The sequence below is a fragment of the Pan paniscus genome, chromosome 3 (assembly GCF_029289425.2).
Source record: "Pan paniscus chromosome 3, NHGRI_mPanPan1-v2.0_pri, whole genome shotgun sequence".
NCBI lineage: Eukaryota > Metazoa > Chordata > Mammalia > Primates > Hominidae > Pan > Pan paniscus.
In genome coordinates this window covers 36,197,755-36,774,470 of record NC_073252.2, presented here as the reverse complement: position 1 = coordinate 36,774,470, position 576,716 = coordinate 36,197,755, and the positions used below count along the sequence as shown (strand labels likewise).

The window sequence follows — 576,716 nt, the reverse complement described above, 5'->3', positions numbered from 1 at the left end:
AATCTGCCTTCATTTGTGTGTATTCATATTTTACATAAATAGATTCGTCTGTATATTTTTAAAACCTTAGTGGCTCATTCAACTTTGTTTTGAGATTACTTGTGTTGACACATGTAGATATAATCTGTTCATTTTAATTGCTAAGTATTACATTGTACTAATCAACAACATTTAATTATTCTCTTCTTCTTCTAAGGAGCATTTAAAGTTTTTATGCTGGGTTGTTTTTGGTATTATAAATAGTGCTGCAGAAAACATTCTTCTGCATGGATCCTGGAACACGTGTGTGGCGCTGCCTCCAAGGTAGCCAGTCAATTGCAGAGAAACTCTGGGTTATGGAATGTGCCCACCTTAAGCAAATTGCTAAACAAATGACTCTAAAATTTTATATTCTGCTAATAATATGAGCCCCTGCTACATTTTCATTATACCTAATGTTCCCATAGTTGATAATTTTGATAGTCAGTTGGATGTGAGAGAGATTCTTACTGTTGTTTTCACTGGCATTCAACTATTTACTAATGATGTTGAACATTTAGTGTATTTATGCTTATGTCCATGATGATTTCCTCAACTGTGAATTGCCTGTTTGCATCCTTGGATTAATTTTATTGGATTTGCTGTGTTTTTATTTTTATTTAGAACTGCCCATTGCATTTTCTAATTACAATTCTTTATTTGTTATATGTGATATAAGTATCTTCTTCCTGTCTTTGACTTGTCGTCTTTGTTTGTTTCTAATATAGTTTGTCCTGCAGAGGATTTCATTAAATGTAGTAAAATGTATTAACCTTTTATGAGTTCTTTTCAAGTGTATGTAAACCTTCTTTATTCTACCATAAAAATATAGTTTCATGCTTATTTTCTTTAAAAAATAGAGTTTTATTTCTTATATTGTACTTTTTTTTTTTTTTTGATGAAGTCTCGCTCTGTCATCTAGGCTGGAGTGCAGTGGCACGATCTCAGCTCACTGCAACCTCTGCCTCCCAGGTTCAAGCGATTCTCCTGACTCAGCCTCCTGAGTAGCCGGAACTGTAGACACATGCCATCATGTCTGACTAATTTTTGTATTTTTAGTAAAGACGAAGTTTCACCATGTTGGCAAAGCTGGTCTCAACCTCCTGACCTCAAGTGACCCGCCTGCCTCAGCCTCCCAAAGTGCTGGGATTACAGGCATGAGCCACCACACCCAGCCTTATATTGTACTTAAAATCCATTTGGAACCAATTTGGGAGTATTATATGAAATAAGGAATATTTTCTGCATAATTAGAGCCCTATTTACTTGATATACCTTCCTTTTGCCACTGATTTGTAAGGCCAGTTTGTTAGTTCGTTTTATCAGAATTGAAATCCTGCCTTTATCCTTATTAAGCAGTATGATCTTAAGCAAGTTGTTTAACCTCTGGCATACACAGCTACAAATAATGCACACATCATAGGGACTTTGTGAAAATTAAATGAGTTAGCAGGCATAAAATTTTCAGATGAGTTCTTGACATCTAAAAAACCCAAAACAGCACCTCGGCAAATTACACTCTTCTTTCCCTGCCCCATTTCATGATATGTTGATAGCTGAAAGAGTAAAGGTGGCAACCAAAACATTACCTTTATTATTAAAGATGAGTTAAAGAGCATAGTTTATAAGAGCAAACTAGGATGCCCATATATGGTGAACCTCAGAGTTTGGCAGACATATTGACTTAGTCACAGACAAGACAGAATAGGGTAGGCTTCATATATGGAAGGCTTGTATGTATAAGAATTACATATTGCTCAGATTTTCTTTGAAAATTTTGCATGTATGTTAAGAAATTGTATCGATCTGTTCATTTCTTGTACTGTCTTTGTCAAATATTGGCATATGTATTACACTGCTTATTTTTCTTTCTTCCCCCTTCCTGGAAATTGCATAAAATAACAATTATTTTTATATTAGAAGTTGGTAAAACTTGCTTATAAAACTACCTAGACTTAAATCCCCCTACCCACTCACTCACCAACTAGGATTTTATTTGTGTGTATGTGTAGATTTTATTCTATCTTCATTCTCTTTAATGATTATAAGACTATCCAGTTCTACTTTTTGAGTGAGTTTTAGTAAATCACATTTTTCCCAGAACATTTTCATTTTATTTAAATTTTTAACTTTATTGCAAGAAAATCATGCATAGTATTTTCTTATGATATTTTGAAGTCTTTAGTATATCAGTGAATATTTTATCTTTTTTATTTCTAATAGCATGGGGATGTGTGTGTTGATGTGTTGTGTGTGCTTTTGTGGGTGCTTCCTTTCTTTATTTCCTGGATAATCTCACCAAAATTTGTTTCATTTATTAGTCTTCTCAAAGTGTCAAATGTTGGGGTTTGTTGATCTCTTCTTTTTGCCTTTTTCTATTGTATTTTACTGACAGCTCTGTCTGGCTTTTATTTTCTTATTTTTTATTTTTCTTGTTGGATGCTTATTTCTTATTTATCAATATTTCTTCTTTGCCAAAATCAATATTTAAGGATACATATTTTTCTCCAGTGTGATTTTTAGCTTCATCTCAATCAATTTGATATATAGTGTTTCAAAGATATTTAATTCTAAATATAATTAAATTTTCTTTACATTTTCTGTTTATTCCATGATTTAAAGAATGTTATTTTTAGTTAGATTTTTGTAATTCATTTTATTGTAAGTGGTTATGTAATATGACTTGTTTTATACTTGTTTTACAATTTTTGAGACTTTTTCTGCTGTATCCTAGTACATGTTCACTTTGAAGAAAAATCCTATGATTACATGAAACCGAAATACATCTTCTATTAGTTATAAAGTTTTATATACTCAAATATATATTATTCTAACTTGTTAATTGTATCATTAAAATTTTATTTATTCCTTCACTAAAGAAATACTGAGTCACTCCTCTGAGCCAGTCATTTTTTTCTAAGCACTGAGTTTGCAGCAGTGAAAAATATAGGCAACTTTCTATTTTTATGGAGCTTACATTTTAGTAGGGGGAGACAGTAAAAAAAAAAAGTAAATATATGTGATGTCTGATGGTAATAAAAGATATGGAAAAATTAAAACTGAAAGGGCTGGGGTTAGGAGTGGTTATTTTTATGAGAAAAATGTATTTTCAAGTAGGAGGAAGAACAAGTGTAACGGCCTTGAGGAAGGGATTCTCTGGTTAGAGAGGAGCGAGCAAAGATGAACTTGGTAGAACATGAGGTCAGTGAGTTAGCAGGTAGCCAGATCAAGTGTAGACATCAAATTGATGAGGAGGAACTACCAAATGAGACTTGGAAGGAGTAGGCAGTGAGGAAGCAGGTCTAGGGTGGATGCTGTCTATGTTGGGTACTCAGAATTTATCTTAGGATTTTTCTTATGCCATCACTTCGTTGTATCCTTTTTCTTGAATTCCATTTTGCCTCTTTCTTTTTTGCCAAGCTTTAGTCAGCAGAGCATTCTTTTTTCTAAGAAAGGATATATGGAAGGTTATTCTTTCGAGATGCATCACACTTGACAGTTTAATTGGAAAAAGACCTTTAACATAAAGCTTTCACTCATTTTTAATAGACTTTTTTTTTTTTTTTGAGACAGAGTCTAGCTCTGTAGCACAGGCTGGAGTGCAGTGGCGCGATCTCAGCTCATTGCAAGCTCTGCCTCCTGGGTTCACGCCATTCTCCTGCCTCAGCCTCCCGAGTAGCTGGGACCACAGGTGCCTGCCACCACACCCGGCTAATTTTTTGTATTTTTAGTAGAGACGGGTTTTGCCGTGTTAGCCAGGATGGTCTCGATCTCCTGACCTCGTGATCTGCCCGCCTCGGCCTTCCAAAGTGCTGGGATTACAGGCATGAGCCACCGAGCCCGGCCTTTAATAGACATTTTTAGAGTAGTTTTAGACTTACAGAAATATTGAGGAAGGTAATTCAGAGTTCCCATAGACCCTCTATATTCAGTTTTGTCCATTGCCATCTTACATTTGGATGGTACATTTTTAAAGTAATAAGCCAATATTGATATATTATTACTATCTAAAGTCCATAGTTTATTCACATTTCCTTAGTTTTTAAGCTAATGTCTTTTTCTGTTCCAGGATCCCATCCAAGATATCAAATCACATTCACTTATCTTGTCTCCTTAGGAACTTCCTGGTTATGACAGTGTCTCAAACTTGCTTTGTTTTGATGACCTTGATAGTTTTGGGGAGTACTGCTCAGCTATTTTGTAGGATGTTCCTCTATTAAAATTTGTCTGATGCGTTTCTCCTCATTAGAATGGGATTATGGTTTTCTGGGAGGAAGGCCAAAAAGGTATGATTTGTATCACAATACATCAAGGGCACATGCTATCACCATGATTTTTCTCCATTAATACTGACCATAATCATTTAAATGAGGGAGCATTTGTCAAGTTTGTTCACTAGAAAGTTGCCCTTTTTTTCCCTCTTACCATATTGTTCTCTTTGAAAGGAAGTTACAATGCAAGACCTACATCTAAGGACTACAGATTTATGCTGCCCCTCCTGAAGGCTGAGATATATAATTATTTAGAATATTTCTTTTTTTTTAATTGTCAACTTTTATTTTAGATACAGGGGGTACATATGCAGGTTTGGTACACAGGTATATTGCCCACAGGTAGTGCATAGTACCCAATAGGTAGTTTTTCTAGCCTTCTCCTCTTCTGTCCCCAGCAGGCTGCAGTGTCCATTGTTCTCCTGTTTATGTTCATGTGTGCTCAATGTTTAGCTTCCACTTATAAATGAGAACATACAGCATTTGGTTTTCTGTTATACTGCAGTTAATATGCTCTTGATTATGGTCTTCGGCTCCAATCGAGTTGCTGCAAAGGACATGATTTTATTCTTTTTAATGGCTGCATAATATTCCATGGCCTATATGTACCACATTCTCTTTATCCAATCCACCATTGATGGGCTCCTAGGTTGATTCCCTATTTTTGCTATTTTGAATAGCATGGTGATGAACAGATGAGTGCATGTGTATTTTAGGCATAGTGATCTATTTTCTTTTAAGCATATACTCACTAATGGGATTGCTTGGTCAAATCGTATCTCTGTTTTAAGTTTTTTGAGAAATCTCCAAACTGCTTTCCACAGTGACTGAAGTAATTTACGTTCCCACCAAGAGTTTATAAATATTCCCCTTTCTCCACAGCCTCATCAGCATCTGTTGTTTTTTGACTTTTTAGTAATAACTATTTAGACCAGTGTAAGACAGTATCTCATTGTGGTTTTAACTTACATTTCTCTGATGATATAATGATGATGGGGAGTTTTTCATTTATTTTTTGGCCACTCGTATGTCTTCTTCTGAAAAGTGTCTATTCATATCCTTTGCCCCTTTTTAATGGGGTTATTTGATTATTGCTTCTTGAATTAAGTTCCTCATAGATTCTGGATATTAGACCTTTGTTGGATGCATAGTTGGCAAATATTTTCTCCCATGTTATAAACAGACAATCTACAGAATGGAAATTTTTCTGTAAGAGACATCTGACTCCTCTCCCCAGTTCTTTTATTTATTCAATCATTTATTTATGTGAGTATGGGCTCATTAATATTTATTTTATGCTTTGGCATATAATTTGATACTATTTTCTTTTATGGCTCAAATTGTTCCAGCTTTAGCTATTGGGATCTTTCAATTGACTTTTGTGTCACTTTAACATATATCCATTAATGTGTCTTTTGTTTGTGTTTTCATTTTTAGCACTTTCTTACTTTGTGGCACTACAAGACACTCTAAGCTCATCTCATACACTTCCTGATCCAATCCTAGGTCAACCTTATTTCTTCTTGGGAAGATATTAAAAACCATGATGTGGTTGCGAGTTGCAACCATGATACTAGGGCCACCCGTCATTTTTATAATTAGTTAAATTGATAGAGACCAGAAATGAGTCTATTTAAAGTATTTTGTCCTCCGTTTCTCCTTCTTGCTTCTTATTATATATGATTTAGAAAGTAGAGAAATGTGTACACATGTACACATTTATATATATGTAAATGGCTCAAAATGAATATATAATTATATGTATATTCTTTTTTATTACTTTTAAGTAATATACATTTTTCTGTCATTAAATGCCTTTTATAAACATTTTTTATAATTACTACATGTTATATGATGCAGAACATATATTTAATTATAATTCTAAAGTAAAATATTTAGGTATCCTCAATTTTTAACATTTTAAATAAAAAATTGATTTATATTTAATTGCTTATTTCTAGCCACTTTATTAAAGTATGAATGACATATAAAAGCTGTACATATTTAATGTATACATATCTATAAATCTGGTGATAAGTATACACCCATGAAAGTATCACCACCATCAAGGCCATAAACATATCTATCACTTCCCAAAGTTTTCTTCCACCCCTTTTGTTATTACTATTGGGTTTCCCCTCCCAATTGCTTAAGTTAGATTTCTAAAAGTAGAATTTTCTGGTCAAAGAATTTTACATATTAAATACATAATTTGTCAACTTATTTTTCAAAAAATTAACAATATTCATTTTCAAAACTAGTGTTTGAAGGTATATTCTAACCCTAGAGATCAATGAATAAAAAAGTTTTAAAATATTAATTTATTAATTTTCCTCAGGAGTTTGGGTGCTGTTTCACTGTTTATTTGCCATACACAAATCAGTAATGCAAATGTCAGTGGGATCTCCACTTGTTAGCTCTCTCACTTGCCTCTAAAAAAGATCTGCCTAGGCATTTCATCAACTCAGAATCTTCACTGGAGAGCTAGAAGGCCATAGGAAGGGGATATATCACATAGGTAGACCACAACATCATTGTTCTGTCCCTTATTTCTACCAATGTATTGGATTCTTTAGTAGATATTATTTTGAAAATAAACAAATACTACTTATTTACGTAATATTAACATATTCATTTATTAGACACTGGCAATATGCCAGACAGGATACTTAGCACTGGGGATGGAAAGCAAACACCACAAGTTCTTACTTTCAAGTTATTTACAACCTGGTGGGAGATACTTATGGTCTCATGACTATTTTGAAGCAAAGAGGATTAATTATTTTAATCCTATGGATCCGTGAATCTCATGTTAGAAGTATCTTACTTCTTAAGCTAATAAGCAACCTCAGCAAAATCTCAGGAAACAAAATCGATGTGCAAAAATCACTAGCATTCCTATACATCAGTAACAGGCAAGCAGAGAGCCAAATCATGGCGGAATTCCCATTCACAATTGCTACAAAAATAAAGAAATATCTAGGAATACAGCTAACAAGGGAATTGAAGGACCTCTTCAAAAAGAACTACAAACCACTGGTGAAGGAAATCAGAGAGCACACAAACAAGTGGAAAAACATTCCATACTCATGGATAAGAAGAAGCAGTATTGTGAAAATGGCCATACTGCCCAAAGTACTTTATTGATTCAATGCTATTCCCATTAAACTACCATTGACATTCTTCATAGAATTAGAAGAAACTATTTAAAAATACATATGAAATCAAAAAAGAGCCTGAGTAGCCAAGAAAATCCTAACCAAAAAGAACAAAGCTGGAGGCATCATACTTCCTGACTTCAAACTATACTACAGGGCTACAGTAACCAGAACAGCATGGTACGGGTACAAAAACAGACACCTAGAACAATGAAACAGAATAAAGAACTCAGAAATAAGACCACACACCTACAACCATCTGATCTTTAACAAACTTGACAAAAGCAAGCAATGGAGAAAGGAGTCCCTATTTAATAAATGGTGCTAGGAGAAGTGGCTAGCCATGTGCAGAAAATTGAAACTTGACCCCTTCCTTACACCTTATACAAAAAGTAACTCAAGATAGATTAAATACTTAAATGTAACACACAGAACTACAAAAATCCTAGAAGGAATTCTAGGCAAAACCACTCAGAACATGGGCAAAGATTTCATGATGAAAATGCCAAAAGCAATTGCAACAAAAGCAAAAATTGACAAATGGAATCTAATTAAACTAAAAAGCTTATGCACAGCAAAAGAAACTATCCTCAGAGTAAACTGACAACCTACAGAGTGGGAGAAATTTTTTGCAATCTGTTTATCTGACAAAAGTCTAATATCCAGTCCACAAGGAACTTAAACAAATTTACAAGAAAAAGAAACATTAAAAAGTGGGCAAAGGACATGAACAGATACTGCTCAAAAGAAGACATACATGTTGACAACAAACATATGAAAAGAAGTTCAACATCACTGATCATTAAAGAAACACAAATTAAAACAACAATGAGATACCATCTCATGCCAGTCAGAATGGTGATTATTAAAAAGTCAAAAAACAACAGATGCTGGTGAGATTTCAGATAAAAAGGAATGTTTTTACACTGTTGGTGGGAGTGTAAATTAGTTCAACCATTGTGAAAGAGAGTGTGGCTATTCCTCAAAGATCTAGAGGCAGAAATACCATTTGACTAAGCAATCCCATTACTGGGTATATGCCCAAAGGAATATAAATTATTCTATTATAAAGATATATGGGCCAGGCATCATGGCTCATGCCTGTAATCCCAGCACTTTGGGAAACTGAGGGAGGTGGATTACCTGAGTTCAGGAGTTCGGGACCAGCCTGGTTGGTGATGGGTGAAACCCCATCTTTACTAAAAACACAAAAATTAGCCAGGCATGGTGGCACATGCCTGTAATCCCAGCTACTCGGGGGACTGAGGCAGGAGAATTGCTTGAGCCTGGGAGACGGAGGTTGCAATGAGCTGAGATCATGCCACTGCACACCAGCCTGGCCAACAGAGTGAGATTCTGTTTCAAAAAAAAAAAAAATAGATACATGCACATGGTACATTCATTGCAGCACTATTCATTCACAATAGCAAAGACATGGAATCAACCCAAATGCCCATCAATGACAGACTGGATAAAGAAAATGTTGTACATATACACCATGGACTATTATGCAGCCATAAAAAGCAATGAAATCATGTCCTTTGCATGGACATGGAGGAAGCTGGAAGCCATTATCCTTAGCAAACTAACACAGGAACAGAAAACCAAATACTGCATGTTCTCACTTATAAGTGGGATCTGAACAATGAGAACACATGGACACAGGGAGGGGAACAACACACACTGAGCCTGTCAGGGAAAGGGGTAGGTGTAGGGAGAGCATCAGGAAGGATAGCTAATGGTGTTGGGCATAATACCAAGTGATGGGTTCATCTGTGTAGCAAATCACCATGGCACAAGTTTACCCATGTAACAAACCTGCACATTCTGAACATGTACCACTGAACTTAAAAGTTGAAGAAAAATATTTTTTAAAAAAGAAAAATTAAAAGAAGTGCTGTTAGAAAGGCATTAGAGTGGGAATGTGGCTCTGACTTTAGTAACTCCCCATGGAGACCATCTCTGTTAGTTCATTTTCACACTGCTGATAAAGACATACCAGAGACTGAGTAATTTATAAAGAAAAAGAGGTTTAATTGACTCACAGTTCCATATAGCTGGGGAGGCCTCACAATGATGGTGGAAGGTGAAAAGCACACCTTACGTGGTGGTGGCAGACAAGAGAGAATGAGAGAGAAGTGAAAGTGGAAAATATAAAACCATCAGATCTCATGAGACCCATTCACTTTCATGAGAACAGTATGGGGGAAACCACTCTCATGATTCAATTGTCTCCCACTGGAGATACTCCCACAACATGTGGGAATTATGGGAGCTATAATTTAAGATGAGATTTGGGTGGGAACACAGGGCCAAACCATATTATTCCATCCCCAGCACATCCCAAATCTCATGTCCTCATATTTCAAAACCAATCATGCCTTCCCAACAGTGCCTTGAAGTCTTAACTCATTTAAGGATTAACTCAAAAGTGCACAGTCCAAAGTCTTATCTGAGACAAGGCAAGTCCCTTCTGCCTATGAGCCTGTAAAATCAAAAGCAAGTTATTACTTCCTAGATACAATATGGGTACAGGCATTGGGTAAATACAGCCATTCCAAATGGAAGAAATTTACCAAAACAAAGGGGCTACAGACCCCATGCAAGTCCAAAATCCAACAGGGCAGCCAAATCTTAAAGCTCCAAAATGATCTCCTTTGACTCCATGTTTCATCTCCAGGGTGCACTGATGTAAGAGTTGGGTTCCCATGGTCTTGGGCAGCTCCACCTCTGTGACTTTTCAGGGTACACCCTCCCTCCCAGCTGCTTTCCTGGGCTGGTGTTGAGTGTCTGTGGCTTTTCCAGGTACATGGTGCAAGCTGTTGGTGGATCTACCACTCTGGGGTCTGAAGGATGGTGGCCCTCTTCTCACAGCTCCGCTAGGCAGTGCTGCAGTGGGGACTCTGTGTGGAGGCTTCAACCCCACATTTCCCTTTTGCACTGCCCTAACAGAGGTTCTCCAGGAGGTCACTCTTCCTTTAGCAAACTTCTTCCTGGGCACCCAGATGTTTCCATACATCCTCTGAAATCTAGGCATAGGTTCCCAAACGTTAATTCTTGACTTTTGTTCACCCACAGTTTCAATACCACTTGGAAAGTGCCAAGGCTTGGGGCTTGCACCCTCTGGAGCACAACCCAAGCTGTACTTTGGCCCTTTTTAGTCATAGTTAGAGTGGCTTGGACACAAGACACCAAGTCCCTAAGCTGCACACAGCAGGGGGACCCTGAGCCCTGCCCATGAAACCATTTTTCCCTCCTACGCCTCTGGGCCTGTGATGAGAGGGCCTGCCTCAAATGTCTCTGACATGCCCTGGAGACATTTTCCCTATTGTCTTGGCAACTAACATTTGGCTTCTCATTACTTATGCAAATTTCTGCAGCTGGCTTGAATTTCTCCTCAGAAATGTTTTTTGTTTGTTTGTTTAGCTGCAAATTTTCCAAACTTTTATGCTCTGTTTCCCTTTTAAAACTCAATGGTTTTAACAGCACCAAAGTCACCTCTGGAATGCTTTGCTGCTTAGAAATTTCTTTCACCAGATATCCTAAATCATCTTCCTCAAGTTTTAAGTTCCACAAATTTCTAGGGCAGGGACAAAATGCTGCCAGTCTCTTTGCTAAAACATAGCAAGAGTCACCTTTACTCCAGTTCCCAACAAGTTCCTCATCTCCATGTGAAAGCACTGAAGCCTGAATTCCATTTTCCATATCATTATCAGCATTTTGACCAAAGCCATTCAACAAGTCTCTAGGAAGTTCCAAACTCTCCCACATTTTCCTGCCTTCTTCTGAGCCCTTCAAAATATTCCAACCTCTGCCTGTTACCCAGTTCCAAAGTCACTTCCACATTTTTGGATATCTTTACAACAGCACCCCACTCTACAGTTCACAAGGGAGGAACCCAAGTCAGTTACAGACTGTAACAGAACCAAAACCAATCTCCCCCATGATTCAATTATCTCCCACTGGGTCCTTCCCAGAACATGTGGGAATTATGGAAGCTACAATTAAAGATGAGATTTGGGTGGGGACACAGAACCAAACTATATCACCATCTGAGAACATCTTCAAAATGTCAAAAAGACAAAGAATAGACCAACAAAACAAAACAAAACCCGAAAAATCTACAAATAGGGACAGAGTGAAGGGAAAAGGTATGGGGAGGAGAGAAGGAAAGCTACAATGAAGAGATAGAGAAAACACTTGTGATCTGAAGATAAAAGTGTATCTAAATTGAAAAGTTGAAGAAAGAACTAGAAAAAACAAAATACTTTTATATTTCAAACCTTTGCAGTGTGTTTAACTTCATCTTTTAGTCACTTATTTTTTCAGTCTCAAAAATAAAGCTAGCTCCAAATTTTGGTTATTGTTTTCCCTGCAAAGTTTCTCAAATTCAGTGTCTTCTCTCCTTTTTCATCCACAGCCTTCACAACTCTAGGCCAGGCTCTTTACTCCTCAGTGGGCAAGAAGCCTCCAGGGGTGCATGATGTTCCTTCCTCTCTCTTCCCTCCTACAGCCTCAGGGTTTCTCCTGTCTGCTTCCTCCCTGCTATCATCATCAACGCTTCCATCTGTGTTATATTCCACTTAGGCTCTGCTTGGAGCAGTGTGCCAGACTCTAACTTTTCTCTATTCTGCTATTTTTGAAACAGCCACAACAAATCCTTCTGGGTTCTTCAATTTTTTTCTTTGTTATTGATAATAATTAAATGAAAGACAGCAATAAACCATTAATAAATCATATCACTAACTAATAATTATGACTACAATTATTGAACTCTATGTGCCTGGCTTTGGAATAAGACTCCTATGTTTGACATCCAATTTAATCCTAACAATGATTCCTGTGGTAAGTATTTATGTTACTTCAGTTCACAAGGGAGGAACCCAAGTCAGTTACAGACAGTAACAGAACCAAAGTTACAGAACTGCAGGAGATCTTGATGTAACAGTAAGATTATTTTGACTGTTTTTGTTCAAATTTAAGTAGTGCTTGGGTCAGACTGCAGTCTCAGGACTGACTCCTTATGGATATCTGTCTTGATGAGATCATCCTTAACCCTTCATGTGATTATTCTTGTTCCTGGAAATACAACTTATTCTGACCCTTATTTATTTTTTTAAAAAATTTTTCTCCCTGACATCTCACAATAAAGTCTCTTCCCCTTTTCTCAGTTATTGAATTAATTTATTCACACACTTCCCAAACCTGTTGAGTTCCATTGAGTTTCACAGGCTGTTATAAATGCTATGAAATATAGCACTTAACAAGACAAGAAGCAGTTTTACCCTCTTGGAAATTACATTCCAGTAAGAGAAAAAAGTAAGTCAACAAGGCATAAATGAAATAACTATAGATTTTCTTAGCATTATGAAGAGAATTAACAAACAAGTACAATAATACATCATAAGAGTGGCTTTCCTTAAATATGGTAATTCTTTTGTCTGAAGAGGTGACATTTTTGCCAACGCCTGAATGAATGATGAGAAGGAGCCAAACATGAAATTCTCTGGGGAAACAGCATTTTCTTGAGCGGGAAGAATAAGTTCAAACTTCTGTGGCAAAGGAGATAAGGTCAAAATGGTGAGAAGACCTGGATTCAGTAGGGTACTGTGGGCACTGATAAAAGAATCAGGGGTTTATTGGGATTCCAATAACTTGCTACTGGCAAGTTTTAAGTAAGGGAGTGATAAGATCTGATTAGCGTTTTTAAGAAACACACTACAGATGCTGTTCGGCCAAGTGAAATTTTAGGTGCCAAAGAGTGGGTGATTCAAATTCTCCAAGGCTCGTATGAATTTTATTTATATCTCAGAAGAAAACTCCATATTCTCAGAGTTGTTTGGTTTTTTGCGAGAAACTTAATTTAAGAAAAACCTTGACTATATCTTGCTCCCGAAATCAGAGCACTTTCTTCGTATTTTTTTCTTCCATGAAGAAAAAGCAGTGAGATTTACCATCTCCATAAAAGGAAGTTAATGATTATGTTGATTGATATCCTTGATTTCCTACACCAGTAGGATTCTTGTAAGAGCCATGTCTTTTCTGCTGTTTGGATCCAGTAGTTTGATTGCATGACTTGTTAGGGGCATAAAATGTTGAGCAGATGAGGCAGGGAGGGAGTCTCACATCTCTCCTGCTGTTGATACTTTGGTCTCCACGCTGTCTCTGTGCATCTTATTCACCAACTGCAAACGGAAGGTGTGATCTGGAACAGAGATTCTGAAATGTAACACTATCGTGTGCTGGATAATCCTTTGTGATGAGAGGCTGCTTTTATCTTGCAGTATGTTTATCAGCATCTCTGTCTTTTACCTGCTAGATGACAGTAGCATCCCCTGGGTAACTGAGAATATCTCCAGACGTCGTCAAATGTTCCCTGGGTGGATGGGGGTGGGGGAGCAAAATCTATGACATTTGAAAACCACAGATCTAGGAGGACTTCTTAGTTCTCTCTTTGCACTTACATGTTAAATTCACCAAGAATTCCAGCAATAGTCAGAGACTATGGCACTTTTGACATTTTAGTTATTTAGGAAGACATTTTTCTGTTAAGAAATGTCAAGCTTTCCGCCCCCACCCCCCACCTTTTCCCTCTTCATTACCATGGTACCAAATTACTGTTCTTACTGTAGTGACTTACTATGAAGAACAGTCCTTTAAAGCCAACGTGGATAAAATATCCCTTTATCCCTTCCCAAAAGCTGATATGTAGAGAATTAAAGGTTGGTTGCTGTTCAAGTATATACAGTTCCTCTGTCTTTTGAAGGGCCAGCGATTCATTAAAGGAAGGAGAAATGTTTGTGCATTTGAGAACAAAAGAATATGAGGCAAATCTAAGTGAAGAAACTTACATTTCTAAATAACCACAATCTTACTTAAATTGGAATTTTATATTTATCATTTTCCAACAGTGTGGGAAAAATATAATAACTAGAATAATTCAGACTTCAAAATATTGTATTTCCAATTTAAATCAAATTTCTTCATTGCCTACAATGCTTCTCTAATAATCCCAGATGGGTTGCCACCCACACAGTCCTTGAGATTCTACCTGGCCACTCTTGCCTTATATCTTGTTATCTGAGTCTTTGCTCACATTTTTCTTCATGAAATATTTTTCGTATATTTTCTGCCTGGCCAAATCCTGTTGATCCTTCAAAACTGATATAAAATATCACTTTCTGGGAAGGCTTCCTGACCCCAACTCTTCAACATGATTTTGAGATTGCGTTGCACACACAAATACTCCATGTATAGCAAGAAAAACTAACACGTTCAGTTTGGAGACTATACAATTTCCAAGGGAAAGATGATAATGAATTTTATTAGGGCAGTGGCAGAAATACTGGAAATAACTGTATCAATTTAAGATATAATTTATATATGTCAAGCCAAGCTGGCACAACTTGGTTGGGGATCAAATATGTGGGTGAAGGAAAAGAGATATCTATTGAGTTTTTTAAGTGGTGACTTAACTGATTTTTAAACCTCTCTTTTCTTTAATGCACTAGAAAAATAGAATATAAAAACTTCTCTACTCCTGACTCACCAACGCACCAGAACAACTTTTAGTCCTGCAATCATGGTAAGTGCCCTATACGATGTACCACTTATAAACATTTTATATTGTATTTTTATTGTGTCTTTTCTATGTTTAGACACAAATATACTTATCCTTGTGTTACAGTTACCTACAGTATTCAGTAGAGTAACAGGAGGTACCAGATTGAAGCCTAGGAGCAATAGGCTATACCATATAGCTATCAGGCTGTAGTAGGCTGTACCATCTAGGCTTGTGTAAGTGTGCTTTGTAATGTTTGCACAATGACAAAATCACCTAATGATGCATTTCTCAGAATGTATCCCTGTTATTGTGACACATGACTGCACATTAATTATGCTAAATCCAACGTCACTCTATATCAAAGCCAAGAATTCACGCCCTATTGTACTTTCAATTCCAAGTTATTCCCAGGCTACATCACTCATCACAGTTCTGCAATAAGACTATGAAAAATGAAAATGACAATGAAATGCCAATGCCTAGAGATTCCCTAAATTTAAGTGAAATTCAAGTTCTATGAAAGTTCAAAGCCATTATGAACTCTTATTCTTGTGAGTTCAAAGTCCAGTGAAATTATAGCACAAAAGTATCCTCAATTTCTCATTCTTGAGTATTCAATAATAGAAAATTCTTGATGCTTTGGGATAGTTGAGCTTTTTGCAGCAGTTGCAGTCTGCATGTCTTCCACTGAAATAGGTGTGGTTACTTCAGGACTTAGAACTAGAAGTTGTCCTTCAACAAAAAGAGACTGAGTGAATATTTACTTTTTAAAATATGGTTTTTATTTTAGAATAGTTTTAAATTTGCAGAAAAGTTGAGGATATTACAGAGTTCCTATATACTGTACATCAGTGTCCCCTATTGTCAGTATCTTGCATTAGTATAGAACACTTGTCACAAGTTATGAACCAATCAGCACATTAACTAAAGCCCATAGTTTCATCAGATTTCCTTTACCTAATATCTCTTTTTTTGTTCCAGAATGTCATCCAGGACATCATATTTAGTCATGATGTCTCTGTAGGCTCCTCTGGGCCATAACATTTCCTCAGATTTTCCTTGTTTTTAATGACCTTTTGAGGAGTAACAGTCAGATATTTTGTAGAATTTCCTTCAATTGGGATTTGTGTGTTGTTTTTCTCATGGTAAGCCCGGGGCTATGAGTTTTGTGGAGGAAGATCACAGAGATAAAATTTTACACTCATCATATCAGGAGCACATGAAATCAATGTGACTTATTACCATTGATGGTAACCTTGATCTTGTAGCTGGGGTAATGTTTTTCAGGCCTTTTTTTTTTTTTTTTCACTTTTCCCCTTTCCATATTTTACTTTTTGGAAGAAAGTAACTATGTGCAGCCTCCCCATTCCCCAAGTCGAATCAGGCAGTATTAGTCTTTCTGGCTTATTTCACTTAGGATATTGTCCTTCAGGTTTATCCATATTGTCACAAATGACAGAATTTCTTTCTTTTTTAAAAAGGTGTGAGGTGATATCTCATTGTGTTTTTAATTTGCATTTATCTGATGATTAATGATGTTGAACATTTTTTTTCATGAGCGCTTTGGCCATTTTTATGTCTTCTTTTGAGAAATTTCTTTTCAAGTTATTTGCCCATTTTTAAATCACATATTTTTTTCTTGCTATTAAGTTGACTCAGTTTTTATACATGTGAATATTCACCACTTATCAAATACGTGGTTTGTAAATATATTCTCCCACTCGATGGATTGTCTTTTTACTCTGTTTATTATTTTCTTTGCTATGTAGAAAATTTTTAGTTTGATGTGATTCCATTTGTCTATTTTTGCTTTTGTTGCCTGTGCCTTTAAGGTCATATCCAAGAAAGTATTGCCCAGACCAATTCTGTAAAGCTTTCCCCTGTGTTTTATAGATTTGTGTGTGCTAAACAATCCTAGTATCCCAGGGATAAATCCTACTTGGTCATGGTAAATGAGCTTTTTAATATGCTTTTGGATTTTATTTGCTAGTATTATTTTGAGGATTTTGCATCTGTATTCATCAGGGATATTGACCTATAGTTTTCTTTTCTTGTGGTGGCTTTGACTTTGGTATCAGGGTGCTGAACTTGTAAAATGACTTTGGAAATATTGCCTGCTTTTCAATTTTTAGGAAGAGTTCAAGAAGAACTGGTATTTCTTCTTTAAATGTTTGGTATAATTAACCAGAAAAGCCATCCAGTCCTGAGTTTTTCTCTGATGGGAAACATTTTATTACTAACTCGATCTCCTTAGTGGTTATTGGTCTACTTAGATTGTCTATTTCTTCATGATTTAGTCTTGGTAGGTTATATGTTTCTAGGTATTTATCCATTTCTTCTAGGTTATCCAGTTTTTTTGGTATATAACTGCTTATAGTATTTTCTTACGATCCTTTGTATTTCTGTGCTATCAATTATAATAGATCATCTTTTATTTCTGATTTCATTTATTTGAGTCTTCTCTATTTTTACTGAATTAGCCTAGCCGAAGTTTTGTCAATTTTGTTTTATTATTAAAAGAAGACAACTCTCAGTTTCATTAGTCTTTTCTATTGTTTGTCTAGTCTTTAATTAACTTATTTCTGATCTTTGTTATTTACTTTCTTCTGCTAACTTTGGGCTTAGTTTGTTTTTCTAGTTCTTTGAAGTGTAATATTAGATTGTTTATTTTTATTTATTTATAGATTTTGCATAAGTTATTAGGTACAGGTGGTATTTGGCTACATAAGTTCTTTAGTGATGATTTGTGAGATTTTGGTCCACCCATCACCCGAGCAGTATACACTGAAACATATTTGTAGTCTTTCATCCCTCACCCCTCTTGCACCCTTCCCCTAAGGTCCCCAAAATCCATTGTATCATTCATATGCCTTTGCATCCTCATAGCTTAGCTCTCACATATCATTGAGAACATGTGATGTTTGATTTTCCATTCCTGAGTTACTTTACTTAGAAAAATAGTCTCCAGTCTCATCTAGGTCACTGCAAAGGCTGTTAATTCATTCTTTTTTATGGATGAGTAGTATTCCATTGTGTGTGTGTGTGTATATATATATATATATATATATATATCACAGTTTCTTTATCCATTCATTGATTGATGGGCATTTGGGTTGGTTCCACGATTTTGCTATTGTAAATTGTGCCACTATAAACATGTGTGAGCAAGTATCTTTTTCGAATAATGACTTCTTTTCCTCTGGGTAGCTACTCAGTAGTAGGATTGCTGGATCGAATGGTAGTTCTACTTTTAGTTCTTTAAGGAAACTTCATATTGTTTTCCATAGTGGCTGTACCAGTTTACAATTCCACCAGCAGTGTAGAAGTGTTCCATGTTCACCAAATTCATGCCAACATCTACTGTTTTTTTTATTTTTTATTATGGCCATTCTTGCAGGAGTAAGGTGGTATCACATTGTGGTTTTGATTTGCATTTCCCTGATGTTGAGCATTTTTTTCATTTGTTTGTTGGCCAATTGAATATCTTCTTTAGAGAATTATCTATTCATGTCCTTAGCCCACTTTTTGATAGGACTGGTTGTTTTTTCTTGCTGATTTGTTTGAGTTCGTTTTAGATTCTGGATATTAGTACTTTGTCAGGTGTACAGACTGTGAAGGTTTTCTCCCACTCTGTGGGTTGTCTGTTTACTCTGCTGACAGTTCCTTTTGCCATGCAAAAGCTCTTTAGTTTAATTAGGTCTCAACTATTTATCTTTGTTTTTATTGAATTTGCTTTCAGGTTCTTGATCATGAAATCCTTGCATACGCCAATGTCTAGAAGGGTTTCCCAATGTTATCTTCTTCTTTCTTCTTTATTTATGTAGGTGTTTATTGCTATAAATGTCCCTGTTAGAACTCCTTTTGTTGTATCCCATAAATTTTGGTATACTGTATTTTCATTTTTATTTGTCTCAATAGGTTTTTGATTTTCCTTTTGATTTCTTATTTGACCCATTGGTTGTTCAGGAGGACGTTGTTTAATTTCCACATATTTGTGAATTTTTCAAGATTTCTCCTATTTTTATTTCCAGTTTTGAACTATTGTGATGAGAAAAGATACTTGATATGATTTCAGTTTTCTTAAATTTGTTATGACATGTTTTGTGGACTAACACATCATCTATCCTGGAGAATTTTCCTTATGTGCTTGAGAAGATGTGTATGCTCTTGCTAACAGACATATAAAATGTTTGCCATTTTATGTAAAATGTAATTACATTCTAATGTTTCTTTATTGATTGTTTTTCTGGATGATCTGTCTATAGTTGGAAATGAGGTATTAAAGTCTTCTACTATTATCATATTGCAATCTTTCTCTTCATATCTATTAATATTTGCTTTATATATTTAGGTGCTCAAGTGTTAGGTTATATATATTTACAATCATTATATCCTATTGATGAATTGACCCCTTTATCCTGATATAATGACCTTCTTTTTACACCATTCATGAGTTAAATGCCATTTTATTGCATATAAATGTTACTACTACTGTTCTCTTTTGATTTTCATTTATATGGAATGTATTTTTTCATCCCTTCACTTTCAGTGTATGTGTGTTCTTAAATGTAAAGTGCATCTCTTGTAGGGAAACTATAGTTTGGGACTTGTTTTTTAATTTATTCAGATACTCTGTGCCTTTTGAATATAAAATTTCATTCATTTACATTCAAAATAATTATTGATAAATAAAAACTTACTACTGCCATTTTTAATTTTTTTTCTGATTGTGATTTTTTTTTCTTTCTTCTTGCTATATTCCTTTGTGGCTTATAGTTTTCTGCAATGGTGAACTTTGATTCCACTCTTTTTCTGTTTAATTTATCTACTATAGATTGTTGCTTTGTGGTTACCATTGGGCTTACATAAAATATCTCACAGTGTATTTTAAGCTGATAACAACTTAAATTTGATCACCTAAAAAACTCTACAGGTTTACTGTTTGCCACCCATATTTTATAATTTTGATGTCAAAATTTATGTATTTTTGCAACTTGGATTTTTTAACAAATTATTATAGCTATTTTGTTTTTGAACTGTAATCCTAGAGATAAAGTTGATTTACACACCACAGTTACAGCATTAGAGTATTCTAAATATGACTACATATGACTTAAACCATTGAGTTTTGTACTGTTGTCTGTTTTATGTTATTATTTATCAGTCTTTTGTTTCAGCTTAAAGAACTCCCTTTAGCATTTTTTATTAGGTGGAGCTAGTTGTGATAAATTCTATTAGCTTTTGTTTGTCTGGGAAAATTTCTGTTTCTCCCTTATTCCTGAAGAACAGATTTGCCCAGTGCTATGTTTTGAATGTACCCCATCTGAAATCCAGGTGTTCATAATTAGATAGTGTTAAGAGGTGGTACCTTTAAGTGGTGATAAGACCATGAAAGCCTCTTCCTCTTGAATGGGATTAATACGTTTATTTTAAAAGCTTTACACAGCATTTGGCTAGTTTGCTTTTTTGGTTTTCTGCCATGTGAGGACACAGCATTTGTCCCTTTGCCCTTTTATCTTCTGCCATATGAGGATGCAACAAGAAGGCCCTCAGCAGGTGCTAGTACCTTAACCTTGGAATCCCTGCCTTCAGAACTTTGAGAAAATTAATTTCTGTTTTTATAAACTACCCATTCTCAGGTATTTTGTTACAGCAGCACAAAGATATCAGGGTAAAGTATTATTGGTTGGCAGTTTTTATTCTTCTGCTACTTTGTATATATTATCTCATTCTCTCCAAGCCTGCTGGATTTCTGCTGAGAAGTATATTGATAGCCATATTAGAACTCCCTTATATGTAATATGTGTCATCTTACTTGCTGATTTCAGAATTTTTTCTTTGTCTTTGATTATGGATAGTTTGATTATGATGTGTTTTGGTGAACTCCACTTTGGGTCTGATTTGTTTGGAGACCTCTGCACTTCCTGCACATGGAAGTTGGTATCTTTCCCCAGATTGGGGAAGATTTCAGCCATTATTTCTTTAAATAGGCTTTCCGGTCTTTTTTCTCTGTCTATCCTTTCTGAAACTTCTATTGTGCTAAAGTTAGTTCTTTGATGGTGTCCCATAATTCCTGTAGGCTTTCTTTATTCTTCTCATTTTTTTCTTTTTGCTGCTCTGACAGAATAATTTCAAATATAATGTCATTGAGCTCACTGATTCTTTCTTCTTGATTGGGTGTGCTGTTGAAGATTTTTATTAATTTTTTTATTTCTGTCACTGTACTTTCCATTTCTAGGATATTTTTCAATTGTTTCTAATTCTTTGTCAAACTTCTCATTTTATTTATACATCAAATTTCAGATTTTATTTTGTTTTCTATTTGTATTTTCTTGTTGTTCACTGAACTTATTTGAAAGAATTATTCTGAATTCTTATCAGTCATTTTATAGGTCTCTATTTCTTTAAGGTCCATGATTAGAGCTTTATTAGTTTTCTTTAAGGAGTATCATAATTCCCTGATTCTTCATAATCACTGGTCTTTGCCTTAGTGTCTGCACATTTGAGAAAAATAGATCACCTCTGCCAGCCTTCAAAGGTGTTCTTTGGCAAGGAAGAAACGTAACTATTTAATATTTATTTATTTATTTTACTATAAGTTCTGGGATACATGTGCAGAATGTGTAGGTTTGTTACATAGTTATACATTTGCCATGGTAGTTTGCTGCACCATCATCTAGGTTTTAGGCCCTGGATGCATTAGGCATTTGTTCTAATGCTCTCCCTCCCCTTACCTCCATCCCCCAACAGGCCCCAGTGTGTCTTGTTCTCCTCCCTGTGTCCATGTGTTCTCATTGTTCAGCTCCCACTTATGAGTGGGAACATGCTGTGTTTGGTTTTCTGTTTCTGTATTCTGTAAATCAAAACCGCAATGAGATACCATCTCATGCCAATTAGAATGGCAATCATTAAAAAGTCAGAAAACAAGAGAGGCTGGAGAGGATGTGGAGAAATAGGAATGCTCTTACACTGTTGGTGGGAGTGTAAATTGTGGAAGACAATGTGACGATTCCTCAAGGATCTAGAACCAGAAATACCATTTGATCCAGCAGTCCCATTACTGGGTATATACCCAAGGGATTATGAATCATTCTACCATAAAGATACATGCACACATATGTTTACTGCAGCACTCACAATAGCAAACACTTGGAACCAACCCAAAAGCCCATCAATGATACACTGGATAAAGAAAACGTGGCACTGAGCTGAGATCGCGCCACTGCACTCCAGCCTGGGTGACAGAGTGAGACTCTGCCTCAAAAAAAAAAAAAAAAAAAAATATATATATGTATATACACATATATGTGTATATATATCTGTGTATATACATATATATTATATATATATTATATATATATATATTATATATATATATAATATATATATATATATATACAAAAAAAAATTAGCTGGGTGTGGTGGCACATGCCTATAATCCCAACTACTCAGGCTGAGGCAAGAGAACTGCTTGAACCCAGGAGGCGGAGGTTGCAGTGAGCCAAGATCACACCACTGCACTCCAGCCTGGGTGACAGAGCGAGACTCTGTCTTGGAAAAAAAAAAGGGTCCCTGTTTCTCCACAGCCTCACCAACATCTGTTGTTTCCTGACTTTTTAATAATTGTCATTCTACATATTTAGTCTAGTCTGGCATTAAAGATGAGCCACTTGGTAAAAGCCACAGGCAGGCAGATCTTGCTGTCAGGCTCTCTAGTTGGACTGAGCCACTGCCTTTGTTCTGAGGTCAGATGGGGCTGCTTCCTTGTCTCTGCTATCCAGTGAGACCATGGCTAAACTCTGCAATAAGACAGAGCTGCTGGCTGGGCACTTAAATTGCCTTGGATCAAGCAGGGTCACAGGCTGTATTACCTGGCCAGATGGTACTGTTGTTTCAAATCTTCAATTAGGAAGGGCTGCAGACTGAACTCCCAGGTCAGGTGGGGTTGCAACTTGGGATGGGTGTCTATACTGCATAGTAACGGCATAGTTGAGGCTTGCCTTCCTGTCTGAGCAGAGTGTTGGGTTGAGCTTTGAGGCTGGGTCAAGTCACTTATTGGACTCCTGGGCTGGGCAGGGCCAGCGCCTATGTTCTTCAGAAATTCACAGCTGTGGGGGTCTTCCCTGCCTGGGCAGAGCCTTGAGGGAAGCTCTGAGGTTGAACAAAGTCACTGTTTGAACTCCTGGGTTGGTCAGGGTCAATGCCTCTGTTCCACAGTGGTGTGCAGTGGCAGGTATCTCCCAGCCTGGATGGAACTTTGAGGTGGTTTCTGAGGGTAGACAGGGTGGCTGGATGAATAGAGAATCAAACCACGTAGACCTCACTGTGCTTCTTGGAGCAACCAACTGAGTTTTGTGACTAGGTTATATCATTCACTGATATTTTTGATAGGGCACCACTGCTGGCAGGAACTTAGAGCTACCACAAAGATGTGCATGATGGTTTCTCTGTGCCCTGACCTTTTTCTTTGTTTCTAGCTGACCTCAGGCAGTCTATTCCTGTTGTTATCCCCAGTATTTATTTTGATGTGAGATAGGAATGGGCATCTTAGGAAGTGCCACAGAATGTAGGCAATGTTAGATGTCTGCCTTGGGTTCTCTTTTCCCAGTGTAGAAACCATGGTGAATGCTTGATGTGTGGTGCAGTGCCAAGTTGGAGAAGGGGCAATATAGTCAACGTGAGGCTGTTCCTTTTATTCATCTGTGTTTTTTTGCTTGTTTGTTTTTGTTTTTATGTTCAGTTTCTACGGTGTCCATGCTTAGTCTCATTTCTCAGTGTCTTAGTCTCATTTCCAGGTTTTGGAATTTTTACAAAGGTGTTCTTGTCTGTGGGTAGCTGCTGGATGGATTTTCTGAAGCCAGGCTTCAGAATCCCAGGATCTGAATCCCACCATCTTGTTTACTCAAGGTGCCATTTTAAAAATTGAATGTCCAAAACCTCCTAACTTTCATTCCTGCTTTAAACCTTTGTTTCAGGGGGCTTCTTTCCCAGTAGAAAATTCATTTCTTTGTGTGAGTCCTTGGCCTCAGTTATTGTGGTGATGGGATCACATAGGCCTATGAAACATGACGTTCAGAGAAGATTCTCATAGCACGCATATCTATGACAACTGGAAATTCCCACCAGCTGCTTCAACTGTTGTGACTTCTACTGGTGTTTCAGAAGCCTGTGCCCTTAGGGGCTAATTAAGACCAATATTTTTGACATTTATTTCTCAAGATATTATTTTTCTCAAGTTTGAATATTCTCAATCTTAATGGATTTATTTCTACGGAAATAATGGATTTTTTTCCGTCGTGGGATATACTTAATGTTTTCTCTACCTAGACTGTGTCCCTCTTCCTTTTCTGCTGTAGACCCATAAGCATCTAATAGTTGTTTTTTAATTTGATCTCTTGATTTAATACAGAGAGAGCTGACACTGCTGTTGAATCTGAAAATTTGTTTCTTTTACTTACCCATTGCTTGTTGGCTCAGATGTTTTCTTTCCTACCATATGCCTCTAGCTTTTATTTCCTGCAGGGAAATATATAAAATCAATGATTCTGGGCCTGCCAAATGCAGAACATTGTTCTGACAATCTTGCCCATCTTTGCCTCCACCCAGACAATAAACTCTCCACGCAGCGACATCATTCCCTTGTCTGGAATCTATAAATAATTATTCTCCCTGGCTCCACTTGAGAATGCTTCATTTTATTTATACTTTCCTTTAGAATCCTAAATCCATAGATGTCCTGAGCATGATACACACAGTCACACCTACAATATATACTTCACCTACAACTGTATCTAGTTGGAACTTACCAATTAATCTTTGTTTTGTGATAATTATCCCATCTTCCCTCATAAATCTACTCAGATGTTCTGTAAACAACTGATGAAATTGTGGCAATCATAAGGTAAAATGGACGGCACAAAGCCTAGATTTGATCCCTTTAGGTATTGGGGTAGATGGGAAAGGTTAGAGGTAACTAGAGTTCCTAGATTTGTCACCTCTGATATGAGAAGCTTTGTCCATTTGTCTGAATGTGCTACAAAAATATCATGTGCCATAATCTGAAAAAGGTTGTGAAGCACTGCTTTAGAATTTTCTGGTTCCTGATTTCATTTAGTAGAGTCATTGTTAGGTCTCTAATGACCTTGCCTTTGTTGAGCCCCATCACCAATTTTGATCCAGTAATGCTTAGAAGAGTTCTCTCCTTTTCTTTTAAGTTCTTTAAGAACATCTGGACCTGGCTTCCTCTTCTCCCCTTTTTATTTTTCTATCCAGGCCCTTAAAGTTCATTCTCTAAATTTCCAAAATTTCTATCCTCTAATTCATCAATTTTCTTCTGAGATAACTGCTTCCTCCCATTTAAACAACTTATCATTCTTTATTTGTTTTAATTCACTCACAGTTTCTCTTTTAAAATAAAACTTTATGAGTAAGATGTTTAATGTGAAGCACATTTTTCAATTATGTCTACTTGTTTTTCTGAGCAGTCTTGATTCTTAGATTCCCTCAGGTTTTTTAAGCATGAGCCTTTTAAGTTTCCACCTTAGCCTAAGGATTTACAATGATTTTATTGAGTTGTTTCACAACTTCAACATGAGAAAATGTCAATTTAAAAAATAAACATCTCTCAACTTTTTTGTGTATGCATTTATAAAATTCAACATCTCCTGTGGGTAAAGCAAAACGTTGGCTCTCTAATACCTAAATCAATGTGTTTAAGTAATTTAAAAAATTCAGAATTGATTGAAGAACACATAATAAGAGGTGACTCCTGAGGCTATATTTAAGTATATAAATCCAAGAATAAATTCCTCCTTCTTATCTAAATTTAATTCAAAACTATAGAGAGCATTTGCATATGGTCAGCCAGTCTTGGCCTAGAACCAATATGGTTATAGCCAGAGCCTCCATTATAATATTAGTACTTCTTAGTCTATGTGGAATGGAGCAGATTTTTTTATTGCGGTAAAACGCATATGACATAAAACTTACCATCTCAACCATTTTAAATGTGCAGTTGAGTAGTGTTGTTAAGTGTATGGATACTCTTGCAAAACAGATTTCCAAAACTTTTCCATCCTGCAAATCTAAAGCTCCATACCCATTAAAGAGCAAATCCACTTTTTCCCTCCCTCCTGTTCCTGGTATTCCACATCCTACCTTTGGTTTCTATGATTTTGACTATTTTAGCTACCTTATATGAGTAGAATCACACAGTAAAGGCATACCTCATTTCAATGCTCTTTGCTTTATTGTGCTTTGTAGATATTGCAGTTTTTACAAATTGAAGGTTTGTGGCAACCCTGCATCAAGCAAGTCTATCATTGTCATTTTTTTTTTTCCAACAGCATGTGCTCACTTCATGTCTCTGTGTCACATTTTGGTAATTCTCAGAATGTTTCAAACTTTTTCATTATTATCATATCTGTTATCAATGATCTCTGATGATACTATTTTAATTATTTAGGGAGGCACCACGAACCACACCCATGTAAGAAAACAAATCCATAAATATTGTGTACATTCTAACTGCTCCACTGACAGGCCATTCTCCCATCTCTCCCCCTCTCCTTGGGCCTCTCTATTCTCTGAGGCACAACAATATTAAAATAATTCTAATTAATAATTCTACACTGGCCTCTAAGTTTTCAAGTGGAGAGAACAATCCCACCTCTCTCGCTGTAAATCAAAAGCTAGAAATGATTAAGCTGAGTGAGGAAGGCATGTTGAAAGTTGAGATGGGCTGCAACCTAGGCCTCTTGTATCAAACAGTTAGCCAAGCTGCAAATGCAAAGGAAGAGTTCTCGGAGGAAATTAAAAGTGCTACTCCACTGAACACACAAATGACAAATAAATGCAACAGCCTTATTGCTGGCAGGGAGACAGTTTATTGGTGTAGATGGAAGATTAAACTAGCCACAACATTCCCTTAAGCTAAAGCCTAACCCAGAGCAAAGCCCTAATTCTCTTCAATTCTATGAAGGCTGAGAGAGGTGAGAAAGCCACAGAAGACAACTTTGAAGCTAGTAGATCTATTTAAAATCACTGATGAAGGTGGCTGCACCGAACAACAGATTTTCAATGCAGATGTAACAGCATTCTATTGACAAAAGATGTCGTCTAGGACTTTTATTGCTACAGAGAAGTCGATTCCTGGCCTCAAACCCTCAAAAGTTTAATTAACAAGGCTGACATATTTGTTAGGGGATAATGCAGTTGGAGACTTCAAGATGAAGCCAATGCTCATTTACTATTGTTAATATCCTGGGGACTTTTATTTATTTATGCATTCATTCATTCATTTGTTATTTTTAACAGTAGGTCTTCCTATGTTGTCCAGGCTGTTCTCAAATTCCTGGGCTCAAGCAATCCTCCTATCTCAGCCTCCCGAGTAGCTGGGACTAGAGGTATGCACCATTGTGCCCAGCTTTTTAGAACCCTTACATTTATTCTACCTGTGCTGTATAAATGAAACAACAAAGACAGGATAACAACACATCTGTTTACAGCATAGTTTACTAAATATTTTAAACCCACCCTTGAAACCTACTGCACAGAAAAACAAAAGGTCCTTTCAAATATTACTGCTTGTTGACTATGTATCTAATTACCCAAGAGCTCTGGTGAAGTTGTACAAGGAGATTAATGTTGTTCTCATGCCTGCTAACACAACATTGATTCTGCAGTATGTCAGATCAAGAATTAAGTTTGAATTTCAAGTCTTACTATTTCATAAATACATTTCATGAGGCTATACCTGTCATAGAGAGTGATTCCTCTGATCAAATTAAAAATCTTCTGGAAAGGATTCATCATTCTAGATTTTATTAAGAACACTCACAATTTATGGGAGAAAGCCAAAATATCAACATTAACAAGAGTTTTGAAGAAGTTCATTCCAACCATCATGAATGACTTTGAGAAATTCAAGACTTCAATGAAGGAAGTAACCACATATGTGGTGGAAGTAGCAAGAGACCTAGAAGTGAAACCTGATGATGTGACGGAATTGCTGCACTCTCATGACAAAACTTAATGAATGAGGAGTTGCTTCTTATGGATAAGCAAATAAAGTGATTTCTTGAGGTGGAATCTACTCCTTGTGAAGAGGCCATGAACATTGTTGAAATGACAACAAATGATTTAGAATATTAGATAAACTTAGGTAATAAAGCAGCAACAGGATTTGAGAGTATTGACTCCAATCTGGAAAAAAGTTATACTGTGCTATGGGTCAAATGTTGCCAAACAGTATTACATGTGGTTCATCGTGGCAGAGAGGAGGCAGGACAAGGCTGCAGCTCCAACTCAGACAGAGCACTGTGCAGAGGCTTGCATCGTGAATTTTAGCTCCAGAACGACTGCAGGAATAAATCAGGAATCCCGAGAGGACCTACAGACTCTCTGAAGGAAGCGGACTTCTCCTTCAGTACCCAGGAGACACCCCATGTACTGTGGGTGCACAAACTGCGGAAGTGGGGCAGGGAGATCCTCCACCCCCAAACACATGCCCCCACTGGGGACACTGAAGGTCTAGTTAGTGGGAGAAGATTCCGACCTTATCTGAAGCTGAATCAATTTAGACAGCTGAGCAAAATACAGGGGTAGAGGAAGCAGCAGGACAGGCCCTGGGAGCTTGCTGGGTCCCCAAGCAGGCCATTTCTGCCTGGCATCAAAGAGATCCTTTGGGAGGGTGGCCAGTGGCACAGGGAAAAATGGCACAGGGAGAAGGAAGTCTCCAGCTGAACTTTGTAACAATTTGAACTGGTGGAGAAGCCTCTTGGCCAGAACTCTGAGGAGGGCATGAGTCTGGCATGCAGACTCCACAGGTGGGGGAAGAACTAAAGCCCTTTCCTTTCACAGCTGGGAGGTGGGTAGCCTGGAGCAAGGTCTCAGCTCTGCTTGTCCACTGCCTTGAAACAGACTTGCTGCTGTTAGCCAGGGCATGAAGGGAGTGAGACCAGCCCTTCAGATTGCGTGGGAGCTGGGTGAAGCTTGTGACTGCCGGCTTTCCCCAACTTTCCTGACAACCTGCATGACTCACCAAAGGCAGCCACAATCCTCCTAGGTACACAACTTCATTGACCTGGGAACCTCATCCCCATCCCCCGCAGCAGCTGCAGCAAGACCTGCCCAAGGAGAGTCTGAGCTCAGACACACCTAGCCTTGCCCCCATCTGATGGCACTTCCCTACCCACTCTGGTAGCTGAAGAAAAAGGGCATATACTCTTGAGAGTTCTAGGGCCCCAACCACCACCATTTCTTCTCCATACTACCACAGCTGATGCTCTCTGGAAAGTGCCACCTCCTGGCAGGAGGCCAACCAGCACAAAAGTAGAGTATTAAACCACCAAAGCTAAGAACCCTCACAGAGTCCATTTCACCCCCCTGCCACCTCCACCGGAACAGGTGCTGGTATCCGTGGCTGAGAGACCCATAGATGGTTCACATCACAGGACTCTATGCAGACAACCCCTAGTACCAGCCCGGAGCCTGGTAGACTCACTGGGTGGCTAGACCCAGAAGAGAGATAACAACCTCTATAGCTCGGCTCTCAGGAAGCCACATCCATAGGAGAAGGGGGAGAGTATTCTATCAAGTGAACACCCCGTGGGACAAAAAAAAATCCGAACAACAGCCTTCAGTCCTAGGCCTTCCCTCTAACGGTGCCTACCTAAATGAGAAGAAGCCATAAAACCAACTCTGGCAATATGACAAAACAAGACTCTTTAACACACCCCAAAAAAATCACAGTAGCTCACGCAGCAATGGATCCAAACCAAGAAGAAATCCCTGATTTACCTGAAAAAGAATTCGGGAGGTTAGTTATTAAGCTAATCAGAGAGGCATCTGAGAAAGGCAAAGCCCAATGCAAGGAAATCCAAAAACCGATACAAGAAGTGAAGGGATAAACATTCAAGGAAATAAATAGCATAATGAAAAAACAATCAAAACTTCAGAAAACATTGGATACATTTATAGAAATGCAAAATGCTCTGGGAAATTCTCAGCAATAGAATTGAACAAGTAGAAGAAAGAAATTCAGAGCTTGAAGACAAGGTCTTTGAATTAACCCAGTCCAACACAGACAAAGGAAAAAGAATAAGAAAATATGAACAAAGCCTCCAGGAAGTCTGGGATTATGTTAAACAACCAATCCTAAGAATCATTGGTGCTCCTGAGGAAGAAGAGAAGTCTAAAAGTTTGGAATACATATTTGGGGGAATAATTGAGGAAAACTTCCCTGGCCTAGCTAGAGAATTAGACATCCAGATACAAGAAGCACAAAGAATACCTGGGAAATTCATCACAAAAGATCATCACCTCAGCACATTGTCATCAGGATATCTAAAGTTAAGATGAAGGAAAGAATCGTAAGAACTGTGAGAAAAAAGCACCAGGTAACCTATAGAGGAAAACCTATCAGATTAACAGCAGATTTCTCAGCAGAAGCCCTACAAGCTAGAAGGGACTGGGGCCCTATCTTCAGCCTCCTCAAACAAAACAATTATCAGCCAACAATTTTGTATCCAGCGAAATTAAGCATCATATATGAAGGAAAGATACAGTCTTTCTCAGACAAATGCTGAGAGAATTCACCACTACCAAACCACCACTACAAGAACTGCTAAAAGAAGCTCTAAATCTTGAAACAAATCCTGGAAACACATCAAAACAGAACCTCTTTAAAGCATAAATCTCACAGGACCTATAAAACAAAATACAATTTAAAAAGCAAAAACAAAAACAAGGTATACAGGCAACAAATAGCGCAATGAATGGAATGGTACCTAACATCTCAATACTAACATTGAATGCAAATGGCCTAAATTCTCTATTTAAAAGATACAGAACTGCGAAATTGATAAGGATTCGCCATCCAACTATCTGCTGCCTTCTGTAGACTCACCTAACACATAAAGGCTCATATAAACTTAAAAGAAAGGGGTGGGAAAAGGTATTCCATGCAAATGAACACCAAATGTGAGCAGGGGTATCTATTCTTATATCAGACAAAACAAACTTTAAAGCAACAGCTGTTTAAACAGACAAAGAGGGACATTACATAGTGGTAAAGGGTCTTTTCCAACAGGAAAATATCACAATCCTATACATATATGCACTTAATATTGGCGCTCTCAAATTTATAAAACAATTACTAATAGACTTAAGAAATGATATAGACAGCAACACAATAATAGTGAGGGACTTCAATACTCCACTGACAGCATTAGACAGGTCATCAAGACAGAAAGTCAACAAAGAAACAATGGATTTAAACTATACCTTGGAGAAATCAACTTAATAGATACATACAGAACATTCCATCTAACAACTGCAGAATACACATTCTATTCAACAGTGCTGGAAATATCTCCAAGATGGATCATATGATAGGCCATAAAATGAGCCTCAATAAATTTAAGAAAATTGAAACTATATCAAGCATTTTCTCAGACCACGGTGGAAGAAAACTGGAAATCAACTACAAAAGGAACCTTCAAAACCATGCAAATACATGGAAATTAAAGAATTTGCTCCTGAATGATCATTGGGTCAAAAATGAAATCAAAATGGATATTAAAAAATTATTCAAACTGAATGACAGTAGTGACATAACCTATCAAAACCTCTGGGATATAGCAAAGGCAATGCCAAGAGAAAAGCTCATAGCCTGAAATGCCTACATCAAAAAGACTGAAAGAGCACAAACTGACATTCTGAGGTCACACCTCAAGAAACTAGAGAAACAAGAACAAACCAAACCCAAACCCAGCAGAAGAAAGGAAATAATCAAGATCAGAGCATAACTAAATGAAATTAAAACCAAAAAAATACAAAAGGTAAATGAAACAAAAAGCTGGTTTTTTGAAAAGATAAACAAAATTGATAGACCATTAGCAAGATTAAGCAAGAAAAGAAGAGAGAAAATCCAAATAACCTCAATAAGATATGAAATGAGATATATTACAACTGACACCACAGAAATACAAAAGATCATTTAAGGCTTCTATAAACACTTTTATGCATATAAAGTTGAAAACCTAGAAGAGATGGATAAATTCCTGGGAAAATACAACCCTCCTAGTTTAAATCACGAAGAAATAGACACCCTAAACAGACCAATAACAAACAGAGAGATTGAAATAGTAATTTAAAAATTACCAACAAAAAAACTTTACAGCCAGATGGATTCACACCAGAATTCTACTAGATATTCAAAGAAGAATTGGTACCAATCCTATTGACACTATTCCACAAGAGAGAGAAAGAGGGAACCCTCTTTAATTCTTTCTATGAAGCCAGCATCATCCTAATACCAAAATCAGGAAAGGACATAACCAAAAAAGAAAACTACAGACTGATATCCCTGATGAACATAGTTGCTAAAATCCTTAACAAAATACTAGCTAAGCGAATCCAACAATATAACAGAAAGATAACCCACCATGATTATGTGGGTTTTATAACAGGGATACAGGGGTGGTTTAACATATGCAAGTCAATAAATGTGATATACCACATGAACAGAATTTTTAAAAAATTGCATGATCATCTCAATAGATATAGAAAAAGCATTTGACAAAATCCAGCATTGCTTTATGATTAAAACTCAGCAAAATTGGCATAAAAGGGACACACCTCAATGTAATAAAAGCCATCTATGACAAACCCACAGCCAGCATAACTCTGAATGGGGAAAAGTTGAAGGCATTCCCTCTGAGAACTGGAACAAGAAAAGGATGCCCACACTCACCACTTATCTTCAACATAGTACTGGAAGTCCTAGCCAGAGCAATCCAACAAGAGAAAGAAATAAAGGGTATCCAAATCGGTAAAGAGGAAGTCAAACTGTTACTGTTTGCTGATGATATGATTGTTTACCCAGAAAACCCTAAAGACTCCTCCAGAAAGCTCCTATAGCTGATAAAAGTTTTCAGCAAAGTTTCTGGATACAAGATTAATGTACATAAATCAGTAGTTCTCTTATACACCAATAGCGACCAAGCAGAGAATCAAATCAAGAACTCAACCCACTTAACAATAGCAGCAAAAAAAGTAGAATACTTAGGAATATAGCTATCCAAGGAGGCATAAGAATTCTACAAGGAAAACTACAAAACACTACTGAAAGAAAACATAGATGACACAAACAAATGGAAACCCATCTCATGCTTAAGGATGGGTAGAATCAATATTGTGAAAATGACTATACTGCCAAAAGCAATCTACAAATTGCCATGAATATATCACCATAATTCTTCACAGAATTAAAAAAAAATTCTAAAATTCACTTGGAACCAAAAAAGGGCCCATATAGCCAAAGCAAGACTAAACAAAAAGAGCAAATCTGGAGGCATCACATTGCCTGATTTCAAACTATACTATAAGGCCATAGTCACCAAAACAGCATGGTACTGGTATAAAAATAGGCACATAGACCAATGGAAGAGAATAGAGAACCCAGAAGTAAACCCAAATACTTATAGCCAACTGATCTTTGACAAAACAAACAAAAACGTAAAGTGGAGAAAGGACACCCTATTCAACAAATGATGGTGAGATAATTGTCTAGCCACATGTAGGAGAATGAAACTGGATCCTCATCTCTCACCTTACACAAAAATCAAATCCAGATGGATTAAGGACTTAAATCTAAGACCTGAAACTACAAAAATTTGAGAATATTACATTGGAAAAACCCTTCTAGACATTGGCTTAGGCAAGGATTTCATGATCAAAAACCCAAAAGCAAATGCAATAAAAACAAAGATAAATAGTTGAGACCTAATTAAACTAAAGAGCTTTTGCATGGCAAAAGGAACCGTCAGCAGAGTCAACAGACAAACCACAGAGTGGGAGAAAATCTTCACAATCTATACATGTGACAAAGTACTAATATCCAGAATCTACAACAAACTCAGGCAAATCAGCAAGAAAAAAAAAAAACAAACAATCTCACCAAAAAGTAGGCTAAGGACATGAACAGACAATTCTCAAAAGAAGATATACAAATGGCCAACAAACATATGAAAAAATGTTCAGCTTCACTAATGATCAGGGAAATGAAAATCAAAACCACAATGCAATATCACCTTACTCCTTTAATACACCTTTGATTATGGCAAGAATGGCCATAATCAAAAAATCAAAAAACAATAGATGTTGGTGTGGATGTGGTAAACATGGAACACTTCTACATTGCTTGTGGGAATGTAAACTAGTACAGCCACTGTGGAAAACAGTGTGGAGATTCCTTAAAGAGCTAAAAGTAGAACCACCATTTGATCCAGCAATCCCACTACTGGGAGTCACCTCAGAGGAAAATAAGTCATTATTTGAAAAAGATACCTGCACACACTTGTTTATAGCAGCACAGTTCACAATTACAAAATCGTGGAACCAACCCAAATTCCCATCAATCAATGATTAGATAAAGAAACTGTGGTATATATATACTATGGAATACTACTCAGCCATAAAAAGGAATGAATTAATGGCATTCAGAGTGACCTGGATGAGATTGGAGACTATTATTCTAACTGAAGTAATTCAGGAATGGAAAACCAAATATCATATGTCCTCACTGATATGTGGGAGCTAAGCTATGAGGATGCAAAGGCATGAGAATTATACAACGGGTCAGGTGCAATGGCTCACGCCTGTAATCCCAGCACTTTGGGAGGCCAGGGTGGGAGGATCACAAGGTCAGGATATCAAGACCAGCCTGGCCAACATGGTGAAACCCTGTCCCTACTAAAAATACAAAAATTAGCTGGGAGTGGTGGTGCATGCCTGTAATCCCAGCTACTTGGGAGGCTGAGGCAGGAAAATCACTTGAACCCGGGAGGCGGAGTTTGCAGTGAGCTGAGATCATGCCATTGCACTCCAGCCTGGTGACAGAGTGAGACTCCATCTCAAAAAAAAAAAAAAAATTATACAATGGACTTTGGGGGATTTTGGGGGAGGGTGGGATGGGGATGAGGGATAAAAGACTACAAATAGGGTGTAGTGTATACTGCTTGGGTTATAGGTGGATCAAAATCTCACAAATCACCACTACAGAACTTACTCATGTAACCAAATACTACCTCTAGTCCAAAAACCTATGGAAAAATAAAAAAAAAAAAAATGAAAAAAAGTTTCACATGCTATAGAGAAATATTCCAGGAAAGGAACAGTCATTTGATATGGCAAACTTCATTGTTGTCTTATTTTAAGAAATTACCAAACTTCAACAAGCACTGTCCTGATCAGTGAACAGCCATCCACATTAAGGTGAGACTCTCCACTAACAAAGAAATTATGACTTGCTGAAGGCTCAAATGATTGTTAGCCATTTTTAGCAATAAAACATTTTTATTAAGGTGTGTGCATTGTTTTTAGACATAATGCTGTTGCATAATTAATAATCTATACTATAGTGTAAATGTAAATTTTATGTGCACTGGAAAACAAAAAAAATTGTGCAACTCACTTCATTGCAATAGTTGCTTTATTGAAGTCATCTGGAACAGAACCCTCAATATCTCCAAAGTATGCCTGTATTTGTCTTTTTTTGACTCCCTTATTTCACCTACTATGACATCCTCAAGGTTCATTCACGTTGTAGCATGTGATAAAAACTTCTTCTTTTTTAAAGTTGAATAATGTTTCATTGTATGTATATACCGCACTTTATTATTTATTGTCGATGGACATTTGGTTTCCTTTTATCTCTTGGTTATTGTAAATACTTCTGCTATGAACATGGGTGTGCAAATATTTCTTCAAGACCTGAGTTTCAATTCCTTTGGATATATAACCAGAAATTGTAATTCTATTTTCAATTTTTTGAGAAATCTACATCCTGTTTCCCGTAACACTTATACCATTTCACAATCCTATTAACTGTGAACAGGGTTCTAGTTTCTCTACATCCTTTCAAACATTTATTTTGGTTTTTGTTTTTCATAGTAGCCATTGTGATGGTTGTGAGATAATATCTCCTGGTGGTTGATTTGCATTTCTCTAGCAATTAGTGATGTTGAGCATCTTTTCATTTGCTTGTTTGCCATTTATATGTCAAATTTGGGAAAATGCCTATTTATGTACTTTGCTGACTTTTTAAATCAGGTTATTGATTTTTGTTGTTGTTGACTTGTAGGAGTTTTTAAAATATATTCCATATATTAACTTTTTATCAGATTTTTATCTCCAAATATTTTTCTAATTCTGTACATTGTCTTTTCACTCTATTGATTGTGACCTTTGATACAAAACATAGCACATTTTCAACTTTTAAATTCATGCCTTCACAGCTGAGATACACTATAAAATGGCAAATATTTTCTCTTCCCCTGTTACAAAACGATTTAATCCATACCAAGACCTCACTTGCAAGGACATACTGCATAGTTGAGGTCAAACTGTAATAGTTCATATGCTTAAACTAACATTAGCACACATTGCTGACTCCAAAAGGTCAGCATTTTCTAATGTCTTGGAAGTTCATGTTTGGTAAGAACTGATTATTCTGCATTTGCTAGAGACTCAATATTCTGTATTCGCCAAGCTCCGTATCTATTGAAAAAAGAAAAAGAAAATCTGCTTAGATAAAGCAATTCTTTACCTGTAGACAAAGCCACCCGAGGCTGAGTGACCCTTCAAAGTCAGAGCCAAAAATACACTCAACTACTAAAATATGGTGGTCCTACACTATAACTATCTTCCCTATACAAGAAACTTTGCATTCTGCAGGTTGTATTTGGTCCTGAAAATAGAATCTCATAGGGTTTTCAAGGTACATAGCAAACAAACTTGTTGAGGTTGAAGGGATTTAATAATACTCCATTTCCTGCCGGAATTCAGAAAAAAATTAAAGATTGAAATATGATGTTTAAATAATTATTCTTAACTAGTGTGAGATGGTATCTCATTGTGAATTTCATTTGTATTTTTCTAATGATGAGTGATGTTGAGCATTTTTTTCATATGCTTATCGGCTGTGTGTATATGTCTTCTTTTGACAAGTGTCTGTTTATGTCGTGCCCTTTTTTTTTTTTTTTTGAGACAAAGTCTCGCTGTGTCACCCAGCCTGGAGTGCAGTGGCGCGATCTCGGCTCACTGCAAGCTCCGCCTCCTGGGTTCACGCCATTCTCCTGCCTCAGCCTCTCCAGTAGCTGGGACTGCAGGCGCCCGCCACCACGCCTGGCTAATTTTTTATGTATATTTTTTTAATAGAGACGGGGTTTCCCTGTGGTAGCCAGGATGGTCTTGATCTCCTGACCTCGTGATCCGCCTGCCTCGGCCTCCCAAAGTGCTGGGATTACAGGCGTGAGCCATCGCGCCCAGGGTAGTGCCCATTTTTAATGAGTTTTCTTTTTTTTTTTTGGCTTGTTGATTTATTTAAGTTCATAGATTCTGGATATTAGATCTTTGTCAGATGCATAGTTTGCAAGTATTTTCTCCCATTTTGTAGGTTGTCCCTTTACTCTGTTTACAGTTTCTTCTGCTATGTAGAAGCTCTTTAGTTTCATTAGGTCCCACTTGCCAATTTTTGTTTTTGTTTCCATTGCTTTTGTCATGAAATGTTAAGTTTTTGTCGTATTTGCTAAGGCCTATGTCCAGGATGGTATTTCCTAGGTTTTCTTCTAGGGTTTTTAGAGTCTTTGGTTTTACATTTGTGTTTAATCAATCTTGAGTTGATTTTTATATATGGTATAAAGGAAGGGGTCCAGTTTCAAACCTCTACATATGACTAGCTAGTTATCCCAGCACCTTTTATTAAATAGGGAGTCCTTCTCTGATTGTTCATTTTTGTTAACTTTTTCAAAGATCAAATGGCTGTAGGTATATGGTTTTATTTCTGGGTTTCCTATCCTATTCCATTGGCCTATATGTCTATTTTTGTACTAATATTATGCTGTTTTGGTTATTTTAGCCTTGATATGTACTTTGAAGTCAGGTAACGTGATGCCTCCAGCTTTGTTCTTTTGCTTAGACAAAACCATTTTTTTTGTTTCATATTGATTTTGGAATAGTTTTTTCCTAATTCTGCAAAAAGTGGCATTGGTAATTTGATAGGATACATAGTTTGACAGCATTGAATCTGTAAATTGTTTTGGGCAATATGGCCATTTTAATGACATTGATTATTTCTTTCCATGAATATGGAATGTTTTTGCATTTGTTTGTGTTATTTATGATTTCTTTCAGCAGTGTTTTGTAATTTTTATTGTAGAGATGTCACCTCTCTGTTTAGCTATATTCCTAGGTATCTTATTCTTTTTTTTTTTTGATTCTTGTTAATGAGATTGCATTTCTGATTTGGCTTTCCATTTAAATTTCATTGGCATATAGAAATGTACTAATTTTTGTCCATTGATTTTGTATCCTGAAACTTTACTGAAATAGCTTGTGAATTCTCGGAGCATTTGTATAGAGACTATGGGGTTTTCTAGGTATAGAAAGAATCATATCATCTATCAAGAGAGATAGTTTGATTTCCTCTCTTCCTATTTAGATGCCTTTTACTTCTTTCTTTTCTTTTTCTTATTTCAACTATTTTTCAACTTATTTCAACTTATTTTTGTTATTCAACTATGTTGAATAAGAGTGGTAACAGTGGGCATCCTTGTCTTGTTCTGTTTCTCCTGGGGAAAGCTTCCAGCTTTTGCCCACTTAGTATGATGTTGGCTGTGGGTTTGACAAAGATGGCTTTTATTATTTTGAGATATTTATCTTCAATTCCTAGTTTATTGACAGTTTTTAACATGAAGCGATGTTGAATTTTGTCAAAAGCCTTTTCTTCATTTATTGAGATGCTCATGTGGTTTTAGTGTTTAGTCCTGTTTATGTAATGCATTATGTTTATTGATTTGCCTATGTTAAACCAACCTTGCATCCCAGGAAAAAACTTAATCATGGTTAGCTTTTTGATGTGCTCCAGCAGTACATCAATCAGAGATTAGCTTATCTCAATGAGAGATTAGCTTTTTGATGTGCTGCTGGATTCAGTTTGCTAGTATTTTGTTGAGGATTTTTGTAGCTATGTTCATCGAGGATATTGGTTTGGAGTTTTCTTTTTGTTGTTGTTGTGTCTCTGCCGGATTTTGGTATCAGGATGATGCTGGCATCATAAAATGAGCAAGGGAAGAGTCTCTCCTCAGTTTCTTGGAACAGTTTCAGTAGGATTGGTACCTGTTCTTCTTCATATATCTGGTAGAATTCAGCTGTAAATCTGTGTGGTTTATGGCTTTTTCTGGTTAGTAGAATTTTTATTACTGATTCAATTTTGCAATTTGTTATTGGTCTGTTTGGGAACTCAGTTTCTTCCTTTCTCACTCTTGGGAGGCTGTATGTTTCTAGGAATTTATCCATTTCTTCTAGGTTTTCTAGGTTATGTGTATAGAGGTCTCCATAATAGACTTTGATGTTTTTTTGTATTTCTGTAAAGTCGATGGTAATGTTACCTTTGTCATTTCTGCTTGTGTTTATTTGGATCTTCTCTCTTTTTTTCTTTATTATTCTAACGAGTGGTCTATCAATCTTATTTATTATTTCAATTAAACAACTTTTGATTTTGTTTATCTTTTGTATAATTTTTTTTTTTTTTTTTGAGACAGAGTCTCGCTCTGTTGCCCAGGCTGGAGTGTAGTGGTGCGATCTCGGCTCACTCTGCAAGCTCTGCCTCCCAGGCTCACACCATTCTCCTGCCTCAGCCTCCCGAGTAGCTGGGACTACAGGCGCATGCTGCCACGCCCGGCTAATTTTTTGTATTTTTAGTAGAAACGGGGTTTCACTGTGTTAGCCAGGATGGTCTCAATCTCCTGACCTCCTGATCCACCCACCTTGGCCTCCCAAAGTGCTGGGATTACAGGCATGAGCCACCGCGCCCAGCCCATATAAATTTTTAAATCTCTATTTCATTCAGTTTAGCTGTGATTTTGGTTATTTCTTTTCTTCTGTTAGTTTTGGAGTTGGTTTTTTTTTTTCTCTAGTTCCTTTTGTTGTGATGTTAGGTTGTTAATTTGTAATCTTTCTAACTTTTTGATTTAGGCATTTAGCACTATAAAAATAATGAATTCATAGAAACAGAAAAGGAATGGTGGTTAACAGAAGCATTGGGGAGAGGAGTTGTTTAATCAGTATAAAGTTTTAGTTATGCAAAATGAATAACTTCTGGAGATCTTCTGTACAACATAGTGCCTATTGTTAACAGTGCTATATTGTGCTCTTAAAAATTTGTAAAGTGGTTCTTATGTTAAATGTTCTTGCCTCAGTTAAAAAAAGAGAAAATCAAAGAAGGAGCATGATATTACATTTCCATACTTGAAATAGCTTGAGGTAAGGCAAAGATACAACTGAGGAATGGTCAAATAGACAAATGACCCAACAAAGTCTAAATTGAATTAATACCACCCTTTAAAAAGAGTTTCTTTTTCATGATAATTATATGAAATATTCATGTTCATAATATTTTAATGAGAACAGTCCTTAGGAAATGAAGTCAACAGTTATCAGGGGAGGAGCAACATATGGTATAACTAGCCCTGCCTTGGTGGGAGTTTTGCAAATAAGTTAGAAAGGAATTTACACAGTGAATACAGAGGGAGGAGGTCACAAGGGGAGAGTCTTGAGTTGTAAATAAAGATGATCTTGCTGAGCCTGCCAATTTGGGGAAGCCCTTGAATGTTGTTGTACCTCTTGATGACTTTGTTTTAGGTAGCAAAAAGGGACTAAAATGTATAGATCAATACTGTCTAACCTGCTTTTCCTGGAAGACTATTGCTGCATAAGAACAATTACTTACTCTGAGGGTTACAGAGGTTCTTACTTCCCAGTGAGATTATTTTGCAAATAAACTTGGATAGCCTACTCACTCACTGCCTCAACTGGGCTCCTAAATCCTCATTGCTATCAGTGGGGGTTGAGTTTACCAAAATAAGTTAATAAATGTATAGTGAAGTCCACATGATACCTATAAAATAGGACATGAATGCAGAAGTTCCAGTTGCATGACAAAATCCTAGGTTTTTTCTTTTTTATTCATTTCTATAATGTTAAAATGTTTATTGTTTTAAATAAAAGTAAAAAATAGTTTAAAAATAAATAACTATTCAAATCAAACAAATTCACCTTAAACAAAACTTTTTGCATTTGGTTCATCAAACATTCATTGATTACCCAACATGACCCAAACAATGTACTAGGAATTGAATGTACAGAGATGAATGAAGGATACCGTCTTTTTTCAAGGGACTTAACATTGGGTGGTGGTTTTCTGGGGTGGGAGTGGGAGAAGATTAAGTCATAAGCTGATTATTATGAATTACAATGTAATATCTCGATAATAAATGTTTATGAGTTCATTTTCTTTAGTAATAAATTCAATAGTATATGAATTTAAAAATAAACTTTGAAATATTCTGTCTGGTCTCATGTCCCCAAATTTGCAAGATTTCCATCTAGTGGCAATTTACTTAAATTGTGAACACAAGGCCTCAAGGGCTTAGAAACTGCTAGGATTTATAAGAATATAATTCAATGCACATTAAAAGACATTTGACTTAACTGGTGGCTGTAGATAACATAGAATTTGTGACACATAATACAAATTTGCATTTAAATCTTAATCTAACTCTTAATAAGTAGAACCATATTATAGTATGCTCTTTAACTTGAATTGTTGAGATATGACTTCAAATAAATATAAAGATTCAGCCCTGGAAAGCATTTTTTAGAGAGATGGTTATAGTAACATCACATTGTAATACACTTTAAAGTGACAGCATACTTTGCAGTAAAGTAGTCCCCCTTTATCGGTGGGGTACACATTCCAAGGCCCCCAATAAATGCCTGAAACTGCAGATAGTATAAAATCTTATATGTACTATTTTTTCTTATACCTACACAGTTATGAAAAAGTTTAATTTATAAATTAGGCATCATAAGAGATCAGCAATGATAACTAATAATAAAATGTATGAACCCAAAAAATCTGAGAAGGTCTCAGTTAATTTAGAAAGTTTATTTTGCCAAGGTTGAGAATGCGTGTTGGTTACACAGCCTCAGGAGGTCCCGATGACGTGTGCCCAAGGTGGTCAGAGCACGTTTGGTTTTACACTTTCTAGGGAGACATGAGCCATCAATCAACATATGCAAGATGAACATTGGTTCAGTCTGGAAAGGGAGGACAACTCGAAGCAAAGGCCAAGGACAGGAAGACTCGAAGTGGGGAGGGGGTTTCCAGGTCATAGGTGAATAAGAGACAAATGGTTGCATTCTTTTGAGTTCCTGATTAGCCTCTCCAAAAAAAAAAAAAAGAAATCATATATGCGTTTATCTCAGTGATCAAAGGGGTGACTTTGAATAGAATGGGAGACGGGTTCACCTTAAGCAGTTCTCAGCTTGACTTTTCCCTTCAGCTTAGTGATTTGGGGGCTCCAAGATTCATTTTCCATTCACAAATGGAACAATTATTACAATATACTGTAATACAAGTTAGGCGAATGTTCTCCCTCACTCTCCCTCTCACTTGCACTCTCAAAATGTTTTATTGTGTGTTATGTTTCTAGACAGTGGTTGACCTTGGATAACTGAAACCACAGAAAGCAAAACTGTGGATAAGCGAGGACTACTGTAATCTACTTTTTCTTTTAAAGTAAATCAATCCTTTTGTTATTTTCTTTTTGTTTTTACTTTTGTCAATATGGTGAGCAAATTCTGACAAGTGTAATTTGAATGTTCTGAGAATTAAATTTTAGGAAACAGAGGAGTAGTAAAATGAGGTGAACTGTCACTATGTATAGCACTTGCCGTCAAGGGTTTTGTTTTTTGTTTTTTTTTGTCTGAAGAAGAGCCATTGGTGATTTCAACAAAGTAAATGCTATCTTGCTCAAGTATTTCCTACTGTTCTTGTGGCATACACTGACTTGAACATAAAATGGTGGGTCCAAATTCATGATTCTGTACTCCACAAGTTTAGTAAGCTCTAGAAAAATAGAAAAATAAAGTTTATTTGAAAATGATTTCATTTAGAAACCCAGTATAGCAGACCTGCTCTTATATATTAGTATGTAGTTGTTGTATTAGATGGGTGCAAAAGTAATTGTGTTTCTTGACATTATGCGATAGCAGAAACTGCAATTACTTTTGCACCAGCCTAATATTATTTATCTAGTTTATTTGACCTGCAGAAAGTCCTCTATTAGGGCCTTTAAATACTGAGGAGGTTAAAAGACATCGTCTGAATTACATGCTTTTTATACTCTTGAGCATGTGGCTTTCCTGTCTGCCAGTTCTGCTGCAAGGTAGACCCCGACTTAGTACATTCTTTTATTAGTTTGCATCACTCTATTTAAATTCTGTCCAAACTTATTGCAACTTTCTATTTCCCAAATAAGAACAGCAGAGATTCCTGCCATTTCTGACTTCCGTATTCAAAGTTGAGGTTTAGAGGCTAAACAGATTGATGAACACTTTCTCTAGTGACCAGTTTAGTCTTCCACATGTTGGTGACAAAGGAGCTAACCAATCTCTTCTATAATTGAATAACAAGAGACACTTTTCTTTGCTCTTTATTCTAAATGTGAATCTTAAGCAGGATTTGTGCAGGCATTGAAGTTGTGTATAACAGTCTTCTACAGGCTCTTCTTTGGAGAGAATTCAATAGCCCAGAATTACTCACCAGCCTTCCAGATTTCCTCCATCTACCCCAAATGTGAAACCGTCAATTTGGCACGCCTTTCCCTAGAAGGTGTCCTAGGAGTAAACATTTCCGCTCTCTGCATTCCTACCAAAATTTACTTGGCGCTTGTTTCAGAGGTCTCAAGAACATTCTCAAGTAGGTTTACTCTCTAGGACTCATAAGATGCAACAGAGGTTGTACTCATAGCCAGGTTTCATTAGAGCAAAAGGGTACAGAGCAAGAACAATAGGAAGGCAGGCATTAGGCAGAGTTTAGAGAGGACAAATACACGATTCCTAGTCCTCATTATATAGGATGTGCTTTTCTTTTGATGTGAACTACAAGGGCATATAAAAGGAGAATCTGCCAAGAGAAGGCTTTTATGTAGGCTCTTCGTGTAGATACATCCTGCTGCACAACCAGCCATGGTAACAACAACTCAGGACCCCAACAATAAAACTAGGTACACATCATCAATCTTGATGTTAAGCTTGAGAAGCTCACATGGCATAGTCTATTCTCCAGGTATATACAACAGAATCATCAATCATCAACATAAAGAGTCTTCTGAGGCCCAGATTACCAGAGGTTGGTCAAAGGTAAATTGTGGTTCCAAGGTTCCATGGAGGCATACAAGGAGCATGCTGGGCTAATTCTTTCACAGCTCTCTTTTCAGAATCAGATCCTATTTTTAAAAGAGCTAACAAATTCATAATAAGATAGTTGTTCTTAATCAAACATATTTGATTAAACAGCACATTTTCTCTAAAAAAATGTACATGCACACACACAGACACACAGAGAGACAATATGTGTATAAACTATTAGGATTCAAGGGCAAATAGTTAATTTGGCACAGGAGTGTGGAAATAAGAGAGGTAAAGAAAATAAGCCAATAAAATTTCATGATAAAGCCAGCTATCATTGTGGACAATCAGAACTCAATCCTACTGAGGAAATCTGGAGATAGTATACGATATTCCTCAGAGGTATCCCAACCAAAAGCACAGAAATGGAAATATTTATCTAACAATGCCCCTTCCATAATTTTCAAAGGCTGCTTCTATGATCATTATCTCCCAAGCACTTGTGGCTTGCTTTAGGTGCAAGTAAAATGTGCACACATAATATTAAAAAACCCTCAAAAAATTTGCAGTTTTTCATGTAAACAATCAGGTGTGTGTGAAAATTAATGCCAAGAGGATATGGGCAGGGAATTAAAAGTATCTGCTATATACACATACACACACAAAAGTGTTAACACACACAATTTTAGGTTTATGAAATTGTGAATTATAACCATGGATTTCTGGATCCTAGAGATTAGTCCAAAGTATTGCCAAACGAGATAGTATTCAGAGTTAAAGCTTTAGGAATAAACAATATTTACTTTTAAAGAATCGGTTACTAGTCTTGGAATGTCAGGCGTCATGTGTGATAATCAGAGATTACAATCAGTTGTTTAGTGCCCTCTGAATCATACAATATAAGTTATTGTGTTTATAGAAATAACACAAAAAAATCAGCACTGTCTCCTTTTACCTCCTGAATAGAGAATGTCATTAATCTGAAGATAGCACTGATTATGAGACTTCATTATTTTGTTTCCCTGAAAAAGGAAGGAAAAAAAAAAACACTGCCAATTTACAATCACATGATGCCAACTACAAAATGCATTTCTATTTTCGAGATGGTAATATGTGGAAAACTCAAGTGTCTTAGAATTGATAGAATATGATAGTATCGATTAATTCAAAGAATGCTGGCAGGGAATGAACTGAAATATGGGAAGTGGGAACTGCAGCCTTGATCATTTGTAAAATAATCCTGATAACATACTTAGTGTTAATATGAGCTCTTTTCAAGAATATTCATGCCTCTTTCTATGTTAGGTGCTTTCATCTCTGAACATCAAAACCTGTTTTAAGAACATTGCTATGTGGTCACAGGAAGCTAAATGTTCTTGCCAATATCACCTACAAAATGACTCATTCATCTTTCAAACGTGTCTTTTCTTACAAAATTACCTGTCCCCAACTAAGAAAAAGGAAAGAGAGCAAAGCTTCATTTTTCCTTTCATCCTGGTTATCTCCCTAGCCCATCTTAGACTTTGTTCAAATACAACCTCTACAAAGCCTTGCGGCACACTGGACTTTAGGAAATAAGCTAAAAAGTTTAATCAGGACTTTGAGGTTCAATTCCCAGAAATGAAACATTTTTAACAGCATGTTCATAAGCATGTTGGGACTTCCCACATACCTTTATAAATCATCACCTTGGTTCAACTCACTGTGAAAGAGAAGAGAGCGTGGCAGGCCGGGTTTCACTAACGCATAACAACTCTTTCAGTACTGACTAAGTGGTTAAGTTAAATACTAAAAGCCAGTGCCCTTATACAAAGGCTGGAATGTAACAAAGAGCCCACCAAGAGTTTTGCCTAAGCTTTTCCTGGGCCTTAAAGCGTGACAAAATAAAGAAGGAATTCTTAACAGGATCCATTTAGGATTAAACAAGTTTTATTGTGGGTCTGAAGAAACTCCCCAGGCCTCCAAAAACAAGTTTGTTGGAAGCCTGAAAGAACTCCCCAAACCTCCGTGATTTACCAGGAGACAAGATAATCACCCCAGCACCTGGGCCCCTTTAGATTAAGTAAATTTACTGAGGCTCCAGAGGAGGGTCTTCAGGACTCAGACCTTAGTTATAGATTAAAAGAAGTTAATCACATATGTCTTTAGGTGAATCCACACTTACACATAGACATACAGCTTAGAAGGTTATATGAGCTCTGGGAAACTTTGTAATTTTGAGTTGGCCTGGCAATAATTTTCAGGCCTTCTCCCTGTAACTGGTTACAGAAATAAAAACTCTCTTCCTCCCCAGTTCATCTGCATCCAGTTATTGGGCCACAGGAAAGAGCAGCCTGACCCTCAGTTTGGTCTGGGAATAAGAGGGGCTGAGCTGGTTCTTCATTTATCTCTGTCTTCTATCTTTTTCCCATTGTCTTTACTTCCTGCTACAATCTGAATGTTTCTCTCCACCACTCTCTGAAATCCATATATTAAAACTTATTCACCAATATTATGGTATTAGGAGGTGGGGGCCTTTGAAAGATGATAAAGTCATGAGGGTGGAGCTCTCATGAGTGAGATTCATGCTCTTATAAAAGGAACCCCAGAGAGGTCTCTCACCGTCTTTCTGCCATGTGAGAATGCAATGAAAAGTTGTCAGTCTGCAGCCTAGAGTACGGTCCTCACCAGACATCACCTCTACTAGCACTTTGACTTTGAACTTCCCAGGCTTCAGAACTCTGGGAAATGAGTTTCTGTTGTTTATAAGCCACCTAGTTCATAGTGCTTTTTATAGCATCCTGGATGGACTAAGACACTAGCATTCATTCTTACTTTTAAAAAAATAATTGTGTGGATGCAAAGGTAGATTTGAATTTACATGTGCACATGAAGCTCCTGAAAGATAGAACTTATCTTTGATGAGTGATTCTGTGAATTATTTGAGGAATGTAATGTACAATTTGGTGCAAAATACTTATGATATGAGAAAGTTCTACATGGTACTTCCTTTCTTTTTCAAGTGAAGTGTTTGGGAACAGTACAGCTAAGTGGTTAGCTGTGGGCACTCTGGAACTTGCCACTTGAATACATTCTAGCTCAGGAAGCAATGCCATTTTTATTATTTTATCCTTTATTTTAATCTCTTCATCTGTACAGTGGGAACAATTCTAATATTTATGTCATAGTGTTGTTAAGATTAAATGAAATAAAGCCTATAGTGTCCTGCACATCTACAATTTCAGAGTGAGTACTTCATAAATATCATTAATATTAGTTTTTATTGCTAATGGGGCTTAATAAAAATGGCATTAAATGTGGAGTCAGCATTTTGGGGCTCACAGTTTTGCCCCGTATTTTCTAGCAACACAAACTTGTGTCCTGTAACTACCCCAAGCCTCGTACTTTTTTTTTGAAATATAGAGGAAGTAACCCAAAATGAAAGAAACTATGTGAGAGAAACTAACTCAGTCTTTGGTCACATGATAGTTCTGCGTTTCCTATTAAATAGATACAAATTCAACTAGAATAGTGGAGAAAATAATCTTTGTTGGTTGCATGAACAAATATTTTTATTGCTTAAGATATGTTTTAAAGCTGTATTCGAACATTAGTTTTGAGTATTGTTATCACTAGATATGTTTGAAAAGGAAGGGGAAACTTATTCCCATAACATTAAGCTCTTGTAAGACAGGCATATCAATTACACTGAAGGAGCCTTGCCTCTGAAAGTATGAGTTATAGAAATAAAATGAAAATGAAATATAAATCTCAAGATTAGACTTAGGGTTAAAAAATCTCTTGGTCACATAGCAAGGTAAAATATGGCTCTAAAAGTGAGGGAAAAATTATAATGTGATAGAGATTTCACGGGCTTTACTATTGCTGAAATATAATTGCTTTTTTGGAATTGCAGTAAGAGTGAGACTAGAATTTTGTTTTATCACTTCTAGACCATCCTTCCTTCTCTAATATTCTGACCACATGTATCAGTATTCAGAAAAAAGCAAGAGCTTCTTCTCGCAGGCGGGATTGCCATTGAAGAGGATGTCAAGAAAGATGAGTCACTGTTAGGATTGATTCAAGATACTTTATTGCCAAGCTGCATTTGCTGATAGAGTCATCTATATCCTGGTATCCATGGAACACAGTGGAAGGGAAATCCGTCCTTGTCATTACCTGGCCACAGGCCTCTTTTAAAAGATACTAGAAAATTAATTAGACTGCAAATTCACCCATAAAATTAAAGTAAAAGCTACCTGGGCTCAGGGCTCTGAAAGAGGATAACTTATGTGGATTAGAAAATTTGTCATGTTCAGCTCAAGTAGCATTAATTTGTTTAGAAGAGATAATGATATTTCATTATTATTCCCAACCCTGAAGTTAGTCAAGAAATAACTAAAATAAATACCTTGTAAATACTGACTACACATAATACTTATAGTCTATAGCAACATGGCCACACTCAGTAATCTTGACAAGTTTAAGAAAGCATTTAAATAAAATAAAACTTGAGCCAGATAAACTCTGGAAGATCTTTAAAATTAAATATAATAGTTACTGGGTAAAGCAAATGGAAAACTAGACCAGAAATAGAAATTGTGCCTTACTCTTATAATTTCAACCATGACAATATAAATAAATAGTATGCTGTTAAAAAATAATTTGACCATTGGGAGCATTTAAGATTTCTATGTGCTTTTCCTATTTTACAGAGAGAATAAATTTTTAAAGAAGGCAGAACACGAAGACATTTCTTTTTACCTCAAAACTATTCCTTATTTCTGACTGTTGAGCAATATGGTTTTCCTGAAATGATAGAAACAAATTTTATACAGTTGAGAATAGAGTAACTGAAAGATTCCCAGACATTTTGCTGAAGGAAGTAAATGACTTTTCTGGTTGTGCACTGTTTTCAGAACTTGGGAAACCTAAGAGAAGACATAACTAACATTAGCTGTCACTGGCGAAATAGCATAGATTTTGACATAATATATACAGGAGAGAAAAAAAATTAGACTTAACTTATAGCAAGTAGCTTTGCACTCTTCCATTTATCATATATAGGAAGGAAAAGAGCCATAAAAATTGAATTTCGTGTGCTTCACAGGCACCATTCCATTAGATGGGTCACAGAAAAGTAGTGTTGTGTCATATCTATATTAAAAATGCTAAATATAAACATCAAAATTGGAAGAATAAGAAATATTTAATACTCATTATTTCAAAAGTGAACAAGTGACGATTGAATCACATAATAAATTCTGTGTTTATAGGGGAAGATATTCAGGTCTTTATTTCTGAAAATTTCTATCACCTTCTATTTATCTCACTCACCATCTAGGCTTTCAGGCTTTCAGTTCATTCAGAATAAAGACCACAAAATAATATCAGCACACTAGACTTGGCTTCATGGATACAAAATACCTCCACAGATACATCTAAAAAGAAATTTTAAAAATTTTGTTTTGAGAAACAAATTAAACATGTATAACGTGAGGTTCTTACTCTTTCTCTTATTTCTCTTACTGCACTTAAATTTTACACTATCTTGCTTTATAACCAGCATTTCTAGTGTTGACAAAGAAAGCATTTAGTTTTCATTTTCTTAACAAAAACCCAACAGGCAAGATAAACATTAAGTTCATTATTGAAGGAAATGAGTTTGACAACAAAAAAGATAATTTAGAATGAAATGAATTCTCAAAGTAGGACAAGGAGAGTACAGGTTGCCATAAAGCTAGATAATCAAAAGTGTTGAAAAATTTGTAAAGCTGTAATATGGTTAGGCTTTGTGTTCCTACCCATTTCTCATCTTAAATTATAATTCCCATAATCTCTATATATTGAGGGCGGGACCTGGTGGGAGGTGACTGGATCATGGGGGTGATTTTCCCTATGCTGTTCTCTTGATAGTGAGTGAGTTATCATGAGATCTGATGGTTTTATAAGCATTTGACAGTTCCTCCTACACACATTCACTCTCTGTCTCACTTGTCACCGTGTAAGATGTACCTGTTTCCCCTTCCACCATAGTTGTAAGTTTCCTGAGGCCTTTCCAGCTATATGCAACTGAGTCAATTAAACCTCTTTCCTTTATAAATTATCCAGTCTCAGGAAACTCTTTATAGTGTGAAAACGAACTAATACAAGCTGTAATTAGAATCCACTATTCACTATGCACTGTGTAAGCTACAGAGAAAATACAAATAAAAGATAAGAGACAAAATCTACTGTCAATGTGTTTTAACCCTCATTGTGAAGACAAACTAATACCACTTTTTCATCATGAAAAGCAAGGGATTTAGTAGTATCAGGATTAATCATATTTTGTCTTCAGTAATTTAAAATGATATTAAAAGTTGCATTAGTGCTATAGTAGAAGACTTATGTCCCTTTAGTAAGTACTACTATATCACCAGGAACTACTACTACCACCACAACCACCCACCATTTACTTACTGAGTGTCTACAGTGTTCCAGTCACAGTTTTAATTCCTGTAGATTCGTTAGCTCATTTAACTTATGAAACAATCAAATTGTTCTTGAGGTAGTTGCAATTATTGCCCTCATTTTTGAAAACAAGGAAACTAATGTGGAGAGATATTAAAGTGTGTCAAAATTCTGAACACAGTCAGTCTGCTGCTTGAAAAACAAAAGCTAAAGGATGTCATATTTCTAAAACAGAGAAAACTAGGTACTTTGAAGGGCCCCGATGACATATAGTTACTAGATAAAAGAAAAAAAGCTTTTAATGCACTTCTAAACTCTGAAGTCTTTTTAACCAATGAGAAGAAATGTGATTAGTCAATAATGAGGTGTAAGAGGATGAGAGCTAAATTACAGTTTGTCCAACAGTAGACTTCTTAATAGAAACAACAGGAAAAAAAGACAAAGAAATTATATTGTCAAAATGCTAGGAAGGTGGAGGAAAAACTGTCAGTCTAGAATTGCGTGTTCACAACAATTACCTTTCAAGAATGAGAGTGAAAAAAGGTATATTTCACATATAGAAAAGTTGATTTTGTCACCAGCAGACTGCAGATTCTAGTTTAAAATTTAAACTAGATTCTAACGGATATAATATTTTAAAATAATAAGTATCCCAGAGCAAATGTTTAGGATGCAAGAAGAAATAATGAACACAGAAATTAATAAACAAAATAAAACATACATTATTTATATAGAAAAATAGAAAATAAATATGGGGGTTACTAAAAGAAATAAATACTGAATGCTGGTTTAATAAGGAAACAAACAATAAAACAAAAAAAAAATTTTAGAAAAGTCAAACAGCCAAAAAGATGAAGAATCTATTTGACAACAAGTCAAGTGGAAAGCACAAGGAAAGATTGAAGACGTGACTTACAAATATAATAGCAATAAGAAAACAAATGTAGTTATGGTATATTCACTAGCTACCAGCTAGGTATTATTATAATGTTAGATGGAAAACCAGGTCAATTATATTGATTCATAAGAAATACACTTAAACCATACTATATGAAAGGTTGAAAACATCACAAGAAAAGTACCTGTACTATGTTAATAAAATAAAAAAGTATTTAAAACAAAAGAAATATTATTTTGGAAACAAAGTACTATATATCAATAGATTAAATGAGGAGGAAGAAATGCAAATTTTAAATTTGCTTGTTCAAAACAAAATAGCCTTAAAATATAGAAAGTCCAAATTGTTAAATCTAATAGCAGAAATTGACAAAACATCTATTATCATGAGGAATTTCAAAACTTGTCTTTTTATTTTTGTTAAGTAGGAAACCAGATAAAAAGTTGGTTAAGGCATGCTATATTTGAACAATACAATTTATAAGGTTGATTTAATAGGCGTATGTAGAACCCTGCACTCAAGGATTAAGAATGCACATTGTTCTCAAGTATATATATACAAGATTTATAAAATGTGATCATATAGTAGTCCATAAATGGAATCTCAAACTTTAAAGCAAGGGTCCCCAACCCCTGGGACATGGACCATTGCCAGTCTGTGGCCTATTAGGAATCCTCACAGTAGGAGGTGAATGGTGGGAGAGGGAGTGAAGCTCATCTGTATTTATGGCTACTCCCCATTGCTCACATACCACCTGAGTTCTGCCTCCTGTCAGATCAATGGCAGCATTAGACCCTCATAGGAGCAAGAATCCTATTGTGAACTGCACATGTGAGGAATCTAGGTTGCATGCTCCTTATAAGAACCTAATGCCTGCCTGGGTGCTGTGGCTCACGCCTGTAATCCCAACAGTTTGAGAGGCCGAGGCAGACAGATCACCTGAGGTGGGGAGGTCAAGACCAGCCTGACCAACATGGAGAGACCCCGTCTACTAAAATGCAAAATTAGCTAGGCACAGTGGTGCATGCCTGTAATCCCAGCTACTAAGGAGGCTGAGGCAGGAAAATTGCTTGAACCCGTGAGGCAGAGGTTGCAGTGAGACGAGATTGCACCACTGCACTCCAGCCTGGGCAACAAGAGCGAAACTCCATCTCAAAAAAAAAAAAAAAGAGAGAGAATCTAATGCCTGATGATCTGCCACTGTCTCCCATCACCCTCAGATGGGGCTGTCTAGTTGCAGGAAATCAAGCTCAGGGCTCCCACTGATTCTACATTATGTTGTGTTGTATAATTATTTCATTATACATGACAATATAATAATAATAGAAATACAGTCCACAATAAATGCAGTGCATTTGAAGCATGCCAAAATTATCTACTCCCAGGTCCATGGAAAGTGGAGGTGTCTTTCTCCATGAAACCAGTGTCTTCCATGAAACCAGTCCCTGCTGCCAAAAAGGTTGGGGACCACTGCTTTAAAGTACCTTAAAAGTGCCTAATGAAACATTTTCTAAACAAAATGCAGTTAAGTTAGAAAAAAAAACACAAGGATAAACTAAAATCCTTACATATTAGAAAATTATATAACACACATAAATATATCTACGATCAAAGAAGAAATCACAATGGAAATTTAAAATGTGTAGAAACAAATTATAATAAAAATACTACAGCAAAATGTGGAGGATGAAGTGGCTATGGCACCCTTAAGGGAATTTAGTCTTGAAGGCTTACATTGAAAGAGAAGAAAAGTTACAAACAATGAAACAACTATCTAATTAAAGAAATTAGAAAGGCAAAAAAGAATTAACTCATAGAAACTAGAAGCAAAAGGTAATAAATTAAAAACATACATGAAAACAAAAAAAAGATAAAATAGGATTGATAAACCAGAATAGAATTCTTAAAAAATTAATAAAACAGATAATATTTGAAGAGATTGATAAAGAAAATGGAAAAAAAGACACATCATCAATATTAGAAGTTTACAAGAGGATACAAATATAGATACAACAAAGATTTTAAAGATAAAAGAATAGTGAGATAACTTCACATTAATACATTACAAATCTTAGAGAAACTAGACAAATTCTAGAGGCCAAGACTCACCAGTTTTACTCTTTTTACTGATGAACATCAGAGTTATCATCAAGAGTAGAACACCTTATTTAATGAAGTGTTTAAATTGATATTTTTTTCTCTTAGCAGAAACAGATGTCTGAACTAGTTATATAAGCATGCAATCATGGACTTAAATGATATTTTTAGAATTATCCAATCCTATGTTTTTGAGATGTGGTTTTCAATTGACCATGGCTCCTTATCAGAAAGTCCTAATTTTAAAATTTGAGCTACCAAGGCTATAGGTGTAACGATCGTCCCAAGGTAAAAATGAAGCTGAAAAGTAGAAATCACCCTCCACCTCTCTTCATCAAGATTTCAAAAGTAGGCATCTTGCCTTTCTTCTCCAATTTTCTGCTTTGAAATCCTATAAGGAAATGGAAGAGAAGCGTGGAAGTATTTGGAATAAGCTTCTTTTAATTCACTGAGATGTTTGGAACAACAAAATAAATAAATAAATAAAGTAAAAAATTTGAGTTGAGTTTCATCAACTACTCATGTGAAATCTGATTTTTGAAAAATTCATGACCAAAATAAGAAAAGGAGTTATTGGATTTGAGCTCTATGTTGTTCTTTGAAAGATCCCCATCTTGACAATACTGGACCAATAAAAGAATAGTAAACCTGTAAATATTATACATTTGTCAGCAGTTTAAGCTCTGAAGTTAAAAAAAAATGTAGTATTTTTGTAAACCCTGTTACACTACTGATCAGTTGTTTCAATGTTTCTCTTATAAATAAATAAATAATATCAGCACTCTGTCATAGCAGATTGAGAATTAAATAACATACACAGTGTTTGGCAGATGGTAAGCACTCAGTAAATGTTAGTTATTATCATAAATATTGTAGATATAATATTTTGTGTTTACCTACATTAAACATTTTATATGTTCTTTTCAAAATCTTTATATTTTCTAATGTCCTATGAGTTTGGTAATTGTTGTTTAATCAGAGATTATGCCCTTTCCATTACTTTACTGCTCAAATGTAGCCTTTTCTGATAAATGATAGTGATAGCATTACTTAGTGGTAGCTATTTTTTATTCTAACATACTTTAGCTGACAAAAATAAACATTGGGATAAGAGGAAAAATAGGAGAAAGAGAGGCAGGGCTGAAGTTGTATAATGAGTGCATTTTAAAATACAAATATAGTTGAAAGCTTCCGAAGCTTCTTGGAGAGCTTGGAATAGCAAAAATTAGAAAAGACTAGTTTTATCAACACATTATTTCTAAAATTACTCCCAGAATTTCAAACACATATAAGCACTAGTTAATTCCTTCTCTAATGTGAACTGATAAATCTAATGGCATAAAAATTAGAGAAAAACAAGTTCAGCATTTTGCACTTAAACCTTTATAAAAGGCTTTTGTGTGGATCCATTAGAGTTCAGGAAAAATTCATACGCATAGCTTCCATTTCCTAATTAAGCAATGCCTTCAGTAAAAGCCATCAGTAACTTTTCTTTTTTCTTTTTGGGATGGAGTCTCGCTGCTCTGTCACCCAGGCTGGAATGCAGTGGTGCAATCTCGGCTCACTGCAACCTCCAACTCCCTGGTTCAAGCGATTCTCCTGTCTCAGCCTCCTGAGTAGCTGGGATTACAGGCGTGTGCCACTATGCCTGGGTAATTTTTGTATTTTTAGTAGAGTCAGGGGTCTCACTATGTTGGCTAGGCTGGTTTTGAACTCCTAACCTCAACTCCTAACCTCAACCATCAGTAGCTTTTTAGTTGTATTAATAATAACAGCTGCCATCCTTTCATTTTACCAGATGTTAAAATAAAGTTTCTCTATGGGCTTGATGGATCACATGGGCAAAAAATCTATATAAAGTATGTCATTAAATATATATTTTTCTACATTGTTTAGGTGTCAACAGGTAGATACTCTTCGGTCATACAAGTGTACATTAAATTGAATCCAGTTGATAGAATGTTTGATTTAATCAACTGAAAGGGCTTTAAATAATTAACAGAAGTTTTGCTCTTCTGGCTGGGTTTATTGATGTATTTTGCAGAAGAAAATCAAATGCCTCTGTGATGGTTAATATTGACTGTCAACTTGATTGGATTGAAGGATGCAAAGTATTGATCCTGGGTGTGTCTGTGAGGGTATTGCCAAAGGAGATTAACATTTGAGTCAGTGGACTGGGAGAGGCAAACCCATCCTTAATCTGGGTGGGCATCATCTAATCAGCTGCCAGCATGACTAGAATAAATCAGGCAGAAGTTGGAAGGACTTGGCTTTCTGAGTCTTGGGCCTTTATCTTTCTACCGTGCTAAATGCTTCCTGCCCTCTAACATCAGACTCCAAGTTATTCAGCTTTTGAACTCTGAGACTTCCACCAGTGATCTGCCAGGGGGCTCTAGGGCCTTTGGCCACAGAGTGAAGGATGTACCATAGGCTTCCATACTTTTGAAGTTTGGGGACTCAGACTGGCTTCCTTGCTCCTCAGCTTGCAGGCTTCCTATTGTGGGACTTCGCCCTGGGATTTTGTGAGTCAATACTCCTTAATAAACTCTCCTTCATATCTATCTATCTATCTATCTATCTATCTATCTATCTATCTATCTATCATCATCTATCTATATCTCCTACTAGTTCTGTTGCTCTAGAGAACGCTGTCTAATACAGCTGGTTACTGAGATTTCTGTAGAACAATTTTCTTCTTCATTTTTTTAATGTTAGGGTAAATTAAAAATAGTAATAGTAACCTGTTCAATTAGTAACTTATTATCACAAGGGACTTAATAGATTTATTTTAAGTCTGTATAATGATAAGAATATAGCTCTTATCAGTGTATTAGTCAAGAGTAATAAGATCCCAGTATTCTATGCTCTAAAAATATTTTAAGTGACTGATATGATTTGGCTCTGTGTCCCTGCCCAAATCTCCTGTTGAATTGTAATTCCTAGTGTTGGAGGAGGGGCCTGGTGGGAGACGATTGGATCATGGGGGTGGATTTTCCCCCTTGCTGTTCTCATGATAGTGAGTGAGTTCTCCTGAGATCTGGCTGTTCAAAAGTGTGTAGCACTTCCCACTTTGAGTTTTCTCTCTTGCTCCACCATGTGAAGATTGTGCCTGCTTCCCCTTCACATTCTGTCATGATTGTAAGTTTCCTAAGGCTTCCAGCCATGTCTTCCGCACAGCCTGTGGAACTGTGGGTCAATTAAACCTCTTTTCTCCATAAGTTACCCCACCTCAGGTATGTCTTTATAGCAGTATGAGAATGGACTAATACAGTGACAGAGTGGTAATATTAAGCACTAATCTCTTCAGAGACAGCCCAACTTCAGAAATATTTCCAAGGAATGAATGTAAAATAATCTTACTTTGATCAATCATACCCAGATATTTTTCTTTAGTTCTGGGCACCAGGATAAAAAAAATGTAGACCACTAGCAATCTGGAAGACACTGAAAAGAAAATGATCAGAAAGAGAATGGACTTACATCATATTATTTGGACATCACTGAATGAACTAGATATGTTAGTCTGAAAAGGAGGAATTTTAAGTAAGAAACACAGACTGCCTTCATGTATTTTATGTATTATAATTGGAAATAGAAAGTACACTTAGTATGTATGGCTCTAAAGGGTACAAATACAGTTAAAAGATAAAAGTTTCTAAGAAACAAAATTCAGTGTTATATAAAAAATCTTTTAGATAATTAGCAAAGTCTTAAAAGATAATTGGGGAAATCACTTATTGGTACTGAACTTTAGTGAGGTATTAGACTATATGACATCTATGGTGCCTTCTAATACTTTTATTCTGTAACTTCATGATCTATAATGTGGTATCAATCACTCTTTGGTGCTCCTAATCTATGTAAGGATAGGAAGGCTATCTATCTATATCTATCTATCTATCCATTTTTCTAACAATCTACATACCTATCTAATCTATATATCTATAAAACTACATGCAGTTTTTAATTATCATCATAGTAGATTTTTAAAATTTTTATGTAACAATGTTCAGAGTGTGAATTCAATGCCTATTTGTTGAATTAAAGTGAAATGGCAAAATCCCACATAAAAAATATAATTCTTTTGGAGAATCATAGAATTTTCACATTTTCAAATAGATTGTTCATCTCTGTTTCTTACAATGAATTATTTGATTTAGGAAAGTTTTTACTTAAACTACATTAATCAATAAAAATTATTGCTTTTTCTATAGGATGCTTGCATAAATCACCCTTCTAGCTCCAAAGACTCAGCAGTTATTAAACCAAAAATGATATCAATATGTGTCTCCTGGGAAGTATACTTTCAAATAAGTTTAGAAAAATAAGACAAAAATAAGTCCTTTCAAGAGTTTATTAATCTAAATCCAAATTAATTCTGCTCTATGTCTGGGATTATTGGAAACTGTACTTAAAAAGCTGAAAGAGAACTGGAGAGACAAGGGGGTATTTTGAAAATGAGTGAAGATAAGGAAAGAAATATTACAAATAATATTTTTCTCTAATTTCTATGTAAATATGTTGATAAAATGACAGTTAATGTTGATAATATTTAAATATTAATGATTTTAATCCATAATAAGCAAAATAATAAACATAATTATTTTGAGCTTAAAGAGTGTATCACATTTCTCTGTAAGGTGATTCTCTATTCAGCTTAACGTGCTACCTCATTTTGAATTATTAAAGTGTGCTTAGAAATCTTTCCCATGAGATTTTTTTTTGGTGTTTTTTAGTACATTTGAGTTTGATGTTTGGTCCAAACTGGATAGACATACATATTTGCATTTTGATCAAAGTTTGGCAGTGCTTTTCCCTCACATTTATAATCTATAATACGTGGATTTCCATAGGGGTGGAGAAAACACCTGTTGAAGAGGAAATAGAAATAAGACCCCATCTCTCACTCCAAACCCAGACTATTTCAATTCAAAATATTCCAGCATTTCCCTTTGATCAGTAAAGCTGAAGTCCATATTATAAGGAAGAACAGATATAACTTCTGAGATACAATTCTACAGAAGTCACTAGAATGAGTAATTTGCTACTCCTGGAAAACAAACAAAACAACAAAAACTCCATAAGTAAACAAACTAAATTTTGCCGACTTCATTCTCAAAAGTCAAGAACAACTGAAATTGGCCGAGCCACGTGGGAAGAGCAATGTGGAAGGTCAAGGGTATTCAGAGGCAATGGATTATAGAAGATGACCCCAGAATGGGCACCTTGGTTGTGAAAGGTTTACTCTAAAGAGCAAAAGCAATATTTTGAATTTATAGCATCCATAGTGAGAGCTGTGGTGGGCAAGAATGAGTTATAGTTGAAACCAAGTGTCGGAGAATTACAGGTTTAGGTGCAAAGAGTATGTGGAGAAACCAGTATCGGCAAACATCCAAAAATACCACAGCAGGCACATACATGTCCTGAAGCTCAAGGATTTACCATGAGAGTTCATAGGTTGTGTCCATTGGACAAGGCTATTAAGATACTTGGGGCTGACAAGGTTAGTTGCAAAATGTACCCTGGATATGGTTAGAATCAGACAGTAGAGGAGGTGAGTTAAACACCACCTCTGTGGAAACAGTAAAGACAAGAGCCTCTGTTTTAGGTAACCTGGACAAAGAATCAGAACTTTTCCTTCACTGATGCATAGCAATGTCCTGTAAATATCTGACCCAGAAAAATCTAATTTATTCACAATTGAGTAGAAAAAGAAAACTGCTACTTTAGCCATAGAAAGACTTTTAAAATCTTTACAAAAGAAACAAAATGTATAAACAGATATTTAAAACCCACTTATCAGAAAGCACACTGCTTAAAATAGAAAAAAAAAGATCTATCCTTTTCATACAAATTGAAAAAAATAATGAAACAATTGCTTCTAAGAAGAAGTGCATGAAGCACAAATTAAAAAGCTTAGGGAAAAATTGGAGAGACAACTTAAAGAAATGTGAATAGTCTAAATATGCCAATTGAAAATATTAAAGTTCTAAATATACCGATTAAAAGACAGGGATGGTCAGATCCAAATATATGTTCTTTATAGGAAACCCACATTAAATATAAAGACTCAGATTAAAAGTAAAGGAATGGAGACAGATATATCATGCTACTACTAATCAAAAGACAACTGGAGTTAGTCACATAAAGCAGACTTAAGAACAAGGAAGATTATTAAGGTAAAGAGAGGCATTGCATAATGATAAAGAGACCAATTCTCCAAAGAGACATAATTTCAATGCGCCTAACAAAAGAACATCAAAATAGGTGAGGCAAAATCTGATAGAGCTGCAGGATGAAACAGGCAAATCCACTACTATAGCTCAAGTAATTCTTTCAGTAATTCATAAATCATGCAGGCAGAAAATCAGTAAGGATACAGTTGATATGAACATCGCTATAAGCCAACTTAATCTCATTAACATTCACAGAATAATTCATTCAACAACCATAAAATAAACATCCTTCTCAAGCTCTCATGAAGTATTGACTAAGACAGATCACACTCTGGACTTTAAAAATACCTGAAGAAATTTAAAAGAGTATAAATTATACAAAGTATGTTCTCACACTACAATGTAATTAAGCTAGAAATAAATAACAGGAAAATCCCTTAGCATTTGGAAATTAATGACATACATTTAAATAACACAAGTCAGAAAAATTTAAAACTATTTTGGATTATATAATATCAAAATTTGTAAAGTACAAAATATTATACGACTTATCAAAGTTTCTAGAGTTAAGTGAGTGCAATTCTTAGAAAGACACATGTAGTATTGGCCTGGCATGGTGGCTCACACCTGTAATCCCAGCACTTTGGGAGGCCGAGGTGGGCGAATCACAAGGTCAAGAGATCGAGACCATCATGGCCGACATGGTGAAACCCCGTCTCTACTAGAAATACAAAAATTAGCAGGGCATGGTGGGGAGTGCCTGTAGTCCCACTATTTATAAGGCTGAGGCAGGAGAATCACTTGAACCCGGGAGGCAGAGGTTGCAGTGAGCTGAGACCATGCCACTGCACTCCAGCCTGGTAACAGAGTGAGACTCCATCTCAAAAAAAAAAAAAAAAAAAAAAAAGACATATGTAGTATTAAAAGAATATATTAGAAAAGAAGAAAGATCTAAACCAATAAGATGAGTTTCTATCTTAGGAAACTAGAAAAAAAACAATTTAAGCCTAAAATAAAACAGAAAAAAAAATAAAACTTAGAACAGCCATCAGTGAAATTGCAAATAGTAAAACAATAGAGAAAACCAGCAAAACCAACAACTGGTTATTCAAAAAATTACTAACATTGATAAACATATAGCCAGGTTTACCAAGAACAATGAAATGAAGACACAAATTACCCATATCACAAATGAAGGAGGGGTCATCAATAGTGATTCTGCACACACTAAAAAGGTAATTTAAAAATACTAGAAACCACTCTGTTCCCACAAATTTGATAAATTGAATGAAATGGACCAATTCCTTTAAAAAGCACAGACTACCCGAACTCACACAAGGGAGGATAGATAACATGAATAAGCCTGAATCTATTAAAAAAAGAATAAATAATTAATAACCTTCCAAAACAGAAAGCACCAGTCCCAGATGGTTTCACTGGTGAATTCTACCAAACATTTAAGAAAGAAATCATAGCAATTCTCCATAAAGTTATCTGGAAAATAGAAGTAGAGGGAATACTTTCTAATTCACTTAATGAAACCAGTATTAGCCTAATATCAAAATTAGATAAAGACATTGGATAAATGGAAGACATTAGATAAATGGAAGCTACAGAACAGTATCTCTCATGAATAAGATAGATGCAAAATTATCAAGAAAATATTAACAAATCAAATCCAAAAAGGTATTGAGAGAATGTATACTACAACCAAATGGGATTTATTCCAGGAACACCAGGCAAGGTAAACATTAGAAAATCAATCAATGTAATTACCACATCGACAAGCTGAAAAGAAAAATCACATGATTACATCAGTTGCTACAGAAAAATAAATTGACAAAATCCAGCACCCATTTACGACTTAAAAAAAAAGTATCAGAAAACCAAGAACAAAAGGAAACTTCCTCAATTCAGAAAGGAAAGACAATAAATGGTGTTGGAACAATTGGCTAAATAGCTAGAGAGATTAATTCTGGTCTATACCTCACACACTATACAGCAGAATATACCTCAAATAGTTCAAATATTCAAAATTTTAAAAATTAAATATTACAGCATTGAAAAATATTTTTAAAACTTGGATCAGTGATGACCTTCAATTTATATTCAAAGCGTAGAAATTAACTCCTGTGTTGTGAAAACTGATATTAAAAAATTTTCAAGAAAAAATAAAGCTCATATCACAAAGGCTCACATGTAAGGAACTCTTAGAAATCAATTAGAAAAATACTTCAAAGAATATAAGTAGCTAATGAAAATAAACTAAAATTAAACAGGCTTTTAAACATATAAATGGTGCTTAACTTTGTTTCTAAGAAAAGAAACACAAATTAAAATTACACTGACATATTGCTTTCTACCTGTCGCATTGGAAAAAATAAAATGGAATGATAATGCACCTTGTTGATAAGGTTTAGTAAAACAGAAACTTTCATTTTTTGATTATGTTAATGTGAGTTTGTACAATTTCTGTGGGGGTACATTGGGCAGTTATATAAAATTTTAAAATGTATTAAATCTTTAATCCAGTCACCACAATTCAGTTAATTAGTTTTCCTATAGACACAATTGCACAACTGTGATATAATTTATGATCAAGTAAGAAATGAGGCATTGCTTATTATATCAATGGATTGAAAACCTAAATGTCTATCAATGGGTCAGTTGGTTAAATAAATTTTAATATATAATGTAATATTTTATAACTGTAAAAGAATAAAAAGTATCTATAGATTAGTATAAAAATATCTTCAAAATATAAAAAGTAAAAAACAAAAACAATCTGCATAGAATTATGTATAATATACCTTTTATTAAAAAGGTAATATGCTTTTTATTTAAAAAAGGGAAAATAGCACTATATATTCCTAACTTTTTGGTATTGTATTTTTAAAAACTCTGGAGAAATATGCAAGAAACCAATAATGGTAGTTACATATTTGGGGTAATAAGTAAGCAAGGTGCAATCAATTTTTTTGAACTTACAAATGTATTACCAAAATCACAAAAAGGTGTTAAATGTCTCCATAAAGGAAGGCACAATATCTGATGGAATCCCTCTCTACATTAACACCCAGGCCTTTGGGTCCAGGTGCAAACACAGGTACTGATGTTCCCCCTAGCCTGCCCACCACAGGTCCATGGATTTATCTCAGTGGAACATGGCTGAGCATGGTAAATAAAAAGAGCTACCTATTTAAAAATTTGTAATACTTACTCCATGTAGTTTTATTTTGCAATGTCCCTGTGATGGTTAATTTTAAGTGTCAAGTTGACTGAATTAGGCAATACCCAGAGAAGCTGGGCACAGTGGCTCATGCCTGTAATCCCTGCATTTTTGGGGGGCTAAGGCAGGTGTATCACTTGAGCCCAGGAATTTGAGACCAGTCTAGACAACATGGCAAAACCCCTCTCTACAAAAAATATGAAAATTAGCCAGGCATGTTGTCATGCCTGTAGTCTCAGCTGCTGGGGCCTGAGGCGGGAGGATTGCTTTAGCCCAGAAGGTTAAGGCTTCAGTGAGCCGTGATCACACTCACACCTCTGTACTCCAACCTGGGTGACAGAGTGAGAGCCTGTCTAAAAAATAAATAAAAAATAAAATAAAATACAGAGAGAGAGAGAGAGAAAGAGAAATACCCAGAGAACTGGTAAGGCATTCCTTCTGTATGTGTCTGGAAGGGTGTTTTCAGAGTAGATTTGCATGTGAGTCAGTGGACTGAGTGGAAGGTCTGCCCTCAATGTGAGCTGGCACCATTCAATCAACGGGTGGCCCAGATAAAATAAAAAGGGCAGATAAAAGATTATTTTCTCTCTCTTTCTGTCTCTCTCTTGGAGTGGAGATGCTTTTCTTCTCATGCTCTTAAACATCAGACCTCTAGGCTCTCTGGCCTTTGAACTATAGGTCTTACAACAGCGGTCCCCTGGTCTTAAGGTCTTAAGGCTTAGTCTGAGAATTATACCAACAGCTTCCTTGGTTCTGTGGATTTGGGACTTGGACTGAGCCATGCTACCAGCATCCCAAGGCCTCCAGCTTGCAGATGACTTGTCCTGGGACTTCTAAGCCTCCATAATCATGTGTGCTAATTTCCCTAATAGATTCCATCTCATGTATCTTTCTATATCTCTGTCTATTATCTATCATATCGGTTCTGTTTTCCTAAAGAACCCTGACTATTATAGCTACCAATTGAATACAACATTGGAAGGAAGAAAGTCCTAGTACTCCTTTCTGACTCAAAAACCCACCTTGGCCTGGCAGAAAGTTCTAGAGACCTAGTGGGATGTATGAAGCAGAAGAAAACTAGGAACTACTAGATCAACAGATATAGTAAAGGCCACATCTCTGCAGCTTGCTGCACCTCAATGAGTCTAATCTACAAAGTCTAGCTTCAAGGTCTATAAAAGAAAGTGGCCATGGGCTGGTCCCTGGTGTCCAGCAGCAGTGAGTAAGTGTTCAGAGAAATTTCCACTGAATCGATTTCACAGAACTCTGACCACTGAAAACCACTACATGCAGGAGGCCTTGGCACTCAAAGCAGCCAGGACAAGCCTATCTATGGAGATACCCTGAGGTGCAGAGGGGTGAATATCAATCTGGAAGGGGAACATGAATAATTATATATCCCCCAGAGTACATACAACAACAAAAATATGCTGATGGACTCATACCAGTCTAATTGTGTAATAAAATGGAGGAATGTGCCTGAAACCAAAGGACACCTCAGCCAAAGACTGACTTACTATTTAAAGTAGACAGGAGATTATAGCCATGAAAGATAATTGACAAATGTGTATACACTAACTACAGAAGCCTGAGAGACTGATTGCAAAAATGCCCTCAGTTCTCCACCCCTCTATGATTCCTACCCTTTGCAACAAGACTTTGCAAATCCCCCTTTCAAAATGAGATCTACACCTTTAATCTGAGCTGGTCTTGTGACTTGCTTTTGTTCAACAGGGTACAGCAGAAATGCCAGTTTCAAGTCTAGACATCAACAGGTTTTGTATACACTTGCAGACGACCTGTCCTGGGGCACAACAGGTTTTGTGTATCTTCAAAAGAGGTTTCACTCTCTTTTGAATTCCTATGCCTGCCATGAGAATAAGTACAGGCTCAACTGCTAGAAGAAAGAAACCATCTAGAGTAGTGCCAAGGCACTCTTTCTGAACCCATGCCAGACCAGCCAGCTTTCAGTCCACCTACACATTATCAGCTAGATCAGCAGAACTGCTCAGGCACCACATCAACTCATGAGACATGATAAATGGTTGCCATTTAAAACTACCAATGGTTAGAGTTGTTGGTTCCCCAGCAACTGCATTTATATACGGAATTTGAATACTGAGAATAAGAAGGAAATAAGGAAAAGAGGGAGGGAAGGAGGAAGAAAGGGACACCAAAATCGATTCATATTTACTTAATGTGTTTGTCTTGGCGGATTTTATTTCCCCACTCCCCAGTGGTTAAACCCTGATAATAACGTAAGAGTTAAGTTAATTATCTCTTCAATTTGAGCTGCACTAATTAATTTACAGGCTAGAGTGTCATCATGCCTTATTGCAGCTGACAGTAACAATTTCAGACTTCAGATTACTAAAGGTTTTTATAACCATTGGTTCATCTTTCCCCCACGATAAACCTGAGAAATTGGTCATTTCACTTTTAAGAAAACTGGTTTAGGATATTTAACAGACTTGTTAAGTGCCAGACTTTATGAGTGTAAGTGGCAGAATTTGACCAGGACTCCTATTTTGTGAATTCAAATTCTGCAAGTAGAAAAGGTAAGGAAATTGGCAAATGACATATGTGATATGGTTTGGCTGTGTTCCCAACCAAATCTCATCTTGAATTGTAGCTCCCATAATTCCCATGAATTCCCATGTGTTGTGGAAGGGATGTGGTGGGAAGCAATTGAATCATGGGGGTGGGTCTTTTGCTTGCTGTTATCAAGGTAGTGAGTACGTCTCATAAGATCTGATGGTTTTATAAGGGAGTTCCCCCACACAAACTCTCTCTTGCCTGCTGCCATGTAAGATGTGTCTTGCCCCCCCTTCGCTTTCTGCCATGATTGGGAGGCCTCCCCAGTCATGTGGAACTGTGAGTCCATTAAACCTCTTTCCTTTATAAATTACCCAGTCTCAGATATGTCTCTATTAGCAGCATGAGAACACACTAATACAATATGTCAAACTCTTGTTATCCTGAACACTTCTAAAGGTTAATAGCAGTATCTCACTTATCTATGCCACACTTATAATAGCTTTACCATTTACTTGTTTTGTAAGATTGGGAATATCATTTAAATACTTGTACCTTAGTTCTCTTAACTATATTAGCATTGCAACTGACTTACTGTGAACATTAAAGGACATGATACATGTAGAACAGTTGCTCAATGTCTGTCACAAAGTCAGCACATAGCAGTAAATAAATAGTACCATAATATTAGTTGTACAAAATAGCCAATGACTAGTACATGGTAATTAAATATTATTGAGACAAGTAATAATAAAAATACATTGTTTTCCCTTTAATTGTATTAACTTAAACTTTTTCTGCTGTGAGACACTTCTGGCGACATTTTTTTCAACATAGGTGCTAAATTCTATTAATAATTTGGCCAAAAACAAGCTTATTCATTCCCCTAATAATTTAGTATCTGCTTCAATAATTCAAATTATTTGAAGACTTGAAAAATGAATGAAAACAGGGATTGTCTTTTATAACTCAGAGTAGATAAATACATGTAATAAACAGTACCTTGTTTGCTAACATAATTGTTACTTCTCACCCTGAAATAGATTAGAAACCAAATATTAAAGATAATCTTAAATTGTAAATGTAGATTATGTCATGAAAATGTCAAAACAAGTCAAGCAACTTAACAAAAAGTTCAGACATAGGGATGTCATTTCAGCTTGTTGTTAAATATCCAGACAGACTCAGATTTCCACTGACAGGGCTCTCTCTTCACTGAATTTGCCAGGCTTTTGGCATTACAGATACATCCTCATAATCACTAACCTCTATATGTAGACACAGGAAAATCTAGAATCACACTCCTCACAGCAAAAATGAAATTGACTATTGCCACATCTTAAACTAGAAATTAAAAGATAATCTACTGTGATTTATTAATGGCAGTTAAACCATTCCCTGAGTAATAAAATTTTCTTTAAATTAGAAAAATATGATTTTATTTGTTTACTTTCAGAAAACATCACATGGGCTCAGACCCTGGACATTTTACTATAATTTCCATTTAATTCATATCAAAGTGTCAAATATTATTTTAGTAATATCTTATTTTGGATAGAGCAAAAGCAAAACAGTACCAGATAAATTATTATAGGAATATGAAGAAATATATGTCTGACAACTCTGTGGGAGGTATGTATTTTATCCTTCAGCACTAAGGCTTCTATTAGTAACTACTACCACATTAGCTTTTTGAAAAGCAGCTTTATATAATATATAAACATACAGGGGAAAACGGGACATTCCTACGAGACGGGTAGGCTCCACCATTCTTGGATTGTGTTATTTAGGAGCATCTTGGATCTTCTTCAGCACATGGCTGTGCTTTTCCTTTTCCCTGACTTCTGCAGTAAGGTGTGCTGCACAAAAGTAGGATTTCTCAACTATGCCACCATTGACATTTCATGCTGGGTAATTCCTTGGGGGGAGTTTGGACTGTTCTTTGCATTTTAGGTTGTTTCATTTGGCAGCCTATCCCACTTCTACCCAGTAGATTCCAGTAGCAATGCTTCCCTGAATCCAGTGGTCACAATTAACATGTCTCCAGACAGTACCAAATATCCCTGGGAGATTTAAAAATCATCCACATTGAGAACTACTGTACTACATTCAACAGGATAAACTGTCACCCCAGCATTACCAGACCTATTCTCCCAACACACATTTTTGGCCATGCTTCATGATATACAGAGTTCTGCATCCAATGCAATAACCTCAATTCAATTCACTATGTCTGTAAAAATGCTTATATATCTTGCCCTGACTGCTGTCACCACTGGTGGTACCCAAGCATGTTGTCCAGGGGCCTGGGGATTGACCAACCTCATTCATCATCACCAGTACCTGTACATGCCTCCTGGGAGCCTGAGGATAAGGCTACTTGGCCTGCCACTGCTGCCTGCACGCACTGCCTGGGGTCTGGGAGTAGGCCCACTTCATCTACTGCCAACACCTATGTGTGCCTCCTAGGAGTGTGGGGACAAGGTAGAGCAGCCCACTACTGCCACCAATGGCACCCACGTGCACCACTGGGGGCTTCAAGGTTGGTGCATCACTGCTACTGCCACATCTGATATCACACATGACATCCAGGGGATCAAGAGTCTGATCACTCTCCCAGGTAACTGCTACCACTGTTAGCACCTGAGCAAGGTGCTTGAAGGCCTAAGGACCAGCCATGCTGGACCTACCACTGACAGTGCCTGCATGCACCACCTGGGGGCCTGAGGACTGGCACATCTGGCCTGCCATCAACACCATCTGTGTCTGGCATCCTTGTCCCCAGCAAAGCTTCACCACAGACTCCACTAACAACCACAGCCTAAGCCACTGAGGAAGTTATAGACACAACTAACAGCAATTACAGCAGAAGAAATCATATGCAGACTACACTACTGCACCTACCCAGAAACAAAGCCAAAGCACCCTATCTAACTAACACTATAAGTACATCTATTGGAAAAAGTTTTTCCTTACAAAAAGTCTTTCCCCTTCCAGTCCATAAAAATTGGAAGAAGTAATTGTTATACCAGGCATACAGATATCAAAGTAAGGACACAAAAAACATAAAAAAGCAAGGAAACAGGACACCCCCAAAGGAATACAATAATTCTCCAGTAACAGATCCTACCAAAAAGGAAGCCTATTAAATGCCTGAAAAAGAATTCAAAATAATAATATTAAAGAAACTCAGTGAGATACAATAGAGCACACATAAACAACACAAAGAAATCAGGAAAATAATTAATGATTTAAATGAGAAATTCAACAAAGAGATAGGTACTATAAAAAAGAACAAAACAGAAATCCTGGAAGTGAAGAACTCAGTGAATAAAATAAAAAATACAATTGAGAGCTGCAACAACAGAGTAGATCAAAAAGAAGAAGGAATTTCTGAATTTGAAGATACATCTTTTGAAATAACCCAGTAGGAAGAAAAACAAAGAATAAAAAAGAATAAAGAAAGCCTACCTGAATTTTGAATTTCTACACCTGACATGTGAATAAGTACAGTCTAAACTGCTAGAAGAAAATAAATCACCTACAGTAGTGCCAAGGCATTCTTTCTGAATCCATGCCAGAACAGCCAGCTTTAAGTCTACCTACAAGCTGTCAGCTAGATCCTGGAAACTACTCAGGCACCCCATCAACTCATGAGACATAATAAATGGTTGTCATATATAGGCCACCATAAAGTGAAAATATTCAAATTTTGAGAATTCTAGAAGAAGAGACAGGCAAGGCTTAGAAAATGTATTTGAAAAAATAATGAAAACTTCCCAAATCTAGCAAGAGATATAAACATCCAGATACAGAAGCTGGAAAATTCCCAAATAGGTAAAACCCTAAAGGTCTTCTCCAAAGCACATTATAATCAAACTGTCAAATATCAAAGAAAGATTTCTAAAAACAGCCAGAGAAAAAGGTCAAGTCATATATAAGGGAAGCCCAAACAGACTAACAGCAAATTCCTCAGAAGAAACTTTACAGGCCAAGACAGAATGGCATGAAATATTCAAAGTGCTTAAAAAAAACCCTGTCAGTCAAGACTATTATACCCAGCAAAATTATTCTTCAAAAATGAAGGAGCTATAAAGCCTTATGCAGACCATCAACAACTGAGGGAATTTATTACCATTAGATTGGCCCTTCAAGAAATACTTTTGGAAGTCCTACATCTGGAAATGAAAGGATGATATCTACCAGCATGAAGGACAAAAGGATATACAAAATATACAAAAGGATAAAACTCAGTTGTAGAGCAGATATGCAAATGAGAAAGAGGAAGGAGTCAGGCATTACCACCACATAAAACCATGAAACCACAATGAAAATAAGTGATAAAGAAAGAAACAAAGGTTATACAAAACAAACAGAAAACCATTAACAAAATCACAGGAATAAGTCCTCATCTATCAATAATACCCCTGAATGTGAATGGAATAAATTCCCCAGTTAAAAGATACAAACTTGCTGAATGAATGAAAAATATAACCCAATTATACACTGCCTACAAGAAACTCACTTCACTTGCTAAGACACATACAGGCTCAAAGTGAAGGGATGGAAAAAAAAATATTCCACACAAACAGAAACCAAAAGGAAGCAGGAGTACCTATATTTATATGAGATAAAACAGATTTTAAGTCAAAAACTGCAAAAAGAGACAAAGTATTTCATTACATAATAATAAAGGGCAAGATAATATAACAGTTATAAATACATATTTACCCAACACTACAGTACCCAAATGTAAAGCAAATATTATTAGGTCAAATGGAGAGATAGACTTAAATAAAATAATAATTGGTGATTTCAGCACCCTACTCTCCACATCAGACAGATCATCTATACAGGAAGTAATGAAACATTGGATATAAATGCACTTTAGACCAAATGACATTCACAGAACAGTCTTTGCAACATCTGCAGAGTACACATTCCTCTCATCAGCATATGGAACATTTTCTAGGATAGACCTTACATGAGCTCACAAAACAGGTCTTAACAAATTTTTTAAAGCCCAAATTATATCAAGGATCTTCTCAGATTACAATAGAACAAAACTGAAAATCAATAACAAGAATTTTAGAAACTATACAAGCACCTAAAAATTGAACAGCATGCTCCTGAATGACCACTGGGCCAACGAAGAAATTAGGAGGAAAATTTAAAAATATATATTTTAAAATAAAAGGGAAACATAAAATACTGAAACCAATGGACACAGCAAAAACAGTGCTAAGAATGAAGTTTATATCAGTAAGTGAACACATTAAAAAGTAGAAAGATTTCAAATAAACAATGATGCACCTCAAAGAATCAGAAAAGCAAGAACAAACAAAAATCCAAATTAATAGAAGAAAAAAATAATAAAGATGAGCTGGGCATGGTGGCTCACACCTGTAATCCCAGCACATTGGCAGGCCAAGATGGGCAAATTGATTGAACTCAGGAGTTTGAGATCAACCTGGGCAACATGGTGAAACCTCATCTCTAGAAAAAAAAACCAAAAAGTTATCTGGGTGTGGTGGCATGTGTCTGCAGTCCTAGCTATTCAGGAGCCTGAAGTGGGAGGATTGCTTGAGCTCAGGAAGTCAAGGCTACAGTGAACTGTGATCATGCCACTGCACCACTCCAGCCTGAGAAACAAAGTGAGACCTTGTCTCCAAAATAAAAAACAAATAAATACATAATAAAGATAAAAGGAGAAATAAATAAAATAGAGAATAAAAAACCACAGAGGATCAACAAAGTGAAAAGTTGGATTTTTGAAAAGAGAAATAAAATTGATAAACTACTAGTGAGTCCAACCAATAAACAAAGAGAGAAGCCCCAAGTAAAGAAAATCAGAAACAAAGGAGAAGAAATTACAGCTGATATGAGAGAAATACAATGAATAATTAGTGACTATTATGAACAATTATATGCCAACAAATTGGAAAATCTAGAAGAAATGGATAAATTCATGGACATATAAAATTTACCAAGATTGAACTATGAAAATATTTTTTAAAAGCCTCACCAAACCAATAATGAATAATAAAATTGAAGCTGTAATAAAAAGTTTCTCACCAAAGAAAAGCCCAGGAACTAATGGCTTCACTGCTGAATTCTACTAAATATTTAAAGATGAACTAACACCAATTCTACTCAAACTCTTCAGCTACTATGGAAAACAGAAGGATCCTCAAAAAATAGAACTGCTGTATGATTCAGCAATTCCACCACTGGGTATTTGTCCAAAGGAGAATAAATTAGTATATTAAAGGATACTTGCGCCCCCATGTTTACTGCATACTATTCACAATAGCAAAGATAACGGAGTCAATCTAACTGCCCCCAAGGATGAAGGGATAAAGAGAATATGATATACATATACAATGGAATACTGTTCAGCCGTAAAGAAGGACAAAATCTGCTGGGCACAGTGGCTCATGCCTGTAATCCCAACACTTTGGGAGGCCAAGGCGGGTGGATCATAAGGTCAAGAGATCGAGACTATCCTGGCCACCATGGTGAAACCCCGTCTCTACTAAAAATATAAACATTAGCTGGGCTTGACATCGCTTAGTCCCAGCTACTTGGGAGGCTGAGGCAGGAGAATCACTTGAACCTGGGAGGCGGAGGTTGCAGTCAGCCAAGATCATATCATTGCACTTCAGCCTGGCGACAGAGTGAGACTCCATCTCAAAACAAGCAAAAAAGGATAAAATCCTGTCATTTATAGAGAAGCGGATGGAATTGGAGGTCATTGGGTTAAGTAAAATAATCCAAGCCCAGAAAGATAAACATTACATGTTCTCAATCATATGTGGGTGCTAAAATAAATTTGACGTCATGAAGGCAAAGAGCTGAAGTATAGTTACCAGAGGCTGGGAAGGGGATAGAGGGCAATAAGAAGAAGTTGGTTAATGGGTATAAACATACGGTTAGATAGAAGAAATAAGTTCTAGTGTTTGATAGCACAATAGTGTGAGTACAGCTAACAGGAATTTATTATATATTGCAAAATAGCTAGAAGGGGATATTTAAATGTTCCCAATGCAAAGAAATGATACATGTTTGAGATTATGTATATCCTAGATACCCTGATTTGATAATTACATATTGTATGCACATATCAAAATCTCATATGTACCCAATAAATATGTACAGTTTTTATGTATCAATCAATATAAAAAATGTTTATGTAAGAGGCAATACTAAAAGGTAGATGTTAGAATGGTCCTTTAGATCTTGAATTTACAAAAAAAGTTTTATTATATTAATCCATGTTGTATATATTACCATCTATTAGTACTCTTTTTTAGTATTCTAACCTGTTCCAGCATATATATCTTGAGATACAAGAGTGGAAAAGAGAGTGAGATGAAGGATTTAGATTTGCATACCCGAACTTAACATACAAATGGAAATTCTATGTAATCAGAACATATTAAGTGGGTATATTTATATGTACATGTATACACATGCGCACACACACACACACACACACACACACACACACTATATTTATTACTGTCAAAGTCCCAAAATCAAAACTTATAACTGGAAGAAGTGTTCAAATGAGAAAACGAACAGTGGTTTATACAGAAGAAACAGGGAAAATGGCCCTTTAATACAGGACTTTACCAAAAGTTAGATAAGAAAATACAATGTTGGGAAATGTGTATATATGGAACTAGAAAAATGATCTTTGAGTTTCCAATTGCTGGAAGTCTGTCCAATTCTCACCAATAGGGATTCTGGGAAATCTCCATCTTAACTGAGATCCATGGTTCCCAGGTCTCTTTGGACCTAGAGCCAGATGACAGTTATTACTTCTCAATTCCAAGACCCAGTTAATTTCCCACCACAGAGGGATTGATAGTGGGAATAGATATTGCTTTCCTTGGAAGCAGAAAAGAGGCTGAGAGAAGAAAATCATATTATACGACAGGAAAATTTTTAAATTCTGAGAGAGTCATTCAAAATGAGCATCATGAATAACATCCCAGCATTCTGGTCCATCTTCTTTTTACCAGCTAGTTTTGGGAAATTTGAGACATGTAGCATCAGGTCTATCTACACAGACATGTGCTGTTCATAAAATGTCTTTGAGAAAATGATTGGACTAACACAACAGCCATATTGTAAAAATAGGAGGAAAGAAAGAAGGAAAGAAGGAAGGAAGAAAGGGAGGGAGGGAGGGAGGGAGGAGGAAGGAGAGAAGAGTTCAGAGAATGTTAAGAATTCAGAGAGTTCAGAGAGTGTTAGGTATTTATATCATTTAGAGAAACATTCTTAAAACTTCAAGGGCACCGTTCTGCTAAATGTATATCATATTTAAATGACTAAGGAAAACTCTTCCATAGTTTTAGTTTCAACCTACTGCCTTCAGAGTAGTTTTGACTTTATAATTCTTTCTAAGAACAAGGGAACATTGCTTCTTTAACATTATTGTAAATAAAATACCCATTTTAATGATTTTCCCAAAATCAAGGAGGTTTTTTTTCCCAAAGATAAGTTGGTACTACTATTCCTATAACCAGAAATCTGTGAAAAATTTAAATGCCCTTTCTCTGGCTTCAAAACATTATTTCTACTAGAAAAGTCATTTGAAAGAGCAAATCACCTTATACACAAAAGCATGCAGTGTGTAATGCCTCTCAGCAGCAGACCCCCAGAAGCTTTTGCTTTGTAGCACTGGATGGCTTAACAATAGACTTCAACAGCAGCAGAAACACTGAGAAGACTTTAAAGACTCAAAGAGGTGCTTGCAGGTAAGAGTTACAATTATACACAAACACAAGCAGCCACCAAATCAGCAGGACAGAAAAGCTGCTCAAACATAGAGGAAATGTGTAGAAAAGAATAAAGATGTCTGAGATAAAGTTGTAGAAGGGAAGCAAAGGTGATTGAGAGTATGTAAAAATGTATTTCAAGTTTTGAAATGTAAAGGTGAAGGTCGGGGCCATTAGAATAGGGCTTCAAAAACTCACCTTTCTTCTCGTCTTAAATATAAAGTAAGCCTTTACTTATCATTGCTCAATTCTTTTAGTATGCCAAATATTATATTTTTACATAATGGCTTCAACCAACATTAAAGATTATTTTGATGATTTTGCTAAAGTAAAGGATATTTGGTTCAAAAATGAACTGGTGAGAAATCTGTGAGAAACTCCTAAATGCCCTTTCTTCAGCTCTAAAGGACGAGTTGGTGGGTAAAAGAATATCCCCGGCAGACCAAAATATGGGAACCATAACTGACTTTGAGATAAAACTTCTGAGCTTTAAAATCCATCACCTGGTGTGCCCAAAGGACATGCCACTCATGGTGCTACTACCAGCCAATGAGGCGGGAGGTACGGGATATGGGGAGAAACTAAGGCTGACCAGGGTTTCTCTGATGGCCCAACAACTCTCCTCTATAGCAGTCAAGGACATTTCCCTCAACTGTTTCTCTCTTCCTCATATGTGAGACCTGAATGTTGCTCACATGGCCCTACCAGCCTTTCCTAGTCCCCTCCCTAGTGTCTCTCATTAAAGCATCTCAATATTATCCTTGAATGTTAATTCAATCTTGATGTTTGGCCAAAACTAAGAACCTATTCTTAAACCTATTCTTAAACTTATTCTTCAGCTTCATGGCTTGATGCTTCTGAAATTCTAGGGAAAACCCAAGCACTGATACCCTAGGAAAATTCTGTCTTAGAATTTGTTTCTAAAAATTCTCCTCAAGGGAAAGCCTCCTATAAAATGAAATAAAAAGACAAAATGTTTATAATATATTGTTAAGTGAAATATGACTTTTTTTAAATTTATTTTTTATTTCTATAGGCTTTTAGGGAACAGGTGGTGTTTGGTTACATGGAAAAGTTCTTTAGTGGTGATTTCTGAGATTTTGGTGCACCCATCACCCAGGGAGCATACACTGTACCCAATGTGTAGTCTTTTATCTCTCACCCCCTCCCTCACTTCCCCCTAAGTCCCCAAAGCCCATTGTATCATTCGTAGGTCTTTGAGTTCTCACAGCTTAGCTCCCACTTATAAATGAGACCATACAATGTTTGTTTTCCATTCTTGAGATACTTCACTTACAAGATTAGTCTTCAATTCCATCCAGGTTGTTGCAAATGCCATTATTTTGTTCCTTTTTATAGCTGAGTAGTATTCCATGGTATATAAATATATACCACATTTTCTTTATCTACTCATTGATTGATGGGCATTTGGGCTGGTTCCATATTCTTGCAATTGCAAATTGTGCTACTATAAACATGCATGTGCAAGTATCTTTTTTGTAAAATGACTTCTTTTTTCTCTGGGTAGATATCTAGCAGTGGGATTGCTGGATCAAATGGTAGATCTACTTTTAGTTCTTTAAGGAAACTCCATAGTGTTTTCCACAGTGGTTGTACTAGTTTACATTCTGACCAACAGTGTAAAAGTGTTCTCTCTTCACCACATTCACACCAATATCTATTATTTTATTTTTTGATTAAGGCCATTATTGCAGGAGTAAGGTGGTATTGCATTGTGATTTTGATTTGCAGTGAAATGAGACTTTTAAATGGCATAACAATTACTACAAATTATGATCTCAGTTATGTAAAATAGAATTCATGGAATGAGGAATGAGGATGCCCTGATCCACTTAGTGTTGTCATAAAGGAATACCTGAGGCCAAGCAATGTATAAAGAAAAAAGGCTTATTTGACTCATAGTTCTAATAATTGAAAAGTTCAAGATTGGCATCTGCATTTGGTGAGGGCTTCAAGCTTCTTCCACTCATGGCCAAAGGTGAAGAGCAGCTGGTGTGTGTGTGCAAGAGACCACATGATGAGAAAGGAAGCAAAAGAGAAATCAGGGAGGTGCCAGGCTCTTTCTAACAACAAGCTTTTGCAGAAAGTAATAGTCACCCCTGAGGGAGGACATTAACCTATCCATGAGGGATCCAGCTCCATGACCAAACACCTCCCATTAATCCCCACCTCCAATATTGGGGATCAAATTTTAACATCCAAATGGTTTAACATCCAAACCATAGCATAAGGTAGTGAATCATACTAGGTGTTTTTACTCTGTTTACTATTCTTTTATTATATTCTAGGTTTGCTAAATGGAGTATGTTATTATTTGATTTTGTATTTGGAAGAAAATGAAAAATACATATGAAATATATTAAATAAGTTGAGGACTTCGAGGGAAGTGAGACAAAAATCTAACAATGGAGAATATCTCTTGGATTCTTGTGTGTCTTCTTTCCCCAAGAAATAGTGAGAGCTAGACTCTTAACTGATTCCTAGCATGTGCATGCTATGGTTTAAATGCCCTCTCCCACACTCATGTTGAAACTTAGTCTCCCATGTAGTAAGATTGAGCATTAGGGCTTTTAAGAGATAATTGGGTTATGAGGTCTTTGCCCTCATGAATAAATTAATTCATTCATAGTTAATGGATTAATAAATTAATGGCTTACTATGGGAGTAGAACTGATGGCTTTATGAGGAATGGAAGAGAGACCTGAGCTAGAATGTTAGCATACTCAGCCCCCTTCGCATGTAATGTCCTGTGCTACCAGGGGGTGCTGCAAAAAGTCCCTAACAGGGCCTGGTGCGGTGGCTCACGCCTGTAATCCCAGCACTTTGGGAGGCTGAGGCGGGTGGATCACAAGGTGAAGAGATCGAGACCATCCTGGCTAACACGGTGAAACCCTGTCTCTACTAGAAAATACAAAAAATTAGCTGGGTGTGGTGGTGGATGCCTGTAGTCCCAGCTAATCGGGAGGCTGAGACAGGAGCATGGCGTGAACCCCGGAGGCGGAGCTTGCAGTGAGCTGAGATAGCGCCTGGGCGACAGAGCGAGACTCTGTCTCACACACACAAAAAAAAAAAAAAAAAGGAAAAAAAAAATCCCTACCAGCAAGAAGACTCTCACCAGATGCACATCCTCAACCTTGGACTTCATGGCCTCCAAAAATGTAAAAAATTAATTCATTTTCTTTATAAATTACCCAGTTTCAGATATCATGTTATAAGCAATATAAAGTACACTAAGATAGTACCTGTTGTACCCTGTCACCACAGAAGTCTGTCCAATCTGAAATCCTTGCTTCTCTGCTAGAGGAGGTGCAGTCCTGATCTTTGTGTGCTAGATTTCTTCAAGGTGCTCCATCATCTCATTAACAATATGTAAGACACTCAGGAAGCACCCAGAGATTCTCGTTCCACCTCACTGGTGCTTGCTGCAGTGACCGGTGCAGCTGGAGAGCCCAGCCAGTCCTCCAAAGTGTGACTTTGTGCCAATCTCCTGCACTCTAAGTTCCTGACCAATAGACTCCTCTTTCCATATTGGGTATTTTTATTTTTATTTATTTATTTATTTGTTTTTGAGACAGAGTCTCGCTCTGTTGCCCAGGCTGGAGTGCAGTGGCACGATCTCGGCTCACTGCAAGCTCTGCCTCCCGGGTTCACGCCATTCTCCTGCCTCAGCCTCCCAAGTAGCTGGGACTACAGGCGCCTGCCATCACGCCCGACTAATTTTTGGTGTTTTTATTAGAGACGGGATTTCACCATGTTAGCCAGGATGGTCTCATTCTTCTGACCTCGTGATCCTCCAGCCTCGGCCTCCCAAAGTGGTGGGATTACAGGCGTGAGCCACTGCACCCAGCCCTATATTGGGTATTTTTTAAAACATTTATCATCAAAATGAATAAGATAAACTAGAATTGAATGCAGTTTTATTGACTTTTCATCATCCATCTCCTTTTGTGCTAGAACTTCAATTTCTTAATGGACAAAATGTACTTAAAATTTCTAACTAAACATGACTTTATCACATGCAGTTTACAACAGTTTCTTTCCAGTAAATATTCAGTCATCTCAAAATTTAAACTCCTTATCAAGCTTATTTTTCCTCACTTGAGGGCTGCCTCATCTTATCCTCATTTACAAAATCCTGTGTCTGAATATAGGGAGAAGTATGTATAACTTCATAGCATTGGGTACGGGGCTGACCTGTGTGTGCCATCTTCTTCTACCTCAGGAGACTTGGCATGTCTCTGTGATTTAGCCTCTGTTGTTAACGCACTTTCTGCTGAAGCGTCCATGAGTCATTTACTCATGGTCTGTTCTCTTTGAGAAGGGCAAGACATGGTGCTTTTCCAGGGAACTTGGCCATCTCTCTCTGACTAGGCACCCCATTTTTGCTTTGACTGGTACTTCGGATGCCCCAAGTTACGGCAATGACTCTCTTGCAATCCAAGTTTGGAAAGTGTAATGGCCTTTGCTCCAGGGTCACTTCATATTTCATGGTGGTTATCTCTGACGAGTTTTCCAGCCAGCTCACTAAAGCCCACTAGGGAGGACTCAGTAACTTCTGGATACTCTCATTCCATGAAGTATCTGAGAAGACTGGCACTCAACACCTATGTAGTCACCTCCTTCAGCCATTTCTAACCTACTTTCCTGTGTCTTTTTGGGTTTGGCACCAGGCTGAGCATGTAGCTTAATGGTGGACTTTCCAGGTAAATACCCTCAATGAATGAATAGCAAGTTTGTTACCCTGGAGTTTTTTCTTCAAAAAATGTAAGCCTATGATTCCTTTTATTTGTAACATACCTTAAAGAATTCCAGCCTTTTACTCAAAGAAAGAAACCAGTTAACTAGTGTCTGTTTTTTTCACTACACTATTGATTTCTCCATGGGTATCTGTAAGCAGTAGAGGAAAGGCTGTCAACTTCCTCTTCATGATGGTTGAATGTTTCTCCATGTGGTACTCTCTTCTACTCTATGATGCTTTTGTCCCTTTCGTTGGTCAATAATCCTCATGGTCTTGCTTTATTGCAAAGGGGCTGCTGAAGAAGGAAAAGAACAAAACTGGATTACTGAAACAGAAGATGCACTGGGAGTTACTCCAACACCATTTGCTCATACTTGAGTGTCTTTTATGATTGTTACTTCTTTAGCAAGATAATACCTTCCATATATTTATTTAAAATGTTAAGTAGTGATTAAGCAGTCTAAAGTTACTATTATCATCCTCATTTTATAGATATTAAAAGTGAGGCACAGAGGTGAAATTATGTATCCCAAATTTCTTAACTAGGAAGTGTTATGTCTAATATTCTAACCCAGGCTTATCTGAATTTACAGCCTTAGTTCTTGACTTCGTGCATACTGAATCTTCATGCCTTATTATGTATTCTGTGTCTTCTACACATAACCTAGTCTTCTGGTTAAGAAAATGGGGAAAGGGATGAGGGAAAGTAATTTCAATGCCTTAATCCCCATAATCAACTCATTTCTTCAGCCACATCACCCAGAAATACGCAGGCAAATAATCCCAAGGTGTTTGTTCATGACCTTGACGTGCCTTTTCCCCAGATGATAGTTATATTTACTCCTTCTTTTCAGAATGTAACTCCTTCAACTCTTAAGGAGAACTGTATATATTCCTTCCATAAAGCCTCTGGGTAGGTGTTCAAATTTTTGGCTTATACAAAGATTTGTTTAAAGCCTCCATATTAGAAACAATAACTAATTTGCATGGCTTGTTGCAGAAACAGTATGAAAGTCCTCGCTCATCCTTTCTCCCTTCCTCCCCTAATGCACAAAAACAGGAAACAAAACTGTAAAAAAAGATGGAAAAGATGTAAAGAAAAAAGGAAAACAGCAGAAATGGAACATTAACCAAGTCACCTATTTGAACCCATTTTCCTCAACACTCTGGTTAAGGAGAAGTTGATATTGAAAGTTAATTTCAGGTGTCTACCTATAGATATAATTTAAGGTCTAATGGTAGGTCAATTTAGCAAATTTTTATAAGTAAGTCTGGTCAGGACAAAGTTGGTATGTTATTCTTCAAAATAAGTCTTTTCTCTCCAAGTTTAAATAATATTTCTAACCAACTCTGTTGCATAATTTTTTTCCTAATTAGTACACAGGTTATAATGTCCATTCTCTTAAAATTAAGGTGTGTTAATAAACCAGAAGCCAGTGTTAAATGGGAGCAGAAAAGATCTGAATGATGCAGCATAAAATAGGCATAACATCAGGACTTTCACTGAATGTATTTTAAACACTTCTATGTTTAAAAGCCATATTCTACTGAATGTATTTTAAACACTTCTATGTTATTCAGCAAAGTAAGAAGTAGGCCGTTAGGTGATGTCACCTTATAGTGACATTTTGAAAAATATGTTCTAGCGAAAGTAGAAAGAAATTTCCTGCTTTCATATTGTGCAATTTGAAATACCCTAAATCAATAACTTGAACCTCTTAACTTGTAATATCATAAGAAAGGACACTTAACTGATTATTTCTCAAAATAACACAAGTGGGGCCACTTTATCCGAAGCACTCAATAGTCCCTTCCTACTTCAGCTAAGGTAGGATTTGATTGCCATGCAGAGGAAAAGCACTGGCTTTAGGGAATGCCACATCGTAATGTATCTTTTCTCTTTCTGGAACCCGTTTACTTTACACTTTTGAACCCATTTCTGTATTGCAAGCCCAGACATAATCAAGTTTCACTTGGCTTTGAGTCTAACCTTGACAATCGTATGTTCATATTGATTTTTGTTAATATGACCTTGACTTGGTCATACTCTGATATTGCCATCTAGAAAAGTGTCTTGTTGTAATTTGGGTTATATTTGCTTACTGGTACCAAGAGAAGATCCAATTTTATATTATCCACTTCCAAGCTCCCAGCATTTAATTTCCATTAATATTCTATATAATCACCTTTTAGGCTATACAGAAGATACAAAGAAAAATGTAGAATCTCTTCCCTCAGAGATAAATCACGTTAATAGTAAAGATTAAAATGTCTGAGTTTGTAGTTTTTGAAGAAACAATGTTTATCTGTTTTAAGCAGGATATCAGATACCCTTCCTAATTTCCTGAGATGCCAAGGTTGGGGGCTGTGAAACCAGAAACTGTGCCACAGATCACACTGAAGTATTGTTTGTGGGGAGATGCTACTGCTACCACAGGGCCAGACACTGTGGCTTGTGGCTAGAGTCCTGAGGGTGATGCGCTGTGGATTCTCCAGCCTGAACCTCTTGCACTGTTTCTCTGGAAACTAGATGGGTTGCCATCAGCTTCACCGAAATGGTTCCCACACAGAGCTTCCATTTGGACCTCATTATCTTCTGATTCAACATTCAGCACAGATGCATCTGATTGGCAGAGCCTAAACTATATGCCTTCACCTTAGCAGAAAAAGAGACTGGAAATTTCACATAGAAATTCCTCTCTTGGTAGAATTCCTTCCGTGGCCACTTCCTACTATGGAAGTCCAGGTATTCCCTAAAATTCTGGAAAAGAGTTTCTGAAGAGGAATGACTAATATTCGCTGGACAACACTAAAGCAAATTAAATGTAACCACGCAGTATATTACAGTATAAAATGAAATGTTGAATTATGTGACTCAAATTATTTATTCTTTGTGGTTTCAAACAACAGCAGCAGCAAGACTCTTAAAAATAGTAATATTACCTTAAAAAAGAAGGAAACCCAGTCACTTTTGAAACATGAATGAACTTGGAGGAGATTGCAATGACTGAAATAAACCAGACACAGAAAGACACATACTGTATGATCTCACTTATATAAGGAATCTGATAATGTTGAACTCAGGGAAGTATAGAGTAGAATGTCAGTTACCAGGGACTGGAGTCAGGGTGGTGGGAGATATTGGTCAAAATTTTAGTTAGATAGGAGGAAGAAGTTCAAGAGATCTACTGTAAAGCGTGGTGACTACCGTTAATAACAACATACTGTAGTCTTCAAAGTTTTTGCTAAGACAGTAGATTTTAATTCTTCTTACTACCAGAAAATAAGTATGCAAAGTAATGTAAGTTAATTAGCTCAATTTAGCCATTCCACAATGTATACATATTTCAAAACAATATGTTGTGCACAATAAATTTATACAATTTTACTTATCAATTAAAAATAAATTAAGAAAGTTAAAATAATAATATTAATTGAAAGATTACCATATTATACACTCCTTTTAGGCACTATCTCATTTAATCTTTGTAATAAGCATATAAATGATACTATTATAATCCTCATTTTAGGCTAACCCCTAAAGAAGCCCACAGTCTCATCACCAAAATCTGTAAATATGGTGTTACCCCCCCATGGCAAAAAGGAACATTGTTAGTGTGATTAAGTTAAGAATCAAAAAATGGGGAGATTTTCCTGAATTATCCAGATGGGTCTAAGGTAATCATAAGGGTCCTTATAAGAGGGAAGGTCAAAGTTTAAAAAAGGAGATGATAATAAAAGTGGAGGTTGGAATAATGAACTTTGAAGGAGGAAGGGGCCAGTAGTAAAGGAAGACAGATGGTCTCCAAAATCTGGAAAAAGCAAGGAAACAAATCATCCCCTAGAGCCTCTGGAAGAAATACAGCCCTGTCCATTCCTTGATTTCTGTATGTGAGATTCATTTTAGATTTCTGACATCTGGAACTGCTAAGACAATAAATTGTATTGTCTTAAGCCCCTAAATTTGTGACTATTTGTTATAGGATCAAAGAAAACTAATACAACTCTATTTTACAGATGAGGAAAACAGAACTTAAAATTTTTATTTCTTTACCTCATTTTTCATAGCTAATGAGTGGCAGGGCCAGGATTTGCAGTCCTGTTTGCCTGATGCCAAAATCTGCTCACCCACTTCTTGCTCCATGCCCTTGACTAAGCTATAGGCATTTGTTTTGGTGAAACAGAGATTCTTGGGGGCAGGAGAAAGGAGAGAGAGTCTCATGCAATTTAGAGGACAGAACATTAAACATTGATCAAGTTTCAATGAACAAAAAGGGATGAAAAGGGTTTTCCAAATGAAGTTATGGAAGTTATAGAAAGAGCTCACTACTACAGCATTTTAAATAGGCAGAAAACCCCCAGAATGCTGCCTAGTAGCTGTAATAACAGAATATACCAAAGTATGAACCTTTTGGGAGGAAGGGGAGCTGCCTTTCCCCTGAGATACTTCTACCTGAAGGTACACCACCTGGAGTACTATTCTTGGCCTCTCTATGCTTCAGAGACAGGAGTAGCTTCCTTGCTTTAGAAGTTGAGAAGTAGCTTATTTTATTAGTAAGTTTGGGAGAGGAAATGTGGATGCGTAGCTCATACTCTTCTTTTTTGGGGACCCTGCCTACCTGAACATAGTGGTGTTGTCAGCATCTCCATGACATAACTTTTTTTTCTTTTTTTGAGACGGGGTCTTGTTCTGTTGCCCAGGCTAGAATGCAGTGGCACCATCTTGGCTCACGGCTCACTGCAACCTCCACCTCCTGGGTTCAAGCGATTCTCCTGCCCCAGCCTCCCCAGTAGCTGGAACGACAGGTGAGTGCCTCCGCTCCTGGCTAATTTTTAGTATTTTAGTAGAAACAGGGTTTCACCATGTTGCCCAGGCTGGTGTCAAACTCCTGAGCTCAGGCAATCCACCCACCTCGGCCTCTCAAAGTGCTAGAATTAAAGTCCTAAGCCACCACGTCCAGCCAACATAACTTTCATAGCATCCAGCTTCCACGTAAGAGGCATCCATTGTTTAATGCTGCCTGAGACTGAGGGGAAAGTTGTCCTTAGACTGACATGTGGTGTTGAATCCACTTCTATCACAGATGTGAAGGAACGTTCTCCAATATAGCCTTTCTCATTGATATAGGTGATATTTTCCTCCTTTCCCTTTTGATTAAGAAATCCATCTTTAAGTGCTTTTCTCTCTCTCATACTTTACTGTTAGCATTCAATAGAAGCCAAACTGCACCTTCAATAATTTGCTTAGAAGTTTCTTCAATCAGACCAGGTGCGGTGGCTCACGCCTGTAATCCCAGCACTTTGGGAGGCCAAGGCGGGCAGATTACCTGAAGTCAGGAGTTCCAGACCAGCCTGGCCAACATGGTGAAACCTCGTCTCTACTAGCTGGGTGTGGTGGCACACGCCTGTAATCCCAGCTACTTGGGAGGCTAAGGGAGGAGTATTGCTTCAGCCTGGGAGGCGCAGGTTGCAGTGAGCCAAGATCGTGCCACTGCACTCCAGCCTGGCTGACAGAGAAAGACTGTCTCCAAAAAAAAAAAAAAAGAAGTTTCTTCAGGCAAGTATTCTGTCTCTCACAAGTTATTCTTTTCATAAAACATTACAACATAAACACAGTTCAGCCAAGTTCTTTGACAATTCATAACAAGAATGACCTTTCCTTAAGTTTTCAATATGTTCCTCATTTCCATCTGAAACCTCATGAGAATGGCTTTCATTAGTTGAAAGAGTGAATATGTTCTAGATATAATTATTGGACCTTGTTCCACCTAATTCTAATGCCCATGCTTCATGTTATTCTGTTTATTAAAAAATTGTCTTCAAATGTTTCCTTCTGTGTAAACGTTTTCCTCATACCACCCCCGCCCCCCCCCAACCGCCTCAGGGGGCTATGTAGTGATGTAGGGTACTGTCCAGGGGAAAGGAAAAACAATAATTATACATTCTGAATTGTAATTTAATATATTAAGCCTCATTACATAAAAAAATGTATTCCTCAGAAAGTTACTTGGTATCATCTGGCACAACATAGATAACAGCTGTTCATAAAACCCTGTTTAGTGAGCTTATTAGTACTTAAACAACTCACAGTTTCATGGTTTATTAACTGTAGAATTTCCTTAGAAAGAGGAACAATTCCTCCAACTGCTATAGAAATACAATTAATATACTACAAATAGGATCAATCTGAAAAGTATTTAATTTATATTAAGCTGTTACTAAATATATTTTGAGCAAACACATACCTGAAATCTTTTAGTGTACTAGATATTTAGTGTATATCAGGTATTACAAACTTTAAAAGGGAAGACTTTGACCTTTTAGTAGAATTATGTTGCACTGCTACACTGTGGTCTTCCTTACTGTAATAGCAGTAACAATAAAATGAAATTAGAAACATTAACTCATGTTTGCTCCGTGTAATTATTTAAAATGTTTTTTAATCTTCTCTACTTTTTCTAACATGTTCTGAAATTGAGAAGATAAGCATTTATTATCCACAATGTTCAGAATGTCTAATTCCTCAAGTCACCAAAAAAAAAATTCAGATCTCTTGAAATTTCTTTTTTTATTATTATTATACTTTAAGTATTGGGATACATGTGCAGAATGTGCAGGTTTATGTGTATACATGTGCCATGGTGGCTTGCTGCACCCAACAACCCATCATCTACATTAGGTATTTCTCCTAATGCTATCCCTCCCCTGGCCCCCCACCCCCCGACAGGCCCTGGAGTGTGATGTTCCCTTCCCTGTGTCCATGCGTACTCATTGTTCAACTCCCACTCATGAGTGAGAACATGTGGTGTTTGGTTTTCTGTTCCTGTGTTAGTCTGCTGAGAATGATGGTTTCCAGCTCCGTCCATGTCCCTGCAAAGGACATGAACTCATCCTTTTTTATGGCTGCATAGTATTCTATGGTGTGTATATGTCACATTTTCTTTATCCAGTCTATCATTGATGGGCATTTGGGTTGGCTCCAAGTCTTTGCTATTGTGAATAGTGCTGCAATAAACATACATGTGCATGTGTCTTTATAGTAGAATGATTTATAATCCTTTGGGTGTATACTCAGTAATGGGATTGCTGGGTCAAATGGTATTTCTGGTTCTAGATCATTAACATATTGGTGATCAGGCCATCAATAAAGTCATTAGAATGGCTGAGACTACCTAAGAATACAGTATTAAGAAGGTAGAGAAGATGGCCAGAGAGAGAAACACGAATGATACCAACACTTCAAAGGTGATGGGCTTCCGGAAGAGAATAGATTACTTGATTAAACAGTGAAAAGAAAATATGGTAACCATTGGAGGGTTTTAAGGAGATCAAGCTAAACTTCAAGAAGATAAAATAAATTAATGACTAAAAAGTAACCACTGTATTTATCCATTAGATCATTGGAGACCTTAACAAGAATAAATTATTATAAATAGAGGGCTGTTGTATAATCCTGACTCCACCAGGTTGACTGGTAGATGGGTGATGAGAGTGGTTTTACTCAGTACAGATTACTATTCTGAAAAGTGGAGATAATAAAGAAAGTAAAGATAGAGTCAAAAGATGGTGGCAGAAAAGTTAAGCAAATTGAGAGGAACATGTAAGTAGAGAGAAAGTGAAGACAGATGAATGAAGGCATAACTGATTAGCAATGTTCTAGGTGGAGACAGGAGAAAATGAGATCACGGTCGTGACTGGAGGAAAAAACCCATCTCTGGGACTGGATAAAATAGAATAAAGATGATGTATTTGTTTGCTAGGGCTGCCATACCGAAGTATAATTAACTGAATGGCTTAAACAATAGAAATTTCTATTTTCATTCTGGATGCTAGAAGTCCATAAGGTTTGGGCAGTGTTGCTCTCTTCTGTGGCCTTTCTCCTTGACTTATAGATGGCCATCTTGTCCTAGTGTCTTCTCATAGTCTTACCTCTACACATGCTGTGTCCACATTTCCTCTTCTTATAAGGATATTTTTCATATTAGGTCATTAGTCATATTCCTAGTAACCTCATTCTAATTTACTTATTTAAAGATCTTCTCTCCAGATGTGGTCACATTCAGAGATAATGGGAGTTATGACTTTAGTATACAAATTTTGGGGAGATGCAACTCAGTCCATAAAGATGGGTAGATACTTCTAATAATTAAATAAAAGTCATATTGAATATCTAACCAAATGTTTAACACATATTTTTAAAGCATGCTTATAAAATGCAGGTTGCACAATTGGAATCATAGGAGCAGAAAGACTATGGAAAGTAGGTCTTACAGCTAAAGAATATTCAAAACGAAGTTTCTGCATTCAGAGGACACAAGAGATTAAACCCTGAACATCTCTGCTTTTCTGCTTTCAACCATATTTCAAATCTGCTTTCTGGCAATAAACACTGATTGTTATTGGAGGTCACGCTGAATTCAGGGTACGTAGTATAGAGTCATTGACAAATTGCTTCTGTGCTGTAAGGTGAAAATGATGAAATATTCTGCTATATCTCAAGCATTGTTTCTTCCAGTTACATCATCTTTGAAAACATCAAAAAGCATAAACAGTTGCTAAGAAGAATATATCCAATCCTCTATATGTCTATAGGGATTGTCAAATTTAATGATTTATTTATCTTTCACTCTTCATCAGATTTACTGAGCTTCACTCTATAAGAAAAATATACAGATTTAATGGAATGCTTATTAAGAACAGAGTAAATGCAGACTCAGTCAAAAAATGGCATTTTATCAACTGTCAGAAAATATGAGCAATCTTTCAAATTATCTGCCTTCATTAAAATCAATTTTTAAATTAAATTATATAAACATATGGTATAAGGTTATTCCTTTAGGAAATGTCATTTTATTTCCTCTATGTATAAACCTTTGCATACAATTTCAATGCTCCTTATGCATCTTCTGTATAACAAACTGAGGCAGGACCTCCAAGCTGCATGACTCGAGTCCCTGTGGAACACAGCAGATCCTCAAATAACACTGTTTTGTTGAGTGTTGCTTCCTTATAACATTGATGATAAACCTAAATAAATCGATTAGCATTGAGGCCACTGTCTGTGTGGTGTGCACATTCTTCCCATGTCTGAAGGATTTTCTCTGAGTACTCTAGTTTCCTCCTACATCTCAAAGCTATACACGTTACAATAATTAGTGTGTCTCAGTGGTCCCTGTCTGAGTGAATATGGGTGTGTGTGAGTGCACCCTGTGATAAGATGGCATCTTGTCCAGGGTAAGTTCCCACTTTGTACCCTGAGCTATAGAGAGAGACTCCAGCCACCTGCACCTCTAAACTGGAGTAAGTGGGTGCAATAATTACCTTGCTTGTTTTTATTAATCTGTCTTAAATGTCTATATAGCACATGCTTACTTTAATGTTTAATATTAGAAGTGTTTTGCTCTTCATTTAGAAGTTGGTGATGTTTTTGTGACCAGAAATATGCTGTAGGAACTTAACTCTTGTTTACATCAATTAGTCTATGTTAAAATTTGCTTCATTGCACCTCGTTTTGATTAAAGTTACAGTTTCCAAGAACTTATCAAGACAGTAAGTGAGGATTTACTGTACTCTGGCTGCTGGATAACCCTGGCTGGCATCTGCTTTCTGCCAGAATTGCTGGAAAGCACAAGGAACCAATCAAATGTAGTCATTTCAATTGGCTCTGCATTAACACAATATTGGATGCAAATTGCCACCACTTGCTCATGACCATTTTCATGGGCTGGGTCTTAGGAATTTCTTCTTCTATTATTTTAATACAAAAATCTACAGATAGTTTCCTTCAAGGAGCATGGACGGTGTTCGCTTCACTATTTTCAAATTCATATTAGGCAAAGCTGTTGGACTCTGCAGCTATAGTGACCTCAGCCAGGAAGCTCCAACCACAGCACTTACTAAATATATATTTTTCATTCCTAGGGGTACTCAGGAGCAGTGAAAGGGAAGTGATCTTCATTTTAAGTGGCTTCATGGAAGTGTTCATACTTAACAAATGCTTGATTGATGTTTTCTATTGTGCCTATTCAGCTGCACATCCACTCTTTGTTCCAGATATTGGGAAGGTTACTGAATTCATGGATAATACAGATATGATAGACAGGGGTAGAGACAACTGAATAACTTCTGCTCCAAAGGTAGTGCATTTACCTGCTACATTGGGCATAGGTATATGATATGATTTCTTTCAGGAGGCATCCTTAGTATCTAGTCTAATGTGTAATACATATTTAGTTTTTTGTATTGTACATAGTCAAATTAATTTACAATTTGTGCATTTTCTATTTTTAGATGTTTCAGTAACTTGTGCCTCATAATATGAATGAATCTCATCTTGAAACAGTTTTTCAGCACTAGATCTGTGACTTCATAGTTTGTCATAATTATTTCCACAAGATTTTTGGATTTTAATACAAAGACATGCACATGGTCACCCTTTATCACAGGATCACTGACACCGATGGGGTTATCTGCCATCTACTTCGGCTTCATGGCATGGTGTGACTTTGTTTTGGCAACATCTGACAATGCTATGGACTATACTGACTCTCTGATTTGTAATTTAAGCTCAGAGTAATTGATAAGCACCCTTCTTAAGAGTCCAGACTTCTTGAAGTTCTAGGTTGTCTTTTTCATCATCACTCTGAATAATGAACAGTAACTGGTGTTGGTTTTACTCCATACTGAAGACTACTGGGTCCTGCTTATTTCTCATTAGTATTCACAAAAATAATTGCCTATTAGCTGGAGTATTACTTCCACTCTCAGCCACCACCTCTCCATCTTCTTGTACTTGTCTTCCATCTCATTCAACGTGTCAGGTGCAAACTGCTGCTGTCCTGGTTGCAGGTCTTGCTGAAAGTCATTGTCCTCATTTGAGTTATCTTTGTGATGGCGATTGTTGTCTTGGGATGTTGGCATTGTTATTCTGGGCATTATTATCATTGTTACTGTTGGAGATCTATTTGCTAACAAGGGCCAAGGAAACCCAAATTCCTATGCCTGCACTGACGAAACAATATAGTCCAGTCAAATAAACTCCAACTGGGCAACAATTCAATAAACTGGCCGAAGGAATCAGGCTTCAGTATATGGCACTGAACTAGGCTGATATTAACCAATCAATTCCATCTCGAGTGGTCTGAGATCCAATAGTATGGTTTATATAGATAAGACAGTTATAAATTACAGATATTTGATATAGGAAAAACTTCATTGATTACCTTTATTCCTATAATGATGATGATACCAGGATATTCTACCACATCAGTCAAACCATACTTTACCAGATCTGCATCAGCCATTCTGCTCTGCAGCTCACTCATCTACATATCCCAGATGGTGGGTTTCACACTTGTAGAACTTCAACTCTGACATCTTAATGAAAAAAAAAAGACATAACTGTAGGTTCAGGAATGCTGGATTCAAACTTTATGTAAGCTACAGGGCAGTGAGGGTGAAGAACTAAGATCTTTTTTTAAGAGCATTTTTGCAAACTCCCCAAACAATACTGCACAAATTTCTAAAATCATGTGATCTCTAACTGCCTCCAATTACATATCAGATGAGACCTACAATGAAAGGAACTGGAACCATTTCTAGGTGTTCCTAGTTTCAGGAAGAGGCTAAATATGTTACTAAAAGATGTATTTTCAGGAATTTAAGGGTCCTTTACATTTCCTCATGATGAAAGATCTTAAGCTGATGCACAGAAAGCTTTTAAACAGTAGTGGTTTAGTAACTTTTAACTACTCCAAATAGAGGTGTCTGAGGGTTGAACTATAAAGAATTTCAGGAACATTTACCCCTACTAAACATGAAGTTTTTATTCTGGATCTCATAGAAATTTTCAGTTTATTTTCAGGAGGAGTCAGAAATGATTCATCATTCATTACAAGAATTTCCCTAAAATATAACCCACAGCAGCAGTAGGTTATGCTGTAGGTAACCTACAGAACATGTGCCATATTTGTCCAAATGGACTCTGCCAACTACAAATGAGAGGTTTCCACATCTAGTAACTTTGGATATGCTTGCAAAGCTTCTAGGACTCCTAGAATGCTAAATGTCTCATGGTCTTGTACTCTCCATCTCTCAAGGTATCTAGGGTGAAGGCCGTGTAGTTGTTTGATGTCTGACATCTTATTAAAGTGTTGGAAAACTGGAAATCTGTAAAGCCACTTGGGATGTATTTTCACCACCACTCTGCACAGGACTCACAACCTTCACAACTCTCAGATACAAGGACATTGCTTCCTTTAGCTTTCTGAAAACATTCCATACACATGATATCCTACAGAAGGAGGTAATTAAAAATAAGGCAATGCACATCAGGTGAAAGTTGATTTACATAGTCCCTTAGTTCATCTGATATTATTTCCAGGGGGATTTCATTATTCATGAAACACCTTTTAACACTCTTCTTTCATGGCCCTATTGCTGCCTTGTCTGTAGTATCAAAGAGCACATCTTCTCTCTTGGTTACTTGAGTTCAAAACACTTACACTGGCCTTCACAGTCTGTTACTGTGGTTGAGAGGGAGGGAGAAATGTGACAGACACTTCTGGTAGTACTCACCACCTTGGCTCCAGGGATTGGAAAATCTAATACAATTAGAAGGCACATAATTTTTAAGGACTAGTAATAAGTAATTTTGACAAAGAATAAATCTATGCAGACAACTGTGGAGGGCAGTATTTTAGAAAAAAGATTGGATTGGTTAAAGGAGTAAATTTTCAAAATACTTCCCTTTTTCTTACCTATATTTACAAGAATGTTTCAAACAAAATGTTTCATTGCTATCATAAAACATGTCTCTTCAAATATTGTGTGTAAATTTGGTTCTAAAATTCATTTTAAGTCATTTAAGCCACTAACAATCTGTGCTAAGATGTTCTTAAAAGAAATTGGGCATATTTTCAATATTTGGGGGAGAAAATTAATAGCAAATTTTTAAATAACCAACACAAAATTCCAGGTTCTCATGATAACAGATATATTAGATTCTATTTTTTCTTCTTAAATAAGCTTTATATACATTTTACATGCATTAGAACATTTACTCCATGAACATAGATTTCATCTGTCTAGTTTATTGCTAATTCTCATTGCTAGACCAGTTTCTGGCATTCAGTAGTCACTTAATACATATTAGTTACACAAATGTTCGCCAAGGGAATAGAGTTGCTGGATAATGACTTAGAGTCATTTTTTAAAAGTGATGACTTGGAATTATTATGAATGCCACTATAGTATTTAGCCAGAAAGCAGTCTTGCTTAAAGTGTTTGGGATGTAGGAGAATTTTGTCCTACATTCAATGGTGCCAACTTGCGATATTTTATCTTTTATATTTGAGATTTTGTCTGTCTGTTTAGTTTTATCCCTTTGTATAGAATCTTAGATACCAATTCTTGATGTTCTCAGCAAACATTTCTGGCAATGTCAGTAATGATCTTTGCTGTCCTAAAATCTCTTTTAGAAGCCGTAAAAGCAGACACTGAGCCTTTCTTTTCTACCCTAATCTCCAGTGCCAAGCCCAGCACCTGGATTGTGGTAGACAATTCATAAATATAGTTGAACTAAGTAATAAGAAGTGTATCTTTGGAGGACAAAGACTACCAGAATCAGTCATCCTTCCTTTCATTTAGAGAAATCCTCTAATATTCCCTTTGTTTTATTTTGTATCCTTTTCAAAAGTTTTTTTTTTTTTAAATTTGTCAATACTATGCATTTGAGAGAATGGGGGGATGGATTTTTTCCTTGTATTTCTTCAAACAAATGAAGCTGTTCTAAAAATTTTCAAATGTGATTAGAATGAAAGGACATTAGGTTTATAATGATATTTCTATTTAGAATTGGCACAGATGAAATCACACATAATCCTTGTTTTGAGTAAACGTATTTATAAGAAGAATAACTAGACATGCAGCCACTGAGAAGAAAATGTCTTCTTAACCCACAATAGAGTTTATTTCTTTATAAGTACTTCAACTTGACACGATTATCCTACTTGACAAAAATGAAAATGTCTGCAAAAAATATACAAAATAACTCATAAAAATAATTTATGAATAATTTTAGTTAATTATAAATAGCCACTTATTTCCTGGAAAAAAATCTAAATTTCCATGCAAAAATGTAATTCCAAATTCAAACTTTACAATTTAAAAATCAATTTTGATATTTTACAAAATAATTACTAATTATTAAGATTTAATCAAATTGCCCTTATAATGAGTGAAGAAATCTATGATCTGGTCCCTTATTTGTTTCTTTCCTACATTTCACAAATGTCACTTGGCCTGGTTTTCTGCAACACAAGTATTTTCCTATATTCATTAATATGACTGTTAGAACATATTTCTAACTTGGACAATTTCAAAAGTATTTTGAAGTATTCCAAATGGAACTAATTGGTAGCTCATGAGGTAAAAGTACTGCCATATGACTATATCTTGTACACCAAACTATAAAGAGTAATTACTGAATCAGTTAAATAGCACATATAATCTGTGTGCATTGTTTCTTTTAATTGCAAAGGACAGCAATTTCACTGAGCTAACTAACACACAATCCCCAAAACTGAGAATTTATTTGAATCATGCTGGGGGAATACCATTAAAGCCAAGTAAAAAATTAAACTGTGATGGTATTGTAATAGGAGCTCCCAAGACCTCAACAGCAGAACTTCTGAAACTTCCAACTGGACCTTTATTGACGTAAGTTAGCTCCCAATTCGTAGCATTGCCTTTTCCCCTTCCTCTAAGTTGAAATTTGTGAGCACATCCATATGCACATGAACATTCAAAAGAAAGAGGGAAAGACAGACAGAGAGACAGAAAGAGATGGAGATTTGAATGGTCCACATTATTGAGATGTCCACATCTCAGTCAGTCAACTCTTGTCTTGGGGTGGGGTCACAGAGTGAAACATGTGGCCTGGTAATTACAGCTAATGTTTGTTGACCATGTACTGGGCACTAAATACTGTTCTCAACACTATCTATGTTCTAACTCATTTAAGCCTTTCAATGACTCTAGGGTCTCTTTACTATTAACCCATTTTACATATATACAAGCATATACAACAATAAGTGTCTTAAAATGTCCTTTCTTGCCTAGGAAAATCAGAAGTATTCAAAATCTTAGATTTATGTAACATCTTATGTTCATCTGTGATGATCTTAGACATTTCTAATAATCATTCAGATCAGATTATACTGCATGAGTATCTTTGTTTTACGCATGAAGCCACTGAGTCAAAACAATTGTGTGATCAACAATGGCCACAAAATTAATGCATAATAGAATAGAGACTAGGGGACTCAGGACCCCTTAGGAGAGGTCTGGAAAACACTCAAAGCATGTGGCCTGGGCCTTTCTTTTCACAGACTAGTAAATTTACTTTTATTTTGACAAGATCTTCTATAGTTTATTAATAAAATTAGGAAGAACACATTAAATATATGAAAGAATAAGCATTTGACACATTAACAATTAAGCATAATACTTTTATTTCTTGAGTTTCCTGATACAGATCTATGTACATTCAATCAGAAGGCTTCTATCTGGAAAACAAAATTATATTTTTGGACAAAAATTTGAGGAAATAAATATATCATAATAGTACCCTAGGTCTGATATACTCATTTCTCCCAGCCAATCCCAGCCCAAATGTTAGTTTCTACTTAGACCAGACCATATTTACTAGGTCAATATGTAAATATTAATAGCAAAAGTTTCAAAGTGAAACCTAAACCTTACTGTGGGCATTGGAAAACATAGTATAACTCTAGGCCCTGATGAATGACTGACCATACAGTAAGGAAGAAAAATAAGGTTGAAAGAAGGTGGAGAGAAATACATAGTACTACAGAATGTATGTCTCAGAGATTAGAACTCTGATAAGCCTCTTAACTGAGCCTGAGACCTGAAGGAGACCCACCCGTAGCAAGAACATGGAGAAACTCCTTTCACTAAATGTGATTCACTGAAAGTTCAATTGTGAGTCATAAGAAGCATTACTTTTATGTCTTTGTGACAAAAGCTAAATTTAAGAGAGATTGACTATAGAATATATTTCCATTTCTTTGTGTCTTATTCAATTTCTTTCATCAATGTTATAGTTTTCAGTGTAGAGATCTTTTACCTGCTTGATTAAATTTATTTCTAAGTGTTTTTTGTAGCTATTGTAAATGAGGCTGTCTTATTTTTCAGACAGTTTTCTATTCATGTATAGAAATGCTATAGATTTTTGTATGTTTATTTTGTATCTTAAAACTTTACTGAATTTGATTATTAGTTCCAAGAGTTTTTTTAGTAAAATATTTAGGGTTTTCTATATACATGATCATGTCATCTGCAAATAGGGCAATTTTGCTCATAGATTGGAAGAATTCATATTGTTAAAATGTCTAAAGTGATCTGCAGATTTGGTGTAAGCAATATCAAAATAACAATGATATTCTTCCACAGAAATAGAAAAGTACAATCCTAAAATTTGTATGGAACCACAAAAGACTTCAAATAGCCAAAGCAATCTTGAGCAAAAAGACCAAAGCTTGATGCATTACACTTCCTGACTTCAAAACATACTACAAAGCAATAATAAACAGAATAGCATGGTAGTCGCAATAAAAATAGACAAATAGACCAAAGGAAGAGAATAGAGAACACAGAAATAAATCCATGACCTTATAGCTAACTGATTTTTGACAAAGTTGCCAAGCATGCACAATGGAGAAAGGACAATCTCTTCTATAAATCGTGTTGGGAAAGCTGGATATCCACATGCAGAAGAATCAGAAGAATAAAGCTAGATTTTTATCTCTCACCATATTAAAAAAATCAACTCGACCAGGCACCATGGCTCATGCCTGTAATCCTAGCACTTTGGGAGGCTGAAGGGGCAGATCACCTGAGGTCAGGTGTTTGAGACCAGCCTGGTCAACATGGTGAAACCCCGTCTCTACTGAAAATACAAAAATTAGCCAGGCATATTGTTGCATGCCTGTAATCCCAGCTACCCAGGAGGCTAAGGCAGGAGAATCGCTGGAACCTGGGAGGTGGAGGCTGCAGGGAGCCAAGATCACGCCACTGCACTCCAACCTGGGCGACGGAGCAAGATTCCATCTCAAAAAAAAAAAAAAAAAAAAGTCAACTCAAAATGAATTAAAGACGTAAATGTAACACCTGAAATGATACAAGTATTAGAATAAAACATAGAGGAAACACTTTATCATATTGGTCTGGGCAAGGAATTTTTGGATGAGATAAAAGCACAAGCAATGAAAGCAAATATAGAGAAATAGAATTATATCAAACCAAAAAGCTTTTGCACAGCAAAGGAAATAACCAATAGAGTAAAAAGACAACTTACAAAATGGTAAAAAAATTATAAACTATGTATCTGACAAAGGGTTAATATTCATCATTAATAAGAAACTCAACAGGAAAAAAAATATAATAATAATCCAATTTAAAAATGGATAAAAGACCTGAATAGACATTTCTCAATAGGAGACTTACAAATGGCCATAAGGTATATGAAGAAATGTCCAGCTTTATTTATTTATTTATTTATTTATTTATTTATTTATTTGAGACGGAGTCTTGCTCTGTCGCCAGGCTGGAGTGCAGTGGCGCCATCTCAGCTCACTGCAACTTCCGCCTCCCAGGTTCAAGCGATTCTCCTGCCTCAGCGTCCTGAGTAACTGGGACTACAGGCGCACATCCCCACACCCAGTTAATTTTTGTATTTTTAGTAGAGACGGGGTTTCACCGTGTTGGCCAGGATGGTCTCCATTTCTTGACCTCGTGATCCACCCTCCTCGGCCTCCCAAAGTGCTGGGATTACAGGCGTGAGCCACTGCGCCTGACCTAAGAAATGTTCAGCAGTATTAATCAGTAGTAAAATACAAATCAAAACTTTAGAGAAAAAATCACCCCACACCTGTTAGAATGGCTATTATCGAAAACATATAAAATAACAAATGTTGGCAAGAATGTGGAGAAAGAGGGACTTACACACAGGTGGGAACATAAATTCGTCCAGCCATTATGGGAAACAGTATGCAGATTCCACAAAATATATAAATAGAACTACCATATATTCTAGCAATCCCACAACTGGGTTCATATCCAAAGGAAATGCAATCAGTATGCTGAAAAGATATCTACACTCATGTTTATTGCCACACTCTTCACAATAGACAAGAAATGGAATCAAGTATCCATCAATAGATGAATGAATAAAGAAAATGTGGTATATTCATACAATGGAATACTATTCATCCATAGAAAACAATAAAATCCGGTCATCTGTGGCAACATGGGTGAACCTGAAGGACATTAGGTTAGGTGAAATAAGCCAGGCACCAAAAGACAAAACTGGATGATCTCATTCATATGTGGTATCTAAAAGTTGATCTCATAGTAGTAGGGAGTGGAATAGTAGCTACTGGGACCTGGGGAGAGGAGGAGAGATGAGAGGATAGGGATTGGTCAGTGGGTACAGCATTACAGATGGGAAAAATAAGTTTGGTGTTCTATTGCAGAGTAGGTTGACTAGGGTTAACAATATTATATTGTGTATTTCAAAATAGCTAGAAGAGAGAATTTTGAATATTCTCACCACAAAGAAATAAATCTATGAGGCGAAAGATATGCTAAATACTCTGATTTGATTTTACATATTGTATACATGTAACAAAATATCATACTGTACTCCACAAGTATGTATAATTATTGTATGTCCACTATAATAATTTTTTAAATTAAAACAATAAAAAGCTTAAGTAGAGGATATTCTCTTTATTTATACTAGACACAGCCTATCTTTGGGGAAACTTAGGTCTAGGAGAACATACACCTGATGGGTTGAAGAGGGATTTTTATTAGTAGCAGCTGGCTCTATCACTGGGTAGTTATGGTAACAGCAGGAAACTAAGATCCTTACCAAGAAAACAAAGTGAGAAGAAAAACGTAGATGCCCAGCATGCATTGAGACCCTGCCATATGGGCATTCCCAGTATCATCACGGGGCTAAAGTCCTGGTTTGGCAGATGAGGTCACAAGTCCTTTAAACGTCAATTTACATATGGCCATTTTCACTTTGCAGGATTTTCTCTTTCAACCACTCCGGAAATTTTACATTCAATATCAAGTGATATGTCTTATTTATATCATTTATAACAAGCATTATTTTGTTACCTACATAATAATGATAAACATTCAGGAATTTTATTGCATTAAGGGCCTGGTATGCAATATATATGATTGGGGACATTTATGGCAAAATCTACCCCAATGTGGTCTCTAAATTACATTTCAAAGAGCAAATCTCCACCCAATCTCCATCCTTACTTTTCATGTATCATATGGTTTTAAAATGTTGTGATTAAATCTAGAAAAATGAAACATTATTTCTGCAATGGAAATGTTGACAATGATCTTTCTTATTGAAATCTCTGCAATTTCAGATTAACTCTACAGTTAATAACATCTTTGGGTAGAAGAAAAGATTCTTAGAGAAGTGCTCTTCCGAAGGTTACATGTATTATTTTTTAATACATCTCAGCTTTTCTGAATTCTTCTGGCAATCACTGTAATATAAAATATGGATTTCACAAACAGAAACAGAAGCTCAAACTCATTTTTTCTTTTTATATTAGTTCTGCCAAGTCCCTGATGCTTGCCATAGGAAAGAATCTATATGTTTTTCTTGTAAAAGCTATCAGTTCAGTCCATTCCCTCAGAAGCCTTTGTTACTCCATAGACACATTTTCTCATAGGATAAAAGATGAAACTAATGTTTCATCACAATATTATAACATAATTTTAAATCATTGTAAATAGGTTGGTGGTGCTGGGGAATGGAAGAATAAAAGGTTAAACGTTAAAGAATTTTGTACCTTAACCTCTTGTTTCTTGAAAATTGAATGCATCTTTTTTTGCCTCATTAAGGTTTCATCCATTCAACCATTTATTCACTTATTCTTACTTTCCTAGAAGCATTGATTGAACATCTTCTACATATTATCACCACCCTAGACACTACAACAACAAAGAAGGTAAGTACTTAACTACAAAGAGCTCAATACAATCATTTCTAATAAAGAACTATGAAAAAATTGCTGCCACAACCTGGAAGAGCCATAAACCAGGCCTTGTGGATGGATTCAGATTTTCCTATATGGAAACAAAAGAGCTACAAAAGCTTCTCTTTCCTGTGCGCAACTACCGTCTTTATTCAATGAAGACACTTAATTGTCTAATACTGCAGGCTCTCAAAGTGAATATAAAGAAGTCATTAACAATAGAGATTAGAATAAACTAAAAACAAAAATAGTAAATTCAGAAATATTTCTTTAATCCTTGCATAAAAGTCATATTTGATATTATAATCATGAAATAAATCAAATCATATTTCCCCACAACCCACATTATGTTCCTTCAGTTAAATAGATACTTAGTAGATGTGGTCATTAACAGCCATTACTTTAAAAACATACTGCATTTGCATTTAACAGATGTTTAGTGAGTGCCAAGTGTTGAAGGTATTATTTTGGAAATTAACATTTATGATGGGAGATTCATAAACTGTTGTTTCAGCTAGAAAGTGAATCTCTTCTAGATAATTGATAAAGCATAGAAAACATATGTGTGATTTTTGTACCCAAAGATCAAATTGGGTTTTCTTCTATTTTCTATTTCCTGTGCCTACATAATATTTCTCCCTAAACTTCACGATGTTGAAATAGGATATTTAAGCCTCTAGGTGTTCATAGACTCCTGAACTAATGGGACTTAACTTGGCCAACTGGCCTTTTATTTTTTCAAGTTAATATTATTCACCATAATGTACTCAGTAAAATAGAGGTACAAATCTACCCAAAGATAATAAAAGTGACTGTTCTTTTGTACAATTTTGCATTAACAGATATGGTGATTAAAAAACAAATGGGTGATTATAAACACATAAACCCACATTAAGAGACTATGAATAAGGCTGATATATTTGACACTGTGCTTATGTTGTAATATCTTTAAAATTGTCTTTAGGGGCACTGGAGCCAGAGCACATCCTTATAAGTTAGGTTGCTGATATTTTTCCCTAAGAGATTTGATGTTCCTGCTGTCATTCATCCTAGACAACTAAGACCTTGAGCTGGCAAGCTTTTTTAAAAGCTGGAGAGTAAACTTGCTCTATGGGTCTTGGTGGAAGCGGGAGATAGAGAAGAGAAAGGAAACCTTCCAGACTCTAAGTGGTTTTAGATGTTAAGGGGTGGGAGGGATACTGTGATCTTCCCTAAGTGACATAGAACTGATATAAACCAAAGAACTGGTCTAGTAAGAGATCCCAAGACAGATCTGGAATTGGCAGTAGTTTTTGCTTAACTTATTATTCTCCCATATCATTTTACCTACCTTCTGTTTCCTTAAAGTCAATACTAGTTTCAATTTGTGGAAAGCTGGAAATGCGATGATTCCCATGCCCTGAGTTTCTGCTCCAGACACCAGGTGGGGGCATGGCAATTGTGACTGGAGAGAGTGGAGGGGTCATCTTATCCGCCACATCAGAAGCTGAGGTTAGGATATTGTGGCAAGAGATGAAAAGTGAAGTGATGTGAGGAAACTTCATCCTGAATTCAACTAAAGCCCTGGAATACTTGTTCAAATAACCAGCTGACAACTTGGGGTTAAGCTGTCTTGAATTTAACCTGTTTAGCTCAGCCAATACAATTATGAAATAAAAAGTTAACAGTCTACTATTTTGTAGTCCCTGGATAAAGAGGCCTAAATGGTATCCTGTAAAGTTATGCAGAGTACTATCTGCATAGATCTAGTCAATGACCTTGGCTAGTAGCATCATTTGGTTTCCAGCTTTATGTGCATCAATTCTTCTTTATATGCAGTAGTTAATTTAATGCACCATATATCTTATCTCAAACTCCTTGGGAAACATTTGAATTTAGTTATTTTCCATTCTACTATTGAGAATCTGTCTTCACAAGTCACATAGCACTGTTACAAACAAAAATCACTCGGCATACACAATCCAAATTAAGTATACATTTTGCCTGTGTTGCTATTTCATGGTAAATTTTATTTTCCATTTTCTTATTTTCATTTTCTGTCTTTTATTACCTTATGATGACACTGAAATGCCTAAAGAAGTAGATAAATATCTTGTTCTCACTTTGCTGATTAAAAAGAAAACAGTTAAGCCTTGTACATTTCACAGTAATGAAGAAAGACTCACAAACATTTTATCAGGTCTGAAAATTTGTCACCAGATGTATGTGGAAACTGTCTTGGTGAACCTGCCTTCATGCAAATTTGAAACATCTTATTAAACTTAAAAATAAACATTGTCTCTTTTTCTTATTTATTAATAATGTAGTTTTGTTTTATGATTCAAATTTTCTTTAGAAAGTGGCTTTATAATTGCACAGGAGACAAGAATTAATTCTACTGGGGCTTTATATCAAAATGCTTCATTTCTAAGTGGATGATGTTTTTTGTGTATGCATCTTGTGCCTATTTTTTGTTAATGGTATAATCTATCTTTTCCTCAATTTGATAGAGGAAGCTGGCAATTAAGAATCTAATTTTGTACTTTCTTTTGCCAAAGCTTCCTTCCATTTTAACTCATGAATTTTTTTTTCTTTTTTTTTGAGACGGAGTCTCTGTCACCCAGGCTGGAGTGCAGTGGCATGATCTCAGCTCACTGCAACCTCCACCCTCTGAGTCAATTCTCCTGCCTCAGCCTCCCAAGTAGCTGGGATTACAGGTGCCTGCCACTGCGCCGGGCTAATTTTTTGTATTTTTTAGTAGAGATGGGGTTTCACCATCTTGGCTAGGCTGGTCTTGAACTCCTGACCCCTTGATCCACCCACCTCAGCCTCCCAAAGTGCTGGGATTACAGGCATGAGCCACCGCGCCCGGCCAAAATTTTTAACTTAACACACCCGAACCTACATCCCCATCCCAAACATTTTTGTTTCTCTGGGTTTTCTTAGCCTTAGCCTGTTTAAATGAGTAACCGTGCATGTTCATTATACAAAACTTGTACCCCTTCTGGTAGATGTCCAAATGGAAGCTGGATATTCCTATCTTTTGCTTGTCAGGGTACCTTCCAGATGACTGCTCGTTTCATATTCTCTTCCTTTAACACTTGTGGTTTTTTTTTTTTTCCTAATTTAAAATTATTTTGACCTTTTGGTAGTCTAATTTGCTTACTCTAAAAAAATAAACTTGGGCTTTGAACTGCTTTTAATTGTACCTTTTGATTTTTCCATTAATGTTTTTTAATCCTCCCCAACTCCAAATGCTTAACAAAATTGTAATAACCTAGATATTGTTAACCATCAAAGCCCTATTTAATTATTCATTTGACCTCCATTTCCCTCTGCCTTTGCCATTCACCCATTCTAAAGTACATTTTAGACACTTCAGAATTTAGAGTCCACTCATTTCAACCCGTTTATATTCTTCCTACACAGTCTACATACATCTAGAAACTAATGACATAACCTTACAAATGAGAAAACTGCATAATGAAAGCTAAAATGTCCTGTCACATCCTCTGGTAACTTACTCACCTAGATAGCTATAAATAACATTGTTAAAATGACCTATGGCATTTCCTTCTATTGGGAGCACTAGAGGCTTTCCGTGTATGCAACTGAAAAATAATTGTGTTCTTTATAATTCTACATTCCAGATTGTTCTGGCTGCTAATATTAGAAAGAAAATAAAACTTCTTGGTAATACATTTCTCAAAAACATGAATTCAGAATATAACATGGGTTAGCAATTAACAATTTGGCCATCTACTTTCTTTAATATTAAAATAACAGAACCCCTCATTTTGCACGAGTAAAATATTTTTGTACACCACCTCCAGTATTAAGGTTTCATCTTTACTTAGAGCGCAGTTAACTCACTGTACATGTGCAATTAAATGCATCATTCTCATTTTCTAAAGTTTCAAAATCATTATGATAAAGTTGTAACATAAGTAGTAAATGAAGTAGAAAAAGAAAGATCTACTACAGGTCAATCTCTCAGTCAATAAAATTGATACAATTTACGTTTAAATCTTGCCTTTTACCCTAGACTCTTATTACATGTAAAGGAAAAATATTCTAAAATATCAGATGAAGGCCTTTTGATATTTCTATGATGACAGTCTCATAATTATCACCCCCACTGGCACCCAATCAGTACTACCAAAGGCGAGTGTTGCTTCAGGGAAACGTGGCTCCTGCCCAGACTGAAGTCATCATTGCTTATTTTGGTGCCTGAAAGCTGACCTCATAGAGTCTCTAGCAAAACAATACTTTTGAAAGTCATACTTTCTTAAGAAAGAAGTCTTCTAAACTCTAAAAGTTCCTCTTTAATATTAGTCAAACATAGTTTACTTTAATCATACAATCTCACCATAGGTAGTGTGATGACAAGGACAGTCTTGATTTCAGCCAAAATTTTGTTCATTCATTCATCCAGTTTACCATTTGCCCTTCTTTTTACTTTCAATACTATTCCATTTTCAAGACTAATTTATCTATTTACTTTAACTATACGGATGGATAAGGAAGATAATGTAAATGAAGATTCTATGAAACGTGAATTCATGATTGAAAGCTCTTCTATTGTTGAAAAGAAGAGTAAAAATTGGCAGAACAAAAGGTCAGACATGGGTGTCCCTGGTGTCAACCTCACCTGGTGGTCAACCTGATGGGAGAGAATGGTAGACATAGCCAAATAGGTTTAATATAAAAAACTAATGCATGTGTGTTTTGAGGTGAAAAAAAAAAAGAAAAAAAACTTCCAGGCTTGCTCCTTGCTTTATTTCCCATATCCTGGGAAAGTTGCTAAACGTTTGGAAAACTTATTTACTCAGCATGATGCCACAGTCCCCCTGGTATCCATCCTGCGTTAGCTTCACAGTGGCTGAGAGAGTGTCCCAGATTCCCTACAACCTACATATGATGTAATGCATTCTCATATGCCTAATGATACATTTAGAAATGACATAATAAACCAATGGGCTGAGTAAGTACAGTGTCAAAACAAGGAAGTCTCTGAAGCTAATTGAGGGATGACCAACTTTGGCAGTAGAGACCAAAGTCATTCAACCACACAAGAGACTTAAATATGGTTCCAGGATTCTTCCTGCCACCATGAAAATACCCAATGCTATCTTGAAAACAACAAAAGGGGAGACTTAAAAGAGAGACAGCACTAGTAAGAAATTTAGTTTTTGATTAGACTAACATCCCAGCATTTGGTCGCAGATTTTTTCTTATACTCTTCATTTTATCATATCAGTATCTTACATCTACACATAAACACACACACAAACACACATCCATCTTAACAGAGGCTTATTTGGTTTTAAAATACAAACAAATAATGTTCATGGTATAAAAAAATTTTAGAAAATATCTAGTCCAGCTTGCATTTTTTTACTATACATGGACAATTGAAGATGATCTAGAAGTTAAATGAATTGCTAAAGGTCACATAATTAGTAAACAAATAAACAACCAAAATCCTAAGAGTTTACCACAGCTATGTAATAACTAGGTCAGTGTTTTTTTACACACAAAAGAGTTTATTAAAGTCACTTGTTTTTCATCATTTCAAATACAGAACTAATTGATTCATTGCCTTATCTACCAGAAAAATATTTAGTTATATTATGAGTCAGCATTATTATGAGTAATTTGGATGGAAAGTTAAATACATCCATGTTCTTTGCCATTGAGTTTACAGTTGCTAGAAATGTAAATAAAAAATACATAAGAACACATTATATTCATAAAAGAAAGGGAGAAAATGCATATATAAATGATCAGAATCCAAAATTGCTTATCAATTTATTATGGATTACAGTATAACTAGGGTGTCACAGACCCTGCCTATTGTTGAGTACAACCCTATAGATTTACAATCTAAAACTCAATTTGACTAAAAGATCCCCCTAACTTCTAATGTTCTTTATCCCAAATACTCCTGAGAATCCTCAGTGATACTTAGATAAATTAATTAAATTAAGAGACTTTAAACCCTCCCAGTAGAAGATCCTAGGTAAAATCATTTTCTCTGTTAAAATTGCTGGGTCAGAGATGGGCATTGAGAATGTCTCATAGAATCAGAGCTACCTCCTGCTGAACTGCAGTCCTTTTCTCCAGGATCACTGCTCTTGTCACCCCTCTGCTGTCTTTTCTGCTTTGCTGTGTGGTGTCAATGCATTGCCCAGGCTGCTGCCATCTCCATCAAAAGAGACATGACCTCTAGACTGTCATCTCCAGTGATCTAGTGCTCTGCTATCCATCTGGGGAAAAAGCTTTTCTGCTTTGTCTCTAGCCTTCTATAAGCAAGACCTTTTATTTATATTAGAATTCATACATTAAAAGAATATAGAAATATATCAAACATATATCCAACTTCTTGCTTAATTCTAATAAAAATTGTTTTGTGATTTTATTTTTGCATTGTTTTATACTTCACTCCTTTTATCTGTATCTTATCATGTACATTTTCTAATTACTTTGTGCAGAAGCAAAGAATGGTTTTATTCTTGTTTTGTAAAGGATGACATTTAGAATGAGAGTGCTATAGTTCACAGTGCTAGTGACAAGGTTGAAATGAGAATACAAGTCTCCTGGCTTTAGTTTTCTGGCATTTTCATAACCATGCATCATTTAATACTTTCAATCAGCATTATGGGCAAAGACCCTTGACAAATGTCTTGATATGTATAAAATATTAAATAATTTAAACACAATTTCTTCCCAAATAGACTTTTTAAAATAAAAAATTATTCATTCATTCAAGTAATAAATCATAGGCACCCTCCATCTTAACAGGAGGGTATAGAGCAGGTTTGGGTAATTGGTGACCAAGAAATGCCCTACATTTACACAGACATAGTGCCCTTAAGCCCTATAGTATTGCACCAATGAACCTGCTTCCAAAAGTCTTAACTTGTCTGTCAGGATTTTCTCTCAAGAGCCCTATATTTTTTTCCTACACCCATGGAGGAGGAAGTGTAAATTAAGGAATCCAGATTGGGATCAGGAAAATCTTTTTCCCTCCAGTTCTAATATAGAGTAGGTTCAAAATATCTATTGAAAAAATGATGCAGAAGGTTGATCAAACATGACCTCACACAAATTATGGATAAGGTTTGATGTTTTTTCCAAATGATCTTCTGGGAGCCAGAAAATTCAGGAAATATCCTTGTAAGTTAAGAAATTTTTTCTCTGGGTTCGCAATTATAAAATTATTCTTCCTAGAGAAAGTAGATTAAATCCAGGTGAGGGTGGGAAATGGAATTATTTTATTACCCAGCAGCCTATTACAATCTTAATGTATTTCCAGGAAGACTACATTGTTTTATATGAAATGTACACAGAGCTAGAATAATTTTATAGAAAATGGCAATTACTTTTCTAATACCCCTGAAATCAGATGTCATTCAGAATGTAAAATTTTCAGGTTTGGAAAAAAATAATAAGGTTCATACATCAAAGATACATGGTACCTGCTGAACGGTCTAAGATAGCAATGCCAAAATCAAATCCAGAAATATTTTTTGGAAGCAAAATGTATGACTATCTCCTTTAAGCAGGAAATGAAGATTATAAATTGTCTCATATCATTTCAAACAGGCTTTGCTGCCAAAAGAGTAAAGGACAGATGAAGTTGTTAACAAGTTAATGGCAAATCTCTTTTTGGTTTTCAAAACTTTTAGGATTTTGGAAAAGGAGATAAGTGATTGTGGCAGAGAAGTAATTGCAGCAGAGATAGCAGATAAAGCACCTGTGTTGCTTTATCTGTTATGTCTGAAGATAATTGAGAATTATAAGAACTCCATTCTGACCTCCAGATTAGGAACAGTAGGAACAGATACAGGTACCTATGGCCTCCATGGGCAATATTGGCAGAAATTGCCAAATATAGTTGGATTAGAATGCACAGCAGGGTAAATAATTATAAATATTTCTTCTTTGATTGACTCCTAACATGCGATGTTGTCTCAGTTTTACTGCAATGTCACCAGCTGCTCCTTCATGTTCTCCTTTGCTCTTGCCTCATTTTCTTAACTGCTCAATACTGAAGAGCTACAGTACTTGGACGTATCCCTTTTTGGAATGCATCTGCTCTGTTGGTAATCTCATTCAGTCTGAAGGCTTTAAAGCCATATAAGTGCTTTCTAATTTATTCTGTATCTGATTCTTCTCTGAACTACAGACCCATTAATACTGCTGTCTTCTCTACATCTCCACTTGAATGATGTATGAGCATCTTCAGGCATAACATGTTCAAAACTGAATATTTATTATCCCACAAACTCCACTCCCTCTTGCAGCCTTCCAAAATGTTTTCATAGTTGTTCCAGACACATATAGTTACTCCATTCTTTTAGCCATCTTATTATTCACACATCACTATCATCTTATACCATAATTTGTTTATATCTTTCTCCTATTAGAATCAGTGATTCATGAAGATGGGAAGCATGACTTACAATGTTGGAATTTAATTTTGTTCAACATTATTTGAGATAGATTGTTTGATGATCAAACTGCTATTCTTAACAATGGCATGCCCTAACATTATTGCTTGCCAAGATTAGAGGATCTCTAGCCACACAAAATAAAGATCCAACACATATCACGGCATCATTACAACAATAGTCTTACTTTGATTTTCTCAAAATGTGTTCCTCAGAAATATAATCCTATGAGCCTCTCCCACCAAAAATATTTTATAGTCATTCAAGTATGTAACAGGTGGCACATATAGAATAGTCCCCTCTTTGAGGTTCACAATCTCAGTTTCTGACAATCTTTCAGTAAAGTTGTTTTATCTAGAGTTTTCCAGTTATTCAACAATGGAACACTTTTTTGCATAATGTCTATTAGCACATTATTAAAACTAGTATTTTTTCTGATAGTTTTTGGAGATGTTTCTCTAATCTACTTAAACCTATGTAAAAAGATAAAGACCTAAAGGGAAAATCCCCTGCACTAAACAGAGGCCTAGTTAAATGCTGTCATTCAAATCTTTCCTTTGAATGTTTAGGCAAGCTGTCCAGGCCTGACATAGGTATGAGATCTAGCAGGCTTATGTGCAACTTCCTAGAATGCTTTTTAAGGGGAAATATCAGTGTCTACTTCAAATAAATAGATACCAAATGGTTGCTGTCCATAACTGCTGCTGGCTGAGCTAGAGGAACCGAGAGAAACATGAAATTCCAAGATTCCTCATGATGGAATTGTACAGCATGTCTAAAATTAAAAGCAGAAGCAGGCCAAGCACTTAACTCCAGTGCAGGTCCAGGGAAGGCATATTTATCTGGACACCAAGTGACTCTAGGGTATTTAGAGATCTCCTCCTGCTCAAGTCAATAGGACAGATGCTTTGGGTGTCAAGTTAGAGCTGGTTGCCTGAAAGCTCCAGGTAGACTGAGAGAATGCTCATAAAAATAGGTGCTATAATTGGAATGTATTCGTTCTCTGAAAAATTCATATTGAAACATAGCCCCCAATGCAACAGTATTAAGAGACATTTATTGGTCTGCCCTCATGAATGGGAATAAGGTCCTCTTATAAAAGGGCTTGGTGGATGGAGTTCACCATTTTCCACCCCTTCTGTCTCTTCAGCCATGTAAGGACACAGCATTCCACCCCTCCAGAGGATGCAGCAATAAGTCATCACCCTAGAAGCAGAGACCAGACCCTCATCAGACACCAAACCAACTAGTGCCTTTATCTTAAACTCATGGCCTCAAGATCTGAGATAACATAAATTTCTGTCCTTTATCATGTTCTGTGGTATTTTTATAGAAGTACAAACTGATGAAGACAATAGGAGAACATATCTTCCCTGTCTATTGTCAGTGCAACAAAAGCATGTTCAAAGATTTAGTATCATAATACTTCATACAAGCAACATTCAGGAAGCCACATTATAAGACAAAAATGTCGTGTTTCACCCTGGTGAGTCTAAGGTGAACTTTTTATTATCATCACTTCATTATAAATGTGGAAGAGATTACACTGCCAAAACCACACCTGTTGAGCTAAGTACCCCAAGTCAACTTTTTCACTTATGTAATATCATCTGGTTCAAAGGAATATTACTTAGCAACTTTGGTGAGTTACTGAACTAAATAGAAATGGGCAAAGTTTAAGAAAACTGATTATGTACAGATGATGTTAATTACATGCACCCTTCCGGAAGGCTCGTTTTCTTTTCTTTTTTTTTTTTTTTTTGAGATGGAGTCTCACTCTGTTGCCCAGACTGGAGTGCGGTGGTGCGATCTCGGCTCACTGCAAGCTCCGCCTCCTGGGTTCACACCATTCTCCTGCCTCAGCCTTCCGAGTAGCTGGGACTACAGACGCCCGCCACCATGCCCAGCTAATTTTTTTGTATTTTTAGTAGAGACAGGGTTTCACCATGTTGGCCAGGATGGTCTTGATCTCCTGACCTCGTGATCCGCCTGCCTCGGCCTCCCAAAGTGCTGGGATTACAGGCTTGAGCCACCGCGCCCGGCCTCGTTTTCTTATTTACCCATTAAATTGCTAATATTTGACTCTCAGAATTACAGCCTTTTTTTCCAAGAGGGCTTATTGCTTCCAACCCCTGGTACAAGGCCAACATCATTACTTTGTACCTTTCTAGTCTCAGATTGAGTATTTTTTCTGGTCCTAGATTTAGCTTTTTTCAGCGCCTATAAATAAGGATTATCTTTGCAGCTACATCCACCATCCCTCAAGTGGCTATCCCTCTGGACTCTTGCTTTAGAAAGTTTGCAGTGACTTTGTACAGCCTTAAATCTACTATTCTTAACCTTTTGTTTCCTATTTTTCCCCAGTTCTAACATTCAGGATTCTTTTGTCTTTGTCACTGTATTTAAGAATGTCTTTGTTTTGAAAGGACTCTTCCCCCAGCACCAAATCTGAATCACTGATTTATGACTTCATGCATTCCAATCCCTTATCTACCCTTTTTGTTCCTTTTAATATTTCATAATTTGAATATAAAATATACTCTTTTCTATTGGCATCAATAAAATGCTATTTGGTAGAACGTCTCATATAGATCCTTTTCCTCATTACAATATGGAATTTATATAAGTACATATTTGCATGTTAAGAGTATCATTTCTCCTGCCTTTATATTTGTTGACATCAATAAGTATCCTATGGAAAAAGATCTGCAATATGTTACCTTTTAGAAGCAGCAACTATAAATTCTTCTATATGTCTCTTGATCTGCAACTGACATTTAGCTAATTGACATACTGAAATTAAAAATTGCATTAGTAAAATTAAAAATATTCAAGATAGGTAGATTAACTAAGATAGTATGGAGATACTACAAACCCTTTAATAAACATATTGTTTTTAAAAACAGTGAGGTCTATAACCTGGATTTTTAAGGAGGTTTGATCCTTAATTGGGTCCGTGACCAACATTGGTTTAGGAGGCTTTCTAATAGCGTGATTACCAATTAAGGAATTTAAAATCCTGCCTGTAGGATGTTATTGGGTTTGCCCCAATTGAACAATTCTATATAATCCATCATTAGAAGACCTAAAAAGGAAGACACAGAGAGAGAAAGAGAGAGAGAGAGTGTGTGTGTGTTAAGACTTCACTGAACTCACAGAACAGTTTGAATGACCAGGTTGAATGTTTGCTTACCAATAAAATGTGTAATACATGGCTTTGTGATTGATGCATTTTGTGTATTAAATGGCTTAGTGATTGATGCATTTGCTCTTCTACCTTGCTGTTATACCTGGAATGAGGTTTGGAGGAAGAAGCTAATCCTTTCCTTAAACATCTTTGGGGGTTTGTCATTATCTGCCAAAAATAACGTGTGTTGTGAAGGCCAAACTCTCTTAAGTTTGTTTGCAACACCTTAATTTTATATTTTATACATAAAACAAAAGGATACAAAATTGGGATATTGTCTGTAGTCCATTCTCAAACTATCATCACATTTTCTTGGTGGGTGAAAAAAAGGAGGAGGAATATTTTCACAAGCACAGTTTCAAAGCATCTAATTTATGTAAGGGCTCCAAAGTTTTCCAAACTATATAAAAATTTTTAATGCCAAAATCATTTTTAAAATGAATAAATTATGCATAAAATATATTCCTGGCATGCAACTAGTAACTGGTAAGCTTTTTAAAATTAAGCTTTTCATTTGGAAGTGATTACACATTTACATGAAGTTGTAATAAATCATACAGAGAGATACTGTGTACCCTATGCCTAGATTCTCAAAGTGGTGACATCCTGCAAAACTGTAGTATAATATCACAACCAGGATACTGACATTGATACTAATGTAGTCAAGATACAGAACAATCTCATCACCCAAGTATTCTTCCAGTCACCTTTTAATAACCACAACCACTTCCCTCCCACACCCCTTTTCCATTATTAACCCCTGAAAGTCACTAATACGTTTTCATTCCTGTATATTGTCATTTTAAGAAAGTTATATAAATGGACTCATGCAGTATGTAACCTTTCGATATTGGCATTTTTCACTCAGCATAATTCTTTCGAGACTCATCCAAGTTGTTGAGTATATCAAATAGTTTGTTTCTTTCTTTTTCTGCTGAGTAAGTATTCCATATGGATATACTACTGTGTTTTCAAACTTTCACCTGCTGAAGGACATCTGGGTTGCATAAAGCTAAACATATGCATACAGGTTTTTGCATGAACATAAGTCTTAATTTCTCTGGGATAAATTCCCAAGAGCATAATTGCTAAATCATATGGTAGTTGTATGTTTAGTTTATTAAGAAATTGCCAACTGTTTTCCAGAGGAGCTGTACCATTTACATTCCTACCAGCAATGCATGAGTGATCCAGTTTCTCCAGATCCTGACCACCATTTGCTTCTGTCACTATTTCTTATTTTAGTCAAACTGATATGTGTGTAATGAGAATTCAATGGTTTGAGTTTTCACTTTTCTGATGATATCAAATGCCTTTACATTTGCTTATTTGATATCTGTATATCCTCTTCAGTAAATTGTCTGGTCATGTCTTCTTTCCATTTTCTAATTGTGTTCTTTAATTCTTACTGTTAAGATGAGTAAGTTCTTTATATTTTCTGTATAATAGTCCTTTGCAAATATAATCATATTATAATTATGATTATATTGCGATATTGTCATTAAGGTTTTTTCCCTCAGGTCATAATTAAATGAATGAGTGGTAAATTTTCTCAGATCTTTTTTCTGCATTCATTGATATGATCATATATAATTATCATGCATCAGGTCAGTAGTAATATTTTCTTCTTGGCCATTAATATAGTTAACTACACTGATAAATTTTCAAATATTAATCCAGGCTTGCATCCCTGGGATAAACTCCATTTAGCTAATATATATATATTATATATATATATAAACCAATATATATATATAATATATATAAAAACTAATTTATATAATATATAAACTAATATATATATTATATTTATAAACTAATATATGTTATATATATAAACTAATATATATAATATATATAAACTAATATATATTATATATAAACTAATATATATATAATATATATATTGTGTGTGTGTGTGTGACAGAGTCTCACTCTTGTCACTCAGGCTGGAGTGCAATGGCGTGATCTCAGCTCACTGCAATCTCTGCCTTCCGGGTTCAAGCAATTCTCCTGCCTCAGCCTCCCAAGTAGCTGGGATTACAGGTGCCTGCCATCATGCCTGGCTAATTTTTTTTTTTTTTAATGAGACGGAGTCTTACTCTGTCGCCCAGGCTGGAGTGCAGTGGCGTGATCTTGGCTCACTACAAGCTCCGCCTTCCGTGTTCACGCCATTCTTCTGCCTGAGCCTCCTGAGGAGCTGGGAATATGCCCTGCTAATTTTTGTATTTTTAGTAGAGACGGGGTTTCACTATGTTGGCCAGGCTGCTCTCGAACTCCTGACCTCTGGTGATCCACCCGCCTCAGCCTCCCAAAGTGCTGGGATTACAGGTGTGAGCCACCGTGCCCGGCCAATGGTATATATTTTTTATATACATTGCTCAATTACATTTGCTTAGATTTTTCAGGGATCTTTATATTCATGGGGAATATGGTAAATTGGTATGCGTATAATTGTGTGTTAATATAGACTCAAGTTAGTCATCTTTCATCATAGAATACACATAATTTAAAGACAGTCAAGGATTTGAATGACAATCTCATTTTTTGATTCTTACTTCTCACCTGGCTTTGTTACTTAGAATACAATTGCATGTTCTTTTCTTTGCTGTGATTTTTTAAAATGTTTCCTCTAGGTAGCTACAGTTATTATTCTTCCTTCATTACTGGTACCATCACCACTGTTGGTTACCTTAGAATCACTGTCCTCCACACCATTGTGTTTGAGGTTCTCTTCCATTCCTCTTCTCATATTGACCCTAAAACTCAAAGGATATCATATCTCCCAATTGTATATGGCATTAAATTAGTGTAACAAATTCTTTTCATTGAGATATTCTACTTATGTTAAACCCTATATTTATCTGGGTTTTTTTTTTGTCTGTTTTCTTTTGAAAAAAGAATTAAAAGCATGTCCTGCAGCCATGCCAAAGGACATTTGAGTGGCTCACTACATGCTCAAACAAAAAGAGAATATGCACTACAAGTCATATGGAGACAGGTTAGAGAGGGCTCCCTGCCTTCCAGATAGGCAGTATTACCAGTAACAAAGAGACAAACAAACAAAAACAGAAAAATGAGGCTGCCAAGTTGCCATTTCTGTTTGTACATAATTTATAACATAATTGGTACCTTTTGGAGCTGATGTATCAAACAGCATATATATTTCAGCCCTGGGTTGCAATTCATCAGGTCATAAGTAAATCGAATCTTCTTTTAAGTTTTTTGTGCTAGAAAGAATAAGGAAAATTTGGTAATGAAAAGTGAATGCCTGCCCAATAGTTTAACGGGTTAAAAAATTGTGAGAATTACTAAATGAATTAAACTAGCATGAATTGACTTAAAATAATAAATCAAATCACCAACAGTAAAATTGGAAAACTTTAAAAACTACCTAAAGAAATAAATAAGACTAATATATTTTAATGTCTACCAGTGACATATGATCTTTTTATGAGTTTTTTTAATAAGAAGAAAAAAGATAAAAGAGTTTGTATTATTAGAGAGTAAGTAAATTATATTTTTTAATAGATATTGAATAAATGTTAGCTGAAATTACTCCAGAGACATAGAATCGTAGTGGGAAATGGCATTCTGTGATTTTCTTTGCCCCATTTTCAATTGAGAAACACGAATTTGTATTTCAGCTCCTCTGCATAGCTCTCTCTGGGCTTTCTGGGTGAGGCAAGCAGAAAAGGATTCTGAAATTGTCTACTCAGAGGTCATCAAAATAGTTCTCCTTTTATTTATTTCTTATGTTGGGTTTAACTTTTTTTTTTCTTTGAAGAGACAGCCGTCCTACAATTTTTGCTGATATGTATCAGGTAGGTTGAAATCACAACTGAAATTGAATTAAAAGTAGATTATAAGCCTTACTTCCCCATGATTTTTTGTCATAGAATGTAGTAAAAGTGGTCTAGCACAGTGCTCTTCACATAGTTATGAGAAACTAGAGCGTGGATGTTTATTATGTATTCTCCAAGTGTCTGCTCTAGCAAAGAAGCATATTAAATCTCTAAGAAAGTCATTGAAGTTTAAATTTATGGGCAGACTTAGCCCATAAAATTGGGATGATACACAAACATATTTAGTCATATCGCTAAGTCAACCAGCACTATGAATTAATTCAACATGCCATTAAAAAACACATTTCTTTCACTGCAGAGTAAATGTATCTATGACTTACAGCCTAACAAGTAATGGGACTTTAAAATACTATTATATGTCATCTTGGATGTGAAATACACTACATCAGACCTGATCTATGCAGTGGACTTTTTTCCCTGAATATGGATCTAGGCACAATTTTTCTTGTCCTTAATTTATATGTAAAATCGTGATCTGAAACTAATATATTAAATTATGTTTTTAAGTTCTTCTGAATAACTTTATGTATTTTAACTTGATTTTGTACTCTCTAATTTTATTGTACCAATATCATTTGCATTATCCATTTTTCCATCAGTGGTAGCTTATCATGTGAAATAGATGCAGCAAGAATGTTCATTATAGCTATATTTAACAACATATAATGTAGATATTTTTATAATTATAACATTCAAGAGGGAGCATGTATTGAAATCCATGATCTTTCTGTAAGTTGCAAAACTAAATGTTGTAAAATAATATGTATGATAAATAGTGAATGATTTTTGAGTGCATATTCTATACCAGACTCTGGGATAAATGCTTTACAAATATGAACTCACTTAAATTACTTAACCAGCCCCTAGCATAAAAATTATTATCCGCATTTTAGAAAGAAGAAAATTGGGATTTCAATAGGTTAAATAACTGATCCAACAACAACAGTTAGCATCTTGTAACTGCCATTTAGAACTCATTATTTACTTTAAAGTGGTTTATGAGTTCTACGGGCATACCACCCTGCCCAATCTTGTCTAAAATGGTTTACGAGGTTGCACATGTAGAGAGATGAAAAAGAGTCTTCATGGAATTTTCTGGTATGGTTTAGATCCTGAGTAGAAAGACTGGTCTACATTGGTGATTTGGCTCAGAAATGGGCATCTATGAAGATACAAGATTCAAAGGTGGGTATGGAGAGATGGATTCTGCTTGAACTTAAATGGATAGTGAAGGGCTCTAGAGCACTGTGTTTACCCTATTTCCAAACATTGGATGAGAGTAGGTCTTTCTGACAAGAATTTTTAAATGGACATAATCTTGCATAGGTCTGCAAATAATTGACTAGCAATATCTTAAGGAATTGTGGTCTCAACTATGCAAAAGAAAAGACACAGTTTTAAAGTATATATTATTTAAAAACAAACAAAATTTTGGAAAACATTTAAAGTAAACTTGGACTCCAAACTAACAGATAGATGATTAAAAGAAAGAGAAACAGACAGAGATGGGAGGAGAAAACTTAAAGAGAAAAATAAAATAATGAAATAAAATGAAATATCAAGAAGTAAAACTTGCAGTGGTGGTAAAAAACAAAATGGCATCTAGAAATCCAAGTCAGTGATGCATATCACATTGAGGCAAAAACAAAGAAGAAAACTATGAGAATTATGATAAGGGTGGAGAAAAAAAGATATAGGTATGATGGGCATTTCTGAAGGAAAAAACAGAACAAATGAAAAAGTAGCAACTTTTAAAATCAAAATATCCTAGTCTACTGATCAAAATTTCTTACCATTCACAAAGCAAAATCAATGGAAGAGATTAATGTCTAAATCCATCCTACATCTTGTCTTCTGTTGTTATTTAAGGGATAAATATCCCTTCATCCAGGCAGATAAAAATGATGTAATAATATGGTTAATTGCATGATTTTCATGAATGCTAAATTCAAGAAGGAAAGTATTAAACTCTGAAGAGTACTGAAAGAAAAATTTGTGATCCAACAATTCTATACCCAATCAAGTTTTATTCATGTACATGACTAAGAATATTTAAATCCTAAATGGCTACATAGAATGTCTTTCATAAAATAAGTATTTTATGAATGGTGATAAAGTTAATTGAGCCAGAATGCAGCTGACTAGATTTTCCTCTTCATCAAAATGTTTAGCAGAATTTTTTTTTAGGAGAGAGGCAATTCCTAAAAACCATTGATATTTTAAATGAATTTGTGAAAACAATCTCCAAATTAAAGTTCATTCTGCTTAATAAACTCCTGGGTTCTTAGTACCAGTGTTTTACCTCTGCCAACACTACTTGAGCTATTAAAACTTAACAAAAGATTAAGAGAATGAGAAGACAAGCCACAGACTAGTAGAAAATATTTGCAAAAGACATTTGGTAAAGAACTATTATCCAAAATATACAAAGAACTCTTAAAATTCAACAATAAGGAAACAAACAACATGATTTAAAAATGGGAAAAAGACTTGAACAACTGCCTCACCAAAGAAGATACACAGATGTCAAATAAGCACATGAAAAGATGCTCAACACTATATATCATTAGAGAATTGTAAATAATTAAACAGCAGTAAACTACCACTACAACCGATTAGAATGGCCAATATCCAAAACACTGGTTAACACCAATGCTAATGAGAATATGGAGCAACTTTAGGAACTCTCATTCATTGCTGGTGGGAATGAACACTGGTGCAGCAACATAGAAAGACAGCTTAGCAATTTCTTTCCAAACTAAATATACTTTTACCATGCAATCCAGCAATCAATAACACTCCTTGGTACTTATGTAAAGGAGTTCAAAACATGTCCATACAATAACCTGCAGATGATGTTTATACAGCAGCTTTATTCATTGCCAATACTTGGAAGCAACAAGTATGTCCTTCAATAGGTGAGTGGATAAATAAATTGTGATACATGCTGATAAGGGGATAGTATTCTGAAAAAGCTCTATTCTACATGATTCCAACTACATACATGACATTCTGGAAAAGGCAGAACTGTGTAGACAATGAAAAGATCAGTGATTGCCAGGGGCTGGAGAGAAGGAGGGACGAATAGACCAAATACAGAGGGTTTTTAGGACACTGTCCTAAAAAACTTATAGAACGTAGAACCAAAGAGTGAACTCTAATGTCAAAACTCATAGAAGGTACACCACCAACAGTGAACTCTAATGTAAATGGTGGATTTCAGTGATAAAGCCATATCAATGTAGGTTTATCAATTATAACAAATGTGCTACTCTAGTATGGGATGTTGATAATGGAAGAAGCTATGCATGTGTAGAGGCAAGTGCTTTATGGGAAATCTGTGTTTTCTGCTCAATTTTGCTATAAGCCTATTAATATAACTGCTCAAAAAATAAGTTTATTTTTAAAATTAATTATGTAATTAATTAACAAAGGATTGGTTTGACATCTGTTTCATCTCTGTTATCTGACTACCTTTCTGTGGAATATAAAGGAGAAATTAACCTTTTTAAAGAGGCTTTCTGGAATAGAATGAGAATCAAAAAGTCCTCCAAACCTGGAACTTGTATCTCAATCCCACGGTAGTTGAAAACTAGCCGTATTTAATTAAATCAACATGACACTCTACTCCCAGAATAAGTGCTTATACTTGATCCACAAAGCAGTGGGTAATATGAAGTGGACAGAATTTTCATAATAATTAGAAAAATAGAAATAACAGCAACCATTATTTTCTGTAACATGCTTTTATTGTAAGTGCTTTAACTATATTTTAATTTATTTAATTCCTACAATGACATTTTGATGTCGGTATTACCATTCCCATCTTGGAGTTGGGGAAATTAATAACGAATGACTTATTCAATGTCACACAGCTAGGAAATGATGGAACTGGAATTTAAACTCAGGATTTTATTTATTTATCTGTTTATTTATTTATTTCCTCATGCTGACATCTAAAAAATCCATCTATTTCTTATTTTGTCACTCTTAAGTCTGAGTCTCAGAGTAGGGTATTTTTTTTTCAACTTAACCATTTGTCTTAGTCTGCTTGTGAGGCTACGGCAAAATACCATAGACCAGGGGGCTTATAAATAACATAAATTTATTTTTCACGGTCAGGAGGCTGGAAAGTCCAAGACCAAAGCACCAGCAGTTCGCTTCCTCATAGACTGCCATCTTCTTCCTCTTACCTCACATGGCAGAAGAGGCAAGCAAGCTCTCCCCAGCTTCTTATAAGGACACTAATCCTATTCATGAGGGCTTTGCCCCCTACCTAATCACTTTCTAAAGGCCCCACCTTCTAATATCATCGCGTTGGAGGTTAGGATTTTAACATATGAATTTGGGGCGGGGGACATCAACATTCAGATCATAGCAACATTTATACATTGATTGTTAAAGTTTATTGATATCTGTTGTTCCTTGATCTCTAGCAACCTTTCTCTGAAATTTGTCTAACCTTATTAGGGACTAAAGAGTGGCATTCAATACCAACTAATGCTGATAAGTCAGAAATTATAATCATTTGTAGCTCACATGCTTCTACAAGTTCATGATGGAGGTGTTTTGCTCTATGAAATAAATATCAAAAATTACTTTGATTTGATAAGTCGATAGTCAGAAGCCATGACTGAATGCTGAGCCTGGATAATGCCTTATGCTAGCACATTATTAAAAACCTTATTCAAGTTGGATTCAGCTTTTACATACACACATTTGTGCCTTGGAAACAAAACCATGGCTGCATTCCAATAATCAAGAACAAATGGATTTAGGCATAAAATGGTTCTTCTTTCCTCCCTCTTTGGCCATAGCTTGTTACTGAGATTTTCAATAATCTTGAGACTCTAACTTGCCTTCCTGCCAATTCCTCTTTATCCATCTGTTCACCTAAAATAATGAAATAACAAAAAAGTACCGAGTTCAATAGAGTTAGTCATAGGTTCATTCATTCTTTCAACACTCACTGAGTGATTATATTGTAAATGCTGTGCCAGGCGCTTGTCTACTTTTATCATGTGTAGATAAAAGTCAGTAATACAACTTTATTGATGAGATATCCAGTTTATTTGCAATGTAATTTAATATGATTATATAAATTTGGAACTCATTCTTGGGTGAGTTTTTAAATTGTAATTCTATTACTTTTCTATGAGAGTTATTTTTAACTCTGAATTATCGTCACTCTTTATTTTCACTCTTTGCCTCAGATCTATTTGTCAGATGGATAAACTTGGAATAAGAAATACCTCACATAATTGATGTAAGAATTAAAGGAATATTCACTATCAGAGGGTACCCTGCACATAGTACATGCCAGCATATGTTGTGATCTCTGTTTTCTTCTTCTCATTGGCCTGTGACTGGACTAGCACTTACAGTTGTTAAGTGTCTTAAGCCCACTCTTTATATAAATCAGAAAACTGAAAGTTAAGATAGAATTCCAGTTTCCTAAATGTCACTGCAATGCTTATCAACAATGCTTGCTATTACTTTTATTCAGAGCTTTTATAGCGTAGCCCAGTATGCTTCTCCCACTGTCATAATATGTGATATTGTATAAAACTTTGTTGGTTTGCCTCCTAATTTTAGCTGATGTATAAAAGGTAGTCTTAACACACTAAGCATACATGCATATGGAATGTCATCAAACAGAAAACTAGCTGTGTAGGCCATGAAGTGTTGTGTAAGGCAAGGTCGCTGGCAATGAATAAGAATTAAGTTTGTCTGCTATAGATACTGCCTCAATGGTCCCTGAAAGGTTTCCAGACCCCAAGGCTGGAGAGGCCTGAGGTGACCAGAGGAAGATCCAGTACCAGCTCTGATGCCAGTTCCAAAAGGCCCCTCCTGGCACAGTGCAGCAGGGTTTTCATGAAGAATGCCCGCTTCATCTGGATCCTCTGAAATGCTGGAAGACACACCTAAAATGACCCCAAGAGCTCAAACTTCCTGGCCTGTGCAAGCCTCGTGTGCTTAATTACTGATCATGATGGGGAGCTTACTACCTTACAAGACAACCCTGCTGGACACATCTCTCAGTGTGAGAAAGTCTCACTGTAACAGAGGAGTTTCCTGAGCAGATTCTGTAAGATAGAATTGTTTAATGTGTGTGTGTGTGTTGTTTTCTTAATTAAAATCTTACAAGAAAAAAAAACAGAATTAAGTTTGTGTGTTACAGACTTCATAAAACCTTTTCCTCATGAATATGCAAGGGAGAAAATATGAGCAGAAAACCATTATATTCAAAAGGTAAAACAATGCGAATTGTTGGGTTAAGAAAATAATAATGATGTGAGAATCTGAAAATAATAATAAAGTAGCTAATTTTTATTGAACATCGAATTGTACTGGGCATTGTACAAACTATGTTACATAGATTATCTCATATAAATTTCAAAGAATGCCAAAAGTGTAAAAAGTCATGGACCTTGACCAAAATTACTCAGCTAGTGAATAGTGAAGACTAAGTTTAGATCCAGGCGGTCTGTGGATGCTTTTAGAGTTTTTGCAAGACATTGCTATAGTTAAGTAGTAATTATGTAATAATGATTGATGACTCATCCTGTGAAGTTGTATTCCTTCAAATATGCTGCCAAAACTTTTAGCATTCAAATGTATGAGCATTCAAATGTTCCTAGAGTGAGAACTAAGAAAATATCAGGTAGAGATTTTGAGACGCCAAAGGGTTCTCTACAGGATCAATTATACAATTGCTTTCTATCTGCAGGCTGGAGATTCACTTAGAGCCACAGAAACCTGTACTAAAAGGGGTTCTATAAGGAAGAATCCTGGCAACTTTTTCATATCAATGTTGCGAGACCTAGAGTGCCCTAGAGAATAAGCCAATGTAGGCTGGTGGGTAAGAATTAGCCAGAGTACGGGCCTCTCTTTGAAGCACTTTCCAGCTGCAACAATTAGACAGCCACACTGCAGAGACAAGGACATTAACAGCAGTGGAGAGGAATTAATGGCATGTGAAAATGGCCAAAAAGAGGATAAATAAATGCTGAAAATCACTTTGAGTCTCTGAGCACAGAGTAGACCATGTCAGAGAATAGTGAGTATTCATCCCAACCCCTTCGGTTTTTTTTTTTTTTTTTTTTTTCTGAGATGGAGTTTCGCTCTGTCACCCAGAATAAGATAAAGCCCATGACTCTTTCTCTTTAGATGATTAAAATTATTAGGAACTCTGATGTTCCAGGATAATGTCAGTCAAAGTTCTCTTGTAGGAGTGCAGTGGTGTGATCTCAGCTCACTGCAACCTCCACCTCCCTGGTTCAAGCAATTCCTCTGCATCAGCCTCGCGAGTAGCTGGGATTACAAGCGCATGCCAGTACGCCCGGCTAATTTTTTTGTATTTTTAGTAGAGATGGGGTTTCACCATGTTGGCCAGACTGGTCTTGAACCCCTGACCTCAGGCAATCTGCCCTTGGCCTCCCAAAGTGCTGGGATTACCGGCCTGAGCCACTGTGCCCAGCAACCTCTTTAATATCACTTCAGTTTCTGTAGAATCCATCACTGCCTTCCAGGCCACTTTCTGTAGGACACATCCAATCTCATTCATGTGTGGGCTCCATCTATTATTCCTCATATTTTATAACAGAACTTTTTTATCCTTTATACTTTTAAAAATAAGATTGGTGGTCAAATTTAATTTTTATGCAGACCCCCAAAGTAAAGACAGGTAAAAGAAAAGTGAAAATGGTTTAAGTAAAAACCCATCCCTATCAGTTTCACTTCTAACTTCCTTTTGCCCTGGCTCACATCCTTGAATTATCAGTGGCCCTGGAGATCCTCCAAAGATCATTAAGACTCCAAGAAGTACCATTTGAAAGCTAATGATCTAAAACTAAGTGTCTGAACTTCTCAGCAAGATGCAGGAAACTCATTGAGTTCCTATGGCCCTATTTCTGATCTTTCCCCTTCATACCTGTGGTTCAAACAATTCCAGACAACATGCGGTCCCTGATTAGCCCAGGCAGTTTCCTACCATTGTGGATTTGTAGGTGCTATTTCCATTGCATAGAAAGTGTTACCACCACACATTTTTCTCTGTCAGAAAAGAATCCAGAACTAGTACATAACATCTCTGTAAAGCCTTTATTAACCCTCTTTTAGGCAAATCACTCTCTTCCCTCTGTTCTCATGCACTTTTCACTAGTTAATTAAGAGCTAATGTCAATGCTCTTAACTTACTTGATGTTGATTATTGATGTATATAGTTATACATTTATTACTCTTCAAGCTCCTTTAGCTTAAGGATAGTGCCTTATTATTCTTTTAATTTAAGTGACCTAGTATGGCATCTTGTACATGAAAATGATAAATTAGTGATTTCATGTGAAAATTAAAATTTGGGATACTGTCAGTGATATGGAACTTGTCAATTATTATACAGCTAATTGCCAGCAAAGGCAATATTGCAATCCAGATCCCCCTGGAAACCATTTCAATTACTTGGACACAGCACAAACTAGCCTTTAAACCTCTGCTGTGGTTAGAAGGTCTGTGTACTTTCACATTTTTTGGGTTGCAACTTAATTACCAATGTGATAGTCTGAAGAGGTGAGGACTTTAAAGATGATTAACTCATAAGGGCAGAGCCTCATAAATTGGATTAGTGACCTTATGAAAGAGGTGCAAGGGCACCTTTGTATCTTTTGTCCTTCTATGTCCTCTGCCATATGAGGACACAGAAATCATTCATTTTGCCCATGTGAGGATGCAGCAAGTAGATGCAAACCCTCACCTGGTGCCATGATCTTGGACTTCCCAGCCTCCAGGATGGTGAGGAATAGATTTCTCTTATTTATAAACTACCCAGGCTGTAGTATTTTGTCATAGAAGCAGAAATCGACTAAGACATATACCGAACAAATTTACGACCATCCTACCATTCTCCAAGTTTGTGCCTCACAATTTACTGTCCCAACTGGATTTCTCCTATGGCTAAATTTAGAGAGAGTAATAAAAGTTTCAATAATTTGAAAGTGAATTAGATTGTAATGATGCTGACAGATCAATTAGTAACATCAACATTACTATTCAGCTATGTACGTCCTCTGCCTAGGCATCATGGGTTAAACAAAGGAAATTAAGAGTTCACCCTTGTTTTCTAATAGATTACTATCTATTGTGGGAGATGAGATGCAGCCCTAAATTGCTATACATTATGTATATGATAAATACGGTTAAAGTGATACCAACTGGTCATCACAGGAGAAGAGAGTTCTTTTGAAGCTAAACTCATTTTCTAAGGAGACTTTCTGGAAGAATTGGAATTTGAGGAGCTGAAAGTTGGCCTTCAACAAACATCTGGAACAGGTGTTAAACATGATCTTTAGGTGGTGCATGAAAAGGCCAGATATGACAAAAGGAACAAAAATGAACCAATCAGGTAAAGTGTGTTTAGGAAGAACTAGGATCAGACTAGGTATATAATCCTGGAAAGGAGGTTGGGGCTAGATTGGCAAATAGTATAATTCCACTGTTTATAAAAATATAGATTTTAAAATATAATCTAAATGTCCATTTTAAAAATGTCTTTTTAATAGCATACATTACTTTCTTCTTCACTCAGAGCAAAATAATATTTCCCATTAAGGAATCCTCTGCTGTACACATTTTCAAAAGAAGATTTGACCTTTGTGCTATCCCAAGGGCAAATGCTTGCAGCACCGATGATCTGGAGATAGTGCCTTGTTGTAGTTGAGTTACTCAGTGAATTAGGTGTCACTTCTCTGCTTCACTAACCCTTTTTTTACTTGGTCCTCTAATCAGACCCTAAAATTGCAGTATTAGGGATAAAAGTCATTTGTCATGATTTGATCTTGAGTTAGGAGGATTCCGAATTTGCCCTTCTTTACAATGGGCCATTTCTGGTGCTGCTCTTTCATATTGGTTGAGATGTGATTAACTTTGATTGATTCAATGATACTGATTTAAATAAACCATTTTTGCCTTACTGATTTGCAATCAATTGATAGTCACACTCTTACTTATTAGCTATAATGAGTCAGAAATGGCTAATTTTAATTCCAAACAGCAAAATAATTTTTCACATTGATTTCATGGTGGTTTTTTCTAGCTCCATTTTTAGTTCTGATGAAAATTTCTGTCAATTAAGAAATATTGTTAGTGTGGAAGTAATGCATTCAACAAAATTGCAACATGTTCCACTGTGCTGTATATGGAGTTTTTTTTTTTTTCTTAGAAGGAGCTTCACTCTTGTTTCCCAGGCTGGGGTGCAGTAGTGCGCTTTCGGCTCACTGCAACCTCCGCCTCCCAGGTTCAAGTGATTCCTGTGCCTCAGCCTCCTGAGTAGCTGGGATTACAGACACACGCTACCACACCCAGCTAATTTTTGTATATTTAGTAGAGACAGGGTTTCACCATGTTGGCCAGGCTGGTCTCAAACTCCTGACCTCAGGTGATCCACCTGCCTTGGCCTCCCAAAGTGCTGAGATTACGGGCGTGAGTCACCGTGCCCAACCATATATGGAAATTGATATTGTATTTGTAAAATGACTTATTGTTTGAAAGTCATTTATTTTTCTTATATTTTTTCAAAGAATTCTGTTGTCATGCACCCTATATCTTTATTATGTGCATGTATGTGATCTTCCCTTTTCTCCACACACCCACACAACATACACCTCATTTAATGAGCAGTCATGATATTCTCATTTTGAGAGTCCTTGCTACTTACTAACGAGGCACAAGAGAAATCTCCTCCTGTAATAGGCTAAAGAATTGGCACATTGTAGCTGAAAGAACTTTTAAAAAGTCCCCTGATTCTAATTTAAACTTGAAACAGTAAGGAAGTATCATAGAAAATACAATTTTCTGAATTTCTTTTTATATTTTTACCAAAGTGAATAAGGGGACTAAACAATATTGACTCTAGAAATACTTCCCTGAAAAGAAAACTAAAGCAGCTTGTGGTATTGTTTTCATTAAGAATTTTAAGCAAAAATTGCAAGACAGAGGTTCAGGTTAGTATTACATATTTTGGGAAATGTGAAGACAAAACAAACCTATGTCTTATAGATTATGACAAAAAAGAGATGTTATACGTAAATGCATCGTACCTACCATACCAGTTAATTTATCAATTTTCACTCTTTCCTCACCACTGCCTTATTCATTCATTTAACGAGTAGATTCGGAGGAGGGAAAGGCAAGAATAACAGACATTGACTGCTCTTTTTTGGGAAGAGAATGTAGTCTCATGGGGAATACATATAATCATGTAAATTTAGTAGTCTGTTATTCAGCCCATAGCTCAGCATACAATAATAATAATAATAACAATAATAATAGCTTTTATCAGTTTAGCTGTTACTCAGTTTACTTTCTAGCTTGAACTCCGTTATACTAGGGGGCAGAAATTAAACCTCAGCCAATTCTGTTACTTTTAGCTGATTCAGGGTAATCTCCTGTGTAGTTTTCCCTTGTCTTTTCCTTGGATAGTTTTTAAATCAGTGGCAAGAGGATGAGATATTTATGTAGTGCTATGGTGTCATGTAGGGGTCCTTGACTGGCATCTGTCCACTTTGTCACTTGGTGAGACATCTTGTTCCATGTGGTCTTGATGATTGTAGAGACAAATTGCTATTGTATCTACTTTGACTCTCATCAAGGCCTCTTGGCCACATTGGCTCTTTGTGTGAGATGCTGTTCCTTCTCTGCAACTGAGTACATCATGCTGCTATTCATGTGACCTCCCTAGAATGTAGAATGGATGGAGACTTTCTTAGTCTGTGCTGCTATAATGAAATACCACTACCTGGGCAACTTATAAAAAACAGAAATGTATTTCTTATACTTCTGAAGGCTGGAAAGGCCAAGATCAGGGTGCTGGCAGGTTCGGTGTCTGGTGAGGGCCCAATGTTTCTGCTTCCAGGAAGGCACCTTGTTGCTGTGTCCTCACATGGCAGAAGGGATGAAACAGCAACAATGGGACAAACACTGAGTCTTCATATGGCAGAAGAACAGAAGCTCCTTTATAAGGGCCCTACTCTCATCTATGAGTGCTCCACTCTCACAGTTTAATCACCTCCTAAGCGCCTGATCTCTTAATACTTTCATCAAGTTTCATAAAGTTTTAACAAATGAATTTAGGGGGACACATTCAGACCATAGCAGAGACTCTGTGAACCTATCTGATGAATCTGCCTGGACACTATGCATGACTACGCATTCACCACAACCCTATGAGGCTGGGTGCCTTCTCAGTTATGATCAAGAAAGCAAAGCACAAGCGTTCTCTGTTGTCAGTGCTCTTCACCTCTCTGGAGTTTCATTAATCCAAATCCATTCCATTGAGGGAACCTCTTATTAAGGACAGAGAAAATTCTAAGTTTTTCTTTCTCTACCAATTCTCATTTTTGTCCCAGAAATAATTTTCTTTGTTTATTTGTATAAAGAGAGGAAGGAATCAGAAATGTAGCTCTCTCCTAAATAGTCTATAAATCAACAGATTTATAGTTTTCAATTAAAACTATGGTTTTTAATTAAAACTCTAAAAGATCATAAGGTCTTAGATCCTTAGAGCCTTAGAGTTTAATATTCAATACCAGGATTTTTTAACACAAAACACTTTTTAAAAAATTGAACCTTATTTTTGTTTCACTCAGCATTCTTACTTGACATTGAGGACACAGATGTCAGAATATAATTTAATGGGGAAGAGCCATATGGTCAAAACGAATGACCAGAGCAAAAATAAATATTAATTAATGTCAAAATATTATAGTGTCACACAAGTAACTATAGGATGTAATAAATGTTATAGTACAGGGCATTGTGGCAACAGAGAAGAAAGTAATATTGGCCAAGTAGTAATATTATAAATTACATATATTTGCTATTTTTATAGGAATAACAGGTTTAATATTTTCCCTCTGATCTCAACTCCACCTAGAGTTTTGCTCATAGGAAATGTCTACATTGATGTATTGTACTATATGTGAAATATGTTTATCTAGGATTAGATTTTACTTAGATTTTTGTATTTGTTAATTTTGTCATGAATGAATATACAAGGTTTTTGAATCAGAGGCAGATTATCACTATTCATTTAAAACTGATTATTAATCATTTGGTTCCCCACATCACAATTCTTACCCCTGGGGAGATATAATAAAATTAGGTCAAGTGTTCTATACATAAAGAAATGCTTAAAAAAAATCTGGATATTTATTATTTATGTAGAAGAAAGACGCAACTGTTTCAATTTTCTACTATTAAAAAAAGGAGATAAATCTTTACTCCTCAGAGATGGGATGAAAAGGATGCTGCATTCTCATTTTCATCTTTTGAAATATAAATAAATCAAAGGGCCCGATAATCCCAGTGTCTTTAATTTTGCAGCCTATAGATGTTTCCAAACTCCTAAGCCTCATTACCCATTTGAAATGTAAATACACAACTCTAGAGTTGGTAGTTTTCTTTTGAGTTCTCACTATCTCTACAGTTGTAAATTATTTCTAGGGTTTGCTTTTAGTCCAAGATCCAAAATTTCAGTAAAATTTTAATTTAATTTTAATTTAAAACATCAGTAACTGTAAAAAAGCACAAAGATTTTCTCTGCATCATACATCTCAGATGCTATAGAAGATGCATGAATTGGATTGGACATTCAGAGTTTATTCCATTCAAGTGTATCAACCATCCCCAACTTCTGTAAATCTCAGTTGTAATGAGCTAATATTTAATTTTCACAATCTATAAAAATCCCTTTTATTTTTAATAAGAATCTGTTACAAAATTCCTTTTATTTTTCTGCCCAATATATGTCTCTGGCCTTAGTGTCAGCTTGAACTAATATTCACTTGAACACGAAGTATAAGAGGATGCTTGACAACCAGAGATGATATCTTTTTGGAAGACCAAGAGTGGACTTTGACAAAACTGATTTTACTGTATTTCTTACTGTACATAACTCTCAGATAAACTTTGTGAATAAAATATAACACATTTGCTAAAAATTGTCAAAGTTCACAAATAAAGCTAGATCTCTAATTTTTAGATCAATGGCACTGGAAATATTCTGATGATAGACTTAAATAGTCACTGTCCAGACAGACTTATGTGCTATTTCATAAAAGCTTTTCTAGTACAAGAAGTAAATCATTTTTCCTTTACCTACCCATTATATTTTCTATAGCCACTTACTCAATTATTTACTGTTTCAGGACCAAAGACCAAATTGTTAAAATAAGCAAAAATTATTTTTAAAGAATTTGAAAAATATTTTTAATCCTTTGAATTAATATAGAAGATATTTGTTAATATGAAATTGACCAAAAATTGAAAACTGAATTAAAAATTAAAAAATTTTGCTTGTTAAAATATATTGTTTAGCTCCAAAAAATTTTAGTCTTAAAAGCTCTGAAACATTAAAATCAATATTTCTTTGTCTTTGAACGGATCTCATAACTTAGTAGCAACACTGACACAACCAAGACCTCTGTACAACCACCATTTATAAATATATTCACTAATTGAGACTGTAGTAAAATGGCTTGAATAAGACATTAAGCATTAGGAACATTAAACGTTCATCTTAATGCTGAGCTAAGAGAAATTTAATAAGTTTGAATTTGCATTTTCTCATTATTTCTAGTTAATAACACCTCATCCACTTCATCAGACTATTGTATAAATGATAACAGCAAAGGTATTCAAAAACTAAAGAGTTATATTAATTCAAATTGGAAAAAAATCCATTATGTTAATTAACTGAGTGTTTCTAAATTGCTTCATGACATTTTCAACATAACAATACGTGACTATCTTTTGCATTTCTAACTGTGAAGGTGCGATTCGTGGTCTATATGACTGCTTTGAGTTCATTTATAAAGTGTTCATAAAATATGAATATAATAGAGCATACTTCAAATCATCTGCACTTTTGGGGGCTGAATCCTGTTTAATGTTTGATTGCAGGTGCATCAAATTGTTTTGTGTGAAGATATCTACTTATGCTAATTTGTTCAATCAAAAATATATAAACATAATCTAATGTAGCAAGCTGCACAAAGAGATCAGATTCAATTTTTCCCTAGACTTTGTTTTCTTGAGCAAGCTATTTTAATCTGTGTAATTTCTTTAATCTAGGAAATCTACATTTCCAAGAGCAGGAAACATCAGGGATTTACAGTTGTGCCTAAGACCATAACTTGATTTTCATATGAAATAGGTGCTTTTCATTCATATATGTTCTCTTTCGTTAAAGAAAGTGCTGATGTGATTATCCACCAATACCAGGACAGGTAGGTTCAAATAATTTTGCTGGTATTGGGCAGTAAGTAAATAAGCACAGATTGGTGGACAAGGTCACTGTTAGTTGGGAGTGAGGAGTAAAGAGACAGAGACTCTTTCTTGGTTGATAGCACATTTGAGAGTCAGGCTTTGAAGGAAACATATGGATGAGTAGAAGTAAAAGAAACAGATATGAAAAGGCAGAGGGGCAGAAAACTGCTGCATCTCTTTGTAGTATCATGAATAGTTGTGTTTTGCAGTACTCGTGCAGGAAAGCGAGCAGTGAAGCTGAATCGTGGAGTGTAATCACATCACAAAGAAACATAACAAGGGAAAAGTTTAGATTTTATCCCACAAATCATGGGAATTTGATGACAATTTTTAATCACTGAAATGGCATAAGTAAAGCTATTCAGGAAGTAGGAAAACTAACCTGTCAACATACTAGAAGACAGCTTGGCTGGTGGAGAGAGTAGGAACAGTTGAGAAGCTCTCAGGCATCGTCCATGGAATGGCATCAGGAAGATAAATACGGAAAATAAGGTAGTTAAATCCAGAGGACTTGTTGACTAGATACGAGAGGTGAAGGAGAAGGAGCCAAAGGCAACTGTGGGTGATAAAAATTAATATTAACAACCATAGGTAGGTCAGGAGAGTGGTGGCCAAGGGCAGCCATTCAAGTCTGTGATGAAGGAGGCAATGGCCTGCAAGAGATCACATTTCCTGTTTTTATTATTCCATTCAGTTCTTTCTTTCTATTTTTATTTTCATCACAAATGAGGAAAAAAATTACATAGTGACTAAGTAATGGCAATTAAGGTCAAGCTAAAATGGGTTGAATGTCATCCATGCCACTTTCTAGGTGGGTGCAATTGAACAAATTTTTAGGTTCTCTGAACCTTGATTTTCTTAGCTGTTAAAAGGAAAATATACACCTACTTGTTATGAAACGTAAATGTGACAATGTACATAAGATAGCTGGTGAGACATACAGTTATCACACAACCCAACAAATGCTAGGAAAGTGTATATATATAATGTGATGATAACACTAGAAAATGTAATTTTCCTGAAGAAGAGAATCTGGGAAACATGGTAAACTGATTGTGGCTTGGCTCCCGTTCCCTCAACTCTTGATACAAAGCTTCTTGTCCTGCCACAGCCAAGCAAACTGCTGGAACCCACTGGTGACAGGATGTATAATAACTAAAGCCTCAGACTATGTTGGAGGGTGGAGGAAGGTCAGATAGGGAGAAATTTCTCAGGCAGAATTTCTCTTCTCTAGGAGGCTGGATACATGAATGAAAAGTATACAGTGTATATGGATACATAACAGAGAATAAAAATTGAAACTCTAAAAGATTTAAAGGAAACTTAAAAGGTAATAATGATAGTAAAAGGGATTAGAAAATTGTATCCAAGACAGAGGATGCTTGTGATTTTAATGAACGAGTGCATTGAACTCTAGAGTTTTAACAGCAAAAGACATAAATGAATGAGCATTTTGAGAGACTTTTTTATCTGATGAAAGGAAGTATATTTGATCCTCTGGAGATATGAGCTTTCTGAGTGAGTCCTATACTACTGTCTAAACTCACAAAAAGGAAGCAATTTCATATGACAATGTTCTCAAGAGTCTTGCAAAAATGCAAAAGCATCCTGAAATGTTCATAGTTATAATAGAAGCCAAGTCTTCAGAAAATGTAAGAGTAGGTGATAAAGAAGTTAAATATTCTCTAGAATATTTGATATTAAAATGAAGAGAGAGAGAGAGAGAGAAGAAAAGAGTTTAGGACTGTAGCAGAATTGAGGGAAAACTGTGCATATACTTGTTTGTCTTTAAAGCATAGGGAGACCTGGATGTGTTTGCAAGCTACAGTAAATAGTTTACTGAAAATAGAAGCAATGAAAATACATTACACATGTAAGAAATAAAGGAAGCAGAAAATCACGGAAAAGTTATAGGAGCTATGTGGAACCTGGCCTAATATTGTGCATAATAATGATAATCTAAATATTGGTATATATTCTTGTTTTCTCTGTGACAACAGGGGCCACATCTGTCTTAGTCATAACCTATAGATCCCAGTCCTCATTCAGGACTGTAATAACCTCAAATAAGTATTTGAAGATCTAATAAATGAGTACATAAGATAAAAAAAACATATTCAGAAACATTAGACTTATAAGGAAGGGAAAGTACAATACACATAAAGTTAGAGTGAATGGCTGAAGTCCTTGCAATGAATCAGTCAAGAAGAAAAACTTCCAAGCAGAAAGATGAGATTGTCTTTGATGTTACTAAGAAGGAAGAAAAGATTGGTATACGTGAATGGTTTGTGATAAGAAATGTTACTTTTCTTTGATAGAGTAGAGGCAAAAAGTAAACACTTTGGAGTCAGGCAAGTGTGTGAATACAAGATCTGGTCTTTATACGTTACATGATGTTAAACAAATTAACAATTGCTAAGTGTATCTATTTTCTCATTTATTAATGAGAAAATAATATTTAACTCACAGAGTAGATTTAAGGAATAAATGCGATACTAGAAATAAATCATCAGCCCAAGTCCGTCACTTAGCAAGCACCACACCCACTGTAAGGTTTGGGCTTCATTGAGTGATTGTGGAGGACAGTGGACCTGAACTGGGGAGCCAAAAAGTAGCCAAAGACTGACACAAGTCCACTCCTTTGTGACTTCCAGGGAAGGGCTTTGAGGGAAGTCTTGTCATCCTGGGCAAAGCCCAAATCTGAACCTGACAGCCTGACTTCCAAAGCTGGCTCTGCCACTTACCAGCTATGTGGCCTTTGGAAATTCACTTAACTTGTCTATGCCTCCATTTACTTATCTTAAAAATGACATCTTCCTCACTGGGCTGCTTTGAAAACTGGATGAATTAATGTATGTAAAACACTTAAAACAGTATCTGGCACATAACAAGTTTGTAAACAACATTAATGTTAAGAGGAAAGAATACTCAGGAAATTGGGGTTTGGATACAAGATGTTTCCTTTAGAGAGAATACAGGTAGAGTGGGACACAGAGAAATGGAAAGGGTAGGGATGAGGTACAAGACAAGAAGGGACAGAAGTAAAGTGTGGCAAATGAACATAAAAACACTGAAAGAAAACAGAAATGTGAAAACTCATTTTAAGACTGGCTCAAACTGGGCACACATCATAGGAAATCAAATAGTAAAATATAATTCCATTGTTGTGAAAATTATATTAAAATGCAAACAAAGCATCTTCACTTTTTTTTCATTGTTTTAGCATATCCCTTGTTCTAGTTAATTCTTAACAGACTTTCTTAGGGGAAAATGTGGTTTTTTTGTTTGACCTGTTATATTCTTATTGGCACCTGTGATTAAAATACATACTGTTAATTTAAAATTTGAAGGATGGACAACACATTTTTTCAACATGTCTCAACTAGAACTTTTTAATATTGTCAGACTTAAAGTGACAGAAACCTTGAATGTGTTGGATTCTAGTCAAATTTTAAAACTACACAATTAACATGAAATATTGAAAAGTTGAAATACTACTGTACTGTATATATGACTAGAAACGCTCTATTCTCTGAAAAAATACAGAGTTCAAGAAAGTGAGATTATTCATTTTTATATTCAACTCTTATTCATATAGAGTCTAGAAATATAAAGTGAAAATGACAGAAGCAAGGCATAGGGTGAGTTGTAAGCTGGAGACCCATGAAAGCCAATGGTGAGTTGCAGGCCAAGTCAGAAGGTCTAAGAAGCAGGAGTACTGATGGTGTGGTTGAGTCTGAAGGCCAGCAGAACTGAGACCTAGGAAGAACTGTTGTGTCGGTTTCAGTTCAAAGGCAAGGAAAAGATAACATCCTGGTTCAAAGGTAGAAGGATTCTCTCTTACTTGGGAGAGGGTGATCATTTTTATTCTATTCAGGCCTTTAACCAACTGGATGAGGTCCACTCACTTTAAAGTGGGCAGGCAATCTGCTTTACTCAGTCTACTACCATCTCATTCAAAACCTCCCTTACAGGATTACCCAGAATAATGTTTGACTAGACATCTGGGCACCCCGTGTCCCAGTCAAGTAAACATATAAAATTAGCCATTATATATGTGTTAATTTATATATACTCACAAGGATATATATCTCTCTGTGATAGATATGATATATATTTCACAGGTATAGTTGTGGGTACTTAAATCCTTGATGCCAGTCTGTTTCGCCCATCTTATGCTGAGTCTTTGAAGTCAGAAGCATGCTTCTCTATGTTTCCTAGTTCATTCTTCTCTAATTAGTTTTATTCCTAGCAATGACCCTTCATCAGGCAGACGAATGCTATCTGTCAGATCCCTTTGACTAACCATAGCCCCAGTCTTGGCCCTGATATTAAAACTGGGATATTTATGTAGGTGACATTTCCTAAAAATGATCTTAAGAAATAGTTTTACTTGAATGGTGATTTATTTTTTATTTTTTAATTTTATTTTTATTTTTATTTTTTTGAGACGGAGACTCGCTCTGTAGCCCAGGCTGGAGTGCAGTGGCGCAATCTCCCCGCACTGCAAGCTCTGCCTCCCAAGTTCGCGCCATTCTCCTGCCTCAGCCTCCCGAATAGCTGGCCAATGGTGATTTAAAAAAAAAAAAAAAAAAAAAGGCCGGGCGCGGCGGCTCACGCCTGTAATCCCAGCACTTTGGGAGGCCGAGGTGGGCGGATCACAAGATCAGGAGATCGAGTCCTGGCTAACATGGTGAAACCCCGTCTCTACTAAGAATACAAAAAAATTAGCCGGGCGTGGTAGCAGGCACCTGTAGTCCCAGCTACTTGGGAGGCTGAGGCAGGAGAATGGCGTCAACCCGGGAGGCGGAGCTTGCTGAGTGAGCCGAGATCGTGCCACTGCACTCCAGCCTGGGTGACAGAGCGCGACTCCATCTCAAAACAAAAAGGAGATGAGCAACTCTGGATACTTTTATCCAGCAATTTAGGCCTAGGAAAATACAATGTGAAATTACAATTTGTTCCTTCTTAGAATTGTATTTATTCTTGTCCATCAGTTACTACACAGAAACTGGATGGTGAATTGATAAATATTTGATTTTAAGAGGCTTTTGAATATAGCAAACCTAGAGAGAAATGCCACCAAAATTGAACATGGAATAAAATATTCTAAATAATGGCAACATTTGAAAGCATAAATCAAATATGCATAACCTACTGAATTTTGTTCTCTGAATAGAAGGAAGAACAATTTTTGGCATTACAGAAAGTGAAACATAACAAATTATATTAGTTGATGGAAATGTGACAATTGATTTTTAAATATCTCCACGTAAAGAGATTACTTTTAATAATTTTTAAAAAACTATTGAAAGCACAATTGTTCCAGTCACTATGTCAGGCACTGGAGCACAGACACAAATACAAGAGAGTTATTGACTTTGAAGACTTAAAATCTAGTGAAGAAAAATAGACAATAAACTGAAGTTTCACATACTAAACTATAGAAAACAAAGTTTGACAAAATACTATGGAAACACTAGGGAGAAAGAATCTTATTCTGCCTGGAACATTGAGAAATTCTCAGAGGAGGTAACATTTTATCTGGGTTTTGAAAGATTAGATAGTTTCCAGGCAAAGTAGAGACAGACATTCCCGGTATAAAAGCATTAAAGACATCAAGATCTGGCCAAGCTGAGGTGTTCAGGGAATTTGCTGTAAGTTCAATGTGACTCCAGCTCGGAGCTTAATGGTTTAAAGTTTCAGGATAAGAAGATGTAGAAGTCAGGTGGAGACGCTTTGTAAGTGTGTCCTTTCAATCCACACTAAGCGTTCAAACTAATCTTTTAGCCAGTGGAAAACTGCAGATATGTTTAATAACTTTGTTGTGTTTTATTTTGAATTGCTACATACTCATAGCAAAAAAAAAAAAAAAAATGAAAACGTTCAGAAGATGTACCTAAGAAAATGAAAATCACCAGTTTCATAAAACGTCCAGAGATAACTTGATAATACGTAGTGTCAACTTTTCCAGGTTTTTCTGTGGAAACAAACACACACGCAAAAATAATATAATATGTGTAGTGTTCTATTCCTTGCTTTTCCTATTTACAAATACATTGATTATATCTCTTCAAATTAATGAGTGGAGTTCTAAATTATTGCTTTTTAGAAGATACATGATATGCATTGTGGGCATTCAGATTCTATTGATATTGTAAACTTATAAGAAGAGTAATTATGTTATCAAATTGGATTTTTAGAGAGATAACTGACAATAATATGAAAGATCTAATTGGGTAAGTGATAAATTGGTGGCAGAAGAGCCAGTTTGCTGCCTATGAGGATGTACTAGATGATTAAATTTGATGGCTAGAGACCAGAAAATTAGAGAAGAAAAGCTGATTCTAAGAGTTATACCAAAGGCAATATTCACTTTATTTGAACATAATTGGATATCAAAATTAGGGTGGGCATATTTTTGTGTATATGTAATTTGTCATTTTATATTGCTGAGTGCCATTTCTTTGTAAGAATAGATTATAAACAATTAGGTGGTAGGCTAAAGCTTCACCAATGATGTCTGCATCCTAATACTTAAAACCTGTGAATGTTACCTTACATTCAAAAAGGACTTTGCACATGTGATAATGTTAAAGATATTGATGGGGGAGATTATTCTGCATTATCCTATTATTAGACATTGGGTCCAATGTAATCACAATGATCCTTCTAAGAAGAAAACAGGAGGTAAAAAGAAGAAAGAAGGCAAATTAATAGTGGAAGTGACACAGCCAAGAGACAAGAAATGCCATATCCTCTAAAGCTGGAAGAGACAAGAAAAAGATTCTCCCCTGAAGCCTCCAGAAAGAATCTGCCTACGAACAACTTTTTAGTCCCTTAAGACTTATTTCAGACTCCTGACCTCCTAAATTATAAAAGAATAAGTCAACGTTTTAAGTCACTACATTTTTGGTAATTTGTCATAGCACCAATACAACTCTAGTACAAATTGCCCATTATTTTGTTGCTGGGCCTTACAACTATTTCCATTTTGGAGCATTTATGAATAACATTGCTAGGAACATTTTTGCATAATAATTTTGTGGAAAAATTTACTTATTTTTGAGGAACTCCGAGAATAAAATTTCTGGGTCATAAAATAGTTGCATATATATAATTTTGAAACTGACAATTTTCCAAAGTGGTTGTACCATTTTACACTCTTATTAGCTTCTCCGCATCTCCACACAAATTTAGTGTCTTTTAAAATTTTACATATTGTAATAGATGTATAGCACTATCTCTGTAGTTTTGCTTTGCATTTCTCTAATGGCTAATATTTTTACATTTTGCACATTTTCATATGCATATTGACCATTTGGCTCTCACTTTGAGATTTTGATGAAAATCATAGATTTCCCCAACAAAAATATATATATAAACTAAAAACATCTTCTACATGATTTTAGGGGGTTCACAGAACTCTGAAGCCCTTCTCTCCTTAAACCCTTCACCAAGGCTCATCCCTGGCTGCTGCTGTGTTTACAGCCCTGTCTCTGCCCACATCCTGCCTCACACTTCGGGCTCTAGAAATCTTTAATAGCTGAAAGCTTCCTGCCCAGTTTAGCTCTATCTTATTTCCATTGTTTTGAAATGCAATTCCTCCTTCAGACCTCAATTCGCATTTTACACTTAGCTCACTATTTGCTTCTCCAGAAACTTTTCCTTGATCCTCCAGCTTTTTCTTTATCAGTTATCTCCTAGTACCCTGTCCCTACTTCTGTTACCAAACTTACTATACTTACTATATGTCTCTTTGCATATCTCTCTTTATTTTGAACAACCTGAAGTCAGTAATTCTATCAAATTGCATGTTAAGCAGAATTATGGTTGGCGCTCAAATATTTGTTGATTAAAAATGAAAAGACAAATTAACTTAAAAAATAATATTGTCAGTAGTGATTGCTTGGAATGACTTATCAGAATTCAGTGACTTGTGCAGCTCGTATAACCTTAAAAAAATTAATACCCTGGACAGTTTGGAGGGGGGGCTGAAAAGGGATGTTGTGAAAAATTAATTGAAATGCTTTTATACTACTATGAATTTGATATTAAATAAGATACCTCTGCCGTTTTACTTCTGTAGAAACTTTTTTATATTTGTATTATGAACCGTGTCCCAAATAAATATTACTTTATTTTAAGATGTAAAAGATGTATATGTGTCTCTAGATAACATAAACTTTTTAAGTTAGGTTTTTTTAATGTTGCAAAGTAGGTGTTAAATAAATTCTTGTTACCTGGGATATTTTTGCCAATGCCAGATTCAGATCATTGGCCAGATAAAGCCTAAGTAGAATCTAGCCTGACAAATGTCATCATCTGACATCAACACTTGGGCCAGCTCTGTTTTGTTACACACACACACATACACATACACATACACATACACATACACATACACATACACATACACACACAAGTCAATAGACAAATTGAAGGCACAAATACACCAGGAACTAAACTTTCTAAAGGGCATGGCAACAATTATTTCATCATCTGTTAAGCTTACGTTTGTTCCATAGAAAGAAAAGTTTAATTCTCACTCACACGTCATGTTCTCCTATGCCAGGGAGAATGTAGGCTGCTGGCTATTATCCTATCTAACCAAATGCCATTCTGCTCTAAAAAGAAAACAGCAGCTGAGGCTCAAGCATAGGCCTTCCTTGGAGGGGCTAAATTCTTAACACTCCCTACACCAAGCCACAGTACTGTGGTCTTATCCATTTACTCATTCATCAAATCATATGCATTGAAGGCTCTGAAGCAAATTCTCTGCTGAGCATAGTGAGTAAAGAAAATTGTAAAAAGCATCCATGCCTTTTGGGACATATACTAATAACTAGCATACAAATAACTGCTTCCAATATTTTCCCTCTAATCATGTAATTTTAATCTATTTATTGTTAATAATTTCACTTTGAGAGTTAGGAAAAGATAAATTTTAAAATAAGAAAGATCTTGATATGATTTAGCTGTGTCCCCACTCAGCTCTCATTTTGAATTGCAGCTCCCATCATTCTCAGGTGTGGTAGGAGGGACCCACTGGGAGGTAATTAAATTATGGGGGCAGGGTTACTCTCATGCTGCTGTTCTCATGATAGTGAGTGAGTTCTCACGAGATCTGATGGTTTTATAAGGAGCTTTTCTCTTTTTTGCTTGGCACTTCTCCTTGCTGCCATCATGTCAAGAAGGACGTGTTTGCTTTCCCTTCTGCCGTGATTGTGAGTTTCCTGAGACCTCCCCAGCCCTGCAGAACTGTGAGTCAATTAAACCTCTTTTCTTTATAAATTGCCCAGTCTCAGGTATTTCTTCATAGTGGCATGAGAACGGACTAATACAGATCTAAATTTATCATTTACTTTTGTTCAAATATGTCCTTATTATTTTTCTCTTCCTGCAGATGTCAGAACACAGCTGTTTTATTTTCACGCATTTACTCCATCAGGAATTCTCTTTCCACCTTTGGCTCTTCAGTACTCTGACCTGTTTCCTGTATCACTTGCTACTTTTTCTACCTTCATCTTGCTGTGAAAGACTCCTGTCTCTCCTCGAATAGCTCTTTTTCCCACTACTTCAGAACCACTGAGCTAGCTATACCTGGAATAAGTGCTTTAAAATGTTCACTTATTAAATCTATTCTGCTGTTTCTAAATGACTAGTGTGACTGGGTTAAAGAATTTAAAGAAAGCCAGCCAGCAATATTTTTCCCAATCTAGGCCAATTAATAAGCATTTCTAACTAGAGAATTGAACTTTAAAAAATAAAAATATAAACCTCTTAATTCCCACTGCTGGCAGAGTGTGAATGCTAAATGGGAATATGGAAAGATTTTGCCACAATTTTCCTATTAAAGGTTTTTAGCATGATAGAGTTAAATTTTAGTGTTTCTTTATTTTATTTTATTTTATTATTATTATACTTTAAGTTTTAGGATACATGTGCACAATATGCAGGTTTGTTACATATGTATACATGTGCCATGTTGGTGTGTTGCACCCATTAACTCGTCATTTAGCATTAGGTATATCTCCTAATGCTATCCCTCCCCCCTCCCGCCACCCCACAACAGTCCCCAGAGTGTGATGTTCCCCTTCCTGTGTCCATATGTTCTCATTGTTCAATTCCCACTATGAGTGAGAACATATGGTGTCTGGTTTTTTGTCCTTGCGATAGTTTGCTTAGAATGATGGTTTCCAGTTTCATCCATGTCCCTACAAAGGACATGGACTCTTCATTTTTTATGGCTGCGTAGTATTCCATGGTGTATATGTGCCACATTTTCTTAATCCAGTCTATCGTTGTTGGACATTTGGGTTGGTTCCAAGTCTTTGCTATTGTGAATAGTGCCACAATAAACATACGTGTGCATGTGTCTTTATAGCAGCATGATTTATAATCCTCTGGGTATATACCCAGTAATGGGATGGCTGGGTCAAATGGTATTTCTAGTTCTAGATCTGTGAGGAATCGCCACACTGACTTCCACAATGATTGAACTAGTGTACAGTCCCACCAGTAGTGTAAAAGTGTTCCTATTTCTCCACATCCTCTCCAGCACCTGTTGTTTCCTGACTTTTTAATGATCGCCATTCTGACTGGTGTGAGATGGTATCTCATTGTGGTTTTGATTTGCATTTCTCTGATGGCCAGTGATAATGAGCATTTTTTCTTGTGTTTTTTGGCTGCATAAATGTCTTCTTTTGAGAAGTGTCTGTTCATATCCTTCACCCAATTTTGATGGGGTTGTTTGTTTTTTTCTTGTAAATTTGTTTGAGTTCATTGTAGATTCTGGATATTAGCCCTTTGTCAGATGAGTAGGTTGTGAAAATTTTCTCCCATTTTGTAGGTTGCCTGTTCACTCTGATGGTAGTTTCTTTTGCTGTGCAGAAGCTCTTTAGTTTAATTAGATCCCATTTGTCAATTTTGACTTTTGTTGCCATTGATTTTGGTGTTTTAGACATGAAGTCCTTGCCCATGCCTATGCCCTGAATGGTATTGCCTAGGTTTTCTTCTAGGGTTTTTATGGTTTTAGGTCTAACAAAAGAACAAAGCCGGAGGCATCACACTACCTGACTTCAAACTATACTACAAGGCTACAGTAACCAAAACAGCATGGTACTGGTACCAAAACAGAGATACAGATCAATGGAACAGAACAGAGCCCTGAGAAATAATGCCGCATATCTACAACCATCTGATCTTTGACAAACCTGACAAAAGCAAGCAATGGGGAAAGGATTCCCTATTTAATAAATGGTGCTGTGAAAACTGGCTAGCCATACTTAGAAAGCTGAAACTGGATCCCTTCCTTACACCTTATACAAAAATTAATTCAAGATGGATTAAAGACTTACATGTTAGACCTAAAACCATAAATTTTTGTGTTTCTAATGTTATTTTTTTCTAGATTTTGCCCTAGAACAATAACTAATGCAGAATTTTTATGTATCACAAAAAACATGTTTAATTTTAAAATATAGTTTGCATTTGTTATCTATCATAAACCAATCATATTTATCCTGGTATTATTAAAATATTGGGGGGATGTTTCTAAATGCTTAGGCATGAATTCACTCTCAAACAATACAATAAACATGTAGCATAATTGTTGAGTGTCTAATTTAATCTAGGCAATTTGATAAATGAACATAGCAGCACAGAGGAAGGAAAAAGATAGACACAGGTAGTTTTCTGTAGGTAATAGAATATGTGCCCCCAAGAAAAGCTTGGCACATACCTTCCTGAAGTGTTTTCATAGATTTTCTCCAAAATCAGTACATCAATGACATTTGATATATAGTTTGAGAAGTGTTATGTATGTCCTAACACTGTTAAGGAATATTCCATTAATAATAAGCATTATAGTCATTAATTCTACTGCATAGACTATTTTGAACAATATTTTGATTTATGATTATAGTTATTAAGCCTAAAATCAATAAGTGAATTCATATGAATCAGAAAAGACCCCAAATAGCCACACTATCTAGAGAAAGAACAAAGCTTGAGGCCTCATATTCTGGTTAAAACATATTACAAAACTACAATAATCAAAACAATATGCAACAGACATGAAGGTAGACATATAGAACAATTTAACAGAATTGAGAGCCCAGAAATAAATCCATGCATATATGGTCATCTGATCTTCAACATGAGTACCAGGATATAAATGGGAAAAGGATAGCCTTTTCAACAAATAATGTTGGGAAAACTCGATATTCATAGCCGAAGAATGAAATTCGACCCTTACACTACACTATACATAAAAATCAACTCAAAACATATTAAAGATTTTTAATTTAAGACCTCAAACTGTAATAGAAGAAAGAATCTGAGAAAGGTTTCTTGACATTGGTCTGGACAATGACTTTTGTGTATGACCACATAAGCACAGGCAACAAAAGCAAAAAATAGACAAGTGGGACTACATCAAGCTAAAAAGCTTCTGAATAGCAAAGGAAACAATCAATAGAATGAAGGGAATAATCAACAGAATGAAGAAGCAACCAATAGAATGGGAGAAATTAATTCACATATCCGATAAGAGATTAATGTCTGAAACATATAAGAAATTCCTATGACTCAATAGCAAAAAAAATTTAAAAAAAATTTTTAAAACCCACAAATAAGCTGATTTTTTAAATTGGCAAAGGTCTTGAATAGACAACTCTCCAAAGACATACACATGGCTGATGGATACACAAACACATGCTCAACTTCAGTTATCATCAGGGAATTGCAAATCAAAACCACCATGAGATATCACATCACACTTATTACAAGGAGTATTATCAAAAAGATGAATGATTAAAAAGTGTTGGCTAGGATGCAGAAAAATTGAAACCTTTGTGCACTGTTGATAGGCATGTAAATTAGTACAGGCATTAAAATAGAACTACCACATGATCCAATAATCCTCCACTGGATATTTTATTCAAAAAATAATCAAAATTAGGTTCTCAAAGAGATATTTGCACTTTCATATTCATTGCTGCATTATTCACAATAGTCAAGAGATGGAAACAACCATTCTGCATAGATGGAAGAATGGATGAGGAAAATGTGGCACATAAATACAATAGAATATTATTCAGCCATAAAAATAAGGAAATCCTGACATATGGTACAACATGAATAAACCTGGAGAATATTCGGCTAAGTGAAATAAGCCAATCATAGAAGGACAAACACTACATGATTCCACTTTTATGAAGTGTCTAAAGTAGCCAAACTCATAGAAACAGAAAGTAGAGTGGAGGTTTCCAGGGACTGTAGGGAGGTGCTATTTAACGGGTGTAGAGTTTCAGTTAAGGGGAATTAAAAAGTTCTAGAGATAGATCTGCTGTGCATTATTATGCTTATAGTGAAGAGTACTGCAGTTTTACACTAAAAAAAATTTGTTAAAAGGGTAGATCTTATGCACTGTGTGATTTTGCCACAATAAAAAAGAAATGGAATAGCACTAAGCTCTGTAAAACAGACTTCATGGAGAGAGTCTGCCTCAGCAGATCTCAGTGCCACAGTAATTATTCTTGAATTATTGAAAAAAGTAATTGAAGTGAAGCATAACTTAACAGCAGTTTTTAACACTCACAATTCAGTTCTGTTTTGGAATGCCTTTTAAAACTACACCTTTGATAGTCACACACTGTATTTGTGTGTGTTCCATTTATGGGCTTGTATTGTGGATCTCCACAGATTTCTTTTTGTCTTGGTCCACTTGTCTTGGATATCCATTCTCTGAGGAGAGAAAAAAAAATCCACTTAAGTAAGAAGAGTCTCATTTTTAAAATATTTAGATCTGTGATTTGCAAACATTTTCGTCTCAGGCCCCTCTTTACACTCTCAAAAATTATTGAGGTCTGCATTCGAGGTTTGTGTAGAAAAAAAAACAAAGAAAAAGAAAAAAAATATTGGGGATTCCAAATGAGCTTTTATAAATATTAATTATATCTATAAATATTTACCATATTTGGAATTAAATTAATAATTTAAAGCAATATTTATTAGTTCATTTTAAATGACAAACTATTGCATGATATATGATTAACATATTTTATGAAAAATATATTTCAAAACAAGAAACCATAGCAAATAGAATATAATAGTTATATACATTTTATCAAAACTTTAAAAAAATTTTATTGCAAGAGTTTTGGGTTACATGGATAAATTATATAGTGGTGAAGTCTGGTATTTTAATGTACCCATCACCCTAAATAGTGTACATTGTACCCAATAGGTAGTTTTTCATCTTCCCTTCCAACTCTCCCTTTTTCTGAATTTCCAATGTCCATATACCACTCTATATGCCTTTGCTTAGCCATAGCTTAGCTTCTACTTATAAGTGAACATGCAATATTTGGTTTTCCACTCTTGAGTTACTTCACTTAGGATAATTGCCTAAAGTTCCAATCCAAATTGTTGCAAAATACATTATTTCATTTGTTTTTATGGCTGAATAATATTCCATGGTGTGAGTGTATGTATGTATATACACACACCATATTTTCTTTATTCACTCATCAATTGATGGGCACTTAGGTTGGTTCCATATCTTTGCAATTGTGAATAGTGCTTTGATGAACATACATGTGCGGGGTTTTTATTTTTTAATATAATGACTTATGTTCCTTTGGGTAAATACCCAGTAGTAGAATTGCTGGATTGAATTGTAGATCTACTTTCAGTTCTTTGGGAAACCTTTGTACTGTTTTCCATAGAGGTTGTACTAATTTACATTCCCACTAGCAGAATTTTAGTAAATCCTTTTTAGAAATGAGAGAAAGAATGAAAGTGAAAAAGTCACCTCTCACATAGTTTCTTAGAAGTATTTTGAAAATAACTTTCATATCAGTGATACTCAGAAAAGGTCTTAAAAATAATACTTTGTGAACTGGCAGGTTAGCACATAAAAAGTACTTTCGGCTCCCTGAGAGGCTGGATGGAGGTGGAGGCTATGTCCTTGTGGTATTGGTAGAGGTGCTACAATAGAATGTAATTTACTATGGTGCTGAGGTCACCCTAGTTAATGCTGCCTGCATGAAGAGGACAAATGAATAGAAAGACTCAAGAGAGAGGGACAAAACCAGATTGACAAAAGAGTGAAAGACTTCTGGAGTGTACAAATCAGAGGACCTTTTTTTTCTGGCGTCATAATGCCTTGGAAGAAAAAAGAACAAGAGATTTTCATAAGAGTTTGCAATCACTGCTTGGCATCCCAAAATCTTGGAAAAACTAAATCAAAGAACAAATCCATGCTGTCGCAGCAATTCTTTATAACTATATGAAGCTCCCTGTTTGGAATACAAGAAAGTAAGACTTTGTAAGTAGTATAAAATCCTTTAATATATCCTTTTTTTCAACTAAGTATATTTATCTTTATCTTGACAATCATATCTTTGTTTTGCTTTTGATATGTCTGACAACCCAGTTTAAGAGTGATTATTCTAGTCCTTGATATTAGAGTCTATGTAGTGGATTTAGAGCTATGAAATACAAGTTGAGGTCATAACTTGGCAACCTAACAGATGATCTTGGGAAAATAGATTAATTTCATTACCTTTCTTTTATTATCCATAAACTGAAGATAATAATGTTTGTCCTTCAAGGTTATAGTAAGAACCAAATGAAATCTATATTTGTTAACCTAAAGCACTCAACAAAGACAATAAATATAGCACTAATGCAATCAATTTCTATTATGTTTATCCTGATTATTTTTAATATGGTCTTTTATTAGTTATTTGCTTAAAATAGTCTACTTAGATCTTTGAAAATTTACTCATTTTCATTGCTAATTTTAAAATAATGTAAGTATTATTCTGTGATTAAAACCTAAAAAACCCCACAATTTTAGGAGTTAAAAAGTGATCAGTGGTATGTTTTTAAATTATTTTGCATGTCTAACTTTAAAAATCAAACAATATGAAATAATCATATAAGGCCACTTTTCTGGAAAGGCACAGTATGCAAAGTATGATTTTAATTTCAAGACCAGTTTCAGAAAAGACCAATTAAGGAATGACAGAAATGTATACAAGTTATAATACCTTTCTGATATTGGACAAAGCATAGAATTCCAAGTGATACAAGGGCACAATTCTAACATAAAATATCTCTTTTTGCATGCTGTGCAGACAGATTTACTGGTTTTGAATGCATCTAACATAAGATGTCTTACATACTCTTCAGTTAGAAGGCCTGGATTGGAGTATACAATCAGCTATTAAATAACTACTTCCATGGAAAACTCACTTAACTTTTTTGATACTTGATTTTCCATCTGTAAAACTGTGAAATCATAGTTGACAAGTCAAAAACTTTTTTTCTTTCTTTTTTTGTTTTTTGAGACAGTCTCGCTCTGTCGCCCAGGCTGGAGTGCAGTGGTGCGATCTTGGATCACTGCAACCTCTGCCTCCCAGGTTCAAGCAATTCTCCTGCCTCAGCCTCCCAAGTAGCTGGGATTACAGGCATGCACCACCATGCCAGGCTAATTTTTGTATTTTTAGTAGAGACAGGGTTTCACCACATTGACCAGGCTGGTCTCAAATGCCTGTCCTTGTGACCCACCTTCCTCGGCCTCCCAAAGTGCTGGGATTACAGGTGTGAGCCACCACACCCGGACCAGAAACTTTTTTCAAGCTGTATTAAACTAAAAGATACACAAACATGTCCACAGTCATTTGATCACATAAACAGATTTTTATTTTATCTTGTGGTAAGAATGCAACATGAGATCTGCTCCTTTCATGTGTTTTTAAGTGCATAATACAGTATTGTTATCTACAGGCAAAATGCTGTACAGCAGATCTCTGGAACTTCATTTGCATAACTCAAATGTTATACGTGTTGATTAGCAATTTACCCTTCCCCTCTTCCAGTGGCCCCTGCCAACCACCACTCTATTCTTTGCTCCTATGCTTTTGACCATTTCGATACCTCCTATGAGTGGAATTATGCAGATTTGACCTTTTGTGACTGACTACTTTCTCTCGATCAGGACTTTTTTTGTCTGGCTGTCACCCAGGCAGAAAACACTTTACTCTCACACGTCTGTTATGTGCATGGATGTGTTTACTGCATAACTGAGAAAGGGGAAGCAGTTTTAGAAAAGATGGAACAAAGATGACGAAGCAGAAATGAAGAGGGTAGCCAAAATTTTGTCTGTTCCCTCAGACCTAATTTTTAATGATTGTGTGAGACTCTGAGCTCAAACCCAACTACTTCGGAGAACATAGTGACAAAGTGTGGCACAGAGAAAAGGAAACTTTCTCCTCTCCTCTGCTCACACCTACCACTATTCCAGCACACAACGTTTTTATTTTTGTTTTTGTTTTGTTTTGTTTTTTTGCTGTGGGAATATCCTGTAATACCTAAGGCAAACTATTCATCTCAACGTGGCTAAAACAACATAGAACATTGATTGGTTTGTGCAACTGCCCAAGTCAGGGTGGACAGAGCTGGCTTCACTCTGCCTTTCTTAGTCCTGTTTCTTCAGTATTGGTCCCATTTTATCAGACTCTTTCCTCATCACTGCAAGATGGCTGGCAGCTGAAGAAAAGTTCTTGTTGCACAACCAGCAGCACCAAGGATCTCTTTCAACGCTTTCCACAGAAGGAGAAATAAGTTCTGTTTTATTTTTCCCCAGAAGCCTCAGCAAACATAACCTCGTATCTCACTGGTTCTGATTGGGTTACACATCCATCTCAGAACATATCCTTGCAAGCCAAGATACAGGATACACAGAAAATCTCTTCACAAGGAGTCAAGAGGGGTCCATACCTGAAGCTTAGGAGAAGGAATGAATCTCTCCTAAAACCTACTGACTGAGAAGGAAGCAAGAGTGTTATGAAATGAAGTTAAGATAGGATATATGAAGGATGGGAGAACATATGCGATGATAAGACCTAAAAGCTCCCAGTTTAGCCACTTTTATGTAGGCAATGGTGTCCTGTGGGGCTGTTTTAGCCAGCAGGTTTGCAGAAATGCATGTGAAAATCTGGAGGCTGGAAAGGGAGAGAGGACATTCTACTACCCTTTCATGATGACTCTAGTCTATCGACTGGTATATGGCACACTAAAGACACCCTTTGTGAACTCTCAGAAGCAAGGAGGAAATATTTTTAGTGTCTGAGGAGGTGGATACTTTGTGGTGAGATGTTTAAGTCCTCCAGAGAGAGTTTGTCTTCACAGGCTGAGGTTTTATAAGAAAAATATCTAAAAATGTTTTATTCTACCCTCCTTTATCTCCCAACATCTCTTGTCATTTCCTACCTGATGTTGCTTTTCAGGGCTATCCAGTAGAAATACAATATAAGCGCAAATGCAAGCCACATACACTGTTTAAAATGTTGTAGTAGTCACATTGTAAATAGTAACAAGAGAAAAAATTAATTTTAATAACAGACTTTATTTACCTCAATATATTCAAAGGATTATCACTTGAACATGTAATCACTTTTAAAACAATATTTAGGAGATATTTCACTTCCTTTGTGTGGTACTTGGTCTTTGAAATCCAATATACAGCCATATTATAAGTGCTGCATACCCACCTGTGGCCAAGAGCTGCCATTTGGGACTGTGTAGCTCCATTCTCTAGCCATATTAAACCAGTTCCTCTTCCCCAGTGTTTTCAGGTTTCTCTAACTTCACTTCTTATGAGAATGTTTCTGGATTGGAATATCCTTCTTTCATTCTTCCTGTTCCCAAACTCATGCCTATTGATCTTGGTCAATATATTTTGTCCTTTAGGGCTGTCTTTGGCTATTAACACATTCAGAAACCCTTCATCATACCCGGGGCAAGTTATCTGGCTCTCCCGTGGTCCTGTGATTATCTCAGTCATCCACACGTTAATGAGCATGACAGGGTTTTTGCCGTGAAGAATCCAAAGATCTAGTGAGAATGAGCCATAAGCCTCTTTAGGGCAAAGATTGTGTCTTGTTCATTATTGTATGCACAGAAGTAAGCCCAGTGACTGAAACAGAATGAATACACGATAAATAATAATGGAATACAAAAGAGAGGAAAGGATCACAATTTTTAAACATCTTGAACTCTCCTGTAGTGTGTCTGAGGCTTCCGTAACACTGAAATTTTCTACTGGTAAATTGTATTGTCTCCTAAATGATGAACAAATTGAAGTCCACCAATACCTATCTTCCTCAAATTCAGAAATGACTCACAATACATGTAAACACAATGTAGACAATCTTTGACAATCTCTGTCAAGTTCATTTATATTTATAAGAGTATTTTCAAATAGTTATATCTGGCTATGTGAGAAATAACTAAATATCAGACAATTTTCTTTTTCATTTATCATGTGCCAGGCATTGTGCTAAGTGTTCTGTATGCATTACATCACTTAATGTTACCTTATATTATTAAATGTCAATAACACCCTGTTATTCCATCCTAGATGGAATTTTTTAAATTTCCAGTTGTAATAAGATATAGTATAGTGGTAAGAACAGGTTAAGATACCAGCAACCTGAGTTTATACCTGAGCTTATGGCTAGGCTTTTTTAGTATGGTAGATTATTGTTCAGAAATATTAATTTCTCTCCACCTCTGATTAAAAGAGTGAGGTATATTTCACCACCACTTAACTTTGGACCTGGCCTTGTATCTTGCATTGGCCAATGAGATGTTAGCAGATTTTGGCATAGCAGAGGCTTGAAAGCACTTGTAAATTATTCTTATCTTCCAACTCTGCCATTTCCATGAGAAAATAGTCCCAGGCTAGCCCTTGGAAGATAAAAGAGGAAGAAAAACTTTTGGAGTGGAGCCCAGTTGCCCATCCCAGCTGACTTCCAGAGAACCAACAGCAAAGACTTCCAATCCAACCCAGCCAAGGGAACTGCCCCTTGGCTCATTTACATCATCAAGAAAATTTATGATTGGTGATTTAAGCCACTAAATTTGGGGGTGATTTTTACGAAACATTTTATATGGCAATAGTGGTTTCCACATTCATGAAACAAGTGTAACTACATATACCTCACAGTGATATTGTAAAGATTAATAGGTTGTGTTATGTAAAGGCTTGGAAGAATGGCATCCTGAAAGCACGATATATGTTATTATTATTTTTTATTATTAGTTAGTTTCATTTTTAAATGAAAAATAATATGTAGCCAAGAGAGTTTTAAGTAACTTGCTCAGGGTCAATGAATAGTAAATGATGGTAAATGACGGACATTTGATTCTGATTTTACTAAATTACCTCAAATATCTAAAACATTGACATTTCTGCATTTAAATTGGAAGCCAACACTATGGAAACTATTCCTGGGAAATGAAAGATTATAGTATAAACAGCAAGGGTTTTTGAGTCAGACAGTTAAACTAATTCACTGAATAAACATTTGAGTGTTCTTTTGTAGCCAGTCACTGCTGGGCATGAATAACATACTAGTTAAGAAGAAAGTACTTAGGCAGATAGTGACAGTATGGGAGTCCTCGGTAAGGTTTTCCTTTTAATGAAAAGCAGCCCCCAAGTCATTTTCTTTTCTAACGGACAGCAGCTTGTAAAATCTAGCTGCAGACATAAACAAGCAAGCTGGAAGCTTGCACAGGTGAATGCTGGCAGTTGAGCCAATAGGGAAAGGCTACCTGTGACTAAGCATGATCAAAATGGCGGCTCCATCTTCTCTTCTCTTTGCCAGCCACGTGTGCAGTAAGGAGCAGACAAGATGGCCCAATGGAAATAAAATTAGGGTGGTGCAACCAGCTTCCCACAAGCTATTTAATGTCACACCTGGTTGAACCAATCTGTGGGCCCTAGGTAAATCAGGCACAGCCTCCTCAAGCCCGCCTATAAAATCTGCTGCAATCGGCTGAAAGCTGGCTTTCCCTTTCGAATTCCTCTCTCTCACAAGAGAGAGAGAGCTGCTCTCCTCTCTTTTCTTCTGCCTATTAAACTTTCAGCTTCTTAACTCGCCCACGTGTCCATGTCCTTAATCTTCTTGATGCCAGACGATGAAACCCAGGTATTTAGCCCAGACAATGATGCTGACTCAGAATGTGAAGATAAATTCAAGAAGATTTCTGTCTTGAAACAGCAGAGAGAGGATTAAGCTCTTCTTCTACCATTTACTGTGAGTGTGATCTTGAGTAACTGACTTAATGTTTCTAAGCCTCAGTTTTCTCATCTGTAATATTGGGACATATTACTTCCCCTTAATAGAGTTTCATAAAGATTTACGGAAGTAACATATGTAACAGGAGCTGATGTGTGCTAGGCAGTTAGAAAATACTCTTTTCTCTTCTCTAGTTTTTTTGTTTCTTTCTTATGAGAGTACTCTCACAGCTATTTATGTATCTCATGAAGATGAAATAAAATTAGATTTTCTCCGTAGACCTCATAAGAGAAGAGAATTAATTACAAAGATGCTTTGAGAGAATTACTTAAGTACTCTCAATCATAATTATGGAACTCAAATCACAAGTAAATAAAAACAATTTAAACAAAATTAAATTGTGTGATGGAATCGGAAGTGGCTCCATCAAACTGTAAGAAAAGTTATCTGCCTTTAGACTTCAAGGTTTCTAGTTGGGTATCTCTGTTCTTGCTTTCTTCCCACCCTCCTGTCCGCCAACCTTAAGGACTTGAGAATAAACTGAAGGTTATCACTTTAATAATCCATTTGAATATTTTCAAGTGCTTTTCTCTAATTCTGTGACAGATATTATTGATTGACTAACCTAATATCCATACTCAACCCCCTATTCCATAACTTTCTCCACTCTAAAGAAAAGAAAAATTACATAAGCATTTTCCAGTCTTCCTTGCAGTTAGGGAAGGCCATTGGACACAGTCCTATCCAGTGAGATATGAGGAGAAGTCTGCTGAGGGATTTCTGATAATTTTGTTGTTCTGTCGAAAATGAGCCATTTGTACCCCTTCTCCTGCCCTGAACATAATTCTGACCTCTGGAGTTTCCTTAGCCATTTTAAGCCAAAATGAAATGGACAGTAAGGGAGACGAATAATTTGTTTACTGGGTGATATTGAGGTATATGTAATATTCTAAATATGTATTAGTAAATACTGCATAGGAGACAACGACTTAGAAAAGAGATTGGAATCAACTGAAATGGAGGATGGTAATTTCACCATATCTTGAAAACCATTGAGCCTCTGCCTTGAGATCACTGATATGTTACAAATATTTGGACTAATTCTCCAAACTTCTGAAGAAACTCTTAGGTATTCTGTTGCTTATTACCAGAAGCATTCTTAATAGACTCATATTCACTGTCAGAATCCTCAAGTGATGCAGCACTATATAAAAAATATTTATTTGACTCCCTCTCTGTCTCTCTCTCTCTTGCCCTCTCTTTTTCCCTTTTCACTCTCTCTCTGTCTCCACTTTTTCTTTCCTCTCTCTCCTTTTTCTCTTTTTTTCTCTCTCTTTCTTTCTCTTTTCTCTCTCTCTGCCTCTCTTTCTCTTTCTTGGTATATGGATTTTGGGAACACAGTGGAAGGACGTTCGCTCATTGCCCCCATTTGATACTATAGGAATATGCGCCTCTCTTTAATTTACTCAATTCACTTTCATCCTGATCTATTATGTTGTCGTAGACCCAGTTCCAGTTGGTAAAGTACTGGGTCATCAGTTCTAAGGCCCTGGGAAGGGTGGTGGGGAACGGGTCCCACATAACTGCCCATGTCGACAGCTGTATACCTAAATTGGGAGGGACACCAGGGGCAAGACTCCCTGGGTTCATAGCCTAGATGCCCAAGGATGCAGCTTAGAGCTTCATAAGATCCCTTTGGAGATACAACTTGCTCTAATACTTGGGAGAGTAAGTGAAAGTCTGCAGCATTAGTACCTAGGAGGCAGGGATTGGAGGTATGTGGACAATTTACTTTTAGCTGCCAGTTCAGAAACTTTGTGCCATCAAGCCACCCAAGTGCTCTTAAACTTCCTTGCTGCCTGTGGCTACAAGGTTTCCAAACCAAAGGCTCAGCTCTGCTTATAGCAGGTTAAATACTTAGGGTTAGAATTATCCAAAGGCACCAGGGCCCTCAGTGAGGAACATATTCAGCCTATACTGGCTTATCCTCATCCCAAAGCCCTGAAGCAATTAAGAGGGTTCCTTGGCATAACAGGCTTCTGCCAAATATGGATTCCCAGGTATGGCGAAATAGCCAGGCCATTATGTACACTAATTTAGGAAACTCAGAAAGCCAATACTCATTTAGTAGAATGGACACCTGAAGCAGAAGTGGCTTTTCAGGCCCTAAAGAAGGCCCTAACCCAAGCCCCAGTATTAAGCTTGCCAACGGGGCAAGACTTTTCTTTATATGTGACAGAAAAAACAGGTATAGCTCTAGGAGTCTTACACAGGTCCAAGGGACCAGCTTGCAACGCGTGGCATACCTGAGTAAGGAAATTGATGTAGGGGCAAAGGGTTGGCCTCATTGTTTATGGGTAGTGGCAGCAGTAGCAGTCTTAGTATCTGAAGGAGTTAAAATGATACAGGGAAGAGATCTTACTGTGTGGACATCTCATGATATGAACAGCATACTCACTGCTAAGGGAGACTTGTGGCTGTCAGACAACTGTTTGCTTAAATATCAGGCTCTATTACTTGAAGGCCCAGTGCTGCGACTGCACACTTGTGCAACTCTTAATCCAGCCACATTTCTTCCAGACAATGAAGAAAAGATAGAACATAACTGTCAACAAGTAATTGCTCAAACCTATGCCACTCAAGGGGACCTTCTAGAGGTTCCCTTGACTGATCCCGACCTCAACTTGTATACTGATGGAAGCTCCTTTGTAGAAAAAGGAATTCGAAAGGCAGGGTATGCAGTGGTCAGTGATAATGGAATACTTGAAAGTAATCCCTTCACTCCAGGAACTAGCACTCAGCTAGCAGAACCAATAGCCCTCACTCGGGCACTAGAATTAGGAGAAAGAAAAAGGGTAAATATATATACAGACTTTAAGTATGCTTACCCAGTCCTCCATGCCCACACAGCAGTATGGAGAGAAAGGGAATTCCTAACTTCTGAGGGAACACCTATCGAACATCAGGAAGCCATTAGGAGGTCATTATTGGCTGTACAGAAACCTAAAGAGGTGGCAGTCTTACACTGCTGGGCTCATCAGAAAGGAAAGGAAAAGGAAATAGAAAGGAACCACCAAGTGGATATTGAAGCCAAAGGGCTGCAAGGATATTGAAGCCAAAAGAGCCACAATGTGGGACCTCCATTAGAAATGCTTATAGAAGGACCCCTAGTATGGGGTAATCCCCTCCAGGAAACCAAGCCCCAGTACTCAGCATAAGAAATAGAATGGGGAACCTCATGAGGACATAGTTTCCTCCCCTCAGGATGGCTAGCCACCGAAGAAGGAAAAATACTGTTGCCTGCAGCTAACCAATGGAAATTACTTAAAACCCTTAACCAGACCTTTCACTTAGGCATTGATAGCACCCATCAGATGGCCAAATCATTATTTACTGGACCAGGCCTTTTCAAAACTATCAAGCAGATAGTCAGGGCCTGTGAAGTATGCCAAAGAAATAATCCCCTGCCTTATCACCAAGCTCCTTCAGGAGAACAAAGGACAGGCCATTACCCAGGAGAAGAGTGGCAACTAGATTTTACCCACATGCCCAAATCTCAGGGATTTCAATATCTACTAGTCTGGGTAGATACTTTCACTGGTTGGGTGGAGGCTTTTCCTTGTAAGACAGAAAGGCCCAAGAATTAATAAAGGCACTAATTCGTGAAATAATTCCAAGAGTCAGACTTCCCCAAGGCTTACAGAGTGACAATGGCCCTGCTTTCAAGGCCGCAGTAACCCAGGGAGTATCCCAGGCGTTAGGCATACAATATCACTTACACTGTGCCTGGAGGCCACAATCCTCAGGAAAAGTTGAGAAAATGAATGAAACACTCAAATGACATCTAAAAAAGCTAACCCAAGAAACCCACCTTGTATGGCCTGCTCTGTTGCCTATAGCCTTACTAAGAATCCAAAACTCTCCCCAAAAAGCGGAACTTAGCCCATATGAGATGCTGTATGGATGGCCCTTCCTAACCAATGACCTGGTGCTTGACTGAGAGACAGCCCACTTAGTTGCAGACGTCACCTCCTTAGCCAAATATCAACAAGTTCTTAAAACATTACAAGGAACCTGTCCCCGAGAGGAGGGAAAGGAATTATTCCACCCTGGTGATAGGTATTGGTCAAGTCCCTTCCTTCTAAGTCCCCATCCCTAGATACATCCTGAGAAGGATCCTACCCAGTCATTTTATCTACCCCAACCATGGTTAAAGTGGCTGGAGTGGAGTCTTGGATACATCACACTTGAGTCAAACCCTGGATACTGCCAAAGGAACCCGAAAATCCAGGAGACAACGCTAGCTATTCCTGTGAACCTCTAGAGGATCTGCGCCTGCTTTTCAAGCAACAAACAAGAGGAAAGTAACTAGAATCATAGATCCCAATGGCCCTCCCTTGTCATATTTTTCTTTTTACTGTTCTCTTACCCCCTTTCACACTCACTGCACCCCCTCCATGCCATTGTACTACCAGTAGCTCCCCTTATGAAGAGCTTCTATGGAGAATGCAGCTTCCCGGAAATATTGATGCCCCATCATATAGGAATTTTTCTAAAGGAAACCCCACTTTCACCGGCCACACCAATATGCCTCTGCACTTCAGGCCATACATTTCAATCCCTGTATCTTTAACCTCCTTGTTAAGTTTGTCTCTTCCAGAATCAAAGGTGTAAAACTACAAATGGTTCCTCAAATGGAGCCCCAGATGCAATCCATGACTAAGATCTACCGCGGACCCCTGGAGTGGCCTGCTAGCCCATGCTGCAATGTTGATGACATCGAAGGCACCCCTGTGGAGGAAGTCTCAACTGCACGACCCCTACTGTGCCCCAATTCAGCAGGAAGCAGTTACAGCGATCATCAGCCAAACTCCCCAACAGCACTTGGGTTTTCCTTTTGAGAGGGGACACTGAGAGACGACTAGCTGGATTTCCTAGGCCAACTAATAATTTCTAAGCCTAGCTGGAGAGGGTGACGACACCTACCTTTAAACATAGGCTTGGCTTGTAACTCAGCTCAAACCTGACCAATCAGGTAGTAAAGAAGGCTCACTAAAATACAAATCAGGCTAAAAGTAGGAAGTAAAGAAATAGTCAAATCGTATATCACCTGAGAGCACAGTGGGAGTGACAATGATCAAAATATAAACCCAGGCATTTGAGCAGGGAGCGGCAACCCCCTTTGGGTCCCCTCCCCTTGTATGGGAGCTCTGTTTTCACTCTATTAAATCTTGCAACTGCAAATGAAAAAAAAATTAACTGTTTTAAAGACAGATTTTTTTTTCTTAAAAAAGCATCTACTTTGACTAACAGCCATTAATAAAATTGAAATGCCTTATAGGAACACATCACCTGAAAAAGGTAAATTAAATTAATATTGAAAACACCATTACTTTATGAAACATTTTGAACATATGGATATTTTCAAAATCACAAATAAAAAGAAAGCAAAGAGATATGCTATACAACATTGTGCTTAATTAACAATGCTCCATTTTACACTTAAAACTTTGTTAGGTCGCTTCCAAGATGGCCAAATGGGAATAGCTCTGGTCTGCAGCTCCCAGCGAGATTGATACAGAAGACAGATGATTTCTGCATTTACAACTGAGGTACCTGATTCATCTCATTGAGAGTGGTTGGACAGTGTGTACAGCCCATGGAGGGTGAGCTGAAGCAGGGCAGGGTGTCACTTCACCCGTGAAGTGCAAGGAGTCAGGGGATTTCCCTTCCCTAGCCAAAGGAAGCCATGACAGACTACTTGGAGAAACGGTACACTTCTGACCAAATACTGCACTTTTCCCACAGTCTTAGCAACTGCTAGACCAAGAGATACCTTCCGGTGCCTGGCTTGGTGGGACACATGCCCATAGAGCCTTGCTCACTGCTAGTGCAGCAGTCTGAGATTGACTTGCAACTCTGCAGCCTGATGGATGGAGGGGCATCTGCCATTGCGGAGGCTTGAGTAACTCACAGTGTAAACAAAGAGGCTTGGAAGCACAAACTGGGTGGAACCCACTGCAGCTTAGCAAGGCCTATTGTTTCTATAGATTCCACATCTGGGGGCAGGGCATAGTAGAACAAAAGGCAGCAGACAGCTTCTGCAGAATTAAACGTCCCTATCTGACAGCTCTGAAGAGAGCAGTGGCTCTCTCAGCATGGCGTTTGAGCTCCGAGAACAGACAGACTGCCTCCTCAAGTGGGTCCCTGACCCCCATGTAGCCTGACTGGGGAACACCTCCCAGTAGAGGCTGACAAACACCTCAAACAGGCAGGTGCCCCTCTGGGACAAAGCTTGCAGAGGAAGGATCAGGCAGTAATATTTGCTGTTCTGCAGCCTCGGCTGGTGATACCCAGGCAAACAGGGTCTGGAGTGGACCTCCAACAAACTCCAACAGACCTGCAGCTGAGGTGTCTGACTGTTAGAAGGAAAACTAACAAACAGAAAAGAATAGCATCAACATCAACAAAAGGGACATCCACACCAAAACCCCATCTGTAGGTCACCAACATCAAAGAACAAAGGTAGATAAAACCACAAAGATGGGGAGACACCAGAGCAGAAAAGCTGAAAATTCCAAAAAACAGAGCGCTTCTTCTCCTCCAAAGAATCACAGCTCCTCACGAGCAAGGGAACAAAACCGGATGGAGAATGAGTTTGATGGGTTGACAGAAGTAGGCACAAGAAAGTCGGTAATAACAAACTTCACTGAGCTAAAGGAGCATGTTCTCACCCATCACAAGGAAGCTAAAAACCTTGAAAAAAGGTTAGATGAATGGCTAACTAGAATAAACAGTGTAGAGAAGACCTTAAATGACCTGATAGAGCTGAAAACCATGGCACAAGAACTTTGTGGTACATGCACAAGCTTCAATAGCCAATTTGATCAAGTGGAAGAAAGGATATCTGTGATTGAAGATCAAATTAATGAAATAAAGTGAGAAGACAAGATTAGAGAAAAAAAGAGTGAAAAGAAATGAACAAAGCCTCCAAGAAATGTGGGACTATGTGAAAAGATGAAATATACGTTTGATTGGTGTCTGGAGAGTGATAGGGAGAATGGAACTAAGTTAGAAAACACTCTTCACAATATTATCCAGGAGAACTTCCCCAACCTAGCAAGGCAGGCCAACATTCAAATTCAGGAAATACAGAGAACACCACAAAGACACTCCTCGAGAAAAGCAACCCCAAGACACATAATTGTGAGATTCACCAGGGTTGAAATGCAGGAAAAGATGTTAAGGGCAGCCAGAGATAAAGGTCGGGTTACCCACAAAGGGAAGCCCATCAGACTAACAGTGGATCTCTTGGCAGAAACCCTACAAGCCAGAAGAGAGTGGGGGTCAATATTCAACATTCTTAAAGAAAAGAATTTTCAACCTAGAATCTCATATCCAGCCAAACTCAGCTTAATAATTGAAGGAGAAATAAAATCCTTTACAGACAAGCAAATGCTGAGAGATTTTGTCACCACCAGGTGACAGCACTGCCTTACAAGAGCTCTTGAAGGAAGCACTAAACATGGAAATGAACAACCGGTACCAGCTACTGCAAAAACATGCCAAATGGTAAAGACCATCGATGCTATGAAGAAACTGGATTATTAACAGGCAAAATAAACAGCTAACATTATAATGACAGGATCAAATTCAAACATAACAATATTAACCTTAAATGTAAGTGGGTAAAATGCTCCAATTAAAAGACACAGACTGACAAATTGGATAAAGAGTCAAGACCCATTGGTGTGCTGTATTCAGGAGACCCATCTCATGTGCAAAGATGCGCATAGGCTGAAAATAAAGGGATGGAGGAAGATCTAGCAAGGAAATGGAAAGCACACACACACACACAAAAGCAGGGGTTGTAATCCTAGTCTCTGATAAAACAGACATTAAACCAATGAAGATCAAAAGAGACAAAGAAGGCCACTACATAATGGTAAAGGGATCAACTTAGTAAGAAGAGCTAACTATCCTAAATATATATGCATCCAATACAGGAGCACACAGATTCATAAAGCAAGCCCTTAAAGACCTACAAAGAGACTTAGACTCCCACACAATAATAATGGGAAAATTTAGCACCCCACTGTCAATATTAGACAGATCAACGAGACAGAAGGTTAGCAAGGATATCCAGGAGTTGGACTCAGCTCTGCACCAAGCAGACCTAATAGACATCTACAGAACTCTACACCCCAAATCAACAGAATATTCATTCTTCTCAGCACCACATTGGACTTATTCTAAAATTGACCACATAATTGGTAGTAAAACACTCTTCAGCAAATGTAAAAGAACAGAAATCACAAGAAACTGTCTGTCAGACCACAGTGCAATCAAACTAAAACTCAGGATTAACAAACTCCTTCAAAACCACACAACTACATGGAAACTGAACTATCTGCTCCTGAATGACTACTGGATAGACAACAAAATGAAGGCAGAAATAAGATGTTCTTTGAAACCAATGGGAACAAAGACACAATGTACCAGAATCTCTGGACACATTTAAAGCAGTGTGTAGAGGGAAATTTATAGCACTAAATGCCCACAAGAGAAAGCAGGAAAGAGCTAAAATTGACACCCTAACATCACAATTAAAAGAACTAGAGAAGCAAGAGCAAACAAATTCAAAAGCTAGCAGAAGGCAAAAAATAACTAAGATCATAGCAGAACTGAAGGAGATAGAGACACAAAAAACCCTTCAAAAAAGTTGAATCCAGGAGCTGGTTTTTTGAAAGAGATCAACAAAAGCAAGACTAATAAAGAAAAGAGAAGAATCAAATAGACGCCATAAAAAATGGTAAAGGATATATCACCACTGATCACACAGAAATACAAATGACCATCAGAGAATACTATAAACACCTCTGTGCAAATAAACTAGAAAACCTAGAAAAAATGGATAAATTCCTGGACACACATACCCTCCCAAGACTAAACTAGGAAGAAGTTGAATCTTTAAATAGACTAATAACAGGTTCTGAAATAGAGGCAATAATTAATAGCCTACCAACCAAAAAAGTCTAGGACCAGACGGATTCACAGCCAAATTCAACCAGAGGTACAAAGAGGAGCTGGTACCATTCCTTCTGAAACTATTTCAATCAATAGAAAAAGAGGGAATCCTCCCTAACTCATTTTATAAGGCCAGCATCATCCTGTTACCAAAGCCTGGTAGAGACACAATGAAAACAGAGAATTTTAGGCCAATATCCCTGATGAACATCTATATGAAAATCCTCAATAAAATACTGGCAAACCAAATCCAGCAGCGTATCAAAAAGCTTATCCACCACAATCAAGTTGGCTTCATCCCTGGAATGCAAGGCTGGTTCAACATACACAAATCAATAAACATAATCCATCACGTAAACAGAACCAATGACAAAAACCACATGATTATCTCAATAGATGCAGAAAAGGCCTTTGGCAAAATTCAACACCCCTTCATGCTAAAAGCTCTCAATAAACTAGATATTGATGGAATGTACCTCAAAATAATAACAGCTATTTATGACAAACCCACAGCCAATATCATACTGAATGGGCAAAAACTGGAAGCATTCCATTTGACAATTGGCACAAGACAAGGATGTCCTCTCACCACTCCCATTCAAGATAGCGTTGGAAGTTCTGGCTAGGACAATCAGTCAAGAGAAAGAAACAAAGTGTATTCAATTAGGAAAAGAGGAAGTCAAATTATCTCTGACTTTGCAGATGACGTGATTGTATATTTAGAAAACCCCATCGTCTCCGTCCAAAATCTCCTTAAGTTGATAAGCAACTTCAGCAAAGTCTGAGGATACAAAATCAATGTGCAGAAATCACAAGAATTCCTATACACCAATAATAGACAAACAGAGAGCCAAATCATGAGTGAATTCCCATTCACAATTACTACAAAGAGAATAAAATACCTAGTAATCCAACTTACAAGGGATGTGAAGGACCTCTTCAAGGAGAACTACAGACCACTGCTCAGTGAAATAAAAGAGGACACAAACAAATGGAAGAACATTCCATGCTCATGGATAGGAAGAATCAATATCATGAAAATGGCCATACTACCCACGGTAATTTATAGATTCAATGCTATCCCCATCAGGCTACCACTGACTTTCTTCACAGAATTGGAAAAAAATACTTTAAAGTTCATATGGAACCAAAAAAGAGCCCGCATAGCCAAGACAATCTTAAGCAAAAAGAACATAGCTGGAGGCCTCATGCTACCTGACTTCAGACACTACTACAAGGCTGCAGTAACCAACATAGCATGATACTGGTACCAAAACAGATATATAGACCAATGGAACAGAACAGAGGCCTCAGAAATAACACCACACATCTACAACCATCTGATCTTTGACAAACGTGACAACAACAAGCAATGGGGAAAGGATTCCCTATTTAATAAATGGTACTGGGAAAACTGGCTAGCCATATGTAGAAAGCTGAAACTGGATCACTTCCTTATACCGTATACAAAAATTAACTCAAGTTGCATTAAAGACTTAAATGTAAGACCTAACACCATAAAAACCCTAGAAGAAAACCTAGGCAATACCATTCAGGACATAGGCATGGGCAAAGACTTCATGACTAAAACACCAAAGGCAATGGCAACAAAAGCCAAAATAGACAAATGGGATCTAATTAAAGTAAAGAGCCTCTGCACAGCTAAAGAAACTATCATCAGAGTGAACAGGCAACCCACAGAATGGGAGAAAATATTTGCAATCTACCCATCTGACAAAGCGCTAATATCCAGAATCTATGAAGAAGTTAAACAAATTTACAAGAAAAAAACAAATAACCCTATCAAAAAGTGGTCATAGGATATGAACAGACACTTCTCAAAAGAAGACATTTATGCAACCAACAGACATGAAAAAATGCTCATCATCACTGGTCATCAGAGAAATGCAAATCAAAACCACAATGAGATACCATCTCACCCCAGTTAGAATGGTGATCATTAAAAATTCCAAAACAACAGATGCTGGAGAGGATGTGGAGAAATAGGAATGCTTTTACACTGTTGGTGGGAGTGTAAATTAGTTCAACCATTGTGGAAGACAGTGTGGTGATTCCTCAAGGATCTAGAACTAGAAGTATCATTTGACCCAGCGATCCTATTACTGGGTATATACCCAAAGGATTATAAGTCATGCTACTGCAAAGACACATGCACAGGTATGTTTATTGCGGCACTATTCACAATAGCAAAGACTTGGAACCAACCCAAATGTCCATCAATGATATACTTGATTAAGAAAATGTCATGCATGTACACCATGGAATACTATGTGGCCATAAAAAAGGATGAGTTCATGTCCTTTGCAGGGACATGGATGAAGCTGGAAACTATCATTCTAAGCAAACTATCACAAGGACAGAAAACCAAACACCTCACGTTCTCACTCATAAGTGGGAGTTGAACAACAAGAACACATGGACACAGGGTGGGGAACATTACACACTGGGGCCTGTCAGGGGGTGGGGGGCTGGGGGACGGATAGCATTAGAAGAAATACCTAATGTAAATGACAAGTTGATGGGTGCAACAAACCAACATGGAACTTGTATACCTAGGTAACAAACCTGCATGTTGTGCACATGTACCCTAGAACTTAGAGTATAATAAAAAAATTAAACCTTGTTGAAAGGTAGATCTCATTTTGTTTTTTAACACAATAAAAAAGTGTTTAATTCAAAGTCAAGATGAGAAATTTTCTGTCTTTTTGACATAACAATTCCACATTGACCTCTCCCTTACAGAATTTATTTACCATCCATCTAATGCAGCATAATAGGCATGTAGTCTATGTTGTATTGTAGCCCAGGTACTGGAAGAACGTTTAAATTCAGCCAAACATTGGCATAATAATCAATAATTACTAATCAGTTGCCTAAAAAATAAAATTCAAGCTTCGCAAAGTCTGCCACCAGTTCCTCTCTCTTTACATCTCAATACTCTTCATCAAGAATATTCTGCTTCAGCCAAAATTCAGCTTCAAACTCCCTACCACATATATCACATCTTTTCTTAATTACTCAGACCATTCTGTTCGCATCTTCAAGAACAGACATGGTGCCCCAAAAACCAGGCTTTGGAAAAAGACAAACCTGGCCCTGGCTCCCATCTTGAATTCTTTACTTGCTGTTTGTCTCTGGGCAATCTTTCTTCAACTTTTCTGAACATCAAATTTCTTCACTTTCAAATCAAAGATACTGATTACTTCTTTGTCTTAAGTAAAACTACTCATTTTAAGAACAATGAGCAGCGCCTGAACTACAGGAAGAACTCCATGAGTCTTAACTTCATTTCATTTCCAATTTGTCTTGCCAATGACATGAATGTCTGCTGAATGGTATTGACTCTTGCACTTCAAAGTCCAGATGATGAGAAATTTTCTCACAGCCTTTTTGATGGAACAATTCCACAGCAATCTCTCTTTTATAGAACTTATTTACCGTGATGGTTAATATTGAGTGTCAACTTGATTGGATTGAAGGATGCAAAGTATTGTTCCTAAGTAAATCTGTTAGGGTGTTGCTGAAGATTAACATTTTGAGTCAGTGGACTGGAAGAGGCAGACCCATTCTCAGTCTGGGTGGGCACTACCTAATCAGCTGCCAGTGCAGCTAGGATAAATGTAGCCAGAGGAATGTGGAAAGACTAGACTGGCTGAATCTTCTGGCCTCCATCTTTCTCCCATGCTGGATGCTTACTGCCCTCAAACATAGACTCCAATTTCTTCAGCTTTAAGACTCTTGTGATTTGCCAGGAGCTCTCTGGCCTTCAGCCACAGACTGAAGGCTGTACTGTCGGCTTCCCTACTTTTGAGGTTTTGGGACTCAGACTGGCTTCCTGGCTCCTCAGCTTACAGACAGCCAATTCTTGTCATCGTGTGAGTCAATTCTCCTAATAAACTCTTCATGTATTCATCTATCCTATTAGTTCTGTCCTTTTAGAGAACCCTGACTAATACACTTACCATTTCCCTAATACGGCATCTTAGGCATGTAGCCCATGTTATACTGTGTATGACTTTTTTGGTATGTCCTATTACAGAGTATACTCTCCTTGCAAGTGATTATTACTCATCCTCATGGTATCTCTATTGTTTTGCACAAATAATTTAAATATTTTTTACAAATGTATTTGGTTGTAGAGACAGATCTCATAGTTCTAAATACAGACATACCTCATTTTATGGCACTTTGTTTCATAACACCTCACAGATACTCTGTTTTTTACAAACTGAAGGTCTGTGGCAAAGCTGCTTCTACCAAGTCTGTTGATACCATTTTTCTAACAGCATATTCTCCCTTTGTGTCTGCATGTCACATTCTGATAATTCTCACACTTCAAACTTTATTATTATTATTATTATTATTATTATATCTGTCATAGAGACGTGTAATCAGTGATCTTTGATTTTCCTATTGCAATTTTGGGGGGACACCATGAAACATGCCTGCAGCAAACTTAATTGATGCATGCTGTGTGTTTTCTGACTGCTCCATGAACCAGCCATTTCCCAATCTGTCTCTTTGTTCTCAGGCTTCCCTATTTCCTGAGACACAACAATATTAAAATTAGGCCAATTAATAATCCTACAATGGCAGAGAAAGTGAGAAAGAGTTGCATGTCTCTCACTTTAAATCAAAAGCTAGAAGGACATGTCAAATTTGAGGTAAGCCAAAAGCTAGGCCTCTAGCTTTTGTCTTTGCTATTGTGAATAGTGCTGCAAGGAACATATGCATGCATGTATCTTTATGGTGGAATAATTTATATTCCTCTGGGTATATACTCAATAATGGGATTGCTAGGTAGAATGGTATTTCTGTTTCGAGTTCTTCAAGGAATTGCCATACTGCTTTCCACAATGGTTAAACTAATTCACATTCTCACAACCAGTGTATAAGTGTTCCCTTTTCTTTGTAAGGTTGACACCATCTGTTACTTTTTGACTTTTTAGTATAGCCTTTCTGACTGGTGTGAGATAGCATCTCATGGTGGTTTTGATTTGCATTTCTCTAATGACTATGATGTTGAGCATTTTTTCTTGTGCTTGTTGGCCACATGTATGTCTTCTTTTGCAAAGAGTCTGTTCAAGTCCTTTGCCCACTATTTAATGGGGTTGTTTGTGTTTTGCTTGTAAATTTGTGCCTTTATAAATTCTGGTTATTGAACCTTTGTCAGATTGCAATATTTGCAATTTGCAAATATTTCCCCCATTCTATAGGTTGTCTGTTTATTCTGTTGATAGTTTATTTTGCTGTGAAACAGCTCTTAAGCTTAATTAGATCCCATTTGTCAATTTTTTGTTGTTGTTGTTGTTTCAATTGCTTTTGGAGTCTTTGTCATGAAATCTTTACCAAGTCTTGTGTCCAGAATGATATTTCCTAGGTTATCTTTCAAGGTTTTTATATTTATACATTTTACATTTAAGTCTTTAATCTATCTTGAATTGATTTTTGTAAGGAAGGGGTTCAGGATTAATCTTCCATATGGGTAGCCACTTATCCCAGCACCACTTATTGACTTATTGAATAGCGAATTATTTATTTCTCCATTGCTTGTTTTTTGTTTGTTTGTTTGTTTGTATTCTGAGACAGAGTCTCACTCTGTCACCCAGGCTGGAGTGCAGTGGTGCGATATCTGCAACCTCCGCCTCCCAGGTTCAAGCGATTCTCTTGCCTCAGCCTCCCAAGTAGCTGGGACCACAGGCGTGCATCACCACACCCGGCTAATTTTTTATATTTTTAGTAGAGATGGGGTTTCTTCTTGTTAGCCAGGATGGTCTCGATCTCCTGATCTTGTGATCCACCTGCCTCTGCCTCCCAAAGTGCTGGGATTACATGTGTAAGCCACCGTGCCCAGCCCCCCTTGCTTGTTTTTGTCAGCTTTGTCAAAGATCAGATGGTTGTAGGTGTGCAACATTATTTCTGGACTCTATTATGTTCCATTGGTGCTTATGTTTGTTTTGGTACTAGTATCATGCTGTTTGCATTACTGTAGCTTTGTAGTAGGGTTTGAAGTTGTGTAATGGGTTGCCTCCAGCTTTGTTCTTTTTTCTCAGGATTGCCTTGGCTATTCAAGCTCTATTTGGTTCCATTTGAATTTGAAAATAGTTTTTCTAGTTCTGTGAAAAACATAATTGGTAGTTTGATAGGAATAGCATTTTATGTGTAAATTGCTTTGGGCAGTATGGCCATGTCAACAACATTTACTCTTCCTATCCATGATCATGGAATGTTTTTCCATTTGTGTGATTATCTCTAATTTCTTTGAGCAGTGTTTTGTAATTCTCATTGTAGAGAATTAATACCTTCCTGATTAGCTGTACTCCTAGGTATCTTATTCTTTCTGTGGCAATTGTGAATGGGATTGCATTCTTGATTTGTCCCTCAGCTTGGATGTTGTTTGTGAATAGGAATTCTACTAATTCTCATACACTGATTTTGTATCCAGAAACTGCTGAAGTTGCTTCTTAGATCACAGAGCGTTTGGGCAGAGAGTATGGGGTTTTCTAGATATAGAATCATACTGTCTGCAAACAGGGATAGCTTGACTTCCTCTCTTCCTATTTGGATGCTTTTTATTTCTTTCTCTTGACTGATTGCTCTGGCCAGGACTTCCAATACTATATTGAATAGGAGTGGTGAGGGAGGACATCCTTGTTCTGTGCCTGGTTTCAAGGGGAATTCTTGCAGATTTTGCCTGTTCAGTATGATATTGGCTGTGGGTTTGTCATTGGTGGCTTTTATTATTTTGATGTATGTTCATTCCCTAGTTTTTAACATGAAGGAATGTTAAATTTTATCAAAAGCTTTTTCTGCATCTGTCGAGATGCTCATGTGTTTTTTGGCTTTAGTTATGTTTATGTGATGAATCACACTTATTGATTTGTGTATGTTGTGCCTCAACCTTGCATCCCAGGGATAATGCCTACTAGAGTGTGGTAGATTAGCTTTTTGACGTGCTGCTGGATTTGGTTTACTAGTAGTTCGTGGAGGATTTTTGTAGCTATGTTCATCAAGGATATTTGCCTTAAGTTTTTGTTGTTGTTGTTGTTTTTGTGTGTCTGCCAGATTTTTATATCAGGATGATGCTGGCACCTTAGAATGAGCTTAGGAGGGACAAGTCCCTCCTTCTCAAACTTTTGGAATAATTTCAGTAGGAATGATACAATCTCTTCTTCTTATATCTGGTAGAATTCAACTGCGAATGTGTCTAATCCTGGGCTTTTTTTGTTATTGGTGGTAGGCTTTTTATTACTGATTCAATTTTGGAACGTGTTATTGGTCTGTTCAGGGATTCAATTTTTTCCTGGTTCAATCTTGGGAGGTTGTATGTGTCCAAAAATTTACCCATTTTTTATAGGTTTTGTAGTTTGTGTGGATAGAGCTTTTCATAGTAGTCTCTGGCGGTTTTTTGTAGTTCTATGAAGTCAGTGGTAACATCTCCTTTATCATTTCTAATTGTGTTTATTTGGATCTTCTCTGTTTTTTACCTTATCAGTCTAGCCAGAAGTCTATCTCCCTTATGAATTTTTTCAAAGAACCAACTCCTGGATTTGTTGATTTTTGTATGGTTTTTGTATCTCAATTTCCTTCAGTTCAGTTCTGATATTGGTTATTTCTTGTCTTTCAATAGATTGAAGTCGATCTGCTCTGGCTACTCTAGTTTTTCTAGTTGTGATGTTAGGTTGTTCATTTGAGATCTAACATTTTGATGTGGGTGTTTAGTGCTATAAGCTTCCCTCCTAACACTGCGTTAGGTGTGTCCCAGAGATTTTGGTATGTTGTATCTTTATTCTCATCACTTTCAAAGATTTCTTGATTTCTGCCTTAATTTCATTGTTTACCCAAAATTCATTCAGGAGCAGGCTGTTTAATTTTTGTATAATTGTATGATTTTGAATGACTTTCTAGTATTGATTTCTATTTTTATTGTACTGTGTTCCCAGAGTGTGGTTAGTTGATGTCAGTTTTTTCGAAATTGCCAAGGATTGTTTTATGTGTGGTTGATTTTGGATTATGTACCATGTGGTGATGAGAAGAATGTACATTCCATTGTTTTAGGGTGGAGCATTCTGTAGATGTCTATTAGCTCCATTTGATCAAGTATAGCGTTCAGGTCCTGAATACCTTTGTTAATTTTCTGCCTCAATGATCTGTCTAATACTGTCAGTGGGGTGTTGAAGTCTCCTACTATTATTGTGTGAGAGTCCAAGTCTCTTCAAAAGTTTCTAACAACTTGCTTTATAAATTTGGGTGCTCCTGTGTTGGATGCATGTATATTTGGGCTACAAGAGGCTAGGGGTGAGTGGAGTTACCCACCCTGTCACCTTGGGGCAGAAGTAAGCCCCCTGGGCTCGAAGCTCTAGCAGGCATGGCTCAGTTGGCTACTAGTGAGGGGGTGGTGGGATCACTTGCTCTGCCATCTGGGTGTTTCCTGGGAAAACAAGAAGCTGCCTCCTCTAGATGAGTTTACATAGAAGTGGACCACTGGACCAGAAACCTTAACAGGCCATTGTTCAGCTGGCTAGCAGTGGCGGAGATGAGTGGGGTTGCCTGATCTGTTGTCCTGTTGTTTCCCAAGACAACAAGTGACTGTGCCCTCCAGCTGAGTTTCCACAGAAGCTGGACCACTGGGCTACAAGCTCTTGCAAGCATTGCCTATCAGCTACATTGGTGGGGGTGGGTGGGGTTGCCTGCCCTGCTATCTGGGTGCCTCCAGGGACATCAGGAGGCTGTACCCTCTGGCTGAGCTCACACAGAAGTGGAGCCACTGGGCAGGAAGCTCTAGTAGACATTGCCCACAAAGTTATCAGTGGCAGGGGTGGGTGAGGTCACAGGCCCCACCATCTGGGTGTTTTCCAGGACAATAGGAGGCTGCGCCCTCTGGCTGAGTTCACACAGAAGCAGGGCTGCTGGGCAAGAAGCTCAAGCAAGCGTTGCCTGCCTGGCTACCCGTGGCAGGGGTGGGTGAGGTCACATGCTCTCCTGTACAGGTGTTTCCCAGGACAACAGGAAGCTGTGCCCTCCAGCTGAGTTCACACAGAAGCAGGACCCCTGGGCCAGAAGCTCTAGCAAGCATTGTCCTCTGGGAAATCAGTGGAAGGGGTGGGTGAGTCTACAGGCCCTGCCATCTAGGTGTTTCCCAGGATATCTGGAGGCTGTACCCTCCAGATGAGCTCACAAAAAAGTGGGACCGCTGGGCCGGAAGCTCAAGCAAGCATTGCCCACCCAGTTACCAGTGGTGGGAGTGAGTGGACTGGCTGGTCGAGTTCGGGCCAAAGCAGAACTCCTGGGCTGAAAGCTGGTGCCAAGCTCTGTCCAGCAAGGGGGAGTGGAGCAATCTTACTGCTCCCAGACACCACAACTATGACTTCTATTGGGGCTAAGGTGATGATGCGCTGGCATATTGGTCTGCTCTGGGGCCCAAAGATTGTAGAGGTCCCCTTCGACTGGAGAGTTGCTCCTGCAAAGTGCTGGGTAGCTCTCTGCCTCAGACTAGAAGGATGGTGGGGAGATGTAGGGTGGGGGCAGGAGTCTCCCATTCCCAGTCTTGCTCAGGTCACTGTGAAGATCATGAATCCCCCCAGGGGTCTCACTCATTCACCCTTTCCCATGTTGGAGAGATTTTCCTGGCTCTATGCTGAACTCAGACAGGCTAGTGTCCAGCTTCACTCTTCTCTGCTCTCCATGGTCCCTTGCTGCCTTGTGAATCCTAATGTGGTTTCTCAGATGGTTGACCCACAGCGTCAGCATTCACTAACCCTTTTGTTTCCTCTCCATGAGGGCAGTGCACATGACGTGCTTATAATCCAACATTTTGGCCTAAACTGCTCAGGATATTCATTTTGTTTTTGTGTCTGCTAACACAACATCTATTCTGCAGTCCACAGATCAAGGAGTATTTTTCAACTTTCAAGCCTTGTTATTTAGTAACTACATTGCAAGGCTATAGCTTATAGAGACAGTGATTCCTCTCATGGATCTGGGCAAAGTAAGTTGAAAAATCTTCTGCAAAGGTTTCACCATTCTATATGAAATTAGGAACATTTGTAATTTATGGGAGGAGGTCAAATTATCATAGTTACCAGGAGTTTGGAAGAAGGGGAGTCCAACACTCATAGATAACTTTGAGGTATTCAATACTTCAGTGGAGAAAATAACTGAAGATGTGGTAGAAATGGCAAAAGAATTAGAATAAGAGGGCCCTGAGGATGTGACTGAACTGCTGCAATCTCATGATAAAACTTTAAGGGATGAGAAGTTGTTTCTTATGGATGAGCAAAGAAAGTGGTTTCTTAAAATGGAATCTACTCCTTGTGAAGATGCTGTGAACATTGTTGAAATGACAACAAAGAATTAAGAATATTACACAAACTTAGCTGATAAAGCAGCAACAGGGTTTGAGAGGGCTGACTCCCGTTTAGAAAGAAGTTCTACTCTGGGTCAAATGCTGTCAAACAGCATTGTGTGCTACAGAGAAATATTTTGCAAAAGTGTCCATTGATGTGGCAAGCTTCACTGTTATTTTACTTTAAGAAATTGCTACAGCCACATCAACCTTCAGCAACCACCACCATGATCAGTCAGCAGCCATCAACACTGAGGTAAGATTGTCCATCAGCAAAAAGATTACTACTTACTGAAGGCTCATATGGTCATTAGAGATTTATAGCAATGCAGTATTTTTAACTAAACTATGTGCATTTTTAGACATGATGCTATTGCACAATTAATAAGACTACAGTTTATAAACTAACCTGTATATGCACTGGGAAACTGACAAAAAATTGTGTGACTTCCTTTTTACTGTGATATTCCCTTATTTTATGTTGGTCTGAAACCAAGCCTGAAATATCTTCAAGGTATGCTTGTTTATCAAAGTCACCTACCTATCTGCTTGAAATAGAGAAGATATTTCAATTGAAACAACATATTAAAGCCCAAGTGCATCCCTAAATCTCAGAAGAAAACTACAGCCTGTTTGTAAATTGGGTGGCCTATTTTTCTCCTGCAGTAATAAATCCGTGTCTCTGTCATGGTTTCTATAATAAGGTTTCAACCTGAACTCCTTTTTGAAGAATTGTCACCTAGGAAACAAATTTTAAATTATTTGCAAATGGAAAATCTACCAACAAGGACTTACAATTTTGAATTTCATACATCTTCAAATTCATAATCTCAAAAGAATATTCTTTCACTGACATGGCAAAAATTAATTGGATGAAGTGATACTTAAGTTTTTCATTTTTCTGAAAAATGCTCACAGAAAGCACTAATAAAAGAGTGTTTTAAATTAACTAATTTTCTTCAAAATTTTCTCATTACTTGTGTCAATTCCAATGTCATTTGAAGATGGAATTTTTACAGCCCAATTGGCAAAATTAGCAACATTTTAGGAATATGGCAAGATTATTGTGTCTTTTGACATGTAATATAATGGCCATTATTTCTTTAGGAAAGAATTTAGCAAAAGTTAAACAAAGCATAAGAACACAATTCTTTCCAAAATCAAGCAGCATAATTCTAAAAGGAAGTAAGGGGAAAAACAAAACAAAAAAAAAATCATTGAGATTGCATGTCACTTAGAAAATATATAGGAAATTAATATTGAACTAGAAACTAATGTGTACTAGTGTCTATTTATGCAATATATACTTCATATGCTTATATAGAATCACTTAGGTCCTACTATTACTAGTTTGTGAAAGTTGATAACGTTTTCCCTGATGATTTTGTCAACCGGTATTTTTCTTCACTCTACTGGATGACTGTCTTCAGTTATTCATCACTTAGCATTTTTCAACAGTATTAAATAACAATGATATTAATACTAATAGTACCATTTAAAAAGGTCATGATTATCTCTGCTCTTTTTTACTTTTTTTAAAATGAGTATCATCTACAACAGTGAAAGGCCATATCCAGGCATGCATTCTAGAACAGATTCCATTTGTGAGGACACAAGTAAACTGAAAGACCAATCTAGATATTATTTTTAACAGTAAAATGATTAATTGACAATTATTGCAATCACACTACAGAATAAACCACATTCAGTTTAGGAAATAACTAACTTTAATATGTCTATGTTAAACAGATTATAAAACAATACACCAATTGAGTTAAAAAAAAACAACCTTTTTTTCTCTGCTAAGGAGTTGATAAAACCCATAGCCATGAGTGACTAAGCAATTGTTTCTGTTCTGGGTCTATGCACTTTCTTGTTATCATCTTTCTTTCGTTCATGTGTTTGTTCTCTGTTTGTCTTCAGTTCTAATGTTTGTCCCTGTGTCAGGCTCATACAGCTTGGTCTCCTATAATTTCTTCTGTTGGTAAAATAAAGTGCATATTTTCATCAAATACTTCTTTTTAACCTTTAACTATTTCTATTTCTATTTGCTGTTTGCACAATCTCTGTGAATGCTGGAAGTGTAGCTCTTTTCCAAATCCTTAAAAGTTCTGGGAATGTCTGCCTCTGAAATGCCTTCTTCACTGTGGGGATGGATGTTTCAAGAATTCTTGTGTTTCAGAGGGGAAAGGAAATTGTTGAGTGTATTCCCACTGTTCCTTTTCCATAATCCACTATGATTTTAACTAAATTAATTTATTATCTCACCAAATATTTACTGAACATTCCTGTATATGAGACACTGCATCTGATTCTAAAAATATAGCAATAAGTTATACATAAATCTTTGACTTCATGAAGCTTAACTTCTAGTGGTGAAGATAGACAATAATAGTAATTACATAGGTAAAATATTTAATTTTACTTATTAAATATAATAAGCAGCAGAGAATGATATAACAGCAGGGAATGATGAGTGCTATAGGAAAAGGTAGGGAAAGTCATTGATTAGGGTCAGGGTGGAAATTGTTGCAAATGTTAACCAGGTGGTAAGGGCAATGCCCCAATCTTGCAGAAGCAGACAAGTTTGTTTGTTTGTTTTCGTTGCTAATTACTGCCCTGAATGTTTTCTCCATATGCTTCATGTATTAAGCAATAAGCAATATGTTCCTCCCTGACTTGAGGGAGGGAAAACAGAAAAACAGGGCTCTTGGCTCCTTTTATATCCTAATATATTCTATATTTAGAGTATGTTTACTACAGTGAAAAATTGCTCAAATTGAATCTACCTGCATCAAAATCATCTGGGATATTGGTTCAAATTCATTATGTATATCTCAGCTGCATTCCAAACCTATAAATCAGGATCTCTGGGAGGTAGGCTCATGGTGTCCACATAATGAAGCACCTTACCAGGTGATTCTTATGCATGCTATTTAAAATGAGGTAAATGGCTTCAATAGAATACTAGGAAGAAGCAAGAAGGGCCCTGCCCTGGCCCTGCACTTTCAGGTGCCTTGCCCTGCTGGGTAAGGCAGCTGAGTTCTCTGGGAAACAATCTCTGAGACAGAGCTTAGTGTGCAGAAGGTTTATTAGGGAGAGCCCTTATGATAAATAACTGTGTAAGAAAGGGAAGGAAAGCAAGTTTGGTTAGAAGGGAATTCAGGTTCCATGACGGCCTTGGCCCACCACAAAGGAAGCACTGGAGCTTAAATCAGTGTTGCTCCACATAGGGACAAAATTAGCAAGAATTTACATGCCCACCTATATTAGTCATTGGATGTGGGCTGCCAAGGAAGAATGAAATCTTGGGCTAGGTGGCTCTCTCTCGCTGAGGCAATTCCTGCAAGTGCTCAAGACCACACTCCAGGTACCCAAGACCCTGGAATTCCCTGCTTAAATAACTCTCAAACCCACATACAAGGCCTGTGTTGGCCTCTTCCCTAAAGCTAACAGCACCACCAGTGGATGCATTCCAAGCCCAGAGGAGTTGTCAAGGTGCAGCTCTTTGTAGATATAGACAGAGCTCACAAGTGCAACCTAACATTGCTACATGCTTATGTTCAAGGCCACTCACACAGCTGAAGCGGGATGGAAAGAGTATTGAACGGGCTGCCAGCCCAGGAGTCCACAACTTCTCTATTCAAATATGGACTTTCAGGTTGTCATGTAGAGTTAAATAACAAGGAAGGGTGCCAGAACATATTTTATTGGACAGTTTACTAACTTGACTTATAATTTTGATTATTCACACACATAGCTTATGGCTCCCACTTGTACTTGTTTCTAGGCCATGCAAATATTTTCAGTGCTGCACAATAGCATTTCCTATGATGAGAGGAAAATAAAATATTTGGAATTCTTTCCTTTATTGCACCCTTTAAGTTATTGCTGTTTAGGAAAGTAAGGAACTATCGTAATGGATTATTTAATTTGAAGGAGTAATCTATTAAGTGGAACCATTATAGTAGACTTCTGGCTTTGCCTACTAAAGCAAAGAGATGTTTGTCTTCTCAATATTAATTACAATGATTTAATTTACATTATGAGCTTTACTGTCTGGTAGATTGGAGAATTGAGAGAATCCTATTAGTACGTATTTCCAGGTACTTTCTACATAATTGTCCACAGAAGCTCCCCTAAAATGTTGGCTTAGTATAATATTGCAGGGGTCACATTTTTGTTGAAATGAGAAGAGTAGAAACAGCAAGCATATATTTCCCGGTCGATGCCCAAGATTTGGGGTTGTAAAGACAATGCTGCCTCTGCAGCAGGATGCTCTCTTGAAGAAGGGTGACCTCTTTTTATTTCTTAATGATGATGATTTGAAGTTTGTTTACTTAAACCTCAATTTTTAGGATAAACCTTGTCACTTTTTGGACATTTAAAAACACTACATCAACCAAATACAGAAAAGAATAAAAAAAAATTTAAATTCCCTAAAACCAATTCTATTGCCCAGTCTGTTCACAATTAATATTTTAGTGACTGCTCTTGCAAACAATACACAAGTAAAAATATAAAAATACATTCATTTAGAAAAGTAAGATGGTACTATATATATTCTTGTGATCTTTTCTTTGCTCAAAATGTTATAGATATCTTTTCATGTAGATGCATATAAACATACATTATTATTTTTAACCACCACTTAGTATTCCATTATGTAGCTATAGCTGTAGCTTGTCTTGATCATTTTCCAAATACTTTAGAAAATATATTTTGTCTGATCCCAGGTAACGTTTTTTATCAATTTCAAGTTAACTGCAAAGAAGGGAATAAAATAGCTAAAATTTGGTTTTCAAAGTGTCTTAATTGGTAAGATGCTAGATATTTTTTAACATATTTTATTTACTTATACATGCTTTAATATGAGAATTCAGAAATTGATTTTTATTTGTAGGCTGGTAGTTTTTATATTCATTTTTAGAATTACTCTACTGACTTGAAAATGTGAATCGTTTTTTTTTTTTAGTGCCAAACTTACTTCTGAGCATAAATCTTAGGCTAAAAGGCATTGCTGCTAACTCATGATATTGAATTCTAAAATGAAGAAGCCACTTAAACTTAAATAAACTGAGTAATTTTTTAGTGCACAGACATTGGTGCTTTATGTTCATAGTGAAAAAGAAAACAGGTTCGCATAATCAGAGCTTTTGAAGCCATGCTCCACCATTAGCTCAGAGTCAAGAAAGTAACTCATTATCTAAATCACTTCTTGGGAAAACATAAGAGCAAGGAAATGCCTAGATTCTGTAAAAATCAGCAAATTACAGTAACTTGTTTGACTTGTAAGTTATTTTTGACTTTTTCCCCTCGTAACCCATTTTTTCTTGATTATAAAAATAGTAACCTTACTGAAAAAAAGTTCGTACAAGATCACATTCATCAAAATTTTTAAAACATACCTGCATAATTGTACAGCTTTAAATACCTCTTGTATTAGGTTGCTGCAAAAGTAATTGCAGTTTTTGCCATTAAATGGTTGTTTTAGCCAATTCATTTATTTCAAATAGAAGACTGTGTGAATGACACTCCATTCCCCAGATAACATACAAACACAGATTCTTTACTACTAACTGGCATTTCTGTATTGTCTTCAGTGACAGTATCAACTCATTAACTCACTGTTTGCAGAACTAAGACAGAAAGAACATAAAATCTGTCTGATGCAGGATTTTTCTCTGCCACTTTGCCAGCCAGAGATCTCCAGCTGGCAATGCCCTGCCCAGGCCTTGCTCAGCCCCACGTTCACCACAGAAGGCGCCCCAACCACTGGTCCTGCCGGGTGGTGCCCAGCTTGCACTCCAGGGCAGATCATGCAGCCACCATCACTGGATGCTCATCCCTGTCAGGGGAGGCGAGTGGGCAGTAGAGTGCAGGGTCTGGCTGACTGGTCTGAGTGCTAGTACAGGAGTGGGCTCCATGCGGGCATGCAGCTGGACTAGGTGTGTCTCAAGCAACTCCTGCAGAGGACTCCAGTGTCCAGATGAGGGCAATGTGGTGGCACCCAAGCAGGGAAGCCTGCAATCCCAAAGCCCCAGAGGGGGTGTTACAGTATGTTAACAGCTCTTTGAGTCCCACTGCAGCCTGACTAATGAGGGTATGTTAACAGCTCTGTCAGTCAATTGTCCCAGTTTGCCCTGTGGCTCCCAGGCTGGACCAGTCCTGCCATTGGTTCCCATCATGTGGGGCAGCTGCTGGGCACTGACAGGGGGTGGAGGGCTAAAGTCTTACTGTGCTCTTTATACCCACATTCAGCAGAATCCCAAGTTCTTGACCTGCGTCCAAGAAGAATTAGATTATGCTGACAATGGAAGGGTGAGGAGGGCAGAAAAGAGTTTGATTGAGTGACAAAGCAACTCTCAGTGGAGAGGGGATGTGAGGATGGTTCTCAACTGAAATCAGATGGTCTCTGTCCCAGTGTTGCTGGGCCTGGGGCTTTTATGGGCTCAGAATTGGGAAGTGCATGCCAATTGGTTTGTGAGTATGCAAAAAAGGCTAAAGCAAAGGCACCACTCAAAGGTGGGCACAACAGTGTGAGAAACCAATTAGGGAAGGGTAAGTATACACATAAGATAAGGGAAGGGTGAGGCTCAGTCAGAGGAAAGCGTGCCAAATGGGAAGACAGCTTCTCAACCAGGTCCATGGATTTATCGAAGACTTGTAGTTTGGCTTTCAGGCTTTAAACTGTCTTTGGCTTAAAGGTGAGATTTCACCAGGGACCCAACCCATCTTCCTAAGGATTTGTCTGCCTCCTGCCACTATCATGTCTTCATAGCATATTCACCTTATGATTCTAATCTAGAATGTCTACAGCCTACACTTTAAGAAATATGCTATAGTACTTATAAGTAAGAGTGTAGCTAATTCCCTCAAAGTGTCTGGATGCTTTCTAGATAAATGAGCGTCTCTAAATTGCCACATTTCTCTTCTTACCTTCCAATTCATGGCTGATAGAACTGGAACCTTTCTCTGCTCTTCATCTGTGTGCATGAAGCCCTGACACACGCCTAACAGTTAATGGCTTCTCTGACTCTCATTACTGCGGTGTTCCATTCCCTGGCTACCAAATGGATACAGCACCAGGATCCATAGTAATCACATCTGCCTCACCTGGTGTATCCCCATCTGCCATCTGTGATTTCTTCTCAGACATGCCTTTTGGATAGAATGAATGCCCACACTCTGCAACACTCCCTAATCTCACCACATCAAACACTAACCTAAACTCTGCTTGAGTTTACCTCATCCCTTTCCAAGTATTGGATTATTCATTAAATTTAAGAGAGGCTTGCAACTGCCATTTCTACAATCTTTGTTTCTATTGAGTCTCTGTTGGCAAATGTTACTAAAGTTTAGCATCCATATGCTTGAATTCCTTCATGTTATGAATAATATCTAAGCAATGATAAACATAATGGATAAAATGAAGTAGCTTATTAAATTCATGAGTTCTCAAACTGAGAATAGGACCCTGAAATAAAAGAAATCATGTCTTTTTCTGCTTATTTGTGTTAAGTTGTTTTTGCTATTGTTGTTCTTTTGTCTTTTGGATGATGAAGAACAGTTTCCTGGGTATCTGCCTAGAATGAGAAAATATGGGTAAAGAAAAATTGAGTGCTTGGGCAATCTGGTGGTGGCATGAAGTCAGGGGTGTACATAGGAACAGATATAGAGATGCTGATAAGAAAAAAAAGAGGTGATACAGTGAACAATACTGGGTATCTATTCTTGAACTCTTTCCCAATGTTTCTTGGTTATTCATTCAAAGCTCTGAATAAATCTATTTAAAAATCAATTGTATTCCAGTGAGAAATCTTCTGCTCTCTGCAACTGAGTGACTGCTGACTCACTTCTAGAAGACTAGAACTTATTTCATAAAGAAGATATTAATGATACTCTGAACTGAGGGATACTAGTTACAGGTGCGAGCAGGACTCTGGTACTGGAAGGAAAAAGATGGAGGTAAACAATTGCATACTCAATAATGACACTTTCACTTGTCTTGACCAACTAGGCTCCTAAGACTCATCTCTTCCCTGACCTGAAAGTTCTGCTTTGAAGGCTCTGACCAATTGAGGGGAAAAAGCTAACTATGCATGTATGTAGGTTAGTGAAACGTGGTTATCTCTGGATCATCCACTACTTCTCTCCTTTATACTTTTTTGTATCGTCTCATTTTATGTGATAAGCATGCATTTCTTCATCTGGAAGCATAAAAATTAAAATTCATTGAGAAATACTTGTGCTAGGCACTACACTAAGCAATTCAAATATATTATCTCATTTAATTCTCTCAGTGATTTTATAAATTAGGCATTATTTAATTTTAATAATTGAGGAGACAGGGCTTTAAATAAATTGTTCAAGATCAGATAACTAATAAGTGACAGGGTTGGACTTGAACCCAGTCATCTGCTCCCAAGTCTCCTTAAGTACCCTAAAATACCCCAAATAATTTTAAAACATTGTTTTTAAAGGAAGAGTTTTTAGACCCCTCAAATTGTTCATTCAAACACTTCTACTAAGTGGAAGTATGAAAACACCTGATGTTTGGTACCTGAATCTGCGTTGATTGATATAAATGGGTAGAAGTGCTGGTGATATTGTTGAGGAGATGTCTGGAGAAACTCTTGTTAGAATATGGTGAGTCTAAGTAGAGAAATGCAAGCTCAGAAGGGTGCTGCAGGTAGTTTGCCTTCCTCTGCACCTGACTCACCTTAAAAGTGTATACATCTAGTTCATACAATGAGATGCTACAAAGCCATTAACCAGATATTTCCAAATAATATCTGAACAACATTGATAGAGGCAGGAGCCAGAGAACTCTCCTAGGCAGATATGGGAGGGTCTCTGCAGATGCTCTGACCCGCCAAGGACGTTGTGCCCAGGGGCTTCCTTAAACATGCCCTTGGTGAAAAATTCCGTCCCTCAACACGTACGCAGTAAGGGATATAAATCAATGTGGAGTGGCTCAGACAAAGGGCCGGCATGCACAACTGGAAGAACAGGGTGGAGCCGCCAGGAATTGGCGCTTTATACACCTAGGGAACCCAGCCCCATCAGCGGATATATAAAAGCCCTTGTGTTCAACTGTGAAGGGGGCAACCAACAACCTGCTTTTAGGACCCGTCTTCTCTCTGAGAGCTTACCTTTCTGCTTAATAAATTCTACTCCATTCACTTTTCAATATCTGCGTGCTTAATTTTTCCTGGTTGTGAGACAGGAACCCAGATTTAGCCTAGCTAGGGAGTATAAAGTCCTGCATCAGTATTACAAATTATCATAATGTAATGTTACTATGGAATATGCAAGGAAAATTTTTAATATGACAGATAAAAATAGAACAAACCAACAGAAATATCAATTGAAAAAGAGAAAACGAGAAAATAATAACCAGGGAGAATAAAATAACAAAAAATTAAAAAAAAAGAAAACAAAGAAACTATGCACACTATTCCTATCCTGAGAGAAATAAGAGGTGTTACATCCATGAAAAGAACAAAGTAAAATAAAAAGAATAGCTACAGAGAACAAAAGAAGCCTTGAATGCTGAAAATACAATGGTACACAAAGATTCAATAAGAGATTGAAGGATAAAGTTGGGGAAAACTGTCAGAAAGTAGAACCAAAGACGATAAAAGAGAAGAAAAGAAAAGGGAAGATCATTAGAGAAAAAATTCAGAAAATCTCTCATAGGGTTACCAGAAATAAAGAATAAAAAAAAGAGAGAGCATGAATCATCAAAAAAGTTTCAGGATTATTTCCAAGGACCGGAGAATATGAATTTTCTGTTTTAAAGCACTCATAAAATCACTGTAAAAATGGAAGACAAGGAGACTTAACCCAAGCCACTTGTAAAAACATAAGAAAAATGAGAGTCAAGAGGAGATTCCATAAACTTCGATAGAGAGAGCAGAAAGTATCAGATGAAAAGGGAAAGAAACAGAAGCTACAGGGAGACCTTAAGCATCTCAGGACAAATTAAAGGAGTTTTTCAGACATGCAAGTCCAGAAAAGTCAACCTCCATGTACCCTTTTGTAGGAAGCTTTGTTTGAGGAAACCACACAAAAACAAAGGAGGAAATAAAGTAAGTGGAAGACATGAGATTTGGAAAAGAGGGGATACATCAGAGAAGCAAAGAAAATGTTCAGGATGGTGATAAATGTGACATCCCATGTTGAAATTGTACTTGTAGCATCGAGGCTACCAGCCCAGATTCAGACAAGTCAATAAATAGTTTCCAAGAGTGATTTCTAAACTATATAAAATCTAAAGAATACTTGATGCATCTAAATGTATTAAAAATGTTTTCAGGAACTACAGAGAATTTCTAATGAATCAGGATAATAGTCCTTGAGTTCAAGTGTTTGCTACTGGTAGGGAAGGAGAAAAGTTAGATTAAAATTAAAAATGATTTTAATATATAGCATTATATTAAAATATGATGAAAAGAAATAATAAAAACAAATAAAAGAAAAATAACCTGATAAGAGAAAAAAGTTACAAAGAATAAGAAATTAAAGAATTCATAAATTCTATTTGCCATATTTGGCTCTGAAGGAATATGATGCCTTTTAAAAATTAAATTTATTCTCAGAGATCTTCCATGTCAAATTTTCCAAAACAATTTGCTCTAGTTTTTAATAAATTTTAAGAGTATTAGGCATGCTTTGAATAGTATTAGCATTGTTAGAATAAATATATAGAAGACTGTTCCAATGAAGAAAAAGCAGCTGGATAAATTAGAACAGGTATGCTTGTTTAAGAAATTGTCTTACTAATTCATAGTAAGTAATAGAAAAATTATGGAATCCCCAATTTTTTGAGCCAGTATGTAATAGATTAATTTTCTCATTTTGTTGAAGGTGAACATGTTTCCACAACTTTTGTAATTCATTCAACACTCTGAAGAATGTACATGTAAGATGCTCAATTAGGATAAAATCTCTCTCATTTCTTCTGTTTTCCTACCTCCAAATTTAAGAGCAAGGAGGGATGAGGTGGGACTGTATCTTAGAAAAAATAAAAGGTTTATATTTTACATTTAAAAGATTAGCTACAGGACAGAACAGATTACTAAGTGGTACAAATCACAGTAGGTATTTCTGCAAATAATTACACATCAATTATTCAGTAAAAATTTAATACCACTGATATTTACCAAATAAGAGATGTAACAAAATAATGACTAAGACATAGTCTCCCTCTAGAACTGATGAGATGATCATGAAGATTTTTTGTATCAGTAAGGTAAGTGATAATAATTTTTTTGCTCCATATTATGGCTAGAAATGAGCACATAAATACATTTAATGAAAGCAACTATTTGATGACATGTTTCTTTTTATAGAGACAGCCCATAATTGCGCCAGTCTAAAGATAGTGTTCCTTTCATCTAAGTTGAAATTGAAGTTAGAGAATTCTTTGTATTTGCCAAGAAAACACTCAAACTTCTCACATTTTCCTCAAGAGGTATCTACTAACTAAAACATTTTAGATCATGTGGGAAATTCAAGTGCTTATATGAATATTAGCTCTTAATTGCCTTTCTAGATTTTCTAAGTAATTGAAGAATAAATGTAAAAGAAAAAAAAAACTGAACACAAGCCAAATTTCTTCTTTGTACAATATTTCTTGAGCCAGCAGAAGAAAAATAGAAAGGGAGAGACTATGTGTTTTCAAAAGATAGCATTTCTGCCCCCTAACAATAAGAAAACAATGTGCTAGTTATTTGTCTTTCTTTCTCCAAAAAAATTTTTTTAAATACTGGGGATTAATACATACATCCACAATCATTTCATTCCCAAATAAAAAATTAAGATTTGAGCAAGTGCAGAGAACTGTTTCTGAATTTACAAGTGCCCCCGTGTGGAAATGAGCAATTATTACTCTTTCACAATTTCATTCTATTAGCTTACTATCACACCTGCTACCTGAGATTTATGAAGATTTCTGATGAAAGTCATCAATTAATCATTCCAACAAGATAATTGTGAACTTTTTAGCCACTCAGATATATTTGATGGCACCATTGATAAATGCGAGCCAAAGATACAAACAAGCATCATTTTGTTTCTTGTATCTGTAATGCTTATTATAGTTCCTGGCACAAAACAGAAGACAAAGACATATTTTTTGAACTAATAAAATTATGATTGTGCAGTCACATAAGCAAGAAATCTAAAGGCACATTCATTCTTCTTCATACTCATTCAGATGGTGAGTATAAAGTAACCAAGATCCATTGATTATACTTCTGAAATTTCACTCAAATTCAGACCTACTCCATTTTGCTATCCAAGTTTAAGTCCAAAAAGTTTCTTCTCTAATCATTGGTAAAGCCCAGTTTGACCCAACATTCACTACTAGCAGAGGTATTCTACAATAGAAAATTGATTAACTGTCCTTCTGGCCTTTAAGAAAACTGAAGTAGAACTTGTAGTTTGTTTGAGTGAGAAGATTGGCACATTTTGTCCTCAAAAACAAAAATAGCTGTAATACCAAATAAAATATTTAAAAACAAACTTTTTCAAAGCCCTAGAAATTGATGTATGGTAACAAGCAGAAATAATGTCTTTTCTGTAGCGGTCAATACTTAATGCTCTAGTTATCCGTGTGGGTAATCATCCTTTGAAGTCATTAAAAGAATAATGCATGATTGAATTAAAATTAAAATTTCAGGTTCCAATTCACATTTGTGAAAAACTTGCTAATCTCAATATATTTGCCCATGTTTTCATTAGATATTTTGATATTTTTTTAAAAGATATAAATACTTTGTTGGGTTTTCTTAATCTTCAAGATCCAAATTATCAATAATGCATTTAAGTTAATAAAATTATTTGGTAGTAGAATAATTCTAATAATAAAATAAGGTTAGATTTTTTACTAAACTAATACTTTTATGTACCTTTGTGTAGCCCATTGTAATTAAAACAAACAAAAGCAAGAGTAATTTTGAGCTAAAATTCTATTAGAATTAATCATATTTATTCAGATTTTATTCATGAAGAAAAGAAGGAGGCATAGGTATTTGACATTGAGAATTCAGAGTGCATTATCTTATAAGAGATTCTTTTTAAACTTCTCATTTTATCAAAATTATGAATAATTAGTTTTAAATATGAGTCGTGAGGATTGACAATTGAGTAAAGAGGAATAAAACTTACTGCAAAAATATAAAAAATTATTTTACTTATCTCTTGTCTGATCCTGTTTCTCAGTTAATATATAATTATTATACAAAGGTTGAAGTAAGATGGTTTCCAGTATATTAGGGACAAGGTCTATGCTGTCATTAATACATTTAGCAAAAGGTAGTTTGAAGGGTTTTCGTATTAATATGCCAATGCTGCATTACAGATATGCATGCTGTGCAGTGGCAGCATGCTGCTAGATGGTAGGATTTTTTTTTCTCCCCATTTCAATAGAATTCCAAAAATTAACTTGATTCTAAGTGGACTTTCTACGTTTCAAATATAGGAATAATTTTTTTTCTTTTTTTTAAAATGATTAAACAATATATATTTAAATTTGCCAGCAATGTCATTCTTTTTTTTTCTTTTTTTTATTATACATTAAGTTTTAGGGTACATGTGCACAACGTGCAGGTTTGTTACATATGTATACATGTGCCATGTTGGTGTGCTGCACCCATTAACTCGTCATTTAACATTAGGTATATCTCCTAATGCTATCCCTCCCCTCTTCCCCCACCCAACAACAGTCCCCAGAGTGTGATGTTCGCCTTCCTGTGTCCATGTGTTCTCATTGTTCAATTCCCACCTATGAGTGAGAACATGCGGTGTTTGGTTTTTTGTTCTTGCGATAGTTTGCTGAGGATGATGGTTTCCAGCTTCATCCATGTCCCTACAAAGGACGTGAACTCATCATTTTTTATGGCTGCATAGTATTTCATGGTGTATATGTGCCACATTTTCTTAATCCAGTCTATCATTGTTGGGCATTTGTGTTGGTTCCAAGTCTTTGCTATTGTGAATAGTGCTGCAATAAACATACATGTGCATGTGTCTTTATATCAACATGATTTATAATCCTTTGGGTATATACCCAGTAATGGGATGGCTGGGTCAAATGGTATTTCTAGTTCTAGATCCCTGAGGAATCACCACACTGACTTCCACAATGGTTGAACTAGTTTACAGTCCTACCAACAGTGTAAAAGTGTTCCTATTTCTCCACATCCTCTCCAGCACCTGTTGTTTCCTGACCTTTTAATGATTGCCATTCTAACTGGTGTGAGATGGTATCTCATTGTGGTTTTGATTTGCATTTCTCTGATGACCAGTGATGATGAGCATTTTTTCATGTGTCTTTTGGCTGCATAAATGTCTTCTTTTGAGAAGTGTCTATTCATATTCTTCACCCACTTTTTGATGGGGTTGTTTAGTTGTTTCATGTTTTCTCATGGAAAAAACATGTTGATAATTCAGAACTTTTCACTCTAAGTAAATGTTTACTACATATGTTTATAATGTACATTTCATAAAATCCTAATTGTATCACTCAATACAGAAATCTAATTCCTTGTCTTATATCCTCCAAAATATTGATATAAATAAGAACCATATACATTGAAATCTTAAAATTACTAAGTGTTACAACTCCAATCGAGAGGTAACTTCAGTGAAAATACATTTTATAAACCTCATGACACACATCATTGTACAATGATCCCATTTTTCATAAGGCTCTAACCCTCATTCTGATGCCCAAATCATCTTTTCTTGTTTCCCCAACATGTCTGTGGATACTACAAATGTGATGATGTCATTGCTCTGTTTAAATTCCATCAGGGGTTCTCTGTGGGCTGCGGAGAATAGTCAGAGCTCTTTGTTTACCTTCATAATCGTACTTCTGTTTCTCTATCTAGCCAGATTAACCTATTATTCCTTTCTCTCGATTATTATATCAGTAGTAATTGACTCTTATCCAGTTACCCAAATCATGACGCTTCATGCTTCTTCCCATTTACTGAAGCTGTTTTCTCTCCCAAGAATTCCCTCCTTTAAATATCATTAGACTTTCTCCACTTTCTTTCTGCCAAACTTGTCAGATTATTGTTTATCAGTCCCTAGATTCTCACCCCCAAGAGAAGGTTAATCATATCTAGGTATATGTGTACACTGTGCTACTTGCGTTTCTTGCCCATGATTCTATGTTGTATTTGTAACTAATGCAATTTGCTCATTTCTGTATCTCATCAAACAGGCTGTGTGCATCGCAAAATCAAGTACTACATCACCAACATTTAATAATGTTGAGTCCACACAGTGCATTCCAAATAAATGTTTGCTCAAAGTGTAAAAGAGCAAAACTGGGGAACCAGAGAACCACACAGGAGCTTGAGCACAAGAACCAAGCAGGAACTCTGTTCTTGTGGAAACAGAATCTATGATCAGAGATTGAACCAATGAGAATGACTTACTGTTAGGGGAGGTGCACGTCTCTGAGCACCAAAGCCTTGGAAGCCAGGCTACCAGTCATTTAATATCAACTATTTCATTTTTGTGCTTTCCAGACTTCAGTCAATGACATATTCTTTAATGCCTTTTGCTGTTTTTGCCTAATTTGTATACATAATGTTTACTTAATATCTTTGTTTAAATTGACTCACATTTTACTCACTAAATTTATTTTAATGAAAATGCTGCATCATTACTATAAATAGAAAATTGAGTGTTATGCTCCAAATTCACAAATTACACTTAAAAATAAATGTAAAAGGAATTTGGCTTTGGCTAATGCCACAGTAGGTAATTAGGACAAATCCTCCCACTAGAAATAACAAAAGAAGCTAAACAAGATATTTTAAAAAGTTTGTTTCAATGTACTGGAGACCTACCAAGGCAAGGAAGAATTTCTTTAGAATTTAATAAGAATTTAAAAGCAAGATCTGGGAGAATATAGGAAACCAGAGGGTGGAGTTTCACACTTTAGAGTCACCTTTTTTCCTACAGGTACTTGTTCTGTGATTCTTAGGAATCAATCAGAGCTTTCAAAATATTTGCATGACTAAAGAGGAAAAAAAATTAATTTCAGGGCTCAAAAGAGAGGGAGGCTAGTAAAACTGCAGGCTTTTATAACTGAAATCTCTGCCTCTAGAGAAACGGCACAGTTCTGATCATTTTAAAGCATAAAATTTTGTCTGGCCATGGTACTTTCTTCTCTTGTCTGTATTTGTTCATCCTCATCTAAGCCTCATCCACCTCCAGAAAAGACTCCCACTTTCCATTTTTCTCACATTATACCCGCAGTGCCTGTGTCTAACTTGTTAAGTGGCAGTCCTTCACTAAAGATAGTTTAGCATTGCAGTGGTCATGTTAGGGAAGTTTTGATTCTAACAAAGTTTTATGGCTCTGCAGAGCTCTAGGACAAAAGGGAAACAATGATCTATTGTACAATGATCAGCCTTTTGAGTTGTTATGAAATCCGTCATGATGTGTGCACTCTGGAAATATCTCACCTAGATAAATAGATCCTAAGGAGACTCAGCTGTGTTTTGTGAGACAGCTAACTGAGGGGAGTCCATTGAGGTTTCCATAGGTAAAAGAGGGCTAACCTCCTCAGGCAAGGATATAAGTATTGTTTTTCTGGCACAGAAGACTTGGTAGAACTTAAACAGTTCAGTATCCCCAGCTATAACAGAAACTGTCTAAACGTCCTATTTCAATTTTTAGGATCCCATTTCCTCCCAATCAATGCCCTGACTTTAATAGAAGGCACCCGGAGAGGTCAATTCAATTTGTCTTGTAATTAAGCCACTTGCAGGATGGAACTCTGGATTTAGTTTTCGGAAATCTTGACCCTATAACTGTAGTAAACAATGATGTTCTTTCAGGGAAGATATAGAAACTTTCTAATAGCTTATGCAGAACTTAACTTGGGGATTTCAAGCCCTGAGTTCATCAATTTATTTCTCCATTTTTTCCAGCACTGTTAGAAGCAACCAGCCAATTCCATTGAATTACTTAGTTCAACTAAAATGTTGTAAGGTAGCAAATACATAGTCACCCAGAACCTCGCCTGCTATAGATATTTGACTAGGAGTATCCAATAGCAATCAATACTTTCCTTATCTCAGCCGGGCACGGTGGCTGACGCCTGTAATCCCAGCACTTTGGGAGGCCGAGGCTGGCAGATCAAGAGGTCAGGAGATTGAGACCATCCTGGCTAACACAGTGAAACCCCGTCTCTACTAAAAAAAAAAAAAAAAAAAAAAATAGCCAGGCATGGTGGCGGGCGCCTGTAGCCCCAGCTACTGGGGAGGCTGAGGCAGGAGAATGGCGTGAACCCGGGAGGCGGAGCTTGCAGTGAGCCGAGATCGCGCTACTGCACTCCAGCCCGGGCAACAGAGCGAGACTCCGTCTCAAAAAAACAAAACAAAACAAAACAAAAAAAACACCAAAATACGTTCCTTATCTCTATTGCCACATCATGCCATGAACTATCACTGCTCTCTTTACTACTGAAAATAGAGCCTTAAGTGCCTTTAAATCTAATCAGATTTGGTCTACTCAATTCCAGAAAACCCAGAGTCAATTCATAACGCTCATCATTCAGCTTCTGTTCCTCTAATATACCAAAATTTGTATCAGTCAGAGTTCAACCAAAGAAGCAGAACCAGTGGAAATTATATAAGAAAAGATTTATTGTAAAGAATTGGCTTTTGAGATTTTCGAGGCTGGCTAGGCAAGTCCAAAAACCATAGTACACTCGGTCAGAAACGGACAACTGGAATTCTTGGGCACATGCTGAAGTTGCTGTCCGTAGGTGGAATTTCTTCTTCAAGGAAGCCTCAGTTCTGCTTTTAAAGACCTTTCAACAGATTGAATTGGGCTCACTCGTATTATCTAGAATACTCTATCTTACTTAAAATCAATTGGTTATAACTTTAATCACTTATATAAAATACCATCAGAGCAATACCTAGATTCCTATTTGATGAGTAATGGAATTGTAGCCTAGCCAAGCTGACGTATTAAAAGATGATCACGCCAGGCGTGGTGGCTCACGCCTGTAATCCCAGCACTTTGGGAGGCCAAGGCGGGTGGATCACCTGAGGTCGGGAGTCTGAGACCAGCCTGACCAACATGGAGAAACCCCATCTCTATTAAGAATACAAAATTAGCCTGGTATGGTGGCTCATGCTTGTAATCCCAGCTACTCGGGAGGCTGAGGCAAGAGAATTGCTTGAACCCAGGAGGCGGAGGTTGCAGTGAGCAGAGATTGTGCCATTGCACTCCAACCTGGGCAACAAGAGTGAAACGCCGTCTCAAAAAACAAAACAAAACAAAACAAAACAAAAAAAAGATGATCACATGCTTCTATATGTTGTTTAATATTTAACAGGAATTATTTTTGATATTTAAAAATAATAAAATACATGATTGAAAGTTTTTTCAGTGAAATGGAAGGGGATGTGTTTTGAAGGTTGTTTTCTTCTTTGTACTTCACTTAGGCAACCACATCCTTGGGATCCATTTCCCTTCCCTCATTGACCTTCCTTCAGACTTGGCCCACACTCCCTGTGTTTGAACTATCAAAGACTGGTGACATAGCACATATGATAGTTCTTGGATGGTAGTCCAAATGAATATAGCTTCCAAAGATAGTTTTCTTTCCCTGAAATGATAGATTACATCCTATGAGAATTTTACTTTTAAGTCTCAGAAGCTCTATCATCTCTTATTACATCAAAGCTACCAGTTATTCTTTATAACAGACTAAATTCTGAACTTCAGACGAATAAAAATGCACAATGACTATTAATCAATTTTAAAAGTCACATTAACTTGAAAAAATAAAGAGGAGACACTTTGCCATAGTGTCTATAACAGCACAAGGAGAATCCAACCCCACAGAGTTTGATATTCAGTCTCTTGGCTGGCATGGGCTATTTTCACAGCAGATTCAATTATGTTAAAGACAAAATATGACATTCTTTTAACACATTTTATATCAACTCATTTTGTTCTGTAATCTAGTTTGGTCTCTGTCATGTTCTAAACAGTTCAGCAGAAAGATGTTACAAACCACTATCCCCATTTACACTGATTCATTTTCTGGGAAATCTCCATGCTGTCTCTTTTCATTAGAAAAGAAATGACTGACTATTCAACCAGCAATTTTTAGTGCCCTTGGCAACAAAACAGGGTGACTTCTTTTTAATAAAGTCCCGTGGAAAAGTCATCTGTGTTCTGAAAACATTTATCTCAATTAATTTTTTTAAAGAAAGAAAAAAAAGTCATCTCCTAATTAAAACACACTAGACAGAAAGCTGTTAAAATATGATGAGAACAAAATCACATTTATAAGTGATTTAAAAATAGAAGAAAGATGCTGCATAGAAAGTAACATAGGGAACCCACTTATTTGTTATACATGAATTATTTAACAGATAACATTTTTCTCCTTATCTCAACTTTTCGGAGTATTCCTCTAATTTGTCTTTTATCATCTTCATCAGGAATGGAATGAGAGAGAGAGAAAAAAAGAAGAACTGAATGAGAAAGTTGTCCCTAAATAGAGTTGGTTCCAGAGAATTACTGGTTTATAAGGAAAGTGTTTCATACATGTGACCTCTGAGCAGTTGTGGAATAAAATTGTTTATATTCAGTTGAAGTATTTGTCTTTTCAGTTTGAAAGACTTTGGTGGCCTTTCCCACCCAATAAATAGACTGATGATATCTGAGCTGGTGTCAGTAAAGAGATATTATATTTGTCTCTCTGAAACAGAAGATTCCCAGATTGGGTGGGGTGAACCAGGATGTTTATGTAATTCTTTACCATTAAGACATCTTTTCTTTAAATTGTCTTAATCATTTAATCTTCACAATTATCTCATAAACTGGGAGCCATTGCCTCTGTTTTTAAAAAGAAGAACTTGAATCTGAAAAATTGAGTTCCTTTCCCAACTTCACAAAGCATTTAGCTGACTCTGAATCCCATTGATCTTTCTATTAGAATACTGATGTATCTTAGGCTACGCTTCCTTCCAGGGAGATAAGAATCTGTATGTTTCATATAGGCTCAAAGATTTTAACAGTCTGAAGGAAATTCATTTTATAGAAAAATAGAGGCCCAGAAAGATAAATTAACATATTAATAAAAACTACCAAATAATGGTAGAATTAGGACCGGAACTTCATCTGATTTTCACAGCGGTGCTCTTACCACTAAACAAAACAACTTTACGTCTTATGATTTTATTGTTCATAGATAGTCCTGCTATAGTACCCAGAAGGCAGAAGGTAGAGTCAAAGTTATCAATTTGGAAGGGACTTCCAAGTAAACCAGTGGAATTGATCCAACTTGTAAAATATTCTGAGCCAATATGGCCCCTCAAAATTACTGGCTTCATTTTAGTATCATAACAGCCAATCTTCACAGGCAAGTGAGCACTAAGGACTCTCTTCTAGACACCTACTGCCAGGTATCAAAGCAATCATTAGAGTGAATTCCATACACATACAAATGTTTATAACAAACAGGAGTTAAGCAAGTCATGCAACCTGTTCCCTAAGCGCAATGAAATCCCAGCTCTCTGTCATTTAAAATGATTTGATCATGCTTTGCACAAAATCTTTCCTAGACACAAAAGTGACAATATGCTAAAAACAGAAATCTGCTTATCTACTTGTAAGCAACAGACAACCAGATTCTTTCAAATTAGTGACTGAGTGTGAGACTCCTTGGGAGTAAAAACCCAGGAACCACCAGAAACATAGATTGCAGGGCTTAGGGTTCCTGTAATGAACAGTGTCTCTACAGTATTTCTAGTCAAGTCACAATCTTGTTCACTACTCATTTTGTCAATAGAGTTCTTTTTGCAACATAAGTTTTCCTAGTTAAATATCCTCTAATGTTGATAAGAGATAAATAAAACTGAAGCCCTGTTGTAGTCATTTCTGATGTATGAGCAGGGTCTTTCAAATAGTATCTAGGTAGCCTGCAGAGTATGTTACTTGTGATGGTAATTAACCATATCTCCTGAGAGAGAATTAACACATACATCACAATGTCTCTAATGAAATATTTCAAAGTAAACTACATAGCAAAGGGATAAAACATTATTCTAGGTGGAAACATACATACTCTGATTTGTGAAATCCAATACGTTGCCCCCCGTCTGAGTCTTTCTGTATTGCTTTTCCTCGCCCTCCTAAAAATTATTCTCAGAAAGTTCTACAGTCTAAATTTTCAGACATGCAAAAATCTGTTCAAAATATGTTTAAAATTATTTTTAAAGATTTATTTAGTCATACAGCATTCATTTATTATCATTCTAATAAAAACTTACGTGGGAGTCTAAACTATGATGGCAATCCATGTGGCAATATATCATTTGTTATAAAAAGACTGCTTACATTAAATAGTTATCACTTTATTCACCGTTATCATTAGACTTTATAGAAGAAGGCAGTACTGATGAGGCTGGGTTATTTTTAACATTGCAGACACAGTGTAAAAATCAGCAGCTGGGAACTTGGGAGGCAGGTTGGATCCCAGAGCTACTTATAATCAGGATTCCTTAGATGAGGGCCATGAATTCATATATTTATGTAGCTGATTTCAATATGTAACCCAAGTATGGAGACTACTATTAAAAATATTTCTGCTGCTTGGATAATTTTCCCTAGATGCCAGTATCTTAAATACAAGTATAAGAAAAAAGCTGTTCAATACACACTGATAATGCTTTCAGAGCCCCTTTATTATGTGTCATTTCAGAATAGAAACATTTTTACACCAACAGAAGGAAACAATTGACAATAAATAAATGCACCATGTAAAATGAATTACATAGATTTAACCAAAGAGTTAGTAAGAGGTCCTAACTGGTTGTATTCTGAACACGTGAGTGTTTTATTTGAACTACAGAGTGTTTTGTCTTAGTTTTTAAGTTAAAATAGTTGCAAACATTTCAGGGTAACACACAAAGTATGTACTTCCATTTTCCTTTGAACAGAACTTGACGTAATTCCACCAGGTCCACTATCTCAAATGGCAACAGCAGATATGTCTGAGCTGCAGCTGTCCCGCTGAGAATGGCATATTCATGCCATATTCCTAGAGTTTCTAGTCCTTCCCAAGCCTATGTTCAGTGCTGCCCATGGGGGTTTGATTTTATGACCTCTGAGTTCATGAATCACAGACATACAATCAATTAGCTAATTCATAATATGAAGCTATTAGGGCTATGCATAGCAACATATTAAAGTCTCAGAAGCATAATCATCAGATAAAAATAAAACTACCTGCAAATGAGTATATAATGATAGCATTTATGCAAATTTTAGAACAAAAAAAGCAATATTTTACTTTTTAAAAATATATAACTGTTGTATTGTTTGTAGATATAGGCATAAGTAATAAAAAATTTAAAAAGTGGAAAAAACACACACTAGTGGCAGGATCATAAATGTTTCCAGTTAGAGAGAAAGAAGATATAGAAGAGTGACCGCATTCTATTGCTATCTGTTTATTTTCTTTATCTATTCTATTCTGTTTATTTTATTTATCTATTCTATTGCTGTTTATTTTCTTTAAAAGATAGAGACAGAAAGGGAGAGAATCAAACAAATGCAATAAAATGCTATCATTTGATAAATCTAGGAGAGAGTATTTTTCATTACATTTTCTGTAATGTTCTGTATATTTGAAATATTTAATAGTTACAATTAAAGTATATAGAGTTAGAATTCTAGAATAAATTCATTCTTCTTCATTAAAAAAAAAGTAAAATCCATTTCCAGTGGTGAGTAAACAAGTGTCAAGATCCCTTCTGTTTCCAAGCGGGTACTGTGCCATCACAGAGTCTGTCTGTGGTCTGTGTCCCTGTCATTTGTGACCCAAGCTAAGTTGTGCTGAAAGATGTATTTTTTTCCTATTCTAGAGTATTTTGTGAAGTTTTCATTTGGAAACTCAAATCAAAAGTGCATGCTCCAGAGAAGACATCAACTCATAAGCCTCATCTATTTTTAGCTTTTATCAACACCAGAATTTTGGTCGATTAACATAATGGATATTAGAAATGACTAGCTGTAGTGGGTTGTTCTGTTTCTGGAAGGAGTAATGAGCTTGTGGATTTTAGGTTGCTGATGAACTAAGACGTTATGTGTTTTACTAAATAATAATGAATTACAACTTTTAGTTGTTAGTCTGGCATGTAAAGAACTTAGAGGTCACCACTCTGTCATAACAACAAGTAAAAAAGCTGAAAAGTCTGAAAAATCATCCATTCTTCTTAAATCCATATGAGAAGTGAGGTCACAGGGAAAATCACTGTGCCCAAAATAAGACAGACAGAAAGGCAAATACAGAGATTCACAAGCTACTGGAGCAGAAACCTGAGTGGGAACCAGTACTAAACTAGGAAAACTTAAAATGTAATTGACTAATGGGAAGCTAAGAATGGGCAAGACTGGGAGTAAATACTCCAGCAGGGTCCCATCGTAGGGGAAAGTATTAGGCCATTTTCACACTGCTGATAAAGACATACCCAAGACTGGGTAATTTACAAAAAAGAAGAGGTTTATTGGACTCACAGTTCCACGTGTCTGGAGAGGCCTCACAATCATGGCAGAAGGTGAAAGGCACATCTCACATGGTGGCAGACAAGGGAAGAGAGCTTGTGCAGGGGAACTCCCCTTTTTTAAAACCATCAGATCTTGTGAAACTTATTCGCTATCATGAGAACAGCATGGGAAACACCTGCCCCTATGATTCAATTACCTCCCACTGGGTCTCGCCCACAACACGTGGGAATTCGAGATGAGATTTGGGTGAGAGCACAGCCAAACCATATCAGATACCCCCACACTTTTCTGGCTTTACCTACAGGAGATGAAGTAGATTCGCCCAGTAAACATTAGAGAGAAGTCTCCAGCTTCCAACGGGGAAAGGATTCTGTTTTTTACAAAGCCTGCCCCCTAGAGAAACTATTTTATCAGATCCTGATCTGAAGGGGTTTTATAGGAGCCTAACATACTTGGGAAAGGGAAAACCCCAACCCTAACCCTCTCTAGTTTTTCATATGGGGGATGAAAAATACTTGACTCCATCACCCTGTAGCCATCCCATACTGGTCGATAAAACTGAGAGACACCTGTGAAGTTCACAGTCCAGGGACACAAGCTCACTAAAAGACTGAGACATAATCACAGGACTCTAGAATGCTAGCTAACCCCCCACACCTTACCGGCACATCACTAAAGGCCTATTTACTAGAGTTCCTTTTACCCACTACATCACAAGAAATTACAAGGCATACTCATAAAAAAGCATGAAATCATGTCCTTTGCAGCAACATGGATGCAGCTAGAGGCCATTATCCCAAGCAAATTACTGCAAGAATAGAAAACCAAATACCACATGTTCTCTCTTATAAGTGAGAGCTAAACATTGAGTACACAGAGAACAATAAACATCAGGGACTACTCGAGTGTGGAGGGTAGGAGAAGAATGAGGGACAAAAAACTACCTACCAAGTGCTATGCTTACAACATGAGTGATAAAATCATTTGTATACCAAACCTCAGTGACACACAGCTTACCCATGTAACAAGCTTGCACATGTACCCTGCGAACCTAAAATAAAAAGGTGAAGAAAAGGAAAGTAAAAATGCCCTAATGCTAAAAAAAAATAATAATTACAAGGCATACTAAAAGGCAAAAAACACAGTGTAAACAAGGAAGTCATCAGAACCACTCTCAGACATGGCTGCGATATTGGAATCATCACACTGGGAATTTAAAATGATAATGATTAATGTGCTAAGGTGTCTAATGGACAAAGTACACAACATGTAAGAAAAGATAGGTCAGGTAAACAGAGAGATGGAAATGCTAAGAAAGAATCAAAAGGAAATGCTAGAGATCAAGAACACTTTAACAGAAGGAAGAATTATTTGATGGGTTCATTAGGAGACTGGACGTGGCTGAGGAAAGAATCTCTGAGCATGAGAATGTGTTAATAGAAAATTATAAAACCAAAATGTGAAGAGAAAAATTATTGAATAAGTGGAACAGAATATCGAATAACTATGAGGCAATGACAAAAGATGTAGCATATGTGTAATGAGAATGCTAGAAAGAAGAGTCATGAACAGAAGAAACATTTGAAGTAATAACAACTGATAATTTCCCTCAAATTAATGTCAGACACCAAACCACAGATCCAGGAAGCACAGAGAAAACCAAGCAGGATAAATATCCAATAATTTGCACCTAGCCTGAAAATAAAAGGTCAAGAAAAATCTTGAAATGAGTCAGAGGAAAAAAAAACAACTTACCTATAGAGAAGCAAGATAAAAATTACATCTGACATCTCAAAAATCATGCAACCAAGAAGAGAGTGGAGGGAAATATTTAAAGTGCTGAAAGAAAAGATACATCAACCTAGAATCCACTACCCTGCAAAGTTATCCTTGAAAGTCAAGGAGAAATGAAGTCTTTCTCAGACAAACAAAATTGAGGGAATTTGTTAACAGTAGATCAGTCTTACAAGAAGTTATTTAGAGAGAAAAAACGTGACACAGCTTAGGAACTCAGATCTGCATGAAAAACGGAAGAGGATTAAAGAAGGAATAAGGGAAGATAACATAATTTTCAGTTTTCTTATTCTCAATTGATCTAACAGATAACAATTTGTTTAAAATAATAATAGCAACAATGTATTTGATGATTATAGCTTACGCATTAGTGAAATAAATGACATCAATGATACAAGGGATGGGAGGGAGGAATTAGGAATATTTTGTTATTATAAAATACTTGCACCACATACAAAGTAAAATAATTTTATTAGAAAATAATAATGAATTACTCTTACTGCTCTTGTTCAACCTCTTCCCTCTGCTCAGAATGTCCTCCCAGTCTCTGGTCTAAATGGAAAACATCTCCTCTTCCCTTAAAACCCTAAGAAACATTACCTCTTCTATAAAATTTTTCCTGGTCTTCCTTCCCAGCCATCTATTATGTGGAAATACTTTGATTTCTTTCTTTCCGTTGATTTTTACACATTGTATGTAGATGTCTACATTAGTGCATATTTCTCTGTGTTGTATTTTTCTGTTAGGAATAAAGTTTACTTATTACTAATCTTTATACCCCAAGACTTTAGAAAACTGTAAAGTCACATATATATAGAAGTTATTATTCATATACTGCTAAGACTGCACTAGGGTTTCTTGAATGTATCTCTTTGGGACAGCCCCCACTTATATTTTCCTATGAAATGCTAGACACAAAAGAGAAGCTCAAAGTCCAATTGCCTGAATTAAGAAAAGTACTGCGATGATGACTTTTGTCACCAGAGGGCATCACTGGCTCAGCAGCTGCTTCTCTAATGCTAAGTAAGACATTTTAAAACTTTGTATTTAAGGTTCCTTGACTAAGTCAAAAAAGTATTTATTGAACATATAGCTTGTGCCAAGAAATGTTCTAGGTCTTGGGAAATACAGCAATAAATAAAAGTGACAAGGTTTCTCTCTTTGATCTTGTTTACATTTCACTCAAAACTGATGGTTGGAAACAGCCTAAATTCTGTCAGTCTTAAGAATCTAAACTTGCCTAGATTTTGCTTCCAGTGTGGGAAACCGGGTTAGTTTTGAGTTCTCCTTTGGTCACTCAGTCAATAAATACTTACTGAAAGCCTACTGTGTGCTATATTTGGATTGAGTATTCGATAGACATGACAAGGTGGCCTTAGCTTTCATGGAAGTTACAATATAGTAGAGAACACAAAAATTAATTTTAAAATGTCCATTTGTGGCCATTGATAAAAACGTAAATAAATTACAAGGTGACTTGTACAAGAGGGTAAGCCAATTGTTTTTTAGAGTTTAGGGAAAGCTTTTTTGAGGAAAGAGAACGTAACTCCACCACCACCACCAAGACGAAGGATGAGCAGAAATAACTTGGGGAAGAATTTCTATGAGGATGTTCTAGAGAGAAGTAACTAGAAAGATTCTAATAAAATATGGCATGATGCCAGAATGAGGGAAGAACTGTCTAGTCACAAAGAGAGTTTGGCATAGCATAGTAGCTACATAGGAAGCTGTACTAACTTTTCTTTGTGATGATCTGGGATATGCCTGCTAATCTGGCACTTTACCTAATGTCATCTCAGCCATACAACAGCCTCACGACACATCTAGAACCGTAAGAGTTTGGGACAAGACTGAGGGTGTCACTGAATGAAATATGGTAAATCTCATTGAGTTTAAATAGAAGACTAGCTTCTATAGTAACAAGATATGGAATAAACAGCCAATAAAATAAAAAATGTACAAAAAATTTACAACAAAAAATGCATTATAACACCAGATAATTCAAATTAGTTCCACTTTAAGTAAGAATAGTCATTAATCATCTCAAAGGTACTGGAAATTAAGGATAAGGTCCACAAGAAACCAAAGTACTCTCATGTATTTGAAGAATGAGACATGACATTTTAGGTATATTTAGCTAGCTTCAAGAATGAAAAAAATAAATTTGTTACATTTTTGCTTTTTTTTAAAAAAAAAAATACACCCAAGAGATCACCTTCTTCCAAACAGGGAAATCTCTGTTGTAAATAAAATTCATTATTAAACTTGCATTTTTTTTCTCATTGACTTCCTTGGGAAGTGATTTGAGAACTAGATGAAGTGAGAAGAAAAATTAAAAGGAAATATAAGAAGAAAGAATTTAAGAAAGCTAGATAAGAAAATAAAATAATGTCAAAACAGAGATAAGGAGAATACAACAGTTGTACATATAATTAACTAGTAGAATTATTAACCATCTATCGAAGAGCTAGTAAGTGCCAAATACTGGATTAAAACATGAAAAGAAAATAATTACAACAATTTTTAAAAGTAATAATATTGTCTTCTTGTCTCCAGAATATTCCAGATATCAGAAGGGCAAGAAACATAAAAATAATTGTGATGCAACATGATGAATTCTATAATCCAGGAAAGTATAATATAAAGTAGCTGTAAGGAGAGACTGAAATGAAGAGATACACTACTGTTACTTTTGTCTGTTTAGCATTTCTTTTCCTTTCTTTCTCTGGTGACCAAGCTAATATTTTCTGGGGCGAAACAATTTCATGTGGTTCTATGGAGCCGAAGACGAGACAAACAGGGCTTTTAAGAACTCTTGTGACAGTAATTAGTTCAATGATGATCATGTTATCCAAGCCGCACTAATTTGCTTTTTTGTGAACTTTTCTTCAATTGCTATCTTAAAGACTATTTTTCCACAGAGGTTTTAAGTTCGAAAGATATGAGTATAGGGCCTGATGATGAGAGGGACAGGATGTGAAGGAGCTCCGGGATCTAGCCATGACTGAAATCTGCCATACTCCGTAACTTGCAAGAAATTTAGTGTGAAGTATTCTTACCCTACTTCCAAGTGAAAATAATTCTTACTTATACAGAATATATTACAATCTATTCTTGTTACATGCATTTAAAAAAATCTTGAATTTCAAACTTGAAAATGTTTTTAAAGATAATAAAGTCATAATTTCTGCATTAATAGACCATTGAATCCTGCTATTTTGCATTGTTCATTAAGCAAATCTAAAATAGTTCAAAAATATAAAAAAGCAAAGCAAGTTTATGAGATATTAGACTATGAGACTTCTGGGATTACACAAAAAACACATGGCTTATGTCGGATTCTGAGGTCATGAATTTCTCATGCAGATAAAAATACATGTAGGAAATGAGGTGGATTAGTGAGTGAGTGCAGAGAAAGAGTCTAATTTAAAGCTCATTATAAAATTTACCTACTAACAATGTAGGACGCTACACATGCAGTTATAAATATATCTTAACAGGCTACAAAATGAAACAGAATTTTTGAAGTGTTTAGCTCCAAGCATAAAGCTGCTGGAGTTGACAAGTTCATTTTTAATATTTGATTTGAAAATCTTGGGCACAGCAGTAACAACTTAAGATGCAAATTAAATTTTTCAGGAAACAGGAGAGACAGACATTTTAATTGCATTTCCCATGAATAAAATGTTATAAAGTCCCCCACTGGAAGGGAAGCAGCTTTGTTTCACAGTCTAAATTTCATTTTGGAAGGTTTGGGAGGAAGTCTTAATTTTACTCTCTTTTTTCCTTATTTTCTTCTCCAGTTTGTATTAAGAATCCTCCTATACCCTGATGTCTTAGGATGTTGTCAGAAGAACTACCAGGACACAAGCTTTATTTTAAAAGGAGTTAGTTACAAATGAGACCAAGTGAATGGGCTACATGTGACCTAGGATTAGAAGTGAATGCCTTGGAAAGGCAGTTCCCTCCAGATCTACCTGCCCAGCTAACAATGATCTTGGGTTTGCATTTCAACACAATCTGCAATTTTTTTGCTTTCAGAGATATCAGTGAGCCTAAACTAAAAATTAAGTCCCTTGTTCCTTGACCAACCTAGAGTAACCTGCCTTTTCTCCAGATATACATGTAGCTTGTCACGGCTTCATGTTCAACTCTTAAGACAAACTATATGGTCTGAATGTTTGTCTCCCCTCAAAATGCATATGTTGAACTCCTAATCCCTAAGATGATGGTAATAGGAGGTAGAGCCTTTGGGAGGTGATTGAGTCATGAGGGTGGAGTCCACATGAATGAGATTATTGCCTTTATACAAAAGGGCCTTGAGAGGTCCTTTGCCCCTTCCAACATGTGAGGTTGCAGTGAGAAAATGACCATCTAGGAACCAGAAAGTGTGCCCTCTCTAGACACTGAATCTGCTGGCACCTAGATCTTGGACATTCCAGGCTCCAGAACTGTGAGAAATAAATTTCTGCTGTTTATAAGATATCTAGTCTATTTTATTATAGCAGCCTGAGCAGATAAAAATGCTATTACTAACTCTATTAGTGCTATAATGACTTACTCTGTTTTCTCCCTGATATATTCAGAGGCTCACTCATGGGAGACTGCCAATTGATGTTCAATACTTTCCCCGTAACACAGTAAACATAGAGATACATAAGGGCTTGCGAAGAAAAGAGCAGTAGAAGAAAAAAATGACCTTAGGAATTACATTTTCAAAGGCAATAAATTGTCATGTTCCTGTTATTGATTGACAGTGATCAGATTGCAGACTTCAGGACCCAAAGCAATATCAAGAGAGGAAGTTACAGGATCAGAGGTGAGAGCATGTGGCTTTAGCTCAGGACCTGAGACTGCTGTGTGACACTTGTGTAAAGTCAGTTCAAGCCCAAGCTGAGCTGGTCATCACAGTGGCAGCTGGGATAAGAGACAGGTGAGGCTGAGAGGCTCTGGCATGGTGCATAAGAGGTGTCTAATACACAGGGATTGACAGAAAATTTAGTTCCAAATTTGGATACAACCACTGACCAGTGCAGAGAGTTTACACATGTATTTTGTGTATTAACTCCATTTCTTTTGGATATTTCCAAAACTTATTCAAATTTTTTTGTCTTGAAGCAAACAAGACTCTGCAATGTTAACCAAATGTATAACCAAAAAGAAAAGGTGCTATTGATCATACTGCACTATATAAAATATATAAAGGGAAGGCAAGATTCAATGTCACATATGATAGAGAAAATTTTACATTTTGACATGTTTGAGATAGTTGGAATCTTACCAATACAAATCTGGTATCAGGGGCTTCTTTTCCCTCTCATTATCAAAGACATTTAGCATATTGAAAATATCTTTCAGCTTTATTTTTATATCTATTTGATATAATTGTAACAATGATTACTTCACGATTTTTAAAATGTTAATAATGAAGTTTTTATTGTGTATTTATAACTGTATGTAGAGTATATATGTACATATCTATAATTTACGTATATAGATAACATATATATGCAGATGTATATGCATGTGTATGTTATGTTTATGTATGTTATCTATATACATAAATTATAGACATATACTATGTAATGCATATATGTGTTATTTACATACATAAGTTATAGATATATACAGATATATACATGCACAGAGAAAGAGAGGGAAAAAGAGCAAAAAAGTATCTAAACTTTATAATTTGCTACTCTGAGGAAATCATGAAGCTGATGTTTGTATCATTTATTCTAATTGGTCTAATGCATATCTTAACATATTATATTAAACAGAAAGTCAATTGCACTTCACTCATGACACTGTCCTCATTAACAATGATCCAAAGAAGAAATTATACTTCAATTTAGTTTACAGCTATTCTTGGGAAATGTACACTATTACTCTGGAATTTTTGCATATTTAAATATTTATGATTGGTTTATACATATTTATACTTTAATAATTCTGTATATTAAAAGTAAATGAAAACTGCTCTCAATGTGTAGTGGAATTGAGTAAATAGATGACAGATGGTAGGTGCCAGGTATGACTGGCATCTATATAAAAGGGAAATTTGAACACAGACACAAACACAGTAAGAACACCATGTGAGCCTGAAGGTAGAAATCGAGATGACACATCTACAAACCCAAGAACTTCAAAGGTTGCTAGCAAACTACCGGAAGCTAAGAGGAAGACATGAAACAGATTCTCCTCACTGACCTCAGAAGGAACCAACCCTGCCAATGCTTGATCTTGGACTTCTAGCCTCCAGAACTATGAGACAATACATTGTTGTTTAAGCCACTCAGCTTGGAGTACTTTGTTATGTCAGCCCTAGCAAGCTAATACCGTGACTTGGTTACAAAGAGTGCAGAATGGAAAGAGAGAGAGAAAAAGAATAACTTTAAAGTAGAGAAAATTTACAATTATCTAAGCCGGATGATCAAGGTAACATCAACAGTGATGAGTCATAATGATAGGAACCTTTGGCATGATGTGATGACAAAGGCACTTTACCTCTGTGGTCTTCCTTGCAAAACCCCTAGCCCCAGTCTGGTCATGAGAGAAAGTATCAGGCAAATCCCAACTAAGCAACATTCTACAAAATGCTGACCAATGCTCCCCCAAACTGTCAAGGTCATCTAAATCAAGGAAAGTCTAAGGAACTGTCACAGCCAAGAGGAGCAAAGGAGACATGATGACTAAATAGAATGTGGAATTTTGAAAGGGATTAAGGAATAGAACATTGGCTTAAAAGGAAGAAAATCTAAAAAACATTATGAACTTGAGTTAATAATAATGTGTCAATATTGATAAGTTAATCATAACAGATGTATAATATTAACGTAAGTTACTAATAATAGGGAAAATGGGTATGGAATATATGGAAATTCTCTGTACTATCTAGTACATTTTTATGTAAATCTAAGACTTAGTTCTAAAATGAAAAGCTAATTTAAAAAATAAATGAAAATTTGATCAGCTGTATGTTTTGTGATGTATTTAGAGTACATAAGACAAACAACTGTGAAATACAGATATATTTAACATAAAATGCAGTTTGCAGTAACCCCCATGTGCTCATAAAAGTTAATGTATACATTAAATAAAAAATAGTGTGATCATAAGTTATTTATATAAATAATGTAGTTCAGTGAGGCAGAATATAAATTTCAAACATGATCTACAACACTTTTTTAACCTTTTAAAAGTATAATTAATAAATTATTTTCCCCTATTAGGTTGCCAGGAATCATAATACTTTTTGACATATTATCCTTAGACAGTTACATAAACAACCTGTGGTTCATTTATTTTTAGTGAAACAATAATTTTTGGTTCTACAACAATGACCTAAAGGAAAGTAAAGGAACAGACTGAAATATTTATTGGTAGATTTTATCTTCTGTATTATGTGCAAAACCAAATGTGTCTGGGGATTTGTACAGAATTGTTCTGTCGTTCTTCGCCTTGTCAATTTCAGGCCACTGCTTCTTAACATCAACACAAGACAAGATAGACCACTTACAAAAACATCTGAGGCACTAAGATACCAACTCATGTATGGTATATTAACTTTCCCAATAGAATAACACTTCTTAAGAAGACATTAGAATGTTATTACTGAGAATTCTGTATCTCGGAATAATTAATGAATGTCTTGCTTTCTATTTGACTAATGATTAGCATTTATCATTTCTTCGGGAATCAACACAGTTTTATCTGGTGGAGAACTGTCAGTCTGAGAGTCTTCAAATCAGTGATTATTATAGAAAGTAGACCTTACACAACTGTAGGAAACACAGTTCCAGATGAGGGATTGAATCAGAGATTGAGTCACCAAGCAGTCAATTAGAGAAGCCATGTCCTTCCAGCTAGAGATATGAAGGGGAGTTTGTGGAGAAACCTATGAAAAGCTATTGCTTCTGAGTAGCTACTGCCTCAATTGGTCAGTAGGACCAGCAGTAGGAAGAATGACTGAACACAGAAGAGGCATCTCTGTGAACGTCTGTCACTGCATAGAGTTGGGAAAAGACCTTTGGAGAATCATGGCCACTGCCTTATTTCTGCCTTCAAATTTCACAGAAGTACTTTTTACCAACTCTAATTTGAAACCATACAGGGAAATGTAGCTCTCAGTATAATCAATTTAACCACAGTGAGTGTCATATGTTTACTCTGTCCTTCTAAAAATCAGATAAAGCTATGAAATGTGTGTGTGCTTGAAATATTTTAGTCTACACACATGCAGGACTTTGTTAGAACACTGCTTTGACCATTTGATTACCAGGGTATACCCTTTATTAGACAACTTAATGGACTTAGATAATGACATTTTAGTGAGGATCCCATAAGTTGGGGTTTCACAGTGATGCTGCTGGTAAATGCTTTCTTGAGAAATGTAAGAAAGAAAATAAGAGATACTAGTGGTACAGCTGTGATTACATCTATGTCTGGATGCAGCCATCAAATATATTATACCTAGAGACCAAATCTATTATGGAATGAAATTCTGCTGCAAGAGATGGGGAGACAAAGCCAAACTGGTAGCCTGGGGTTAGTGGGAGAGGGTCAAAGAATTCACAGAACAAAAGGTGTGCAATAGGAGATAGCACAAATAGTATTTAAAAGCAAGCATTAGGCCATTAAACTTCTGAGTCAGATGTCAGACAAGCCTGGGTCTGAGGCTCAGCTCCCTCACTTACTAGTCACTGGACCCTGATCAGTGATTCACTCCCTCTAAGCCTCACTCTTCTCATTCTATGCTTGTATAATCCTTGCCAGAAGAGAATCTGCTTCAAAATTTTATCATGAAGAATAACAATAATAACTGCCTATGAAAACTCAGCTGTACATAATGCCTGACACACGTAAGTACTCCATAAATAGTTCCAGGAAGGCAGAGATTTTATCTATTTTGCTATCACTAGATCATCAGCTCCTCGCACTGCTTACCAGCCTCTCAGATTAATTAATTAATTGAGTAACTAATAGCAGCTGTTTGTATTGCTATTCTTGCATTTGTTGGTGTCATATACTGAGGTATACAGTATTAATAAGGAGATATATCATGATTGGTTTGTTTTTCTATCTCAACACCACATAAGCATGTGCTGCTTTCAAAATGTTTAAAGAAGAAAGATTTGCCGTTGGGTTTCCAGTATACCATGAGTCTGTACATTCTGAGTGTAGCCATGATAATCAGTCTTTTCTAACATCACCATTGCTCAACAGCATTTTTCCACATAAAATTCTTCACATGAATGCTTTTTTAAAGGCTGGTGGTGATCCCTTTTGATTTTTACTTCTGGCCTCAGGCACTGTAGGGTATTTTTGCTGAACAAAATGCTGTTATTTCCCAGAACTACTTTCTAACATTTGAAGTCATATGTCATGCTGTCTCTCTTTTTTTCTTCTCAGCTCCTAGGAGTAGCAAATGCCATTGTTGTTTCATGTAATCTTTGCAGTGTCCTGCATATAAAGTGGGGACCAAAATGTGCCATTTTAAAGGCTACAGCCATTTCTAAACTTCAGGGTAAATGCCAACATTCTCCCTTTGTACCTACTGGGGATGTTTGGGTGACCCTATTAGCCATGCGGATATAAGGCAGTGTAGAAATGAAAATGAATGTGCTTCAGACCAAGCTTTTGAGAATTCTGTTTAATCATTTAATCATGTAAAAGGCTGTATTTACTTTGCGTTGACTTAGTCTTTGCAGATATAATTATGTTGTTAGGATATATAAGTTTCCTCTGGCTGAGTCAGGTAGGCAGAGTGAATAAAAAGCTGAGAAAGGATGAATTTGTCCCCAAAAAGAGAATTTGATTATATTCCAGTAATATGTATATAATTTTTATTATACTATTGGAATATAGTTATTTTTAATAATATGGAAATAAGCCAGCAGCTTAGAAGACATGTCCAATGTCCAGAGAACTTGAATCAAAGAGAATATCCCAAAATAGAGAAAGTTATGAGATAGCCAGTTTTAACGTTTTCATTTTTACATTGTAATTCCCTTCCCTTTGAGAGAATACACTATACAGCCAGACTGTGTGGGCTTAAATCCTGAGTTAATCGCATATCAGAACTATGTCCTTGGGAAATTTATATGCCCTCTCAGTGCTTTAGAGTCTTATCTATAAAATGATATTTTCTCCTATAAAATAGAGAAAATAATACCTATATCCTAGGATTGGTAGGATAATTAAATGAATATATAAGTATACATAGTAGAAATGATATTGTTAAAGCAGTGTGGAGTTCATAGCAAGTACTGAATAGGTGATTGTTATTTTACCAACCATATTATTGTCCCCAAAGGTAAGTAAAATCTTAATCTCAAGAACATTGCAATAGCTGTGTTTAGGAACTTATGGCCATGCTTTGGGATGCTCAGGAATAAGATGTGGTCATGAGATGGCTGGAGATAACCTGTAAGGGCAGAAAACAGGTAATGTGGAAAACAGGATGGATTTCTAGGACTTGCCAGGAGGGATCACAGAAATCCTTGGGAAGAGAACTAGACTTCCAGCAATTCTCCAGTACGGAGGATTAGATTATTAGAGCGTGTACATTAAAAGTACAGCTTGAGTATCCCTTATCTGAAATGCTTGGGACCACAAGTGTTTTTGAGTTTTGATTTTTTGGGATTTTAAAATATTTATATATACATAATGAGAGATCTTGGAAATGAAACCCAAGTCCGAACATAAAAATTCATTTATGTTTTATATAGTCATCTATATATCTTTATATATATATATATATATATATATTTACACATAGACTGAAGGTAATTTTATACAACATTTTAAATAATTTTGAGCATGAAACAAAGTTTGTGTATATTGAGCCATTAGAAATTGTCACTGCTTATTATAATACCCCCTGGAAATTCTTTCCTCATTGGCTTCCAGGATGCTACATTCTCCTAGTGTGGCTCCTGTTTTTCTGGATGATTCTCAGTCCCTCAATGGCTCTTCATCTCAATCGCTGCTGGTTGGCATATACTTGGCTTCATCTCTATTCTACCTATACTTCCTAGATGATTTTCTCTAGTCTCGTGGCTTTAAATACCATCTATATTAAAAAGTCTCTCAAATGTATATCTTCATCTTGTACATCTACACTAAATTTCAGATCCACATATACAGCTATCTGGTGACACCACAGATGTCTAAGAGCTATCTGCGGTTACTATGTTGAAAACATAGCTCCTCGTGTTCATTTCTCACCACCTTGCCCCGCCAAAGAAACAGCCTCACTCTTTTAGCAGCAGCTAAAACTTATCACATTTCTCTTGAAACTGTTTAATGACTTCTCTTTGCAGTTGAAATGAAAGACAAATCTTTCTCTGTAATTTATCAGGCCCTGCTACCTTTTTGACATTATTTTCAAATACTTGCTTCTCATTCACTTTGCATCAACCACATCGCCCCCCTAGCTGTTTCTCAAATAGTGCTCTGTACTCGTTCTTCCCATTTCCTGGACAATTCTTCATCTGGACATTCACAAGGCTAGTTCACTAATGCCCAACAGGCTATCAGCCAGGACACAGAAACTATATTAGGTATTTCAGTGGAGAAGATTGGAAGTGGAATTGGTTAAGCAGGTACTGAAGGACAGGAACAGCCGACGGCAACATTAAGGCTAACATGACGTAGTAAATGCAGGCAGCAGCTACCACTGCTCCAACTGAGACAAACAAAGGGGACAGTTTTAGGTTATCAGAGCCTTGTCACTCAGAGGAGTGTCCACGGAGTTGTGACTCAGATATCTGATAGTGGGCTGGCCATCTGGCATTGGGAGCTTGGGAAATCAAAGGAGGAGTTCCATGAGATTTGGACTCATACCTCAGAGGAAAAAAAACTGAATGGTGTCTCTCCTCCCACCCCAAATCTATATATTGCAGCCTTAATCCTCAATGTGACTGTGTGTGGAGGTAGGATCTTTAAAGAGGCAGTTAAGGCTAAATATGATTATAAGAGTTGGGGTCCCTAATGCAATATGGCTGATGTCCTTATAAGAAGAGGAAGAGGCACCAGGGATGCGTGCACACAGAGGAAAGCCCTGTAAAGACACACAGCCAGAAGGCAGCTGTCTGCAAGCCAAATAGAGAGTCCTCCGGAGAAACTTTGATCTTGGAATTTCTGCCTCAAGAACTGTGAGAAAAAAATACCACAGACCCAGCCTGTAGTATTTTATTATGGCAGCCAGAGCAGACTGATACAGACCACTACCTGTGTGTACTGATGCTCAGGGGATCGAATGGGGAGTGAGGATTCTGAGTCAGGGACTCTAAGGAGTCAGAATGTGACTGGTTCAGAAAGTGCCTGAAAACTAGGATCATCTATTTCTTCCAGGGCGGAAGGATCATTTCTAGAGTGATGCTGTCAGGAACAGAATAGGAAGGAAGAAATCCTTTCTTCCTTCTGCACTCCAGTCTTCTTCTAGTGAATTCTATAGGAAAAACTTACGAAATCATCTGACAACGGAGAAACAATTTGCAGAGTCCCAACCACCAGCAAGCAGAAAACAGCATCAGAATCACGCGATCTCTGGCTCTACTCATAGGGAGAAAATATGGTCCCATAAGTCTCAAGTGAGCACTGAAAATCTGTGTTTTTAAGGTGTCCAGTCGATTTTGAAGTTCATCTTCATTTGAAAACTCCTGACCTAAAACAAACCTCTCATTTTTGTGGTGAGGAAACTGAACAAAGGGCAGTGAAGTGTCTTACGGTCTGTAACTCTGAGGTTCTGGCTACATGTAAGGAAAAAATTAACACTGAACATCCTAAGCATTTACCATTAACAACCACTGCCTGCTTAGCTTGGTTGATTTGTTTTTGCATAATTGATTTATTCATCCACTGGGTGTAAATGGTGTGTTTTGCATTAGCTTGAATTAAAAGAGAATCCCATATATTAGATTATAATAATGTATTTTTTCTAAATAGGAGATCGCCAATAGGGTACCATAAAACACAGCACTTAGCCCAGTGATGTCTAACAAATTGTTAGACACTTAGAAAAGAAATATAATAGCAAATCAGTAAAACGTATGGGATGGTGGATAAGAGTGTAAACGATATAGCTGACAATAAAGATGAAAACGGAGTTAGTAGATCTGCAGGGGTTTTTGTTTATACAGAAAGAACAAAGTGGGAATTCATATGACAAAATTCTCATATCAATGTAGCGTGAAATGAAAAACTATTCTAGTAAGGTATGAGCAGTGTTAGACTAGAGTATAGCTATCCTTTTTGTGTAAGTGGAGAAACAACTCTTTTTGTCTTTAATAAGCAGATTTGGTGGTGAATAACAGCATTTCCTCAGTCTAGGGCACTGAATCATAAATCTTTATAATTTAGTTTTTTTTTTAAATCCAGATCATTTATCAAAGGAATAAAATCAATGTCAGTGGAAGGCACTGTAAAATGTATCCTGTCCTCCATACATTTTAAAACAGCACTATTATTAAACAGTACAGTGCAAGAATCCAATGAAGAATAATTATAGGATTTTATGTTTAAGATTAAAATACTAACCTGGCAATATCTGATTACTTGGCTTGTCTTTTCCTAATTGTATGAAAATATAAAATGATTTTTATTAAACTTGCTGCTTCTCAAAGACAAAGGAGATAGTTCTTGGTGTTAGAATCCTGTGAGAATTTTTTTCCCTGAATTTCATACACTGTTCTTCCACTGAGAACTATAAGCAGAGAAACACATGCATAGGACTTTGCATGACATCTACTGGTTAAGTGTGTATATGATACAAAAGCTCATTTTTCTTTGTTCCAAATATATCAGTGGATAACCTCCCCAAGGCTCCCCTTGGAAGGACAATGTCCACAGGGCTGAAAGACTTCCTTTCCCCCAAAAGGGTTCCATAGATCCATTCTGTAACCCATGGATTTCATTTTACACAAATAAACACGAATAAATTAGAGAATAAAAGATAATCTAGTTGCAATATCTGGGCTTCCTCATCTATATCTGATTATTTCCTTAAACTCTAGAGTTTTCCCCCTGAAATACATTAACTTGATAAATCAGCAAATGGAACTGGCTTAGAAGTTTCTGAATGACTGAAAGCAGCAGCATGTTCTAGTAACACAGGAAGCGTGTGGTAGGGTTGGTAACTTGTCACACACTGGTAGTGGTCTGAGGGTCAGGTGGAAGTCTTCAGCATCCAAAAATACTTTTTAACATTACCTTAAATTTCACTATTAGAAGGTTATATATTTAAACCACAAACAGGTACATCCCTTTATTAACATGCAAATAATGCAGTGTGTCCATTTGCAGCTTAATCTATTTTTGTGCTGACAACTCTCCACTGTATTTGCCTCCTATCCAGATCCTTCCTCTGACCTTCTCTATGCCCCAGGTGTTGACCACAGCAGACTGAACCGCCCAGGTTCCCTTCTTGGCTGGCTTCTAGTTGAGATGGCTAGTGAAAAGCACTAGCAGGAGATCAAAAGGCAGAAGGAGTGAGATCCTGTGTTGTGGTGTTTTTTTCCTCACTTCCTCATTGCTTTGGTGCTGTGTCTCTTGCAAGAGCTGTGACTCTCCATGAACGTAGTTCCTGTATATAGCCCTTCCTTCAGAGTACAGGAACTTAATATTGTCAATTTCTAAGTGCCTCACCGCCCCCCTATATCCTGTGTTTGTTTTGTAGCTCTGCCTATGACTCTTTAAAAGTAGTGACTTCAATAGAGACTCTATTTGAACCTTCTACTTATTTGCCAGAAACTTTAACAATACCTTTCTAGATGAGACTCAGTTTACATAAAAGGGTACATAAAAGGGTACATAAAAGGGAAGAAATGGAAGAAGGGGAGAGGTAGCATGTGAAGAAAGAAGAGCAATGAAAGGCCAGGAGGCTAAAAAAAGGGACCTCAAACTCTCTTATTTGGCTAAGAACTTTTCCAAAATGACACGTATTTATATGAAAGTGTCCACCTCCCCATCCCCAAATTAACACTCTGTGCCTAGGGGTAATTTTGTGTTTTGCTCCATTAGAACTTAAGCTCTATGAGAGAATGGTAGTTTTGGGGTTTTGTTGTTGCTTTCTGCCTGCATCTACAGATAACCAAATATCTAGATTGATTAAACTTCCTTGTTATTGCAAAGATTAAAATCATGTTTATATATTAATTACAACAAGTACTTTTATAAAGACAATTGAATCCCTATTCTGTCCTTTGGAGAAGTTATTAACCTTTTCATGCTTGCACTTTCTCATCTATTTAATAGGATATGGCGTAATATAATGGTTAAGAACAGTGATGTACTGGTAAGTGTTTACCAACTGTCTCTCCAGGAAAAAAATATATATATAACATTTGCTGATCTCTTTGGAGTAAATACTCCCACTAAACTCCTTACTTTTCTATTGCTGCCATAACAATTTCCTTCTCATGCTGCATCTCTCTGACCCTACTTCTGTTTTCACATTGTTTTCTCTGACCACAGGTGGGACAGAATCTTTACTTCCAAGGATTCATGTGATTATATTGAGTCTACCTGGGTAATCCAGGTTTCCCATCTTAAGGTCCTTAACCTTAGTCACATCTACAAAGGTCCTTCCGCCATGCAAAGTAATGTCTTCACAAGTTCCAGGGATTCAAACATGCATAACTTTGTTCATGGGGACCATCATTCTGGCTACCACACCCACCATGGACAATTTCAAGCAACCAATGTAACATCAGTTGGCTCACAATGTAACATCCAATGTAACATCAACTGGCTCACAAAATCCCTGATAATTCATCAGTTCTGTGAGCCAGATGAAATCACTCCTGCTACCATAATTCAGAGTATAAGTTTCAGAATTAAAAAGTCTGAGTTTGAATTTTGACTTGCAATGTGACTTTGATGAAGTTGCTTCTTTCCTATATCTCAATCCTTATCTGCTTAATGGTGATAAAAATAGTACAAATTCACTAGGTTTTTAATGAGAATTGACAACAGAGATAATACATGTAATTAGAAAATGTGAGTATTCAATATACATTAAGAATTACTTTTATGTTTCCATCATCTTTTCAAACATTTTATGTTTGATAGTAGGAGTCCAAATGTTTCTTATCCCAGTAAGCGAAAATATTAAATACCAATGTATACAGTGATTACATAATTAGAAAGCTCAGAGCACTTCTTTTCTTCCTAAGGTACATGTAATTTATGTTCATAATGATTATTCTAAAATGGATCGAGAGGCTCAAGGGCCTTCTGAAACTTCAAAGAAAGACACAGTAAATTTGGCAGTATTAGTGTTACTTCAATTTTGAACTAGCCAAATTCTTAGTTGCTGTTATTAAAATTTTCAAGTAACTGTAATATTAAGGCTTAAGAACAAAGCACCCTAAGCTAGGTAGGAGTAAGGCTGGAGTAAAATGTCCTTGCAGCATAGTCTTGGGGTGAGGAAAAAAAAAAAAAAAGCATTGTTGTGAATGTACTCCTTTCGGTAAAGATGTGAATGAACCAGGAGCAAGGGGCTTGAAGGAGGCGGGGAGACTGACAAGACGTTATCTTGAGTGAAGTCTGGGTTACAGCATCTCATATATTTGATACATGGGGTTGGAGATGTCACCTTACATCCCTCTTAAGACTTCTGACCAAATAAATGTTCTTCCACAATTTTTCTCATCTCGAGTATCTAAAATATTCTATAACTTTGGAGCCACAACAAGACTGCCAGATGGGACACAATTTACTTGTTCATGTATTTAATAGTTACATATTTATTGTGAAGATTCAGAAATTATTCATAAAAGAAAAAAAGTGGACAAAAGATATGTGAGGTTCAGATGTGATCTGCAGGTTTGCTTATGGCTCCAGCCACTTGTTCCAAACATGGAGAGTAGTTTCTGAGTTATCTAAGGTCATGAAGTATTTCAGGTATTGATTCTCTGTCTAGTTCATTTAAATAATATAGAAATATTTGAGGGGAATATCCCTGATCTCAAAAACTTTATGATTGAAGTAAGGAAAAAATGAGATTATGTGTACCTGCAAGAGCTAAGTAATAACAAATGAATAGTCAAAAGAAACAAACAAAAAAACCACAAGAAGCATATGGCTAAACAGGAAAGGGTAATAGGGGTGAGGTGTACAATGAATTCAGAGATCACTGTGAGTTGGAAAAGCCATGAAGAAGAGAAGACTTGAGAACCACATCAATTGATTACAGGCTTGAAGAGAAGAGTATATTCCGGGTAGAAATAATTAGCATGTGCAACAGACCAGTTCTGTATGGGACATGTCTGTGGGACAGTGAGGAGAGTGATTGCACTGACCTCTCCACTTATTTAGAATTTTCTCCTTCATATCCCAAATAATGAATTTTTATTTCAGCCATGTCACACCAAACTTTCTAGCTTTTCTTATGAAAAACAAACTGGAAAAGCTATAAAAGCAGCCTCAGTTCTGTGTAATTTTTTTTCTTCATTTTTCTCATGCATCTTTTTTGGCATGGCCTCTACTTAAAGCTATTCATATGTTTATTTTTTAAAGATCTCTAGACTCTACTAGCAGGTGTAAGATCAAAGAAACCTGAATGCTAACCACATGGTCAGATTTTTAGGGATGTCAAATGTCAGAGGACAAGATAGCCTGATGGAGAGAAGGCTGCATATCAAAAACCACAGCCATGACACTCTCCTATTCTCTCACAGGCTCTTCTTCTGTTTTGTGTCATTTCCATGTGAAAATCAAAGTATCCTGAAAACCATATACTGATAAAAAGAATACTAAATAAAATCAAGGAAGAATAATTATTACTGTTTCTCTAAGTTTTTTCATCAGTTTTATATCTATAATCATACTTCCCAAAATTTATTTTGCATTGACCCTAATCCATGTTTCAGCACAATACACTGATATGGCAAATATATATTAGATTAAACTGTTTATTTCACAAACTTTATTTCCAAGGCAAAGATTAACTGTGACTCCTCCCCCATGAGGTAAATAAAAGAATCTCCCTTCTCTTTCTTTCCCTGATTTTTTTTTTAATACTTTAAGTTCTAGGGTACATGTGCACAATGTGCAGGTTTGCTACATAGGTATACGTGTGCCATGTTGGTGTGCTGCACCCATTAACTTGTCATTTACATTAGGTATATCTCCTAATGCTTTCCCTCCCCCATTCCCCCACCCCACAACAGACCCCAGTGTGTGATGTTCCCCTTCCTGTGTCCAAGTGTTCTCATTGTTCAATCCCCACCTATGAGTGAGAACATGCGGTGTTTGGTTTTTTGTTCTTGCGATAGTTTTCTGAGAATGATGGTTTCCAGCTTCATGCATGTCCCTACAAAGGACATGAATTCATCCTTTTTATGGCTGCATAGTATTCCATGGTGTATATGTGCCACATTTTCTTAATCCAGTCTATCACTGATGGACATTTGGGCTGGTTCCAAGTCTTTGCTATTGTGAATAGTGATGCAGTGAACTTACATGTGCATGTGCCTTTATAGCAGCATGATTTATAATCCTTTGGGTATATACCCAGTAATGGCATTGCTGGGTCAAATGGTATTTCTAGTTCTAGATCCTTGAGGAATCACCACACTGACTTCCACAATGGTTTAACTAGTTTACAGTCCCATCAACAGTGTAAAAGTGTTCCTATTTCTCCACATCCTCTCCAGCACCTGTTGTTTCCTGACTTTTTAATGATCACCATTCTAACTGGTGTGAGATGGTATCTCATTGTGGTTTTGATTTGCATTTCTCTGATGGCCAGTGATGATGAGCATTTTTTCATGTGTCTCTTGTCTGCATAAGTGTCTTCTTTTGAGAAGTGTCTGTTCATATCCTTCGCCCACTTGTTGATGGGGTTGCTTTTTTCTTGTAAATTTGTTTGAGTTCTTTGTAGATTCTGGATATTAGCCCTTTGTCAGATGAGTAGATTGCAAAAATTTTCTCCCATTCTGTAGGTTGCTTGTTCACTCTGATGATAGTTTCTTTTGCTGTGCAGAAGCTGTTTAGTTTACTTAGATCCCAATTGTCAATTTTGGCTTTTGTTGCCATTGCTTTTGGTGTTTTAGACATGAAGTCCTTGCCCATGCCTATGTCCTGAATGGTAATGCCTAGGTTTTCCTCTAGGGTTTTTATGGTTTTAGGTCTAACATTTAAGTCTTTAATCCAACTTGAATTAATTTTTGTATAAGGTGTAAGGAAGGGATCCAGTTTCAGCTTTCTACATATGGCTAGCCAGTTTTCCCAGCACCATTTATTAAATAGGGAATCCTTTCCCCATTTCTTGTTTTTGTCAGGTTTGTCAAAGATCAGATGGTTGCATATGTGTGGTATTATTTCTGAGGGCTCTGTTCTGTTCCATTGATCTATATCTCTGTTTTGGTATGAGTACCATGCTGTTTTGGTTACTGTACCCTTGTATTATACTTTGAAGTCAGGTACCGTGATGCCTCCAGCTTTGTTCTTTTGGCTTAGGATTGACTTGGCAATGTGGGCTCTTTTTTGGTTCCATATGAACTTTAAAGTAGTTTTTTTCCAATTCTGGGAAGAAAGTCATTGGTAGCTTGATGGGGATGACATTGAATCTATAAATTACCTTAGGCAGTATGGCCATTTTCACTATATTTATTCTTCCTATCCATGAGCATGGAATGTTCATCCATTTGTTTGTGTCCTCTTTTATTTTGTTGAGCAGTAGTTTGTAGTTCTCCTTGAAGAGGTCCTTCACATCCCTTGTAAGTTGGACTCCGTGGTATTTTATTCTCTTTGAAGCAATTGTGAATGGGAGTTCACTCATGATTTGGCTCTCTGTTATTGGTGTATAAGAATGCTTGTGATTTTTGCACATTGATTTTGTATCCTGAGACTTTGCTGAAGTTGCTTATCAGCCTAAGGAGATTTTGGGTTGAGACGATGGGGTTTTCTAAATATACAATCATGTCATCCGCAAACAGGGACAATTTGACTTCCTCTTTTCCTAAATGAATACCCTTTATTTCTTTCTCCTGCTGGATTGCCCTGGCCAGAACTTCCAACACTATGTTGAATAGGAGTGGTGAGAGAGGGCACCCCTGTCTTGTGCCAGTTTTCAAAGGGAATGCTTCCAGTTTTTGCCCATCTAGTATGATATTGGCTGTGGATTTGTGACAAATAGCTCCTATTATTTTGAGATACGTCACATCAATACCTAATTTATTGAGAGTTTTTAGCATGAAGGGCTGTTGAATTTTGTCAAAGGCCTTTTCCGTATCTATTGAGATAGTCATGTAGTTTTTGCCTTTGGTTCTGTTTATATGCTGGATTATGTTTATTGATTTGCATATGTTGAACTAGTCTTACATCCCAGGGATGAAGCCCACTTGATCATGGTGGATAAGCTTTTTGATGTGCTGCTGGATTCAGTTTGCCAGTATTTTATTGAGGATTTTTGCATCGATGTTCATCAGGGATATTGGTCTAAAATTCCCTTTTTTTGTTTTGTCTCTGCCAGGCTTTGGTATCAGTATGATGCTGGCCTCATAAAATGGGTTAGGGAGGATTCCCTCTTTTACTATTGATTTGAATAGTTTCAGAAGGAATGGTACCAGCTCCTCCTTGTACCTCTGGTAGAATTTGGCTGTGAATCCCTCTGGTACTGGACTTTTTTTGGTTGGTGGGCTATTAATTATTGCCTCAATTTCAGAGCCTGTTATTGGTCTATTCAGGGATTCAAGTTCTTCCTGGTCTATTCTTGGGAGGGTGTATGTGTCGAGGAATTTATCCATTTCTTCTAGATTTTCTAGTTTATTTGTGTAGAGGTGTTTATAGTATTCTCTGATGGTAGTTTGTATTTCTGTGGAATCAGTGGTGATATCCCCTTTATCATCTTTTATTGCATCTATTTGATTCTTCTCTCTTTTCTTCTTTGTTAGTCTTGCTAGCGGTCTATCAATTTTCTTCATCTTTTCAAAAAACCAGCTCCTGGATTCATTGATTTTTTCGAAGGGTTTTTTGTGTCTCTATCTCCTTCAGTTCTGCTCTGACCTTAGTGATTTCTTACCTTCTGCTAGCTTTTGAATATGTTTGCTCTTGCTTCTCTAGTTCTTTTAATTGTGATATTAGGGTGTCAATTTTAGATCTTTCCTGCTTTCTCTTGTGGGCATTTAGTGCTATAAATTTCCCTCTACACACTGCTTTAAGTGTGTCCCAGAGATTCTGGTATGTTGTGTCTTTGTTCTCATTGGTTTCAAAGAACATCTTTATTTCTGCCTTCATTTCATTATGTACCCAGTAGTCATTCAGGAGCAGGTTGTTCAGTTTCCATGTAGTTGAGTGGTTTTGAGTGGGTTTCTTAATCTGGAGTTCTACTTTGATTGCACTGTGGTCTGAGAGACAGTTTGTTGTAATTTCTCTTCTTTTACATTTGCTGAGGAGAGCTTTACTTCCAACAATGTAGTCAATTTTGGAATAAGTGCGATGTGGTGCTAAGAAGAATGTATATTCTGTTGATTTGGGTTGGAGAGTTCTGTTGATGTCTATTAGGTCCACTTGGTGCAGAGCTGAGTCCAACTCCTGAATATCCTTGCTAACTTTCTGTCTCATGGATCTGTCTAATGTTGACAGTGGGGTGTTAAAGTCTCCCATTATTATTGTGTGGGAGTGTACGTCTCTTTGTAGGTCTCTACGGACTTGCTTTATGAACCTGGGTGCTCTTGTATTGGGTGCATATATATTTAGGATAGTTAGTTCTTCTTGTTGAATTGATCCCTTTACCATTATGTAATGGCCTTCTTTGTCTCTTTTGATCTTTGTTGGTTTAAATTCTGTTTTATCAGAGACTAGGATTGCAACCCCTGCCTTTTTTTGTTTTCCATTTGCTTGGTAGATCTTCCTCCATCCCTTTATTTTGAGCCTATGTGTGTCTCTGCATGTGAGATGGATCTCCTGAATACAGCACACTGATGGGTCTTGACTCTTTATCCAATTTGCCAGTGTCTTTTAATTGGAGCATTTAGCCCATTTACATTTAAGGTTAATATTGTTATGTGTGGATTTGATCCTGTCATTATGATTTTAGCTGGTTATTTTGTTCATTAGTTGATGCAGTTTCTTCCTAGCCTCAATGGTCTTTACAATTTGGCATGTTTTTGCAGTGGCTGGTGCCAGTTGTTCCTTTCCATGTTTAGTGCTTCCTTGTAGGGCTCTTGTAGGGCAGGCCTGGTCACCACACAAAATCTCTCAGCATTTGCTTGTCTGTAACGGATTTTATTTCTCCTTCACTTATGAAGCTTAATTTGGCTGGATATGAAATTCTGGGTTGAAAATTACTTTCTTTGAGAATGTTGAATATTGGCCCCCACTCTCTTCTGGCTTGTAGAGTTTCTGCCGAGAGATCCACTGTTAGTCCGACGGGTTTCCCTTTGTGGGTAACCTGACCTTTCTCTCTGGCTGCCCTTAACATTTTTTTCCTTCATTTCAACTTTGGTGAATCTGACAATTATGTATGTGTCTTGGAGTTGCTCTTCTCGAGGAGTATCTTTGTGGCGTTCTCTGTATTTCCTGAATTTGAATGTTGGCCTGCCTTGCTGGGTTGGGGAAGTTCTCCTGGATAATATCCTGCAGAGTGTTTTCCAACTTGGTTCCATTCTCCCCATCACTTTCAGGTACACCAAGCAGACGTAGATTTGGTCTTTTCACATAGTTCCATATTTCTTGGAGGCTTTGTTCGTTTCTTTTTACTCTTTTTTCTCTAAACTTCTGTTCTCGCTTCATTTCATTCATTTGATCTTCCATCACTGATACCCTTTCTCCCAGTTGATCAAATCGGCTACAGAAGCTTGTGCTTTCATCACATAGTTCTCGTGCCATGGTTTTCAGCTCAATCAGGTCATTTAAGGACTTCTCTATACTGGTTATTCTAGTTAGCCATTCATCTAATCTTCTTTCAAGGTTTTTGACTTCTTTGCATTGTGTTCTTACTTCCTCCTTTAACTCGGAGAAGTTTGATCATCTGAAGCCTTCTTCTCTCAACTCGTCAGTCGTTCTCTGTCCACCTTTGTTCCATTGCTGGCGTGGAGATGCATTCCTTTGGAGGGGGAGAGGTGCTCTGATTTTTAGAATTTTCAGCTTTTCTGCTCTGTTTTTTACCCATCTTTGTGGTTTTGTCTACCTTTGGTCTTTGATGATGGTGACCGACAGATGCGGTTTTGGTGTGGATGTCCTTTCTGTTTGTTAGTTTTCCTTCTAATAGTCAGGACCCTCAGCTGCAGGTCTGGTGGAGCTTGCTGGAGGTCCACTCCAGACCCTGTTTGCCTGGGTATCAGCAGCAGAGGCTGCAGAACAGCAAATATTTCTGAAAAGCAAATGTTGCTGCCTGATCATTCCTCTGGAAGCTTCGTCTCAGGGGGGTACCCGGCCATGTGAGGTGTCAGTCTGCCCCTACTGGGGGGTGCCTCCCAGTTAGGCTACTCGGAGGTCAGGCACCCACTTGAGGAGGCAGTCTGTCCATTCTCAAATCTCAAACTCCATGCTGGGAGAGCCACTACTCTCTTCAAAACTGTCAGACAGGGACATTTAAGTCTGCAGAGGTTTCTGATGCCTTTTGTTCCTCTTTCCCTGATTCTATAGCTAGAAGAGGGTACTCTACTGGAACTACTTAGTCTGCTCCCCCAACCTCAGGACACAGAGCACCTAATAAATTTTATTAGAATTTTGTGAAGAATTAAAATGAAAACTCAAAAAGAATGAGAGCAGAGACTTAGCCATGCCTGGTTTTGTTTACTGTTATGTCCTCAGAAACTAGCAGAGTATACGGCACATAGACATTCAGATAGCATATGCTGAATGAATGAATTGGTGAATGAAAGCTTCTAAAGGAAAGAAACTTTTACAAGTCCTTGAAGTCACAATTCTAGTATTGTATCTGACCCTAAGTTTGATGGTATTCAATAATTTTTTAATGAAAAAACTTATAAATAATTAAATAAAAGAATAAAATCATCTCCACTAAAAAAAAATGTATATCTCTTTAAAAGGGAAGGCCTCTACCTCACATTTTCTTCTGACGTTTTCTTTAATCATGAAGATACACAAAATTTTAACTTATCTGCTGACTTTACCATCTTGTCATCTTAAATAACAGAGAGAGGCTCTTTAATGGAAAAGGTATTTATTTGGAAATAGAGCATTGAAATGGGAATAAGCATGTATAAACTCTATGTGTATTCCCATCGCAAAGCCCAGTTCCCAAATAAGCAACTTTTCCATTAGAGAGCTTCTCTCTGTTATTTAGATTTACACATATGGTGATATAACTGGGATCTGAAAAGTGTCGCTTGGAAAGAATCAGTGATGCTTGGAACTTGTGTGCAGTAGCCATTCGAGTCCTTTGAGCTCTCCACTTTAATAGCCAGACTTTTCCGCCCTGGTGAATCTTCTCTCAGGTTGAGCCTCCCTCCTTTTGTCAGTGGCTTTAAATGGATCTGGTTTGGGAAAAGCCACCTTAATAAAGGACCATACATTCCTCCTGGGATAATAAAAGCTTTTTTGTCTTTTCTCTTAAGTCCTTTCTGATATAAACACAAGTATCTTTTTGGATTGAGTACTTATTGTGTCCAGAATTGGTGGGTTCTTGGTCTCACTGACTTCAAGAATGAAGCTGTGGACCCTCACGGTGAGTGTTACAGTTCTTAAAGATGGTGTGTCCAGAGTTTGTTCCTTCTGATGTTCGGACGTGTTCAGAGTTTCTTCCTTCTGGTGGATTTGTGGTCTCGCTGGCTTCAGGAGTGAAGCTGCAGACCTTCATAGTGAGTGTTACAGCTCTTAAGGTGGCATGTCTGGAGTTGTTTGTTCCTCCCATCTGGAGTTGTTCATTCCTCCCTATGGGTTCATGGTCTCACTGGCCTCAGGATTGAAGCTGCAGAACTTTGCGGTGAGTGTTACAGCTCATAAAGGCAGTGCAGACCCAAAGAGTGAGCAGCAGCAAGATTTATTGCAAAGAGCAAAAGAACAAACCTGCCACCAGGGAGAAGGTGACCCCAGCGGGTTGCCACGGCTGGTTCGGGCAGCCTGCTTTTATTCCCTTATCTGGCCCCACCCACATCCTGCTGATTGGTCATTTTACAGAGACTGATTGGTCTGTTTTACAGAGAGCTGATTGGTCTGTTTTGACAGGGTGCTGATTGGTGCGTTTACAATCCCTGAGCTAGACACAAAAGTTCTCCAAGTCCCCACTAGACTCAGGAGCCCAGCTGGCTTCACCTAGTGGATCCCACACTGGGGCTGCAGGCGGAGCTTCCCGCCAGTCCCACGCCCTGCGCCCTGCACCGGCACTCCTCAGCCCTGCGCCCGCACTCCTCAGCCCCAGTTGATGGGACCGCGTGCTACAGAGCCAGGGGCAGCGCTCGTCAGGGAGGCTTGGCTGCGCAGGAGCCCATGGCCCCAGGGGGGAGGCTTGGACATGGCGGGCTGCAGGCCCCGAGTCCTGCCCCGTGGGGAGGCAGCTGAGGCCCCGCGAGAATTCGAGCGCAGGGCCGGCAGACCGGCACTGCTGGGGGACCGAGTGCACTCTCTGCAGCTGCTGGCCTGGGTGCTAAGCCCCTCACTGCCTGGGGCAGCCAGCCGGTGCCAGCCAGTCGCTCCAAGTGCAGGGCCCACGGAGCTCGTGTGTGGAGCTGATGCCCACCTGGAACTCGCGCTGGCCCAGCAAGCGCCACGTGCAGCCCCAGTTCCCACCCGCGCGTCTCCCTCCACACATCCCGACAAGCAGAGGGAGCCAGCTCCGGCCTCAGCAAGCCCAGAGAGGGGCTTCCACAGTGCAGTGGTGGGCTAAAGGGCTCCTCAAGCACTGCCAGAGTGGATGCCAAGGCTGAGGAGGCGCCGAGAGTGAGGGCTGCTAGAACGTTGTCACCTCTCATTATGATTTCTACGGAATGTACATTCTGTCTGTGAAGCATATCTTATCTGATTTGATCACCAAGTTTAATATTTTATCTGAACTATACGCCTATGTTAATATCTTGTGAACATTTTTATCTTGGTTTCTTTTGATTTGGTTTGATCTCCTTGCTTGTTTATGAAAACCTGAGCGTGGTGGCTCACGCCTGTAATCCCAGCACTTTGGGAGGCTGAGGTGGGCAGATCATGAGGTCAGGAGATCGAGATCATCCTGGCCAACATAGTGAAACCCAGTCTCTACTAAAAATACAAAAAAATTATCTGGGCGTGGTGGCAGGCGCCTGTAGTCCCAGCTACTTGGGAGGCTGAGGGAGGAGAATGGCATGAACCCAGGAGGCAGAGCTTGCAGTGAGCAGAGATCGCGCCACTGCATCCCAGGCTGGGCGACAGAGGGAGACTCCATTTCAAAAACAAACAAACAAACAAACATTCAAGGTAATGCTTGTAAGATGGCTAACTAAAAGCCACTATGGTGGTTGCAGCCATCTAAAACACAAGTTTAAACTCCTGACATTTCCTGATTGCATTTATAGGATTTTCTTTGCTCCTGGCAGATTATTAAGAAATGGAATGGGATTCTCAAATACTGACATGCCAGGTTTTCTGGGAGTCTAGCCAGCTACATATTAAGGTCTGTTCTTGTGTACATGTTAAACTGATAGACAAATTACATCAAGGAAAATTCAGAACTCAAATCATCATTACTGGAGAAACCTACAACTATAGAGTTAATATGCAGAGTCTTCTAATTTCTCTCTCTGTATATTTTTTTCTGCTTTTTTTCAATCTGTTGACTTTTCTACTGGTGTTCAGATAAAAATTGCTTGTAGCATTCCAGCTAAGATTTGAATATATATAGATATTCCAGATAGATAGATGATAGAGATGTCTTAAAGGGCTTTCAAATTAATGACTTTGCAGACTAAAATAGCTCCCTGGTTTCCAAAAACCTAGACACCTTTTAGAAATATAAATTTAGGTGTGCTTGATTAGCAATTGTCTATGGTGGTAGAAAATTTATTGGAAAATTAATAATCCAAAAAAGAACTAGATAAATGTTTATAAGTTAGGATCTCAGATCAAACAGGTCAAAAATCTCAAGCTCAAAGTAAAATATGGTATATGCCCAGCATAAAAATTGTGCTTTTCCTTTCACACAGAGGGCAAAAAGAAAAAGCCAAAAACTAAAAATTTAACACCTGCTAAAATTCTTTCCCATCTGCATTTTGCTAATCAAACACATCTTACTAATAAACAAAAGATAGGTTTTTTATGAGTTCAAGGCTACTTGAAGACTTTGTTTTTCTTCTGCAATTCATCCAGTCCTAGTGAAAATGTAAACACTGAAAATTTAACCCTAAAATTATTTGAAAAGGAAAATAAAATGGTAAAAGGGTCTTTAAAAATCATATTGCCATACAAACTGCTTTATCCAAATTTTGATCCACAGCATTTATTAGATTATCAGGGAAAATGAAGTTTAGCCATATGAACAGATTCCAATTTTGTCAGAAATATTGTCTTATACAAACTGATGAGTTGGTATTACTACCTCAGTACTAAAATTCTAAAATAAAAGTTGAAAGATCTTCTGTGTGTGTGTGTGTGTGTGTATGTACATGTGTTTAGATTTGTTTACCTGTACGTACATCTATTATATGTTTTATCTACGTGCTATAATCTAGCATAGTTGACCAGAAACCCCTTAAAGTTAAATGAGTCCTCACATAAAATATAACATTATTAATTAAGCCAAATGTATCTTAGTTCACATGAGTTAAGTAAATCTTTAATAAATATGGTGGTTTTAAAATTATGAGTAAAATAGAAATTGAAATGTCTTAAAATAGTCAGCATATATTCTTGCCCGGGTTTACTGGTCAGATAGTTTTTATATTTGCCTTTACCAAATATTTTAAAGTGTCAGGTTTTGACAGGAAGGTTATAAAACTATAAACCCAGCCTAAAACAGGGAGATCTTTGTGTAATTTTTGATAAGTAAGATTAATTTAATATTGTTAGTTTAATGAAACAGCTGTATCTTTTGAGTTCTCAGAAAAATATCCATACATTCAAATTTTAGGTTCTTTCTTAGGTGTTCATATAATATTCACAGCCTATAAATATGCTTAACAAAGAAATAACTTGAAATGATGACTAGCTTTGTCTGATATCTCAGTTCTCATAAATAATGTAGGTAAACTGTTTAAAAAATTAACTAAGTCTTTTCATGTAATTTGAAGGCTTAAAGTCATGTTAAGTTAAACAATAGATACTTATTCAACATCAGAGTCATTTCCAAGTAGGATTAAAAAATTATGTTATAGGAAAACATGTTTCTAAAAATTATAAAATAATTATTAATAAAACACTGATATGTTACAGTTAATTCAAAATTTTGCCTTCTAATTTAGTTTTCACTAAAATTTAAGGCTACTAAGGGTTAAAAACTTTAATTAATATTTAATTCTGCCTACAAAGTGTGTCCTAAAATATATAAGATGTGCTTTTAATTTAAAAAAGTATAAAAATTATTAAAATATTCTTTATTAGGAAAAATAATAATTTTGTTTAATTTGGAGGTTATTTCAAGGTTGCTTCAAAATATGCATTAAAAATAGAAACAACATAGAAAGAAACCAGTAAGTAGAAGAGAGATGTGAAAAAAGTTATGAATATGAAGAGATATTTTAGGTAAGGAAAGTTAAAAAGAAAAGAAAGTAATTTTGTATGAGAAAGAATCTCATATGGTGAATTTTTGTCCTAAAGTAAAATGACTGATTATTTAAGAAATATAGGACAAAGTAGAAAGTACAAGCTTGTCATCAATTATCTAAGTAAAGCTGTGATAAGATTCATGAAAAGAGAATTTATGAAAGGAATTTTGTGTGTGATTGACTGTAATTAAAAGGGAATTATTTGTGATAGTCTTTCTAAAGATTGAAATTTGATATTAAAAATACTCTAATATGACACTAAAAACTTGTGGTCTTCTATTTTAGAAGAAGATTTTTCTTACAATACGGATTTACTCAGTATACTTGCAAGAGGTTTTGATTTTTGATTGTGAAAACTGCTTGTCTTTGAAACACTCAGATTTAGATCTCAGGAGCTCAAGTTTTGCTTACCTCACTGCATGTGATTTGCAGGTCATCCATTATTGCCTTCTGTTTTTTCTCCCCTTGAAAAAGCATATCTTTTTGCTTGGGTGGGGTGATAACTCTTTCCTTCAACCTTTTTGTCAAATTCTATATGTTTATTTTTTTTTAATTCTGTATGTTGTAACAGTCTGGCACTGAAATGTTTATATGAATATCTAGAAAAATAATATTTCCTTCACTATAACTTGATTCTTTTTTTTTTTTTTTTTTTTTTTTGAGACGGAGTCTCGCTCTGTCGCCCAGGCTGGAGTGCAGTGGCGCGATCTCGGCTCACTGCAAGCTCCGCCTCCCGGGTTCACGCCATTCTCCTGCCTCAGCCTCCCGAGTAGCTGGGACTACAGGCGCCCGCTACCACGCCCGGCTAATTTTTTGTATTTTTAGTAGAGACGGGGTTTCACCGTGTTAGCCAGGATGGTCTCGATCTCCTGACCTCGTGATCCTCCTGCCTCGGCCTCCCAAAGTGCTGGGATTACAGGCGTGAGCCACCGCGCCCGGCCTATAACTTGATTCTATACTCTTGGCTTTTGGTGATATGTCTGAGTTGTTCCACGTAACCAGGTAACTTCTCATACTGTTACTAAGAGCCATGTATTCCCCTGCTGAAGGTACTAGTTTTCTTGTTTATGTTTCTCTATAATGTAGTGTACACTTATAATCCCAGATACACTCTTCCTATATCTGATTAAATTCAAGCACCTTTTATCAGGTTTGATTTCTAGTTTGTCAAAATGAGCTTCCCATAAAGAGGAGCAATCACACTATAGGAGGTTTTTCTGTATCTTTTAGGTAACTAGACATAGAAAATGCCTTTGTTTTCTCAAAATAATTTCTGGGTTGTCTTTATTAGATTTTTTATTACTTTGGAAAACTGAGCTTTCAAAGGGTTAAAGTTTTTACATCCATATATATTTCTGTATCACTTTTGAAGTATTTTCATTATTACTCTGGTTAAATAAATAATTATTATGTAGCAATGACCTGTAATTCTGTTTTGATCAAGTGTTTTGAACCTTTTGACATTTTTGGCAGGTTTCTCCAAGAACAAAATACCAAATTAAGTCTTTCTGACCTAAAATTAACTTTGTGGTTTTGCAGTTGGACTCCTGGAAAGAGTATATATATTAAATAATTAGATAATCATTTAATATCTATGTAAATATTAAATATTATTTAGTATTCATTTAATTTTCTTTATTATATTATTTAATAATATTTATATATTATTAAATATTGTTTAATATCTACATATTAAATATTATTTATATCTAGATATTAAATATTATTTTAATATCCATATCTATATATTTAATATCTACATATTAATATCTATATGTTAAATATTTAATATTAAATATTATTTACTATATAGATATTAAATAATTAGACTTATTTAGCAAATTGTATAAAAGGCATTTGGAAATAAATGATACTGGATCTTTTTTCAGTTACATCTATGGGTATGTTATTGATATAAATTTCTAAAATGAATATAAATTTATAAAAATCTAATGTTATCAATCATAATTTTGATTATATTAAATCTTTTCTATGGTTATATTTTTATGTTGCTACTGTGAGTACTCTAAAGATTATATGAAATTTATAAAGTTTGATGATATTAATGCGACACTGTCAGTAATGATTCTGGTTGTTACAAGCTGCAGGTAATAGAAATAATTAAATTTCCTTGTCAATTGGGAAAGTTCATCAGATTTTAACCATGGCTGTCTTAACTTTTTGTCATCCACAATTATTAAGTTCTTCTTTAAAAGAATTTGCAATCAGCTGTAGTCCAAAATTGCTTTTCATGGGAAAACTCTAACAAACACTTTTGAACACAAATTTCTTATAAGATTAAGATGAATAGGCTAAATATAAAGATCCAAAACTCTAATAAAGAAACCATTGGGTTTATAAAACTGTTAATTAAGATAAAGCAAGCAAATATTAATCACATAATATTAAATAATTAATAAAGATTATTTTTATGACTTTTATTTAAAACAGTGTTAGTCCTTTACTTAAATGTTTTGTTTTCTAGATTTAAGAAAATTTTCTCTCATAAGCTATCTATAGTTTTACAACAATTTGGTCAAGTATACTTTCATGAGTGAGGTATGGGTTGGTTGCCCTCTCTGCTTAGGCTGGGAACTCTCCAGGGCAAAGCCCAGAGACTCCAAGGGTCATTAGTTCTCACCCTACCCTGAAAGTGATCCTCAGTGGGTCAGAAGCCAAAGTCAGTCCCCTTTTTCTGTGTGCTTTGGGAATACTGGACCTAGGGAAGAACAGAAATTAATCATCCCTGAATTTTTGCTTAATCCTCCTGTCAGTCCTTCAAGGTGCTTACTATTTTCTCCTTTGGTCAACTGAAAAAGCCACATGAAGGGCCAGGAATCAAATGTGCAACAGTCTTTTTAAAAAACCTGTGTCCATTATTTCTACATTGAGATACCTCCTTCCAAGGCTTATAGAGAAAGCTTCAGGAAAGGAAACACTCTACCAAGGCTCCCCACTCCTATGACTGTTCTCACTATTACCAACATTCTACTCCTCTCAAAGTAGTTGGTTCTCAAACCCAGTCCTACAAATGCCTCTCACATTTACCCCCTTGATTTCATGTATTTGCTCAGCAAACATTGAACAGGCTTTCTGCTTAGTGCTGAAAATACAGCAATGAACAAGACAGACAGGGCCCTGTTGTCTTGCAGTTTACAATCTGGTAGGAAAAAGAACAAAGTAAATAGGCCTTTGTCATTTTCCCTTTACCCTATCACTTAATGATAGACTTTTAATTCATCACTCAATTCTCAGCTCTGCCCCTTCAACTGCCAACTGATCTTTTAAAAATACCATACTAACTGTGGGCTATTCTTGCTTAAATCCTTTACTGATCATTCAGACCTAAAAGACTCTATGGTAAGTTCCTTAAGTGTAACAGTCAAGGTTCTCCAGAAGCTGCCTTTATCCTTCAGCCATTACCTGCTATTTCTCCCCCAATCATAAACACCCCAGTTCAATTGGATGACTCCTTATCCTCCCAATATGCCACCTCCAATATTTCCAAACAGTTTGACTTACTTGCCAACATTTTTTTTAAATGAGAGATCTCTATGTGAACAGAAATTTGTATCTCTGCCTCATCTGTCAACACTGTCCACATTTCACTGTGGCAACAATTGGCTGAAGCCAAGGAGTGACTGCCTATTCTAGATTGGGTGTGGATTTTCTGAAGTGCCAGGTTCCCTCCTGATCTGGGTCCTTTCATCATTTATGTTGTCTGCCACATAGGCGTTTGTGCCAGTGATCCCTATACTGCACTACCTTTTAAGTAGAACAAGGATGAGACAGCATGTGTTGTATAATGTTAACAACATAGATATGTGTCAAAACCAACAGATTTCGAATCATGGAGAGGTTTCCTCGGGCAAAAACTTTCCCATGAGGATTATCTTTGGCAGACCAAAGACCAATAACCCAGAGACTACTGAGTTTGAAGTAAGCTTTAATATGACACGACTGTGCTTTATACCCCCATCCAGAATATAGCATAATAGGTCAAAGGGCTCCTTAAAAAGAGACAAGTTTTTAAAGCATACTTTTATGAACAAAAGTAGAGACATTTTCTTTTTATCCCTACCTGATTCCTTCAAAATTCAGAAATTATTTATGAGTATTCTTATTTTTATTTATATAAGCTCAGTAAAAATCTGCCTTATAAGCAGGATACAATTGGAAATACTGTTTATATGATCAAAGCTTTGACTAAAAGTCAAATTCCTGGCTTCAAAAGATCCTAGACATACAATGAATGAATAAAAATTGTCACTTCCTAGCAGGTCCCAGAACTTAAGACAATTGAACTAGATCTTGAATTCTCTTGATTTCCTCTAATATTTGGCTACAACTCTCCAACTCAAAACAAAATCTGCCCTGTTTCTAAAGCCCCATGAGCTGAAACTAATAGATTGTAAAAAATAAACCTCATGCATGATATATGGACCACATAAAAAGTTTATAAAGCTGCCTGATGTCATGACCTCAGACATTAAAATTACAAACCAACAGTTAATGTTTTCATGCTGTAGACAGCTTTCCCAAGATGATGGAACAAGACTTTATATTATAATGAGACTTTTACCTCCCTTAATGCTACCTTTTTACTTGCAGAATAATGGTGTAATTTAAATTTCACAGTTAATAGCTTCTTCTGGTAATTTAAACTTAAAAAAAAATCCTTTAGTATCCATTACTTATATAAGAAAATGGTCATGCTATTGCTAATACCACTTTGCTATACTTGAATAATTTCCTAGGGAATGTTGAGACCCAGAAACACAAAATAAGTAAACAGGCCACATGGTTACAATAGATCTCACCTAATTCCTTTTGGTCATTGGAATAATTCAATTGCTTGTCTTTAAGCCTAGGTTCATGGCTCAAAGCCATTATGTAAACTGGAATTGTCATATTACTGTTAATTTTACTTTATATTTTTCCTTTTAAAACTTTGTGTCTATCACTTGTTAAGGTTTGGCATATGCACAAGTCCTAAAAAAATAATGCTGGACCAGCATTTTAAGATGATAGCTAAAGACACTGCAACAGACAAAATTGAACTTAATATGGACTCCAGTCACTTCCTTCAAACTTCCTTTGTCACTCAAATGTGACTGAAAGGGTTTTGACACTGATTCCTAATCATCAATCACTCCCTGTGATATGGGACAAGACCAGCAACTGAGATAGATCCATCCCAACATGAGGGCACATCAAAGCCTATCTATAGGATTATTCATCAGTGATGCTTTTGGAGAAAGATCTTGATCAAAAGGGGGAACTGTGAAAGTTGGCAAAATCAAGATGGTGTCAATAATATTAAGAAAACCCTGGGCCAGGCACGGTGGCTCACGCCTATAATCCCAGCACTTTGGGAGGCCGAGGCAGGAGGATCACGAGGTCAGGAGATCGAGACCCTCCTGGCTAACACAGTGAAACCCCATCTCTACTAAAAATACAAAAAAATTAGCCAGGTGTGGTGTCTGGCACCTGTAGTCCCAGCTACTCAGGAGGGAGGCTAAGGCAGGAGAATGGCATGAACCCAGGAGGCAGAGCTTGCAGTGAGCCGATATCGCACCACTGCACTCCAGCCTAGGCAACAGAGCGAGACTCAGTCTCAAAAACAAAAACAAAAACAAAAACCCTAAAAAATAGAATTAAGGGAGGCCATGAAGAGAGGGTTCTCACATTTGTATGCCTGATAATGAAAAAGACTCCACAAAACCACAACCTTGCACAAAGGCCATCCGAACCTTACACAAAGAAAATGCTTCTGCAAGTTTATCTGTTCAGTAACTGCACGTCTAACCTTGAACTGGCATTACTTACCCTTGTTATTGATTTTTGCAGCCAAAGATAATTATTTAAAAACAATTATCTAATTCTCCTCATTAATTTCTTTTAAAAACTTTTGTCTTCCTTTACCTCCTTGGATAGGCACATAGTGTACTACAGCATGCATATCCCTATTCTAATACTCTATTCCCAAATGAACATCTTTTCTCTTAGGAAACCTCTCTCTGTTATTTAGGTTGACAGCCCTAATATAGCCAAATAACTACATTCCCAGTTTGGCTGGCAAACAGAGTACTATGGAAGCCCCCGGCTTCAAACTAATGAATAGAGACTTTCCCACTGATGCTTCCAAATGGTGCATGGAAGGTTTAAATTTTCATCTGTTACTGTCACTCATGATGCAAATGTCACTGCAGGTAGGCTTCTGACTTTTCACTTGCCAAGGAAAGTATCTTTGCAGAGTCCAGGAAGAGATGGATGTGTTTTCAAGCAAGTCTCCTGTGTTCACTTGTCAGATTAATGAACAAAGCAGATATTTCAACTAACAAAAGAGTGGGCATCCTTCTCTGAAGCAAGGACCACAATCCATCAGTCTAATGCTTCTGCCAGGGCTCAGGGAGAGGCATCCTCCTGTTCTTATTTACTTGGCCTCAGCATCGATCCAGGTGCTTTCTATTGGATAGAAATCATTCAATCATAATGCCCTTTAGAGTCAGCCTTAAGTTCCCTGTACTTTAACTCCCAATTTGTATGAAAAGCTTATCCGGATATGACATTTCTTATAAAAGCATTGACATTTAGTTTTTCTGCTCTTCAAATTTTTTTTTCTTGAAACCTTGGCAGACACTAATTGCACTTCTGATCTATTTTCAGAAAACTGAAATAGAGAGCTATGCTCTTATTTGATGCCCATGCTTTGTAGAGGCCCTTCTCTACCTTTTCTTCCTGGTAGATTTATGGTGCTTGACTCACATTCATTCCATGTACATGATCTACTTGATGCAAAAAGCAACCCTACCTTCATTTTTACCCACAGCACACCTTGTACCTATCTCTGTCCTAGCACTTGACACTTGGAGCATATAATTCTCCCACACAAGTATGATCTTCTTGAGAACAAAAACTGACTTATTTATCTCTGTATGCTTGATAACAGTAGATGCTCAATAAAATGTTTGCTGATTAGTGTGATGAATGGATAAAGAGATAGATGGGCAGAAGGAAGGAAACTGCATGTATCAGAGTCAAATCGCTCTCAGCATGAAGACAGAGGAGGAGAAATCTGATTTTCCCCAGGCCCCAAAGAAGCAAAATTAATGAAACATTTATCTAATTCTCAATATAGCTGATTAGTGATGCAATGCAGGGGTTACCTACTAATTAGTCTTCTAGAAACACTCCTTATAAGTAGAAATTCTGAAAACCTTTTGACTAGTTGTAACTAGTTGATAATCACAGTACCATCTTTCTCAGCCAGGAATAATCAGGGTGGCACATAAGGTGAGATGGGGAGGTAATTGATTGACTTTCTTCCCACTCAGTCTGAGTTGGAATAAACTCAGTTGGGGAGACATATATTGGCATATATGATAAGTCAAAACTGATTCAGAGATTTCCCAGAAATCAGGATAACTAGGAAGCCTTTTTTTAAAATTTGAGGGATTGCCTTTTGGCCTCTCTGCTTCCAATAAATTCTAAGCTATAAAATGAAACTTTTTACTTCCATATGTTCATCTGAATTTATTTTCTTTTTCCCTTATAAATGATAATAATGATTTTTTACTCATAATTTTTACCTAAAAACTGAGTTTCAGCTAGTCTCAAAAAGGCTTTTGCTGAAAATATATGAAAAACCACCCAAAAGAGCAACCTCACAAATAGGAAAATTGACGAACCTTCTTATGGTTGGAACTGAGAGAGGCCAGGAAGGTCCCATGCCAGCCTCACCACCTACCACATGTCAAAATGTTTACATTTGCACATGGAAGTGTATACGTTTCCATATTACATTTTTCAAGCTTTTGGAGGCCCTTCATGGGAGTGATAACACTTGCTAGTGTCAAATAGTCTTCGAATTGAGTTTGCCAGGTATGTGACACATGGGCTGTCATGCCATCTTCATTCTCCCTCCTTCTCCTACAGGCTGGTCTTGGCATTCAAAGCCTCAGATTCCTCAGGACAGATTTCCAGGCAGCTGTCACCAAGGGATTGAAATTGGCCTGCAAAATGATACCTGTTTTCTCTCCCAGCTCTAAGGAGACTTACTGACAGCTGGCAAATATCAAGAAATTCACCTATCTTGATCTCAATATAAGGTGATGTAAGTGATCATGGAAAAAATCCCTGTGGTAATTCTGTGATTATCAGTAATCAAAATGTTAGAATGACTCTAAAGGAAAAGATAGTAATCTGGATGGCTCAACACTTGAGGGAAATGAGTGACATAAGGTTTTTTTTTTAAATGTATAAGGAAGACTCCATCTTCATCCTAATTGACTTTGTGTATAATTACCCCATATCCATTTTGAATATTGTCAAGCAGGACCCCAAGAGAAAGAAAGAAAGATAGGCGTTTGGTTTTCCCTCAGAAAGTGTTCAGTCTGAGGGAGAGTTATGTTGTTGAGCTAAGGAAGCATACAGAATCATCAAGCAATTGAGTGAGAGTACAAACCCAGGACAGAGAAATCACAATTTTGTCTGTCAGATAAGCTGGGAAATAACACGGTATAGTATAGTCACTTAACTGTTTTAGTTCGGTGTTTCCCAAATCTCACTTATTCTTAAACCATCTTTACAGTTTTTTAGCCATTTCCACATACTACTGGTATAATTATTTAAATGATATTTAAAAATCAACTTGTTGACTTTTAAATAATCTTTTTATTTTAGAGTATTTTTTTGTCTTAAAGAAAAATTGTGAAGATAGTACAGAGAGTTCCTACATACCTCACACTCAATTTTTCTTATTATTAACATCTGGTGTCAGGAGAGTGCCTTTACCATGATTAATGACTCAAGACTGATACATTATTATCAACTAAAGGCCATAGTTTACTTATAATTCCTTAGTTTTTTATTTAACTAATAAAAACATTACTTTTGCCATTACTTTTAATGGCAAAAACCACAATTACTTTTGCACCAACTAGTATTTTATACCCTTTTTATCTTCTAGGATCCCATCCAGAATACACATTACATTTAGTCATCATGTCTGCCTAGGATCCTCTTAGCTGTGACTAAGTCTTTCTTTGTTTTTGATGACCTTGACAGTTTGGGAGAGTATGGGTCAGGTATTTTGTAGAGTGTTTCTTAACTGGAATTTGTCTAATGTTTTTCTCATGATTAGACGGGGTTATAAGTTTTGTGAGGAAGACTACCGTGGTAAAGTTCCCTTCTCGTCACAGCCTATCAGGATTACACACTGTCTAGATGAGTTATCTCTGTTGCTGTTAGCTTATTTATTTTTCACTTCAACCTCACTTCAGAAGTCAGGATCAGATCATAGTTTAGATGTGCTGTTTGTATTTTCTAATACATTTTTCACAGTCTTTTATCTTTGTGTTTCAGTTTAGGCAATTTCTGTCAACCAATCTTGAAGTTCACTGATTCTTTTCTCAGCTGTGTCAAGTCCACTGATGAGATCACAGAAGCTATCATCCCTGTTCTCTACTTTTATTTCCAGTATTTTCATTTGACATCTTCCTGCAGTTTCCATCTCTCCACTGAATTATCCACCTGTTCATCCATATTGTCCAACTTTTCCGCTAGAGCTTTTAACATATCAGTCATGGTCATGTGAAATTGTGGTCAGATAGCTCCAATATCTGGGTCATATCTGAGTATGTCTTTATTTATTGCTTTGCCCATTGACAGTGTAACATATGTTGCTTACTTCTGTGTGTGTTTTGTAATTGTACTGAAAGTTTAACATTGTGGGTAGGACAGCAGAGACTGAAGTAAATAGCATTCCTGCCTGGAAATGGGTATAGCTCTTCAGCTAGGCTTTTAGTGTATGGGAATGCAGGGAAAGAGTGGAGTCAATATAGGTAAGAGTTGAGCTGGATTTGAATTTAGCTGTTGTGATGATACCTTCAGTGCCTCACTGGCTTCCATTTCCTCTACTGTCACCCTGTGCTTAGGGGTTGGTTTTCTGGAAGGCTTCTCACCACGTTCCTGCTCTACTCTCAGCTCTAGGTTTTCCCTGTGCTCTTGCCCTTCAGAGAGGCTTTCTCTGCAAGATTTTGGCCCTCCCCAGTCAAAGACAGCTATTGCTTGTTAGGTGGTGCTTGCTAGCCTGCTGATGGTGGGCAGCAGGATTTTCTGTTGCCCTGATTCAGCCTCGTATCACTGCATCTCAGGGCTCTCACAATGATCCTTCTCCCTCAGTGGTAGAAAATCTCTTGTGGTCTGGCCCAGTAGGTTTTGTGCCCCTACCAAGATGTACAGAACATTTTCCTTTCACGAGCTACAGTGGGTCCTGACCTGCGACCTGGGTGTGGTAGGGTTTGCTGTTCTTCCCAGTGACATAGGCATTTTTTCCCAGAGGGAGAAGCATCCAAATGGAATGTCTTTCTCCCAGGTTGTGATCTCTCCCTTTCTCCAGGCCTGAACCACAAGGGAAACTTTCTCTCTTTTCCCACCTGCCCCCAGTCTTTCTTGTGAACACCCAGTGGAGAGTTGCAAATAGCCTGCACGCAGATACAAATTCCCCTTCTGTTATCAGTTCCCAGGGCTTCTATATTCTCATACTTTTCCACACTCCACTTTTAGCAACTCTTCTTTAAATTTTAGCTGAACTCTTCCTAAAACTTGCTTGGAAGCCCCATCTTTCATCTGTGATCTTTCAGGTGAGTCAGAATACGTGGCTTATATTTCCCTCCATAGAAGTACCTATTTTCCTTCAACTTTGGGGTAGTTGATAGACCTGTGACCTCAGCTCTCTAATGCATTCAGGAAACTGTTTCATTTTGCAGAATACCTTGCTATTTCTGGCTGTTAGAGTGTAAGCAATGCTTTTCTCAGTTTTATATCCTATGCAAAAGCCAGAAGTACCTGTTACATTTTCAAATAAACATAAAATAACTTTTCAATGTTCATCCTCATCTACCTGGAATTATCTAGTTTACTACCATATTATGCATATCAGACTTTGGGAGATTTTCCTGTACTAAAAGAAAAATGGACTGGATATCAAGAACCGTGGATTGTACCCCTGCTGTACCACTAACTAGGTGTGTAGCCTGTGGAAAGTTATTTATACATTTTGGATTTCAGTTTTCTCATCTGCAAAATGAAGGTGTCACATCTCATTGATCCTGAAGATTCCTTTCTAGCTCTAACTTTGATTATGTTTCATATTTTTAGAAGAAAAACATATTTTCAAATGCTTTTAATTGTGTGTACATTCTTTACTGAACAGAGAGCTGAAATTAGAACTTAGACAAATGTTCCCTGTAATTTAAGTACTTCCTGGCAGCAAGTTACATGCTTGATAAATTCACTGAATGGTAAATGTTACTTTAGGAAGTGAGAATAGTAAACAGCTGACAAAGAAGGCCTGTGTTTACTGGCTGAATAGTTCATTAATTTCAATAATTGATTTAATTATTGGCAAAATATAAATCTAGATCAGCTGTGACTCCACACATAGAAAAAAAATGAGATTTTCTGTAAATAATAGCCATAGAATTGCACCTCAGATTTCCAAAAGAAGTTCAGTTTATAACTCACATGAAAACCAAATTTTACAGGATCTACATATTTTATAAAATATATCTATGTGTTCACTTTATTATTTACTTTTTACATTAAAGGGAGTATCCAACTAAATACTACATGTATTTAAGTGTTAATGTTAAGGTTTATCTGTTTTTAAGATTTCAATTTGTCTTGATTTAAAGCATAAATAAAAATTACTTGTTGAATTGTTTTACAGTAGAAAAGCACAGGATTTAATATAAATTTTAATAGTGAAAAATACATGCAAGCATATTTATTTTTGGCTTGTCATCTCTCTGCTTGTCCCCAGAAGAGATATTAATTTTTTAACCTATTTGTTTATTCTTGTTCTCTAACTTTATTTGATAAATTTGACATGGAATTTGTGAAAATGTCAAATATTACATTAGAAATATTGCATTTATGTTGGTAAAATATTTAAACTGACCATAGCATTGCCCTATCATACTGGCCATTTCCCGATTATTGTGAAAGAGCGGTGCTTCTGATTGATCAGCAGTGTTGTTCTAGGTGAAATATGGGATTCAGAGCCTTTGGTTCCCAAAAGCAGTGTCAGACTCCAGGTGACCTTTCAGGTACGTTGTGCCCAAACCTCTACTCCTCTCCTCTGCAGTGTTGGGTCAAACTCAAGAAATTTCTCCTGTAATTCATCTTTTTGTCCTTTGAATTAACTTATTATGATTAAATTTGTTGACTGAACATCATGCACAAATGTCACATGTGATGATGTAGTAAGGCATACACAAATATAAGTAAGGCAATTTTTGCTTTTAATATGCTTATAATTTTAGGAAAAACGTAAGTAAATATCCAACGCTGTGAGGATGAGCATCAAACCTGATAATCAAACAAGCTCTATAGTTTCAAACATGGTACCATACATTTTTGCAGTGCTTTATAGCAATGATTGTGAAATCTGATTGTCAGGATTATTTGAGGAACCTACTAAATTAGAATCTCCAGGTTTGGGCCTAGGATTTGAATATTTAGAAAACACAACAGTGATTCTGATAACCATCCAGGTTTGGCAGCCACATCTTTTGAGTTTAGCAAAGTGAAGAAGAGTTTCTTTAACCTATTTTTTTTCTGGTAAGATAACCATAATTTTATGGAGGGATGTACTTTAACTAATGCATGGATACAGAAGGAAGGTGAACCATGGTAGTATCAGAGCTTTAAGGAAGAAGAAACTGCTCAGCATTAGCATGGATAAATGTGTTGATTGCATTATTCCTTGTCACTATGAGTGTACCAAGTAACCCTGGCACTCTCCTGATCATCAAGATGTATTTAGGATGGTCCAAATACTGCGAGGTGAAGGTTCTTGGTCACGGGTTTTGCTGTGATCTCTTTTCCTCATAGTGATGCGAAAGAAGCTATTGTGCTATAATCATGGGCAAAGGCAGCCTATGGACAATCAAATGATTGATAATGTTGAGTTTGAGCAAATCACCAAGAATTAGTAATAGCGTTGAAGGGCTTCCTGTGTATGAGAGAATGCTCTAAATCTCTTCCTACCTGTGCTCTTATCAGTTATGTGAACTAAAAATTCACTCGGTTATCTAACCTAGTTTGAATTAAATTTCATCCTACTTTCAACCTACACTAACTAATGAATACGCTCATCAAACATTTATTGAGTACCAATTATGTGTTATGCACTTTCTCAGCACTTGGGGCATATAAACAAACATAACTGAGAACCTGCTTGCATTTTGTTGACTAGATGCTCACAGCTATATCACAAGTTACTAATAACTGGATATAGTTGCTTCTTTGGGGATGGGGCTTCTACAGTGTTTGTACCTGACCAGCAAGTCTAGTCATCTGATTAATGTGATCATTTATTCAGTAATGATTTATGAGAGCTTTGGGAGCTAATCATCTGAGTTAATCCACATTAATGTATCTTTTAGGTAATATGCTTCTTTTCCCAAATAATAAACTATTGCAACATCGTTCAAATGTCTCTGCTTCCAGGAGGAATTTAGAGCCAGGGTGGAGTTTTCCATATTTCAGTTTCCATCAGAAGACTGCCTGCTATATGCGTAAAAGGACAGATCTTATTTTTCACCCTTAATCACGATTTCGACTTACCAAGCTTGCCAAAAACTTTAGTTTGAAGTGGATGAACGTTGTGCGGAACTCTGTTTTTTTCTCATAGTCTACTATTTCCTTTGGGCCCCCATTTGCTCAACTTCCACTCCATTCTATTAGAACATCCTCTAAGGAAAGGATTGTACATATGTGTTGCCCGATGGAAAGACTTCAGCCAGGATCTCTTTTGCTTGGTCAGCATTTGAATGAAGTCCAATCCAGCTCACAATCCTGCACGCCCCAGCTGTGAGGGCTTTGCACTTTTACATTTCCTGCTTGTCTCCTCAGGTGTTTGGCTTTCTCCTGCCCCAACCTGATGTTCTAATAGTAGTTACTCATACTTTCGGGAGAATTTTGCTCCATGTGTTTCCTGTCCGAAATATTCGTACTATCTTATTTCTTCTTGGAATACTAATGGCAAGCAGGTAAAAGAGACTTGGAAGGGAAAAAAAGCATCTGGCTCAACCTGTGTGTTTCAACACGGCTTCCATTTAACCCTGTCATCCCCTAAAGCTATTGGATTTTTAAAAATTAACTTATTTAAATCACTTTGTTTCCTGTTTTATCTATTTTCTGTTTTTGATATTAGTTTCTGTCAATGTAGATTACTTAGTAAACTCTCAAGAGACAGTTGGCGTTATGTAGTTGGTTCAAGACTTGGCAAGAGTACACAGTCACTAATGAACTTTTTGATATTAAATATTTTAACAATTATGTTCCTTGGACTATTAATACTAAAGAAAAATATTTTTAATTCAAAACCCCTTGTGAAGAGCATAACTCTTGAAAACTAAAGACTTTGAAGTGCTCCTGTTCCTGTTGGTTGTATCTAACTATACTTTCCGTGTTATTAATTAAAACAGAAATTCTATTTTTTTGAGACAGAGTCTCACTGTGTCACCTAGGCTGGAGTGCCATGGTGCGATCTCAATTCATTGCAACCTCTGCCTCCCAGATTCAAGTGATTCTCCTGCCTCAGCCTCCCAAGTAGCTGGGATTACAGGTGTCCACTACCATACCTGGCTAATTTTTGTATTTTTAGTAGAGATGGGGTTTCATCATGTTGGTCAGGCTGGTCATGAACTCCTGACCTCAAGTGATCTGCCTTCCTCAGTCTCCCGATTTGCTGGGATTACAGGTGTGAGCCACCACATGTGGCCAAAACAGAAACTCTTGGTATTTTTATTGATTAATTCATTTATAAATAACAACTATATTAAACCCATTATATGTTAACATAAATAACATTTTCACTAAAATAACTATATTTTCCAAAACAAATAAAAATGAAAAAAGTGACATTGTTTAAATTTTTGCAAATTTCTTTAACATCTGGTTTAATACAACTCAGCTGAAGTCTCATATCTTCTTTTTCATTCAATCATCACACATCACGTAGCCTCTGCAAAACTCCACTGTCTACTAATAAAAATGTAAAAGAAAAGGGCAAATAACATCTTAGTAGCACCATAAAATGCCTTTACCTTGTCTTTTGAGATTCCATGAAAAGGTTGCAGAGACCTCACCACTGCCACCATGTTTTGAGAGCTGCTACTCTGAGTGATAATCAAACTTAAAGAAACATCAGAGGCATCTTACTATAAGCATCATCTGGAATAGCAAAAATGGCATGTAGAGTTTCATCATGAAAAATGTAAAAAAAAAAAAAATATAGTTTTATTTGTCCCACCATGTAGCTTGATATTTACCTGCTCAGATGGGAAGGCGACAGGAGAGAGACATCACCCAGCACCTCCAGTTCTGTGGCTGCCAGGTTTTCTGATGGTGTGAGCATAACCACGAAGGTCCTGGTGTATGGCACATGACTTGGCCTTAACATCTTTATTATTCTCATCATTTAGAAAGAGAGTTTATGTCTCCCGCCATGAACCCTTCTAACAAATTGATGAAGCCTATAAATTCTATTCAGAATACCATTTTCAGTGTTAAAAATAAAATGCATAAAATTAAAAAGAAAAATTTATATTAAAATAAGTTACTAACATGTTTTATTGAGACATAATAAGAAATGGCCTTTTTAATAACTCATAATCAAATCTAATGACAGATAAATAGCCAATATTATGTCAGAGTGGTGATGTGCATAAACCATATTTCAAGATATCTGAAACCATTGTAGGATGATATAAAATATGTCTTATTTATATTGGGACAAAGTCAGGTACAACTAATATTTCTGTGGTTTGTTGCCTACATTCATAGTAGGTTAGTAAAATATAAATGCAATTGTTTAAACCATCTTTTTCTTTTTTATACTCTCCCTGAATTCTATCCATAGATGATTGGAGATCTACTAACTCTAGGTTCAGTAATGTTTTAGACAGAAATGTTTCTGAAAATGTTATCCTTGGAGCAGCAGCATCACAATCACCTAGAAACTTGTTGGAATTGCAAATTCAAGGGTCTCACTCCAGACCTCCTGGATCAACAACTGAAGTGGGGTCCAGAAATCTGTGTTTCTCCAGATGCTGATGCACACGAATGTGTGGGCACTGATGTTCTAATAGTTCATTTACTGTACTCATGAGCAAAGTGTGTCCTGCATTAAGGAAAAGGCAGTCAACCAAGGCACATAGTCAAGAACTGAAGCAAAAGGGATCCCTTTTAGAGGTTATGCAAAATTTCTTGCACAGAAGGATCCATGCAAGATCACAGAATACTAGGAAAATAGAAGAGGGCTTGGCGACCATCTGCTCTGGGAGTAATATTCACGTTAAATGACAATTCAATTATGTTCATACGTGTGTTGAAAACTACAAAGTTTAAGAATGAGGGTTTTGGTCAAGTTTTAATAAATGAATGAATGAATAGGGTCAGGTTTAACTATCTATATAGATGAATGTGGAGATGGTGGAAAGTAACAACCCTCAAGCAGTATATTTGCTATCTTAAATATTTCCAACTCTTTTATCTGTAACTAGAAAAAGATTTTTGAAGCAAATATGTAGGAACTTTCCAAAAGTCATCAGAAAATTAGTTCCAGAGCCTGAACTAGGAACTCGGGACCTCTAACCCATAATCTAATAATGATGCTCTCTTATATGTCATAGGGCAGTAACTTCACAGCCTGTACAATTTTATATGCTCAAACCTCAGAGTCTCCTCCAGAAGACAGATTGTTTCTTTCCAAGATTTTATAAACTAGATAAATAACTCCTTTAGATATATCACATTCTAGCCAGGCGTGGTGGCTCACGCCTGTAGTCCCAGCGCTTTAGGGAGGCCGAGGTGGGTAGATCGAGACCAGCCTGGCCAACACAGCAAAACCCCATCTCTACTAAAAGCACACATGCACACACACACATACACACACACACACACAAAACAGCTGGGTGTGGTGACGGGTGCCTGTAATCCCAGCTACTCAGAAGAATCGCTTGAATCTGGAAGGCAGAGGTTGTAGTGAGCCAAGATCACGCTATTGCACTCCAGCCTGGTTGACAGAGCGAGACCCTGTCTCAAAAAAAAAAAAAAAAAAAAAGAGAGAGAGAGAGAGAGAGATCACATTCCATTAAATAATTAGGATTGGAGTGGCAGTTTAAATTGTTTACATGCTATTCAAAACATTGGAAACCCCAAGCCAAACCAAGCCAAGCCAAGCCAAGTCATTGCTTCTATAAACGCAATTTAAGACATCAATTGAAACAATGTTACTAAACAAAGAGAAAGTAGGATTGTTTTCTTGAATGAAGACATATAATTCAATGTAACAAGTTAAAATGAAAAAAAAAAAAAAGAAAGAAAATCAGACCTGGAAATAGGGCATTCTAATTGTAAATACCAATGAATAATGGAGCACACTTCAAGGGAAACACTAGGAGATTCATTGCTGAGGAATGGATCTGAGAATAATTTCTCATTTCAAGATTTCATTTCATAGAGCTGTAGGTTAGATGAACAATTTGCTGCTTCTGTGCCCTATTTTTCTATTTGTAAACTTAGTAAACTTTCAAGACCATGTTGTTTACGCTCTCTTATAGAATGTTGTCCTAACCCCTCTAATAATACCAAGTAATATTTACCATAGACCTTGAAATTGCAAAGAAATTCCCTAAAAACTAAAGTCATTTATTTTCCATGTAGTTTAGCTAAGTGACATTTTATTATAGATACATTTTATGTATAGGAAAAATTAAAACTATTCATGAAGTTTTTGCTACAGAAGAATACTAAGGTTAAATAAAAAATAATCTTACACAAAAATCTTGGAACTTGCCCCCCAAAATTCAATGCTCAATGAATATTTAACCTATGCTACATAAATAACAACAGAGAAAAAAATACTGGGGAGAGTTCAAGGTTATTGTAGGAAATATGTGCATATAAATAAAAGACTGTAGAAATGAAAGTCCCCTTATACTTGTTCATACTGTCACCATGGGGAAATCTTTTGAATGGGCTTCTGAGTCCACATAAATAAAATAATTAAGAATGCTAGTCTAACTGCTACAGAGAATTGTGCAGTCATGCCAAAGTTTCAAATAGGGAAATATTTAAATTAAATGACTCATGGCTCCGGAAAGTATTTCTTGTTCAAAGTTGTATAATATGGGTGGACCACAACAATTCAGAAACCTTCACCCAGATTCAACAAAAATCTCAATTAGTGCATATGGTGAAATAATAAAATTCATACGATTACTTTAAAAAGGGACTTGAGAGGTCATCAAATCGGAAAATAAAATCACAAGCTCTACAATTTAGAAGGCAACTTAGCAATCTTACAGTAAAATTATTTCTCATCACTTTTTTTGCCTTACTCTTTACTGATCAAGCATATTTCTGAACTCTACTTTCCTACCTTCTATGCAGATAATTCTAAATATAATTAATATTTGTATTAATGACTTAAAGTTATCAGTCTAAGAGGGCATTAGTTTTCTATTGTTTTGTAGCCAGTTATCACATATGTAGTGACTTGAAATAGCACCTATTTATATGCTTACTGTTTCTATAGTTGGAGTCTAGCACATTCTAGCTAGTCCTTTGATCAGGGTCCATCTCAGAAGGGTGAACTCAAGGTGCAGATGGCTGTGTCCCCATCTGGAGCTGTGGCTAGGGAAAGATACACATCCAAGCTCCATCAGGTTGTTGTCAAAATTCATTTCCTTGTGATTGTAGGACTGATGTCCCTATGGTATTGCTAGCTGTCAGTGAGGATTTCTCTCTTCTTCTTGAGGCTATCTTTGGGAGGGATGGAGTGGCTGACACCTGTAAACCCAGCACTTTGGGAGGTCGAGGTGGGAGCGTTACTTGAGGCCAGGAGTTCAAGACCAGACTGAGCAAGAGCAACATAGAAAGAGTCCATCACTACAAAAAATTTTTTTGAATTAAGAAAAAAATAGAGGCTACACTTGGAGCTTCACCAGGTGGCCCCTTCTACTTCAGGAATGGAGAACCTTCTTCAACTGGAATTTCATTCATGCTGCTTTTGACTTCCTCTGCTGAGACCAGCCAAAAAAGGGCTCAGGTGACTAGGTCAGGCCCAGTTGAATACTTTCCTAATTCCATATAACATTACCAAATCCTATGAGTTAAATCCATTTCAATTCATAATGTGGGGAATTATTGAGTGTATATGACAAGAGGATGGTAAATCTGGGAGAGTCATCCTACAATTCTGTATGCTATAGAATTCCATGCAATGGAGAAGACATGGACTTTGAAATCAGAAAGGGAGGGGTTAAAAACCTAACTTTGCCACCTGATTTATTTATAATAGGTGCTTAAGAAATATTTGTTGATTGAATTATGAGTGAAAAAGTGAACAAATGAACAAGGAATATGTAAATGAATGAACTTAACATTTCAAAGCCTGTTTCATCATTGAGAAAGAAAAATAATAGCGCTGAACTGAAGGATGCTTATGAGAATAAAGTGAGATTATACACAAAAAGATCTTGGCACATAGTTAATATTCAATAAATTGGCACCTAGTATTAATCTTTCTACAGTGGCATAAAAGTGGCTTACCACTTTTATAAGGACTTCTAATGTCTCTGGTTTGCTGCAGCAGTCTGCTGCTAACACCAGCAATAATTTCAATCTTTGCATTTTCCTTCTCTTTCCCTTGCTTGTAGAGCTACTGGTTCTGCTACTTCTTTGATCAACATTGAAGTCAGATATCTTTAATAGCCATACAGTGTTTTCTTCCTTATGCTTAGTAAATTAGTTGTATCGGTCAGGATAATAGGGGTTTACAACAATAAAAAAATGCATTTTTACATATTTGCATACTTCTTATCACAAGTAGGCTATGGATCTCTCCCATGCTTCAGGACCTAGGCCAATGAAACACCCCTCCCTAAACCACTGATCATCTCAAGGCAGAGAGGAAAGGAACATGGTGGAACCACCCCATGGCTCTTAAAGCTTCTGCTTAAATATGGCACTCATATTTCATTGGGTACTCTAAATCATATCACCAAGCATAACATCCATGGGGCAGAATGCATAATTCCCCCACAGAAGAGCAGCAAATATTTTAATACAATCAGTCTCATTTTAGTGCTCATCCTTATATAGTTAATGGTTTTCAATTATGCTGCTCATTTTTGCTTTATGTTCAGGGGCTGTTTTACTGATACCATATTGTTGGTTTATGTGCTTAGAGATGTAATGTAGAAGGAGTCATAATATTCAGCTTTGTTTAGAATTTATCTCACAAAATACATTACTTTAAAATTATAACTAAAAATATTCTGGAAAATATCACCCAATTATTTGTTTAAAAATCATCCTAATTTAGATATTCATTTTTAATGTATGCTAGCCACTTTTTGTAAACCAACGAACCACAGAAACACCCTTGTGCAGAACATTTCAAAATCAAGAAGGTAATTCTTTAGAATGTCAGTCAGTAGCATTTACTGGAGAGTGAATTTAATCAAAAGTACATTTATTTCATAGTACTATCCATAGTTTATGCTTTCAGTTTCCATTTCCCGGTAATTCAGAGAAATTACAGTCAGTTCTAATGATCAATAATATATGTCATCATTACAGTTGCTTTGATTAAGGAAACAGAAGATACACTGTAATGTAAAGACCTCTGTAATGCACCAATTCTTGTAGATAGTACTTTGTTTCTTCATAGTGAATGGAAATTAGACATTTCAGAACATTATTAGAACACTACATTAGCCACAAAATAATGTACTATTGCATTGATAGTATATTGACCATAGGTGAAATTATTTCCTCTAACTCTACAATAACTTCATAATTAAAAAAAAAAAAAGTATCCTGCAGAGCAGGTCTTTCACTACATAAAGGAATTTGTGAGGTCTTGAATATTTCCTTAATTTTATCTGTGACGCAGAGGCCCCCTCGTGGTGGCATCTAGGCATTTGCAGTGACTATTTCTAAAGAAGAGTTTCAGGCTGACTGGCATAAACAGAGCCTTTCAGGTGGAGTGAGGCTTGGATCAGTTCAAATTTCGGAGGCTCTTGGCATATGTAAAAATTACCAAAAATAAGTCTAATAAAGATAGAATCTATTGCGGTGTATTTTAAATTTTTTAGCATACACAAATGCAGTGGAATATAATTTTATCCTTTAAACAGAGAGAAAAGGTCAAAAATATTAATTCAAAGTTTATAGATGGAGGTGACATGTATTCATAGAACCAGGTTTAAAGGTGCACACCGAGCAGCTTCCAGGGAAGTCAGTTAATCTTTGTGATAGTGGTGGGCTCTTCTCATTAACTACAATTTTAAATTTGAGTTCTTCTGTTGATGGGGGATTAAGCCAAGTGTTCCTCCTTCCCAACCAGTCCAATTCTGTGCCTCAGCTCCTCGGCTTCCCACTCCACCCTGCTTATTCTTGTGAACAGATAAATCATCTCAAATGAGGACTCTAAGAGGAAAAAATGGATATTCAGCATAGGACAGAGCTTGCACTGTTTCCTTTTTTTCCCTCCTATGTTACCCTTGGTTCAGTAATAATCATGAAAAGTAAAAATAAAAATTGAGAAAGTGTTTTGGACAGGAAGTGGAATATGATAGGCAATGTCTTTAAACTTCCATGGTGAGAGTGTGACTTGAGGTCTTCATTAACCTTACAGAATACTCAGGTACATAGCCAAAGATTCTGAGTTAGAAGGCTGTTTTGGTCCTGTGAAACTGAATTTGAATATCCACTCCAGGGTATCCTGTATCCTGGGTCAGTTTGGCATATATCACCTTGGCTACAAATTAGAATCAACTGGGGAACTTTGTAATTCTAATTCCCAGAACACGCCTCTGACTAATTCAATCAGAATTTCTCAGAAAGGCTCCAGGAATCTCCTACAAATTCTAATACGCTGCTGATTTGAGAAACACTGGGCTGGAAAACAGAAAGGTCACAGGAGTGTCCCCATCAGGCTAAGACAACCAGGGACACACCTGAAATTCCACAAAGTTAGATTTCTTAATTCATTGCCATGAAGGGCTTGCACACAGAGGAACTATGAGTGCCTCAGTAAACAAAAGCAAAGATGGAGTTATTTGAGTACACAGGAGGAGGGTGGACGCTAGTGTTTTGATAGGCTGAAAGCAAAGCAGACCTGTGTATAAAGGGGTCAACATCAGGTCTGCAATGCAAAGTGGACCCAGGGTTTTCCTTCCTTGGCAACAGGAATGTTGAGATAGATATGCAGTGTTGTATCCAGAAACCCTTTATCTGAAGCTCTGCAACTGGGTAGAAATCAAGAATGCTTTTCTGTGTCAAAATGTCTTAGATCTTCCAGGCAAGAAAAGAATACGTCTTTCTCACAGATATGATTTCAGGCAGTGTTTCTGATAATCCATGATTTGGGAGAACAAAAATGTCTCAGGGTATAAGAAAGCAGCAGTCACTCAAAGAATAGGACACATTATAGTTGCAATATGTGCTTGGAGGAAACACTGATTCCTGTTAACTTTGCAGGTGGCTTCATTGGTGTCTGTTATTCCAGCTTGATGAATGGTGGGCCAGATTTTTACAGTCTGGGCTAATTGTTTTACCTTCTCCGACATGGCAGCTATCCCCACAAAGTTGCTTCCAATAAGAAATATAGGGCACAAAAAGAGGATCCCGATAACATGTCAGTGTGTAGATGTTATTCATGAATTAATTCAGTGAAGATGTATTGAGTGCCTACTATGTGCTGGGCTCTGTGCAGGGAACTGGAAATTCACTGATGAACACTACTCAATCCTCAGCTCTCAAGAAACTTACAAGCTGGTTGGAGAAAAGCACAAATAAATAGGCAATTACAACAGTGTATAGAAATGTTATAGCTGGATTTAAAATAGAGTTCCACAGACAATTAATCCAGTCCGGGGTATTCAGAAACTGAAAAAATATCAGACGTTATGGAAGAGAGAGAAATGGTGGGGAGTTGGGTGTAGGGAAAGGGGTAGAAAGGTGGAAGTAAAAGAAAAAGGACTTTGAAAATATAATCATCTGGCTTCTAATCCAGGCTCTACTGCTGTAACTCAGAGTTTTCTCGCTTGTAAAGTAAGGAAAACAAAACAGAAACATTAATTGAGTACCAGACAGAGTTCTAAGTAATAGGAAGATATCAATTAAAAAAAGAGACAAGCACCCTGGAAATTAAAGCAAGTGTTTATTTGCAGGAAGTAAATAAAAACCATAACTAATAACTTAATTATTTACTATGTTAGGTAATCAATGTCGAGAGGTGGTGGGGAGAAAATGCTAGCGGAGGAGTCCTGGGAGAGGCGGAGGGAATTGAGGACTCGTTGTGACGACTGTCAAAATGTGTAGGCAGCACGGGGCATTCTGGTGAGGTTAGATCACAGAAGTCATGCTTAGCTAAGCTAAGAGGGAATCCCCTGGCCTGTGTCAGCCACAATTTTGACCTCACTCAATATTTCCCTGTTTTCTGACTTCAGAAAGCCTGACTTTGTACCTTAGATAAACTTCTTATTCTATAGCACAGTTTTGGACTTCTCATTGAGAACATATCTGAAAAAGCCATCAGACAGCAGTTGACATTTCTTGCAAATACTGGTAGCAGTTGAAGAGTTTAAGGCAAAGCCCTGGTTTTCTTATAATGTTCTAAATTTCTGTTAGATGTTCTTCCCCTTTCTTTCATGCCCTACTTCAACCAAAAGCTGATTAAAACATGGTCCTCAACACCCACTCTTTCACCCCTACCCCTCATAACCAGAACAATGTGTAAGATATTTGGCTTGTCACATTCACTAGGATGCAGAGGCATTTTGTTCATTTGGTGGACAAGGTCAGGGATGCTGAATGGTCTGCAATTTATGAGCCAGTGCATGTTAATTTTTTGAAAACGGATTTCTTTCACAATGCCGATAACATCTCATTAAGAAACACTGGATTAGAAAAACAAAACTTTATCCAAACGATTTAGCTATTTTGAAAATTAGATTATAATGTGCTCAAAGCCTACCTACCTCATTTGTTAAGGTATTTCTATTTTAGTCTAAAATACTTCAGAAGGGTGAGGCGTGGTAATGCCTGTAATCCCAGAACTCTGAGAGGCCAAGGAAGGTGGATTGCTTGAGCCCACGAGTTCGAGACTAGCCTGGGCAACATGGTGAAACTCCATCTCTATAAAAAATACAAAAATTAGCCAGGTGTAAAGGCCTGCACCTGTATTCCCAGCTATTTAGAAGGCTGAAGTGGGAGGATCACTTGAGCCTGGGAGGCCAAAGCTACAGTGAGCCGTGACATCATGCCACTGAGCTCCAGTCTGGGCAACAGAGTGAAACCCTGTGTGAAAAAAATTAATTAATTAATTAATAATAATAAAATACTTCAGAATATACAAGGAAATATGTATGTGTTCATTTAAGCTACATTTTAGTGATAGTCAATTGCTGTAGTCAAGAATTTACACTCCAGATGCTGTAAGTATCTAATCAAGATGACTATGGACATAGGTTTTGGTAATTCAAATAATAAATGTTACAAGATTTTATTTACAAAATTTGATGCTTAATAATTAGCAAAATGGTGACTGTAATGGTTTTTTCAATAGTGAAATTGGTGTTATTAAAAATGTATAGATTCTAAATGGTAGAGCATTCTTGCGCCTCCATGATATGAAATAAACACATGAATAATGATGTTCAAAGTTTAATTGCTAAATGGTCCTGAATATAGAACACGGTTAAATGAACTATGGTAAACTATCACTTTGCTCTTAGGTATATATTGGGACTACAGTCTAATTGATATGAAAATTTTAATATATGCATATAATAGAATATTATACATTAATGAGAATGAACCATTGCCACACACAGCAACATGGATGAATTTCAGCAACATAAAGTTGAATAAAAAGTCAAACATAAAAGAATATATACTGCAAAATTTCATTTTAACCAATTTCAGAAATTGATTATACTAAAATTAATTGTGCTATGGTTATGAAATAGGATATTATACAGTCATTAAAACATTCAAAAACATTAAAAACTCATAATTTAATAAGACAGTAATTTTAAAAACTGTATATATAATATATGACTCCCATTCTGGGAAATAAAATACATGTATAAGTTGCTAGGAGCATAAGAAAGGTGTGCAGAGAGGTATCAATCAGGGTCTCAATGAGAAATATAGTGATATACTCAAATTAGAATAATAAAAGGAGGCTTTATTTTAAAAAGGGGAGAGCAGGATATAGGGGAACTGCAAGGAATAACACAGTTACTCCAAACAACAAGAGAGCTATTACCACCCCTAGACTTGAAGAGACAAGAAGAAGACCAGTTACCAAAGCACAGGAGAGAGTTGGCTAGAGGTGGCCTTCTTGAGAGGAGCAGTGGTTGCAGGCCAGGGACACAGCCAGGCCAAGATGAGCACAGGGAGGAAAAGGGGAATGGTATAATTCACTCTCCTTCCTCCTGTCTGTCTTCTGCTGGGGCTTTCCATTAGCAAAAGCGAACAAGGCATCTCTGATGTGGTCCATACAGGTTGGCTCACCAGACAGAGAAATGGGTATGCAAAGGTATGGGTGTGTCTATCAATACTGAGGGTGTTCAGGGGCAGGTCTCAATCCAAGTGGCACAGATTACACATGGGATTGATTTCCTGGATTATCTTAAGAGAGGAGATGCTGCAGGGATGATCAATTGTTTTCTCTATGTACCTTTTTATTGCTTTACTGTAACAACAATATGTGCAGTATTTGTTTTAATTCTGGGGGAAAATGTATCTGTGTTGTGAAGAGGTGTGTATATGTGGCTGTGAGTGAATGTATGTGAGTGTATGTGTGAGAGAAAGAAAGACGGGAGGGGTGTGACAGGGAGTGTTTTAATGAGATTGTAGGTGTGCAGGTGAAGTGGTAACAGTAAAGTGAGATGTTGTGTGTGTGTGTGCATGTGTCTGTGGGGGAGGCATATTAATGAGTGTATGCGTATATGAAATGTGGAGGTGGTGTATATGTGAACGAGGACATTTGTGAGAGTGTACAAGTGGATCTGAAACTATATGTGTGTGAGGGGTGTGTGTGTGTGCACATGTATTTATGTATGTGAATAGGTGAGTTTCTGTGAGAGAGTTGGGAGCTGGGTGTGCAGGAGGGGTGTGTTTGTGACAGCATATGTGAGGTGCACAGGTGGACCCGAAACAGTGCTGATAAAGGGTAGGCCTGTGTGTTTGAGGGTGCATTTGTGAGAGGTGTGTGGCAGGGATGTGTGTGATGGGACATACATATTAGCATGTGTGCATGCAGGTGAACACATATGTGAGTGTCCTTAGATACATCTATACCGATAGAAATAGAAATATTTTCTTCCAGAAAAAAAGAAAAACTAGAAGAAATTATGCCAAAAATGTTAATAATAGTAATCTCTAATGACAGGATAAGAAGCAACTTTCATTTTCTTTGCTTTTTTTTCGATTGTAATCAGGAAAACAATGAACATTTTAGTCTGTTTTCTTTGCCCCAAGAATACATGAAAATACATATTGTACCTTTTTGGCAGCATGTAAAAAATCTTGACTAATAAAATATTCCTTTATGGGACTATGTTTGAAAATGGGAATCGCCTTTTTTTGATATATACCTGAATAGATATCTAAATCCCTGGTTAATTTGTAGAAGGAAGTCTTGCGTTTAAATTTGAAAGAGATTAAAACATTTAATTTTGTAATATAACTCAATTAATTCCTAGGTATTCAATAACTGAAACTAATTGCTACCGATGTTTTCAAGCCAATGACCTAATGGTTTTTGCATTAATGAGTCAGTGAAACTAGTTCAATGTCCCATTTATATCAAACTGCTTCAGAGAGCTAAAGGGCTTTAGGCTTTCCAAAAACTCAAAGCTTATACTAGACATTAATAGCGATTATCAATAGAAAGAGGGGTTTAGATAAGTTTTAATTTTTTCTTTCACTTTAATGTTCTATTTACAGATGTTTTGTTTATTTTTAATGATGTATATCTAGGGCTTATGTAATAAGGCTTCTGTTAACTAATTTTAAAGCAGGTTTTCTTCCTAAGTAGAAGAAATAGGCCTTGAATTCTTTCACTGATAACTTATTTTCTCTGCACTGCCTCATTTCGCTAATAACAAAATATGGAATTTTCCCTCTTCCAAGTTATATTTTTATAAAGGAAAAGTCTGTGCCAGTAAATGGCTGAAGTGTTATTCTATTTTTAATTTATTTCGAGCTTAGAAAGGTTTTTTTAAAGTGAGTTACTACCACCGATATCAAGTCTTTCAGTCCAATTTATTTTGTATTGTTTACTGTAGGCTCTATGGTATCTATGTAACTTGAATTGGTTGCCTGAGTCGACCAAAAATAAAATTCTAAGTCTCCCAACTATCTGAACAAGCCCCTTCTCTCAGCCAAGGGCATTTCAAAGTTATCCTGAAAAACTAGTTTAGGCCATGCTGGGAAGGGGAGGTTGGACATGACTCCATAATACCCTCCTCTCTTTTGGAATTCAGGAAAAGCTGACCAGCATAAACTTCAACAGACCTTAGGACTGATAAGAAATATTTACAGTCTATTCCCTCTAAAGTCTGCTACCTGGAGGCTTCATCTGCATTATAAAACTTTGGTCTCCATAACTTCTTATCATAGCCCAGGCATTTCCTTCCTATTGATTCCAGGTCTTTAGATAATAACTGTTCAATCAATGCCAATCAAGAATCTTTAAATCTACCTGTGATCTGGAAGCCCCTGCTTTGAGTTGTCCTACCTTTCCAGATTGAGCCAATGTACACCTTACATGTATTGATTGATATATTATAACTCCCTAAAATGCATAAAAGCAAGCTCTACCCCGAACACCTTGGGCATATGTCATCAGGATCTTCTGAGGCTGTTATGGGCCTGTCCTTAACCTTGGCAAAATAATCTTTCTAAATCGATTGAGAACTGTCTCAGATATTTTTGGGCTCACACTTGAAGTCACAGAAAACTAGTTTAATTTTATGTAGATACCAATTAATAAGTAATTACATATATCAGATCTTTTCTTCACACTTAGCTTTTAAAATGTGAACAAGTCAAACTCAATTGCAAATGCTATTAAGTGAGGCCAAACTCAAGACAGTCATGGTTGCAAAACATAATCAGTCAACCAGAGAGGAGTGCTCACACCCAGGAATGCTTTCTATTATCTGATCCGTGCTTCTCCCTTTGTCTCACATCATTAAATAGCACATCATTAAATAGCACATCATTAAGTAGCACATCATTAAATAGACTGACTTCAAATAATATCATTCGGAAACTGCCAGGAAAATGTTGACAGAAACAAAAACCCACCGTGTGCCTTTTCCTAGGGGTAAAGGAAGAGAGATCAGGCTTTTACTCAGGGGCTACATCAAAACCTGCTGTGGTTCAGTGAACACTTTATTTTCCCACTTGAATTTGAGCTCTTCTGCAAGATCACTCCTGCCAATCTTGCGGAGATGTCGAGCCAGGAGGCGAAGTTTGTCGGTGAAAGTTGGAAGCGATTTTTTCCAGAAGCAAAGAAACTCGTGGATCTGTTCTGTGAGATCATCAGGGTTCTTGAGTTTGATGAGCTGAATGGTGCTATGGCGCAGAGGGAGAGTTGAGGAAAGAGACTCAGCATTTTCTTCTGAGAGCTCCTCAGCCAGCCAATGGAGCAAGTTATCCCAAAGGGCTTCTGTCAGGCACAGGAGGAACACTCACGGTTAGGACCCTCTCCTGGGGGATGCATGGGTCTAACCCTCCACACCTGTTTATAGGAAGTCTCCCTGCTCTTTTGTTTGGCCTTGGAGCAGTGCAGAGATATGAGACTACCTGGAGCAACAATCAAAAGCCTCTAAATCCCTGGCATTCTGGGATCATCTCCTGAGGGTACTAGCTATTGCAGAGAGTTTTAAATGCTTATGAAATTTTAATGTATCTGAGACCAAGAGGGCATGTTAAAATGGTTTTTACGCTCTGCTCTACATAATCTAATTGAGCAAAACCAGGGTGGGAGCAAACTTGGCATTTTTAACAAGCTCCCAGAAGATGCTGGTGCTGAGGTCCCCAACCATGCTTTGAGTAGCACTGTTTGTTTGTTTGTTTGTTTGTTTGTTTGTTGAGACGGAGTCTCACTCTGTCTCCAGGCTGGAGTGCAGTGGTGCGAGCTGGGCTCACTGCAACCTTCGCCTCCTGGGTTCAAGCGATTCTAGTCTAGCCTCAGACTTCTGAGTAGCTGGGATTACAGGCACAAGCCACCACACGACGGGGTTTTTTTTTTTTTTTTTTTTTTTGTATTTTTAGTAGAGACGGGTTTCATCTGTTGGCCAAGATGGTTTCAATCTTCTGACCTCGTGATCTGCCCACCTCGGCCTCCCAAAGTGCTGGGATTACAGGCGTGAGCCACCACGCCTGGCCGAGTAGCATTGTTTTTGAAGGGTCATTTTAGGTTCAAAACCTATTTCTCCTTATTAGTACTAATCTGATGCATAAATTATACCAGCAGCTAGCCAATCCTCACACACATCCCTAACTATACACACACTCACACACACATGCAAACACACACACGACACGATCTACCACCCAAAAACAATTCTGTGGAAGATCCTTTACACTAACACTTTCCACTAGGCCGTCCTCTGTTGACTCCTGTTCACCTGTTGTTATGGTTGTTACTGATGTGTAACTTAGATCCATAACTCTGAATAAAACCTCTGTCCCCTACTATCTCTCTCCTTTCACATTCCAGCCCTTCCCTGCATTATAGCCACTTTCTCCCACTTTCATGCTCACCCCTGCACCAGTTTCCCTGGTCTGGTGTTAAGCAAGCATTCCATCTGCCTTCCATTAATGAACGATTCCTTCCTCCTACACACTCCTGTAAATTGCACCCTGATTTTACAATACAAAGCCACCTTTCTGCGAAAACAAGGAAAAGGGGCCAGCACTTCCTTGTTCTCCATCATCACTTTCAACCCAGAGTTCTGCTACCTCCATGCAGTGCATTCATTTTGAAGTCCATGTTATCTGGGCAGGCTTTTCTTGTCCCATCCACGTCATCAGCAACACTCTGTAGGCAACTTCATCAGCAGCCCTGCGGATCATCATTCACACCTCTGACCCCAGTTTCTTAATTTTGTCAACTCCAATGACACATCTTGTGACTCCAAACTAGAAACTGACTTTCAAGGCCAATCTTCATGTTTCATGCTCAGCCAGAATTATTCTACCTCCTTGGCTTTAGCCCCTTAATATTACTGCTGACCTCTGCCTCCTAAACATATTCCATGGCCTCTATTCCTTTGCTTCTGCTCAATATGCTCTTTGCTGCCATCACTACTATAGTGATCCCTTGGTGTCCCCCAGTCATTCGGTCACCTCTGCAGGGTCTCATATATCTCTGTACCTGCACTGCTGCTAGTGATCAACTATGCACATCAATGATGGTCTTGTGTCCACCTTAGAATATGTTGTCTTTTTTAGCTTTCATTTTTCTCAGTTTGTCAATCTGAATCTTGTGTTATTCAGATTGCATTCAGTTACCTGGGCTGCCTGAGGTTAGGAAAATATGTTGAATGTGATCAACAAACTGTAAACTATTTTATACCATTTGAGTCCTTAGTCGCTTGAAAATCCATTAAAAATATTTTTTCTAAACTCAATAAAAATTTGTTTGTAACAATGACATAAATCTTTTCTCCTATCTTTAGCCCCAATCTCACTCTCATTCTGTTTCACTCAGCCCATGTCTGCTTCTCCTACTTTACCCAAAGCCATTTGACTTGAGTTCTCCTAACTTTGTTTTCATTTCAAAATTACTTTCTTACAAAATCTCATTCCTCTGTGTTTGCTGGATTGCATCCCTCATACTGCTTTTCATCAAGTATTTTCCCTTCACACCTGCCCCTTAATCTCCTCCTCACCAAGGCTCCTTCCTTGCTTCCTATAAACACTCTCAGGCCTCCTCATCCCTTGCTACTGCTACTGTGTCAAGCTATTGTGGTATTTCTTTCCTTCTCTTTATCACATACTCTTTCAAAATCTAATGTAAACTTGAGGCCTCAAGTTCCTCACTATCAACTCACTACTTAGACCTCTGTGTTAGGCATTCTATGCCCTTCTTCAAACCTCTGTTGAAGCCTTTCTTTCCAATCTTATGAGAGGCCTCCTACTTACTACTCACTGCACTGATTCCTGGCCTGTGTCTTCTCTTACTTCCTTGGAGCATTTTACTCCTCTCCTTGGAGCCCCTGGCCTCCCCTGCTTCTCCTCTTTCCTCTCTTGCCCTTTGCCAGCTGTCTTCCTTCCAATATTCTTTTCCCCCTGCTAACTCTCTTCCTCCTAATACTGCTGTATTACTGCATCCCATCTCAGGCCTCTTCTATTTCTGTCCTCGCCCCTCAATGAATGCATCAACTCTTACTGACGTTACCATCACCACTAACTATGGGAAATATCCTAGATCTACCCAATCTTTATCTTTTGGCATTATTTTCCTAAATCCTGGTGTAGCACTCACAATATTCATCTCCTAATTATCTCTATCAGTGTATTCTACAGCAAATACAAATGTCATATTTCTAAAATCAGAATAATCAATGATGGTCTTTCCTTCTCACTACTTGATCTTCCTTTACTCTATTCACTTTCTTAGTTAATGCAGCCACTCAGCTGAGCAAGCTGAGACATGTGATGTTCTTCACATTTTTCAAAGCCTATTTCTTATCCCCTGCACCCAAGTCCTAATGTTCCTAACTCCGAGCATCTCAAATATTTGCTTTACTTTCCTGCCTTGCTGACTCAATCTTAACCATGTCCTACCTAGCTTCTTCCTTGCCTATTGCAGGAACCAGGGTTCTAACTTGTATCCCTGCTGTCAGTTTTGGTTCACCTGAAAGTCTAATTTGATTTTGCCAGTCCCCTGTTAACAAATTTCTTGTAGGGTCTTCCTATTGTCTAAACGTCTTTATTTGGCATTTAAAACTTTTCATAGTTTTCTCCCACTCAAAATGTCTAACCTCATCTACTGTCACCCTTCCTACAGCAGTTCTGATGGCATTGGTCATGTGGGAGGATTCATGTGAGGACAAATGTCTCCCAACCTGTGTAATAAACTAGAACTTCCTAGTACCCATAAGAAGGATCCTTCTACCTTTGTATTCTCCAGTGACTGTTAATGATGGCAGTGATTATGCTTTTATCTGGACATCAAATTCTTCAAAGGTTAACAGCATTATTAAACTTGCAAAGCTTTTATCTATTGCTGTTGTTGTTTTCTATATCATCTGCTCTCTTTTTAAACAGTTTATTTATCCCTGAAAGGGTTTATAATATGGTGTTTATTCTATCCTATTCCTAATGGAGCTTATAAGACCTGAACATTTTCTGTACCAATCTGTAAGGGCAACCTCATATCATTCATAATGGACCTGATGCACTAGTAAGAATATCCTCGTTGATGTCTTTTGAAGACCAATAAGTTATCACATTAGTAGCTACTGATATCACAAAATAAAATGTTTCAAGAGCTAAAATAGAATAAAAGTTTCCAATTCTACCCTGAAATCTGTAGCATTATTATGTACTTGAATTATGCATAATGATAACCAAATATTAAATGTTTCTTATGGTTTCATATCAATATATACCTCAAATTCAAATAGATTGACTTCAAACGTTGATTTGAATTGAACGTACTTTAAGATTTACAACTTAAGAGTCAACATTTCGGCTCAAAGTATAGTCATCTATTAGTAAACTAAGCAATTGCTAGCCATACAAATAAAATAAAACTCAGTAACATTTATATTTCTTGTTGATTTCAACTCAGCTTTAATTACATGCAGATTTAAGAATGCTAGTTTGGTTTATTGGTATATGACCTCCCAGGAAATAAGTATTTATTAGGCCAATAAAGTTAATGATTGTTTGATTGGAAAGTCACTTTCTCCATTCCTTTTTATGAAATGATTCACATATATATAACATATAAGGGGGTGGGGAAGCACTATAATGATGACAAAGCAAATATTCCTCACCTACAGGATCCTTAGGAACTCTTTTGGTACTCTGTGGATGGTTGATTAATTTCTTATGCTATTGGGGGAAAGGAACACAAAATAAACAGAAGTAATTAATTTGTGAATAAGCTACAATGAAAATTCATCTGAACATCATCTCTATTTCGAAGAAGTACTGAATTGCATACCTTGCAAAATTAAATACTGTATTTGTGCATGCATGCTCAGCAATTGTTTTCCTAAGATAAAGCCAAGTATACTAACCCAAATATTTCAGCACATTTAAATTTAAGAATACACATTTAAATATTATTATAGCACTCAGATTAACTCTAAATGAACATTTTTCCAACTAAAATTTAAAACTGTTAAACCAACTAGCGTAGAGCAAGCTACCAGCATGCTGTAAAGATGGTATTTTGTATTTTGTAAAATCCCTTGTGGGGCAGGCACTTTGCCTCAACACAGCACAGAACCTGGCACCTAACAGGTTAAAAACAATCAAATCAGAGTGCAGATATTATTCGAAAATCAACCTTTTATCAAGAAGTAAATATATTTATTTCACTAGCTTTCTACACAGTCTGCAGAACAGTTTTTTCTCAGGTAATATGAGATAATGGAGACAGCATAAGAGATAAAATAAAATTATCTGGGTTCAGATCCCTAGCCAGTGGTTGAGTAGCATTGCACTTTGGAGAATTTATTTAAATGCTCAGCCTCAGCCCTGAAATGTCTTTATGGATGCCTACATCACAAAGCCTTGCACACAAATGTTCATAGCATCTTTATTTGAATTAGCCAAAAACTGGAAACAACTAAAATGTTCTTTAGTGGAAGAATAGTTGAACAAACTGTAGAATATCCACACTACAGGAACTAAAGTAATAAAACAAAACAAAACATTGATACATGGGACAATTTGCAAGGGCCTCAGGGCATGATGCTAACAGAAATATTCTAGTCCCAAAAGGTTACGTATTCTGATTATATCACATTCTTGAAATTACAAGATTATAAAGATGTAGAACAGATTAGTGATTGCCAAGGGTTACTGATGAAGGGGAAAGGGGTGAGGGAGCACAAAAGGGATCTTTGTGGTAATAGAATAGCTCTATATCTTGAATGTGGTAGTTGCATAAATCTACACCCGATAAAATGCCAGAGAACTATACATACACATTGTATCAATGTCAACTTCCTGGTTTTGATATCTTGCCATAGTTATCTAAAAAGCAACCACTAAGGAAATCTGGTTAAAGAATACATTGAACTTCTCTGTACTATATTTTGCAACTTCTTGTGAATCTATAATTACTGTATGTCAAAACGTTTTTTAAAGCTTATTTCACAGCAGTGATACAAGGATGATGTAAGTGTTACATGTTAATGAGTAGCATACTGCTTCCCACTGAGCACTCTAATACAAGTTAGTTGAATCTGAATATCATATTTTATAGGCATCCTTGTCACAAATATTACATAAACATGGAAGCATATAAAACTTCCATTAAGAAGTTTTAATGGGAAAAAATTAAGAAACATAGCATGAGTTGAAGTATGCTATTATACTGTAGCACTGCAAAATAAATGCATATAATTTCCAAGGCATCAACTATGTGTTTGAACCCCTGAAAATATTGAGAAAGAAATACTAATTTAAATAATGCAGCAGATTGTATCATTCCCATCAAAGGGCACATGGCCTTGGACAAGAGATACATATTGAGACTTTTCTTTATATCAGTAGTATTTCCCCTCCATAACTCTTTGTTCACAGATGTCTCATCGCATTTTGATGCACACAGAAATGGTTCCAGTGTTTAAATTTTTTTTCATGCACATGAAATTGCAATTCAAGTACTTCACCTGATGCACAACCATAGAAGCAGTGAATTGGGGTAGCTCAGGCTCTTTTTAGACTTCCAGGCACTGTGTTGGTCTCCCATGTGGCCCCTTCATAAAGGATTTTCTACGTTGCCTTCTTTTCCCTTCACTTTCATTTTCCTTCTCTCCATGCCCCCAAGCCTTTTTTGCATGATTTTGGTCTGTGCCCTCTTTTCGCTTTGCACACTACCTTTTGAACCTCCCTGGTGCTCAGGGTCAGCTACAAGCAGAACAGTCAGCCAACATTTGGCCTCGTGCAGTCTCCCCTCCCACAGGTTCCTAGCATCCCTGTGTGGCTCACTGGATGCCTTCCTTAGCAGAAACAGCTCTCATTTCCCCCCACTTTCCTCTCTTGCCTCCTTGCAATCAAAAGATGCTTTCAAAGGCCCTTCTCTGGTTCTTATTTAGTTTTTATTTGGAGGTTCTATTCCACAGTTTTCCAAGTCTAACTCTGTAACTGAGTATCCCACCCTCAAAATGCATTGTAAAACTTTTATTTTTCTTTTCTTGCTTTTAGCCTTGAAATATACTTTGAAACTGTTTGTTTCTCCCTTTGCCACCAGGCACTTCTGTGAACCATGCTTGCTTATCTAATTACATACTTGCTTAGAAATTCCAGGGGCCAATCTTGAAACAAACCAGGCAGAGAGACCAAGCTGTGAAATCCTCCCTATTAGGGGGAGTTACAAACAGCCCACCACTACCAGGCTGAAGTCAGGATTACACATACTGGACCTCCAGATGGGTGATTACTCAAGACAGCCATTACAACAAGACACTCAGACCTGCACTCTCCTGCATGACTCCTGTGTGCTTTCCACACCTTTTCCTTCTTAAACTCCTTCACTCTGCCCAAAATGTTGAAATGGTCATTTGAAGGCATTAGCTTGGCCATTCCCCCAAGTGCTAGCATTTGGTTAGCAAAACTGCTTTCCCTTCAAAACAACAACAACAACAAAAGGTGCCATTCGATTACATTTTCTTAGGTTCTATTTGTGAAAGTAATATTTCTTATTCCTCTCAAGTACTCTGTTTTATGTTAATGTTGCATATTTTAATTTGCCACCTATGATATCTTAAATGCCACTTGCAACATGTCACTGCTCTGGAGAAATGCTGGACAAATTTAAACGTGACTCTCCAGCCCTCTATAAACTGTTTCTTTGCTGCACAATCCACATTTAAATGGGCATAGTGGGGCTTATGTGGCAGTTTTCCCTGAATTATAAGCCTCTTGAGGGCATCAGTATAAAAATATAAGCAATTCAGATATGTACAGATGTGTCATATTTATGCTGTTAAGCACAATGCAAGCCTTATCTATTTAGAAGTCATTTAAAAAATTGAAACCAAACACAGGCACCTACACCAGAAAGAGGTACGAGTGTCTTGAGTTTTATAGCCACTGTCATTAGGATTCCTTTGATTACTGACTACTCTTTCCATGCTCCCTAATTATAGCCCTGTATTGAATTCTTAAAGCGAACTAAACCATTTTTTACTTGAACTCATATGTGTGAAAGTTTGATTTTTGTGTGCAACTCAACAAACTGGACTTGGTTACATCTACTCAATTACCCAGTGTTATTTCCCAAGAAACCTCCAAAAGTTTTTAACCCTCCTTGGGGCTTTTCAGTGCTCCAAGATCCAGCCATTATCAGTCTTCCCTTTACTCAATAGACTTAACGTTTTTGAGGGCCAGGAAAGTATATCTCATTCCTGTACATGTTAGACATCATAGTAGGTAAGGTGTTGTACACAAAATGTGGTAAAAAATATTTTATTGGTTGGGTGCAATAGCTCATGCTTATAATCCCAGCACCTTAGGAGGCTGAGGCAGGAGGATAGCTTTAGCTTAGGAGTTTGAGATCAGCCTGGGCAACACAGCAAGACCTCATCTCTACAAAAAAAATACAAAAAAATAGCCAGGTGTAGTGGCTTACTCCTGTGGTCTCAGCTACTTGGGAGGCCGAGGGAGGAGGATCACCTGAGCCTGGGAGGCAGAGGTTGCATTTAGCTGAAATCATGCCACTGCACTCCAGCCTTCATGACAGAATGAGAGCAGCCCCCCCTCAAAAAACTTAACAAAAATTTGTATTCACATGATGATATCGTCTCTCGATTTAAATGATACGCCCCTTCAAATCCTGCCATATTTTCAAGGAGCTGGTCAAATTCTACCTCTTTTATAAATTAGTTTCTTATTTGGGAATTTATGCACTATACTATCACACAATTTATCTAACAACTTAATATTATGTTGTTGTTAATGCCATTCATATATGTTGTTTTCCCTCCCCAATTAGACATTCAGTGATTTATTGTGCCCTCTTCTGCATCTTCTTTTATATCAGTACTTACATTTGCCACATGTTAAGCACATCATACCTTTAATAAATACTTAGTAGCCAGAATGGCCCTCCATGGACAATCACAAGGATTGTTATCATCATACATTTAAGGTCAGCAGTTTTAGCTGTTCACACAATCTGCACAGCAAGGTTTTTATGTATCCATGAAGATTACTTCCACCATTTCCTGCAGAACACATTTCAGATCTCCGCTGCTTTTTGAAAAACACATGCCTTACGCCCTGTCTACCACTCTCTCACGAGGCATGTAGTTTTCTATTGGCTGAGAAAATTAAGCAGTGGGCTGAGCATGGTGGCTCATGCCTATAATCCCAGCACTTTGGGAGGCCGAGGCGGGTGGATCACCTGAGGTCAGGAGTTTGACATCAGCCTGGCCAAGATGGTGAAACCCTGTCTCTACTAAAAATGCAAAGATTAGCCAGGTGTGGTGGTGCACACCTGTAGTCCCAGCTACTCAGGAGTCTGAAGGCAGGAGAATCGCTTGATCCCGGGAGGCCAAGGTTGCAGTGAGCTGAGATCGTGCCACTGCACTCCAGCCTGGGTGACAGAGTGAGACTCTGAAAGAAAAAAAAAAAACCGAAAAAATAAAAGTAGGCAGTGGTTCTCAAACCTGAGTGTTCCTGACAATGAACCTTGAGAAAGGGGCAAAAAAGGGAAGCTCACACTTGGATTCAACTGGTCTCAGATAAGGCCACATTTGGAATAAGCAACTGGGTGATTCTGATGCTGAGGCTGAGTACACATAGAAAAAGCCAATCAAGTATCAAACCCTACATGAATTATCAACTAGCACCCCTATAAATATATCCCAATGAGTACATGGAAGAATGAAAGAAATATCTTTATCCAAAAAAGTGATGAAGATTTCTAATGTCACATCAGGACAAAAGTAAACTTCAGATTGCTTCACCTTACCTAAAGCTATAGGGATGTAGTAATAAAAATATTGATTTCTATTAAGTAATTTCATAAATTACCTCACAGGAATCACGCAGATGACCTAGCTCTGGGGCCCCTCATCTCATGCAGAAATTTCAGTTTCTGGCAAAGTTTTCTCAAGTATTTCTGGCAGTTCCATGGGCTTTACTCTCTTGGTATCCACACTGTTCCACTAGGTGTCCCCCAGCGCTCAGCTGGACCATGCAGCCCTCCACACTCCTTCTGTGGACACGGCAGCTTCTCCCCATGCATCTATCACCACGTAGCATGCCATGATGGTTTCTACCTGTCCTTCAGTTTTCCTCTCATGGTGCCGTATAGGTCCAGCTGACATCTGTGGTTTCCACAGGTTCGCACAGCTGCTGCCCTACTGCTGCTCTGCTGGGTCCCACCAGCAGTGATCCCGCTGCACCTGCTTTATATGGAGCTCTTGGTCTCTCCTGCTTCCCTTCCAAGCGAAACAATTGTCTGTTAGTGGTCACCCTAAGCTCTCCCGGTGTGTGAGCTGTGTGGTAAAACATGATAGGATAAAGGAAGTGGCTTCCTACCCCTCATGTCACATGACATTAAAGTAATATTGACTGTGCCCTGATATGCCACAGAACTAAATAAAATAGGCCTTCTTTTTTTTTAATTAAAACTTTTTTCCTTCAGACAGAATCATGCATCTAAGGAGTGGAACTGGAAGATAGATTTTACCAATAGCTTCAGTGCTCAACTCTAAACACTTGCTGGCCCCAATGACTAGAGCTCTCAGTGTATGATATGATATATATTTGTATATTTCACATATATGTAACATATACTATATATAATTATGGTATATAATAATGTATAATATGTATATTACATATGATATACTTAACATTGCAATATTTAATACATTCATATGTATTTAATGAATTTTTATGCTAAATTTATAAAGTATGTGCATGCATTTTTAGGTAAAACCGACCTAACTCCCCTGCATACAGAATTCTGTCAAGTCATATTGTATATACGCAGTTATTTCTGAAACTGAGGTTCATTTCTTACCCCAGGAACACCTCAGCTTTTATGCAAATAACTTTCTAGACTGGTTCCTTCTCTGCACACTTATGAGGCATATCTGGAACTCTCAGAATTGAGCCTGAGCTCAAATCTGAGTTATATAAAATTTGCTTTCTCCTTGGTTACCTCATCTGCCTTTCATTAAAAAAAAAAGAAAATTAAAAAAATTGTGTGGAAGATGGGGAGCTCTTACTGTTGTCCTCTGTGATAGATGCAATATCAAGGATCAAGTGTGATCAGGTCTCCTGGTTGAGAGCTAACCACACTAGTATCTGACAGTGCTTGGGACTGGAAAGAAGCTCAATGCTTCAGCCTGGTCGGGACTCACCCTCATTGTAATGTGCTTTCAGGGAGCTTTGGGGTGGTACTGGCACTGACTAAGCTGATGTCACTGTAGAAACATGTGCATGAAAACAAGTATGAAAGACAATGCAGTGGAAAGACAATTGCCATTGTGAACCAGCTTTAGGGCTGATTTGTTTGGTGATATCCCATCATCATAGTGCCTTCCCAGCCACAAAGAATGAACACAGGTCATCATAGGGAGCACAGCAAACATAATGGGGCTCCTCACAATACCCAGTAAAACCTAAGGTGAAAGTTAGAAAGGGGAAAGTCTGGAAAATTGTAAATCCTTCTCTCCATTTTACACATATTTGGAAGGGCAAAACAGTAAAACAAAATGCTACCTTTGAATACTAGAGCAATATTATTATTTTATTTTATTTTATTTTATTTTATTTTATTTTATTTTTTGAGACAGTGTCTTACGTTTGTAGCCAAGGCTGGAGTGCAATGACGTGATCTCGGCTCACTGCAACCTCTGCCTCCCGGGTTCAAGTGATTCTCCTGCCTCAGCCTTGAACTCCTGACCTCAGGTGATCAGCCCATCTTGGCCTCCCAAAGTGCTTAGGTTACAGGCACGAGCTACTGCGCCCGGCCAGAATGCTGTATTTTTAATTGTTCCTTGTGCGGTCAATAATTTCAAGGGCAACCGAAACAATACTATAGCCATTTGTCATAAGAAGTTGTAGAGTTTGTCCTCTGTAATTTCTACTGTTTCCCAGTTCTTGGGGACTCTAGTGCAGAGCAAATTTTTGTGTAAAGTAACACGGTAAGAACTTTCTGATACTTTTAGCACCATTTAGCATGGATGCCACATAGCCTTGTAGCTAAGCATCAATTTTATACAGTCAATGAAAGAAAATGACACGCTGTTTTTATTAATTTGATTATTTACCCTAGAGCACTTATGCATGAAGACATTCTAATAGGTTATTATTGTGATATCTGTGGCAATTAGCTCTTTCATCCAGCTGCCCTAACCTCACACTCCTCCCATTCCCATGTATTACTGTAGGATTTTCTGGAAATAAGTCTTTTCTTACTAAAAGACATACAAGTAAAAGTGATAGGATTAACAATAGACTAAGAAAGTATATATAATTAGTATTTTTCTGTGTATCTTTAGCATGGATTTTTACCAGAGTCATTTAGGGTATTATAAGTCCTGACTTTTCCTGCTTACTGTACTTGGTATTTATTTTGCATATAGACCACTTCAACTAAGTAAGCGTCGCCATAAGCAAATGGCAATGCTTACTTAGTTTGTAATGTAAAATCATAACTTGTTTATAATGTAAAATCATTAAGAATTGTATGAGTCATACATTATGAAATTCAGCATACCCTTTACTATTATGCAATAATAGTTAAGCAAAACTTGAGCTCATTTATTGCATAATAGTAAAGGGTTATTTACTTTATTATAATCTTATCACTTTTACCTGTGTGTATTTTAGTAACAAAATAAAAGATTTATTTATCAGAAAAATCCTACACAGACATCACAACAATCACCTATTAGAATGTCTTCATGTATAAGTGCTCTAGGGTAAATAATAATAATAGTAAAGGTTATGCTGAATTTTATGATGTATGACCTCAAGTTTTGCTTAACGTGAGCTCATTTATTGCATAACAGTAAAGGGTATGCTGAATTTTACAATGTATGACTCATACAATTCTTAATGATTTTACATTATAAACAAGCTAGACATTATATTGATCAAGAAAGTAATCTGGTACAAAAATTAATGCTACTATAAAAGCTTCATGCTGTAGTTTTGTGTTCAACATAATCACAAATCAAATAAAAGCTTATGTAAGTATTGAGTGAGGATGTACTTGTAACGATATCATTGCAAACCCATAACAATGGTTTGGGGTGTTATTATCCCCATTTCACAGACATAACTTCTCCAAGGTAATATGGCTAGGATATGGCAAAACTAGTCATGAAACTGAGGTCTGTCTGAAGCTCTAACAATAAATAATACTTCCTCCAGATAATAATACCAGCTACTATAATTGCCATGTACCAGGAATTACTCTAAAAACTTGAAGTATGTTATAGAACCTTGAAGTATAATATGGTATATAGTCCAGCATAAACATACACACCCATCCTTGTGAGGTTATTATGCCTATTATACAAACAAGGAAACAAATTTAGAAAGATAAAATTATTTGACTAAAACATACATGCTAAATGACAAATACGACATTTAAACTGACATCAGTAAGAATCCAGATCCTGTTTAAGTTAACATTTGTATGTAACATGAAGGTTGTAATGTGGAACTTTCCACTCAGTCACTTCAGTACCTCTGGCACTACGCTTACTATTTACATATATCAATTTTACTGACTTGACGGTAGTATTAGATGGAGGTAAAGAGCTCAACTCCTAACATATTCATTAAACTCGTACCCTTAAGCAAAGTAATCTCTTGTGCCTCAGTATCCTCCTTTTAAAAGTAAGCATATACAATGTCATTAGAAAGATGCATTGAGTTATATCATGTATCTGAAATTAGGGTATCATATGTAATAAGTGCTCAAAATAGTACCAGTTATTACTTAATATAGTTTTAAAACATATTTGTTGCCTACATAAATACGTTTTAAAAGAAACACTTCTATTTAAACCGTAAGTGGGAAAACAATTTCATCTATATAAATACTAGAAAACCTTAAAAATACAATTAAAACATAACAATATTATTAAATTCGGTTGCCAGCCAAGATCTCTGAATCCAAGAGCTATTCTCTGTCAAAAAGAAAGCTTTGCAATTGTTAAGGAGATGTGAAAACATGTTAACAACAACCTGAGTTCTACTCAGATTAGAGAAAAGTTTAAAAAGAGAACATTGTTTCACTGTTTCGATTCCTTTTTATTTAAAACTGGTGTGTATATTGTACTAAAACAGCACCTGCAATTCCAAAATTTGGGAAACAGCAGTATAAGCAAGCAACCCTTTTATTTGCTGTGAGTCATATCATTCGGTATAAACTTATATGAGAAGTATTTTTGTCTTTCAAAACTGCACAGATAACATTTTAGGGGGTATGAATGATAAGTCATAAACAAAATGCAAGGAGCATGAACCCATAACTTAAGCTGGAAAAAACTGGAGCTGTCCTGCTCAAGGAACGGCTGTCATCTCTGCTCTGACAATGAACTAAGAGCTGATGTCACCATATGGATAGAACAGAAAAACACTAAACTGTTCAGAAGTGGCAAAGCATTCAAAATCAAGATGGCTGAGGAAGCCAGCTTCTGACTCAGGAGCTGATAATTTTAGGTAAAGAGAAAAACCACTATCCAAGGCTACAGAAGTTCTATTCCGAAGTTTAGTTTCGGCAAAGGGTACGACCCTCCCTCCTAACTGGCTCTTTGAAAGATCTAGATTTGCCAAACACTCTAAAGGTACAAAGGAAATGACAGGCGGTATGACATAGTGGTAAAAGTGGTGGACGTAAGGAAAACAAGGATCTGGCTTGCCCAAGGAATAGAAGGAAGCTGGTAAAGCATAAAAGAAAAACAACCTTGTAGTCTGGGTCCTCATGTGGGCTCTACTCCTGTGAAGTCCTACAAGCTGAGCCAATAAACTAAACTTTCTTACTGAAGTCTCTAACTGACTGAGATAATGTCTACAAATGACAGGGCCTACATCAGTAATTCAACAAATGAACCCACATGTGATGTGTAGGCCCTGATTGGACATTGTTTTTGAACAAATCAACTGCAAAAAGAAAAAAAATATTGAGTCAGTAGGAAAATAGGGAATAGGGGCTGGGCAGTAGCTGATATAGTGTAGTAATTACTAATTTTATTGGGTGTAGCAATAGTAATGTGGTCATGTGTCTTTTTTTAAAGTTTTTACCTCTTAGAGAAGCATTGTGAAGTCTTTACACATAAAATGATATTGCACCTGTGATTTGCTTTAAAATACTCCAACAAAACAAACCCACAAACCAGGGTACTAGACAAAATAAGTATGGCAGAAAGTGATGGGAGGTGTGTCCATGTAGGTTCATTGTATATTTTCTCTGTTTTTGTGTGTATTTAAGTATTTGCGTGTGCTTACGTGCATGCCCACAGGCATGCACACGTGGACACACACACACGGTTTTTTTTCTAAATAAGTACATTAAAAGATCGCAGTACCAGCATCCACCAATAATCTGCTGTTGTCTTCGTGAACTTTCTTATAATTACACAGTGTAGAACTTCCTGAAAACCTAGGCAGAAATGTTTGGCCCTCAAAATAAAAGGAAGTACCTCCACATAGAGAGGTCTGGAAATCAGCACAAATCCACAGAGAAGTAAGATTGCTGTGGAACAAAATAAGAACAGAGTTTAGAGCAAGAAGTGCTGACCAATAGTGGTCTCACTTGGAGGTAAATACAGAAATTCGATTTGGAAACAAAAACAGGCTACTACCAATCATGGAAGCAGTGTAGTTCTGTAGCTTTGTTTAGCTCAGATCTTTGCTTCAAACCCATGCACATTTTTTTATGCAGCCAGCTTTATATTTTGCTTCTTCATTATTTTTTCAGTTGCTTGCTTCTTAGAAAATCACTCTTTTATAACATCAATCTCTTTATGGTTATTTCAAGGGGAGGGGGGATTGATAAATTTCTCAGTCCTTGATTGGACAAAAGAAGACAGCTTTAGGCCCCTGGTAACCAGACGGATGAATTCAAATAACTCCAAAGAATCTAAGGAGTGGAGACAGATAGAAGGAAGGGGCATCCAGGAATGTGTACAGATATAAAGTGGGCAAAGATCTAGATATTTCAGAAAATATAAATGGAATATATATGGAAGCAGTGAAGAAAAATTATCAAAAGCAGTCTGGAATAGATAAATCTGATTTCTAAATGCATGTCTCTATCTTCATTTTTTACCTACTAAATGGGCAAAGTAGGTGCACCACATGAGGTTGCCATGAGGATTAAATGATGTAATGCACATAAAGCACTTCAAACATGCAAGCGCTCCATAAATCTAAATAATTGTTAAAATGCATAAGAATTTGCTCAGTATTCCAAGTAATTTTGTCAAGAGCAGATGTCCTTGACCCATAAATGCAGCTACGTGGAAGACGCTATTACTTCTTAAAGCAGCTCAACAAATCAAAGAAAAATATACAGCATTGCCAGAACTTGCATTAATATTAACCTCCTCTCTTTATTGTTCCACTTTTAGATTATAATACCCACAGGTTTTGTCACTCCACTTTAATCCTGTCCCTATTTATTCCTGTGCCTATTTAACTCTTAGCATAATTCTTTCTAGGTTATTATAGCAGATTTAAAAAATCCTGGGCCAGGTGCGGTGGCTCACACCTGTAATCCCCGCATTTTGGGAGGCCAAGGCAGGTGGATCACCTGAGGTCAGGAGTTCGAGACCAGTCTGACCAATATGGTGAAACCCTGTCTCTACTAAAAATACAAAAATTAGCCAGGCGAGGTGGCAGGCACCTGTAATCCTAGCTACTTGGGAGGCTGAGACAGGAGAATCGCTTGAACCCAGTAGGCAGAGGTTGCAGTGAGATGAGATCATGCCACTGCACTCTGGTCTGAGTGACAGAGCGAGACTCTGTCTGAAGAAAGAAAAAAAAGAAAAAGAAAAACAAATCCTGATATTTTGTTTTGGTTTGGCTTTTTGGATCATAGCTAGAAATAGTTTTTCCAATAGAAAGAGTAATCTGAATGTTTCTGGGAAAGGCCTGGACAGCCACACACAAAATGTCACCCTCCCAGGTCTTGCCACAGTGTGTGAAATCCTATTAGTCATTCCTTTAAAGTCATGAAAGGCTTCTGCTAAATGCAACTGCTAGATGGGAAGAAAACAGGTAAGGCTTCTGTCAGCCATTAAAACTCCACCTTCAATTGCTTTTTCAATTTCCCCAGCATGCTTTCATTTATTCATTAAAGAGTTCAGCAAAACATTACTGAATGCATCCTGGGGGAAGGGATTACAAAATTGAATGAGCAGTGCTCTCAACCCTGAGGAACTCAGTCTCAAAAGCAGACAGTAGAGTATAATGTTAGGAGTGTTGCCATTGAAATCAGACAAACTTGGTTTCAAACAGTAGTTTTGCCATTTCCCCTTGGGGAAAACCTCTATATGCTTCAGTTTCTTAAATGAAGAAACTTTTATTTAAGGTTTTTTTTTTTCAATAAATAAGTTAATGTGTAAATGCTTTGTCAAGTTACTAGCAGGGAATAATTTAGTAGGTATTCATCATTATTATCATTACCATGATTTTTATATAAATAAAAATTATAATGGACCATATGTTTATATATATAATATATATGTTATATATATATTCAAAGTGCTTTAGTTACAGATACAGTGCAGTGTCTAATACTTCCTGGAAAACTTAAAGACTTCTCCTAAAGAGGGGATAATAGGGTTAATTGTGGATTCATTGCTGTCACAATGGCAGCCCGTGGGAAGAGTCTTGAAGAGAAGTGAGGCTTTAAGTAGAACTGGAGCAAAATATGTTAGTTGGGGAAATGTAATATAAAAAGGTTATGACGATGAGCTGTGGGAGTTTTTAATGGGCCCTATATGCCATGGTAACTGGCTTGGACTTTTAATCAATAGACATCCAATGAGAAGTTTTGGAAGAGTGATAAATTCATATTTGTTTTTGAGAAAAATCAAGCTGTCAATTGTGAGGAAGGCAGCCTAAAGCAGAACTAGTGATAGGCCTCCAAGGAAAATGTTGCTATCATCTGTGTGTTAAGGCAATATTAGAGGGACTGAAGATGAAATGCAAGTTTAAACAACACTTCCAAAGTAAAATCAACAAACACTGTATTATATCACAGGACAGTAGCTCAAACCAGTGTACTGAGAGCAACCTTGGAAATCCCCTTCACGACTTCCTCTATCTGCCAATATTCTCCTGCCACCCAGTCCCACACACATTCACTCTATCACCAAGACCTGTTGATCTCAAATCCTGAATCTCTCTCTAACTCTGTTCTTTTCTTGCTATCTTTACTGTCATGATCTTACATAGGCTATCACACTGTCTTCTGTGGACTATTTCATTAGCTCTTTATTTTACTATTGCTAAGCTCATCCATTTCTAGTTTATCCTTATAGGCTGTCGTAGTAATGTTGCTAACAAAACTTGATCATATCACTCTCCTAGTTAAAATTTTCCAATGGCTTTAGCTGTTACTCAAAAGATAAAAGATCAACTTAATTATAAACAAACCAGATACCTATTTCTCCATCCTCAATTATGGCCATACCAGTTTCAAGAGTATCAGTAGATGAGAGATTTTGTTGTTTACTCAAAAACTAAGGGTCTCTGGTTTGCATGTGCTCTCTATGTCATGAAATCAATCACAGTTTTTTTGGTGAATTTTGACAGAAAGCTTGCTACCACAACTACACAGTCATTTAGTTAATCTAAGTAAGGAATTAAAGGCCCTCCATAATCTTTCCCCAGCTTATTTCCAACATGACATTTCCAAATCTTCCCCTGAAGAAACAGGTGCATTCATCATCCTTTCTCAGAACACGTCTTGTGCTTGACCACTTCAAAGTTTCTACTCATGCCATCTCTCTTGTGTGAAACTCATTGCCCCTTTCTCTCTTCCTCTCCAGACCCTAAACATTCTCTGCAATCATTTTGCTCCCTGAAGCACCCGCAAGTCACCTCAGTCCACAGCGTTCACCCCTTCCTCTGAAGTGCCCTAGCATTTAACATCTTACTATTCATTTGCAATTAACAATCAGTTCCTGCCTTTTTCTATTGCTGTATTGTTGTATTCAATTATTATTTATCTCTTGCTTTGTTTTATAACTTTTAAAGTTTTATACTTTATTTCCTAAACTGGACTGTAATCTCCTTGAAAGCTAGAATTTTGGCTTCTACTATTATTATTATCACTTTTAGGCCTTACAGAATATCTTATATATATTAGGGATTTTGTGGTTGCTAAATTAACGTGTTGACTGATATAATACATCTACAGAAGAAAAAATACAAACAAAAACAGTTGAAGTTCATAAACTACAATCTGTTTGAGTTAATGAGCATAACTTTTTACTTATTAAATGTTACAATTTTAAGAGAATAAATGCAAACACATCAATGAAATTTTAATTATCAAATTTATTTAGATAGGCAGGAATATCTGTGCTTCCTTTGTAACAGAAAAATCAAAAGCCCTATAACGATATAGTGCCCAATTCCTGTTTAGTTATACTGCCCTCTAAACAGAGAAAACCTTATCTTTTAAAGCCAAGGGTTGAAGGAGGAAGGAGGAGGGAGGCATTGAGAGGGGCCAGAGAAGGAGAAAGGGGAGAAGGGACGGGAAAAAGAAGGTGCAGAGGAAGAGATAAGGGGAGGAGAGTGGAGGGGAAAGGAAAAAGAAAAGGGAAAGGGAACAAGAGAAAGGAATGGGGGGAGGAGAAGGGAAATAATCTCTTCTCATTAAACTGGTTGTCAAAGTACTTTCCAAAAAAGAACACAGGATCCTGTTTCTGACTAAACCAGCTTTGTTCATTTTCCCCTCATGTTCCTCTTAGTGACATGGTCAAAATTGTGGCTTTGAAGGTCATTCTGGTTGCCTGTAGGAAAGTGGAACTGCAGACATGAGGATAACATGTAAGGGAGATGCATGGAGTGCCAGAGTTCTCCCTTCTCCATCCATCCTTCTCATTGGAAAGAGTGAGAAGATTTTGGAAACTTTTAGAGGTTAAAAAATTAACATAATATTTCTACTTACCAAGAACCTAGTGGCTTTCTTCTGTAATTGATAGGGGAAGGGACATGATGCACCAAACATGTTACTGGAATTAACTCTAGTATAGAAAGCATGACACTAAGTTATGGAAAACTTAACAATCACAATGTGGCCACTATTCCCTCAAAAACCACAGCAAGAACAAAGCAAAACAAAACAAAATCCTGATTTTTCTTATAGGAATTTCTTCTAATGTGCTCTTTCAATCTGCTTTTTAAAATACCTAGCAATAACATAATAAGTTCCATTTGATCCTTCAACCCTAATATAATTTTGTAAAATTACTGCAACTGAGAAGTCTGAGTAGAATTAAAATGCTTTTGGATGTAAACATTTTTTAATGGTTCAGAATCATCTCATTTATCTAGTCAAAATTGCTTTGGTATTTCATATTGGTGGAAAAAATAATATAGGAACAACATTATCCCTAGCAGAGCAGTGAGATGGTAATGAAATCCAAAGTGGTGAAAGTGGCGATTCTGACGAACTGATTCCTGCACTGCCATCTGCCTGCTTGCTCCCTTTGACACAGCAAGTTATTTAATGTGGTGAGAAAGAAAGTGTTGAAGCAGTATCATTATTTACTAGAAATCACATGTCAGGAGTTCAGTTTAAAAAAAATAATAATCCAGGAAGTTCAGGCTAAGCAAAACTTGGGTCAACAGATGGCTTACGTAAATGTGTGGGTTAGGTTTTACTGGGAAACTCCAGCCTCGAATAGGTGACAGCAGTCAGATCTGGAGCCCTTCTTTCCTTCAAAGCAAAACCTCTAAGTAGGAGGAAGGAGTCAAAAGCAGTCACAACCCAAGCTAGCACAAATAAGCAAATGGCATACAGTCACCTATCTGGCGTGACTTCAGACGCACGCACACATGCACAAAATATTCTCTCCACTCCCTTCCATCTAAAAAACCTTTGAGAGTTTTTTTGAAACTTGCCTTGTTTCTGCCAAAATACAATTATGTGCAGTGTGAACTGAATTTACTTGAACATTTTGTGAAAGGAGAAAGGCTGAGGCACAACTTCAGAAAGATTTAGTGGTGAATCATTATTCTTTTCAGCCACATATTTTCAAATATATTGTTTGTGGGATCATTTTCAGAAGATTATATGGAATATGAAGTATCACCAGGACGCTTACTATCTTACAAACCTCATCATCTTTCTGTGGCCCTCACATGCGCACTGACCATCACAGCCTTCCTTCAAGTCCTTGACTTGAAATGCGTGCCCGTCTCGGAGTCTTGGAACTTGCTGCGTCTCCCACTTCGATGCTCTCCTGGCCATAGAGGAAGGTTCTGGTCTCCGGTTGCTCCTCAGCTCGGTAGTCCCCTCCACAGTGAGGTCTTCCCTAGCTATCCCACCTACCAACTCACACCACCAATTCTGTCTATCTTCTAATGCTAATTTATTTTCTTCCTTGGCACTTCTCACTGTCCTCCTCACATTTTTGGTCCATAAAATGCAAGTTCTATTTATATATACCCATTCACTCATGTTTATTGAGCATCTAACTTATGCCTGACACCATTCTAGGTACTTGTGATTTGGCAGTGAACAAAAAATGTTCCCCGTCTTCACAGAGCTTACTTTCTAGTTATGGAAGAGAGGGTTTTTCTGCAAGAAATGTACAAATGAAGAAATACATGTAAAAACGGAGAAATGACTTAGAGGGAAAAAAATAGGGCAGATTAAAGAGGATTAGGAATGTCAGGTTGCAGGGGTAAGAGTAGATTGCAATGTTAGAGTCAGGGTAAACCACAGAGAGAAGGTGAAGTTTCAGCAAAGAACTGAAGGAGGTAAGGGTAACAGACATGCAGATATCTGATGGAAGAACATTCCAGCAAGGGGAATCACTAACACAAAGACCTAAAGCAGAAGCAGGTGTGGCATATTCCAAAAACTCAAGAGGGTCACTGTGGCTGAATAAGTGAGGAGGCGAGTAGAGCAGAGAATGCCTTGGAGTCAGTGAGGGCCAAGTTCACACAGAGCCTTTATTCTGATGGAAGCTGGGAGCCACTGAAGGGTTTGGGGCAGAGGCATGAGATGATTTGACTGATGCTTTAAGGCAGTAGTCCCCAACTATTTTGCCACCAGGAACCAGTTTCGTAGAAGCCCATTTTTCCATGTTGGAGGGATGGTTTCAGGATGATTCAGGCAAGTTAAATTTATTGTGCTCTTTATTTCTATTATTATTATATTGTAATATATAATGAAATAATTATATACCATAATGTAGAACCAGCGGGAGCCTTGAGCTTGTTTTCCTGCAACTAGAAGTTCCCATCTGGGGGTGATGGGAGACAGTGACAGATTATCAGGCATTAGATTCTTGTAAGAAGCACACAACCTAGATCCCTGGCAGGTGAATTTCACAATAGGGTTTGCACTCCTACAAGGATCAAATGCCGCCACTGATCTGATAGGAAGCAGAGCTCAGGCAGTAATGCAAGCAATGCAGAGTGGCTGTAAATACAGATGAAGCATTGCTCACTTGCCCAACGTTCACCTCCTGGTTCCTAACAGACCACGAACTGCTACCATTTCATGGCCCAGAGACTGGGGACTCCTGCTTTAAGGGATAACTCTGCCTATGAGTTGAAAACATGCTATAAAGAAGAAAGGGAAAAATGAGACCCTACATACCAGGACACCACTATACGTTGAGCCTTTGGGATACACTGTTTGTTGAATTAATTAATATATGAATGAATGAACTACAGAGGCTGAAGAATAAGAGACGCAGAGATCCTCACAAGTATGAAGTAAAAAGTGATATGTCTTCTCATCTTTATGAATCAGACACAGTATAGTAACATCAAACTTTATAATTATGTGTGTGGTTCTATGCCTATATACATATATGTAAATATTTACTACTTGTTCTCTGTGAAGCACTTTTAATTTTGACAAATACCTTCACCTATTTTATGCTACATGTATAAATATCCACATAGTGTCATGTTCATTAATGCCAAGCTACTGCTATATTAGGCTACTTCCATTTCCTGAAAAATAGCACATTCTAATACTGCTTAGTTGAGGTGAATTTTTTAAATTCTGATGAAATAAGTCTCATCTTGCAAAACTAAATGTCATAGTTTCAATTCCCATTTAGTTATACTAGTTTGAAAAGAAAAAAGTTCCCACAGCCACAGATTCTTTTTCAACCTGACAAACTTATTTCTGAAGACTTTGGGCACAAGAAAGGGCTCAGAGAGTGAATCTGGAAAGCCCTATACGAACCCATCTGGAATAAAAAGAAAGCACAGATGGCCTATTGGCAGTAGATTCATCTATGAAAGACAGCAGAAGTTTAAATGTACTATTTTTAAACATGCCAATATAGTTTCAGGATTATCAATTTCAAGGTTGAGTAACTGTAAGGTTTGCAGAGATTATCTTGTTCATCTAGTTAGTCACAAATATTTATCAAGCATGTACTATGTGTCCGCACTGGCAATACAGAGTTGAGCTGGACAGTGTCTGTGCCTGCGCAGTTCGTTGCATGCATTCTCAATGTTGGTAATGTCACCCTTGGGGAGAGAAAATTCGTTCTTGGCTGAGACACAAAAAGGCTTACTCTTTCAGATGTATAAAACACAGATAAATATATGGTACATAAACAGACATACAGTATATCCGTGGTAATAAAATTTCACAAGGAGAGGTGATTAGAAAAAAAAATATTTCAGAAAAAAAGACTCCCTGAAAAGCCATTACAGCAACAAGGGAAGGAAACAAGCAAGTGGTTGTCATGAAATATGGTAACTACAGTGATAAGGAAAGTACAAAATGCTGTAGCTCCATATACCAGGAACACTTAACCTGGTACAAAGGAGGATTGAGGGAAGGCTTCCTTGGCAAGGCTGCACTTCAGCACCGATGTGAAAGAGGTTCAGTAAGAATTACTCAGGCACATAGGTAAGGAATGGTGTGTTACAAGCAAAACAGAGAAGAAGCTGACGCAAAAGTACTGGACAATCGTAAACACAGACTTTTACTGAGGAAAATCTATACAAACCCCTAAATTATCTATGTTGGCTAATTTGGCTTGACTAATTTGGCTACTTTTATAAAGTCAGGCAACAGAGAAAACACTAATAAGTGAAAGCTGAATTCCTATCACATTTTTGGACTTCATGTCTGTCCTCTCTGACATAACGGCCTTTCTTTGCATGGTCTGCCATCATCTCAGTAAGGCCCTTACCACCTCTTGCCAGAGAATTCCAACCACCACTGGCTTGTCTCCCTTTCATCCTCTCATGGCAGCAAAGCAACGTGAGGCTCTCTGGAAGCAATGTGCCAGCTGAGCTGCCTGGAGAGCAGCGCTTAGGTACCCCTCTCCACTCCACATCTTCATGCTGATCTACATCGATGCCTTAGCCTGCCAGTTAAGAGTTTGTAGAATCAGGCTCTAAACTACGGAACAGAGAGAATTTGAGTATTCCTTCAAGTCAATAGTTCTTAAACTTTTAGAATCTGGAGACAGCTATAGACCTCCCCTTATTCACCAAGTCATAGATATTTAGGGTGCTTACTATGTGCCAGGCACTGTTCTAATCACAGAAGAAGGAACCTGGATAGAATAGACAGGGTCCTTCATTCATGGAGTTTGCTTTTTAAAGAAGCAAAGGAAAATAGAAAATACATGAACAAATAAATCTAAAAATATCAATGATGAGTGTTAGGAAGTAAATCGAGAAAGGGTAACAAGTTAAAAAAGTGACCTCAGATTAGAAGATAAGGGAATAAGAATAACAAGTGACATCTGAGCTGAGCCCTGAATGATAAAGAAGCAGCTATGGGACTATCTCAGGGAAAATTGCCGCATGCATAAGTAACGGCCGTATGGTGCAAAGTCTTATGGTGGAAATGAAAATGCACAGAAGAGGCCAGGCATAGTGGCTCACGCCTGTAATCCCACCACTTTGGGAGGCCGAGGCAGGCGGATCACGAGGTCAGGAGATTGAGACCATCCTGGCTAACACGGTGAAACCCCGTCTCTACTAAAAATACAAAAAATTAGCTGGGCGTGGTGGCGGGCGCCTGTAGTCCCAGCTACTCGGGAGGCTGAGGCAGGAGAATGGCGTCAACCCGGGAGGCGGAGCTTGCAGTGAGCCGAGATCGCGCCACTGCACTCCAGCCTGGGCGACAGAGCGAGACTCCGTCTCAAAAAAAAAAAAAAAAAAGAAAGAAAGAAAAGAAAAAGAAAATGCACAGAAGCAAAACTGATAGATGTACACCAGATTGGCTGGCTATACTGTCATCAAAGCCTCATTTTCAGTATCAATGGCTTAATAAATTCCTCTACTTATGCATGCTTCCCATGGACCGCGGGATCTCCCCCAAAACAGCAAGTAAAGTTAATGTCGCCAGGAGACTGTTCCTCTGTACTGAGGTCTGCTTTCAAGTTCACTGGTTGGTGTCCAGGTCATATCATTTGTTAAATATTTCTAATATTATCTCTGTACTAAAGCATAGTACAGACATCATACAACATCAAAGGTGTACCTGGATGCCCTAAAATCCATCTTGTATCTTTGACTAATAATCCTAGCTTTATGTGCTAACAAAGTGACAGCATAATAGCCATTCAACACACAGGAAGCAGATTTCTTGGGTCTGAATTTTAGCTCTGTCATTTACTTAGCCATGAGAACCTGGGCAAATTGCCTAAAATTTCTGTGCCTCAGTTTCCCATAAAATAAGGACAATTATGTATCATAGGATTTTTGTGAGGGTTTAGTGATACAATGCATGTTAAGTATTTGAAAGGCCTTTGGCATATTAGACATTATTACAATGGTTATTACACAACTTGAGAATTCCTGCTAAGCTATGCTTACCACCCCGGTCAAATGCATTATATTCTCTCCCCCAACTTGCCTTTTTTCTTCATTTCCACTGTCTGAATTTCCACCAACTTACAAAGCTCAGATAAAATGCCACAAACACCACAAAACTTCTACTGGTTACAGATTATAAAAAAGCCATTTCCCTTCTCTGAACAACTATTAGTACCATCTAGTACCAACTATTAGTACCACTGTTTATATCACCTAAATATAACTTCAATCAGTTACTATCTTACAACGTAATTTTGTGTATTGTTTTGTGTACTTATTCACTGGATTATAAATTCATTTACAGAAGCACTATTCCATAGACATATAATTTGAGATACATATGTAATTTAAAATATTCTATTAATAGTAACTATATAAAATGTTTAAAAAATAAAAGAGGAAGTTAATTTTTATATATTTTATATAACCTCATATAACCAAAATATAAATTTACCATGTAGTCTATGTAAACAAATTATTAATGAGATAGTTTATATATTATTTGTACTGAGTCTTTGAAATGCAGTGTGTATCTTAAACTTACTGCCCATCTCAGTTTAGACTAGCCATATTTCAAGTGCTCCACAGCCACATATGGGCAGTAGTGACCATTCAGAACAACACAGCTTTAGGGCATGTATTATCCTTTACAGCTCTGTATTTATCACAAAGCCTAGCGCAGCACGTCCCCTATTTCAGAAGTTCAATATTAACATTTGCTAAATTACTTTAATGATTTATTTTAAATCAGTACAAAATCTAACCGCATGGAAAACACATTTCTGCTAGTCATAGACAAAAAATATAAACGTGGGAAAATGATTTTAGCTTTCTTTAAAGAACAAGAAGTTTGTTTTTACCTCAAGATCAATGAAGTAAATTTTTCAGTTATATTTCTTATTAAAAAGGTAGTTTAGATTCACCAAGTCCTGTTTCACTGAAAGAAACTGTAATATACAGCAATAAAATGTATTTATTTGTGTGTTTGACATGTTCAAAGAAATAATTTAATCCTACTTTCTGACATGAGTAAGAATTTTAGGCAAACATAACTCATGAAACAACCATGCAGAATCTGGTAAGTTTCAGTGTAAATATTTTGAGGTCATTTTTCTCTTCACCATGACTTTTCCTTAAAATGATGTGCTCTGTAATGTATTTTTTTCATAAATGATTTTCCAATGACTCAGAGGCAGTTACAGAAAATGAATGACATTATTTTCATAGTTAGCAACAACATGCTGTGGGGACCAGACCAGTCTGAAGCATTCTTGTTAGAAAGGCTGATATGAACAAAAGGAGAAATCCTAACATGTTTTCTAATACTCTAAAATTGGACCTACCTACTCCTTCTTTATTACCTCTATTCTTGCCTTTTCTTTTAACTGTATGTGTCTCTATGACTGAAAAACTGATTGTGTTACAGAATTATAAATAATTAACAAAATGTAGTAATTAGAAAAGTAAAATAACTCACCTTTGGCAATTTCAATGGTAATTTGCAAATTGGCAACTGAGAATGGTTTTCATTAATTACGAGAGATTGATTCAAGTTGGGGACTATCTTTCCTTTAGGTACTTTGTAAACGACAATGGTGCCTTTATAATGAGGGCAGCTATAGTTTCCAAATTCGTCCACTTCTTTGATTTGGAGTTCCAGCCTAGGTTTTCTTTGCAAGTGAAAAATAAGTGTGTAGTCTTTTCCATAATCCTTCCCGTTGCCTAAATAGAAGTAAAATGTATTTATTACCATTAAGTTATCTCACTTTGGGAGGCTGAGGCAGGCGGATCACGAGGTCAGGAGATCGAGACCATCCTGGCTAACATGGTGAAACCCCGTCTCTACTAAAAATACAAAAAATTAACCGGGCGTGGTGGCGGGCACCTGTAGTCCCAGCTACTCGGGAGGCTGAGACAGGAGAATGGCGTGAACCCGGGAGGCGGTGCTTACAGTGAGCGGAGATCACGCCACTGCACTCCAGCCTGGGCGCTAGAAGGAGACTTCATCTCAAACAAACAAACGAAAAAGATGTGTCACTTTGTGTTACTTAATTGTTAAAAATCCAAATAATTATTTTATTTTAAAAATACGATTAAAACTTCTGTGTATCATTGTCTTTTGTCAAAACATAACCTGACAAAGGAGCAATAGGCAGAGACCATGTAGATTACTCGAAAGATTTCTCATTGGTTGTTGGGCCAGGTGCTCTCTGGCTGCTTCTAAATCAAATAATCTTTAGCTTTTCTTTCTCTATTCCATTTTGATATAACCAGAAACTACTTGAAATATTCAGCTTTTGCAGCATTTAGAAAATTATTTTCACCCATTGAGAATTATCTTTTTCCTTTCCCCTAACTATTCATATTGTGACCTCACAATAGACATTCTAGAACTGCACTCTCCTATAACATGTGGCAATTTAAGTTTAAATGAAAATTAATGAACAGTAAATAAAACTAAATTTAACTCCTCAGTCAGTCTACCCACATTTAAAAGTCTCAATGACAGCATAGGCATAATAGCTACCGTAATGAACAGCACAGATATAAAACATTTCCACAAGTGTGGAATTGGACAGTGTTGATCTAGAACTTTCAGGTGTAATAGTTATTGAATTTGTGTTACTGAAATTTCTATGAAAACCTGACAGATTCTCCTAAAATGATAATATATAAATGTTTTATCAACTCCTTACTGAAAATTTTAGAGGTTTTGTGAACATAACCTTTCACTTATTGGGGTTTTATCATGACAATCAGGATATTTCATCTTGTTATTTCAACAGTAGAATAAACACTACCATGTTTCCTAAGGCAATATATGTCTACATCAGAATTTGTAAAATTTGCAGGAAGCTATAATGTAGCACTTAAGATGATATGTCTTGGATGTATAGATCTAGGTTCAAGTGCAGCCTCTATGATTTGTGTATTCTGTAATATTTATCTGTTAATACTTGTCCATTGTTTTTCATATCTCTGAGCTTCTTAGAGCCTGAGCTTCCCTTAGCTTCCTTACCCTTAGAACAGGAGAAATAAAGCTTAACTTCTAGGATTGTTTAGGAAATGAAATAAGAAAATTTGGATAAAATAATTGTCATAGGGCCTGGCACACAGTAAGTGCTCAATAACTGACAGCAATGATAGCAAACGATAAGAGGCAGGATTCTTCCACTATTTGGAATTTGCGTGCAAAAAAAAAAAAAAAAACTCAGATTGTTTAAAGAAATGTCAAGACGAAGCTTTTTTTCTTTTCTTTTTTTTTGAGACTGAGCCTCACTCTGTCACCCAGGCTGGAATGACACAGCTCCACAGTGGCACAATCTCAGCTCACTAAAACCTCCACCTCCCAAGCTCAAGCTGTCCTCCCACCTCAGCTTCCCAAGCAGCTGGGACTATAAATGTGGGCCACCATGCCTGGGTAATTTTTTTTTTTTTTTTTTGGAGAGACGGGGTTTCACCATGTTGCCCAGGCTGGTCTCGAACTCTCCTGAAGGCAAGCAATCCACCCTCCTTGGCCTCCCAAAGTGCTGGGATTACAGGCATGAGCCACCGCACCTGGCCAAGATTTAGCTTTCATGTCTACATGGAAACTTCCTTCGGTTATTGTAAGCCAGCATGCAGTTGACTGCCCAGAGTTCTCCCTCATGGAAAACTTTCCATTTTGCCCAGTGAACAAAGACTTCAGTGAGAGATGTAGAAGATACCATGACCCTTCTCCCGGTCCTGACTGCTTGAGATCATTTTGGTGATTTTTCTAAAGCTCAGTTAAATCTAGAAATAGAATAACTCCAGATTACAGATGGTGTAGGAGTAGATCCCTTTGCAAAAGTTTATATTTGAGAGGCAACCTGGCTACTTGGAAAAAAAGAAAAAAAAAAACAACAGATTCCTAGGAGACGAATGACTAGCCAGGGTTTGTCTTCTTAAGAGTGTCTCACTTTGGTTAAAAAAAAAAAAGTAGACTATTTGGGGTCATTTAAATGTTATCTAAATAGTAAATTAGGTAAATTGGGGTTTCCAGCTCACTGGAGTAACATCTGGCTAACTTCTGTTTCCATACTACTAGAGTGCTGTCAAGAAAACTTTTACTACTTTGGTCCCTGTGGAATACCAATTAGTAAATTTCCCCTTCTATCCCTTGAAAGACATTATACTCTCTGCCGGGGGCACAATTATTCATAAGAAATGGTTTACACAGAGGATATAAGGGTTGAGGGTGAGGCATAGCCATACTGGTTCAATTGAGACCTAAAATGTATACCAATTTTTAAAACTAAAGACCTCTAGGGCAACTCTCTAAAGATCACATTTATATATGTAGTTGGGATGAAATTATTGAAGACTTACTAGTAGTAAATAGCATAATCTTCATGTTGTAAACAGAAACCATTATGTAATTTTGGAAAGTTGGAGTTTCATTGTTGTTAAGGCATAATAATATATTTTAAAGACTCCTGGCGCCTGAACAAAAAATAAATCCAAAAAAAGAGAAGTGGCATGAAGAAACTGCACTACTCTGTTTTTTTTTCCTCCCTCACTGGCATATTTAAAGGAGAAATAAAAGAAAAACTCATTCATTCCATACCCAAAGTGTAAAATCAACCAGTAACTGACCTTTTGAGAATCTTTTTCTTTTTCTCAATATCTTAAGTATATAGTCCCCTAGAAGTGTCTTGAGATAGTAGCTATTTAGTAAATACTTGTCATGTAAAAAGTTCCAGAATGTACTTATATTTTGTGGATTACCTGCTGTCCCTTATAGCAATATATTTTCTTCTCAATAATGGGCATTAAATATTTTTCATTGATGACATAGAAAATACAAATGTAAGAATAAATGTTTTTGCTTAGGGAAGTCAGATTTAAAAAAATTGAAAGGGCTAGCAGTCCGGGAAACCAGAAAAACCCTGTGAGAACCACTGGCTCAGTGTATTTCTATATTGTAACCCATTCCCCACCAGCTCTACCTCTAAGCCATGCCATTTTTTGCCTGGTTTACTGCAATTAAACAGTAACTGATCTCCTTGCTTCTCCTCTTGCTCTAAAGCCTATTCTCAACGCAGTTATAATCTAACTCTGATCACTTCTCTGTTGAAAACCCTTCATGTTTCCCCAAATCACTCAGCAGAAAAGGCAGTCTTTCCAATGGCCTACAAGGCATGATCAGTTCTCACCTCATCTCCCACAACCTGTGCTCACTCCCTCTGATCCAGCCATCTCAGGCTCCCATTGTTCCTCATACACACAAGGCAAGTTGCCACCGAGTTCAGTGTCACTGGCAATCCCTCTGTCTGGGATAAACTCCCTGAGATAGGATTATGGCTTGCTTCCTCACCCGCTTAGAGACTTTTTTTTTTTTAATGTCACCTTTCCAGAAAGGTCTTCCCTGAGATAAAACTGCAAGCCTGCTACACCCTTTAAGGTCCCCCAATCCTTTCCCTGCTTTATTCTTCTATAATTCACTTTTCAGCCCAAATTAAGCTATGCATTTTATTTACTTATTTGCTTATTCTCTGTCTTTCTTCATTAGACTTTAATATACCTAAGATCAACAAATTTTTGTTGAGCAAATTAAAGAATGGTTATTATATAGGTATAGAGATAGATGTAGAGATACATCCTATAGAATATCTAGAAAAATCACTTCCCTGGGCCAAAGGGCATTCAGGGCAACTTTAAAAGGCAAACCTCACAGGGCATTACTAGATGTTATGGATGATGCCATGGTGTCATTATATAAAATCATATTAAAACACTTTCTGGCACTTTCTGGATTTTGTGTGCAGTTGGGGCTTGAATATCATGTAATAATCCAAGTGCTAAACTGACAACTCTAACCTAGAGAATGAAAGCTTGCTGTAGCTTGTTTCCAGAAGAATGCCAAAAACCATCATAAAAACCAAAGGACGCACCTACCCATCTTCCTTCCTATTAGAGATAGAAATACAGTCCATGTCCTGTGACCTTCACTGAAAAGTCATTCATATTCTCTATAAGTGAATAGAGAGATTTTGGCATTTCTCAAAGGCAGTAATCTAAATTTATTAATTAAAGTTTTAAATACTTTAAATTGCACTTAATACTATAATGCTTTTTTTCTAAACTTTGGTCTTCATTTCTTTCAATGAATACTGAGTTTATTCTAACTGTCAGGCTCTGCCCTAGGTGCTGGGGACTGAATGCTGCCCTCCAATAGGATGGAGACTGAATGCTGCCCACCAGCAGGACAGTGCCTCCATGGATGTGACCGTGGTAGGAGAAACTGGCATTGGTCAAACAATTAAATGAAAAAATAGAAAATTGCATGTGACAAAGGCCACAAATGAAAAAAGGAGGATCTGCAAAAGTATAATAGAACTATTAAAAAATAAAATAAGGTCTGACATAATCAGGAAGGATAGAGAAAGCTTCTCAGAACATGATAGTTGAGGTGAGATCTGAAGATACAGCAGGAGAGAACTGGGGGTGAGGGTGGGGGTGGGGAGGGCGAGGAGAGCCCTCCAGGCAGAGAATCTCTAGCTTTATCTCTTTGAGATTCACAGAGACTACGCTAGGCCCTGATAAAAGGATGGATCAATGCTTTTACCAGGATGAGGTATCAATTGTTTACTGAGGATCTTGTCCCTCTTAGGCAGAGAAAAACCCAGTGAGGCTCCAGATCTGAGCCTGTCTCCCTAGGAAAAGCAAATCCAGGATCTGGGTATCCTGCCTGCTCATTTTCCCTGAATGAAGATGAACTCTTCCCCATCCCTTATAGGGAGGAATTGCACAGGTGACGGCTGCCTTGGACGCTCTTGGTTTAGCACGTGCTCCTGGTCTCCACAACAGGCAGTGGGATATTCAGTACCACTGCTTGTGAGTAGAACAGTAATGCACTCCTATTTAGGGTGGTTGGTAAACACAGCTGCTGTCCACAGTATTACAGGAAAATCATTTGCATCATTCGTTTGGGTGGGACCCTTCTGCTTAGTACTATGTCTCAGTAGAGAGATTTCTCCAGGGTGGACGCTGTGGTTTCTGCTCCGGAAGCCAAGTAGGAAGGGGCCTCTTCCACCCTTCCTTCCTCTCCCTCCTCTCTCTTCCCTGCCCCCTTATCTGCCATCTTTGTCACTTGCTCACTAAGTCCCGTCAGCTGGCTCAGATGCTGAGATCCTGTATGTGACAGTAGAATAGACACTTAAAATTGGGACACTTTAGGTCTCACTTATTCCTGAGATATCAAAAAAGCTGGGAGGGCAGCATCAGCTTCAAGCCTTGTCCCTTTTTTGAAGCAAAAAAAGAACCAATGAAGCTTGGAGCTATTTCCTGAATCAGAGAGAAAATAGGCATAATAAAATTAAATCGGATCCATATTAATTTATAAATAAACAGAGCACATCCCCTCAAGTAAAGTATGTAGAAAGCCTCCTGGAACAGAAATCTTCATAAAACCTGTCCGGAATTTTCCCTCTCACCTCATTTTTACACACACACCTGTTTGATTCTATTCCACCACAGGGCAAGCAGTTAGAAAGAGGAAGGTGTTGGCTTAATGAAAAGAAATTGTTGTGATGGCAACTCTTTCAAAGACGTTTCCTCTCTATTCCCACACAGCTGTTTTCTCTTCTTGTTCTTTTTCTTCCGTTTCTCTTTCTCTTCATCTCTTTCCTTTGACCTCTTTAGTCTCATCTATTCCTTCGCTTCTCTAATCTCTCCTGCCACCTCTCATATTCATCCTGCTTGCTTTTCTCATCACTGTCATGTAATCATTCATTCACTACACACTTATCAAAAGCACTTGCATGTTCATTGCAGCACTATTTACAATAGCAAAGTCATGGAATCAACTTAGGTGCCCATCAATGGTGGACTGGATAAAGAAAATGTGGTACATATACACCATGGAATACCATGCAGCCACAAAAAAGAACAAAATCATGTCCTTTGCAACAAAATGGATGCAACTAGAAGCCATTATCCTAAGCAAATTAATGCAGAAACAGAAAACCTAATACTGCATGTTCTTATAAGTGGGAGCTAAACCTTAGGTGCACAAGGACATGAAGATGGCAACAATAGAAACTGGAGACGACAAGGGCTGAAAAACTCATTGTTGAAATCATTCTCTAGATATAAATCTATCAAACATTGTACAGAAAAAATGAAGATGATAGTTTATCAGTCAATGATATTTCTTCAGTGTATTTGATTAAAGTGTACAATAACTGGTAATACATTACTGGTGTCAATGTTTAGTTGGGTTGATATAAAAGATAAAGCATTCTGTAAAGAAAAAAAAAAGTTTTGGATATACCAGTTCCTATGTTAGGCTCAGAGGATGTATTAACAAGAAAGACATGGTCATTGCCCTCATGAAGTTTTCATTCCAGTGAAGGGTAAAGGACATAGCATAACTATATGAACAAAAAGTAAATAAATTAATTAAATAATTTCAAATTGTGGTAAGATTTAGAGTGAAAACAAAAATAGCACTAGAGAAATATGGGAAAAGAAGTAAGCAAGGTATCTCGGCTCACTGCAACCTGCGATCTCGGCTCACTGCAACCTGCAACCTCCGCCTCCCGGGTTCAAGCGATTCTCCTGCCTCAGCCTCCCAGCAGCTGGGATTACAGGCACCCGCCACCACACCAGACTGATTTTTTTTGTGTGTGTGTTGTGTGTATTTTGAATAGAGACGAGGTTTCACCATGTTGGCCAGGCTGGTCTCGAACAGCTGACCTCAAGTGATTTGCCTGCCTCAGCCTCCCAAAGTGCTGGGATTACAAGCGTGAGCCACACACCCAGCCTAGAGCAATTATTCTTAATTTCTTTTTTCCCATAGACTCCTTTAGAGTTTGGTGAAAACTGTCCATTGATTCTCAGAGTAGTCTTTGAGAAATATAAAATAAAATACATGGAATAAAAAATATAGCAATTATACTGAAATATAGATCTATTCACACATCTTTTGGGAGTCCATTGACCCCCAGGTTAGATTCATTGTAAAACATCTTAAAGAGTTTGGATATTATTTTAGATAGAATAGGAGGTAAAAATAAGGTTGTAATCACTGGTATAATATAGTATGATTTATATTTTTAAATGATCACTCTTATTACCACATGGTAATTGATTTCATAGGCCAATAATGGAAGCACTTAGAAGGCAACTTTACTGCTGTAGGAAAGAGATAATCCTAGCTTGGACTCAGATAGTAACCGTGGAGAAGGCTATTTCTAAAAAGTGTCACTTAGAATCTTCCCATAAAGGAACATGCATTCCCTAAGTAGAGAATAAAGAAATAGGAACAGAAAAAGTATAATAAATAAGTCTTTTTCTCTTCCTACTTCCTAAAGTCTCTCGTCAGTCCTCTGAAGGTTTCCTTAGTAACACAAGTTTAGCAAACTCTTCTGAAGAGCTTGTGGCTTATAGCCAATAAAATATATAAAAAGATTTCTTCATACTTACTTGAAGCAAATATGTTTCCAGTAAATCTTAAAAGAAGTTGTTCTCCTTCTCGAACTTGGAAATGACGAGATGGCTCTGGAGGTCCCCCAAACCCTTCCAAGCGCAGGCCCTTAAGCACCTGGCTTAAATCTTTGGAAGGCACCACTAAAACAGCTATTCTATGTGGATTGTCCTTCTGGTGAGACAGTACTATGCAGGCAGTGGTGCTGAGCATGGCTTCCTCTAAAGATTTCACAAAAGTAACCAAATGACTATTGTCCATGGTGGAAGAGAGGTGAAGTACAATAAACCTGCATGGAAGAAAGAGGTGAGACCCCAGGGAAAAATGCAGCATCAAGAACATCACTGATATCTAATAACACCCAAGAAAAGAGCCATATCAAACAGATGTCTTTTAAAATCAAGTATTCTCAAAGACAACAGGTGAGATTCATTAATGATTGTAAAGAAACTCTTGGCCATCAAGAAACCAGCTCAGGCTGGGCACAGTGGCTCACGCCACTTGGGAGGCGTCCCAGCACTTTGGGAGGCCATGGAGGGTGGATCGCTTGAGCCCAGAAGTTCAACACCAGCCTGGGCAACATGGCAAAACTCAATCTCTATAAAAAAAGAAATAAATAAAAAAAGAAACCAGCTGAAATCAAAATAAATTCTAAAGCATGTTCTTAAACGAAGAAGTCATACAGTCTCAGCTCAGCTCTAAACATGGCAGCATATTTTAAGTGATATTTTAATTAGAATTACAAAAGAGCATATTTAAAATATAGAAGAGAAAGATGAGCACAATAATTTATTGACTCTCCATAGGATGCAGAATGTATACCATAATTAAATGGGGATTAAAATATGCATCTCTGTGTAGGTGGGAAGGATCGTTAGGATGGACGTTGGTAGGAATTGCATTGTGTCTCACCCTCCCAGCACACGTACACATTCATATGTTGAAGTACTATCCCCTAGTACCTCAGAATGTGACCTTATTTGGAGATAAGGACTTTACAGAAGTAATCAGGTTAAGGTGAGGTCGTTAAGGTCTTCTCTAATCCAGTATGACTGATGTCATAAAAGAGGGAAATTTTAACACATAGAAATGCATACAGAGAAAACACCCTGAGACCATGAAGATGGCCATCTACAAGCCAAGAAAAGAGGCCTGGGCAGATCCTTCCCTCACAGCCCTTGGAAGGAACAAACCCTGCTAGCACCTTGATTTTGTACTTCTGGCCTCCAGAACTGTGAAACAATAAGTTTCTGTTGTTTAAGCCACCAGTATGTGGTACATTGTTAGAGCAGCCTTAACAAACTAATACAGACCTCTTTCCCTGGACTGGGCTACCCATTCTCAAATTCTTCTTCAGTGATTTGGCCTAAAAGAGGCCCTCACCCAGAGCAGCCCTACATCCATAGACAAGGACTGACCAATGTGGGGATGTAAGGCCAGCTGCCTTGGTACTCGCACTGCAGAGCTCCCCGGAGCGTGTCAGGCTACAGAAATACTTCATCTGAAACCATGGTTTTTTCCATCTTCCTCCTTTGCCCTACAGGATTCACCCAAGAGCTTTCTTTCAATAAATCACTTGCTTTTCATCTCAGACTCTATTCCTAGGAAACTGGATTCAAGACAATCATAAATGTAAAACTTCCCATTATGAAATAAAAGCTATCTTTAGATATATGATCACCTGTCTCTATGAGTGGCTACTCTTCATGAACCTTAAATCTGTCTAAAACTCTTCTCATAATGGGCTGTCTAGAAAACATGGAAATGAGAAAGCAAAATGAGGGCACTGAAGTAACAAATTCCGCTTATCTATACATAGTTATGAGATATGCATAATATGAACAGTTAATTACTATCTCCATGGTATTTCAGAAATGAAGGTGCTATTTTAAAACTATTTTGTAGTTAGCAGAAACCTGTAGTTATGAGTGCTTTCCCAAAGTACTTGTTTAACTATCATAAATGAAATTACAGATAGCATACCCATGTCAATTCTGGTTTGTATTTTAAGTACCCTTTAAAGAATGGTTAATATTTCTATTCGAAGAATAAAAATTTAATCTTACTATTCCATTTCTATAAACACCAGTTATGACCATCAGAAAGAGTATCATCAACTTTGATTGTTTTTGATGGTATTACCTCTCCAAATGTTCATACAATTCAACTGATACCAAGCCGCTCTGTATGGTTTTCACAACATCATCAAGCCCACACCAACCACTGTCTTGGCTTCTGAATCCCAGTAATTTCAAACATTCACTGGCATTTTTCCTAGGTTGTCTTATGGAGGCAATTTTTGTCCTATATAATGGTAACAGAAGAGATATTGGTACAATTTACATGGTATAAATCTTATTTAATGCATTCATTCTTTCATTGTGAATGATCTAATAACAATTCATTAAGTACATACTATGTGCCAGGAATTATGCTTTGCACCAGGAACACAGAGATCAAACTATATAACCCTTGCCCTACAGAAGCACGTAGTAACACAGTATTATCTGATTACAGCACAAGGTGACCTGTGTGATAATTAAAGAAACGTACAGGGTGGTTTAGGAGCAGAAGCAAGAGGTTCAGGAAGCTTGCAAAGTGAAAATGCTAATATTTGAGATGAGCTTTGGAGAATGACAAGCTTTTTGCAACTGGCAAAATAGATTTAAGAGAGTACCCAAAAACATTAATAAACTCGCTGATGTAAACCCAGATGCTCTAGAATAGCAAAGAGTGGTTGTATAGCAAAAAAGGGAAGAGCATACACCCAGGAGCAAAACTGCCCAGTTTCAAAGCCTGGGTGACTCTGCCTCTTGTGAACTGTATGACCACGGGCAAATTATTTGATTTCTTTCTATCTGTTTTCTTACCTATCATATGAAAATAATAATGGTACTGATATGGTTTGGCTGTGCTCCCATCCAAATCTCATTTTGAACTGTAGCTTCCATAATTCCCACGTGTTGCCATGTTGTGAGAGGGACCTGGTAGGAGATAAGTGAATCATTGGGGCAGTTTCCCCTCATACTGTTCTCATGGTAGTGAGTAAGTCTCATGAGATACGATGGTTTTATAAGGAGTCTCTCCTTTTGCTTGGCTCTCATTCTCTCTTGCCTTCTGCCATGTAAGATGTGCCTTTCACCTTCCACCATGATTGCAAGGCCTCCCCAGCCACATGGAACTGTGAGTCCATTAAACTTCTTTTTCTTTATAAATTATCCAGTCTTGTGTATGTCTGTATCAGAGGCATGAAAATGGACTAATACAAGTACCGACATCATAGGATTAAAGGAATTAATATTTCTAAAGCACTTATAATTGTAGTAAGCATAAATAGTATTAATATTCTAACTCTGCTTTCTGCTGTAGACACAGCCAATTTGCTTTCCTGTACAATTTTCCTTCTCGTGTAGCCTGCCCCACCCAAAGGCCCTGAAGAAATTGGCTGTATGTACCATGTGATACTTTTCCCCAACCACAGCTCATGTGACTAACAGTATACCAATTTCCAACAGCCAGCCAATTTGATTCCTTTTCTTTGGAATTTGACTAAGTGGCCCAGGGACTGTAACTTGTCACAGTCCTGTTTCTGTGGTACCTTGGTCAATGAAAATTAATAAGCAGAAAGATTATTCAGAAAGGAAAAATAGATGCTAAGAGAGAAAAAGGAGGAAAATCAAGAGGAGAGGATCCACATAGTCCTAGAGATGGAGAAAGCAGAGGTTCACTGTTGTAGCCTCACAATAAACTCTTTTCTTGAATTCGTTTAAGTGAACATCTGTTCCCTACAACTAAAGGAAGAAAAGTCCCTATTACTGAACATCTTTGGGGAAAAATACCTAGTCTAATGATGCTACCTACACTCCACAAAGAGACAGAGCCATGGTATATGAATGGAGACCAGAATGTGAATTTCATGTCTTCATTTGTGAAGTGAACTAGAGTTACAGGCTTAAAAACCAACTTACTTTCACAGGTTGACCTGTCCTATGACCCATAGATTCAGATTAGAAACTGAACTTGATTTAAAATGTCTACTCTGAAAACTTCTTACTCTGTATTGGTTACTTCAGGAGATCAGCTAGATTAAAATTAGGAGCTTAGGGGAAAAATAACGTTTACTTTTATGCTGTTGGGTTATAACCACAGATATGGTAAATTCTGTAACCCTTGGAAGTTAATAATTTATTCACACAGGAAGTTACACTCTTACTGAATCCAGAATATTGGTCATTTACTAGAAATTGACTTCAATGTAATTTTTTTTGATAGCATTCATTCACTTTCTTTTCTGTCAAAACCTAAAGTATTTGTGGAGACCAACAGGCTCCCAAGGGTAGTGGGGCTGGTCCCTACTCCCACGACCATTGGGTATATAACCTGAGCCAAATAATGCATTGGTCATTCATTAATGCTGCTCACCAGAATATCCAGTTTCGCCCTGATCTGAATACATTACAGGGTTACACTTCCTGGCCTCTGTGGTTGAGTGGGGCCAAGTGACTTGTTCCAGTAAATGATGTGAATGAAAAAAATATGTCACTTTGAGGCCAAGGACTTAATTGCTAATATAGGTCTATCCAAAGGTCTTTCTTCTGCCACTGTGATAGCAACCGAACAGTGGCTGTTCTATCTAGAGTGAGGATGACCAAGAAGCAGCCTACCTTTGATGGCCATGACAGATGCAAAGATTGTCATTTAAGCCCTTGGGATTTGAGAGTTTTGCTATCATGCCATAACCTAGGCTAATCTGTGCTATATCTGTCTTCCGGTTCCAGTGATCCATTCAGTGATGGATTTGTGACAGATCTGGAGTGAGAATCAGGCCCTGTGCTTTTATGCATATTCATAGGGAAAAAGCTTCCTCTTTTCCACTGAACTTGGACTTATAAAGATGTAACTATGTTGCCAGAATGAGGAACAAGCATGTCAGAGAATGGAATTGGCACAGAGGAAAGCAGATAGAGATGAAGAAGAGGGACTAGGTTCTTCCTGGTTGAGGAAAAAATATATAGATAGATACATCCTCAGATTTTTAATTTACATATATCAAAAATTCTTTTTGCTTAAACACTTTGGATTGGCTTTCCTATCACTTAAATCAAAAGAGTCCTTAACGATATAAAGATTAAACTTAAACTTTAATAGGCACAGTCCACTTTCAAATTAAATAATCTGATAGTATACTTGTGTCTCGCAACTGGTAACAGCTCTGTAACTAAACTATTTCCTTAATATATGCTAATTGCAAAGTTTGACAACTAGTATTGTCTGACAGTGAATAGCACTTGATCAAACTCCATAAAAGGCAACATGCTGACATAGTGATAGTTCCAAAAATAGTAAAGATTTATTTTTTAAATGTGTTTATTTTAAAATGACCAATTTTGCTTGGGACTCACCCAGACAGTACTAATCTTTCTGAGGCTAGAGATTAAAATGTCATGCTACTTTATCTGTGGAAAAAAATAATATATGATACAGAATTTGACAAGCATTCAAACCATCAAAATTCTCATTCTATATTGTATTTTACTTTCAGGATATTTTCTTTGTGATATTCCTGATGTGTAGATATTTAAACATGAATGTCACCAATGTTTTGAGGTTAACTTTTTCTCAGAAAAGTATAATTTAGTCATTAAAGTATTAATTTTAAATAGTGTGCTGTATTCAAAAAACTTCAAATATTTTCCCACTTTAAGTTTTTCATGTTGATCGTAAAATTCATTTAAAATGGAAAAGTAAAGGGAAGAAGAAAGTCCACATAGCCACATTGCCTGAAGTCAAATATTATAATATATTGATAAATTTCTGGTAGTTTTTATTTCTACATGGATTGTTATTTGTCTTTAAAGTGGTGAAATATTTGACATATTTTAAAATATGTCATACTTACATTAATATGTCATATATATTGCCATATTTATGTCAATATTTGACATATTTTATGACAAACTGTGTACCTTAATTTTACCATTTGTAATCGGTGTAATCACTGTTGGATATCAGTTCAAATGACCTGAGTGCTTACCACACAGCTGAGAGAAACGTTCTCTCCTGAGGTAACTGCATTCTGACTGTAGGTCCATCTACCCTTGGAGCTTTACCCAGTTCAAGGTGTCACAGTTACAAGTATTGTACAGAGAAAAAAACCCTACATAATCTAAGTAGTCCTCAGTCTTCATGTATGGTCCCATTCTCTTTTGCTTTGCTGCTGTTGCTGCCTCACTGCTATTGAAAACGGAAGATCCTCCATGATCTGATGCAATGCCCTCGTTTGGTGTATTTACCTACATGTGCCACTATTCTGGCAATAGTTTTTAAGGTGAGGAAAAACAAGAAAACTCTCCACTGTTACGCTATGTGTGATTCAGTTATTCCACCCTGAGCTTGAGCTCCCAATGACACTGTACCTTAGTGGACCCATGCACCCTGGCCCCCAACATGCCCACACAGTAATTTTTTCAAAGAAATTTTCACAGTGCTAGAACTGTCTTATATTTTATTCAGTTTCTGGACAAAAATGAGCCTAGGTCATCCTAGGATGAAATTTAGTCATCCATTCAAATTTCTTTCTCTATTATGCTATGTTTTTTTGCCAGCTGACAGCAGAATATCCACTTAAACCTAACAGAAACGTTTCAATAATGTTGCACCTCAGGAAAAAAAAAAGGGAGTGATGACTTCAATCTCTTTCATCTCAGAAGGTTCTGTTCACTCTGTAGATTTGCCTGTGTATTCCTAGGGACGATAAGATTCATATACCAAGGAGTATACAGATAAGTAGATGTATTGGCTAAGACTCTTTGGGGTACAGGTAACAGAAAATCAAATCCATTTTACTTAGTTATAAGTGAATTAATTATAGTAATCCTTGATTGTTAATGGGGCAAACAGACAAATGTGGAGGGCATCAGATAAAAACTCTGTCTCAAATTGGAACATCATCTTTATCTAATTACTTCTCTTCTCTGCATCTTTCCTTTTTCATCTAGTACTATTAATGATCATTTTTTTTCCAGCAGCAGAAATCACGGCTGTTGACAACTCTGGAGTTTTATATCCTAAGATATGAGCTACTCCCAAAATTACCCTTTTTATTAGGCATCAGGGAATTATGATCAGCCTCTTATAGGTCAAGTGTTTAATTATATGTAGGGATATTAATGAACATAGAAGCTCCCACTGCATCTGCATGGATAGAAAGGGCAATTTGCAGAAATTGTAGTACAGTTCCCAAAATACAAGGTGTCTAGCAGGGAAAGCAATAGATATGCCTTCCAGCCTGCATTTTCTCAAGCCTAACAGTGCACAATTACATCTTTCCCAGTTAAATGGCCTAAGTACCTCATAAACAATATTCAGAAGATTTTTCACAAGATTAAAAAATCTGCTCCAATGCACCTTAATATTTTGTTTCTCTAACTGGGAAATAGACACTATTGGGAATTTTTCAAGGATAGTTTCTTTTTTATTTAAAAACTAAATTATTTCTCACTTGGCATTCCAATTCACAGGGAATCTTATTTTCTTAAGGAAAACAGTATTTATGAATTAAAAATACTTCTAAGTACACTACCTCCAAGTTTAACACATGAAACAAATTTTATTTTCTCAGTAAGCATTTACTTTAATGTTTCACTGAAACAATTTTACTCTATTAAATGAGATTTGCCTGCGTTGACAATACAGCACTCATTGAGAAGCACAAAGGAAAATGTAGTATGTGTGATTTCATTATCTATAAAATTATCATTTCCTTCTTAGGTAGACTCTAAAATATCATAAATTTAATACACAAAATCCAGAATTATAAATAACAAATTTAGAATAACAAATTTAGAATAATCTTTAGTGTAAAACAGCGAGATCTTGATAAATGTGCTTTTGGATACGTATTTTTTTGGCTTGCATACTTTTAAAAGAATTTTTTGATACAAATTCTTTTGAAATTTTCCAAACTCCTCTCCAAATAAAATGTGTGAAGTCAGGGTTGCAGCTAAGGGAGCAACCAGGCAGGAATGAGGGGATTACTAAGATGGCAAACACCTTTCCTGTAATGTAGATGCAGGAGTATCAAACTGTAAGCAATAATCAAGTGAGCAGAACATGACACTGTCAGTCCTTGGGATCACAGCCATGTGGGAAAGGTGAACTTGAGACCTTCACCAAGACTCTCAAGAAGGCTAATGTAGCCCCAGGTAAGTAGCAGATGGTTCTCAGCAGAGGTAGGAACAAATGGCACCTTGAGGAAAGCAACTCCATTATGCCTGAAGAAACCCCACGTCTGCATGCTTGCAAGCAAAAGTTCTCAAACAAATTAGAAGCTAAATACCATGGATGACAGATATAAACACGCCCAAAGACTTCGGATGTTAGACTTAGCAGATTTAAGATGAAAACAACTATATATGAAAAGTTTAATAAAGGACAGTATCCCAAAAATAAGAAGGCAGGAAGAAACTCTAAAGATAATTAGGGAAATTTAAATAAGGGCCAAGTAGAACTTTTTTTTTTAGACAGGGTCTCACTCTGTCACCCAGGCTGGAGTGTAGTGGCATGATCTCAGCTCACTGCAGCCTCAATCTCCTGGGCTCCCACCTCAGCCTCCCCAGTAGCTGGGAAAATATAACTTTAAGAAATAAAAAATAAAATTGTCTAAAACAAAACTCAAATAATAGATTAAAAGTACATTTTTAAGGTATGCGTTATTTTTGCCATTTCAAACTGGAATGTGAATAAATTGCACAGAATATGGCACATAGAGACAGGGAGCTGGAAAACAGAAGGAAAGTAAACAATACGGAATTTAAAAAGAGGTGGTCATACATACATCTATGTGGAAACTCGGAAGGACAGAGTGCATACAATGGAGAAGTGCCAGCATTTGATTAGAAAGCACATAAGAACTTTTCAGAAATGTGAAAAGGCATACATCCACTTATTCAGGAAGCACAATATATTGTATTCGAAAAAGTTTAAAATTTGTATCTAGACAGATCATAGATAGACACAAAACACCAAGTGCAAAGAAAAGATCTTGAAAGCAGCAGGCAAAATAAAGCAGATCACCCATAAAGTTATGAAAATTGCATCCACTGCAGTCTTCAGAACAGCAATAAAGAGTGGCATAATATCTCCAAAGAAGTGGAAAAAATTCATTTTCATCCTAGCATGTTATATCAAATGTGGTAGGTGGTCTCCAAAGATGATGCCTAGTGAACTATGCTCTCTCCCAAACAAACCAGAGTTACTCAACTTTAACCTATAGAGTGCTGCCAGAGAAGAAGAAGAAAATGTATCAGGACAAATATAAGTATATGTGATCAAACAGAGAAATACATAAAAGCAAAAGAATAATTGAAAATTTCAGAATAGTGGTTAAATTTGGTGGGGATGAGTGACTGTGGTGAGGACAAAGGGGATGGAATGAGGTGGGGCAAGTAAGGAGATGCATACTTTTATCAATAATGATCAGTTTATTGTTTGATATTAGCTTTACTAGTTGTCCATTTCATTATATGGTGTGACTTACATATATTTTATAAATATTCTCAGGCATGAATCACATATTACATTTGAACAACTTAATCTTAAAAACAATTGCATTGTGTAGGAATTGTCATTTTTCATGGGAAAAAACCATTTTCCTGTCTAACTCTCTAAAATATTGACTGCATAGTAAGTAATAAGCTCCTATTTAATAAAGTATTGTTCCTCTTTACTGCTATGAGAAATCTTTTCTGGCTCATAATTAAATGACTCTCATCCTTTCACTAGAAATCATTCAGACATAAAGGAATATAACACAATACAGACCTTTCATTCTTAATATTCAGACTATGCTTTGGCCTCAAATAGTTTTTATCTTTTTCATTACGTGGGGTATGGATTGCTTTTCGTGTTTCTGTTTCCATAGAAAATGTCCAACTGGCTTTCATTCTTTGATTAAAGAATGTTAAATAAACAGTTGAGATGGAGTCTCATTTGCTTGTTTTATGCTCCACTAGATGGAAAAAAATGCACCTACTATGTCTGAGACTAATAACAACATAGCACATTGTAATGTATCAATTTAACATTGTCAAAAAGTGCAGATGAATTTGCAATACAATTTACATTTCCACGAGTTTGCTCATTAATTTATTTAATTTACCTAATGTTTTTAGCACTTACTATGTTGCAATTGTGCTAAGTCATGACATGTAAAAGAGAATATATATTATTGCTACAGTAGAATGTGGGATGTGTACAAAGGATGGGGTTGGCACAAAAAAAAGAGCACTTGATTCCTCCTAGAGAGCTTAGGATATCTGGACAGAAAAAGAGTTGAACTGGAACTTATAGAATGGGCAAGAGTATATCAGTTAAATGTGGCAGAAGAAAGATTTTCTAAAAGACAGATTATGTACAAAGGCAAAAAAAAGTGGTTTATTCTAGCAACTTGGCGAATTTAACTGATGACAAATAGCCACTTTCACACTCCACAGGAATTCTGGACAAAATGTCACATAAACACACACACACACACACGTGCACACACACACACACACAATTATATGAACTCAAAAGCTGAAAAAGAAATCCCCCCTAGATCTGGACTCAAGGATCTAAAAAGCAATAATTCTCTTTCTTCACTAGGGAACTCGAGGAATTGATTCTGTGGGTGCTCCTTCCCCTATCAGCCTCTTCTTTTCAACCCCAACCATGCACACGTGCCAGGGGCTTGAGGTACAGTTTAATATCTATTCCCAGACATACGATACAACCTCCAGCTGCACAGGGAGGGAACTTGAACTAAGTCATGAAGCTGGAATCTCAGAAGGGCATCACTGGCCATGAGAGAGGCATAACACTCTCTGGTTATTTGGTTATTGGTAGCAATAACCAAAACCCTTTTGCTTGTTGGCTCAAGAAAATAGTCAAGAAGCACACACACACAAAATTAATTGCTTCGGCTTGGGGGAAAAGGGAGAAGAAGAACTGATATTTATATCTGATCAAAAATTAAAATCAATACTTGGAAATGAATGTCTAAGGGCAAGAGCCATAGAACAGAATCAGTATGAAATTCTGCAAGATTACGCTGTACTCCTAGATAGATGATATGGTGTTATACATCATGTTAATAGATAGATGATAGAATAATCAATCTAAAAAAGACCATAAAATAAGTATGCTTAAATAGTTAAAGGAATAAAGGAAGAAATACAGTTGGCCCTTGAACAACATAGGTTTGAATTCTGTGGGTGTGCTTGTGCACAGATTTTCTTGCTCCTCTGCCACTCCTGAGACAGCAAGACCAACCCCTCCTCTTCCTCCTCCTCAGCCTACTCAACATGAAGATGACAGGGATAAAAACCTTTATGATTATCCACTTCCACTTAATGGATAGTAAATATATTTTCTCTTCCTTATGATTTTCTTAATAACGTTTTCTTTTCTCTAGCTTATTTTATTATAAGAAGCAGTATATAGTACATATACCTTACAAAATATGTGTTAATAGACTGTTTATATCATTGGTAAGGCTTTTCTCCTGGTCAACTGTAGGCTATAAGCAGTTCAGTTTTCGAGGAGTCAAAAGTTATACACATATTTTCAACTTCTTGGTGGTTGGCACCCCTAATCCCCCTGCATTGCTCAAGGATCAACTATATAAAGCACAGTAAAACAATGAAGCAGATTGGAAAAAGCACTAAGCTTTTAGAAATGTTAATTATAGTGAATAAAATGAACAATTTAAACATTATAATAAATTAATAATGTGTATAATAAACCTAAGGAAATTACCCAAGCACATCATATAAAGTATTTAAAAATATCAAAGGAAGATTATGAAATATGGACAATAATATAAATTATGTTTAACTCATTTATATTTATTGTCATAACAGATTATTTTACTTATATTATCTTGCTTACACTTGCTCTTAAAAGTAGACACATATCACCATGCTGATGTTTTGTTTGTCTGTTTTCTTTCCGTTATCTCTCTTTCATATAAATTTTTACTTTTGATTTTTTTGCTTTTATATTATTTATGCTCAATATCAAATTTTAAAAATAAGAATAATACTTGCTTGTTCTCGATATCTTGAATCTTATTAAGTCAGCCTATTAATTTTATATACTTATTTTGTAGATAAGAGCATGTGAGTAGTCCATTCTGAGAGCCCTTGTATTTAAAAACAAAACAAAACAAAAACAAAATGACTTGTTTGTAGGATGAAAACCCTGATTTCCCAATCTTGCCCTTAGAGAACTTGAGAGCTTTGAAGATTTTGGTCCATTTCTATTTCCTGATATTAGTGCTGCAAAGAATAAAACTGACACCAAACTGATTTCATTCCTTTTTTACATAATCTGTTTCTGGTTAATGGATGCTTATGGAATTATGTTTTATTTAAACCTACATTTCAGTTTGCCATGTTATGTCTAAGTATGGGTCTTTTTTCATAAATATTTTCTAGTAACCAATCAGCACTTTTAACTCAAGGCTTTAATCAACATCAAAAAATCAAATTCACCTAGGCCTTTGATTGTTTCTTTTTTTATGATTGCTTGCCCTCTTCTTCAATGGTACCTATAATTATTAGTTTGCAGCACTTTGAAATGACTCCTTATCATATTTTGGTCCCTTTTCATCTCAGCTTGTTATCTTTATGCCACATCCTTTTGTCCTTTCATCTTTTCTTCATCTATTCTGATGATTTTCTGCTAGTGTTTCTTGGCAATTATGTTTACTGGCTACAACTAAACTTATAAAATAGGTTTCTTTAATATTCTCCAGGTAACTGTAATTCTCATTATTCAAATGACTGTGAAATATCAGGATGATGCTCTCTCTCTCTTCCTTTGTATTTCTACAAGTTTTTTTAATATATATTCTTTAGAAATCTTGGTATTGATTTGTTTTTCTTAAAACACCATGTAGGATTTTGGTTTTTTTCTTACCCTTGAATGAATGCTCATCCACCTTTTATAGTTTGGTAGCTATTTGAATCTCTTTCTTGAATCTAGAGACGAGATCCCTTTGCATAATATCTGATTCAATTGTCAGCATCTAGCTATTTTTACTGAGTGTAATTCCTCTGGACTAAGTTATGTCTTTCTCCTACCTGTGCTGACTAAATTTCCAGCGCTTTGAATAGATTGAAGGTTTCAAAATGCACCACCCCAGCATGCATTTCTGCTAGAGTTCTTATTGTCTCCATCTTTATCTTTATACTTGCAGGAATTTTGGGATCCATAACAGCTAAAATTATTACCTTTTGTGGATCCACAATATCTTCTTTCTAGATTAAAGATATTTCATAATATTTTAATACAGAATTTAAATACAAGGCATTTGACTGCAAGTTTTAATCATCTAAGCTTCTTTGTTTGACATTAAGCCAGTTTACAATATTAGAAACTTACTCACCGGTTGAAATACGAAGGTGTAATCCTATTTATTGTGGCACTTGCTCTTCTTTTATGATCTATCTCAGAACCAAGGTTGTTTTTATCAAGGTATGGAGAACAAGGTAAAAACAAAGTGACTGGCTTCTGAAAAGGATAAGTTGATGGGTGCCGAATGTGAATCAGAGGGCTTGTGGATTGGACTGAGTAGAAAGTATCTTGCTGTGCTTTTAAATGTGCCACCAGAGCTGGGTCAACTGGTTGGATCTAAACAAAAAATATATTTTTTCTTATGTTTTAATAGAAAAGATGCAAACTATTGGTACATTTCTAATCCAGTTTTTTGAAAATTCTATGCAGCATAGTTTTATACATTTCTCTATATATTGTTAGTTGAAATCAACAATGCATTTTATAAAATATTTATAATATATAAAAGAACACAGTATTAGGGCCCTTTTTACAAAGTCCTTCTGAAATCTGGGTTCCCTGTCTTATGTTATAAATAACTAAGAAACAGACTTAATTGCAGGCAACAAAATGACCTAGAAAACAAAATAGATGTTTTATAATGATTTCTAATTAGAAATTGTTAGATCAAGTGATCTTTAGAAACTAGAAAAACATGACTTGTTTCTTTTCACATAAGAATGGTTAAAAATAAAAAATAGCTAAGATGATTCCAACATTTCAAAGTGCGTGGAAAATATCTATAAATAAGATATTTATTATATGTTTTCTTCCTAATCGTTCTTCTTCACTTACCACTTACATTAACAACTGGGAGAAATAGAGAGGAGAGCATGGGAGGGGAATGAGGGTAGACGAACAGGGAATATTATTTGAGGAAATAAATCTTGTAAAATATACATTTACATGCCCTTTGCAAATAGTGTTTGCATATATTAAATCCTTACTCCCAGAAAATGGCTGTTTCATAATTAAATATAACAAAATATTTATTATAATAAATATTTTAATTGATTGTCCTCTTTTTTGTCATCCTCGCTGATCAAAATCTTTGAATTATATGTATGTTCCAAAGTCTGTTGTCAATTCTTTCATAGCCATGCAACATAAATTTTCCCAATAAATATCATAAAGAAAACAACACAACACAAAAGACTAACTGGGAAAATCTTTCGAATAAAGAGAAGATTTATTTTTAATGAGATTTAATATGCTCAAAATCATTACATTATTGCTGATATCACTATATATTAGGCCGTTACAACTACAAGAAAATAATCCATTTTTTGTTATATTAAATATTGATACCTTCTTTGTTGTTTAGAACCATGCTTGATGACCCACAAAATCTATGAGCAGGAACTCACCTATTTTTAATATGTTTACCTTTAACTGCACCAGCACTGGAGAGGTAAAAACTCCTGGAGGGTAATTTAAGGATATTCGGGAATCCATACTTGACTTAAGAGCGAGGCCTTTCTTTGTTACTGTGAACGACTCTTTCTTTAAACAAGACACAACAGAAAAGATACCCAATTTGTAAACTTTTACTGAAGCACAGGTCCCCTGTATAGAATAAAGAACATTAAAATAAGCTATAGCACTGATTTGAAAAATATTTGCTGTATAGACTCTATGGATTGTCAAAAAAATCTATACACTCTTTATTTAATCACCTACAACTTAAAATGATTCCAATAACCTAAAATGGATGGTCATTTTATGAGATTAAGTAGAAATAGATAAGAGTTTCTCAAATTTAGACTACACAATAAAAAACAGAAATAAACATACTTCTTATATTTAAATTAAATCTTCCTCCCAAATTGTGTGAATAATGGGCAATTATTTTCAGTGTTTTCACAAATATGATTGTTCCTAGAATTCTAGCCTCCATTAGCGAGAATCGATTTTAAATATTGACCTTTATCCAAAACATTCAACACTGTTCTAGGGAATCCTAAGGACTGGAATTCCATTATTTGTGTAGTTTGCTCAAACACTGTAACACCTGTGCTGTCAGCAAATTCTTTCTTCTAATAGCTCACAGTATCTTAGGTTCCCCAAATAAAGTCATTTTCTCTTTGCCTCTCCTCTTTGCAGTGGGAGCAAATGACTAAGATATTTGTGTTTCTTTTTATACAATGACATTCAAATTTGTAATGCATATATACAGACACATACTCAAGGTTTTTTATTGCACAAAAGGGAACTGCGTACATAAATGAAAACAAAATGATCTTCTCCTATAATCACCAAGGCTTAAAATGAGGAGGCAGACTTAGAAGTAATTTGGTCTATTCATACTTCCCCAATCGGCAGCCGGGCTCTGCCCCAGCATGCGTGGATAATCATGCTCACATACACGAAAAAACATTTCAGGGACAATCACAATGGAAAATAGTCTACCATTTGAAAGCTGACTAAGGAAGAGATTTCACAATATCGCTGAATGAATCTGTCTCTGGGAAAATTCAGGGCATGGTGAATATTGTTAACCGGCCAGAGGGAAAATTGTGAGAGGTGAAAAAGAAAGATCTTCTAGAAACCAACAGTGGTTGCTGTGCACTTCGATCATATTTGATAGATACTGAAAGGCCAAAAGGGTTTTTAAATAATTAGAATTTTAGAATGTCATACGATCCACATAAAAATTTGGAAGTAATCCAAAGTTTAAAATGTTTTTCTTACTATAAAGAGAAAAATTCATGCCTGTATTTGTTATGATAGACAATGATTCCCTCGCTCTCTCTCTCTTTCTCTTCCTCTGTCTCTCTCTTTTTTGCTTTAATTATCCATTTACTGAACATCTTCCAAACCCATTTTGTGACAAGTGGGCTACAAGCAGTTTTTGCTTGTATTGTGATAGTTACACAGACTGGCCAAAACTTAAGAGCCCCAGTCAAGGGCAATGCTGACTAGACTATCATACCTATAAACTTCTGATACTAAATATAAAATGTATTAGTTGCAGGAACTGAAATAAGTAAATGTAATAGGCTTAGCTTTGATACTCAACTATAAAACCTTATTTGTAACCCAGAAAAAATCAAAATCACAAAATAAATATATAATAAATAATTCCATGTATATATGAATTTTTTTACATTTATTCCCTGCCTGTCTCATCAAACGACAACTTACATAAAGCTGAAAAAGATAAATATTTTAATTGCTTAAAAAGAAGTTCAGTGGCCCAAAGAAAAACTTTAAGTATTAGTCTCCATAAACTCCATACTAAATTTATTATTTTTATTTTTTTGAGACAGAGTTTCACTCTTATTGCCCAGGCTGGAGTGCAGGGGTGCGATCTCGGCTCACCGCACCCTCCGCTTCCCGGGTTCAAGCGATTCTCCTGCCTCAGCCTCCCCAGTAGCTGGGATTATAGACATGCACTACCAGGCCCAGCTAATTTTGTATTTTTAGTAGAGATGGGGTTTCTCCATGTTAGTCAGGCTGGTCTCGAACTCCCAACCTCAGGTGATTCGCCCACCTTGGCCTCCCAAAGTGCTGGGATTACAGGCCTAAGCCACCACACCTGGCCTCAATACTAAATTTAATAGTTGTTATATTCTCTCTTCACAGCATATGAATTTGTGATCATACAGAGCCTCAGAGTTATTACAATTAAAATTTGACATGAAAATGATAATTTATTAACAACTAACATGTGTTTATAGGCTTCCGTCTCTCTTCATAAGTTTATTATCTATTTAATTCTTACAACCATACCAGGTAGACACTATTATCATGTTTATCTCTCAGATGAAGTAACTGAGTCACAGCAAGTTTACATAATTTTCCCAAGTTCACACAGCAAGAAAGTGTAAAAACCATATTTCAAACCTAACCAGTCTTCTTCCACAGCCCACATCTTAACTACCACATATACTTTCTCCCATGTGTAGACCAAATTTCATTTCTAGACTTACTAACAATCTCAAGGCATACACAAATTTTTAAATTTTTTATCTATTTTCCCAACCCATGAATAATAAAAATTAAAGCTACTATCATCTGGAGATTCTAACATTCTTAAATTTAGACAAGGGTCCATCATATTAGAAATGTTGGTCTGAAGTTAGTCTAAAGCACAAAAGTAATTAAGTCATGATTTTGGTTTTGTTTCCTAGGTGAAAAAAATAACATTTGGTAGGTGTTCGACCCAAGCTCTCCATTCCTAACTTTGGCTAATCGTTTCCATCCTTTGATCTTTATGGATGGCAATAAACTGTGAACGCACTGGCACAAATTCAAAAGTCCTTCCATTTATTACTAGTGGAGCAATTATATCTACACTACAATCTATTAGTCTGAGTGATATTTATAAGAGGAGCCAAACAGCAAATGTAGATATAGCCAAGAATTTACTAACCTTATAACCTCCCTTCATTCCTTCTAGTGAATTTGGGTTTAGGTAACTTGATTGAAGGTTTATGTCACACACTTTCACCATGATATCTCTGTAATTTCCTCTGTAACGTGCAGTAAATGGAATTGCAATGCCTATTGGAAATGGAACTCTCTTTTCCTTATCTGAGCATTCAATAGTTATGACGTTGCTAACTAACTCTTCATTATCACCCACTATTAAAGAACTCATGTGATTTATTATCCGGCATTCTAATTGTTGTAGAACATATGATGGTGCTGTAATATAACAAGACACTTGGGGGCCAGTATCATCACTCAGCACATCAAGATACCTGGAGGGGGAAAAAGAATGTCATTTTTCCAATTATTTGATTTATGTACTTTACAGCTAAATGCAGAAAAGCACAGACTCTAGATCTACATTGTCTTGGTGTGAATTCCAGTTCTGATCAACTCTGTGACCTTGGGCAAGATCCTCAGCGTCTCTGTGCCTCAGTTTGCTCAATGGTAAAATGGTGATAACATAATACCTATCTCACGGGAGTATGAATTGAATTAAATGAACCATTACATGTTAAGTAATTAGAGCTATGTCTGGTACACCATAGTTGTTATATATATTAGCTATAATTACTTTTGTTACTACTGTTATTTAAGCAATTGATTATTCCACAATAAGAAGCTGAAGATTGCTGAAGTTTCTTGGTAAAATCAGTACTAATACTTGAATAATTTCCTCAATTGTGAGGAGAGGGAGTAAACATATATGAAGTATTAGAATTGTCTAAACACACTAGATCAAATGATGATGATGATTATATATTTTTAGAAAAGCTGAGAAAGATACAAAAGAACTGTAAATTTATCATTAATCATAGTAATTAGGCAAAGATTACTTATAATCCCCAAAAAAATCAACCCAAAATTTTATTTTGATCATTCATTTTACTCTTTTTTAACCATCAAATTTGCCAAGGATTATAGAGTCATAGATTTGAATTCAGATTTGAGATCAGTCGCTATTTACTTGACCTTACACATTAATAATTAATATTAAAATAGTTAATATTTTGCTGCTTTCTATTAAGTAGTTTTTAGGTTACACACTATTCTCACAACTATTGTATTAGGTAGGTGCTACTAACATAATTATTTTACAGATAAAAACACTGAGGCTCAGAAAATTTAACTTTCTTTTAAAGATCCCACAGATGGTAAGTTTTAGACCAGATAATTGGCTCCATCTATCTTTAATGTGAAAGTCCAAACTCTTGAATATAATATCATAATTCCTCAAATCATTCAAAAGTGCTAGTTACTTTATTCATTACAAATTGAAACTAATATCTAATTCATAACAGTGTGAAGACTGAATGCGATAAAACATTTAAACTTACAATAATGTGTTGGCCTAAGATGTATGCTCAATAAATTCTGATTTTCTACATTAAAATTACCAACTTGAGTTCCTCTTTTTTTTACTACTTCTCATTTATACCAGTGAAATGATTGAAATACTGGAAATGTTGAAGAGAAATAAGAGGATCTATATATAACATAGCATTAATGTCCAGCTCTAAAATAATCAGATTTTAGACATTTTTCAATTACTTGTAAATAGAATTTTAAAGTACAATTTAACATAGAAATCCAAAAAATATGTAGAAATTGCAAAGGGGGTCATTGATTTATGTTTACAATTCTAAACTCATAGTTAGAAGGAATAGAAAGTGACTCAGCACATTGTTCTGCTTGAGTATTCTTTGGTGATGGTGATAAAAATAATTCAGAAAATGAGAAACATTGTTTAATAGAGGATACAGTGACCCAGCATTGTATAACTTTAAGAATGACTCTCCTCTGTGCCTTGGAAACCATCTGAATACACTTTTCTTCCAGGAGTTATGTTTCTCAACTGACAGATGAAGTAGAACAAGGTGACTTTTAAATGGTTCCATTCTCTTTAGCCCTAGTCAAATAGATTTAGGCTAGACACTAAAATACAGTTATGTGGCATGGCACTGGTATACAAATAGACACGTAGACCAGTGGAACAGAATAGAGGACCCTGAAATAAAGCCAAATGCTTACAGCCAACTGATCTTCAGCAAAGCTTACAAAAATATAAACTGAGGAAAGGACACCCTATTCAACAAATGGTGCTGGGATAATTGGCAAGCCACATGTGGAAGAATGAAACTGCATCCTCGTTTCTCACCTTATACAAAAATCAACTCAAGATGTATCAAGGCCTGAAACCATAAAATCAGACCTGAAACCATAAAAAGTTCTAGAAGATAGCATCAGAGACCCAGCACAGTGGCTCACGCCTGTAATCTCAGCACTTTGGGAGACCGAAGCGGAAGGATCACCTGAGGTCAGGAATTCAAGACCAGCCTGAACATTATGGTGAAATCCCATCTCTACTAAAGATGTAAAAATTAGCTGGCATGCTGGTGGGCGCCTGTAGTCCCAGTTACTTAGGAGACTGAAACAGGAGAATTGCTTGCACCTGGGAGGTGGAGGTTGCAGTGAGCTGAGATCGTGCCACTGCACTCCAGCCTGGGCGAAAGAGCAAGACTCCATCTCAAAATAAAATAAAATAAAATAAAAAAGATAACATCAGAAAAACCTTTCTAGACATAGGCTTAAGCAAAGACTTCATGACCAAGAACCCAAAAGCAAATGCAACAAAAACAAAAATATATAGGACTTAACTAGACTAAAAAGCTTCTACACAGCAACATAAACAATCAGCAGAGTAAACAGACAAACAACAGAGTGGGAGAAAATCTTCTCAATCTATATATCCGACAAAGGACTAATATCCAGAATCTACAAGAAACTCAAACAAATCCAGAAGAAAAAACAAACAATCCCATCAAAAAGTGAACTAAGGACATGTATAAACAATTATCAAAAGAAGATATGCAAATGGTCAACAAACATATGAAAAAATACTCAACATCACTAATGATCAGGGAAATGCAAATCAAAATCACTGTGCAATACCACCTTACTCCTGCAAGAATGGCCATAATCAAAAAACAAACAAACAAAAAAGATGTGGGCGTGGATGTGGTGAAAAGAGAACACTTTTACACTGTGTGTGGGAATGTAAACTAGTAAAACCATTATGGAAAACAGTGTGGAGAATCCTTAAAGAACTAAAAGTAGAAGTACCATTCAATCCAGCGATCCCACTACTGGGTATCTACTCAGAGGAAAAGAAGTCATTATGTGAAAAAGATACATGGATACTCATGTTTATAGCAGCACAATTCACAATTGCAAAAATATGGAACCAGCCCAAATGCCCATAAATCAAGTGGATAAAGAAATTGTTACATATACATATTTATATCATGCCCTGGAATACTATTCAGCCATAAAGAGGAATGAAATAATGTCATTCACAGCAACCTGGATGGAATTGGAGAACATTACTTTAACTGAAGTTACTCAGGAATGGAAAAACAAACATTTTATTTTCTCACTTATAAGTGGGAGCTGAGCTCTGAGGATGCAAAGGCATAAAAATGATACAATAGACTTTGGGGACTCTGGGGAAAGGGTGGGAGGGAGGTGAGGGATAAAAGACTACACATTGGGTACACTGTACACTGCTCAGGTGATGGGTGAACCAAAATCTCAGAAATCACCACTAAAGAACTTATTCGTGTAACCAAACACCACCTGTTCCCCTAAAACCTATTGAAATAAAAAAAAAAGAAAAAATTTTAAATTAAAACTTTAAAAAATAAAATACAGGTATATAGAACATAAAGACATACCAGTCAAAAATGGACTGCACATATAATGGTGGTCCTAAAAATTATAATACTGTATTATTGCTGTACCATTTCTATGTTTAGATATGTTTAAATACACAAATACTTACCATTGTGTTATAGCTGCCTAAAGTATTCCGTATAGTAACATACTTTACAGGTCTGTGGCCTGGGAGCAATATGCTATACCATATAGACTGAGCGTGCAGTAGGCTATACCATCTAGATTTGTGTATGCACGTTCTGCAGTGTTTGCACAATTGACAAAATCACCCAACCATCCATTTCTGTGAACATGTCCCCATCATTAAGTAACCGATGACTGTAATCACATTGGTTTATTCTAGCCTTATTTTCCCTTTTTGTATACACCAGGACAGCTAGGAAGAGATAGGTTGCTTTCAGAAAGCTATACGGGGGAATTGACAACACATTCTGAGTGAGGTTTTGTTTATCACACACATCTTTTATGTGGCATGATGGCTTCCTAGGCTAAGGGATTGCAATGAGTACTCAACTTCTGAAATATACAAGCCAAGCACAATTGGTTTGGGTGCTGCAAAGAGGAAGTCACTAACCAGGAAACACCTAAAGGAGGTGTTAGAGGGAGCAGTTCAGGCAATGACTCATTAACCGATGCTTTGAGTCATTTCTGAATGTGAGAATATGGAGCTTCAATGTTTTTCTCAAGTGAAACAGGTAACCACATATAGACTACTTTAGCAGTTGTTTTGTTGGAGCGGTAATTCTTACAAATCATGTAGATCTATCATGCACTGAATATCCTCAACCATAGAATTCATCAGACTCTGACCTGTAGAAACATTACGGCCAAATTAGAACCACCTCTTCATTTTATGGGCCGGATAACTAAGGTCAAGGTGAGCAAAATGGCTTGCCTAAGATCATAGTCCTCAAAATGGTATCATACACCTGAAAGAGCATCAGCACATCACAGCAGAGATGGGGGTAATGGAACAATGGTAGTGAGTGACAGGTGAAGAAAGTGAGAGTTTTTGGAGCTAAAATAAATGAATAGACTAACATTTACCTGGTGTGAATATCTGAAAAAGTGGCCTGGTGTTAGGTCGTTTAAGTGATTTTCTCATTTGACCTTACCAAATAATCCCAGGATGTATATATTATTTCTACAAACAAGTAAATTAGGCTGAGAAATGAAGCAAGTTGCCCAGGGTCACAGAATTAGTATGTAATAAAACAGAAAGTGAAATTTAAGTTTGTCTGATTCCCAAAACAAATATTTTTTTTTTTCACTTCTAAGCGTGTTATGTTTGTCTGGGAAAATATGGTCTGTGAATATCTTATTTTATACGGACAAATAGGGCCTTATTACCTCTTTGCACAGGAGAGAAAATTTATAAAATAGATTGGTCTTTCTCACTTTTTTGAAGTCATGGTCTCCTAGAGAATCTGATGACAGTTCTAGACCATATCCAAGGAAATGAAATAGGTCTGAACATACACATTCAATTTTAAGTTCCTCCCAAAGCTCATCCATAAAATCCCTACAGTTCTACAGACACAGGTTTAAAACTCATAATGATTTTCTTGAGAATATAAATAAAGTGAATCTGAGGCTAAAACATTCTCTCCAAATCTTCTAACACCCTACAGTCTTCTAGTTTTTCTTATTATAATTGAAATCGTAGTAATTTGCAAAGTGTTCATGATCTGGACAATTGCTCATTTTAACTACTTTCGTATCTACTCAATTCCTTCCTCTTTAAAAAAACGTAATGTGTTTGTTTCTTAAAGCTATAAGAAATAAACAATATTAATAATAGTGGCCATATAAATTTTTATAGGAGTGATTTAAGCTGAATTACTGATTTGCAATATCTTTGGGAGGTATGAAATGGAAATTTTATTCATGTATAAATACTATGCATGTTGCTATAGTCTAACTGTTTGTGTCTCCTCAAAATTCATGCATTGAAATCCTGACCCCCAAGGTGATGGTATTAGAAGGTGGGTCCTTTTGGGATATGATTAGGTCATGAGGGTGGAGCCCTCATGAATGAGATTAATGTCTTTATAAAGCAGGCCCAAGGGAGCTTGTTCACTTTTTCCACCATGTGAGGACACAGCAAGAAGGAACCTTCTATGAACCAGAAAGCCCTCACCAGACACCAAATCTGCTAGCACCTTGATTTTGGATTTCCAAGCCTCCAGAACTGTGAGAGATAAATATCTGTTGTTTAAAAGCTACTCACTTTATGATGTTTTGTTGTAGCAGCCTGAATGAACTAAGACATGTACTAACTATAGAAACACACATATAAGTAGGCATACTTAAGCACTTCCCACATTGCATTTACTTACTCCTTTTCCATTATGTTATTCTTGTGCTTTATATTCTCTGAATCATTGTGAAGAGTACTATTTATATATTTCTTGGAGATATCACATATTATTGAGGATGTGGTCATCTCTTCTCTTGGGCTTTCTGAAGTCTCTTGAATTTCTGTCTCTGTTGTCTGAATTATGCCATGAGTCTCTTCCCTGTTGCCATTTATGTTCTCAACAGTCATGTGTTCTATTTGTTTATCATCTTCATTTTCTGCATTATCTGGGAACATTTTGTTCTGTGACTCTTCTTGCCCCAGTACACGTCCATTCAGTGATGTATTGTTTTCTTTTTCCACTAATGCTGAACTCATATGTGTTTTATTTTTTTCTAACTGGACCTGGTTTGTGTAATGACTTTCCTCTCCATTTGTGGGAGAAACAGTAGCTGTTTCTATGACATTTAGTTCCCCTCTTGCAGCAATGTCTGCTGCTTTGGTATCTTGAATGGAGGACATTGTCTGCTGTGGAGTACATTCATCATGCATGCCGCATAAATTACAAATCTCCTTTTCTTCTTTCTTTAGAAGTGCAGCAGTGCTCCCCAAATGTTCAGTTATTTTTATGAGGCAGTCTATGAAAGTAATGATTTCTACACACACATACATAGACACACAAAGAATAAATACAAAACTAAACCAAATTATGTTTCTGCACTGACATCTAATGAAACATGGCAAGATAATTTTAGAAACCTACAAAGACCTTTACTGTGCATTTAAGCCAAACTCCTGAAGGAGAAGTAATTGTATAACTGTCACTCTTTTAACAATTGTGGGATTGACAACAAACCATTTTTAACATGGTAGCAAAGAGTAAATCTAATCCCTCTTGCTTATAAAGATACTTCGAATATTTAAAGACAAATGTCATAACCTCTTGCTCCCCCAATAAGAACTGAAGTCAACATCTCCCTCAATTGTTTTTCATTTGGTATGATTTTGAGAACTCTTCTTTTACCACTGGATGTACAATAGTTTATCAATGATCCATTTAAAATGCTGGGCTGAAAATTAGGCGAACACTCCAGATGAGGCTTGGGTGGCAGAAACACCATACCTCCATTATTTCTGCCAATGTAGATGCTTTGTTTTGGAGCCTAGTTTACTGCTATAAGAATTGGATTAGGTTTATACTATTCCTCCTGATGAATTTGTGAGCATTGGAAATTTTCAAATTAGTCCTTCAGAGAATAGCTCTGACCATACCAATTCTCTGATTGGAACCTGAAGTGGCTACTCAAAGCCTACTAACTCAGGTCAACCTTCTTCACTCTGAAGTAAACTCTCAGCATGATCAAATCTTATATAATCTCTCACTCCGTCATCATTCTTCCCACTCTCCTATTTGTTCATCCTGCTTTCTCCTCACTACTGAGGTCACCTGATGACTTCTTGCAGGCTTAGTACCTCTCTAGTCTTTAGAATTCAGTTCTGAACTAAAGAATATGTAATTTAAGGCCCCATAGCTTAGTGTTTTTAAAGCCATCACCAAATCATCCCTTCACCAGTCAGGGCTTTTCTTTGGGATCCAGTTCTGACAACTTGTTGTGTTTTGTTTTGTTTTGTTTTTGTCTTATACCTGAGAACTTGTCTTTATTTTTAACTCCTATTCTGGTAACCAAGTCCTTGTTTTTTTCTGAATATATATTTGCTTGTTATATTGCCAAAGACCATGTTCCACTCCCTCCAGAGGCTAAAGGTCTCATTGTGGGCTGCAGCTGATGGCTTCTCAGTCATGCTGCCTTTAGACAGATTTCCCTGATGCCCACTATTTGCCCTTTAGATTGAATTTCTTAACATCATCTACCCTGGATTCCCTCATAGATGGAACCTGCCCACTTATCTTGATACTGTATTATTTAGAGTTGAATTTCATGATGCCACCTATATGCTTATCTGGAGTAACTGTTGTTATCTAGGATTATATTCATCAGATTCCACATTCTTCCTGCCTTACTGTAATTTTCCACATCCATAACTGGACCTATTCCCAAGAATCCCTCTCCAGCCCCAGTGCATGGGGATCCAATTCCCTATCCCAACCCACTCCAGTCTTCCCAGTAATTTTGCAATCAATAAGGCTAAGCTCAAATGACCCTAGAGATAGAATACTATATTCTGATATAAAAAACAAACTACTAGCTCTGCCTCAGTGGCCTGTATTTTCCTGTCTCTAAGTCTTGTATCCTACTAAAATTACCGACTCTCTATTTCCTGCTGCATAAATCCAATTCACTCTGTAAGCTTCAGCTTAAATAGTACATTTTTCTAGCAAACTTCTCAATTCCCCACCCTACAGATGGGATTTAAACTGCTTCTGAAGTCCAAAAGCACTTCATTCATGTGTTTCTAATGGGACTGGCCCCAATGTCCCTGGCATTATTGTGCATTTGTCTCAACTTATTTCCCCTTTGAAATTGTTAGTCTCTTGTGGACAGAAACTCTATCTTAGCCTATCTGGTATACTCATAGCCCCTCTCAGATCTTGCCCTAATCAATATTTCTTAGAGAAAGAATAAACTAAAAAAAAGAATACTTGCCTTTTCTCGAGACACATTGATTCTCTTTGTCAAGCAGCACATGCAGCTGCTGGCAGGTGGAACGCAGGGTGCCTGAGGTGTGCTCCAGCAGCTGGTGAAGGGCACTGCTGAGTTCCTGACCCAGAAAGACCACAGTGGCCATCCAAGTGGCCCCACCAGCCCCCTCACAAAGGTCATCACCCAAGAGTGCCTGCTTTAGCATCTGGTTTTGTCTCCAAATCTGCTTCAATATTTGGCCCAGTTTACCTGAGCCCATGTATTCCGTATCCATTTTATGATCCAAAAGTGGTATTTTCTCTCCTGCCAGCAAAGCCTAAAGGTTTTGCAAATTCAAACTTGGTGATGGTTATTTCTCCTAAACTCTAGGAGATGATCCAAGTCAGCTAGCCCAGCACTTTCTCACAACATAGTGGTTATTCAGTTTGGTGTTGACTAGTGAAAAGTTACTAGGTGACCGAAGAAGGGGCGTTCCTGTACCATGGGTGCTACTGTGTACAGAATACATTAATCACTGGGGTAGAGCTGACTCACATGATCCAACTCTCTGTGTAAGTTTTACAAATTCAATATACTGTGGAAGTACCAAATACTTTTCAAGTTTTGAGGCAACAAAATACGGATTCCAGGTAGGGTAAGAAGTTTATTAATCAAAGGTAAACTGTATGAACAATATTGCTGGCAGGATTCCTGTAAACTTAAAAATATTTATGAATGAAATAATGTGATGTCTGATTTTGCTTCTAAATAATCAGGGAGCATAGGGGTGGGTAGAGGTATAAAATTTGCTGTAAGAATTAATAAATGTTGAAGCTGGATATGTTTACACATGGGGTCTTGACAATTCACTCTAATTAATGTGTATATGTATAGTATTTTTATAACCAAGAGTTTAAAAAGATTCCTCTACTGGAGCAGAGCCTATTGCATTGGTTAGGAAGTTATAATTAGCATCTTCTTATGTGGTAAATCTGCAGAGACTGAGATAAGAACTTGGCCTCTGATAATTTCCCTCTAATTGGATAAAATGCCCCTTCACTGAAAGAAAGTAAACCTGAAGAGTAGCTTTCTCTAAACTAGCAAGGATTCTTTACCATATGTAATTAAAATTCAGATACAACAAGCTCTCCCCACTGCTGCCCATCTGCCTGCCAGCGCATCATATATGGGGCTATGCAATGCAGCACTTGGGGGTATTTGGAGGAAACCAGAACAGTCTGCCTCCCTCTCTCCAATCCCACTGCTCAGAGAGAACACACACCTAAGCCAAAGGAAGAGGGCAGCGAGTACATTCCAGAGAGGCTCATGTTCCCTTGGGTACTGGAACAAAATGAAAGCTTTTCAAATGGAAGCCAGAGTGCTTCCCTCCCACAGGCAACACATTATCTCATCTTAAGCCCTGGAGTTCTAAGAGCTACACTCAGGGCACCTGGAAGACAAGATGGGAAAAACAAGCCCAGAGAATAAATAATGAAGAATGACTGCCACTGCCCTAAAGACTGTCAAAGACCCTGAAGGAAAGGAGCAGTATTGAGTACTGGTGGCTGCAGAGTGGAGAGGGGCTCCTTCACCACTAAGTGTCTTGTTTTTCAGTTAACTTCTGTTCACTGAAAAGGGGACCTTTTTGGCAGTATGAGTTCATATCACTTCATGGATTGGATCATTTAAATCTTCTCAAACTAAAGACTCACTCATTCAATTGTATTTTCTTTTCTTACTCCTTAAATGGATGTGTCATTCTCAATAATAATGTACACATGGCTTTAATTCAATGCTAATTTTGAAAACTTCCTGTAGCATTTACTGTGGGACAGGAACTAAGTGCTGGAGGTCAGGCCTTTTTAGGATTTCAAGAGACAGATGCATGAACAGATTATTGAAATAAAGCTTAGACTGTGTTGAGAGCTAGAGCAGAAGTATAAAGAAAAAGTATCATAAAAGCTTTGAGGAGTTAAAAAAATAATTCTGCTTAGAGGCCTGGAAAATGTTTGAATTAGAAACTAAAGGATAAGCAGGCTATGGAGTAAAAGAAAAAAAATATTCCAGCATAGGAAATAATATGATCAAAGTCATGGAGGCATGAAATTACACAGTAGGACCAAAAATGTAAAAGTATGGCTTTGGAGGAAGGTTCAGTTAATGAGTCAGAAGTGACAAATGAAGAGTTCAGTAATTGTAGAGAGTGAGGAGAAGAAATTAGAATTTTGGTTTACAGATAAGACAGAAATTGAATATATTTGAATCAGACTGCAATGTGATGAAATCTGTGCTGTAGAGATGCAGATGTATTAGATGACAGAGATATAAGAGTTAGGAGGCTCGAAGGTCTGTATAAAACAGCAACAGAGCAGATGAGAGAAGGGGATGGCGTGAGAGGGGATTTGAAGTACAGTGGATAGAACTTACTAAACTTACCAAACCATCAGATTATAGGGGGAGGAATAGAAAGTATTGAAAATGCATTCATTTATTTGAGAAATATTTATTGACCACTAGTATAAGAACTATGCTTAGTATTAGAATATGACTGAAATATTTAATTTAGGTGATTACATAGACTATAAGACTATTAAGGAATTTAAGTGGGATTTTGGGCTCGATGGGTAGATAATTTAATTTTAGATTTGTTGAGTTTGAGGTAACTCAGAAAAATTCCTTAGAATGTGTTTTAAGTTTAAAAATTGGAATAATATTGGCATATTTGAATGTTATCAGTAAATAAGTGGTAAATGAATCCCTGGAAGTAGAAGAGATCAATGGAGAATTTACCATGCACATTTTAAGTATTGAATAAAACTGATAATGAAATACTGCTTGATCATTTGAGCAGTCTACATTTATTTCTAGATATGTGGGAAAATCCTTTCTCAGGGAGAAAAAAACAAACCCAGACATTCTCTTTGTTTCATTCACATTTGCTATCCTCAAGTTTAAACTTGTTCTCTGTTTGGCTTCTTAAGAACATATAATATTTGCAAAGTGAGACCTACCACAGGCCACGCTGCATTTACTTGTTAAAACACGCATCAGCATGTTCCTGCACCTTATTTTCCATTAATTGATGTCACTAACCACAGAAAGAACAGACATTTGCAGTCAAGACACCTACAGAAGTTCACTGCAGAAATTCATCTTTATGGTTTTAACATTTGATTGTCATCTTCATTGTTGCTACTAGTTATTATGACTCTTTTTACTTTCTTACTGAAAATTCAGTGCTTCCATTGACGTTAGTATGCAGTCTTGAATTCATACCATTATGTGGTCAAAAAGACAACAGTTTTTCTTAACATTAAAAGTATCAGAGTGGATTAGAGATAAAATTCAAATAGTAGGATAGTTCCTTGTTTACTACCTAAAGAAATAAAAATATGCAGTTGATTGGACAGGCTATTAATGACAGGCTATTAATTGCAAAGGTTGTGAAGACAATAAAGTTTTAAAGCATAATGAAGACTGCTATTTTTCATGGCATTTATGGTGGGTAGTGGTGGGTAGGTTAGATGTAAGCAAAAGAGTTATGTATGCCTGAAGTATTATGAGCCAATGTTATTAGTTCTATAATGTGATTTTATTTTCATTGAATTTCTGTAGTTGCCTACATCAGAGACTTTGGTACTTACAGTCCAGAATAATTTTTCCCCTTTCGAACATTCATATTCAATGTCTGGTCATCTTTTCCCTGTTTAAGATAAACTCATGCATTTGGATGATGAGTGGACGGAGAAGGAAAAAAAAAATTTCTTTTTGTTTTGTTTTTGTTTTCTTTAGTAACTTTTGGACTAGTAAAATAAAAATTATATATTCAAATTTTTAATGTACTTACCAATTTGAAAATGTTTTCAAAGACCACATGGTAAAAATCAAAGCTAGCACTTCTGATTAAACAAAGTAGACTAGATATATATTCCATCTCTGATTTCTAGTGAGATGCCCTGAAAAGGATAAAACAATATATAAATCCCAAAAGATAAAGAGAATGGGCAATAAAATGATAGACAAAAGACGTCAACAAACTCCTGGAAGACTAAAAGCAGATGGGCAAGTAGCAAATAATCAAACAGGGCTGAAACCTAGGCACCCAGGCAGTGGAAAACAGGGGAGTTCTTGTCACAGAATCTCAGAAGTTCCCGGAATAAGAGAAAGTTAGGACCTCTGAAAGTAAAGATGAACTTAGGGCTGTAAACAGGTGTTTTTGCTGAAACTCTGTTTGGAGAGCAGGTAGATTCCCAGATACCTCGCTTCTGCCCCAAAGAACCAGGCAACAATCTCTCTCCCACACATCAGAAGCTAGAGACTTTCTCTATGAATAAATCGTGGCAGCAACTCTCAGCAGAGCAGAGAACTGGAGGGGGTGCTATGCTGACCATGAGGGTTAAGTGAAATTCTATTATGAGGTGCTGCTCTATTCTTCTGCTCAACTCCAAGAACACGGGCTGGGAAGCATAACCTTCCAGGCAGAAAATGGAAAGTTTCCTCCATGGAGTAACTGAACACTCCACGAGAAAAACCTACTGGTAGTGAAACTTTCAGTGTCCCTCTCCCTATTTCCAACCCCACAAGCCTGGTCTGCCCCCGCCAGATCATCCACAGTGAAGCTCTGCATCATATAAAGCTTCCAAACTAGGCTCTTCATGCCTCACTTTAAGTGGAGTAACAACCAACGAGGTCAGGCATTTGAAAAAGCCTCTAATATAAAGCTAGAGACTAAAGTAAACAAACAAAAATAAAGAACTTGGAAAAAAAAACAAGAGAACAAACACAGGGAAGAGGAAAATATCAAATCAATCTATAATTAGCATGTTCAGAGTCTAGGATAAGAAGAAATAATGCACTCACAAGATAAGAAAATATTTTCTTTTTTTTTTTTTTGAGACAGAGTCTCACTCTGTTGCCCAGGCTGGAGAGCAGTGGTGCAATCTCAGCTCACTGCAACCTCCGTCTCCCAGGTTCACGCCATTCTCCTGCCTCAGCCTCCTGAGTAGCTGGGACTACAGGAGCCTGCCACCACACCCGGCTAATTTTTTGTATTTTTAGTAGAGACGGGGTTTCACTGTGTTAGCCAGGATGGTCTTGAACTCCTGACCTCGTGATCTGCCTGCCTCAGCCTCCCAAAGTGCTGGGATTACAGGCGTGAGCCACCAAGCCAGGCCGAAAATATTTTCTTTAAAAGGGGAGCATTCTGGCAATGAGAAAGGACTCACAGAAATTAAATTATGATAATAGAATTTTCTTAATATGGGAAAGAAAAAGCGGTTGAGTAAATTCCCAAAAACATCAAACAAAAAGACAAAGAGATGGACAATAGGGGTAAAATGGAGGTTAAGAAAATTGAAGGTTAAATCCAAGTGGTCCCACTAATATGAGTTCTGGAAAGAGAAAGTAGAATGAATGAAATTATCAAACAAATAATATTGAAATATTTCTCAGAATTAAAGTATATGATATTCTAGACAGAAAGAGCCCAGAATAGTATATGCAAAAAATAATCATAACCAGTCATATCAAATTCACACCAAGGATCAACATTCCAGTAGCCTCCAAAGAGGGAAAAAACTGTCACATTTAAATCAAAAGGCATTGAACTTCTCAACAGCAACACTAAGACCTAGCAAATAATGAGTTGTGATTTCAATATTCTGAGGGAAGCCTCTTTCCAATCCAGGATTCTGTTGCCAAATGCCAAATGCCAAAGCATCATTCAGGTGTGCCGAGAAAGAAGGGGCATTTCGAGTATGCAAATGTCAAACTACTTATCTCCTGTGTACCCATTTTTGGGAAGCTACTCACAGATGAACTCTATCACAAGAAACAGAATGACACAAGAAAAACGCAGACATACGAGTCAGGAAATGGAAAATCCAGCAAAAGAGAGAGAGCTAAATCAAATGCTTTAGATGAAGTCCCAGGGTGACAGCAATGCTGTGGCCCTAGAAAGCCCCCATTCCAGACTGCAGCAGTCACCTGAGTGTTTCAGAAGTCTGTCTGCAAGCAGAAAAAATGGAACTCATGAATTAGCTGATGTTTTAAACATTTTAAGAGAAGTTTTACAATTCTATTAGAGAATTGAGGAAAAGAATTGTCGATAATTTAGCAACAGAAACAAAAGACAATTATTAAAACTGGGAAAAACTAAATTGTAAAGAAAAGGATATATAATTATAGTGTATTGCATAGTTCTGTTATGAATAATATTTATACAGCCACGGTAATAAAGACGTTTATAATTACTTTAAAATAAAAATTGTGGGCTGGGCGCGGTGGCTCACGCCTGTAATCCCAGCACTTTGGGAGGCCGAGGCGGGCGGATCACAAGTTCAGGAGATCGAGACCGTCCTGGCTAACACGGTGAAACCCTGTCTCTACTAAAAACACAAAAAATTAGCCGGGTGTGGTGGTGGGCGTCTGTAGTCCCAGCTACTTGGGAGGCTGAGGCAGGAGAATGGCGTCAACTCGGGAGGCAGAGGTTGCGGTGAGCCGAGATCGCGCCACTGCACTCCATCCAGCCTGGGCGACAGAGCGAGACTCCGTCTCAAAAAAAAAATAATAAATAAAAATAAAATAAAAATTCTGATATATGTGTATTATTAGGACGAGTATAGGAGGTATGTACATAGCAAATGTGTATAGCAGGGTGGATACAAGAGAGCAAAAAGTCTTATTTCTATAGCAGGAAGTCAAATATTTAAAAATAAATCAAACATTTTAAAACAAAGAAAAACTATTAGGAATCTGGAGGTAAGTGCCAGAAGAAACTTCTAAAAGGTTTAATGTGATTGCCTCTGGGAAAAGACATGGGAAAGAACAAAGCAACTTCTGACTTCCAGGGGCTAGCCTGGCCACTACCAGCAAAGCCTTGGGGTTGCTACCAGCTGTCCTGGTACTCACAGCTAGGTGTTAGTATTCTGTTGAACATTAAAAAAAAATTAACATGACATCAGCACTATGATGGATCAAAACAAATTGAAAATCACTCTACAATCATGTCTAAACACATGAGCATTTTCAAGCCACAAAATACGAAACATTCCCCTCTCTCAGCTAATACGAATGAGGACTGCTTCTTAACAATTGCATCTTTAGCATTACTCTAGTCTGCCCTCTCTAAGGATAAGACTTATTGAGATACCCAATCACAGATTATAACCACTTTTAGAGAACATCCAATTCAGAGGGGGAAACTTCCGTCGAGTCACCCAATCAAAGCCCAAATCCTGTTATAAGTCCCTTTTAACATCCTTCACCTGAGACACCCCAGGATTCTCTGTGGTGTGAGTTTTCCCTCACTGAAATGGGTAGTGAGTCCTGCTTATTCAATTATAGGTGTGCTCCTGACGGCCTTATGCTGGAGGACAATGACAGATGCTCAGGTACTTGGGGAGGGAGAAGAGCAACCTGCAAGGATCTGTTGCTTTTCTTTCAAGTTGTTGTCATACTATATGATTTTTTTAAACTATGTGTGTTATATTACTTTGATATAAACTAAATTCACATGTTAAAAATGAAATAAGCCAAATGTTGCATTCCCTAGGGATCATTTGATGGTGATATTAAGGTTGACACAACGCATCACTTCAAGTGGGTTACTTCAGATCAGCTAACATACACTCCACTGAGTTTGTAAGAAGTAATTCACCATTTGAAAATGCTTGGAATTTGGTGGCACATGCTCAAGAATGAACTCAAATTTAAGGCAACAAATGGGCTGGGCATGAACTTCAAACAGAGGTAGAGTAACTACCACCTGGTAATGGCTTAATATCTAATACTTCATCTGGATCACAGAGCTCTAGATAGAGCAGAAGGTCAACAAATGTTTGATGATTAAGAAAATGTTGAAATGTAATAAATAATCCACACATTATTTTAAGAATATCATATCATTCCCCCACCTAGAAAATAATTAATAAAATTCCTTAATATCACAAAATGTGGTCAGGTTCAAATTTCCAATTGTCTCTTAAAAGTCACAATTATTTTTACACAATTTTTAAGAAGTAGGCTCCAAATAAGGTCCTAAAGGCAACTAACTCCCTTTTAATAATTCTCATGTGAATTATGAAAACTGAAAAATGTATTTGAAAAAACATATAGCAACAATGGAGAAATTTAATTATAGGCTGGAAAATTATCTTTCATTTTTGTCATTTTTATGTGGATGAGGAACAGACGTAAGGGAATTAATTCGAAAGAAGTCACCAAATTTGAAAAGTCAATAGACATATTTGCAGAGATATTTTCATTCCTTTGTGTTTAAGTAAATTCTTTACCGTTCCATTAAAGTAGTTACTGATTTTGACATGTTTTGTTTTACATAGAAGTTTAGTATTGAAAGTTCTTACTGGCAAGTTCTGCATTCACTATGTAAAGAAAATGGCTTGGTGTCAAGAACTGAACTAGAACTGAAAAGTAATTATGAGTATTCAATTATTTGGTTAACAAAAGCGCCTTCTTAACACCATTAATGGCCTCTGAAATCAACAGCAGTGTTTTCGATTACAGCTTTGCAACATGTCGCTGTGAGTCACTGTTGTGTTTGTAAAGATTATGACTCTTTATACAGTCATGGGCCTGTGACATGAAACCAGTGAAATAAATTTTCATGAAACCAATGAAATAAAAACTAGACAGTTTTATCTTCTGTCAAAATCTTCTGAGACAGATGTTCAAATGAGGGTGTGCCAGATGCATTGCTACAGTATACTTTATGGTATCATAGTATTTGGGATGTGTTTCTGTGCCATCTTCATTGCTTGACTTCTACCAGGATGTGAATAGTGATTTGAGAAGTAGTTCTGAAAAAGACAAAGAGGAAACACATGAATGAAAAAGAGTTTTTTAAAAAGAAGAGAAAGAAAAGGTCTCATATGTGTTGACACTAACATATTCCTCCCAAATCACTTCCAGGTTCTCTGTTTTACTTCTGGACAATCATAACAAAATTCATCAATTAAACATGACTGTCCTATTCTACATCTTACCTCCATAAAAAGTCCCTTCTACATGCACTCTATGACATCTCTTAGAGACGTCATACACTCATCCCTTTGAATGTTGAAATGTCAGCAGAAATATCCCTCGCACTGTAAAAATAAATTTGCAAGAATCAAATTATTCAGCATAAACTCAACCCTCAACATCAAGAAAACTCTATCTTGAAGTAGGGAAATGATGCAAAAGAATGCCTAATTTGTTGCTTTTTAGAAATATTTGAGCTCTTCCAGCTAAATTTCTATGAGCTGAGAATACCTCAGGACCCCATAGTGTTCATCATTACTAAAAGGATGACATTGTATACAATGAGTCTCCAAGAGTATTTGTTTCTCAGAAAAATAAATATATATATATTATAAATGGACAATATTAAGCTATTTAGAAGTATAACTATTTCCCCTCTTAGACTGTTGCTATCTTGACACATTTGACCTTATGCTATCAACTATCTTACATTATTTATATCCACTATAGGTATTAACCATGTCCAATATCAGAAGAGAAAATGTTATCAATCTTCTTTTTTACTTTACTTCCCCTCATCATTGTTCTTATCATCAGGTTCAGGGACATTCTAGAACCTCAGCAAGTGGCAATAGGTGGGAGGAACAGCCATGGCCGGCCCTAGGCTAGCATGTTTATTATGAAATTATCACTGGCATCTCCTTTCTGGCCATGTTTCCCATCCATCTACCCCTTTCAGCGTACCTTCCAAGTTACCCTTTATCTCTTGCTGCCTTGTGTCATCTGTCAAAAATCACCCGAATAAACCCACTTGCATTAGAGTCTTGGCAGGTGTTGATTCTCCTCAGCAGCATTATTTGATTTTTTTTTTTGACAGAGTCTCGCTGTGTCACCCAGGTTGGAGTGCAGTGGCACAATCTTGGCTCACTGCAACCCTCTTCTTCTGGGGTTCAAGCGATTCTCATGCCTCAGCCACCAGAGTAGCTGGGACTACAGGGACACAACACCACCCATGGCTAATTTTGTAATTTTAGTAAAAAGGGGGTTTCACCATGTTGGCCAGGCCAGTCTCAAACTCCTGGACTCAAATTATCCACCCATCTCGGCATCCCAAAATGCCAAGAGCAACCGTGCCAGGCCCTATTTGAATTTTTAAAGAATGAACCTGTAATAATAAAATCTGAAGCTTCTATGGGATGCCTTTCCAGGTGCATCTCAGCCTATGTGTTAGGTCTGTATGTGAAATGATATCATTAGGAGCATGTTGTTTTCAGCATTGTCAGAAATACATAACTACTAACTAGTTCATTTCTTAATTCAGAATTAGCTGTAACATTCCAAGGAAGCTGCATTTGATTTTTAAAAATTTATTTTACCTCCTTGTGATAAAAATGAGAGCAAGGGTGAATTAATTTCTATCCTAGTGGAGAAGTCGTTTTTGTTAGACAGAGTCTATCCAAGATTGTGCTACTGTTTAAAGATGTTATTGAAGTTACTGGCAGACCCAGATAACAGCTCCAATGTAATCCCAGATTCCCATATTGAATTAAATCTGATTTGGGTTATTTAGGTCACATATTGAAGAAATGCCCTCTCCGTGTCATTTCTCTGTAAATAGTGGGTGTCCTTTGGTTTTCTCTATAATATACATTTATTTTTGGAGCTCATTAAACAGGTTAGGTAATTTAAATAGGTCTAGTCAATAGACAGGAGTTAAAGCTGAGGATAGAGAAACTCTCTGTGGTATTATCTAACACACAAGATGAGAGTTGTTCTTAATTCTTGGCTCTTACCTACAAAAGCACTGAGAGAGCCATTTGAAAATAAGGTCTTAAAATCAGATCCATATTTGAAATGGAAAAAAAAAAGACATCGCCTTTTATATTTGTGTTTCTTAGGAATATTAATTTTGTTTTAAAAGCAAAAACTTTAATAGACAGTGGATGTTATAAGAGCCATTTTGTCCAGGTGGGGGTGAGAGTAAGGAAATTCGAGCTTAAATAGTATAATACAATTTGTTTTCCCCATCTCTCTTCTCATAACTGCTTTTGTTGCAAATACATAGTTGCAATCGCTTCTTAATCTTAAATCAGTCTGTATTTTTGAAAGTCTAGAATAAACTGGGTGCTTAGGAGTTAATGATCTCATTATACTTCAGTAATGGTGCCATATGAATTCATGTGATTATACAGGATAGTACAATAAAGTCAGAACCTCTGGTGGGAAATGGCTTTCTTGTGTCTTGAGGGACTTAATTCCTCAGTGTCTCAATTATGTCCTAAGAAGGACCGATGGTACTAGGAAATATATGCCAGAATGTTCAGTACTAGAGGACTTCTCTTATTTCAAATGTACAAGAGTAATAATATATTCACTCATGAGAGAAACTGGTGCCTCTGTTTGGGTTCTTTTAAAAATCACAATTTCATTCATTAAATTTTCAAAATGTTAAAGATAGCTTAGAATAGTAAAAAGGAGTAATTTCTAAAAAACTGATGATTACTAATTCAATATCTGGAAGTACAAGGAGCCCTTGGATTGTATTTTATGAAATAAGCTGTAAGATTTTAAGATATGGATTGTTAACATATTCAAAATAGTCTTATTAAAAAACTCTAGATTTTTTTTTTTTTAAACAGACTTTCAAATATTTTACTGTACTTCACTTGGTCTCATTTCAGCAATAAGATCTAAACTTAATACCTGGAGAATAATCTCAACATTCTTAAGGACCTAGAAAGTGGAGTACTTCAAAGATAGCATGGGACATGCCATAAATTAAACAAACAACAACAACAAACGCAAGATAATATCTTCAGTATGCTTTTTGAGAAGAGGTAATTCATACGAGGACTATTTATGAGTAAATCAGGGTGTTATGACGACTTTTTAATGAAAGTTGGAATTCTTGTTCTGGTCCAAAGAGATAGCCATGTGTTTGAATGACCTTGAAGACTGTTATTTTGAACCATTACGTAATCCAGCAGCTGTGGCAATGCCCTTTTCTGAGATACACAAACAAAGAAGCAAAATAGAATAGAGAAGTGAATTCTTGAGAAAGTTTGCACATCGCCATGTAGCTATGTGTGTAGAGTGTCAGCCTCCATACAATGTTAACTGTTTCCAAGTGACAGTGGTGATGCCCAACCTGCAGTTTAGCTGTGAGATTTGGGCCAGTAATTGATGTTACAGCCCATTTAGGGACGACTTTAATTAACATCACCCGTGAGCCATGAATAGTGCAAACAGCAAGTCAAGATCATCAACAGTCATCCACTATAGGGAACCAAATGTATTACCAAATCTCTGCTGGCTAAAAATGAGGACTACTGACCTGTATAACTACATATTACAGAGAATAAGAGCCCTAAAGTGAGTCATTTGTCCATCAGCCAATATAGATTGTGTTTATTGTATACTAAGCATTGTTCTAATCTTGTAGGTGGCTTAAATAGTTTTTCTCTCTGTGGATCTTAAACATCTAGCTGGAGTGACTAAACTTGCGTTTGATAAAGATCAAAGAAAACTAAAAATGTACATTCAAAAGAGCAAATTAGCAATGTATTAAACAAGATTTTTAAAGAATGCATGAAATAGACAAGAAAGCAATAGAGAGAAACACAACCAACAGATGTCAAATATCAAAAACTTGAGACATCCTCAAATGCAACTTCAAACTGCTGCATAAACCTCGATTTGTGGAAAGAACGGGGGAATCACAGATGAACCAATAGTGTAGCAGTCAGAAGAACTTCACAGTGAAACCAGCCCCAGGGATGTAGCCACAGCTGTGAAGCTGTTTCCCTCTGTCATCTGGTTATACCAAGCACATCTTGTTTCCATGGGGACAAGAATTCGGAAGCAGCCATATCTTGAACTTAAAAGAAAGAAAGAAGGGTCTTCTGGGTTATATACCAACTTATTATTAATGATGAGACATTCTTCTGCTCAGTCCTTGAATTTCTCATGCTGGTGGATTTAGTTTAATTTGGTTGACCCAGAGAAGACTTTGTGGATGTGAGTTTGAATGAAAATGTAAGGGTTTTTTATTTTTTTTTTTTTCTGGCCTACAATGTGTAAGCCATGAAAGAAACAGTTTTACTCCTGCCTGCTCCTTCTCTAGGTGTTCCTGGGATTTTTACCTCTGCTGTATATTACTTGCTAATGCAACTTTTCCCCTATGTTTACTCTCAAATGACTTTCTTGGATACAAAAAGGAGAAAACAATAGTAGTATATATTATCAGATAATTACTTCTAGCCCCTTTCAGCCAAATCTTGAGATTGGAAGTTTGGATCCCTTACAAGTCTTCAGAAAAGTCTTTTATGCTGTGGCTGATTGCATTCACTACACAAGATACAGTTTCCTTTGAGGTTTTGAAAGATACATTTTTTGGAGAGCCTCAATACTAAGGTAAAATATAGCTTATAGCACTTCATAAGATCAGGCTGAAAGGACTTCTCACAAGTAGACAATTCTATTTCAATATTTTTGAAGAAAACAAGAGCAACCACCATAAACGGCTAAACATAACATCAGAAATATAACTAATATCAGTGGCGTCTAAGTATACATATAGAGTTATACACACATTCTATCATAAATTCCATGTGTTATGGAGAAATAAAATTCATCCATTTTGGTTAATGCTAATAACTCCCACTTTAGACACTAAGCTTATCAAGATAACATAAAAGCATGTTTATTTACCAAATGTTTGCTAAGCATCTACTATGTGCTTTCACATTTGTGTGCCTAGTCTTCTAGGCACTGAGAAGAAAAGTTTCATTTCTCAGGCAGCTGAAATTAAGGTATGTATCTTACATCATGCTTGTGTAGGTTAGCCTACATGGCACAGCTAGCTAGCTAACTATGTTAGTTGGACTTAAATAAACACATTTCTATTGCTATGTAATCTGCCCATATCATATAATTTTGTTTGGAGATCAAATTAATGCTACAGGTAAATAAATACTCAACCTGTTGCAGCATTCAAAGACTATCTGATATTTCACAACAAAGTTAATGCCAAGGTCCTTCAGATGGTATTGCTCTATCATGACTGCTAGAATGAAGTAATTGGTAACAGCTATGCTTGAAACAAAGCAAATTGCTGTATTTCTAAATAGTTACTGAGTCTATTCTTTGTTGTTGTCAAGCTTAGAATCTTTTTTGCACAATATATACCAAAACAGTATGTTTTTAAGCTGGTTATATAATAGTTTCACAGAGCTACTATAATGACTAAGAAATTGTAGATGCTTTTGTTTCATTTTTTTTCCCAAAATGAATTAGCTCTTTTGACTGGTTGAGGATCCATTTTCATGACATCAGACCACTGAATGGAATTTTGAGTTCTTAGAACTTCAAAAGTTTCATTATCTGATGTAACATTCAAATCTAATTTGAAAGGAAATGCTTCATTACAGTCCATGTCCTCAGCATGTCTTTGTAAAAAGAGTTAGGAAACTTCCTCTTGCACAGTCACCTCTTATTGTCATTCTTGAATGTGTTCTCCTATGATAATTAGATGTTTAAATATTGAAATAGAGTAAGTTTAAATTCAGAAGAAATCATACTATTCCAGAGCTAAAAATGATCCCTTAGGTCTTCCTAGTCCAACCCTCATACTTTATGAATGGAGATACCGAGGGAAGAGCTAGCTGGCTCTCATGATACTACAGAACCAGATCTGTAACCAATCAGCTTCGTGTTCCAGTGCTGCTGCCTGACACAGGTTAAACAAAAAGATCCATTCCTTTAAATTAAAAGCATGAGATGTAAATTCGCATGCTTGCTTGAATTGAAACTATTAAATTTTTCACAACTCCCTTCAGTATTCTTTCTTTTTTTGTTCTTTTTTTTAGAGATGAGGGTCTTGCTTTGTTGCCCTGGCTGGAGTGCAGTGACACAATCATACTTCACTGCTGCCTCAAATTCCTAGGCTCAAGTGATCTACCCGCCTCAGCCTCTTAAAATCCTGAGATTACATTCTTGAGCCACACCACCTGGCCTGTTTATTTCTAAAACTTCTTCAGTGATTTTTAATGACGGTTTGGACATAGTAAACATTGATATATATGTACATGTATAATTTATTTAAAATTTTATAGCCTGCTTATTTCCATCCCCTCTAAAAAATCCAACTATTTAAGCTTACCTAAAATAAACTCACAAACAATATAAGTACTATTAATAAAGTTTTAAAAATAAAAAATTATAAAGGGAAAAGAGAAAAAGAATTACTAGGAAAGAGGAAACATCATTCTTAAGCATTGACCTTCACACTGAGTTTCCTGGCCATCAAGGCAATGGCAGAATAAAGTCTTAGTCCCATTTTTAGATGAAAGGAGGTATAAAACATTTCTGCCAGGGAGAGAAAAGGGGAGGTAGCTGGGAAAGGCTTGGTTTGAACTTGGTTGAAGAATAAAAAGAGGGAAGGAAGAAATGAAGGAAAGGGAAGGAAGGAAGGAAGGGAGGGAGGGAGGGAGGGAGGGAAGGAGGGAGGGAGGGAGGAATGAAGGAAGGAAATTTGAATGGGAGCATTTTAGATGGACCCTGCAGTTTTAAGGAGTGATCAACCTAGCCATCCGGGAGGTATCAGGTACTGAATTACAGATGATTTTAGCATCTAGATCTTTATATAAAGGATTATTAATATAATGAACAAGGTCTGCAAAAGAGGCTTTGAAAAAGCATCAGTACTTCTTCCTGGTTCTTATATTGAATCCAGTGAAAGCATTTGAAAATTAAACTGTCTTCCTGGGAACTAATTTTCTTTTAGGCAATAGAGTACTAACTTAGCATATTCTTGATCATCTCAATGGAAGCTGAAATAGAAGATAAAGCAATGGAAGAAATGAAGATGAGCTTATCCTTTATAGTCTTATTCAAATATTAGATCAACTATGCTTTGGGCCAGAATAAGTGTCAGTCCAATCAATGTTGCATTATATACAGTGAGGTGAAGCGTATCTTCACCTACTCGGATTTCCTGGAACTTGGAAAACTTGCTATATTTTCTTGGATACTCTTTCAGAGATAACTTCACTCTAGACAAAAGACTAGCGGAAGTGAGTGAGAACATAGGCATGGAACAGGAAAATTTCCATGGATGTTCATCCATGTGGTCTCAGGACAACTGGATTTTCCCATTCTAAGTACAGAACTTTCCAGACATAGCCTGGCTTCTGTTAGGGAAGGAAGGGTATGTGAACTATGAGTGTAAACTCTATGTAAAGAAACTCCTATCTTGAAACTCTATGTGGCGAAAAAAAAGGTCTAGAATTAGCACCCAGGCAGTTTTGTTGGTCTAATCAAATTATAGAGGTCAATTTTTCTAAATTAATTATTTGTTTATTAACTTTCCTTTTTTTCCCTCTTTGGTTCTAGACCTTATTTTCTTAGCATGCTAACATTTTTCTTTTGCAGGTGTGTTCACCCATGTCATCCAAGAAGCAAATAGCTGTACCAGATTAAACATGTAAGAAATTTATTAAGGGAACTGCCAGAGAGAGAAAAGGGTGGGAGCTGGGAAAGGCTTGGTCTGACCTTGGTTAAAAAAGAAAAAGAGGAAAGGAAGGAATAAAGGAAGGAAGGAAGGAAGCAAGGAAGGAAGTTAATTTTGGTGGAATCATTTTAAATGGGTCCTGCAGCCCTCCAGTTTAAAGAAAAGATCAACATAGCCATCTGGGAGGTCTCAAGCCAAAAATCTCTACTCACAAAGGACTTCTGGGTTTCCCAGCAACACACCTGCCTTGGTGTCACTGCCACACCCAGACATTGGCTGAGAGCCAAGGAGAAACTGTGGTCCTAAAGCAACTGAGGCAATGAGTTCCAGAGCTTAGCAGCTAGAGGCATTGGTTAGTTACACTCTCAGCAGTCAGGGGTCCAAGATGCACATTCTCATGGAAGCCACAGCAATATGCATATTATTGCTTTAATGCACTTTGAGCAAGTTAATCATATTACTTCCCACTTTTGTCTATTTATTTAATATAGAATAATTAAAATCATTTTTTGAATACTCAGCAGGTGACATGTTAAAAGCTTTTCATGCATTATGTTATTTCATCTTCTCAAATACCCTGTTATGAGTCCCATTTTACAGATTACTTAGTTCATTTTCTTACACGAACAGGCTACGATACACTATTACATTATCTTGGTAAAACTAAGAACTATGTTTCCCAGAATCCCCTCACCTATATAGTCCCTTACCAATATAGAGTTAGCGAACAGAAAAGCTTGCAAAAGATTTGAAAATTGGAAGTGACACAGCAGACAATAGTCTGTGAAAGCTGTTTTGCAGTCTGAGGAGGTAATGGATAGATTAGTGGTGCTCAGTAGATTCCAGTGTGCCTTCTTTCTCTGCTCTGCTACTAGGTCTTCCTCCAGCCTACTGGCCCTAAAGATCAATGCTGGCCTCAAGACATACTTCTAGACATTTGGCTGTGAACCCCTAGAGTTGTAGAGTTGGTCTCTGCAGGGAGCACTTCCTATGGGCTCCCCTTTGTGGCTCAAATTTAGCAACTGAATATACTTGGCTTCTCAGATTAGCTCCTTGCTAATTTCTTTTCTGATCCTTTAACTCATCCTCCCACACCTTCTAGTTCCTTCCACCATTGTATAAAGTCTAATTCCTATAATGAGTCCTTTTTCCTAGAACACATAGGGACTTTCCTCCTCTGCCTGAAACTTGACTGATATAGCACCAGTGTAATAAACATCTGTTGAAGGAATAGGCAATTTAGGCCTAGCCCAGGGATTAAGATCTATGCAGTTTGGATTCAGAGTCCAATATCCTCTATTTTGGATTAAAGCAAGCAGAATTCATTTGTTTCAAATACCAAATGCGAGAATGAAATTTGACCAGAAGTTACCAAAATTAAAATACCTCACGTGCAATATGAAGTACCTCATTTGTAGTTTCTCAATGTAATAATTCATCCTACTGTTTCACAATGTATGATATGTAGAGCCAAAATTTTGTTAAAAAATTAAAAGAGCATGAGCACCTACAAATGTACCTAGCTGAGCCTTGTGATTTTTGCATCCTGGAAAGCAGAGGATAAAAACAGGGATTATCAGTCAGGCTACTAATATTAAATAATTTCTACTGTGTCTAAAATTGCCTGTAAAATGTATCTTCAAGATGCTTAATTAAGTTATTCAATATTATTATGTAATTTAAGAGATCCCACCCCACCCCTGCTCTACTTCAACCAGATCTGTATCAGTTTCATCTGTTTTATTTTATTTTCATTTCCTCTGAAGATTTTATTTGAACAAAGATGTCTTCTTTTTTCCTTTCCTTTTCTTTTTTTTTTGAGACAGAGTCTTGCTCTGTCACCCTGGTTGGAGTGCAGTGGCATTATCTCAGCTCACTGCAACTTCCACCTCCTGGGTTCAAGCAATTCTCCCACCTCAGCTTCCCGAATAGCTGGAATTACAGGTGCCTGCCACCACTCCTGGCTAATTTTTGTATTTTTTAAAAAAGAGACAGGGTTTCACCATGTTGGACAGGCTGGTCTCGAACTCCTGACCTCAGATGATCCACCTGCCTCAGCCTCCCAAAGTGCTGGGATTACAGGCATGAGCCACTGGGCCCGGCTGAACAAAGGAGTCTTCTAATACAAAAATATTTTCAAAACCACTGGAATTGATTCTCCAGATGTGCTCAGATTTATCTATGTCCAAAAGTGAAAATATCTAAGTTTCAAGCTGAGACCATCACTACAAATATAAAATATACTCATGTAGCCCATAACGCTTAGGATTCTGTATAAAAATTTCTGTATTAAAATTCTGCCTAAAAATCCAAGTTTTTATAACATTTAGAAAAGAATACATCTTCTATTTATTTGTTAAAGAGTATCACTGTGTTTGCATGATCTCCTAAGAAACAGAAACCTACACATTTTGAAATGGTATTGCTGGGTCCAGTGAACTTGTTAATTACATTCGGTGCTTCTTGAAGGCTGCAGAATGCAGGAGAATGCTCGTCAGTTAAAAATATTACAAATCAGGACTTCTGGATTTTACAAAACAGGAGAAAATTCAGAAACATTGACCTTCAGACATTCTAAGACATTGTACTTTGTATTAATAAGCATTAGTAAGTAAATGAAAGTTGCTAATGTAAGAAGTAAATGATAATTACATACGAAGGGATTTAAAAGCTCTCTAGTACTAAACAAGAGAGCTGTAGTTATTTACAGTGCTCCTCCCAAAGTGAATGCATGGAAAAATATTTGACAAGGTAAAAAAATAAAAGAAAGAGAGATGAAAGTACAGAAAATGACATTAGAACTCTATATAAGTCGAAGCCATATAAAGGGGCTCTTTTTAATTGACTCATTTTTCTTAAAGTGGTAAATTCCCTGTAAGTTAGTGTTTATTAGTTAAAGTAAGCAAAATGTGGGAAAACATTAGTCTTCAACATTGAGCCATTTGCTTTTAGTATTACAATATTTGCAATTTTTTTTTGTTGTTGTTCCGTAGTTGTTTTTGTATATGTATCTTCAAAAGAAAATGACTTTTAATGGAAATGTCTATAAAATGTTTTTGATGTATTCTATCTTCATGGACTTTGGAATGGGTTGCTGTTATGTTGATTTTTCTCTCACATGTAGTCCAAGTTGATCTTATAAACAATCTCATAGATAGACTGACGGTTTTCACATGTGCGTTTATATTTTTAGTTAGAATAACTGTTCTTTATTGCCTACAATGTGACTGTTTTAATTAGTGAATAGCATATTATTTATATTTTCTTATTTATGATTCATTTAGTCTATTAATCCATTGATTGTCAATAGTGATCATGACTACTCCTTGACCCTTGCAGACATGTATTATTCATGGACTCATCTGCATGGGCTCAGTGTAGATCTTTCAGGCTTTAACACAATCCACAGTTAAAATTTTTTTGCTTGTTTTCTGCATTTTATTTTTTCTCTTTCCAACATAACAATTTTTTTTAAATTTAAGTTAATTTTGAGTTCTGGTTTACGTGTGCAGGATGTGCAGGTTTGTTACATAGGTAAACATGGGCCATGGTGGTTTGCTGTACCTATCAACCCATCACCTAGGTATTAAGTCCCCCATGGATTAGCTATTTATCCTGATGCTCGCCCTCCTCCTGGTCCCCCACAGGCCCTAGTCTACATCTTAATAGCACCACAGCAATATAGGAGGTATTTGTTATCTCTAGATGGAACAGCAACTAGTTTCCGATGACTTTATATTACTTTTGAAGAAGTTGGATGCACTTTCCATCATGATCACAGAAAAATCAACACTCTCCTATTCTTGTTAACAAATAATTTTCTATTGACCCAAGCTTTGTGCCATCCCAGGCAAAAAGCCTTGCTATTCAATTTCTAGCAGTAAGGATTGCCTAGTATTAACTACTTCAAAGCTAAATCAAAATATTTGATAGAACATTCATGTTTAGCCTAGAAGTGGATGATTCTATGATAAAAACTGCCAGTTGGGACTCTGTATATGTATATGTGTATATATATAATCCCCAAATAAATATCCTCCTTTTATTCTCTTAGTAACAGAACCCTGGAATTTAACAGAGCACATGAATGCCCAGAATAAGGATTTCATTTTTCTGCCTCCTTTGAAGTTGGATGTAGCCATTTGATTAAGGTCTAGTCTATAGAATATGGGTAAATGTAATGGACAACTTCTAGTTCTGGTCTATAAAAATGTATACTGTGTCCTTTCTTCTTTCCTTCCAACTGAAAAGGGGATGTAATGGTAAGAACTAGAGTAGACATATTTGGCCATAGGATATATGCTGCATGTTGATAGGCTTGGTGGCTGGCTGGCAAATTGGCTGGTTTAGAGTCTGTCCAGCAGGCAAGAAGCTGGCAGGAAGGCAGGTTGAGAGGCTGCACGGCTGGCTGAGAGACTGGATTGCCAGCAGGCCAAAAGTTTGGCTGGGAGGCAGGCGGAGAAGCAGGATGGCTAGCTGGCTAAGAAGATGTCTGGGAGGTTGGCCAAGGGACTATATGTGAGGCTGGCAAAGAGGCTGGCTTGGTGGTGGCCACCAAGTTGGCTGGCTTAGAGGCTTTCTGGCAGGTAGGCCGAGAGGCTGACTTGGAGGCAGGCTGAGAGGATGGCTCACTGGCTGAAAGTCCGTCTGGATGGCTGGCAGATCCAGAGGCTGGCTAGGAGGCTGGCTGAGAACATGGATGTTAGGCTGGCGGAGAGGCTGGCTGGTTGGCTATGTTGTCAGGCTGCTAAAACAAAGTACTATAGACTGGGTGGCTTAAATGACAGAAATTTATGTCTCACAGTTCTGGAGGCTGGAAGTCTAGAATCGGGATCCCAGCATGGTTGGGTATTGGTGAGGGCTCTCTTCCTGCCTGCAGACTGCTGATTTCACCTTGTATCCTCACATGGAAGAAAGAGGGCCCAATAGTTCTCTGGGGTCTCTTTTATAAGGGCTCTAATCTCATTCATGAGGGCTCTATTCTCATGACCTAATCACTTTCCTATATCTAATATCATAACATTGGGTATAAGGACTCCAACTTTGAATTGTGAGGAATACAGTCAGTCTCTAAGAGATAGAAAGAGCTGGATCTAGTCCTGGACTACTTACATGAACTAAGAGAGAATAAACTTCTTATTTAGGTAACTGTTGTATTGTCCTTTGTTGCTGCATCCAAACAATTTTGTTAACTTATAAAACTCATATACATAAATATCCTATACTGGACTATTAAATAGAATGGTTAATTTTGGCCTACTTACTCCCCTTTTGATTTTGAGCAAATTACTTAAAGTCTCTTAGCCTCAGGTTCCTATCCCTTCTATAAAATATGGGTTGCATCTGGGCACAGTAGCTCATACCTGTAATCCCAACACTTTGGAAGGCCTAGGTGGGTGGATAGCTTGAGCTCAGGAGTTTGAGACTAACCTGTACACCATGGCGAAACCGTCTTTTCGACCAAAATACAAAAAAATTAGCCAGGTGTGGTGGTTCATGCCTGTAGTCAGTCCCAACTACTCGAGAGGCTGAGGCAAGAGGATTGCTTGAGCTCGGAAGACAGAAGTTGCAATGAACTGATATCACAACACCGTACTTCACTCTGGGAAACACGGTGAGACCCTGTCTCAAAAAAATAAAATAAATAAAAAAAAATTAAGAAAAAGCTGAGTTTCAGGCATAATAAACAAAATATTTTTTTTAAAAATGAAGAAAATGTGGGGTTGCTATGAGGGTTAAGATAGTTAATCCACTTATGTGCACGCCTCTATACTTGACACAAAATAAGCCTTCCCAAATAGGAGGTAGTATTATTAAAGCAGTATTTCAACCCGTTCAGTTATACAGATGTATTTTTGGGAAATAACTATCTCAAAAGTTTCTTTGGAAGTTATGTTTTTCAACTTACAGTGATATCTTTTAGGACTTTTATTGACATTTGTTACCATCCACTAACAAATTTTCTAGGTTAAATTTTTCCATAGGATAGAGCTTTATGATCTTAACTACTAATTGGCTGTGAGAAGATTGCATTCACAATTAATTTTTAAGTAAATGTTTTAGATTTATCCTTAGGGACTTTCTCATTTCGTTTCTATGAAGAGTTGGTCAATCCAACTCTTCATAGAATTGACCTACAGAGGCCCATATCGTAGGGGCTCTATAATTCTCAAATGAGCTTGTTAGCCCTACTTCTAGCTTGAAGTCTAAGGACTTTGAACAGACATCTAGAATATCTGCCTGCTGGTAACATTTTAATGATCATTTAGTCTTAATTCATGCCCACCAGAAAGTTTTCAATAGCTTTGCTGCAAGAAGTAATATTCAGTAATCTTCTGTGACTGCTACCTATTGGCTATGAGATTCCCTAATTATATTGGACCACTTGTTTTTCAAAATGTGGTTCAGTAAACTAAACGCATTGTACAAAAAGATGGTTTCCTGATCATATACATTTGGGAAATGCTAAACTAAACAAGATTAAACAGCTTTCTTTCCAGCAGGAATCCCTTGAAGACTTTAACATGGTGAAGGTAAGCCACAGATCTCCAGAAGAGAGTATTGATTGAAGGATTTTCTAGGATTACATGATCAAGTAGCTCTTGTTTTTATAAAGCACTACATATACCTAACATAAAACTGTAGTTTGGAAATGCTTATTGTTTGATTGGCTTAAGGAAGGTCATTGGAAAGCCTCATGGGTTTCTGCTGACATAACTGTCCCAACAGATTAACCATTAGTCAGATGTTTTCTTGGATCTATTTCTTGCTCCTTAAACCCCCTTAGACACTATGCATTAAAATAATCACTATTGCAAGGTTCTGCCCTCAGTCCCAGTTCTGGCTTTTGCCCTCACTGAACCTTGCAACTGAGGTCCCTGTAGGCCTAATAGCCAAGAACCTTAATTTGTTCAAGGCTTTGACATGCTATCTTGCCTAGTAAGCAAATCCATTTGCTTTGAATTCTCCATGATATTATTGTGGCTTGCGGATGACCTGCCTGGTAATGTTATTGACAGAACCCATTTATTTTCTCATGAGCTGTTACAAGTCATAAAATTATTTTCAATGCTCAATGATGCCACAAGGAACCTAATTGAAAATTAGAATTCAGAATGCATAGCTAGATTCTGAGAAATCATAACTAAATTACAAATTTGTCAAAAGAAATTCCAATCAGTAATTATTGGCTATATTATTGATACATGAGAAGATATGTGAGGGAGTGGATGGAATGCTTTGAAGACTTGGCTCTTGTTATTGTTTCATATTGTTTAGTAAGAAAATTATCATCGTGTGAAGGCCTATACCCAGGACACACCACACTCAGTGAAAGATTTCTATCAATAGCGTAGATGAAAGCTGCTGTTGAAGTCTGTTATCTGGGCTAACTTTTGGCTACGGATGCAAGAAGCCATTTTAATAGTCTAGCTCCAGTCACTATTTAAACTAATAAACTCCAGTCCCATAGGGAGTTGGTCTGATATAGTAATTACAGTGAGCTAAGCTATGCATCTGACAGTGATGCTAAACTTGAGTTCCAGCTCTACTGTTTACAAAGTAGGTGACCTTAAGCAAGTTAACTCTTAAACCTCCTAAATACCCTCATTTATAAAATGAGGCTAGTAATAGAATCTAATTCATGGAGTTGCTGTGAGGATTGAAAAAGATAGTTTATGTACTGGGCTTGCATATGGGTAGTATTTAATAAATATAACCCTAGTATTAGTTATTAATTAGTATTAGTATTAGTTATTATTCATAATAAAAAGAGATTATGTACTGGGCTTGAATATGGATAGTATTTAAAAAATATAAACTGGCAGGGTGCAGTGGCTCATGCCTGTAATCCCAGCACTTTGAGAGGCTGAGGCGGGTGGATCACAAGGTCAAGAGATCAAGACCAGCCTGGCCAATATGGTGAAACCCCGTGTCTACTAAAATTACAAAAAAAATTAGCTGGACATGGTGGCATGCGCCTGTAGTCCCAGCTACACGGGAGGCTGAGGCAGAAGAATCACTTGAACTTGGGAGGTGGTGGTTGCAGTGAGCCGAGATCACACCACTGCACTCCAGCCTGGCTACAGAGCGAGACTCCATCTCAAAAAAAGAAAAAGTATATATATATATATATGTGTGTGTGTGTGTGTGTGTATAATAAAATAAAAAATATAACCCTAGTATTAGTTATAAATTAGTATTAGTTTTTATTATTAATAATAAAGTTATTTATGTACTGGGCTTGCATACAGGTAGTATTTAATAAATATGACTACCCACACATACATGCATGCACACACTCCTTTAATAATAAAAAACTCCAGCCTTGTTGATGTAGTGGCTTGTTTTTTTCTAACTCCAGTCTCCTGAATGATATACTTGGCCAAAGGCTCTTATCTCTTATTCTTAGTTTATGTCAGATATAGTGTGCAAAGCAAGTTTGAGGTTCAGCACTGAAGAAGGTAGGACATCAATTCACACATCAGAGGCAAATGCCAGCAGTGTATCTTGAACTTTACTAGAGGCTGTAGGGACTATGAGAGAAGATTGCGGTAGGCCTCTGGGGACGCTTAATTTATTAAAGAAACTTAATGCACCAAAAAGGGACCCAAGAGGGATGTTAAAAGCTGCTGCTAGAGAGGAAGTATTCCCAGAATCTCAGGAGCAGCTGGAGGACTCCGGACTCTAGCAGTGGTTGGCCGGTGGTGGGTGGGGGATGGAGTAGAAAAGAGAAAGTAAGAGCCAGAAAATTACAATTGCACTCACCAATTCACAGACTGTCCTTCCTCTCAATCTCCTTTTCCCCTTGACTTTACCCTTGAGGGGCCAGATGCAGCAGCTAGCGAACAAGCGAGGAAGTGAGCATGTGGGAAGAAAAAGTTTAGCCTTCTCCATTTCACTCACCACACCGAAACAAGCGAGACAGGCTTTCCAATTTAAAGTAGGCTTGTAAGAGAGGGGTGGTGACTGAGTACAGTAGGCTTTATAATGAATGAACTATACTAGAGATAGTCTTGCATACTAGATTAGACCAGACACTTTTATAATATAAATTTTCTTGTCATTGACACAGATGAGAAGACCTAGGAGACCCACCCTATATTTCATTTGGGGGCAGGAGAAGTGTAAGTTCAGAAGCACAGTTTGGAAGGGACAATAAAAGAAAAACTTCAGTTCTTTATATTTCATTGTTCCCTGTTCAGTTCTGCTGTCTCAATAAAACATTTACCCATCTAATAATTATTAAAATGTTTTGCTTTTTATTTAGAAGTTCACTCTGTAGATTATAAAGATAATCTAATAAATTAAGTTGCTTTCTTTTATTAAAAAAATTGCTTTGTAAAAACTGTCTTCACCCAGAGCATAAAAGGAGTATTTCCTGTGCTGTTTCGTTTTGTTTTTTTTTTTTTTTGGAGATGAATGAAAAACAAAAATCTCCTTTTTTTAGTGTCCTAGAAACTGTTTTGAAAAAGCCAAGCATTCATGGCTGAATGAAGGCATGAGCAGTAGTTCCTTTATAAGTGAAAGAAAGAACAGTTCAATCAAGCATGACTACCACAGTTTCCTTAAAATGTTTGCAAAATCTACTGGGCAGACACCATGTTTTCTGATTGCTAAACTAGACTGAAGTAATGTGGGTATGAGAGTTTCCACAGGAAAGAACACAAAACATGACACAGGATGCCACAGAAGCCATGTGGAGTGAAGGAAATGCAAACCTGTGAGTTAGGCCTTTGAAGCTCTGTGCACCTGCTGTTCAGCATAACCGAGATGGTATGTCATATTTCACACATAGAAAACTGATCAAATGGCAGATAGATACCTTTTCTAAAAAAAATGTGTTTTAGAGAAATTGAGAACGCTACCTTTTCAGATAGAAAAACAGGATATATGGATTTTTGTTTTCTAAAGTAAGAACAGCAGATTTCACTGGCATACAAGTTACTAGCAACTGATGTACACACTGTACATTAAGTCAATGATTAATGTCTTTTTAAATCATGTGTCAATTTCTGGAACTAGCTACAGGGAAAGTAATTAGGTTAGCATCTTTACTGTCCAATCTACCAAAAAATTTTCATGAAGTGCTGACATATTCTTATTCTCTGTTCCCCTTCCTCCAATCTATTTTTAGTTACTTGGTTTGGGGATAATTACTGAATTTGTTTATATAAAACAAAAGGGGCATCTCACATTAAAACAAATTAAATCTTCCCTAATTGCTTAGAATTCGACTGTAGAAAATGGAAGGATGAATTCACTGGATGTCCTTTTTATTTCTCTAAACCCAGAAGTATTGAATTATAAATACAAAATAATTTTATGAAGACCTCAAAAAGATTAATTATTCCTATGTATTATCTGTTATGTTATGGTCTATAAATGCTCATATGCCATGACAATTCTATAGATTAGACTGTGGACTTCTTTGCACACATGGTATGCCACTATAGTAGAGTGGGTGAAAAGATGGCCCTGAAATCATATATGAGCTATCTAGTAATGCATTTGAAATTTAATCTCCCTGCATCTCCATGTGTTTAGCTGAAATATGGGCATAATAACAGTATCTTTCATTAAAGATTATTTTGAAGATTTTATAAGGTAAGGAAATAAAGTGAATTACATTGTCCCCTCTTAAATCCACTCAATGACTTTCTATTGTCCTTTTGATAAAATCTCCACCCCTGAACATGGCCTCTAAGGCCCTACATGATGTAGCTACCTGTACATCCAACTTCATCTTGTCTACTCTATTCACTATCTAGCTGAAAGCTTTTTTTCTTTTTCAGTTCCTCCGAAGTTCCTGCTTTTTGCTGCCTCCAAGGTTTCACAAATTCTCTTTTTTGCCTAGAACACATCTCCGCCCTCCTCCTCACAGCACACATAGCTCCCTCCCACCCAGCCTTCACATCTCAGTTTAAATGTCACTTGCTTTAAAAGGACTTTTCAGATTTACCAATCAAAAATCATCCCTTCTCCTTATTTTTCTGTAGCATAGAATGTTGTTTTTAATATTTACCACAAATGTTTGTGGTACCTGGTTTGAAATGAATGGACAGACAGACAAGAATCAGGCAGAAGAGTAATTCAATACTTCTTTTATTAATTTTAGGCATGTCAGGCTCTGGAAGCTATGGTTAGATCCAAACTTCCCATAGGTCTTATAGCTTGGAAGAGCAACACAGAATTCTGGCTTTCTGAGGGCAGCCCACACAAAAAGAAAGAGGAGACGAAGGAGAAGGGATCATCAGGCCAGTGCCTCCTTCCAAACCCCCCAAAATAAATTACTGACCTATCACAGGCTGAAGGTGTGGAGTGGAATGCAGAGAAGGCAAAAAAAGTTAGGAAGGGTTAGAAACTCCCTCCATCTGAACTAAAGACTGAAAAAGCATTTCCTCCATCTCAACTAAAATTTGTGAACTTGAACCATATGCACTGTTTTTGAGGTTAGAGACAAATATAACCATATTCATATGATTTAAACATAATTATACATGGAAATGTATACACATGGAAATATGTATGTATGCATGCCTAGGTATGCTATGGAGTCTATGTAATATAGATTTATATATGTATACTATACATATAGTATGTGATATGTAATATTTGTGTGTATTCATAACACATGTATATGCCATACACACACATATACATATATACACATTTGTGTGATTATTTGGGTAATATTTGCTCTGCAATCATTCTGTAAGCCCTAAAATGAGAGTGAAGTAGATCTACTTTGCTTACCACTATATCTTTGTGGTTCATCACAAAATATCTATAAAAATTAGTTGAATAATAGCTGTAAGGCGTTTGACATGTAATTTGACTTAAGAACTCAGTAGATGGTACCTATTATGATTGTACTGCTTCTGCTTGTGCCGATAAAATAGTATTAATGTGTTGGGTATTAAATTTTGATCTGGACTGTATATTTGTAAGACTTCCATTTCAGAAATTCATAAGCTTGCCTCAAAGGTTGCTCATACTGTTTGTCTTTAATGGATTATAATTTCAGGTAACATCTCCTAGTTGCAACCTCCACAGCACTGGAGTCATAACCCCAAGGAGAAACAGGGTGAGGAGGGACTATAGCAAACTAAACAGTGCATGTCCTGCCCAAAAAGGGCAGCCAGTTTTCCAATCCATTTTTTTTTTTGAGATGGAGTCTCACTCTATTGCCCAGGCTGGAGTGCAATGGCACAATCTTGGCTCACTGTAAGGCTTGGACCGCCACCTGGCTTCAAGCCATTCTCCTGCCTCAGCCTCCCAAGTAGCTGGGATTACAGGCATGTACCACCATACCCAGCTAATCTGTATTTTTAGTAGAGATGGGTTTTCACCATGTTGGTCAGGCTGTTCTCAAACTCCTGACCTCAGGTGATCCACCAGCCTCAGCCTCCCAAAGTGCTGAGATTACAGGCATGAGCCACCCCACCCAGCCTCCAATCCATTTAGACTTGCTTTGGCAAGTGTGAATGCAGTACTAGCAGGCCATCTGATTTTTTTTTCAAGAGAAGCTAAAATTCCTATTTTAAAATAAAAATATACATTTTGAAAACTAAAAAATTTCTGTGGTCTGAATCATACTGTGAACTTTTTGTCTTCATGCTACTCACAGGCAGTTAGTTTGTGACCTCTGCTTTTAGAACAGTTGTCTTGTGGTCTGAGGTTTTATTAATACTTTTAGTGTATTTCACTTACCTTTTACATTGATATTATTCTGTGCTTTTCAAATAAGTTTTAACAGCTGAATTTCAGTGCTTTATAAGAAATCTATTTCTAGCTGTTGCTTTTGCATTTCTACCTGTCTTTTGCTTCTCCAAATCCCTCTTCCATTTTTTTCTTGATGTCAGAAGAGCTTTTAAAGCTAATTATCTATTTTAAGTATAGCATTTTTCACAAAAAGGAAAAAATGGAACTACACAGTATTTTCAAGCCACAGCACAAATAAATCCATTTTTTCATGTGTTTAGTAAACTCAACTACAGACATACATGAGAAGAACTGACACATTAAAGTGGAAGCAATGAATTTATATACAGTCAATGTATTCTGTCTATAAATCCATTGGGCAAAAATTAGGTTTTCTTTCATTTTTCTTAGGAATAATTTTTCTTTTCTTTTTCTTTACAATTCAACTTTTCTTTCAGACTCAAGTGGTATATACGCAGGTTTGTTACTTGACTCTGAGGCTTGGGGTGTGAATGATTCTATCACCAAGTGGTTAGCATAGTACCCAATAGGTCGTTTTGTAGCCCTTACCCCCCTACTCTTTCTCCCCACCTAGAAGTCTCCAGTGACTACTGCTGTCATCTTTATGTCCACAGGTACCCAATGCTTAGCTTCCACTTGTGAAAACATGCAATATTTGGTTTTCTGTTTCTGAGTTAATTCATTTAGGGTAACGGCCCCTATCTGTATCCATGTTGCTGCAAAAGACATCATTTTGTTCTTTTTTATTGCTGAGTAGTATTCTATGTTGTATATGTACCACATTTTCTTTATCCATCCACCCTTGATGGGAATCTAAGTTTGTTCCACGTCTATGCTATTGTGAATAGTAATGAGATGAATATATGAGCATGTGCATCTTTTTGGTAGAATGATTTATTTTCCTTTGGGTATATACCCATTAAAGGGATTGGTGGTTTGAATGGTAGTTCAACTTAGTTCTTTGAGAAATTTCCAAACTCCTCTTCACAGTGGCTGAACAAATTTATACTCCCACCAACAGTGTATAACCATTCCCTTTTCTCTGCAGCCTCACCAACATCATTTATTTTTTGACATTTTAATAATAATAGCCACTCTGACTGGTGTGAGGTGGTATCTTACGGTTTTCATTTACATTTCTGGTTTTCATTTGTATTTCATTTTTGATGATTAGTGATGTTGAGCATTTTTTTTCATATTTTTGTTGGCCACTTGTATGTCTCGTTTTGAGAAATGTTTACTCATGTCCTTTGCCCACTTTTTAATGGTGTTATTTGTTTTTTGCTTCTTGAATTGCTTAAGTTCTTTATAGATTCTGGACATGAGACCTTTGTCAGATGCATAATTTGCAAATATTTTCTCCCATGCAATGATTTTTCTTAGGAAACATTTTTTCCATAGAAAAATAAAACTAGATTTTTATGTTAGCAGTGGCAGAAACTACTGGATGTCAACGAATTTAAAATGCAAATTTAAAATTTAATATTAAAATAAATAATTACTTAGAATTTTTATACACTGTATATCTACAAAAATGTTCTTTGAGATTTTTTAGACATAGATTTTTATCAAATATCACACAAAATCACACTGCTCTGTTTCCTTGTCTTTCTGCGGAAACCCAGTGCAATTTTTTGAAGATGTTTTGAGTCACGAACTCAACATATGCAGCACTGTTGATGCAAGTAACTCAAATGAAGTGATGACAATATAAAACATTTTTGATCAAGTTCAGGAGCGTGTAGGCAGTGACAATTATGTTGTGACTGCCACCTGGCCAACAGTAATTCATTTTAAGATGAATTCCTCTTTCAGAAGAAGTCAAGTGTAAAAATATGCATATTAGTATTAATGAAACACTCTCATCTATAGTGCTTAAATGAGTTTCTGAAATATTAACTTTATAGGAAAACTTTTTACTTTTCTTTAAACTTTAAAATGATTTTTTAAAACCTTATGTTTAAAAATAAATTATTTCCACATTACCATCAATTTTTGGTCAATGATTGAATTGACTGAATATTTTTCACTGCTCCTTTGTCTAGGGTAACCTGCAGTGCCATCTCACCGAACTGCTCTCTTGCCTCAAGAAAGAATGAATAAAACTTTCAAAGTAACTCATAGCTTGTAACAAGGAACTGAAAGCAGTCAACATAATGAATATAAACATTTCAAACTTGATAAAAACAAACATTTACCTAAAGCTCTAGGTTGGGTACTTCAGGGAATACAAATAGTAATAAAAATATTCCAGGCCGGGCACAGTGGCTCACGCCTGTAATCCTAACACTTTGGGAGGTCGAGGCAGGAGAATCACTGGAGGTCAGGAGTTCGAGACCAGCCTGGCTTACATGGTGAAACCCCATCTCTACTAAAAATACAAAAATTGGCTGGACGTGGTGGCAGGCACCTGTAATCCCAACTACTGGGGAGGCTGAGGCAGGAGAATCACTTGAACCCGGGGGGCAGAGGTTGCAGCGAGCTGAGATCACACCATTATACTCTAGCCTGGACGACAAGAGCGAAACTCTGTCTCAAAAAATAAAATAAAATAAAATAAAATAAAATAAAATAATAAAAATAAATAAATAAATAAATAAATAAATAAATAAATAAAGTATTCCAAGTATGCATAATGCAAGACTGACTGACAAGAGTACTCAATAGAGATTTTTAGAAAAAAGGGCAGGAGGAGAATCAGGAGAGAGTATTATAAATTCCTAAATATAAGGTACATCATTTCCCCCAAATAAATAGTGCCTCAGAACAAAAGGTCCTTATTATCAAAATGTTAAAAAGCCTTCTCTGAGGCATCACAGCATAATACTTAATGCATGTACTTTGAATTCACATTATCTCAACGCCTGATTACCTTATTTACTACTCGTGAGTTCTTGGATAACCTTTCAGTTTCATCATTGGCTAAAAGGGAGATACTGATATTACTTACCTCCTAGCCCTGTTGAGAGAATTTACAAAGCTAATAATGTGTCACAATGCCTGGTACAAAAATATATGTGTCATAATTTATTTATTATTTCTATATTTCCTCCCATTATTGTACATTAATCTGAATGGCAAACTACTAAACTCCTGAGGTTGAAGAGGTATCTGCACTCCCATGTTTACTGCAGCACGGGCCACAATATCTAAGATATGGAATCAACTTGTGGCTATCAGTGAATCAATGGATTAAAAAAAAGTGGCATGTATACACAACAGAATACTATTCAGCCTTAAAAAAGAGGAAAATCATATCGTTTGTGACAATGTAAACGAACCTAGTGGGAATTATGTTAAGTGAAATAAACAAGGCACAGAAAGACAAATATTGTGTTATCTCACTTACACATGTAATCTAAAAAAGCTGAATTTATAGGAGAGTGGAATGGTACTTAGCGGGCTGGGAAAGGGGGGAGTTGGGGTGATACTGGCGAAAGGATACAAAATTTCGGTTAGATAGAAGAAATCTAGCACACAATATGGTGATTAAAGTTAATAACAATGTACTGTATTCTTAAAAATCCCTGAGAAAGTAGATTTTAAGTGTTCTTACCACAAAAAAAAAAAAAGAACGCAAGGTAGAGCATATGTTAACTATCTAGTTTTAGCCATTCTACAATGTAAACATATTCAAAACATGTTGTCCATGATATATACATTTTTATTTGTCAATTAAAACTTTAAAAAATAATTTACCGTTTTCCAAGCTAAAAAGAAAGCTTGTATCTAAAGCAGAGAATAAGCTACTGAACAAATAAATATAAGAGGATGTGAAGAAAAATGTCTTAGCCAAAGCTCCCCCAGAAAATACAGCCCAAGGCAAAAACCTATATGTGAACACTTTACTGGGGAGTGGATCCCTGGGAGCAGGGCTGAAGGATAGGGCTGAGATGGTATACAGAAAAGCAAGAAAAAATATATATCAGAAATATGCCTGTAGTGGCCAGGTTCGGTGGCTCATGCCTGTAATCCAGCACTTTGGGAGGTCGAGGTGGGCGAATCACTTGAGGCCAGGGGTTTGAGACCAGCTTGGTCAACATGGAGAAACCCCGTCTCTACTAAAAATACAAAATTAGCCGGGCATGGCAGTGCATACTTGTAATCCCAGCTACTCAGGAGACTGAGGCAGGAGAATCACTTGAATCCAGGAGGTGAAGGTTGCAGAGAGCCGAGATTGCACTACTACATTCCAGCCTGGGTGACAGAGTGATGAGACTATGTCTCAAAAAAAAAAAAAAAAAGAAAGAAAAGAAAAGAAAAAAGAAAAAATCAGCTCATAGTGATGAAGTCGTTGAATGTTAAAATTTGAAAATGTGAATTAAAATATTCCATAAAATATAAGTGGAAATAACAGTATAGTTTAAAATATAATTTTACTTCTATAGATATTCATCTAAATTGATGAATTAAATAAGTAGACATTTGCTTATTTTATCTATATACCTAATTTTCATATTTGGCAAAAGCAATACTGGATTTTCTTTTAGAAAAAAAAGGAAAGATTATTTTAAATCCTGTTGTGTACATAATTCCGAGTATCAGAGATTTCGAAAGTCTTGAGAAGGAGGTAGGATTTGAATCAAATCTTGAAGAATAATTTGAGAAGATAAACTAAAAGTAAATGCATTGAGGGGTTACTATTTTTTTAGGTGTTGTAGATATATAATCATATTAAATTCTCATAGGTATTATTATTCTCAGTTTACATATGGGGAAACTGAGGCTCAGGTAAGTTAATGAATTTGCTTTAAAAAATGCCGCAACCTATACTGGTTCCATCTTGAATGCAGCCTTTTCCAAGCCTTCTACTTTCTTCAAGACACAATACAGTGCAGAATAGATCCTGGAGAAGACTGGGTTGGAATTCTCCCTCCCGTACAGTCCTAATTGTTTGATTTGTGTAAAGCATTCAATTTTTCTGTCTCTTAAGTTTTCTTATCAAGGAGATAACATCTCTCCAAGGAACTGTTGAGATACTTAAATGAGCTCTTGTAATTAAAATGCCTGGAATAGCAATTGGCACACAGTGCTCAATGGGTATTAGCCATCATGTTATAAGAAAAAGTAGAAGGAGGAAAAGGAGGGAGAGAGGAGAGAGTGAGGAGGAGAAGGAGAGAGTGAGGAGGAGGAGGAGAGGAGGAAGATTTTCACTCTCTCAAATTGTCTCCTCGACAAGTAGAGCAACAAGAGATCACAATAGTAAATACATAGATAGGCATAGACACATCTTTACCTGCTTTTTTACTAAAAATCTGGGGAAAATGTGCAGGAGCTCGTCATTGTGGAATCATTTCAGCCTAGATGAAAATTACTGGGAATATATGTTCCAATGGTCTTGAGAGTAAACATATTTTCTTACCTTTTTTTTTTTGTTTTGGAGGGTGGGGGATGGAGTTTCAGTCTCGTTGTCCAGGCTGGAGTCTGGAGTGCAATGGTGCGATCTCGGCTCACTGCAACCTCCACCTCCCAGGTTCAAGTGATTCTCCTGCCTCAGCCTCCTGAGTACCTGGGATTACAGGCATGCACCACCATGTCCAGCTAATTTTTTTGTATTTTTAGTAGAGATGGGGTTTCGCCATGTTGGCCAGGCTGGTCTCGAACTCCAGACCTCAGGTTATCTGCCCGCCTCTGCCTCCCAAAGTGCTGGGATTACAGGCGTGAGCCACTGTGCCTGGCCCATACCTTAATCCTTGTAAAGCCAATTTCCCTGTGTACTTTGCTCTCTGAATACCTCACTGTGAAGGTTGCAAAATAAAAAATGTATACCGTAAGAATATAGCCTAAATGTATTCAATGTATTCACTATTTACTACTTAACCTCTTTAAGTTTCAATTAAACCTATATTTATAAAATTGAAAAAAGAATTTTAACTCACACATGTTGTGTATACACAGCATATATGTTAGGTATTTGACTAGAGTCTGGTGACTATCGATCAATTAATAAAAGGTAGCTTTTGCCGTATTTCCTCAGACATTTTTATTTTCCTCCATATATTAAGATTCATTAAACCAGAATACATCTTATAACTAATGTATACATTCAATAAGTGAGCATTGTTCTTCTTTATTTCCCAGGGCTATTATGAAGTCATTGTTGTACCTTGTAGCATTTACCTTTATTTCCCCTTAGAAAACACTAAATCCAGAGATTGCATTGTATTTGCTAACCACTGTATTTTCAAAATGCCAAACAGTGATTAATAATTTTAAAGAATAAATGACTGAATAATAATCAAAGAACTAAGATATTTTTGCGAAGAGGCAGAGAGACAATTTCTCAGTTTATAAAATCTACCAAGCGAAGTAACTTGAGGACAAAGCAATGCTTGAACCTCCCACACATAAGATAACTGATCTAATAATTTTTATTTATAACCCACCTTGTTTAGAGAAGGACCGAAGATGGCTTACAATGATAAAAATAGAGCCAGGCATGGTGGCTCACGCCTGTAATCTCAGCACTTCTGGAGGCCAACGCAGGCGAATCACTTGAGGCCATGAGTTTCAGACCACCCTGGCCAACATGGTGAAACCCTGCCTCTACTAAAAACACGAAAATTAGCTAGGCGTGGTGGTGCATGCCTGTAATCCCAGCTACTCAGGAGGCTGAGGCGGGAGAATGGCTTGAACCCAGGAGGCGGAGGCTGCAGTGAGCTGAGATCGCGCCACTGCTCTCCACGCTCCAGCCTGGGCGATACAGCGGGACTCAGTCGAAAACAAAAGCAAAAACAAAAAAGAGAGAGATTAAAAAAAAAAAGAGAAGTATGTGAGAATTTGGAGAGGGAAAAGGGAAAAAGAACAAAAGAAACACACACACAGACAGAATGAAGCCAGAAAAGAGCCACATAAATAAAATTCCTCCTATAAATGCTATAGGAATCCAGAGAAAAAGTTCCCGTGGTTTGGAAAATGTCAATAAAACTTTCCTGGTGGAAATGAGGTCGGCTATGAGGTATTAAGTTCAAAAGGAACTGGATATTTGGTATCTCTAGTAAGACAGAGCTGCTTCAGAGTCTCCCCAGGGAAAGACGGTGCTTTGGGCAGGTAGTTAGTGTGGGTGAAGGTGATGACTGAAGAATCCTAAGGGCCCAGGCTCGTGGGAAGCCTCTCTCTTTCCGCACTTCACCAATTATCTCATTTTCATAATAAGGTCTGCGCTTTCCTTAATTGCTTCACTTCCATCAACAGGAACAGGGGAAAGATAAATACATTTCACCTTTTAATGAAGAGAATTTCAGGTAGTCTGTGGGAGATGTTTATAAAAAAAAAAAAAAAGCTGGTAGGGGGCAGTGTCTCACGCCTGTAATCCCAGCACTTTGGGAGGCCGAGGCAGGTGGATCACTTGAGGTCAGGAGTTTGAGACCAGCCTGGGCAACAAGGCGAAACTCCGCCTATACCAAAAATACAAACAAAATTACCTTGGCTGATGGTGCGCGCCTGTAATCCCAGCTACTTGGGAGGCTGACGTGGGAGGATAGCTTGGACCCAGAGGCGGAGGCGCAATGAGCTGAGATTGCCCCACTACACTCCAGCCTGGGTGACAAAGTGAGACCCTGTCTAAAAAAAAAAAAAAAAAAAAAAAAAGTAGTTGGTCTGTGAACTCACTTGCAAATAACTGGATTTTACGGACGCTTAGATATTTGGAGGTCCACAAGGGTTCTTTGGGATCCCCTATTTTCCTTCGCTGCCTCCTTTGTCAGAGTCCAACTCAAAGGGGAAATGCCCCTCTGGGATCTAACCGCCACAGGTGCAAGAAGGAGCAAATTTACATAGAAGCAGCCTGGGGAAAATAGTGCCCTAGATGAGTCTTCAGTTTGGGAAACGCTGAGCTAACACTTTAAGTACTTGGAAGAGTAATACTAATAATCAGTCGTGGCGAGGTTCCGCCCATTTGACATTCAACCCCCCATGAGTGCGCACAGACAAACCCACTGGCCAGGAGGAGCCAACACAAGGTCCTGGGCATCTCCGTCCCGGGAAGGTGGGTAATGCCCTTGTCGCTCTGGGCTCCAGGGCGCGCCCCCGCAGCTTCCCCAGCGGGGTCTGACGCCTCCGGGCCGAGGTGCGCCAGGTGGCGAGGGTGCCAGGCGCGGCCAAGTCGCGGCGGTCTGAGTCAGTCACCCAACTATGCTGCGGAACCAGGGAGGCCGGCTGGGCCGCCCCCGCCGTTGAGCTCCGGCTTCCCCCGCGCGGGGCGCCTGCTCCCCGCCCCCGCGGGCGGAGAGGAAGCGGCGGCCGAGGCGAGGCGCGGGAGCACCTGAGCAAGGCGCGGGCGCCGGGCTCGGCGTTTCCGGAGCTGAGCGCGGGTCCGCGGCCCGCGCTCCCCGCGCTCCCCGCGCTCCCCGCCTCCAGGTGCGGCGGCCGGGACACGCCGGCCCCACTAACAGCGCCGCCCGCGCGGCCGCCGCCAGGCAGCAGAGGCGGCTGCGGACAGCCGGCGGGGACCGGGAAGGAGGAGGCCTGGCGCCTCCGGCAGAGGGGCGAGGACCGAGCGCCCAAGGCTGGGAGAGACGCCGGCGCTGAGCTTCCCAGCGCCGCCTCACCTAGCTTTTCGAACTCCGCGACCCGAGCGCAAGGCGAGTACCCGGGGCCTCGGGAAGGCTGGGCCGGGATGGCCCACGCGGGGGTGGGAGGACCCTGTCTGGAGGGGCTGGGGCTTTTCGACACTTCACCGGGTAAATTTCCTCAGCGCAAAGTGCTCGGCTCTGGTGTCCGCCCCTTGGATTTCGCTCCCGCGTGTGGGCGTCTGAAAGGAAACCAGAAGCCGGTAAGTGATCCAAGAACTCCACTTCTGGGATTTGACCCGGGAGGGTGAGGATCCGGATAGACAGCTAGACACTCCCTCCATTCCTCTCCCCTACCTCCAAATAAGAAGAAGCTGTAGTGAGTTTCAGGCACCAAGTTATTTACTCGGTAGAGATCATGACTTTGCCCGGGTGTCTGTGCTGCCCCGCACCCTGCTTGTTAACCACGTTAAGACGACTGGCCTGTTAATTAACTTTAATTACGATCATTTGGCCTCCACCTGCCTGAACCCGATACCTTACACGGGAACCTGTATGATGTGAGTTTACCAGATTGATCTTTCTTGTTTACTTTTGGAGACAGTTCTCTTGGGAGAAGTGGTGTCCATCCTATTTAATAAAGTAAGTTTTATTTTATCTAATTCTGGCTTGTTTTCTTGAACACCTCCTACCTTGAGGTGATCTGGAGTTATTTTGATTTGGGGAAAGGGTTCGTGGATTATATAGCCTTTGATAATTAGAGGAAAACACAAGAAAATAAGCTAATTTGTGTGGAATAGTGACATCTTAGGGTGTTGTAAGTAGGTATCCTGATAGCAAATTCTTTTTTTTTTTTTTTTGCAAGCTTGTCCTTGAAGTAGGCTGTTCAGTAGAATACAGCCTTCGGTTTAAAAAAAAATCAAGAAGTGTATTGAAAATAAGCTATTTTTAAAAGTACATTTAATAGGATGTCATTGTTATTACTCATAATAGTATTGTACTTACAAGCTCAGTATTGATTTCTCTGCACTTAAGCACTCTACACCCCCACAGGCCCATGGAACTTTGCCCATAAGTAATTGGAAGATAAAAAGCAAGCTAACTTTTTTTAAGGAAAAAAAGAGAAATACCTTTAAACTCTTTTTTTTTAACTCTTATTTATGACTTCCATACACTTACAGGAGAAATATTGAGAGAAAATACTCATGACATTCTTTGTCCAACAACGTTTAAAGAAGAAAAAAAAGTGGGTCATGGAACTAGGCTAGGGTTAAGTGCAAATATCTTCCTGGCTTCTTTCTAAACATGTTTAACACATACACATTTAAGGTGGTTCCTAACACGAAGAGGGTTTTATATAGATTTGTCAGTACTCAAAGATTTATTTGAATTAAAATGTACCTAGAGGGTAAGTGAGAGAGCTTGTTAAAACGTATTTATATGGGTGTGCTTGTGTTTGTATTTTTTCCTTCGTCTGTAAACCTGTCAGATTTTATGTGGCTTATCTGTAAAAGGAGAAGCTGATGGTACGTTTAAAAACAAATTCTTGTTTTTGTAATATCACCGCAAGCTTCTTGCAGTGTAAGGCTCATGGATATGCAATAATATCAGATCCAACTATTCTTGGATACTGTGGATAAGTATAGAACTCAGATTATAATGAATTACAGTTTTCTTAAGAACTTTAATGCATTGAAACTATGAAGTTTTTAAAGTCTACGTAGAATTCTGGGTTATAGACTTCATGATATATGAGAAGTTTTTTGTTGTCGTTGTTTCGTTTTGTTACTTTCTAACCCACCTCCCTGCAACTGTGAGAAAGTTTGGTGAAAGTGACCATAAAAATGCTAAGTATAAATAATAGTCATTGCTTTAATAGTTTTCTTTTAGCATACATTTCCACCTGTCCTCATTTATTTATTGACACATTTCTTGGATACAATCTTTGCACATGCCACATTGTAAGAATTTTGGGAATTCTTGGTGAAATATTAATTAGGTAGAGAACTTCTTAATAATCTGGGAAATATGTCTTAGCTTTGACCACATATGGTGGATGTGAGATTAGAGGCTATGAGACGCTGTCTTAATCTTTTCTGCAAAGTTCTGGACCTTGTAATTTATCATTTTAGTTATTACTTCTAAGTATTGGCCAGATTAAATATATAATGGTAGTTAAACCATTTTGCTCACTTGTTTCTTCTTTAAATGAAACAGTACTCAATGGTATTCTCCTCACGTGATCTTTTCTAGTTAGAAAGTTGTCCTGTGAAATTTTGTTTCAGTTTCTGTTCAGCGCAAGCTTATTTACCCATGCTGCAGAGAAAACAAAGGAGGCCTGATTTGGGTTGAAGCAGTGGTTTAGGTGGCAGATTTGAGATTTTTTAGAGTTCCTGAGAACTCATGAAGGATGATGGGGCCACTTCTCCATGTATTTAAAACAATACTAAAATATAAAACCATGTGGAAATTAAGGTCATAAAATTGGATTTTTCTCACCATTACAATTTAAGTGTTTTTTTTGGAATATATCAAATTTTTTGCAAAAAGTTGTTTTTTTGTGGTGTCTTTGGTATTCTTTATTGGCACTTACTGAGTAATAATGAACTGATTGTTCATATATGTGCCATTTACCTTTTCTTATAGTCATGTCTAATCTACCCTTTTAGATTGTAAACTCTTGGAGGGAAGACTGTATCTTCACTTTCTTTGTAGCCCTTAGCACTGTTGTCAAATGAGATAGTAGATGCTGTTATCTTGAACACCAAATATCTCCCTCTCTTATCTTGGAGCGAGTAGTGTTGCTTAATATATATTGAATGAATACATGTTAAAAAATGGTCCAGTAAGGTAGGAGACATTTTCTGAAATGCCCTCTTTTTATAAGAAAAAGAAACTTTGACAATTGCTAAACCAATAGGAATAAACCCTCAAACTCAGTTGGAAAAGAGGTCAGAGTACTATTTATAAATGCAAAGAGAGGAAACACAGTAGGCTATTCTGAAACATCTGGTTGTTTGTCTAAAAATATGACTTACATTCAGAGAAATGGTGGAGTATACATTTATACAAAAGTTTTAAAATTCTGCTTTTGTAGAAACTCTAGAAGAATAAATTATTCTCTGATATCCCAAGAATTATGGCTTTACCTTAGGGATCTCTCTACATTAGAATTTTTAAAAATTCTCAAATCTTAGTGAATTAACTTAAAATCTGGATGGACAGCTTGAAAAACAAAAGACTTACAGAAGCTAAGGAGATTATCAAGCATTTAACTATTGCGATATTATCCAGAACACCTAAACCTAGGTATCTCCTATGCTACTAATATGTTCTTTTACTAAGTAAAGGAATTTGTACTTGTGGCCTTCACTGGATGGAAATTGTTATTAAGTTTTAGGTTTTTTTATTGTGTTTTTCAGATTGTGCTATAAGTAAAATAATCAACACATAGCTTAGACAATCTTTACTCCTTGATCAAAGCTATGAAATGATTTTGCCCAGAGCCTACCTATTTTCAGCTAAAATTTCCATTATTCTCCATCCAGAAGACACTAATTAAATGCTTGTTGCTTACCAGGCACTGTTCTAAGATTTTAATGCATATGCGCTCATTTCATCCTCAAAATATCCCCATGAGGTAGGCACTATTATTTTCCCTGCTTACAAATGACAACAGTGAGGCTCAGGAAAAGAGAGGAATTCTCCCAAGGCCACACAGGTAGCACATGGCAGAGCTGGAATCCCTGGTAAATCACTGTGCTTTGTGTCCCAGGTGTTAAGCCTTCAGGTGAAATTGTCATCATTCTTACAACTCTAACTACATGTATACGTTACTACATTAAGAAAACTATGTTAACTGCTGTGTTAGGTGCATTGTGGGTTTATTAGAAGAATGATTTACAGTGATAATTTAAAGGAATGTAATACTACTATGCAGACCGAAGAATTCCATTCAAACCAAGTGCGATATAGTGGTATGAATATGATTAAAGGCAATATTGTATACAATGGGTGAATTCATATTAGCCAACATTTATGGTGCAGTTGTAACTCATGTCAGGTATTCTTATATATCTTAAATATTTTACTTGTTTAATTCTAATAGAAATACTATATGATATAGGGTATATTACCCTCATTTTATAAATGAGAAAAACAAGCTTCAGGGAAGTTAAATAACTTAAGTTACATAGTTAAAAAGTGGGGAAGCCTGGACTGGACTTCGGGCATTGTGCTATCTATACTACTGCGTGGGTGGAACTAATAAGGGATTGAGGAGGGATGGGATAGGCAGGGAAGCCTCACGAATGTGGTGTTACCATACTTGTAAGACTTGAATTGGCTCCCAAAGGAGAGAAAAAAAGTCCAGGTATGTACAGGGAGTTCCATTTGAATAAGAGCTGAGAGACTGGCCCAAATCTTCTAGTCTGTTTTCTGATCTCCTTTTTTACTGGGTAAAAATAACACATACTATAAAATTTACCATCTTATCATTTTAAAGTGTATAGTTCAGTAACGCTAAGTGTATTTACAATGCTGTGAAACAGATCTCCAGACCATTTCCAGTTGGTAGAACTGAAACTCTATGCTCGTTAAACAACTCCTTACCTCTCTTCTCCTCTCTGGTAATCATGGTTCTACTTTCTATGAATTTGACTACGGTAGATACCTTATGTAAGTGGAATCATGTATTTGTCTGTTTTATGACTGTTTTTTCACTTAGCATAATGACCTTCAAGGTTCATCTGTATTGTAGCATGTGACAGTATTTATTCCTTTATAAGGCTGCTTAGTATTTCATTTTGTGTATATACCACACTTTATTTATCCATTCATCCATTCATAGATATCTGGGTTGCTTCCACTCCTTATCTACTTTTGCACCACATTTGAAGTTAAACCTTTAAGATCATAGTCAGGTATCTTTTTTGTGTTAATACTTTCTCTTCTTTTTTTTTTTTGAGACAGTGTCTTTCTCTGTCCCTGCAGTGGCGTGATATTGGCTCACTGCAACCTCCGCCTGCTGGGTTCAAGCGATTCTCATGTCTCAACCTCCTAAGTAGCTGGGATTACAGGTGTGTGCCACCATGCCCAGCTAATTTTTGTGTTTTTAGTAGAGACGGGATTTTACCATGTTGGCCAGGCTGGTCTCAAACTCCTGACCTCAGGTGATCCACCCACCTTGGCCTCCCAAAGTGTGTGGGGATTACAGGCGTGAGCCACCATGCCTGGCCTTAACATTTTATTTTCTTGTCAAGCAGATTTGTTTTTGTTTTTGTTTTTTACCATAACCATTGACTTCATGTGGGCAGTGAATACTTATTTTGGTCATATTTGATTATTTGATTTTGGCTTCATATTGTTGCATTATATCAATTGTACTATGGTCCTGTGTTAGCTGTCTTTCTGCAGTGATAGATGCAACATAAATTTTAATAGACTAAATTCTACATTACCATTGCTTTATATAGCAATTACAAAGATGTTCTCCCTTAATTTGTCATTGGCTCTCAACTCTCAGGCAATTAAATGTAAATGAATGTAGGCTTCCAGGTTTAGCCACGTACATGGACACATATCAAACTTAAATGGTGTATAAAACTTGAATTTGCAAGATATGGTATATTTAAACAGCATTTCCCTAGTGTGAATATAAGCGCTTATGAACAGCTAGACAAAGGAGAGGGAGACTATTAAGTCTTTGCTACCTCTTTACTATTAAATCAATTTTATATCTACTATGAGGCTTTACAGTTTATAGCACAGGTTGTGGAGTCTGACTCTTAGAAACACTTAAGTTAGTGTTTCCACTGTTTATCTATTGCGTGACGTTCAGCGTCGGATTTTCCTCCCCTGCAGCTGTGAGGAGTAAATGAGGTCCTACACAAATGGTTTGCAAACATCCACAACTACTGGTTATTATTATTAGCAATGTAATTCTGAGGGAGAATGAAAGAAGATGGATGTGTTTTGGTGGGTGGGAAAGAAGTAGTGGTTGAGGTAGAGAACAGGGTGCAGAGGAGGTCAGAGCCTGTGAGTGACCACAATTTAAAGAGATGACCACATTGAGGGAACTGGGCTTCCTGTAAGGGGTTTAATGGGGCTGACGTTGCCACACACTAAGGTAAGTGAATGGATGGCGGAGGAGAGAGATGCCAAACGACCAGTTTTATACTTTTTCTGGGGGCTAAGCACTCAGACTAGAAAAATAAGTTAGCAGGCCTGACCTTCATCCTTTTGCAGTCTGCTCTATACTGTGGGATGGAAGAATACAATCATAAGCATATTTTCTCTAAAACACTTCCTCTTTTACATGGTTCTGGGAAAGAGTCAAGTTGAACATGTCTTTATCTATACTTGGAGTGAATATCTTGATATTAGTTTGCTTGATGTGCAAATAACACGGTACCTATTTCTGTGTTTTGTACCAAAGCAAAGGTGGTGTATTAGTCCATTTGTATTGCTGTAAAGGAATACCTGAAACTGGGTAATTTATAAAGAAAATTGATTTATTTGGCTCACAGTTCTGCAGGCTGTACAAGCATGGAGCTGGCATCCACTCAGCTTCTGGTGAGGCCTCAGGAAGTTTACAATCATTGTGGAAGGCAAAGGGGAAGCTAGCATATCAGATGCCAGGAAGGAGCAAGAGATGGAGGAGGTGCCAGGCTCTCTTGAACAAGCAGATCTTGCATGAACTCATAGAGAACTCACTCATTACCACAAGGACCACACAAACCATTCATCAGGGATCCTCCCCCATGACTTCCCACTGCGAGGTCCCCTGCTGCTAGACCCACCTCCAACATCAGAGGTCACATTTCCACATGAAATTTGGAGGGGACAAAACATCCAAACCATATCAGGTGGACTTCTAGAAGACCTGTACCCTCAGCTAATTAGTTCAGCATGTTGTCCATATGGAGACGTCCAGTTTTCCAAGGAATTAGTGATTTCTCCACAATAAGTTTATTAGCAAATAATAATTTGTTATTTGATTTTGGCTTCATATTGTTGCCTTATATCAGCTGTACTGTAGTCCTGCATGAGCTGTCTTTCTACAATGATAGATGCAACAATAAGTTTTGATAAACTAAATTCTATATTACCACTGCTTTATATGGCAATTACAAAGATGTTCTCCCTTAATTTGTCATTGCCTCTTAACTCTTGGGCAGTTAAATGTAAAGGTATGTAGACTTATAGGTTTAGCCATGTACATGGACGCACATCAAACTGAAGTGGTGTATTGCAGGGACACTTGAAGGCAGGGACACTTTTCTCTTTTATCATTCGTAGTGTTGGGTACCATATTGGGAACTGATCAATTATAGAGAGTTGAAGGAGTAAAAATCACACTTGAATTTTTTACCTGGGTACTACTGCAGAATGTCATAGTCACTTTTTCTGTCTACTGGTGTCACTTAGTCATTTGTTGCTCATTAAGACCAGCAAAAGCATTTTGTCATATATCTCTGAATCCAATCAAGGGATATAGTTCCAATCCATTGGGAACCACTGTTCTGGAATATGGCCAGCTCTTATTGTTATGGAAATTTGTAAGACTTGTACTGATAATGTTGAAAAGTTTCATGATTCATTTAGCAGCCTAATTTGTAAATCTATATTTTTAAGCTTTTTTCCTTAGTTGTGTGATCCTCTGACTGCTATTAAGCCCATTTTCTCACAAAGTTTCTAACTTTGCTAAGGACGTGTTTCTGATTTTTCAGTGGTATGCTCTCTTTTTGTTTTAATGGATTGATCATATGACTGATTCGATTGTACTATGCTGTTTTCCATCCTGTAACATATAGTTAGGCAAAGGTGATTCTAGAATTTGTCTCAATGACATCATGGTTTAATGAAGTAACCCATGGTTTTCAGTTGTTTGCTTTCCTTGTTCAACTAGGGGATTTATGACAAAGCTCCACTGATAATGGGTAATGGGGAGGGAGTTTGGGAGGGGCTTACTATAGTGGCTTTCCTTATTCGAGACATTAGGGGGAAGCTTGTCCAACCCATTAATTTTTTTTTTTTTTTTTTGAGACAGGGTCTGGCTCTGTTGCCCAGACTGGAGTTCAGTGATGCAATCTCAGCTCACTGAAACCTCCTCCTCCTGAGCTCAACCCATCCTCCCACCTCAGCCTTCTGAGTAGCTGGGACTACAGGTGTGCACCACCACACCCGGCTGATGTTTGTATATTTTGGTTAGAGACAGGTTTTCACCATGTCACCCAGGCTGTTCTGGAAATCGTGGGCTCAAGCAATCCACCCACCTCTGCCTCCCAAAGCGCTGCAATTACAGGCATGAGCCACCTCACCCGGCCTGGCCCAACCCATGAGTTTTTAAAAGTCCCACAGATGGTTTAGAATGTTTCTAACTTATACCTACTGCCCCACCCCTCACACTCACTCCTGATTTGAGGACCTCTGTTAATGGTTAGATGAATTAGAGAAATCTGTGCTTGAAATCAATCCGCTCCATACTAGCTTGGTACTTAGACAACATTTTAAAACAATGTGCACCTTCCACTTCTCATCACAAAGCAAGGAAGAAGTTATTCAGCAAACATTTATTGAGCTGACAGTGAACAGTAGACAAGATCCCTGACCTCTCAGAGCAGTCAACAGATACCAGCAGTAGTAGAAGCCGTGGAGACAGATAAAGCAAGGATAAGGGATGGTGAGTCACAAGGCATGCTTGTATAGCATAGATTAGGGAGGGATCACCTATCTGAAGAGGGCGCATTTGAGCAGAGACATACCAAAGTGATGGAGTGGCTGTGGAGACATACGTATATGCTGGAGAAGAAGGTTGTAAAGAGACAAGATCAAGAGGTAAGGTCTGAGGAAGGAACAGAAAGGAGGCTGGCCCTGAGGCTGTCAAGTGATGGAAGGGGAAAGTCAGGGAAGATTAAGTTTGGAAGTCATAGGGAGTGATATGGTGTGACTTTTCTTATGACATTAATTGTTCTGGCCCCTGTAGTGAGAGAATCTACTGTGTGGGGGAGAGGGGGCCAGGACAGAATCAGGAATATCAGTCTAAGAGGCTATTGCAGTGGTCTAAGAGAGATATGATGGTGGCTTAGGCTAGGATGTGAGCAGGGTAGATAGGTAGTGTTACTGAATTGAGGATATAGTTTAAAGGTATAGCACAGTAAAGTAAAAAGGTGCTGTTTATTGAGTGATATGGTAAGCTGGGCATGTAGCAGGTACTCTTAAATGTTACTTCCCTTTTGTTGCCTCATGGAATTGGGTCAGGATAGCATGGGCAAATGCACAGCCATGTCTGCAATGCCAACTATTTATACATTCTCTAAACATGTACTGCATATACATGATACACCATGCTTATAAGCAAGTAATCTGGTATTTACTGTGTAGCTTATATGGGTTTGTCCTGTTGGCAGAGTTTATTATAATAAAATAATAGTGATAATGGCAACACTTACTTAGAATTTTTAATGTCCAGTTGTTGTTATAAGTGCTGTGCCTGTATTAACTCATTTAATTATCACAGTAGCCCTATGAGGTAGGTACTAATATTACTCCCATGATTTTTGACTAAGAAACTAAAGCACAGAAAAGTTAAATACACAAGATAATAAAGCTAGTAAGTGGAGGAATTGGAATTCAACACAAGTTGTCTGGATTCAGAGTCTTGGCATTTATATTACACTATCTATGGAACAGCAGAATATAGTTAAACACTTGCTATGGTCTGAATGTGTGTGTCCCCCACCCCCCGCTCCTGATTTGTATGTTGAAACCTGACTGCCAAAGGGAATGGTATTAAGAGGTGGGGTTTGGGGGAGGTTATTAGGTCGTGAGGGCAGAGCTCTCGTGAATGGAATTAGTCTTCTCATAAGAGAGGCCTGAGGGAGCTTGTTTGTTTTCCCCTTGCCCTTCTGCCATGTGAGGACACATAGAAGGCATTATCTATGATGTCTGCAGGTGCCTTGACCTTGGACTTCCCATCCTCCAGAACTCTGAGCAATGCACTTCTGTTGTTTATTAATTACCCAATCTAAGGTACAGATGCTCCCCAACTTATTATGGTTTGACTTGGGATTTTTCGACTTTATGATGGAGTGAATGTGATGCATTTGAGAGAAACCGCAATTCTTTAGTGATGCTGGGCAGTGGCAGCAAGCCCTGGCTCCCAGTCAGCCATGCATTTTCAGTCTATAATATTTGCAGTATACAATGGGTTTATTGGGATGTAACTTCATTGTAAGTCCAAGAGCATTCATATTTTGTTAAATCAGTCTGAACGGACTAGGACAACACTCTAAGAAGTAAATAGTGAAGGAATACGGAGAAGAGGATGCATTTCTTGTTCACTAGAACTCTTGTGAAGGAGAGTGTTTTAGACCTCAAAGAACAGAAAATTTAACTGTGGGGACAGAATGACTACAGTGGTGAAAATAATTATAGTGACAGAAGTGAATGTTTACTAAGCATCAGTACGTGCTAGGCACTATGTGCGAGTCACTTATGATGGATTGTCTCATTTAATCCTCACCAATGCTAGGTACCCTGGATTATTTCCATTTTATGGGAGAGGAAGTAGAGACATTGACATGGGCACGGGCCTATGTTTACACTGCTAGAAAGTGGAGGAGATGGGATTTTAATTTAGTCTTACTGCAAACTTGTGTGCAGTATGTTAGATGGGGGATTTTATCCAAGAGGAGGACAGTGATGAGCTTAGGCTCAGGTGGGCTGGTATAAAGCATGTTTGGGAAGCCTCAAGAACTTAGGACTGTAATTACCACATTTTGTCACACATCCCAGTTATAATTGGAGGGTGTAACAAGTGTAGACTCGTAGGACCCACAGCAGTTGTTGATGTACAGAAGATCCACAGATCAGTACCTGGAGGGTCACTGATCTAGACTGTGGCATACATGCCATAGACTGCAGTTGGAGGTCAAAACATGGAGAGCTTCAATTTCGTATTAAGTAGCTTTCACATACTGGAATTTTATAATTAGGCATGCTCATCTCTGTGTATCTAATGATGTTCTTGGGGCTAGAGCCTCTAAGGAAAGAACTGGATCTGTGAACACTCTTGGGTGTTCAGACAGTTAAAATGTCAGGCAATTGGAGGACAGAGTTGACATTAACGTGCAGAGAGGATTTTAGGGCTGTGGGAGGGAGCCTTTTCCATGGCATGAAAAGGAATCAGATTCATTAACCATATTCAGCATGTTGAGTGATAGAGATGGTTTTGGGTAGAGCTTTTGGTATATCTTTCTTTGATTTGACCACCTAGGAAGCATATATGTGTCTGCCAAAGAAAGGAAAGGGCTGTTTATTAAAACAAAAACACACACATGCATACCAAAAAACTAATACAATAGGCTTCTCAATCTCTTCTGCCGTTTTTATCAGCCTCTCTCACATCTCTTAAACATGTTCCAAGTGCTTTGCAAAGCTCTGGTATAGTAATTATAGATATATGTCAAGGAAGGAGTGATTCATTCTGTTTTGAGGGGTTGATAAGATGCCTTCACAGAGGAGGTAATACCTGCCTGTTTATAATTTTAAATGGTGCTTAAGAAAGCAGAGTGTATGCAAAAAGGTATGGAGCTGCTAAACAGTTTGTTGCCTCAGGGAAATAATTGACAAGAGTGGACTAAAGTGAATGAAGGATATTGGTAGAATGTTTGTCAAGGGTTGAATATGAGCTTGTAGTTGATACATAGGAATGCCTGTCTCATAGGAAATATGAGCATGGTGTCTGACACATAATTGCTGTTTACATCAATAGCACCTGCCATTATTATTGTTAGAGACAAGGATGTGATTTGGCACTATAAGCAATATCAGCATAGACTTTATCTGGTTGAGCATGTGGAGTTACATACCGAATTTGTGTGTTTGATAGTTCACTGACTGATACATGGAGACTGGGCTGAGAGATTTGTTCAGAGACCATTGCAGTAATCCATGCAAAAGATGTCATGAGGTTTGGAACCATGGCAAAAGTAGTGAGGATGGAGAAGTGTATTAGTCAGCTCAGCTGCTGTGACAAAATACCACAGGCCATGTAGCTTAAACCACGTAAATTTATTTTCTCACAGTTCTAGAGGTTGAGAAGTCCAAGATCCATTTGCCGGCTGATAAGTTTCCTAGTGAGATTCCTCTTCCTAGCTTACAGATAGCCACCTTTTCCCTGTGTCCTTACATAGAGGGCTCTGGGCCTGGGGGAAAGAAAACTCTCTGGTGTCTCTTGCAAGAAACTAATCCTATCTTATCAAGGTCCCTTCCTGATGACCTCATTTAACCTTAATTACCTCCTTGGAGACCCTGTCTCCAAGTACAGTCACGGTAAAGGTTAGGGCTCCAAGATAGGAATTTTGGGAGGACATAATTCTATCAGTAGCAAGGAGTAAAATCGGTAGCTCACCTCATTCCTTGAGTGTGGTGGATAATACAAAGGTGGACTTGGGAATACAGTCTAGGCTTTAGATTTGGGGTAGGGACAGATCAGGAGGTTTCTTGGTGTGCGTGTGTGTATGTATTTTATTAAAATTGTTTTTCTCCTATTAAGGTTTTTGTGAACAGGGGTAAGCAAGACTATGACTTTTTATAATTTATTCTACTTCAGAAGGAAAATGCTTCTAATCCTCTCAAGTTATTGGCCAATTTATCATGTTTGTAAATTCTAAAGTGGCTGAATACATTATGTCCACTTATTGTTCCATTGGTAGTAATTATTTCCATCCTGTGATAATGCTAGTAAAAATAGACAATACACTTGTTGCAAAATAATTGTGTAGAAAAAGAGTGGCTTATCTGAGAATTGAGTTTGTATGTAGTGTTGAGGTGTAACTTTTCTTTTTTTAAAATTATTTATTTATTTATTTATTTATTTATTTTTGAGATGAAGTCTCGCTCTGTCTCCAGGCTGGAGTGCAGTGGCTCCATCTCGGCTTACTGCAACCTCCGCCTCCCAAGTTCAAGCTATTCTCCTGCCTCAGCCTCCCGAGTAGCTGGAATTACAGGCACGCACCCTCACACCCAGCTGATTTTTGTATTTTAATAGAGATGGGGTTTCACCATGTTGGCCAGGATGGTCTCGATCTCCTGACCTCAAGTAGTCTGCCAACCTTGGCCTCCCAAAGTGCTGGGATTACAGGCGTGAGCCACTTTGCCCGGCCGAGGCGTAACTTCTTTGTGTGTGACATTTTAGCATTTTAGGTGTTACTCTGGGATGCCTTATTGACAAAGGCATTTCTTGCCTTTCATCATTTATTTTGTATTTTTATTTCTCTGCTCCTGCAGTGTGTCCTGAAGAAGATATACTCTTTCCCTTTTATCCTATACCTGTTTGTTACTGCTTGCTGATATTTTAAAATAGTTGAAGCCGTAGCTTATGGGCAGTTGGCGTGTGGCATATGCAGAGTCCAAGTAGTGCCTTTTGTAGAGGGGTTTTTCAGTCCTGCATCAAAGCTTACTCAGGGAAATTTTCCTTGTTTGGGTGTGTCTCATTTTATTACTTCAGTGTATGTGTGTCATGCCTGCTCTGTACTTTTTTATTGATGCACAATGTAGAGAAAGTTGCACATATGCATTTTCATAAACTGAACACACCTGTATAATTAGCATCTGGAAAAATGGACTTTTAAAAAAGTTTATTTTGTTTGGGAGAAAAATAAACCTTTATGAATCTGCTATGTACATTGGAGGACATGTGACCTTTCATATTAGCATATTTTCTGTTATCTAATGTATTTAAGAATTAGCTGATTATTCAGTGTCATATCTTGTATATCACTATTGTTTACATACAATGCTGCCTGTTTTTATGAAATGAAAATTATTGAACTGAGAAATATGTTCTGACTGCTTTTTAAGTATTTGAAAGAAAATGCAGTGAAAGGGAAAGTTGTTCTATTCAACTACTGTTAAGAAAATTGCATAAAACTTGAAAGTCAAAAGAACATTCTTTCAGTGCCTTTGTGGGAATATTGTTTAACAGGACCACCTTAGAGATATTTTAATCCCAATTTTAATTCCTGTGCTTGACTTGGCTATTTATTATTTGAGTAGCACATAGACACTGGGAAGTTACCTGTATGCTTATAGATTTTTGTCCAGTAGAAAAGATAACCCCAAATGTTATGGCTTATTATCCTGTAGGACATTAAACAGTTTTTTATCTAAGCTAGCTATCCTATTCTAATACTTTAAAAAAACCCTTTCTGATGAACTATATACATCTTTCCCACAAATGCTCTTGAATCCAATCTTACTGACTTACTGGTTCCCTCATTTTTAATGAATAAGTTGAATAAAGTTTTTGATATATGTTCATTCAGTACATGTGTCAGTGTCACTTTTTTCACCTTTTTGAAAGTCATAGTTTGATGCTCTCATAGCATTTCTGTCCTGTACCTTCACATACTGAGAAACTGGTTTTCTAGGGCATGCAAAGCAATGCACAAAGATTCCAACTGCAGAGTGAGAGTTAGTGTCCTAATTTCTGCTGTTTTTTTCAGAGAAAGTATATAAAAGTAGATTTTAATAATTAAAATAGCCTAATGAATCATTTTTTATTTTTTTCTAGGCTTAAGCAGGTAAAGCAGTCACTGTGAAGGAAATAACATTTTAAGAAACTTTTCTGTCACAATTGATAGAGGAAAAGCCAGTAGAGAAGTGCATCTTCTTGTGTGTGTGTCTCATCGTGCCACTTTTTGTAACTCAGCTTAGTAATGAAGCCACCATTATGTCCTCAGTCAGTGAAGTAAATGTGGATATAAAAGATTTCCTAATGAGCATTAATTTGGAGCAGTATCTCTTACATTTCCATGAGTCTGGTTTTACTACTGTGAAGGACTGTGCAGCAATAAATGACAGCCTGCTGCAGAAAATTGGAATATCACCTACAGGTCACCGTAGGAGGATACTTAAACAGTTACAGATAATCTTGTCAAAAATGCAAGATATTCCAATATATGCAAATGTTCATAAAACTAAGAAGAATGATGACCCTTCAAAGGATTACCATGTTCCATCTTCTGATCAGAATATCTGCATAGAACTTTCCAATTCTGGTAGTGTTCAGACATCTAGCCCACCGCAGTTGGAGACTGTTAGAAAAAATCTTGAAGACAATGATGCGAGTGTGGAAAGAAGCCAGTATCCTCAATCAGATGATAAGCTGTCTCCTCCTAAACGCGACTTCCCCACTGCAGAGGAACCACACCTGAATTTGGGTTCTTTGAATGATTCTTTATTTGGTAGTGACAATATTAAAATAGAATCGTTGATTACAAAGAAGACTGTGGATCACACAATTGAAGAACAACAAACAGAAAAAGTTACCTTGATCACAGAAAATCTCAGTAAGCTCCCTAATGCAGACTCTGAATGCCTTTCTTTTGTTGGCTGTTCAACATCAGGAACAAATTCTGGAAATGGAACAAATGGTTTATTAGAAGGATCACCACCATCCCCATTCTTTAAGTTTCAAGGAGAAATGATTGTAAATGACTTGTATGTTCCATCATCACCAATCCTAGCACCTGTGAGAAGTCGTAGCAAGTTGGTTTCAAGACCATCTCGATCTTTTCTGCTAAGACATCGACCTGTACCAGAGATTCCAGGGTCAACAAAAGGAGTTTCTGGGAGGTAAGAATCTTTACAATAAGCTGTAAATATTCAATTTGAGGGAATTTAGTGATTTTTTTAACAGTTATATTTTCAGTGTTCCTATCTAAATTTGACTATATTCATTTACCTATTCAACCAACCTTTTCTTTTAAAAAAAAAAGTCTTCATCCCATTGGACATTATTTCACAGTCTGTTTCCAGCTAATAATGCCTGGGACTCTTTAGCTTTTCCCTATTTAATCGGGGGGACATCCCTTCCCTTAATTCTACCTGGATATTCCTTTCCATACCAAGTCTCCACACCTAGTATTGTAGTCTTTCCATTAGTGCAGTTCTCATATTTGAAATGTTGACTCTCTCTCCCCAATAGATGATTTGTTCTTTGACAGAGAACATGTTTTTAATGTTTGTATCTCTGCTGCCTGGTACAATGCTTGGCACCGAGTAATAATTCAGCACACGTCTATTGAACTTGGTCTTTAGTCACTGTGCTCGGTGGGAAGGATGCCAAGAGGAATACGGTGACTTGCAGTCTCGTATAGAAGTCACATGTAAAAAGATGGTGACAGACAGCTCAGTATGAAGCTAGGCTCACTAGAGATGAGACCTCTGGGACCCCAAAGAGGGGCTCTACCAGTGTAGGTTCTTATGCGCAGGTAGTAAGTCATTGGTATCCCGAGGTAACAGGAGGATTACCTAAACAGTTTGGGAGGAGGTAATTTATAGCAAAAGAGGTCATCAGCTTTAGCTTTCAGAATTTATGAACCTCAAAGTTATACCTAAAATAGTTGTGGTTTTCTCCAGGGTTGGAGTAGGATATTACTTTTCCCATTAAAACTTAACACTTGTGTGTCTGCTGAGACACGAGGCTGTTCAAGTTTGACTGTTACTTGAGTGGCACTAAATGCTTTACACACTTCCTGCACAGGCTCCACGCTAGAGTTTCAGCAGGATTCCTCTTTCCCCCCATGCCTGCTGTTCCCGCTACTCCCTTTGAATCTGTGGCTGCTACTGATTCTTTTGGCCTTAGGTACCTTTGGAAATTGCAGTGCTAATAGTATTTACAAGAGAAAAGGTGGCAATTTAGTGTTTGTGAGAGAAAACATGACCTTTTACAAGGCTCTGTTAATATAAGTATCTCCTATTAGAGCATAAACGTTTTGATGGCAGAGGCTCTAATTAATTTGTCTTTATCTTGTCATCCCTAGTGCCAGTAGCAAAGTCTGGTATTTACTAGGAAATCAATATAGTGTCATGTATTAACCACATTTATTAAACAACTAGTGTCATCTATTAAACACTAGTTTGGTTTATAATTTTGCAGGAGTTATCTAATGTAAGGGCCACTCCTACTCCATGTGAACATGGAGTAGGTAATGTTCACCCCATTTTACTTTTGAGGTAACTGAGCCTTGGGTTAATTTCTCCAAGATCACATGGGTAGTGAACTAGGATTTCCTACCAGTACATCTGACTCTAGATCCCACTTCCTTAACCACTCATTGAGTAAATATTGCTGAAAATGTTGATTGCCTATATAAGAACTGGATTATTTATTGGGACTGTAAAGGACACTCATTTTGTTTGACACTTTAGCTTTAAAATATTTTGATAATTTTGAATAATTAAAAGAAGGTGAATGAGAAATGACAAGTCTTCAGATGGCAGATGCTTTTGACATGCCAGAAGGGTTTACTATGTGTACACATGTTAAAGCTGCATCTTTGCCAGGACTGAATCCCTTTGGGAGCTGTAAAGGATCACCTCATGTAAGAAGCATTTGATTTAAGTTTCAAACAGTCTGTGCTAATTTTCATGAATTTTACAGAGAATCTTGATACTCATTTAGTTGTATAGGGGCAGCGAAATTCCACCTCTTTCTTCTTAGGATCCCAGCTGGGCCTGAGAATTAAATGGATATAAAACAGATTAACAGGAGAAAAGCATACAAATTTATTTCATACAAGTAATATGAGTTTTATGTGCCACAAGAATCCTCATAAAGAGATAAAGATCCAAATAAGTAGTTAGAGTGAAACGCTTAAATAATGAATTGCAAAAAGAGCAGTAAGTTGTGAAAAACCAACTAAATTATGTGGGGGGGCTTAAAAGATAGTTTTTTTAACAAGGTCTGTACAGAATTCTTTGGCCTCAACTTCTTGTCCTTGAGGACAGGATGTTAATTTCTTTCAGGGGAATTTCATCTTCTGCTTTTAAGGAGGCTGGAAGATCAGAGTCGTCTTTTTACACCTGTTATTTTCCAATATTTGAATTAAATGCCTTTATTCAAAATAGTAAGTATGCTGGAGTGGTATATTTTCAACTCCTTCTGTTGTAAGCTTTGTATCATATGAAAAGCTCGTTATTCAATTTGTGGCTGAGTCTTTGAGAGTGGAAACAATATTAAAATTAGTAGTAAATAATTTAGTACTAGCTATATCATAGCACTGTTTTTTTTTTCATGTGATTTTTAGGCCAGATTACTTATCCTAACCTTTCTTTTCTTTGATTATTGTAGTTAATAGCAGCATTGCTTTTGTGGTGCTCAGATCATAAAATGAGCAAATAAATTATTTTCAGACTTCACTGTTTGTTTTTCCTTGTGCTCCTTCCCTATGTTGCAAATAGTAATTCCATGATTTTAAAGTGTTATGACTTTTTAAATCAAACTGTGGGTTATGTAATGTGAGTTTCTCTTTGGTCAATGATATTGATATTGATTGGTCATTGATATTGAACCTGCAAATGATATTTAGTGCATTCCTTGATATACCAAATGAAAATATTTCTTTATGGCCTGTGTTTTTAAAGGAATTACTAAACATTTCATACAGCTGCTCAAAGGAATGTGGATGTCGACTTTGAAGTGTTTTCTTGACATAGGGCTCTTTGTTTTTCTCTCCCTGGACACGTGCCCTCCTGCCTCCTTCCTCTCAACAGAATCTGATAGAACTGATGCTCTATCAAATTTTTTGTCTTTGTTGTGGACTTGGGTTCTTCCCTGAATTCCTGCCTGCTCCTTTTAACTGGAGAGCTGGCCTGGACAATAACCTCAGGTTATCTTTTGAACTATTTCTTGAGAGCTAGATCAGGACTAGGCTCCAAGCACCAGCTCCTTCCTTATCACCTTCACTTGGAGGCCTTGCTAGTCCCTGGGAGCCCTCCAAGCAGAAAGCAGATGCCACATTGCCATGGGAGTTGTAGGTGTGTCGTTGATCTTATGCAGAATCTTCTTAGTGCCCCAGGCAGGAAGGAATCTCACAGCTACTGAAGGAAGTACATTTTTCCTCCTCGCTTTAGTGATTTTTATACATCTTTCATGCAATTGTATTATCCTTGGGATAGGTCTCAAAGCCTTCTTTTTAAGGTGTAGTGCCTCTCAATGTATTGAGGGTAAGGGCAAATGAAGAAGCAGAAGTAGTGGGAAAGGGATGGTGTGCAAAGCTGCACTGTTGTGGAAGTACAACTGTTAGAAAACTGAGGGCCTGTGTTGACTCCTTTGAGGGCTTTTCAAAAGTTTGAAATCTAAACCTGAAGTCTCCTGTGTCCTTTGAACTTTTTATTAAAAATAAAAATCTTGGATATTTTTCCTGTGTATTCACATAGACATTCAAAATGGTTGACATTATTTTATGGATTTTAATGTCAACAATACATATGAGCAAAAAGTACAGAAAAGTAATCAGCATTTGTTTGCTGCACTGAATAAGAAATATACAGAAGGATATCCTTCATTTTCATCTTCAAGAAAATTTTACATTTCACGTTATAGTAGAAAAATACTTAGCAATCTCAACATTTTGATTTCTTTCTTTTAAAATGCTTTTTAAATTCTATGAAAAAAGGCTAATTATTTTAATATTTGCTAAATTTTGAATTGAATACATAAATAATTAAATCTAAATTTAAATAGAAGTTAGATTTATTGTTAGAAGGTGAGGGTATCTATCTGCTCAATAATCTAAGTTAAAAAGTCATTACATTTATATTTCATTTTTGTAAATCCATCTTGTTTGAAAAACATATAAAATTGAAATTTTTGCTAGTAGATTAAAAAATTCATGATGTTGTAAACTTATGTGTTGCAGTAGTTCTGTAATGATAATTCATTCTTACCCTAAGGATGTTTTTTAAAACTTCACAGATTGAGGCTTAATTATCTGTGCATTGTCAGTTTCACATTATTGGTCTATGCTGTAATTACACTCTCATGCTTTCTGAATTCAGATTTGTCTGTTTTAGTTAGATATTATGAAAACCTCAGGGCAGTGTTAAACTGCTGCCTAATGATTGTGTTATTTTTTTTTTAATTTCACTCTAGAATGACCCATAGTCTGTAATCAATTGTGAGAACTGTTTTTATTTATTTATTCATTTATTTATTTATTTATTTTTAACATTTTGTGAAATGATGATCCACATATGGCATGTAATTGTTGTTTTTTTTTTTTATTTGGCTGCCTTGTCTAAGTAGTAAGTAAGTACAGTTCATAAGGGGATATCTTTGACATTAACCTTTATGCCACTGCTTTTCTGGGCAACTTTAGTGATTAAAAATATTAAAAAAATAAAACCTCTAGGTATGCTGAACACTCACTTTTATAATCAGAGTTATTCATTACTTTCTCTTCTTTTATATTAAGGTTCTTTAAACAAACCATTTTAATTCTGATACCAATGCTAGTTGTCTTTGTCTCTCTGGCTACCATGACAAAATACCGTAGACTGGGTAGTTTAACCAATAGAAATTTTTCTTATCGTTCTGGATACTAAAAGTCTGAAATCAAAGTGTTAGCATCCTTTGGTTTTGGTGACGGCTCTCTACTGGCTATCAGATGGTGGCCTTCTTGATGTCTGCTTATATGGGCTTTGTTCCTGGGCTGAGAGAGAGAGAGAGCGAGCCATCTCTGGTTTCTGTTTTTAGAAGGCTACCAGTTCTCTTGGAACAGGGCCCCACCCTTATGACTGTATTTAACTTCAATTACTTACCTAATTTAAATACAGTCGCCACGTTGTGGGTTAGAGTTTGAACATATGAATTTTGTGGGGTAGGGACACAATTTTATTCACAACAATAGTTTTTCTTTACTTGCATAGAAATTTGTTAATTCTCTATTTAAGTAATAGAATTTAGGTATTTTCAAAGGCCTTACAAACATATTACATTCCACAGGCAACGACTGTTTATAGTAGGTCAGCCCGTCACAATTGAACATCTGCAGATTTCCTCTATTTACTGATTTAGGGTTTTAAAAATAATAAAATCGACATAGGGAAAGTAGTAACAAGACATTTAGCAAGTTAATATGAATCAGAATCATTGATATTTTTGATTTGGGTTTTATTTTTAGATTTTATTATTATTTGGGGTTTTAAAACATTATTTCCATTTGAACATAAGTTTTAACTTACTAAAATAAAGCTTTATTTTAAAATTTCTCTTTTTTGAAACTCCGCAAATCAAGCTGTAAATATACATGCTTTATTTCCCAAGCTCATTTACATATGACAAGATTTCTGAGCCCCTCAACAATGACGTATATTACCTGGATATGTTTATGATGCTTGGGGTATTTTTTTCAACAAGGGTTAGCTTGTTGGTCCAAAGCACTGAGGGGAAGGGAAAAAGGAGTGCAATACAAGGATGAAGATGAGGTTATGACTTTCAGGGAATTTATGAGGAAGAAGGAGGTACCTTCTCCCTATTTGGAGTTAAGCTAGTAATTCTGGCTTCCTGGTCAGAAACTGTAGTATGAGTCATATTTAAAAAATGGTTTGAAAGCCACAACAAAAATATTAAGACAAAATTATTTATAAATTGGAAAATTTCAAACATACATAAGAGTATGCAAAATATCATGTTACCATATAATACCATCTAGATTAAAAAAAAATCTTGCCATAGTGGACCCAGACTTTAGTTTATTAAGAAATAATAAATTCAGCTAACTTTTCTGCCTCCTTCTTTTGTGCCCGGAAGTAACCAATATTCTGAAACTGGTGTTTATCCTACTCGTGCATGCTTTTGTACTTTTACTACAGATGCGATAGCATTGTTATAGATGTTTTTGATTAAGGAAAATGATATTCTTTTGTAGTTTGGTGTTTTACTTACTATTTTTGTGATTTTTCCACATTAATATATATATTTTATATAATAACTGTTGTATAATGTTTGATTTTAAAAACAATTTATTATCCTAAGTTGTTGACACTTTTCAACTATTACAAATATGAAGTGTTCATTTTGAGGACTTTAAGAAACAAATGCACACATTAGGTTTACCAGGAGGACCAACAATTTTTTTCTGTAATAAAAATAACATTTTTTGCTGAGTTTTTATATTATGTAGGCCACTGCCTTATGTTCTGTAAAAGCATCATCTCATTAATCATCGTAATATTCCTAGGCAGCAGGCCCTGGATTTTCCCCCCTTTAATAAATGTGGAAAGCAGGTTCAGAACTTTTAAGTAACTAGGCTAACATCATACAAGTGTAAGAACAGGAGAGGATGATGACTATGGTTCAGTTTTTAATTTTCACAAATCAACATGCTTTATATTTCAAAGTTAAAAGCAGTTTTCAGGATAACTGGTGGTAAAATAGTAGAAAAGAAAGACAAAATTGATCTTGAATCTTGGCTTTCTTCTTCTTAGCTGTGGGACTTGCGCTGGCAGAATTTCCCGCCTTTATTGGTAGGATTAGGATACCAAGTCCTACTTCACAGGGCTGATACAAGGAATTAATGTGAGCTGTAGCTAAAGAAAGCCACTTGCTTTTTGCTTTGGGCATAATAAGTGTTAGAATATAAGAAAGGTTGTGATAATTTATTAATAGATAAATGAAAATGTAAGTTGCTACTCAAGAGTTTTCAAAACAACTTACTTCCTATATTTGTGCCAATTTTTCATCTCCAGCAGTTCATCTGAACTTGGTTGATAGATTTGGTAATCCCTTGTAGGTAGATATTACATGAGGAAATCAATACAAATTATCACAAACTTTTTTCTTCACATTTTATTTATTGGTAAAACCAACAAAATATTCCTTAAAAATTCCACTAATGGATATACTTAAAATATTCAAAATCTTTTTTTTTTAATGTAAGTTAAGCATTGTGGCTTAGGTCCTGGGTAAGGAACAAGACTGCCCAGGTTTGATCTCAGATTAGTTACTTATGAGTTGTGTGAACTTGAGTAAGTGACCTAACCCCTTTCTGTGCCAATTTTACCTACTTTTAAAAATGCGGATAATAATCTTATTTCTCATTTTTTTATCTGTATGCTATATGTGTGTGTATACACATGCATGAGTCCTTTGACGATGGTCACACATTCTGAGAAATATGCCATTAGGTGCTTTTGTCCTTATTTGGACATCATGGGATGTACTTACACAAATCTAGATGGTATAGCCTATTACACACCTAGGCTATATGGTAGAGCCTACTCTTCCTAGGCTACAAACCTGTATAGCATGTTACTGTACTGAACTGTAGGAAATTGTAAGACAATAGTAGATATTTGTGAATTTAAACAAATCTAAACATAGAAAAGGTACAGTAAAAATATGGTGTAAATATAAAAAATAGTACACTTGTATAGGGCACTTACCGTGGTGGGTGAGTCAGTGAGTGATGAGTGAAGGTGAAGCCGAGGACATTACACCACTGTAGACGTTATAGACCCTGTACACTTAGGCTACACTAGATTTATAGCAATACTTTTTTCTTCAATGATAAATTAACCCTAGCTTATTATAACTTTTTAATTTAACTTTTCAAGCTTCCTACTCTCTTGTAATGACGCTTAGCTTAAAACACACATTGTACAGCTGCACAAAAATATTCTTTATATCCTCATTCTATAAGCATTTTTCTATTTTTAATTAATTTTTAAAAAGGTATAAAATTTACAACTCTTCCACGTTCCCATCTTCTGGAAGGTCTTCAGGGACAGTTACATGCATGGAGCTGTCATCACCTATGATAACAATGCCTTCTCCTGGAATACTACTTGAAAGACCTGACTGAGGCTATTTTACAGTTATCTTAAAAAAAATAAGTGGAAGGAGTACACTCTAAAATAAAATAAAAAAGTATATTAAATATATGAACCAGTAAAATGATCACTTATTATTAAGTATTATGTACTGTGCATAATTTTATGCACTATACTTTTATATGACTGGCAGTGCAGTGGATTTGCTTGCACCAGCATCACCACAAACATGAATAACGTGTTGTACCGTGGTGTTGCAATGGCTACAACATCACTTGGCAATAGGAATTTTTCATTCTCATTATGTTCTTATTGGATCACTGTCATATGTTCAGTCTGTCATTGATCAAAATGTGCAGGGGATGACTGTACACACACACACACACACACACACACACGTGTGCCTATATGTAAAAATCTGAGACCTATCTGGCATATTGTAAATGCTCAGTAAGAAGTAGCAATATTAATTACTAGTGCAAGTTACCAAAGACGTACAAAATTTGAGTACTGCTCCACTCAAGGGTTCAAATCAGTAGTAAGTACTTGCCTTAGTAGTATACAAATGTCAGGAAACAATTACAGCTTTATAGAAGTATTGAGAATCTGGACATAATGAACACATAAAGGATGCTTTTAAAAAAGGTTTTACCTTTTAGGTTTGATGCAAACAGTATAGCTTTGCCCATTTTGTGATCTTAAAAAAATTGCAATCTTAAAGTGAGTATATTTTTAGTCTAGCTCATTTTGCTTAACTTTGAGAATCATTCATGTTTGTGCCTGTGGTTATAGTTTATTTTTCCTGCTGTATAGTATTTTATTGTATGAATATGCTATAATATCCATTCTTAATTTTGTTAGATATTTCATATTTTCTACCTTATCCAATATTTTATGTATATATTTATTTGTAGGTGCATGTGTGTATACATATATATACATGCATATAATGTAAATATGTGTATACACATATAAATCAACTTAGACATAATTTACATATAAAATAGACTAATTTTCAATATATACATGCTTATGTGACCACTATAACAATTAAGATTTAGAACATTTCCATCACTCATCTCCTCTTTTCCCAAAATTCTCTTGTGACCATTTGCAGTAAATTCCCTACTTCCTGAATCAGGGACCTGTAGATTTCACTATTAGTTAGTTTTGCCTATTTGGGAATTTTATATAAATGGAGTCACACAGCAGGTCCTCTTTTGTATCTGACATCTTTATTCAGTAAGATGTTTTTGAGATATGTCTGTGTTGTTGCATGTCAGATTGTTCTTATTGCTGAATAGTGTTTCTTTGTGTGAATCTCCAATTTGTTTATCCATTTGCCCATTGACATATATTTGGGTGGTTATTCTTGAGGCATATTTGTATGCATGGCTGTTGAGTACAGACCTAGGAGTAAGATTGCTGTGTCACGGGATATGTATATTTTCCATTTTTGTAGATAATGCAAAATGGTTCTTATAAAGTAGTTGTATGAATTTGCATTACCATCAACAGTGTATGTGCATTCCTCTTGTTTCATACCCTCAACATTTGTGTGTTTTGTGTTAGCCATGTAGATACATGTGTAGTGTTATTTTATTGTGGTTTACATTTGCATTTCATGATAACTAATGAGATTGAACACCTTATGCGCTTGTTTATTGACCTTTTGCTACATTTATATCTTCTTTGGTGTGGTGCCTTTTCAGATCTTTCACCTATTTTGGTTTTGGTTGTTTTAAATTGCATTTTTTTTGTGTGTTTCTTAAGTTGTATTTATTCTTAAGAGTTACTGATAAACTGTGGGTATAAACCCCTTGTACAGTATATCTTTCTGCCTCTGCATATTGTTTTTATTTTCCTTAATTGTGACTTTTTAATGAATAAGAGTTCTTCATCCTAATTTAGTAAAATTTACGTGCACTTTCCTTTAGAGTTAAAACTGTTATGTCTTAGGACACATGAAAATATTCTATTTTTATCTTCTAGCTTTATTGTTTGGCCTATTACACTGGGATTTATAATCTGTCTTGAATTGGTTTCTGTGTATTGTCTGAGGTAGGAGTAAATTTTCATTTGCTTCCATATAGATGTGCAGGTGATCTAGTCTTTCAAAAGACCATACTTTCCTCATTGCTATAGGTTGATGTCTTTGGCTTAAATGCAATTGGATCTCTGTTTTTTTTTAATATTTTAGTTTTAGGGTACATGTGCTGGGTTGTTATATAAGTAAACTTGTGTCACAGGTGCTAAGCCTAGTACCCAATACTTATTTTTTCTGATCCTCTCCTTCCTCTCACTTCCCCACTTCTAGTAGGCCACAGTGTCTTTTGTTCCCTCGTTTGTGCTCATATGTTCTCATCATTTAGCTCTTACTTACAAGGAAGAACATGTGCTATTCAATTTTCTGTTCCTGCATTAGTTTGCTAAGGAAAATGACCTCCTGCTCCATCCATATAACTGGGTCTCTTTAAGTGGGTTCTTAATTCTAGTTCAATAGTCTATTATCCTTTTTATCAGTAATATAGTGTTTTAATTACTACAGCTATATAATAAATCATGAAACCTGGTAGAGTATGTCTTCTCACTGTACTCTTTAAAAATTTGTCATTATTGGTCCTTTGTTTTTCACATGTATTTTAGAATCAGTTTGTTAAATCTCACACACCCTCTTCCCTGTAACTCTTTTGATTAGGATTGCATTGACACTACAGATTCATATAGGGGGTTTTGTCATGTTTATCTAGTATTATCATATATCTAGTATTATCTAGTATTATCATATATCTAGTATTATCTAGTATTATTTATCTAGTATTATCATATATCTAGTATTTCATATTTTTCTAATTTAATTAGATTTTTTTCTAATTTTCTCAGTAATGTTTTCCAGTTCAGTTCTTGCAAATCTTTTGCTAGATATAATTCTAGGTTTTGGAAGTTTTTTAATGCCCTTATACTATTTGGCACCATTTTAATGTTTCATTTTGTTTACTGATATTTGGGGATAGAATTGATATTTATATGTCAACCCTATTAGTAAGTTTGCTAAAATCATTTTTATTTTTGTATTTTGTATTTTATTTATTTATTTATTTATTTTTGAGACGCTGTCTCACTCTGTCACCCAGGCTGGAGTGCAGTGGCGTGATTTTGGCTCACTGCAACCTCCGCCTCCTGGGTTCAAGAGATTCTCCTGCCTCAGCCACCCCGAGTATCTGGGATCACAGGCACGCGCCACCATGCTCAGCTAAGTTTTGTGTTTTTAGTAGATATGGGGTTTCTCCACGTTGGCCAGGCTGGTCTCAAACTCCTGGCCTCCGGTGATCTGCCCACCTCGGTTTCCCAAAGTGCTGGGATTACAGGTGTGAGCCACCATGCTTGGCTGCTGAATTCATTCTGAAACAACTCCTTTTGAGGTAAAAAAATACATATAAAAAGTTATAATCCCTTAAAGCATGTAATTTGATGAGTTGTGAAAGATATGTAAACCTATGAAATTTTTACCACAAACGATAAACAGAGCAGTTCTGTTACTTCTAAGAGTTTCTTAGTTTCTTATACAGTCCATCCCTGTTTCACATGCTCATATAGAATAAGATAGAATATGCAGTCCTGCACCACACAATGATGACATTGGTCCTGTAAGAATATAATGGCTATACCATGTAACCTATGTGTGAAGTAGGCTGTACCATGTAGGTTTATGTAAGTACACTCCATGATGTTTGCAAAATGATGAAATTGCCTAACAACCTATTTCTCAGGATGTATCCCTGTCATTAAACCATGCATGACAGTATTTCTTATGTCTTGCTTCTTTTGCTCAGCATGATGATTTTTGAGATTTATTTAGATTATTAGTTTTTTTTAGTAGTTTTTTTTCTTTCAGCTGGGTAGTAGTCTCTTGGATCCATACACCACTATTTGTTTATCATTTACTTCCTGATGTCTGTTTGGGTTTTTTCAAGTTTTTGATTATTGAGAATAAAGCTGCTGTGACCATTTGTATACAAGTCTTTTTGTGAACATCTGTTTTCAATATTTTTGGTAGGATTGTTAATAGCTGGGCCTTGAAGTTTGGTGACTGTTTATTTTTATAAGAAAATACAAGCAATTTTCTAAAATGGATGCACCCTTTCACATTCCTGCCAGCAGTATTTATTTATATATTTGTTTGTTTGTTTATTTGCTGCCAGCATTACTTAAATGTTCTAATTATTCCACATATTTTCCAACACTTGATATCGACAGCCTTAATTTTAGCTATTCTAATGTGTATGTGGTGGTATCACACATTCATATATTTTGTGATACAACTATTTGCATTTTTCCATTTTGTTTATTTTATTTATTTTTTGAGACAGGGTCTTGTTCTGTTGCCCAGGCTGGAGTGCAGCGATGCAGTCATGACTCACTGCAGCCTCAACCTCCTGGGCTGAAGTAATCGTCCCACCTCAGCCTCCCAAATATCTGGGACTGCAGGCATGCACCACCACACCCAGCTAATTTTCGTTTTTTTTTTTTTTTTGTAGAGATGGGGTTTCATTATGTTGCCCAAGCTGGTTTCAAACTCCTGAGCTCAAGAAATCTGCCCACCTTGGCCTCCCAAAATGTTGTGATAATAAGCATGAACCACTGTGCCCAGGCTTAACAAAATAGCATTTATTATTACTTATTTTTGTAGAGACAAGGTCTCTCTATATTGCCCATGCTGGTTCTTTTTTGTTCTTGTGTGTGTGCTTTGTTTTTGTTTTTTTTGAGACAAAGTCTTGCTTTGTTGCCCTGGCTGGAGTGCAGTGGCACGATCATGGGTCACTGCAGGGCTCCGCCTCCTGGGCTCAAGCAGTCCTTCCACCTCAGCGCCCTGAGTTGCTGGGACCAGAGGTGAACACCACCATGGCAGGTTAACCCATTTTAAAATTGAGTTGTATTTCTTATTACTGGATTGTAAGAGTCCTTTTTTTGGTTTGGGCAAACCACTTGTCACTAGTACGTGACATTATAAGTTTTAAATTTTGGTAAATACTAAATTTCAATGTTTTTTAGGGTTTTCGTTTTTTATTCTATTTAAGGAATCTTTCCTACTCAGATGTTACAATGATTTTTCTCTCATATTTTTCAGAGTTTCTAGAGTTGTAGCATTAAACATTTGGGTCCCAACTCCACTTTGAGTTAATTTTTGTGCATGATATGAAGCAAAAGTTGACATTCATTTCTTTTCATCATTGAGATATCCAGTTCCAGCAACATTTGTTGAAAGGGCTATTCTTTTTCCACCGCATTTCTTCGGAACTTTTTTCTTAAATCAATGGACCAAAGATGTGTGGTACTCTATATGTGAACTTTCTATTCAATTCCATTGATTTATATGTCTGTACTTTCAGCAATGGCACAATGACTGGATTACTGTAGTTTTAGATTAAATATTGAAATTGTATAGTATAAATCTGCCAGTTTTGTTCTTCTTTTTGAAAGTTATTTTTCCATTTTTTAGATGGAAAAGAGAACTCTGTTATATGATAGAAGGCCTTCATCACCCTCTGCTTCTACAATGTTTACCTCTGCCACTGCTGTTATCATGTTGTATTCTAAATAATTGCCCTGTAATATCTTCCTTCCGAGACTGTAAGATCTTTGAAAGATCTTGTGTGTATTTTCATATTGTGTCTACAGAGCCAGACACATTTTTGACTCAGTATTATAAAGCTAAAGACAAAAAGCTACACAAATACTGACATCTAGTTAGTAAATCTGTTTCAGAGATATGACTAGCAGTTTTGAAATTACTTTATGTGCATATTAGCATTGGAAAAATATGTTTACTTTTGTAAATTATAGATGTGAGTAGCAAACACTTGTACAAAATGTCCTTTGCAAAGAAAATTTCTTCCTTTAAAAGTCTAAATACAAAAATACATTTGTGGAATTTGGCTATTCAGCTTTTTTCAAGTCAGAATTAATTTCTGAATATTGTTTTTTCTACCCAAAAGAATGTATAGCTCTCTAATAAATCCTTCACTTAAATATAAATCATAAATATTTTCTCATAATATTTTCTAATAATTTTAATTTTACTCGTAAATATCATAAATATTTTCACTCATAAGTATTTTCTCCTTTGCTTTTTAAGCTATTTCCGTGAAAGAAGAAATGTTGCTACCTCAACTGAAAAATCTGTGGCATGGCAAAGTGAGTCTATGTGTTTAATGTCTCCTTAAATTAGAGCTCATTTGATAGTCTTAACTGTGTTAAAATCATGATTGCGAAGGCAGCCCACCTGTGGTATAGGGAACAATGGAAATAACTGTCTGCCAGTGTTCATAGTACTTCAGACACTTTTAAAATGGACTGAATAAAAGGCAATAACATACACTCTGACTCCTGGAAATTTGTACATGCTAATGTAAGAAGTTTTCTTTTTATACAAGCTTCATTTATCATTAGCCACAGTTGCAGGCATTTAACTAAATTAAATGGTTTCTGGCAGTTTGAGCTACAGAACAAAGATATATGTACGGAAAGTGATTTTGCCATGGTAACTGGAAAGGGCTGTCATTGTTGCTCTGGCAAATTGAACAGTGACAGAGGCTTTTCTTTCATTTTGAAAATTCTGATTATACAAGTTTGGGAACATTCTTTTTGACAATAAGATGTCAAACACTTGGGTACTGAATTTTTAAGAAAAATTTTTGCCAGAGTAGAAATGCAAATATTGAGAATTCTTTTTTTGTAGATTAGTATAATTCAAGGATGGTGGAACTTCTCTTGAAATAATTTATTTACAGATGCATTAGTAGCTATGGCATTAGAGGAATTATATTAAATGCCTTCTGGGATTTTAAGTGATATCTAGCTATTATGTTAGTGACCTTTTTATAATTATTTATTGTAAGTTATAGAATTAAGCTTAATTTTCTGCCATTTAGAATATTTCCTTATTTAGGAATTAGCATTATAAATGGCACCATGACAATTTCTTTTGTATGTGGGCAATGTATTTGGTTATGTTAATGTGGATCCTAGAGGTTGGGAAGGACATATGTGACAGGTTGCAATTTAAGGAGCAGTGAGTTATGTTTGTGAAGCAAGTGGTGGATACCATGTGTGTTATATCAAGAAGAAGATGGGGAGAATTGATTTGGGGATAAGAATTAGCATAATTTGGACTCTTACAGAATAAAGCTTACGTTGTGATAATACCATAAAAAATTCATGCTTTTAATCTTTTTTTAAAAACAGTATTTCACATTATTCACATCTTTCTATTCTCATCCTGTAATTCCCCTAAAAGATTCAAATGAGGAGAATTCATCTTCCATCTTTCCTTATGGAGAGACCTTTCTCTTCCAGAGACTAGAAAATTCCAAGGTTAGTCCCATACATTTTAATTGTTTTCCATAATCAATTATTTGCTTTTCTGCCTATTTGTACCTCTTCATTTTTCTCCAAGCTATTTGAAGAATGGCATTATATTGAAGATTGAGATTTCCAGTCAGCAAAATTTTTGTTCCGTAAAATTATGGTAAAATCTGTATCTTTCAATATACATTATAGAAACACACGTTTATTATGACTTCAGGAATCCAGGATAGTGAGTTTTAAAAATTGCCACAAAGTTGGGTTAATTAAACAAAAGACAAACTGTATAAAACTTAAACACTCTCTAGATTTTTGCTTTGCCTTGTAGCCAAGTGCAGACTTCTGAAGTGCATAGATTTCCAATTATGTATATATTTTAATTATTTAGTTTATCACTCATTCTTTTCTATTACTTGTGCTCTTTTGCTACTTTATTTCTTGGTCTTGACAAAAGAGAAGTTGGAAGACAAAAATGAATCAAGGAGTAAAAGTACATAAATTTTATTTTTGGTTACCATCTTCTTTTATTCTTACTTGAATTGATGAGTTAACGATTTGAATAAAATAGTGAAAAAAATCAAAAGTCTGTTTAATGTAGACTATCTTTTTTTTCTGAAAATTGATCTAAGTAATTAGACTTATTTAATAAAACTAAACTCAGATATTATGGATTTTTGTAGAATATTGCTACACATACAAACAAATCCCCAAACCAAAAAGCAAAACAGTATGTGTTTTTTGTTTGTTTGCTTTTTTTAGAAGCGATCTATAAAGAATGAATTTTTGACCCAGGAAGAAGCACTCAAAGGGGAAGCAACTACTGCAACAAACTCTTTTATCATCCAATCAAGGTATGAGATCATGATTGATGATGATTAACTATTTAGAATAAACTGTTATACAATGTTGACTTCTCATTCATAGTATAATATTGTGTGTCAGAGAAAATATGTTGATAAGTTCAATTTTTTCCTCTCTAAATGTAAGCATAGCAGCACCCATTTTATTAATTGAATTATGCTCTGTAGATCAAGTAAATAGTTGCATTCTGTGGCAGATTATTTTTGTCTTTTTCTAATGGAAACCACACCCCTTCCCCACAGTAGCACATACAGGTGACTATGATTGCACATTAAAGATGAGAGGTTATGTTAATAAAAAGGAGAAAAGGGCAGTGCAGAACATCACTATGCAAGTTGCAGACTTTTACAAGTATAATATATTCTTTTCATTGGAGTTTCAGCACTGGCAAGAAGCATGGCAATTATCCAGTTATTTGGATCACATACAGAGTTAGAATTTGTATGCACCAACTTCAATTTTATTTTTCTCTCAGCTTTATTGGAACTTGGCATACTGGCACATTACCTGATACTTCATTTTCTTTTTCTTAATTTTTAATTTTTGAGATTACATAGTAGATGTATATATTTCTGGGGTACATAACGTATTTTGATATAAGCATGATAATCACATCATGGAAAACGGAATGTTCATCCCCCAAAGCATTCCTCTTTTGTATTGCCAACAGTTTAATTATACTTTTTTAGTGGGACATTCATTTTATTTTTGTCTTTCATTTTCTAAGGCTAACATTGTTATAGGTTTCCCTCAGTTAAAGCTAAACAATTAAACATCTTTAGTAAACATTTGACATAATCTAATATAATGCAAAATATGAAAGGGCCAGGCTAAATTATTCTTTGAGGCAGTAATGGTTTTTAGAATGCTATATCCAGAAAGATGTAATTTGAGCCCAGGCATATCTGTTTCATTGATTAGCAAAAAATGTCCTTTGGCATTAATGAATGAGTTGATCTATTATGTCATCCCTTGAATCTGTAGAAATATGCTTAGCTATTATGAATGCATTCCAATAAATATTGTGCATTACATAGCTTTTACTTCCTGAATGTACACTGACCCTTTCTTGCTTTCTAGCTAGCAGTGTGCTGCAATATTTTTCCTCATCAACATTGCAAAATAATACTGATGCTCTCAGCAGTCAGGCATACTCTCTGTTTTATTGCATTGTGGTGAAACATGGGGTCCTTGGAGTTGATTAGAGGATAGTAGAGAGGGGTAAGCAAATTGGAAATAAGATCTCCATATAGATGAGTTAATGGTCCGTCATGTTGCCCAGAGGGATTGGGCTGGCCACTTAATTGTGCTATTAAAGATGTTTAAATTGTGATGTGAAGAATATACCCAGTCTCCATTCTTAGCACCTGCCCCTAACCTTCCAAAATAAAAGGGATAAGATTAAATTATACCTAAGAAAAAACTTGTAGTAGTATTCAAATGTCATAGGTTAATGAAATAATTTTACTTAGCTTTTCTGGAAGAGTTTAAAAAATTTTCAATAGGGTTAATGGAAACTCTAGGATTTTCCTGGCCTTATGTTTCTGTTATTAGTTATTTCTAAATTTTCAAAATGTCACTGATGTCTTAAATCACATATAGCACTTTGAAATGTTTACATCATTTTTCCGTTTAGCATATACGATAACAGAAAGGAGAAAATAAGCGAGGACAAGGTGGAAGATATTTGGATACCTCGAGAGGACAAAAACAATTTTTTGATAGACACTGCTTCTGAATCAGAATACTCAACAGTAGAAGAATGCTTTCAGAGTTTAAGAAGAAAAAATTCAAAGGCATCTAAATCTAGGACTCAAAAAGCCTTGATTTTGGACTCCGTTAATAGGCACAGTTATCCGTTAAGCTCAACAAGTGGAAATGCTGATTCATCAGCCATTTCTTCACAGGCAATATCTCCCTATGCCTGCTTTTATGGAGCATCTACAAAGAAGGTTAAATCAGGATGGCTGGATAAACTCTCTCCTCAAGGGTATGTACGTATTCATTTATTTCATAAGTGGCATATTTTTAAAATTTCAAGTTTATTCATTTCTAAACCTCCAGGGTTGCTGTTCCCCCACTCCACCTCCACACACACACATACACAGAGATGCCATTTTTAGGGACTTTCAGCACACTTTTGCCAGTGCTATTCTTTAGACATAAGGAGAGAGATGTGCAATGCAATGCTGCATTAAGGTCCAGAGTCGCAAATTAAAATAGAAAGTTATGACCTCACATCTAATTTCTTAATGTTACCTTCTAAGTTCGCATCAAAATGTGCTAATCTGTGTCCCAGTATGTAACAAAGAAAAACAAGACAGACTGAGTTAGTATTACTCAGCCCACACTGTTTGGCTTTTGCTCATATCATAACAGTGTTCTGTTTGAGAATACAAGGCTTATTGTTGTTAGGGAAAAGTACATCTTTGTTAGGTTTAGGTCTTCACTATTATTGATATATTGTTTTGATTTTTGTATGTTACACAGAAGGTCAGAGTCCCGTGAATATTATACTTTTCTTTGGATTTATCAACAAATGTTTACAAAGAAACTTTTGTCCCTTAAGCATTTTACAGTACTGAGAAATCTTTAGGGAAGGATTATATTTAATTAGAATTGTTTACTGGCATCCTAATTTTTAGATGTCTTTTTGAAATATTTACTTGAAATGTTTTTCATGAATTATTACATTATTTTGAGATTAAAGCTTTCATGTATCAGTAGCTAATGTGGTGAGTCCCTACAGTGTGCTGGTTTTCACTCCTATTCTCTTGAAATGTGTGTCATTTCTAGAAAGGATTGGTTTGATCTAAAATAATTTTAATTGGAAAAAAAAACTACCAGAAGCAGCATCAGATGACTAGTAGAAGCAGGAATTAACATTTCAAAAGATAGCAAAACACCCCAAAATTGTATGGTTAGCAATTATATGTTAATACCTTATATATTTTCATTCTTTTAGGAAATTTGATTTTGAATAAACCAAAGCAGATTACTTCTTACTATCAGCTATGTGTGTCACTTCTTTCTGGTTACATTATGATGACAAAACCCTCTGCTTGTTCTTTTTAGTCCTAAGTATTATTGGTAAGTGCATATTCAGATGTCGAACATGTGGATCAGTGCTCAGGTCTAAACACTAGTGGAATGAATCAGTGAACTTGAATATTCTTGAATCTTTCATTTTTATAAAATCCAAGTATTTAGGGAGGTCCAAGTGCTCTCTTAAAGTATCACTGGAAGAAAAAACAGACTTTGAGTACAAAGCCCCCAGCGGCTGTGGTTTCCTGTGCGTCCCAGGTGAGATCTTGCTCTTTACAGGGTTGGTCTGTTTATGCTCCAGGCACATTGAGAAAGTTTCACTATTGTTGGCCACCTCTGGGACAGTTACAATATATTCTGTCTCTCTTTTTCAGAACTTTGACTTTCCATTCTTTCTATTCTGAACCTGCCTAAGGTTAGATGCTGTAAGTTTTCTGGATTTATATTTTTCCATTTTAGGGGAAATAATTGCATTTTCTGTCCTAAAGCTCCCCCCTACCCCACCCCCAACCAAAATACCGGGATGAATGGATATAAGAAAATAAACCAAGGGGCTTGGTATATCACCAAGAAATTTTAAAACACTTCTACGTGATTATATTGCTATGACTTGAAAGAAATATGTGTAGCTGGCCAAAAGGCATGCATTCATTAAATCAGAAGTAGAATCGAGAATTTTTCCTTTCCTAATTAGGCTCTGTAGGCTATTGTGAGGGTTTAAGATGTTCATTAAAGTAGACAAAGTGATGCCTACCCCTTCCTTATGCAGTGGTTGCTGAGTTTCGTTTAACTCATGGCTGCGTGTCTCTTTGATGCAGATAGCACTGATTGAGATGGGATTCCAAACTCCATATAGCAGGTGTCAACAAACTTTTTCTGTAAAGGGTCAAGTAGTAAATATTTTAAGCTTTATAGTCAAATGGTCTCTGTTGCAAGTATTTAACTCTGCAGTTATAGCATAAAAGCAGACGTAGCCAATATGTAAGCCGATGAATGAGGCTGTGGTCGAATAAAATACAGAAGTAATAAAAAGCAGAGGTCCTCCTTAGGGGCCTCTGCATTTGTAGTTCTTTCTGCCTGAAATGCTCTTTCCCCAAGAGTAACATGGCTTGAACCTCTCTCAAATTCATGCTATAATGTCTCCTTTGCATTTAAGCCCTGGCCACCAAATTTACTACTACGACTGTTGCTCTCCCCTGCCACCCCATCACTCCCTTAATTACTTTCTTCTACAGGGCTTACAGGCCAAATGGTTTATTTATTTCATACAAGCTCCGTGGGGACAGGCATCCGCATTGCTTTTCTTGTGCTGTGATAGCCTTAGCAGAACATTGTCTAGCACGTGGTAGATGCTTAGGATTTCTGTGGAATGAATCTGTGAGAAACCTAGCATTAGACATATTTTTCTTTTAATTTTTCTAAAACAGCAATTTATAAGAACATTGTAATACAAGCTGCTGAACTCAACAACATATTTGTGGATGAAAATTTCCAGGAACCATTGATAATACTGATAAACATTAACAGGGTAGTGAACTCTTGGGTTTTCTTTTTTAATAATTGTTTCCCCCTTAAAGACATGCACATAAATTATCAAAATACAATTGTCAAAATACAATTTAAAAACTAACAGACACATTCTAGTTTATACTTTTTCAAATAGTGTTTGAAACTGTCTTTTATTTAATGAATGACATTAAGCAAAATAATCACATTCACAATCTGAGCTTATTTCGCATGGTTGTCTATTTACTTTTGAAATGGAAATGCCAATTCTGAATCAATGCCTAATATGTGAACATTGCCCAATATTTAGTTAAGAATATAATTGCATAACACCATACAACAAAAGAAATACTGAAACATTTCCAGTTTAAAATATGAAAAGTTGTTTAAATATTTGATTGACCTAAATATAACAACCCTAAAACTGGTGGTTAAAAACTGTGTGAAAGAAACAATAAACTGTTGAATTTGGGGGGCTGTATTTCAAACAGGTCAAAGCAGATGAAAAGCTTAATAAGTGATACTTGCTTTTAAAAACCTCTCACTGGGTTTTGAGGATTAAAATAAATCATCTTCTTCACTTTTTCTCAGCTGTAAATAATAAACTTAAGCTTTTCAGCAGATTTGCATAGATGCAAATATGAAAGACTGGATATAATTTATTCCAACATTTCCCAAATATGCATCTCAGAAGAGAAATGTTTGAAGCTGTTGTAAAGAAAAGAGAACATGGTTGGATGGCTGTGCCTCTTCTAGGAGATGCATAAATTAACATCTCCAAGAATATCTGCAATAAGGAAACCCTTTTGAATTTTTACATTACTATTTTCTAAAGATGTTTGTGCGTTCAGCATAACACACAGAGCATCTTTATAAAAACTGCACTGTATATTAAAGAATTTCTATTTTACTTGAAATGTTTTAGGACTTTCTTACTTGGGGAAATTCCTCTTTTTTTAAATTTAACTTTTTTTTTGGCCATGAGAAGGACTGATGTTGCAGTGTGAGCCTGAGACAGCTAAAGTTGATCATGTGAGGTTAAGTCAGCACTTGGAGGTGGAGGAGGACACAGATGAGCAAGATGTGTTACTTGTCTTTTTGTAGCTTCCATTTAGTGCAGAAAAGAAATATATATGTGAATAGCGATAAAACCCAAAGACAAAAGTATAATAATTGGAGCAAAAAGGTCTGCAGAGTACAGAGTCCTGAGGTTACCAAGGGTTGAGAAAGCATTTCTTCAAAGACCTTCCTGGAAGGAGAGGGTAGCAGTTGAATTGCCCTTTGCAAAATGGATAAGATTTTAACTAGCATTTTTAGGTAAAATGCTCTTCTGTCTACAGGGAAAGGCACTCATAGAGGTGATATCTCGATGTACTTGAGGGTTGAGATAGTGAGCAGGTGGAGGTTGGAGTTATTTTATTGAAGATGGACAGTTGGGTTCTAGGACCAGGAGAGAGAAACTGCCAGTGAAAAGCATGTTCAGAGAACAGGTAACTAGGGAAAGTGAAAAAGCCAATAATCAAATACAAAGGAAAGGTCAGAGCTCAGACAACGACTGGCAGTCAGAGCTCCCAGAGGCCAATAGCCCAAGACCTGGGAGGAGTTCAGAGCTTATGCTGTTTGTGTCTTTGTCAGTGACTGGTTTCCATGTCATCATCCAGTCTCCAAGGCTCCTTTACTGGAACAGTTCCCCACCTGGCTACGCAAGTGTTTGAGTGCCTTGGGTCTCTTGGTATGCTTTCTTGGGGCTGCGGTGAAGGCAGGTGTTGCAGAAAGTTGGCAAGTCCATGTTTGACTAGGGTGTTATATGTCAGTCACCTTGTTGATCTTAAAAGTGAATCCGAAATCCTTGATAAAAAGTATGTTTTCTTTTTAATCTGCAAATTAGCTGGGCATTTCTCAAAGCACTAGCTACTTGTAAACATTGTGCCAAGGAAATAAAAAGCTTTAATATTTTTGTAGTTTGAGGAGGAAAAAAGTTTCATTCTCCATAAAATTACCTGGTTAATTCCTTTCAGCCATCCTTGCTGCAGAGAAGTGAATAGGGTTTGGAATCAGACAGACATCATTCATTTGCTGTGTGACTCAATTTCTTAGAACCTCCATTTTTCACATAAATGTGTGAGGTCAAGACTATCTCTGTGAAATCATTTGGAAAAGTAGGTAACTTTGGGCCTTACTCTTAATTGATGCTCAATAAACCTCGATTTTCTTTTTTTTTTTCAGGACACCATTTTATTGCAGAGGACCTTAAATAATGTTACTATGAGTCCTAGTCAGTTCATACTTTGATAAATACAAGGCAAAGAAATCATATGTTCACACTGAACTTTCAGAATTCATTTTTTTATTGTTTTAAAAGCGCATAGTTTAAATGTCAGAAAGTAGTACATAGCTTATTAAAAAAAAGTGACATTTCTTCCCTCCAACCTCTTCATAAGAGGCAGCCACTTTCAACTCTTTTGTAGTTACTTTAGCATTTGTTTTGTATGTCTTATTGTTTTTATACTGTTTTTTTTTTAACTTTTCAATGTTAGGGATTAGCTGTTGATGTACCACCATGGAAGATCATATTTATTCATTTTAACCACAGTTCCCTCCTTCCCTTCTAGACACAATTCCTATTATCCTTTTAAAATAGTTACATAAAATATTTAGATATCTGTAATTTTGTTTTATAGTATAACTATAAAGGCTACTCATTTTTGAACAATGTAGCATAGTATGATTATTTTTTTTCATTGACAATGTTTAGTTTTTGTTGAAATAATAATTGTTGATTTTTTTGTTTGCTTGATTTTTTTTTTTTTTTTTTTGAGATGGAGTCTCGCTCGGTTGCCCAGGCTGGAGTGCAGTGGCTTGATCTTGGCTCACTGCAAACTTCACCTCCTGGGTTCAAGCAGTTCTCTGCCACAGCCTCCTGAGTAGTTGGGATTACAGGCGCCCGCCACCACACCTGGCTAATTTTTGTATTTTTAGCAGAGATGGGGTTTCACCATCTTGGCCAGGCTGGTCTTGAACTCCTGGCCTCGTGATCTACCCTCCTCGGTCTCCCACAGTGCTGGGATTACAGGCATAAACCACCGTGCCCGGCCTGTTTGCTTAATTTTTAATATGTGTACTCATTCATCTGAAAATTCTTCCTCAACATATGAATCTCTGAAGTAACCAAAATAAATATACCTATCAATTTCATCATCCTATAGCCCGCTAAGAAAACTTTAGTTTGGGCTGGTTGTTCCCCAGGCCGAGTGCACACTAACATCTTGGGATTCCCTTGTATCATCTTTGGGATTCTCTATGCCTCTCTCTAGTGTTTTTGTCTTTCCATCTTTTCTTTAGATAAAGCACAACTCTTTGAAGCTTCCTGAGAAAAGGTGGATAGGGAGTCAATGTTTTCAGATCTTCCATGTTTGAAGACGTCTTTTTCCCCCCTAAACATTGTTATTGTTGGTTTATTATGTTTTAGAAATCTTAACTGGAAATAATACTTCTCCAGATCAGTAATTTGTATTCTAGATCCATAGTAATCTAGAGGTAGTATTGAGAAATCTCATTTTTGATACTTTATACATAGCCTATTTTTCAGTTCTTGGAGATTTTCTTGTTTTATTCTTCAATTACTTTTCTTCTTTCTAGAATTTCTGATAGTTTGGTGTTGGACTTCTTGCCCTGAAACACTGATAAAAATCCAGCTTTTCCATTTTCCCTTTCTGCTCACTAGGAAGTTTCTTCAGTTGTGTTTCCTAACCCAGTTTTTTTGTTGTTGTTGTTATACTGTAATTAACATACAAAACATTTTCTTTTGACTATTCTTTTTATGGCATAGTGTTACTTTTTCACAAATAAATCCTTTTACTTCTCTGAAGATACTAATACTTTTTTTTTGAAGCTTTCCTGTAGAGTCTATTTCTTTTTAACTTTTTGGAGGAGTGGTTTTGTCCCTATCTTTTACCTTAGTGGTATTTTTCTCAAATGTTATGTTAATCTTGAGCTGTCAATTTAGAGTAAAATACTGCAAAACTGATTGGAAGCACCGTAGGCTCTGATGGGCCTTGCTATTTGTTTCTTGTAAGACGATCATGGTAGGTTTTTTAGTAATGTATTTCCATACAGAAGCCTCATGCTAGTATCTTTTAAATGAATCTTCTTCCTGAATGTTATAGGCCTGGTAACCAGTTTTTGTTTTTTGTTTTTTTTTTTTTTTTTTTTGAGACACAGTGTTGCTCTGTCACCCAGGATGGAGTGCAGTGGCACGATCTTGGCTCACTGCAACCTCCACCTCCCAGGTTCAAGCAATTCTCCTGCCTCAGCCTCCTGAGTAGCTGGGATTACAGGCACACATCACCATACCTGGCTAATTTTTGTATTTTTAGTAGAGATGGGGTTTCTCCATGTTGCTCAGGCTGGTCTTGATCTCCTGACCTCAGGTGATCCACCCACCTAGGTCTCCCAAAATGCTGGATTACAGGGTGAGCCACTGCGCCAGGCCTGGTAACCAGTTTTTGGGTGGCTCATGTGGGAAAGTGGACTTTGAGTATTGATAGTTATGATGTAGACTTTTATTTGATTCCTCTGCTTGAATATAGCCATGCCTGAGTCTCCCAGCCCCAAAACCTCCTGTTTTATTCTCTCCATTGAATAAAACTAGACTATTATGTTGAGTGAAGGTGGAGAGACAGTTTTCCAACAGTGAGAAGTAGGGGAGAAGGATTCTGTGATGTTGGAGTGCAAGTCTACATCTTAAACTGCCTTTCAATATATCCATTATCAGCACCTCACCCTCACTTTCATAGTCACTTCCAGAGTTACTTGGTGTCTATTTCCTGAGATTTTCAGAGGTAATGCAAGAGTAAATGTGTTTTTCTCTTAATTTAATCTAATGCTGGATTAGCGATCAGTTCACATCTCTCCTTCTGTTTCCAGATTTCTAGATATTGTTACTGTCCTCGACTTCTCTGGTCAGTGTTGATTTGCAGGCATTTATTTATTTTTATTTATTTCTTAACCATTTGATGTCTTTTAGTGAGGTTTGGGGAGGAATAGAAGTAAATGCAAGCTTTTAACTGAGATTTTTAACTGGAAGCTGGTTCATGTTGTATTTTATATAATATGACTCCATAAAATAAAGAAGTGTGAATCTTTTAACATAGCTTTTTATACACCACTTTATGAAAGCACTAAGCTCTTTGTAGATATTTTTAAAATTGGTAGTTGCACACTAAAATTCAGGCTTTATCATTGACTTCCAAGAATCTTTTTAGCCCCTAGAATTTTATGTTCAGTACCTTTTTTTTCTTCTCATTTTAGGATGTAGATATAGCAGAGATGGAAGCTGAGATTGAAGATACTTTTTTTGTTTTATTTTCGTTTTTTGGCCCCAGCTCATTTGGTTCATATAATCTTGGAAATTGTTATTTTGGTTTGCTCAAAAGTGAGAAAATGCTCTTTAGAATAGAGAAGTGCTGGCATTTTATAGAAATATTTTAGTAATTCCTTGCATCTTTCTCTCTCTAAAATATTTTGTTACTGTATCATTTAAAAGTCTTCTGCTTCTTAAAAGAATAATTGGATAAATAAATAGCTGAATAAAAATGAGTAATTAGATAAATAAAAATAAATACGTATGGAGATTGTAGTCCTAGAAAATATTGGGTCTCATTAGGGTTAGAGGAGGGAATAACATAAAATATGCTGTGATTCTTTAGGGCTATGTAAACAAGGCAGATGAATCTGGAACAACATGGTGATTATACTTTTTCCTTTGAGATTGTTTAGAATATTTGAGAAGTTATGTTTTTCATTGCCTTAAATGGCAGGATTAATAAAAGCCATAAATTTGACTTAATGTCTTTGATGTTCTTTCAAATTGTGTGATTTTTAAAGGTGACAATTTGGTAGCTTCTCACACCTTAGATTGGTATCATTGTTTAGTTAGCATGCTTGTTAGATATTAGGATTTGTTTTTTAAGCTTAAAGATGTAATCTTGAAAAAAAAAAACTCTGCTGGCACTTAGGAATGAAATTAAACAAGAGTGCCTCTGTGTGAGTACTTCATAAATAGAGATTTAATTGTGTGTGTATACAGTGTTGTTAAAAAATAATTTTTAAGAAACACATTTTGAGACAACAAAAACTGATACCAGATGGTGAAGCTGTTTTTATGAAAGCAGTTGAAACGTTACACCACCTGCCCTACCAGAGCTCAAGGGAAGAGTTTATAGAAATCTGTTCAATAATACTGCACAGTCTTATAAATTATTCGAAAAAAGCTTCTTAAATAAATGTTTCCCTTCAGAACCCTAAAAACAAAATGAGATAAAACTCAGGCTAATGTGTTTCATGTCTGCTTTACCTTTTTTCCTGAAGGAATTCTGAAGTACTTTGCAAGATTGAACTCACATATAAAATGTAGAGGTCAAATGTTATTACTACCTACAGGGATGTCCTGGGTACTTAGCTATAAAATGTACTAATGTCTGCTTTGTATAGCAGTTAAGAGCAGTCTTTGGGAAGACACTCCCAGATATGTTCTTTATTAGCTGTATGACTTGGACAAATTATTTAAGCAACCACTGCCTCTGTGCCTTCATCTCTAAAATGGATATAATAATGTTACCTGTCTCACGTGTTTGTCTGGAGGATTAAATGAGTTAATATATGTGTGTGGCTCTACACAGTTCTTGGAAAAAAGGACTATGTGTTTGCTATTTTTATTACCAAATGTAGTACCAAATAACTTCTTTATTGACTGCAACTTTAAATCTATTTTCTGTGCAATAATGCATCATTATTTCAGATCTAATTTGTATTGTGTGGTAGCCGGAACATAGGCTAAGATGGCATTGTCTTGTATACATTATCTTTTCCTGTTTTTTAAAATTTGTGAAGCAAATTAAGCTAGTAATTGAAATTTAAAGATACAACTTCAGAGAAAATTTTTCGAAGTACTTTAGCAAATTCTTATAGTGTATGTATTAATTATATGTAATTACAATGAAATTAGTTGCCGGATAGTGAATATATGTTTAAAAACACATGAGAGGAGTATTGAACTTTTGCATAGAAAATTCTTAAACATTTAGTAATCATTGATATTTATTAATTTAATTTTACATGGGCAGTTAGAAGCACAGGACTTCTCAAGCTTTTCCTTTTATTATTTAGTTGAAATTTTGATTAATTTGTAAGGTTTACCAGTATGAATTAATCTAACTTTCCATGTGCTAGAAAAGAGGAGGCTGGGCACGGTGGCTCACGCTTGTAATCCCAGCACTTTGGGAGGCCGAGACAGGCAGATCACCTGAGGCTGGGAGTTTGAGACCAGCCTGACGAACACGGAGAAACCCCATCTCTACTAAAAATACAAAATTAGCTGGGCATGGTGGTGCATGCCTGTAATCCCAGCTACTCAGGAGGCTGAGGCAGGAGAATGGCTTGAACCTAGGAGGTGGAGGTTGTAGTCAGCTGAGATTGCACCATTGCACTCCAGCCTGGGCAACAAGAACAAAACTGTGTCTCAAAAAAAATAAATAAATAAATAAACAAAAATAAAAAAGGGAATAGTGCTGAGAAAATGATATAAGTGTAAAGTTTTATCTTTAATTAACTAATTATTGGAATTCAGTATTGAAGTTCACATGTGGAAAACAACTAATTGAATGTTGATAGTTTTAATGAAAATAGGTTATTCAATGTTTATATGAATTTAGGTTTAAAAATAAATTGGTTATTTAACATTTTTAAATAGGAGAGTATCAAATGCATACATTTTAAATAACCATATTTAAATTTTTCTTTTTGTTTCCAGCTTTATTGAGATGTGATTTTCAAAGATTATATGTGTTTAAGGTATACAATGTGATGATTTGATATCCCTATATATTGTGAAATAATTAACACAAACAAGCTAATAACAACTGTCACCTAACAGAGTTTGTTTTTGTGTGTGTGTGATAAGAACACTTCAGATGTACTGTCTTAGCAAATTTCAGGTGTACAATACATTATTAGCTATAGTCACCATGCTGTATGTCAGATTTCCAGAATTTATTCTTATAACTGAAAGTTTGTAACTTTTATGTGGTATCTATGTATATGTGGAATCTAAAAAAAATACACTCATAGAAACAGAGTAGAATGGTGATTAACAGGGACTGGGAGGTGGGGTTAAGGGTGAGATGTTGGTTAAAAAGTTTTTAATTTGGTCAGGCGTGGTGGCTCACGCCTGTAAACCCAGCACTTTGGGAGGTCCAGGTGGGCAGATCATGAGGTCAGGAATTTGAGACCAGCCTGTCCAATATGGTAAAACCCTGTCTCTACTAAAAATACAAAAATTAGCTGGATGTGGTGGCATGTGCCTGTGGTCCCAGCTACTCCGTCGGCTGAGGCAGAAGAAACACTTGAACCCGGGATGTGGAGGTTGCAGTGAGCAGAGATTGTGCCACTGCACTCCTGCTTGGGTGACAGAGCGAGACTCCACCTCAAAAAAATTTTTTTTTAAATTCTAAAATGTATTTTGAAATTACATGGAAATTAATGGTAAACTTTTCAAGCGTTCTGTAGGCTCTTATTTATTCATTTTTTTAAAAACAAGGTAGTGATGGCAGCGGTGACCCATCTGGAGCCGCTGCTGCCATCACACTGGCTGCAGCAGAGAGGTGTGGCCAGGGCTGCATACTCTACAGAGATGGCGTGAGCCAAGGACAAGTGGGAGCCCTGCCCCTTCCGAGTTGGTAAGGTGGGAGCTCCTCGGGTGCAGCTGTAGTTGCCAAGCTTTGGCTGTGGGACCCAGGCCTCCCACTCCATGGAGCAGACAGGAGTCCTGCTCTCCTGGGTGTAGCTACAGATGCCCAAGTCGTGGCTATGAGTCCAGGCCTCCCTGTGCTCTTGGTGGAGGCTGGAAGCTGGCAGGAGCCCTGTGTTCCTGGTTGCAGGAGCCCTGTGTTCCTGGTTGCAGCAGCCTCTGCCCAAGTCAGGGCTGCAGAGCCAGGCATCTCTGCAGTCTTGGGGACCAGAAGGCCACCCCCTACCTACGAAAGCTCAAAGGTGTCTGCTCCAACTGCCTGGTTTCTCCCTGTTCCCGGTGTCCGCTCCTATCTCAGAGCAAGATTGGGGCCGGGGCCAGGTACTGTCACAGCCCATCTGGATCTGTGCACTCCTGAGGAAGTGCTGACATGCCAGCTCCCTGCTGCCTCAGCCCCACTCTGGACTTTGGGTCCTGATGAGCATGGGAGGGAGGAAAGCCAAGGGAGCGCTGAGGTCAACTCAGCACTGGCCTGCAGACACCTCTTGGCATGAACAGCCTGGGCACCATGAACAGCAGCAGGAAGTGAAGCTGGGCCATGGGCAGAAGGGGGCAGGTCCTCAGTGAGTCCTCACCTTCAGGCCAGGGAGGGCCTGAAGGGTAGGGGCCAGCTAGTCCTGCGGACCACAGTAGGAACTTGTGGTGCCTTTTCTGGGTCTGCCTATGGCTGCCCATGGACCAGTTGGTGCGCACTTCCTCCCCTGAGGCCCATAAAAGCCCCCGGATCAGCCAGAGCTGCGCAGACATCAGGACGACCAGCTGCAGGGAGGAGCTACCCATGGCCAGGGCCTACCCTCTGCTGATAGCTGCAGACATCAGATGACCTGCCTGCAGAGAGGAGCTCCCCACCCAGGACTACCTCTGAGCTATTCTGTCACTCAATAAAGCTCCTCTTCGCCTTGCTCACCCTCCACTTGTCTGCGTACCTCCTTCTTTCTGGACACAGCACAAGAACTTGGGACCTGGGAGATGTCGGGGCTGAAAGAGCTGTTAACACAAACAGGGCTGAAACACTTCGCCTTCTCATCGTGTTATGGGTGAAAACAAGGAGAGAAGAGCTGCGGCCCTTTGGGGAACCGAGACCTGGAAGCTCCCTGAGGCAGGGCTGTGACTCCCTCTTTGGACCTCTTAAGTTCCTGGAGTCTCAAGCTTCCAGCCGCCACCATGTTTCCTGGTGGCAGCCATGGAAGCTGCTTCTGGTGTGCCTGGTCCAGCTGCAGCCTTGCAGAGAGCCGGTGCCCATGCAGACACCTTGTGCTGGCTGCCCCGCTGCAGCAGCTGGGGTGCCTCACTGTGTGCAGCGGCTGGACCCCATGCTCGCTTGCTCACACACCCCTCACTGCTCCACACCTGGCTCGCCATTGGCAGTGATGGGATCCAGGCTGGTAGCGTGAGCCGAGCACAGCCTGCTCAAGCCAAATGGATGGAACAAACCCAGTCGGCCAGAGCAGAACTCAGGCAAAGGTGCCACCAGCCACAGAGGCTTCTGGCCAGAAAAGCAACACCCTGAGGATCCTGCAACAGTAGTTTTACAAAGTGTTTGTTTTGTCATATAAAAATCTGGTTTTTAATATTTGCAAAAATAAAAGTAAGGATGAAGTTTTTCAGTAGTGTTTATTTCTATATTTATACAATAGAAATTCAAGTAAATATCTTTCAGTGAAAAATACATTCATTCGTTTCTTCGCTGTACATGAGGAACTATGATAGTCACTGGTTTTATATTGATGAATGAAACAGAAATGGATTCTGTACTCAAGGATCTCAAAGTCTGTTTGATGTGATGGATATATTTACCCTGATTGATCATTACACATTGTATGCGTATATCAGAATATCACATTTACCTCATAAGTATGTCAATTAATATGTATCAATAAAATGCATATTTTGCAAAAAGATAAGGAAGGCTCAAGAAAAAGAAATCTAGTATGGGTGGTATACGAAGCCAAAACAAATATATCATTACCCATTCTGCTTAGTGTCATTAAGTAAAGAAATGGAGCAAGAGAACAAAGAGACCTAAATGATCTATGCATAGTCAGGAATGGTCACTTGGTGAAATGACGTGAAAGATGAACTCTCAAGAATAAGAAGGAGCCAGCCATGTTAGGAGCAGACAGGCAGCATTCCAAGCAGAGACAATGGCATATGGGAAGGCCATGAGGCAAGAAAGAGTCTGGAGAAGAGAGGCAGTGCGGCCAGAGAGTAATGTCCACAGAGTATGTACCCACAGATTTTGATGGCTGACTGGATGAATGCATGACCACAGAAGCCAACTTTCGATGGTAGGAGTGCAGAATAGCTTTCTCCACCTGTAGGGCAGTTGTTCTTTCATGTTCTTTCATCTGCTACACCCTGTGGTTTCTCATTCCATTTCACTGTGGGCTGGGATTTGTCTTATTTACCTGTCCCTTCATAGAATGTTAAAGAGATTTAATAATCTTTAAAAATATTGAGTTAAAAATAGATGAAGACATCAAATAGTCACCTGGCAGTTGAAAAAAATTAAAATAATTGGGAGAATATCTTAGGAGCCGATTCTCTCAGAGGCTGAGATTTTCCTCAGAGAGCCAGTGGTGGGGTGTGTCCTTTGCATTATGAGCGCCTGAGAGGGGAGTTGTAGCTAGTCAGATGCTGCATCTTCGACTGATCCTTAAGCCTAACACATAAGTAAACTATCGGCCCTCCCTCTTCCCCTCCTCCTTTTTCTGTGGACACAAATATTAAGTAACTGGATGATGCCTCAGACACAAACTGTCTATCAAGATGGTGATGGAATTCTAAGAAAGTTTTAAGTGTTGGAGTGGCTGCAGTTAATTTTAAGTAAGACATGTGAAAATAGGTTGTAAACCTTTTACACTTGATGTTTTGGCAGGTTTCAAAACTTTGAATTTAATTCTGCATGTTCTGAAGTTTTCTTGCATTCCCTCAACCGTTCTTTTAAAAGATGCTGATTATATGAGTGCTGATCATTTGAGTTTTTATTTGTCTGTCATCCCACCCATGGTGCCAGAAGGACTGGGCTTTTAATCATGTCACTCATTCCTTCAGCAAATTCTTTTTCAGTGCCATATTCCTCTCTGTGTTACTTGCTGATCATACAGAAGGAAATAAACATTGTCCTTGTAAAGCATAAGACCTGGTGTGGGAGACAAACATTAAGCAAATAAGCAAATATATAAAATTAGAGGTTGTGTTAAGTGCTATGAGGAAAAGTAGAGGGTATTGAGAGAGAGAATAACTTTGTTATCCACTTTGGATCGGGTCATCAGGGAAGGGATTTCTTTGTAGTTGGTTTAGATGTAACTGAAAGATAAGGAGTCAGCAAAGGGAATAGTGGGGTAATGGGAGGCCCTAAGGGCTCTATCCCCCACAGATGTTAATTATTTTTATCTCAAAATGGAAGATTATATATGTAATTGAGCTCTAGCTTACTGTCATTCCCAGTGTGAAGTGGGTTGTGTCCCAAAGCAAAATCTTGATTTACTGAATTACTGTTTGGATTGTGTTAGAAGGTATGTATTTCTCTGCCTTTAAGTGTGGAAGAGATAAATATGAAATGAGCAAAAAGTGACTAATTTATCCAGTGATAATTATTGTGTTTGGTTAATATTTCTTTACCTTTCAACGTTTAATGCTGAGAATTTAAGGAACCCTGTGTTGCTAGAAAAAGTGAAAACCAGATGGCTCTAACACTGTTGGATGTTGCAAAGTGAGGAAAACCCATTGCAGACAGGCCAAGAAAAGTTAAATTCTAGAAGCTGAAAGATGAAAAATAAGATGGAAAGAGGGCTGGGTGGTCAGTTGTGGTAATATGCTTTTAAAGTAATTTTTTTTTGAGATGGGGCTCTCACTGTGTTGCCCAGGCTGGAGTACAGTGGTGCAGTCATAACTCACTGCAGCTTCCACCTCCTGGGCTCAAATGATCCTTTCAACCTGAGCCTTCCAAATAGCTTGGACAACAGTTGTGCGCTACCATGCCTGGCTATTTATTTATTTTTTTTCTGTATATTTTGTAGAGACAGGGTTTTGCCATGTTGCCCAGTGATCCACCCACCTCAGCTTCTCAAAGTGGTGGGATTATAAGCATGAGCCACCACGCCTGGCCAAAATTTTTATTTTATATTTTTTTTCTGTAATTAGAGTTAAATATGAAGTGGTTATATGCTTTTAAGATCTTTACATGTAAATTTACATGTTCTTATTACTTCGTAATTAATTCAATGCTTATATGTGAAAATGTTGTCTGCACTGAAGAATCTCAAAAATTTTTTATATTTGATCAGATTTGGTATTATTTTATCTTATGCAGAACATATTTGCTAACAATTAATTTGGGAGGCTTGCTGTGTTTCACTTGCATAATAGATGTGTGGCTGGGGAACCAGCCCAGAGACAAGCTCTCTACACTTCCTGAAGTTCTTTTTCTATTAAGTCTTCTGAGAGCCAAGAAAAGTTATGCCAACTCCTTGTTTTAAACATTTCAGAAAATTGCAAAAGCATAAGGTAGACAGAGTTGATATTTGTTTAGAAATAATATTTTTTAAATTTTTTAAAAAATAGGAAATTCGTTTTCGTATATTTTCTGTGTTAAAGACCAAAAGTACCTACGGTTGTCTGCCTTCAGGGAAGGAGAATATAAAATAAAAATAAAAAGCAAGCCTAAGTAAAAACAGTTCTTCACTTCTTCCTTATATAGTCAGAAAAATAGTTTATTTTTTCTTTTAAGCCTGAAACATGTGATATCTTTTTTTGCTTTTGTTTTTCATGTCAGTAGCCATTTTAAACTACCTTTGCCTTTCATATGATCATTTAAAAAATATACTAATCTTTCACTGAATTTTGAATGCTTATAAATGATTCTGTATATTTGTTCAGGTCTTTTTCAGCTTACTCAATCAAAATTCAATATGTTTTCCATGTAAATCCAATTGACAAAGCCTTGTTATTTTAGTAAGATATTTATGCCCTAAAACAAAAATCAAGGAAAAATAAAATAGATGTATAAGCTTAATGAGGGATGAAAGCTTATATTATCTTCGTGAAAGGATTATCTTTATTGTTAGAAATGGGTTCAGTGACAGTGTTTCTGACCACATTTTGTTGTGCACCGAACCTTACAAATGTGTGCGACAACCCTGTTAATTTTGTCATTAACAAAAAATTCCTGGGTCAACTGATTAGAAAGTACTATTATGCTATTTTTTCCTATGTGCCATGGCCAAAACTGTGTATTATCATAGCCTATTGTTGTCTATGCTGTTTAACATTAAATAATAATATATTTACACGGTTACATTACAAATGAACTTAACAATCTAAGTTCATGGTACTTGAATGTAAAATAACAATTTCATATGTTTTGCAGAAAACGCATGTTTCAGAAGAGATGGGTGAAATTTGATGGCCTTAGCATTTCTTACTACAATAATGAGAAGGTAAATACATTTTACAGTTTTCAAAAATTGCTTTTTTATGCATACGAGGTGTAAACTCAGCAAGCAGTTTGGTTTTTAAGAATAGGAGGTAGAGTCTCAACATGAAAAGAATTTGAAGTTGCAACTAATAAATATATTACCATATGCTTAGTTAATTAAAATCAGATGATTTTTGTCTTAAGTATGTACTTTCTCTTAACACACTAATTTTAAGATTTAACCACATGCTCTTTTTTGTAGCTCATAATCTAACATAATTTTCTCATTATTTGGAGATTTCCACCCCCTAATATTGGCAATACCTGTGGCTCTAATAGATATTTAGGCTTCTTTTTATATATTGCTTCTTTATTGCTGCAGGACAGAAGAATATATGCTTTTAGACAGTAACACATACTGCAACATAACACACATTGCATGCTCTATGGCTGAGAATAATGGAAGATATAGAGAGGTGTTAATTGTTTGGTTTCACTTTGCAGTGACTGAGAGCATCAAATCGGTATAAACACATTTCTTGGAGGTTTGCAAGATGGTTGGATGAATATTTTTGAAAAGCCGTTTTCTTTTTTTTCTTTTTTGGAGACAGAGTCTTGCTCTGTTGCCCAGGCTGGAGTATAGTGGCAGGATCTTGGCTCACTGCAGCCTTTGCCTTCTGGGTTCCAGCGATTCTCCTGCCTCAGCCTCCTGAGTAGCTGGAATTACAGGTGCACACCACCATGCCTGGCTAATTTTGTAATTTTAGTAGAGACAAGGTTTCACCATGTTGGCCAGGCTGGTCTCAAACTTCTGATCTCAAGTGATCTGCCGCCTTGGCCTCCCAAAGTGCTGGAATTACAGACATGAGCTACCACGACCAGCCTTAAAAGCTGTTTTCTGTTTTAGCTACTATTTTTTCTAGTTTGCTTGTACATTTGAGTGTTAAGACAATTCGTTGCCTAGGTTGAGTAGAAGGTAGTCTCTATAGCTGATGGAATCTCACTGCTGGTTTTCTCCAGCACCTGTAACCTTTTCTGGTTTGATTGAAATAAGGAGGAAAACTACTCAGGAGTGAGACAGGTTTCCATGCCATAAAACTGTTGCTGGCACTACCATTGTTTTCATTTGAGATAATTTCTAGTAACTGTGTCAAACTGGACTGTTTTTCCCTCTTTCCCTCTGTTTATTCTTTTAAAGCTCATCTCAACTGCAGTGAAGAGATGAGGACCTCTCACGTTTTTAGTTATTGATGCAATGAAAATGATGCAGCTTGGTTTGAAATTAAAAAGTTCATATAAAAATGAGATATTGCAAATCATTTAGCTTAATATTAAAAAAATTTAAGTTGTTATTTTCTGTGACACTTCATCCATTTATTGTCTAGATGGTTGGTTACATTTTGGCAAAAAAAAAAAAAAAACAGAAACACTGGATTTGGTGTTTCCTAAAAGGAGAGAGAGTTTCTGTTGTGACTCTTCTAGCAAAAGGGATGCATAGGTGTGGCCATAGCCACTATCTTGGCTGGGTGACCCGGTGTTAACAGCTATGAGAACTGAACAGTTGGGTCTTTTAATGTTTAAATGTGCACTTGAGGAGCATGTGGTTGGGCCTTTGGGAGGTAGCGTGCACAGTTACACATTCCCTAGGTTTCTTCCACTTTCTTTGAGGCCGCCAATCATGTCTCTGTAAGGACTCCTTCATTATATCACAGAAAATGGCATGATCCAAACATCCCTGATATTTTATCCCCTGCAAAGAAATCTAACTCACCCCCATTTTCACCCAGCTGTGGGCAGAATTGCCCTGTGATTGTTTCATTGTCTCAAATTGGTAGATAAATGACAGACTTGCCCTAGATATCTGTGTGTTACAGGCTCAAGGGATGCTTTAAAATTTCTTTCCTTAAGGAAAATTTTATACTCTGAAAAACACAGGCATTTTGAGCATTGTTGTCATTTGAGTATTTTTTTCTTTATTGTCTTTATCTTGTACTGTTGCAAGACAAATATAAAAATCAGCTCTACAGTGTTAAAAATTACAAGATTTTTCTTGGGATCTGATACTAGATTATAAATCAGCCATTAGATAAGCTACAACATTCTGAGGTTATAGTGACATAGTATTTTGCTTGTTAAGTATATTTTGATCACATCTGGGGAATTATTTTTTTCTATTATTCTACCAGAAATATTTACTTGTTAAATATATCATTGTTATAGGTGTGTAGGTTATTTTTTAAGGAATTGTTTTCCCTTTAACGGGATCTATTAGAAAGATAATCTTTTTTTAGTCCCTGTTTCTTTCAGTACAGTGCTACTTGACTTATTTCTAGTGACAAAATGGGTTAATGGTAACATTTTCCTCAACAAATAGTTAATTATCTCACTAGAGGGATGTTGTTATAAGTTCCTCTAATTCTTACGCAAGCTAAAATTTGGAAACAGATCACGTAGGGGATAAACTGTAAATGTTTTTAGGCATTCTAATTCCTGCTCTCTGGTCTCAGTCACTACAGACTTAGAGCAGAGGGGCTCTTACACTGTCCCCAAAGATGCTGTGCCCTTTCCCACATCCTTAGGTTGCCTGACAATGGAAAGAGGTTATCTTCCTCTTCTGAATTTCTAGAGCACTTATTGGTCTAGTTTTGGCCTTGTATTGCCGTTTTAACCTACTTGGATTTATAGGGTTTCCTTTGTTAAGCCAATCATGTCATGTGTCTCTGCCTAATGATTTTTTTAAACAGTGACTGAGTATACACTATGGGAAACTGGAGCATGTCTTTTCCTACATGTTCCCCTTGTGTTTTTGTTCTTCCATCTGAGCCTCCCTAGCCATTGCCATCCATCAACATTCTGTGCAAACATCAAACCCATCTTGTTATTCACCTCCATGAGCCTTTTCTTGATTTTCTCCAACTGTATGACATTTGAAAAATAATATGCAGGAAAATTCAGAAGAAAAACAAACTGAAAGTAGGGAGGCAAACCAGGAGACTGTTGCACTAAGCCAGGCGTTATTAGCATGTAGACTAATGTATAGGCTCAGTGGAGCCTCAGTGGAAGTGATAAGAAATGAATTTCAAGAAATATTAAAAATGAGCCATCAGAGATTGTTATAATTGTGATTGATTAGACATAGGATTCATTCATTCAGAAAATATTTCTATAGTATTAACTACATGAAAGGTGGTGAGGAATGTAGATAAATGACCTGAAGCCTATTTGGGGAGAATATATTAATTAAATGATCACACAGGTAAATATAAAGTCACCGTTTAAATCACAATGAATAATTGTTATAAAGGAAAAATCCAGGTTGCTGTTAGCTTAAATTAGGGTTATCTGTGAGGATGAGGGGTCTGAGAGAATGTGCTGGTCAGAAAGGCTTTCTTCAGGAAGATATATTTATGCTGAAATATGAAGGTTGAGGAGGCAGTAAGTATGTGCAGATGGGTGTGAAGACAATTCCTTGCAGAGCAAACAGTGTATGCAAAGGCACTGGCTTGGGTAGAAATGTGATATATTCAGGAAACCTCAAGAAAACCAATGTGACAGTAATTCACAGTTGGTGAGTGGTGGGGAGGAAGTTTATTCTAGATGTGGGGAGAATGCAAGCTATGTGGGTGCAAAGGAACCAGCAAAGGTCAAAGATGACTTCATTCTATTTCAGATAGACTAGAAGAGTTGATATTTTAATGGACAGATATAAGGAGAGTGTAAGTCTTCAGGTGAAAATAAATTCAGTTTTACAGTTTATGGTGCTTATGAGACAGTTACATAGACTACTGATGACTTGAAATATGGCAGTGAAATTGAGTGAAATGAATAGATAAGAAAGGAAGAGAGAAATTTTAGATTACTCTGCATAAAGTTGGTAGAGCTGGAGGACATTATATTAAGTGAAATACGGCAGGAACAGAAAGTTAAACAGCCCATATTCTCACTGATGAGGAAGCTTTTTTCAAAGTGAATCTTACCAAAGTAAAAAGTAGTAAAGAGGATAGTAGAGGCTGTGAAGGGTAGGGAGAAGGAGGACATAGGGAGAGATTTGTTAAAGGGCAGGAACTTATAGCTAGAGAGGAGGAATAAGTCCTAGTGTTCTATAGCACTGTAGGATGACTGTAGTTAACACTAATTTAATATAGTTTCAAATAGCCAGAAGGAGGATATTGAATGTTTCCAACACAGAGAGATGATGAATATTTGAGATGATGGACATGCTTGTTACCTCTTCTGGTCATTATACTTTATATGTATCACGACATCACTATGTATCATGACATCACTATGTATCCCATAAATACAAACAATTGTTATGTGTTAATTTAGAAAATTAAAAAAAATTAGTGGAAAAGGATTTTTATAGGGAGAGAAGATAAAGTAAAAAGGAGAAGAAATAAGTTGTTTACTAAGTGCTTATTTCTTGACATCCTTCTCTCTTTTCTGTATAAGGTTGCCCATTCATCTTCCTGAATCACAGCTCATTTGCCATACTCAGTTTTGGCTGCATGGGAGGACATAGGAGAGCCTTCATTGCATTGGTATTTAAGATTACATTAAAGAATGGATAGGATTTTGATGGATAAATAAAGTCCGGGATGGGAGATTGGAACAGAGCTAGTGAAGGAGAAGAAACTTAAAAAATACTCAGAGATAATGCCATGATGATATAGTGTATCTCCTTAAATAGCAGACGAGGATATCCTTCTGGTAGAATGCCATGACGCTAATGATGACTGTCCCTTACCAATTGCTAAGGCAGGAGTTTATGGCTAGGAGAAATATAAACTCAGTACTTGCTCCCTGCATGGAATGGTTTGCTGTTTTTTCCAAATCAGTTATATCTGGGACCTGCTCAAAAGTGTGGGTTCCAAGGATAACTCTGTGGAAGGGAAGAGATAAAGAAATCCCTTAAGGATGTATCCAAACTCTTTTAATATTGCAGAGCTTCTATAATGTGTCCTTGGTATGCGTTATCAGCCTCCTGTCTTTTGACTCTATGTTGTTGTCCTCTTATTTCTCTGCCTTACACTTCCGTTATTTAGTCTTTTTGACTAGAATGCCCCCCACGCACTTGTCTATCTGGTTAAAATTAAGGTTTTTTAAAAGTCGGGTTTAAATACCACCATGTTTGTAAAGATATCCCTCACAGCCTTTAAGCAGAATTGAGATTTTCCGTCTTTGTACTCTTAAATCCCTTAGTTTTTACCCAGTTTTAAACTCTTCTCTCATTGCAGTAGCTGGGTTTTCATTTTGAGGCTCCTTGAAAGTATAAGCACTCTGAATTTTCTTTCCAACACGGGGCCCAGAAAATATAAAGAGTTGAAATTGTGCAGTAGTTATCATGACATGATTTGAGAGGGTCCAGGAAAATGAAGATGGATTAAAAAGTTATCAAAGTCTTAAGAATGACCTTTTTTTAAACAAAATTTGTAATATTTATATGCTGTTTGGAAACAGAAAAATCTGTCTTTTTTTATTCTTTATTCATTGGAGAGTAAAAATTAAAATGATACAGTTTGAGGGTGAGATGCTCATCATCAGAGCTTTGAGTAACATGGTTAATTTAGAAAACCCGATATGTGTTTAAGGTATATTTTGGTTCCTAATAAGTAACAAACTCGTTTCAAAATGGTTCAGTTACAGTACCTGTTGTGGCCAGCAGATGCCTGCAAACACCATAAAATCATTTTGAGCAGATTGTTTTAAAGAACATGCTGCTGGTTTTTGGAACTCTGTATTGCTAGTTTAGTAGGATTGTTTGTATTTGATTCTTTCCCTTTTAATTCCAGATGAAGAGAAAGTTGAAAAGATCTCACTTCAAAGAAGGGGATATTTAATAGTTTCTTTTCTAGGGTATTACATGAGAATATGAGTGGACAGATTACTTGTATGGCATTTAAAAAATTTGGATTGAAATTATAAAGAGAAGCAGTTATAAATACTGTGCCATTCTTTTTTGATAAGATCAAGAGAATTTCATTTTCATATGTCTTCTCTTTTTTTCTAACCAATACAGGAGATGTATTCGAAAGGAATAATTCCCCTTTCTGCTATATCAACAGTACGAGTTCAAGGAGACAACAAATTTGAAGTTGTTACAACACAAAGAACTTTTGTTTTTAGAGTAGAAAAAGAAGGTAAGATTATTTATTTATCCCTATGAAATACACTAATTTCTGACTAATCATATTAATAAACCAGTTAGACTAGGAATGTCAAGAAACCTTTAAATATATTACTTTTTGATAATTTACATTTTAAAATTAATTTTTCAAATGCATAATGTTAAAACATAAATAAGTTGACAAGTTATTTGTTTTCTCTTTCATGCAACAAATATTTAATGAGAGCCTATTGTGTGCTAAGGACTCATAAGTTCTGGGTATACAGTGTGAAAAAAAGTAGACAAAATTCTCTGCTTTCGTGGAGCTAACCTTTGAGATGTTGTTTTGATAATGCAAAATAGTTATTTGATATGCAAAAACAATTTTTCTAACTATTAAGTTGGTTATATGGACATTTATGGCAGGCTCAGTTGTTCCCAACCTTTTTTGCACCAGGGACTGGTTTCGTGGAAGACAATTTTTCCATGAACCGGTGGTGGGGAGATGGTTCCTGGATGATTGAAGCACATTACATTTATTGTGTGTTTTAGTTCTGTTATTATTACATTGTAGTATATAATGAAATAATTATACAACTCACCATAATGTAGAATCAGTGGGATCCCTGAGCTTGTTTTCTTGCAACTAAATGGCCCCATCTGGGGCTGATGGGAGACAGTGACAGATTGTCAGGCATTAGACTCTCATAAGGAGCACACAACCTAAATTCCTTGCATGCACGTTTTACGGCAGAGTTTGTGCTGCTGTGAGAATCTAATGCCACCTGTGATCTGACAGGAGGCAGAGCTCAGGCAGCAATGCCAGCGTTGGCTATAGATGCAGCCAGGAGTGGCTGTAGATACAGATGAAGCTTCACTGGCTCGCCTGCTGCTCACCTTCTGCTGTGTGGCCCTGTTCCTAACAGACCATGTAATGGTACCAGTCCATGGTCTGGGGTTTGGGGACCCCCGCTTTAGCTGACCGCACAGGCACAGTAATCATTCTATGGTAGATTTTGGAGCATCTTTTATATTTCTTGAATTCTTTTCATCTATGTCATCTATGGGGCACTTGATGGTAAAAGCCGACCCAAAGATGGCACATGTTTTCTGGATTGAGTTTAAATGTGTACAGAGAAATCTTTTCTGAATTTTGTTTGAATAAGGGTTGGGGAGGAGCCAGAGAAATTAAAAGTTCTCTGTTGTGTATTTTATTTGACTATCATAATATGTCATTAATATAAATTCACTGGTTTTAGTAATTTAGATAATACCATCGCATTAAGAATTAGTATTTAACTTATTTTATGGACAACTTTTATTTAGGAATAGATATATAATTCAACTTGATTTTTAGAAGTACTTCTTGGTGCTTTAATTATTTGAATTATAATGGTATGGGAAATTGACTGAATACCGGATATGTGCCAGACACTTTGCTAATTCTTCATTTTCACAACAGTCTCATAAGGTTGGTAGTATTAAAATTATTATCCTTTTTTTTTTTTTGAGACAGAGTTTCACTCTTGTTGCCCAAGCTTGAGTGCAATGGCGCAATCTTGGCTCACTGCAACCTCCGCCTCACGGGTTCAAGCGATTGTCCTGGCTCAGCCTCCCAAGTACCTGGGACTACTGGCATGCATCACCACGCCCAGCTAATTTTTTTTTGTATCTAGTAGAGACGGGGTTTCACCATGTTGGTCAGGTTGGTCTAGAACTCCTGATCTCAGGTGATCTTCCCACCTCGGCCTCCCAAAGTGCTGGGATTACAGGCATGAGCCACCGCGCCCATCCATTATTATCCTATTTTTACAGATAAGAGTGTTCACCACCAGTTGGAAATGACTACAGTGTTAACTGTTATGGGGTAACATTTTCTTTTTTTTTTAACTGCTAGATTCCTGGCACATATGTCAGTGCATAGCACATAAAAAGCATTCAGTAAATATTATATACTACTAAAACGTTTCCATTGTTTCTTGGGGTACTCAATAAATGGGTACATTCCAGCAGGCCTTCACACTGGAGCAGCTTTGTTCAAACTGCGGATTACTGAGATCAACTTAGTGGTTTATGATGTCACCAGAAACACCCTCCCTCAATAAAAAGACAAACCCCAAACAGAAAATAATAAATATCAAAGTGCATTGCTTAAAGTAGATGTTATATTGTGAAACCTATCTATGTACATAGTCTATAGATGTAACATAAAAAAAGTTTCTTAGTATTTAAAAATAATGTTGAACGAAAGCTAGAGTCCCAGAGTAGGTAGGGGTCAGCAAACTGATCTGCAGCCTAAATCTGGCTCAGTGCCTGTTTTGGTAAATAAAGTCTTGTTAGATAACAACCACTGTCATTCATTCATTTCTCATTCATTCGCACTCAGTGGTATCACTGAGTAGTTGTGGCACAGACTGTGGCCGGTAAAGCCTAAAATATTTACTATCTGATTTTTCAAAGACAAAGTGTGCAAACCCCTGCCCTCAAGCATTTTACCTAGAATTACCTATATGAGGAGCCACTTTTTGTGAATTATTGTCTGAAATTCAGAAAACTGTCCACAGTTGTGATACTTGATATGAGAGTTCCATTTGAAATCAGAGTTTTTCTCTATGTTTCTTGAAGCACATGGCATTGCTTCTCTTGAATGACTATTATGACAGTCTTTCCTTATGGTTTGGTTTCCACCACCCTGAAAGGTAACTGCTTGTTTCTTTGAGGTGCTTATCACCTTTCTCTTGGACTCTCCAAATGAATTTCACATTGCTACGTAGCCTGCATTTTAAGATAGACACACTAAATACAGCTTCCAACTTGTATGAAAATCTGTTTAGCCATATTTACTTGCCACATTAGAAGTTAAACAGACACATTTTATTTAAGTAGAGTGTACCAATCCACACATGTTTAAAAAGTGCATGTTCACAAATGACAGATAAATCCTTCTGTGGTGTATAGTTCATCTTTCTGATATAGACTTGGGGCAGTATAAAAATTTCATTAACTTCAGTATAAATTTATCGTTTTTAAAATAAGTTTTAGGTCTTTAATTTTTGAAACCATAGACATATTGCTTCAGTGAAAACACTGTATACACATGGAATTACTGAATGAGTTATTTTGATTAAAAGTTCCTTTTGCATAGTAACAACTCATGATTTTAAAGATAAGTGTGTGTAGAGGTGTGTGTACACATATATATATGTTTATGCATCTATATGTTTTGTATGGAACTTTCAACAGTACACTAAATATGTTTTATTAAGTGTACTTAATACACTTAATAAAGTGTTATTAATAAAGTATTATTAAGTGTAAACTTAATACACTTAATTAAGTGTTATTAATAAAGTATTATTAAGTGTAAACTTAATACACTTAATAAAGTTTCCTTCTATGTGTACAGATGGTTGACTATCTTTTATTTTGTGGGAACTGGTAGATCAACTAGAGTGGCTTAAGGACTTTAACTTAATAAACTTGAAGCTAAATTCAAGTCTCTTTTGATTGAGTGAAGAAGCAAAATTAAAGTTTAGAACAAAAAGGGGAAACTTTTGGCGTCTTAACAGACATGAATTCTTTACTTTTGGTGATAAGGCTTTGAATGACCTATATACAATAGCTATTCTTTGTCTTCCCTGACCAATGTTGTTATTTCTAAACTGCTCCATCACCCCCTGGTGTTACTAAGACAGGATTATAGTTTGGAATCTTTTCCTCACAAGTTTTCTAAGGCTCCTATCCCTCCCCGGCTAATTTCCTAATGAAACATTGTTCTTCTCTTAGTTGCAAGTGAATTTTATTGAAATAATAACATTTAAAAAATACACTTCCCCAAGTACAAAATTAGTTCTGACTCCTGTTGTTCTCAAGCAGAGTCACTGGAATTCGTCTGTGGGTCATAACAGCTATTGATCTCTCCAATCAATCTGTATTCCTTTGCACCTGCAGTCACACATGGAGATGTGATACTTCAAAACACTCATCATGTTTTGAGTGCACAGTTCTGGTGCTTAGAAGAGAGCTTAAGAATTTTGAGTGGGCATTCCCTTTCCAAGGCCATTTTCAGAACTGGTGCTCACCTGCAGGCCCTGTGCTTCTGTCCATCTTAGCAGATTCTAGACCCCGTGGGAAACATGCACGTGTGTTATTCTCTCAGTTCTGCTTTTAGACAACATCATACAGCCATCCAGCGGCAGCTCTGATACTGATATGGAAAAGTCTTTTTTTTTAATTAAAAAAAAATTTAAAAAGAACATAAGAATGCCCCCCTTAGTTTTTCTGGGCAAGCAGACTCTTACCTCTTTTGAAATCTTCAATGTTTTTCAAAGCAAGGCATGAAACATTTACTATCCCTTTACTTAACTCACCCTCCTTAATCTCATTAATGATGGTTTGCTAAGTGTTTCCTTTGAAGACTTCATTATGATATTCTGGAAGTTTCTGACGTAATGTATTTTAGGAACTTGCTAGGACTCCAAATTCTGTTTAAAATACTCGATTGTGGGGCCCCAAGTCTGGTTTTAAAGGCGATCTCTTGGTTTTAGGGTGACTGATGTCAAATGTGTATCTCCATCCTGACCTCTTCCTGTACTCCACAGTCATATATTCAGCAGCCTACTTGACATGCCAACATGGGTACCTAGTAACACCTCACACTTGACGTATCAAATTCCCATTTCCACCCTCTCAACCAAACTTTCTCCCTTGTAATCTTCCTCATCTCAGCAAATAGAAGCCTCAGGTGCTTAGGCCGTGAAGTATGCAGTTATTCTTGAATCTTTTCCTTCTCACTTCATATCTAGTCCATCAGTTTGACTTAGAAAATGTGTTTAGATCCTGACCAATTCTCAACAACTCCACTGCTATCAGGATTATTTTAATCATCTCATGAGATCGGCTGTCATCACTTTTTTCCTATACTTGTCAGAGCAGTTATTTAATACGAAGGTCAAATCATGTCAGTTCACTTTACGCTCCATGGATTCTGCATCTTATTTATTTATTTATTTATTTATTTATTTATTTATTTATTTATTTAGAGATGGAGTCTTGCTCTGTCACACAGGCTGGAGTGCAGTGGCGCAATCTCGGCTCACTGCAAACTCCGCCTCCCTGGTTCAAGCAAGCGATTCTCCTACCTCAGCCTCCGAAGTAGCTGGGACTATGGGCGTGTGCCACCATGCACGGCTAATTTTTTGTATTTTTATTGGAGCTCGGGTTTCACCGTGTTAGCCAGGATGGTCTCAATATCCTGACCTCGTGATTTGCCAGCCTTGGCCTACCAAAGTGCTGGGATTACAGGCGTGAGCCACCATGCCCGGCCAGTTTCTGCATCTTACTGAGAGTAAAAAGTACTTGTGAGGTCCAAAAACCCCGCATGATCTGGCCTTGGTCTTTCTGTCCTTATCTTTTTCTGTTCCCTTTCTCCTGTACTATGGTTGGTTCACCTACCAGGGCCTTTTGTTCTTTGAATATACCAAATCTGCTGTTGTCTCAGGGCCTTGTTACACATTCACCTTATCCTAGAATGCTCTTCTTCCAGCCTGCTCCTCAGCTGGACCTGCTTCTTTACTTCCTTTCCCATCAGGCTTTTGGCTAACCATCCCCTTCTTCTGAGGCTTCTTATGTATCCTGTACAAAATAATACTCCCTGGGCCCCCCATCTTGTGTTTATGTTACCCAATTGCACTTGCCACTGTGTAATGTATATTTAAGTTTTTATGGCCTTCCTCCTTTCACTAGAGTGTAAACTCCAGGAGAATAAGGTCATGGTCAGTCTTGTTCACTGCTCCATTCCTGGTATTCAGAATAGGTTTGGGAACATAATAGGCTTAGTAAATATTTGTATGAGTGATTGGTTATCAATTTGAAGAACAACACTTATGTGCACTACTTCCTTCTCTGATATGGATCAGGAATTTCATTGAGGGAACTTTAGTCAGATCATATTAACATATCAGAAGTAAAGGTCCAGCTAAACTTTATTAGATAATGTTGTTGATGTTTTGCATGGCCCTTATGTAGTAATCCCTAGTATAACCAATCCCTTGTTATTAAGGAGTATGCCTACTGCTAAACCCAGTAGTCCAGAGAATATTGTCTCGATTTTTCTTAAACCTCTTTTTTTTTTATTCTTATACTCTAAGCTGGCATTCCTGAAAACATCAAGAACTAATTTGAGGTTTTAGGAATTTACTATTGTTTTTTATTTACATTCTAGCATAATCACAAGAAAATGGCAATTTCAACACTTATTCTTTGCTTTCCCCACTCCCTTTCTTTTTGTCCAGCCTGGAATGCTATTCTTAGAGCCTAGCCATATGTAGGTCAGAGCTTGTTTCCAGGAGGAATGGTGCTTAGCACAGTGCTAAGATCAAGATAGACACTCAATAGATATTTGTTATCGGTAAGAATAAGAAGTATCTTGGTTTGAAGAACAGGCAAAAGCTAGCGCAGTATCTAACTTTGCCCTAGACTCTTGTCCAATGGGAAATCATTATTTGGTTTGGAATATTGTGACTTATCAAAGCATATTCCCCCATATCTCAGGATGCACACATTGCACGGCCAAATACAGATGACACTTGTAATCTATTTTATTGTGTTTAGATTATCTGTTCCGTTGTTCCTTTCCATTGACATGGCTAATTCAGAATAAACTGAATGCTACTATTAATTCCTGTTCTTCTTCATGACTGTTTACTTTCTATTAGTAACTGATTCCCTCAGGAGCTAGATAATTCTTCTAGGCTATGTGTTGAGATGCAGCCAAAGTAAGCTTAATTCCAACAGATGCAATTGCCAGTTTTAAATTAATTCCTGAGAAACTGAAATATATGCTAGCAGTAATCTAAAAGCCATAGACACTTAGACCCAACTCATTAAATTATGACCTACACTTCAAACACAGTGATTTATATGGGTTAGCACAAATAAAGAAACAAATAAAAACCATTATGTACCATTTACTCGGCAGGAATATCTTATGTGAAACTAATGATCACAAGTAATAACCAGGTTAAGTGGAAGTTCTGTTGCTGTAACTGAAAATGTAATAAATTCTTGTAGTGCAATCCAGATCTGTTTATGTAGGTGGAAAAATGTAGAATAGCTGCTGCATATGGACATTGACTTAGCTACTTGAATATTTTAATGTCTTTTGGTTTATGATGTATAACAATGCTAGGGACATTTGATAAATATTTCATCCTGATATATTGCAACAAGCACCAATTCTTTTTTTTTTTTTTTTTTTTTTTGGAGGGGGGTGGGGGGACGAAGTTTCGCTCTTGTTGCCCAGGCTGGAGTGCAGTGGCACGATCTGGGCTCACTGCAACCTCAGTCTCCCAGGTTCAAGCGATTCTCATGCCTCAGCCTCCTGAGTTGCTTGGATTACTGCCACCATGCCCAGCTAATTTTTGTGTGTGTATTTTTAGTATAGACTGGGTTTCACCATGTTGGCCAGGCTGGTCTTGAGCTCCTGACCTCAAATGTTCCTCCCCTCTTGGCCTCCCAGAGTGCTGGGATTACGGGTGTGGGACACCACACCCAGCCATCAAGCACAAATTCCTGGAAGATTATGTAACACCTGCAATAAAGCACTATCAAATGAGTTTTTTAATAAACATTTTGACTTTGGTCATTAAAGACACAATCAACTGTTTTTATTAGTTTTGAAGGTGAACAAGAACAATGATAATTGAAAAATACTCATTATGAAATAACTTTGGATTCATGTTTGAATATGAGTAAGTGTAATAACGGAGACTTACTTCAATCCACAATGAAGTCACTGGGCAGACCTGTCTGAGAAGGATCTGAGAAACTGTCCCATTTCCCAAACTGGGCTCTGCTTTCTCTTCCTCCTTCATCCTGTGAAAGCTTTTACTACTCGTGATTCAGTATGTTTTGCTTTATTTCCTTTTGCTTTGATAATTACTTCTCCATATGTTCTGGTAGCCCAATTTCCAGCCTTGTAGATATAGTTGTACCTCAAGGTTTGCCAGTTTCTTCTCCTTTTACACTCTATGTTTATTCATTTCCATGGGTCTTCTTATGTACAGGTTACTGTTGTTCACATAGTGCTATGAGTCTGCGTGGATGCTCATGCCACGGCACTGAAAACCTGAGGTTGTTCTGTTAACTAATTGGATTCTCCTTCTTCGCCTGGCCAATTTCTGATGCCATGTTACCTTTTATTCTGAGTAATTTGTTTTTCTTATCAACACCCATCATATGTATACAACTAATTTTTTTCACTCTCCTAAATGCCTTAATTCCTCATTAGTCATTTTATTTCAATTTTCACAGTATTTTAAGCCTTTGTTGCCTGGTCCCTGACCTTCAGGCTTCCAGTATGGTCTACCTGTCATTGTCTGTATTATCATAATGTCTTTTTATTGCTAAAAATGGTGAAATGGTTTTCTTTTGCCTCTGTAATAAAGACAACATTCCTAAACAGGCAGTATGAATTCCCTGGTCATATTTCCCATTTTTTCCGTGTGAGTTCAGAGTTATAAATGTATTCATTGATAAATTAATCCCTGAATGGATGTTGGTTTTTCTGCCTTTGTTCTTCTGGTAACCTCTGCTCAAAATCCTATTCTCTTCCCTCTTCCAAATTCCAGTTTAGTCTTTTGAATTGCTCTTCATCCTCAAGATCTACCACATATACCTCTTTTTTACCCCCATAGTTTCAAGAAAAGTTGTTCGAGAGTTAAACATTTGATTCTCCTCACTTTAATACTAACTTGCTATATGACCTTCAGCAAATCACTTATCTCAATTGACTCATATATTATTTGATACCATTTATATGACGTTTATACTACTGTGTTCCATTATGTGTTCAAATCTTGCTTGACTTATAGCTTTAATTGCTCCTTGGGGACTAGATCGAATTCCTATGCCTGTAACACAGTGCATTGTTCATAATTGAAGGTCACTTAGCTTTTGTGGAAGTAGTAGGAGAACCAAATTTTAATTTGCCAGGTGAAATGCTATTGTTATTTACTGTGGTGAGAGTGGAATGGGTAAGTGACACTGAAGCAGGCATACTCTAGAGCAGGTTCCAAGTGATTGGAAGTAGGATTTTCGGGGTCTTTGAGTAACTGACTTGCCACATACAATCTGTTAATTGTTGGGTAGCAATATCACATTCTTCTATTAAAAGAAAATCTAATCTCATGAGTGATCTAAAAGAGGGCTTCTCAGATATTAACAGGGATACAGAGCATCTGTAGTTCTTTTTAAAATACAGCCTGTGATTCATCAGATCTGGAGTAGGGCCTGAGATTTTGCATTTCTAATAAACTCTCAGGTAAAGCCAATGGAACTGATTTCAGGACAACTGGATATTGTTACTCCTTTTCCCTCAAAGAATTGAGTCATTGGCCCTGTTTACAGTAGCATTTAGATTGTGGTTGTGGGAAAGAATCTGTCACTTATGTGTTGCAAAGAGCATGGATTTCTTCTTGACGTTTCTGTGTCTATGTAACTTATATGTGGATTTATGTATTTTCTCCTGTCTTCATTTTCAGAGGAGAGAAATGACTGGATCAGCATACTATTAAATGCACTGAAATCACAATCCCTTACCTCGCAGTCTCAAGCTGTTGTTACACCTGAGAAATGTGGATATCTTGAATTGAGAGGCTATAAGGCAAAAATTTTTACTGTGTTAAGTGGAAACAGTGTGTGGCTTTGCAAAAACGAACAGGTGAGCTCTGTTATAGTCATTGCAAATTGCTGCTATTTTATTATAGTAACAACTATGTTTTGTTTGGAAGGATTATTAGTGATTTTACTTATAGAGTCTTGTTTTGGCATTGTGTACTCCACTAAATATACCAAAGAAATAGTGATTTTGTTGAATTTTCTTGGTGTCTCCACCAGCAAGAAAGTACCTCCATCAAACTTGAAACTGGACATCACCTTTTGTGGTATTGAGGAAGTAAAATTATTGAAAATAATTTTTGAAAAGTCTTATTTAGTTGAAATGACATTGTACGACTACATGAGAGAACAATTAAGGACCAATGAACCCTTACAGCTGTTGATGAAATAGGACCAGTTCTGCACCCTGTGCTGCTTTTATTTTTTGTGATAGAAAATTATAGGGTAAGCACAGGTAACATATTTGCTTCAGTTTACAGAATATTATTGGTCTGTTTTATTTTGAACAGATCTATGTAAGGTATATATGTATACACACACACACACGTCTATATAAGTACAAATTCAAGTGCACATACATACATCCATCTAGCTATACACACACATCTACATAAATAAAATCGATTAAAATTATTGGTTTACTAAATTTGATTAATGTCAAAGGACTCAATAGAGTATTTAAATGTTTTGATGAGTCTGATGGTAAACTAAAATTTTAACAAATCCTGTTACCTTTGTTTGATTCTGTAGACTTTCTTTTTTCTAACATTCCTTGTTTTTAATATGTATATGTTTTTAATGTGTATAATATATAATTCTTTACCCCTTTTTTTTGGAAGAACTCCTTTTAAAATCCTTCAGCCTAGAATATATTAGATGCTTAATAATTATGGAATTGAACTGTGCACTTTGGATAGCTGATCTAAGATGAACTCATTTTATGATACATCATTATGGGTTATAGTAAGGTGGAATATAAATGCTGACTATTTTTTATAAGAAAAATAGAAATATCAAAACAAATAGTAGTTTCAGAACAATTAACTATAGGCATCCTCTGAACTTTAGTGTGAACTTACACATTAAATATTTTGGAGGAGAAGATGTCTTAGCCAATGAACAGTTGAAGGCATCATCAAGCACTCTTGGCTTATTAATAATGTGGGTAGTTAGCATATTCCTCAAGCATAGTTTAATAATGTATACAAATTGAATATGAACATTTCAGTCTACAAAATAAGATGATTACAATTTTTTTTATTGGAATGGAGGTTAAAAATACATAATTTGCATGTATCTGTATGGAAGTTACTCTGCCAAATTAACTAAGGTATTCAGTTTATACTTGCATAGACCTGATAGCAAGACTTGATAGACTTGCATAGAGTTCAAATGATTAGTTTCATTGCTCACATTAAACTGTCTGAGTTTCTGTTATTCTCTAGGAATAAGATAAATATTTAAAAAGTTTTATTAACACTTTCTGATTAGTGAAAATGTACATGAAATTATTGCCTTAGTATTAGGAATTGAGTGTGAAAAGCATAATGAATACTGTTTGCTGAGTACCAGGTACAATGGTAATTAATTTGTAGACATTTCCTTTTAATCTTCACCACAAATATAGGAGGAAGACATTTTTGTCTATGTTTTGTAGATGAGGAAAATGAGGATTAAGTAATAGGTCTAGGAATTACAGTTTATAATGCAGAGTTGAGTTTAAAACCGGAACAGTGTAACTCTAATTCTAGCTTCTTAACCACTCTACAAACTGCCTTTTTAAAGTCTAGGTTGAAGAGAAATTTTCTGACTTGTGAGCTTTTAGAAATAGCCTAAGGATTCTTTCATTGAATAATTTAGTTGCCCAGGAGTTTCAGGGTATGCTTTCAATAAACATTGTATACCATGTCAGGCACACTAAAAATGATGGGTTTACTGAGAAGGACACAAGTCTTGTCTTCCAAGAGGAAAAGTCAAACAAGACCAGAATATATGATGGATGGTGAGGTCAGTGCAATAATAGGTTGTACAGGAGTTACAGACAGGTGCAAAAAAAGGGCATCTGATGAAGTCAGTGAATTAGAAGCATTTCCATGTACATGAGAAATGAGTATATTCTCCTTAAAAATTAAAGCATTAAGGCTGAACCCCTCTCCATTTTTTGAAAAGTAAACATTTTTATGCTTGTATACAAGTTCTTTTCTATTCGTTAACATAAATATATACATATATATACACACACACACCTTTAAAATGTATACTATTGTTTGTGTATATGTGTGTGTGTTTTTTAAATTGCATTATATCATATAGATTCAGGTCTTAAGGGACTTGGTCTTTAGTCAGTCTTAAAGGATGAGTTGGCTCAAGAATGAGCCGATAAGGAAGGCCGTCCACGTTCAGGCCCTGGCATACCATTCAGTTTTCATGTATTTTCGCATCCTGGTATGTGTCTTTTTCCCCAGAGGAACGTTGCCCATTGGTTTTCTCCCGTGATAGAGCACATGTGAAAAACATGGTGACATGCTGAGTAAAGGGTCTTCCTCCTCAGTGCAGAGGGCTTTCTGCCAGTGTGGGCATCAACCTGTGTTTTAGGAAAAGCACTAAACAATAGTAAGATGATTTGATGCAACTTCGAAAATTTTATACAAACACACACAGTAATCTTGTGTATCCTTTCAAGGTGATGAAAAAAACTATTCATCATAAAAATGTAAGTGATGTTAGATTTGAACCTCTGTATCTTAATTTGTGTTGGATTTAATTTAGTGACATGCAACAAGGCTTACTTTTATTTTAAAATGGGATTTATTGCCCACATAACTTAATAGCATGAATAGAATAAAAATAATGAAATTGACCTACACTACCCTAACATAGGAACTATTTTTATTTTTCTTGCCTCTAATTTATACATAGTTTTAGTAATTTACTTTGGCAGTTACTCCAGAGAGAGTAAACAGACAATGGCTAGAGGTGGAAGCGTAGCTATTACAGCAAATGTTGAAGAGTTTTTTAAAGAGGAATCTCATTTATTGCAAAGAAGATTGGACTGGGAGGTTGCAGTTGTGGGTTTTTATTCTTGTTCTGCTACTAATTGGCTCTGGTAATTAAGTTAGTCTCTTTAGGTTTAAATGGCATCATGTGAAGAAGGGAGATGGATTACTATCTCTAAGGCCATTACTTAGGTTGCATGTTAAAATTCCACATTTCTGAGCTCATTTCAGATTTGTTAATTCAGAATTTCTGGAAAGGGGTTGTAGAATCTGAATTCACAAAAAAGCACCCCAGGTGATTCTGTGATGGATGAGCCAAAAACACACATTGTAAAACACTGCTCTCAGTTTTCTTCTTAAAGCCTATCTTTAGGCTTTAAGAAGAAGTGGAAAATAACTATGAAAATATTTGTAAAAACATTTGTTAGAGTAGAAAATGGCATAGTAAAAACTGACACTCAGATTCTTTACCTAATTACCATGCTGCAAAACAGTGGGGTGCTAATATCACATAAATTAAATGTCATCCCTTAAATATTTAGCACCATTTCACAACTGCATTCTGCTTTAATTTTTGCACATTTTCTCCCATTCCTTATCTCTGCTTATGTTTTGGATGCCTGCAATGTGTTATAATATGACAGTTTTTCCATATTATTTCAGCATTGTTTAAAATGAGCTGTGTAATTGGGTTTGTATAGGTTACACTGTAGTGACCATGTTTCTGGATTCATTCATCCACGTGACACATGTAGGGGGCATCTTCTCATTTCTGGGCACTGCTCTAGAAACTAGAGGTACAGTGGTAACCCACAAGATCTTTGCTTTCTGGGGCCTTCCTGAAGGGGTAACACATAATGTCAAATAAATAGATTAGGTTTCTGGTAACCTTCTATATGTGGCCTTGTCTTCCTTTCTGATGATGATGATTATTATTATTGGCAAGAATTCCTATGACCTGTTCCTCAAGAGTAGTTTACATTTAAAATGTTACAGCTATGTGATAGGAATCCAGTTACATTATAACCTTAAAAGTGTTAGATTTATCATTTTTATATTCCCAAATTGACAGTGTGAATATTTACTTTATTCACTGCTGTATCCTCAGGCAATAAGCTAGCACTCAGTAAACACAGGTAGGGTGAACTTGTTGAATTAATGATCATTTATAGCTGTTTTTATTTTGACAGAAGAGGTTTTTTTCCTCCAATTCTCTTTAAAATTTTTTTTTCTCAAATTGTCTCTTCATCTTCCTTGTCCATTTATTTATTGGGATCTTATGTCTTTCTTGCTAATTACTTTATGTTCTTTACATAAGAAAGACATGAATCTTCATATTTTCTACAATTTTTTTCTGAACTATTTTGTTTGCTTTTCATTTGTCAGTTCCTTTTTGTTTTGCAGAAATTTTGTTTATGTACTAAACTGTTTTTTAATCTGTTCAAAGCTGATAGAGCTTCCGTATTCTGGAACAAAAATTATTTTGTAAATTATTTATCTTTAAATGATAGGGGTATAGTGTGTAAGTCAGAATTTTTTAAAAGTTTAGATAAGGTAGTCAAATATGGACATATATTTAAATATATGAATTCTTAAATAAGTGGTATTGCTAGTTGAAAGGAATTTCTGCAAGCGTATATGAGGAAGAGTTAAGACAATTGGCGTTGGTTTCCATTTGTTCTGTTGTCCTGACAGCCCGTCTCCCTTCTTCTCTTGATACTTTTTTTTAATATCATGTTAATATTAATGAATTCATTACAACCAGATGTCTTGCTTGGTGGGTTTGGGTATCCATTTGATGATAATTGTGGCATTGAGGTTTTAACTACATAAACTCACTTGATTAAACATTCTCAAATCAGGGTATAACAAGAGACTCATCCTCCCTCATTCCCCCCCAACATAATGTTCCCTGGTGTTCTGGCATGGGAGTGAAACTCTAATAGAATTTAAATAGATCTCATAGGGCGATGGGTTGTGTGGCACAGAAAGGAGCAGCAGGATGGAGGTGGTGACCTCAAATTCTCTGGGTTTCGTATCTGGCCAAACTCTGCATCTGGTGTTTCCCAGGAAAGCTGGTGCCAATGTCATACAATGCCACATCTGTTTTCAACAAATGTTTAAGCACCGAGTTCTTAAATTCCTGGCATGGAAACCTGGCATCCAGTAATTCCAAAAATAGGTTTGAGATTTCAGCAGATTTGGGGTTAACAAACCCTTCCCTATTTTTCTTTTTAGGAGTCAGTTTTGTATTTTCCTCTTTCACTGTGTAGTTTTAAAATGTAGTTTTCGCCAGGTTCTGTTGCTGCAAATTCATAAGAATAACCCATTTCAGTATCTTGGTAAATATTTACCATTAATTTTATCCGAATGTTTAATATGGAATCAATGGTATGAATACTTTCTGTAATTATTAAAAAATGGAAATATTTATATTGAAGATAAATTCTGCTTTTAGAACCCTCAAATGAAAGAATTAAGTGGATGTATCAGACCCTTAATTTATGTTGCTTTATTTACTCTTTATAATAATACCACGTAAGGTAGACCTGACTATTTTCATAAATAAGGAAACTGAGGTCTACATAAACTAAATAACTTGCCAGTGATCAAACAGCCAGTAAATGGGTCAGCTTCGATTCTCCCTAGGCCTGACCTGCAGTGCCCACATGGTCATTGTACCACCCTTGCAGTGGCCAGATCTGCTAAGCCAAGCATAGCCATTGTTATTTTAGTGGGATTCATGATTCTTGACATCCTACGTTCTATCACAGCAAATTAAAATATTGCTTACTTCAGAATCTACTTTCAGCCTTCTGCTTTCTATAATACTATAACTCTACCCACTGAATTTTTGTGCTACTGTTTTTTTCAATCCAGTTTATAGCATTTTAAAGGTTGATAGTTTGGCTTATCCCTGGCTCATGCCTATTTTTCATAATAAGAATAAAGCTTGCAATCAGATTGTAGTTAATGGGCAATTTATTTTTAATTTAGTTGAACATTTACCATTAACATTGCATTCTATTTTTTTAAAATTATGCCTGCTAGTTATTTTTGGACAGGACTTTTTTTTTGTAATTAAGTTTTAAATAGATACTATGTTCAGTTGGTTTCAAATTCAAAAGGTATAAAATAAAAATAATAATAACAAGAGCTAGCTAGTCCTGTGTAGTACTTACTGCATGCCAGGCATTCTTTTAAACATTTTTTTTTAATTATTATACTTTAAGTTTTAGGGTACATGTGCACAATGTGCAGGTTAGTTACATATGTATACATGTGCCATGCTGGTGTGCTGCACCCATTAACTCGTCATTTAGCATCAGGTATATCTCCTAATGCTATCCCTCCCCACTCCCCCCACCCCACAACAGTCCCCAGAGTGTGATGTTCCCCTTCCTGTGTCCATGTGTTCTCATTGTTCAGTTCCCATCTATGAGTGAGAACACGCGGTGTTTGGTTTTTTGTCCTTGCGATAGTTTGCTGAGAATGATGGTTTCCAGTTTTATCCATGTCCATACAAAGGACATGAACTCTTCATTTTTTATGGCTGCATAGTATTCCATGGTGTATATGTGCCACATTTTCTTAATCCAGTCTATCGTTGTTGGACATTTGGGTTGGTTCCAAGTCTTTGCTATTGTGAATAGTGCTGCAATAAACATGCGTGTGCATGTGTCTTTATAGCAGCATGATTTATAATCTTTTAAACATTTTTATTCCATTAATTTAACCCTCACGAAACTGATGCTGTAGGTGCTACTGTTATCCCTATTTTGCAAATAAGTGAACAAGCGAGAGAGGAATACCTGAATAATAAACCTGGTCTGGGTTTTGTCCTTTGGCCAGTCAAATGTCACAGTCTTTGGAAGGCCTGTTAGGAACACAACTCTCTTTTGTGGGTTGGATTCAGTACCCCTACCACCAGGCCACCAGGCATTTTTTTTTTCCACCTACTGCATTTTTCTGTTATCTCATTTTTAGACCAAAAGCTTCCCCAGGGCAGATACCCAGTCTTATGCTTTTTTGCAGCCCAAGGACTAAGCACAGTTTCTGGCACAACTAGGTACTTACTAAGCACTGCTTTGCTTTGCCAGGACTGTTTTCCCATTAAAAAATGACTGTAGCTGCTCTGCTTACTTCACAGAACTATTTAGGAAATCAAACGAGAGTTCATAGCTGTTTGTAAACTTCATAGCATGCACAGATAGATATTAAACCAATTATAGAGTCCACTCTATATGCTTAATGAAGACAGATGCTTTTAACACCTCTGGACGTTAACGCAGGAGTTGGCACCCAGGACAAATAGGATCTCACCAATCCAATGTGTCATCCTGTTCTGGCCTGCTTATTTGAAATTGATAGTCTTAATTATTTCAAATGGTTTTTGGTTTTTGTATGTTCTGATTGCATGCATTCTACAGAAGCAGATAAAATGAAGTCTTTTTGGTTTTCGTTTGTAGAGGGTCTCACTATGTTGCTCAGGCTGGTCTTGAACTCCTGGCCTCAAGCAATCCTCTCACCTTGGCCTCCCAAAGTGTTGGGATTAAGGTGTGAGCCACATTGCCTGGTCAAGAGAGAAGTATTTATGTCTTGATAGCTACATATTGCATACTTATACTGTCTAAATTAGTTGCATAATGGTTCTGCTATCTAAATCAGTGTTTCTTGGCATTGGCCACATATAAAAGCCATGAGGTTGTACTTTTGTTTTTGGAAATTAAAAATTCTTAGGTTCTGCCCCCAGATTCATGGAATCAGAGTCTCTGGGTGGGAGGGAGAGATCACCACAGGTAATTTTTATGAGTATCTAGGGATGAGAAGTATTCTAAACATGTTCTAAATACTGTTTAAATACTGTGAAAATAATGGCTTAATGTCCACAATTTTTTAATAGAAAATGCAGTTGTTTCATATATGATAGCTCTCAAGAGCACTGACATTTATTGTGTTACTCTTATATATATTTTCCAGTCAATTTATGCTGGTCAGTTCTGTAGATACTCTAATTACTCAAAACCATATGGCCATGGCAAGCAGCTGATAAGTGGTTGGTGCTGTGGCTCACGCCTGCAATCCCAGCACTTTGGGAGGCCAAGGCAGGCAGATCACGAGGTCAGGAAATGGAGACCATCTTGGCCAACATGGTGAAACCCCGTCTCTACTAAAATACAAAAAAAGTTAGCTGGGCCTGGTGGTGCACACTTGTAGTCCCAGCTACTCAGGAGGCTGAGGCAGGGGAATCTCTTGAACCTGGGGGGCCGAGGTTGCAGTGAGCCGAGATCATGCCATTGCACTCTAGCCTGGGTGACAGAGCAAGACTGTCTCAAAAAAAAAAAAAAAAGTCATCTTTGCCTTGTTTGGGGGAAATTTGAGGTGTTAACCAGCTAGCACTCCCTTATTTTAACAGAAATTACAGCTTTACATGTGGACATTTTATGACTTGCTGTGAAGATGAGCAGCCATCTATTCATGCAGGAGCCTTGATGAGGCTCATCAGTTTCCATAAAAGGTTGTCATTCTTACCATCTGCTAGTATGATGGTCAGAGTATTATGTGTGCCCTTAGTAACATACAGGACTTACAGGCCAGGCCCCCGTCAGAGAATATAACCTGGAGTGATCTGATACACAGCTTTTGTCAAATACCTCATTATGGAGAATTGTTTGAAGGACATGCAGTCCACGTATTTATTCTAGAGTTTATTTATTTATTCTAAAGTTTATTCCTGTATCAATGTGAGCCATCAAAAAGCTGTTTTAAAAATATCTTATCTTGCTACTCCTACCTTACTTAATTTCCTCACTTGTGAAAGAGAGATTGAGTTCCCAATCACATGCATTGGAAGTTTATCCAACGGGTATGTGATCCAGCAGGAGTATAGCTGTGGATAATTGGGGAATTTAAAAAAATTAATAATCAAGTATAACCCTGTGCCAATAGGCTGAAACTTATTAAAATGCGGCAGATTGAAAAAGCTTGATTTTCTTCCTTCCGTAGAGATCATGTTAAGTGCCATTTTTCATTAAGTGGGCTTACTATACATAGTGGAAGTATGGCACTCCCATTCTAATTATTTTACAGCACTCAGCATTTCTCTGCATCTTTTCTTTTATATCACTGATTGTCAGTTTCTGGCTAGTTTCTCCTAGTACAGTGAACCATTAGTTCTTTCATCAGAAAAAAAAATTCAGTTGATGATTTGTTTTCTAAATGAGTCATTTCCTTATTCTAACTAAAAACTTTATATATTAAAAATGTAAGAGGCTTTCCCACAATTTGCGTCTGGAAACTCTGGATACTGTTACAAGTTGGGGGGCATCTGTTATAGAATTATTTTTTTCCACTTACTTTATAAGCCAGGAACACATTAGTACTAAATGACAAAAACCTGAAGAAGAGCTTAACTAGATGGAGATTTGTTTTAACAAATCCGGTGGTGTAGGCGGTTAAGAGTTGGTACTGCCAGAGAACAGAATTCTCCCTATTTTTGTCCTCACTTTCGCATCCTTAGAGCCTAAGAATTTGTCCTCAATCTTCCCTTTTCTAGGATTGTGAAGTTCTAAAATGACTCTGTGCTTCTAGCAGTTACTTCCCCAGAAGATGGAAAAGTAAGGGCTGAAAGGCTTTCTTCTTCTAAGGCTTTTCGGTCCCTCCTCCTCCATCCTATCAGGAGTTGTTTAAATTTGATTGAAGGAAACTACAACACATGGCCACTTCTAAGTGTAGGGGAGAGGAGAATATACTTCTTTTACTTTTGGCGTATATAGCAGGAGAGACAAAGAGAAGAGGCAGATGAATGGCTTCTTTCACAGTCTCTAACAAGTGTCCTTACTGAAAATGGGCCAGTATTTTTTTTTTTGTATTTTGCCTTTAATATTGCTACTTTTCTTTAGTCATAATTTAGGAATTCAGAGCACATTTAGTCTGAATTTATTCAAATAGGTCATTTTTTGATGTACATATTGTTTTGTAAAGTGTGGAGATTATTTAATTGATAAGTCACATTCTGAAATCCATGTGGGTAGATGATGTATTGCAAACTTTAATGCTTTTAGAATGCAGAGTCTGTTGTAGCCTTTTGAACAATTTTGAATTTTCATGAGATAAGCTGAACATAGTAACTATAGATTTTGAACAAATGGCAGTTTTTATACCAAAGTAGCATTAGAGGAGCTTTTAGGAATCTGATTGAAGGGAGATTAAAGCAATAAAATATTGGAAATGAGGTAAAATTTATACCTCCTAAGACAAGTAATGCTTTTGTTGGAGAGTAAATGAGGAGAAAAATAATGGTAAACAGCAGAGGTAATCTAAGATAGTAAAACAAGGAAAGAGCAATCAGATTGGGCTCCAGATCTTTTTTCTACCACATACTGAACTTTCCATGTAACCTTCTTCCTTTGTGCCTCAGTTTTCCCATCTTTTTACATAACTAGTAATGATGCTAACTTCCTAGTATCATTTCCACCTAGGAAACTGCTTGACATACAATAAGAGGTAGTTAATATTTAGCTTCCTTTAATTAATGGATAAGGGTGAATATTGTGCCTACTTTCAAAAGCAAAGCATGTCTAGTTCAGTGTCAGTGGCCTAGTCAATGTTTCTTTCACATGGAAGAAACCCATACGCTATCAGTAGTCCAACTGTCAAGCTTAAGTTGGCCCAGTGCTATTATGTATTGAGAGTGGCTACCTAAAGTGAGACTGATTTTGTTGTAAAATTTGGTAGAATTTATTGGAATTTAGAAAATGTAATTATACTTTCAGAATCTTTTTTTTGTTCTTTATAGTTTTTTATGTTTTTCTCCAAACTAGGATTTTAAGAGTGGACTTGGTATTACCATAATTCCTATGAATGTAGCAAATGTAAAGCAAGTGGACCGAACTGTGAAACAATCTTTTGAAATAATCACTCCCTACAGGAGTTTCAGGTAAGCTATTTTTAAACATTTTGTGTTCGTACTACTATAGGAAAGCTTGGGTGATCCACCTTTATGTTGTTCGTGGTGATTTTTCTCTTGTAGGCCATTTAAAATTATCTTCCTACTTTTCCATATTGTCTAATTTGTTAGCCACTATATAAAAACACCTTGTAAAAGTGACCTCAATAATCACAAAACATGCAAAAATATGTATTTCATGAAATTTGAGTAATTTCTTAATACTTATTTTTCTTACTAGGCATGGTGTATGTTATTTTTTTGAAAATATGTGATAAATTCCTTCTCATTTAGAAGGAATAAAATAAAAACATATTACATTGTCTTTAAGTTGTATTGCTATTTATCTTCTTTTAGCCTGATCAAATACAATCCCTCATTTAAAATCAATTCCTAATTACATTTGTTCCATATGATTTCCTCCAGGGCTTAAAATGATACCAAATTTAATGAATCTCATAGCACCTATTGATCCAAATACTTTAGCATTTTTTTATATATCTCATATTATGGTATTCTACTAATTGCATCATTATGACAATGAAACAGATAATTTAAAGTATTAATATGGTTTAACAAACTAAAATGACTCTATAGTTTTAGTATACAGAATAGGCATAAGTCAACATCTTTTGAGTTCAACTCTATGAATTCGTTTGTTATAAATAATCAACATCACGTGGTTGTGGGCAAGTCAGAGGCAATTGTTCTAGGCCTTTAAAGGACTAACAATTAGGAATTTCAAATATACTGTCAATTGTAGTTACTCATTTTGCATGTCAAAATATATCCATTGCCTCAAATTTTGAGTAAGAAATGATTGCATAAAATTAACAAGCTTTATTTTTACATTTGCAGATTCTAGCCAAAACTAAAAATATAGGTATTAATATATTGGCTGTGACAAATTTCTAGTAGAACCAGAAACCACTGAGAGTGATGGAATCCTAAAGAGCTTCAAAAAGTATAATTCATGTAGGCCATTTATTTTTAAGGATTATTTAGAATATGTTAGCTGTGATTTTCATTATATTTCAAAGCATTTTCCTCTTTACAACAGAAAATTTTAATATGAATTAGTTTTGTGGGTCATTGACCAAGTATGTAGCACTGTAGCACATTCCTTTGCACATTGCAGGGGCTCAGTAAATATTTCTTGAAGGAATGAACTGCTGTTTAATGTTTTTATTCATTCACTCGAGTTCCCAGTAAACATTAAGATTCAGAATAAATCAGAACGTGGCTAAAAATGTGTTAGAAAACTGTTAGAATAGTAACCACTTAAAACTTTTTTGATTTCCCAGTTCCTTAGAACCATCTGGGCATTCTTCTAATTAAAAAAAAAAAAAAGAATCTATTCTTAAATCTGAAAAAAAAGTCACAATTCTGGTGGGTGTTTTTGATAACATAGTTTCAGACTATCATGGCATACTTGCTTGGCAAAATATTCCAGTAGCCCTGAAACTCTGCCAAAAACCTCTTATTGATGATTACATAACCATTGCTTAGGAAACATAGCCTCTTGTTTAGGCTTGTGACCTAACAAGGCAAATTTTATGTTTTGTTTAGAAAATGTGTATGTTAATTTTGGTTCAAGATGTATAAACAAAGACATAAACAGTGTGGAAAATTAAAAGGAAAAAAACACGATGAAGTTAAATGATTTTTAACAGAAAAGACAACCCAGAACTGCCTAGCAGCCATATTTTTCAGCTGTTGTTTAATTTGTGAGTGAAATGAATATGCAAACTGAACATACTGCTTAATTGGCCTTTACAAGGGAGATCGATAACACAGAAACGTTAATTGTTTCAGCTTTACAGCCGAGACTGAAAAAGAGAAACAAGACTGGATTGAAGCTGTGCAGCAATCAATAGCAGAAACTCTCTCTGATTATGAAGTAGCTGAGAAGATTTGGTTCAATGAATCCAACAGGAGCTGTGCAGATTGTAAAGCCCCAGATCCTGACTGGGCATCCATCAATCTCTGTGTTGTCATCTGTAAGAAGTGTGCAGGTAATTAGTGACAAGTTATGCGCATCACTGCTTTGTGGCAGATTGGCATTGAATGCTCTTCATTGTTGTATGTTATATATCCTAGCTAATGGTTATGAGAAGTAAAACCAGAGAAAGCTTATTACATTTAAATCAAATTCAGAAATATGAGTCTAAACTTCTCTTATGTATGACTTAGATATAAAAATGGATTTTTAAGCATGCAATCATATTTTGTGCCTACTGGTCCATGTATAGATTTTAAAAAGACAGTGTTGAAAATTCTAGATTTTAGGTGAGTATGTTTTAGTATGGATCCTGAAGAAGCTTGCATCTTTAACTTGAAGATTGTCCACCTTTCCCCAGTCATTTTTGGTAAGACATATTTTTCACCTCAGTGTTGTTTTGGACACTAAACTTCATATGCCAGATCTGGTACCTCTTAAAATAAGAATTTTTATAAAGAAGCATTTCACAAGACTATTGATGTTTATGAATATAAACCGGTACTATGACTGGTTTTCTTCTTGTGACCTCACACTGGACAACCTGACATCTTAGTGTATTTGAGAGCTCAGACAGTTGCCCAAGTGAGTGGAAGGAAGTGGACCCCAGCTTAGGTGTGTGATCATGGAAGTTTTGAAGAAAGTTAACCACAGTCTAAACTTCAGTTCTCCTGGACTGCCTGTGTCCCACCACCTTCTCCCCCACTGTATGTACACGCACACATACACACACAAACACAGATGAGAGAGACAGAGAGAGAAAGAGAATTCAACTCAAGTACTAGGCACTGTGCTGGTGTGGGGAATTAAAAACATGTATAAGACATGACATTTCCTCCACGATAATGAGACAAATGTTGGACTAGAGTTGAATACAGGCTTCAGTGAGAATGCTGGAGAGGAGTACCTACCTCAGCTAGAGCGCAGTGAGTAGTGCAGTCACAGGAGTTGCTTCAAATCCTGAACGCTTTTCTAAGCACTATTCAACTGCATTTCTCATCAAACTAAGATAGATTTCCTCACCAGCTAATTAATAATATCAATCACAACAAAAAATGCCAGTGAATCACCTTCTACTTTGAATTTTATCCCATCCTTTTCTTCTCTCCAGTTTCATTGGAAGAGACGGCCTTTGTGCTGTTCACAGCTGTTTTTTTCTACCTTTGCTTCCTTTCTTTCTTCCCTCCTTAGGATACATGTTCATCATTTATTCACTCTCTTATGTAAGTATTTAGCCATGGTTTCTTTTGTTTCATTGTATAAACTTGCACAAGTTTGTCTCATTACCACCATCAGGATTTCTAAAAGTTATCCATTTCCTTCTATGTGTCATTCTCTGTCCCCTTTTTCTTTCATAGACAAGATATTATGAAAAGTTGTAGTGTGCATAGGTTTTTTTTCATTCCTTTAACTTCCTAAGTTTTCTTCAGCATTCTGTAATCTGCTACCTTTTAACTGCTGATGAGCTACCTTTTCTCTCAACTGTGGTAAAAATCTTTTCACCACATTTACCAACGTATTTTACCTCTCAGTTTCGGTGTGGTCACTTACTATCTTTATTATTGTCTCTTTATTTGAGTGTCTCGACAACATGTCTCTCTATGACATCCATCCTCTCTCAGCTTCCAAGATACCAATCTCTCTTTGTGTTCTTATTACCAGTCTTTTTTTTTCCAGTATTTTTTTTCCATGTATTTCCATGCTTGTGAAATACATGTGTTCCCTTGGGTTACATTCTCACTTCTCTTTTACTGTGTTGCTCCTGAGTGATATTATTTATCACTTTAATTCCACACTCATTTTTAAGCAAATGATTCTCATGCTGTTGGACACCAAACTCTTATGATTATATGCCTAGTAGAATCTCTACTTAGATTTGCCAAATACACCTCAAATGTAACATGTCAAAAATGGAGCCATCGTTGTTCCCCTCAGCCCATTTCATAAAACTGCACATTTTCATATATTCTCAATCTTGGTCAAAAGCAATACTGTCTACGCTGCACACTCAAAGCCTAAAATCTGAGACACCTTGTTGACTCTTCCTCTTTCCTTCAAACCCACCAAGTCTCATTCATTTTATCTTATCAATCTCTCTCAATCTGTCTGCTCCATTTTGTTTTCCTGCTGCCTCAACTCAGAATCTGTCATGCCTAGGTTACTGCAGCAGTCCCTTTCATCTCTTCCTACAGGCTTTTAAGTTTTTACCTGCTGGGTACTGTATTGCCTGTAGGTAGTCATTATAAATGCAAACCTATGCAGATTTCTTCCAGGGGAATTTAGGGCTTTGTGCTTTGAATAGTTTCTACTTAAAAAAAAAAAAAGACAAGAACTTCTTACCTATTGTAGGGAAAGGAATGAACATTCGTTGTTCATTAGACAAAGGGCCCTTAAGATCAAGGATAGTGGACTGTACACTTTTTTTCCTTCTCAGCTTTGAAATAATCTGACATAGCCTGGTTGCTCAGTGATGACTGAGTGATGATTTATACAGCACAATTGAATTGACAGTAATAAAATTCTGGGCTCTTACTCTCTTCCAGACATATTTGCTGAATAAAGTATTCATGTCAGATTTTTAAGTACACACTTATTAGACATGTAACTAGTTTTTCAATAGTCAAGTTTTTGTAACAGTAAAGAAATATTATCTGCATTTACATATGTGGGGTTTTAGCAAGCTTTACAAAAGGTTTTCAGTGGCCTATTTCTAGCTGATTACCAAATGAGGAAATATTTATACATGTGTCTGTACATATGCACTCATGCACATATATATATATTTTTAAGTAAGTGTAGTTCTTTTTTTTTTTTTTTTTTTTTGAGACGGAGTCTCGCTCTGTGGCCCAGGCTGGAGTGCAGTGGCAAGAGCTGGGCTCACTGCAAGCTCCGCCTCCCGGGTTCACGCCATTCTCCTGCCTCAGCCTCCCGAGTAGCTGGGACTACAGGTGCCTGCCACCTCGCCCGGCTAATTTTTTGTATTTTTAGTAGAGACGGGGTTTCACCCTGTTAGCCAGGATGGTCTGATCTCCTGACCTCATGATCCGCCTGCCTCAGCCTCCCAAAGTGCTGGGATTACAGGCGTGAGCCACCACGCCCGGCCGTGTAGTTTTTTTTTTTTTTTTTTTTTTGTCAGTGCAGATGCTGATGATGATTGCTGCTGTTCTTATTGTAGCCAGCTGCGATTTGTCTAATTCTCACCACTACTGTTAGTGCTCTTGTCATCTTGTTATTGAGGAAAGCAGGTATTGGTGTGTTTTAAGTTGAGAAGATACGCAACGAACATACACAGACATATGCACTTTCTTTCAAAACAAGGTAAAATAAATTTACATACAAATTAAATTAGAAATGCAATTGTGTTTTGACTCTAGGACAGCATAGATCTTTAGGACCAAAAGATTCCAAGGTTAGAAGTCTAAAAATGGATGCTAGCATTTGGAGCAATGAACTCATCGAGGTGAGTCCTATTTAACCTGAATGGGGTTGTGGTAGGGGTTCAGTTTGCAGAGACTGGGAGGAGGTTTGCTGTGGGTTTGGGTGGCAGGAATTTTTCTCGGGGCTGTTTGATAAAGTTCTCACCACATTATGAAAGTGGCTTATAGCCTTTTTGATAGTAGTAACTCTTTGAGAATGCTTCCTAAATGAGATAGTTATTTTAAAAGTATAGAAGATCCTTAATAAGTACTTAGAAAGGTTTGCCAGCTTGTTTTTTTTTTTAATGCTAGAAGTGTGTGTGTGTGTGTGTGTGTGTGTGTGTGTGTGTGTGTGTGTTTTAAACCCAAAATGGGTAAAATAATAGGAGAGTGAATGAAAACATTTGGAAAAATTTACTGTTTTTACCTTGGCCGTACTCTGTCATTAACTGTGATCGAGGGTACTTTGCTGTGTCCTGTCTCCATTTTTGGCTCCTTGTTCCACCACCAAGCACTTCAGACAGCATTAGCCCACCTACTCGGCCACTTAAAGTGAAGCTGTCTCAGTTTGAGTGTCAAAGAATGAAAATACTTTTGCTACAATTTGTGTTGTTTGCAATTCTTTCCAAGCTAATTTTTCTCCATTATTTAGAGTAGGTAGGCTGTATTAAAAACTGATCATAGTATCTGCTTTCATACTTCCTTTTTCTGGAATAGTTGAGTCTTTCATGTGTTTTCCTGTATTTTATACTAAGTTATGCTTTAATTTGTAATATAATTCAGTTTCCTGCAGATTCAAATACATTTTATGAACTGATATATTATGGGTTTTTTTTTTTTGACAATTCAGCTTTTTATTGTCATTGGAAACAAAAGAGCAAATGACTTTTGGGCTGGTAATCTTCAAAAGGATGAAGAATTACATATGGACTCACCAGTAGAAAAGAGAAAAAACTTTATTACTCAGAAATATAAAGAAGGAAAATTCAGAAAAACTCTTTTGGCATCTCTCACCAAAGAAGAATTAAATAAGGTATTCAATTAAACATAACAGCAGACATGGATTTTAATGTCTTTTTAATGATGTGCCAAGATTCTTGAGAAAAAGTAAAAAATTTTATACTATCTGACAAAATTATTAATTTTATTTTATTTCCTTTTGTGACATTATTTCAGTGGTTTCCCCCTTGTTTCATTTAAGGATTCATTGTCAAAAGAGCATAAATTCTTCCTCCATAATTGAAGTTTCCTGCTAACTCTTGTTGCCACAATCTGAGGATTTGGAAGCAAATGGGATCCAGTAAAGTGAAGTCTGAGGACTGATATAATGTGGGAAGAAAGGATGAGAAGAGATGTAGAGGCAGCTTATTATTTCAAGGCAAAAGAAAAAAAAAGGATTCTAACAGTTCCTATTGTTTGTACAAAGATGATATATAACATAAGTCAATAATAATTTTTATTGCCTCCTTCTCACTGTTCTTCCTCCTTCCTATCCTTGGCCCCTGAGGGGAAGATCCTGAATTTGCTTTGCACTCATCTTTCAATTTCCCATAGCACTTAATAATTCAAATATTCTGCAGCTCCTGATTAGATTGGAAAATATATATTAACATTCACATGAAAAACACTTAATGGTTACTTCATTATTATATTGAAATATTTTGATTCTCTGCGCATCAGTCATTATCATAGTATGTAAGCATAAAAATGTCTTCCAAAGCAAGTATGATGGATTAGGTTTAGAAGGAACATCATAGCAACCAAACAATGAATTGAGACCTGGAGGTCTTGGGTTGTAATTTAAATTCACATAAACCAGGCCTTTTGTGCCTATTGCCTAATTCATGGCATAATTATTATTAGCCGCCTTAGGATAAAAGGAATACAGACTTTATCCCATACATGAAATTATCAGACTTTCACTCATTTTAATAGCTAGAATCTTATTTTCTTTCCTTAAGATGTATATTTTCTTTTAATGACCAGGCTCTATGTGCTGCTGTAGTGAAACCGGATGTTCTAGAAACAATGGCGTTGCTGTTCAGTGGAGCAGATGTCATGTGTGCTACCGGAGACCCCGTGCATAGCACCCCCTATCTGCTAGCCAAGAAAGCTGGGCAAAGTCTGCAAATGGAATTTCTCTACCATAACAAATTCTCAGGTTCGTCACTGTCTCTTCATTAACCTAGTCTCTTCTGATAGATCCGTAAAAGGACTGAAGCATAAATCTATTGATTTTTCAAACAAGAGAAACCATCAGAATGAAGAAAAATGTAATTACCAAAAAGATGGAGATGCCTAAGACTATTTTTTATATCATTTCAATGAAAAGTTTAGGAAGTCAATCTTTTATGTTCCCGTAATCTTATAAATGGAAGATTAAAATAGCTAATCCCACATAATCATTTCCACCAACATTAAATCCGATTTTCATATATGAATAATAAATATGACTTAAGTGCTTATTTGCAAATTTTATGCAAAGTAAAATAAGTATCTCTGTAATTATTCTTTGGTAAATTTGTAGTAGTTTTTCTTCTAGCTCAAAACTCATGTACATATTATAAACAAAAGGAAAATTATTTACATTTTAGATTTCTTGTGCCTTATTTCTTTAATTTTTCTAGATTTCCCTCAACATGATATTCATTCCGAGGGTGTATTAAGTCAAGAGTCTTCCCAGTCCACATTCCTCTGTGACTTTTTATATCAAGCTCCTTCTGCTGCTTCTAAACTCTCTTCAGAGAAAAAACTGCTTGAAGGTATTTTTTCTATTCCTTTTAGATATTATCGGATAAAAACTTTATTCCATTATCAAAACAATTAGGTTTAGATTTTGATTTTTTTGAGATGTTAGATTTGATCTCCAAGTAGAGATATTTTTGAGGATTTATAAACGCTTCTAGGTACAAATATTATTTCATGTACTGCAGCAGGGATTTACCATTGGTTGGAATGCTGAGTGAATTCTCAACAGAATTCACTTATGTCTACCTTAAGGCTAACCAATTCTGTTTCAAGTTATAAAGGTTATTCCTTTATAACTCAGCCCCTTTCCTTAGGGATGGACACCCCAACTGGCTCACCAGATAATGTAGATAAATGTGAACACATAGGAAGAAATGCAGGGTTTTAGTACATATTCAATTAGAGTACTAAGTAATATCAAATAGTTCAGTTTTTTTTTTTCTGATGAAAAGTGTGTGTGTGTGTTTAAGTAAAATAAAACTTAAGCTTGGTTTCAAAAAATGATGGGAATCTGATTTAACAATATATTCTAGGTTTGGGGAATTATCTGAGCAGAGTTACAATGGGGCATTTATTCATTTATCCTTCCAACTCCTTGTGTCAAACCAATGCTAGGTATCGGGATTTTAGAAATGACCAAGACACAGTCCTTATGCTCATGTATATACATTGGAACAAATCTAAGAAATATAGGCAGGAAAATATAATGCAGTCTGCCTTACTGTAACAAAGAGTGTAAGAGAGATTAAGCTGTACATGCCAATTGATGGTGGCCATTGATCAGGCTCGGGAGCCTAGTATTAATTCACTAGGTGGTATAGTTCAGTGATATTACTCAATCAAAAGAATGATAGGATGACAAACTCACTGTAGAGTGTTAATCCTCATATATGTGATTTGAAGTTCTTATTTCAATATAAAAGCTTTATTTCCAAATATATATATATATATAATATATCCTAAAGCAGAATTATGTTGGGATTAACTATGCATTATTAGATTTTCCTGAAAAGAATAGCTGTCCTGTAGTGAGTGAGTATGTACTATGTGTAAGGCATGGCTTTAGATACTTTATATACATTAATTGTAATCCTCATGAAAGTCTGCAAGATCATTGATGTGATGTCAGTTTTCACCTGAATAGCGAAGCTCGGCGTGAAGCAGAATTTTACACCTGATTTGTGTTATCATTGTTACAGGAGCACTTTGGCTTTGGTCAAAGCGTGACAGCCAGATGACAGTAGAATGGCAGAGCATTTTTATCCTTTGAATTAGATGTTTTTGGTTCTTTCGACAATTGGTTTTTGTCATCCTTTACTCAGCCTAACCAATAATAAATGTCAGATTTTACTGAGTTTTTTTTTTCTTCCATTTTTACTGTCAGTATTATCCCTAAGTAGTTAAAAGATAAGTGATCAGAAGATGAAAGTTCTTGGACAGTCTGTGAATTGACTATATCAATCATCAAAATAATTACGGTACTTTCAGAAAAGTTTAGGAGAATGTTTCTTCTAAATACTGGGATATCACAGACTTACTCTTCAAACCACTTAACTTTTATAAAGATCAAATGGGGATTGAAACACGAGATTTTCTTCCTAAGGCTTTTCAATATGTTGTAAGCATTCTGCAGGTTAAAAATAAGCTTTATTTTATTTTTTGGCAATTGTGGTTATAATATTTATAAACTTACTAGTCTTCTTTAATATTTTCTTGAAACAGATTGGTTTTTAAATTTACTTGAGTACCTCATTGATGTAATAAACAATTGTAACTAAATAATTCCTTTTTTGAATATATTAACAATGGATTTTTGGTTAAAATTTATTTAAAAAAGAAACTGATGCGTTATCTGTATATGTAATTTAACTAGGGATATTTTTCCATTTTAAAACATTGCATTTTAGGTAATACAAAAGTGAGCTTTTGTATTTTGTCTGTATAATTCAATAGCAATGATTTTAGTGAACATAATCTGGCAGGGTATTCTTTGATTGTCTTAATATCTTCCATCCAATTTACCAGCAAATTCTGTCATTTCAAACTCAAAATAGATCTTGAAGCAGTTGGCTACTCTTCATTTCCACTGAAGTCCTCCCAGCCACAGTCACCATCCTGACCTACCTGTGCTGCAGTGCCTTCCTTAATTGTCTTTCTGTATTTACCCTAGCTTCCCTTCAAAACTGTCTCCAAAAAAGAGGCTTATCTTTGTTTTCCTTCCTTCCTTCCTTCCTCCCTCCTTCCTTCCTTCCTTTTTCTTTCTTTCTTCTCTTTCATTTCTTCTTTCTTTCTTTCTTTCTCTCTCTCTCTCTCTCCCTCCCTCCCTCCCTCCCTCCCTCCCTCTCTCTCTCTCTTTCCCTCCCTCCCTCCCTTCCTTCCTTCCTTCCTTCTTTCCTTCCTTCCTTTTTCTTTCTCTTGCTCTGTCACCCAGGCTGGAATGCAGTGGCACAATCTCAGCTCACTGTAACCTCTGCCTCCTGGGTTCAAGTTATTATCCTGCTTCAGCCTCCTGGATATCTGGGATTATAGGCATCCACCACCACACCCAGCTAATTTTTGTATTTTTAGTAGAGATGAGATTTCACCATGTTGACCAGGCTGGTCTCGAACTCCTAACCTCAAGTAATCTGCCTGTCTCAGCCTCTCAATGTGCTGGGATTACAGGCATGAGCCATTGTGCCCAGCCAATTATCTTTAAAAATGGAAATCACACAGGTAGTCAGGAGGCTGAGGTAGGAGGATTGCTTGAACACAGCTTGGGCTACATAGGAAGACCCTGTCTTCTAAAAGTAAACAACAACAACCAAACAGGAAAACTGATCATGTAATTCCATTGCTCAAGTATACTTACTGGCTCCTCATTCCAGAATATAACCTTATTTTTTATTGTGACCTAAAAGACCTTTTTAGGAGAATGACATGAACCTGGGGCAGAGCGTGCAGTGAGCCGAGATTGCACCACTGCACTTCCAGCCTGGGAGACAGAGCGAGACTCAGTCTCAAAAAAAAAAATAAATAAATAAAAATAAATAAAAAAGACCTTCTTGTACCTCCCTCCCTTCATCTCCTGCATCTACTGTTATTCTTCTCCATGGTGGTGTGGTCCTCTACATGGTTACTTGCCTGGCTGCACTGGTTTCCTCCTTATTCCTGGAACATGCCAAGTCCTTTTCTGCCTCTTCTGGACCTTTTCACCTGCTGTTCCCTATGCAAAGAGGGCACTTCCCTCAGTCTGGTTCCTTCTTCTTATTCAGGAATCAATTCAGTGCCCCCTAGTTAGTGAGGCCTCTCTGGCACCCTGCTAAAGTGTGAGCCCACTGCCAGCCCTTCTCTTTCATAGGATGCTGTGTATATTTGTTCTACCACTGATCACATGGAGATGATCCTGTTTCCATTTATTTGTTACTCTTTCCCCCTGAAGTGAAAGCTCAATGAGGCATCAGCTTTTTCTAGCTTGTCAAGGATTATCAAATCTTTGATACCCCAAACAGTGTCAGCACATGGTAGGACATGATAAATATTTGTGGAATGAATGAACAATCATTTTTTAGGGAAGTTACTACTAGTGTAAATGGGTGACTCATATATCAATATTTTTGTTTTGATCTGTGGATAAAAAGATATAATTGCTGGCACAAAGCATATTTTGTGCAGAAAGCCCCTATCTACAAATAAACAGGAAAAGTTGAACTATCCAGAAAAACTTCTGATTTTGTTTCTTTTTCACCCTTGAAGTTTGTGCAATAGTGTTGTTTCTGTTGAACATCAGATTTATGGGAAAAAATGAATTATTTGGAAAGTTTTTTTTTTAATTGTACTTTAAGTTTTAGGGTACATGTGCACATTGTGCAGGTTAGTTACATATGTATACATGTGCCATGCTGGTTTGCTGCACCCACTAACTCGTCATCTAGCATTAGGTATATCTCCCAATGCTATCCCTCCCCCTCCCCCCTCCCCACCACAGTCCCCAGAGTGTGATATTCCCCTTCCTGTGTCCATGTGATCTCATTGTTCAGTTCCCACCTATGAGTTTTAGAGATTAAAGTGTGGTTGTCACCTTTGCCTCTGAAAGCAAGCACCTGGATGCTACCACTCCATCAGCACTTGTCAGGACAGCCATAGAGCAAAATGATTAAAAACAAAGACAAAAGTCTGGGAATAAAATGCATGCAGTCCCAGAGTTACAGAGGCTTCAAATTGTCAGTTCAGGTTTTTAAGATTTGAAGTTTTTCTAGCCTCTGGTTATAAAGACTGATCTGTATTTTTCTTTCTTTTTTTTTTTCCTTTTCAATTTAGTGTTCATGAAAAGAAAGATGGATTGCTTTTGTTGAACCTAAGTACACAGTTGAATAATAGCATCCTGGTTTTGTTTTCCCTTTTCCCACCTCAACCATATTTTTTCCCTTGATATCTTACCTTGATTTGTTTACATAGTATTTGATTTTCAAAAAGAAAGTGGTTGATTTGGATTACTAGAAATTCTATTTCTGTTTATATTTAACTTTGTAAATTAGCATTGAGGAATTTTGAAGATATTTTGTTCTGTGAAATCCTGGATTGTATAGCTTAAACATGTTTTTCCAAGGCTAAATCACATGTATTTTAAATGAAAAGGATTACTAATGTATCTTACTGTTTGTAGTGGGTGCCGAATACTATTAATTTAGGAAATTCCTCAACATGAAGCAAATTCATAGTTTCAAAAATAATAGTTTTGTCTTAACTACCTCAGATGTATTGTACACATTCTTTACTGTAATACATTTTTTGAGTTGAATGTTTATAGTTCAAGCATATAACAGATACAGTGAGTAACTGTTTGCAAGCATAAAGAGGGCAGCTTCCAGAACCCACCTGCCTGTTAGGTTAAAGCAGCAACTTTCAGAACCCAATTGCATGGAGTTCCTTCCCCAGCTCTGATGCTAAATACTTAGTGTGACCTCAGGAATGTCGATTAACTGTTATGTGCCAGTGAAAAGGGTACAAGGAAGGGGCACAATATAACTGACATAATTGGGTTGGTCTGAGGATTCAATGAGTTAAAGCATGTAAAATATGTAGAACAGTGCATGGCACATAAATATGATGATGATGATGAAGAAGAGGAGCAGTGAAGGGCTTATGTTTAAACAGTTTCCCCTGGCTTCCAGTTAGCCTTTGAGTTTAGGTATGTTGTCCTGTATGCTGTAGCTGACAATCAAGGTATCCAACTATATTATGCATATCATTCCATGGTAGCATTTCAGTGGGTCACCTCTGGGGAGTTCTTTACCTGTGCTTGAGTAAATCCTGTCGTAATGTTTTTCTTCACTGATCTCAACATGAAGATTGAATTGAAAGAATGAATAATCCCTCTTGCCAATCCACTAACTTTACTTGCATCTTACATATAAGTTCCTGTTTATGGAACAGCTAAGTCCTGAGTGTCATTCATTCTGTGGCCCCAATTTTATGTTGGTAGACAGCTTCCTTTAACAATTAAAATGACTTGTGGAGCAGAGAGGGTTTCATGGAGGGTACCGACATTTCTCAAAGTCAGATTTAGGAGTGAATATCTAAATTGGCCCAAACAGACCAGTATCATTCAACATAATCTTGTTAAACCTTTAAATTGCTTCCCATATCAATGGGAATGTCACGATTTCCTGTCACAGCTTTGTTATTATAAACCCTCAAAGACAATACATGCACCTGCCTTGTCTGACTTCTGGCCCATTTCACTTACAAAAATAAAGCTAAGAAATGGTTACAGAAATGAAAATGCTACAGGACTGACTCTCCTCAAGCTTATTATTCTAACTGAAAATGAGTTTGTACATACCCTTTTAAAGAGATCTGTCATTTGTTTCCCATTAGAATTTACATAATGAGATCTGCAGTCACATTTATGTTATGCTTAATTCATTTGGCACTGTTTGTTTAAGACCTTTGAATGGCTCCCACTTGTCTAAGTGAGAGAGGCACAAACTCCTGAACACCTGTCAAGTGAGACTCTTAGGGTCTGGCCTCTGCCATGAACCTGCAATCTTGTTTCCCATTTCCCAACTTCACGTGTAATCTGATTCTCTGGGCAAATAGGGTTTTTGCAGTTTCACCTTTCTATGACTACCCTCATACTGTTCTTTCCTGATATTATGGAAGGATTGTAGCTCTGAATGCATTTTTTGCTACTTTAGAAACATGGCTCCTAAATCATAAGGGATTATTTTATAGACATTTTTCTTTGCAGTTTTTTTTTTATCACTTCAGTATGGTGGGGGGGCTTACCTCCTTGAATGCTTCTAATCTACTAAAGAGACAACCTGCTGATTATCATTTTGGACACATCTCCCCTTTCATTGGATTATAAGCTGCCTGAGAACAGGGGTGGATCTCCTAATCTATGCCAGTGATTATCTATGTACTGAATAATTATGCATTTTTTATTTATTCTCTTACGAAGATTCTTCTAGACATCTGAATACATTGTTTTGAAATTACTTCCAAACTCCCTTTGATTCGTATTTTGACTTTACCTTTTCTTATATTTTAGAAACTCACAATGAGTGTTCATTTAAAAATTGTGGCTTTTCATGATTTTTATCTAACTGTGCAGGACGTACACTGTGACTCAGGATTTGAGGGCCCTGGAATTATATTTCACCTTTGACCAGGAATTGCTTTGGTCTCTGTTAACTTTCTTTTCCAGTGTCCATAAAGGATTCGTTTATGCTATTTGCTTCTGCCAGTTATGATTGGACTTTTCATTTGGTAATTCATTTTCAGAATACTGTGTCCTATCTAGCTCTCTAGGTGTCACTGTTTTAATGGTTACTCCTTGTGATTGTTTTTTGAAGCCAAATATATTGTCTTATTTTCTTCCATGTCACCCCCACACCCACCTAAGATTCTAATCATATGCTAAAGGAAAAATTTGAAATTAGTTTAATATATCTTAAACTTTTAAATTAGTTTGACTAATAATTTGAGACTTACAGAAAAGTTCTAAGAATAGCTCAAATAATTCTCATATACATTTTACCCAGATGTATCAATTATTAGCATTTTACATTTGCTGTATTTTTCTTTCTATGTGTATATATATGCCTATGTATAATACACATACATATGTATCATATGTATGTATATACGGGTATATATTTATTTATCTCACACTTTATATGCACACTTAAAAGTAAGTTGCAGACATGATACCACTTTACCTTTAGTAATTCAGTATGCATTTCTTAAAAAGAAAGGCTTTTATAAATAATGCCCTAAAGTAACCACAGAACAGTAATCCAGCTTCAGAAATTATCTAATATATAGACTTTATCCATTATATCTAATATATAGACCTTAGGTAGTCTTAATGTCTGTAGATCTAATCTATATTTTAGGTGATGTTCTGATTTAGCCTGCAGTTGGTAATGTGCTGACTTCAGTATAAGATGAATTTGAAATCTTCTGAACAAGCATTAAGGGCCCTGCAGATTCTGATCCTTCTTCCTTTGCATACCTACCATAAGCTGCAGTCTCACTTTTCATGCTACGTTTTTGTTTTCCTTTTAATACTCTACAGACATTTCATTCTTTGCAGCTTCAGAGTTGTTTTTCAGCAACCTCTTTACAGCTCTGCCTTCTCTGGTTATCAATGTCACAGTCATTTTTGTTTTGTACATTCCTTGCTACTAGATTGTAAATTCTTTGGAGAGCAGAGAATGTGACAACTTTATATCTCACCCAGCAATAACATATACTTTATGTGAAATAGGAAATTAATAAATTTATTTACTTGCATCCAGCCATTATTTAGAAGTATGTTTTTGTTTTTAAAATTGGATTCGTGATTAGCTCAATTTGTTATGTGTTTTGTTTCAAATTCTTAGAGACAAATAAAAAATGGTGTGTTTTGGAAGGAGGCTTCTTGAGTTACTATGAAAATGATAAGTCTACCACACCTAATGGCACCATTAATATCAATGAAGTTATCTGCCTGGCTATACACAAAGAGGACTTCTATTTAAATACTGGGTAGGTCTGTCATTACACAATTAGGAGGTAAAAGGTATTTTCAGATAATTATAACAGGTAATGAGAGTTTTGTTATCATTTTAGTTCTTTAGTTGCTTCTAATAGAAGGGTTGAATGGTTTTTGAAGCTTACTTATCTTGCACCTTCTGAAATTTCTTTTGGGAATTCACTATAAAGTAGGAAGACTAAAATATTTATAGTAGGTAATATGAAGTGCTAGCATCTTCGAATCAAATCTTATGTAATTTTTTTTTTTTTTTTGAGATGGAGTCTCACTCTATCACCCAGACTGGAGTGCAGTAGGCGATCTCGGCTCACTGCAACCTCCGCCTCCTGGGTTCAAGTGATTCTCCTGCCTCAGCCTCCCGAGTAACTGGGATTGCACGTGCTACCACACCCAGCTAATTTTTGTATTTTTAGTAGAGATGGAGTTACACCATATTGGCCAGGCTGGTCTCAAACTCCTGACCTCAAGTGATCCGCCCACCCCGACCTCCCAAAATGCTGGGATTACAGGCGTGAGCCACCGTGCCTGGCCAAATCTTATGTAAATGTATAGCATATCACTTATGACCATTATAGTCATTTAATTTTGTTACTTATTATTTAAAATAGTGGACTAGTGGTAAAATTCATTTATTCGTTTAATGAGTATCATAATTAAAACAGGTAAGAAAGGAGAATATTCTATGATGATCTGTTCACATTAAAATAAACAATATTTAGTAGCATATTGAAATGCTAAATCTCTTAAAGAGCTATTTGTTAATTTAATGGTCAGAAAAAAGTAACAATGAATAGATTAAGCATTATTTATGTAATATATTTGACTCACATCTACTATGGTTTAAATAAATCTCTGTCAGGACTTTAAAAGGAGGCCATCTGAGATCTTTGGTGTGAAAGTGTCTTATCATGTTTTTTGATGTAATTAATGAAAAACATTGATATTAAAATCTGAAAAAAGTTTTATAGGAGCATAGGTTTTAAATAAGATTTTTATATGAGAAAGGGAAGAGATTTGCAAAGCTGTTATTTACATAAAACTACATTGAACATATTACCTTTATTTTATGATGACTAGTTGAGATGACTTATTTATTTATTTATTTATTTTTTATTTTTTTGAGACGGATTCTCGCTCTGTCGCCCAGGCTGGAGTGCAGTGGCGCGATCTCGGCTCACTGCAAGCTCCGCCTCCCGGGTTCACGCCATTCTCCTGCCTCAGCCTCCCGAGTAGCTGGGACTACAGGCGCCCGCTACCACGCCCGGCTAATTTTTTGTATTTTTAGTAGAGACGGGGTTTCACCGTGTTAGCCAGGATGGTCTCGATCTCCTGACCTCGTGATCCGCCCGCCTCGGCCTCCCAAAGTGCTGGGATTACAGGCGTGAGCCACCGCGCCCGGCCGAGATGACTTATTTTATAGTAAATCTGATTTGATTTTTGATGTGAACAAAACTGATTATTAATTGACTTGTTTTTGTTTTAATAGTGCTTTTACTCTAAATGATTATTCAATGTAATATGACTTATGGAATGTTAAAATAAGTGGATTCTATATATTAAGTTACTAAGTAGTAAATGAAATATAGAAAAAGAATACTAGTTTATATCAGTATATTAATATGTTTAAAATATTCTTGATAACATTACTGATACAAGTAGCTATGCAGAGAGAAAGTATCTACAATGAGATGTGGTTAAAAAATAATTGTTGCCATAAAATTCTTGCTGAATTGCCTCAAATAGCACATTGGAGAGTATGACCTCAATAATGTAGGCACTGAAGATTTATATAGACATATTTTAGGAAGAGAGCTGGAAGAAGTGGTAGGGAGATTGGAGGAAGAGACTAATTGTTGGGAATTTAACTAGAGGAAGAGGGTGAACTGCTAAGATTAAATGACTGACTGGACAAGAGTTGATGTTAAGGGGAAGAACAAGTTACACTCAAGGGTTTTGAGCTTGTTGTGATGAGATTGATTGTGATGCTTCTAAATTAGGACATGAAGGGGATACAACAGGCTTGGGGTGGAAAAGAGGAGAAAGGAAGATGACTTTAGCATAGGGTATTTTGAGATTTTTAGGTAAGAATAGCACACATACTTAGCATGTGCTAAGAAATAAGTGGAGTTGTGAATGAGGAACTCAGGAAAGAATTCAGAGCATGGGATGTCACTTTAATTTGATCTATAGTAAGAATAAGGAATTTGGGTTAAGTTGAGATGATGAAAGGAAAATTTATCTTTCTTAGGAAAACTGTAAGATTTAATGCTTGATGTGTTTGTGTTCTGGAGGGAACCTGCTGTGTGACTGGGACCATTTGAAGTTAGACAAGAAGAGGGTTAAAAACTGTTTGAGCAATGTTTGCTTTGAACAGTTGGTCAGAGTAATTCAAGAAGGAGTGGTGAGAGAGGGAAGAGGAGACCGAGGAGAGCCCTTTGCTACATCAGTCAACTGATGAGTGTCCAGGGCGTAAACAAAGTTATACAATAGAATGATTAAGTGATTATACAAAATATTCCTTTTGTCCAATCCAGTGTGTTCCATTTACCTCATTTGAATAAAATGCAAACCATTAACAGAATCTAATAGGATGATTTCACAGCATTAGTTTATTTTAAAAGGAATTTAATTTAAAACATGACCTTTGTGTTATTCATTTTCTTAAGAGCTAAACATAACTGGTAGTATCTTTTTATTTGTGTGTGTTTTAGGCCCATCTTTATCTTTGAGATCTATTTACCCTCAGAACGTGTGTTTTTATTTGGAGCTGAAACATCTCAAGCTCAAAGAAAATGGACAGAGGCAATAGCCAAGGTATTTAAATATTATGTTACTGCTCTAAATCCAGAGAAGATTGTGAACTGGGAGTCTGTGTTTGAGCTTCAGGGGTCCATGAAAGTTTTATATAAGATTGTAGGAATAAAGTTCATACTTCATTAGATTTTCAAAAAAAGTAGTCAAAAGAGGTAGCTACCTTCTAGGAGCCTTAAGCAGGGAAGAAATTAAAGTAAGACTTGGAGAAATCATTCTTCAAATTAAGGCCATGTTTTTGATGGATAGGAGATTCTCAATATTGTAAAATCATTTCTGTGTAAGTCTTTTTATAGGTAGATATTTTATTCAAGGTATACACAAAGGAGAAAAGAGCAGATTCAGGAAAATATATAAATGGAGAAAAATGCTGAAGGTTGACATTTTGAAAAGTTCCACAAATCAGTTAAGAGAATGTCTTGCAGTTTCAACTCTATACATAGCAAGAAAAATGGTTTAAGATGCTGCCATTTGAAAATGCATTATAGTTGTTCAGTTTTAAGACTGATAGCAAGTTTACTTGTTTTGAATTTGGAGTTACCTTTGAATCTTTAAAATCGAAAAACTAAGATAATTTGTCTACCTTCTCTCATATCAGTAGATAGGGAAGGGATTTCCTATTTTCACTGTCTTTATTACTTTTTTGTATTTGTTTTAACAGCATTTTGTTCCCTTATTTGCTGAAAACTTAACAGAAGCTGACTATGATTTGATTGGTCAACTCTTCTACAAAGACTGCCATGCCCTGGATCAGTGGAGAAAAGGCTGGTTTGCTATGGACAAATCCAGCTTGCATTTTTGCCTTCAAATGCAAGAAGTTCAGGGAGATAGAATGCACTTAAGAAGACTGCAAGAGCTAAGTAAGAGCTTTTTTCTTCCCTTATCTTTGGAACACTTTTCTTTATTGCATACAATAATGATAGCCTTTAGTAAGATCTTGATGGCTTACTCCCAAACTTATGACTAAGCAGTATTAATATTTGTGTCTTAATGGGTGTTTATTGTAGTGTTTTAAAAAATAAATTTTTGCTTTTCATTCTCCCTTCAGCAATCAGCACAATGGTTCAAAATGGGGAAAAACTGGATGTTTTACTCTTGGTAGAAAAAGGGAGGTAAGTGCCTTTTTGCTTTTTATTCTTTATCTCAACAACTCTGGGCAGTGGGATTTTGTTTTTTGTTATTATCTTGAGGGAGAAAACAATATTTTAAAACCTGTTGAAATTTTCTGAATCATATAAATATACATATATAGTATATATTAGCTCTCTTTGGAAAGACTATACCAATGATATTTACCTATTTTTATAATTTTTATGACAAACTTATTGTGATCAATTATTGTATAGTTTTCTATAGACCTAGATTCCTCTGTGACATTTGCATTTAAATATTTGGAAAGCAGTTTGGTAATTATAAATATATCTTCATTGTAAGAATATGATGACTATAAATTACATTCTGAATTATCTATGCATGTGGGTCATGCATAGCTAAAACTTGATTTCTTGAATTTATTCAGTTTTCAGTAACTATTAAGCATCTACTGTGCATCAGGGACTCTTAAAGGTATTGGTGATATCATGATGAGTAAACAGACAAGACCCTACCATCATGAAACATGTATATTATTAGGGAAAACAGTGTAAGCAGACAAAAATAATTACATGCTATTCTGTCCATCAATTTTAAATTCTACACAGAAAAATAAACAATATAAAAATAGTCTGATGGGATAGTATCCGTGTTTGCTAGCTAAGAAAAGAGATCTTGAATGAAAGAGCTTCATAAAGTGAAAAAGTAAACTTTGCAGTAATCCAGATAGAGTATTTCAGGTGTAGGGCCAAGGGTATTTGAAAACGCTAAGAGTATGTTGTGCTTGGCATGTCCAAGTTCTGCAAGGAAGCTGTGGTGGCTGGGAATATTTGAATGAAAGAGAGAGTGGGAAGAAATGATTTCAGAGATACCCACAACCTGATCATGTAGGGCCTTATCGGTCATGATGTGTGAATATTTGAAATTTAATCAAAATATGATGGGAAGCTGCTCAGTTTGAGAGCTGGGAAGTGGAATGGTCTGATTTATGTTTTTACAGGATTACTCTGACTCCAGATGAATAAGCTTCTGGGGGACAAAAGTGAAAGTGGGTGTTTAGTCAGGATGCTGGGCAGGAAAGCAGTGACTTACCTGAGAATAGGAGTGAGTGGATGTTTCGTGAAGTTAGAGGTGTCAAGATCTGCTGATGGATTAGATAAGTGTAAGAGTCAAGGATGATCCCAGAATTTTTGACCTGAGCAATTACTGAATTATGGTGCTGTTTTTTTGAGAGAACAAATACTTGGAGAATAGAGGTAGGATATTAGTAAGTTTAAGACAGTAGATCAAGAGTTTGGTTTTGGGAATGGTAGCTCGGAGATGTCTCTTTGGTGGCAAAGTGGATCTGGTGAGTAAGCAGTTGAATACGCATGTCTAAAATTAAGTGAAGAGGTTGTATCTGGAGATATAAATTTGGGAGTCACCACTGTGTTGACGCTATTTTGCCAAGGAACTGGACAGGTTCACCTCGTAGAGAGTATAGATAGAAAAGAGAGTTGAAGACATAGCCGGAGGTCCCCCGATATGTAAAGGTCTAGAATAGGAGGATGATCACGCAAAGAAGCCTAGGAAGGAGCAGCCAGGGACATACCAGAGAAATAAGGAAGACAGTTTCTTTTATTTTTAATTTTGGATTCAAGGGGCACATATCTACATATGTGCAGGTTTGTTGCATGGATATATTGTGTAGTGCTAGGGTTTGGGATTCTATTGAGCCCATCACCCAAGTAGTGACCGTAGCACCCAATAGGTAGTTTTTCAGCCCTTGCCCCCTTCGGTCCCCACTTTTGGAGTCCTCAGTGTCTATTATTTCCATCTCTATTTCCATGTAACTCATTGTTTAACTCCCACTTATAAGTGAGTACATGCAGTATTTGATTTTCTGTTTCTGTGTTAATTCACTTAGGATAAGGACCTTCGGCTGCATCCATGTTGCTGCAAAGGACTTGACTTCATTCCTATTTATGGTTGTGTAGTATTCCATGGTATATATGACGACATTTTCCTTAGCCCATCAACCACTGATCGGCACTTGAGTTGATTCCACGTCTTTACTCTTGTGAATAGTGCTGTGATAAACATATGAGTTCAGGTGTCTTTTTGGTAGAACCATTTTTTTTTCCTTTGGATAGATACCTAGTAGTGGGATTGCTGGATCAAATGGTAGTTCTATTTTTAGTTCTTTGGGAAATCTTCAAACTGCCTTTCTTCTTCAACAAATTGGTTTTTTTCCCCTTGGCTTCTTGTAATTTGCTTAAAAAAACTCTTAATTACACTGGTTCAGTATGGTTTGCTCTATAATAGTGCAAGATTATTTGTATTCTTACAATAAAGTAAGCTAGAGAAAAGAAAATGCTATTAAAATCATAAGAGAAAACATATTTACTATTCATTAAGTGGAAGTAGATCATCATGAAGGTATTCATCTGTGTCGTCTTTATATATGTAGGTTGAGGAGGAGGAGAGGTTGATCATGCTGTCTCGGGGGTGGCAGAGGCAAAAGAAAAATCTGTGTATAAAGGGATCTGTGCAGTTCAATCTTATCTTGTTCAATGTTTAACTGCGATATAAAAATATAGCTAAATAAGCCTTCATTTGATTATTTTTATTGCTGTGACAAGGATAATGACTTTCAGTGGTTATCTGAACCTGCCTTTCCTTCAACTTCATGGGACGACATCAAGAGCTTTATACAGCGAGCATATTGCTGATTAGATATTTATGTCAGATTGTGTTTTTTAGCTTCTAGGCATAATTAGGACTTTGCATTTTTACTTATTTCTTAGATTATTATGGTTAATGATACTTTAGATTCTTATTTTTGGTACTAGATGATGATTTCACTATACTGTGAGAGTATTGTTAATTTTATGTCCAGAAATAATGAGGAATTATTAGGTATAGATAGGATTTGACATTAAAATACTGGAATAAATGCAGTTTTACAATCATTTATTAATATTTATGGAATGCCTACTAACTGCTACTTCCATGGCAGGAAAATAAAAAAGGTAAACAATTCAAACTTGGTGTCTGACCCCTCAGAGCTTATGTTCTTAAACAAATAGACAAGTATCAGCTTAACAAATGTGTTTATCCTTTTCATTTTTTCAGGTTATTATAACCAACGTATTTTTGTACCCTTTTTTTTAACCTATGGAGTATTTGGCCAATGATACATAGGTTTTAATTAAAATGTAGCAAACATGGATTAGAATGATTCAGTTTGATGTAATTCTATTTAGTGCTTACTGCATGCAGTCCACCCCCTCATAAATGGAAAATATGGAAGCCAGAGCACTAAATGTTTTATTATTTTGTACGTTTTGATCTTACCGCTGGACTGCAGAAATCAGGAGATGAAATTCATTTGTAATATTGTTTTTGAGTTCATGGAAAAGTAGAAAACTAATGAAATTCCAAAATAATGGTCACAGACAGTTAATAACGTTTTTGGTAATTGAAAGTTTTTGTCTACATGTGTTACTAACAAGTTATGTTGAAAGTATTTTTATGAAAGTGAAGAGTAATAATAGGAGTGGGAGAAATGTGAGGATAAATATAACCAAGTTATTTTCTGTAAATCTCTTCGTATAGCTAATGTGCCATCCCCACCATTTAAAAGCAATTATATTATCACATGCTTCTGTCTTTGGTTTACTTGCTTTTCCTTTTTACTCCAAATCAATAATCATCTGATAATAACAATGATGACAATGGGGGCAGTTACCATGTGCCAAGCCCCATTTTAAGTACTTAAACAGCCTTCTTTTGCCTATATGGTATTGAGGAAAATAATTCATTTTGAAGTTAAAGTAAGGTCAATTTGTAACTTAAATATTTTTTTAAAAATCAAGTGTTCAATATTAATTTACCAATACCTTTGTAGAGATCTTTCTCAGCATATAAAGCAACAAGTGTTCTAGGAGTCTGGATAGACACTATAAGTTACTAGAATTCGAAATTGAAGCATTTATTAGAAAAATAAAAATGTTTACTAGAAAACATTTTTATAAAATTATTAGAAAACGTGTCCATAGAATTCCTACCTAATTGAAAATGGCGTAGAGAGAAAGGAGGTCCACAGTGTGCATAAAAGTAAAGAATCTGCACAATAGATGCCAAGAATGTGAGGTTATGAACCCTGATAGAACAAGAACAAAGACTATACATACGTGACAGGCACAGCACCCTGTATGGTGCAAAACAGAGTCTCATATCTACTTATTTACGTAGACACATAAACATATGTTTGTGTATTCTGTGACTACGTAGACATCATATAGGAAATAGTGGAAAAAGGAGCAGGTTTGGGAGAGAGCCTGGGAAATAATGAGTTTAAGACATATTGAGCATGAGATTCTTATAAGACATCTAAGAATAAATTGATGGGAGAAAGTTATTTTTTATGGATAAGGTATTCATGAAAAGATTAACAGATTGGAGATACAGATTTTGGAGTTGCCAGCGTAAAGAAGGAAGAAAGTGAAATTACTTAGGGTGATTCTGTAGAAAGAGAAAGGAAGAAGTCCTGTGTTGGAGCTTTGATGACTATACATCATTTTGGGTTAGGGGAATTTGTCAGGGAAAAGTAGCTGCTTGTTTCCTCAGAGAGTGAGGCCAGAAACTAAGAGAGAGTACAAAGTGTTACAAAGCCCAGGAAGAGGGTGTCTCAAAAAGGAAGGATCAGTTTAAAATGTCAAGTGCTGACAGAAGGACATGCCCAGTGAGAATACATACTCCATGAGATAAGTGATTTGGAGTCCATCTGGTGACTTGGGGGAGAGCAGAAGTGAACAGGCAGGTACTAGATCAGACTAAGAATGGAAATTGAGTAAACCAAGACAGCTGGTGAGGTCACTTTGTCAAAGATATCTGGAGGGAGGTTCATAGGATTAACGAGGTAAGGGATTTGACCCAGAAAGGGCATATATGTGCAGTTTGTTTTCAGATGGCTTGAACTTATACAAGTTTAAATTTTGATGGAAAAGAAACAGAAAATGGGAGAGATTGAAGGTCTAAGAGAGAGTACAAACAAGAGAGCAAGATCCCTCAACTGCAAAAGTAAGAAAAGAAGAATTGATGGATGATTTTGGATGTTGATAGTTTTCTCCATGTGGTAGTGGGATGTTGAGAGAGATACCAGTCAATTTTCAATTGCTTTGTGAACTAGGAGATAAGAGTGATGATCCCTGAGCTTCTGGCATGGGTGATGCTATGAATGATAGTATCATTTGCCAACATAGAGAATATGCACTTCTCTCCCAGTACTCAAACATAGCTAGTTAATTATAGCTGTGATTGTTGAAAAGCTGTTTCAGTACCATGCCAAAATGAGAAAATTTCATTGTACCACCCTTATTTTCATCTCCCTTTTGATCTATTAGCCCTTTGGGAAATGATGACTGTCAGCAATGGTAGATTCTGTTAGACTTGTCAGTGACAGATAAAATTGTGGCTTTTGGAAGTAACACAACTTCCAATTATTTATACTGTTGGCCTGTAGAGATAGTGTGAATAATTGAAAGAAAGAGAAACCAACCAGCTATAAGCTTGAACCTTATATTTTTGCTAGTAACAGCTTGAGCCAGAAATGTAAATCATACATAAATTTAATGAATTAATTTCACATATTTTTCCTGTTCTTATCTACCTTTGATTAAAATGCTAAACTACATTAATGTTTCTTAAAGGCAAGGAGGAGAAAGAACCCCCTAAACTGGAAATGTTCATAAATTGATAATTATCCCCTGTATATAGTCACTATTTATATAGATATTTTAATCTTCATGGTCATTTTCTCTATATGCATAGCATGAGTGTCTTTAGACAGAAAAATATTGCAATAATATTTTCCACACACACAGCATTTTTGCTCTAAAAAGCTCTAAACAGAAGGTGTTCCAGATGGTGTCGTTTTAATGTGTATTCCTTGTACACTTTAAAAATTATTTTGGAAAATAAAGCTTTCTTGATCACACTTAGGGGTTTCTGGCATGCTATTTGATGATGTTATTGGGACTTAGATTCTGTGATTTTCTTTTAGGCCTTAGTACTGTTTGTGCAAATAAAAAAAAATCATATTGTCAAATATCTCTTTTTAGTGAATATTCTAGATCAGGAAGGCAGAAGGCATTTTCCTGGACAGTAGGAAATTGTATCATCACTTTGACTGAAATGTTCAAGAAATTACATCTTTTTCTCAAAATCTGAGAACTATTTTTGCACTTTAACCTACATCTTCTGCATATCTTTTTCTAAGAAATAAGTTACTGTGTTTACCATTTTCACATTCCATAGCTGCATGCCCATTGCCATAGACACTTATTATGCTTTTGTTGAAAGGTTGTTGGTTCTAATAAACACAGTGTGAATAAGTAAACTGTGTTATCAGAAACAGAAAAGACTAGTGTGTTTTTTTGTTTTAGATTCCTTGGTTGATATATAATAAAGCATAATACACTTGATGTCTCCCAAGCTTGACTGCATTTTAGTTTTAATTGCAAATTCTTCACATAAAGAAGCTTAACACTGGGGAATAAACACTTTATCAATATGTTTCACAATTATGGAACAGACTACTTTTCTCAGTTTGGGAGATTAGCACCCTAAGTTTAATATTCCTTATTTCCTATCACCTTATTCCATATGATATTTTCTCCCCCTTGAATGTGTTTTATAGCAGCTAATATGTTAGCAATACTCCAGAGGCTGAATTATCTTAAAGTGGTTTTTAAATTGTGCATGTAATTGCAAATTAAACAGTAGCCTATTGCCCACAATATAAGCTTGACTGCTTTTGTAACTTTCTGATGATTTAATTCTTAGAGATGGCTTAATCTGAATATTGCCAAGGCAAACAAGAGATTCTCTTCTCTCACCACTCCCACAGGTTTTTAAAAAAGAAAGAGACTATTACAAAACAAATATTAAGTGATTTTATGTTAAAGAAAATTATGATGAAGGTAATGTATGTCTTTTAACAAAAGGTAGATTTTAAAACGTATATTATTTGCTTCAACAATTTTGTTTCAGTTAGTTCAAAGTACCTCTATGTACCAGGAGATAAGCTTATGAAGAAATAAGTATGATATGATGGGGAAAAAATGGACAAACGAATGAGCAAATCCCTCTAAGATGTGTGTGTGTGTGTGTGTGTGTGTGTGTGTGTGTGTGTATTGTTTTTGTTTTGTTTTTTAAAGAAAAGTATTTTTAACTGGATCTACAATCCAGTGAAGGACTTTAGTAGGAAAAAATGAAGGGGGCCTGAGACACTAAGGTAGTCCAAGAGGTAGAAATAATAGGTTCAGAGAAATAGGATGGGCTAGAAACAACCTCAGTATGGGTTGGCCTTAACCTTGAGTGCTTGAGGAGGACATATGTGACAGTGGGCCTGGAAAGATAGATTGATACTCTATTAGTATTTTCTATTGAATTTAATTCATAACTTGCCTTATTCTGGAAAGGATTGCAGAGTAATTCCTGAGTATTTGGAAGTTAAACATGCTTCCAAATAAGCCATACTTCACAGTAGAAATCACAGGAAAAATTAGGAAATATTTGATCAATGATAATATAATCATAACATCAAATTTGTGTGATGGAGCTATAAAACTATTTACAAGGAAGTTGAAAGCTTTAAATGTTTACACTAAATCAAATCCTCTTTGAAGCTTTAAATGCTTACACTAAAATCCATCCTCTAAACTTTTACCTTAAAAATCTAAAAAAGAGCAAATTAGACCCAAAGTGGTTCAGAGAATGAATTGATACAGACAGTAGAAAGAATGAATAAGTGGAATATATTTTTTAAAAAATCTGAGCCACAAATAGCTGGTCCTTTGAAATAATCAATTTATTTAATAAATTTTTAACTTTTTTTGGAAAAGTTAAGAAAATTGATAAAACTCTAACTAGAAGATAGGACAGAAGATACAAATCACCATTGTCATAAAACTGTGCATCAGTTTAATATTTAAAATATAAGAAAATATTACGACCAACTTCATACCAATGAATTTAACACATTGGATATAATCAAAAAATTCTCTCAAATGCAGGAATTAGGCAAACATATTTATTCCCACCACTTCTATTTAATATTGTGGGTTTAATATGATAAAGCAAGGAAATTAGAAAAAATCACAAGTATTAGAATTATAAGTTAAAAACAATTATAATTTGTTCTTTAAGCAACATGGTTAATAAAATGAAATCATACACTGGTACTATTCAAAATACACGTGTCTGATAAAGCACTCATATCCAAAACATGGACAGAATGCATATAACTAGAAGACAAAAACCCAATAAAATAGCAAAAAATGATGAATAGAAATGTCTAAAAGAATGTCTATGAATAGCCAACAAGCACATGTAAAGTTAAGTACCAGAGAAATACAAATTAAAACCACAGTGAGATCACACTGAAAAAACTAAGTTTTTTAGAAAGTGGCAGTGCAAAGTGTGGGCAAGTATGGTGGGATTGTAAAATAGTACATTCATTTTGGGAAGCAGTTTAGCAGGTTTTTGTTTTTTAAAATAATACAGTTGGTTTACACTTAACTATACATCCCAACAAATGAGCTGCTAGGTATTTGCCCAAAACAAATCATAATATATGTCCACAAAATGACTCCTATACAAATATTCAAATCAGCTTTATTTATATTATAAAGTGAGGAGACCCCAAATGATTTTTAGTCAGTGAATGTGTAAACAGAGTATGGTATGTGTTCATATGTGAAGTACTGATTATCATTATAAAGGGACCTATATTAACAACAACATGAATGAATCTTAAAAAACATTGTGCTGAGTAAAAGAAGCCAGACACAAAAGAGTAATACTGTGTAATTCCATTCCTATGAAGCTTTATTGCTGGGAAACTAATGAATGGTGAGAGAAGGCAGATAAGTTCTTGCCTAAGATTGTGGGTGGGGAAAGGAATGCAATGCAAAGAGTTATGAGTGAACATTGTGAGTGATGGAAATGGTCTACATATTAATCATGGTGGTAGTTACACAAGTGTACACATTTGCAAAAATATTTCAAACCATACACTTAAAATGAGTTCATTAAAAATTCTAATGACCAAACATCACTCACAGAAATAACACAATTCATACTTTTCCAGAAGAAAACAAACCCAAAAGCTTATTTGGATGAGAAGTAGGGTCTTCTTTGAGAGGCTGCTTAGGAAGTATAAAGAAAAATGCACAGCATACCCTTCTAAAGCTATCTTCCAAAGTCCTATCCATTACATTTCCAACATGCCGAGGATGCTTTTCAAGGCAGAATGTAAGTGTACAGTCTTGAAGAAGAGAAATAGGTCTTCTGTTATGAGTGGCTTTAGTAGATCATCTTTCACGTCCATTCTAATAGTGTGACTGTAATAAATTGTTCAGGAAATTCTGTTTCATGAATCTTAGGTGTGATAGGACTAAGAAGAAAGGCAACAGAAATACACATCAGCATTTCACTTCTGGTATAAGTATTTTTGGACTTGAGGACCAGAGTTTTAAATTATGGAGATCTGATTCCTCAGGTAAAGGAAGGCTCATGAACTAGGCTAGTACTGAGTAGCTCAAATGTGCAATTCCTACCTAGTTCTGATACCTTAAACACGTTGTTTCTGGCTCTTAGTTTCCTAGTCATATATGGAAAAAAAAACTTGGCAGAGATATTTCCAGTTCTCTGGCTCAAAAGCTCAATGACAGTCTAAGATGGCATGTTTCAGACAGCTTTAAATATCTTTTCCTTCAAGGGATCAGTCAAAACTTCGGCTTATGTGATTTGTTTCTAATTACATTTTTAAAAACACAGACATGTATAAAGAAGGAAACAAAATGTCCATGAGTTTTCTACACAGAGTTAATTTAACATTTTAGGAAATGCAATTGGATTTATACATATGTGCGATTATGCATTCTCTGCTTATTGTACTAAGTTTATAATATATATCTCTGGATGTAGCTAAATCACTTAACCTTTCCCTAGTTTTTGGGATTTCAACTTATTTCCATTTTTGCAATGCTCGGCTAAATGCATGTGTTTGTGTGCATGTGCACATGTGCATGAGAGAGGAACAGAAATATATTGAAAGAAACAGATATTGTGCCTTCATTTCAAATCATGTACTTATGAAAGAGTCCTGTGGTTGGAACTAATTGTCAAAACTAATGCATACGTGTTTTAAGATTCTTAGAACATATTTTCAAATTTATTTTTAGAGTGTCTCATCAGCCTTTAAAATGCTATGCTCATCTTGTTATACTCCAGTGATGAACATTAAACATTTTAGATCTTTGATAAATTGCCTTTGACGCATCATTGATTTTACATATATACGTGTATATGTGTGTGTGTGTGTGTGTGCGCGCGCGTGTGTATGTGTGTGTCCATTCCAATAGTGTGACTTTGTAATAAGTTGCTCAGGAAATTCTGTTTTGTGAATCTTAGGTGTGATAGGACTGAGATACACACACACACACGCGCACACACACACACACATATTTGATTCTTAGACTGGTTTGTGGTTACATCGGCTAATTCTTTCTGTGACTTACCTTTCCATGTCTGATAACCGTATTTCTGTGGAGGACTTACTATTTTATTTTTGTATAAATCCTTAGGATATTATCTTTTCCAGCCATATTTGTAGAGTATTTCATTTGCTTTTCAGTTTTGTTTAAAATCTTCTTTATATGAGCATATTTATTTTTTATGTGGTCAAGTTTATTGATCTATTATTTGTGAAGGCACTTCTGGTGCTTGTCATAGACTAGGCTCAAATATGATTGTTTATGCTTCATGGTTATTATATTGCAGTTTTAATATAATTGTTTTTGTTAGTCCTAGGACTTGGTTTCTAAGGTCTTATTGAACTGTCTTGATTCATTATAGCAAATAAGAATTTTTCTTTATATGGCTTTGAAGTGCCCCTTGGAATTTATGCTTAGAAAATAGACAATTAGCATAACTAATTTCTCTGTAATTAGAGTTCATCAACATTACTTTTCAGATTGTCAGGAAATAAGTAAATGTTTCTGTGGAATTCGAATCCAGGAATGTGAATTTGATAACACTTGAAATCTCAAAGTCGTCCAGCATTTGTGTTGAAAATATCTTTCGATGCTTTATTCAGTGTCCACAAATTTTAGGTAAGCATCAGAGAGGAAAGTTAGTGCACCAATGCTATTAAATGTCAAACCATCTATTGCACTACATATATATTTTGGGATTCACCCTTTGACAAGTTGAGAAAGTTCTACTCTTCACTAATTCACAAGGAAACAGCTCAACTCGTCATCAGTGGATTTTTTTCTGACTAGAAAGAAAATTTGAAGTTCGAAAATGTCACAGTTTATGGCAGAATTATACTCATATTGTAGGAGGGCCACTGCATTTTGGATTTCTTTCACTGCTTGCTAAAACACCCGTTGTAGTTGTTTATAAGCAAATAGTTACAAAGATTTTATATCATATTTAAAACAGAATTATTAGATAAATTATGTAAAAGTTTTTTTCTCTTTACCTAAACTTGCGAATATAGCAAGACATAATTTTGATTAAGTTCACATAATCAAGAGGTTTGATATTTCTCAAAAAATTATCTGAGTTGTATGATTTCAGTTAGACAAATACATCCAGCAATAGAATGCTTTTGAGCTAAAGATGATATAAGATCAATGAAAAGGCTGTAGCATGTCAGGTGTATTAGTGCAAATTTCAGAATTCTTCAAAAAGAAAATTACAACACCTGGAGGTCAGGACTGCTGTAGTGTTGTGGAAAATAGAAACAATAGATAAAGATGTCAAGAAGCAAGAGATGAGAATTACAAGCACCAGTATTAGTAAAACAGTAGTAGTTATAGGAAGTTCAGATGTTAGAAATGAGTGTGGTAAGGTGCAGGTATCTTTGTCTTCTTACAGGAGCATTTCAAGAAAGAAAACAAAGGAAAGAAAGGAAGTTTTTTGTTTCACTTTTTATATTAGGTACAGTGATTATCAGAAATGTAAAAGATTACATTCCTTATTACCCACCCCTGGCCCCCAAAGCCCCAGAATTCATGCGGTTTATTCATGCTTCTTTGGGTTGAATATAAACTAGCCCTGTCAAGTCTGAAATCAAGATTATATCGTTTTACTTTGGTGTAAATAGACTTAAAATACATCAACAATTAGTTTATGTTTTAAAGCAAACTTTGTATCTAGTGATAGGTCTTTAAAACTGCTATGTATCCACTAAATGCCAGACACTATGCTAATGACCGGAGATACTGAAATACTTTCTTTGCTTGCCTGTGTGAAGGTTGGAGTTTCATGGCTAAAACATTCAGATAGCTACAGAAGGTGATATGATGCAGGACAAAGCCATCATTGAAAGACTGAGAAGGAGTATCTGTGACATACTAAGCATAAGAGGGAGATCAGGAACAGTGTTAAGGAGTTTTACCTGGAGTATAATTTTGGGGGAAGGTTTGGAGTAGCCAGCCAAAGAGCAGGCAATATGTATTACAAAATCCAGGAGGGGTGTGTGTGTGTGTGTGTGTGTGTGTGTGTGTGTGTGTGTGTGTATTTGTGTGTGTTTATGTTTCCTGAGTATCTTAAGTAAAGGAGAATGACAGATCAAGTTGCAGGTAAAAATATAGGCTAGATTATGAAGACTTTTTATCTTGAAAACTCAAGAAATGTAAGACAGTGATCTGGAAGTGATGTCATTAGCTTTGCGTTTTAGATCATTCTGGCAATAGTGAGGAGTAGAGGTTACAGGGGTTGAGAATTGGGAAAGGAATTCTGTAAGGGGGGCCTGTAGTGACCTGAAAGAACAACATGAAGATCTGAAATAAGGCAGTCTTGGAAAGGAGAGGAGACAGAGTGAATACATTGGGAAACTGTAGTCAACAGAATTTTGTGACTGAAGACATGTGGCAGTGGTTGGGTAAAGAGACTGATCTACACTTAATTAATCCTAAATTTCTCATGGGGTACGTGGAAAATTTTTGGTGCCAGAAGCTTGGTATGGGAGAGCAAAAGCTTGGATATGCTTATTGCACATTAAGGTGAAGATGCTCAAATATAAATATTCTTTAGTAGTATAGTTTATACATTAGTCATTAATGTTACGTCTATTGAGTGTTGTCCTAGGTGCTATTATTATATTTATTTTGCCAATGATGAAACTGAAGCTAAAATAAGATTGACTTGTCTAAAGTTACAAAGGAAGTAAATGGCAGAGCTAAAATTTAAGTTCAAAAAGTCTGATTGTCATTCCCACTCTCAAGTGCTCTATTCTTCTGCTTTTCAGTCACATGGAGATCTGATTTATGAAAGTTACAGCCTGGAGATAGGGATTTGGAAGTAAATTAATTTATGTGAAAAGATGAAACTACTGGCCTGAATGGCATGTCCCTGGAGAGTCCATGGAGCTTTTGTGTGTGCTGAGGTTACGACTTTGCCATTCAGAAAGAGGAAGTGAGATTGGGAAAGAGACTAAGTGACCAGAATGATAGGAGGAAAATCCAGAAAGAATTATGCTATAAAATTCAAATTGAATGCTAGTTTTTTTCTCTTTTTAAGAAATAAAATTGACAATTCTAAAACCTTAAAAAACGTAACCGGAAATATCCGTTAGAAGTCACAGGTGATAGCCACAATGGTTTTAGTTTAGTTATTCAGAAAGAGAATAAAAGAGGCTAGGGAATGAAAAGAAGTGAGACCATAAATTCAGAGAGCTTCCTCAATGCTATGGAGTGATGTGACTATACAGGCAAAAGAGGGATTGAGTGGAAGCTCGTGGTGGATGAGATAAAAGAAGAGTGTCTTGCATGATTGTGTGGATTTTAGGGTAATCTGTCTTGGAGTAAGATTTTTTTTTAAAGAGCAAAATTATTATTTGAAATGCTTTTTAAACTTTACAGAACATTATACATCCATGGGCATACCAAGTTGGATTTCACAGTCTGGCATACTGCAATTGAAAAAGCAGCAGGTACAGATGGTAATGCTTTACAAGATCAGCAGCTCAGCAAAAATGACGTTCCCATTATAGTGAACAGCTGTATAGCATTTGTTACACAGTATGGTAAGTATCACTGAGTTTTTATTCAACCCTTAGAACTGATTGTGTCGTTCTTACAGGTTTTTAAGTGGTACCTCTATTGGACTGAATTAAAACCCTTTATATTTGTAAGTATCCTAGTGAAAAATAAAGGCAGATTTACTGTTCAGCTAATTACCATTCCTTCTCCCAATAAGACTCATTTAAACTATACATTTTTACCATTTTCTCCTTCCTTTATATGCATAAAATATTACATAACATTGAAATAATCTAAATTATAATATGTACATAAAAATAGTAGATTATATGTTTTATTCAAGTAAGAAAAAATAGTAGATTGAAGACTATCTTTCAGAGATTACAAGGCTAGATTAAAGCCTACAGTGACACAACACATCTAAGCATGTTTTTAGAAGTGATGAATTGTGGAACAATATGTCAAATAATTTGCTTTCTTTGGCATACATAAAGTGTGCATGTAGTTTATATTCAGAAGCATAGCTATTAATTTTCACAATTTGTGCTCATTTTCAACAGATATTTCAGTGAATCGTTTGCAAATAAAAAATACATTGATCTGTACCATGGTCCAGCTTCATGTCAGTTTTATATGCTATGTTAGTATTTTAGATATGCCTGAAAGATATCCTCTGTTCTTCATGTTTATTTTCAAATGGTTATGAGTTCTTCAAATTCCTTTTGTTGCATATATCTTTCATACTGTAAATTTCTTGACCCTATTTTAAATGTAAAAATGTTAAAATGTTACCATGAGCCCTTTTAACCTGTAGATAAATGCCATTTATTTAGATTACAAATGTGGAAAAGAGGAAAATGATTTGATATTTTGGATTGTATTAAAAACTTTTATTCTCCTAATATTAGAGGTGTCTTTGGGTGTTTTTAATTTGAAAAGAAGGTACAAATAGAGGGCTGCAGTAAAGCATTGTGTTATTAGTTCATTGCTTCTTTTTTTTGTTATTATTATTATTATTATTATTATTATTATTATTATACTTTAAGTTTTAGGGTACATGTGCAAACTGTCGCAAGAACAAAAAACCAAACACCGCATAGTTCATTGCTTCTTTATCGAGTGCTTGTTGTATGCCAGTCACTGGTCTCACTCTTAGAAACACAGTGGTGGAAGTAAAAAGTTCAAGACAAAGCTATGAATCATATCTTCTAGTATGGGAAACTGATAATACACTGATATGTAATAAAATATCAGAACTAATGATATGGATAAAGAAAACACTTTTCAGAAATTAAACTTAGGCATATTTTAATCTCTTGTTCTAGGGAGAGTGTCATTTTAAGTATTTTTCTTACTTTGTATGTAATTCAAGTGCAATTATTAATGTCCAGATTCATTATGTTTTTGTTATATATCTACTGAAAAAATATACATAAGGCCCACATATTTGGGCATTACTATAAAAGTTTCCTGCTATGATATGTTTTTCTTATTAGCTATAATCATCTGTTTACTTAAAAACAGAGGAAGGAGAATGTTACCTTCATTTGTTACAGTCACTCAGTGTTAGTACATTTTGCAGCTATACATGAATCACATATATGTTATGTTTTAGCAGGAGCATAACCTTATTGGGAATCTTCATACCATGTTAGTTTCATAATGGCATAAGGCCTTTCTTAAGCAAGAAATAATTAAAATACCTTGACTAGCTCTGATGTAGCCAATTTAATGTTTTTCTAGGGAAATCAGAATTTTCCTTGTGTTTATTTAAGTTTAAAATAACTCAGCATTCGATTTTTTCAACTAAAACTCATATATTATAACAACTTTATACCTCTATTACAAGATGCCTTCACTTGCATGTTAGAATAATAAAGCCAATGAAAGATTGTGTTTATATAGTTATACACACACACTTACATATGTACACACATATGTGTACATACATATATTCATATATATACACATATAGTCCCATATAACATATGATGTATATGTATTATATATAAATATGTGTCATATTTTTATATTATGTATAGTTATACATATAATTGTGTTTGTATTATATATCTACTGAAAGTATATACATAATCACATATTGGGCACTACTATAAGAAGCTTCCTGCTATGATAGTATGTTTATATCATATATATATTTATATTCAGAACGTTGGGGAAACCTCAATGCTGCCAGCATATATAGAAGAAAGATTTGACAGAAACTTAGAAAACACCCAGTGATTATAGGATGCAGATGGTTTCATTGTAGCAATTATTTTGAACCCCCTGACCTGTGGGTTAAAATCTCAAGACCAATTTTCTGTGCTCATTGTGTCATTGTGTCAAGGTTTGAACTTGACTGAGTTCATAGTATGACTCTTAGGGCTTTAATTTTTAAAAAGTAAATTACACTAGTTCTTGGGGAAAATTATTTCAGTTATATAAACAAAATTATGTTCAAATTATTTTTCAGTTAACTTACTTGAGTGCCAGCTATTAGAAATTCATTCAGCTGGGGATATACTATCTCAAACGCTTAGTCAGTATTGATTTTTGTAGAACTTGCTTATTCTTGCATTAAGCAGTCATTTATTGAATACGTGCTGAGTAGTTCTAGGCACTGTGTAACTGCCGGATATATACAGAGATATGTCACAGAAAATAAGACATAATTTTTGCCTTCTAGGAGTTTACAGATTTATGAATAAGAGACAAATACATGAGCAGTTACAAGTCAGTGTATGAAATTCTCCAGTAAAGAGGTTCAGGGGGTGCTACTGGTGTCCATGGTGTAGGGGTAAATTTTACCCAGAGAAGGCATGGAAACAGAGAGCTTCATGGGTAAAGCACAGTGCTTACCATGAGCCCTAAGAGAAAATGGGAGCTAGTTAGAAGAAGAGGATAGGGACTCCTGGAGGAGAAACAGTGTGTGCCAAGGTATCGAGTCACAAAGTTTGTGCTGGGAGCTTTGTGGTATTAAATGTGGCCAGAGCTTAGTGTGAGAAGGAGGAGTTGATCAATATAAAAGGCAACAGGTTAGGCCAATTCAGGTAAGGTTTTATATAGCAAACTAAAATCCTCAAACTTTGCCGCATAGGCAGCAGGAGGGCAGCATTCAGATTTTTAAGCTTGTTGCTAATACATACAGACCTGAATTTTAGATCATGCTGTTATCATTGTTGAGACACACAGAGGGCTGCATAAGAATATGGGCAAGGAGTTGTGACAATGTAGTAAGAACTCAGTCCACAAATAATAGCATATGGGATGGAAAGGAGAGGGCAGTTCTGAGAGTGAGATCATGATGAAGAATCTATGTGATGCAGTACTGCATTTTTTGTTTTTAATGTGCTGATTGAGAAAGAAATACTCTGACTTGTAAAGGGCTAGGGAGAAGGCAATGCCATATATTGAGGCAGAGAGGAACAAGATAAAGAACATGGTGGGGGTGGAAGGTGAGGTAGTAAACAGGGCAGGAGAATTAATTCCTTTGGGTTATTTTGATTTGCCATAAGATGTATGGGTGTGTGTGTGTGTATGTTGCATGCATATGTAATGGTATGTGTATATATATGTGTGTATGTGTGAAATCATAGAAATTAAAACCTGAGTTAAAATGTTTATGTAGAAGTGATGAGGTTGGATGGGTTCTCACCCAGTGGGCAGGAAGACAAGAGAATTGAGGAAGGATCCGTGGAATGACCAGTAAGTATTAGATGAGCAGAAAAAATTAGAAGACTGAGAGAGCAGTCACAGAGGGAAGGGAGAAAAAAGAGATATGAAATTATGATGTCATGAAAGTTAGGGGGTTAAAAGAATTTACAGGGATTCGTTCAGAATGTCAAATGCTACAAGGAGTTCTCCCTAGATAAAAACTGAAAAGCATCTAGAAAAAAAAGAACGTTGTTAATATTATTGATGAAGGGTGACCCCAACAGAATGGGGATTGGGCAGAGAAGCAAGATTGTGTGGTCAAAGGATTAACAGGCATATGAGACAGTAGAAAGAATAAATATAGAAAACTCAGCCTGGTTGTGAAAGGAACAGGGCAAAGAAGCCTGGGAGGAGGCAAGGGATGCTTTTGGGGTTTGAATTATTGTCATTGTCATCATCACTCTTCCTCCTAACCACTGCTCCTTTTATTTGGTATGGAGCACTTCATGAATCAGTAACCATGAAAAAGAGGTAACCCAACTCTCCATTGGAAATAAGGTGAAGATGGGAGCATACAGAAATTAATATACAATATAGGGGCAGGTGGTTGATGACATTTATACCAGAGAGCCTCACTTTTGTCAGTGAGAAATGGAGGTAAGTTGTTTGCTGGGAGACTAAGTGAAGATAGGGCACTTTAAGAAAAAGAACATTTGAAAAAGATACTATGGAGAGCTGGAGGAAGGACTGATCAGGGGCTTGCCAAAAGCTGAGGCTGCAATGATTTGCTCATTAGGTTTACATTTTAAATACTAAAATCAGGAGTAAAAAGCCTTTCCTGCTCATGCATGTTTATATCATCTCTTGCGTAATGATTTCATCATCTTCTCATCTCACCACAAACATTTGTTTTGTTTTTAAAATATCAAACTGGCTTTTGAATTTAGACTTTTAAAATGTAACTTTTTTTTTAAACAAAGGTTTAGGATGCAAATATATCTATCAAAAGAATGGTGATCCTTTGCATATAAGTGAACTCCTGGAGAGTTTCAAAAAGGATGCAAGAAGCTTTAAATTGAGGGCTGGAAAACATCAGCTTGAAGATGTGACGGCTGTGTTGAAAAGTTTTCTCTCTGACATTGATGATGCACTGCTTACTAAGGAGCTCTACCCATATTGGATCTCTGCTTTAGGTAATATTTATACAGATATTTGTAGATATGTGTGTGTGTGTGTGTGTGTGTGTGTGTGTATATATATATAATAGACCATAATACATGCTTGCCTTTTAATACTTAGACTTTAAACATCTTTGATAAGCTGAAATTTTAATTGAAAGAAACAATGTACATAATGGCTGAGAACGGAAATTATATAAATATCAATAGCTGTTTCTCTCTACCTCAAGAGAAATTCAAAATATTCACTAAATCGTTTGGTATATACTTAGTTTTCAATGGATTTCTTAGTGCATACTTTGCTTCAACTTTGGAATGTTACAGTCAAGTCCATGTGTGCTACTAATTTCTCATTAAAAATAAAATGAAGCATTTACTACTGGATACATTTTGCAAGATTTTCACCCATGACTCTTTTGTGTTTCTTCTATTATGTGTTCTACATCTTTAGTGTATATAACAACTTTTTTAACTTTTGCTTCATTTATTCTAGATTCCATCTAATGAAATAGAGTTTTGTTATACACTGTAAGAAAAGCTAATTAAGAGATGACCCTAGAAAAGGAGTTTATTAAATCCCTCATGGGTCAAATTAATTTTAGTAAAACCTGTTTTTAACCTCCGATGATTTAAAACAAGTCCTTTTATTGAAACATTACAATAACAAAGACTTAAATATAAGCATTGCCTTTAATTCCACCTTTTTACTGAAGCTACTTTTATTTTTCCATATTATAGTCCTTTTCTCCACTTTTATAATTTATGTATATGACATTTTTATTTTTATTAATAAACCATAAGCATTTCTCATATATCTATAATATTTTCCAAATGATAATTTTTATTTCTCTTTTGTTCTAGGTTTTAAAACTTACTTTGGAATTATTCCATAATTATAATGTGTTTGTCTCTTATATATTTAATCTCTTTCAAGATTTGGAAAATGGCTTTTGAATCTGGTCACATGGCATTCCTCTATTGAGACGTAATTTTCCTCATTGAAAGTATTTGTTTAATCTAAAACAAGTGATATATTTAAAGAGATTAATTTTCAAATGATGTCACAAAACATGCACAGTTTGAAAATTATCCCAAGAATGACCCTAGTTAGTGTCAGCAAAAGTAGCATTATAATGAAAATAAAGCTTCTCACGATATAACTACCTTTCAGAAGTCTTTCATTTGCCTTCTAATGTTTCTCAAATCAGTAGGGTTCACCGTAATCACAAGAAGAATTAAGTGTATAATTTTCTAAGATATAAAACACAGAGCTAAATACATTGCTTTAAGCTCAGTTACCTTGCACCCCTCATTTTTGTTTTAAGAAATTGTATTGAAATGTATGAAGCTGTTTAGAGTATCTCTACTTTATAGACTTATAATTTGTCTTTATTATAAAATTGGTTATCAGTAGTACATGGCAAGACTGGGCACAGTGGCTCACGCCTATAATCCCAGCATTTTGGGAGGCCAAGGCAGGAGGATAGCTTGAGGCCGGGAGTTTGAGACCAGCCTGGGCAATATAGTGAGACCTTGTCTCCACAAAAAATAGAAGTGTTAGCTCAGGCATGATGTGCTCCTGTAGTCTCAGCTATTCTGAAGACTGAGGTGGGAGGATCACATGAGCCCAGGAATTCCAAGCTTCAGTGAGTTGTGATGGTGCCACTGTACTCCAGCCTGGGTGACAGGGCTGAGACCCTGCGTCTTAAACAACAACAACAACAGCGACAAATATATATTTGCTAAAGTTGTCAAATTGAGTGACAAACAAGTCTTCACTGTTGTCAGTCTACCAGAACAAGGTAGTCAGCAGGGGTAGGAGTGTTGACCTTTCACTTGCATGTGAGTTCTTGGAGAATTTATTTGGAGAAGGCTTTGAATACTGGGTCAAGTAACCTTTAACTCCTTTGCTTTTGCCAACAGTATAGTTTAGCCGGACCCTTCAAAAGTGGCCATGTTGGTCCTGAAAAGAATAAACCAGTACTGTCTGAGTGAATTCATAAAACTCTTTTGATGTACTGTATACCTGAGGTAGAGAATGCCTTATAGCCCTGTACCACCTATATTTATATGACATATGATCTGTTCTTCTAGGAGGACTGTTAACTTATATGTTTCGTTGCATTGCTCATTGTATTTTCTATATGGCCTGAAATCATTCCTGAGTTTTACTTTCAATTTATTTAGCTTTATTTTGAAAATATCATCTATTTTATAAGATTTGTGAAAATATGCATACTAGCATGACTTTTTGTTTTAAGCATAGTAGTGTTAAATTTTAAGGAATAAATGCAATTTCTCCTACAGTTAGAAACTGGATAACGCGAGGATAAATGTTTGCATTATACTGGGAATTATACATAATTAATTTCCAGTAATGTCTTTGAATGTAATTTGGGTGTTTCCCCCTCTTTCTTATAGAGAGTCATCTACTAGTGCACTTAATTCAGTATACTCATGTGTATGGCTATTGATTTCATGTACAGGCTAAATCAGTACAAAAGAGATATCACTTGCAATTTTGAATAGGTGTGCACTTGAAAACTGTGTCATACAGAGTTTCTTACCTAGCCAGGGATCCTAATGTCCTTTACAAGTGACTTTGTACTTTTAAGACATCATTAGCGTGCTGCTGATTTTCTGTGAATAGAAGAGGTAAGGCTAAGCAAGAAATAAAATAGTCTTGTTTCCAAAGATAGTTGCGAATTGAGAGGAAATAATAAGTGCGGTCTCCTTGAGTTACCAAGTCAGCACAAGTGATTTATTTAAAGAATGATCTATTTCCACTTCAGGTAGTATAGGCTAAACTGTCACTGCATGCCCTCTACAGAGAGTTTAGATCTTTGGGGGTTTCTGTCTCTAGTTTCTCCAGATATTTGCCTTCTTGGAGTCAGGTGAGTGGAGGGTAAGTCCTTCTCATCCTCCTCTCCATAAACCAACAAATTTCTGTTCATGACAAAAGCAGGAGGTCTATCATCCTCTAAATCCAGATTGTAGTTATTAAGGCCTGGGCTTGACTTCTTCCATTGCACTCTCACCTTTTCAAAAGATTTGAAAGTACCCTTTACCTGCATCGAAGGGGTACTGTACAGTTCATAGTTCCAGGATGGTTCATAGCTTTGGAAAGATTTTTATAATTTCATGAGAAATAAAAATCAGAAATGTCATTTTCAAATACAAATGATAAAACATTTCCATAGCCAGAGTTAAAATACTTTTGGCTTAACTCTTCAGTTTGTACTCCAGTTTGAGTAATTAATTGAATGTATTCCTGTTAAGTTAAAGTTCAGTATTCCATAAAGTAGAAGATAAAAAAATATAATCCCACCTAACCTTCTATTTTAAAAGTTCTTTATTTTAAATTACAAATTATAAGAACTAGAGCACATAATACTGGAATGTTATGTAAATAAATGCTTTTCCAGATTAATAGGCAATTACTTTAGAACTTTGAACGATTGTCTACTGAAACCTGATTGTATCACTTATTAAAATGCATTTGTTTGTGACTATTTTACAATACTGCTGATAGACAAATCCATAACATAGATAATTAGTTTAGATCTCAAGATTGTTTTTTTTTTTCCCTTCAGATACGCAAGATGACAAGGAAAGAATTAAAAAATATGGAGCATTTATACGTTCTCTTCCAGGGGTCAACCGAGCAACACTAGCAGCTATCATTGAACACCTGTATAGGTGGGTAGATGAATGAACTTTTCTCGACATTTCAAACACAGCACTCAATAAGTCATTATTTCTTATGTGATTGTGAATCTTTCTACATATCATAAGAACTCACCTTAGTCTCTCTTTCTGTAATTGAGTCACATTTACAGATAAATAGCACTGAGAATTTCTTAATCAGAAATAATTGTATACAGTGTCCTCAAATGCATCTGATGCATAAGCAAGAATTTAAAAACTCACTTGGTTTGGAAGCTGGAGAATAAAGGATGTGCAGGGACCAGAATTCTGTAACAAGAATCTGTCTGTGATGACAGTATTTTCTCATGGTGGACATTTCTTTATTATCAGTTTATATCTTACCTGACCTTTATATTTTGGTATCAGGCTATTGATCCAGTGAGGAAATTTTAAAAATCAAAAACAATTTTGTATGTCAAGGCATGAAGGTCTCCTTGCATTTGGGAAGATATGAGGAATGTAATGGTGACTTTACCAATGAGGTCTGAAGGATGAGGACATTTGAAAATAATCTTTTAAGTTAAAACTAGTTTTTTTTTTTTAAATCTTAGCAGGAATTATTACAAAAAGTTAAATAAATATAAATTTTGATTAAGGAATATATTGTAGCTCCCTGAATGGATGAAATACTCTCTTGAGTAAATTTCTGTAAAGCTGAATTTTACTAAAAGTACCTTATTTGCAGTCTCAATTTAGAAATGTTTCACAATTTGTGTTCTTTCCTCTTGTTCTTTTCTTTCCCAACCACTACTTCTCATTTATGTCAGCTCCATTATTGTAAAACTGATTTTCTTATTGCATCATACAAATATAGTCCACATTATATAGTCCTATCTCTATGCCTGTGAGATGTTGAGACAAACTTTAATATAGAGAATTTTAGCGTGCAGCATGGAATTATAGAGGATAAATTGAATGATTCATTGTGTGTTGTGGTCCAGGGGATGCTTCTATGCTTCAGATTTAAAGGGACATATGAACTGGGCGTGAAAGAAGAGTAGGAGAAATGAGTGAAGGATAATGTCTGGGACATAGGAGTACTAGAAGATGACAGAGTTATAGTTGGCTGGCAGGAAGTTGTGGAAGGCTTTGTAGGTCATGCAAAAACATTTGGATTTTATCCTTTAAGTGATAAGAAGTAACAGATCAAATGTGTTAGGATAATAATCCCTATGATGGTATTGTTAGGGAAAATGTAGCATAGAGACAGATAAACTAACTAGGAAACAGTTTTGTTGAGTTTCTGGTGAGAAGACCTGGGAGAGAAGGGACTGGGCAAGCTGAATATGGAACACTTGGAAATGTTAACACCTCGGAGCAGAGAAGTAAAGGAAGAAAAGGAAACACTATATTATACCTATTTTGTCCCAGAAACTAAGGCAGCCACTTAAATTAAAGACAAGAGAGGTGAAAAGTACCAAAGGGGATGATACTGCAGAAGGAAGTCCCAAGAAATGCAGGAATGTCCTTAAAGATAATGTCCTTAAAAGACTGAGAAGTAAATTGGATGAGGACAAGTCGATTTAGCCTTTAATTCAATCCCTACCCTAGCTAAAAGAGCATTTCCTCCATCAGTAATATCCTCTTAATTCCATTCGCCAGGTGTTTATCATGCACCACAATGTAATTAAAGAGTTTCTGACTGTGAGATACATAGATTCTAGTAACAGAGACAGACATGCAGATAAATGTTCCAGATGTTTACAGTTAAGTGTACTGTAAAAGCATAGACATTGTTTTGAGAGGGGTGTTCACAATTATCGCATCCTCTTCTATTAAATTCCAGTTCCTTTTGCATCTTGTAAATCACGTGTGATGATTGCACTTGCACCATCTCTGCTATGCAATTTGGTATTTTATTATGAATTCCCTACATTAACATATGTATTGCTATCATGTTTATTCACCTTTTCTTGTAGCTACCTGAATCTGTGTTCTTCATAGATGGGAATGTCTAGCTTAGTCTTACTACATTCATTTGATGGAGTTACTATATTCATTTGATCAAGTGTGCCACTTACAGTTCTTGTCTGTTACATTTTTAGCAATGTAACTTTCCCTTTCTTAGGGATGATGCTTCAGGGAGTTGTTTTGGTTTTTTTGTAAACTTTTAAGTTCAGGGGTACAGTGTGTAGGTTTGTTACACAGGTAAACTTGTGTCACAGGGGTTTGTTGTACAGATTATTTCCTCATCCGGGTATTAAGCCTAGTACCCATTAGTTATTTCTCCTGATCCTCTCCCTCTTCCCACTCTTCACCCTCCATTAGGCCCCAGTGTATGTTGTTTGCTATGTATTCTCATCATTTAGCTCCCACTTACAAGTGAGAATATGCAGTATTTGGTTTTCTGTTCCTGTGTTAGTTTGCTAAGGATATTGGCCTCCAGCTCCATCCATGTTGCTGCAAAGGACGTGATCTCATTCTTTGTTATGGCTGCATAGTATTCCATGGTGTTTATGTACCACATTTTCCTTACTCTGTCATTGGTGGGCATTTAGGTTTGATTTAATGTCTTTGGTTTTGTGAACAGTGCTGCAGTGAATATATGTGTGTCTGTGTCTTTATAATATAATGATTTATATTCCTTTGGGTACATACCTAGTAATAGGATTGCTGGGTTGAATGATATTTCTGTCTTTAGGTCTTTGAGAAATTGCCACACTGTCTTCTACAGTGGTTGAACTAATTTACACTCCCAGTAACAGTGTAAAAGCATTCATTTTTCCCCATAACCCCTCTAGCATCTGTTATTTTTTTGACTTTTCAGTAATAGCCATTCTGACTATTGTGAGTGTGAGATGATATCTCATTGTGCGTTTATTTTTTTTTAATTACTTTATACTTATTCGTAAACAGTTTAACAACTCTTTTAAGACCCCAGTGTTATAGCCTACTGATTGAAAGAGTTGACTCCTTTGTTCATTTCTGTTCATTATAAAAAGCCATTCTTAGTTATATCCAAGAAAAATGTAATTGCATTTTAAAGTAGTCTGCCTTGTGATAATATTTTATTTGGAATAACTGTACGGACACACGGGCCCAGATATTCTTTCTCATTTGATTTGCACCTTCTGGAAAATTTAGCCCAGGTTGGCACTTGGAATTTGGAACTGTCAATTATATGTCTAATGACCTACCTTTTTTGCCTGTTTTCTACATACCTCCTGCCCCATTTCCTCCTCCTATGCTGCAGCCCCACAAGTCATTTTACGCCATTCTGCAAGCATACTTCTATACTTTGGCCACAGGTTGTTTTATAGTTTGCAATTGTTTGAATATGGTCAGCCCTTTCTCTAAATCAACAATAAAGTATGACTTTGTAACTTTTACTAATCTATTTAACAGTACTTTTTCTCATGTTCTTAACTAGATTATAAGCTACTTAGAAGAAAGAACCATGTGTTTTTAAGTCACCATTGTATCTTTTATGTCAGAGAATTCCAATATTGCTGTGTTTAAAAATTGATAAACTGGCTTTCTGTTCTATGAAATTTCCAGATAAAAGCGTATCATAATAAACTATGCTTTTCTCTGACAGGGTTCAGAAATGCTCAGAAATCAATCACATGAATGCCCATAATTTGGCCTTGGTCTTTTCATCCTGTTTGTTTCAAACGAAGGGACAAACTAGTGAAGAAGTGAATGTAATTGAGGACCTAATTAATAATTATGTAGAAATATTTGAGGTAATTATTTTGTATCCTGCCTTTGTTAAAATGGTTATAATGTCACTGTTTGCCAACAAATATATATGTTGTAGGGTGTTATTATTCAGATCTTTATTCATATTTAGAAATACATAAAATAAGGAATAGTCATATTTTTTTAAATTATAGATATAAGTAGCTTTTAAGCTATAGTCATTATTTAAATTTGGTTGCATTTAAAACTTTTTACCATCTGATATCTGTTTGACAGAATATTTCTATTTATAGGATTTTTGCATGTGTTTTCTTTTTCTTCATGTGTATGAATTATATCTACTTAGAAGTGTGAAGTTATAAAATGAACAATTCATTGATAAATACCAGACTCTTAAATTCTGCAGTTGAAAGCCCTTTGGTTTTTTCTTTTAGTTGTGTCCCCAGTTGGAAACAAATAACATTCTAAAATATTATTATTCTATGGTGTTTTACTAAGTCATCTGTTTTAATTGACTTTTTAATTTTCCATTTTATAAAGTTAATATTTTCATGTTTCATCAGAAAACTGTTGGAGTAGGGATGATTTCTTGGTTCAAAGAAGTAAAAATAGGGGAAATAAGCCAAGGATTCAAATTGGTGGATTTGGGCAAAAGGTCCAGTTCTATTATATAACTAGTTGTAGCACCTCAATTTTGTCATTTAACCTTTTGAACATTCCCTTAAATGGTGTTTATGAGTCCAGTTGTTTTCCGGAAGTATGGCTGTACCACATGAAGTCAAGACAGTTAGTGTAATTGGTTACCATTGTAGAGTTCTTACATTCTTATTATAATCACTTATCATAAGACAAGAAAAAGGAGGTATTTTAATAAAACAAAATATCACAGTCTGTATCTTAATTTACATAGGAATAGACACCAGATTATGGGATTTTCTTTGCTCTTTGATCTCCTCTTTACTTCTTTCTATATGTGTCCACTGTTTTTGATCAATAGCAACTTCTTTGCAATAATCTGATGCTGAGAAAATAAAGATTTAGAAAAATATGATGTGTGGCTTACATGCTGTCTCTATTTTCTGTATTTGTAGTTTTCCATTAATAAAATGGTTATCTTCATAGTTATGTTAAACTTTACCTAAATGATGGAAATTTAATAAGCACCTAATGAACATTTCAGTTTGATACATGAGCTTTGTTTCTCAACCTACATAAACTTAAGCCAGTCATCAGATCCTTTGCTTAAGTTTCCTAAGAAATAGGACTTCCATCAATGCAATTGCAGCCTGAAGTAGTATCATCATAAAATATTTTGAACTTTAGGATACTCTATCTTGTTGGCTTTGTTTCCAACCTAGCTGTGTGGGCTCATATTGATTCCGATGGCCATTCTCATTTATTTTTAAGTTGTTAGTATTTAAATTCCTGAAGATTACATGAGGATGAGTGTCATCACTCTTCGTATTCTACATTATTAGAATGTCCCGAATTATATTTTAAACAGGTTAAAGAAGATCAAGTCAAACAAATGGACATAGAAAATAGCTTTATTACCAAGTGGAAAGACACCCAAGTGAGTAGTAATAGTTAGATCTCTAAATAATTAAACAAAACAAAAACTTCCATTGTAAGTAAAGACATTTGCTGTGTGTATTTTCAAGTTCCTATTTTAAGCAAAGTAAAAGTAATGAGTGAAAAAAAAACTAATTGGTTGTGTAATTCAGCAACCTGATACATATATGCAAAATATGTTAAAGTAAATTTTTAAAAATAGAAAATCAGTTTTAATTTTCCTTTCAAGGTTTTCTTTATAAAATCAACTTTTGTGTATAAAACCATGACTGAAAATGCTAATGGATTTCAAAGGAAGCATTTAAAACCAAAGAAATACTTAGAGTAAGTTGAAAATTCAGACAGCCTAGTGATTCTTTCTATTGTTATTTTGAAACTATAAATTATTTCTTATATGCTTTTGCTTTGCATGCTTTCATATGATTGTATTAATGGAATGCATCTAATTTGATCTTTGTAGCACATTCTAATTTTTGTCCTAAGTTGACTTTTCTATATCCTGTCCTGTTTTCCTCAGTCACATTATACTGGATTTTTGTGTTCCGGTTGCACTATGCTTGTTTGGTGAATATTCACTGGAATTTCTTAAGGTTGATGATTAGTCATCTTCTAGTAACTAGGAGTTAGAGTGGATTCAGGGTACCAATATAAATGATAGAAATGGATCAGATGTGCTCTGTTTACAGATACATAATGAGGCAAATGCTTTTTTGTTAGTCAGACATTAAATTCTCCTCAGTCCTGAAATATCCACAACTAACTAGAGTCATTGAAACTGTCATTCCATATAAAGAAAATAGAGGAAGGCCTAGATCAGTACTAATACTATGATATTAATGAATTATTTTCTCCATTTGACCCAGAGTAATTATGCAGCTTCCAAAGGAGTCAGCTTTAACCTTAAAAAATCTAGGTCATTATCAATTATCTTAAATTCTCACTTTTTTTGGGAGCAGGGAGGAAGTCTTTAGTCATGAAATAAAGGATTGTGTGAGGCTGAGAGGTAAACTTTAACCACACTATCTACATTGTTATTAAAAAAGTTTGAGTATCCTTTTGCATTTTTTATCTTTTATATTCATATTACAATAAAGAAAGAAGTTTTGAATGCTTTCAGTTTAGTCTGTATATGTAAGTAAAAATAATAGTATTTGGAAAAGATAAGTAAAAGAGTCTGGGAAAATCTGTTTTTTTACTTAAATTTTTCCTCTAATCCATTTAAAACTGTCTTCTGGAGTATTTTTTTCTGACATTCAGTCTCTTTGTCTTACCCCTGTTTGAATTTCTTACCTATTCTTCTTTTTTATTTCACTCTATGAGTTCTTTGTATTTACTTTTTAAGTTTGTTTTTTTTTTTAACTTTTTAAGTTTTAAAATGTGTCCTTCCTGGAGAGCTGTTTATGCAAACATAGTGAAAAGCAAAAGTGTCAACTGTATCTTTTCCTTACTGAAATGTATCTGTAGCATTGAAAGTCAGGAGGAAAAACTGGAAATAAGCTTTTCTAAGCCTGTAATGCCAGAAAAATGAAGGAACTTTTTCAAAGTTCATCTTGAATGTTTTCCCCACAAAATTTTTTTCCCCACAAGTTTACTCATTAGATTTTATGCTGAGGTGAATTTAATTTGAGAATGATTTCTTGGTTATGATCTTTTTTATTTAAATCAGGTGATACTGTTTCTAATTGGTTACATAACTTAAGGGAACTTCTGAAAAAAGTTACTCAAAATATTTTTCATAGATTCATTTGGTTCTTTGTTAACCTTCTATACTGTTAATCTGTATAGTGATATGACATCGTAAGGCCTTTTATTTTCAGGCTTGCATCTTCTTCACTTTGTCTGTCTTTTGGGATATAATAATGACCTAAATTAGTACTTAATTCTTGGCCAAAGATAATTAAAAACTTCTTTTTATTGTCTGCCATATTCCATGAATGACATCACTTTTATTTTTCTTTCTAAATTTATGTTATTTGTAGTTTTAATATAGCTCTGACCTAGTTTATCCTCAAAGTTCAATTTTCAGGCATATCTTCTCTTTAAAAACGTAGCAAGCCATAATTTGCCTTTTAAATATTGGTATCATGCACACATTATAGCTTGAAGCAAAACTTCATGTGTTTTGTTTTCACCCCTCATTTTGTTTATCCTGTTAACGTACATGCTGATGGCTCCTACAACTTCTTTTGTCACAGCCAGCATATATCTATTGTAGCTGGATTCATTATTTTAGGAAAAATGTAAGGTATTTGAGAGTACTAAGCTCCTGAGTAAGAGATAAAAAAGAAAATCATTGTGGTTGTTGTTGCTGATTGTAACATTTGTGTAAATGCCTTGTCCTTAACCATATGTGGAAATGGGCACATCATGCTTGTGAGCAGGGGAATTGAGCTTGTTTCATTGTTATAAAATATTCAGAAATATGACTGGGGCTTTATAACTGTCTTCAGTTTCAAATGTGTGTTTTTACAATATGTTTATCTGTGTTGTTTGTACCTCTGCCCTTTTCTAGGTTTCCCAGGCTGGAGATTTGTTAATTGAAGTATATGTAGAAAGGAAGGAACCTGACTGTAGTATTATAATTCGGGTAAGTTCTAAAGGTGGATGTAAAGAGGACTGTTGGAAGTCACAAATGTTAGCATTATTTTATATATTTTGAATTTTCCATTATTATATTTTATATTACCTCTCCAGTTCAAACGACTGACAACATAGACTTTTTATAGTGATATCCCCCAGGAATTCTGTATTTTGATCGTTTGGAAAGAGAACATCTTATGTGCTTTGGATTACGTGTTAAGATTTTCTTCAAGTTCTGGAAAATACCCCGAGCTTAAATACTTGTTCCTCCCCTTCCTAGCTTCCTAACGTTAGACAAGTTATTTGCTCTGAGCCTCAGTCTTCTCACCTGTAAAATGAGGAAAAATCACAGTATTACATCATAGCATTGATGTGAGGATTCAATAAGATAATGCATGTAAAACCCTTAGCACATTGCTCAGCATGTAAGTGTTTAATAAATAACTATTACTACTAGTGCTGTTATAATTAATAATAATCTCTCACCCTTGTTTTCTGTACTTTAGCATCCAGTCTTCCAATTGATTTGAATATAAGTCTGGGATATTTATTTGGATAACTCTTTTCTCCCTTGAGAGTACTGATCATTTGTGATGAATTAAAAATAGATGTTTGTCATGCTACTATATTTAGTAATTTGTCTGCCTTACAGATAGTAACTGATATTTCAGGTCGCTATTTGGTAAGACTGCTTTATTTGTATGAACAGTAGACATTCTGCCATGTAACAGAAATTTGGCTTTAGCTACTTATCTTTTTTAAAGTCCAGGATTAAACAGTCACAACATTAGATATATTTGGACTTAAGTTAAATATAATTTGATTTTAAGTTTTGTGTTTCTAATGATTATGAATTGTAACTATACACCATTAAGTACATTACTTAGTACATGAAGCTGAAATATTAATACTATAATTATAGGTTTTGTCTTTATGAGGCATTTGCCTTGCCACTCCTTGGCCATGTCATATTTCTTATACTGAATGCATAATGCTGATCATAAGAGATGTGAGGAACTAGTAAAGACCAATTAGCACAAGTTCATCACTAATGCTGGAGAAGGTATTCAAAGCTCGTGACTTAAATCTATACACAGGCTCTTTAATAGCGCATTTTAATTTTATCTTCTAAAGTCACAACAGAAGTTATAATTGAGCCATGTTCTTATGTTATCCGGTGTGTTTAGATAAAGGACTTTCCAGTTTCACCTATAGTAACTCCAAATGCTCTTTAGAAAATAACAAAAACTATTTAAAACCAATTACTTAGGTTTTAATGCTTATGATTCTGCAAAACCCTTTAGTTACATTTATCTCTGCTAATTATTACCTCAACCCATGGAGGTAGATGAAGCAGGTGATGTTCCGAGTTTATAAGAATGGAAACTGGGAAGTAAGAATACTAAGGCCAGAAATACAAACCTGGGTCATCATAATCTCGACTGGACGTTCAGTATACTGATCTGTATATTCTGTAGAGTAATAATTTCCCAAGTGTGGAGTGTTAGGTGTTACTAAAGAGGAGCTTTTGGTCTCTCTTGATGCAAGGAATAGAGTTCTGGTCTTCCTATTTCAGACCAAGGTGCTTCCTGCTGCCTGTTTCACAAGTGGGTTTCTCAATAATTTATTATTTTTTAAAGAAAGTGCTAGCCTTAAAAATATTGTTTGTTCATGCATATCAACAGCATCACTGAAATGATTCAACTACTCCATACTGCTTGGTGTTCTCTGTTATTCCTAGATGCTATAACAAGTTTTTTTCTTTTAAGTTTATATTTCTTTAGGCTTTTCTAAACAGAAAATAGTGGACTTCATTGTATAATTATATTCCAAAAAAGCACTAAATTTCATAAAATACAAAAGGTAGACTTTGCGAGTTACCTGCAGTGAAATAGGTTTTTTGTTATTTATGTATGTGCAATATGCTTATGGGTAATTATGGGCAAGAGAAATGGAAACAAATACATTTCTAAAGAACTTTTAGTAGAGACATCCTTTTACTGAAAATGTGCAAATCAAGTTGCAACTGCAGTATTATAATGTTTAAAACATCATTATGACTAAATTCTAATTGAAGAAAGCCATTTTGCTTTTGGCCAGCATGCACTTAAGATTGGCATAAGCAAAAACAAAAAGAAACAAATAAAAAATTCCAAAAGTCCCTGAAGAGGTGATGTGCTTATACAGTGGCCTCAGGCTTTGGGACTTTCGTAGAACCGACCCCCAGGTTGGCATTGCAGACTCTGACATCTGCCCTGGAATCCTGGTTCCAGCATACTTTGGTATCCCACCATCTGTCACTTGGCATGGCAGGGCACACCACAGACTACCAAGACCCTGGAGCTTTTTGGCATGACCGATAGCCATCGACTGTGTATAATTTAGAATCTAGGCTGAATAAACCAAGTCACTCTACACTCTTAATTATAGAACTGTTGAGTAAAAATTTTACATGTAGACGACTGTTGGATTCATTGTCTGGCGAAGGTCATTCCGAATGTAATTAGGTACATTCTTTCCTTCTGAGTGGTCTAATTGCTCAGTAAGAGATTAAAAAATTCTCTTATGTCTATATTGTAATCTCTTTTTGTACTTATGTACATTTTATGGAAAAGATCTGAACATGCTGTTTTCTGTATGGGATTAGGGAAGCTGGTTTTAACCATGCTCAAAATAAATTCAAGATATCATTAAATGGTGGATGGGGAATATTATTGACCTAGCATAAGGCTACTTCTGTGTCTAACACGTTTTTTGAAAAAATATTACTTCTCTTACAGATATCTCCTGTGATGGAAGCAGAAGAATTAACTAATGATATATTAGCAATAAAAAATATTATTCCTGCAAAAGGTGATATTTGGGCCACGTTTGAAGTCATTGAAAATGAAGAGCTAGGTAAGTGATTTTTATGCTAGGGATTCTTAAATTACTTATACTATAAAAAGTACTCTTTAAGACAAGACTTTATAAACATTTTATGTCTTAACATCTTGTTATGATTTTTTTACCTTATTGCATGTGTTAATATATGTTTGAGGTTGCCTTTTTATGATTTTACTCATCAAAATAATTATATTACCTTATTGACTATAAAAATACAGTGCAAGACTTTAGGTACCTCTTTTGCTGCCTCAGAAAAGAAGACCTTTGTTTATAAGGACAAGCGATTTGATTTGGCACAATATTCTGAGTGGTATGAATTACTATTATTTAACAAGAACAAGGAATGTTGATTTAAAATATTGTTTACTATATAAAATAATTTTAAGAGCAGCAGAAGCTTCATTTTTTCTTTTTCTTTTTTCTATCTTTAGTGAATCACATATTTTGTTGTCTTTCATCTCCAAGATGCCTAGGGATAAAGGGAGCATTTAAAGCACCTTGACTACCCCAACAGTCAAGTGCTGAATGAGCTTAACATTTTAATAACACCATGTGGTTTCAAAGACCTCCAGAAAAAAAAATAATACACAGAATGTCTTTGTACCTTCACCATCTGTCTAGCTGCTACCTACTAAGGTCTTGGGACACTTTGGAGTATAGCTGCCAAACTGCCAAAAGGAAAATCTTGCCACCCGCAAGCTTAGGACAAAAATTAAAATTCAATGTTTAAAATACCCCATAGTGTGTTATTAGGAGTGTTGCAATAAGTGATAAAATGAAACGGGATTGTCAGTACTTTGTCTTTATGTTTTTATTCCTGTATTATGATTGTGCACAATTCTTTAAAATTTAAAATGTTTCAATGTTATTTTTAAATATACATTGCCAAGATCTAATGACTATGGTACTTTGATGTCAGTTCACAGTGTCTCCTTCAATCGGTCTCAGTCCTCCTCGTGCACAGAAATACTCTGGCAAATGACTCCTATGACCTCCCAACTGTCAAGTTCCCAGATTCACATCTGGGTTCACTTTACCTAACCTTCTGTGGCATTTATTGTTAATGACTATTCCCTTTTTATTTGATGATCTTCACTCTGTTTTCCATACTGCCTGGATTCTCTTTATGATTTTCTGTTCATTTTACCTCTTTTGTAGATTCTCCTTATTCTGTTTTCTAAACATTGGGTTTTCCTTGCTGCAACATCCTTTGCCATCTTTTCTCATGTTACCTGTTTTATTTTTTATTATTATTAGATAATCTCTTCTATTTTTTGTGCTTGGCTAACATGTATTAACTGGTGTTTCCCAAATATACCTTTGCTCTTCCTCCATCTGGCTCACACTCTTACCTCTTTTAAAACCTAGACTAAAATTTTCATTGTACTTTGTCTCATTTCTCTTTATAGTACTTATTACCTTGATTTGTACTTGTCTCTTTTGATGGGAGTTCCTTGGAAAGTAGGAGCAATTCTGTTGTTTTTTTTTTTAATCTCTAATGTCTAGCATAGTGCCTAGTATATAGGAGCCATAAAATCTATTGAATAAGTGAGGCATGATTTTGTATGACTCTGTGGTACAAGGGTGACAAAGTTTTTATTTTTTGTCTTTGTTTAATTTTAAAGAATGGGTCACTTGGTTACCAGCTTTGTTATATTTGTGCGTAAAGGTTAACTGTCAGCATTATTGCCAGAAATATCTTTCCACATTACAAATTGGTTTACATTGTTCCACCACATAAAACCCTTTATTTCCTCATTGCATATTTATCCTTCACAGTCTAAGTGAAATGTCTCTTCCTTCATGATGTTCACACTGATGTCTTATCATTTGTTTAAAAATCTATAATACTGTATACTATATGACTTATAGAATAGCAATGTGTATATACCTGGTTCTGCCCTAGACTATACTTTTCTTAGGGCATTTACCATGTATTTCAGGCTTTATATTTTTGACTACTTCTCATAGTGCAGTTGATGTGGATGAAACTCCACAAAAGCCTTTTCAACTGAAGTGGGGCAAAAAAGTAGATGCATTCTGGACCTGAGTGATATGGATTGTGGTTCCTGGTATAGATGCATCCAAATGTGGGAGGCACATAGACAGAGATCTCTGCCTGTAGATTAGGAACCATGAAGAGATCTCAGGGCCCTGTTTAGTGCTTGGACAGATGATTGTCTCCTACACGCTTCTATTTCTGTTGCTTTTTAAAAGTTTGATAGCAGAATACTGAATTGTGGGTTTAGGGGTAGGCATCCCCTCCCTACCTCCGTTGCCCTCTCAAAGTTTGAGTACACTAAAGCATATCTGTGTGCCACTGGAGCTCTGTATCTCTGGCTACTGGCCATCCTAAGAGGAGCAAGCAGGTGGATGAGGATAGAAAGGAATTATATATAGCTAGAAGAGGGGTTGCATTATACCAAGAAACATTGTTTTGAAATTTTATCTTGAGCAATCAAGGGATGTTTACCCTCAGAATGACTAATTATAAACTTGAATGTGATAATTAGTATATACAATGCTAAGACTGAATTGGATTTTTTCTTATTTTTACTTCTAATTAAAATAAAGTTGTCTTTATGCCAAGATATCTAAAAAACTAGGAGTCATCAAGTTTTGATTTGTGAATGTGTCAATGTATAAACAAAGAAATGTGTCATGTACACCTAGAAAGAATACACTTAGAGTTAAGAATTCAAATTTGGCATGGTCTTAATGTTTTGTCAACTGTACAAGTAGAAATTGCAGTAAGGGAAAACCTCCCAGAGGAATAATGGTAGGAGAGCAACAGAAGGGCCTGTGGTTATGTGGGTTTACTGAAGCCAGTGGAACATGTGTGTACCACATGTTGAAGGCTTTATATCTAGTAACATGCAGAGAAGATAAAGTGAAATATGAGAAGGAGATAAAAGTAAAGGCATAGGTAGTAAGAAGGTTGTAGTTGAGAAGAATGTCAGCCAGGCAGTTGGTGTGTTTGCTAATGTAAACATAAATCCTCCAAGTAATGCAGTAAAAAAATGAATGAATGAATATATAAATTTATAAATATGTAAGCCAGAGTGCTAGATTTTAAGTATCTGTATATTTTAAACCAGGAGTTCTCTATATTCAGTATTTCCTTTGTATAATAAATGTTTGGTAATCTTCCCTTTACTGTCCTGAGATAACCTATTGTACTCATTAAAAATTAATACCCTAATTAAAATATAAAAATAAAGGGAACATATGCATTATTAGCATGTAAATGCTGGGAAACTCCTATATGCCTGAAGATGATGCAAATAGATTCTTAAACCTGTAAATGGAATCACCATGGATGTGGCAGCTACTAATTCAGATTGCTATAATCATGTACATTTTTTTTCACTTAAATGATATTTCACCATTACTATCGTTGGTGAGATGGTGCACAACTTTTCAGGAAGTTCTGACTAAAACAGCAGTCATCTTTTTTTCTTTATATGGTAGTCAGATTCGTGGGAAAATATAACCATTTAAAACATTTTAATATTTTTGATGTTTTCATTTTATATTACATTGGTATGAAATATACATTAAGCTGAGTTAGGTTCTCTTCCATAAGAGCCAGTCATCCAAAATATGCTATTATTTTAATGCTTTACCTTAAATCCGAACCCATCCTCTGCCAATGTAGACCCCTTTACCCTCTAGGTTTTTCACATCTTGAAAGAAATTTAATTGCTGAAGGGCCTCATTTAAATAGGCTTCACTGAGAGATCCAAGTTTGAGAATCAGTTACTTTTTATGCAGTACTATCAGAAAAAGATGGTCTTGTTTCTTCCTCATACCTACTATGATGTGGGAGATCTGTTTATTTTATTAGGATTCTTTCTAGCTCTTCTGACTGACTCATAAACTGCTGTTATCTTCTGATTATGTGGACAGGGCAGACATTGTTTTTCACTTTGCATATGTTACCTAAGAAAACAAATTGCATGTGAGAAAACCATCATGGGAAGGCTTACATATGTGTACAGAATAAAATTAACTATAATAGTTAAGATTTTGGGCTTTAAAGTTAGATAGGTTTGGGATGCACATCTCTGTTCCTCACCTTAACCAGCCATGTGATGCGAGGCAAGGGGCAAAACCTTTGTGATCCTTAGGTTTCCTTACATGTGAAATATGAATAATAATATCTAGTGAAGCATGTTATTGTGAAGTTTGAAAGTGATAACTGATTTAAAGCATCCAGTATATATAATGCCTGATACATAATTGTTATTCCATAAATGGCAACCGTTATTGGGATCAATAGTATCTCAAAGCTTGCAAGTAGTAGGCTCAAAAGGGGGAGGGGGGAGGGATAGCATTAGGTGGTATACCTAATGTAAATGATGAGTTAATGGGTGCAGCACACCAACATGGCACATGTATACATATGTAACAAACCTGTACTTTGTGCCCATGTACCCTAGAACTTAAAGAATAATTTAAAAATATATTTAAAGCCATACATAAAGGGAGTGCTTATTTTATAATTAGTCTTACCTTCAAATACATCTAACTTCAATTAGAAGACAACAAACTTAAGAGTTAGTTAACAGTTGAATTTTATAACATTGACAAATTGTGGGCAGTTATGATCTTTGCCCGATCTTTTAGAAAATTATTTGAAGAAAAGTAATATTGACATAGCACAAAAGATTTTATCTGGCTTTATGATGACTCATTTTGTCTGTGAGTCTTTCTGTTAATATGTTTTTTTGATTTATGGGCCATCAAAGAAAATAATGCAATAATTTGTCAAATATTTATTGAGCATTTATTATATACTCAATACTATGCTGTGAATAGGGGATATATAATAGTAAACAAGATGTATATTTGTCTTCAGGATGTGTGGCCTAGTGGATTTTTTCTTTCCTTCTTTATTCTTGCCATTATTATAATGAATCAGCTTGCTCCAATAAGCACAGAATGGAGAATTGGATTTCTCTTTACTGGATAGGAAGCAAACATCTGGTAATTTACATTGGAAACAGACAATTTATTTTCTTATCTGAAACTAGGAATTGTTGATGACTTCTGATATGATATGTTCATAGCAGGGGAAACCAGTATTAGGGAGGATGTGATATATTTATTTAAACTTGTGATTTTATTATCAGTTACATTATGATGGATCATACAAGTATGATGCTTTTGATATGCTCTTTCCTGTTTGTCTTTAGCCTCATTACTTTAACCGAAAACAAAAAGCTCAGGTGGTATGTGCTTTATGTTTTGGATGGTGTGAAAGAGTTGAATTGACTTTTACATGGCTACAACACTAGGAAAGCAGCATTGACATCTTCATGTCACAGCTTCTTTTCTTATTATTTTCAATTATGCTATTTTCAGTGCACTGAGAAAAAGTTTGAATTTCCTTTATTCCAGCATATGTTTCTGTTGCTACATTTTATTAACCGATTGACATATTTTGATCATCAAAAACTTTTCTGTGAGACTTTGATTGTAATTCTAAAACTTGTTCTTTTTAACTCTATGCTAAGAATATATGCTGCATTTAAAATTATGATTGCCTAAATCAAAATGTGTATGGATGAATATTCTTCAGAGAGATATATTGAAGATGTCATGTAATTTCTTGCTAGTTGGCCTATTATGTCAATAATTAGTCTATAATATTGACACATCATGTTTTTTTATATTTCCACTAGTAGTTAAATATAGACTCTTCAGTACTATTTTGTAAATGATTTTAGTGTTTTCTATAGAAGTTACATTTTATAATTTTATATTGATTATGAAAATATTAGCTATGAGGTATTTACTAGTGTTGATCCAAAATTATGAGTTTGATCTTGTTGGGATAAACAAAGGATTATGATTAATTTATGATTATTATTTAGTAACGGACAATATTAAGTTTGTTAGTCCTTTTAAAACCATTTAATTGCATATAAAAATAAGAAGGTTTCCCTAAACAAACCAGTATGTTATCTAAAAAAGAGGATAGAGGATGGGGATGGTGGTTCATGCCTGTTCATCCCACCACTTTGGGAGGCAGTGGTGGGAGGGTAGCCTGAGCTCAGAAGTTTGAGGCTACAGTGAGCTATGATTGCACCATTGCACTCCAGCCTAGGTGACAGGGTGAAACCCTGTCTCAAAATAATAATAATAATAATAATAATAATAATAATAATAATAATAAAGTATTATACAAGGGGTAGAATTTATTGTACAAAAGGTAGAATTCTGAGATTTTTATCAAAAGTACTTCTGATTTCTAAAAATAGTTCAGTAACAGGTATTCCTGCATGATTAATTTATATAGTAAATGTTATGTGCTTAATAATTTTCTAGGTCTTAGGATATCTTTTACATAGTCATAGTGCTATTACTGTATAATATAACATAAGATATGATTGTGTATAATGTTGCCTACAGATCTTTTCAAATGGATTTTTTAAAATTTATGATTATAAAATAAAAAATTGTTATCCTCATATATTTTCCATTTGATTTGGAATTTATTTTTTACAGAGCGTCCTCTTCACTACAAGGAAAATGTACTGGAGCAGGTGCTTCAGTGGAGTTCATTAGCTGAACCTGGCTCTGCTTACCTGGTGGTGAAGAGATTCTTAACCGCTGACACAATTAAACACTGCAGTGGTAGGTGTCATTACTTCACATTGCAGCTATGATTGAAAATTCAAGTGGTTAAAGGGTAATTAATATGGCACAAGTAATATTTGAAAATGTGAAAAACGAGTAGCTAGATACAGAATGAACTGAGATAGTACATATATAAGAAAGAAGAATATATGGACAGGAAGATATTTTCCCAATGTGTTGCTCTGTGGTAATAGTTGGCTAATTTGATTGTACCAAGTTCAGGTTTTTGGAAATAATAGTTTGTTTTTAAAGGTTGTTTACCATGCTTATGCTTATTTTTTTCCTCAATTTTTAAACTGAGGGCAAGTCATCTCTGTGAATTACATTTACATTGGAAAGCTTTCTGGGCATTAAAGGAATGCTAATTATGTAGGCTCTGAGATACAGTGCTTGCTATATATCTCACATTTTTGTGATGAAGTTGGAAAATAAATACTTACAAAATAAAATACTTCCAGTAAGAATGCTTCCCATCCAACTGGAAGGAGATAGTGCTCATGTAAGGTTAATTAAGTAAGTTAGCTAGCACAGTGAACTATATAAGACCATTTCTGAACCTCTATGAGATCTCAGAAAATTTTTATTTTGAAACTTAATTATTCTTCCGTTGTGTTGTTATCAACTGAAAGATCAAAAAAAGAAGCCAGGATTATATACAATCCAACTCAAAAAGCTAAGGATTGAAATTTATGATTACTTTTATGATTAATATAAATAATAACCATTATTTCTTAATTGCATATCAGCAGAGCTCAACACACACCAAAGCTCATTTAAAGTTTTTTTTTTAACTTCCTTGTAAGTTATATTACCTTTGGAATTTTACAAATGAAGGGAAAAGAAACTCAGAGAACTTAAGTAATTTGCCTTATATTATTCAGTTACTAAGTATTGAATTGAAGAACTGATTGGTGTTCCTCCTAATTTTAATCATGTGAAAAAAGGTGGGGAGGATGGTACAGCTCTTCAGTGCTGTAAACTACTCAGTATCATTGCAGAGTCTCTAGTTAATAGTCATAATTCAGAGCTCTTAATTGTACCAAAGCTTATCATATAAACTTCTGATTTAATACACTGTCTTTTATATCTTATATACTTTTACTTACATGAAAGTACTTTTACAAAATGCAAGTAGTATAACAACTTTTATGTCATTGTGTTATTATACGCATCTAAAAAGCCAAAACAGATACTAACTCTTTGTACTGTAGAAATGTAGCCTTTCAGAGACCTTTATCCTGTTTGAAATTTTTTCATGCTCTTACGTATGATTCTGACCATATACTGCCTGTGCCTTCTTAATGTTTGCAATAGGATTTCTCTGTACTCATGTGAATGCACGTGTATGAATGCACATGCCATAAAGTAGTGGCTTTCAGCTAGGAATGATTTCCCCTCCCTCCCCTCCCCGCCCACAAGACATGGAACATACAATGTCTTAAGACATTTCTGACTGTCACAACTTGGAGATTGGGTAGGGAGGCAGGGCTTCTGGTATTTAGTGGGTACAGACCAAGGGTCAATGTTGTTGTTGAGAAACCCTAATTTAGATAATCTGTGATATCTCTTCTAATTCTTTATCTTTCTGTTGAAATTTTTATTTGTTTCTTTTCTTCTGATATTCCTCTGCAATATCTCTAATTCTCCATGTTGCAACATGTTTAAAACCTACACCTAGACATAATACCTTTGCTGTTGTGTGAATGCTAGTAGGTTGGCTATATGAATAAAAATAGATAAGAATTAGATCCTAAAAGGCCATGTTATAAGTGAAGGTTCTGTATGTCTGAGGGTGCGGGTAACCCAAAACAAGTTCACCATTAAATGCTATTAATCTTCGGGGCATGGCTGGGGGTGGGTGGCAAACAACCCAACAAGGTGTAGATTGCGCTGGTTTAGAGCAGTCATATCTGGGTAAAACCTTTGTTGTGTAAGGGCAAGAAGAAATGGTACAGTGACAGCTGGTACGTTGGCTGTAACCACAAACTGGGTAGGAAGATTTGGTGTTTTCGTGATGTTCCACCTATCCCATTACATCTTCTAGATGGAGATATGAGTGTGTCCTTCTGTTATAAAAGCATCAAGCCTCTGTAAGATCTAGACAAAGAATCTTGTAGAAAAAAAGCTAGAGAAGAACTAGAGAAGCGAAGCAGAAGAAAGCAAGCTGGAGGCTTAAGTGATGTTTCAGAGATTTGGATGAAATATTCTTTGGTTTGTGTTGTTGTTGTTGTTTGTTTTGAGATGGAGTCTTGCTGTGTCACCTAGGCTGGAGTGCCACCGGTGGCGTGATCTCAGCTTACTGCAACCTCTGCCTCCCAGGTTCAAGTGATTCTCCTACCTCAGCCTCTTGTGTAGCTGGTATTATAGGTGCTCATCACAATGCCTGGCTATTTTTTGTATTTTTATTAGAGACTGGCTTTCACCATGTTAGACAGGCTGGTCTCGAATTGCTGACCTCAAGGGATCCACCTGCCTTGACCTCCCAATGATGAAATATTCTTTGGAGTAAAATGTCAGTAAACTTCTGTGTCACTCTCTTACCCACATCACATCTCTTAACAGGGTGGGAGCCATAAAACCTACCTCTGTCCCTGAACTATCCCTACTACCTCATTTAATCCAACAAATATGCATCTTGTTATTGTACCAGGAACTTTGCATGAAAAAAATAGTGTTTTAAAGGAAAACCATCAGCAAATACATTAATTGGATCATTTCATATTTGTAGTTATGTAGTCTGGTCAAAAATAAGAGAACCTATAAAATAAATGTCTAAAGTACTCTTATTTTCTAGCCCATAAAATTTTTATAAGTATTGAATTAGAGTTTGATTTATATTCAGATTGTAAAAGCAAAATAATCTCTTTCATTATGGTTGGTTCTCCATTTGTTTGAATTGAAGCTTGCCCTTTTAAGGAATCTGTAATATTTTTAAAAAATCAATTCCTTAAGTCGTGATTTTTTCTTATAGTTGTGACTTAGAGCAGCCTCAACTTTATTAATAACTCTTATGGGGCATACTTTGTGATAGACTTTTGATAATTTTGGTATTCAGTCTAGTTTATTTTTGTCTTGGCAAATGTCTCCTAAGTCAATCACAACGACTACCTACCTACTCCAGAGTTATTGCTCCATTTCATTACCTCTACTACACCTTAAAATTGGGATCTAAAAGGGAAATAATGAAAATAAATCAAATATGATTTCTCTGTCAGTGTGTTAGCAGATAAACTAGAATCATCTCAGAAATACTCAACTGTTCTTCAAAGAAAAATGGGAATAATGTTAAAGATTTATTTTCCTTTCTTAAGAGTTTCTTATTCTAACCTGGGACCAAGTAGAAATCATCAGAATTTGAAAAAAAGGTGGGGGAGCAGTTGGTTGCAACCACATTTTTTCTCAGTAACAAATAGCTAATATGTTAACATTTTGTTAAAACATGGAGTTGCCCTATAACATCCTTTGTACCTTATACCCCCACATTAGATACCTAATTGCCACAAATTTTACTCTGTCCCTACATTTATAATTTCTGTCTGTCTATCTATGGCTAGCATTTCATTCATTTTAGGAGTTTTTTTCCTGATATGTAGAACAAATTATAACCATATACTTTGCTTGACATTATGTTTTCACCACTTCCTTTTAACGCAAGAATGTTATATAAAAATTTGCTATAATTAAGGGGTTTTAATTTTCTCAATTTTCTTTCTTTATCTGAACTATTTAAAATGTGGACTTCACACATAAGTAAGAATATATTTTAGAATCTAGCACTTAATTTCTGCTCATTCATTTAAGGTAAGGAGGTAACATAATTTACTTTTATAGAGTTAGATAGGAGTAAGTGTGTTTTTTGTTGCCTCTACTTAAAAATTATTTGTGTTTTTCAAAGGCATTTGATTTATTAGGAACATTTTGTGCCATTGCGATTATTGTAATAAAGAGCTAACTAATTTGAAAACAAAGGTAATAGTCCTCAATTTTTTTCTACTCCATATATTATGACTGAACTATTAAGATAGGGAGAATGAAACTTCATTTACATTGCTATTTAGACAGTGTCATAGCTTACCTAATTAAACCATTATTCATTATTATTATATATTATACTGAACTTCAACATATCTATCACAAGCAAACCATAAATGTATAGCTTCTATAAGGCTCCAGAATAAATAATCTCAAGTTGCATAAGTCTTATTTTAAGCACTAAAGTTTTTTGAAAATTATCCCAATAGAATATGATACATGAGAATGAAATTTTAATGATCTAAATGGGAGAGAAATACTTATATATAAAGATATAAGATGTAACTCAAATGCATATTTCTTTGAATTTCTAAGTTTAGATTGCTGTATATGACAGATGCTATGGAATTAAATTTGCATTAGAATAGTGTAATTCAAAATGCAACTGCTTCAAGTAAATTCACACCTGGAAAGCTGAGCCATTCACTATCTATGAACTTAAAAAAGAAGACAATTTCAGCAAATATAATACAAATCCATAAATTTACCTAGCTGATATAATTTAAATTTCACTCCCCATCATGTTTTCTTAAAGCCAAAGATGTACAAGATATTAAAAGTAAGACCTAGGCCACTTAAATTGGAAATTTTTCTTTTTTTTGAAATTGATGATAGTCACTGATATTTACTATGGAGTACCAATTTCCTGACATTTTCTAAAAGATAATTCTGTGGTGAGAAACCCTATTGGTAAATTTGTATTAACTCTCTGTATCATGCAGTAATCTATAGAAAATTTAAGGTATTTAAATGTAAGAGTTTTGTTAAACATTATCTATACCCAGAAAGAACAGAAATTTTAAATGTGTGACAACTGTTGAAATATTAGAGTACAAACAGCATGAAGTAATAGACTACTCTAGGTCAGGATGTTTATGAAGAGCTTTCAATCACAGAAAAGTAGTTCAACTGGGTAATTGTAGACATCTCTTCTTTCACTGAATGTGTCTTATTCAAGGAAATATCATTTCTTAGTTTTTCTTGTACATGCTATCCTTCTTTAACAAGGCTATATTTTACTCTTTTACTCACTAAAAGTACATGTTGAATAAACTTTAAAAATATATAAATATATGAAACAGTTTATAACTGAGCAAGTACTGACCAAATTTTAGAGGACTGCCAACTCACTTTTGTCTAGGTAGTTAGGGAATGCTTTCCAGAGTATATATCATCAGATCATTACCATGAAAGCTGGATTGTAGTTCTTGGTATTTTGGTTTGGATAACTCCTGGGATATTAAGATAGGGAGACTAGAAGAGCTTGCTGGTTGGGAGTGATGGATGGAGCCACAGAATTCAGTTTTGGATGTGCTGAGCTTTAAGAGTCTGTCTGACGTGTGTTTGAGGATATATGTCTAGAAGGGAACTAAATATCTAAACCTAAGAGCTCATTGTGTGGAAAGTGGTTTTAGCCTTGGGAGAATACTAAGTCATGCAATTTTAGTGTTAGAGTAAGACTATCAGAGATACAACACAAGCATTTAAAGAACAGATGTAGCAAAAGAGGCCTTGTGAAGGAACAATCAGAAAAGTTTCAAGAAAGAAAGAGAGCAATGCCACATAAATTGTCAAAGGAGTAATTTTTAGGAAAAAAGAGTGCTTAGCAGTGTAAAATGATACGTGAAACCAAGAAAGGCACCTGGACACGTACTGTTATTGTGGTTGATAGTGATGGTGGTCATGGTAATCATGACTATTACTTAGAAGTATCCCAGGATAGAAGACAAAATTTCATGTTAGATATTAAGAGACCTGAATTCATATTCTAGCATGTTGCTTTCTAATCTTGTCACATAATTGTGAGCCACAATTTTCACATTTGTCAATAAGATGATATAACCTGTCTTCCCTACTTTGCAGAGTTGCATGAGAATCACGTGAAAGAAAATATATCTGAATCACTGATTTCAGTGATCAGAAAACATATCTGATCACTGAAAACTCCAGTACTATCTCTGCATTTATTAACAGTATGCTGAAAATTATACATTCATTGAATATAAATTAAATATATCACACTAAATTATATTTTAGAAATGTTTATTATAATTCAATGTAATAATGAAAACAGTATAGGAAAACAATTTTCTGAATTCTGCAATTTGCTGCATTAGTAGTAAAATAGCAAAAAAAAATCTCTGGTACTTTTTTATTAAATCCTGTTCCAATAGTAACTATATTTATAATTTAACTATTTATAAATAATTTAATGATAGAAGGATGTCAACAGGCTACTTGTTCTGTTAACCACTGCTACATCAATACAGTCTTCCTTCAGTATCCATGGGGAGGTGGGTTACAGGACACTACCACGTCTCCCCCCTGCCACCTGCTTGTCATGGATACCAAAATCTGCAGATGCGCAAGTCCCTTATATCAAATGGCAGAGTATCTATCTGCATGTAATCTACGCACATCCTTCCCATACATTCAATCATCTGTTTATTTATAATACCTAATGCAATGTAAATGCTATGCAAATAGCTATGCTAATAGCTATGCTATGTTTTTTTCTGTTTGTATTTTAAATTGTTATTTTTGGTTTTTCAAACATTTTTTGATGTGCTATTGGTTGAATTGACAGATGCGGCATCCATGGATACAGAGGGCCAACTGTATAAATAACATAAAGGAGAATAGATTGGAGTGAAGGGGGCATACTTGGCTTATCCTAAGAAATAGATTACTTTCTTGAAGTGTCACAGTGTGTCTATATGTTAGCTTTAAAAAGATGCTCCCCCATTAGTGTTCTAAAAATAAATCTTCAAGTGTTAATTAAAAAAAGAAAGTAAGAAAGAAAGAAGTAACATACTTTCAAGCAGTGATTATGCCCAGTTTGGTGTCTTCTCATGTAAATTTCACCAAAGTGCATTTTGAGTGAATATCATACAGTGAATGAAATATATGAGTAATTCTCTCTCATCAAAATTATAAAAAAATACATCTATACAATCAATTCTGAAGAAAAGAAAATATGCATAATTTTGAATTTGGAAGGACTTTTTAGATGTTATCCTGCAAATATTGTAAAATTACTTGATCTTGGCATAATTTCAAGGGAGTTGCTTCTCATGGAAACTGCCCATTTGTGCCCTTCATCACTTAGAGTACATGGGACAGGTAGAACTTGGAACAAATAATTTTTTAAGATAAGGCACAGCTCTGAAGAAATAGTCTTTGCCAGCAAGAGAAGAAGAGAGACACATGCAGACCATGAAAAATAGATCAATTTGTTGTGTATTTCCTTGTCACTGATCAGATAGTATATGAGAGATAACAATAGTTCATAGTTACTGTGAATTTACTATGTGCGCTGGGCTAAATGCTTTACTTACATTATTTTATGTCATCTTCCTACTGTCTTAGGGTTACTGCTACTTACAAATGGAGAAACTGGGATGTAGCGGTATTACATAACTCTTTCAAGGTGACCTGCTGATAAGTGGAGAAACAGGCATTATAGTCAAGATTGCTCCATATCCAGCTTATATATTCTGTCCTAAACCCCTTACTATCCTGAAATCAAGGATAAATCAGATATGAGGTTTTTAGACTCTTAGAAACTAAATCTATAAGTCATCAGACTTTTGTAAGGGTAGTTGTTTCTGTAGTGTTTGCCTTAGATTCTGCAACACAGAAAAATTATGTCCGCCCTCCATTAATTAAACAAGGACTTACATTCTTCTTGTTCTCTGCCAAGCTCTATTCTGAGCAATTTATATACCACATCCACTGGGTAAGTACTGTATGTATTCTCATTTTGCAGATAAGAGAATTGAGATTTAGAGATTACTGTCTGCGATCTAGCAGAGAATGTGGTTGTCATTCAAGCCCAGGCAGTCTAGCGCCAGAATGTGCTCTTAGTCACTGTATTGTTTCAGCTCTTACCTAGATTGAAGAAGATAAACCAAAGTCTACATTATTTTAAACAGGAAATACAAAATGAATATGTACTTAAGAGAGGTGAAGCTGTTACAATGTTTGTTTGTCACAAACCAGGGAAGGCTCAGAGGAGTAAAGAGTAGCTCAAATAAAAGTGAATTTTCTCTTCCTTTATAGCTTGTATGACAGGCGTACGATATTGTAATGGGAGTAACTATTAGATTATATTTTCTGTGGATTTCTTGTAGCCAGGTCAACCCAGCACTGTAGATAAGGCCCATGCCCTTCAAGAAGTAGAAATATTTTCTTTCAAAATACAGTGTTGGCAATAGCAAATATATGGAATTAACCCAAATACTCATCAATGATAGACTGGATAAAGAAAATGTGGTACATATACACCATGGAATACTATGCAGCTATAAAAAGGAATGAGATCATGTCCATAGCAGGGACACAGATGGAGCTGGAAGTTATTATCCTCGGCAAACTAACACGGGAACAGAAAACCAGACACCGCATGTTCTCGCTTATAAGTGGGAGCCAAATGATGAGAACATAGGGACACGTGGGGTGGGGGAACAACACACACCAGGGCCTGTCCATGGGGAGGGTAGGGTAGGGGGAGGGAACACATCAGGAAGAACAGCTAATGGGTACTTACATTAATACCTAGGGGTTGGGTTGATCTGTGCAGCAAACCACCATGGCACATGTTTACTATGTAACAAATCTGCACATCCTGCACATGTACCCCAGAACTTAAATGTTGATAAATAAAAAAAAAGAGTTAAATTATGAAGCAAATATGATGTTTCATGAATTCAAGGGTGATATTACATCTTGGAGTTTAGTGGCATGAGAGAAAAAAATATGGACTGAAGTAGTTGGGAGAATCTTCATGGATGAGTTAGGTCCAGAAGTAGGAATCAAATTTGTACAGAATCAAAGAAAACAGGATTTCTCTCAAGATCAATCAGGTGATTAACTTGAGTCATATCACAGAGACAAGGATTGGTTTTCCAAATAGTGTATTATGATCAATTGAACTTAAATATTATATTTTAGTTTAATAATTTACAGAGATGTATAGGAGTTGTCCATTTATTTCATGTTTTAAAAGTCAGGAAGAGGAGTGTAGGCTTTTGGCTTTAGGAAGGTAAGGCTTTAATCATTAGAACAGTAGGGCTCTGGACAGGGCTTTTATAAAATGATGGAGACTGTGTTTTCATAACAAGAATCTGCAGTTGTATGTTGGAGCCATTAGAAAGGTAGGACATGGAGTTAGAGAATTCTGAAATCCAAGGATTATAGAGAAAAGGAAGTGTGTAGGGTGATAACAATGGGAATGAAGTGGAATTGAATCAAAAGAGAATTGCTGAAAGAATAATGATTGATTGCTAGCTGCCTGGACATGGAGGGTAAAGCGGGGGATATATATCTGAGAAATGCCATTCCTGGGTGTATGTTTCTCTCTCCTCTTCCCCTCAACCCCAGCCTCCTCCACCTATCAATTATTCTGTTGGAATTTGGGGCTGGTGGTTTGGAGATAACTATTTTTGTACTAAAAAACTGAGATTTTCGAATGGCTTAGAAAAACTATTTTTTTTGGAGGTGCGAGCTTTTCAGTTTCATTGCCTGGTTACATGATATGTCTGTTCTGCTTAAATAAATTTGGCCATTCTGCTTTGTTTCCTACATGTGACTTTTAAAGAGCTTTTCTAAATTAATAACAAGTTGATAGCTCAGTATAACTTACAATACATGTTTGTTTTCTTACCCGCAGTTTTAATTTTAAAGACCTTTCAATAAACTCCAACCTATCCTTTCTCATCCTAGCAACTACCAAGAATAGGGGAGGGTTTTATGATTCAGTAGAGGTAACAGTATGCTGTAATTTGATTGGAATGAAAGATCAAAAGGTAGTAAATGAAATACTACCTGTTAATGTGCATCCTAGGATTTATCTCTGGGAGAATTTAGTGCTTTGGGGAGTGCATTAAACTTTCAAACCTGTTATACTCACACGAAAACAATAGATGGTTTTCCCTACTAGCAAGGGAGCTTTCTGTCTAGCAAGAGATCAAGGGAGTAAAAAGTATGAGTGAAGTACCCCAAAGTTGAGAGTCCAACCAGTACCTGAACAGTTTGGAAGAATGAATTACTGGAAGCCATTCAATTCATGACCTTCATTTTGTTACATATAGAGTTACACACAGTGTACGCCAAAGTGTGTAGCTTTATTTTGGCCTTTAATTGGTGGCTTTCTACTTATTTTAACATCTTGGGAACAGACAGGAATTTGGTTTTGAGAGCTTTTAGAAAGTCTTTTAAATCATAATATTTATCATAGAGCTTCAAATTTCAAAGTGTTTTTTGTTCTTCCCTCATCCTTAGCATATATTCCTTTCAAAACTTTCATCCTGAGTCCCTTAATAGGGTGCACGCTGAGGTTTGTACTCAATATACTCAATCACATACAATGATTGTTAAAGGAAATGTTACTATTTAAACGATATTTAAAATTTAAACAATATTTTCCCCTAAGTCTGTTTTTTATGACTATGAGTTGTTTACTTTAATACCAGACATAGGCTTATTTCTTGGTAAAAATGGAAAGGTTTATTAATTTGAGCAAAAATGTAAATGAAAAGTACTGTCAGAAGGTGTGAATGGATTTTACTGACTTAAGCAATTTAAATATCTATATTTCACAACTTGATTATAACTTGCTTTTAAAAATACCTATTTGTAAACCAACAAGGCATTATAGATGCCTTTCTTGACTCTCTTGTTCTAAACCAGCTATATGACCAAGTCCATACAATGTTTAACAAATTGCTTACTATACTTCTTAGCTATAAAAATCCTTTACAATATTTCTCTGTGGAATTGAATATTAAGACATTGTACCAGAAGACAAATTTTAGCAGTATATTTTTCAGTAATTATTTAAAAGTCACGAAGTACCTAAAAAGAATCTATTAGTATGATGGTGTGATCAATAAAATACTGTCTGAGGTCAGTATGTGTATCATGAAAACGATTGGGTTTGTTATATATGTTTATTCATGGTTAGGATCAGTAATGTGATTAATCCTGGGCACTTTTGCTTCCAAGTGGTCATTCCATGCTCATATATTTGAGTTGTAAGCAACTATTTGTATTTTTAACTTTTGTTCTCTTATGCTAATTTTAAGTGTGAACATTTGTGTATTATTTGCTGCATTAGTAAATGTTTTCCCCAAACAGATTAAGGGTTGTTGGGTTTAAGACTACTTTTTTCCTTTTTCTTTTTTTTTTTTTTTTTTTTTTGAGAGAGTCTCACTCTGCCGCCCAGACTGGAATGCACTGGCACAATCTAGACTCACTTCAACCTCCGCCTCTCAGGTTCAGATGATTCTCGTGCCTCAGCCTCCTGAGTAGCTGGTACTACAGTGGCACACCACCACGCCTGGCTAATTTTTTGTATTTTTAGTAGAGATGGGGTTTCACCTTGTTAGCCAGGCTGGTCTCAAGCTCTTGACCTCAGATGATCCACCTGCCCCATCCTCCCAAAGTGCTGGGATTACAGATATGAGCCACCGTGCCCGGAAAGACTAATTTTTTTTTCTAAAGTTTTTATTTTATACATTTTAGAAATGATGCATGGATATTTAAAGTTCTATCACCTTAATATCAGAAAGGTATTAAACTGATAGACCTGATACAGTGTTCTGCCATACATCTTGTGTGTGCGTTATCCTGTGTAAGGCCCACAACAATCCTTCAGGATAGGTGTCATTACTCTTGTTTTACAGGAAAAGCAGAAGCTGACAGCATAATGACCATATCATGGCTATTTGGCTTGAGGTTTCTCTTTCTTTTTATTGTTCTTCGGTTCTCAAGTAAGCAGTTGAATATGTATCTGGATTTCAGGGGAAAGTTTTAGACTGGAGATATACTGACAAATTTGTGCATGATAAAAAACAAACACAAATTTGATGTTCTCACAGAATGTTTTTGTGTCACAAAAATTAGTTGAAATGATTTCTACGTGTGGCACATTGTCAGTTTTGCACATGAAATACAATTACTGTTAAAGGAGCTACCCTTTTTTATGCACACAGAGCCTTTTATTCATAAGCTACAACAAATTACAGTACACAGGAGCACAAAGTGTATTGTGCTTTTTGGTTTTGCTTTGTATTTATTTCTGCTAGTCTTCAATCCCCTTTTCTATCACTTACTAATTTTTATGTCTTTGGGCAGGTCATTATAATTCTCTGAATCTTATTTTCTGGCTTGTAAAACCAGATCAAAAATTATCTAACTTGAATGTCATAGAATAGGAATCCCAGAAACACATTTAGCCATTTAGAACATGCTAAAAATAAAATGTAAAAATAAGGAGAAAAAGATGAATCATTATAACAATTTAAGTGGAAAATTTAGGGCATGCATTCAAACTATAGAACAACATCTATCGCTGGTGGCTCTGCCTCCTCTTCTTCCACCCTGCAAGGACTGGGCCATGGGCGGAAAATTGTGGGGCAAAGGAGGGGAGCTTTTCTGACATAAGCCAGAGTTTTCCTGGGAAGGAAAGAATATCTCAGTGTCTGATGCCCCTGTCAATACAAATTAATCCAAAAATAGATGAATCTGACATGTCTTTATACATCACACATCATCAAAAATGGATTTTAATGACAAACATTTTGTTAGATATTTTTGATCTTTTAATACCTGTGATAGCACCTTCCCAGTCTAGCTAGGTGGACCTGACTTTGAATTCTGATGACAGCACTCTTTAACTGTGTGCCTTGGATAAGTTTCATAATTATATCAAACCTGTTTCTACATCTATAAAATTATATTAATTGTGATTAATTTACCTAAAGTGTGGTTCTGAGCCTTTAATGAGGCATTCATGGAAAGGGCTAGCACATTGCTTGCCTCGTGCTCCACATACACTAGAGGTGATTCTATGAGTTGTTCACTTAAAGGGTGCTCAGATTATTAGAATTATGTTAACACTTCATGCCTTCACATATTCTTTCTTTCTGAAATATCCTTTGCCTTTTCCCTTTCTGTTGTGTTCCTGGGAATGCTATAATTTTATTTGTCCCTCTACCACAGTGCCTAACACAATGCTTGATAGTAAGAAAATGTACATTTTTGATGGAAGAATGAAAAAGAAACTACTGTACTAAAGGCAAAGAGATTGAACAGGTTCTTGGTGGAGAGGAGTTTCCCCTAAGGCTATTCTTGAGAAGTGAGAGTCAACAAGCTTTTTTCCGTAAAAGGCCTAGAGTTAATGTTTTAGGTTTTGTAAGCCATAAGGTCTCTGAAACAACTACTCAGCTCTGTCCCTGTATCGTGTTCGCAGCCACAGATAGTACATAATGTGAGGCTGCATTCCAATACAACTTTATTTTTATAGGACTAATGAATTTCATGTAATTTTCATGTGTCATCAAACTTTTGAGAAATTTTTTTCAACCATTTAAAAATGTAAAAATTATTCTTAGCTCATGGGCCATATAAAAATAAGCAGAGGGTTGGATTTGGCCTGCAGCCATAATTTGCCAATCTCTGAGCTACAAAAATAATGTGTAAACCAAACTGGAGGGAATTCTGGCTTATTAGTCAATGTCCATTAGACCCATCATAATAGTAGGAAAAGGATATTATGGAAATGTGAGGGGGCTTCTCTAGTGATATGTTAGGTTTAAACTTGGACTCAATTATTGTAAAATTCCTCAGTTTCTTCTCTGAGGTAGCAATGTCTAGAAAAGAACATGCATTTAGAATTGGGGTTTTACCAAATATCTTATGTTCTGACTTACAGGTGAGAGCTAAACCTTGGGTACACACAGACATGAATACGGAAACAGTAGACACTGGGGACTCCAAAAGGAAGGAGGAGGATAAGGGCTGAAAAAACTTTCTATCAGGTGCTATGTTTGCTGTCTGGGTGACTTGATCAATGGAACCCCAAACCTCAGCGTTAAACACCGTTGTAACAAACATGCACATGTACCCCTGCATCCAAAATACAATTTTTTTTTTTTAAGTTGAGTTTTAATCTCCTTCAATTAGCTCTGCAGCCTTGGGAAATCTGCTTAACCTTTCTAAGCCTTAGTATTATCATGTGTAAAATGAACATAATAATCACAATTTTTTTAGTGTTGTTATTAGAGAGTGTATATAATGCGTGGATGTCTAATAGGTAATCAATAAATTGTAGCAATTATTGCATGTTTAGATTTAGTGTTTCAAGTATGTTATTTCTCAAATCAGTTCTGTTTTCTCCTGTTATTTCTTTTTTAAAAAAAATAACTTTTAAGTTCAGGGGTACATGTGCAGGTTTGTTACATAAGTAAACTTGGGTCATGGGGGTGTGTTGTGCAGATTATTTCATCACCCAGATATTAAGCCTAGTACCTATCAGTTACTTTTCCTGATTCTCTCCTTCCCCCCACCCTCCGCCTTCCAATAGGCCCCAGTGTGCGTTGTTCCCCTCTATGTGTCCACGTGTTCTCATCATTTAGCTCCCACTTATAAGTGAGCACAGGTGGCACTTGGTTTTTGGTTCCTGCCTTAGTTTGCTAAGGATAATGGCCTCCAGCTCCATCATGTCCCTGCAAAGGACATGATCTTGTTCCTTTTTATGGCCACATAATACTCCATGATGTAAATGTACCGTATTTTCTTTATTCAGTCTATCATTGATGGGTAAATGTTCTACCTTAGCAGTTTTGCCTTTCTTACCCTTGCCTGTTTCACATTTATAAAAATTTCTTTAATGGCTTAAAAATTTGTGGATTTGAGTCAGAATTCTTAAAGGTGTTTCCTTTTTTATCTGCACATTTGCATTGTTTATACCAGTGGGGTTCAAAAGAAATATAATACAAGCCACATATGTAATTATAAATTGTATAGTAGCCACATTAGAAAAAAGTAAAAAGAAACAGGTAAAATTACCAGTATGTTTTATTTAATATCACATATCCAATATCCAAAATACATTTCAATATGTAATTAATATTTTTAAAATTGTGATATATTCTTTTTTATTATTTTATTTGAGACAGAGTTTCTCTCTGTTACCCAGGCTGGAGTGCAATGGCACAGTCTCAGCTCACTGCAACCTCTGCCTCCTGGGTTCAAGCTATTCTCCTGCCTCAACCTCCTCCAGTGGCTGGGACTACAGGCGTGTGCCACCACACCTGGCTGATTTTTGTATTTTTAGTAGAGACGGGTTTCCCCATGTTGGCCAGGCTGGTCTTGAACTCCTGACCTCAGATAATCCGCCCGCCTCGGCCTCCCAAAGTGCTAGGATTACAGGTGTGAGCCACTGCGCCCAGCCGATATGTATTTTTTTCATATAAAGTCTAAAATTTAGTAGAAACTTTATACTTATAGCACCTCTCAACCTATACTAACCACATTTTGTGTGATTTCTAGCCTGTGGCTACTTGAACAGTCCAGGCAGGCCCATACATGATAAATAGCCATACTTCAGACACATGGTATTCCCGGAAGTTCACCTTAGACTTTAGCGGTAGTAAACAAGTTCTTATTTTTTCTATATGACAATATAGAAATGTTTTGTATTGTATTTCAAATAAGTAAAAACGTACCCAACTCACAAAAGTAATGCTGTACTTTACAGACCGGAGTACACTGGGAAGCATCAAAGAAGGAATCTTGAAAATCAAAGAAGAACCATCCAAAATACTATCTGGAAATAAGTTTCAAGACCGGTATTTTGTTTTACGAGATGGGTTTCTCTTTCTTTACAAGGATGTGAAGGTATAGTATTTGAACATGCATACATTTTTATTTGTGTGGGTATTAACATTTGTATTTTATGCTACTGTCAGCCATCTCTCTTGGAAGTCACTGCCTGTAGTATATAAAATGCATGGTAAGCTGATGATTTCCTTCAGCCTATGGTATAAGATATTAATGCACTCAGTAACACAGTGAATAATTTTATAAGGCCTTTTTAGGCACCTCAGATTTTGAGGGGCAGTAAATGACTTAAGCCCTGAAGAAAAGTCTAATATGTATTATAAATCAACATCTCAGTCAATAAAATTAATAGAGAATGTGTGGTACCCTAAAATAAAAGGCTTCAGATTAGCTACTGGAAATTAATAAAAGGTGCAATAAAATGACCAAACCCAAAAGTTAAAATAACTCTTATTAGTATCTTTCCTATACGGTTGAATGAATTGACTTATTTTTAATTTCATATGTATTAATGTAATCTTATTGATATATTCCGTCTAATTTATTTCCCTAAAAGATCTTATTAAATAATTGTGGAGTGGATAAGAGAATTAGAGATATAAAAGAGGGAGTAGATAAATGATGTAGCTATAAAAATATTGAACTTAACATCAGAAAATCTCATCTCTGTGAAGAGCTGGTTACATGAATAAGTAACTTAACCTCTCAACCTCAGTATCCAAATCTGTAATTTAAGATAGTATGAGTTCTGCATGTCAGGTTGTTTTAATGCTTAAAAAATAATATATGATTTTTTTTATATTCTCTGGGTGCAGGTTACACCAGTATGTTCACTTTATTAAAATTCATGGAGCTAATATGTATGATTTGTGTACTTTTTATATGTGTATTATATATACACTGCAATTTTTAAAAAGCATTAGGATAAAAAAAGTAAAACAAATGTGCACAGGCCCCACCTCCAGGGATTTGGTTTTTATAAGACTGCGACAGGTTAACAGCATTTTTCTTTAATTTGTTGAAATTTTTTTTGGTTTTTAAGTTCAGGAGTGCAAGTGAAAATTTGTTAGATAGGTAAACTTGAGTCATGGGGATTGGTTTTACACATTATTTCATCACTTAGGTATTAAGCCTAGTGCTTATTAGTTGTTTTTTCTGATCCTCTATGCTCCACCAACCAAAAGGCCCCAGTGGGTGTTGTTCCCCTCTATGTGTCCATGTGTTCTCATTATTTAGCTCCCACTTGTAAGTAAGAACATGCGTTATTTGTTTTTCTATTCCATGTTAGTTTGCCAACGATAATGGCCTCCAGTTCTATCCATGTTCTTGCAAAGGACATGATCTCATTCTTTTTTATGGATGCATACTGTTCCATGATCGTGGTGGATACGCCTTTTGGTGTGCTGGTGAATTCAATTTGCCACTATTTTGTTGAGGATTTTTGCACTGATGTTTCATCAAGGATATTGGACTGAGGTTTTCTTTTTTGTTGTATCTCTGTCAGGTTTTGGTATCAGGATGATGCTGACTTCATAGAATGAGTTAGGAAGGAGTCCCTCCTCAATTTTTTGGAATAGTTTCAGTAGGAATGGTACCAGATCTTATTTGTACATCTGGTAGAATTCAGCTGTGAATCCCTCCGATTCCTGGGATTTTTGTGGTTGGTAGGCTTTTTATTACTGCTTCAATTTCAGAACTGGTTATTGGTCTGTTCGGGGATTCAGTTTCTTCCTGGTTTAGTCTGGGAGGCTGTATGTGTCCAGGAATATACCCATTTCTTCTAGTTTTTCTAGTTTATATGCATAGAGGTATTCATAATATTCTCTGATACTTGTTTATATTTCTATGGGGTCAGTAGTAATATTCCCCTTATTGTTTCTGATTGTGTTTATCAAATATTCTCTCTTCTTTATTAGTCAAGCTAGTGGTCTAATAATATATGTGAAAATTCTTTTTATAAATATAATGTAATAATAATAGCATGCTCATCCAAAGATACCACTAAGAATATGAATAGGCAAGTCCCAGATTGAGAAAAATGTATTAATAGGTGTACTAATAGTCCTAGATTGAGAAAATGTGTTAATTAACATATATCAGAAAAAGACTTATATCAGGAGTATAAAGAGCTCTTCTAAATCAACAATAAGAAAAGCAGTTCAATAAAAATTATGGCAAGGATAGAACAGACATTACATGAAGGAAGATGTAGAAATGGCCAATAACCCATTGATTCAAAAGTGTTCAATATCATTAATAATCAGGAAATTAAAACTAGAACCACAAGACACTATTTTACACTCATTGGTATGACTAAAATCTTAACAGTGATAACACCCAATGTTAAAAAATGATGTAGAGTAATTAGAACTCCCACATAAATTGTTGGTGGAAGGGTAAAATCACACAATCACTCTGTAAAACTGTTTGTCAGTTTTTAAATGAAGTTACTAACATAATCTACTCCATGATCCAGTGGCTCTACTCAAGCAGTACAACTACTTGTACTCACTTGTACAAGAATGTTCATAAGCAGATTTATTCATAAAAGCTGATAACTGGAAGCATTCCAAATGTCCACCAATAGGAAAATATTCTATTCATATAATGTAATACTACTCAGCAACAAAAATGAATATTAAAACAAGCCACAGCATTGGTGAGTTTTTAAAACCTTTGAAACCAAAGAAACTTGACACAAAATAGTATCATATAAGTCTGTGCATAAGAAGTCTAAGAACAGGCAGAACCATTCTATGGTGATAGAAGTCAGAAAGTGTTTGCTTAGGTTGGGGACAGAGTTTGCTGCAGAATTGCCAAGGAAAAGGGTCAGTGGGGTACTTTCTAGATAGAAATGTTCTTTCTCCTGTTTTGGATGGTGGTCACATGGGGGTATGCAGCAACAACTCTCTGAGATTCAAGTAGTACCAAGGCAATTACTTTAAATGTAGAATGAAAGTCAGCAGGACCTGGAAAATACTTTTTAAATATTGAATTATAAAATTCACTTGGGTAAACATTGCTTGCACACTTATAAGTGAATGATGCTTCACTGTGTTCTGTTGTGGAGATGCACAAAGAAAGACCAGACTTTAACATCTGTTAATATGTTACAAAGAAAGAATTGTTAGGCAGCTTTCCAAAGCTGTGGCTGTCTTGTTCTGTGGCTTCTGTTCAGCACTCCGTGTGCTTTAATTACTTTCTCTGTGTATTCCTCCAGCAGGGGAGCCTCCATGTGGGCATGAATAAATCATAGTAGCATTGTATTCTGTGTGTACATTCCAATGTTTGCTTTCCTCAAGGACAGTGGAATGTCCAGGCAGGAGACTAATAAAACAGCCTGAATTCTGCAGCCCTTATCACAGATTCATATTATATACTGCATTTGAACCCCCACTTGATATCCAGAAGGGAGTCTGTGTGGGTATCAAGTGGTTACTATCATTTATTATCATTCTTCAATTTTACCCATAGAGGAATAGTAGATTTCCTAGAATTATGGGGTTATGTGATAGAACACATCAGATTTTAAGGTTCACAAACTTTACGTTTATGCTTGTGAAAATACAGGCTAGACTTCACAGCTTATTATTCTAGTCAGCTAGAACTGAATCTGATAGAATTTTGTTTGGTTTTGTGCGGTGGACCACCCACCTTGATTTTCAAAAGACTGATTTCTTTAATCACGGTCCTTGCATATACATAATATGTTGGTTAAGGATCACCTTTGCAGTTGGCGTATTTAGAAATCAACCTGAACTTTTTCATCCCGTCAAGAAACTGACACTTTTCATTGTGTAGCAACAGAAGGTTGCTAAAAACAAATATAGTAGTTGGTGGTAGTAGTAATGACAGTGCAGTAATAATAGCAGCAACTAACATTCAAGTGGGTACTCTATGCGAAGCAGAGTTCCATACATTTTATTTGGATTATCTCATTTTATCTATACAGTTACCCCACGAAATTGGTACTCTTATTATTCCCACTATGCAGATGAAGAAAGACTCTCAAAGACATTACATAACTTGTCCAAAATCACATACACAGTAAGCGATGGAGTCAGAATTCATTTCCAGGCATTAGACTCCAAAGGCTCCATGCAGAAACTTACAAAGGAAATTTAACATTTGTATTACCTTAGTGTTTTTGCTGAAAGAATTTTATGTGTAGAGAGTAAGTTTACTTTTATTAAATAGTATCAAACATTTTTAAATAAGGAAATGCAAACAGTTCAGTTTTTATACTGTTTTCTCTCAAGCTGATGTACACTTTAATATCTGCCACAGGGAAGGCTGTTCATGCAGTGACTTTTACAGATGCATTGTTTTTGTAAGTGAGATGAAGGGTCTCATATCCCTTAACAGAGTAAGTTTTGCTTTAAGAATTTGTATCTTTTTGAAAGGATCATCTTGCTCAATCTGAGCTAACTTATATAACCTGGTAGGCAGTGATAGTCTCAAGAACTTCTCTGAAAACAGTGCTCTTTAAGGATACTGAACACATTTTTTAATAACAGTGACCTCAAGTTATGGAATTATTGTCTGATTATTAAGCATTTGAAAGTTATATTTGCATATCTGTCAGAATAGATTAATGCAACTGATACTTTAATTTTTACATTTTGAAAAGCAGATGAGAGATTCATGCTTTTCCTTTAAACTCAAACTATGATTATTTTCAGCACATGACTTCATTTTGTTGTTTTTTCATGTTACTGATCTGTCCCTATTAATATTGATGGTGAAGCCATTGGCGATGTTAACTTTGTAAATGATTTTATAGTAAATTATCAACAGTAAAATATCCTAACCTTTTTGAGTAAAGACTTAGCATTTTTTTTAGTGGTTGCCATTAATATATGCATGCTTGTATATATTTTTAAAATGATTTAGTTAAAAGTGAGGAAAAATTACAAATTGAGAAGTGTATTTAAAGCGACTTTGTGTTAATTAGAGATAATTTATGAATGCTTATTAAAAACAAATTGGGGTAATACACAGGGAAAGATATCTTTTGTTCTGCAAGTTTTCCCTGAACAGAAAATGTTAATTGCTTTCAGACTTAATTTACATAAAAGGTGAGAGGTTTCAGAGAATATTACCATTATACTGTTAATGGTGTGAAGAAAGCAAATGGGTAAAGGGGATCATTAAAAGTTGCCTATACTTTAATAAGCAAACTCTTTTTATGTGCCAGGAATAGTTGTTTAAGCACGCTCATTTAATTGGCTAACTTAAAAACTTCACTTTGAAATGGAGTGGCTGAAGCAACACATTTCAGACTTCATAATAGTCTAGTATATTGAACTTTTTGGAGAAATTCTCTGTAAGTTACACATACCAAAAGAGAAAGTTGTAATAAGCCAACAGTAAAGCGATCTTGCCAAACGACATTTCCTTTTATAGAACTTTCCATTAAGATCTATATAGCTCTTCTTTATGAATATTCAGTTTCAAAACTGAAATGGAAAAGAATGTGTTTCTACAATTGCTGATCTCCTCTCAAATTATATCATTTGTGTTTCTTTGGACATGCTGTGGTATAAAGTAATGAGCCTGCATGCCAGGAGTGACTTGGGCAGTCAATTACCTCAGACTCTCAATCTACTTATTACCAAAAGTTTTTCAAAATGTAGGCAGTCATGAAATCATCAATGTCCTGTGTAAATGAAGACTCTCTGGTTCAGGCACAGTGCTTCTCATTCTCCAATATGCAAGTCCTATCTTCCCCATACTGCTAGAGTTGCAGCCAACCCTGCTACCTCGGTTGGGACTGTGTCTGAGGGAATAGCAATCTAAATTATTAAAAGGAACACAAACCTTGGTTGTAATTTGATTTAACCTCTGACATAGGTGGCTAGGAGTCACCTGTACTGCATACATTCCTGATAGCTCTCCTCTCCTTGAATATATCCTACTGTGGGCACTTACTACCTTACAAAGCTACCTCATACTAGACAGTTCAAATTGTTAAAATGTTCTTCCCTAAAATTCAGCAAATTAGCAGGCTATAGAATCAATATCCAAAGATCAGTCCCCAGCTGGATTTAAAAGAGAAAATGCATAAACTACTTGAAAACAGCCTTAAGAAGTGGAAGCTTATGAGAAGAAAACTATAGACTTCTCTGATAGGAGTAAAATTGATGTTAAATCTGCTAGTATTGATTTATAGGTTTAATGCAATTATTTTCAAGTTTGCAAAGGAAATTACTTTTATAACTTTTCAAAAATATTTGACAATTCACCTCAAAGGATAAATAGATAAGAATAATTTGAAGACATTTTGGGAGATAAGTAAAATGGATTTGAGTTATTTTGCCATCCAACTATTAAGATATACAGTAAAACTAAAATACTTAAATATCATAATCCTTGTATAAAAGTGAACAAAGAGCAATGGTGCGGTGCCATAAATTTAGGTAAAAAATGTTATGTTAGAATTTAATTTTAATATGTCACAAAAAGTGCATGTCTAAAGGGATGTTTGTTCCATAAATTGGGGTAGAATAATTGTCAACAAAAAAATTTCTAACTTATCATTTATACTGTATATATAAAAAAATGTATTCCAGATTGACAAAAGATTTAAATCCTAAAAAAAGCAACCCTTAAAGCTGCAAGACCGTGGAACTGAATATTTATCAGCTATGGGGGAACACTTTAAATTTAAGCAAACGTTAAGAAACCATCCCCCAAAAGACCAGTATATTTGACTTATTAACAATAAGGTAAACAATGAGCTAGGTTAAGGCAAAGAACAATTTGGATAGAATATTTAAAAAGACAAGGCAATTTCATATTAAATACATAAAGAACTAGTACAAACAAATAAAGACATGGATAAACTGTTCACCGCATCAAAACTGCCAATGGCTAGCAAATACATAAATACACGCTCACACTTAACATTTGTATTACCTTAGTGTTTTTGATAGGGTAAATAAATGTACCCTATCCGTGTAGATAAGATTTTTTCCTGAATCATATTCTTAGCCTATGACTCAGTGGTTAAATTCCTAGAAATCTAGCTATAAGGGGAAAAATTCAAAATATGGTTTTTTTAAAACATATTATCTACTATGATAATAATAGTGAACTTACTGATAATAGTGATTAGGAATAAATTCACCATGTAAATTCCAGGCCTTTGGTCACCACAGCATTATTTCTGATCATCTTCCTGGTTACTTTTCCCCTGTATTTCTTTTATATCCTCCTAACCTATTTGCTTTATGAAACTAATTTTTAATTTTATGAGCATATTTTCCTCGCTTTTCTAATTTGACTGCTGAGTATTGCGAGAGGTGTAAAGAAAATATAATTGCTCTAGGGCAACTTTAAATTTTTAATAGTCTATTTTAATTAGGATAATTTTCATTAATTTGGATTTTTGAGATACCTCAATATGTGTTCATATATATTCACGAGTCTGTTTTCCATAATTCCGAAATCCAAACAGTATAGAAAATCCCAGCTCATTTGGTGGCAAAATCTGACCCAAAACAACACGAAGATATATATAGCCTTTATCTTGAAAATATGAATATCTTTGAATACAAGGTACTACCCCAGTCAACATTGGTGATGGGGAGTTACAAAACATATGGCATATGCATTGTATTATATTTTTAAAATATGAAAAATCACTTCTGATGTAATTTGGTCAGGGTCCTCTAGAGGGACAGAACTAATAGGATAGATGTATATATGAAGGGATATTGACTCCTACAGTCACAAGGTGAGGTCCCACCATAGGCCGTCTGCAAGCTGAGGAGCAAGGAAGCCAGTAGTGGCTCAGTCCGAGTTCCAAAACCTCAAAAGGAAGGAAGCCAACAGTGCAGCCTTCAGTCTGTGACTGAAGGCCGAGAGCCCCTGGTAAACTGCTGGTGTAAGTCCAAGAGTACAAAAGCTGAAGGACTTGGGAGTCTGATGTTCAAGGGCAGGAAACATCCAGCACAGAGAAAGATGAAGGCCGGAAGACTTAGCAAGTCTGCTCTTCCATCTTCTCCTGCCTGCTTTATTCTAGCCACACTAGCAGCTGATTAGATGGTGCCCACCCAGTCCACTGACTCAAATGTCAATTTCTTTTGGCAACACTCACAGACACACCCAGGAACAATACCTTGCATCCTTCAATCTAATCAAGTTTGCACTCAGTATTAACCACGACATGATGCACATCTGACCTCAAGTGTTTTTGAATCAAGAATTATAGAGCCATGTGCATGTCTGTATATACATGTGTACAAGTATATAACATGAATATATCCAACATTATTAATGTGTATTGATTGTATTGTAAATCCTAAGAGTCTTCATTGTAAATCTGAAGAGTCTTCATTTACTAAACTCATGAAATGTTTGTTTTATGAAACACTGAGAAACTAAACAATTCTAAACCCAATCATTAATGCTCAAAGAAAATGTAAGGAAATGTGTAAATCCATTTAATTACAAATTATTTTTTTACCTTACAGAGTAGTAAACATGACAAGATGTTTTCTCTCAGTTCCGTGAAGTTTTATCGTGGAGTGAAAAAGAAAATGAAGCCTCCAACAAGGTAAAGTTTGAAAGGGAAGTGCTGAAAGGAAAAACTTATGGGAAAAATATGTCTGTTTAAGGATTTAGGGATCAGTGGCATTAGTCTAACTTTTTATAAAGTAAGTTTTAGGCTATTTTTTTTTTAAGTTGCTTCCCCTGTCACAGGGTTCTTATGGCAGATCAAGGAACTTGTATGAGTAGATAAGGAGGGACGATGTTCCCACTGAGACTGAGACCAAGCTCCTTGGTGATTGCAATCTCTCTGTGTAAAGTAAGAAATCCCGGGAGGCCCTGTCTACTGGGAAGTACGTGGCTTCCTCTGCATCTCATTCCCTGAGCTGTCACATCACAACCTGAGGGCATCTCAGGCAAGTCTACAACACAGGAAAGCAAATGCTGCCCTCCAGCTTCCTGATGCTTGGCTTCTACAATGTTTTGGTTCTGGCTCTGTAATTTTCCCTTTTTACTATGCTGACTTTGGTACTGAAAACCCATCATAGCATGTAAGCGCTAGAGGAGGTGGGTGCCTCCTACAGACTGCGTGCCTCTTTAACACTTCATGTACCCCAGCATTTGATTTACACCACAATTTCTTATCACAGATTACTTTGATTAGCTAATAAATGTTTGCACTAATACTTAGTATCATGAACATCATTTATATGTGCTTGCTTCTGAGATTTTGCTGCTGAAAATTTCTTCACTTTTGCCTTCATACTCAGTTTCTAAGCCTAGAGCATATACCTGTGTTTTAATAGGTATGTTCTTTAATTTCCCCCAGTAACAGTACATCTCTCTATATTATCTTATTTCAGTCATTTTCGTAGACATTTGGCCTTATTCAGTTAAGAGTATCTTCTCAGAGATGTCTCCTCTCTGCCCCATATCATCACAAGCCTCCTTCCTTCTATATAAATGTGTAGCCAGATCCCTTAGCATTTAGCATTCACCTCTAGCTAAGTCCAACACATTGAATCATCACTTGTGGAAGTCTGTGCATTCCCACCGTTAAATCTCATCTCCTTAACATCTAATCCTGTTTTCTGTCTTGTAAAATGTATGATTTTTAATTTATGTGTGTGTTTTTTTTCTATGTGATGCAGCTGGGGATTGACCGCATATTCTGAGAAACATCACTGGTAAGTTAACAGCTGACAACTTCTGGACATAATATATTGGTGACAATTTCAGGAAAAGAATAATTTCAGTAATTGCAGATAGAACTACAGACGGAAAGTGTTTTGCCTAAGTGAAATTAGGGTTGTTTGTAAAGACTTTGAGCCTAAGAAGAGGAAAACAGATTTGTATCAGGGTTCAAGTCCCATGTATCCTATTTGGCAATGCCTCTGAAGTGAAACTACGTCTGATTTCTTCCATAGTTATTATGAGTGTGGAATTCAGCTTTTATGAGATAAGTAGGTGATAGTTTTAAAACAGAATAAGAACTAGCTAAAATCAGATTTAAGAAAAACATATATCCCGCTCTCAACCCTATTTCTATATATGTACTTTTTGCCATATACTGTTACCAGTATCCATCAGTATTTCTAGAGATTGTACTAGATGTTTCCTTCTCTTCACCTCCCTGTGTCTAATCGGTCACTGAGCCACATGAGATTTGCCTCTTCCTTGTGCCCCTCCTCCACCTACACCTCTCTACCCTGAGGGCCTGGCCTTCATTGATCTGCTTGGATTATTCCAGGAGTCCTAAGTGCTCTTCAGGCCTCTTCTTTGCTTTTGTTTTGGCGTACATTCTCCACCTCTCCACTGAGGAGTATTTTCTATGCTGTACCGTGTTTCTCTCCTGCTTTAAAACTTCTGTGAATTCTTTCACCTATAGGATCAAACACAGAATTGTTGCGTGGCATGCAAGGCTATATATGACTCCACCAACTTCATCTCCCACAGTTTTTCTTTTTCACTTAATGACAAAACAAGCATCTATCTTTATTCACCACGCATTCCTTGCTGTTTCAGATCTGCATGTGTGATGTACATGGTCCCTCTACTAAACCTTTGTTCATACTTTTCACTTCTCCTTCCTGTCATACTTTCATTCTCCCCCTGATGACTCAACCAACTCAACTGTCAATGTTCTTTGAAATCATAGCTCAAATGCCCCAAAGCCTTATCTAATAGCTGTCACCTCTGATCATTATTTCTTCTTTGCACCTACAGTATTTTATAAACAAGGGTACGGAATTAAAATGATTTGTGGCAGGAATGGTTTGTGGCCTGGACATGGTAATAGGGAAAGACAATGTTTTCATGAGGTGCTGATGAAGAAAACACAGATTTTTTAGAAATTTCATTTTCAACATTTTTCAGGTAAATTATTTTGATAATACAGGAATGTAAAGAATACAATTACTTTGAAAAGCCCATTAGATCTTTCCAATATCAATTATAAAATTTTCCTCTTATAAAGAACAACCCTCTCCTCATCCCCAAGTCTGTGGTTTCTATGTTTGCACTCAGTTTTATTTTTGCTTTTTCTCACTGTGTTGTAATTTATTTGTCTATATGCTTAGCTCCCCTAATAGACTACAGGAGCCTTCAGGACAAGGTCTCTGTTTTAGTTAGTCTTTCAATAAAAGGTTACTTAATCACTGTTATTGGATATGCAGTGGTTTTTCATGTAGTTTCATTTTTTATCAATCTGTGGGTATTAGTGTTTATAATTACAATGATGGAGACTATGTCTCAGCCTTTTTAAAAGAAAGATCTGCTCTTATGAGGATGTGCACATATTTTTCTTCTCAGGCTCAGAATTTTAGTGGAATACAGTGTTTTACCATCAGGTACTTGAAAAGGCAAAATGAAATAGATCTTTCTGCCTTTCCAAAAAATGTTGGTGATCATTTTGCAGCACTTACCAAAGGCTTCAGTTGTGTTTTGTTTAAACCAATATATTTACACTATCACTTCGTATCGTATGTTTAGCAGCAGACCAAAACAACTTGTACTGAAATGTTCCACTTTTGTGATTGCATTATGTCATTAATCAGGAGAGACCCAGAGATTTTCGATCACCAAATCACTCAGCAGATACACTAGAGAACAGTCAATTGTCTTTTTGAATGACATAGTTTATAAACCTCGTTTTGCAGGCACCTGTGTTGTGATAGTTCACAAACTCAGACGGAGTGGATGACCAGTATCTTTATTGCCCAGGTACGAGATTTGTTTGAACTATCCAGTAGAGTATAATAACTTTGTTTACAGGAAATGTTAGTGTGATGGTGATTTCTAAAGAATTTTTAATAAGCATTTTAAATGTATGTACAATTGGCATAAACTTTGATTCTCTCATTCTTAGTTTGTAAAATAGTATATTAAAGTTCAAATTTATTCATTACCTTTTGAAAGAGAGTTTATTCCATTAAAGCGTCTTTTCTGCCAGCCCCACAGCCTCCTTGGCTTAGGTGAGGTGTGTTGCTTTAAAATGGTCGTGTAAGAAAGAGGGACTTTTCTAAGCTGTCATCCTACCACAATCCCACATAGACCTTCATTTAGAAAAGTGTTCTATTTCCCTTCTTGTTCTCCCACTCTCTCCACCCCTGCCTTTCCAGAAACAAGGACAGGAACCTACTTTTCTTTAATAACTATTGTGTGCTAGATACTTCATAAGAATAACTCATGTATTCCTTGCAGCAAACCATACAAGATGTTTTTGGTTTTATAAAACAAATGTTTGGTTGTTTGCTCAGGACCATATATTTAATTAGTAGTTTAAACCCAGGGATGTCTGAGGCCAATGCTTATACTCAGTTCCGTATTTGTTTTCCTCCCTAGAGCAGGACTTACCCTTTTGAGGAACAGTTATATAGTCCCATTAATTGGACTGGTTTGTTTCCCAACCTTGTCTAGCTAAATTCCCAACAATGCTTCTCATGGAGCATTGAAATTCACTGGTAACAATTAAGTTGCCATTCTTTATTACTGAGGAGGTATTTTCCTGTTTCCCTTATAAGAAATAAGTTAGCTCACTCCAAAATCTAGTTCTTATTTGTTCTGAAAATAGTTTTCTCTGTTCATTTAATGTATTAACTTTTTCAGTGGTTAATAAACACATCTCTTCTCAGCCTATCTCTCTACCATTACTACCTGGAAAAACATGTGCACAAGAGACTGGCTGCTAACTTTTTAGAGGCTTTTCTTCTTCTTCTTCTTCTTGTAACTTATTAAAATTCAGATATTCAACTTCTTTTTTTTTTTTTTTTTTTGAGACAGAGTCTTGCTCTGTTGCCCAGGCTGGAGTGCAGTGGCATGATCTCAGCCCACTGCAGTCTCTGCCTCCTGGGTTCAAGTGATTCTCCTGTCTCAGCCTCCTGAGTATCTGGGATTACAGGCGTGCACCACCATGCCCAGCTAATTTTTGTATTTTTAGTAGAGATGGGGTTTCACCATGTTGGGCAGGTTGGTCTCGAACTTCTGACATCAGGTGATCCGCCCACCTTGGCCTCCCAAAGTGCTAGGATTACAGGCATGAGCCACTGTGCTAGGCCACATCGAGTTCTACTTTAGGAAAAACAAAAAACTGGATTTGAAGTCTTTTGGTAAAGTTGGGACTATAGAGTCTAAAGCTGTTACAGTGTCATTTGTGGCACAACTAAACTGATGTTTTTGTTTTTATAATTGGAGTCAGTAGACTCTGCAGTTGAAATTTAAGGAATGAATGCAGGAAGCAAAGCCTACTCTCACTACAAGGTTATTTCTTACTGCCTCATGTTTTAATCCTAGTCCTCGTCTCAAAGATTTAGCCTAATTATCTTTCCTCTGTTCTTTTTACTTCTTGGTATTATTCAGGTCCTCCCTTAAGATAAACACAGAAGCTTTCTTGGATTTAAGGATTTATGGTTCATCTCTGTAGGGAAACAGCAAAATAGCAAATATTTATATATATGTTAAAAGCGTAGACATACACACAAACACGTATGCGAATTAACAGTAAACACCCCCTATAATGAGCTCCTTTTGGTATTCAGAGTACTTTTGTAATCTCCATCCTTTCCACACCCCTGCCTCACAAGTCATCTGACTTTAGCTTAAATATCCCATTCTCAGAGAAACTTTTCCTGACCTTCAGATGACTTAGACCTTCAGGCTATCACCCTTAGCATCCTGTACTTCTCCACTGTGACACTAATTAGTAAAGAAAAAAATGTAATTAGCTATTTCATGTCTGCCTCTCTTACTAAAATGTAAACTCCATGAAAAGAAGGACTCTTCATCATATTTGACTTGTATGTCAAGTACATGTTTAGTTAGTATTTCTAAAATAGGAAATAGGGTAAGAAAATCAGTAATCAGATAAAATTTCAAATGGATATCCGTGTGATAAAATAGGAGAATCATAAAATATGGCAGGTAAGGAGAGCATGTGACTGACATAAGGAAGGCACTAATTGAGGAAGGTTCTCAGGGAATGGCTTTCTGAGTAGGTGACAGGTGACCTGAGACCAGTCTGAAATGAGAGGGGTATCATGCAGGCTTCCAGGAAGGATCATTCAGGGATGGGGCCAGCAGGGTATGTCCTGAGACATCATCACTGTCTTGTTTTATTCTATAAACATCATGAAGGTAAGATATTAGAGATGAGGAAGGCTTGTGACAAATTATGTAGTTCCTGCTTAATAGTTTGAAACAAGGGAAGGATATAATCTAATTTTAATTGAAAAAAATTATTTTGTTCACTTCATTGAGTCTGCAGTGTAGAGGGTCAAAGATGCAAGTGGGATGAACAGCTATAGGAAAGAAGATGTCAGCTCAGACTAGGGTGGTAATGAATATGGTAAGACAAATTAAGATTCAGGAATATTTTGAAGGTAGAGCCAATAAGGCTTTTGGAATTATTGCGAAGCGACTACGTTGTCTGTGGTATATACCCTAGAGTTCCTTGTCACATGCCAGGAAAATTTAGGACACAGACACACACGAGAAGTTTAGGAGCAGGAGGTTTAATAGGTAGAAGAGAAGAGAAAGAGAAACAGCTTCCTCTATAACAGGAAGAGGTCTCCAAGCAGAAAAGACCAGCTAGTGCAGAATGCGCAGTTTTATAGTCCAGTTTGAGGAGGTTGTGTCTGATTTACAAAGGGCTCACAGATTGTTTCGATCAGATATGGCGTTTACATAGTGTATGGGTAAGTCTGGTCACCCCCACCCTAATCTTCTTATGCAAATGGGCTTTCCAGTTGATTGACACCATCTTGTCCTCTCCTTACAATGCATTTGGCTGGCAGAGAAGGGAAGATGGAGCCACCATTTTGAAAATGTCTAGTCCTTAGTTCCTGCCAGCATTCACCCCTGCAAGCTCCTAGATTGCAGGCTGCTTTTTGTTAGAAGATGGCTTGGGACTGCTTTTCATTAAAAAGAAAAGCCTTACCAAGGACTCCCATGCCCTTGCTATCTGCTTAGTAATTCCTTCTTAACTCCTGTGTCAATTGGCTATTGCAATTTGAGAGGAAGAGTAGAAATCAGAAAAAATTCTAGTTTTTTGGCAACTGTCAGATGTAAGTGGGATCATCAGAGATGTAGAAGGAAATGGAGAGTTCTGTTTTGGCCACATAAAATTTGAGATGCCTATTAGATACACAGATGTGTATGCTGGGCAGCAGGTTGGATGTGTGGATCAAAAACTCAGGCACAGGTTTGGGGCTAAAATGTAAATTTGGGGGAAGTCAGCACTTAGATTATATTCAAAGCTATAGGATTAGATGAGATGCCTGGGGGAGAAGGTTTGAGGTGGAGAGGGAAGCATGGAGGTGGAGAGGGAAGCATGGAGGTGGAGAGGGAAGCATGGAGGAGGGTTGGGGAGAGAGAGAGAACGGAGGAATAAGCCCTGGGACATTTCAAAATTTAAAGCGTAGGCAGAAGAAAAAAAAAAAAACAGCAAAAGCAGTGATAAGAAGTAAGAAAGGAGGAAAACCAGGTGATGGGTACAGAAAATTCTGTCAAGTAATTTCTTATGTAATTAAATGAGGTTGTGACTAGATAGAGGTGAAGGTAGGTTTGGGGGTTTTGATTTATCTTTAAGATGGGGGAGTGTGTACTTGCATACATTATATGAAGACAATCCAATCAGGAAGAAGAAATGGACAGAAGAGGAGAGATGTTATTAAACCAGCAGAGGCCCTGAACAGACATGAAATGATATGATCTAGTGCATGGTTATTCATTATTAAAAATCATCATACAGCAGAGACTGTGGCACATTTCTTCTCAAATTATTGACCACCTCAATTTATGACCCATTGAGCTGAGCAATTATAGATATGACTGGATAAAAGTTATTTGCAATCAGCAAATATTGATTGCAAGAAGTAAACTCACTTAGATGACTATAGATGCAAGGAGATTGGTACATTTCATGATGGGAGTATTTTCTTAAATGATCAGTAATAATTGTTGGATTGAATCAGTGAGATCACCACATGTGACGCAGGCAGGGTTTTTGAAGTGTAAGGGCAGAGGCAAAGGAGAGAAGTAATCTTCAGAGAGTGAGGAAACCAGTTGTCCCATGGTAGAACTTCAAGGCAGTGCTGAATGGTTTCTTAAAATTTAAGGTTAAATTTAAAGTGTGATGGATCTACAGAGTAATTTATTTTTGTCCTCCATCAACTGGCAGGCACTCATGAAATAAGCTGAATTGTGTTTAATTAGGTTTGGGGCTTTGCCAGGCAAGTATGATAGAGAACGAAGGAGCAAGAAAATAAATAAGTAGTCAGATAAAATTTGAACTTGAAGATATTTACAAGGAAGTGAGTTTACTGATTGACCATGAAATGAAAGCCAGGCAATGAGGGAAGTGGTAAAAAATGTTGTGAGAAGAGTGGTGGTGGATTGGAGGTCTCAAGGAGTGAAAAGAACAGTTAAAATGAATGAAACTAAATTTAGTTAGCTGGAAAGATAGGCAAAGGTTAGAAATTGGAAGGCAGAAATGGAGATGTTTAGGTGTGGTCTTTGGTTATAAAATGAAAGTTTGATCCTCACCTATATGATCCGCGCTGTATGACTTTTGAAGTCATTTACAAATAACTACAAATGTTAAATCAGAACACATCACTTGGATGTAAAGTAGAAAAAAATGCCTCTTAGTTCAATTCAAGGAGAGTTAGCTGGTATTCACAGTTGTATATTATTTCAGAAAAAGAGAAATATGGATTTGGGAACCGCATTTGCTCTTAGATTCTTCAAAATATATTTTAGCGTATGCACTACACATCAGTGATTTGAAAGTGTAAGGGTAATTCACAAAATTGCCTAATTCCCTCTCAGTCAGTTTTCTCCCAGGTTTATGTTTTGGGAACATCACAATTATATAATATCCTTTTTTTAACCATGTTTGGTACTGTGTCATAAAAATAATATGAAGCTATAACCTTCCAATTGAAATACTGTATAACCTACCATTATAGATTTGCTGAACTAAGGTAAATGCTTCACTAACATTCAAGGGTAGATACGAGGCACATTAAAGGATCTGCACTGTAAGATCGTTGAGGAATAAATGAAAATTATATGTACATTGATAAACATACAGCTTGGCAGTTTGCCCCTTAGTTAAATTAGCTGTTATTATATGGTGGGTAGACAGTAAATATTTGTTTAAATGAGTTCTTTGCCATAAAGCAACACATTAAAATAAGAGCTGCAACCTAAGAACAATAATCTGTTGCTTAAGAATTGAGAGAAATAAAGAGTAGGCATTTAGCTATATAGTTTACTAAATGGTTTTCATTTCATTACAATATCTGTAAACTTTTCATTTTGTACTTGGTATTCTGTGTTTACATCATAGATTGTTGTTTGAAAATCAATATACTTTTTCCAAATTCTGGAAAGTTAATCTACCCTGGGGAGTACAAAATTCTTTAAAGAATTTTTTATATGTATATATCAGAGATGAATCACTCCAGAGCTTATATTTTTACCTGTGAACATTTATCCCCATCCAAATTAACCTTTCTCCAGTCATATGTATGATTATTTAGAAGGCAAGAATATATAGTCAATGATTTGAGAACAAATGTGCCCCACTCTCCATTGTACAATGATTTTCAGTAAAGATGTTGAAATGTCTGAGTAAAAAGATTATATTTCTTTGGAATTCAATTAGATAAAATAGTAACATTTTTCAAGAGGTCATAAAGTTAGGCTAATTTTTCTGATAGTAATGCCTTAGGTTGATTTGGGATATATAAGATGAAATTATTTTCACACTGAAATCATATTTGGTGTAAATGTATAGTTACTTAGATTACAGTGCCTAGCAATGTAGACAAGTGTACTATTTTTCTTTCACAAAGAGATTTGCCAGTTGCCTCAAATATTTTTCCCCTTTTGGTTTGATAAGTAGTATAGAAGGCATGTATTTGAAACTTAGAAATTGAGCTGAGACCTCAAAGCTCAGTTCAGTTAAGAGTTTCATGTCCTGGAGCGATGCTGCCACCAGAGTCAACATCATAATCACAAATGGAATTCTCATGGAAATCAGATCATTTGATGTGGATATGTGGGAAAGAAACCAAGTGGCTTTATGACATAGTATACCACATAATAAAATCACACATCAACAGCAAGAAATTGTGTTTCCACAGCATGAATATGATATATGGCCACCAGCTGGAAAGGAACGAAAACGTTCAATAACCAAAAATCCCAAAATTGGAGGTTTGCCTCTGATTCCTATACAGCATGAGGGGAATGCAACCTTGGCCCGGAAAAATATCGAGGTAGGTTAGGATTTTGTTTGTTTTATATTCAATTATAGAATATATTTTCCTATGTCATAATGTAATTAGGTCATTAATTACTTCATTGGCTTCAAAAGCACAATAATCATCACTTTGTAAAGCATGGTAATAATCACATACAGCAAGAAAACTGTATGAATAACCTTATACCTTTTATTTTAATATCATTGACCACCCAATCACATATGCACAATACTACTTATTTTCTTACCTCTAAAGTAGCCAATTTAAAATATGCCTATAGAAATTCTGGTGGTAAAATCACAACTTCAAATTCATTTTACAAGCTTACTTTAAACACCCTCAGAGTAAGCCCATAGCAGAATATGTCTGGAGCCCTGGTAACTAAACTTTCTAGTAATATAATCACATACCAGTGCTTTGGGAACTGATGGGGTCTCTCAGTTAATTTAAGGACCTACAAGATGACCCCTGAGAATCAAAAAAGAAGATTTGGCATCTTTCATGAAAGCTACTGTTTGTTTTCCTTCTCACCTTGAGAGTTGGGAGAACATAAGCGGCATCAATCTTGACATGAAGTTTGGCCTCTTCAGGAAAGAACATAGGCTGTTTACTCTCAAAACTCATTAGCCATTTTGGGACCAACACATATTTCAGTGTCTTAATTGAGTCTCTGAAAGCAAAAAGAAAAGCAGTTAGAAGGTGTTCTTATATCTTCCTTGAGCCTAAATTTGGAATTAAGCTGTTCGAATCTTTTGCTCTCCAAACAGAAATAACTTTTGAAAGACGAAAGCCATTTTAACCTAGTGATCAGATTTTTAAGCTTTTTGTGCATATCCTTTCTTGAACATTTATCCCACTGTAATATTCCTTCTCTAAAAGAGAAAAGCTTCAAAAATAATGGTCCTTTGTTTACTGCTTAGTCATTCTGCCCTGATGTAATCAAAGTAAGGAATATGTCTCCAAGAAATCATGAACTTGTCATTTCCTCCATTCTGCACCTAGTTTTTTTTTTGTGTGTTTTTTTTGTTGTTGTTTTTTTTAGGTAATAAACTGCTCTGCAGAGTTCCTTATCTAATCAAGTATCTTAAAATTCTAAGAGTTACATTTCCCAGGAACCCAGGACAGGGAACACAGGCTGAACAGATGAAACTAACATAGGGAGAGATACGCCCTACAGTGACTGTAGAATCTTTTGACATTGCCTTCAGATCAATTATCGGCAAAGCAAAATAAATTATTGGGATCAAAATACATTAACCAGTATCTAATATAGATGATGATTGACTGTATAATAATTTCTTAGCCTTATCCCAAATCCACAATTTCAGAGACAATTTTTAACATATTTAAGATAGGAAAACTGAAGAAATGAAACTATAAAGTGTTTACAAGCTTTTAAAAGAATTACATGCATTTTCAATTACTGGAAAATTTCTGAGTCTTTAAAATAAACCAAGCTCTTTGTAAGATTAGTAAATATAAGGTAGTTTGGTGATTTGATAAATTTGGCAAAGACATTTTTTAAATGTTTAATGTTGGAAAAACAATGAAACTTACTTTATAAGGCCATAATAGAAATTTTTTAAAAAAATTTCATATAAACCATGAAAATATCTGCCATAGAATTAGATTCATATAAAAATTTTAAAAAATATATTTACAAAATAACTAACCATTTTTTACCCTTTGTTTTAAAAATGAAAAGTGAGTTAAAATATTAAGTATTATATATTAATAAAAATCAGTCATAACAATGAATATATTCAAGAAGAATTATTTTTCAAAGAAGTTGTTGGCAGATTGATAAATTTTGTGGCTAAGCCTGGCTTTCATTCAGTCCTACTGAAAGTCATATGAGAATACCTTATCCAGGTAGGGAAGGCTTCATGGTGGAAATGACTTCTCAAGTTAATTGGGGAAATTAGTAGTGAGCCAGCTGAATATGCCAAGTTGTTGGCAGAGGAAATCACACATGAAGAGGCAAACAGAATGCTGAAGAATGCACAAACTAGATACTACCTGTGGTCCTCCTACTGAGTCCCTGTAAAATCATGGATATCTTACTTTAATGCCATCGTTCTAAGCTGCTTTATCTGTAAGCATGTGGGATTAATAAAAGCCCCCACCTTATAGTGCTGTTGTGATTAAGTGACATTATACATGAAACTTTATTAGAATAATGACTAGCATATCTTTAACGTATATTGAGACAAAATATTAAGGAACTGGGAAGATGATATGGAATAATTCATTAGTTTTTTTCAAAATTGCTATTTTAACAGCAATATCGGTAAAACAATAACGAGCAAAGAATGATGATGCAGTGAAGCAGAAAATAGTGACATAGAATCCCACCCATAAGCCCCTCTCTTTGTTGTTAGTATCCTGAGCAGTTTGATGTGGTAGAAAGCAGCACATTGATTTCAGAAAGGCCAACCTGGGGTCCCCTCCGAAGCTCTCACTTATGTAACCTTGGGCAAATTTTTTTCTTTGAGTTTCTATTTCTGCATCTTAAGATAAAGACAATTTACTTTAAACTATGAATAATACAGAGTTTAAAGCATTTAAAGTGTTGTGATGATTAAATTTATTGATATGATTATGTATTTTACAACATGAAGATTAAGTAATACAGTGAGTTTGGTAATGAAAGCCAATTAAGAGAGTTTCTAGTATACTCTGTATATATTGGTCATATTACTTTTTGGTGTCCTAAGACCTCTGTAACCATTGGCTTGCCTCTGGATTTAATGGAAAATATGACGGCCCAGGCTAAAGCCATGTGAATGATTTGCTGTGAGAACCCATCCATTATACCATTCTCTAGCTATGATAAGTAAAACCTACTCTGTCTGCCACTGGGAGAGACAGACTGTGTTTCAGATTTTTATTTCCGTTCAAACAACTGGTTTTCCCTCAGCACCCTGTGACATGAACTGGCATTGCCTATAGCAAGCTATCTCTTGCTCTTCCACTTTCAGACTTTATCTCTCTCTCTTTTTAAATTATGAATGCCTAATCTTTTAAGGACAGTACAGTGTATAAACTATGACTTTCTTTCCCCATTGTCTATGCACTTGGCTTTCTTTCTTCATAGCATTCAAGGCAATTTGGCACACCATATTATTCATGCAAAATTCTTCCTCACTCTCCCATCCGTAACTCTTTACAGTTCACTTCTATCACATCTCCCCACCTTCATTTAAGGTTACATAATTTAGGCTAATATTATAGATGTATTAGTCTATTCCCTCATTGCTACAAAGAAATGTCTGAGACTGGATAATTTATGAAGAAAAGATGTTTAATTAGCCCACGGTTTCACAGGAAGCATGGTGGCATCTGCTTGGCTTCTCGGGAAGCCTTAGGAAGCTTACAATTATAGCAGAAGGCAAAGGGGAAGCAGGCACATCTTACATGGCTGGAGCAGAAGCAAGAGAGAGAGGGGGGAAAGGTGCTACACACTTTTAAAGGACCAGATCTCAACATAACTCCTCAGGAGAACAGCACAGAGGGGATGGTACTAAAACCACTGATGAAAACCCCACCCCCATGATTCAGTCACCTCCTATCAGGCCTCATCTCCAACACTGGACTGCATTTGAACATGAGATTTGGGTGGGGATATAGATGCAAACCATATCAGTAGTGTACTTGAAATTTCAGCATTATGTATGTTATTACTTGGCCCTTAAATTCTGTGTCTAAGAGAGTCCCAAAGTTTTTATGTTGATGGTTGAAAGATAATGAGAACTGTCACTCTGATATATAAAACCTCTCTATATTTATCCTTAATTTTTCCCAAGTAATAGATGCCAAGTGAAACTTTTTAACAAGATTAAAGTTTGTTTATAAACCCTGTCTTTTTTTTTTACTTCATTTGTGATAAAATACATATATCATGGAATTTTCTACTTTATTTAAAAATACATACAATTCAGTGGCATTGGTTGTATTTACATTGTTCAACCATCACTATTTTTCTTAGTATTTTAACATATTCTAATGAAGCTTTGGAATTAAGCTAGATATTAAACATTTCTTCCTATAAATTTCAGAGTAGGAAAAATGTATGTAGCTTAAGATGTATAATCAGAATCTTACCAGAAAATTCCAAATTTCAAAATTATTTGTACATTATATTCATGAAAATATTTTTATTCCACTTGAATTTTCTGTTATAAATTTATGTTTGGATCTACTGAGATTAAGAAAAATAGAACAGTGTTGTATACTGGAAACTGTTTAAACTTTTCTTCATTTACTCATTCAAAAATATTTATTGATCATTTCCTATGTGTGTACAAGGCTCACACTTCAGTGAACTAATTAAACAAAAAGGAAAAAAAAATAGAAACCTTGCTAGACATATCTAAGCAGGAGTGAGTTAGAAGAGGCAAGTATGAAGTGAGATTCAATTTGAATAACTAACCCAAAAGACACCTTTGAAGTGGTATGTTGAATGCATGTTAAAATGAATTTCCATGGATTGCATTTTACAGATGTTCCTCAACTTATGATGGGGTTACATACGAATAAACTCACCATAAGGTGAACATACATAAAATAAAAAAGGCGTTAAATACACCTAACCTATGGAATGTTGTAGCTTAGCCTAGCCTAGCTTAAACGTGCTCAGAACATTTATATTAGCCTACAGCGGGGCAGAATCATCTGGCAACACAGCACGCCATATCAGTTTTTCACCCTCATGAGTGCATGGCTGACTGGAAGCTGCAGCTCACTGCCACTGCCCATCATCACTAGAGAGTGTCCTACCGTGCATCACTAACCGGGGAAAAGATCAAAATTCAGAATTTGAAGTATGCTTTCTACTTCGTGCATATTTGTTTTTCACCATTGTAAAGTCAAAAAATCGTATTGAAGCATTGTAAGCCAGGGACTGTCTGTAGTTGATTTTGTAGCTCTAAGATTAGTATATAAATTCAGACATGCCACTTGTATCGAAGTAAAGTTAGGACCTAAGTCATAGAAATGAGATCTTTTATAGGAAGCATCAACTTTTATGTGGATTGCACTTTCTAAACCTATATTGTGCCAAATCTTGCTTCCCTGTGAGACATTTAATTTTATTTTTAGAGTGCAAGAGCAGAACTTGAAAGGCTGCGGCTCAGTGAAAAGTGTGATAAAGAGTCCGTGGACTCTAGCTTAAAGGAGAGAGCTTCCATGGTGGCCCACTGCCTGGAGCACAAGGACGATAAACTTCGAAATCGACCCCGAAAACATCGGAGTTTCAACTGCCTGGAGGACACAGAGCCTGAAGCCCCACTTGGGCAACCAAAAGGCCATAAAGGCCTAAAGACATTGAGGAAGACTGAGGACAGGAATAGCAAAGCTACTTTGGACTCTGATCATAAGTTACCATCAAGGGTCATTGAAGAACTTAATGTGGTTCTACAACGGTCAAGAACCCTTCCAAAAGAATTACAGGATGAGCAGATTTCGAAGTAGGAAATAAAATGAATTGCTCCCCAGATTATTTTTTTAATATTGTATGCAATCTTTATGTGTAACTCCAAAACTGAACTATAAGATAATTCATAAGAATTTGCCTATTGATAGGCAAATTTGTCTATGCTTAGGCATTTAAGGAGCATTTAAAAATATGTATATATGTGACTGAATGTAAGATTAACTTTATTTTGGTCTGAACAAAGCTTGTAAAGTTCCATTGTATTAACGTGTGTAAGAAGATATTGGGTTACTTAGGTGGTCAGTCCTTTTAAAGTAGTTGTCTGTTAAGTGGTATAATTTATGAGCAGAAATCTCAAACTGTACTGTATTGTATAAAATGCTGTGTTTAAATGAAGCCTAAGAAACTATCTGTAACATATTTTGCACTTTGAGAAACCTTGTATATTACCATATGTTTTTAGGTTTACAGAAGTTCTACCTTAGGGAAAAGAAAGGGAAGTAAATTGAAAAAGGGGGGAGAATTTATTGTAGTGGCTGCCTAAAAACCACTGGAGTTTTTAAAAGAAGCAAGGAGTTAAATGTCCTGCAAAACAAGGAAGTGAGCTAAGATTCATTCTAGTTCACTAATGACCAGAACTTGTCAATGAGAAACCACTTGTTAAGAAAAAGTCCAGTGTTTATTTCTCAAGAGTAATATTCGGCCAACAGATGTGAATAATAGCACTAGCCACTCTTATTAATATTTATAGTGTTAGAAAACCAGCCACATTACAGATTCACTACGTTTGAGCTCATTGTTGGTGGCTGCTAAGAGGAAACTTACACTGCATTGGAGAGGTTGTGTACACAGGACCTGGCCTGGATGCTGATTGAACTGTCATTGTATGCAAGCATTTTTTCTTTTTTCAGAATTTCTGACTATACTTTTGGTACGAACAAAATTCATCACCACAGGGTCCTGTTGTTTTGTTTGATTTTTAGATTTTTTTAAATTATTATTAAGGTTGTAATGTTTTTCTCCGAATTGTCAGAAATAACTGGAAGAATACAATATATGGCCATTATGGAGCCAGGGGCTAGTTGGTGGTTTACTATACATTTGGGGGCTACCTGGTCACATTTAATCTACGTTTTTTTTTTTCTTTTTTTTAAATAAAGGTGTGGTCTCTTCCCTGTACTTATGAATAAGGACAAAGCCCTATTTTTGTTTCAACATACAGATCAGCTACTGAATTGGTGATTTTCCTGACAGACAATGCTATCTAACCATAGTTCATGTTAGGGGAAGCATTTTTCCATCAGTTTCTTTAAAATTGGATTGTCTGGTGAGTTTTGATATTAAACATTATTTTATGTAGCTAAGTTTTTTTTTTTTTAGCATTTCTTTTTTATTTTTCAATCTATATTCACAGGCCCATACTTCAGTCCGTCCAATCATAGTACAGTGATGTGGTGGTAGATGCTATGAACTTCTTCATTGTAAAATACAGATCATTTGTATTTTGGGGTGATAAAATAGTTCACCATGGGTATGAGATATTTATTCTTTAAATCAAAGTAAATTAGAATTTTTAAAAAGCAAAAAACTGCAGGACAGTTTATGAAATAGGTGGCACTATTAGGGAATCTTCCTTTAAAGCAAGAAATCATGTTATTTAGAAAGAAAAACTAATCTTAAGCATACTATTTCTAATAAATATTTATATTTTTATGAAATAAAGAGGTATGTGGAAATTAATATTTGGTGATGTTGGACAGTGGAAAAGTATCTAGAGTTTTTACCTGCCTTATCTGAATTCTTCTTGAAACTTGAGCTTAAACTCTAATAGGTGTTTCCCTTTCTATTCTGAACAATTGTCTCCATTTTTCAAGTGTGAGAGATAAGGGCTAATGATGACATCTCATTTATTTTGAGTAAACATTAAAATTGTTTTACAAGTCTACTTGAATGTGACTTTATTATTTTCAGAAGTTGAAGGTTGTTATTGTGAAATAGATCAAATAGATTAGCTTTCTTTTCTTTTTAAAAAAATTTGAATTTAATATATACTTCAAACTGGCTGTATTGTTTTTCCAAACAGGTCAGTGTAAGTAGCTTTATTTATTTAAAGACCCACTTGCTTAGAACCAGGCACAATTCCAGGCTCTGTGGCCTGTATTGACGAAAAGCTGCTGACCAGCCACATCCCTACAAGATGCATAGTACCACCCCTGGTTTATAGGCATCTCTGCCAGCCTTGCCACACCACAAGAAGGCCAAGGGACTGGCACAAGTGTCTGGCACCTCAGCAGTGCCACTTGGTCATTCATGAGCAGTCCCTCATGTTCAGGAACAATGCCTGTCACCCAGGCCACTTCAGCTGCATCCACTGTAGGAAGGAGCTGACTGGTGAGGCCCATGAGCTGAAGGGTGAATTCTACTGCCTGCCCTGCATTGACAAGATGCTGTCCCCATTTCTAGGGACTGCAGCCAGCCCATCAAAGGCCACATAGTGAATACACTGGGCAAAGAGTGGTGGCATGCAGAGCTCTTTGCCCTGAGTGTGAGAAGCCATTCCTGGGGCCCTGGCACTATGAGAAGAAGGGCCTGGCCTACTTTGAGATCCACAACAGCCAGCTCTTTGGGACATCTGCTGCAGCTGCAGCCATGAGGTTAAGGGTGACATGGTGTTGGCCCTCAACAAGGCCTGATGTGTGTGAACTGCTTCTCCCGCTCCACCTGCAAGAGCAGGCTCACTCTGAAGATCAAGTTTGTGGAGTTTGACATGAAGCCCGTGTGTAAGAACTTCCCACTGGAACTGAAGAAGAGGCTGAAGAAGTCATTGGAGCTCACGTCTCGCTAGGCCTAGCCCAAGTCCGGGGACCTCAACTCTGAAGGCTCTCTTGCCTGGCCCTTCTCTCCCTCCCTTCCTTCTCCCAGAGGACCTCTGCCTTCTCCCTCTCCAGCTCACTGCCTTCTCACAGCCACCTCCCACTTCTATTGTCTGTTCTTGGACTCCTCATCTCCCTTTACCTGCTTCTTGTCCTCCCCTTGTCTTCTTTCTCATCATCTCCACCCTTTCTATTCTCTTATCTCTGCCTTCCCCAATGTCTTTTCTCTCCTTTATGGTGGCTTCTCTCTTTCCTTCTGTGCAGAGGCAGTGACCCAAGAGGTGGGGAGCCTGTGAAAGGCCTGGGCCCATGCCCTATGACTGCATCTACCTGTGTCCATGGGCTTCAGCCTGCAGAACTCCAGGGATAGCAAATCAGGGTCTGGGGTCACCAGAGCTCCTATCCTGACCTGTCCCTCCCCACAGGGGACCAGGTTGCACATATTCCTGTGGGACCCTCCACCTCAGAGTACACCCACAGCCAGAGCAGCCCACCTGAGCTGCAGGACCAGGGCCACCCTTCAATCTCTCACCATTCATTTAACTAAGTAGTATCCCTGTGCCCAAACTGGGCCAGCAAGTCCTGCCACCCCATTCACTACCTGCAGGGACAGGAGCCCACTTCCATAAAGAGGACTTTCTGAAATCCAACCTTGGCCCCTGCCTCTGGCTAGGCCACTTGGTTCTCCCCTCCCCCAGCCCAGAACCTGTGTTGAGACTTTGGGTGTGGCTGGGAATAGGAGGTGGTAGGGTCAGAGGTGGCTTATTTCCACCTCTAAGGAGGAGAATTCCTCCACAACCAGTGCAGACCTGAGGTTGGGACTCAGGCTTGCATAATGAAGGCTTAGTCACAGGAAAAAAAAAAAAAGAAAGAAAAAAACAAAAAAGCAAAGCACTCAAAGTGCTCAAAGGCACTCTCAATTTTATTTCTGTAGCCCTAAAATTAATTATTAGACATGGTTTTTAAATATTTGATTTCTAAACAAATCATTACCTGATGATTCATCAAAGTGTCACTGAGAACTCAAAATCAAACAAAAATGATTGAAGCAAAAATATGACTTATGAACGTAACTATATTAGCTGCTGAATTGCATAATTTTTAATTCAAAAATATAATGCAAAAGCAATTTTTTAAATGCATTAAATGTATTTGAACAGGTTGTAGCATGCAGATATTTGCATCTTTTTAAAGTTTTAATAATCACTTTAGGAAGAAGATTATAACTTTCACCATCTTAACAAAATTTGCATGAAGACTTACATATTCTTCCTTACTCAAATGAACTTGTAACCAACCCCAAACTCATTTTGCTTGCCTCACAACAGCCAGTAAGTTAAGGAGGTGGAACAAGGAACAAGGAAGGCAACTTTATTTTGGAAAGCCAGCAAACCAAGAAGATGGCCAACTAGTGACCTAAAGTACCATTTTAAGTTGGTACAAATTTCAAGCTGTTTTTATGTTTAGGGTAGCACGAAGAGGAAAGGGTTGGGATCAAGATGTGAGCCACAACCGCAGACATTTGGATACTAGTCAGAGTTTGAGGCAGCTGGAGCTGCTTCGTCCATGGTCAGGTCACAATGCTTCTGCAAATCTCTCTTTTTTTTTTTTCTTTTTTTAAATTTTAAGTTCTAGGGTGCATGTGCACAACGTGCAAGTTTGTTACATAGGTATACGTGTGTCATGTTAGTTTGCTGCACCCATTAACTTGTCATTTACATTAGGTATTTCTCCTAATGCTATCCCTCCCCCAACCCCCCACCTCCTGACAGGCCCTAGTGTGTGATGTTCCCAGCCCTGTGTTCAAGTGTTCTTATTGTTCAATTCCCACCTATGAGTGAGAACATGCGGTGTTTGCTTCTGCAAATCTTTAACAAAACATAGCTGTTTACATACTTTTCCTTTAATCACAGAGTTAGTTAAGAAAACTACATGACTGTTTTCTTTGAATTTTTTTCAGTGCTCTAAAATTAGCCTGTGAGCAGGAATAGGTAAAGACCCCTTAAACAAAAAATGGAGTTAGTTATGTTAGTTTTTCTACTGTTTCACTGTTACCAATTAGTTAAGACAGAATTAGTTGTAAAATGTGACCATTTTTCTGTCATGTGTACAATCATCACATTTAATTTCTAATGATCAGGAAATGCAAAGCACAGAAATGAATCAGGTAATTAAAGTTTATGTTTTTAAGTTGTATAATTATTTTAACATGTTTTATTTAAAATATTACAAATTACATTGTATTACCCCTTTTCTGCCACAGCCACTGTATGTTGAATATAAAAGTTTTGATAATTGAGATACCTCTGCAGATTTAACCCTTTTTATGAGTTAAAGTTCAGAGCCCAAATGTCCTCATCTGAGAAGTAGGAATGTTAACTTGTTGACTTTTTTCAACAACTATTTTATACACACACACACACACACACACACACACTCACACAAATTACGAGCCAGGTATATGAAATAGATACATATATAGCAGCATAGTAGAGATACAATAAGTGTTAGTTATTAATGTATTAGTCCTCCTAGCTCTCATTTGATCTTAGTTGACCCTAATGGTTTTCAAAACCGCTTCTAGCAGGCAGATCAAGACGGTGTAATAAAAGGCTCTTCCAACTGTCCTACACTAAAGGACACCAACCTAATAACTATCTACACAGAAAACAAACTTCATATGAACCAAAACTCAGATGAGCACTCACGGTACCTGGTTTTAACTTCTTATCACTGAAGGAGGCACTGAAGGGGTAGAAAATACGGTCTTCAATCAACACCATTCCTCCCCAACCCCCTAGCAGCAGCAGCATGGTGCATTGAGGAAACTTTTTAGGACAACGGGCTGGGCAAAAATTTCTTGAGTAATATCCCCATAAGCACAGGCAACCAAAGCAAAAATGGACAAATGGGATCACATCAGGTTAAAAACTTCTGCATAGCAAAGAGAACAACCAGCAAAGTGAAGAGACAATCCACAGAATGGCAAAAAATATTTGCAAACTATCCATCTGTCAAGGGATTAATAACCAGAATAAATAACAAGCTCAACAATTGTACAGGAAAAAATCTAATAATTTGATTAAAAGTTGGCAAAGATTTGAATATACCCTTCTTAAAAGAAGACATACAAATGGGAAACAGGAAGATGAAAAGGTGCTCAACATAAATTGGCAGAAAAATGCAAATCAAAACTACAATCAGAAATCATCTCACCTAAGTTAAGATTGTTTATACCCCCAAAACAGTCAATCATAAATGCTGGTGAGATTGTGGCGAAAAGGGAAACTTCTTGGTGGGAATGTAAGTACAATTACTATGGAGAACAATTGGAGGTTCCTCAAGAAACTAAAAGTAGAACTACCATATGATCCAACAATCCCACTGCTGTATATATACCCCAAAGAAAGGAAATCAGTATATCTAAGAGATAGCAGCACTCCCATGTTTGTTGCAGCAGTAGCCAAAATATGGAAGCAACATAAGTGTCCATCAACAGACGAATCGATAAAGAAAATGTGGTACTTATACACAATGGCGTGCGATTCATCCATAAAAAGAATGAGATTCTGTTATTTGCAACATCTATGGAACTGGAGGTCAATATGCTAAGTGAACCACCTGTTATTTATTTGCGGGATCTAAAAATCAAAACAATTGAATTCATTGAGATAAAGTGCAGAAGGATGGCAGCCAGAGGCTGGGAAGGGTAGTGAGAGGGTGGTGGGATGAGATAAGAATGGTTAATGGATACAAAAGAATAAAAGGAATCAATAAGACCTAGCATTTGATAGCACAACAGGGTGCCTATAGTCAGTTTAATTGTACATTTTAAAATAACTAAAAGAGTATAACTGGATTGTTTAACACAAAAGTACTTGAGGGGATGGATAACCCATTTTTCATGAAGTGATTAGTAAACATTGCATCCCTATATTAAAACATCTCATATACCCCATAAGTGTATACACCTACTATGTACCCATAAAAATTAAAATTTTTTTTTAAATTAAAAAACTGCTTCTAGCAATGTTTTCTTCATCCTTTAAAACATATGTTATGCACTAATAAAGCAGATTACCACAAGTTATGGGCTGAACTGTCTTCTCCCAAAAATCATATGTTGAAATCCTAATTCCCAGTACCTTAGAATGTGACTATATTTGGAGGTAGGGCCTTCACAGAGGTGGTTGAGTTAAAATGAAGTTATTAGGACAGGCCCTAATCCATTCTGACTGGTGTCCTAAGAGGAAATTAGGACATACAAAGAGACACTGGGGATGCCCAGCCACAGAGGAAAGGCCATGTGAGGAAACAAGGAAAGTGTCTGCAAAGTGAAGAGAAAGACCTTATAAGAAAACAAACCTGCTGATATCTTGATCTTGGACTTCCAGCCTCTAAAACTATGAGAAAATAAATTTCTGTTGTTTAAGCCACCCAGGCATTTTGTTATGGTAACCTTAGCAAAGTAATACATCACGTTTTTGTGTTAATTTGTTAATATTGATATATGATGAGCAGAATACCCTCTGGTACTTGAAATAATTAGTCCTTGTGCTCTTGTTGCTCCAAATCTCAGAATAACTTTCTGGCATCACATCAAAGTTACAATAACCATATGATTAATGGAGGAAAAGAATGACATGTTGAGATGTAACTGCTTAGAAATCAGCTAGCTAAATAACATGAACACTAAAATAATATAGAATAAAATTCAAAATTGTGACTCAGCAAAATTACTGTTGGGGTCTGCTTGTAAAGACTCAAGTTCTCATATCAAGAGCCACTCTTCCAGCAACGATGCCCTATCTTTCATAACATCTGATAAAGAATGTTGCTGAACCTTTCAAAGAAAGACCAAGAGAGCTTCTCAGTTAAACGACTGAGTAATCAACCAATACACTAGACTACAGAGACACAAAAACTCACTTCAATCAACCCAGCTGACCCAAACCATGATTTTACAGCCTGTTGACTGGCTTAACAATAACCTTCATAAGATAGAAGTAGCATTTATATCTCACTGGGGAGGATCTCATCTTCCCCTCTACTATTGCCTCATTTGTCTGCTCCTGTTTGCAGCAAGACTCTTCATTACATTTGTCTAACTTGCTGCCTTCTCTTTTTAACCTCTCATTCTTTCTTTGAACCTTCTTTATTCAGCCTTTTGTTTCCCATTACTCTTTGAAAACTGCTCCTGGCAAGGTCAGAACAACCTTATTCATGACTGTAATGACCAGTTTTCAGTCATCATATTGACCTATCACCATCTACAGCATTTTACACAGTTAAGCACCCTCCTTTGTGTAATAATTCTACTAGTATTGGTCTCTAGGATGCTACTATCTTGTGGTTTTCCTCTTTCCTCACAAGTCAGTCTTCTCAGTTCCTTTACTGGGTAGCCTAAGTCCTAGAGGAATACATCAAGTCTTGTAACTTTGCATATAGTATATCTTCTGCACTACCCATATGTTTAACTTCAGTCTGAATCTACTCATTGAGTTCCAGACTGTAGTTTACATTTCCACTTGAATGTACAACTAGCATCTCAAATATATCTAAAGCTTTTTACTTGCTCCTCAGCCTTTCCTTGTCCGGGACTCAGGTGCAGAGATATTAAGCAGCATTATTCAGCTAATGATTGGCAAAGCTGGCATTCAAACCCAGGAGGTCTAGCTCAAGAGGCCACACTTTTACACTCTGCCGTTAATTATATCTTTTCTGAATTATGGCAAAAGATTCTCAACTTGTCTCCCTAATTGCGTGCTACTATGTGGAAGGAAGCAAAAGACAGAGTGAACTTCTAAAATAAAAGATTATGTCTCTTCTCCTAATAGCTATTTCAGTTAAGTTAAAATGGAATGTCTTTATCAATGTCATGTTGCATTTATGAATATACATATTTAAAATATATTTAAATATAAATACAAGTTGGAAATGATTGTTCCAATGTACCACCTGCTATTTTTTAAACACTCTGCCTCACTCACTTTGCTATAAGCATACTGTTCCTCAGCATCACTAGGCATGAAAAGGCCTTAGAACTTTTCACTTAACTGTTTCTTCTGTTGGCCAACACTCTTTCCAGACATACACATGGATCACTCTGTTAACTACATGTTGACCACCTTGAATGTCTCCTTGCCAGGCAGACAATCTCTGATCATGCCATATGAAGTGGCATCATCATCTTCCTGCTATCCCCTTTATCTTCTTACTTCATTGGGCTTATCACCACCTGATAATTGACATATTTATTAGTATATATTTTAATGATCTACCTCCAGTAGAATATAACACTGCAAATGCAAAGTCTTAGATTAACCACTGTATTCCTAGAATCTAAAATAGTGCTTGTGCCTTATCTCATATTCACTACTGAAACATATATTGAATGAATGAATCATGGCATAATGAAGTAGCTTGAAGAAGAACAATGATTTCACTGAAAGCTAGAAACAATGGGAAACAAAATAAAAAATAAAAACAAAAACAAACTCGGCTGTTGCTGGAATGAGGAATAGGGGTGGCCAGATTCTGAAGAAGTAGGAACATTAAAGATGTGGGCTAATATTTTATAGCTGCTATTTTTCTGGGTAAATTTAAAGAATCTGTACACAGGACAAAAAGTTGAAAATCTAGTCTTTGCTCAGGTTGAGATGATTTTTTAAGATAGAAAGAACAGCAGAGCTTTTGCAGTCTTGTTCAGGAAACAACATTGGAGACTCAAGGCACTAAAATCCTAGCAAGAATGGAGGAATAGAAAACTAACTATAGCTAGTTTTCCTTTTAAGACATTTGTTGAATTGTGATGCCACGTGTAACAGTAAGCTAATAAGCTTAGCAGAAAATCCCTAATAGTGCGGTGGAGTTGTTTGTAGTCTCATGATACTAAGCATACAAAAATTCAATTGTATTTACTACCATGCAGAGAGACCCTTGTGAGCATACAAGCTCTCATTTGGAAGCCTCGGGAAGCCATATGGTTGGAGCAGGTATGAATTGGAATCTTGACAGAACATCATCAAAACTGCCCACAACCTCAATTCAGCTCAGTCCCATTGGATCAGGATCATCAGCCTCCTCTTTGCCAAAAGATGGAAAGGTAAATCCTCTATGGAACTTCTCTATTTTTTTTTTCAATTTCTGGCATTTAAAAATGAAGAAAAAGGAAAAAAATTCAAGACAATTGACCCTTTGACCAAAATGCTAAGATGAAAATATAGACAATAGAAAGAAATCCCCAAATGATCAAGCTGTTAGAATTACCAAAGAAGGACTAAATAACAGCAATGATTGATATTAATATTAACAAGAAAATAGACAGAAAATATTGGATAATTCTGTCAGAGAATTGGAATTTTAAAAAATCAAATAAAAATTTTAGAAGTTAAAAACATAGTAACTAAAGTTAAAAACAAATGGGTTTTATAGCATAATTGACATGCAACAACGGTTAGTGAATTGGAGACAGGTTAGTAAAAAAAATCAAATATATCCAAAATGAACACACAGAAAAAAATATGTAGATAAAAGAAGTATGTGAGACTGTTAAAATGTCGAACATATATATAATGTGTTATCTAGAAAATTGGGAGGAGGCAATATTGGAGGAGAAAATGACCAACAGTTTTTTTTAATGGATATGTTATTTATACCAATAGATTCAATATGTTAGCCGAACTCTAAGCAAGGTAAATTAAAAAAAAAAAACCTACACAAAATTACATTGTAATAAAACAATGGAAAAGTCACTGAGGGACTCTTAAAATCATCCAGAGAATACCGAAACCCCAAACTTAGAGTAATAACAATACAATGACAGTGGCCTCTCACCATAAAAGATGAAAGCCAAAAAAAAAACAATTACAATTATTAAAGTGCTATATGAAAATATATGCCAACTAGAATTCCATATCCCTTAAAATATTCCTTGAAAGAGATGGCAAAATAAAGGCTACTTTGGAAAAAGAGATTTCCTCAGTCAAGCTGCACTGAAAAAAAAAACAAAAAACTACAGATAATGTTTTAGATAGAGAGAAATTGGTCCTATGTAGAAGTGCCAAAATGCAGTAAAACTAAAGAGCAAAGGAAAGTAAAAAAAAAAATCAGGTAAACATAAATTAATATTGACTATACTAAATGATGATATAATGTCTTGTAAATAAATGTGCAAGCATTGTCAGGGAAGAAGTGAATGTAATTATTTGTATTAGTTACAATGTCAAGGATGTGTGCTTTAATTTCTGGGGTACCTGCTAAAAGAAAAGTGAAAGAACATATGACTTTCATGCTTATAGAAAAGAAAAATGGAAAACTAAAATATATTTTAGTAATTCAAAGTAGAAAAAAAGAAAAAGGGACAAAAACAGGTCACACTGAAAACAATAGTAGTAAGGTGGTAGATATAAGGCTAAATATATCAGTAATTACATACAAAACTAAGCACTTCAATTAAAAGCAAACGACAAGAAAACCTATACATGTTCTGGTTCTCAGAGACACACATAAAATATATAGACATATGTTGAAAGTAAAAGTTTGAAAAAGATATATACTCTGCAGATATTAATCTAAAGAAAACTGATTTCCCAAAACTAACAAAATACAAAGTTGTCTTTAAGGCAGGAAACATTACTTCAGATAGAGACATTGCTTGTAAAGGAGTGGTCATTTCACCAGGGAGTTAAATGAATAAACTCTTTACAGTTCCAATAAAATGGTAAGCTTCAAGGGTCACAGTCCAGGTTTCACGTTCACGCTGTAAGAAGATGAACTCCAGACAAGGGAAGTGCCTACTATGGTACAAATTGAACTCTATAAATATGCTCTGGCCCCAGTGCAAGTGTATATACCCCACATACTTTATACAAATGGTTACATTGATGAAAGAATTTGTATTATTATAGTTTTATATTGAAAATAGTTCAGGACCTATTGAAAGTAGCCAATATACTTGAGTACATTTGTATTAATCCCATGTTTCTTAATCATTTTCTGCCCAGCTACTCAAGTACCTAATAAAAATAGAGTAACATTTAATGAAATATATTTCTTCTTTGTTAGATGAACTTAGCTTTTGCTCCCAAGGAATTTATCTGGTTTGTGCTATCATGTATGTATTATTATTACTAAATACCAACTCTTGCCCACTCTGAAATAAAAGTGTGAAATTACCTTATAAACGTACCTGAAACTGGCTGGGTGCAGTGGCTCACGCCTGTAATCCCAGCACTTTGGGAGGCCAAGGCTGGTTGGTCACCTGAGGTCAGGAGTTCAAGACCATCCTGGCCAACATGGTGAAACCCCGTCTCTACTAAAAATACAAAAATTAGCTTGGCATGGTGGTACATGCCTGTAATCCCAGCTCCTTGGGAGGTTGAGGTAGGAGAATCAGTTGAACCCAGGAGGCAGAGGTTGTGGTGAGCCAAGATCACGCCATTGCACTCCAGCCTGGGCGACAGAGTGAGACTCCGTCTCAAAAAAATAAATAAATAAAAATAAAAATAAAAATAAGTACCTGAAACTAAATGGTTAAATCAGTCACTTCCCACACTATGAGACTGCCGAGTTGAATCAGGAAATTAGACATATAACAACTATTTTAGAACAAGTTAGAAATCAAACATTTGACATGCTAAATCAAATTACCAGAGATGCGATGGTTCTTATGAGGATGATTTTCCAAAACATAATGACTTTCTGTTTTACTCCATCTCATGAATAAATAAACAGTGTGCATTCACGGGCAAAGAACAATATGGACACATTCCAAATAAAGCAGATCTTATCCAAGATTTAACCATATTACAAAATTACAGGATTGAGGTTTCCTATCAGGGCCTTAGTGGAAACGCTAAATCTCATTCAGTGACAGATGTTGTACCTATGTCTCGGGATTCAAAAACTTAAAATATTTTAAATGCACTCATAGATCCAATATAATCAAACTACTAGAACTGTTTAAATCATTTATATCAGTTGACTGTACAAATGACAAAATCAACCCTTAGGGTTATTACGTATTTTAAAAGACATAACCTGCAATCACTTAAAGTCATTAAACTTAAATAATGAATTCCTAGCAATACACATTTTAAATTACTACTGCAAAAGAAATAAACTCCTGACCTCATTTGTAATCCATCACCAATCATTATAAAATATCCTTAAAGTAGACTACAGATTATCAGGGGATCTTCTATTATGCCCTAGGACAAAGTATTTAAAAAGTATTTCTCTGATGACTGCGTAATATGAGTAGTCATCAGCTTTACACTTAGTGAAAAGTATTTCCAGATTGTGATAAAAGCTTATTTGGTAGTATGTGGTAATGATGTAATATTTTTTGTTTAATGTTATTTTGTGTATTCATTTGTATATTTTGCCTTTTATGTTTGCTTTTTCCATTTTGTGCATGGTAATTAAATAAAAAATTTGGAAAGTCTCATTTGTTCTATATAGACATCATTTTATACTGGAAGTCAAGCTCTTGTCTCCCTGAATTATAATTAAAATCCATTTTCCAGCTTGATTTTGGAAGGTGCATATCATTACTAATTTCTCATCTCACTTCCCCAATAGATTATCATTGAATCACCTTTAATAAGTAGCACTAGTAATGTATGTATCCCACTTATCAGAGATTTTGTAGGTCTCTCTACTTACCAATTATCTGATCCAGAAAAATTAGTTGCTATTTTTCCCATTTTTAGAATAATTGAGCAATAGATTAGTAAATGCCAATGGTGTATATTTATAAAATCTCTTTTAAGCTGCTCCTCTCTGGTCCAGACACAGAGAAAACTTTGGGGGTATAAAAAGGTTAGTTAACCTTACTGCAGATGACTAATGCAATTGCTGCTCTGATGTTCTTGGGGATAAAAACTCCTTAGTTAGGGCCTGTACATTCCAGCAGTTATAGTGGCGCATTTTAGTGGTTGTAGTGATGTATGAAGCATTCACGGTGTGAAAGGCATGCCTAATTTGCAGAATAGTTTTATGGAAAAACACCATTATTGAAAGCATGTAGCATTCTGTTAGTCACATGCCCTAAACACAGCAAGCATCAGTTCCCTTTGCATTCATTCTCTTGTTCTCATTCACTCTTTTATTCCATTTAAAAATATTTGTTGTGTATCTACTACATGGCTGGTATTGAGCTACTTAGCAATTTCATAAGTGGATCTAAATTTGTAAGATAACTACTTGAAGAACAAGAAATGTGGTTGTTATTCATCCATAATGCAAATAAACTTGCCGGCCCTCTGGGATTTGATTAGAAGTTACCTAATTCACTCCCCGAGTAAACACAGCCTCCATTTTAATAAATTCCTTTTACTTTAAAAACTCTTCAATTTTTACTCAACTACATTAAAGGTGCATAAATATTTTACAAGGATAATTTGAAATATTTTTATTTTAATGAGAAAGGTGTCATTGTTGATATCTTTGGAATCTAGAAGCCCAGGAGTTGAAGATACAAGTAATTCCTTTATACTTAGTAGCTCATCACTTTTAGAAAAGTGCAGCATCTTGATGGAAAACATCATCAGTAGTTATCTTGGGCAGGAGTGGAGATTTCCTAGGAAGGTAATAAAGTAACTTTCTGGTTTGGATGGTAATGTTCTATATTTTGGTAGAAGTTTAGGCTACACAGGTGCATGTATTTAGCAACAGTTGAGGAATGTACACTTAAGATAGGTGTATTTCATTTCATGTAAATTTTTTTTTTATATAAAAAACTGCATGCTGGGCCGGGCGCGGTGGCTCATGCCTGTAATTCCAACACTTTGGGAGGCCAAGGCGGGTGGATCACGAAGTCAAAAGTTCAAGACCAGCCTGGCCAAGATGGTAAAACCACTCTCTACTAAAAATATAAAAATTATCCAGGCGTGGTGGCAGGCGCCTGTAACCCCAGCTACTCAGGAGGCTGAGGCAGAGAATCGCTTGAACCCGGGAGGTGGAGGTTGCAGTGAGCCAAGAACGCGCCACTGCACTCCAGCCTGGGCAACAAAATGAGACTCCATCTAAAACAAAACAAAAAAAACCCCTGCATGCTGAAGTATTTAGGGGAAATTGTTGAGATGTTTGCAATTTGCATTAAATGGATAGAAATAAGATGAATTCATGGTGCTGTCTCGGCTCACTTGCAAGCTCCACCTCCCGGGTTCTCACCATTCTCCAGCTTCAGCCTCCAGAGTAGCTGGGATTACAGCCACCCGCCACCACGCCCGGCTCATTTTGTTTTTGTATTTTTAGTAGAGACGGGGTTTCACCGTGCTAGCCACGATGGTCTCGATCTCCTGACCTCGTGATCCGCCCGCCTCGGCCTCCCAAAGTGCTGGGATTACAGGCGTGAGCCTCCGAGCCCAGCCGTAAAATTTTAATAGTAGATCTGGGTAGTGAATTTTGGGGTGTTCATTAAAAAGTTCTTTCAAATTTGCTGCAAGTTCAAATGTTTGCATAATAAAGTGTTTGAAAGAAAATAACGCAGCATTAGAAGTGCATATAATTTATTCATTCTCTTTAGCAATTTTTATGTCAATAAAAGTATTCAAGACTGAATTAAATTGTATTTAATTTCAAAGCTGCCTTTTCGTATGTAGCTACTGTTCATAATACTGAAAGCGGTTTCCTGCATGCGTTGCTTTAGAACTCAATTAACATTGATTTGTCCACTGCTGCAGACTATGTTAACACTAACAACTTAGAATAAATTTAGGTTTGCTCTTTATGAATAAGTTCAATAACTTGCTGCTTTCATTCCTACTTCCTTTCCAATGCGTTCTAATTAAAAGTTATTAATGTTTGTATTTCCTGACAATTTTACTTTTATATTCCTATTCAAATTACCACATTACTGATATGTATATTTTTCCTAGTAAATGTCGCATTTTATTGTTTATTATTTCTATTTACAAGTTTAATGACTCTACTTGGATGTTCAACATTTAACTTTCAGAAAATTTTCATAGTTCATTAATTTAACTTGCTCTATTTTTCAGGTATGAACTGTTCTAACAGCAAGCGCTAGAGCAGTGGTCCAGAAAATGGTTAGTTTCGTTAAAGGTGTCAGAAGAGCATATAAAAAATACTATATGCATTTTTTTATTTTTAAAAAGCTTTATTAATATTTAACATATAGATTGGCTAGGACATGCTCTGTTGGTCTTTATCAAACAGTCACATGTCACAAACAGCATTTGAATTGCCTGAAGAAAGAGTGAGTGCTTTACAATGTGGAAGAGTTAATAGTTAAGTTCATTGTACCATATTGTGTTTCATACATGACCGTTTAAGTAGATTTATAAATATTCACTAATTTTAACTAAGTTAAAGCAAAAAGGATAATTGGTTTAAAACACTTCTAAAAGAGTAAGCAAGAAAGGATAAAAGAAAGACAATCTGTGGAATGGAGATAATACAAATAATGTAAACATTAGAAAACAACGAGAAAATTACAAAATCAATTTATCTTCCTGACCACAAAATTGGAGAACTTCATAGCCTTGTTATGTTTGTGTGTATTTATGTATTTATTTATTATTATTATTGTTATTATTTATTAATTTATTTATTTTTGAAATGGAGTCTCGGTCTGTCGCCCAGGCTGGAGTGCAATGGTGTGATTTCAACTCACTGTAACCTCTGCCTCCCGGGTTCAAGCGATTCTCCTGCCTCAGCCTCCCGAGTAGCTGGCAACAGGGGCCCGCCACCACTCCCAGCTAATTTTTGTATTTTTAGTAGAGAAGGGGTTTCACCATGTTGGCCAGGCTTGTCTCGAGCTCCTCAGCCTCCCAAAGTGCTGGGATTACAGGCATGAGCCACCGCGCCTGGCCCATTGTTATGCATTTAAAACAATGATGTTCTCAAGGTTATCTGACCAAAAGTTTACCTCAAACTAGTTAGTAAGAAGATTAGCTGAAATTATACCTACTACCATTAGTGATGAAATTAACCCTAAAGGAATTTTATGTCTTATAATATTAATTCGTGATAATATGAAGTCTTCATGATACGTGAGATAGTTTTTAAACATGGAAAAAGCGAAGACAAATTTCTTCGATTTTTACAGAAGGAATTTAAAAAGTTAATACTCATTATGTTACTTTACCAAATGTTACTTCCACAAATAACTCATGTTTGTAAGTCAGATTTCAGTGATGGACATAAAAACCAAAAAGAATTAGGCAAATACTTGTCCTTCCTGCAATAGAGTGCTGGAATATCACATCAAAAGAAACATAATGCATTTCCTTAGAAGATAAAAATAAATTGCTAGAAGATTTGAACAAACAAGTACTTTGTGGGAGTACTCAGTTGTATGAAAGTACCTATATTTCAAATACGCCCCATTTTATGATATTCCACTTCAGCAATGAAATACATAAATAACTACTTTTGTGTGATCTTCTAGAAAAAAAGTACAAGGGAGAAAATAAGTTTTCAATACTGCCTTTAATAAAATCAATGCTTTCTTGAAACACTTATTTAAATAAAACTGCTCACAGAGCAGCTTCTTAGATGAGAATGAAAAGAGAATTCCAGGATGAAACAACGCCACACATGAAAATCCTTCTGTTCTTATTCAGAGACATGCTTTGCAGTGTAATACGTTTTTCTAGGTTTTTGTGCTTTAGTTTGGAATACCCTTATTTTGCGAGAGAATTCCAAAAAACTGCTGCAAGAGTTACTTTTGTACTAATTTTATACTAATTGGCTAAACCTAAAGGTAAAACACTATCAGACATGAGTTTCAGATGATATGGTTTTGACTTTCTGGCTAAAATAACTGCTTAGACACTGGCTGCAGATGCTCTCTGCCAAAGCATGCTGTATGTATTTAGAATACAAAGCATTTGGATAATTACACTGTTGTGGTTAGAGTTATTAAAGTAAGATTCTTCTAAAATATGGTAAAGTCTTGTCAATACATAACCAAGTTTAAGAGACTCCTTCCTAGGCATGAAAACCAAGTCTTCAGTCATCATGCAACTATCAAAACCTCTTTCTATTGAAGCTTTCATAAAGTCCACACTAAACAAATCTGGGTTAACAAATACATCAATAAGTAAAAAACTAATTAACACAAAAATAAATTACAGTTTTAAATACAATGTCTTCTCTCCATTAAGATTATTTTAATAATGCATGTTTAATTCAAAGAGCAATGTAACTGTGAAAAATAATTTAAGATAAACTCTGTAATAAGTCAAGATACATACTCATGTATCTGTCTACACTCAAATGAAATATACAGCCTTATACTCCATGTTTATTGGCTTTTTATAATCCTTTTTAGATGGAGTGTTTTTCTTTCCCTTTTAGCTTTCTTTAACATTATTTAACTCTTAATGTGTACTAGGTTATGCATTGGCTTCGCTCATCTCATTTCAATTAGAGATGAATACCAATCTATGAGACAAAGTCAAAGCTTTGAAATTTTAAGAATTAATTTGCAAACAACATATTTTGAAATAGCAGAATTTGTGAATCACAAAATAACTACATAATTAAATCAATTGCAGGAAGTCTGTAATAATTAGTCATTCCTCAAGAAAATCAAATAGTCATAAAAGGCAAAGATAGCCTTTCCTTAGACGCCTGTGGCAGTCATTTTCAACGAGACTTGGGACTCAAATTAGGAGGCCCACATTTAGAACAATGAGAACAGTTTTGCCACCTGCTTTAGAGTTTTGTGGAAGAGTGTTTCTCCAAAGGACCAATTTTCTTAGAGAATGATTGAATACATTTCTTTTTTTAGAAAAGCAAACATTTAATTATACAGGAAGTCTCCCAAAGAGTCAGAAAATTTTTTTTGTCAACTTAAGCTTTAATTAAACTTAAGAATAATTTATCACTTTTAAAAACACAATATGTTCCTATCAAAATCTGAAAGACTTTTTTTTTTACAGAAATAGATAAAAACAATGCTACAATTCATATGGAACTACAAAGGCCGCAAATAGCTAAATCAATCCTGAGAAAGAAGAACAAAGCTAGGGGCATCACACTTTCTGATTTCTAAATATATTCTGAAGTTACAGTAATAAAAACAGTATGGTACCGGTTAGAGACAGACATATAAGACCAATAAAACATGCAAATCACAACCACAATAAGATACCATCTTACACCAGTCAGAATTGCTATTCTTAAAAAGTATTTTAAAAATGACAGATGTTGATGAGGCTGTGGAGAAAAGGGAATGCTTATACACTGCTGGTGGGAATGTAATTCAATTAATGTAATTAATTGAACCTCTAGGGAAAGCATTTGGATAGTTCTCAAAAAACTTAAAAGTACCATTCAACCCAGTAATCCTATTGCTGGCTATATACCCAGAGAAATATAAATCATTCTACCAAAAAGACATATGTACCTGTTATGTCCATAGCAGCACTATTCACGATAGCAAAGACATGGAATTAACCTAGGTTCCCACCAGTGGTGTTTTGGATAAAGCAAATATGATTCATGTATATCATGAAATACTATGCAGCCCTAAAAGGAAGGAAATCATGTCCTTTGCAGCAACACGCATCAAAATCATCATCCTAAGCAAAATAATACAGGAACAGAAGACCAAATACCACATGTTCTCACTTATAAGTGGGAGCTAAACCTTTGGTACTCACAGACATAAAGATGGGAAAAATTGACACTGTGGACTACTAGAGGGAGGAGAGACATGAGGGCAAATATTGAAAAACTACCAATTTGGTGATGATAATTCATAACCCAAACTGCAGCATCATTCAATACACCCATGTGACAAACCTACTTATGTACCCCCTGAATCTAAAATAAAAGTTGAAATTATTTTTAAAAGAAGAATAAAAATAATAAAGAGTTCAGAAATAAACCTGGGCATTTATAGTGAATTGATCAATGGACTTTAATCTTTTACTGGGTATATGCAGCATTATTCCTCATACATTTTACTTAGTAACTTCTAAATTAAAATTTGCTTTCATTTATGTTGTGCTTACCAGGGAGACACAGCACTATCCATAAGAATCCAATGTCTGATTCCCATTGCATTCAGAGTTCTCAGTGCCATCTTCACTGTAATGTATATTCAGATATATTCTGAATAAAAGGAAGGGGCATGTTGGCAAGAAGATTCTGACTGCATATCAGGATTAGACCCAGGCTCTTTGAACTTTTTGTTTCTGTATCTTTCAATTGTGTGGCTTTGGGAAAATTTACTTGATCTCTGTGCTTGAATTTTCTCATCTGAAAAGTGTTAATAAGAATACTAATGAAATTTCAGAGATAATAAACCTAAAAGGCATTGGAGTATGTACTTGTTAAATATTAGTTGTTGCTGCTATCTGGATCTTAAGATATGTGAGTCACAAAAGAGTAAGGAGTGTCCACCTGAGAAGGATGAAGAAGTGGTAACCTCAGGAATAAGTTGAATTCAGTTATGCCAAATGGGGAAAATGAATATTGAAGAATAAATGAGTTAATTATCATAGAATTGGGGTTTCTGATAGCACAATAAATGAGTGCTGCTTCAATAAAGAAGTGAGCAATAAAAGAAAGCATGAATCTAAAATTTTTACATAACAGGATGGTTGTGTTGAAAAGACTAGATAATTAGATTGGCCTATAATTTAGATTATGGACAAAATTATGAAGACGGGAAAGTCAGTTAGCTTATATGGCCACTAGAATGAGTTTAGACCTCTCAAGTGTCAATTATGTTCAGATGAATTGTACCTTCTCTCAAGTGCTACATTCTCTTGGATGGGAGATAACTTTGTCCCCTGGTGAAAGCTTGCATTGGTTGCTCAGGCACTGGGAAGCTGTTTTTGTTTGGAGTGTGCTTATATGCATCCTGTAGGAGGACAGCTGAAAACCTGGTCTCCACCTGCTAATCTGGTGGGCAGACGCCACAGTGGAGAGAAACCTGGTATGCAGAAGATGAAGACATAGCACAACGTAAGTCATGTCCTATAGATCTATATCACCTGTAAGGCATAATATCCCAGCATGTGCCTCTGAACTCACATTCTGAAGGTGCGGCAAACATGGATGGGATCTCTAGAGGAGTGGGCACCCGGAATATATGCTTCTTGACCATGCAGGCAAGAGTGGAAAATTGTTAGTATTTAGATTTATGTATATGGTAATATGATTTAAACATGTTTTGTTCACATATTTCTATCTAATGAAGTTATCTTCCTGTCCTAATGAGGTGGGTAACAATGTGTCTCACTGTCACTGTTTTGGAGATTTTGCTGAACTTGGTGAACTTGCTCTACTCTGGCCTGGACAGAAAAGAAAAGAAAAGCTTAAACTTCTTGGTTTCCTTGTTCTGCCTTCCTATTGTGATGGGTGAGTGCTTTTGCTTAGGCTTGTAGGCCAGGGCTCTTGTTAGCTCTGCTGCCTGCTCCTCTTACATACAACTTTTGGGGATGATAGCCTTTAATTTTCTACAGCACTTCAAAATAGATTCTTTCTGTGGTCTGCATTAGAACTTTTTTTAACATCCATATAGGAATTTTATGCCCATTAAAATTCCTATATGCCAGGTGCAGTGGCTCACTGCACCTATAGGCCAGGTGCAGTGGCTCACAGCCGTAATCCCAATACTTTGGGAGACTGAAGTGGGAGGATTCCTTGAGCCCAGGAGCTTGAGACTGGCCAGGACAATATAGTGAGACCTTATCTGTACAAAAAACAATAATAAATAACAAAATTAGCCAGCCATTGTGGCATGAGCCTGTAGTCCCAGATACTCAAGAGGCTGAGTATTGTTGTTTCAGTCCAGGAAGTGGAGCTGCAGTGAGCTGTGACTGCACCACTGTACTCCAGCCTGGGTGACAGAGCAAGACCCTGTCTCAAAACAGAGAGAGAGAGAGAATACTGGTCAGGAGCTCACTTACCTGTAGGCTGGTACAATGAATATATTTTGCAATATATGCCTAGTTTACAATGACCTGGTTAATTATTCCCTCCTCTACTCAGGAAAAGACAACATAGAGTAGAAATTAACAAAAGAATCTCTGGAGTGAGGCATTCTGAAATTTTACTGAAGCTCTAAAACTTAACAGCTATGGAAATGGGTAAGTTTCTCAATGCTTTGTACCTTAATTTCCTTATAGGTAAACTTCTCTGACAATTGTCCCCCTCTTATCCCCCTCTCTTACTTTATAAATTTTCCATTCATTTTGAGTTTTTTCTGTATTTATTTATTTATTTAATTTGATCATTGTCAATAATTGCATATCTTTATGGGGTACAATGTGATGTTATGATGCATGTATATGTTTTAGAATGATCAAATCAGTCTAATTAGCATATCTGTCACCTCACATATTTATACATTCCTTGTGGTGAGAACATTTAAAATTGATTCTTTTAACAATTTTGAAATATACAATACATTATTATGACCTACAGTTGCCATCCTGTGTAATTGATGACTAGAAGAATTTACTCTTCTTATCTAACTGAAACTTTGTACCATTTGTCTCACATTTCCTCTTTCCTCATTCTTTCCAACCCCCCAGCCTCTGATAACCACCATTCCACTCTGTATTTCTATGAATTCAACTTTTTTTATATTCCACATGTAAGTAATATTACATGGTACTTATCTATCTGTGCCTAAGTTACTTCCCTGAGCATAATGCCCTCTAGATTATACATGATGTTGTAAAGGACAAAATTTCCTCCTTTTTAAAGGCTGAATGGTATTCCATTGTGAATATATACCATGTTTTTTTACCCACTTATCCACTGATGGATATTTAAATTGTTTCTATAGCTTGGCTACTGTGAATAATGCTGTGATGAATTTGGGAGTGCAGATAGCTCTTCAACATACTGATGTCAATTTATTTGGATATATACCCAGAACTGGGATTGCTGGATACCATGATAGTTTTGTTTATAGTTTTTTAAGGAAACTCCATACTGTTTTCCACAATGTCTGTATTAATTTCCATACCTACCTGCAATATATATTGTTTCCTTTCCTCTACACGCTCACCAACACATCTTTTTTATGATAGCCATTCTAACAGGTATGATGAGTTGAAATCTCGTTGTGGTTTTACTTTGCATTCCCCTGATGATTAGTGATGTTGAGCACTTTTTTTTAATATTATTGTTCGCCATTTCTATATCTTCTTTTGAGAAATGTCTATTCAGGTTCTTTGGCCATTTTTTTTTTTAGCGGGGTTATTTCCTTGTTATTGAGTAGTTTGAGTTTGTTAAATATTTTGAATTTATCCCCTTATCAGATGCATAATTTTAAAATATTTTCCCCTGTTCTATAGATTGTCTCTTCATCCTGTTAATTGTTTACTTTGCTATACAAAACCTTTTAAGTTTTATCTAGTCTCATTTGTCTATTCCATTTTTATTTTGTTGCCTGTGCTTTTGGGGTTTTATCCAAGAAATCATTGCCCAGACCAATGCCATGGAGCTTTTCTGCTATGTTTTCCTCTACAGTTTCAGGTCATATACTTAAGTTTTTAATCTCTTTTAAGTTGATTCTTATATATGGGGTGAGGTAAAGGTCCAGTTTCAGCAAGTGAATAGCCAATTATCACCAGCATACAAATATGTTATAATAGCTTCCATCTTAACCTAAAAAAGAAATGATAGAAACACACAAATTCCCTCTCTTGACACCATATTCTACTGCTGCTACCTCCCAATATCTCAATAGCAAACCACTTTTAAAATCCTCTTTACAGTGTCTTGTTTACTTCCATTTTTCTCTTGAAGTTTCTCTAATCAGACCCATCACCACCAAAGAAACAAACTACTTCTAATCGAGATCATGAATGGCCTCTAGTTTGCCAAATAAATTGTCTAATTCTCATACCTTGGATAACTCGTTTATTCAGTGGCCTTTGACATCGGTGGTTTATGATCACTCTTTCCAAATCCTTTTTCACTTGGTAAACGGGACACTACATGCTAAATAAATGTAAACATAAACCACAAAATGTTCATTTGCTTATTCCTCTGAGTGCTTCTCTTCCATACTGGTGCTCATTTCCTGAGTTATGTCATCCAGAAGCATTACCTCAAATATCATATATTCACTAATTACTTGAAATACGTATCTCAGACAATTCAATTCTTTCTTTCCTTCTTTCTCTCTTTCTTTCTCTTTTTCTTTCTCTTTCCCTCTCCCTTTTTCCTTTCCCTTTTTCCCTTCCCTTCCCCTTCCCCTTCCCCTCCCCCTCCCCTCCCCTCCCCTCCCCTCCCCTCTCCTTCCTTTCCCTTCCCTTCCCTTCTCTTCTCTTCTCTTCTCTTCTTTCTTTTCTTTTTTTTCTTTCTCATGGTCTTCCTACATGTCCCAGCCCCAGAGTGAGGTGGCTCTTCACAAACACGATCACAGGGCACTACAGCCTCGAACTCCTGGGTTTACATGATCCTCACATAGCCTTCTGAGTTTCTGAAATTATATAGCGGAGGCAACAGACATGTGTCATTGTACCCAGCTTTAGACAATTTGCTTCATCTTCAAACTGTATGCCTTTAGCTTCTGGCAAATTTATGTGCATTCTTGTTATAAATTTAAAAAATGTTTTCTGTTACTTGCAATCTCAAAGTCCAAACACTGTTGGCTAACTAAACTTCTGGGAATGTTGCCCCGATATCTTGACTAAAGTTCCTGTTTAAATGTTGAGACACAGACAGGGCAATTTTCAGAAGACCCTAGTTAAACTACGTAAGTGAAGTATGGGAAGAAAAATGCAGTTCTCTGAGTTTTTCTTCAGTTTTTTCATATTAGCGAAAATTAGCTGATCAAACTTACAATTATTTTATTTGGGGGAAAACTAGGGATGTCTTTGTGAGCACGGTAAAGCTACTTAACCGTGGGTATGATTAGACTATAAAGCCAGGAAGAAATAGGTGTCTGCACATGGTAATACATAAAAACATTTAAAGAGAGTGCAGGTGCGGTGGCTCACACCTGTAATCCCAGCACTTTGGGAGGCCAATATGGGCAGATCACCTGAGGTCAGGAGTTTGAGACCAGCCTGGCCAACATGGAGAAACCTTGTCTCTACTAAAAATACAAAAATTAGTCGGGCATGTTAGTGGGCATCTGTAATCCCAGTTACTTGGTAGGCTGAGGCAGGAGAATTGCTTGAACCTGGGAGGCAGAGGTTGCAATGAGCCAAGATCGCGCCATTGCACTCCAGCCTGTGTGACAGAGTGAAACCCTGTTTGAAAAAAAAAAAAAAGAAGAAAAAAACGCATTTGTTTATTGGATTTATTGATTGGATGAATAAGTGAGTAAGTGAGTGCCCAATGAACTCTGGACCAGAGGGAGCCAATAGCATGATATCCACAAAGGAGATGTTAAGTAGGTATCTACTGAACCATATTTAAAAGGTATACTTGAAAGTTTTCATTTTCAGCAAGATAAACATTTATCTTTTCATTTGAAGTTACCTTGCCAGGCATCTAAAAAATAGAAACAGTGTAGGAAGTAAAAGAAAGACATTATAAAGTATTTTACAGTCAAGAATGATCTTAAAACAGTTACAAGTGCCTAATCTTTTGAGAAAATAAACACAAGAGAGCAAGGTATACTGGAACAGTCCCATAATTTTGTTAAGTCCCATAAGGTTAAAGTCCATCACATTAAGCATTTTATAATTGAACTGTTGAGAAACAAATTAAAATTTTAATGATCTTTCCGCCCTTTGGAAGTAAACGTAGTTCCTTACTACCAATGCTGCGAGAACACATAATATTATTGTCTAATCAGCACTTAATGACCTACCCTTAGTGCTTCTAATTTTACATAATTAATGTGCATGTGAAATAGGATTGCAAATGTTTTATTTTCATATGCCACATGTTGAAAAAATATAAGCCACCTATTCTTTTTGTCTGTTTTTTTAAACTTTCATTTTAGGTTTGGAGGTACATGTGAAGGTTTGTTACATAGGTAAACGTGTCATGGGGGCTTGTCATACATATTATTTCATCACCCAGCTGTTAAGCCCAGTACCCAATAATTATTTTTTCTGCTGCTCTCCCTTCTCCCACCCTCTCCCCTCAAGTAGACCCCGGTGTTTGTTGTTTCCTTCTTTGTGTTCATTAAGTTCTTATGATTTCATCCTACTTATAAGTGAGAACATGCGGTCTTTGGTTTCCCATTCCTGTGTTAGTTTGCTGAGAATAATAGCCTCCAACTTCATCCATGTTCCCACAAAAGACATGATCTCATTCTTTTTTTATGGCAGCATAGTATTACATGGTGTATATGTACCTCATTTTCTTTATCCAATCTGTCATTAATAGGCATTTAGGTTGACTCCATATCTTTGCTATTTTGAATAGTGCTGCAATGAACATTCACATGCATGTGTCTTTATGGTTGAATGATTTATATTTCTCTGAGTATACACCCAGTAATGGGATTGTTGATGGTAGTTCTACTTTTAGCTCTTTGTAGAATTGCCATACTACTTTCCGCAATGGTTGAACTAATTTACACTCCCATAACAGTGTATAAAGTTTCACTTTTCTCCACAAACTCGTCAGCATCTGTTATTATTTGACTTTTCAGTAATAGCCATTCTCATTAGTGTGAGATGGTATCTCGTTGTTTTGATTTGCATTTCTCTAATGATCAATGATATTGAGCTTTTTCTTGATGTGCTTGTTGGCTGCATACACATTTACTTTTGAAAAGTGTCTGTTCATTATTTTTCCCTCTTTTTGATGGGCTTGTATATTTTTCTCTTGTAAATTTGTTTAAGCTTTTTATTGATGCTGGGTATTAGACTTTTGTCAGATGCATACTTTGCAAACATTTTCTCCCATTCTGTAGGTAGGTTGTCTATTCATTCTGTTGATAGTTTCATTTGCTGTGCAGAAGCTCTTGAGTCTAATTAGATCACATTTGTCAATTTTTGCCCTTGTTGCAATTGCTTTTGGTGTTTGTCATCAAATTACATTAAGAGAACTATCGACAAAACACAATGATTATCTCAATAGATAAATGCAGGCTTTCCATAAAATTCAACATCTGTTCATGTAAAAAAAAAAAACTCTCAATAAACTAGGTATTGAAGGAACATACCTCAAAATAATAAGAGCCATCTACAACAGGCCACGGCCAATACCATACTGGAAGCTGGAAGCACTCTCCTTGAAAACAGGCACAAGACAAAAATGCCTTCTCTCTTCACTCCTATACAACATAGTATTGGAAGTTGTAGCCAGAGCAATCAGGCAAGAGAAAGAAATGAAAGGCATCCAAATAAGAAGAGAGGAAGTCAAACTATTTCTGTTTGCAGACGACATGATTTCCTATCTAGAAACCCCGTAGTCTCGACCCAAAAGCTCCTTCCTTTGCAGAAACTTCAGCAAAGTTTCTAGATACAAAATCAATGTACAAAAATCACTAGCATTCCTATACACCAACGGCCAAGCCAAGAGCAAAATCAGGAGGGCAATCTCGCTCACAATTGCCACAGAAAGCATAAAATACCTAGGAATACAGCTAACCAGGGAGGTAAAAGACCTCTACAATGAGAATTCCAAAGTACTGCTCAAAGAAATCAGAAAAGACACAAATGAATGGAAAAAACATCCTATGCTCATGGATAGAAAGAATCAATATCATTAAAATGGCCCTACCATGCAAAGCAATTTACCGGTTCAATGCTATTCCTATCCAAATACCAATCTAATTCTTCACAGAACTAGATTCTTTCTTAAGAATTGGGAATACTAAAATGTTACATGCACAAAGATACTCATTGAGGCATTATAATGTTGACAAATTGGAAACAATCTAAACGTCCAATATGGGGACTGGCTAAGTAAAGTATAATCATATATATTGAATAGATTATCAAATGGCCATTGAAAATGAGGGTTATTTATTTACTCATTCAAAAAATTTATGTGTTGGCATACAATGGCATCTCAATAAATATAATCCTATAAAAAAAAAAAGAATTGCCCAACAGTTAGTATTACTTTATATATATGGGCATCGTATGTGTTTTGTGTCCACATGGATCAATTTGTACACTGCAAGGATTTTGTTTTGCTCATCCCATTCTCTTGCCCAAGTCTCTTGGTTACCTCTTTATGTGTCATTGGAAGGAATAACAAAGTAAATAGACAGAACAAAAATCTATTTTGTGAGAAAAATATGATTCAACTTGCAAATGCTAAAAATGACCATTTTAAACTAAACACATTATTCTTCACTTATTCAGGGGCAATCATAGAGTACACATGTCCATTTATTCCTATGTGCTTTCTCATACAAATCCCTCTAGCTATGAGTCTACAACTTCTTCTAATGGTGGTCTCCTTCAAAAACTTTCCCTAAACTAAAAAAGTTTATTTCCTTTTCCACAATTCACTGTTTTCTTTTTTTTCTGGGCCTTCATCTCTTGGCAGTCCTAACCAAACTTCTTCTGCTGAGTTAATATATTTTAGGGAACAAAGTTTGTCCTCAGAGCTCTTCCATCCTTATCTGACACCTGGTCTTCATGCCTTTCTTTATGACACCTCTTCCAGTCCTGCTGATCCTCCTTTATCACAGTGACTTGCTAAGTCAAGAGTATTTGGAAAAGCTTGGAATAATTTCAAGCCAAAGACCCTAGACATGGACTTGCACAGGAGATTGTTTTAATGGGAAGGGCTCAAATGATCGTCACAAGGCTTGGGAAGGAAGCAAATTTAGAGTGTGAGTATGAGGCCAGCTTAAAAATATGAGCAGGATTTTCAGGCTCAGCATTCAGTCCAGGAATGACTTCCAAAGCTTCAAGCCTACCAGGGGGCACAAGCAGAAGCCTATGTGGGCTGCACAGACCCAGATAGGTTAACCGCCAGTGGCCCAATTTGAAAAGGAAGGCTTAAGCAGGAACATGCCAATTACACAGGCACCAACCCAGTATTCAGGCTGGGCCTGAGAAAACTATAGGAAGCATATTTTTTAAACCAGATGACTAGTAACGGCTATGCAGAATGTGGAAGAGATGTACAGATTTATATAAACAGTGTGGGGCTGGTGACTCCAGAACAGGAAATGGTTTATTTTTTGCCTTTGTTTGTAGTCATTTTTCTGCATGTGACTAAGAGATGGCAGGTGCAGGATGCTTCCAGAGGGAGGCAGAGCTCTGCAGGTGCCACTGTTTGCAGCAGAGGGTGAATTCCCCATGAATGGTTTTCTTCCTTCTTATCTCCCTGCCCTTGACAAATATCCGAATTCTCCTTTTACTCCTTCACCTGATTTTTCCTTGTCTGTGTCTGTGCTGAAAAGAAATGATAATTATTTAAATAATATGACTATTTGTCAAAGGCATTTAGCCACATTATTTTCTCCTTTAATGAGGTAGGAGTGATATTGGGGAAATTTTACATTTAGTTGGCATAAATGTTCTCAGAAAATTAAAATAAATGCAAAAGATGACATTTTACAAGATTGCTTTCCATTCTTAACATAATGAACAATTCAGTCACTGTTGAATAGCCCAATCTATTTTATTTCTTTGAACAAATTCCATTGTAAGAGCCAACATTATCCATGTGCTTCCAAAGCAGAAAGTAATTATCATCACAATTAGCTTTTACAAAGATAGACATTTTCCTTATGGTGTTGCTTCTCATCTTCACCTTCCTCTCCAATTTGTATTCATATCTTCCAAGTGGCTGTACAAAAAAAGATATATTCAAAGTGGCTGTATAAAAAGATTACGCCTTCTGCATCTACTTATATAGCTCTGTTGAGGAACTCTGTAGAGACAGTAAAATATAAATAACTGTTGCCTGAGTCACGGAAGTTACATTTTAGCCAATATATAAGGCCAAGACATATTGTCAGGGTCTTTTGAGATTCTGAAGTAACTCCAGAAATATAGGTGCTACTTTACACTGAGGAAAATATATTCCAAGGAATTTCTCTTTGGATATTTATGAAACACATGAGGCTTTTTAACTGCTTCTCTGACCTCCATTATTCCCTGATCCTTTATAGTCTTTTGAGACAAGTAGTACTTTTATCTAAAATTGGATATACCTTAGAAAAAATATTTGGCATAAATGCATATCTTCACTCTTCACAACAAAGCTGTGGAAGCAAATGGGAGGTTGGGCAGATGAGACCTCTTGCCCTCACGATAAAGCTGTGTAGGCCAAGATGGGCCAATCTAAGGTATTAGTGGTTGTCTAAGGTATGCCAGGCCATCCAAAGGCCTAATGTTATTCACTTGACTCCTATGGTTAGACTCTGCAGAACCCAGGATGTCTCCTGCTAAATGGTGGCCGAAGGAGAAGACACAAAAAGCACAAAAAGGATCTAGCTTCCGAATGCAGTCATATTGGATAATCTTTTTCATTGACTAGTTATTTGATCTTATAAATTCAGTAGTAGTGAGAAGCTCTCTAAGAATTTGGAAACCAGAGAAATAAGATTATGCTCTAAGAGTTAAATCATAAAATCCACTGCAAATGAGAGATTCACAATCACCTTGAAGAGATTATTGGTTTTAAATCCAGAGCAATATAAAATAAAATATTGGTGAATTTTAAAAAGATTTTTTTTGAATGAGGGATTGATTAGCACAGAACAGAATACAGAAAACCAAAAACAGTCCACGAGGCAACCAATGATACCAGCCCCTCCCTCCAGTCCTGTTCTAGGGAAACAGTATAAATACACAAAATCCAACCTGCTTAGTTTTAGTGCAGGTATGTTACTATTCTGATGGGGGATGAATCTGTCTATCAAAACAATTTTGATAGATGCAATTTAATATTGAAATGCTGAACTAATTCCCCTTGCCCCCATTCTATGCTTACCAATCAATTTTATGATTATAATTTTATTTTGAAAGACAGACTTTTTCTTCAGAGAAAGAAGACTAGGGGGAGTACATGCATGGCTAATCTCCTCTTTCAGGCTTAGTTAATGTCATCACATCCCCAAAGTACAGGTCCTGCCAAAGTCCAGTCACAAGGCAGGCAAAGTTGAGGAATGACAGTGGTGAAATGAATAAGGTAAATAGATATTTACAAGGCTGCTGACTGCCTGCCAGGCAGCTTCTATGATGACACCACAATGTCAGTGCATTGGTAGAGAAGTAGAGAACCTAGTTCAAAGTGAGGAGATATTCCTAGGCTACTTTTCTTTTTCAGAAATAACAGGCACCATACTAAAGAGTGTGAAGAGTGTATGGAGGTCTTGAAGTGCTTTCAGAGAACAGAGACCCATGAGGTGAAAAGACTAGAAACCATGCTGTATGAAGAATTAGGGAAGACACTTAGCCCAGAGAAAAGAAGAGGGGAAGAATAAGAACATGAAAACTACCTTTATAATCCAATGGGTTATCACATGAAAGAAGATGTAAACTGGCTGTATATTGATATTAGATTACATAAGAACCAAAGGGTGAAACTTATATGAAGACAGTTTTTAGATGATTACAAAGAGTATATAAAATGTAAGTATTTAATAGGTAGAGCTTCTCAATGATGAAAGGACCTGTCCCGTGAGAAAATAAATTTTCTGGTTTTGTAGCTATACTAGCAAAAGCTATATAACAGAAACTTAGAGATATTGCGGAATAGATGCTTAGAGTAGATATTTTAGTCACTTTAAAATTTTATCTTGTATGATTCCATACTTAATAATTTTACGTATTTAAAAATATAACTGAAAGATGTAATTCTAAGCTATGAAATACTTACTGTGGTATAGAGATAATTTATTTTATTCCTAAGGTGACACTTTTTATCTTCATTTTAACATAATTATATTAATCATTATCATTGATTCATCAAGTATCTCATCATTGACTAAGAATATTTCTTTTTATTTATTTTGAAGAATGTAATAAATTCAAGCAAGCTACCACAACAACATCAAAACAACATCAAAAACTAACACACATCAAGTAAAGCAATAAACCTATAGAAAATATTGCAAGACAGCAAAAACAATAAATGTTATTGAGCCAAGTTAATGAAAATTTAAATTATATGCCACGTCCATGGATTAGAAGATTTAAACTAGTAAACATGCCGGTTCTCCTCAAATAATCTATAGAACCATTTGGATCCCAATCTAAATATCAATACCTGTAGGGAAAATATTTGTGTGTGAGTCTGCATGTGTATTTGTGTATGTGTGGTGTGTATTGACAACCTGATTCTACCATTTCTATGGAAACATAAAAGGCAGAAAAAGTATTCAGTGTAATTTTAAGGAGAAGCAAACAAAAATGGACTTGCTTTGCAAGACAGCAAGACCTATTTTAAAACTATAGTAGCTAAGATAGTATGACGTTGCAGCATGAAAAAAATAACAAACCAATGTCACAGAGATTTCAGAAACAGACTCTGCAAAATCATCATCTGATTTTTCACAAAGTTAATACTGTATAACAGTTGAGAAATAATTGTATTTTCAATAATTGTTCCTATTTTAGATGGACAGACATATGGGAAAACGTTTTGACAACTACCTTGCATCATATTCCTTCTGCCAAAATTCAGCAGATTCAAATCTAAATATAAAATGTAATACAATAAGAGAAAATATAGAACATCTTTGACATCTTGAAGTGAATAAAATATTTCTTAAACAAAAATTTAAAAAATGTATTGATGAACAAATTGATAAGTTGGATTCCTTATATATGCCATGGAAAACACTGAAAATATCAAGTTTTGGTAAGGATTTGGAGCAACAAGAAATTTCATAGACTCTGCTGTAGATGTAAATAGGCACATACACTTTGGAAAATTGACTTAATTTTATTACTAGGCATATATCCAAAAAATACATTATTGCTCATGTGAAAACATATCCTAGAACCTTCATAGCATCACTTTTCACAATGGCTAAAAACAGAAGATATACAATTAACCATCAATAGTAGAATTTATAAATATATTCACACAATGGTACAACATACACCAATGAGAAGAAATGGTCCACAATAACCTAGAATAGATGGATAAGTTCCTGGACACATACACCCTCCCAAGACTGAAGCAGGAAGAAATGGACTTCCTGAACAGACTGATAACAAGCTCTGAAATTGGATCAGTAATAAATAGCCTACCCACCAAAAGAGACCAGGACTGATAGATTCACAGATGAATTATACAAGATGTACAAAAAAGAGTGGGTACCATGCCTACGGAAACTATTATTAAAAAAAGAAGAGAAACTCCTCCCCAGCTCATTCTATGAGGCCAGCGTCATCCTGATACCAAAACCTGGCAGAGACACAACACCACCAAAAACCTTCAGGCCAATATCCTTGATGAACTTTGATGCCAAAGACCTCAGCAAAATATTTGCAAACCAGTCCAAAAGCACATCAAAATGCTAATTTACCACAATTGAATAGGCAACCTTGGGATGCAAGGTTGGTTCAACATATGCAAATCAATAAATGTGATTCATCACTCAAAAAGAACTAAAGACAAAAACCTCATGCTTATCCCAATAGGTGCAGAAAAGGTTTTCGATAACATTCAACATCCTTTCATGTTAAAAATCCTCAACTAGGCATTGAAAGAACATACCTCAAAATACAAAGAGTGATCTATGACACATGCCCAGCCAACATCATACTGAACAGGCAAAAGCTGCAAGCGTTCTCCTTGAGAACCAAACACCACTCCTATTCAACATAGTGCTGTATATGCTAGCCATATCCAGCAAATAAGAAGAGAGAAGTCTAAAGATCTTTGCAGGAAATATGATTTTATACATAGAAAAATCTCATAGTCCCGCCCAAAAGATTCTAGATCTGATAAACAACTTCAGTAAAGTTTCAGGGTACAAAATCAATATACAAAAATCACTAGCATTCCTATACACCAACAACAGCCAAGCTGAGAGCCAAATCAGGAAGGCAATCCCATTCACAATACCCACAAAAATAATAAGATACCTAAGAATACTTGTAACCAAGGAAGTGGGAGATCTCTGCAATGAGAATTCCAAAACCCTGCTTAAAGGAATCAGAGAAGACACAAACATATGGAAAATATTTTCATGCTCAGTTATAGGAAGAATCAATATCATTTAAATGACCATACTGTCCAAAGAAATTTATGATTCAATGCTATTCCTATTACTACCAATGACATTCTTCACAGAACTAGAAACACCTATTTTAAAATTTGTGTGCAACCAAAAAGAGCCTGAATAGTGAAGGCAATAGTAAGCATACATAACAAATCTGAAGGTATCATGTTACCCAAGTTCAAACTATACTACATTGCTACAGTGACCAAAACAGCATGCTACTAGTACAAAAACAGACATATAGACCAATGGAAGAGAATAGAGAACCTAGAAATAGGCTGAACACCTGCAACCATCTGATTTTCAATGAAGCTGAAAAAAACAAGCATTGGGAAAAGGAGTCCCTATTCAATAAATGGTGCTGAGAAAAATGGCTAGCCATATGCAGAAGATTGAAATTGGACCCATTCCTTACACTGTATACAAAAATCAAGTCAAGATGGATAAAAGGCTTAAATGTAAAACCCCAAACTATAAGAGTCCTTGAAGACATCATAGGTAATACCATTCTAGATGTCGGAATGGGCAAAGATTTCATGATAAAGATGTCAAAAGCAATCACAAAAAAAGCAAATAATTAAAAATGGGATGTAATTAAACTTAAGAGCTTCTGCACAGCAAAAGAAACAATCAATATAGTAAACAGAGGGTCTACAGAATTGGAGAAAATATTTGCAAGCTGTGCATCTGATAAAGGTCTAATATACAGCATCTATAAGGGGCTTAATCCAATTTACAAGAAAAAAAAACCGACCCCATTAAAAAGTTGGCAAAGGACATGAACAGACACTTCAGAAAAGGAGACATACTTGTCAACAAGCATATGAAAAAAAGCTCAACATCACTGATCATTAGAGAAATGCAAATCAAAACCACATGAGATACCATCTCACACCAGTCAGAATGGCTATTAGTAATAAAAAGTCAAATAGTAGGGAATGCTTATATACTGTTGGTTGGTGTGTAAAGTGGTTTAACCATTATTGATAGTAGAATGGCAATTCCTCAAAGAGCTAAAAACAAAATTACTATTTGACCCAGCAATCCCATTACTGGGTATATACCCAAAGTAAGATAAATCATTCTACCATTAAGACACATGAGCATATATGTTTATGGAAACACTATTTACAACAGCAAAGATATAGAATCAATCTCGATGCCCATCAATGACAGACTGGATAAAGGAAATGTGGTGCATATACAGTGTGGAATACTATGCAGCCACAAAAAAATGAGATCAGGTCTTTTACAGGAATGTGGATGGAGCTGGACATCAGTATCCTTATCAAACTAACGCAGGAACAGAAAGGCAAATATTGCATGTTCTCAAGTATAAGTGGGAGCTAAATGTTAAGACCTCATGGACACAACGAGGGGAACAACAGACACTGGGGCCTACTTGAGTGTGGAGGGTAAGAGGAGGGCAAGGATCAGAAAACATAACTATTGGGTACTAGGTTTGGTACCTGGATGATGAAATAATCTGTACAACAAACCCTTGTGTCAGGAGTTTACCTATATAACAAACCTGCACATATACCTCTAAACTTAAAATAAAAGTTAAAAAATAAAATAAAATAAAATCTGTCATAAGGTAAGAAAATGTCATAATGATGCTGTTATAATTTTATAATCTTAAAATAAATAGAACAGTTAATAATAAATGCTTCATTATACTATTTAATCTCTTCAGAGGAGGAAATTATATTAACTCTCTTCTATTCTTGCTTGTAGTTTGTATTCATTAAGATTTCATTTACCTATAGCATTTAGTTTCTGTACTCAATTTAAGTATGATCACCTACTGTGAATAATAAAAAAGTGAATTTATTTTAAAGAGTAGAAACTAAGTTTTTGAATGGCTTTGACAAACACTCCCTCATTGACAAAACATTAGTTAGGCTCCTCTGAGCCCTTTCCTTGACTAGGCCTTGACCTTGGCCTGTCTTTAGCGAGAATCTCTTACCCTTGACATCTGATCAATTTCGTTTCCTCCTACCTTTGGTGTCTATGTTCTTGACCTGTGAATGCTGTTAGGCCAATTTAGTAACTATCCCCTAGCCTTGATGTTTCCTATTAGTGAGTATTCTTCCACTGATTCCTTTATTCTGATAATATAAATACTCACATTTTGTCATATTGGAAGTTAAGTTCAGTCTTTCTTCACTATTTTAATAATGCATAAAATCTTTCTTGCTGTTTTAGCAAATAGCAGAATAATTTTTCTTTAACAGCTTTTAATAAAAAATATGAATTAGCAGTTGAGAAACTTGGCCTGGCATGGTGGCTCATGTCTGTAATCCCAGCACTTTGGGAGGCCGAGGTGGGTGGATCACTTGAGGTCAGGAGTTCAAGACCAGCCTGTCCAACCTGGCGAAACCCCGTTTCTACTAAAAATACAAAAATTAGCTGGGTGTGGTGGCGGGCCCCTGTAATCCCAGCTACTTGGGGGGCTGAGGCAGGAGAATCACTTGAACCTGGGAGGCAGAGGTTGCAGTGAGCCAAGATCATGCCATTGCCCTCCAGCCTGGGTGACAGAGCGAGACTCCATCTCAAAAAAGAAAAAAAAAAAAGATTTTAAATCCTATCATGAAGACAAACTAAAGAAACATTTTTCTTTCACATATGTCTGATTCCTTTCTATTTATCACATATGAGATCCAATTTAGCTTTCTGGTTAAGAGGCATGGTATAGGTATTTGTTATGTTAACTAACTTTGTAATGTTGCCAATATTTTGAAATATAAATACTTATTTCCTTCAAAAGAAAAACAAAACACAACACAACAAAAGAAATACCCTATTTTCCCAGTTCAGTAAAAGAGGAGTGAGTGAATTCAGTGACTAAGCTTCTTAGTATAAGAAGGCATTCGATTGCTACAATGGAGTACAGTTTTATTTATCTATCATAATGTATTTAATGGGGAATGGTTGTATACAAGGACAACAAGATATTATCAAATGAACTGAAAATGATGGATTATATCCATAGAAGGGAAATAATATAAATAATTTATGAAACGAGAATAAATTATTTCTGGTGAAAATTTTTCTTCAGAATCAATCGTCATGCAGATGAAAACACCATGAATCAGAAATTTATTTTTTCTTTGAGACGAGTCTTGCTCTGTCTCCACACTGGAGTGCAGTGGCACGATCTTGGCTCACTGCAACCTCCACCTCCCAGGTTCAAGGGGTTCTCCTGCCTCAGCCTCCCGAGTAGCTGGGAATACAGGCGTGTGCCACCATGCCCAGCTAATTTTTGTATTTTTAGTAGAGACAGGGTTTCACCATGTTGGCCAGGATGGTCTTGATCTTTTGACCTTGTGATCCACCCGACTAGGCCTCCCAAAGTGCTGGGATTACAGGAGTGAACCAACACACCCAGCCAGAAATTTAAATAGTTATAATGGAATAGTACCAAAAAAAAAAAAAAAACCTAGACAATGTCAAACAAGAGTTGACTGATCATAAGAAAGAATTGAAGGTAAAGACAAAGTAGTCATAGCAATTAAGACTAAATTAGAAGCTGATAAAAGTAGAATAGATTCAATTAAAAATACAGTGAAAAGATATGAGGCAATGTATAAATGTGCTTATGAGAATAAAAGAAAACAAAACCAAACCTTAAAAGTAGCTCAAAAGGGTCAGAGAGAATGATGATTTTTAATGCAGTTAGGAAAACAGATCTACGTTTCAAGGTGAATTACATGAAGAAGAAAAACAAAACAATCCAACAGAATTAATAGTTAAAAATATTCTCCAGGAAAACCATAGGGAAATAAAAGGTCTATAATTATATATAAAAAGGATACATGGTGCACATGGAAATATTAACTCAGAATTGCCATCTTGAAGACATTAAAAATATTTAACTTTGGAGATAACAAATTCCCCTAGGACACCAATAAAATACAAAACAAAAAATAAGTCACTTACAAAGAAAAATAACTTTGAACTCAAAATTTTTATAGTTATATAGAAATAAAGATAACATTAAACAGCAGCTTCAAAAAAACTTGAGGAAAGAAAAGTGTGAGCCAAGAATCTTATTTCCAGCCAAGCTGTCTTTCAAGTATAATGGTTATAGAGACACAAATTTAAACATGTCAGAACTCGAGAATACTGTATCCAAAAGCCCTTCTGAGTAATTTACAAAAGGTTGAATATCATCCAACTAAGAGTTGACTAGTAAAATTTTGGCAAAAAAATAAGATTACCATTGAATATATTTAATCATATTTATAATGGAGACAAGGGTGGAAGAATAGAATGTAATTATTATCTGTTCTGAATTAAAAAGTAATAATGCTACAAAAAGGAAAACAGGAAGATAATGAAGAAATGAGAATACACTCAGCAATGGTTACATAAATGATAGGTGTAGTCAGTGAGTAGATTGTAAACTGCTAAGTCAAAGAGAGGAGACCTAATTAAGGGAAAAGTGGACCAAAGACATTATTAAAGATATTGTCAAAAAGGTACCGTCTAGAAGAAAAACTGAAATCTTTACAAATAACAACAAAGAAAAATAGAAAAGAAGAAAATAAAACAGAACACATGCAGAGAGGGAAAAGAATATATAAAATATTATACCCAGTTAAGAACAAACATATTAACCATATTCATAAGTAGAAATCAACTTAACTTGTGTATTAAAAGAAATAACATTTTACATTGCCTTCCAACCAAAATATAATTCTATGTTTTAGGTAAAGATAGACTAAAAATAAAGATATTCAATAAGACTGAGACCACGGGGGTGGACAAATGAATATGAGACAAATGTATAACAAAATGAAACCAATTGGAAACAGGTGTTTTAATCTTAATGCAAGTTGAGGTGGAATCCAGTTAAAAAGTATTACAATTTACAGTGACAAACACCTTAAAATATTATAGGCCAAAATGTACGATGATGATATAGTTATGAGTACTAGTGCAGCAAATACAGCAGTTTTTACATAGAGCAGAAGACATATAAGGTATAAGGAGAAATAAGTAGAAACACATAATCAAATATTTTGGCCTTCGACACACTATGCTTAGTCCAAGATAGGCTAACAAAGAATGAATAAAGATATAGAAGATATAAGTAACAGAATCAATAAGGTAGATTTTATTGTGATGTTTGTGTTGGTGTGTGTTTACATACAAATTTTACATGCATATAATACAGAATACAGCTTCCTCTCAAGCACTAGTTTCTCTTCACAAAAATTGATTATATATTCAGTATGAAATAATACCTCATTAATTTCCTTAAAGTAGAAATAATGGTAACAACATTCTTCAATCACAGTATAACAAAACTGGAATTAACCATGAGAAAAAAATGGCCCTTTCATCTGTGAGGAAAAATCTCTGTTATACAAATGTAGGGGAAAAGATAAAACAGAAATAAAATTTGTAAATAAAAATAGTAAAATTTCCAAAAAATAAAAATAACCAACCAAGGAGATAAAATAAAACACAAAACAAGTCCAAATTTAAAAATTAGTAAGAGAAAAATAAAGCAAGTAAATATAAGGATTTAAGAAAAAAGTGTAAGTACAGGATTAGTGAAAGGGAAAACAGGAAAAAACATAATTAATTAATCAATAGACTGATTTTTTCAGGAAAAAAACAGAAGACAAACATTAGCTAATTTAGTAAAGAAAGAAAATGAAAAAGTACAAATTTACAAATCGAATAGGAAAATAACCACTGAAACAAAAAAAATTAGAAAAATCAAGAAAGGTTACTTTGTATAATTCCATACAAATATATGTGAAAGCCTAGATGAAGGAAAAATAACCAGTAAAAATAAAAATAATCAAATTTTACTAGAAGAGAGATAGAATTTTTAAATCAAGCTATTTCCATAAAGAAATTAAGAAGATTTTAAAAAGGAACTCTACTTGAAATAGCACCATATTTAGTTCCTTTCATAGAGGAGTTCTTACCGCATTGTAGAGACTAGATAATCATAATTATAACGCTACATACATTTTTCCATGCCAAAAAGGAAATCTTCTTTCTAATTCTTTTAATGAATCATACATAATTTTAATATATACGTTGAAAATAATAACACTAAGAACATAGATGTAAAATTATAAATAAAACCTTAGCGAGTAAAATTCTGTACCACATTCAAAACATAATAAATACACTATAAACCAGTAACATTTATTCTGAGAATGCAAGAATAGTTCAATATGAGTATGCGCATTTATGTAACCCAATCCTCAAGCTGAGAACATGTTTAATGGGTAAATATTTAGTTGCATTCCCAGTGGTCCCATTGGTTCCTGAAGAGGACTGGCTGCATAGGTATGCATCCAGTGCTGTCACACAGCTATTCATGCTTAAAAGGCACCCTCACTTAATGCTCTTTTGAAGCCATCTTGAAACTCTTAATCATTTTCTAACAAGGAATTATTGTTAAATAATTTATTGCACATTAGACATAAACAGATCTTGGCTCTGTCACTAATTATCCATTTATCTTTGGGTAAGTCACTTAACCTCTCTGTGTCATGATGTTGTGCCACACCATGGTGGAGATGAAGATGGTATGTCACAATACCAGGCAAATAGTGCCATATTAAGTAATAGATACATGATAATAATTATCATGCTGTTAAGACTGTAGTGGCAATCGTAGTTATTGTTGTGGTTATTTTTTCCCTAGGTGTAGTAGTATTGGCCAAAAAGAGGGAGTAGGCAACTCTGATTTGAGTGTCAGCGATTGCTTCGTAATGAAATAAATCCTTTAGCTGAGTCTTGACAGCTGAGCCCAATCAGCCATGAAGAAGAAAGGCATTCAAGATAAAGGAAACAGCAAATACAAAGGCACCGAGGGAGGCTTACAATCAGAGGGGAATCTATGCGAGGAAGCATGGTAGCCAGGAGCACCGGCTTAGATGGATTTAGGTCAGAATCTCACTTTCACCAGCTGCATGACCTTGAAATTACCTTTGCTCTCTGTGCTTTAGTTTTTACTCATCTTTAAATAGAGATGATAATATATGGTACCTACCTCATAGAGTTATTTTGAGAATGAAATGAGTTTACATACGTCAAGTACAGAGAAAAGCACCTAGCAAATTAGAAATGCCAAATATGATATATCATTATCCACGAAAATCTGAGTCTTGCAAAAGATTTAAAAGAATTATTCAAGGACCAGTTCACACTCGGATTAGTCCGCCACGCCGAAGTCCCTGAATGTGATCATACAGGCAAAGCAAGACAACTAAAGTGTTTATGCACAATTATGACATGATCTGACCTGCCTTGTAGAAAACTGCTATGGCCGCATTTAGAGACCTGAAGAATGGTAGAAGAAAAGTTGACTTCTAGTTGCTGTTGCTTGCCCTGCTGGCGCACGTGACAAAAACAATTTTAGTGTAAGCAGTAGTCAACATTGAGCAGAAAATTCTCAGCTCAAGAAAGTGCCTTCTGGCCACAGCATCTGTCCCGAGAGGCACCCTGATGGAGGCTCAGCCATAATTCACATCAAAAACACTGCGTACACCATGCACCCAAGAAAGAGTCAAACATGTTCTTGATTGCCAGCCCTTGTACTATCTTTTCCAAATCAACTTCAGGATCCTAGAGGCAGAGTTAATCTCCTGCTGAGAGCTTTAACACTTCCAGTCCCGTGATATCCAGCGTGGTGTCCTCACCATTTGCTAAAGTTGCCAGAGGATCCTTGGATTCAGGCCTGTCAGACTCATTGTCACTCACAGCAGATGTAATGACATCCAATCAACAATGTTTATTGAGCACCCACTGTGCCTTAGAGCACAGAATTGAAGCTACAAAAAACCAGCACAGCAAAGCAAGCAATGGGAGAAGGTAGTGATCCTTGTGTCCTGTCTGACATCCCTGCCAATAGCATGAGTTCTTCCAGGTCATTAAGGATTATTCGATACAACTAAATATGTGAATCACAGGCTACAGCTCTGCCAATTTCTAAGGTGTCTGACAGTTAGGAATTCGCCAGGCATTGGATAATTCTAAGAGAGAATTCTGAATTCTCTTTGTGAGTCAAAGTGTCTGAGAATTCATTATCCATAATCAATTATCTCTGGATTTCAATTTGATTTATGTATTTATTGGACCCTATTTTCATTAGCAACAACTATTTAAAATAGTGAGAAAGAAATTTTTGAGTATTATATTACATTTAAAGACTTTCCATAGAATCAATGCTAAATTGTTGTTTTCCTTCAGCAATTTGAGAGGTTTTGTTTTGTGAAGATAAACCATTTCTAACTATTACAGAGGGGAAAAAAACGTGATGCATACAATAAGACTGTATTTTACAAGTTTATTTCTCTCTAATTTATCCTGGCACCTTCATTCCATTTTTTAAGATACTCTTGGGGGAAAAAAAATTATGAACATTTAAGACCAAACTTCTTAGTCATAAATAGAAATATAATGATCATTTTTTGATTTTTTTCCTGAGTATACAAAAACCATTTTACGTGATACCATTATCTCACTGTCAATCATAAGTAACGTGGGTGGTTACCTTCTGCATTTCAAGGTTTTTTTTTTTCTTTCTGCAAAATGTAATTCTCCACAGCCATTCCATAATTATATTTACAAAAATAGACGAAGGACCTTGCTACAGATCTCAAATTCGTCCAAAAATTGAGATTGAACGGGATGTCAGATTGTTCAACTCTTCTGAAAGAAAAACATTCTGGAGATCCAGTTTGTGTGACAACAACATGCATTTAACAAAACAAAAAATAATCAATTCCACGCCAGTGACAGGAGGTGATTCAGCTAGCTGGCTGGCAGTAAAGGTTGTTTAGCAGGTTTCACATCCTAATTGGGTGTCTAGCTTGCTAAGTAGCAGCTGGTCTTTAATTAGTTGAAAAATTATTACCACTAAGAGTTGCTTTAAAAAGAAAAAGAACAAAATAATTAAAATGTTAAAATCCATATGGTGGGTTCTCATCCTCACTTGTCAATAGCTGTTTTCCTTCTTTATCACTAATAAGTTTAAAAATATTCCTAAGCCACTTACTTCTTAAAGTGTAACTCATGTAAATGTAAAATCCCCAAAGACTCCCAGAATGGCATTGTAAAATAATAGCTGCTTGTCATTTAATAATTCTTTTTGACTATGAATTATCTCCAACACCCACCCCCCGCCAAAGTTGAATATGTGATTAGTAAGGGAATCTTAGAACAATTCTCATAGTTAAAGGGACTAGTACATTTTCTGACCTGATTCGTTATAAACTATAATGACACTGGAGAAAATATCAGTACCTTACAGATGACAGGAAGATGTCTTTTGCACACAGATTCCTTTCAAGGACTAGCAGAAAGTTAATTTTGCCTGTAATAACAGAAAACCCACATTTGCTATAATATTGTAATTATAATTCTATCCTATTTAAATATAAAGTTTTGTAAAAATATACTATATAGTATTTAGAGATAAACTAGCCTACATATTGAATCGGTTGTGAAATTCTGCGTTTATTATACACATATTACAATGTTCCTACCTCCCATATTGACAAATTAGTTTTCTTAGACCAACTGCTTTTAAAAAACATTTTACTTTTAAATATTTGTTTATTTTAGAGTTGAGTGGTAGTATAGTAGAAAGTGTATGAATTTGGTGCTAGTACAACTGGATTCAAGTTTTAGCTCACTCTTTTATGAACCTAATGTACTGTAACACATCTTTGGTTGTATTATTCCTTCTACAATATAAGAATAATAAAATCTAACTTACAAGAATATTGTCAGCTGAACAAAGTACCTAGCATTGTTTGTGGAATGTGTCAATGACTTATGCATTCCAATATTTTCTTTTCTTACACTTATTTCAGTAGACATGTTATGCATTTCAGTTTTCTAGAAAAATAAATATTGGGTATACCATATGCTCTTATGATACAGTATCAGTGACATATGCTTTATACAGGTATGCAATGTCATTTTGAATAAACATATATATTCATAAATCATTGTGACTTGGTCAACTTTTGGAAGGTGAAGATCATCTGATTTCCATGCTATTCACCCTATAGTTGCTAGAGATAATGAGACTGATTTGGATGGGAACTCCGATATGAAGTTTACCTTTCATCCTTCTGAAATTTCTAACTCACATAAAGAAAAGAGTTACTATGCAGGTATCCAAGTACAAGTTTTAAAGTTCACCCAACCCTATGATCCCATGTGGCTGCTTCTAGGGAAATATGCCTGTCTCTCCTAACAGAATCACAAACGTCATTTTTTTGAATCTTTAAATTCTTCTTCAAACCACTTCTGTTCTTTATTTTAATGTGCACTCTTCAAGTTTATTACAGGACAATAAAATGAATAATTTCCAATTAAGTTTCGCATCAACATTCATGCCCACTTTCCCGCTTGCTTTTCAGCACTGTCTAAGGTCTCTGCCCATGAAATCTCTCCATTATTGTGTCCTGCACGTTGTCAAGTTCACTGCTGAAATTCAATAAATATCAAATTATCATATTCATTCAATGGCAATTTGGAAAAACACTAACATGTGGTACAGTAAGATGCAAATCAGGCAGTATAGATTAATAGCAAACATTTGGTTGACATCTCTAATCTCACATGGATTGAAACTAAAACTTTATTGCACTTCTCTGTGGTCTGCCATACTGCCAGCTGCCTTTCCTACAGATGTTCCCAACATATGAAAGGGAGTCTGAGCATTAACCCCCTGTTGCATACCAACAAGATGCAGATGATCATGCAATAATTTGCTCCCTTTTCAACTGAAGACCTAACTGTTGATATGACATGATGGAAAACCTCATTGTTATACATTTTTACAAATGTCTGTAATTACTTCTGCTATACAAGTAAATGATTCATCTCGTCCATTCCATCACACTTAAAGGGGACCCAAGTGACATTTTGTTTTCCTCTGTCTTTGGTTTTCCCCAACTCATAGCAAGTGCCGAACTCTTTGGCTGAATCACAGGGAGCCTAGTTAGGACATTTAAAGTTTTATCATATCTTGTCTGTGGGGTGATAGTGACTGCTTTTGAGTGGGTTAAGGACAAGATATAAACAATAATGGAGAATGCCTTGGTAGCTATGTCCTGAATTGACTGATGACAAGGAGAGACTGGCAACACTGCCTGGGACTTTATGATAAACACAAATCCAAAAAATTCAGAGAAAGGATGCCTATCTCAGAGATTTTCATATAGTTTCTTGGATTTTCTTCTCCATATATTATTCTCTGATGTTACCTGAAGACACCAATAGTATAGGGAACTCACAGGTTCTAAGTTTTCTCTTCTTACAACCTTGAAATGTATTACAATATGCCAGATCTCTGTTATCCTTGTTCACTGATCAAAATGAAATTTTGGAGGGGTTATCCGTTCCTCCTTCTGAACCCTTTAGTCTGAAGATAGTATTTTTTCTTAAACTTAAACTCTTACTTTTCCTATCACCACTTCTCTATCATGCACTCTGGAACGTGACTCTTCTCTGAGGATAATGCTCTCTGTGACTTTCTTGAGAAAAGACTTGTCTAGAAACTGTTTTGTGATGTGTAGTCGATGGCCTTGTAACCTCTATGTTTAATCTAAATGATTACTTCTTCACCTTCATGTAAATGTAATTGATTTTTTGCATCAACCTTAATACCTCTGCAGGCTGCCATCCTGTGAGTGCCTGCTCACTCCCCGCTTGCTGAAAGCATAAGTATCTGGCTTCCAGTCTTTCTTTTCCTGCCAAGTCCTGCCGTTATGTTGGGTAAGATTTACCCAAAATCTTCATCTCTTAGTTTTTAATCTCTTTATGTCAAATTATCTTTCCTTCCACTTTATAACAGCCACCTACATGTATGGCTGTGATCCTTAAACATAAGTGTAGCTGGAATTTCCCCACCTCTTAAATTAACAAAATAATTGTAATCCCAATTGCAGAGAGTGGTTTAGTCTCCTTCCTAATCTACGTCTCCACTATAGTCATGCATCACATAATTATGTTTCAGTCAATGATGGACTGCATATACTACGATGGTCCCATAAGACCATATTACATATTTTTGCTGAACCATTTCTATGTTTACATAGGTTTAGATACACAAACACTTACAGTTGTGCTACTGTTGCCTACACTATTCAGTGCAGTACCATGCTGTGAAGGTGTGTGGCCTAGGAGAAATAGGCTATACTATATAGCCTAGGTGTAGTGATCTACAACATCTAGGTTTGTTTAAATGTACTCTGATGTTCACACAACAAAACTGTATAATGACTCATTTCTCAAAATGTATCTCCATCATTAGATGATGTATCATTAGATATTTATGACATCAACTCATAAACTCATTGGCATGCTCACCAACGGTTCTCTTGTTTTTCTCTATCTACTTGAAATCACCAATTTTAGTTTCTTGTTCAATATATCACATATCCTATATTAGGCTGTTCTTGCATTGCTATTAAAAAATACCTGAGACTCGACAATTTTTAAGAAAACAGGTTGAATTGGCTTATGGTTCTGCAGCCTGTACAGGAAGCCTAGCGGCATCCACTTCTTGGGAGCCCTCTGGAAGCTTACAATCATGGCAGAAGGTGAATTGGACCTTTCATGTCATATGGTAACATCAGGAGTGAAGGAGGCAGAGGTGCCACACAATTTTCAATGACCAGATCTCGTGATAACTCATTTGCTATTGTGATAACAGTACCAAGATGATGGTACCAAACCATTCATGAGAAATCTGCTCCCGTGATTCAATCACCTCCCACCAGGCCCCACCTCCAACACAGGGGATTACAATTGAACATGAGATTTGAATGGGGGACGAAGATCCAAATCATATTATATCCTATGATTTTTTTTTTAAATTACGCTTTATTTTTAGTACACTTAACACTCTTGCCATGAACCTTCTATTTCACTTGATTGAAAAACAAAAAACACTGTTGACTTTATTTGACTGCTTGCAACTCATATGCACCTGGATGATGAAATCAGTACCAGTATAACTTTATGTACATTTATCTCCTTTCCGAATAGCTGCATAAGCACAATTCACAGGTACCTCTAACCTATCATTTCCAAGGATACGTATCATCTTTCCTTCTTAACTGTTTCTTCTCATTTTTCTGATCTAATTGAATCACATGTACATTCACCCAGTTTTTTAAACATCGGAAACTCTCCCTTTCCTTCTTGCAATCCATCTAATTAGTAATTAAGTTTTGTATATACCATCTTGTAAAAAGTTCTTGAATCATTCACTATTCCAAACTTTGTTAGCACTACCAAGGTCTAGGTCACCATTATATCTAACTTGAATGTCACAGCCACTTATTGATCTTCATGCCTTAGATATCATCTCCATCCAGGCATGCAACCAAAGGTGAACTTTCAAAAATCCAATTTCCATCACCCACTCTGCAGTCTAACCAGCAGTCTCGACTTATCCAGTTTCACTTTCTGTGGTTTCAGTTTTCTGCAGTCAACCATGGCCTGAAAATATTTCATGGAATGATACAGAAATAAACAAATCATAACTTTTAAATTGTGCATCATTCTGA

At 36.3% G+C, this 576,716-nt stretch overlaps 2 protein-coding genes, 1 long non-coding RNA gene and 1 pseudogene across 12 annotated transcripts; 2 read left to right on the top strand and 2 right to left on the bottom strand.

Annotated features, from left to right (window-relative positions):
• Window positions 1-249,425: 249,425 nt before the first annotated feature.
• Window positions 249,426-313,101, bottom strand: DTHD1 (death domain containing 1). Of its 2 annotated transcripts, XM_003832151.5 has the most exons (9): window positions 312,244-313,101; window positions 306,111-306,441; window positions 303,122-303,301; window positions 301,788-302,032; window positions 290,501-290,662; window positions 288,358-288,647; window positions 280,385-280,629; window positions 257,700-257,757; window positions 249,426-253,354 (listed from the first exon to the last, which is right to left on the bottom strand). In XM_003832151.5, exons 1-9 carry the CDS (start codon window positions 312,873-312,875, stop codon window positions 253,044-253,046), a joined length of 2,454 nt encoding a protein of 817 aa, XP_003832199.5. In that variant the 5' UTR covers window positions 312,876-313,101; the 3' UTR covers window positions 249,426-253,043. The 2 variants fall into 2 exon arrangements, with proteins under 2 accessions (XP_003832199.5, XP_034814323.3); XM_034958432.3 differs by lacking the exon at window positions 290,501-290,662.
• ARAP2 (ArfGAP with RhoGAP domain, ankyrin repeat and PH domain 2) lies at window positions 312,023-531,157 on the top strand. 9 transcript variants are annotated; one of them, XM_055111263.2, is made up of 33 exons: window positions 312,023-312,097; window positions 367,086-368,149; window positions 382,269-382,327; window positions 383,430-383,506; window positions 384,257-384,348; window positions 385,995-386,348; window positions 403,087-403,156; window positions 409,154-409,274; window positions 418,783-418,961; window positions 429,738-429,853; window positions 431,678-431,877; window positions 435,236-435,321; window positions 436,128-436,310; window positions 437,264-437,438; window positions 437,905-438,039; window positions 445,897-446,041; window positions 448,760-448,862; window positions 449,521-449,719; window positions 449,908-449,971; window positions 463,874-464,037; window positions 468,631-468,843; window positions 472,422-472,527; window positions 476,075-476,222; window positions 477,683-477,751; window positions 480,263-480,337; window positions 483,111-483,228; window positions 489,730-489,858; window positions 505,436-505,575; window positions 513,996-514,078; window positions 515,163-515,198; window positions 517,170-517,233; window positions 523,659-523,793; window positions 528,879-531,157. In XM_055111263.2, the coding sequence occupies exons 2-33, from the start codon at window positions 367,245-367,247 to the stop codon at window positions 529,248-529,250; spliced, it is 5,115 nt and encodes a 1,704-aa protein (XP_054967238.2). In that variant the 5' UTR covers window positions 312,023-312,097; window positions 367,086-367,244; the 3' UTR covers window positions 529,251-531,157. The 9 variants fall into 9 exon arrangements, with proteins under 9 accessions (XP_054967238.2, XP_034814316.2, XP_003832197.3 ...); XM_034958425.3 differs by lacking the exon at window positions 312,023-312,097 and adding an exon at window positions 351,913-351,984; XM_003832149.5 differs by lacking the exon at window positions 312,023-312,097 and adding an exon at window positions 352,226-352,579.
• On the bottom strand, window positions 323,424-341,041 carry LOC134730265 (uncharacterized). The gene is made up of 2 exons (XR_010111947.1): window positions 340,041-341,041; window positions 323,424-323,601 (listed from the first exon to the last, which is right to left on the bottom strand). It is a non-coding gene; the product is annotated as an uncharacterized LOC134730265 (long non-coding RNA).
• Window positions 531,158-531,280: 123 nt separating the features above from the next.
• Window positions 531,281-532,381, top strand: LOC100976109 (LIM and senescent cell antigen-like-containing domain protein 2; annotated as a pseudogene).
• Window positions 532,382-576,716: the final 44,335 nt, after the last annotated feature.

Coding starts and splice junctions, on each gene's coding strand:
- DTHD1 (XM_003832151.5), bottom strand. CDS start 312,875: ATGTATGTGTGTGTAGAAATCATTACTTTCATAGACTGCCTCATAAAA. Junction 288,648..290,500: donor TTGTATGAACATTTGGAGAG/GTAATACCATCA, acceptor TCTTCCATGCAG/GTTTATTGTACTTCACCTCT. Junction 253,355..257,699: donor AGTTCCTAAGGATCCTGTAG/GTGAGGAATATT, acceptor TGTGCCTGACAG/AAGCCCTTTGGGATAACTTG.
- ARAP2 (XM_055111263.2), top strand. CDS start 367,245: ATGTCCTCAGTCAGTGAAGTAAATGTGGATATAAAAGATTTCCTAATG. Junction 386,349..403,086: donor GATAAACTCTCTCCTCAAGG/GTATGTACGTAT, acceptor TATGTTTTGCAG/AAAACGCATGTTTCAGAAGA. Junction 435,322..436,127: donor GGAGCAATGAACTCATCGAG/GTGAGTCCTATT, acceptor TTGACAATTCAG/CTTTTTATTGTCATTGGAAA.